Source organism: Desmodus rotundus, chromosome 1 (assembly GCF_022682495.2).
Source record: "Desmodus rotundus isolate HL8 chromosome 1, HLdesRot8A.1, whole genome shotgun sequence".
NCBI lineage: Eukaryota > Metazoa > Chordata > Mammalia > Chiroptera > Phyllostomidae > Desmodus > Desmodus rotundus.
Genome location: NC_071387.1, coordinates 111715926 through 112292641, shown reverse-complemented (window position 1 = coordinate 112292641; position 576716 = coordinate 111715926). Strand labels below are relative to the sequence as shown.

Genomic DNA, 576716 nt, shown 5'->3' with positions numbered 1-576716 from the left:
TGCCTTGATTGCGGGTTCGGTCCCCATTCGGGGCATGTATGACAGGTGACCAGTCAAAGTTTCTCTCTTACATTGATGTTTCTCTCCCTCTCTTTCTCCCTTCCTCCCCATCTTTCTAAAAGTAAATGAATAAAATCTTTAAAAGAAAGAAAGAAATCTGTGTGTGCTTCTGTATAAGTTAATTTTTGTTGACATATCCAGGGTGTGAGTGGGTCATGTGCACATTATTGTATGAAAGGGGATGGGGTGCCCTGGAAGGGCTCATACTAGCTTGGGACAGTTGATGGGGCATGTGTCTTCCAGGCTCTGTGTTCATCAGGTGGGTAGCTTGAAGCTAATCATGCTGGGAATGTTTGTGGTAAACACCACAAATGAAGTCTTTCCTGCATCCTCCTGAGAGTATTATTGAGCATTCAGCAGCACACTGCTAGTGTGTGCATTTGGATGCACGCGTGTGTGAAGCAAGAATATTCAGGCATCAGTGTGTATATGTATGGGAAGCTCGATGTGAGTTATGAGTGGGGCATCTGGGGCTGTGTGTCCTTGTATGTGCACATGGGTCCTAGTCATTCTGAAGCATGACATTGCTCTTAATGAGATGGTTCCATTCTTTGGGGCCAAAGAATCACCATAAATGTTTATTTCTGGCCCCTCTTCATGCAGACGGGTTAAGGGCTACATGTACCTTAGGCAGGTGGACTCTTCTTTACCATTTGTGTGGTTCCGGCATGGGGGCCCCTAATAGGTGGGCCTGTTAGATAGCCATGCAGAGCAGAACTTTCAAAGGTGTGTTGTTGGTGTGACAGACAGCAGTCCAAAAGATGTGTTGCTTCCTAGACAGGAGGTCAGATGGCCAAGTGTTCTCCCAGGCAATTCCCTAAGAATCAGCTGGGCATCTACAGGTATTGCCGACTCTCCTGGGTAACAGTGGGTGGACGAGACACCCTTCATGTGGGGTCCGGGTGGTGAAAGTCCTCAGACCATTGTGTGCCCTGAGACCATCTGCCCCAGGATTGTCAGCAATGTCACTGGTTCTCAATCAGCCTATCTCCATGGAAACCTGAATCATTTGGGATAGGAAAGACTTAAGGGATCAGTGAAGCAGCAGAGAGGGAGATGTGGAGGCTTTGTGCCTGGGGAGGGCAGGGGGCTGCCACCTGGAGAGACAGGGGAGTGCACTTTGAGGAGGCATGTCTCTGACATTCCCGAACCCTTTGGACACACACTCCTTTGCTTTCTGAAGGATCGGGATGCTTCTAAGCATTGAAATGAATCTCATGCCAGCTTCATGTTTCATTGATAGGATGACCTGACCCTCTTTTCGCTATTCCATGTTGATCTGCAAACCCACCAGCGGAAACCACACGATCATTGTGGCCTACAAACGTACCCCACATCTGCCTCCTAAGTATTTCTGGGCCTGCCTTCCTTAGGATGAGTCTCCTCCTGGCCTTGTCCCTATCATGGTGCATTCTCTTGCCAACAAAATGTGCCTACCTCCCTTGCTTGACTGCTCCAATAACTGCTTCTTTTAGTGCAAGTGGATTCCTTGTGGCTCTCACTGCCCCCTTCATAACCCAGCCCCAATAAAATGACAGTATGTGGTTCTGATCATACTGTGTGTTGTTGGCAGAATGGAGCTGTGGCTGGTTTTATATTTTAAAGTGTTACATACTTTATTTTTTATTTTTGTTCAGTTACATTTGTTCCCATTTCCACCCCCCCACCCATTGCTCTCCCCTACCCCGTCCAACCACTGCTCCCAAAGACAATCCCCTGTCCTTTGTCCTTGCCCATGGGTCCTTTGTGCACGTTTGCCTTCTGTCCTCAGTTACTCCCTCTCCCATCCCCTCTGGTCCCTGTCAGTTTGTTCTTTATTTCCATGGCTCTGGTTCTGTTTTTCTCATCAACTGAAAAGAGTCTACGCATCCCTGTGTTCATAGCAGCATCATTTACAACAGCCAAGTACTGGAAACAGCCTAAGTGCCCATCAGTAAATGAGTGGTTCAAAAAACTGTGGTACACTGACACAGTGGAATACTGTACATCAGAAGGAAAGAAGGAACTCGTACCATTCGCTACAGTATGGAACTGGAGAGTATTATGCTAAGTGAAATAAGCCAGGCACTGAAAGACAAATATGATATGATCTCACCTATAAGTGGAAAATATTACATATTTTATATAAAAATTCAGTTAATATATAAGGTAGAAGTGTTTGGGTTTGCTTATTGGATTTTCTTGGCTGGGTTTTGAAGTACGAAGACAGACACTGAATATTAGTGGTGAGGAACAGAGAAGTATCTTGGTATCCTGAATCCACACTGAAAATCCCCCACCACCTGGAATGAATGGAAATTGCTGAAATGGCTGAGATTGGATAGTGCTGGTTTTCCTGAGGCCAGTATCTTTTGGGGTATATGGTATTCCCCCATCTGTCCATGGCCAGATGGAATCCTGTGCTATTTTTCAAAAATAATTTTAAAAACGTGTTATTACATTGCCAACCATATTACATTAGTTTCAGGTGTACCACGTTGTGATTAGACATTTATATGCCTTACAAAATGAGTACCCTAAGAAGTCTTGTACCCATCTGACACCGTGTATAGTTCTCACAATATTATGGACTCTATTCCCTGTGCCGTACTTTAAGTCCCTGTGACCCTTTTTATAACTGGCAATTTGTAAGTCTTAATCCCTTCCCCCTTTTCACCCATCTGTCCCACCTCCCTTGCATTTGGCAACCATCAAAACGTTCTCTGTACCTGTGAGTTTGTTTCTGTTTTGTTCGATCATTTCTTTTGTTCTTTATTCCACATAGAAGTGAAATTGTATGGTATTTCCTTTTCTTCATCTGCCTTATTTCGCTTACATAATGCCCTCTAGATCCATCCATATTGTTACTAATGGCAAGATTTTATTCTTTATTTTGGTTGAGTACTAACCCATTGTATACAGTACTACATTTTTTCTTATCAGTCTGTCTATCAGTGGTCACTTAGGTTGCTTCCATGTCTTGGGCATTGCAAATAATGCTGCAGTGAACGTAGGGATGTTTTGTAATTAGTGTTTTGTGCTTGTTTGGATAAATACTCAGAAGTGGAATTGTTGGGTCCTTGCTTGTCTCTTGTTAGATAACCTTTGTTTTAAAGTCTATTTTATCTGATTTAGTATTGCCACTCCAGCTTTTTCTTTTCATTTCCATTCACATGAAATATCATTTTTCCCCCTTTACTTTCAGTCAGTGTGTGTCTTTTGATCTGAGGGGGTCTCTTGTAGGCAGCATATGTATGAGTCTTGTTTTCTTATCCATTCAGCCACCCTTTGCCTTTTTATTGGAACATTTAATCCATTTACATTTAATTATTGACAGGTGTGTAGTTATTGTAATTTTATTATTCATACTTTGTGCTGTGTTTCTTCTTTGTTTAACTTTTTTTTTATTGTTGTCTAAATACAGTTGTCTCCATTATCCCACCACCTCTAACCCCCACCCCAGCCATTGCTGCTTCCCATCCTTGATCTTATCCCCATTTGGTTTTGTCCGTGTGTCCTTTATAGATTTTCCCTGAAACCCTTCCTCATTTCCCCCCATTCCCCCTGCCCACCTCCCCTCTGGTTACTGTCAGTTTGTTCTTAATTTCAATGTCTCTGGTTTTTCTTCTTCATAAAGAAGTCTTTTGAACATTTCTTGTATTACTGTTTTGGTGGTGATGAACTCCTTCAAGCATTTTCATCTCTGAGAATTCTGTATTTCTCTTTCTATTCTAACTAATAGCCTAGCTGGGTTAGGTTGCTGTGTTAGGTTTATCCTCCTTTCTTATACTCCTACCTCCTCTGCCTACTTTCTGGTCCTCCTCCCTCCTCATCTTCTCTGCTCTTCCTCCCCTACCACTCTTCCTCCTCCTTCTCATTGTCCTCTTCCTTCTTTCTCTTCCTTTTTTCTCCTCCTCCTCCTTTCTCCTCCTGCTCCTCCTCCTTTTAATATTTGTTGCAATACTGGTTTGGTGGTAATAAACTTTTATGTTTAAATGATACCCTTGCTTGGCAAAGTAATCTTGGTTTTAGGTCTTTGCTTTTCACCACTTTGAGTATTTCATGCCAACCCCTTCTGGCCTGAAATGTTTTTGTTGAAAAATTAGATGACAGTCTTATTGTACTTCCCTTGTAAGTAACTAACTGTTTGTGTCTGGTGGCTTTTAAGTTTCTCCTTGTCTGTAAGCTTTGCAATTTTAATTATGATATGTCTTGGTGTGGGTCTCTTTTGGTCCAACTTGTATGGGACTCTCTATGCTTCCTGGACTTGTGAGTCTGTTTCCTTCACCAGGCTAGGGAAGTTTTTGGTCATTATTTCTTTGTATAGGATCTCGATATCTTGCTGTCTGATTTTTCCTTTTGGTGCCCCTATGACACAGATGTTGTTATGCTTTTTGTTGTTCCAGAGGTCCTTAAATGATTCTCATTTTTTAAAAATTCTTCTTTTTTTTTTTTGCGCTACTCTGATTGAGTGTTTTTTCTACTTTGTTTTCCAAATTCCTGATTTGATTTTCTGCTTCATCTGACCTACTGTATATTCTTTCTAGTGTATTATTTATTTCAGACATTGTATTCTTTGGTCCTTTTTTATGGTCTTTTGTTTTGTTTTTGAGCATTCTTATAACTATCATTTTGAACTCTATATGTGAAAAATTGCTTGCCTACATTTCACTTAACTCTTCTTGTGAAGAATTCTCTGGTTCTCTCATTGGGGCCTGTTTCTTTGTCTTCCCAGTTTGGCCACCTCTTTGTGTTTGCTTCTCTGTATTAGGTCTGCAAAGTTTTGGTGCAGATCTTTGTCAGACGCTGCATGTGACTGGTCTTAGGCAATGTATTTGGAGCTATCAGTGATCCACAGCTTGTGGCTCCATGTGCTGGTTGTGGGTGCATGCAGGAAGAACCAAGCTGTTCACAAAGGCTGGCTTTTAGTAGCTCCAGTCCAGGGGAGGATGAGCTAAAGTCTCAAAGCTCCCAGAGATGCACCTCTGCCAGCAACTGTCTGTTAGGCTTAATCATTGAAAGAGCCTTCAGCTGTACTCCTCTGCAGGGCTCAAAGTCAATAAGGTGGGGTGAGAGGGATTTTTGCTGGTGGGGCTATTGCCTCACCCAAAGCTGATGCTTCATGGAGGCATTTGGCCTGCCTGAGAAAGATGTCTTCTGCAGTATGGGGAATGACTGATTGCAGGGATCCTGGCATCTGAGCCTTCAGCTCTCGCTCATGAACTACAAACTCCAGAATATCCTCATGTGACTCTAGTCCTGTCTACCCTCTCTTCCTCAAAGCCAAGGGTAAGTGGCTGCAACGAAATTTTACGTGTTGGCACTTATAGACAGTGTCTGTGTCTCTATCCATCTCTCCATGACAGAAAAACCTCACTGCTTTTTACAGCTGGATGTTATGTGAGTGCCTTTCCAGGTTCAGGTGCTCCAGGAAGGGGGGCCCTGATTGGGGTTTATACCCCACACTTCTCAGGGGGAACCCCACTGGTCACTGAAATATCCCTCCAGAATTTCAGCTGCCACTGGTGGGACCCAGCCAGCTTTCATGTCTCTGCAATTCCTACCAATCTTGATGTGGTGATGTGGTGTCTTTTGTAAGTCTTGGTTGTAAGGCATCTCTCCAGCTAGTCTTCAGTTGGTTAGTCAGGATGATTTTTCTATAATTTGGCTGTGATTCCACTATGGTCCTCTGAGGAGGTTAGTGTAGCTTCCACCTACTCTGCCACCATTGTTGGACCTCAGTATTCTATTTTTTTGATGCAGTTGTACATAGGATTGGTTTTTTAATTTCTCTTTCTGATAGCTTGTTATTGGTGTATAAAATGCAACCAATTTCAGAATATTGTTTTGTATACTGCTACTTTAATAACTTCATTTGTCAACTCTAATAGCTTTTTGGTGAAATCTTGTGTGGGGGCTGACCCCATGGATGGGAGTCACTGTTTGGATCTCTAGTGCCTGCTGAGTCCACCCTTTGGGCATGTAATTTGTAAAGCTAATTGGGTGGTGCTCTGGTGTGGTTTAATGCTGGTACCAGGTGTGTTGGTACTAGGACCTCTAGGGAGGGGTTGTGATGCCAGCCCAGCTCAGCTGCTGCTTTTTCCTGGGCATGGTCAACTTATAGGAGGTACAAAGGGATCTGAAGTTGGTAGTTGCCTATACTGGCGTTGGAGGCGGCTATGCTTGAAGCATTGCCAGCTGTCACTAGTGCTGGCCTGGGGGCTGCTTAGTAAGTGGTACAGGGCACTCTGATGACATCTGCTGCTTGCTTCAGGTTTGTGGACCTTTCAGAAATTAAAGGGAAGTCCACATCATGGGCTGAAGTCAGCCACTTGTGAGTAACAGCTGGTGAAAGAGGTCTGACCTGTGGGCCAGTTGGTTGGAGCAGGTTCTCAGGGATCACCAGGGTGGGGTGAGTTTGGTAGAGACTCAGATTTGGCGCCTGCCAGTGACTATAGGCTGAGTGGGGTGAGGGCTCAGCAAATGGATAATGACACCTACCAGCACTTTAGTCCGGGAGAGAGCTGCACCTTCAGTTCTCACCCTGAAGCTAGACAATTCAGTTCTTCCCTGTGTATCCCTGGTGCTTTTTGAGCTGCTTCCCCAGCATTGGAGCTCAGAGTGAGTGACTTCATCAGCAAGTATGATGACCAACTGGAACTCCAGCAGCCCTCTGTCTCAGTTGGATGGAAGCCCCACTGATTTTCACAGCTAGATGTTATGAGGACTCCTTTTTCCAGGACTGATGGTTAGGCTAGGGAGCCTGATGTGGGGCTGGAACCCCTCACTCCTCAGGGGACAGAGCAGAAACATCCCTCCTGATACTAAACTGCCACACATGAAAATGGAACCTGCTCTTTTTGTGTCTCCACTCATCTTACCAGTCTAAAGTGGCTTCTTTTTAATATATTCTTGGTTATAAGCATTCTGTTCTGTTAGTCTTTATGTGGTTGTCAAGGGTGGTTGTTATATGATTTAGATGTAATTTTTATGTAGTCTTTGTATATTGCAGCTTTACTAAATTCATTTATTCTAATATTTTGTGTGTTTGTGTGGAGTCATTACAACTTTGTATATATAGCATCATCTCCTCTGCAAACAGTGACAGTTTTTCTTTATTCTTTCCAATTTGAATGCAATTTTATTTCTTTTTCTTCTCTGATTACTGTGACTAGGATTTCTAAAACTATGTTGAATAAAAATGATGAGAATGGGCATCCTTGTCTTGTTCCTTATCTCAGAGGAAAAACTTTCAGCTTATCACCATTGAGTATGATGTTACCTGTGGATTTGTCATATAAGACCTTTATTACATTGAGGAATGTCTCCTCCTACCCTCTCTGTTGAGAATTTTCTCATAAAAGGACATTGAATTTCATCAAATGCATTTTCTGCATTCGTTGAAATAATCTATGATTTTTATACTTCATTTTGTTGATGTGGTATGTCACACTGATTAATTCGCAGCCTGAACCATCCTTGTTTCCCTGGGATAATTCCACTTGATCATGCTGTATGATCATTTTAATGTATTCTTGACTTGGATTTTCTTATATTTTTTGAGAATTTTTGCATTTATGTTTATCAGAGATATTTTTCTGTCATTTTCTGTTTTTATTATCAGTGTAAGTCTAGCCTCACAGAATGAGGTTGTAAGAATTCCTTCTTCTTTAATTTTTATGGAATATTTTAGAAGACTAGTTATTAATTCTTTTTTAAATGTTTGGTAAAATTCACCTGTAAAGCCATCTGGTTCTGGACATTTGTTTGTCTGGAATTTTTTTGAATACTGGTTCAATTTCATTTCTAGAAATTGGTGTTACTGGATTTTGCTTCTTCCTGATTCAGTTTTGGAACATTGTGTTTCTAAGAATTTATGCACTCCTTCTACGTTGTCCAATTTTCTGGTGTATAATTGTTCATTGTATTCTCTTGTTTCTTGAGTTGAGTCTCTATGCTATAAACTTCCTTCTTTGAACTGCTTTTGCTTGTTGTATAGATTTTGGAATATTTCCATTTTCATTTGTCTTGAGGTTTTTAAAATTTTATCTTTGATTTCTTCATTTATCCTTGGGTGTTTCTTAGCATCTTGTTTAGCCTCCGCATGTTTGTGTTTTTCTTGATTTCTTCTTGTAGTTGATTTCTAATTTCATACTGTGGTGCCAGAAAAGATGCTTGATATGATATCCATCTTCTTAGATTTATTGGGATTTGTTTTGTGACCTTACATGATCTATTTTGGAGAATGTGCCATGTGAATTTGAAAAAAAATGTGTTTTCTGCTGTTTTGGGGTGAAATATTCTTTACATATCTATTAACTTTATCTGATCTAATGTGCCATTTACAGCTAATGTTTCTTTGTTCGTTTTCTGTTTACATCCATTGATGTAAATTGGGTATTAAAATCCCCTACTAGTATTGTATGACTATCAGTCTTTCCTTTTATGTCTGATAGTGTTTGTTTTATGTATGTAGGTGCTCCTATGTTGGGTGCATAGATGCACTCCTGTTTCTAAGAAAAAGAAGAATCTATATTAAAAACCTTGGCATGAGAATTTATCTGTGATGGTTTTTTTTTTTTTTGTCATGTTGATGGAGGATTGTTTTATGCCTTGGAATACATTAGCATTATTTACATAAAGATAATGTGACATATTTGTGTTTATTAAGGTACTCTGTGGATGTGAATAAACATGGGTGCCCTTCTCATATAAGGATAAAATTTCAAAATTGCAGTCAGAACTTTTGCACTGCTGGGATAGCTCATATTAATTAAGAAAATTATATTATGGCTTATATGAAACACAATTAGAAATGACTATAAGGAAGCAGAGTCATAACTTGGGTAGGCATTATGCCAGAACTTTGTTTCCCCAATCTTCACCAGAGAACATGTTTTTTTGATTTGAGAGAGAGAGGCATCGATGTGAGAGATAAACATTGATGGGTTGCCTCCTGCATGTCTGCACATGCCCCAACCAGGAATCAAACCCACAACCTAGGTATATGCCCTGCTGGGAATCAGTTATTGAACCCAGAACCCTCTGGGGTACAGCACAACACTCCAACCAACAAAGCCACCTGGCTAGGGCCAGTTATTCTGCAGGCAGACCTTTTCTACCTTGCTTTGCCTTTTACTGTTCTATAGATATTGAGTTGGGGGGTTTTAGTTTGTTTGTTTGTTTGTTTGTTTGAACAAATTGAAGGTTTGTGGCAACTGACATTGATTGAACAAGTCTATCAGTGCTATTTTTCTAACACTGGCAAAGGCTCAGATGATAACCTCTTTAAAAAGTATATTTTATTGATTATGCTATTACAGTTGTCCCAATTCCACCCCCCCCACCACAACTCAGCACCTCCCATTCACTCTAGCAAATACCCCCTTAGTTCATGTCCATGAGTCATGCATATAAATTTTTTGGCTACTCCATTTCCTATACTGTTCTTAACATCCCCCTGTCTATTTTGTACCTACCGATTTGTACTTCTTAATCCCTGCACCTTTTCTCCCATTCTCCCACTTCCCCCTCCCAACTGATAACTCTCCAAAGGAATAAAAAGTATTTTTAAATTAAGATATGTACATTGCTTATTTAACAGATTACTCTATAGATAAACATGACTTTTATATGCACTTTGAAGCTAAAAAAGTCAGGCCAGCGCCCCGGGTGCCCAGATAAGTGGTGACCTGGCTGTCTGCCAGAGGAACCAAAGTATCCTTCTTTTCTCAGGTACTGACTGTTCTACTGACATGGGAGACAAGGAGGGAGGGCAGGACCATTAGGGCTGGGGCTATCCCTGGGGGGTAGGAGCAGCACCTTTGGAACATTGTATGTCAATTATGAATAAAGATGGTTTTGTTTGGAAATGCTCTGGGAGTTCTATTCACAATTTCTGACTCACTAGGTCTGTGTGGAGCCCGAGAACTTACATTTCTAGCCATTTCCATGTGACGCTGATGATGCTGGTCCTGGGATCACACTTTGAGAACCTTAGGCAGAGGGGCTAGAGAATGAGCTCTGGATTCAAACCACCTACCTGAGTTTAGGGTTGCCAGACAAAACACAGGATCTCAGGAAATTTGAATTTCACATAAACAACAAATAAGTTTTTAATCTTCACGTGAGGATATTTTTATTGATTTGTTTTTTATTGTTGAGACTGTTACAGATGTCCCCCATGTTCCCTCCCATTACCATACCCACCTAGACCATGCCCCTTCCTACTAGCCTTCACCACATTGTTGTCTGTGTCTATGGGCTATGCATATATGCATGTATGTTCTTTGGCTAATCTCTTTCAGTCCCACCGCCCCCTCCCATCTGAGATCTGTTAGTATTTTCCATGAATTCATGCCTCTGGTCCTATTTTGTTCCTTAGTTTATATTATTCATTAGATTCCACATATAAGTGTGATCTTATCTTTCTTGTCTTTCTCTCACTGGCTTATTTCTCTTAGGACAATATTCTCCAGGTCTGTCCATGCTGTTGCAAAGGGTAAGAGTTCCTTCTTTTTACAGCTGCATAGTAGAGGTATTTGGTTAAATGTACCACAACTTTTCTTTATTCCTCACCTGTAGAAGAGTGTATTGATTTTAGAGAGAGAGGAAGAGAGGGAGATACATCTATTGGTTGCCTCCTGTACTCACCCCAACAGGGGATTGAACTCTCAACCTAGGTATGTGCCTTGGCCAGGAATTGAACCCTCAGTCTGTTAGTATATGGAATGATGCTCTAACCAATTAAGCCACCCAGCCAGGGCACAAATAATTTTTTAATATAAGTATGTCCCATGCAAGAGGCATCTTTATTTTTATATGCTACATCTGGGAACCCTACTGGGTTTAACTCTCAGCGTTGCCTCAGGGGAGCCATGTTATTTAAGGCAAGTCTTTTAACCTCTTTGCATTTCAGTATCTCAGTTTACAAAATGGAGATGGTAATCATGCTACTTGTCTCCTAAAGTACGTAACACGATGACACAATCATATAAAGGACTTAACACAGAGTCTTGCTTATAGCAAGTGCTCAGTAAATTTCAGTTGTTATTAATGGTGTTATTAATAATAACCATTATTCACCATTAACCTCAGGTAACTTTTTAGAAGAAAAAAACACTATGTAGAGTGCTTTGTGAAAGAATTCTATGATTCAGCCATTTTTATTTTAAATGAGGAAATATTTCTCTTAGAAAAGGTCCTATTAGCTGCCCCTCAGATTTCTTTAATAGTAGATTATAAAAAAATAGATTGGCTGATTGCATCTAAAAGCTTTCCTTGGGACAACTTCCACCCTGGCCTAGGGCAGGATTTGGCTGTCCTCTAGGTGTTGTGCTAGGATGTTAAATTGCTGAGACCTGCTGGCAAAGGCAGGATTCCAGGGGTAGGGCTAATAACCTGCTTCTGAAAAATAGTCTCTCTAACCTGCTGCTTGCTATTAAAAAAAAAAGAGAGAGGGAGGAAGGGGGAGGGTGAGGCAGGGAGAAAGACACAGAGAGAATGCTTTTAATGTGAAATCAATTTGAGTGTGACTCAATCCCTTGCAATTAAACTTTTCTCCTCTATTATTCGAAATTCGTATGTATCTGGTTAAATACTACTGTCCTAGCATCACCAAATCACAAAGTTGAAAGGGATTTTCAATATTAACACTCTCATGACTTCCATGTAAATGTGTGTATATTTATATTTATATGCATATACATGTGTATCCAAAGCTAGGAAAAGATTGGAGTGCTGATTTCCCCTGCACTGCATGGGGTTGGGGGCCATTTTGGACAGCTGGTGAGCTGGTGAGAGCTTGAAATGCTCATTGGTAGTCAGGCTGAGTGACGTGGTGGGCCCCGCATGGGACTGGACGCTTCATGTCTGGATGTTTCTTTGGCCCTTGGTAAAATACAGTTGACTAGATCAGTTTTTTTCAACCTGTAGGTTGTGACCTATAAGTGGGTCATGAAATGAATTTAAAGGGTCATGACCAGTTATTTTTTTAAAGAGAAGAAATAGAAAATGACATGATAAAAACAGTGTATTACATTGTACAGAGTAAGGGTAGATATTATACTGGGAAACTTTTGACACATACATGCATGATAAATATGAATCTGCACAAATTACACATATAATGGGTCATGGGACATGGCCAAAGAATCTGGAAGTCATCAGAATAGTTAATATGTTAGATCCCTTCCAAATTTGCAATGTGGTGATGCTTAGTGGTGTTTAACCAGGGGCAATTTTGCTCTCCATGTTGAGACATTTTTGACTGTCCTAACTATTTTGGGGAGGGGTTGGTAATTGTGTGTTATATTGACATGTAGCGAGGAGAGGCCAGGGAAGCTGCTAAACATACTGCAATGCACAGACAGCCCCCACAACAGAGATTGTCTACTCCTAATGTAGCCAATGAGGAGGCTGAGAAACCCTGTGCTAAGAGTGTGTATGGAGAGAATCACTTATCGGTAGTAGCCCTGTAACTAACAGCTCACCAACATTTATTGAGCACTTACTGTATGCAGGCATCTTCTAAGTGCTTGCATTAATGAGCTCTTTGACCACTTACAGCATGTGGGAAATAAAATTATGTTCTAATCCCCATTTTCAGATGGGGAAATTGAACAGGATGATTAGGGGCTGCCTCATGTTACTCAGGTTCAGAATTGGGATTCAAGTCCAGGAATTCTGGTTCCAGATTCCTTGAGTCAGCACTTCGTATTTCTGGAGCGCTTCAGTTTCCAAAGCCTTTTATTGGGGGTAAAATGTATATACCATAATATTTTTCATTTTAATCACTCATAAGTGTACAATTCAGTGACATTAGGACATTCACAATATTGTACAACCATCACCACTGTCAATTTCTATGCATTTTAACCACCCCAAACAGAAACTTTGTATCTACCAAGCAGTCACATCACATTCCTTCCTCTCCTCAGCCCCTGGGAACCTCTAACCTCTTTTCTGCCTCTATGAATTTGCCTATTGTAGATATTTCTTATTTTTTAAAGTATATTCTACTGATTTTGCTATTACAGTTGCCCCATTTTTTCTCCCCTTTATTCCCTTCCAACCTATACCCTCCATCCCACCAGCATTCCCTCCCCCCTTAGCTCATGTCCATGGGTCGCACATATAAGTTCTTTGGCTTCTGCATTTCCTATATTATTCTTAACCTTCTCTATTTTCTACCTACTTCCATTTATGCTTCCTATTCCCTGTACCTTTTCCCCCATTTTCCCCCCTCCCCACTGATAACCCTACCTGTGATCTCCATTTCTCTGATTCTGTTCCTATTCTAGTTGTTTGCTTAGTTTGTTTTTGTTTGAGGTACAGTTGTTGATAGTTGTGAGTTTGTTGTCATTTTACTGTTCATAGTTTTGATCTTTTTCTTAGATAAGTCCCCTTAACATTTCACATAATAAGGGCTTGGTGATGATGAGCTCCTTTAACTTAACCTTGTCTGGGAAGCACTTTATCTGCCCTTCCATTCTAAATAATAGCTGGAGAGAGTAATCTTGGATGTGGGTCCTTGCCTTTCATGACTTTGAATACTTCCTTCCAGCCCCTTCTTGCTTGCAAGGTTTCTTTTGAGAAATCAGCTGATAGTCTTTTGGAAACTCCTTTTTAGGTAACACTCTTCTTTTTTCTTGCTGCTTTTAGGATTCTCTCCTTATCTTTAATCTTGGCTAATGTTATTATGATGTGCCTTGGTGTGTGCTTCCTTGGGTCCAACTTCCTGGGGACTCTCTGAGCTTCCCGTACTTCCTGGAAGTCTATTTCCTTTGCCAGATTGGGGAAGTTCTCCTTCATTATTTTTCCAAATAAGTTTTCAATTCCTTGTTCTTCCTCTTCTCCTTTTGGCACCCCATGATTCGGATGTTGGAATGTTTAAAGATGTCCTGGAGGTTCCTAAGCCTCTCCTCATTTTTTAAAATTCTTGTTTCTTCATTCTGTTCTGGTTGAATGTTTATTTCTTCCATTTGTTCCAAATTGTTGATTTGAGTCCTGGTTTCCTTCCCTTCACTGTTGGTTCCCTGTACATTTCCTTTATTTCATTTTGCATAGCCTCCACATTTTCCTCTTATTTTGTGACCATACTCAGCCATTTCTGTGAACATCTTGATTACCAATGTTTTGAACTCTGCATCTGATAGATTGGCTATCTGTCACTTAGTTGTTTTTCTGGAGTTTTGATCTGTTCTTTCATAGGGCCATACTTCTTTGTATTGGTTCACCTGCTACATTGTAAGGGGTAGAATGTTAGGTATGCACTAGGGTGTGGTAACCCAGGTCACTGTATTGTGGCACTGTATGTGGGAGAGGGGTCTGAGAGAGAACAATGCCACTTGCTCGGCTCTCATCTGGCTTTTAGTCAAATCCCCACTCTACCCAAAGTAAATTGGGCCCTTCTGGTGCTGATTTCTAGGTGGGTATGTGTGTGTACATTCTAGGACCCTGTGGATCTCTCCAATGAATGCTCCCATAAGGCTGGGAGTTTCTCTCACCACTGCAACCCCCATAGGTTTATATAATCAGAGGTTTTTGAGGCTTTCTTTTTCTGCACTGGAACCCTGGGTTGCGTGGTGTGTCTTGCTCCCCAGTGTCCCTCTTGGTTTACTCATCCACACACAAATGTGGGACCACCGGCCACTGCCTTGCCTGCTTGGTCCTCCAGTCACCACTGTGCCCTGTGTCCTCTCCACCCCAGTTGCCTGTCTCCTTCCTCCTACCAGTCTGTATGAATGTTTCTTCTTTAACTACTTGGTTGTTGGACTTCCATACAGTTTGATTTTCTGGCAGTTCTGGGTTTTTTTTGTTTTTAAATTTGTTGTTGTCCTTCTTTAGGTTGTGCAGGTAGGAAAAGTATATCTATCTACACCTCCCTCTTGGCCGGAAGTCTAGATATTTCATATAAATGGAATTATATAACATGTGGTCTTTTGTGTCTGGCTTCTTTCACTTAGCACACTTTCAAAGTTCATCTATTATGTAGCATGTACCACCACTTCATTCATTTTTATGGGTGATTAATATTCCATTGACTGTATATGCCATTTTTTATTTATCCATTTATCTGTTTATGAATACTTGGGTTGTTCCCTCATTTTGGCTCTTATGACTAAATATTGCCCTAAAGTTTTATGCTGATTGTGGTGAAAAAGGTTATATCACTGAGATCAGAGAGAAACTGAATAGTTTTGGTGTCAGGTACTATACCCTGTCATCTCAGACTTAACCTCATTTGATCTCCACAAAAACCCCATGATTTCCCTCATTTTTACACATATGAAGTATAGGGAGGGTCAGTCACCTGTATAGGGTCACACAGCTTGTCATCGCATATCATTCCTTATCACAAAGAAGAAAGCTGTGTGTATATGACTTGGCAGAACTCTGAATGGTGGCTGCCTTCTGGAGGGGGACCTGAACTTAAGTTCTGATTTGTATGGAAATCGTGGTGGGCAAAATTCCCTCAGTACTCATATTGTATCACTTCCACGTGCTTTATTTATACATATGTGAAGGAGCCTCAAACTGGAATACAGAGCATTTACATTGTGCAAAAAGAAAACAGTATTTAATGTTGTGACTTTCACTCCTTCAATATTGATGAGGGCCCACTATGCCCCTGGTATGGACTATGGCAGTGAACAAGGCAGACAGAGTCCTAGGCCAGTGAATAAACAAGTGAGAAAACACATGAATGTTCCAGACATTGCTAAGGTCAGAGAGTTACCCTCAGCTCTTTAAGCCTGTGTACAAGGTCTGTCTGGAAAAAGTCCAACTGTTGTTAATATAATGAGAACAGTTTGTGGGACAAGGATGTAACCTGGCAGCCAGGGAGAGTGGACTGGAATGCCAATGTATAAGTAATGACAATGTCATTGTACTAGTCAGTGGGGGCAGTAGATGCTGTTGAGTGAGCATGTGTACTGTGTGGCTGTCACATTCAAAATGACAGAGCAAGTAGAGCAATGAATCTATATCAGATTTTGCGTTAGGCTTGAACATTACTCTGTGGAAACTATTGGGTTGATTCAGAAAGTTTGGGGGGATGATGTAATGAGTGCAGCACAAATAAAAACTTGGCACAAACACTTCAAGGGTGGTTGAGAATCTTTTGAAAGTGATCCATGTTCTGGAAGACCTGCCATAAGCACAACACCTGAGAATGGTGGAAGTGTATTGGCTGCAATCAACAGATTGGTGACTGAGAGTACAAGAACTAGAAGCTGATGTGGGGATTCCAAAAGTTACTGTGTCCGAGATTTTGACATAGGATTGTGTCATGAAACATGTCATGGCGAAATTTGTTCTGTGGCTTCTGCTACCAGAGCAGAAGGAACATCGTGCTGCAGTTGCTAATGACGTGATTCAAACCACTACCAGTGAACCAGATTTCCTCAAGAAGGTCACAACCTGAGATGAATTGTGGGTTTATAACTATGATCCAGAAATGAAGGCCAAGTTGTCCCAATGGACGTTGCCTACTTCTCCATACCCGAAAAAGGCGTGGCAAAGTAGTAGCAAGATCAAGACAACGTTAACTGTGTTTTTTCACTGGCAAGGTGTTGTCCATCATGAGTACACTCATCTAGGCCAAACAACTAATAAGGATACTGCCTCAATATTTTTTGTCGGTTGAGAGATGTAATATGATGAAAATGACCACAGATGTGGGCAACTGGTAATTGGCAGCTTCTTCACGACAATGTGCCCACTCTTGCATCACGTCTCGTGCAGTGTTTTTTAGTAAAACATCAAATCACCCAGGTGACTCAGCCCCCTACAGCCCATATTTGGTGCCCTGTGACTGCTGGCTTTTCCCAAAACTAAAATCACCTTTAAAAGGTGATTTTATACTGTTGGGAAGAGATTTCAGACTGTCGATGCAATTCAGAAAAATACAATTGGGCAGCTGATGGTGATTGGGAGAACTGTGTGAGGTCCCCAGGTGCCTTCTTTGAAAGGGACTGAGGTGCCATTGTATTGTGTACAATGTTTCATATATCTTGTATCTTCAATAAATGTCTCTAATTTTCATAGTACATGGCTGGATACTTTCTGGACAGACTTTGTATTGACTCTATCGATGTCCACCAAGAGAGGATACTGAACCCTGAGACTAGGGACCAAACCTGTAATTGCCAAACTCACTGTGTTCCCCCAAACAACAATGTGTTTATTTCTCTGAATTGAACATAGTGTCTTCCCCTGATCCTTGGAGTTCCCTTTGGTGGGCGGGAGAGAGTGTAAAGCTGGATGTATTCATGTTCTCCTTCCTCTACTCACACTTCCTCTCTGCAATGCTCAATCTGTAAGGAAACAGTTTTAGGGTTCAAGGTTATCTTCCCTATCAAGAATCAGCAGACTTTTTCAATGAAGGGCCAGATGGTAAATAGTTTAGAGTCTATGAGTCACAAAGTCCCTGATGTAATTACTTAACCCTGCTATTATGACACGAAAGCAGTCAGAGGTAAAACACAAATGAGTGGACACATGTGGCTGTGTTCCAGTGAAACTTTACTTATGGACCCCAAAATTAAAGTTTGTATCATTTTCACATCACAAAACATTACTTAAAAATGTTTTTAATCATTTAAATAAAGCTTTTATCATTCTTTTTCTGTGGCTGGAGGGCCAGATATGGCCCACAGGTCATAGATCATTAAACTCTGCTCCACGATATCCCTCATAAAGGGTCCTCTGGCGGCTGAATGCCTCCTGTTTACCCCAGCCAACTCACTGTATTGTAAAGGAGCTCATTCCATTTTCAGAAAGTCATTGTTTTAGAAAATACCAGTCTCATATCAAGTAAAAATAGGTCATGCTGTATTCAACATTCATCAACAAAAGTTTAAAATTTTAAATAATTTAACTGTATATCATGGAAGTTTTGGAATATACATGAGGGTAGAGAGAAAAGTATAAGAAACCCCTATGTGCCTGTTACCCAGCTCTGAGATTATCTACAGGTGGCCAGTCCTGTTTCATATTCACCCTCCACTCACCCCTCCAAACATGCATGGGTTGTTTTTAAGAAAAGTTTCAATTACAGTTTCAGATACAACATTGGGATTAGACATTTATATCATGTACAACGTGACCCCTGGTAAGTGTAGTACCTATCTGATACCATACATAGTCATTACAATATTATTGACTATATTCCCTACATGCATGGATTCATTTAAAGAAAAATCCCAGAAATTATATCACTCTATCAGTTAATGATTTCTGTACACATTTCTGAGAAATAATGACTGAAAAATGTTACCAAGTTGCAATGATAACACCCCCCAAAATTGACACTAATTTCTTAGCCAGTTGACCACTCTAGTACCCTGAAAATTGACACAAATTTCTTAATATCATTTTCATCTAGTGTCCAAATTTCCTTGACTTATTTTCTATTAGAGTTGATTTAAGTCCAGAAATAAGATCTCTGTGTTGCATTTAGTTAGTAAATTTTAAAAATCTTTTAAAGTGACAACTTTGTAGAAGTATAATTGGTATATAATAAACTTCACATAGTTTGCACACATATTTTCATAAGCTTGGTATATTATATAATCATAAACCCATCACCACAGTCAAGACAGTGAACATTTTCTCTTACCCCAAATATTTTTGTTCCTCTTTGTAATCTTCCTTCTGCACTTTGCCATCTCACCTCACCAACACCTATCCCATAAGACCAGTAATTTGCTTTCTGTCATTTTAGGTGAGTTTGTATTTTCTTGAGTTTTGTATAAATGAAATCATACCGCTTGTACCGTTTATTGCCTAGCTTCCTTGCACAATGAGATAACACCTCACATCTGTCAGAATGACTATCATAAATAAGTCAACAAACAAATGCTGGCAAGGTTGTGGAACCCTAGTACACTGTTGGTGGAAATGAAGACTGGTGTAGCCACTATGGAAAGCAGTATGCAGATACCTCAAAAACTTAAAAATGGGTTGACCTTTTGACCCAGTGATCACACTTCTGGGAATATATCTGAAGGAACCCAAAACACTAATTTGAAAGAAAATAAGCACCACTATGTTCATTGGAGCATTATTTATAATTGCCCAGACATGGAATCAACCCAAGTGTCTGTCAGTAGATGAGAAAGAATACCACAAGCCAATATCACTGATGAACATACATGCTATAATATTCAACAAAATATTGGCAAACTGCATCCAGCAATACATCAAAAAGATCATACACCACGATCAAGTGGATTCATCCCAGGGATGCAAAGGTGGCACAATATTCATAAATCAATAAACGTAATACAAATGTAAACAAAATGAAAGACAAAAATCACATGATCATATCAACAGATGTGGAAAAGCATTTGATAAGGTACAGTACCCATTTATGATAAAAACACTCAGCAAAGTGGGAGTAGAGAGAGCATTCCTCAACATAACAAAGGCTATATATGAGAGACCTACAGCCAACATCATGCTCAATGGACAAAAATTTAGAGCTTTCCCACTAAGATCAGGAATAAGACAAGGATGCCCTCTCTCACCACTCCTATTAGCATAGTACTGGACGTCCTAGCCACAGCAGTCAGACAAGAAAAAGAAATAAAAGGCATCCAAATTGGAAAGGATGAAGTAAAACTGTCATTGTTTACAGATTATGATAGTGTACATAGAAAATCCTATAGACTCCATGAAAAAACTATTTGACCTAATAAAAGAATTTGGCAAAACAGCCGGATACAAAGTTAATACTCAGGTCAAAGGCATTTTGGTACCCCAACAATGAAATATCAGAAACAAATCAGGGGAAAAATTCCCATTTGATACAGCAACAAGAAAAATAAAGTACCTAGGAATAAACTTAACCAAGGAGGTAAAAGACCTGTACTCAGAAAACTATACAACACTGAAGAAAGAAATTAAGGAAGACACTAACAAATGGAAGCATGTACCATGCTCATGGATTGGAAGAATTAGTATAATCAAAATGTCCATACTACCCAAAGCAATGTATAGATTCAGTGCAATCTCTATTAAAGTACCAATGACATATTTCACAGATACAGAACAAACATTTCAGAAATTTATGTGGAACCATAAATGACTCCGCATAGCTGCAGCAATTTTGAGAAAGAAGAACAAAGCAGGAGGGATCACAATACCTGATATCAAACTGTATTACAAGGCCACTGTAATCAAAGCAGCCTGGTACTGGCATAAAAACAGGCACATAGACCAATGGAACAGAACAGAGAGCCCAGATATAAACTCAAGTCTCTACAGTCAATTAATATTTGACAAAGGGGGAAGAAGCATAAAATGGAGCAAAAATAGCCTCTTCAACAAATGGTGTTGGGAGATCTGGGCAGCTACATGCAAAAAAAATGAAACTTAATCAGCAAATTACACTATACACAAAAATAAATTCAAGGTGGATAAAAGACTTAAATATAAGTGGTGACACCATAAAAATCCTAGAGGAAAACATAGCCAGGAAAATTTCAGACATTCCACACAGCAACATCTTCACTGATATGTCCCCTAAAGCAAGGGACATAAAGGAAAGAATAAACAAATGGGACCTCATCAAATTAAAAATCTTCTCCATGGCTAAAGAAAATAGCATTAAAATGAAAAGAGAACCAACCATATGAGAAAACATATTTGACAATGATACCTCGGACAAGAGTTTGATCTCCAAAATATATAAAGAACTCACACGACTCCACTCCAGTAAGACAGACAACCCAATAAAAAATGGGCAAAAGACTTGAACAGACACTTCTCCAAGGAGGACATACAGAGGGCCCAGAGACATATGAAAAGATGCTCAGTATCACTAGCCATCAGGGAGATGCAAATTAAAACCACAATGAGATACCACCTTACACCAGTCAGAATGGCCATTATAGACAAATCAACAAACAAGTGTTGGAGAGGATGTGGAGAAAAGGGAACCCTAGTGCACTCTTGGTGGGAATGCAGACTGGTGCAGCCACTGTGGAAAACAGTATGGAATTTCCTCAGAAAACTAAAAATGGAACTGCCTTTTGACCTGGTAATTCCACTGCTGGGACTATACCCTAAGAATCCTGAAACACCAATTCAGAAGAACCTATGCACCCCAGTGTTCATAGCAGCACAATTTACAATAGCCTAGTGCAGGAAGCAACCTAAGTGTCCATCAGTAAATGAATGGATCAAAAAACTATGGTACATCTACATGATGGAATACTACGCAGCAGAAAGAAAGAAGGAGCTCCTACTCTTTGCAAAAGCATGGATGGAACTGGAGAGCATTTTGCTAAGTGAAATAAGCCAGGTGGTGAGGGACAAATACCATATGATATCACCTTTAAGTGGAACCTAATCAAAACAAACAAGCAAGCAAAATATACCCAGAGACATTGAAATTAAGAACAGTCTAACAATAGCCAGGGGGAAGGGGCTAGGGGACAGTGGAGAGAAGGGTTTTCAGGAACTACTATAAAGGACACATGGACAAAACCAAGGGGGAGGGTGGAAGCAAGGGAGGGGGGTGGGTTTGGCTGGAGTGGGAGGACTGGTGGGGAGAAAATGCAGACAATTGTAATTGAACAACAATAAAGTAATTAAAAAAATAAAAAAAAGAAACCTATGGGACATTTACACAATGGAATACTAGTTGGCTGTGAAAAAGAAGAAAATCTTCTATCCCTTTTACTCCCCTAATCAGAGATCTGTGACCAGTGTTTAGTCCCTGCTCAGTTTTTCCTTGTCCTCTAAGATTCCTCTGGCTCTTGCAGCTCCATTGGCTCGTTGAAACTTCTAACCCGGCCACAGTTAAAGACAAAATTGTGAAAGTTACTTCTATCTACTACCCTGCTCTTTCTAACCACATTTCACGAACTTTGAGGTCAGATGGACCTCTTGTTTATCTAGATATCCTGGCAGTCCTTTGGTCAATATTTACTGTGTACTGAAGGTTCAAGACAGACAAGGTCTTTGTCTTCATGGAGGTTACAATATAGAGGCTGGGAAAAGGTAATAACTGAATAAATAAATAAGGCTACATCATATAATGATGAAAGTGAAATAAGATAATGGGAGGACGGGCAGTGACAGGAAGGACATCAATATGGTGGCAAAGAAGGGTTTTTTGAAGTGGAAGTATTTGACTAGACAAATGACTAATTGACTGACTGACTTCTTTCCTTCTTTTTGGTTTTAGCTGGGTGGTTTATAGCAAAGATATTGACCAGCAGAATTTCTACCTTTCTTCTGTTTTGGCCAAATTCCTTCCAAATAACCTTAAATGATCAAACCAGGTGTGGTAGACAGCCTGTAAGAGGCCCCAATGATCCACACATCCTGGTATTCATGTCCTTCACTGTTGGCTAGATGCAGTGACTTTCTTCTAACAAACAGAATATGGCAGGAGTGATGGGATGTCACTTCCAAGTTTAGTTTAGAAAATGGCTTTGGCTTTCATCCTAGCTTCCCTGTCTCTCTCTGGCTCTCTCCCTCTCTCTCTCATCACTCAGTCCATGTGAAGCCAGCTTCCATTTCTTGAGGCAGTTCTATGTAGACATCCACATGGCAAGGACGGAGGGCTGTGGCCTGCCAAAATCCACTGAGTGACCTTGGGCATGGATTCCCACCCCTTCCCCCCAGGTTGAGTGTTCAGCTGAAATTGCGGCTTGGCTGAGAGCTTAACTACAACCTCATCAGCAGCCTTGAGCCAGAGTCACTCAGACAAGCTACCTCCTGGTTCTTGAGCAACAGGAACTGTGAGTGATAAATATTTCTTGTTTTCAGCCACTGAGGTTTGGGTAATGTGTTACACAGCAATAGATAACTTTAGAACCAAATGGGTGTTGATTGTCAGTGGGAATGACTTCGCCTTTCTATTGATGAGTGAGGCTGGTACCATTGTATCCAGGCAAATATTCTTCATTAGACTAAATAGCCATCCCAAGGAGCCCATATTATGGCCTTTCAAGCAGTTTTACACTGGATTGTAATTGTCTATGTAGTGGCTTATTGACATTACTAGAATGTAAGCTTCCCAAGGAAACTTGAATGTTTTCTTTCTGTCCTTACCTCCCAGTACCTCACTATGAAAACTAATATGCTGAGAATTGAGAATTCACTAAGTTCCTTTACCTTTATAACACCACTATGAGAAAGGTATTAGATACAATCAATTGGTAGATGCGAAACTGAGACCAAAGAGAGTTAGTTTGCCTAAAGTGATGTCAAAGTAAGTGACAGAGCCAGGAATTGAACCCATCAGTCTGGCTTCAGAGTTCAAAATACACATGTGTGCTCAATTAAGTAAGGGCAATGAAACTGACCTGTAACTTCTGATTACCTTCCCGGGGAGTTAGATACCTCCCTGTGACTCTATTTATTCATTGGTGTTTTCATAACTTTTGAATGGTATTTGTTGTCAACAACTTACAGTCTAATTCTGTTGCATATGTATTTGTAAATATTCCAGAAGCATCCTGTTGCCTTTCCCATGTCCCTATTCACTCTGCAAAGCGCCTGACAGAAGGCTTGGCTTTCCTCTATCTTTTGGAGTCATTTATGTTTTGAGATGCTCCCTTCACCAGGCATGTCAATGTGTGAGTTGCAAGCAAAATCTCTCAGAGGCAAAATCTGGAACAATTATCAGTTTAGGGAATCATGTAACAATAAACTTCTCTTTCAAAAATGAGAAAGTCCCATAGCAAAAATCTTTCAGCTCCTCATTTCATCTGAGAACCTTTAAGGGGCCTCTCTGACTCTGGGTTGCCACACGGAGACACATCAAACACAGACTCTCATCACTAAGTCTGGTTGCTGAGGCCCCAGACTTTTTAGAATAGATACTGTGACTTCTATCCAGTATGGGTGAATGTACCTGAAAGTATGATGATACTTCTTTTAAAAGTGCTGAGGTCCCTCCACCCAGTGGCTTAATTTAGGTTGTGATGTAGAAGAGAAGCATGGAATAAAACTTTCAAAAAAAAATCTGACTCACTCTTCATAAAGTCATATAGGATTGGTTTGGCCTTGATGAATTCAGCACTTTAAAGGGTATGTCAACACAATAAATTTTATGCCCTCGATAAAACTTGTGAGTGAGCTCAGTGAGAAATTCCAAGGTCTGGGAAGGCAATTAATGTTTGAAATATATATTGAGTTGTTTATTGTGACATTTTATGTGGCTGCAGAGTGGTATCCAGGATGTCATGAGGGAAAAATTTCCCTGGGAAATGGGAGGGTTGCTTTTCAAATAGCATTGACCAGATTACTCCCTGAATACGAAGGAATGTAAGAAATGACTACCAATGAAAACTCAGTTCTCCAATCACATCATATCATTCTTGCTCTCTGTTCCAGCTCGTAATAATCTCCTACAGGGTATTTGTTGTCAACATTTTTGCAACTTAATGTCCTTGGACCATTTTTATCACTGTTCATTGTAATTCTACATGAATGAGGGTTTTTTTGAATTTATTTGACTTGAATTCCAACCCAAGCTCTACCTCTTCATGAGGGTGTGACTTTATTATGAGTTATATTGCCTTGCTGGACTTCACTTTGTGTTGTGAGAATTAAATGAAACAACATGTTATAAAATACTTTCTGAATTACAATGCCATTTATAATTTAGGAAATCACCGTTACTTCTTTGTGTAGCTTTAACAAGCTCTGTCTGAGGACAGCACTAATACATAGTATAATGGTAGGTCCTAAAATGTAAGCTGTATGTATTAGTTATTGTGTCAATGCTGCATGACAATCATCAGAATCTCATTGGTTTATAATAATATTTATTTACTTCTTTTTTTCCTCATTGGTCTGTGGCTTGGCTCATAGCTCTGCTTTAGGATGCAAACAGAGTTTAGGTTACTTTATGTGTACCATCTGGGTCATGCCTGTTCATGGAGGAAGACAGCCATGCATGCAGGGTGATCAGAAACACAGGGTACCTCTTAAGTCCTAAGCTCTAAACTCATACACAGTCATATTTGCTCACATTTTATTGGCCAAAGCCAGTCACATTACTAACCCAGCATTAGTGGGGCTGGGAAGTATACTCTATCGATGGTGATCCATGGCAAGAGAGACGGGACACTTAGGGAAGAATACTTTTACTTATCATACAACACTTGTATAAGTAAAAAGAAATGAAGAATCTGAGGTGACATATAAACAAAAAGGCACCTAAGGAACACAGTTTTCTTTCTCTTATATTCAAACTTCAAATAATTTGAATTGGCCTTCTACAATCCAAATGAAGATTCAGTTCTCTTTTTTTCCCTTGTATTTGACAAATTCATATATTCTGGTTTTATCAGTGACACATTTTGCCTTTCAGAAAGTCATGTACTTACTTTTCAGTGTCTCCAAAAACCCTTTGGTGGGCTGTGAAATGTCCATTTTATTGGTTCATCTTTAAATGTCAGTGACCAGTCAGGATAATAAAAGAGGTAAGTGTTTACTCATCTATTCAAATCAAGTGATACTATGCTTTGTAGGAGACCAAGAATCAGGAAGAAATCCAGGTTTAGTGCTAGCTGGCACTAAATTTGGACAAGTTGATGACATTTTCTGGGGATAATCTATGAGAAAAGGAACTGGGGAATTGCAGGGCAAATCAGTGAATGATGCTAACTATTCTCAGTAATCTCTCAGTGCAGAAGTTGTTGTCTAAATAAGCATTCCTTTCCAAATGCAGTCTAGCTGTTTTGCTTAAAAGTTGGCAGATTGACTTGCTCCAGGGTATGAGAAGCTTAAGGAAGATGTTTTAAATGTAGTGTTTAAAAAATCCATAACAATTATGCAGGGATTTTTTTAAGTTCACGTAACAATTTCCCTGCTTGTTGCTCATTAAATATTTCTATTTTTCTCATTGTTGATCTGGTAATTCTAGTTCTGAGGAAATAATAAGAGATGAGGAAAGAGGTTTATGTACAAAATGTTCATTGTGACCTTTTAAAAAATTAAACTGAAAAATTGGACAGAACCTAAATGTCCAATAATAAGGGACTGATTGGGTAAATTGTTGTAAATCTACTTCATGTACTATAATATTGATGTTTAAATAATGGTTTAAACAATTTTAATGTCTTTTATACAATTTTAAGGACATTCTCATGATATAATACTAGATGAAATATATAAAATAAGGAAACCATGTATTGTATAACCATCAGTTCTTTAAAAGTGCACATAATAAGATTTTAAGGAAATTCAGAAAAATGTGAATAGTAGTGTACTCAGGATTGTGAAGTGGTTGGTGCTTTTTCAGTCTTTTCTTATATTTTTCTATATTTTCTGGTTTTGACAAACACTTTATTTTTCATGCATGTTAAAGTGATACATAGACATAGTTAAAACTCAAAGTAATCTTTAAAAGCTTATAGTGAAATAGATCAAATCTAGCTCCCCAGAAATAAGTGTTCATACTTTTCAGCTCTTTCTTTGGTTTCCTTCCATTTGTCTATATAATATGCTTATACATCTATTACTGGAATCATGAGTTTTCAGAAATTCCTTTGGCTTCTGATTATGATGAATGGTTGAGGGGTTAGCTGTCCTTTATCAACTTCCCCAATTTCTCTTCCCATTCATTATTGTCTCAGTTTACTATGTCTCAATTTAATTATGTCAAAATACTTGGTTAAATTGATAATAATGTTTACATAATTATGATTATGTAAATGTTCATGGCTGAACTATGTTTAGTTTTCTACATATGTATTTTTTCTGAATTCCTCAACTACTCTGTCAAATACTTGTCAACAATTTTCCAAATGTACAGACACAATATTAAACATTCTTATATGTTCTGTCCTTTTCCCCCAATGACATCTCCCTGACCACTCTTATTAGACTGTTTACTCTTTAAGTGTATAGCTCAATATTGTTTCAGACTTACTTTCACTGATATGCGATGTTGGGTTCCTCAGATCCTGTTTCTTCCTCTTTATTTACTCCTTCCTGTTGGCGGAGTACATCCATTTCAGAAGCTTCCCAACAGAGAGTGCATGGGAGATAAATATTTTGGGTCCTTCCACATCTAAAAATATCTTTATTTTAGACTCCCATTTGATTGATAGTTTAGCTGGATATAGAATTTTCCCTCAGACATTTCAAGAACTTTCCATCTCCTAGTACTCACTGTTGTTGTTCAGAGTGATATGCTGTGGGTCCTGAGCCATCAGGATGAAGGCTGAATGAGACAGAGATGAACAGAAGGAGACTGGACCAATAATCTAGGAAGAAGGAAGAATTATGAGTAGATAGAGAAAACACATAAAAAGTCACAGAGGTCCAGTTCTAATTGATAAGGATGAAAGAGTCAGCCAGGGACTGTTATGAAGTAGGCAAGAAATGTAGCTCAGAGATGTCAGCTTGGGCTTGCCCCATAGTTCTTGCTTGCTGGGTTCAGAGTTTAGGGTGTCAGAGATGCAGAAAATTCCAGGGAGCAGGACTCAGTTGAACTGTGATGCAAGGAGGGTCTTTGGGCTCAAGTGTATGCTCTTTGCTGAATACAGATTTATCCTGTGCTGACATCTCCCAGAGGGAAGTCAGAAGCCTGAAACTGCTTCTGATCAAGACAGGCAAGTAGAGTTCCTGGGACCCAAGCAGCAGCCCAGAACTTGGTTTTGATTAAGCCATTACGAAAACATTGTATATCCCTCACTCTTTCCAGCAACTTCTCCTTGAATTCCAGGTAGAGAAAACAAAAAACACTGGCTTTAGACACAAGGCTTCCCTGTTGCCTCCAGATCAGCTCATACTCTGCCACCAGTGTCTGCAAGGAATGAAGTTAGCTCTTCAGGGTTGCTGATGACAAGGGTTATACACACCCAGAAATCACCATTGTGATCTCCATTTAAACAGTGGTGCCCCCAGAACTTGTCTCTTTGGCTGTATTCTCACAGTGACACACAGGAGAGACACGCCCGTAAATAGGTTTGAATCAGAGGTCACATGTGGTTTTCATATTGAAAGTGATTTTGGTAGAATGGAAACAGCTTAAAACCTGATGCTCCTATTGTCTTCCAACAGCTTCAACCAGACATGCAGGAAATACAATTTCCCCTTTTAAAACACTGATCTTCTTTCAAATTAGTTTTCCCAGAAGTTTGAACAAAGAATCAATAGAAAAAGAAAATGATTTGGGATCACAGTTGAACAGCGGGCCATTTTTCAAAGTGTTTTATCGTCTTGCAAAAGTGGATATGCTTGACTAGGGTTAGCAGCGGTCTGCCAGGAAGGATTTCAAGCTCAAGAACTCAGCATTTCTGTCTTTCTAGGGTTTGATTTACTCCAATACATAGATTTTTTCCCAAGGTCATTGCCACTCTTTAGATGATGATGAGTAAATACAGTGCTTAAAACAGGCTTGCAAATAATGGCCCACAGAAGACATTTTTTTGTAATCAACTCCAATTTTTTTTAATAAGCCCAGATACCAAAGTATAATGAAGCAGCATTTCTTTGTTTGCTTAATCTAATGCTCAGTTTTCATGAGGGACTTTACACATTTTAATTCTACTAAGACTTTGTTAGGTGCTAAATTACTGAGAGATTATCAAGTATTTCTAAGATGGTTTCAGATGCTAAAAATTTATGAGAGAATAAAGCTTAAAGAAGAGAGTAGAAAATATTGCTATTACTACATCCACTACTATCATCATTACTACTACTGTCCTCATTGTTATTGCTGCTATTACTACTACTACTGCTACTATTTTCCTGCTATGAGTACTATGACCGCCACTATTACTACTGTTATTACTTATTAACTACCACTACTCTTAATACTGCTACTCTCTCTACTGCTACCACTATTGTTACTGTCAACACTGCTGCTGCTAGTACTATCACTACCACTATTACTACTGATACAACTATTTTACTACTCTTAGTCTTACTACTAATGCTGCTGATACTGCTATTACTACCACTACTATTGTTACTACTACTATTGTTACTGGTACTACTGCTGCTACTACTATTTTACCATTATAATTACTATGACTATTGTTGCTACTCTTACTACTATTATTACTACTTTACTTTTACTACTACTGCTTCTGCTGCTATGATTACTACTACCACTGTCGTTACTACTACTATTGTTACTCTATCACTACTATTTTTATCACTAGTACTATAGTAGCTACGCCTTTTGCTGCTGCTACTGCTACAAATACTACTATTGCTATTATGACTAGCAGATGCATTTTTATTTTTAGCCCTTTCTATGTGCATGCCACTTTATATATATGATGTTAAGACTATACTTTCAGGGATCATTTCTATAGTTTGTTATATATATGATGCTGCTTAATCTCCCCATACCTAACAATTTAGGAAATATTGACTCCATCTTATATATGAAGATCTTGAGACTCAAAGGGATTGAGGTAAATTGTCCAAGATTACCCAGAGTGAGTGGCAGTACTAGGGTTGAAGCCAGATCTCTTTGACTTTATTTCTTTTTTTTAATTAAGTTATTTTTAATAAGTTATTTTTAATTAGCAATAATTGTGCCTCAGATAAACCTCATTAGCTACGATACTGCCACATGTGCAAAGCTTTTTTTAAAGTTATTTTTTAAAAATTATCTTATTGTTGTTCAAGTGCAGTTGTCTGCATTTACTCCCCACTACTCCCTCACACCCCAGCCATCCCCACCTCCCTCCCCTAATTCCACCCCCCCTTGGTTTTGTCCATGTGTCCTTCACAGTTGTTCCTGAAAACCCTTCCTCCCCTTTTCCCCTATTATCCTCTCCCACCTCCCCTCTGGTTACTGTCAGATTGTTCTTAATTTCAATTTCTCTGGGTATATTTTGCTTGATTGTTTGTTTTGTTGATTAGGTTCCACTTAAAGGTGAGATCATATGGTGTTTATTTCTTAAGCAGGATGCTCTACTGAACAAAACAGACAGAATAGCAGTAACAGAAGAATTATATGGCTGATGATTGTAATTCCCACGTGAAAAGACATGAGATCCCACAAGGAGACTTGTTATAAAGACACGGGTACAGGGAAATCCTTCCCTTCAGAGCTCCCCAGCTGGGTCTCTCTCTTTTCCTTTCTTCATCTCTCACACATACTCACACTCAGAAACACACATAGGATATTTTAGATAAAGCACACAATTTCACTTAGCTGACCTATTTTATTTTAAAGGGGAAATGAGCTAATGCCCTAGATTTGGGAGAAGACTGACACATCTCCATTTATCTTTCTGCTCACTGTTCTTATTCTAAACCCCAAACTCAAGTTGACAATTTTTTTCTTAACAGGCTTTGGTAAAGACAACCTGAAGGCTTCTATTTGCCTTTCCCCATCTCTTTACCTATCCTAGTCTGAACATGTACACACAATCCATTTACTGCCAAATAGAGCCCATAAAAGGGAGTTCTGTTAATTGTTTTATTTGATAAATACATGGACTGAGCGCCTAATAATAAAACCTAATTTATATTGCACTCTTACCATGAATGCTTTTCATCCTCACAAAAGCCCTAGGAGATTGTATCATTATAGCCCTCCAGAGAGGGCAGATAGTGAAAGTTCAGATTAAGTAACTCACCCAAGGCCACTCGGAGTTACATAAGAAAACCAGGACTTCACTATATTGTGCAGAGTAATTGTAATTTGGTGGGAACAGTTTTGCGTTTGTGTGGGAGAATATACAGATAAATAAGACTCTAGTCCTCACTTCAAAGCTGCTTAAAACCCAATTATGATGAAAGATGGGGCCACATGTAAACAAAAGCTTGAGCAAAGGATAGGGGTGCAGGCTAAGAGGAGGAGTGAGAGTCAGAAAATGGGCAGAGTCTGGGTGAATATAAAACTAACCAGCTTTGAGGTCCCAACTTGCATAGTGGATCACAGTGTTGAGAGGCTGCTGGGCTGACCCTGCCTGGCGTCAGAAGTAGGTGGGACAGGGAGGATTAGCTGAGTGGCGACATGAACGCTGCTGCTGCAGACAGAGTTTTAAAGAGGCCAACTCCATGCCTCATTTTTTTCATGAGCTGTTTTCTTCTCTGTGAAAGAAGAGTTTCCCATGCACTGTAAGCAAAGAAGTGACAAGCGACAGCTGTTTGTCCACAAACCCCAGGATCTCAGTGCTAGGAAGAGGTAATCATCAAAGGGGAGACGGTCCTGGAGGCCTACTGAGCTATTTCAAATTATACCTGCCCTGTGTATTTTTTTTACACCATTTTATTTAGGTATGATCATTCTGGAGATTTACTGTACAGTATTGGGTCTATACTTAACTATACTGTATTGCATACAGTAGTCCCCCTTTATCTGTGGTTTCACTTTCCACAGTTTCAGTTATCTGTACTCAAATGCCACATGAAAATATTAAATGGAAAATTCCAGAAGTAAACAATTCATAAGTTCTGAATTGCACACCTTTCTGAGTAACATGATGAAATCTCGTGCTTTCCCACTCTGTCCTGCTGTGGATGTGAATCATCCCTTTGTCCAGCATATCCACACTATAGATGCTCCCACCTGTTAGTCTCTTAGTAGCTGGCTCAGTATCACTTCAACTGTCAAAGTATCACAGTGCTGGTATTCAGTTAATCCCTATTTTACTTAATAATGGCCCCAAATCACAAAAGTAGTGCTGCTGGCAATTCTGATAGGCCAAAGAGAAGCTGTAAAGTGCTCCATTTGAATGAAAAGGGAGTACAGTACAATAAGATATTTTGTGAGACAGACCACATTCATGTAACTTTTATTACAGTATATTGTTACCATTGTTCTAGTTTATTATCAGTTATTGCTGTTAAAATCTTTTACTGTGCCTAATTTATAAATTAAACTTTATCATAGATGTTTATATATAGGAAAAAAAGTAGTGTATATAGAGTTTAGTACTATGTTATTTCAGGCATGCTCTGGGGGTCTTGGAAAATATATCCCATGAATAAGGGGGTACTACTCTATCTAAAACTGGCTAAGATAATAGATCTTATGTAGAGTGGTCTAACCACAAAATTTAAAAAATTAAAATAAATAAATACATAACCAAAGAGGTGGGAAGAAACTTTTGGAGTTGGCAAGTCTGTGTTTACTTTTGAGGTTTGAATAAGAGTTAATCAAGTCAAGAGAGAACATTGTATCTGGCCTCCCTCTACTTTCCTGCCAAAACCAGAAAGAATATCTTTGTTTTCCATTATTTCCCCTATGTAAGGAAATAATCTGCCTTCTCCTTCCTCTCTCCCCACACCTACCTCCTATCCCATGACACTTACCTGCCATTCGTTATCCTCTCGGCCTGTCCCCTGCTTCAGTGCTTTTGGAGGGACTAGAATGCTAACTGAATGCATTAGAGCAGGAGATATTGTTTACATATGGGGGGGACAGTGTCATTAAAAGCTCATACCCAAACTAAGCCTGGTCACAGAAGGCCTGGGTATGAAGGTCACTAAGTGTGAGGGCATCCTGCAGCCATGGAAGGTGGTGGAAATTGCATACTGGATTCAGGTGTAGGTGGGAAGTGGGAGCTCTAAGCCTGTGCATTGAACTCCAACTTGGCTTCAGCTCAGAGCTCTGCACTGAGGTTGCCAGGTGTGGCTTTTGATAAAATCATCTTCCATGCTTATCTGCAAACCTTCTATATCCAGTCCCTCTGGGAACATTCTGGAGTGGTGATGCTCAATGCTAGGTTGGCTGAGATTACTGGCCATAGCACATTAAAATCTCACCTTCATTTTTTAACCCTCTGCATGTTCTCACCCTGTATCTTTTTCATAGTTCCCTCTTCCTGCTGCTTGTCACTCTCTCTTCCCTATTGGTCCAAATCCAATCTAGCCTTCAAAGTTCAGCTCACCTATCATTTCTCTATTTCTTTCCTGATTCCCTGTAGGAAAAAAATTCCTCTCTTACCTATACATTTTTTAAATACTCATTTGAGAATGTTTTACTGATTTTAGAGGAGGAAGGGGGAGAGAGAAAGAGAGAGAGAAACATCGATGTGAGAAAGAAATGTTGATTGGTTGCCTCCCATACGCTTCTGACTGGGGATTGAACCTGCAACCTAAAGTATTTGCCCTGACCAGGGATCACACCTGCAACCTGCAGTGCATTGAACCCGCAGCCTTTTGGTGTATGGGATGATGCTTCAACCAACCAAGCTACCTGGTCAGGGCTTAACTCTATGTTTTAATGGCATTCTTTTGTGGCTTTGTATATTCCTGTCATCTCCTTTACTGGCCTATGGGTTTCTTGAGAATTAATTGTGTGTATCTGATTCATCTATGTGTCTCCAGTGCCTAGTGAACTGCCAGGAAGTAATGAATTAATTAAACAAACAAAAATTTCAGGGGCGTCTCTTTGCATGTCAGATGCTGTGCTAGATTCTGGGAATGTATTGACAAGATCCCTCCCCTAAGAAACATAAACTCTAGTGGGGGAGACAGACATAAGTGAAAGAATCACACAAATAAATCTAAATGAACACTGGAGGTACACAAGCCTTTGAGAGCTTGTAATGGGGGACTGACCTGTTGGAGGGTCAGTTAAGGGTCAGGAGGAAGTGATGTTAGAGCTGAAGTCTGTAGGGACAGTAGCTCTAACCAGGTGAACCTTCCAGGTAGAAGAAAGATTGTACAAAGGCTCAGGGCAGAAGGGAATTTAGTATATGTTGGAGGAAATGAAAAAAAATAAAGATCAGTGTGGCCCACAATAGAATGTGTTAGCACCAAAGCGAGAGAGAAGGCTAAAGAAGTTGGTAGGGACTTGGATTTGTGGCCATGGTAAAGAGATTGGCCTTTATCTAAACCATGATCATATGCTGATCACACATAATGGGCCCCTTGAATATCCACAGCCTACTGAATGGTGGAGAGTTTGGTCCTCCACAGGCAAACTGGCCTTTGTTGGCCTCACAGTGTGTGCACTGTTGAAATGAGTGTGGTTTAGCTTTTTCACAAGTCAGAGAGCTCTCTGTAAAGCTTAGGAAGTCATGATAGAGAAAAATCCGTGACAATATCTTTTTTAGCCTGCCTTGAGGAAGACAAAGGAAATACAGACTACAACTGGAATGTCTTTTAATGCCCATAAGCAATGAAAAGGCATTTAATTATGTCAGGACATATTCACTGCAGTGCCTATTTTTATGACAACACAGACTCTCTTGGCTGACTGGATCCCTGCCCATGAGCACAGGGTGTTCTGTCTGGCAGAGAAGGGAACTCACACATGGGGCCCTCTCCTTGGGCCAAGCTCTCAGTAGCAAACTCTCCACACTTCTCACCTAGGTAGCTTATGAACAACCCTTGATCTCACTTTCAATTCAATATCCATGGAGCAAGAGGAGACTGAGAGTGAGGGTAGAATCAAGAATAACTTCTTTGAAGTGTTGGGTGATTAGGTGGATGTTATTGTCACAAAGGAAAAGGAGATTTGGGGAGAAATTAATTCAGTTTTTGACTTGTTCAAGTTAAGAGTATGAAGGATGTTTGATTGGACACCAGAATGTAGTTAGAAATATGGTCCTGACCTTAAGAAAGTTGAGTAGTTGAAAACTCAGAAGTGTTGAGGAAGTTCTTTCCAAGAAAGTGTTTCTTCAACACCTCCAAACACCTCTAGCTCCACCCATCATGTAGCTCCAAGTGATATTGGTAGGCTTTGTTTCCCCACCATCCTAAAGAAAAGCCAAGCAGACTAGAAAAAGGTAATCCTAGTTGCACCCACACAACCCTTTACCACCTTCATCAAGTATGTCAGCAAGCAAAGCAATGAATGGCTTTTCCTCTGTATCATCATTAATTTAGATTCTTATAACTTAAAAGTTTCTAATTGTTAACTGCATGAGACTTCCAAGTCTCTCACTCTCCAGTTCAGTCTTGCCTGCCTGCCTGCCTTCCTTCCTTCCTTCCTTCCTTCCTTCCTTCTTTTCTTCCTTCCTCCTTTCCTCCCTCCCCCCTCCCTCCCTTCCTTCCTCCCTTTCTTTCTTTTCATTCATTCATTCACTCAATACTGTGTGCCAGTCTAATGAACAAGACACACAAAATCTCAACTGTCTCAGGCTTAGAGTTGATGGGAGAAGAATTGTAAGGAAGAAGTACAGAACACTGTGGGGACGTAGCCCAGTCTGGTGTCAGTGCCTGCATGGAGAATGACACCATTTCCTGAGATGGAGAACCCAGGAGAGGGACCAGGTTTGGGAGTGGCTTTCAGGGGGTAAATAAGGTGTAAATGCACATGGAGCTCACAGTACCAAGCACCATTCTAAAGAGGTTACAATCATCTATTCATATAATCCTCCCGGCAACTCTGTGAAGGGGTGACCATCATGATCCCCATTTTACAGCTGGAAGCATGAGGCCCAGAAGATTAAGTGACTTTCTTATAAGATAATATAACTAGTAAATGGCAGAGCCAGGACTTCAAACCCATGCTGGCCAGCCCAGAATCCACACTCTTTACCTCTGCAGGATGCAGACTCTCTCATGGGGCTTATTTACACATGTCCAGTTGAGGATTCTGGGGGGATATCTAACTGCCAATTTGGTAAAATTTTCTTATCATTTCAAACAGTCTGAGTTGGGATTTCTATTATTGCTGGCAAAAGCATTAAGAGATAGTCATGAATAGATGTCTGAAATAGTAAAATTTAGGAGAGAAGGCTGGGCTAGATGTTCAGTCTGGATGACACATTAATGTTCTACTTCCAACAGTGAATTCTGGGTTATTCCCTCCTCTGAGGGGTCCCTAACCCTTACAGAATTTGCATGGCCTGTAGTATCTTCTGGAAGATAAAGGCACATAAGGGATGATTCTTTTATTGTTATTATTAAATCCAAAGAGAGTGCCTGCATGCTGTTGGGTAATAGTACCTATTCACATATTCTGTCTTCCTGTCCCCACCCCTACACATGCACATACACCTTAAGGTCCTTGGAAATGACTGCTGTGTGTAAGCTAAGTTGGACATGGTGATGAATATAAACACTGGTAAGTGCGAACTGTGAGAAAAGCAAGTGGCATAGAAACAGCTCTGAGAGCAACGAATGCAGTAAATGCAGGATGCTCAGGCTGCCTGTCCTGGGCATCTCACATCTCACTTGTCTTCTTATGAATGTTGTACACCTACCTTGTTTGAGTTTGACTAAGACTGATTAAAACCCTTTAAATGACTCTTGTTGACAAGATGTGCTGTAGAACATTTTAATGACTAAACAAAATTATGGTGCAATTTCACTTGATTAAAGACAACACTACAACCTGTGTAATTTTCAGTGTATATGTGAAGACAGCAACTTAAAACCACCTTTAAAGAATTCAAAATCTGGATTCTGCTGGAGAAAGGCAGAACAATGGGTGTGGTAGCATCGTTCCTGGATTTGCCTCCCTTTGACTCCTGTATGGTATTTGTTTCCCTTGTCTCCCACTGACTTGGTCTGTTCTTTCCCAATTGTCCAGATAGCTTGAAGGTGACCACCAAGAAAAACCAGATACTATTTACCAAAGTGTCCTATTTGTAGAGGTTCTCTTGACCTGACTCTGTGCCAGACTTGTTACATGTGTTTGTCATTTCCCTGTTCACATTTCCTTTATGGCTCTAGTCTGAAGCTCCGCCCCCTGCCCCTCCCCAATATAAGGAGCACAATTTGTTGATAAGACAAAGCCGAGTTTACTGCTTAGAGTGGTAAGGAAGAACAGCGGCTTACAAAGCAATGACTGTGTGTCAGATGGGGGAAAGGTAGGGTCAGAATTTAATGGGAATTGGAAGTTTGATTTAAGATGGGGTCTTTTTAAGGGAGGGTTTGGTTAGGATTGCATAAGGATTATGATCCAACAACAGTTCAGGACTGGTGGGCACACCAAAGTGGATTTTGTGATAAAGGACTAAAAATGAAAGAGTTGATGGGTCCTTCTCAAGTTTTTAGAATGAATATCAGCTCATTTGCATGGGCAGGAGACTTCTGGAAAAAGAAAGTTGTGCTTTCTTTTTGAAGAAAGTCAGAGGAATAGCACAAAATCATGTTCAAGTAGACAGTAAGAAGTGATTTGGATCTCCATGTCCAGATGAAGGTAGATGGTTTTCATTCTCACTTGCTATGGATGAAGTTCAGACTAAAACGTTCACAGGATCCTGTGTGAACAAGCTGTTGCTTTTCCATCACATCTCATTCTCAGCTTACACTCTGCAATTCAGCTCCATTGGCCCATTATTAGTTTCTTATTCCTTCCCACTTCAGGGCCTTTGCATATACTGCATTCTCTGTTTGAAATACCCTCTCTCACTTCTATTATTTGTTTAGTCAGCTCCTTTTTCTAGGGCTCAATTTTCACTTCTACAGGGAAGCTCCACTGATCCCCAGTCTAGGTTGGGTTCCCCTATTTCCAATTCTTTTGACACTCCTTATATCTTCTTCAATAACAATTAAGTGGCAATTTTACAATTAATTATTTTATGCTGCCTCTGTCTTACTGCTGCTGTATTCTTAGGGCTTAGAAGAGTGATTGCAGCTAATGGATACTCATTACATATTTGTAGAATAAATGACTATGGATAAGGAATGTGTCTCTTTTGATTTATGGGAACAAAGTTTTGGTTCCATGAAACTAGAATATGTACATTTCTCATGAAAGCCTTCTGTAATATCTACACCCACAGATACACACTAAATTGTGTCCTTCCCACCCCCAATTCATCTTAAAATCCTAACCCCCAGTGGCTCAGAATATAATTATATTTGGAAATAAGGTCTTTATGGAGATAATTAAGTTATAATGAGCTTACTGGGATAGGGCCTCATCCAATATGACTAGTGTTCTTATGAGAAGCAGAGATTAGGACACAGGGAGAGAGAGACACCAGACACATGTGCGCACACATACACAGATGACCATCTGCAATCCAGGGAGAAAGGCGTCAGAAGAAATCAAACCTAGGGTACCTTGATCTTGGACTTCCAGCCTCCAGAACTCTGAGAAAATAAATTTCTGTTATTTAAACCACCTGGCCTATGGTATTTTGTTAATGGCAGCCCAGCAAACTAATATACCCACCTTAGACGAGGTGAGGAGCCCCTTCTCTGGCTAGCTCTTTTTGCGTCCCTCCATCATAGCACTTAATTCTCTGTGTTGTAATTGGTCCCCATTCAGCTCTAAGCTTTAGGACAGATGGAATTGGTCACCTTTTTCTTCCTGGGACCTAGCACAGTGCTTGCTTGACATATAGTAGGTATCCTATATGTGTTTGTAAAACAAATAAATGAATGAATTTAAGAATGAAACCAGGATGCTGAGTGTATGCTCTAGTTAAGTATTGCCTGGCAGGAATTCATTTATTTATTTGTTAACTATGCATTGCACAAATACTATACCAGACATGACTCTAATGCCCAGAACAAATCAGATAAAAAAACTTTGTCGTCTTGGAGCTTACCTTGTGCTGGAGGTAGACAAACAGTAAGCAAGAGAAATAAGTAAACAAATGTGATGGTACCAGGATTAGGATGAGACAAATGAAACACTGACTTTGGTTGCAAAATCTAGGGGGTGGTGCCATAAAAACCCCCTCAGTGATCAAGAAAAATAATATTTGAATGCAATATTTAAAAAAATTAACGCAAAAATATCCATGATGAACAAAATTTCAAAATTTTATGTAAAGACAAAATGCTTACATAGCCTGTTAGATAAATGCTAAGGAGAAAAAAATAAAATTGGGAATGAGAATAGGAAATTTGGGGGGGAGAAGTGTTGAAATTTTAGGTAGAGTAACCAAAGAAGACATCTATTGAGAAGGTAATGTTTGGGTGGAGACCTGAAGGAGATGAGGAGTAGTCCATGCTGATGTCTAGGGGAGAACCTTCTAAATAGAAGGAACAACAAGTGCAAAAGCCCTAGTGTGACCGGAGGGGAGTGAGTGGAGAAGATGAGTTGGTAGAGGACAGGAGTACAGGAAATGGGGTTATAGGGTAACAGAGGCTGAGACATTGGAGGAAGGGGCTGAGCTCAGTGTTGCCAACTCATCTGGCCTTTTTCATAGACCAGAAATCAGAATTTAAAGTGATATTCCTTAATTTTTAAAGGTAGTACACTAATTTGAAAAAATAATTAAACTCTGTACAGGCTAAAACAAGTGGTTCACTACTGAAAGTGATTTTGCTTCCTGGAGACAGTGGCAATGTCTAGAGATATTTGTGGCTTCATATCTGGGGAGAGGGGTAGGTAGCACACAGGTTGAGGAGACAGAGGCCTAGGATGCTGCTGAAAATCTGCAACACATGGGACAGCCCCCAACAGTAAAGCTTGATCTCAAATGTGAATAACACTGAGATTGAGAAATCCTGTGATGAATAGAAATACCTGTGGATGGAATCTGCTGATGGACGAGGTCAGCAGATTTTTAAAAAGGAGCAGATGGGCCAGAAGCTCAGGGATGGCTTCTTCCCTCCAGGCCTCTCCAAATGCCTATTCATTTCCTTTATGCTTCAGCAGAAGTGATTTTCCACCTCATGCCCCACATTCCTCATTAAGTAATTGCCATCTACAACCTCTGGTTTCCATGACTGTAAGTAACCACCCCAGATACAAAAGCTGCCCTGTTCACAAGAAGCAGATGGAAATCAGCCAGTTATAAGGCTCATAGACTAAAATGCGGGTGTCTTTTTTTTTTTTAAGGTTTTATTTATGTATTTCTAGACGGGGAGGGAGGGAGAAAGAGGGAGAGAAACATCAATGTGTGGTTGCCTCTTGATGCTGCCTACTGGGGACCTGGCCTACAACTTAGGTATGTGCCCTGATTGGGAATCGAACCAGCGATCCCTTTGGTTCACAGGCTTGCCCTTAATCCGCTGAGCCACACCAGCCAGGGCATGGGTGTCTTATTTATCTCATCTCTTGAGTGCCCGGCCTGGTTCTCTGAATTCTTGCTGGTGGAGTTCAATTTCTCATTTTAAGTCATTTCAGTTTAGATTTTCATCGTAATGCAAGAGGATGTCTAGAGCAACTATTTTTGTTTAGCAGAACTAAATATCCGAAACTCAAAAATGCCTACAGAGGCCAGGCAGGTAATGGGCAAGCATGAAGCAGGTCATTGGATAGGAGTGGCAAATGAGTGGGCTTGGTGGGCTAGAAGGGGCATCTGTTGCTCATGTCCAGACAATGGTGCTGAGTGGCAGTTGGGCCCCACATGGCAAGATCTTTTGTCATTTCAATAGAAATCTGAAATTTTAAATATGTTTATTAATTTTAATATGCCCTGCAGGATTTCTTGAAAACCATATATGTTACGTAGATGTGGTTTGTGAGTCATCAGATGCTGATCTCTATTTAGATAATGGGGAACAATCTGATTACTGCATATGAGAGTGAATTATTCCAGAAAGTTAAAAATGGACCAGGTTAAGAAGGAAAGGCTGGGGGATTCAAGATGTGCCCAGTTAAAAAGAAGTGCTTTTCCTATCCCGCAAAACAAAGCCTCAACCCCGTCAGCATCAAAATGACTGGCTGTGTGCTAGACATCCTAAGGGTCTTATCAGGGCTACTTTATTTCTTACAACAGCCTGGGAAATATTGTCTCCATTGTGCAGATGAGAAACTGAGTCTCGGAGGAGTAACTACTCATGAGCATATGACAGGACTTGAGCCTGGGTCTGTGTGAGCTGTTAATCTATGCCCTCTATTGACTACAGGTGGGGTTTGGAGTTGAGGATGAGTATTTCTGAACTTTAGAAAGGAAATGTGTAGTTTCTGATCATATCCATGTAGGTGGAATGGAACATGGTCAATTGGATGGTCAAATGAGAACTCTAGACTCCTGAAATGCAGAGGATAGCAGGGAAAAAGATGGAGAATTCATCATTTTCCTGAGCACTCTCAACCCCATTTCCTCACTGTTCTGAAGTGTCCATTCTCCACCATCCTCCAGGGCTCCCCAGCAGGATTTGACATCAGTGGACCCCTGCAGTGAATTGCTTCATACCCTGTATCAGTTTCTTTACCCTCCCAATCTCGCCCATGTCCCTATTTCACCTCTCACATCAACTATGCACAGATGAATCCTTGTCTCCAGGTTGGCTTCTGGGGGACCACAAACTAAGATTCAAGGGTACTTTGCGTTCTTTGGGTTTTACAAAACTTGCATTATAGTTGCTTTCATTGAAGGTAGTCATGTCACCAAGCTTTAGCCATCCGTTTTTATTATACAGTCTTGTGTTTTCATAGGGCAGATGATAACAGAATTAAGCACTAGTTTTTGACTTAGACTCACTAGAACATAAGTGCGAGGGGAGGGAAAATATAGATCAAAAGGATTTGGTCACGGAGAAAATACTTGGTTGCTGAGATCTGCCACGTTTCCATTGGTTAAAATATGATTGATTTATAGATTCAATGCAATCTCTATTAAAGTACCAATGACATATTTCACAGATATAGAACAAACATTTCAAAAATTTATATGGAACCATAAATGATCCCGAATAGCCACAGCAATTTTGAGAAAGAAGAACAAAGTAGGAGGAATCACAATACTTGATATCAAACTATTACAAGGCCACTGTAATCAAAACAGCCTGGTACTGGCATAAGAACAGACACATAGACCAATGGAACAGAACAGAGAGCCCAGAAATAAACTGAAGTCTCAATTAATATGGTCAATTAATATTTGACAAAGGAGGCAGCAGCATAAAATAGAGTAAAAATAGCCCCTTCAACAAATGGTGTTGGGAGAGCTGGACAGCTACATGCAAAAAAATGAAACTCTAGCACCAACTTACACCATACGCAAAAATAAATTCAAGGTGCATAAAAGATTTTATATAAGTTGTGACACCACGAATGTCCTAGAGGAAAACATAGGCAGGAAAATCTCAGACATTCCATGCAGCAATATTTTCACCAATTTATCCCCTAGAGCAAGGGGCATAAAGGAAAGAATAAACAAATGGGACCTCATCAAATAAAAAGCTTCTGCTAAAGAAAACAGCATTAAAATGAAAAGAGAACCAACTGTATGGGAAAACATATTGGCCAATGATACCTCAGACAAGGGTATGATCTGCAAAATATATAAAGAACTCACACGACTCCATTCCAGTAAGACAGACAACCCAATAAAAAATGGGCAAAAGACTTGAACAGACACTTCTCCAAGGAGGACATACAGAGGGCCCAGAGACATATGAAAAGATGCTCAGTATCACTAGCCATCAGGGAGATGCAAATTAAAACCACAATGAGATACCACCTTACACCAGTCAGAATGGCCATTATAGACAAATCAACAAACAAGTGTTGGAGAGGATGTGGAGAAAAGGGAACCCTAGTGCACTCTTGGTGGGAATGCAGACTGGTGCAGCCACTGTGGAAAACAGTATGGAATTTCCTCAGAAAACTAAAAATGGAACTGCCTTTTGACCTGGTAATTCCACTGCTGGGACTATACCCTAAGAATCCTGAAACACCAATTCAGAAGAACCTATGCACCCCAGTGTTCATAGCAGCACAATTTACAATAGCCTAGTGCAGGAAGCAACCTAAGTGTCCATCAGTAAATGAATGGATCAAAAAACTATGGTACATCTACATGATGGAATACTACGCAGCAGAAAGAAAGAAGGAGCTCCTACTCTTTGCAAAAGCATGGATGGAACTGGAGAGCATTTTGCTAAGTGAAATAAGCCAGGTGGTGAGGGACAAATACCATATGATATCACCTTTAAGTGGAACCTAATCAAAACAAACAAGCAAGCAAAATATACCCAGAGACATTGAAATTAAGAACAGTCTAACAATAGCCAGGGGGAAGGGGCTAGGGGACAGTGGAGAGAAGGGTTTTCAGGAACTACTATAAAGGACACATGGACAAAGCCAAGGGGGGTGGAATCGAGGGAGGTGGGGATGGTTAGGGTGGTGGGGAGGGGTGGGGAGAAAATGCAGACAACTGTACTTGAACAACAAGAAGACAATTAAGAAATATATGATTGATTGTCTATAGTGCAGCATTGCCAGTGATAAAAGAGTCTCTCTTCTTTCATTTTTCTTTTTAACTTAGTTTCTAATGATTTTAAAGGAAGAACTCTTTGGCACTGAAAATTATTTTGGATGGTAACAAGAGAGATCCAGAACCCTTTTTTCTATTTCTTTTAATAGTCATTCGGGGACATAGTTTAATTGAATTAAGACACTTTCAAGAGGTGAATTATAGGATAATAACTCAGACCTTTCTGTTTAATAGGCTCTGGCCTGTGGCCTTGAGTCCACTAGATCTGAAGGGGTGAATTACTGTTCCATAACTCACATGGTCTCATTTAAAGAGACTCTGGTTAAAAGATAATTAACATCAACAACTAAGTCGGGCAAAGGCAACCCAAGATCTAAGAGTAAAGGACAAGGGGGAATGCAGAGATGAATTTGGAAACTTTGATCCTAGCTTCACAGACGTTAGACATCAGAGAATAATGTCAGACCCTCAGTAAAAAATGAGTGACCCCTCAGCCCAGCAGAACTCTGGGTATTTTTCACCAAAGCCTGACTCACATGTGTGGAAATCTTGAGCATTCCATCCTTTCAGATCTGATAAAGTAACTAATTAGACTTTAAAACTAGCCAAGTGTAGGTGACATGTTCAGCAGGTACCTGCATCCTGGAGGCAGAATGGACAGTGGCATCTTAGGGCACTGCAATGGCCCTCTTCCTGTCCTCCCCAAGAGTGGTTTTCTCACTGATGCATGGAGTTTTACCATTTGAAATTCATTTGTTTTGAGTTAAATGTCTGCATTCTTCCATTTCCTCTTTTTAAAAAGGAGTTGATGTTGTATATAAGTAAATGTGTGGCACTTAACTCACAGATACGAATTCAAATCTAAACTCCACAGCTCGCAAACGGTCAGATCTTGGGGAAGTTGCTTACCCTCTCTGTGTTTCAAGTTTCTCATCTGTAAAATGGGAATGATAATACCAATTTCCTAGGACTATCAGGGAGATTAGATAAAAGAATGGATATAATACTTAGTAAAACATCTGACATAAACATTTTGATAAAGAATAAACATAATTTGAAAAATATTCTTCATGGAAAAGGTACAGGGAATAAGAAGCAGAATTGGTAGGTACAAAGTAGACAGGGAGACGTTAAGAATAGAATAGGAAAGGGAGAAGCCAAAGAACTTAAATGTACATGACCCATGGACATGAACTAAGGGGGCAGGGAATGCTAAAGGGAATAGGAGCACCAGGTGGAGAGAGAGAAAGGGGAGAAAAAATATGGGACAACTGTAATAGCATAATCAATAAAATATACTTTAAAAAAAGAAAAATATTCTTCAGAGAGCAATATGCATGCCAAGTATCACATAACTGACTACATTCTTTTTTTTAATTCTAGAATGTGGATTTCTCTGGTAGAATCTTCAGATAGCCGGAGCTGCAGGCCCTAGGACCATGCTCCTATCCTCGGTCTTGGCTTGTTGTCTGGTCAGCAGTACCCTGAATCTCAAACCTAAGGAGTGCCTTAGAGTGCAGGCCAAGGTGGCCCCTGACACCAAGGGCTCTGTGATGAACTTGGGTAAAGATAGCAACAATGTGTGCCTGCACGTCAACCCTTGCTTCATTGTGCATGGGGACACCAACACCACTGTGTGTAACAGCAAGGACAGAAGAGGGGTCTGGGGGACCGAGCAGCAGGAGTCTGCCTTCCCCTTCCAGCCTAGAAGTATCACAGGGGTGCATCTCCTTCTACCAGGCAGACTTGACCATCAAGCTGCCAGATGGATACACATTCAAGTTCCCCAATGTCTCAACCTGGAGGCCATCAATTACCTGGTGGTAGAAGGTGACTTCAAAATCAAGTGTGTGGCGTTTGAATGAAGCCAGCTAACCAATGGCAGCTAATGAAGGCAACTGCCTCTGTTCCCCTTGAAACAAAAAAATCTAGAAGTGAGTGTCATTCCATGTAAGAAATAAAAGGATGATGAATTCACTATAGTTCATTGAGACAGTTTTCTAATATGGCACTAATGAATAGTTGACCTCCTCTTAGGTAAATTGGACTTCTGAAAATTTCTAGAAACCTAGAGAAAATCACCTTAACTCCAAAGGTTCTTATCCAGTCTAGGATGTCAGTGGCAGCTGACAGGACCCATCTCATTTTCACTCCCTCTCAGCCCTCTTCCCTACCATCTGCCAGTCTTCCACTGTCTGTCCCAAACTTTTGCTACAGCTTGTAATTCATTACAATTCATTAAAATGAAAATAAATTTTATTTTATTTTGCATCAAGATGAAAAAAATATGACTCATTTATTATTAGCATATAAGTAGCATTTTTAAATGTCACTCTTGCCTCAAAATTACTTACATTTTCAGTGATCACAGCATACAAAATTAATTTTTGATAGCCTTTTGTGATTTGGCTGAAAATTCTTATTTCTTTTTTGTGCTTTAAACAGCAAACTGTATCCACTGCTATTCATAGCAAATTTTAGATAATGAAGCAATTAAAAATACATGGATTTAAGATCTTATCTCATTTTTCCTTTGGCCTATTTCTGCTTCATTATTCATGAAGGGATATGTTTAATTCAGAGTTAGTAATTGCAGATATATCTAGTATAAATTGTGCCTCACATTCTTTACCCATTTCAATTTATTTTAGCAAATAGATCTCTTTTTGAAAATAGTTGAGAGAGGGGAGAGGTGATAAAAATGCAGAAATCTTGTGAGTGTGTGTGTCTGTATGTGTGTGTTGATTGGTGTATCCAAGTAAGATCTCAGAAATGTTAATAATTATATTTCCTGAGGATTTACCAAGAGCCAGGCAGTGTGCTCACCAATTACATATATCATTTCATTCAATTCTGAGAATGATCTTATAAGGGAGGTATAGTTAGTGTTCCCATTTCTTAGATACAGAGGCTGAGGCTCAGAGAGGTAACAAAACTGGCAGGAGGTCACACAAAATCAGAGACCCAGGATCAAAATGTGACTTGTTTTTCTCCAGAGCCTTTGTGTCCAACTATACATTATTACATTGTTTGCTGTGTCCTGAGATTAAGTGTGTCTGAACCTCAAATCAATTGGTCAGAGGCCTTTGAAATCACTCTGCTGCTCCACCCAAGAGCATCCCCAACTCACAAAGTTGCTGGTTCAAGGAATGTGTCACTTATTCTGTTTCCATGAACCCTAAGTGTATTTTAGCAATTTACTGTTTTTTGTATTGCAACTTGTCACAGGGCATACCAATAAAAAAGAGAGGGAAAAAGGCAAAAGGGAGAGAACAAATAAAGAAGTAGTCTAAACATTTAATTATAGGATAAATAAATTCTGATGCATTTATTCAGTATTATACTCTGTAGCCATTTAGTGTGATGATGAGAATCTTAGCTTACTCACCTGCAAAAGTGTTCCTGGTAAATTGTCCCAAGTGTTAAAGGGACTTACTTAAGAAAAATAAGATCGAAACTATGAATAATAAAATGACAATATACACATACCTATCAATAATTGAATCTAAAAAACAAACTAATCCCTGGCTGGTGTGGCTCAGTGGATTTAGTGCTGACCTGTGAACCAAAGGGTCGCTGGTTCGATCCCAGTCTAGGGTACGTGCCTGGGTTATGGACCAGGTCTCCAGTAGGGGGTGTGTGAGAGGTAACCATACATTGATATTTCTCTCCCTCTCTAAAAATAAATAAATAAAATCTTTAAAAAATTTTTAAAAAACTAAGTAAACAAGCAGAACAGAGACAGAATCATGGATATGGAGAGTGTTTTGATGGTTGTCAGATGGGAGGGGGCTGTAGGGGAATGGGTGAAGAGGTGAGGGGATTAAGAAGTACAAATAGGTAGTTACGGAATAGCCATGGGGATGTAAAGTACAGTACAGGAAATGGAGTAGACAAAGAACTTATATGCATGACTCATGGACATGAACAATGGTGTGGGGATTGCCTGAGGGAGTGCGGAGGGGTTCTGCCTTGAGGGGGGCAAAGAGGGAAATATTAGGACAACTGTAATAACATTTTAAAAAGAAAAAAAGTAAAAAATGTGAAACTAATTATATTTTATTTATCCTGAAATATCTCAAATGTGATCATTTCAACCTCTAACCCAATCTAAAATTATTAATGAGAAATTTAATTTTTTATAAGTCTGTAATTCGGTATGTCATTTACACTTACACCGTCTTTTCATTCAGATTAGCCACATTTCCACCAAAGTGACCACTGTGTGGCACAGGGCAGGTCTAGAAGGATACACCCAAACTGTTATACACAAGTGGTCAATTTGAGTGGTGTGATTATGAGATATTTTTCCTTTGTTCAGCACACTTGTCTGAATTTTCTGATTTTTAAAATAAAGCAGATCATCAATAAAACTAGAAAGTTCTTTTCAATTTAGGAGAGACGTGTCTCTCTGGATCAGATAAATAATTTGTCCAAAGCCGAACAGCTAAGATTTGGTGGAATGAGAATTTCAGTCAGCAGTCCAATCCTAGAGGCCAGGCTCTTTGCCACCACCTAGACTACTTGCCAAGAGGAGCGTGTGACTCGGAATGTGTCTGACCATGGTCTCCCTTGCAGAGCAAGGACACTCAGGCCTTCCTATTGCCCTTTCAGCTCCAACTGCCCCCAGTCTTGGTATCCTGTGCCTCCCTCTGCAGCACTGACCCCAGCTTCCTTTGAAATCCCTCTAGCCTAGATCGTGAGTCCTCCTCCAGGGCAATGTTGCCCCTGCTTTGCTCTCTCCGTGGTGGCAAAATATCACCCTAATGACGTAATCGTACTCTAAGCTAGTCATGTTGACATTGCTCCTGGAAAGAAAAACTTCAATTAAATGGAAAGTGTCTTTACTAATTCTTTTTTACTCTGTCAGTATATTTCACGGACACCCCGTCCCCTCCCCCTGTACTCCTCTAGATGCGGGAAGACTAGAGAGAATAAAATAGGCAAAATGGCCACACATATGGAGTATGAGTCTAGCAGAGGAAACAAAAAACAGGAGCAAATAAATACGCAGTATGGGAGGTGTTGATGAAAGCTGTCGAGACAAATAAAGGAGGAAAAGGGAAATGGAGATGTTCATATGTATGATGATTGGAAGATGTGTCTGATAAGGTGATTTTGTACAGAGACATAAGGGAAGTGATGGAGCAGTCTTGAGGCTATTTGAGGGACAATCATCTAGCAAGTGCAAAGGCCCTGAGGCAGGAGTGAACTTGGCATGACTGAGGAACCATGAGGAGCCACAGTGGCTGGAGCAGAGCTTATTCTGTCAGTTCTGGAAGTATGAAGAGATTGAGAGGGGTCAAATAGGCTTGAGGCATCTAATATGAAATTTTAAGGTATTGGCATTGCCATGATAGAACCCCTCGTGGTCATCCCAAAGGGTTGACAATGACACTATATTGAGGAACATCAGAAAAATAGGCTGTTACTCTCCAGGTTCATGCAACCCTGAGAGCTAAAATCTGAGCAAAGAGGTAACGGGGGGGGCAAAACCTTTCAGACAGCTGTAATCAATCCTGAGCAATTCACATAAGTCTTGGGAGAATGGTAGACTCATAGGACTTGGAATGGGGGTTCAGGCCAAATTTCCTTAAAAGTCAAAGAAAAAGGTGACCCCAGCTTACATGTGGGTCAAACCTACTTAAGACACCAAATATTTGGAGAATCATATCTTAATTGGGTTTGTGCTTAGTAGATGTGCCCTGTGGTTTAAACCTGATTTTCAAACTGGCTTTAAAATTTTCCCCTTAATAACAGCTAGATGGGTGAATGAAAAGCAAAAATGTCTCATGAATAGACTCAAAGAGTGCATTTCCTTAGCATACATAAAATGCTCTTTGGGATAGAAGAAAGACAGATTTATTGAAATCCTACTTACGTCACAGAGATGCAGAATCAAGGGATATTGGTGCCTTGGCTTGCAAATGATCGTTTCCAGAAATTCTTTGGAGTGCATGTTTCTCAGCTGCAGAGATGATGGTGTCCAAAACTAGGTAAGGTGCACATTGCATGCCAAGTGTTTACAGTGCCAGAGAGCCATGCCATCTGGATGTCATCCTAACATACTCCCTCCTTTACCCAGAGTGAATCTCTGTCATTATGCATAAGCATTATAACATAATCTCTGGGTTCCAGCCTGGCTGGTCACTGACTAGCTTGAGAAGGTTACCGTAAATCCTCTGAGCCTCAGTTTCCCCTACTGGAAAGGGAGAATAATTATTGAAAGAAGGAACTCTTACCCTTTGTGACAGCATGGATGGGCTGGAGATTATTATGCTAAGCAAAATAAGCCAGTCAGAGAAAGATAAATACCATATGATCTCACTCATGTGTGGAATCTAATGAACAAAATAAACTGACAAACAAAATAGGAGCAGAGGCATGAGCATGGAGACATGCACCATACCGACAGATCTCAAAGGGGAGAGGCGGAGAGACTGGAAGAGAGATTAGCCAAAGAACATATATGCATAGCCCATGGACACAGAACACAATGTGGTGAAGGTGGTGGGGAGGGGGCTGGGTGGAGGGGAGAACTGGGTGGAGGGAGAAAATGGAGGACATCTGTAATAGTGTCAACAATAAAAATAAAAAAACTCACCAGTCAATCGATCAATAAAATGAGGACAAATATGGTTCTCCTGAAGATGGAGAAGGAGAATGCTTGGCAGAAAATCCAACCAATGGCAAACTCTTAATAAACGTTAGTATTAAATAAACACAGACCAACAGCAAAGAGCTACCTGTATTTTGCTTTGTTTCATTTCCTTTTTTTTTTCCTCCCTTGGAGCAAAATGGCAGGGACTCACTTTTCAAGAAATTACACTGCGTTCAGTGACTTCCCATCAAGAGTAGGCAGTGTTCCGTATCCTGCCATTGGTAAGTATTAAATGGGCCCATGTCAGACAAGGCATGGCTTTTAATCTCCCTTTATTTGCTGTGTCACCTGTCAGTGACCTTGACTGTTGCCGGCTGTCTCGTGTTCTGCAGTTTGCTGATAAGTGTGTTTATGGCTTTCGAAGTCATGTCTGCTGAAAACCACATCTGTTTCACCACTGACTCAACAGGCACACAACGAAATATAAAGGCTAATTCTGCGGTGTACACAATCCGTGTCTGTTTTCCCAGAGGATTCCAGATAGAGTGAACTCAGCAGAGGGAGTTCTTTGATGGCTGGCGATTGTGGGGCAGAAGATGAGCATGGTCTGTGACATGAAGCCCTCACTGAACTGACAGGGGTAACAGCATCCCAGACACAGGGATGGAGAGGAAGCCCTTGCCCCAGGGAGGGCTGTGATGCTGAGATGCTTAGCAACACCCACTCTCCCTGTTTGGTCCACCAGGAACCAGGTTGAGTTTCTCAAGTAAAATTTCCTACCCTAGTTGTCTTACTTAGAATATTGATGTTGGGAGGAAGTCTAGTGCTATGGGCGTGGTGGCAGAGACATTTCATACTTTATTAGGGTATCAGTGATAACATCTTTTTTTTTTTTTTTTAATATTTTAATATATTTATTGATTATGCTATTACAGTTGTCCCATTTCCCCCCCCACTCCACTCCATCCTGTCCACCCCCCTCCCTCCCACATTCCCCCCCCATAGTTCATGTCCATGGGTCATACTTACAAGTTCTTTGGCTTCTACATTTCCTACACTATTTTTACCCTCCCCCTGTCTATTTTCCACCTATCATCTATGCTACTTATTCTCTGTACCTTTACCCCCCTCTCCCCCTCCCACTCCCTTATTGACAACCCTCATGTTCTAGTTGTTTGCCTAGTTTGCTCTCGTTTTTGTTTTATGTGTGGTCGTTAATAACTGTGAGTTTGCTGTCATTTTTACTGTTCCTATTTTTGATCTTTTTCTTAGGTAACTCCCTTTAACATTTCGTATAATAAGGGCTTGGTGATGATGAGCCTCTTCAACTTGACCTTATCTGAGAAGCACTTTATCCTCCCTTCCATTCTAAATGATAGCTTTGCTGGATACAGTAATCTTGGACGTAGGTCCTTGCGTTTAATCTTGGGTAATGTAATTATGATGTGTCTTGTTGTGTTCCTCCTTGGGTCCAGCTTCTTTGGGACTCTCTGAGCTTCCTGGACTTCCCGGAAGTCTATTTCCTTTGCCAGATCGGGGAAGTTCTCCATTATTTGTTCAAATAAGTTTTCAATTTTTTGTTCTTCCTCTTCTCCTTCTGGCACCCCTATAATTCGGATGTTGGAACGTTTCAAGGTGTCCTGGAGGTTCCTAAGCCTCTCCTCATTTTTCCAAGTTCTTGTTTCTTCATTCTTTTCTGGTTGAATGTTTGTTTCTTCCTTCTGGTCCGTACCATTGATTTGAGTCCCAGTTTCCTTCTCATCACTATTGGTTCCCTGTACATTTTCCTTTGTTTCTCTTAGCATAGGCTTCATTTTTCCATCTGTTTTTCGAATAGATTCAACCAAGTCTGTGAGCATATTGATAACCAGTGCTTTGAACTGTGCATCCGATAGGTTGGCTATCTCTTCGTCGCTTAGTTGTATTTTTTCTGGAGCTTTGAAGTGTTCTGTCATTTGGGCCATTTTTTTTGTTTGTCTTGGCGCGTCTGTTACTTTAAGGGGCGGAGCCTTAGGTGTTCACCAGGGCGGGGTAATGCTGGTCGCTGCGCTGTGATGCTGTACGTGGGGGTGGGGCCGAGAGGGAGCAATGGCGCCCGCTTCACTCTCCTCCGGATTTCAGTCTTTCACTCCGCTACCCACAATCAAATTGGGCCCCTCTGGTGCTGGTTCCCGAGTAAGTGGGCCTGTGCACACTCTAGGCCCCTGTGGGTCTCTCCAACAACCTCTCCTGTGAGGCTGGGAGTCTCTCCTGCCGCCCCAACCCCCAGGGGCGCTTTCAATCAGAGGTTTGAGGCTTTATTTCCCCGAGCTGGAGCCCTGGGTTGCGCAGCGGTCTGCTTCTCTGCCCGCCGTTCGTCCGGTTTATCTGTGGGCGAATGTGGTGCCGCAATGTGCTATCCGCCACTCTGCCTGCCCCACTCTCCGCCACTCTGAGTCCGGCCCTCTGGGTTTATCTGTGCAAATGTGGGACCGCAGGGTCTGCTAGTGCTCGGACTGCCTGCGCCATTTGTCCCACACTCCGCCAGTCTCAGTCCCGCCACAGCCACGCGAGTCCTCTCCACCCCAGTGCCGTCTCCGCCCCTCCTACCAGTCTGGATGAATGATTATTTTCTGTTTCCTTGGTGTTGGTCCCCCTTGCTGTTCGATTCTCTGTCAGTTCTGGTTGTGCGAGGAGGCGCAGTGTGTCTACCTACGCCGCCATCTTGGTTCTCCGATAACATCTTTATTCAAACATCAAATAGAAATATCAGCTACCATTTATTGAACATCTGCTAGATGCTAGATGCTAGTCTTAGGCTGGGCACAATTCTGTAAGGTTCTAGAGGTGTTATGATGTCCATTTTACAAATGTGGGAATTAAAACTCAAAGAGGTAAAGCAATTTGCCCAAAGACGGTCAGTCTTTAGAACTTGAGTTGTCCACATTTTTGACTGGTTTCTTGGCATTTATGTTGAGTATATGCCTTGCAGCTTCATTGCCATATCATAGGCTGTACATATGGACACTGCTGGATACCGCCAATCCATTTCCAAAGCCATTATATCAATCCCAGCAGCAGAGCCAAGTCTGAAGCTGGGCCTGGCTAATTCCAGCTCTAATAATTTTAACCACTGAAATATACCCGAACAAAGTGCCACGTATAAATGATAGGGACTTTCCAGGGAATCTGAACTCCCAGCAAGGAGACAGTGGCTTTGTTTTGCAAATATTTTATTAGCATATAGCACACGTACAGCAATGTGCATAAATCTCAAGCAAAGAGCTCACTGAATTTTTACAAAGTCTCCCATGAGATCACTGCCTGATCGCCGTACCAAATATGACTGACAACCCTGACAGCTTCCCTCTGCCTTTGTTCTCATCAAGTTGATCTTTACCCTTCTGGCCCTCTGCATTCCCATACACATGTTAGAGTCACGTAGTCCCTTTACACGGGAAGAAAATCCTGCTGGGACTTTAAAATGAGATTGAACTGAATGGACACATTAATTTGAGAATTTTGTTAGATTGGGATTATTTCTTTCCTAAATGCTCAAAAGAACTCACTGGTAAAACCATGTGGGCCTAGAGGTGTGTGTGTGTGTGTGTGTGTGATAGATTATAATTGTAGATTCAATGTCATTATTAACTATAGGAACATTTGTATTTTCTGATGTGCCTGTGCCAGTTTTGCTGAGTTATTTTAATTTTAATTTTTTAATTAATTTTTAAAATTCTCATCTGAGGACATGTTTCCAATTGATTTTAAAGAGAAAGGAAGGGACAGAGGGAGAGAGGGGAGAGAGAAAGAGAGAGACAGAGAGAGACAGAGAGAGACAGAGAGTGAGAGAGAGAGAAACATTGATACGAGGAAGAAATATCAATTAATTGCCTCCCATATGTGCCCCAACCAGAGATCAACCCACAACCCTTCAGTGCACAGACCAACACTCCAACCAAATGGGCCACAGGGACAGGACTGCTAAGGTATTTTTAAAGAAAAATTCCCATTTCATCTAAATTTTCAAATCTATTGGCTTAAGACTCTTCTACAATGCATGAAGGAATTATTTATCTGATGGAAATATTCTATGTCTTGATCATGGTAACGTTTACATAGGGATATATAATTGTGAAGACTTATTTAACTATTCTTAAAATGGCTACATTTTATTTATTTCAACTAAAATGTAAAAGTCCAATAATATGAAGTTGTTGGCAGTAAAATGGGATATACTGCTGGAGAGGTATACAAGGTCTGTACAGAAAGTATCTAGCTATGCAATACAAAAAATAGAGACATTTCTTAAGAGGAGACAAGATACAAGAAACATTGTACATAGGATGATGGTGCCTCAGTCCCCTTCAAAGCAGGCACCTTGGGACTTCACTCAGTTCTCCCAACTGCAGCACAATGATCCTTCTGCTCTGGTAGCAGAAGCCACAGAACAAATTTTGCCACAACACGTTTCATGCCAAGATCCTTCATCAAAATCTCGGACACAGTAGTTTTTGGAATCCTCATATCAGCTTCCAGTTCTTGAACTGTCAGTGACCAATCTTTGTTGATTGCACCCTGTACACTTTCAATATTCTCAAGTGTTTTGCTTATTGCAGTCCTTCCAGGATGTGGATCACTTTCAACAGATTCTCAACCACCTTTGAAGTGTTTGTGCCACACTTCTTTTTTTTTTTTTTTTTTGCTGCACTCATTGCATCATACCCGAAAGCCTTCTGAATCATCCTAATGGTTTCTGCAGAGGAATGTTCAAGCTTAACACAAAATTTGATGCAGGTTTTTTGTTCTACTTGCTCAGTCATTTTGAATGCTACAGCCACACAGTGCACATGCTCACTCAGCAGTGTCTATCACCCTCACTGATTAGTACAGTGAAGTCATCATTGTTCATGCATTCATATTCCAGTCCACTCTCCGGGGCTGCCAGTTTATATCAATCTCACACAAACTGTTCTCATTTTAGTAACAATGACTGGGCCTTTTCCAGACAGACCTTGTATACATTGGTACAACCTTGTGGGAAAACAACGTGGCAACATCTTTTAAGAATTAAAATGTATATGTGCTGTCTTCTAGAAACCTCACTTCCAAGTACACACTGTAGGAAAATTCTCCTGTATATGCTCAACAAGATAGTATAGTACATTACTGCAGCTCTGTAAGAAAAAAAGTAAAATATATTACCATCATTCAGAAGGTATGTATGCATAGTAGATTGGGATATTACTCTTTTTTGATATATTTATTGATTATGCTATTACAGTTGTCCCATTTCCGCCCCTTCACTAAACTCCATCCTGCCACCCCCTCCCTCCCACATTCCCCCCCTATAGTTCATGTCCATGGGTTATACTTATAAGTTCTTTGGCTTCTACATTTCCTACACTATTCTTACCCTCCCCCTGTCTATTTTCCACCTATCATTTATGCTACCTATTCTCTGTACCTTTCCCCCCTGTCTCCCCCTTCCAAACCCCTATTGATAACCCTCCATGTGATCTCCATTTCTGTGGTTCTGTTTCTGTTCTAGTTGTTTGCTTAGTTTTCTTTTGTTTTGGTTTTAGGTGTGGTTGTTAATAACTGTGAGTTTGCTGTCATTTTTACTGTTCCTATTTTTGATCTTGTTTTTCTTAGATAAGTCCCTTTAACATTTCATATAATAAGGGCGTGGTGATGATGAACTTCTTTAACTTGACCTTATCTGAGAAGCACTTTATCTGCCCTTTCATCGTAAATGATAGCTTTGCTGGATACAGTAATCTTGGATGTAGGCCCTTGCCTTTCATGACTTGGAATACTTCTTGCCAGTCCCTTCTTGCCTGTAAGGTCTCTTTGGAGAAATCAGCTGACAGTCTTATGGGAACTCCTTTGTAGGTAACTGTCTCCTTTTCTCTTGCTGCTTCTAAGATTCTCTCCTTCTCTTTAATCTTAGGGTAATGGAATTATGATGTGCCTTGGCGTGTTCCTCCTTGGTCCAGCTTCTTTGGGACTCTCTGAGCTTCCCGGACTTCCTAGAAGTCTATTTCCTTTGCCAGATGAGGGAAGTTCTCCTTCGTTATTTGTTCAAATAAGTTTTCAATTTTTTGTTCTTCCTCTTCCCCTATAATTCGGATGTTGGAACGTTTAAAGATGTCCTGGAGGTTCCTAAGCCTCTCCTCATTTTTCCGAATTCTTGTTTCTTCATTCTTTTCTGGTTGGATGTTTCTTTCTTCCTTCTGGTCCACACCATTGATTTGAGTCCCAGTTTCCTTCGCATCACTATTGGTTCCCTGTACATTTTCCTTTGTTTCTCTTAGCATAGGCTTCATTTTCTCATCTAGTTTTCAACCAAATTCAACCAAATCTGTGAGTGTCTTAATAACCAGTGTTTTGAACTGTACACCCGATAGGTTGGCTATCTCTTCCTCACTTAGTTGTATTTTTTCTGGAGCTTTGAAGTGTTCTGTCATTTGGGCCATTTTTTTTTTTTTTGTCTTGGTGCTTCTGTTACTTAAAGGTGTGGAGCCTTAGGTGTTCCTCGGGGCGGGGTAACTCTGGTTGCTGCGCAGTGACGCTGTAAGTGGGGGAGGGGCCGAGAGGGAGCATGGTGTCCGCTCCACTCTCCACTGGACTTCAGTCTTTCACTCTGCTACCCACAGTCAAATTGGGCCCCTCTGGTGGTGGTTCCCAAGTGGGTGGGCTTGTGCACGCTCTAGGCCCCTGTGGGTCTCTCCAACGACCTCTCCCGTGAGGCTGGGAGTCTCTCCTGCTGCTGCCCCAACCCCCATGGGCGTTTTCAATCAGAGGTCTGAGGCTTTATTTCCCCGAGCTGGAGCCCTGGGTTGCGCGGTCTCCTTCACTCCCCTCCGTTCGTCCTGGTTTATCTGTGCTCGAGTGTGGGGCCACGGGGTACTACCCACCGCTTTGCCTGCCCCGTTCTCCGCCACTCTGAGTCCAGCCCTCTTGGTTTATCTGTGCGCAAACGTAGGGCCACAGGGTCTGCTAGTGGTCAGACTGCCTGCCCAGTTCGTCCCACCTTCCGCCAGTCTCGGTCCCGCCATGGCCACGCGAGTCCTCTCCACCCTGGTGCCCATCTCCGCCCCTCCTACCGGTCTGGATGTGTTTCTTTTTTGTCTACTTGGTGTCGGACTTCCTTGCCATTCGATTTTCTGTCAGTTCTGGTTGTGCGAGGAGGCACAATGTGTCTACCTACGCCGCCATCTTTGGTTCTCCCGGGATATTACTCTTAAATACAGTGATTTAGAACTATGTGTTTCAACCTAGATAAATTCCTCCAAACAAACGAGTCAAATAAAAAAAAAAAAGGTTGCAAAGAGGAAACTACTGTTGATGTCATTTATGTAAGTTCAAAAAATCACTACTCTTTTATTTTTTCCCTATTGTAATAAAAATTTGGGTGGGCACAGGGAAATCCAGAATACAGATTTCCTTGGTAGGTGTGACCATGTCTCACTAACATTTCACTATGTTCCCTGGGATATGAGGGCTGTTATTTGGAAACTTCTAGGAACCTTCCTTAAAGGTAGCTGATAAAAGCCTTTTAACTCTTTCACTTCCCTTTTGCTTCCTCTTCCTTTGGCTTTCTGTATTAGTTTCCTGGGGCTGCCATCACAAAGTGCCATAAGCAGAGTGGCTTTAAACAACAGAAGTTTGTTTTCTTATGTTTTAGAAGGCTAGAAGTCCTGTCAGCATGGCATGCTGTCTTGGTGGCTCTAGGGCAGAATCGGTTCCTAGCTTTCTCCTGGCTTCTGTTGTTGGCAATCCTTGGCATTCCTTGGCTTGTCGACCCATCATTCCAATATCTGCCTCTGTCTTCACATACCGTTATGTTCTGTGTGTCTGCGTCTGTGTTTCTTCTCTCCTTACAATGACACCAGACATATTGGATTAGGACCCACACTAATTCAGGATGACCTCATCCTAACCTGATTACATTTGCAAAACCCCCATTTCCAAGTAAGGTCACGTTGACTGATACTGGGGGTTAGGACTTCAACATACATTTTTGTCAGTCACAATTCAACCCATACCACCTTCTTCTTCTCCTTGTATTTCTTCTTAACACCTTCTATCCTTTCTGTTAGTTGGAATGTAGATAGGATGGTAGGAGCTGGATAGAACAGCCATCTTGAACCAAGAAGTAAATTTTAGAATTGGATCCATGGGTGAAGGAGCCTACAAGATAGAAGGAACCTGGGCTCTTGAGATCATAAAAAAGTCATATCAGGTCTAAACTATCTACCAAGACTTTTATATGAGGGATAAATAAATATTTATCTTTTAAAACTCCTCTTCCCCTTATTTTGGGGTTTCTTCCACTTGTGGCCAAGCCTAATCTTAACACACACACACATGTATGTATAATGTATTGGAACATAAGTGGGTCCATTCCAAACACATGGACGGAGAGGGAGTGGAATGGGAAATAATGACCAAAAGGAAGTCTAACTTCCCCTGTAATGATTTAATGCTTTTATTAGAAGAAGATAAAGCCAATATAGCAAATGTTTAATAGTTATGAATTCTAGAAGGTAGGGACCATCATCAGAAGTAATAACACTGTTAATCTTTAAATTCTGAATTTTCACAGTGTATTTCCCCAAATTCCCTGAAAAACTGAGAGGACTCTATCTGCAGCTTTTAATTCAGTCACATGAATTGGCCTGGAATTTCTTGAACACACTGGCTATTTTCTTAGCTTTCTGAAAATCCTACTTCCCCTCCCTGGAATGTCCTCAACTTTTCCACCCTGCTTACTCTTTCCTGTTCTCCGAATCTCAGCTCCAAGTTAAATAATGGGTGACAAGGCATCTGATAAACCATTTAGAAAACCAACAAAAGTTACATCCCTACCTTACCAGATTCCAAAATGAAAGCCCATTCTATGGGACACATTTTTGATAATGGTTTAAATTATAAAAGTTTAAATTACAAAAATTATAAAGCAATTATAAATTGCTCATTGTAAAACATCCTCAGACTACAAGAGTAGTAAAAGTAAAGATAGAAAACTGCCCTTTATCATCTTCATTATATTCCAGAAATAACTCATTTGAACAATATTTTTGCTTTTTAAAAGCAAAATATAATTAGGAAAAACAATAACAGACTTTTAATTTTTTTCATATATTTTATTGATTATGGTATTGTAGTTGTCCCATTTCCCCCCCTTATTCCCTTCCATCCTGTAGCCACCTCCTACCCACATCCCCTCCCAACCCCCACCCCCCACCCACACATACACCTTAGTTCCTGTCCATGGGTTGTACAAATAAATTCTTTGGCTTCTATATTTCCCATACTGTTCTTAACCCCTTCCCCCGCCTATTTTGCATCTATAATTTGTGCTTATTATTCCCTGTACCTCTTCCCCCATCTTCCCTCCTCTGCATCCCTGCTGATAACCCTCCATGTGATCTCTATTTCTGTGAGTCTGTTCCTGTTCTAGTTGTTTGCCTAGTCCATTTGTGTTTTTGGTTTTTTAGTTTAGGTTGTTGATAGTTGTGATTTTGGTGTGATTTTACTGTTCATTTTCTTGATCTTCTTCTTTTTCTTAGATAAGTCCCTTTAACATTTCATACAATAAGGGCTTGGTGATGATGAACTCCTTTGACTTGACCTTATCTGGGAAGCACTTTATCTGCCCTCCCATTCGAAATGATAGCTTTGCAGGACAGAGTAATCTTGGATGTAGGTCCTTGCCTTCATGGCTTTGAATACTTCCTTCCAGCCCCTTCTTGCCTGCAAGGTTTCTTTTGAGAAATCAGCTGATAGCCATATGGGAACTCCTTTGTAGGTAACTGTCTCCTTTTCTCCTGCTGCTTTTAATATTCTCTCCTTATCTTTAATCTTGGGTAATGTTATTATGATGTGCCTTGGTGTGTTCCTCCTTGGGTCCAACTTCTTCAGAACTCTCTGAGCTTCCTGGATTTCCTGGATTCCCAATCCTTTGCCAGATTAGGGAAGTTCTCCTTTATTATGTTTTCATATAAATTTTCAATTCCTTGTTCTTCCTCTTCTCCTTCTGACACCCCTATGATTCAGATGTTGGAATGTTTAAAGATGTCCTGGAGGTTCTTAAGCCTCTCCTCATATTTTTGAATTCTTGTTTCTTCATTCTGTTCTGGTTGAATGTTTATACCTTCTGGTCCAAACTGTTGATTTGAGTCCTGGTTTCCTTCCCTTCACTGTAGGTTCCCTGTACATTTCACTTTTCATAGCTTTCACTTTTTCCTCTATTTTGTGATGATATTCAGCCATTTCTGTGAGCATCCTGATTACCAGTGTTTTGAACTGTGCACCTGATAGGTTGGCTATCTCTTCATCATTTAGTTGTAGTTTTCCTGTAGCTTTGATCTGTTCTTTCATTTGGGCCATTTTTTTTTGTCTTGGCACACCTGTTACATAGTAAGAGGTGGAGCCTTAGGTTTGCCAGGGAAGGGCAACCCAAGTCTCTGTATTGTTGCACTGTCTGTGGGGATGGGGTCAGAGAGGAAACAGTGCCACTTGCTCGGCTCTCTGCCAGCTTTCAGTCACTTCCTCCGCTACCCACAAGCAAATTGGGCCCTTCTGGTGCTGATTCCCAGGTGGGTAGATTTGTGTATGTTCTAGGACCCTGCGGGTCTCTTCAGTGAACTCTTCTGTGAGGCTGGGAGTTTCTCCTGCCACCACAATGGCCACAGATTTTTTCAGTCAGAGTTTTTGAGGCTTTATTTCCCTGTGCTGGTACCCTGGGGAGTGATCTGTTTCACTCCCCAGTTATTCCTCCCTGTTTCTCCGCACGCCAGTGTGGGACTGCCCACTCTGCCAGTCACCGCCTTGCCCACCATGGTCCTCAAGCTTCCCCCTTGCTGCAAGTCTTCTCTGCTCCAGCTGCCTGTCTCCACCCCTAATACCAGTCTGGATGAATATTTGTTCTTTAACTCCTTCATTGTCAGACTTCCATACAGTTTGATTTTCTGGCAGGTCTAGTTGTTTTTTGTTTTTAAATTTGTTGTTGTCTTTCTTTTGGTTGTGTGAGGAGGCACAGTGTATCTACCTACGCCTCCATTTTGGCCAGAAGTCCAAGAGACTATTTTTAAAAGCAATGGGAGGGAGGTGGGGATGACCAGGGTGGGCAGGGGGAGTGGAGGGGACAATATACAGACAACTGTACTTGAACAGCAATAAAATAATAATAAAAAAATAAAAGCAATGGTAAGGAAAGACATTCTTATGAGAAACCACAGGCAACTTTAAATAACCAGACTGACTTTTCTGAGGAAAGAACAGTTTTAAAAATTCTATACATGAAAATACTGAAAAATACTGAATGAAAAATACTCATTTAAGTGGGAAAATATTTGTAACACACACAATGGACCAAAATGTCAATGTCCTTAATATATGAAATCTTCCAAATTGATATAAAAGTAAAAGACACAAACAGACAACTTTGAAAAGATAAAAATAAGTGTAATTAATACATAAAATAAAGAGTAATACCTACTGACAGGGAGAATGTGGGAGTAATTGGAAAATTCATGTAGTGCTGGTGGAATTTAAGAATAGCAGAAACTTTTGGGAGCAAAATCTAGCCTGGTGTATCCAAAGTCCTAAAAAGATATGTGATTTTGACTCAATGATTTCACTGCTAGGAATTCATTCTGAAAAAATAAAGGAAGATATGTGCAATAAATTAGCTACAAATATATTCATCACAAAGTTGTAAATAGTGGCAAGGAAAATCGTAAGCAACCTAAGTGTGTAAATTTAGAGTCTTCGTTTAAAAAATTATGGTACATTCATTTAATGGAATAGTAATATTTCACTTCTTAGGAAGATGTTCAGAGTATATTAAGTGAAAAATAAGCAGATTGAAAAATAGTATATATTACAAGATACAGCTTTTTAAAAAGGATTACATATGTGTATATCATACAGACTGGAAGGATACACATGTGTGTTATGTGTGTATGTATGACTAGTATGCCTTCTGCTGTTCCTCACTGGACTGTAACTTTCTTGTGGAAAAGAAACATACCTTATTTCATTGTTGTAATCTCAATTTACAGCTCAAAAGTGTTAGTTGAACAATGAATTAAGAATATGCTATAATTTAGTCTTTTGGGTAATTGTTTCACTTTCTAGGTTCTTACGGCTACATTAATAATTCCTGAATAGAAATTCACAAATTATCTGAGGCGGAATGACTAATTTCTTCAAACTCTGATTATAGAGGTAGAGAAACTGAAGTTGGGAGAGATGAAGTGACTTAACCAATGTCACATGGCAAGTTAGGGGCAAGCTAGGACTAGACCCAGACCCATTAATTTGCATCTAGGGCTTCCTACCACAGCAACTTGCATAATAGCCCTCTTGATTTCCTTTTGTTATCTGAAGAAATCTGACACACAGGGAGTTTTGAAACAGAATGAATGTTTCTGGGAAGGGCCGGACTGGACCAGTGAGAAAGGAAGAAATCTGGGTGTCAATGTGAAACAAGATTCAAAGCTAGAGTTTATGATGTCTCCTCCTGTCCCCAATCCGGAAACCCAGCGTGCATGTGTTTACTTTGTGGGAAGAAGGTGCAGGAAGACTTCATTTTAGGCAGCATGGCGAGTTCAGCCTCTAAGGCCCCCCCAGCCCTGCCCCGCACCACCCCAGACCTGTTGCTTTCTTTTCTCTAGAGTCTTGATGCTCTCCTTCCTGGCTCCAGAATTTGCTGGGTCATTGCACTTCGATTTCCACCTCACTCGTCTAAATAGCCACAGTGTCAGTGAGTGAATGCAGACTCCCCGCTGGGGGCCCCAGAGAGTTTATTTCTGAAAATGACCTGTCTTCACACTTGATGCAGTCTCCGCATTCGAAACCGCTGAGCAAACAAGAGGAAAGCTAGTTGAGTTAACCACACAGTTGACCTGTTCGAGGCTTTCTAATTACACATATTTTATCATTTAATCTTCACAACAGCTCTGTGGGGGAGCAGAAGCTATTCTCCCCATTTTACAAATGAAAACACTGAGTCTCAGAAAGGAGAGGTGACTTGCCCAGGGTCACAGCAGCAGCAAGTCACTGAGACTGGCTGGGAAGCCAAGTGTTCTGGTTATGGCGAAGTTAAATTTGATTTCCCCTTTCTGGCTAGAAGTTAAATTGGCTTTCCTTTTCATGGCAGCCACCACTCAGGGTGGCTGACTTTGAAAAAAGTGACTTTAGTGTTCTATAACACTTAGGAATATATAACTAAAACTGACTCTGGCTCTCAGGCTAGCCCAAAACATTTGATGAGAATTTCAGTATCAGTCAGTTTTAGGAGACCCTTGCCTCCTCGTGGGGTTATACAAGTGTCTTAGGACTTGTGAGGTATTTAGGAAAGTCAAGCAAAGCTTCTTCGAGTTTCCTAGAGATGTGATTATAATGGCGCTTTCCCAGCTATGCCATGATGCTGTGGACACTGGCCAATGCCATCTGGTCTGATGACTCAGAGATGCCCCTCAGAGCATCATTTTTGTAGACCAAAGACTCAGACACAGATACCCAGCCTGGTGCCCTGGAGTCATCTGTTATGTTCATGAGCAGTCATCCCCGAGGCTCCCATTCCTCGTAGGGTCCCCATCCTTAGTATTGCCGACATGCCAACTCAGGGGTGCATCACTCCCTCTCTGTCCTAACTCAGAACCATTGCCCTCTGCTGCCAAATGGGGGTGCCTACACCTCTAGGACCCCAGTACTATTTTTGTATGTTTTGAGGCATAGCTTACATATAGTAAAATGAACATCTGAAATGGGCAGCCCAGAGGATTTATGTATAGGTCTTTGCCTTATGTAATCACCATCCAGATCTAGTTATATATACAACATTTTCTTCATCTCAGAAAAATCCCACATGACCTTTCCCAGTCAGCAACCCCCACCTTTGGATGTATCCACTCTTTGACCTCAGTTACTGTAGATGAGCTTTGTCTGTGTTTGCTATTCATGAAAATTGAATCATACAGTAGATGTTCTTTTGTGTCTAGCTTCTTTTTCCCAATATAATGTTTGGAACACTATCCGCACTGTTTTCCCTACTTTATTCTTTTTTGTTGATGATTACTATTAATTACATTATATGGTCTACCTGTGTATTTTCCTGTTCATAGACCTTTGAATTATGATCAGTTTAGGACTATTATTAATTAGTCTTCTATGAACATTCTTATACAAATCTTTTTGTGAACATATGTGCTAGTTTCTCTTGAGAACCATTCTAGAACTGAAACTTCAGGGTCATAGGGAAGGTGTATATTTAATTTTATGAAAAACTGCCAAATTGCTTTCCCAAGTGACTGAAGTATTTTACACTCCCACCAGCAATGTGTGGGAGTTCCAGTTGCTTCATATCCTTGCCAATACTTCTATCATTCTTTTTTATTCTGTCCTAGTCTACAGAAAAACAAGACATTGTTTGTTTCACTGTCAGAGTTTTCTGCCACATTAAACTCACTGCTCCTACTGGTGACATATACCCCCAAATTTACAGCAAATAATTTCCCATTTCTACTCTGGATTTCTCCCAGCGGGCTACCTGTCTTTCTTTGTACCTCATTCCAAACCATACTTACTTTAGGACTGTTTGGAGAAGTGAACAGGAATATGAATCAAGTAGCAGTCTCCTATGAAATTTGAAGTAAAAATGTGTAGTTGAAAAGTAGGTGCAAGAAGGGCCTAATTTGGGGGCAGTCTGATGTAATGGAAAATTCTAGGATTCTAGACTCAGATGGCCCTGTCCTTTACTGACTGTGAGGCCTTAGAAAAATCATTTAATATCATCAAATTTCAGATTCATTGGCTATAAAATACAGATAGCAAAAATTAAATTCATAAATGATGTAAAAGGCCATGTCACAGACTAGATACTTTCTCCTAAATACATTTCACATTCCAGTTTGTATGAGTCAGGATGGGCTGGCTGGTGCTGTGGTGACAAGTAACCCCTGGCTTGGCACAACAGAAATTTATTTCTTACTCATGCTGTATGTCTAACACTGGTTGCTGGTGTTCCCTCATTAGTCACTCAGGAGCCCCTCTGCAAGTGCCACCTGGACATCGGGCTCCACAGATGTTAGCACTGAGTGCTTGCTGGGATAAATTCAACTTTTTAGTCATTTAGTCAACAAATGTGTACTGAAGAAACTATTTTGTGATAAACACCGGAGATACAGAAACAAAAGATACTGCACCTGCTTCCAGGGCTCACAATATAATAATAATGATAACAACAAGAGTAACTACAGTAATAACAATAGCTGCAGCCAAGAGTTATTAAGCCAGATAATGTATTAAGAGTTTATTATATACAGTAGGTATGTTCCCAGTCATGAAACTCAGGTGAAATGGAACTTTGTTGTTCTATATAACTGAATTTACTTTCCATTAAACACTGGGAAACTGAATGAGAGGAAATGAAGTTACTTCTGGCTTAAGAGTTGGTCTCTTCTGGATACTACTCAGTTGATCCAAGTTCCTCTCTCTTTTGCATTCCTTTCTATCCTTCTCTTTAGGCATGCTTGAAATGCCTGGTATGAAGTGAAGGCTTTGTATCAGGACAAGCCAGACCATGGGGAGAAGTACCCTCCTTGTTATCATCACCTGTGTGTAGTTCCGTGTCCCCTTTGCTTCCACTGCTGCTGAACATGGTTCTACAGCAGCCTTGGGATTTCAGGCCAATGCACGCACATCCCTAATCCCCAGCTGTGAAGACGTTTTTTGTTTCCTGATTCTCACAGCTACTTCCATGCCCTTCTCAGGAGACTGAGAGCTCCCACCTGCTTTCCCCACACCACACTGCTACAACCTGGATCCGCAAGGCTGCCCTCACTCCTCTTCACCCGGGAAGTCCCCTTGGCCTTTGCTACTCTGTGGCCTAGGCACTGTATTGAACAAGAGGCTTCTCTGTAGATCTGAGAAATGTGGCTTTTCTGCTCTGGGGTTTCCCCAAACTCATCCATGATTTCCTTCATCATCCTAGACCATATCTATCTTGATTATCTGGGGTCAGCATGTACAATCCTAGTGGTTTCAAATGACCTTTAAAAAAAAAATCTCTCCTCAAAAGGTAGGCCAACCAGTGTTCCAGCTGAAGATGGAAACAATCAATACTGCTTTGTAATATGGATAGTAACTGTGCAAGTTCAGGACTGAAATAGCAGCAAAAGCCTGAAGCTGGAATCAATATGAATTAAGATTCTGTGTCCATTCATTATTAAGGCTAATCAGTTGTTGGCTTTGAACAGAAGACTCATACCTTGATTAGAGCTGTCAGTGGCAAGCAGTAAATTAAAACATGTTCGTGCCCTACAAGTGTGCTTGAGTTTCAAATCATCCAAAATCCTGGTGTGGCCCAAACTGGAAGTTTTCTCATGGACAAAAGGAGGGACTTGAAACAGATAGTGGATCTCGACATTCCCTTCTAGCAATGAAGTATTGTCTTTGATAGCAGGGAGGTAAACAGAGTTTTAATTCACTCCTTTATGACTTCATTTTCCTGCATCAGGGAGAAATAGCAGCCAGTATTTGATATTTAAGGAAAACATACATTTATAATTCATCTGTATGCAGTCATATACATTATAAATGTGAGTCCAAAAGATACCTCCCTTAATAAGCAAGTGAGAATTTATGAGCTTGCTCTCGCCCACCTCACTACCATTATTTATCTTATATTGATGGCCTCTCTACCCAGTAGACTGCTCTAAGTCTATTAACTTTTTTTAATGGCATATTTTGGATTTGGGGCAAGCCGTTGGGCTCTGAACTCATTTGCAATTTCTCCATTGCTTATGAATGCTCTGATTTATGTCAAGGGTATGTGGTGGTTCATTTTGAGCCTAATTTTGGCTCTCACTTGCATCCAAGGCATCTGAGTATGTCTTATGGGCTCATCAAGTATCTATGTGAATGAGCTGATTTTCATGGTGGGTTAGAGTTGTAAGGGGTAATTGAGAAGGTGCCTTGGAAGAATAACATAGTTATAAAGACAGCTGGTTTGGGGGCAGACATTCTGGGTGGCACTTCTTATCTCTATAACATTAGGCCAGTTACTTAAACTTTTGGGGCTCCTTTTGCACACCCAGAAAGTGAGGATAATTACTAGTAACCTCCTATAGTCATTTTGAAGCTTCAGAGTGGCACTGTGTACAAGGGGGCTTAGCATACTCAATTCACAGAGTAAGTGGTCAATAAACCTTGGCTTCTTGTAATGTCTGCTCCTTACCTGGCCCCATGAGCTGGTTTATGAACCTTCCTTCACGGAGGGCTGCAAGGAGAATCTGAAAAAACTATTTCCACAAGGGACCATGTGAAATGTTAAGGTGGGTCTAGAGGTCCTGGATTTGAAGTCAAGAGGCAGGGAAGAATTATTACTATCCGTGACCTCATTTGTCCCTCGGCTGAAGCTTAGAGGTGGTACTCAGGGTACACTTACATTTGCTCTCCCATTTTCACACCTTTTCTTTCATCTTGGTGTTTTTCATATTGACAGAGCCACAAACTGGCTGGAAGGCACCCTCAAGGAAAACTGTTTCTCCACTCACAGAACATTTCTGACATCAAGTATGTGTGGATTTTCCCCGCTCCAATTCTCCAGTCACCAACTGGGTGTCCCACAATTCGTTTCTAACACTGGCTGAGTGAGCAGATTCCACAGGTTAAGGGCTCAGTCCCAAAACACTGCCCACCCCCATCCTCCACTTTATATGCCAATTGCGAGTCCCAGGTTGTCATCTGTACTTCTTACCAACTGGCTATAAATTGGAGGTTTCTACAATCCCTTCCTGTATGGGATGGCTCATAGAATGCGGAGAAACACTTTACTTATGTTTACTGGTTTACTATAAAGAATATTATAAAGGATACAGATGAAGAGTCAGATGAAGAGGTACATAGGGGAAAGTCTGGGAGATTCTGAGCATGGAAGGTTCTGATCACAGGAGCTTCTGTCCCAGTAGAGTTGGGGTGTGCCACCTCCCAACGCGTGGATGTGTTCTCCAACCTGGGAGCTCTGCAAACGCCATTGTTAGGGATTTTTATGGAGTCTCAACACATAAGCATGACTGATCATTAACTAGGTCTCCCTGGAGAATGAGGGATGGGGCGGAAAGCTTGGTCTTCGTGGTGACCAGCCCCCATCCTGAAGGTGTCCAGGATTCCACCAAGGATTACCTCATTAGAACAAAAGATGTTTCTATCACCCAGGAAATTCCAAGGGATTTAGGAACTCTGTGTCAGCAGCCAAGGACAGAGACCAAATATATACTTCTCATGATGTCACATACTATTCAGTAGCAGTGAGAGCTAACATTCGTGAGCATGTACTATATCAGGTACAATGTCACGTGCTATGACATGAATATCTCACTGAATCCTCACAATAATCTTTTAAGAGGGATTATCATTTTATACATGAAGAAATGGAGGTTCAGGGAGGTAAAACCAGTCTTGCCTGCCTAGAGCACCCAAGCTTAATCACCCCCTTGCCAGCATAGTCCTATGGCTCTCAAATCTCAACATTTCTCCAACTAGCTCTTTCAATGAGTTGAATCCTTACATGGTAGATGCTACAATTTCGATACTCCAGATGTTAGCTTTACATAGATGGAGATTGCTTAGCTCATTCACACAAATACTCCAGCCAAAAATGCCAGAGAAAGTCTGCTTTGCAGATCCAAGTCCCTTCATGTCTCTCAGCACAAAAGCTTCACGTGAGAGAGGATTGCAAATGATGTGCACACACGCCTGCTGACACTCCTCATTTTTAATCCAGACACCCTCCTCTGCTACCCAGCCTTGACACTCTGCTTATGCAGCCATCTCTGGGATCCAGACAACAACCACGTTCTCTGCTAGCCAATTACCCTTTGTGGAAGGTTCCAGAATCCTCAGGCCTGCAGAAAAACTTGCTGGGGAAGGATGTACTTTTCCCAGGGGCCAGATGGTGATGGATTGCCACCATGAGGCAGTGTATTTAGCCACACTGGGCAAATTTTCCTCTCCTGCCGGAAGAAGGGATCTAATTCTGCAAGTGCACTAATGATGTGTAATTATCATCACCACAAGCCTTCTACACATCTGGGCTAATGGCTCCAGCTTCCATGATGACTCTCATATTTTACCCAATTCTGTACTTCAATGGTTGTCTGCCACTCCTGGTAGCAATAACAGTTGGCTTCTAGGTAAATTTAAATATCCTGGCTTATACACCTGGCTTATAATATGTGATGATAACAGCAATCACCCACAAGTTTCAATCATATCTTCACTCACAGGAGGGAGAGACTCTTGGTTGAATATTTAATTCAGGTTTGTTAAGACTCGAAGTCATCTTAAAAACAGCCTTGCCTGACAGAAATACTAACACAGGGAATTCATGAGCTGTTGGATCCCAAGGTCAAAAAGATGGGAATGTGTAGTCAAATCCAGCCTTGCTTGTCATAGCAGAGTGGGGTTCTGGGAATTATAAAGCAGGCACAGGGAAATGTAAAGGCAATAATTCTCTTTCCATCCAAGAGAATGATTTTTCTCAATGCCAGTGCTCTTTGGAGTCCATATGGGGTAGTTTTCACCGATTTCCAAGTAGGAGATATGTATCTAAATCCTCAGACTCAGGTGTGAAAAAATATCACTCTCTATTTTTCTTATTTCATCTCAAGTCACCCCAAACCCTCAAACTGTGAAGCTGGTAAAAGAAATTAATTTCGGTCAATATTGAGCTTCTTCACTCCTAGAGTTCATTTAGTATCTATTGAGTTAAGTACTTGTAGGGGACCCACTGCTAGGAAATGTGGCCTGTAGACCTCCCACTTCTATTTCAAGCTTGAGGCCCAAGACCGTTTGTAGGGCTGAGGGTGCCTGAGCCTGGGGTCCAGCTTCCAGAGGGAACAACTATAGCCTGTCCTTCTGAGTTCTGCTTGGCAAAAATCCCTGAGACCTTTTTGGGATGAAAGACCAGATATACAATAAAGAAAACACAGATTAATGATTCAAGAAAGCTATCTGTCACAGATAGAGAAAAACCAAATCAAATCATCAACTCCCCCTCTGCTCTTTCTCTTGCAGTATTAAAGATGCTATAAGGCTCAGAGTCTATGGTAATTGGAAGAAGGATTACAGAGCTGCATTCCATTTCTTAATTGGATCATTAGCACTTCTTTGACCATTTTATCTCATGGGTATCCACCCTGCCTTTTATGGTTGGGGTGGGTTTTTTCCTCCCCCTCTTAGATCTTAATTTTTCAAATGAGGATGGAGAAGTGGCATTAAGATCAGCCTCATTATCACGTTTCATTTTGGCACCAAGTTTTTCTTTCCATCTCTATTAGCAGAGTCTCTGATTCTTTAAGCTCATTTGCATAATTCCTAACCTCTTGGGTTTATTGAGGAAGCCCTTTGATGAAGGAATGAAGAAGATCCTGCCTACATCAAAGGGCTCTTCATTAAGACACATAGAACCTAGCACCTAGGGATGCAGGCTGTGTAGGCAGCTGGATTGCCTGCATTTGAGTTAACAGCCACTTCCTGGCTGTGTGACCCTCCACAATTTGCTAAACCACTCTGGGCCTCAGTTTCTACATTCGTGAAAATGAGGGCTATGAGGAGAGAGCGGCTACCTGATAGCATGTATTTCGTGACTTGCCAATCTCAGTTATTCCACGAAAAGCATTTAGAACAGTGCTTTATGCATTATTACCATCATGCTTTTCTCCTTATTATGTAAATTTTTATTGAAGAGTGACATGCACGCAGAAAAGTGTTGAATCATTAAGGTAAAGTTCAGTGAGTCTTCAAAGAGTAACACAACTAAATAAGCAACCCCCAGGTCAACACATAAAGCCTTTGCAAAACTCCAGAACCACTGTCACACTCACTTCTTGCCACTAGGGGTAACAACTCTTCTTTCTGCCTTCTAACAACTGCAGCTTCATTTTTGCCTGGTTTTGAACTTTATATAAATGGAGCCCCACAAGATGCACTATTTTTGTTTAATTTATTTTGCTTAATACTTGCGTGAGTTATTCTGTATAACCTGTAGAATTAATTCATTTTTCATTAGTGTGTAGTGTTCTACTTGGGGAACATGCCATATTTTTTAATAGATTTTATTTATTTATTTTTAGAGAGAAGGGAAAGGAGAAAGAGAGGAAGAGAAACATCAATGTGAGAGAGATACACCAATTGGTTGCCTCTTACATGCCCACAGCTGGGGACCTGGCCCACAACCCAGGCATGTACCCTGACTGGGAATTGAACTGGTTACCTTTTGGTTCACAGGCTGACACTCACTCTACCGAGCCACTCCAGCCAGAGCACATGCCACATTTTTTTATTCATTTGGTGCACATTTGAGTTATTTCCATTTTTTGCTTATGAAGTATAGCCATGGTATAGTGCATCCTAACATACATCTTTTGAAGAATTTGCATATACATGCAATTTATAGGTCTATATTTCAACATAAGTCATAGGGTATGGATCTGATCAATTTTAGCAGACACTGCCAAATAGTTTTCTTAAGTTATTGTAACAGTTACACTCCTTCCACAGTGTGAGTTTCAGTTGCTCCACATTCTTACCAACACTTGATATTGTCCTGTTTTTCATTTTAGTCAATCTAGTGGGTGTGTAGTCACATCACATGGTATTTTATTCACCAGATATCTGATCTTTTACTTTATTTTCCCACTCTTTGTTCTGAAATAATTTCAAACTTAGAGAAAAGTTGCAAGTAAAAATTTTGTATACTTTTCACCTATATTCATCAACTGCTAATATTTCACATTTGCTTTATTTTCTATCTATGCATATTCTTTTTTTTAATAATATAAGCTTCATATGTCAAATCTATTTACCACAAAAGTCTTTAGAGTGTGTTTGTCAAGAACCATCTCTTAAATAAGCACAGTAAAATAATTGAAATCAGAAAAATTTAACATTCATACAATATAATGATCTAATCTATAGACTTTATTAAAATTTTTCCAAGTGTACCCATAACACCCCTTATAGCATTTTATTTTTCGGCTTCAGTATTCAGTCCAAGATTATGCATTGCATTTAATTTTCATGTCTCGGTACTCTCCTTTAACCTGGAATGTTTCCTCAGTCTTTCTTTGTCTTTCAGGATATTGACATATTTTGAAAAATGTAAGAATGTCAGTACATTTTGGTTCATTGAATGTCTCCTGATTAGATGCAGGTTATACATTTTTTGCCAGTTTATTATGCAAATGATATTGTGTCCTTCTTAGTGATTTTTCAGTAGGCTTGTTCCATCACTGCTGGTGTTAATGGTAATCACTTGATTGAAGTGATGATGTATACCAAGTTTCTCCATTATAAAATTACTTTTATGCATTTATAATTAACAAAATAATTTTAGGGCATATACTCCAAAGCTATTCAAGTACCCTATACTTCATCAAATTTCACCCACTCCTTTAAGCATCTATTGATGATGCATGCCTGAATCAGTTATAACTATGATAGTTGCAAATAGTCATTTTCTAATTTCATTATTCCTCCTTCAGTAATTAGTTTACATTTTACAGTAAGTGCTTTCCCATCCCTCCATTAATTAATAAATCATCACAATGGAGAAATAAGGTCTTTAGACTAAGAAGGGCAACACTCTGATTTGTGCTGGAATTGTGGACATGGCAAAAGAAGGTTTCCCAAAAGAAGCAAATTTGAGACCTTAAAGGTGGCTAAAATAGGACCAGAAAGAGTGAGGACTAAGCGTGAGAGACGTGCAGCATGGTGGGAGTGTAGCAGGGGAAGGGAGTGGGTTGAGAGTCTGGAAGAAAAGCCCAGGGCAATTATTAATTCATTCATGACGCTGGGGGTTCCCTTTCAGAAAACCTTTATCACCACGTCTACCTGTATGTGTCAAGCCTACCTGTATTCAAATTACCACCTTTTTCTTTTATCTATTGATTTTCAACAAATCATTTCCAAATGTAGTGGCTTAAAAATGATGATTTATTATTTTTCATAACTCTTTGGGTTTGAAATTTGGGGCAGGGTTCAGCAGGGTTGTTCTGCTGCATGTGCCATTGGCTGGTGTCTCTCACTCAGCTACCTTTTTAGCTACCTTGGCAGGGATTGAAGCTTCCCTCATGTTTCTGGGCTTCTGTGCTCCTCCCCATGACCTCTTTTCAAGTGATAGCTGACCATTCAGCAGTGTAGTCCACGTGTCTGTTTTTACATCATGGTGGCTGCTTCTAAGAACAAAAGTGGAAACTGCCAGGCTTCCAATGGGCTAGTTCTGGAACTGGTATAGTATCACTTCCACTGTCATCCTATTGATGAGTCACCAGGGCAGCCTAGATTTCACTGGGAGGAGAAATGAATTTCATCTCTTGATAGGTAGAGCAGCATGTGCATATAAGTAGGGAAGGACTTCAGGTGGAGCAGGGTGTGCATATAAGGAGGGAAGGATTGCTGTGCCCATATTTGGATACTATTATGCCACTTCTTCAAGCAAGTAATTCCTGACATGTCCAGGACCCTTTCTTACCAATATATAACAACTTTTGTTTTCGGCCCTAGTTAGCCCCATTTTATACAGTGTTTTATGCTATTTCCAAATTGTTCCAAGTGTCAGTATTACAGTTTCCTTAGCCCCCAAAGTAGGCCCTAATTTACTTAAGTATAATAATTAACTAATAAATCAAGGTAGTAATAGTATGCCATTTCCATTTATTGAGTGCTAACCAAGTGCCAAGCCTATGCTGGATACTTTATATGACTTATGTAATTATATCCATTGAGGAAGATATAACTATCTACATTTTAAGAGAAAGAAAACCAAAGTGCAGAAAGAAAATGTAAATTGCCTAAGATTGTCCAGCAAATTCAGGACAGAGTCAGCACTGACTCTCAGATCTGTGTGATTCTAGAATTGTGTTGCAATCTTCCTACATCTAAAATAGTCATTTATTTTTAAAAAATGAAAAGAGCCCTGGCTGGTGTAGCTCAGTGGATTGAGCGTGGGCTGCTAACCAAAGGGTTGCCAGTTCAATTCCCAGTCAGGACACATGCCTGGGTTGCAGGCCAGATCCCCAGTGGGGGCTATGTGAGAGGCAATCACACATTGATGTTTCTCTCCCTCTCTTTCTCCCTCCATTCCCCTCTCTCTAAAAATAAAAAAATAAAGCTTTTTAAAAAAGAAAAAGAGAATAGTCATTTTTTTTGGCACATACTATATGTTTAGCCTTTTGCTTAGTGCTAGGGATCCAAGGATGCATAAATCCATGCTCTTGGTCTAATGGAGAAGGAGGATAATGTAAAGAAATAATGACAATACAATGTTTGAAGCCACAAAATGTGAAATGCTGGAGTAGAGGTCTGAGACCACAGACCTGGGGTCATCAACTCTGCCAGAGAAAGCAAGGGAGACTTGACAGTGTCAGAGACATTTGAACTCCCACTTGAAGAGTAAATAGGGATCATTGGGTAGAAGAGGATGGGTGGAAAAATCGACAGGAGGTGCAGGTGGAGAAGTATGTTCGGTTTAGATTTTGAAGAAAGGGCAGGAAAGGACGTCAACACCATTGAGCATTTATTATAAACTATTACATGCTTTGCCCCGCTGAATCCTAAAGACACCTCTGAAAGGTTATTCCATATTCCTATTCTTACAGATGGGAAGCTGAAGTTCAGGAGATCAAATCACATACCCAAGGTCACATAAAATAGTTTGGACTTTAGTTTGTACCTACCAGGAAGCCAACAAACATTTTCAAACCCAGAGCATGACCTGAACTGATGGAGAAGTGAACGCTGGTGCCATATAGAAGTGTAAAGAGTAGGTAGAGGCTGGCAGTGGAGAGACCACATGTAGGAGGCCATTCCAGGCCCCAACTGTGAATTGATGAGGTCCTCCATGGATTCAATAGAAGCAGGATGGAGAGGAGTGCGAACCTAGGTAGCATTCATGAGGTCCAATTAATGGGACTGAAGGACTGATAGAACACAGGTAGGAAGGAAGGAAGGAATGAGAGAGTCAAGACCAGTTCACAGCTTCCAGTTTAGGAGATTGTGTTGATATTTCCATCAGTGGAGATATGATGACAATACAGCCCCACAGTTAAGTGAACTCAGTGGTTTGTATCTTGATTCTGTCCTTTACTTGCTTCCTGACTTGACCTCTCTGAATCTCACTTTTCCAAACCTAAAAATGGGGGGGCAATAGTGTTACCTACCTCATTCATTGCATTAAATGAGCTAACACATGAACAATGGTTAGTGCATTGCTTGCTCCACTCATGGTAAGCATTTAATGAATGTCAACTATTATTTATTCATTCAGTGACTATCTACATGCATAGTGAACATCCTCCCGGGCACTCTCCTAAGTTCTGGGGATTCAGACTCTGAATAAGATAGTCAAAGTTCTTGCACTCATGGAGATTACATTCTTGAGGACATCATGACAACACAAAATAATGCAAAAATTAATTGCTAAGTATATGCAAAAACCCAAAAGGACAAAGAGATAAGGCATAGTTGTCAGGGGAAACTTAGATGGGAAATAGCTCTTAACTGTAGGTGAATTGTTCCATCCCCTCCCCAGAGGACTTTAGGCAATGTCTTGAGACATTTTTAAAATTAAAAAAAAATTCTCACTTGAGGATATATTTATTGATTTTTTTTTTAGAGAGAGAGGAAGTGGAGGTGGGGATAGGAGGGAGAAAGAGAGAGAAAGAGAAACACTGACGTGAAAGAGAAACATTGACCTATACGTGCTCTGACTGGGAATCAAAACTGCAACCTAGCCATGTGCCCCGATCGGGGATCACACCTGCAACATTTTGGTGCACTGGGTGATGCTCCGACTAACTGAGCCACCTAGCCAAGGCTTGGGACAATTTTGATGGTCACAACTAGGAGAGAAGTGCTAGGTAATCCAGTGGGTAGAAGCCAGGGGTACTGCTAAACACCCTGCAAGGCACAGGACAGACCCTCAACAGAGAATGACTCTGCCTCAAACATCAATAGCACCGAGGTTGAGAAACTCTGAGACAGAGTCATGAGAGAAAGCCTTTCTGAGGTGGTTATATTTGAGAAGGGAGTTCAAGGATGAGAAGAAACTGTTCTTGAGGATAGCTGACCGAAGAGCATTTTAGGCAGAGGGAATAGCATCTGCAAAGCCCAGAGAAAGGAAAGGGTTTTATACATTCAAGCATCACAAGAGGCCAGGTGGCTGGCAAGGTCTGAGGAGGAGAGAATCACTACATACACAGAAACTGGAGAAGAAGTCAGCAGCCAGATCATGCAAGATGTTACAAGCCACACAGAGTTTGTCTTTGTTTCTAAGAGTACTGGGAAGCAACTGAAACAAGGGGACCAATATTCACGTTTACATTTCATGTTTTAAAAAGCTCCTGCAGGCTATCATGTGGACTGGAGACAGGCAAGGGAAGGAGGCTGTAGTACTAACTCATGCATAAGCTGGGGTTACCTCGACTTTTATCAGTGGCGGGGTGGGGGAGAAGGTAACAGATTAGAGACATGTTTTGGAGGCAGAGCAGATGGCCCTTAAGAGAGACATTGAATCCCTTTAAGAGAGACATTGAATCCTAGGTAGGGGTGAGGGAGAGAGAGAGAAATCAAGGACAATTGCTACATTTTTTGCCTGAGGCTCTGAGTGGGTGGCAGAGGTGTTAACTGAGTTGGAAAGACATCAGAAGGAACAGGTTGGGGTGGTGGGATTTGGAGGTTGTTTTGGACTCATGGGTTTAAAATACTGATTTTCTAACCAAGTTTAAATGCAGGTACACAGTCTGCTATATGAGTCTGAAGCTACAGAAGGTGGTCAGGGCTGGAAACATTTTACTACCGTTATACGTCATCACGTATTTGATGGTGTAATTCTTTCTTGCCCAAGTCTCTCTGCGGATCATCTGCCTGCAGATGTTTGAAGTCTCAGGAGGTGTTTTCTCAGAATTGTAGCCAAGCCCAACACTGTGTATTTTTAAAGTGTCACATCCTCCATGTCCCGCTTTGAATCTAGTCACACTTTTAATTAAGTTTCCACTTACAACCTCAAGTAAAAGGGAGAAAATACCCCAAGGTATTGATTCCTGCCTGCAGAACACAAGACTTTTCAGTGGCTACCCTTTTGCTCAGCTTCTCTCTCTCTCTCTCTCTCTCTCTCTCTTTCTCTGTCTCTGATCTGTCAGGAACACTTTCATTCTCAAGTCTTGATTGGCTTCCGAAGTAGGGGCCTGATGGCAGAGAACCTTTAGGAAGCACTGTTCTTGGGAAGTGGCCTCTTCACAGACGATAGAGTCTTCTGATTGGAGTGTAGAAGGATCACTGGATTAGGAGCAATACTCTAGAGAATCGACTCCAGAGACCCAGGTCCTCAACTTGGTCCAACTACGTGTCAGCTGTGGGACCTTAGACAGGAACTCAGCTTCCTGTTCTGTGTTTGCAAAAGTAGGAGATGATAATCCCCACTTCATTTGATTTTCATGAAAATTAAACAGGATAATGTGTCTAAGGTCTGGAAAATGTTCTGCACATTTTACAAAATCCACCATTTCTCACCTCCTCCATGGATACCACTCCAGCCCAAGCCCCTGCCATAAATACCCCTGTTGCTGCAATGGCCTCCTGACTGCTCTCTCTGTTTCTGCCCTTGCCCCTTTGCAGTCTGTTCTTAACGAAACAGTCAGAGTGATGTTATAAAAATATGTCACACCCTGGCCAGTGTGGCTCAGTTGGTTGGAGTGTCATCACATATATCAGAAGGTCATGGGTTCAATCCCCAGTCAGGGCTCATAATCGGATTGCAAGTTTGATCCCCCGTCAGAGAGCCTATGAGAGGCAACCTATCAATGTTTCTCTCTTTCTTTCTCTCTGTCTCTCTCTTCCTCTCTTTCCCTAACTGTCTTTCTAAAAGCAATGAGAAAAATGTCCTTGGATGAGGAAATAAATAAATAAATAAATAAATAAATAAATAAATAAAAATCACATTACTTCTCTGCTCAAAACCCACCTATAGTTTCATGGCCCACTCACAGTGAAAGCCGTAGTCCCCACTTTTCCTGTCTGATATCATCCATAACTCATACCCTCTGCTCACACCCCAGCAGCATCTCGCCGCTGGGCCTTTGCACTCACTGCTTCCTCAGGTGGAAAGCCCTTCTCTCACAAAAGCCCATGCTTTCTCTTTCATTCCTGCCAGATCTTTATTCAAATGCCTCCTTCCAGGGAGGCTTTACCTAGTCACCCTAACACAGATGGCAACCTCACCCCTGCCCCACCTATTCCACATCTCCCTTCCATGCTTTAAGTCACAGTGTCTTCCATACCAAACACTGCCCTAATTTTTTCCTATGTATTGTCTATCTTCATCCAGTAGAAAGTAAGGTCAGTGAGAGGAGATTTTTGGAGGAACAAAAAGCTTCCTGCAAAAGGGAGTTCAGGAGTAGAACTCAGAACTGGCTTGAGCCCCAGTTCTGCCTTTGCCCCTATGCCCTTGGACTCACCCTTAACTTCCTCACCCCTTCCCAGCAAATGGAGAGGCAAATATGTGCCCTGCCTGCTTGTTCAGGGAGGAAGGAGCACATGCTACTGCCTGTCCCAGTGCCTGGCATGTCATAGGCTATTGAATATGGAAGCTTGTATTATGATGTGACTGAACACATGTTTATCACCCATCTTTTCATTCAAGGCAAGAGATGAGGACGGGAAGAGCAGAAGATATGTCCCGAGGGAGAAGGACCCGTAGATTCCTCAGGTTCATAAGATGCCATGGCAGAAGGGAGTCCCCTGTTTCTTTTCCTGGAGACTGCCATTCTCATCCATCCTTCAGTGTCTACACTCCTGACATATTTCATCAACCAGTGTACCAATCGCTATGGCTCATGTTTCATACTCACAAGGAGTTTTCAATGTAGCAGGAACTGATGTAAGTTCTTTACATTGTTATAAGTTCCTTACCCCTGTTTCACAGACAAGGGATGTGAAGCCCAGAGAGGTTGTCCAACTTTTCTGCGGTCACTTTAGGAAAGTGCAAAGCTGGCTTTGAACCCAGCTGGTCTGCTATATTGCCTCTTTGCACAAGATCAGCTGAGCATAAGAAGTGATTGGCTGCCATCCTGGAAGACCAAGGGAAAAGAGACTCATAATTTTCTTATTTGGTAACCTAATGATGCATTTAGCATAAAGCAGTGAGGGGCTCCAGAAACCCCAATCTCCTCTCTGCAAATTCTCACCCAGAGAATTCATCATACGAACTTAGCTGTTGTTTATATCCATTAGCCTATGGTAAAGTTGGTTTCATTATGTGTTGTTTTACTTGAAGTCACAGAATATATCATCACTGTTAGGTGAGGACTTGCTGTACTGAGGAGTAGATGAGGTCATCCGCATGTGTTTAGCACAGTGTTGGGCCCATGGGAAGCTCCCAGTGATAGCTGTTAACGCTGACGAATGTATACACTGGGGGAAAACCTACACCTGATTTCAAAGATACAGACACACAGAAAGGATGAGCAGATTCAGCCATCTGATGTGACTTTAAAGTTTATGACAAAATGAATAAATGATTAGCAACAAGAATGGCAACAACCACATCAAAAATAAATTTAAGAGGCTGGGTGGTGGGGGGAGGTGGGGGAGGGTGTGGGGGGATGAGTGGTGAAGGGAGGAGACTCGACTTGGGCTGGTGAACACACAGTACAGTGTGCAGATGATGTACTGTGGAATTGTGCACCTGAAACCTGTATAATTTTGTTAACCAGTGTCGCCCCAATAAATTCAATAAAAAGGAAAAATAAGTTTCAATAGGAGGCCATGGAATTTACTAATTTTTTCCAAGTGAATATTTCTATCCACTAGTCACTAGAAGATTTCTATTTAGCATAACTGTTAAGAACATTGGTCTGTATTTCAGACAAACAAGCGTTTACATTTTCACTCTATTTACTAACTTTGGGAAGCCATGTAATCTCTGAAACCTAGTTTTCTCATCTGTAAATTAGGGGTCATAGTAGCACCAAACTCACAAGAGTATTTGAGATAATGCATGGAAAACACTTTGTGCAAAAATCAATAAATATTATCAGTAATTATTATTAACATGCGTATGTGTGTGTGTCCATAAGTGCTTATGGGATGTAAAAACATTTTTTTACCCAACAGAATGAACTTTATTAGTTCTTCTGAATGTCTGGATGATGAAAACCACTAAGCTAACTTCTGTCGTTTGTCAGTGTCTGTCTGGGGTACAATAGTGTTGGGAAAAATTCTGAGGTCACATCCGGGCTCAGTAGAGAAGAGCATCCTTGATTGATTAGTGATTTCTGCCACTGGCATAGAAATGGAGAGTGGCAGTGCTTTTGTTTTAGTTGTATTGGTCTTATGGAATCTAGACTGTGGCTTTCTACTCATTTGCTCTAAGGAAAAGTGCACTAACTTTGAGCCTATGATATTATTTTCTTTCATTGTATCTCAGAAAGAATAAACTACTTTGCCAACACATACTGAGTGCCAACTTGGTGACAAAGCATATACCTGGTGCCAGAGTTATAGAATTGAGCAAGACATCACCCCTTATCTTCAAGGAGCTCACTGTCTGATAGAGGAGACATACCAGTAAACAAGAACTTGTGCTGGGGAGGTAAGTGATCCTATGGAGGAACTGATCAGAGGCATTCTTATGATGCACAAGGACTGAGCACTCTGCCTGATGCCAAAAATCTCTTTCACCTGAGACAGAAACAGGTGTTGGAATTGAGACTGGAATTGGGACTTGATGAATTAGTAGGAGTCTTTGTGGGATACAGCAAAAAGGCATGGGAGTGTGAGAGAGTAAGGTGTGTTTGGGAAGGAGGCCTGCTGGGTTGAGATGGTAACCACAGCTGGAAATGAGGTGAAGTCCTCTTTAGAAGTGAGTTAAGGCCACTTACAAAGAGTCTTGGGTCCTCCTATACCAGGTGGTTGGACCCTCTCAGCGAGCAGAGAGGGTCCAACAAGGTCTTTTGATGGTTTTCTTCTTCTTCTCCTTCTCCTCTGTCTTTTCCATTCTGACTCTTAACTTTTCCCCACCCCAGCCCCACCTCTCTCTCTGTCTCTCTGTTTCTCTCTGTCTGTCTCTTTCAATCTCTTTCTCTCTCTCTGTCTTGGGTTTGTAGGGTTTGGATCTCTTTCTTCCTTTGACAAGTCCTTCTTTGTCTGGGTGTTGTTTCATTTTCCTTAGCAGGTGGGACTCACTGGCATTTCTAAGTCTATTTTAAACACTTTGTAAGGCTTGATTTACAGGAAAATCTGATTTCCACAGTTTGTGCATTGGTGCCTTAGGGGACTCTTAGTTTGATTATGTCCTGGAAAAATTGTGCTACAGCTCAAGCTCTGGAAGCCCTGAGAGGGGTGGGCCAGTGGGTTTTCAGCTGGATCGCAAAAGGCCTTTAGGGGCCCAAGAGTCTTCAGGCTCCTCACCTCAGAGTACCAGCCTTGATATTTTCCCCAAGTGTAATGCATGTATAAATCCCTGGGGAGATTGTTAAAATGCAATCCTGAGGTAGTAGGTCTGCGGTGGAGCCTGAGGTTCTGCATTTCTAACATGCTCCCAGGTGATGCCAGTGCTGCTGTCCCTGGACCACAGTTTGAGTAACCAGCATGTAGGGCCTGTGTAATCTAGAATGCCCCTTCTGCCACCAAACACTGCAATTTCCACTTGGCAGATGGAGGAGCTCCTCACCCATGCTCCCCCAGGGCCCACAGAGCCTTCTGTAGTATATCTAATGGGCCTCTTCTCATTTTAGAGTCTAATGATCTGTCCTTGTCACTGTTCCATTAGGCTGAGTGCTCCTTCATGTCTTGCCATGGAAGAATGAGAAAACATAATCAAACATTTCAGGCCACTAAATAGAGCTAGACCATTGTATGCCAGGCATGGTAACTCTCCCCTTCACCAGTTCAGCATCACAAGCTGCTGCAAAAACAGTGGCTTGACATCAATAGGCCACACTTCTGGCCTGGCCTGCTGTGGGATCCTTTGAAACACTGGACCAGCCCCCCATGCAGGAGATGTGGGATTTCCTCAGTAGACCTCAGATGAGTGAGGGATCTGTGTGACTTCCTCTGATTTTTTAAGTAACTGATCTCACTGTGCTCAAAGTCCCCATTCCTGTAATACCTGGGACAGGAGTGCGAGAGATATTGGTTTTACATCAATTTTTTTTCAAGTTAACTCAGTGTTGGCAAAGTATCAATATACAGTCAAAGCTCACTCAGAGTGGTTCATCTCCTCTCTCCAAGGCTCTTCCTCTTTCACCTCTTGATGGTGGTGTCTGAGCTCATGAACAAGTTCAGGTGCTTCAGAGCCAAGGAGAAGTTGTCTCTGTCCATGTGCTATCTACTGTCCTTTCTGGGTCTCACCCTGATCCTGTGTTGGTATCCACTGCAGAACAACCACTGTGATGGTTAATTTTATGTGTCAACATGACTGGGCTAATGAATGCCCATATAGCTGGTAGAACATGATGTCTGTGTGTGTCTGTGAGGGTGTTTCCAGAAGAGATTAGCATTTAAAACAGTGGACTGAGTAGAGAAGATCCCCCTTGGCAGTGTGGTTGGGCACCATCCATCTAAGGACCTGAATAGAGGAAAATGAGGAAGAGAGGGATTTGCTTTCTCTGCAAGAGCTGGCACATCCATCTTCTCCTAGCCTTGGACATCAGCGTCCTGGTTCTTTGGTCTTCAAACTTGGACTGAAACACCATAGCTCAGCAGATGGTGGGACTTGCTTAGCCTCCATAATCACATAAGCCAATTCCTATAATAAAACTCTATCTGTATCTATATCTATATCTATATCATCTCCATGTCTATGTCCAGAGAAACAAAACCAATAGCATATATCTATATCTATATCTATATCTCTCTCTATACACAAAGAGAGACTCTCTATGTACATACACATATACTCTATACATATATGTATATATACACATATGTGCATATACATACATACATACATACAGAGAGAGAGAGAGAGAGAGAGAGACTGTTATGTTATGATGGACATTGAGAGCCTATGTTGGGAGTCAAAAGCTGGACATTGTTTCCTTGTCTTTGTGTTTCTGCCATAACCATCCCATTCCCTCCCAAGACCATGGATGCTCTGGCTGAGGAGAAAGGACATTTACCCATTTCAAAAATGATTGTAATTATATTGGGGGCAGTGCCTAGAACAGAGCAGCTGATCCATAAACATGATCTACTTCAATCCCTGCAGCAGATACAAGAGAGAGCTTCAGCATCTAGAAACTTTGATCAGATATGAAAGTCATCCCAATGGAATGAGTTACTCTGAAGAACTGCCCACTGTGGCAGGAAACAAGTTGTGTGTTAGAGACTGAAGCCTAGAACTTGAGAAAAGGACCTAAAGCCAGGAGATCTTGCAGATGTGACCAAGCCACTAGGGGACTCCAGGACAGTTTAGAACACAGGGCTACATTTCTGTATACTTTATTTGACATGCAACTGCTCATTTGGGAAGAGCCTCCTTCACTCACCACAACTGCAATCAGCACACAGCATTTGTCTCTCTTTAATATTAATGGCTCTTCAGACCCCCATTTCTAATTCCTTCTTCCTAGAGGCAGAGCTAGCATGCATCTGTCTCCAGCTGGAATTTCTGAAGGACACTGTGAGGCTACTTCCATTTCCACTGCCTTCTAACTCTCTATTTAGTTCACGGCTCATGAATGAACAAACAGCAGCATTTCCTTGATCGAGTGGACTCCCTGCTGTCACTGGGCACTCACCATCAACAGAAAACAGGTGTTCAGAGAGACTGGACAAGCTGTGGGTGGTGAGGCAGACATTGGGGTTGGCCCTAAAAGCTCAAACTCAGAGCATTGAGTGGAAACCTCTGAGGCTCCTCCAGGAAACAGGTTGTGCAAATCTCTCTTCTCCCTCTCTGGGCTCATGCATATTCATGAGTAGAACTCCAGGCTGAAGATAATGATTCATGCAAGAAGCACCATTCTGAACATTATTATCTGGGAGTGACAAATGAATTTCTAATTTAACATGTGTTTGCACAAATAGAGCACAAGAACTTTAAAATCAAAAGCATCCTTTGGAGTCATGCAACTTCTGTTGTAATGTAGCGTAAAATGATAGAGAAAGAACATCTCCTCAATGTTGGGCTGTGCATTGTTATTCCCTTAAAAGCAGAGGAGAAATGAAAAGGGGTGAGATTTCAAATCCCACCCGAGTCCACAAAGATGCCAATGATAATGATCATGAATTAAACAACAACAACAAAGTGCCAGTCACTAGCACCAGCAACAGCATTGTTTTAAGTTATTACTTGGGGATCAGCTGAATTCTCTTTTTTTCCCACTGCCGACAACAAAAATGGAGTGGAAGCCATTTGGTTTCATCAGTTGCTTAATATAAATCAGAGGGCAGTGACTGCAAGGTAAGACTGAAGAAGGAGTGGTGGAATTGATTTGAGCTGCATTTCAATACCAGTTTCATGTTGAAATGTTAATTTATAGCATGATAATGTGATAGCTACACTATCTGTCTGTCTGCAAAGCTTGGCCACCTCCAGCTTGTCAAAGCTGACAGTCAAGCATAAAATGGCTACTGTCAAGGAATGGCAGCTCTTTGAAGACTAAGTCTTAGCCATTTCTTAAAGTTCTATATTCCTGTCATCACTGAATCCCCATCCCTTTTCTTTCTAAGTGCTAGAATAAACTGACTTCCCATTCCTCCACCTACTGTAGCATTCATCCAAGGCCCATGGAAAACTCATAGTCTTCTAGAGTCTGGAATCTTCTCTTGGTTGTTTTTTGAGCTAATAATGACATTTTAGAATGTTCGCTAAGTACCAGATACTGTGATAAAGTATATTACCATTATGACCTAATTAAATTCTCATTACAATCACAGACAATTTACTGGTGAGAAAATTGAGGCTGTGAGAGGCCAAGTGACCTGCCCAAATTCATGCAGCTTGTGATTGGTAGAGGTAGAAATGGAGACCAGATTTGCTTGATTTCAGAGTCTACCCTCTTCACTACTAAACTATATGGATCTAATGTTGGGGAAGGTGCACATAATTCTTAAGAGGGTGCACATCTTGATCAAATGGACCCCTGGGGAAAGATATCACTTAAACTTGGACAATCAGGTCCTCTGGCCCCCTCCAGCTTCCTCCCAACACATGGGAGGGTTGTGACTATCTGGGATCAATATTCCCTCTACACCATGATCTGAGAGAACCAGGCTTTCAATCTCAGAGCTCAAACTCAGAAGAAAAGCTTTTCCTTTTCTCTCAATAGTCTCAGCTCTGATTGGCTCACCTGCCTGAAATTAATCTCTGAGGCCAGGGATATGGGGCTCTGATTGACAAGGCTACATCACCTGCTCACCACTGGAGGTATGGATGAAGTCATCACCCTCTGAACGCTGTGGTCTGAGAGCAGGAGAAGGGTGGTGGTCCTTCTCAGGAAAATTATGCTGCTGTTACCAGAAGAAGAAGAAAGAGATGCTGACCAGACAAAATCAACAGATGCGTGCTACACTTGTCAAGTCTCCCTGCCTCTCAACTCTCTGGGTTCTGAGAGTCATAGGAGAGAGAATGATTTGAGGAAGGAATGAAAAATAAGAGGGAAAGATAGAAGGATTCTCTTAAAAGGGTTTTCTCAAAAATGGAAATACAGAATTAGAAAAGAGTCAGAAAGATTTCCTTTCAACTCTCTAGAGAGACAGAGAACACAGGAAGAATGCTTTAACCACCCAGCCCTGTATGACTCCTGCATCCCTTACCACATGGGCCAGTGGTCTTCACGTTTTGTTCTGCAGGTACCTAGAGCTCTGGGAGGATTCCTCAGAATCCTTTAGAAGAAATTGGGGGGTGGGATTTAAAAGGAAACTCAGTGGGTGGAGCTCAGACCCCTTCCTGGCTTCCACCAGAGCAACTCTACTTTCCTGTCTCTTCAATGCATTTTTGCATACAGTCTTATTCAGAAAAAGGGGGTTCCTCTGCAAAACACTGCTCTACCTTGAGATATTCTCAAGAATAAAGTACCTTTGTTTACCTCTACCTCCCAGGTGATTATTGTAGTGCCTGAGACACAGTAGACACTCAATAAAGGTTGAACAGTCAAATGGAACTAAAAGTGCTGACTGACAACCAGGGAAAGGCAATAGAATAAATTATGACTAAAAAAAAATTCCAGAGGAGAACCAAGATGGCGGCATAGGTGGACACACTGCACCTCCTCGCACAACCAGAACTGACAGAAAATCAAATGGCAAGGAAGTCCGACACCAAGGAAATAAAAAATAAACATTCATCCAGACCGGTAGGAGGGGTGGAGAGGACTCGCGTGGCCGTGGCGGGACCGAGACTGGTGGAGTGTGGGACCAACAGGGCAGGCAGTCTGACCACTAGCAGACCCAGCGGCCCCACATTCTCACAGATAAACCGAGAGGGCCGGACTCAGAGTGGCGGAGAACGGGGCAGGCAGAGCTGCAGGTAGCACCCTGAGGCTCCACATTCGCGCACAGATAAACCAGGACCAACGGTGGGGAGCGAGGCAGACCACGCAACCCAGGGCTCCAGCGTGGGGGAGTAAAGCCTCAAACCTCTCATTGAAAATGCCTGTGGGGGTTGGGGCAGAAGTAGGAGAGACTCCGAGCCTCACAGGAGAGGTCGTTGGAGAGACCCACAGAGGACTAGGGCGTGCACAAGCCCACCCACTCCGGAACCAGCGCCAGAGGGGCCCAGTTTGATTGTGGGTAGCGGAGTGGAAGACTGAAGTCCGGTGGAGAGGGGAGCAGGCGCCACTGCTCCCTCTCGGCCCCTCCCCCACTTACAGCGTCACTGTGCAGCAACCAGTGTTACCCTGCCCCGGGGAACACCTAAGGCTCCATCCCTTAAAGTAACAGACGTGCCAAGACAAAAAAAAAAAAAAAAGGCCCAAATGACAAAACACTTCAAAGCTCCAGAAAAAATACAACTAAGCGAGTAAGAGATAGCCAACCTATTGGATGCACAGTTCAAAACACTGGTTATCAAGATGCACACAGAATTGGTTGAATTTGTTCGAAAACCAGATGAAAAAATGAAGCCTATACTAAGAGAAACAAAGGAAAATGTACACGGAACCAATAGTGATGCGAAGGAAACTGGGACTCAAATCAATGGTGTGGACCAGAAGGAAGAAAGAAACATCCAACCAGAAAAGAATGAAGAAACCACAATTTGGAAAAATGAGGAGAGGCTTAGGAACCTCCAGGACATCTTGAAACGTTCCAACATCCGAATTATAGGGGTGCCAGAAGGAGAAGAGGAAGAACAAAAAATTGAAAACTTATTTGAACAAATAATGAAGGAGAACTTCCCCAGTCTGGCAAAGGAAATAGACTTCTGGGAAGTCCGGGAAGCTCAGAGAGTCCCAAAGAAGCTGGACCAAGGAGGAACACGCCAAGGCACATCATAATTCCATTACCCTAAGATTAAAGAGAAGGAGAGAATCTTAGAAGCAGCAAGAGAAAAGGAGACAGTTACCTACAAAGGAGTTCCCATAAGACTGTCAGCTGATTTCTCCAAAGAGACCTTACAGGCAAGAAGGGACTGGCAAGAAGTATTCCAAGTCATGAAAGGCAAGGGCCTACATTCAAGACTACTGTATCCAGCAAAGCTATCATTTACGATGAAAGGGCAGATAAAGTGCTTCTCAGATAAGGTCAAGTTAAAGAAGTTCATCATCACCAAGCCCTTATTATATGAAATGTTAAAGGGAGTTACCTAAGAAAAAGAAGATCAAAAATAGGAAAAGTAAAAATGACAGCAAACTCACAGTTATTAACAACCACACCTAAAACCAAAACAAGGGCAAACTAGGGAAACAACTAGAACAGGAACAGACCCATAGAGATGGAGATCACATGGAGGGTTGTCAGTAGGGGAGTGGGAGGGGGAGAGGGGTGGAAAGGTACAGAGAATAGGTAGCATAAATGATAGGTGGAAAATAGACAGGGGGAGGGTAAGAATAGTGTAGGAAATGTAGAAGCCAAAGAACTTATAAGTATGACCCATGGACATGAACTATAGGGGGGGAATGTGGGAGGGAGGGGGTGCGCAGGATGGAGTGGAGTGGGGGGGGGGAATGGGACAACTGTATAGCATAATCAATAAATATATTTAAAAAAAGAAAAAAAAATCCAAATCATGAAAAAGAAGTTGAAGGATTTGGGGCACAGGGAGAATTGGGAGTGCCCTTTATGATGGTAAGACCAAACACAAAAGCTTGTGGAGAAAGACAGCTGACCATTTACTGCTCCCTTTTGGGCTTAGACACAGCTCTAACTAAACAGGTGAAATGTTTGTGATTGGCCACTGGTTAATAACACCACTCTTTCAACATTTATCGAGAGTCAGATATTTGCACATTATCTCATTTAACTCTCATAATAGTCCCATGAAGTAGATGCTGTAATTTTTTTGTTCACAATTTTGGAAGATTAAGTCTCTTGGACAAGGTCATACCACTCCAAGGGCAAGGCCAAGGTGTAAATCCACCTGTCAGGTTCCAAGGTCCCAGTAGTTGGCACTCTGTTGTTTGCTTACCACATGAGGTTGCATTTATGTTGGTCATACAAAAATACCTCATGGTTTCCAGCTTAGGCAGCACAGTGAGAGGAACATTGATAAAATGAAGCATCTTAGATGGCCAAGATAAACACGATGGAGGGGTGGATGGAGAATCTTTGTAGGAAATGAGTCTTTATCGAGGGGCAATAAAAAGACCTTTGAGAAATGAGGAAACATTCAGATTTCTTGAGGGCCATTGGGAGAAAGATGGATTAGATTTGCTTGGGGTAGTTTTAGGGCAGTACTAGAAACATCATATCTTCAAGTCGAAAGATTTCTGTGTAATATGAAGAATAAGCTCTCTAGAACAGCACTTCTCAAGTGGGTGTGTGCATGAGAATTACATCGAAAGCTTGTTAACATACAAATTCATGGGCCCCAAACTCAGTAGGTCTGGAGTGGTCCCAGCCATTTGTATTTCTAATTATGCTGCTGTTCCCCAGACCACACTTTGAATAGCAATGCCCTAGACAACACATCAGCAAACTTTCTGGAAAGGGACAGAGAGTATATATTTTAGCCTTTGCTGGCCAGTCTTAACTATTCTACTCTGTCATTACAGCGAAAATGTAGTTATAAACAAAATGTATATGAATGAGCATGTGTTCCAATAAAACTTTATTTACAAACACAGGCAGCCAAGCCCTTCTGCATCAGTTAGGCTTCTTAACTGACAGCAACAGAATCCACTGGTTAGTTTAATGAAGCAAAGAAATGATTACCTCTTCCCACTGGCAGACCATCATTGAGTCTATTCCACTGTGGGCCATTGCCTTATGTAATGTTACTGAGGCTTTAAAGTCTCCTTTCTGCCAAGTCATCTCTGATGCCCGATCTGTGTTTTTTATCTCAGTTGGAAGAATCCAAAAAGGAATGTGTCCCATCTCTACCCACATGCTGTGCATGCAAGTGGCCTTCCCCTGAAGCTGGAAGATGTCTTCACATGCGTAACTCAGAAGTGACAAAGAATGCTGGCAAGGCATCCACACCTGAGTGAGTGCCATCCTTCTATGTCACTCACATCATGAGATCTGCCCTGTGCTAGAATTGATAGATCCAGACAGATGAGCGGAGTGCTTGGGAAAAGCTCAGGCCCAATCAGCCAAGTCATCAGGTCTACAATAGGAGCGTATAATGCAGCCCAACTCAGGGCCAAATTCAAGTCTCCTGGATGCCAGAAAATCCTTATCTCCCATAGGTGAGTCCTTACCAAACTTGACCTAACCATTAGTTTGAGGTCATGGTAGCTGGGTAACACTCTATTGGTTATTACCATAAAAAATAACATATGGTCCCCATCGTGGTCTTTGAATAAGAGCTGAGACCTGGTTCATGAGGGAATTGATGTATATTCTCTCTCCAAAGAACTCCTTGGGCCAGCATGATTCTATTTCTACCCCCCAATAATCTGTATTGAACACATGCATACATGTGCATCTGCATGCATGTGTATATACACATGTATGTGCACACATGCACACACAGAGATTGTATGAAAGGATATTTCAATGCACACTTGAAGAATCTCCAGAGAACCTGGCTTACAGGCCATGGATTCAAAAGTATTGATGAAATGACACTGCAGCCTCGTGTAAATGGAGCTCCCACCATGGTTACTCTAGGCCAGACACCCTGCTAGGGCTGTCTGACCTTTTGGCATCTCTGGGCCACACTGGAAGAAGAAAAGTTGTCCTGGACCACACACTAAACACACAAACACTGATGAAAACTGATGAGCAAGAAAAAGATTTCAGTAAATTTCTGGTTTTTGTGTTGGTTGCATTCATAGCCATCCTGGGCCACAAGTTGGACATCCCTGTGTCCAACAGCTGGCACTGAGCATGGGATGCTATTGTAAGGATCTCTGCTTTTCTTCTCTCTGGAAGCTGAGCATCCCTGCTGCCCCTCTCTCCAGAGTGAATTTTTTTGTGGCAATTGGACTTACATTTGAAAGTCATGCACAGGAATGACTAGTTGGTGGCATCTATACCATATTCCTGCACCCTCAATGCAAAAGCCACTGGGCAAGTTTTAAGCTTCTGCTATAAAGTGGAGAAATCTCCCAACAAAAAAAGGATATGCAAAGGAGCAGAGTTGTCAAAAAGAATTTTAAAATGCCCACTGTACCTCCAAAGGCAGCTTTTGGGAACTAGGACCTCAATTAAGTGTATCTTCTACTTTTTCTCTCTTCCCAATAAACTTCTGGTTTCCACCATATTCTCTATGTTTGTTAGCCATCAACACACCTGTTGTATCAATGAGCTCTTTGGGAAGAGCTAAGGTCAGTACCCACTTTATTAGTAGTGTAAAATTCGCTTTCTTCTTTCTTGGAAAGAGGTGGGTCTTCAGTTTTTAAAAACAATGGCAGGGATAGAGACTTCTGGCCAAGATGGAGGCATAGGTAGATACATTTTGCCTCCTCGCAAAACCAGAAGAAGGACAACAACAGATTTAAAAACAAAAACAACCAAAACTGCCAGAAAATCAAACTGAATGGAAGTCCAAGGAGTAAAGGAGTAAACACCAAGGAGTAAATAAGAAACATTCATGCAGACTGATTGGAGGGGTGGAGATGGGCAGCTAGGATGGACAGGATGCGCAGCAAGGTGGCAGCTAGAGGGCCAGGAAGGCGAGGTGGTGGCTGGCAGACCAGGGGGTCCCACATTTGCGTGCAGATAAAATGGGAGGAACAACTAAAGAGCAATACAGACCATGCAACACAGGGCTCAAGTACGGGAAAAGAAAGCCTCAAAACCTCTGGCTATAGAAACCTATGGGGGTTGCAGTGGTGGGAGAAATTCCCAGCCCCATAGGAGATTTCTTTGGAGAGACCTGCAGGGTTCTAGAATGTACACAAGTCCACCCACCCAGAATTAGCACCAGAAAGGCCCAACTTGCTTGTGGCAAGCAGAGGAAGTGACTGAAAGCCGGCAGAGAATTGAGCAAGTGGCTTTGTTCCCTCTCAGACCCCTCCCCTACATACAGTGCCACAAGACAGCCAAGTGGGTTGCCCTACCCTGGTGAATACCTAAGGCTCTGCCCCTTACTATTTAACAGGTGTGCTGAGGCAAAAAAAGAAAGAGGAGGAGGAGGAGGAGGAGGAGGAGAAGAAGAAGGAGAAGAAGAAGAAGGAGAAGGAGAAGGAGAAGGAGAAGGAGAGAAGGAGAAGGAGAAGGAGAAGGAGAAGGAGAAGGAGAGAAGGAGAAGGAGAGAAGGAGAAGGAGAAGGAGAAGGAGAAGGAGAGAAGGAGAAGGAGAAGGAGAAGGAGAAGGAGAAGGAGAAGGAGAAGGAGAAGGAGAGAAGGAGAAGGAGAGAAGGAGAAGGAGAAGGAGAAGGAGAAGGAGAAGGAGAAGGAGAAGGAGAAGGAGAAGGAGAAGAAAGAAAGAAAGAAAGAAAGAAAGAAAGAAAGAAAGAAAGAAAGAAAGAAAGAAACAAGCCCAAATGAAAGAACAGATCAAAGCTCCAGAAAAAATACAACTAAGCAATGAAGAGATAGTCAACTTATCAGGTGCACAGTTCAAAACACTGGTAATCACGATGCTCACAGAAATGGTTGAGTATAGTCACAAAATAGAGGAAAAAGTGAAGGCTATGAAAAGTGAAATAAAGGAAAATGTACTGGGAACCTACAGTGACAGGAGGTAAACCAGGACTCAAATCAACAGTTTGGACCAGAAGGAAGAAATAAACAACAGTCAACCAGAACAGAATGAAGAAACAAGAATTCAAAAATATGAGGAGAGGCTTAGGAACCTCCAGGATAACTTTCAATATTCCAACATCTGAATCATAAGGGTGCCACAAGGAGAAGAGGAAGAGCAAGACATTGAAAACTTATTTGAAAATATAATGAAGGAGAACTTCCCCAATCTGGCAAAGGAAATAGGCTTCCAGGAAGTCCAGGAAGCTCAGAGAGTTCTGAAGAAGTTGGACCCAAAGGAAGCACACACCAAGACACATCATAATTACGTTACCCAAGATTAAAGATAAAGAGATAATCTTAAAAGTAGCAAGAGACTGTGGAAAACAGTATGGAATTTCCTCAGAAAACTAAAAATGGAACTTCCCTTTGACCCAGCAATTCCGCTGCTGGGATTATACCCCAAGAACCCTGAAACACCAATCCAAAAGAACCTGTGCACCCCAATGTTCATAGCAGCACAATTTACAATAGCCAAGTACTGGAAGCAACCTAAGTGCCCATCAGCAAACGAGTGGATCCAAAAACACTGGTATATCTACGCAATGGAATTCTACGCAGCAGAGAGAAAGAAGGAGCTTATACCCTTTGCAACAGCATGGATGGAACTGGAGAGCATTATGTTAAGTGAAATAAGCCAGACTCTGGTGAGGGACAAATACCATATGATGTCACCTTTAACTGGGACATAATAAGTAGGAGAAAAAAGCAAACAAAATATAACCAGAGACATTGAAGTTAAGAACAATCTAACAATGGGCAGGGGGGAGTGGGGAAGGGACAGTGAGGAGAGGGGATTACAGGAACTACTATAAAGGACACATGGACAAAATCAAGGGGGAGGGTGGAGGTGGGAGAGGGAGGTGGGTTCAGCTGGGGTGGGGTGGAGGGATGGGGAGAAAAGGCACACAACTGTAATTGAATAACAATACAAAATTAAAATTTAAAAATAAAGTAGCAAGAGAAAAGGAGAGAGTTACCTACAAAGGAGTACCCATTAGACTACCAGTTGATCTCTCAAAAGAAACCTTGTAGGCAAGAGGGGGCTGGAAAGAAGTGTTTGAAGTCATGAAAGGCAAGGACCTACATCCAAGATTACTCCAGCAAAGCTATCATTTAGAATGGGAGGGCAGATAAAGTGTTTCCGAGATAAGGTCAAGTTAAAGGAGTTCATCACCAATCTTTATTATATGAAATATTAAAGGGATTTATTTAAGAAATGGGAGGGCAAATAAAGTGCTTCCCAGATACGGTCAAGTTAAAGGAGTTCATCATCACCAAGCCCTTATTATAGGAAATGTTAAAGGGATTTATCTAAGAAGAAGAAGGTCAAAACTATGAACAGTAAAATGACAACAAACTCACAACTATCAACAACTGAACATAAAACAAATAAAAACAAACTAAGCAAACAACTAAAACAGGAATAGAGTCACAGAACTGGAGATCACGTGGAAGGTTATCAGCAGGGAGAGTGAAGGGAGAGAATGGGGGAAAAGGTACAGAGAATAAGAAACATAATTGGTAGGTACAAAATAGACAGGAGGAGGTTAAGAATAGTATAGGAAATGAAGAAGCCAAAGAAATTATATGTATGACCCATGGACATGAACTAAGTGGGGGGAGTGCTGGTAGGGGGGGTGCAGGGCAGAAGGGAGTATAGAGGAGAAAAGATGGGACAACTGTAATAGCATAATCAATAAAATATATTTTAAAAATAAAAATATTAAAAACACATGGCAGGAAGCAAAAAGGAAAAAATTGAGAGAATATGAACTGAGCAGTTAACTTCAGCTCACCTAAGAATCAAAATTGAAAACAAATTGGCTTAAATTGCAGTAAGACAACTTTCTGGCTTTCAGGCTTGTGGCAACATGGCATTCTTTTCCTGGCGGTCTTCAGGGAATTAGCTGGATCCACCCAGTTGGCGGGCATAATTATGACATAGTTGGGTGTGGAGATAGAGAAATACATCAAACGGCTCTCACGTGTCTCTGCTAGCCTTGCTCGCGTACTGTTAGTGTGCACTACCAGCCTACATGGGATGACAGTGCAAACATTCCAGTGAGTGCAGGCACACAAGTGTGTGCGTGTCTGCTGGGGGAGGAAAAGTCAGCCCCAACTGGAACAAAGGGCTGATTCTCGGTGTGGGCCAACTACTGCCTTGATCCAACCAAAATAAGTTTTGTGATTGTTGGAGTAATTGAAATTGCCAACAAGAGAAGTTGGGGGGTGCTCTAATATTTTCTTTGACTCTTACTTAAACATTGGCAACTTTCTGGAGACTATAAATATGATTGAGGCCAGACATTTCTCTCTTTGTAGTCTACAAAAATTAACTCAGTCTGCAGGGGCTGCAATCATCACCCAAAACCCCAAGTGTAGGTTCTTCCTCCACACTGACAAAAATAACAGTTAATTAGGCTGCAACACCCAAAGGAAAGTGAACTTACACCACCAATCACAGGGCGGCATGCAAAATGTTGCCATGACAACCGGCATTTACAGCTCTTCCATTTTAATATATCAAAGGCTAGGGATAATTTCCCAGTGAGCATAGAGGAGGGTGAATTTTTGCCCCCCTCCCTCACTTTTTCTGCCAGTCTTTTGCAGGGACAGGAGCTCTATTCTTGTGGCAACAGGTTCAAAAGGAAGAGAGGCTTTGTGGAAGCGTCAAACACCTGGCATGGTACGCCTGGAAACACTGTGTGACTTGGGAGGCTCAGGGAGGGTGGCACAGCATTCTTCTCTGAGCTTAGGCTGGGTGAAGGGGACTTCGATGCAGGCAAAATGTAAGCTGTGAACCTTCAACCTCGATTCCAGGTAAACTACTTTCTGTCTTCATGAACCTTCCTTCCTTCTTTCCTTCCTTCCTTGCTTCCAACCTTCCCTTCCTTCTTGTCTTGTTGAATCCTTACTCTGTATCAGGCAACTAATAGGCATTATCTCATTTACCTTTTATGACTACACTGTAAGATAAATATTATTCTTAGTTTACAGATGAGGACACTGAGATTAAGAGAGTTTGAATGCCTCATCACACAGTAAATTGCAGAGTCTGGATTGAACCAAGTCAGACCTCACAACCCAGAGTCTTTTCATTTTATGTCTCCTCAGTGTTATTAAAACTTAATCCCTATATCCAAAAGTGGATATACTTATTATTATCATCATTGCCCTCAGCACCCTCTGTCAGTCAGCTCTTGCTGCATAACAAAATCTCAATGGCATACAATAATAAGCATCTATTTCGCTTCAAGATAAGGTGGGTCTGATCCTCATGTGCTCATTCTGGGGCCCAGGTGAAGGGGAAGCAGAGTCATGGAGTGTATACCCAACCACACAGGGACATTTCAAATCCCTCTGTGTGACATGTCTGCTAATGTCCCATTGGTTAAACCAAGTCATATGGTTGAACCCAAAGTTAAGGAGTCAAAAAATACATCCTCCTTTTTGTGGAAGGAATTACAAAGTTTTATGGAAAGGGTATACATACAGAGAGGGATGAAGAGCTGCAGCCAAAAAGGTCATTCAATGCAGTTATTGTCATCATCATCAACAATATTATCATCATCAACCGTATCACTATCATGGACCAGGCCTCTCTTCACACTGGCCTCTATGTTCATTAATTAAACATAGTTGATCATTCAACTGGATGAAATTTTCCATAACAAAGTTTTTTAAAAAACCATATATATTGGTTCATTTTAATTTTAAAAAGTAGTAGAGTGATTATATTTCAGTACAATAAATTTCTCTTGAATTACTGTGTGTTTTAATTTGTGCATCTGAAAACCTAGTTTTTCTGAGATGGGGTTCGCAGGCTTCCTCAGACAGAGAAGATTGCCTCTGCACTGGGGTATTGCAAAGGAAATACCCTAAAGGACATTGCAAATCCCTCTATGATTCTTTCATCTTCACCATGTTTTCCCCTGGCGTGACACATCCGCCCGGTTGGCAATCACCACCCTGCACATTTGCAGGGAGGTTTACCATCTATAAAGCCTCTTTCTCCCATCATTATATTTTAGCTGCCCAGCCCTGTGGCCCCACCATGACAAACACAGTATGGAGGGTCAGCTAGCCAACAGCCATTCCTTGGGTGAACGAGACATTTACCAAAAACTGTGATGATGTCAGTATCTGAACCTAGTAAGTAAGGAGTGGTCAATTTTACTTTGAGAATCATCTGAACACATAAGAAAATAGACAGTTTTTAAAGAAATAAAAACTGTTTAAATTTTGTATGTGTGCCTAAGTACCTACATGTGTAAACCTCAAAATGCTAAAAGCAATTTTACTTGTTCAGAAAATCTTGAACTATGAAATGTATTGAAAATGCAGGATTATTTTATTTTAGGGTCAACCAGGTGCACTAACTAAGCTAACAGGGTATTGTCAGAGATCTTCAAAGGACCTGCAAATAAACAGATCAAGGTGAAAAGCATTGAAACTGGCATAGCATTTTTTGTTGACAATTGAATTACTACCAAGTGCTCCGAAAAGTTTGCTTAAACGTCCCCTTGAAATTTGTTTATATATTACTGTAATCTGAGGAAGACATTTATTTACCTTCCTTGAATAGTTTTCTCTAGCATATACCACAAGACTTGGTGCGGGTATATCCTTAACAAATATTAACCAAATGAATGAATTAATTAATTGGAGTATTTAGAAGGACAAATCTCAGCTCTAGAATAGCTCCCAAGGTTCACAGAGTCTGAATTTTTGGGTTTTTCCCTATTTGGTGGTAGCTCTGCTGAGAGAGGTTGAGCAGATCTGGGAGAACAGAAAAGCAGCAGATGAAAAGGCCATCCTTGTTGCAGTGAGGCATTGGCACCAAGCGATTGTTTTCTCTAATACAATGTGAAAAGTGCTAATGAGATTAGCCTTTTGTAATGAATACTAATATGATATGAAAACAAATGCTAATATGCAATGTGAAATTGCTAACAAAGGAGAAAATTGCTAATAAAATTCAATGGACCTCAATGACAAATGTTTCCTATATCCCTGTGGTCTGGCCAGGGCTGTCTCAGCGCAGGAATGACAGTAGGCTGGGGAGAAGTCACAGTGTCTGAGTTACTTGGTGATGGGTGGATTTCAGTCGCTTCCTCCGAAATTACCTCTGTGTGGGTGGGGATGTGAGAGAAGGCATACGTTGGACACGCACCAATACACACACATGAGCTGGCAGTGCCGAGAAGATCCAGCTGGGAAGTCTTCGTCAGGAAGCTAGAATGTGTCCCTTTCCACTTGGTGACCAGCCTTTCAACTTTTCCAGGGTTCTCCCTCTCTGTTGGGCTGGTTGACCTTACCACAACCTTGTTCAATTAATTGATAAGGCAGATATGCAAATGAAAATGTAAGACACAGACACAGTGACTTGGGGATGGTGACAAATAGTAGAGTGGGGACTAGCTTCCACAGCTGGGTCTTCCTTCTATCTTCCTATTACAGAATGGACCTGTGGGGGGGAGTCTCTCTGTACTATGGCTTTCTGCCTGTCGTCCTTAGGAATTGTGGCTCTCAATGCCAGAGTTGGTAAAAAGGAAAGGAACTATTTATTCAAAAGTTATACAGGTTTAGGGTAATGACAGAACGTTGCCACTAAGATCCCAAGTCCCTTAAAACACCCACAAACACACACAGTCCTTCCTTCTCCCCTCTGCCCTGGCAGGCCAGTCTCAGAACATGCCAATCAGAAGTACTGTCCTCCAGAAGAAAAAAAGACAAGAGTCCGAAGCTCACTTCTCCCCCGTTCCTCCCAGTCATCCGTGCCTGGCTGGGCAGATCTCCTGCAGTCCCCAGCACTATCAGCTGTGTCATGGCAATCTCTAGTTCTTAAGCCAAAACCACGTGACACCTTCTCACGGTCCACCAGTGAGAGTCCTTTCACCCCTTTCCTTCTCTGCAAGGTCTTGCATTGTCCTCTCTCATTGTCCTGCATTGTCCCCCCATCCCTAGTCCTGCATTGTCTCTCTGTCCCTCGTGGTGGCCCACCTTTAGTTTAAATCCCAGCCTAGGACCTCCTCTGTAACCCCATTTTCAACTCCTCCCACAACTGGCTACACCTGCCAACACTCCTGCAGTTTTCAGGCTGCCATAGTAAGTCCGGGCAGGCATGGCCCCATGGCGTGGAGAGAACCATCTCCAAGCTCTCACGCAGGTGCTGTAACCAGGGGGAGCTGCCTCCCAGTTACATCCTGGGTCAAAGTTTTGCATACCTTCTGGCTCCGTTCTGGCTGGAAGACTAGTCTGCTATTATTGATATACAAAATAACCATTTTTGCATATCTGGTATGAAGCTGGCCTGCAAAATCTCTCTCAATGGCCCTGCTCCATAAATCCCTTCCCCTAGTCCAGACTTGTGGAGTTCGGGATATCCTATATTTCTATATTTCCTGGACACCCTGAGTTCTGGACCCCATTACAAACCCCTCCTTGGGGGGTTCTGGGTGCACCCCATTACATCCTTACTCTCATTTCTTCACACTCCACTTTCTCTTCCTCCCCTTCTACCCTGGACACCTTTCCTCCTCCATCTCTGCCCCACTCCATCTTCTCTCACTCCATCTCCTTCCCTTTCTACTCCCCTTATTCATCTACTACCTCTCTCTCCACTCTCTTCCTTCTCTCTCTCTCCTCCCCTTCTGTCTTTACCCTCTCCACCCCTATTATCCATCACCTTCCCTCCTCCTCCTCCTCCTCCTCCTCCATTTCCTACTCTTCCCTTGTCTTTTTTCTCCATCTCTTACAAACCCTCGGTCTCTGTAATTCTTCTTACCCAAGGACCACTTGCACTGGCAAAACTTACAATTATGATGAAAGCAGACTTTGCTTGGGAGTAAACCAGTTTAGAATGAAAATTAGAATGAAGACTTGGCTTACCTACTCATACATTCTGTGGCAATGCATAACATCTCTAAGCCTCAGTTTCCATATCCAAAAATGGGTTTCCTTAAAGAGTAGTTCTGAATAGCCACCCTTTAATTGCAACTACAGTCAGCTTCAGAACTCCTCAAACCCTGTACTCATCGCATTTTGATGAGAAAAAAATGTTTCAGCATCTAGCAGTTGCTGAATGTGGGACGTGTCGCACTTGCTAGAACTTGTATGAGTCATGATGCCTCCCCGCAAGAGAAAAATGTTTCATCATTTGGTACTCATTGGTTTCTGCACTTGGCCCGAGTTCCAGAACAAATTAATGACATATACCAAGGTACCACTGTGTAACTATGTATTTATGTGGACTATAATTGCAACTATTGAAAAGTGAGCATGTGTGGAGAAGGTTCGGACTGAGAAGAAATGTGGAAAAACTGAAAATGACTTGGGTTATTTTCTCCTTCTTCACTTTTTAAAAAGATTTTATTTATTTATTTCTTAGAAGGGAAGGGAGGGAAAAGAGAGGGAGAGAAACATCAATGTGCAGTTGCCTCTCATGTGCCCTGACTGGGGATTGAACCGACGACCTTTTTGTTTGCAGGACAGTGCTCAATCCATTGAACCACACCAGCCAGGGCCTTCTTCACTCTTTTCTTTAAAAATGTTGTTTCATTGTATCTCTATGGTTCTCAACCCTGTCAGACCCAATGCCCTCTTAAAAAAAAAAAGGTTTTATATATTTATTTTTAGAGAGGGTGAGGGAGGGAGAAAGAGAGGGAGAGAAATATCAATGTGTGGTTGCCTCTTGAGCGCCCCCTACTGGCCACCCGGCCTGCAACCAAGGCATATGCCCTGACTGGGAATTGAACCGGCTACCCTTTGGTTCACAGGCCGGCAATCAATCCACTGATCCACAGCAGCCAGGGCCCCTCTTTTTTTTTTTAATAAGTAATAGTTTGTGACATCCCCTTTACTATCCAAAAATGAAATTCATAGATTATATAACTCACACACATAATTTCACAAAAGTTAACATAATACCTTAACTGTATTATAAAGGAGGATAAAAGAAAAGTAATGTATATAAAATAATATGTATTTCCATATGTAACTGGTTGGCCATGAATATAGAAGACACTATGAAGTAGACGGATCACGTGTACCTCTACCTAGAATCCCCATGAGTGGGTTACCTACAGAGGCCAACCCACACAGTTGTGTTTTATTGAGGACTCAATACCTTAAGTGGAATTTCCACCAGTGACAGGAGTTTCCGAAAAGAGGAAAAACTGCTGGTCAAGTTCAGAATTAAACAGTGAGATTTATGATTTAGTTGTAGGTTTCCAAGTACATTAAGACTGTGAAAAATAACTGTGTTTATATGGAAAATAGAATTTGTAAATATGTCTGTTGATGACTTGAGTGCCCAGAGGGACATTAAAAAGTCAACTAGGATGTTGGACAGCTTGTTAGGGGCTGAAGCTCTCCCCTCCATGGCATGGGCCCGACACTCTAAATGACCATGGTGTCCCACTCCCACCATTGTGACAACAAAGAGCAATCCCACATTTCCCAAATGACTCCTGGGAGGTCATGATAAGACCACACCTCTATTTTAATTAAAAAGGAAAAAGCAAATGTCACTATTCTGGAAGGCTTTGACAACGTCTGGGCTGGCATGCTGCTCTCAGTGAGGCTAAAAGCGAGAGAGGATTATGACACTCATCCCACATCTAGAAAATTGAAAGTGAACCAATTTTTTGTCATCTAACCTGACAGGTTCAGCATGTCTCTCTCGTCATGTTCCTGTCTGTCCTCAGTGTCGTTGAATAGAATCTTTCCACAGATCTGTGTTGTTGCTAATAGGATTTGTCTCAGATTAAGCGTTCAGGCTCCTCTTGTTTCCTGAGACCTAGGTAGATACTCTCCTCTCCTCCCTGAGCCCAATCTTCTTGTGTTTCAGCTAATAAAGAAATTCCCTGACGCATGGCCCCTGGGAGAAATGCTGGTGCTATCACCAAAGGCTGGACAGGTCACTACTGGTCAGGATTAAAGCTAGACATTCCTCAGAGGAGCAATTCCATCTAGGCCTGCAGACATTCCCACATGCTGGAACTCCAGTGGCAAACCAGCTTTAGTCTATGCTGTGGGCCCCTGAAATCTTTTCTGACATCAATGTTCTGTCTACTTCAGAACTGATGGAGTCTCAACAAGACCTGGGATTTCAAAAGGGAAAAGTTTCTCTTGCATTGAGAACTGTAGTTTCCTGACAAAAACTCTCTATTCAGCTCTGTGATTCCTTCACTCCAAGCCTTTTTCCAGGGTTATACTATCTTTGGAGTTTCTTCCAATTCCTGATTTAAGACTTTAGACTAAGTTTCCTATTCTTTAGAGTCTGAAAGGAAGGTACCATCCTGGACATTTCCATCTTCTCAATCCACTCTGAGATATTGTCTTGCTATATATCCCTATGAGTAGCTCCATCCAACCACTTAAGCGTTTGCTGAAGATAATCAATCTATCATTTCAGAGCAAAAATCTCAGATGTGGGCCAATGACACAGCAGATCTCGGCCTGCAAGATCTGTTGTTGAGGTTGCAGTATTCAAATACACATACACGCCGACTACAGTGGTCCTGTGGGGGAAAAGGGACGGCGGGACCTCTCTCTCAAGAGGAGAGTGCTTCTGAGCGCCTCGGCCACTCCCTCAAGGGGGGAGTGCCACTGCCCTTGCCACCACAGGCTTTTAATGTTTTTCCAGGCCCCTTACATCAAAGAAGGTCCTCTTTTACTATGCAAAGGTTTGTTTTGGGTGGTTATCTTTGCAGACACAGGAGAGGGTGTCACTGAATACATCAAAGGAGGATATTTGCAATGTAACGGGAGAAGTGGTCCAAACGGCTAGGTTCCATACCTGGAAGGTCTAGCCCAGATTTCAGGAAGATAAAGATACTCAGTAAACATTTGCTGCCTCAGGGTGAGGGAGTTTTAGCAAGAGCAAGTCTCATAGCAGTCTAGGTACAATGCAGGCCTGATTTCCCACTGGAGAACTTATCCATGGACATGGGTCCTGCCCACCAACCTCCCTCCCCACTGGCTTTTCTGAGTGGGGGCTGAGCCACATTTCCCACGCTTGGAATGGTTCCCCACAGGCCAAGTGGGGTTGGTGTGTGTGTGCATACGTGTGTGTGAAAGAGAGAGAGAGAGCTTCTGCCCTGTTTCCTGTAGGATTTGGTGTTACATGAATCCTGGTGCACATCCTTGAATTGCAGCCTAATCTCTTGTGCAAATCAGGTGTCATCTCCTTCCCAGTGGAATAGGGGCAATAATAGTGTCTAATCTTACAGGGTGATTGTGAGGATTAGATGAAATTCAGGTGTAGAGTGCCTGGCGCATAGCAATCCTTCAATAAATAGTCACTCTAGTTTTATTTTCAACCTGTGCATGAAGCCTCATCTCCCCTCAACTCTGGGGCTTCATATATCCTAGTCCATAAGTTGCTTCAGTCCATAGTTAGGGTTCTTTCCCTTCTCTTACACACTGTGCATGGAACCCATTGGTAAGTCTGATGATCTCTACCTCAGAAACATGCTTCAGCTCATTCCTGTTTCTTCATCTCTACTACTGTTTCCAGACAGGGGCTTGGCTCTGAGTGGGTCTGCCTCAGGCCAGCTGTAGTGTATGGGTTCTTAACTTCGCATAGGAAAGATTTCACAACACAAATCCAGGTGACTATAAAAATCTGTTTATTAAAGTTGGTGACAGTGAAACAAAGAAGGGCTTAGCACAGAGAAAATAACGGGAGCGCCTAGGCTGGGCTCACTGGGAAGTCAGAAAAAAGAAGGCTTTGGGGACAGGTTCAGGGGATTAGCCTGGGACAAGCTGCCAGCCAGCTGCCCAATTGCCTTAGAGCAGGGTGTCCAGCATTTTGGCATCTCTGTGTCACACTGGAATAAAAAGAGTTGTCTTGGGCCATCATTAAATACATTTCGACACATAATCGCAAAAAATATCGTAATGTTTTCAGTAAATTTACGATTTTGTGTCGGGCTGCATTCATAGCCATCCTGGGTTGCATGCAGCCTGTGGGTTGTGTGTTGGACACCCCTGATAGAGTTTAAGAGATAGACACATGTGAAGAAAGAAGTGGAGGAAAAAGAAGGGACAGGAATGGTGTTGGCTGTCTGCAGAGGGAGTGCACTTGCCCTGGGTCCTTTGTCTTGAGGCTTTCATCTCTTTCTTGCAGGCCAGAATCTTAGGGGAGGACTCAGGGGAGGGTTTCAGGAGCATATCATCATATTCCCAGGGTCTACCCTTCCAGGGTCATGGTCTCCACTGATTGGTCAGTGGCAGGACAGGGGGTCTTCAGTTATTGTAACTGGTCCTGGTATAACCCACCTGGTTTTCCTGCTCTTCTGGGCCTGGAGTTGAAGTACAGCTGAGGCCTAGACATTATCTCCAGGGAAGAAAGGTTACCCTGGGTTTGATGTCTTTGTTTTCCCAGTTTTACCCCCTGCCAGGCACTTGGGACTTTCCCCCTCGTGACCATCTGCACCTGGCTGTAAATTGCTTGGCCATTGTGTTCACCTGTCTCAGTTTCCCTATTCCACTCACCAAGGAATTTCCCCAGCTTCTTACTATCCTATCTCCCTACCATTGCCCTCTTTCAAGCCTTTACCTTCCATCATTGTGGCTATGGCTGTTGGACTCAGGGACCTTGAATCTGTCTTCATGGCAGAGGCATCCTTTAAAAATTTGACTCATGTCCACCACTTTGCTTAAAACTGCCAGTGGCTCCCCATGCACTTGGAATTAAATGTAAGCTCCATACCCAGGTTTCATGGTTCCACATGATCAGACCTTTACCATCTCCACTGTCTCATCATGTACCCTCCCTTCTGTCCATCATGGTCCTGCTACACTGACCTCTCTCTTTTCCTCCATAGACACAGACAAGCTCATTTCTCTCTCCAGATTTTGCACCTGTGTGTGTTTGTTTTTTCATCCCAGTGTGCCTTTTCCCTGACTCACTAATTTTCATTATTCAGGCCTTATCAGAATTGTCACCTCCTGAGAGGCCTTCCATGACCACCTTGTCTAAGGTAGTCTATCATGATATGTCACTTACAAGGTGACATATAACTTATTGTCCAATATAAAGCACTTATAGGAGTGAAAGGAGTCTCTATGACAATTAAGCTAGGACAGTATGTTTAAAGCAGGACGGTCCTGGGCAATCATGATGCGTGACCCCCTTCCCATTACTCATGCCCTGTCTATCGTCATATCACTGTGCTTCATGGTGTTCATAACTCTTGTCATTAACGATATTATTTATTTACATATTTATTACCTCTCTGCTGTATTACAATATAAACTCCAAGAGGATGGGCGTACTGTGTCTCTGGGTCACTATTGCATCCTTATCCCCATGAACACTATTAAAAAACAAAATTCAACTGCATAAATTTAAAAAATCTTATTGGCTTTGTTCAATGATTCATGAATCAGGCAGTATGCAATCTAGCAGACAGAAAGGAGCTCCAAGGAGCTGCACAAAATGAAAGACTTTCATAGCCAGAAGGGAGCAGAAATGAGGAAGTTATTATCCATGGCCAAAAACAGTTGGTTATTGCAAGGTCACTTTCCTTTGGGTGATGCCAGGCGTCTATCAAGTAGATGACCTAACTAGTGCTGATCAGGTGGTTCCTGATGGACTGGTTCAAGATTCCATTTCTGGGAGTGACAAAACTGTAATTAAGTCTCAGTTTGGTGATGTGAGGCTTAGTGTAAGTGACTCCATTTTGGCCCTGTTGCCTTGCCTACAACTATACTGTTTAGCACATAGTAGGTACTCTATAAATATGTATGAAATGAAATATGTTGAATGTAAGACTTCAGTTGCTGTGGGTTAGATAACTATGGGTCAGTTATCCAGGTTATACTTCTCGTTGTTTTGTAGAATGAATCATAAAATTTGCCTTCCTATGCTGACCAGGAATTATGATCTTGACCAAATAAGAAGACTTCAACCAAAGCTGGCTTGAGGTACACAGGGTCACCTGTGGGTTATGTAGTTACTCTTGGTGGTGCCCTTGTTTGAATTAGGTTTGACAAATCAGAAGATAGTTTCAGGAGCGAGAGGTACTTCTCAACCTGATTAGGAAATGTCATGGTTTCACGACACTTGAGGCCATAAAATAAATGCACTCCCTGCTTATTGGTTGGAAATGCCAATAAAGCAATGCTGCAAATGACACAATGGGATCATTGAATTCATTAGCGTGGATACGGACTGTATAAAATCCAGTTATTGTGGAGTAGGGATTGAATTGCATGTTAATTAATATTTAAATCCCTTGGAAGTGGCACAGAAAGAACCACCCTCCCCTGACCCTTTGGTTCCTTCACAGCCCATCCCCAAGTGATAGGATTTCTTGGGGGCCCAAACAGAAATCCCCTTATCGAGCAGCAGCACAGATTGCAGGCAGAGCAGGCACTTGGACTATTTGCATTTCTATAAAGGAAGTGTCTGGTATTATGTAACTGCCTGTGGGTTCTGAGGGCTTCTAATGGCTTCCCATTGTATAGTCTCTTAGCAACCAATTGAAGTTGGTAAGCTGAAACAAAGAGACTCAAGTCCATCACTCCTTAAGCACATTCCTCTGAGTCTGGCTTGCCTCTGAGGAGCTGGCCTGGAAGATGTGCTCAGCAATCCCTGTTCAATCATTGTTTCACCTGGGAAGGAAAAGGAACTGGGAGGTGGGAGATAGGTTAGGAATGGGCTGTGTTCTGTCTTTAGAATTTCAAATGAAGCCTGGGAAATTATTCAAAGGAGTTGACCTGCTTCCATTCATTCTAAAGAAGGTGAAGGGATTAAGGAGGAAAAGAAAAAAATACACACACACACACACACACACACACACAGACAACAATGTGGTGATAGCCAGAGGGAAGGGGGGTTGGGGTAGGTGGAGGTGGGCAAAGGGGATAAATGAGGACTTAAAGAAACTTTGCTTTGGGTGATGGGTGCATGATGCAGTGTGCAGATGATATTTTGTTGACTTGTACACTTGAAATCTGTATGGTTTTGTGAACCAATGTAGCCCCAATAAATTCAATTAAAAAATGAGGTAACACTGCTTGATAGTCAAGAGTGTCTTTTAGGGTCAGTCGGAATCCAGTTCTATCACTTACTAGCTGTGCAGCTTTGGGAAAATTGCATTTTTGGGCATCTGTTTCTTCATTTGTCCCACAAGCATAAAAATGCCTGGTTGCTGATAATATGAAGCTACATAATTAATTTAACAAATATTTATCCAGGGTTAGGGTTCCTTATGTGTCAGGCACTGTACTTGGTGCTAGAGGCACCAAAGTACAATAAATAAAACAAAATTCCTTTCCTCACCGAGATTACATTCTAGTAGGAAGACAATAAAAAACCCAAAGTACTGTGGAGGGAGATAGAGAAGCTGATGATATTTAATGAGATCATCGTCAAAAATCTCACTGAGCAAGTTGTGAAACACAGTCCAAGTAAAGGCTTTTACATACTACACAGAAGCTGTGAATGTACATGTTACCTATGTTTTATTCATTAACTCATTAATGTTGTTAGTTATTCGTCCAATCATTTACTTATTTATTTAGTACTTCAATGACAAATTTTCAGTCATGTATTTAACCATCCATCCATCCTTCCATCCATCTAGCCTTTTATTTGAAGGAGCAAGACAAAACTGACATGATCTCTATATTCAATGTAATAAGAGACATAATAAAGGCAGGTATAGACAAGGTTTGTAAGTAAATTTCTTACCCTTAGCACTACTGCCATTTGGGGCCATATAATCCTTTGTTGTGGGGCCTGTCCTTTGAATTGTAGAGTATGAACAGCATCCCTGGCTTCTACCCATTAAATTACCACTTCCAACCAAACATGTCTCCAGACATTTCCTCCTGAGGGGCAAAATTGCTCCTGGTTGAGAATTCCTAGTTTCAAGGAACCCTGTCATCAGGAAGGGGGATTAATCTACCACGTCTCTCTAGAAAGGAAATGAATCTAGGACTTTAATTTCAGCAGCAATAGCAGCATTTCTGGAGAGTTTGGTTTCTAGAGATATACTTTCTTAGGCAGGGCAACAGGAAAGGCTTGGGGCTTTTTGAAACTAGAAACTCTTCCCATCACCACTGAGAATTGTGACTCATTCAAAAAACATCCCCAAGGATTACTAAAGAAGTAGTTATGACAAAGAAATTGTCCTCAACCCGGCATGCAGACCCAGGCATAGTGCCTATGGAATCCTGCTCAGATGATATTGATGACTCCACAGGCACAAAGTTCATCCCAAGATTTCTCAGTGGGATCAGAGCAGACTGAGGTCTCCTCTCTAAAGAATTCTGCTGAGATCAGCCATGTTACTTGATTCCCCCAGCTAGATCCACAGGATCATGCCTCACAGGGTATCAAGTCAAGGCCAGGGCAGCCCTCCTGGCCCAATGACACCTTCCAAGGTCAGCACTTTCCAAGGTGAGCTCCTGAGTACTAACAATATAACTCACCTTGCCTCGTTCCCCACTGCCCTGCATGTGTGCATTCCCAGAGACTTCTGAGTCACAGAAAGGTTGTCCAGGATCCCTCTTGAATCTTACCATTTCTCTCCATTTCCACTGCATCCTCTTCCCACACCCATCCTGTTCATGCCATCATCATATCCTATCTGGACTATCACAGTAGCTTAATAACAGTTTCCCTCACTGCTACTCTTGGTAGTTTCCATCCATCCTCTATGCACCAGAGACCAAAGTCTTCTCATGGATCTTAGACTCAAATTCAGACTCCTGGCCCTGGCCTATAGGGTTGTACATGATCTACGTTCCTCTCCAATTTCATCAATGACCACTCCCCTGTGCTCACCCCACTCTTGCCCCATCAGCCTTCTTAGCTTATTTATACTTTAAAACACAATATGATTATGTCACCCTTTTTCAGGCTCCCTGCCCCCCACCCCCAGGCCTAACAAACATTCTCTGGTATACCACTGTTCTGAGGATAAGAATCCCAACAAGGCCTCTGAGTTTGCCACAGTCTGGTTTCTACCCACCAGTCTGGCATCATGTCCAGTGATTTCTAATATCTGTGGTCCAGCTGCTGCATCCTTTCAGCCTCTTGTACATGCAGGGCTCTCCCCAACACAGGCTTTTGCTCAAGGTGCTATCTTTACCCTAGAAGCTCTTCCCTCCCCTTCACACCAGTTCAATTTTCATCATGCATCAAATCTGACCTCCAGCATCGTTTCCTTACAGGGACTTCTCTCACCTACAACTAGTCCTTGTCCTTTCATTAGACATCCTAGTGCATTATAAACTCTTATTCACTGCATCCTAGTTGCAATTTTACATTTAATCACACATTTATTATGTTAACAGCTGTCTTCCATACCAGAGTCTGAGCTCCAGGAGGAATGGCGCTGTGTCATGTTACCATTTCAAGTCCAGTGTTCAGTTCAGTGCCTGACTCATAGTAGGTGCTAAATAAATAGTAGTTGGCAAATGAAGAAATACTATGTCAGGCACTTTTCCAGTACCAAGCCCCATATTAGGAGGATGAAGTCAACAGAAGATTTTCTGGAGCCATAGTGAACAGGTTGAGGATGAGCCTGACCATGGAATTTGCGATCCATGAGGTGTTAGGGCAGGTCAAAGCATCTGGAAATTGTATTACTTGACATTCTCCTACCCAATCTTATTTACACCTTCCTCCCATATCACAAATCCCTTGAGGGTATGCATAGAACCTTTTATTTTTGTATCACTTGCATCTAACTCAGGGCCTGGCATAGAGTAGGTGCTCAGCAAAGTTGCACTAAATGAATAGATGCATCATTATGGATTTAATGTAGATCTTATCACCTAAGCTTGGTTTATTCTGCATAAATTAGGGAAGGGAAGGGAAGGTTTGGGGTGATTCTTTAATAATAGGCTGTGATGTATTGGAGCCTTTCATGAAACATGATAGAAAGAGTCCAGATGATTTCTTTTCTTCCTTTTTTAAAAATCCTCAGCTGAGGACTTCACTGTCCTCAAAGAGAGAGGAAGGAGGAGAGAGAGAGAAATATTGATCAGTTGCTGCCTGTATGTACCCTGATCAGGGATTGAATCCACAACCTAGGTATGTGCCTTGACCAAGGATCAAACCCACAACCTTTTGGTGTATGGGACGATACTCCGACCAACTAACTTACTTGGTCAGGGCCAAATGGTTTCTTTTTAAACTAACATTTTATTGAAAATGTAATGGAGTGCAGAGCAGGGGTCCCCCCAGATAGCAGAGCATATTCCCCACAAAACTGGATTGAGGGATGGGAGAAGTGGACGATGTGGTATTTAAGATACTTTGCATGACAAAGGCAAGTGGGAAAAAGTGTACTTAAGAGCATATAGTGACTTGTTACATAGCAAGGGGAGGTGGGTGTCCCTGTTTCACAGGGAACTCTTGCCCTGACTAAGGATGGCAGTCTAAAGAAGGTAAAAGATATGGAGGAACTGGCAAAAGTAGCACATCATAGGAGGGGCCAGATATGAAGTCACATAGGAAGATCTGGGCCAAGCATTTAAAATACGGGTGGGTTGAGAGAGAATGTGGAAGCAGTCATGTGGTTTGCAAGGGTGCAGAAAAGGGGTCCGGTCTGCCATGAGGTCTGATGTGTAAAGAGATGCCAGATGGTTTGGAAGAAGAACTGGAGTAAGGAAGAGGAGACTCACTGGGAAACCTGCCTGGAGAAGAGAGTGGCAGAGCTGATGGAGCTGTGTGGGGACCTGCCTAAGTTAGCATGGATTTGTGGGAGATGCTTGGAGCCGAACTGAACTGTGACTGGGAATGCTGAGCTGTAGACTTCTGCTTTTTTGAAAGACAGTACCTTTGACTGGCATATTCTGAAATCAGCCTGGTTTGGCAAAGGGCAGCAGTATTATGTGTCTTTGGCTGTTTTAAAGGAAGTGGGACTTAATGGCAGAAATCTGCCATTATCCTAAATCTATATAACCTTTAAACAAACACCCCCTTTCCCTTTTCACCAAACTCTTGCACTGGGAGTCACCCTTCTTGGTGGCAGGCAATCAAACACCACAGCTGTTCCAAAACAGCATAGGTGGGGTTCTGTAACAAAAACATCCATTTTGCCAGGACCTGTGATAAATGCTTTATATGCATTATCTTGTTGAACACCAAGAAGTTAATTTGTAGTTGCTGCTTAATTTGTAGATGGGGAAACTGAAACTTGGAGACAACTGAACAGCCTAAGGTCAGAGAGTAATTGGCAATTAGTATTCAAAGTTGGGCCTGACTTCAAAATGTATAGGATTAACCAGTTTACAGCAAGAACTCCTTCACTAACTCTGGGTCCACAAGCGAGTCAGCCAACACCTTTGGCTTTCATGTCCTCACCCATCAGATGGAAGATTCCATTCCTGCTCAAATCTCAAGGCTAAATGAGAGGACACTTGTGTGTGCACATCAGGCTAGAAGGGGTGCCATGACTCATTCATTGAGCTCCAGCTCCACACAAGCCTGAGAGATCCTGTTATTACATGACCACTGATTTCTCAAGCCTCTGATGGTGGTTAAGACTGAAGTCTGCATGCAAGGTGACCTTGAACTACTACCTGCTTTCCAATTCCCAGTGGAAGGGCTCCTTACACTTTAGCAGGCTAAGAAGCCACAAGAGGTATTTAACTCTGGTTTCCAGTAATTTGTTCTGCTGTGTGAACTTCTGTGTCTGCTTGTCCAATTTCATGAAAATGGGATTAATGATTGTTAATCGGTGCCGACTCAGCTGGTTTAAAAAAGACAGTGTCAAGTGGACGAGGAGCTTGCTGCTGTGAGGGTTGGATTCTGAGGTTGCGGGGAATTAGGTTTTTAAGTGGATGACAATATCATAGGTAGAAACCACTCTTTATGAAAGCCAACAGCCCCCCAACAGACCTTTGAAAGAAGGAAGGACACTTCTCCCATTAGAACATTTGCTTCTGCCCTGACCAGTGTGGCCCAGTGGGTTGGCTGTCATCCCGCAGAGTGAAGCGTCATTGGTTTGGTTCCCGGTCAGGGCACATACCTGGGTTTCAGTCCAGGTGCCCCATTGGGGGTGTGTGAGAGGTAGCCAATTGAAGTTTCTCCCACACATCGATGTTTCTCTCCCTCTCTTTCTCCCTCCTTTCCCCTCTCTGTAGAAATAAATTTTTTTTTTAGAAAAAGAACAATTGCTTCCAATATTGGTAAGCTTGAAGATTTATTAAGACATTTGTTCATTCATTCATTCATTCATTCATTTTTTCATTCATTCATCAAACCTTTTTCAAGCACCTGCTAAGTGTCAGGCTTTTGTTTGGGCTCTAGAGAACCAGTGGTGAATAAAAGAGACCAAGTTTCTGTCTTCATGAAACTTGTGTTCTATCTGAGATCAAATAAATATAAGAGATAATGCCAGTCAGCATTTCCATCATTTAATATGAGAAAAAGTCTGTTTAAAAACACCTCTATTGAGATATAACTCATATAATATAGAATTCACCCATTTAAAGTATACAGTATAGTTCAATGGTTTTTAGTATATTCACAGATACATACAATCATCACCACAATTTTAGAACATTCTCATCACCTCAAAAAGAAACTCCACACTCTAGCTATCACCATCTCATACTCCAACCCCCAGCTCCAACCCTAGGCAAATACTAATTGACTTTCTGTCTCTGTATAGTCAATATTTACCTATTTTGGGTGGCATGAAGGTGATCTTTTCAATGTGAGGGGGGGCGGGAAGGACCACAGAAGGAAACTTTATTGTCCTCACCTCCCAAACAAGGCTTCTTGGACCATTTTCCTTGGAGCTTCCTCCAAGATCCAAATTTCCATTGCTTCACAGTCTTGGTGGTAGGGGGCGCTGGCCAGTGCCCTGAGGCATAATCACTCTTTTCTGATCTCACATTCCACCTCTAAACCCACCTGAGGTCACAGCTTGCAGCCAGCCAGTAAATGCTGAGTACAAATATGCATGTGTGGACATTGAAGAGGCTACTCTCGTTGCCCATGCAGTCACATATTCGAGCAGTAATGAGTATGTTATAACTAACTATAGAAGTCCCAACTCAGTCCAAGTTGCCATATTTTGCCATTGGGATTGCTGCAGTAACTTGATCTCTGGCATCCTTATCTCCTATCTTGCCTTCTTCCAACCTGTTCTTTCCAAGGTACCAAGATAAACATTACAAAGCATGAATGTGACCACATGCCTGTTGTGCTGATGGGAACTCCACATGGTTCTCAGTATAGTTTCTCTTCATGGTCCATGAGGCCCTGCAGAGCCCAGCCCTGCTAACCTGTCCAGTGTCATCTTTCATGATTCTGAGTCACTATCTGATCACTTGTAGTTGCTGCAAAGTACTAGGCATGCTCCAGCAGGCCTTGCACATGCCCTGACCATCTCTGGAACACTCTCTCTTGCTTATACTGCCTGGATAACTCCCTCTTACCCTTCAGGTCTGAGCTTAGAGATTACTTCCTTTGGAAGGCCTCTCTGTTTCTTCAGGAGGTATTTAGGTACCTGAAGTAGTTCTTTATTGCTGCTAAACAAGTTACCCCCAAACTTAGCATTTTAAGATAGCACATATTTATTATCCCTTGTTTTCTGTGTGTCAGGAATTCAGGAGTGGCTCAGCGGGGTGGTTCTGAATCAGGGTATATCATGAGTTGCAGTCATGATGTGGGCTGGGGCTGCTGTCATCTGAAGGCTTGACTGTGGCTGGAGGATCCACTTTATAGGTAGCTTACTCACATGGCTGTTGGCAGGAGGCTTTGGCTCCATACCCCTTGGGCTGCTTCATAAACTTCATCCTTATAACTTGGTACTTGGCTTCCCCCAGAACGACTGGTCCAAAAGAAAGTAGTGAGGAAGATATATGTGGTTTTTATGTTTTATTGAGTGTTTGTGTATACCCCAAATTTATATGATACAATTCTAAATCCCAATGTGATGGTATTAGGCTGTGGGCCTTTGTGAGATGATTCAGTCATGCACATGGAGCTCTCACAAATGGGATTAATACCTTTATAAAGGCACCCCAGAGAGCTCTCTTTCCCTCTTTCTGCCATGGGAGAACACAATGAAAGGATGAGAGTTGGCAACTTGGGAGAGGGTCTTCATTAGAACCTGGGTGTGCTGGCACCCTGATCTTGGACATTCAGTCTCCAGAACTGTGAGAAATAAATGTTTGTTGCTTATAAAACATCCAGTGGTTTTCTGTTTTAGCAGCCTAAACAGGCTAAAACAATGTTCTAAGCTCTGAGGTTGCATATTGTGGCTTCTATCATAGTCTATTTGTTGTAAGTGATTCATTTCCAACTCACACTTCAGGAGAAGAGTGTTAAGCTCTACCTATTGAAAGAAGGAGTGTCAAATAATTTGTGGGCACATTTTGACACTGCTGTAGTGTCCCTATCCTTGCTCCCACACATTCTGCACTTACCCCTAAATTAAAACAGCAGACTGTGGTCACAGTCTGATTCCTTCATGAGCTCCTTGAGGATGGAGACTGGTTTCCATTCACAATCATGTTTCTAGTTCTGTAGTTCCTTGTACAGTGCTTGGTAACCATTTCTTGGTGGTTTTCTTTTTTTAAGATTTTATTTATTTATTTTTAGAGAGAGAGGAAGGGAGGGAAAAAGAGAGGGAGAGAAACATCAATGTGTGGTTGCCTCTCATGCATCCCCCTACTGGGGACCTTGCCCACAACCCAGGCATGTGGCCTGACTGGGAGTCAAACTGGCAACCCTTTGGTTCACCGGTCAGCACTCAGTCCACTGAACCACACGAGCCAGGGCTTGGTAACTACTTCTTTGTTTGAATAAATCAGTGACCTGTTACGGACACATAAAAGGTATAGAGCAGTGCCTCTCAAACTTTAATTTGCATGCAAATCACTTGGGGGTTTTATTGAAATAAAGATTCTAATTTAAAAGTTCTGGCGTAGAGCCTGAGATGCTGTTTTCCTAACAAGCTCCAAGGCAATGCTGATGCTGTGCTCCATGGGGCACACTTTGAGTAGGGAGTATCTAGAAGATATCATACTAGCCCCAAATAAGCTTAATAACCTAGTTGACACTTTTAACAAGGCAGTGTCAGCTTAGCTGTGGGCTCTCGGTGCTACACTCCCTCTCCCTTCATTGGCCCAGTATGACTGAGGAGAAGTCAGTAAGGCAGTCAGGGAAGGGGCTGTGGAATAAAGGTAGCCTCCCAAGCTTATGTATGTTCTGGAATGTAGTGGTGGGCACGGGTCACTCATGGCTGGGGCAAGGGGTTTTGAGCATGAGCAAGAGTGAGAGGGAAGCTGGCATACATGCTGGGAGTATGCAAAAGAAAGGTGGGGTTGGGTAGTAGCAGGTGATGGAGTTCTCACTTCCACTCTGGAGAACTCATGGGGCCCAGCCTCTCTCACAAGGTCGAAGCATGACTTTGGCGGGAGGCAGAGGGACAGACTAAATGATATATTTGTACTATTCTTCCCAGTTCTTGAAACATGTAATTCTGAGGGTCACACTTTCAGGAAAATTACATTGATTCAGAACATCGAGATGTTTCCTGTTAATGCCTTGGATCTCACTCTTATTCTTCTAGCTCTAGGGCACTGTGGGGCACTGTGGGGCACTATGGGCCACTGTGGTCTCAACAATGTGGGGCACTAGGTCTCAAGCCAAGTGATCTTACCGCATGAAGGGCTAGGGTGAGCATAGGGCAGTGATGATAATCCCCAATGGCAATGATAATTATCATTATCATGTGTGCAATGATAATACATACAAACATATAAATTCTATTGGTTCTATTTCTCTGGAAAATCCTGACTCACATACTGACAGATGGAGCAACTAGATTTCTGGGAATAGGTCAGATTTCCAGTTAGGGTGCAGTTAGACAGGGTTCTACATCCCTTATTCCTTAGGTGTTTTCTCCTCCCCTGTTTCCAGGCTTTCAAACTAAGTTTGGGCCAATACCCATATTAGATGAACAAATCCTTGATGACAAGGTCAATGTCAGTGTTGGCTGATGCAGGCCATAAATAGTCAAGGTTAGAAAATAAAAGTTGTCAGGAAGGACTGTAGTTCATTGAACCCAGCTCTAGACTGTCGGTGTTCTTAGTTTTGAGCAATTTTTGATCCTGGAGTTCATCCAAGTTCATCTCTGGACACTCAAAACCTACTTGCCCACCATTCATCCCCAAGTAAATCAGCAGTCGTAAATGATAGAATGAGACTGAGGTTGGAGTTACTGGAATGATTCCCATGCTGTTGAGGGAGAGCCCATGGTTTTCCAAAATCATAAAAAGTATGACCTAAGGAACAAAGCCAAAGGACTCAGATCCCCTCTTACCAGTTAGGGATTGTGTTAAATCAGAATAATCAGAGAAAGTATTTTGTAGCAATTGCTATCATAGCTGGCTCCAGAGCCCTCTTAGGTGAGAACTAAGTTTAGAACTTGGAAGAGAATGCACCTTTACACTTTTCTTCAGGTGTGGAATGTGTGGCCCGAGGGACTGGTCTGCAGATGCAGTGGGATGACAAGAGATACCAGGGCCTGAGGGAGTGGAGGAGAGCAGACAGAAGAGAGAAGGTCAGGGCATGAAGAGTGGGAGAGGGAAACATGCCTGGAAGCTGGAGACTGCTCAGGCAGCTGGCTGGTGACAGATTCTGGAGCTTTCGTGAATGGAAGTACCTACTTTAAATCCTAAATCATTTGAAATGCTCTCATGCACTCCCTTTCCTGAAAGCTTTGATAAAATCTTCTATCCACAAAGTTTGGCAGTAGTAATTTGGGGAGTGATGGGTTGGGGTGTTTATTGGGGTGATATAGTGCACAAAAGAGAAAACTCCTCCTTCTGCAAAATAGAGGAATGATCTGTAAAGTGAACCAATTCAATGGAAGTAGGACCCAGGGCTGTAGTTGAATTTGAGTCTCTCTGAGAATCTCAGGGGCAGTGCTATGCTTCCCTAGGTTTAGGGTTTGTGGGGAAAAAATCTCTCTTGGATCTTTGAGGTCAAGGCAATGCCACCTTGTTTGTCATGAACTGAAGCTTAAGGAAGACATCAAGTCTCAAACCCAGAATTATTGTGGAGACCAGACTAAACGGAACACTCCTGGAGAAATTTTGGAAGGAGCGGCAGCATGGTTTATTCATTCATTCACTCATTCATTCATGAGACACTGGCACACCATTTTATGAGTCAAACTCTTTAATATTTTCTAAAAATAGAGACATTGTCCCTGCCTTCAAGGAGCTTTCACCATTGAGATGTGAAGGCAAGGGGAGCTGACATTTACTGAGTTCCTCATATGTGCAGACAGTTGACTGGGTATATTTCAAATGCATTTTTTCCCTCAGATTCTCCCAACAGCTTTATAAGTCAGTAGTTATTATTCCCCACATTCAGACAGGTAAGCTGAGGCCCAGATAAGTTAGGGAACTTGACACAACTTGACTTAAGTTAGGGAACTTGATCCATAATGAAACCAGTGTTTATACATAGGACTATTTGACTCTAGACTTAGAGGAGAGCCCTTATTTTGGCCAAAGGCACTGAAAAATTGGCTGTAAGGTATTTAGCCTTGACAGTGTGGTTGGAAAACCATTTCCCATATTTCTTCTGAGTCCCGGTCAATCTGCTGTGATGCCTATCAGCTTATATGCTTTCAGTGCTTTCTATCACTGGGTTAACCATTGTTTTCCCTGTCAAATCTACTATTGGAAGCTTCATACACCAACTCAGCAAGGTATGGCCACCTCATCATGGATGAGTTTGCTAGCTAAGTGTTCTGGTGTCTACTGAGGGGACAGAGCAGTGAAAAGCTCAGAGGGGAGACTGGAATCATAGAATGACGCTACAGAAACATGGAGAGAGAGGTTGTTCTTTGCAAGTGCACAGGCTCTGCTTTTTGCTGCACATTAGAACCATCAACCATAATTAGCAAAGGGCAGTTACATGAGCCTTTTTAATGAGTCTTGTGCCCAGGGTACAAGGAGAAAAGGAGAAATCCATCATGCTGTCCCATAAGCATAAATATCACACAAATAATTAAGTGAGGCTGATATCCTATGCACCGTCTATATATTTATTTAAAATGATTTTCTCAAGACAGGCCCAGAACCTTTCTCCTTTGGGAGATAGCTAGGAGCTGGGCAGAGATGATTTGGGCACTTGAGGAGCAAAAACGAATTGGACTGACATCTGAGAAACCACCTGAGTCTGGTGTTGGCTGTGGCAAGTGGATGGACATCTGTTGTTTTTGTCTGTTCAGCACCATCCTATTCCTTTGAGGAAATGTTCCTCTTCTACCCTGATCATGTGATTGGGATGAGGCTGCCAATCACAATTTCCTAGCCAACCCTCTGGCTGCAAGGGTGGTCATACGATCCAGACGTAACCAATTATAGCACCTCATTTGCCTGGTTTCAGTGATTGATCCAAGCCCATGACTCAAGCATGCTTGTTAGAGCCATCTCCTTTGGCAATGAGGACGAAACACATTGATGTTTCTGTGTTATGATTTTTGAAGGACAAGAAACAGAGACTTGTGGGGCCTTCTTTCTCTATCATGTGGCATCCACTGTCTGTAAGGGAGAGTAGCATCAAACTGGAACCAGCAGAAATGGAGAAAAAAGGAACAATGAGTATCAAGATGCCAGTTTCAGTTCTTGAGTCCCCTGGAGCTGCCCTTGTTCTTGTCTCTGCAGTTTAATGATCCAATAGATTCCCTTTTGGATTAAACTTCTTTGAGTTGGGTTACTTTAACAGATATGAACTTCAAAAAGCATATTTTGAGAACATTTTCTTCTAAGAAGCTGGCAACTTATGTGATCGGCATCAGGTGGTTAGTTGGACCTTGGACTATGCACCTATATGTCTGAACTTGAAGGGACCTTAGTGGTCAATGAGCCCTCCCTTTCCATTTGATGGTTGAGGAATCTGAAATTCATCATAGGAAAGAGATCTGCTGTGATCACATAGCAAATCAGTGGCAGAACCAGGGCTGGAGAGCGGCTTGGTCTCTTGATTCTTAGGCTAGTACTTCCCCTTGGGGTTGGGGCAGCATGCAGTTTCCTGGCAGGGTAAACAGACCAACTAAATATGAATGCACAGAATCAAGATAATCCCGATCTTGACCTCAGGCCAGCCACACTTTCTTTTCACCTCAACTCTACACATTTCTGCCCTTCTGACTTTCTAGGACTAGGTAAGAAGTCAATTATTCTTGGTTTCATCTCACTCTTAGAGACCTGGCCTGGAGCCCAACATTCAGCATCCTGACAGCAAGTCCTAAGGTCAACTCTGCCAAAGGCCTAGCTGCTTCCACCAGAGGTATGGGTTTCAAAGCCTGGTCACCTACACATCCCGTGGCCACCAAAGGGGTTGAGTGGGGGTGGGGGGGAAACTCTGCTAAGAGAGAATTTCCACCTCCACTTCAACTACAGCAGTCCTCTCAGCCCCCAATTTGAAAATCTCTTTTATACATAGGAGTTTAGTGTACAATTTTGTTTAAAAATGGGTTCCTCCTGAAAGAAAAAAAAAAAAACCCACACCTTAAAACCATTAATCCTATAAGCCTAATCCAACTACGATTCTTTGAACAAAAGGTGATGTGTGACAGGTCATATAAGTCAGCAGGAAAGGAGTTCCAAACAGCCCTTTTATGAAAAAGGCACAAAATGTCATTATTGAAGGAAAAAAAAATCACTATTTACTTTACAATAACCCATGTTTTGCCAAATATTACTGATCAACTATTGGTTGTAAAGACAGCATCTTGGACAATGACCACATGCTCATATGGTAATTAAGAAATATTGTCCTGTGTTTCAGTGGATTGAGTGCTGGCCTGTGAACCAAAGGGTTGCCAGTTCAATTCCCAGTCAGGGCACATGCCTGGGTTGCAGGCCAGGTCCCCAGCAGAGGGCATGCAGAAGGCATCCACACTTTGATGTTTCTCTCCCTCTTTCCCTACCTTCCCCTCTCTATAAATAAATAAATAAATAAATAAAATCTAAAAATAAAAATGAAAAAAATATGCCTTCATTCACTTGTTTATTAACTAAATACTCATTGAGTGCCCATAGCCTGGGCTCACTCTTTTAAGTGCTGAGAATACCATATGGAACAAGATGTATGATCCTTCCACAGAAATTTTGGAAATTAATCCTTTCCTTCAAGCAAAACTTTTTTTTTGAGGAGTGGTCTTTGAGCAAAGGAGTGCTGGGAGATTGGCTCTAAGGTCAGATTGAAAAAGAGGTTTTGGAAAATGAATCTGGGGTTCATCTATCTGTCCAAATATAGTCACTTACCTTCTTTACCCTATTTTGTTCTAGCTGTAAATTCCCATCTGGGCCTCAGTGTCACTCTATGTCTTTAAGGATTTATAAACACTGTTAAGAGGCCAATCTAAGGATGCAGAACCAGTCCCCCCCCAATGATTTGGGAGGTCTCTTTGGGGGATAGGATACCTTGGTTCTAGTTATGTTAATTATTTTGGTAGCTTTAGGAAAATCACTTCATCCATCTGAGTTTCTGACTTTCTGACTTTTGACCTATGGAATTAAGGGGCTGAAATGTGGACTTTCCCAGAGGAACATTGGAGTTTCCATTTCTGGATGATTATTTAATATAAGACTAGCTGCTATGACAGATAAATTCTCAGTTGCATACACAGTACATGCTTATTTCTTTTCATGTCATAGTCAGTAGGTGTGACTGGCTGGGTGGCCTTCCATGTTGCTATCCGGGGGCTGCTCTTTCCATGTGGTGGCTCTCCCTCCTTTAAGTCAGGGCTCCAAGAAGAGCAGTAGAATAAACCAACTAATGAATGTCCCAAGTAAAGATGATTCAAAACATTTGAGCTTGTTAATAAGGAAAGAGAGAGAGGAGGCTCTTACGAGTTTTCTTTTTTTTTTTTTTTTTTTGTGCACTGTTCCCGGGAGTACTGCAATACCAGGTTGATGCGTGGAATGTATGGAGCAAGCTCCTATTCTACTTCCCCTTCTCAAAAATCTATTTACTGTATTGTCCTCAAGTAAAGGACATATCAGATATTAAACCTGTAAGAACAGATACTACATTTGATGGTAGCCAAAAGGTCAAGAAATGATTCTCTTGGGAAGTTTTATGGGCCAGGTCTAGAAGAGCATTAATCCATTCCACCCACATTCCATTGGCTAGAGTTGGTCACATGGCCACAACTACGCATAAGGAAGTCTGGGAAATGTAGTCTAGCTGTGTGGTGAAGAGGAAAGGAAAACACTTGCTGCATAACCAGCCAGTTGGGTATAGAACACTGTTTTCCACCTTAGATAGCAGTCCCTCCTCGCTAACTTTTTAACAAAAGGTTTAAAACCATATACTTCTGCCTCAACCAGGGAAATCATTTACAGGAGTTGAGAGATGACAGCAGGCTGGGTTAGGGAGTGTGTCTACACATCCAGGTTTTCCCAAGAGAGGCCCAGCTTATGCTTGTGGTCTCAGCATTCCTCTCAGTAAGTGCCCCCTTCATTCTCAAAAGTAACCCAGTTTGGGTGACAAATTATATAGTCACCCTAATCCTTGGGGGTGGACAGTGCAGAGGAAGGAAGAGAATGCAAGTGTGTGTGAAGATATTGCTAAAAAGAAGCCACACAGCCACTGTTTCATAAAGACAGTATTTTTTTTTTAATTTTAAAATTCTGCATCTGAAAACACAGTATGACAGAAAGCATCTATATACACCTGCAGTGTTTTTGGTATGGTACAGTATTTATTACATCCACTGTTTTCTGCAAAAAAATTTGCTTTGTCAGACAGAAACAAACTCCCCTAGACAAAAAAATACAGCTAAGGCACAATTTTGTTGTTGTTTTTCTGCTAAACAAAAAGACAGAAAAGGTGCAAAGATGGGTGGGTAGTGCCATCATTTCCGAGAATCACATTCTAATGCGAGAAAAAAGCATTCGGGTGATTGGAGCTTTGATTACTGGTCAATTTCAGATAGTTTAATATCTCTTAAAATACTCCTTTAAATAAATAGCAAAATATCTACATCTTTCAGTGTGTGCCATTTGAATTCTCTTTTTTTAAACTTTATTTACATATTCTCTCTTTTTAAAAAAATCAATACATTACAAAATATTTCTGTACAGTTTTATGCATATTATGATCTATAACAAAATAGTTATTTTTAAAAACTATATCACCACATGTCTTTGAAAAAAAATGAAGGGGACGGTAATAACTTATTATGAGGCTTCTAAAAAAATCCAAATGCTACTGATAATATAATAATATTAAGAATACAAGACAAAAAAACTACAAAGACAATTGCGCTCAATTCCAGTGAATTTCCTATGAAAACCCTGGGTTGTCTTTGGCCTCCATCAGCCCTAGAGCGATGGAGGGGAAAAGGAGGGGCTCTGAAAGTAGGGAGAGCGTGGTCCCTTGGAGAACATGACACATCTGCTGGGAATATTTAATGCTACCATTTTCCAGGCAGGAAGGACAAAAAGATAAATTGAGAAACTCTCCTGACTTACCCTTGACTGAAGTACGTAAGTCACCACGTGTTTGGGAACGGGACGGTTGGAAAGCTGGAGTTAGCACTCTGCAGGCAATGAAGCCAGCCCATATACAGCAGCAACACGCTCTGAGAGAGTGCTTCAGGAGCTGGCTGAAGTTTAGATGAGCACCCAAGCCTTCATTTTACCCATAGGAAACATTTAAGAATATTTTTCCTAAAGATGACATTTATTCCAATTTCTAAGCATCTGCAGACCACAGATTGGCCGCCCCTTGCTTAAGAGGCTCTTTCTTCTTGGATATTGGTGGAAATGGGAGGGAAAGGGAGGTTGGCTTTCCAAAAATAATTTTAAGGCCACATTTCAAAAAGGAGAACCTAAGGCTTTTGGGGGGAGGGGTGGGAGTGGGGAGAAGATACGTAAGTCAGAGGAAAGTGAGGAATGGAGAAGACGAATTAGGAATGGAGGTGGCAAGGGGCAGAACCTACTTTCCTGTGGGGTCTGTGGGCAGAGGCAGTTGGAGAGCTCCCAGCCAAGTGGATGGGGGAGGGCCACCATGTCCCTGCGTGGGCTTGGCAAGGACAGAACCAAAGACAACGTGAGGGGTGGACACAAGTGGCGCAAGAAAGCCCTCCTCAGTCTTAAGAGGTAAAAAGAAATAATACTTGAGAGAGAGAGACAGACAGACACACAGACAGACAACAGAGACGCACAGAGAGAATTTGCATAGATTGTACATTCAGCTCAAGCAGATTTGGCCACCTTTATTCCCCCTCAAGGTAAACTTCTCAGCAGACACAGTGAGGTAGCTCCTGTGGTAGACCCATAGGCAAAATAAGGTAACTGAGGCAGAAGCTGAGAGGACATCCTGTGAGTAAGCACAGCTCCAGCATGGCTTCTAAAGAAGCTTTCAGACATGTGGCAAGCTGGCTCCTAGAACCTGGGACTTGGAGAAAGCCGGGCTGTTCACACACACCACCCTCTCCTCCTTGACCTCCCTGCCTGGGTGAGATGGAATTCCCAAAGATGTGACCCAGGCAGCGTGGACCTCCTTAGGTGTAAGGGACAACAGCTGGGGTCTCCAAATTCTGTCCTTCTTCCCTTTGGCACAAACTGTGTTGGGACCAGGAAAGCTGAACAAGCTAGTTCTCCTGGGACACCTCCTCTTTGGGGCTGTTTCTTTAGGATGGGAATGACTAGAAAGAGATTCCTGTTCCCTTAAGACTTCAACATGAGCTATTATTTTTGCTCTTTCTTAATGCTGGCTTTTCTCTCCTCGCCCGGGCAATGCCCTGCCTCCTTTTAAACCACCTCTCTGGAGTGAACTTGCCGCCAATGCACAGGCTGAACTGTGGAATTTTTCTTTGCCCATCCTCTGTTTAAAAAGAAAATTGCTGACATTGATGCCCTGGCTAGTGTGGCTCAGTGGAGTGAGTGCTGGCCTGTGAACCAAAAGGTTGCTGGTTCGATTCCCAGTCAGGGCACATGCCTGGGATGCAGGCTGGGTCCCCAGTTGGGGCTATGTGAGAGGCAACCGATTGATCTCTCACACGTCGATGTTTCTCTCCCTCTCTTCCCTTCCCCTCTTTACTTACATTGAAAATCTGATTTCCTATTAAAATCTGGATCTCTGGCTGATCAGACTGGGAGATTCTGCTGTGCATGCCTGCATTCTCATAGGCACCGCCAGGCTGGGGCTGAGTAGCAGCTGCTCCTGTTGAACGGGTCATGTGTGTGTCAGCAGACCACAGTCCCCACCACTCCCTACTGTGCTGACCAACAGCTTCACTCCTCTGTGTTAATGTCCCGGACCCCATAGGCATTTGTGACCTTGGCAACCTTGGCCATAGGCAGCCTCTTTGATCTGGCAGATCTTTGCCAACAGCTGTCTCTAGTATATCCCCCTTAGATGCTGCCTGGGAGCTTGTGTCCTGAGTTTCCCAATGAACTTGGTTGTGAAAGGGGTCTTCACTCACATCCCACACCCAGCAGCTACTGCTCTCCTCTATTCTGAACTTTCTCTGCAAAGGGATCCAGGTTCCAGCCAGTGACCTCCTTGCACTTGGAAACCAGAGAACCAGAAGAAAGCACAGACCACACAACACAAACATATGCCCAGAGTAGCTGCAGTCTGCACCTTTTGCAGGCTTGTGTGGCCTTGCTTAGCCTCTCTAAACTCCACTTCCATTTTAAAAAGTTCAGCTAACATGGGGAAATGAAGTCACAATGACTCCTGATCTGATCAGAAAGGCCTTTCTCCAAAGGGAGGAATGTGTGGATGTGTCAGAACACAGGGGGCCCTGGGAATTGCTCACTCTGCCTTCAAGACATGGTGCTTTGTGCATGGCCTCGGAAGTGGGGCCTGGGAGGGCCCGGTGAGGAGGAAGTGCCTTCTGAATTCCCTATCTGCCCGAATGTCAACTGGGCTGGCTGGGAAATCGTCCCGTGTGCCACAGCCTACAGAATGCTTCCTTCTCCCACTCAAACTGACCCCAAGCTCCACCTTTCAGTTTGACTGTAGTCCTAGGACCTGGCCGATGACTCTGCCCCCAGTCACTATGCTTCTGCAGACTGGGACAGGGTTTCTGGAGACCTGTCACCTGTTTTTAAAACCCTCAGGCAACCATTGCTGCAGGCTACCAGAACAATGGCCTCTAACAAATAAATCATTCTCAGGCAGATTTAAAAAATGACTTAAACTATTTTCCCTGGAAAAGATCACTTTTTCTCAAAATACACTAGGTTTTGTTTGCAATTCTGTCTCTCTCTCTTTCAACTAAATGTAACATCTGCAAAGTTATTCTCTGTCCAGAAACAAAGGATATTAAGCAGCTGGGTGACTGCTCAGTGTTCCAGAGTTCACTGCAGGGAGTGGAGATTAAAGCCCAGGACAGGGACAGGGTGGGGATGTCCCCAGAGTAAGCCAGCTCTGCCACTTCTCCACTTGTCCCAGGGTGGGGACAAAAGTCAGCCATGGCAGTGGGCGCAGGAAGGCCGTGTAGGAGCCAGCAGGCACACACTATGCACGGAGGTATGTCAGGGCTGGGCCCTCACAGCCACTGCAAATCACTCTGTGAAAACTCTGAGACCTAGGGGCCTGGTAAGAAGGGTGAAAGGAGGTTCCCCAGGCGGTGCTGATAGGCACAGGAACACTGGCCAGAGTCAGAAGCTGGAGGGTGTGGCACAGGCCTCCCAGCTTCTAAGTCCATTTGGAGATCAGAGGGGCCTTCTGAGAACGCCACTCTGAGGTTCCTGTTGACAGTGGCCATCTCCTGAGCTCTCTTGGCCTGGTCTGACTGCCTACCCTCTTCCTCAAATGGATTTCTTGATTTCTTTTCCTCCCGGGCTTGGAAGCAGCCTATTTCCCTCTGTCACTTTGTCATGTTGCATGGAGCTTCATGGTTAGACTGGCTGAGGAAGGTCAGCAAGGTAGGGAGCAGGGATGGCCCAAGTTCTCCCTCTACAAGTGGTCAGCCAGTCCTGCCCCTGTGCCTGGGGGGCGGTGTGGGGATGGCTCAAGAATTCCAGCACCCCCAGAATTGGAGGCCTAGATGAGGCTAACACCTGTATGAAGAAAAGCGAGTATCCAGTGCTCCCCAAGTTACTCCACATTAGCCAGTGGATGCTGCTGGTTGAAGCATTTTCCTCCTGGTGTCCAACACCCCTGCTGCCCTCTGAGGACATGGAGACTGTAGGGCAGACACACAGAGAGAAACTGAGAGAGAAACTGAGAGAGAGAGAAAGAGAGAGAGAGAGAGAGAGAGAGAGAGACACTAACAGGTGGAGAAGAGTAAGAGGAGGGGAAGGGCTGGTGGGGGGCCTTTAGTGAATAAAGGCAACTTCAGTTAGTAAGATAACATAATTGATAAGCTGCAAAACAGCACCTACTAATTAGCCATTGACTAAAACATATAAATAATAAATATCTAAAGTGTCCTTTCTTTATATCCTCCATGGCCCATAGGACATCCTGCCTTGGTGGGTGGGGGGGATGGGGTAGCTTCAGGGGCAACAGCTGAAAGGTCATCGAGGGAACTGAAGTACCTTCAAACTCAGGCAGGAGAGACACACCCAGGACTGGCTCTCCTGGGAAGGACAGTTTGCAACCAGGGGTGGGTCTTTGTCCATGGGAACCCTGTCTGTTGGGGGAGGGTGGGACCAGAGGAGGAAGGGGGCCTCTGGTGGGGCTCTCAGAGGAGCAGGGGGGCTCTCCAAGAGGCACATGGCAAGGAAACCCTCCAGGTTTCTGGTAACTTGAGCCATTTGAATAATACGATTGTTTAGGTTTTAAACCACCAGATGCTCAAGCTTCCCACTTTTACACGGCATGTCAGGTGGGCCTCTTGGCATCTCAGATAAGGAAGGGCATGAATTTAAAAAACCAAATCGGAAATGCTTTTTCCTTGATGTGGAAAGTCTGGTCCATGAGACGTGGTCACTCCCAACAGCACCGAGTGTGCGGTTCACAAAGCTCTGGGGCTCCTGACCTCAGAACGGAAAGGCTCAGGCAGGTGATGGATGCTGCTGTGCTGCCCAGCTCAGGAGTTTTGCTCCAAACAATCTCTATATGAGTTTCATGGCCATCAACCCCTGTGTTCCCACTGTCAAGGATCAACAAGGTCATGGTTTTGGTCTCCTGGCTCATGAGTGGCTGGAGACTCAAAGTTCATCATCATCCCATTTTTCCTCGAAGGAGGGTGGCCTGGAACCCAGGACATTGGCAGTCACAGTTCGGTGGACCTCAGCCATGTCACACCAAAAGGCTTTCCTGCTCATCTAGTTACTAAGAACGGCTGGTGGGAGGCTTCAAGCCACCCTGAGTCGGCTGCCTCCCTGGAGAGGGGCTCATGAGCACGACTTTCTGTGGCCTATCATTTCAGGGCTGGCACAAGGGTTCCTCTGGACCAGAGGGGTGGAACAATGAGCCGAAGGGTGGGGCTGGAGATCAAACCCACCATCTGGGCAGTGCTTTTCAAACTGGGTTTTGCAGAGCCCTTAGGTTCTGAAGAGGTACCTTAGGAGATGCCCTTGGCAAAGGGACTGCCTGGTGGGCTGAGCTTTGAGAAAGAACCTCCCTCTCCCCAGCTTCAACCAGAGCAGCTGGATTTCATCTGCGCCTTGATTCCACCCATGACTGCGCCTAGTAAACAAAGTTCTGCTGCTCAAAGTAAAAGTTTGAGAATTACTTGTCTGGGGAGTTTGGGTCATTGGAGGGGGAAGACAAGGACCCTGTAGGACTTGAGGATCAGCCAGAAGAGGTAAGCCCACGCCCCCAGGAGCCAGCTTGCCAAATGCAGGTCATTGGCAGACCCTGCTTTGGCCTCAGAACCTCCCTTCTCCATCATTCTATGGCTAGGAGAGCCCCTCCCACAAAAGGCACCCCCTGGGTGGGAGGCCACGGTCCAGGCCCCACCGGCCCTCTGGCTGTGTTCCCTTTAACATCCGCTGGGACCCACAAATGCCTGGTGCTACCTGAGCCGGCCATCGGGTTTGACCGCCCCCAGTTCCGACTTGGGGTCAGGGCTGAAGGAACTCCAGGCCGTCTGGCTGCAGGTCTGCATGACTGGGCAGGCAGTGGGGCCTGTGGCACAGATGTCCATGGCGGTCCACATCCCGCCCACCAGTGAGTCCAGCCAGTGCTCCAGCGCAGTGCCAGTGGAGGCCGCGTTCCTCTGGGCCTGCTCCACATGGGCGGGGCTGATGGGCAGGCTGAGGACGGGGTTCAGACTCTGGAAGCTCTGCTCCATGTAGGCGCTGCGGTGCGGCCCGTTGTGCAGCTTTAGTGCCTCCTCTGAAAGCAAAGGGGACCATCACATTATTAGGAGAGCCACGAACCTGGCACCTACTATGTGCCCAGCACCATGCTGGGCACTGGTGCAGCACCACTTAATTCACAGGACAATCTCATAAGGAAGTTATTTTTGCAGTCCCATTGTACAGATGAAGAAACTGAGCCTGCAACAGTTATAAGTCTGCTTTAGAGCACAGCAAAGTTCATTTATTCATTCAGCACATGTTTACGCAGCACCTCCTATAGTCCAGGCATTCACTCATTCATTTGATAAAGATTTATTAAGTTCCAGACTCTATTATATGGGGTTCAGAGAACCAGACAGTCAAGGAGATTGCAATCCAGTAGGTTATCCTGATGACAATAAAAGAATAAACAAATAGATAGCCGAGAGCAAGCAGAAGGAAGGAAATAACCAAGATCAGAGCAGAATTAAATGACACAGAGACTAAAAGCACAATTCGAAGGATCAATGAATCCAGGAGCTGGTTCTTTGAAAAGATAAACAAAATTGACAAGCCTTTAAGCAGGCTCATCAAGAAAAAAAGAGAGAGGATCCAAATAAACACAATTAGAAATGAAAGAGGAGAGATTACAACTAATACCACAGAAATACAAAGGATTGTAAGAAATTACTACGAAGAACTGTATGCCAGGAAATTTGAAAACCTAGGTGAAATGGACAAATTTCTAGAAAAACATAATCTTCCAAAACTGAATGAAGAAGAAGCAGAAAACCTGAACAGACCAATAACAGCTGACAAAATTGAAGCAGTCATCAAAAAACTCCTGACACACAAAAGCCCTGGACTGGATGGTTTCACAGGAGAATTCTACAAAGCATTTAAGGAAGAGCTAACCCCTATCCTTCACAGGCTATTCAAAAAAATCCAAAATGATGGAAGACTCCCAAACTTTTTCTATGAAGCTAGCATCATTCTAATCCCAAAACCAGATAAAGACACAACCAAGAAAGAAAACTTCAGGCCAATATTGCTGATGAACATAGACGCTAAAATCCTCAACAAAATATTGGCAAAACACATCCAGGAATACATTAAAAAGATCATACACCACGACCAAGTGGCATTCACCCCAGGGATGCAAGGATGATACAATATTCGCAAATCAATAAATGTAATACATCACATAAACAACAGCAAAGACAAAAATCACATATCAAATCAATAGATGCGGAAAAAGTATTTGATAAGATACAGCCCCCATTTATGATAAAAACACTCAGCAAAGTGGGAGTAGAGGGATCATTCCTCAACATAATAAAGGCCATAGTTGAGAGACCTACAGCCAACATCATACTCAATGGACAAAAACTAAAATCTTTCTCACTAAGATCAGGAACAAGACAAGGTTGTCCAATTTCACCACTTCCATTCAGCATAGTATTGGGAGTTTTAGCCACAGCAATCAGACAAGAAAAGGAAATAAAAGGCATCCAAATTGGAAAGGAGGAAACAAAACTGTCATTGTTTGCAGATGACATGATAGTGTACATAGAAAATCCTATAGAGTCCACCAAAAAACTGCCCAATCTAATAAGTGAATTTGGCAAAACAGCAGGATACAAAGTCAATATCCAGAAATCAAAGGCAACAATGAAACATCAGAAGCAGAAATCAGGAAAAAAATCCCTTTTGATATAGCAACAAGAAAAATAAAATACCTATGAATAAACCTAACCAAGGAGGTAAAAGACCTGTATGCAGGAAACTACACAACACTGAAGAAAGAAATCAAGGAGGACACAAACAAATGGAAATATATACTGTGTTCATGGATCAGAAGAATTAATGTCATCAAAATGTCCATACTACCCAAAGCAATTTATAGATTCAATGCAATACCTATTAAAGTACCCATGACACATTTCACAGATATAGAATAAAGACTTCAAAAATTTATATGGAACCATAAACGACCCTGAATAGCTGCTGCAATTTTGAGAAAAAAGAGCAAAGTAGGAGGGATCACAGTACCTGATACCAAACTGTATTACAAGGCCACTGTAATCAAAACAGCCTGGTAGTGGCATAAAAACAGACAGATGAATGGAACAGAACAGAGAGCCCAGAAATAAACCCAAGTCTCTACGGTCAATTAATTTTCAACAAAGGGGGCAGCAGTATAAAATGGAATAAAAGTTCCAAATGGAAAAGCTCTTCAACAAATGGTGTTGGGAGATCTGGACAGCTACATGTAAAAAAATGAAACTCAAGCACCAACTTACACCATACACAAAAATAAATTCAAGGTGGATAAAAGACTTAAATATAAGTTGTGACACCATTAAAGTCCTAGAGGAGAACATAGGTAGGAAAATCTCAGATATTTCACACAGCAGTATTTTCACTGATATGTTCTCTACAGCAAGGGACATAAAGGAAAGAATAAACAAATGGGATCTCATCAAAATGAAAATCTTCTGCATGGCTAAAGAAAACAGTATTAAAATAAAAAGAGAACCAACCATATGGAAAAACATATTTGCCAATGATACCTCAGACAAGGGTTTAATCTCCAAAATATATAAAGAACTCATGACTCCACTCTAAGAAGACAAAAAACCCAATTAAAAAATGGGCAAAGGACTTGAACAGACACTTCTCCAAGGAGGACATACAGAGGTTCCAGAGACATATGAAAAGATGCTCAGTATTACTAGCTATCGGAGAGACGCAAATTAAAACCACAATGAGATACCACCTCACACTGGTCAGAATGGTCAACATATACACAGCAACAAACAAATGTTGGAGAGGTTGTGAAGAAAAGGGAACCCTAGTGCACTGTTGGTGGGATTGCAGACTGGTGCAACCACTATGGAAAACAGTATGGAATTTCCTCAGAAAACTAAAAATGGATCTGCCTTTTGACCCGGCAATTCCACTGCTAGGATTATATCCTAAGAACCCTGAAACACCAAATCCAAAAGAATCTATGCACCTCAATGTTCATAGCAGCACAATTTACAATAGCCAAGGCTGGAAGTAACCTAGGTGCCCATCAGTAAATGAATGGATCAAAAAACCGGTACATTTACACAATGGAATTCTATGCAGCAGAAAGAAAGAAGGAGCTCCTGCCCTTTGCAACAGCATGGATGGAACTGGAAAGCATTATGCTAAGTGAAATAAGCCAGGTAGTGAAAGACAAATACCATATGATCTCACCTTTAACAGGAACCTAATCAACAAAACAAACAAACAAGCAAAGTATAACCAAAGACACTGAAATTGAGAACAGTTTGACAGTGACCAGAGGGGAGAGTGGAGGGAATTTCAGGGGAAAAGGGTGAAGGGTTTGTAGGAACAATTATAAAGGATACATGGACAATGACAGGGTGGCAGGGTGGGGGTGGAAACGGGAGGGAGGTGGGGAGGGCTGGGGATTAGGTTGGGGTTGGGGGAAAAGGAAGAGAACTGTACTGTACTTGAACAACAATAAAATTTAAAAAAAGAATAAACAAGTAAATAAATAAGGTTGTTTCAGTTAGTGATAAGTGTCATGAAGGGAATACATGGGGTACTGAGTCATAGCAGGGGGTTGGCACACTATGGCCCTTGGGCCATATCTGGTCCCCAATCTGTTGTTGTAAATGAAGTTTTATTGGAGCATGGTTATGCTCGTTTGGGTAGATATTGTCTGTGGTTGCTTCTGTGCTGTCACAGCAGAACTGAGTAGTTGAGGCAGAGACTGTAAGTGGCCCACAAACCCCAATATGTTTACTATTTAGCCCTTTACAGTAAAAGCCTTCCAATCCCTGGGTTACGGAGTGGCAAGGGTATTTATTTAATTTAATTCATTATTATTTTTTGCTTTTATGGACTCCAGAGAGAGGGGAAAGAAAGGGAGAGAAACATTGATGTGAGAGGGAAATATTGATCGGTTGCCTCTTGCACGCTCTCCAACTGGGGATGAACCCACATGTGACCTGGGCATGTACCCTGAGCAGGAATAGAACCTACTACCTTTTGGTTTGAGAGATGATGCCCAATCAACTGAGCCACACTGGCCAGGGCAAGGGTGTTTATTTCAGATGAGGTGAGTGAGGGAAACCCTGCTGAGGAGGTGACATCTGTGCTGAGAGCTGATTACTGTGAAGGAAGAAAGAAGCCACATACAGATCTTGGGGAAGACAATTCTGGGCAGAGGGATTAGTGACCACAAAGCCTCATTAAGCATCTTCTGCCAAATCACATAGGCAATGAGAGTCGGAGCTGGGGTATGAATTAGGTCTGTTGATATAAAAGCCTGGTGAGAAGCACTGCTCTTGGCGGCTGAGTGCCCATAGTGAACTCTGCATAAGCCACGATTTCTGCTTTGTTCCCAGATGTGGTGCATGAACAGCCCACAGGGAAGTGTCCTGGGAAGCAGGATGCTTGGACCAGAATAGGGTGGGGTGGGAGGTCCCACTGGCTCTCACACCTCTGCCTTGTTGAGCAACCATGCCTCAGGCAGAGCACAGGGACTTCAATCAGGCTGTCTGGGTCTAAATTGCCACATCCCACATGTTAGGTGTGTGACTTCTGACTTCAATGCCCGGTGCTTCAGTTCCCTTGTCAATAAAACGGGAGGGGTACTAATACCTTCCTTATAGCTTCATGACGATGAGATGTGCTGACTCACACACAGTGCTTGAAATGGCGCCCAGCGTATACTAAGCACTTGGAAAGGTTTAGCTAGAATGACTATTGTTGGTATTATTTGGACACAATAAACACACACACTCATGCACACATCTACTGGGCTGGTGTTATTATACCCATTTTACAGACGGGGAAGCGAGAGTAACCATGTTAGAGACAGATCTGGAGTTATATCTAAGACTGCTGACTACTCCAAAGCCGGTGTTCGTCCTCATGATAATCTACTGCAGGCTCGTCCACCAGCTGGAAGCTAAAGCAATATTTTTGGTTTTGTTTTTTTTTCATCTGGGAGTCAGTCTTTCAAAGATTTGGTTTACCCATCTGTAAAAAGGAGACACTCATCCTTGCACCAAGTGGACCCACTGGGCTGGCAAGAGACTCAGATTGAAGTTCACGTGCATTGTCAACAGGAAAGGAACATATAAATGAGAGGCACTATGACTGCTTCCAGGACTCAGCCATGTGTAAGCAGAAAGTGTAGCCATCTGGGCTGAGGAAAGAAGCCAGCCATTTCTATTTTGAAGAAGTTCTTACTCATTGCTTATTTTATTGTCAAACACAAAAATACGTATATTTAAAAATACCAGCTAATGATTCTGGTGAGAATTAGAAGAACCTCCTTATGAGACACAGTGGTGTTCAAAAGACAATGCTTCCTGCTTGCTTGACAGTGCCTGTCACCCTCAGTGGCAACCAGGACAGCCCGAAGAGTCAGCAGATTATTTTCTAATATGTGTGGCTGTAAGTGAGGAAGGAGGAGGAAGAAAGACCATATATATGCCTGCTCTTCTAAACACAATGGGAAAACCAGTAAAATTAAAAATATGCCTTGACTAACACAGACAGAAAAGTCACACCTGTTTCCAATGCTTCAGGAAGCTAAGGGGCTGGGCTCTGTGGTTTGGAGGGCAGCAAGTGGGAGAAAGGAGACTAGCAGGCATGAGCATATACCTTGTCTTGCTGTGATGTGGCCCAGCTTCTCCCTTTCAAGTTAGGTCAGTCCCTGTCTATCAGTCTGGTCCTAGCCCATCGCTCCCTGAGGCTGGCAGACAGGGTGGGCAGCTCCTGTAGAATTTACCAGGAGAACAGAGTCTGTTCTCTTTGGTACAGGTCTAACATCTCTACTTGAGCCTCTCAATGCCTCCATCTTGCAGATGGGAAGTTGGGAGACACCCAAACCGACAAAACAGAGGGCATGCAGAGTGAAGAGAGCAGATAAGGCCCTGGCCAGGTGGCTCAGTTGATTGGAGCCTTGCCCTGTACACCAAAAGGCTGCGGGTTTGATCCCTGGCTGGGACACACACGCGAGGCAACAAATCGACATTTCTCTCACGTTGATGTTTCTCTCTCTCTCTCTTCCTCTCTCTCTAAAATCAATAAACATAGTCTTGGGATGAGGATTTAAAAAAATAAAGAGAGCAGCTAACAAACATCTGAAAGCAAAGATCGTGGTTGGTGCAGCAAACCCTTGTGAAAAGTGAGGTTAATGTGGGGTGTGCTCTTACAGCATCAGCCTGCAGTGCTCGCCTCTGTAATTAAATTTCCCTCAATTCCACCTCATCAGATTTCTAGAGATTACTAGGGACGCATCAATAGCAAATTACTCTTGATGAATCATTTTACAAATTGCATGGCTCCCACCTTCCTATTCCCTGTCACTGGAGCATCGTTATCAGATACAATTACCGATGGCGGAGGGGGGTGAAGGGGTGCTCCCAATGGGGTAAAATGACCTCTGGCTCATGCTGGGCATGGCGGGGAGGGGGGAAGCCTTACCCTCCTCAGAAACTCCAGAAAATAACTTGAAGCCTCAGGACCCAGTGAAGGGTCCCGGGCTATTTTACTGGGCTGGGGGTGGATTCAGGACCACTCCTTCGTTCTGTCCAACAGGTACATCCGACACAGAGGAGGCTGCCATCTCCATCACTCTCCTCCACATCTGACTGTGGGAATCCTGAGGGGTTCTAAGGACGTGAACCTGATCAAGGGACCCTTGAGCGCCCTAAGTGGCTGGACGCTGGCCCAGACAGTTCTGGAGGAGCTATTTTTTGTCTGTTTCAGAGAGGTGTGGAGGAGCAGTCTTTTATCTCCAGAAAACGTGAGGTCTCTATCTTTCTGCTTGCTCAGCACAGAAACTTAGCAGAAGTCGACAGAATTCACTTCAACAGTCCCTTTGTTTAGAACTCCAGGCACCCCTCCCCATATCTGTGTCCCCCTCTCCTTGTACCACTGGCTAAATGTCACCCAGCTCAGAGCTCTTAGCTAACAGAGGCTGTAATCGTTTCTGGCTTCTGGCTTTGCAATCTGTTGGGTGGAGACGGACAATCTCAAGTACCGAGAGACTAGAGATCCTGTTTTTAGGAATCCATCTCATGGATGTATCTGCATGGGCACGTATAGTTTTAGGTTCAAGAATCTTCTTTGCAGTGTTATCTATGACAACAAGGACAGAAGCTATGTGTCTACCAATGGGGACAGATAGATTGGGGCTCCTTAAGCCAAAGCAATGGTCTGCAGCTGGTGGCTTTATCTATGCTGACTTGGAAAGTGAACAAAGCAAGTTTTACTACAAAATGTATCATTCTGTCTTTACAAAACGACGATGTTGTGCGTTTATGTGTATGTTTTAAAAAGCACTGAGAAACCTCTAGAAGGATGCAAAGCAAGCTCTTGGCAGTGGTTACTCCTGGAGGTAGGACTGAGTGGGCAGGAAGACGTTGCCAGTGACAAAAGGAGAGGAGGAAACAGAAAAATGTAGCCCTTTTGGATGAAAAAAACCCAAAAATTCAGGCATGGCAGAGGCTGGTTATCCCTCTCTCTGGCCTACATGCTCAGTGGAAACCACCATCCTGAATTGTGTTCATAATTCCCTTAATATCCTCTCAGTTTTCTGCAGACACATACATCCTGAACTAATATACTGTTGGCTTGTTCTGATTTTAAACTTTAAACACCTGTACCATCATTATGATTCCTTGCATGGTGGTTTCCCCTCAATATTATGCCTTAGAGACTCATTCAATGTTCCATCATCAATGTTCACTGCTGTGTAGAGCTCCACTGTCTGCCCAGGCCACATACTGCGTAGCCATTCAAGTAGCAGACATGCGGACTGTTTCCAGTTCAGTGCTGTTATGAACACTTCTGCTCCATTTCTGCCCAGGTCTCTAGAGCACATACCTAGGGGTGGAATTTCTATGGGGTAGGGTGCATGGACATTCAACTTCACTAGGAAATACTAAACCACCTTCCAAGCTCATTTCATCATGTTACCTCCCAGCAGACCAAATGGACGGTTACTAACCTCCAGCCTTCCCGCCACGATGCGACGCATACTGTCCAACCTTCCAATGTGTCCCAACAGGATGGGGGTGAAGTGGGGTCTCTTTCTGCTTTTAATTTATATTTCTTTCATTATTCATAAGGCTGAGCATCTTTTTATATGTGTGTGGGCCATCTATGCTCTCTTCTTATTTTTTTTTCACTTTACAACAGAGGTTAATAATCATTTTTTCTATAAAAGGTCAGCTAGCAAATAATTTTGGCTTTGTGGGTCGTGTAGTTTCTGTCACAACCATTCCAGGATGCCGCTGTAGCCCCAAAGCAGACAGAGTCAATATGTAAATGAATGCGTGTGACTATGTTCCAATAAAGCCTTATTTTCTTTCTTTTTTTTTCTGCATTTTTATAAAACTTGATAAAAATAAAACCTTATTTTCAAAAACAAGAAGTAGGCCAGACTTGGCCTGTGGCTTATAGCTTGTCCTAATTTATGGAATCTCTTTATATATTCTGAATATGAGCACTTTTTTATGTGTGGTACATATTTTCCAGTAGTATGTGGTATGTCGTTTCACCTCATGCAGCGATTTTCAACATTTTTCACCTCATGGCACACATAAACAATTCTGCGGCACACCCAAAAAATATGTATATATATTTTACTGATCTGACAAAAAAAAAGGTATAATTTTGATTCATTCACAGCAGATGGCTGTTGTGTTGGCTGCTGTCATTTTTTTACTTGACAATTGAAAAGAGGTCAGTGCCCCTGACTAAGTAGTCAGGTACTGCATGTTTTAAAAGCCTTGTGGTGCACCGGTTGAAAATCGTTGATCTTGTGTATCGTACTTTTGATGAACATAATTTCCTCTTTTAATTCTTATTTTTTAAACAGTGAACGAGATTTGTCGAAACTCAGTATCTGCCTGGGTTTATTTTCCATCGTGTCTTCAATATGATCAGGGCCTTCTGGGAGTCCAATCGGAGAGCATCTAATAAAAAAGTATCTAATTTACGGTCACCTCAGTGTGTAGGTAGAAAAGCACATATTGAGAGCAGAAAGCATTGTTCTTCTCAAAAGCGGTCCCCTTCCCCCACATCTGGGCAGCACTGCCCGCTCAGGCCAAGAGCCCACTGGGCCTCGGGCATGGAACATCTTCCCCCCAGAGACACTACACTGGGAGCACTCACCTGGCTTGATGGGCTGCCTGTTGGAGAAGGTCAGAGGTGCGATGAGGAATTTGGTCTCTGCAACTGGCACCCAGTGGTGGAGAATTTTCACTGTCCATACCCCAGGCCTCAGGGGCAAGTTCAAAGGGGGCTTGTAGTGGGTGAATTCAGCAGTGGACTCAATCAGGATGTCATAGGTGGCTGCGATGATGTTGACGGGATCCACCCAGACAACGGTCACAGTCACGTTGGGGCCCTTCCCCCACTTCTGCATGCCCACCGGCTCGTCCATGGGCCCCAGGAGACCCCCAAAGTTGCGGAAGAGCCGCTCCTTGGCATCCCAGTCAGTGCCGACCTGAAACAGGAGAGTGAGTCCTGAAATCACCGACCCTGTGCGAGGATGCTGGGTTCCGGAAAGGCCTAGGATCCTGCTTACTGGGTTTCATGTACTCATTTTACAGATGAAGACATGGGGAAGCCGAGGTTCCATTTAAGTTACGTGCTCAAGGTCGGACAGGCAGTGAGCAGAAGTTTTGGGATTTGGACCCAGGTTGGGGGATTATAAGGCCTGTGATCCGTTCACTAAACCTTTGGGCCTTTTGTGTCGGCACATGGTATGTGCTTTGGGAAAAAATGTGCACCGAATGAATGACTGCTTGCAGGCCATTCTGAGGAACCATACCCCCTGCCATTCAACAGGTACAGCTGGTTTCCACTTTGCTCTTTGGGTTCCCAGATTATGTGCCTCCATTTAGTGTGATTGTTCTGAACAAGACTGGAGCTCAGGTTTTGGAGCTGCCATGTCATAAGCCAAAAAAAGAGAGGGTCCCTCAGCATCACCTGTCATTGGCGGGAGTTCACATGGGCTTTCTGAGGAAGAGACAGCTCTGGCCTCCATAAAGCTTTCTGAGCCGTACCTCAGGGATGGGAGATGGTTGTACAATCCATCCTTCCTGCCAGCCAGTGAATTCATGGCTTTGACCCTCCACGAATCCACTCTCGCCTTTCCTCCTTCCACTTCGGTCACCGGCAGTCTAGTCTCCACACAGTTAGCCAAAAAGACCTTGTGAATTGTCCTCAAACTGCTCAAACCCCTGTGCCTGGGTCCCCTGCTCTCTCGTGGTGCCAGCCCTGTGCTTGGCATGCAGCGGGTGCTCAGTCAATTTCTGCTGCGTGAACAACTCGACAACAAAATGAATGGACCACAAGATCCCTGATACTGAGCTCTGTTGCTGTGTCAGATCAAATTAAATTAGGGCCTTCTGCTCCCCAGGAGTTTTAATTTAGTGCTTTTGAAGACACAGCATGGGGCATGCTGGTAGCAGATAATGAGCACACTACTAGGCTTGCACTGCTTCTGCGGTCGTTCCATGAGCAGCATGTCCAATGTGTTTGTCTGCAGGTCAGGGTGCAGGTGGGGGTGTAAACATCTACAGCCTGAGAAGAGCCCACAGGTACGGCGCAGGCAGGAGCTGGCTTCCCTTCTCCTTGTTCTCACCACAAGTCACTGTGTCCACTCTTTCCCCAGAGCACAGAGCTCCATGGCTAGGATGTACTGAGAGCTCATGCCAGGCATAATGCTAAATGCCTGGATGCATCAACTCATTTAACACTCAGTTCCAGGTGCACGAAGAGGAGACTCTTGTCATTGTCCCCATTTTACAAAAGAGGAAACGGAGGCTCAGAGTGGTTAGATAACTTGCTATGGTCAGTGAGGGGCAAAGTCACAGGGGGACACAGGAATTCTGACCCCAAAGGCTGTGTGTGTTCTTATCTACTCTTCTACGTATTGCCTCCCATTCATTCACTCACTCACTCACACACTCATTCACTCATTCATTGAACACATATGTACCGCATGCCTACCACCTATCGGGGGGACTGCTTTGTGGCACGCACATTTGTAGGCCCGCAGCTTGCTTCAGTCTTCTGTCTTTAGACCACAGCCTAAAGAGTAGTCCTAAGAGTAGCAGAGGTAGTGACTTCTGTGCCATTTCTGCAGGGGCACCGTCCCTCCCAGGCTTAGGAAATCTTGCCACTTTTTGCCACCCTGTGGATCCCAGGGGCTGGGTGCTTCTGAGGACCCCCGGTGCCTAGCACACTGGCTGGAACACAGTAAGAATTACAAGATACTACTGATTGAAAAAGTAAATGAATGAGTGAGCAGGAATCAAGCTATACCCCAGAGTCTTAGAGATTTTTCTTAAAAAACCTGATCCCACGTGCAACTGTTTTTAGTATCTCATTGTTCTTAAGTCCAATCTCTCACTCTGTCCTGTGAGGTCTGGTCCTTTTGGGTCTGCTCTGTTTCTGCCCCTGTCTCTCCCCTCCACTCACCGCCCCCCAAACTGCAGAAATACCCACAGGGCCTCCTGGAGAAGCGCTCCCTCTCGCCTCTGATCTTGCGCCCACGCCCGTCTCTCTCTGCACCGTCTGCCTTACTTTCCCCACCCTCTTCTTAACAAGCCCTTATTTACCATCCAGACCTCAGTCAGGGAGTCACCTATCCTGGGAAGCCTTCCTTGCTTAGAGGTTCCACTGAGGTATGGTACTTCTCTAAGCATTTGTCCACTGCAGCTTTTTTTTTTGGTACAATGTTGCAACCTTTAATTTAGTCTCTCTCCTTAGCTCGAGTGTCAACTCCATGAGGGTAGGCACAACATCTGGCCTCTTCATCAATGTATTTCTAGTGCCCAAAACAGTGTTGAGCACATAGTAGGTGCTCAATATATCTCTACATCTATATTTACCTCTAATTATCCATTGATCTGCCATCCACCAACTATCTATGTCATGAATGATTAGGGGCTGAGCACCTGGACACCCTGGTGCACCCAGGCCCCACGCACGCTGACTTTCCCACAGACGCTGACAAATGGACTGGTGGTCACAGAACTGTGTGAGGGTTTTACTTCAGGAAGGGATCACTGACCGGTTAGGGGAGTGTGGGGACACTCCAGACATCATCCTTGGATCCTCCATAGAATTGGGCGTGAATAAATCTCTAAAGTCTGAGTTCTAAAACCAAAATAACCTGGGCAGAGGAGTTGTAAAGTGGCTGATGGTGGAAAACCTAGATCTTGTTTCTATGCTTTGAGGGGAAGAGGAGGTCAGCTGCAGCCCATGCAGGAGGGAGGAGGGTCTGCCTGTGGTGGGGCACTGCTGCTGTCACATTCTCACCATCGCTCTGGGAGTCCACACCAGTCACTACGGCGACCGATTGCTCATATTTAAGCACAAGTTCAAGTTCAAGCTAAACATACTGCTCCCCAGCTTCAAACCCAACAAAGCCTGCCCATGTCACTTAAAAAACAATCCAAACTTCTTTCCAGGGCCTGCAAGACCCCTCGTGATCTGTCCCCTTTCCCCTTGAAGACCTCCCTCTGTCACTCTCCATCTCGCTCGCTGTGCTCTGGTCACACTGGCCTTGCTGCTCCTTGAGTATGCCAAGTTCCTGCCTGGAGCCTCAGGGCCTTTGCACGGGCTCTTCTCTTAGAAGATCCAAGAAAACTCCAGATCATTTACAGTTTTCAGCTCCAAAATTACTTTTAGAAAAGCCTTCCCAAGTGAGTCATCCCTTTGAAAGTAGTCCTCACCAGCCTCTCCAGTCCTCAGCAATTACTTGCATGGACTTACCTTTGTAGAGTACTTGTCATTAGTTGAAATTTTATCATTCATTTATTTGCTCACTCTTTGGCTGCCCCACTTAGAGACCAATTCCATGACAATAAAGGTCTGGTCTGTCCCTTCAGCAACTCGCATATCATAGGTACTCGGTGACTTTCCAAGCCATAAGCATGGGACTCCCACGGGACGGAGAAATCCATCTGAGCTGCCCACCTGCTGTGGGCCAGGCCCTATGGCACAGTGCCGGGACTGTGCCAACATGAGGGAGTTTCTCCACAGCCCACCAAGTGGCCTTGCCGTTCTTTCCCTCCTTCTTGTCCAATTTTACATTTGCCTTAAAGTTAAGGCCTTAGAAAAAAAATTGAAATGCAAGATTCAGGGCTCCTTGCATTACATGTTGGTACTCTGCCAAAGATCTTGGTGACCGTCACACCAAGGGTACCATAGCTATAGTAGGAACCCTCACATATCACCAGCCACAAATGGCCAGCATCATTTGTCACTGCCAGAAGCACCCAGTCTCCCAACGGCAGGCTGATAAACAGGGAGAGCCCAGTCACCAGGCATCCATCTCATTAATGGGACATTAATGTTTTCAATTGGCCGCTTGGGCACCCAGCACAGGCTCCAAGTGGGGCAGCGTCTAATTGCCCCTTGGCGCCAGTAATTTATGGAGGGGGCTCCCATCCAGCCAACCCATTTGGAGTCTTAATTGGAAATGGTGGCTTCAGGAGAAACTCCCACCCGGGCCTGTTCAGTAGGGCATGGGTCAGCCAGGTGGGGCCATAAAGGGCTAGAAAGAGACCAGGTGGGACACTTAACCCCAGCCCACTCCATCCCTCCAGATTCTCTACATTCTAAAATCGGACCCTAAGTCAGAGCCAAACTCATTGCGGGTGCTTAATTGCAGGGATGGATCATGGCTTTAGCCACTTGCTGACGTAGGGAAGGCAGAAATCCCGTGAGGAGTTTTGTGTGGGCAACCCTCACCAAGCTTGATCGTGTTCCCCCTCCCTTCTAGTGTCACCAGCCAAGTGCAGGCACTCACTCAATCAGAAATCTTATTCAGCATCTACAAATGCTACATACTCTTCTATGTGCTGGGGATGCAGCAGTGAGTGAGAGTGATACTGCCTCAGCTCTCTTGTGGACAATCACCAAGTGATCAGAGAAACCAACAAGCTGACGTTAGATGGTAAATGCTAAGGGAAAAAATAAAATAAGGGTGTGTCGGGTGGAGAATGTAGCTATTGTGGCATAAGCGGCTGGGCAGGGAAGGCACACCATTTGGATTCAGATCAGAATGACCCCGTTCCCTCGAATGGTGAAAACCTGCAGGAAAGTGCTTTAGGCAGGTGGATGAGCACGTGCCAGGCCTGAGGTGGGAACAAACTTGGCATGCTTGACAAAGACACAACAAGTGTGAGTGGGGAGGACAGTGGTACTGGATGGGGCTGGAGAAGAAGACAGAGGGCAGACCAGGTCTGGGGGTAGGGCTTATGTTACAAGGGTGGTGCTGGATCAATCATCTCCGCAGGCAGAAAATTAACTAAGAACTGATGCCGTACTGGAGAGGTGGAAACTGCATTCCACAGATGTATGCACCCATGCATCAGTCCATCTGCCCTGACACATCGTCTGTCCATCCATCCATCCACCCACATGTCCATCCATCTGTCCCTCCATCCACTCATCCATTCAATGACTGACCTGGTACTTATTTTAACCTAAACCCTGTGCTAAGAACTAGGGAGAAAAAAGCACAATTAAGCACGGGATTTGCAGCCTAAAAGATCGTGGTTCAATTTTGAGCTCTGCCACTTCTTAGCAATGATCTAGGAAATCACTGAATCTCCATAGGCTTCAGTTTCCCAGTATGTAAAATGGGACGACTGCCACTACTCCACTAGGAAACTGGTTTGTTATTGGTCTATTACTAACACAAATTTAGGAGGACTTACTAGACAGAATAAAAAAATTAAAAGAAATAGAAATTCCACTATAAAAAACAGACCAGGGCTCCGGGTTGGTTTAGTCCACTGTCCCTCTCCTCCTGCCCTGTGTAAGACGTCAGTTCCAGAGTTTGGAGCTGAAGAGCCTTCTCTAGGCACAGGGTGAGCTTATCTTTGGGGGTTCCCAAGTCCCCTCTCCTTCCTCTCCTACTACAGGTATCAGATCCTAGAACAGGACCCAGCAAGTGGGGTGCCAAGGGCAGTGAATATGACAAGGTCTGGCCTCTTACCTCGGAAAACTGAAGCCTCCCAAAGTCGCTGGGAGGGCTTGCGATCTTGAAGACTTTCTTTGGCATCACCCATGTCTCCAGCGTCTCGAGTTTGCTTACCGCCAGATTGGTAGCATGATGCTTGATCAGAAAGCCCTGGAAGCGGTCAGCAAGGAAGTAGAGGTGGACGGAGGCCGGGTGGCCCATTGGATAGTACCTGAAAAACACGCACTGTCTCATAGGAGCTCATGGGTCAGGGCTGGAGGTGCAGGTTCACAGTGGAGTGCCACCCATTATGCTGGTCCTGCTCCTAAAATAAACCTCATTTTAGACAATGCTCATTGTATTCCTGAAGCTGCCACCTGTGTATCTGTGATCTCAATAACAATTAACAACAGCTTTTCGGTGGGTTATAAGTGTAAAGTATGCTAACTGTATGAAAACACAATAAAGAAAACAAAAATTGCTACTTCTGATGCTTCTTTCCATAGATGATGTCAATTCACGGATATTTATTGAGCTGCTGGGGCTAAGTACTGGGAAACAACAACGGTGTGCAAACAATGTCATATTGATATATTTCCCTTTATCCTGACTTTCTATGCATACATTTGCATAAATCTTACATAGCTGAGACCACAATATACATATTGGTTACGTCCTGCTTTTGCTTCATAGTATTTCCTGAGCATTACCATATGTTTTTGAAAATTCTCTGTAAACACGATACACATTATTCCACTGTATGTGATGCCATATTTTACAAAGCACGTTCCCCATCACTGGCTGTTTAACTGGTTTCTAATTTTTTGGCCAGTCTAAACAATCCTGCATTAAACATCCTTGAGCAGAAATGGTTTTTGGAACATCTGTCTCTCTAATCTCCAGTGGGCTCTCTACATATCTGCCGTCCAACTTTATCAAAAAGGGTGTACTGATTTACGCTCTCACTGTCTTTCTCAGTCACAGCATTAGGTATTATCCTTCAAAATTAATCCAAGATCCATGTATTCATACACAAAGAGGTAGCTGTTGTTTCAAGATGCATGTCTTTGATCCACAAAAGCTCACTGGGAGAAAAGGGCAGAGAAACTAAGCAGAGATGCCCCAGGAGGGAGTGAAAGAGGGGGGGAACTTTGGAGGAGCCCAGCTTTGTCTCTCCTACTTGTAAAATAAAAGGCTGCCGGCTTCCACAATGTGTAAATTGCACAGCACTTAGAGGGTGCTTGTGGCTCCTTAATAACAGCGTTCCACAAATCACTGTTCCTGCTCAGCCTCCTTCCTTCTGGTCCTGATCTGGAGCTTAAATCTTTGTGTCTAATTATAATGGTTAGGGAAGCCGCCTTCCTGTGTTTACGCATCTCTGGAAATCACTGCCTAGTTACTGAGATGCCCCTGGGGCTGTGAGAAGAAAGCCCACACCCTCTTCAGGCTGCTAGCTGGGCATCGCAGCTCACAAAAGCCCGCTTTGGGCCTGGACTTTGGGGGCAGAAAACCCTCGCTCTGGACTGTGCTGCAGACCTGTGTGCTGTGAAGAGACGGTTTACAGCTGTGCTCTCCAGTACCGTAGCCACTAGTGACTACTGAGCACTTGAAAGGTGGCTGGTGTGGCTGAGGAACTGACTTTCTTATTTCATTTCATTTTCATTCAAACTTAAATACTCACTGGTGGCTAGTGGCAACTATGCTGGACAGCAGAGATAGTTGTGGTAGTCTTGTGGTCGCCTGTGTCGTGTCTCCAGTTCTCCCTCTCTCCTGTTCCCACGCCCCTTTCCATGTGACTTGGCAGTTTTCCTTGCCCCGGGGAGGCAGAGTCTGTTTCCCCACTCCTGAATCTGCTCTGGCCAGCAGAAGGTGGTGGGAAGGGGCTCATGCCCGTTCCCAGCCAGGCCTCAAGAAGCCTTGCACATTTCTTCTCTTGCTCTTTTGGGATGACAGCATGCCTTTGTAGACCAGGTGAGGATTTTATTGTAAGCATTAAGCAAAACCACTTGTGATACTTAAGCAGGGGATGGTGGATATGGCTATTAGGAAGCTATAGTGGGCAAAAGTAGGAGGCAGACATCAGGAAGCTCCTGCAAAGGTCCAGGTAAGGTATGGTCACGGCTTGGACAAGGCTGTTGGCAATGCACAGGGGAGTAGAAGAGAAACTCAGGTGGAGACAGCAGGATTTATTGATAGAAGAGTGGGAAAGCAAGCAATCAAAAATTAACTCCTAGGCTACCTGGGAGCATGCCTGGGCTAGTCCACTGGAGGATTCGAGACACTGGGGCAGAGCAGAGCCACCACCCCCATGGTCCCAGCCAACGCCTCCCAGCCAAGAACAGCAGAGCCCTGCTCCCAACTTGCAGCAGCTGCATATTCAGGAGAGACGCCAGCTGAGGCCAGGAACACTGCCCAACTGACCTGCAAACTGGAGCTCTACGACAGGTCAACGCTTGTCGTTTCAAAACACTGATTTGGGGCTTGTTTTGTTATGTGGCATTATTCCAGTAGCTAAATAATTCGCTGTCAATGTTTGTTCTGTAGGTGGGTGGCGGCCGTGGGAGTGGAAGAAGAAGAGGAGAGATTTCTGGCATGGGAGTCAAAAGAAGAAAGTGTTTGCAGAAGGGAGTGGTCAATTGTAGGGGGTGGACCTCAGGGGTCTAGGAGATGAGCAATGGTCCAGCACTCTAGAAACCAAGGAGGTAATCTTTGATTGCGTGCTTTTCCTCCCCTTCTGTCAAGAAATCTTGCTGTTTCCACTTGAATCCATCCTCTACTCTCCTGTGCACTGCCAGCATCTTTGTCCAAGCCGCCACCACGTTTCCGTACTTGTCTCCCTCCTACTTTTGTCTACTATAACCTCATAATAGCCACATCCACTGTCCCCTGCTCAAATACCACAAGTGGCTTTGCTGAATGTTGAAGAAATCCAAACTCATCTGGTCGTCCAAGCCATGCCTCATTCTCTTGCCTCATTTTGTTTCCCATTGCCCCAAACAACCACCTTCTAGCCACATGGACCTTGTTTGGGATTCTACATAGACATTATTTTGGATTCTTGAACACACTAAGCGCATTTTTACCTCAGGGCCTTTGCACAGGATATTCTCTGTGCTGGGAATGCTCTTCTCTTAGACTATATAGCTGGCTCTGTTTTATCATTTTGAAGCAGGGTGCAGCCAAGAGGAAGGCCCCAAGAAAGGATTTGTAATGGGGTCCAGAACTCAAGGTGTCCAGGAAATATTAGAAAAATATATATAGGATGTCCTCACCCCCACAAGCCTGAGCCGGGGGGGATGGGACACATGGAACAGGGCCATTCAGAGCTGTTTTGGGTAGCAACAGTTTTGCAGCTAACCCCTGGCACGGTCATTTAACATATCTATAACCTTTAACTGGTTTCATGGATGTGTTAAATAGCTGTGGCTTTGAGCCAGGGGGATGGGAACAAATTCCACCCAAGATGGGAGTGGGAAGCAACTCCCCCTGGTTACAGGGCCTGTGTGAAAGCTTGGAGAGGATTGGCTCCATGCCATAGGGCCACACCTGCCCGGACTTACTATGGCAGCCTATTAAAGCTGGACGAATACGGGGATGCTGGCAGGTGTAACTGATTGTGGAAGGAGTCAGAAACAGGGCTGCAAAGGAAGATGGGCGCTGGGATTTAAACCCAGGTGCAGCAGCCATAGAAAAAGGAGGACCATGCGGTTCTGAGGGGAAAGGAAGAGGAAGTTCTTAAGTAAATAGGGGGCCATGTGGTTCTGAAGGAGAGGAGAGAGGACCATGTGGTCTTGGAGTGCTTCTTTTTGCCATGTGGCTTAGGCAGCAGGAGAGACTTTGCCGGGAAGAAAAGGGGAGAAAGGACTCTTGCTGGTGGGCCATAAGAAGGTGTCACATGGCTTTGGATTAACTGGAGATTGCAGCAGCCACACAGCTGATGGTGTGGGGAGCCTGAACCACAGACTTCTACTTGTTTTTCTGAGACATGGTACCCCAGACTGGGCACAGGGAGAGGGAAGGACTGTGCATCTGTGGGTATTCTAGAGGACTTTAGTATCTTATTGAAGACATTAAGTCATTACTCTAAGTTTGTGTAACTTTAAAATAAATAATTCCTTTCCTTTTCACCAGTCTCTGGCATTGAAAGACGTCTTTCCTCTGGCGGCGGGCATTTCGAACCTAGCAGGTGTGTATGTGTGTGGGGGAACCTCCAGAGACAGAAAGGGGGGATCCTTTCTGTAATAATTTATCATGAACCACCCGACTGCTCTGTAACAATTTTGCTTAAATGTTACCACTGAGATCTTCCTTGACTGCTCAATCTTAGTCACCAACTCATTGCTATTATGTGAATTTACCTTCATTCTCAGCAGAGCATATATCCCTACTGGTTTTGTTTACTAGTACTTAGGCCCTGTTTGTCTTCACACTAGAATGAGAGGGCCTTGACTGCAGGGGCCTGGCCTGTCTGGGTCATGGCTGAGTGCCCAGGGCCTAACACAGAGTCTGACACATGGCAGATGCTCAACCAATGTTTGTTGATTGAGAGAAAAGAACTCTAGAAGGATTTTCTCTCGAACCCTTTGCTTTGGAGGTGCATCTAGGATACATGTAACCCAGGACCAAACAAACATAAAGCCTTCTGGCACTTGTCTTGGCTATATGGTACGTCTTGGCTATATGATTTAATTAAGTATAAGATAATTAAAACTAAGAAGGGAATTTGTTTTAATTAGATTCAATGCAACAGAGCCTAAAGGACGCCACAAATGCATTCATTTCACCTGAAGGTGGGTTTTTTCTTATTTAAATAAGGGGGCATTGAAAAAAATTAGGAGACTCACAAAAATATAGAATTCTGACTTGCCTTGAAAATGGCTGGCAGCTCAATGTTTACATTCCCACAGAGCAAGAATGTGCTGGAGCTCAGCACCAGGGGCCCCGGGGGCTCCAGGCTGGCACGGTCAGCCCTCACTGCAGGGCCAGCACTGACTGACACATGCTACTTGCCTGGCCCAGGAGGGCACTTGAATTTGAGGACTTGTAATACAATACTAACATCTTTATCTCTGGAGGGTGGCTCACAAGCAAACTTTATTTTCTTGTTCTCTCAATCTGCCATTTCAAAAATTTCTGCAACAAGCATATGTTATTTTATAATGAGAAAAAAATCAATAAACATTATTTTTATGAAAGGTTATGCCACAGACTGGAAAGACACAATTTGCATTAAGTGCCCAAAGGAAATGAGACTCTTGAAAGAAAGTTTACACTTGCTGTTTCCCCAGATACCCTAGGGGTAGGAATTTGCTCTGTTTTGCCTTTTGGGATAAGGGTCCTTTGTCCTGATTTATTTTCAGGCTTGTATTCACAAATATATCGGCTTTGCCCACAGCAAGGCACAGTGGCTATTATAATAAAAAATGAGCAAGAAGTCACAGGATTCCAGGCCTGAGGCACTTGAAGGCTCACTTAACCCCAAAACAAGTACTGGAAGAAAAGTTCAACAACCTTAAATAAACTGGGGGTGTCTCCTGGAATTTCCTATAAAATCATTTACCTTATAAATTCTAAGAGGCCTGGGATTGACACTACTCGTGAAAGACGTTCAGCTCCCGAGTGTGGCGCTGGGCTGCGTACTGGGGATTCGGCTGTGGTTCTGTGAGCAAGGAGTCTGCCCCCAGGTGGGCAGGGGGACCAGATCCTCACTGTCGACATTGACCCAAGGCACTGCTCGGAGTGCACTGGGAGCTACTTTCAGCTTGGGAGAGGGAGGGGTGGGCTATCAGGGGTAGCTCTCAGCAAGCTCCACTGAGGATGTGGCACTGGAGACAGCCCTCGAAGACTGGGAAAGGGTAGGCTGCAGTGGGGACAGTGAGGGTGGTAAGCAAAGGAAGGCACAGAGGGAACAATGAGCAGGTCACATAACTGGTTATGGACCGTGTAGCTCACACACTAGGCTCCCCTTGACTTTGGCTTAATAATAACGGCATGAACATTTACTAAGCACTTTGTAAGGAAAACTCTGTTAAAATGGGGATGATAATAATACATATAATAAGGTCATTTTTGAGGGTTATCTCCTTTAAATCTCCTAACACTTTATGCTGTAAGGCTTATTATTACTCCCATTTTAAAGATGAGGAAACTGAGGATCAGGGAGGTTAATCACTTGTCCCAGGTCAACTGGCAGTAAATGAGAGTTGAATTCAATCTTCAGGTCCTGGGTTCCCAACCCACACTGGGCTTTCTGTAAACTAAGTCGGAACCTGCAGGGGCAGAAGAGAGGGCTGAGGCCGTGAGGAAATAAGGCAAAACTGTGGCAACCCTGCAGAAACCCAGCTGGCCATGTGTGAGGTCCCAGCCAGGAAGCTTTCCCGTTGTCAGGATTTTAGGCCGTAGTTCCTGAGGAGAGGGAAGAGCTGGGCAAGGTGGGGCACATAGGGGTGGGGCACCTCAGTGGAAAGAGACTGATGTTAATTATTTTTTTTCCTTAAAAAGGGGAGGAGGGAGGAGGAAAAGGGAGTACAAGAAAGAAGAGAGTGATTAGAGGCACTTCTGGAAAAACAGCCTAAGAAAATAATCGGAAGAAAAAATAAGGAAAAAATGAAGAGGCTTTCTGCAAAAAGATATTCATCAGGATATTGTTTGCAATGGCCCATTACTGACAATAGCAACAGGAAAGTACTGGATTAAGCAAACTCTGGAGTTTCTTTCTGCCCGGTGGAACACAAGCAGAGTTAAAAAAGATTGCCAGCATTATGGAAGCTGCAGAGCAGCGTGGGAGAGGGGCTGAGGGGGCTAATGTTGCAGGACACGGAATTCTTGTTGCAAATATGTAAATATCTGTGATGTGCGTTGCTAGAGAAGAGAAGAAGAGCCACACAAAATGAAATGGACCGCTTGGTTTAGGGAAGAACAGCCGAGGGAAGAGGATTATGTTGAATTATTTTCCTATCTTCCCCTCTTCTTTCCATACATTCTGCAACACTCTTTCGTCAAGTGTCAACTGGTTCCTGCTAGTGGCAGGTGAGATGATTCTACGTGATACCTGAAGGGGTACCTGAACGTTTTAAATAACAGTTTTGCATTTTGATGATGTCTTTGGTTATATTTTCAGGTGTAATGATAATATGGCTATGCTTTAAAATGGAACCTTTACTTTTCAGAGACATAAATGAACATGTTTACAGCTGACATGATATGATGTCTGGGACGTGCCTCAGTAACACTGATCTGGGGGGAGGCGGCGATGAGGCAGGCTCCGCGGAGCAGGTCTGCTAGAGCTGGGTGATGGGAGATCTAGATTTTAATATATTGACATTTTCCATAATATGAAGTTTTAAAAAGTTCTGTATTTCCATGGTTACCTCCCATTTAAGACAAACAGAACTAGACAATATGGAAACATAGAGCTTCTTTTTTTTTAAATCCTCACTTGAGGAAATGCTTATTTATTTTAGAGAGAGACAGGGAAGGAGGGGGAGAGAGAGAGACAAAGAGTGAGAGAAGGAGAGAGAAATATTGATGTGAGAGAGAAACATTGATCGGTTGCCTCTCATATGTGCCCTGACTGGGGATCAAAACCACAACTCGGGTATGTGCCCTGACCTGGAATCAAACCCATAAACTTCTGGCGCACAAGACAATGCTCCAGCTAACTGAGCCACCCGGCCAGGGCTAGAGCTTCCCAAAATACATATGCTTAGCATAAAGAATGAGTCCAGAGAAAGGAAATAACTGGATAAATACTACATCTGGTGTTCTGAAAGCATAAAATTCTGATGATGGCTTAGCTGGGACATACTTTGAATGCTGGGGTGGTTACATAAATGCTTTTTAGGCAAAGGAAAAGAAGGAGAAGCATGAAGTAGAGCCCCTAACACAGAGGGTGGTGTGCACCCTCCTTCCCCGTCATCCAGTTCCCGTTCCTCCCCGGCCCTCCGGTCACCCCCTCGGCTCACCTGCAGCTGTTCTCCCCGTCAGTGTGCAGCGAGGTCTCAGCCCGCCGCAGGCCCAGGCGGGTGAAGGAGTGGTACAAGGTGAGCGTCACATCGCTCAGGCTGTGGATGCCGTCTGGCTCGTCGTAGACGTTCTCCCAGTAGGAGCGGAGGCCAGGGGTGCCTGCAGGGTAGTTCCCGTACAGATAGTAGTCCAGCTGCCCAATGATCTCCTGATTCACCACGGCTTCGAACTTGCGGGCAAAGAAGGTGGGCCTGGCTGTCTGCTGTGCTCAAGGGATAAAAAGATATTGGTCAGCAGTGGCAGTGGGTGGAGGCTGGGAGCACAGCTCTGCAGCCAGGTAGCCTGCATCCAAATCCCAGCTCTGACACTTAGTAACCTCTCTGTTCTCAGTTTCTTTCTGTGTAAAATGGAGACAATAATAAGGGTGTCAGGATGGAGTGCGTTAATATTTGAAAAGCATTTGGAGGAATGATGGGCACCTGGTAAGCATCATTTAAATGTTTGTTAAATAAATTACATTGTAGTGTTTATAGCTGGGATGAATCTCAGAAATCATTTAGCTGTAGTTCTAGGGCAAATACAGCCTACGGATATATTTTAATTGTTCAGCAGAGTGTTTTAAAATTAAATTAGCTGGCAATATTTAAAAAGTAGGAGAGTTCACAGAAACAATTATTGGCTTCCCTTTAAACAAAAATAGATCTAGCAACTCCAAGCCCACATTCCTTCATGGTAATAACTGGTTATAGCTGAAAAGCAGCTGTCCCTTTAGACGGACTCCGTTTCTTCGGCTCGCCACAGTCCCCACCACTCCCTATTGCCTCCTGAGCACAGCAACAGAGTCAGCATCTCTGAAGATGAGGTTTAGACATCTGTGTCCAATAATGCTTCCTGGTGATTATGATGCAGTGTTTGAGGACCATTTATGTAAGCTCAGTTTTCAAGGAGACAGGCCCAGAGAGGGAAAGGGACTTATCTAAGGTCACAGAGCAAGGTAATGGCAAAGAGAGGATTAAGATCCAGGGTCCAGGATTAAAGAAATAAAATAACTGAGCATCTGTTATTTACCAGGTCTTATACTTTGGTCTGGGTGGGGATCAACAAACTTTTTTAGTAAAGGGCCAGATAATAAATATATCCAGCTTTGCAACTATTCAACTCTGCTGCTGAAGTATGAAGGGAGCCGTGGCAAAATGGAAAATGAATGGGTGTGGCTGTGTCACAAAAAGACCTTACAAAAGCAGGCAGTGGGCTGGGTTTGGCCCAGGTTAGTTTGCTGTCTAGGGCTACAGAAACAATCCAAACACAGCCCCCTGCCCTTGAGGAGCTTATGGTCTAGTGTTATTACTGACCTAAGTTTGGGTCTAGCACCATTTTTGCTGCTGTAAATAAAAAGCAACAATAATGACAATAATAACTACACTAATAACACTAGATGCAGGGCATTGAGGTTATGTCATCACCTCTAATACTCCCAACAGCGCTGCAAAGCAGGTGTTATGATTCCCATTTTACAGATGAGGAAACTGAACTCAGAGAGGGGAAGTGATGTGTACAAAGTCATACAGTCGTAAGATTTGAACCTGAATTTGATGCCCCTCAAACCCAACCTCTTTCTACCACATCACCCTAGGACCCAGCTACTAATGGAGTAAATTGAAAGCTCCTAATACCAAATACCTGTTGTATTATTCTGAACATCCCATCGCTTCTCTGCTCCATGTACCCTTGGGACCTCCCGCCTCTGTGGTCAGCTCAGTTCCCTTACAGTAGTACTGAAAAGACACTACTGAGTTCAAATCCTCACTCTGCTACTTTCTAGCTGTATATGTCTTTGGGCAAGTCACCTGGGACCTCAGCTTCCTTGTCCTTAAAATGGGTATAGTATGGGTACCCAACATAGAGTCTGGCACACAGTGTTAGTTGCTAGTATTATGTGACTATTATTATTTCCCCCTTGAGCCTGCTATCAGAGGCTTCTAAGACTTTGTTTTCTGGGGGCAGAGAATTGGATTCAGTGGCAGGGCAGCCTTCTTTCTTCATCCACGATTTTTTGATCACAGCTGCATTTCTAAAAGGGCACGTTTCTATATTTATCATTCTCTTCCTTGGAGTTCCTTCAACAAGAACTCTGAGTTCCTTACAGGCAGCATTTTTTTGATTCTAGATGTTGAAGGATATTCTTGATCTTTGCTTACTGTGAAAGAATGAGAATGCTGTCTCTATGTTAGTCAGTCTTTATCAGAGACCACGATGTCTGTGAAATGCTGGGGATACAAGTGCTCCTGCCTACAAGTGGCCTGAGAGGGCCCAGCTCCCAAGAACCACCACAGCTGCCTGCTCTGAATGATGAGGTCCTTTGCAATGAGGGCAATGACTGGTCCTCTACAAAAGTGGAAATTCTTTCTTTGTTCCTTTTGAATAGGTCAAATATTCCCCCTGCAACCTTCTTTCTGCTCAGCAGATCCTTTCTGCATGGGCAATAGGGCAAAAATGTCACTCAAGTTTATGCCTAAATTAACATGGGCTCGAGGAGGTATCTGGGTAGCTCTCAATCTGCCACTGGAAAAAGAAGAGTCTAAGAAAATACTGTTGTAGCAACCACTTACAGAGAGGCAAAAGACATTAGGTGGGGACCTTGAGGGATGAAGCCTGCTCTGTTCTGCATCTGTGCAGACACAAAACCAGGAAGGTCTGGTGCAAAAAGCCCAGCACCAGAACTGGAAATGTATGGGTGGGACCTTCAGCCCAACTCCATTACATGAGTGTCCATGGGCAAGTAAGCTTTCCCCTTGGTGCCTCAGTTTCCCCACCTGCCCAATGGCGATGATGTCTACCCAGTAAAGCCAATGCCCACAGCGAGAGCCTGGAGGGGGCAGATCCATACCGTTGTGTCTCTCAAACATACAGAGCCTTCCAGTCACCTGGGGACCTTGTTCACATGCAGATCCTGCAGAGCAGGTCTGAAACTGCAGAGGTTCTGCATTTCTTACACACTCCCTGGTGACTCTGATGCTGCTGGTTGGTGGACCACACTCTGAGGAGCCCGGCTAAGAGACTGGAAGTTCCATGTGGGGAGCCGACTCAGTTATGGGTCAGTATGAGTCGGCAGGGGCACCTTGGGTTATCAACCTGGCCCTGCTGTCCCCATCCTCCCTGTGGCTTAATGGTTTGGGAAGCAGCATGCCATCTCCACATTGTGGTTCCAGTGACTTCAGAGTGATGTGTTCATCTATTTTGTAGCCTTCTGTTTGTGTTTTCTGCAGTTGGGGTGGGGACGTGTTGAGGAGGAGAGGAGGAAGGAGCTTGGGGTGTTGGCCTAGAGGAAGCAGGAGGGGTGCTCACATGGGAAAGAAAGGTCTGGGGCTCATGGGAAGCAGATAAAGCATTTATCACCCTCCTCCCCCACTCTCCCCAAAACTGTAAATTGCTAGGCTGTGCAGAGATGCCTCTGAGGACAGTAACATTTCTGCCTCTTGTTACTCCTTTACATTAACAAAGTATGGTGGTTTCCAAACCTGGCTGCTCATCAGAATTTCCCAAAGTTGTACAATATATATTTTAAATATTTTTAAAATTTATTTTTGGAGATAGGGGAAGGGAGGAAGAAAGAGACGGAGAGGAACATTGATGTGAGAGAGAAAAATCAATCAATTGCCTCTCATAAGTGCCCTGTTTGGGGGCCAAACCTGCAACCCAGCCACCTCCCCTGACAGGGAATTGAACTGGTGGCCTAGTGCTTTGCAGGACGACGCCCTACCAACTGAGCCATACTGATCAGGGCCCAAAGTTGTAATATATTAAACACAAAAATTCCGGGGCCTCACTGGAGATGAGTAGTTTGCCCCCGGTTGACATTGGGTGATGTCTGAAGACACTTTGGTTGTCAATAGGGTGTGCTACCAGCTTCTAGTGAGTAGAGGCCAGGGATGCTGCTAAACACCCCACAACACACAGGCCAGTCCCACAGCATGGAATTATCCAACCCCAGTGTTAACAGTGCTGAGGCCGAGAAACTGCCCCAGGTAAGACTCAAGTTTGTACCCAGAGATATGTTTTTAACAAATTATTTCAGGGGATTCTGATTAAAAGGCAATCTATAGAAATGAATACAAGGATGGCCTTTGGAAACAGATACATTGGGCTATGTGACCTTGAACATGGTTTTTGATCTTTCCATGCCTCCTTTTCTCTATTTCTAAAATGGGATAAAAATAATTTTAGTTACCTACCTACCTACCTACCTATCTAGCAAGGTTTTTGCAGGGTTAATGAGCCAACATGGAGTCCTGGCATTGAGTCATCAAAAAATGGTGGTCACTATTGATGTTGTCATGATTATTATCAACAGCCAGGTTGAAGACTGGGGGATTAGATGATCGGCAGGCCTGGCCTTGGATGCCTGCGGAGGCTGGCTGGGAAGGTGTGGTTCGGGAGGCTGCAGGGTGTGGTGGGCTCACCTGGAAGCGGTGGAAGTCCTGGGGCTTGAAGTCGTTGGGGGAGCAGCCGCACCAGTCCACGATGTGCTTGTACTGGCACTTGCAGCCCAGCTTGCGGTTCCAGTTGGTGATGCGCAGGTTGTTGTCCACCATGGTGTCGCAGTGGGGGCTATTCTCCAGGACCGTGTGGAAGAAGGACTGCAGGGGAGAGAGGAACCAGCTGAGACCTCTTCCAGCCTCCCTTGAATGGGATGGGGTGGGAGTCCTGCCCTGGGACCACCTGACTGCAAAGGGACTCCCTTGGAAACTCATCTGTTCTTCCTGTAGTTGGGGTCAGTGCCAATCTGGTTCTACTCAGGATACACCAGATGTTTCATCCAGAGTGGCTTCATTCTATCCAGAAGTCTAATATTCTGAGTGTTTCTCTAGTTATCTTTCCCCAGATTTCAGGTTACCTCTTATCATCCAGGAATCTCCTGTCTGCTCAGGAGAGAGGAAAAGTCCCTCAGGGTATGTCAACACGTGGGGATTAGAGGAAAACATGGGGGCAATTTTTCAGGAAAACTTGGGCCCTTTGGTTCTTGCTTTGCAAATAGCCATGTCAGAAACTGAAGACCAGTGCTGTGGAATTTCACCCCTGGGTAAGGGAGGCCAGATTCCTGGGTGCATCAGGCCCCAGGGCTGGAAGGCATACAGATATAGTGTGACTACAGAGGTGGGGGGGGAGGGGCTGCTTGCTGTCTGTGGTGCTGAACCAGGCACAACGACTTCTTCTAATCCTAAAACTGTTGGCCCATCTCTCCTAGGAGTGTGAGAAAGATGTAATGTTGAGAGTGAAAAGAGAGGTCAGAGAGGAGGGACATAGTTAGAAATGTGGGGAGAGAGAGAGAGGGAGAGAGAGAGTGACTGACTTTTATTTGGACACTTTTATGACAACCCAGATACCAGGCAGATACATTCTTCCCTGCTCTCTGCTCCCTAGGGGAAGCTATGGGGGAACATGTGTCTGCCTGTTACAAATTTATGGCACAACCTTCAGACTTCTTCTGAGCTGGTTCCCTGGAAGTAGTCTGGGAGATGGGAGGGCGAGGCAGAGCTGCTAGGGTAGAGGGGATGGATCTAACAGGGACCTGGGTTGTCATATGCCTGTGTGTGCTGCAGCAGGGGTGGGGCAGAGACAGCCAGCTCCAGGATGAGCGTCTTGATTAAAAGAACCAAAGCTCCAAGCAGTCTCTTCTCAATGGGTGGGTGGGCAAAATGAGGCTCCGCCCACCGCCCCCAGCTGACCTTCCCATGATGCTAAATGACATGCTGGTGAACCTGTATTTTAAGCTTGAATCGTCTACAAGCCCACAGAATCACATATTCTCTATCAAGCAGTGGGGAAAAGTACCCAATTACTGACTGCCCTATGTCCTTTTATAATGATACAGAAATTCTCTCCAAGATAATGGATGAGGAGGTTATAGGAATTGAGAGAAAAGGTGATTTTCGCTAAAATAGGATTAAAAGCTGATTACTTAACATGTGTGCAGAATAGCAAAACGTGGCCTGGTTACAACAAGCCCATCATCCCTCTGGAGTGACGCAGGCAGTCAGCCCTACCCAGAGCTTGTCACTGCCCCGGACGTTGGTGAGGGACATGGAAACATCGAATGAGATGCACTGTCGTGTCTGTCCTAGAGACATATCACCTGAGGGGTCCAAAGATGGGACACAGCCAGGAAGGAATGGTGGATCATTCACAGGAGGGGTCACAGGCTCAACAGAAACAGAACCGGCTCTGGAGTTTTCTGAAGTAGGATATTAAGAGCTGGAGGTCAGGGAGCTTAACCTAGAATCTTTCAGCCCAGATCTGATAAAGAGGCTGCTGGCACGCCCGTGGCAACACTTCAGCTCTGGGTGCCTAACCATTTCCAGATGGGCCAGGGCTATTTTAGAACAGTCTCCAGTCTTATACAACAGGGCTTCTGAAAAGGACTGACTGTGTCCCCCTAAAATTCGGAGGTTGAAATCATAACCCCCAATGTGATAATGTTAGCAGGTGGGGCGTTCGGAAGCTGCTTAGAAGAGGAGGGTGAAGCCTTCATGAATGGGGATTAGTGCCCTTATGAAATGGAGCCCAGAAAGATCCCTGTTCCCATCGGTCCTGTGAGAACACAGTGAGAACTATCAGTAGGCAGTCTGTGACCTGGAAAAGGGCCCTCACCCGATCATGCTGGCACCATGATCTTGGACATCCAGCCTCCAGAACTGCGAGAGGCAAACTTCTGTTGCTTATAAGCCACCTACCCTATCGTATTTTGCAGCCCCAATTAACACAGCTTCCCACCCTGGGGTCTGAAGAGTGATGACAGACTTCCTGGAGCTCTCAAATACTTCCAAACGCCAACAGGGAATGCTGAGTCCCAAGCATTTCCCCCTGAGGGCTGTCAGTGTGGGGGGTGTCCTGTAAGGGCCAGCTGTGCAGATTAGGCACCACGCAATGCTGGGGTGAGGGGTGCTGCCACCAACACTGTAGAATCAGACGTCTGTATTTTTTAAAAGTTTCCCAGAAAGACGCAGTAAATGTCCTGTTTTAACAAAATTAGTATATTATGATGACTTTTATTATCAGTGGGAGCCAGGTGCCTTAAACAGGGCTGCCTTTTCTAGTTTTCACAAAGACACTGCGGATTGCTGGTGGCAGCACTGTACGTCTACTCCACACAGCCTCCATAGACTGGAGGGGGCCAGGGGCACTGCTATGACAGCAAGGTCCCTGGTAGCCAATGCTATTCTCCACCTTCAACTGGATGTTTGGAGGGCTACGTATTGGAGTCAGCATTGCTTTGCCAGAAATTCAGCATTCGCTCTGCTCCAAAGGTTAGAGCCAACCCTGACCGTTCTCTGGCACTGTTTTCCCAGACACTCACCTCAGCAGGAAGCAGGGTGTAGGAGTAGAACTGCTTCATTTTAGTCACCAGATCATCTGTGGAGAATGTCACATACTCCACAAACTTCCGGTTCAGCAGGAACCAATCTGAACCACCATCCACGGCAATGCCCTCTGGGATCCGCCGGTCCCCCAGGCGCCACATGTGGGCGTCACACTCCAGGAACAGCCGGTCCAGGCCCTGTTTCCGGATGAACCTGAGAGAGACAAAGAAGCCATTGGCCCAAAGGAGCCTCCACCTGGAGTCCAAACGAGATGGCACAATCATGGTGATCAAAGCATTTATTGAGCACTGACTGTGTGCCAGGTATGGAGCCAGTGGCTCTGTGTCTAGTTTGTCGCTTGGTCTTCACCAGTGAGGCTGGGCCCTCACTCTATCCCTCTGCGGCAGGTGCTATTATTACACCCATTGCACAGATGAGAGCACTGAAGCTTAGAGACATTTAGGGGACTTGCTGAGCACAATTAGATGGCAATGATCCTCTGGTACATCTGGTTTCTCTTTAGGAAACTTTGAAATCATCTTTCCATGCCACAGACACCTTGGTAGCTTATTAAACATAGACTGTGGACACTCATTTCAGAATAATGTTCATAAATCAAAACACACAGGATTACAAATTTTATTTTTAAACAGCAAAATTATGCTCTGGCCAGGTGGCTCATTTGGTTGGAGTGTCATCCCGGCACCAAAAGGTTGCAGGTTCAATCCTGACCAGGACATGCCTGGGCACACACCTAGGTTGTGGGTTCGATCCCCGGTTGGGATGCATACAGAAAGCAACCAATTAATGTTTCTCTCTCTTTCTCTCTCTCCATTCTTATCTCTCTAAAAAACCAATAAACATATCTTCAGGTGAGGACTTAAAAAAAACAGTGAAGTTATGATATAGTAATTCATATGCTTTTTGATTCACACATTAAATATAGGATTAAAAACATTTCTTAAAACATCAAATTTATGGTAATTACGAGTGTTTCTTTCTTAACACATGAAATAACAAGATCTTGTGGCAGGTCTCATAACCACTGTAATTGTGAAGAAGTGGTGAGCATAACTGATATTTAGAGGTAGATGCATCAACTATAATGTGATAGGAAAGCATGTGATTCCTAACAGTTACTGCTCATAGTTCTGTGGTTTGTTCTCTATGTTTAGCTAGATTTCAGTTAGCGTTTAGTGAAAATTAAGATTATTTTGTTCCCGTTCAAAGTCCTGGGTCCTCTGAATTCCTTCTATGGGCCTCAGATGGACAACTCTGGCTTTAGAGTATACACATATAAATATTTGGGAATCTGCAAAGCAGGCCAGGTAGTGCTGGCACCTCCTATTCTGTAAATGCAGAAATCAATGGTCAAAGAGCTGGTCAGACAGGTGTGTGGGTCAGAGCAAACACCCAGTCTTCTGGCCCAAACTGTGCATTCACAGTGCGCATTAACTGCACACCTACAATGTGCCAGGCATTGTGCTGGCTCTAGTGCAGGGCAAGGGGGAGTCAGGGTGATCCCCACTTCTCAGGAGCTAGTTACCTAGCTGGGAGCTTAGTCTAGAGGCCACCCGACGCAGGGATCCTGCTGCTCCTCCAGCTCTACAACACGAAATCAAGCATTTTAAAGTGTACCATTTAATGGCATGGTGCTCATTCAAAATGTTGTGCACCCATCATCTCAATCTAGTTTCAAAATATTTCATCACCCCAAAGGCGAACTCCATGCCAATGAGCTGTCACTGGCCATTCCCCCACCCCCTACCCTCTAGCCCCTGGCAACCACCAAACTGCTTTCCGTCCCTATGGATTTACCAATTCTGGATATAGATGGAATCATATAGATGGAATCCTATAATTTGTTGGTCTTTTTGTTTGGCTTCTTCAACCTATCATAGTGTTTTCAAGGTTCATCCACATTGTAGCTCATACTGGTGCTTTATCCCTTGTTCCTGTCTGTCCAGCATCCATTCCTCATGTTTCTGGGAACCACATCTCGATTTTACTTTGGTCAGTCACTAGTCTTCGATTTCCAGTTTACTTGGGTTTGCACCTTACTCTAACACCAGGGGTGGAAATGTGCCCTGGGCCGGTCAATTCCATCTGCTTGGCCACCATAATACTGGTTCAGGAATGGGTGAGAAACTCGAGCTGAGTTTGAGATTGGGTCCCAAATTTTCACTGAATTTACCAGGAAGGCTCTTCTGTGGGTTTTTTGGCTGAGAGAGCACAAGCTGGAGCTGGTGGTAGCCATCGTGTCACTGTGAGTATAGGGGTTGTCTGACAGTGGAGGTAATGCTGAAAGAAGGGGAGGGCAGGCTTTGCATGGAGCCCAGGGAAAGTTGACAACTTTTCTGAGGGCGTGCAGAGGACACACGCAAGGACAGAGCCAACAGAAGACCTAGGTATCCAACCTCCTTGGTCTTATTCTTTCTCTAACACATCTTTCCACATGCCACATCTGAAGTTGGCCTCACATGGATGAAGGGGTTAGGGGTCTCTTTGTAGAGGGTGTGATCTGGTGAAGGTTTTTCATTATACTCACCATATCACACCACAGACACAAAGCTTGGCTTCAACCAGTTCATTAAAAGCAGCCTGGAGTTTAAGAAAATAAAATCCTACCTTGACTGTGGCTGGTGCTAAGTTATATAATAATGTCCAGTTAGTGCATTCAACCATGCTTAACACTTTAAATTTCATATAATTTGTATCAAAACCTACAAGGTAACCAAGACTAACCCAGAGAGAAAAATAAAAGATATACAGGTACAAGAACTTGCAAAATTTTTCTTTCCATGGACCAGCTTTTTAATTTTATGTTCCATTATATGGGATAATAGCATCGTCTTGCAATTTTAATGTGATGTCCCAGACCATAATATCCAAATACAATATTTATGCAGTAAAATCTCCAAAATAAAATATTCATGGGGTTGGAATATTGGTTGCTGTATTTACTGCATTCCAAAACTGATAAGCAGCAAGCACGTGCATTGGTTAATTATGAGTAAAAATAGAGACAACTGATGCCCAAGGTCTCAGAAAAGTTCCTGTTGAGAGGGGCTGCCGGGAACTGGGTCTGGATTGGGAGAAGGTGGCAGACCTACAGCCTGGGTATCTAGCAGATGAAAGGAATCAGCTTAGTGATTTGCTTTTTTTTCCTGTTCTGTGAATTAACCATAACTTGGAAAGCTAAAGGTTGGAAATCAAGGTATGTCAGTAAACACCTGGGTGTGTCTTTTCTTAGATGCTGGCTCACGAGTAAAGGGTACATAGCTCTCTTGCCTGACAGATGGAGGGCAGATTGATTTGCAGCAATGGGCCCAAGACATAGAAGGTGACTAATGACACTCCTCCCTTCAGTTTCACCTCCCACTGACTTGGTTACCGGGGGCAAATGGGTCAATAGGTGGAACTATCGAAAAACAGACACCAAAAGGATCTGGGTACCAGTCCTGCCTCTGCTTTCACAGACTGTGAGATGTGGGGCTGGCTTAATCCCTCTGAGCACCAGTTACCCCATTTGTCAGATGATCCCTGTACAGCTGTCCTGGGAAAGTGCAGTGGATGATGGTTACAAAGTTGAACTGTGCTTACCAAACTCTGTTCAAGGAGTTTGGTAAGCACAGTTCACCCAAGCAATAGACTGACCCAACCATCAGTTCCTTCCTACATGGTGATAACATCCCTCCCCAATCCTGCACATCCCTGATCATCCTTCCATGCTGTATTTTTCTCCACAGCATTTTACAATTTCAATAGCATATACAAGATATTTAAAATTTCAATAGCACATACAAGATATATTAACTATACAAGATATTTACTTTGTTGTCTATTTGACCTTGCTAGACGTAAGGCCCAAGGGGTCACAGATTCTCATCTATTTTCGTCCACTGCTATATCCTTAATGCCTAGAACAGTGCTTAGAATTCAGCTGGTGCTCAATAAATATTTACTTTGTAAATAAGTAAAGGGAAGAGTGACAGCCACACCTGTCAGGCAATCAGGAAGTCGCAGCAGTTAGTTAACCAGGTATTTGATTCTTCTAACACACATTTGACAGATGAAGGAACTGACTCACAGGAAGGTTAAGTCAATTCTCCAAAGCCACACAGATAGCAGTCCTAGACTTGAATCCAGATCTGGAAAAATCCAATGCAAGCTCTTAGCCACTCTGCCATTCTTCACCAGTCCTAATTTGCCAGGTACTACACCAAGAGGATGCAGTGAAGGACCTGAGAACTTCTACTGCCTCAAAAAGACACTGTGCAGAAATGACAGAACCAAAGGGCTCACTGCTGGTCTTAGAAGACCTCACAAGAACTGCCTATTTTCAGAAAAGGCCACCTAAGGGCAAACGTGGAATCAAGTGCATTTGGTTTTACCTCCTGGGATGCACCTTTCAGGGCTGGGTAGTTTGCTTTTCTGAGACTGCTCAACTGGCACATTATGGAACAAAGTCATAGCTAAATAGGATTCTGCTGGGATGTCACAGAGACCAGGTCTACTTGGCTGAGCATCAAAGGAAACCAGATGGAAGGTGGGGAGGGGTCCTGATTCTCACCCTGGGAGAAGAGTTAAGGTTTAGGGATTGCCTGGGGGAGTATGTGGTTGGGTGGAGGGGGAAAGGGGGAAAATTGAGACAACTCTAACAGCATAAACAAAAAAACATAATTAAAAAAGAAAGCATCTATAGCCTTTGGAAATGATCTCTGAAAGGAGACAATGAAGAAGTCCCTCAATTCAGTTAATTTTCTGGCTATAATCTCAGCATAGTCATTGAGTATGAAATTATTCCAGACCCGTCTCATCCTATAATGAGTTCTAAAAGGAAGAACTCTGCACCTCAGCTTTTACAGCATGTTTGAGCATGAAAGAATCTTAGCAATCAGCTAAAATAACTAATTCTATAGATTAAATACACACACAGGCACACACACACATTGAGACCCAGAGGGCTGTATGATCCAAAGTCATCCAAAATATATAGCCTGGGGAAAAAACCATCTCCCATTCTTTTCTTTTCCTGTCCAGTGGTCTGTCACTGAACCCAGATTACTCCTTTAGCATAAGTACAACCTAAGCATTTTAGTTAAGAAATAAAGTCATGGAACAAAGCATGAAAACCACAATGTGTGAAGTCAGCCAGCCATGTGAATAGGTTCACAAGAGACTGCCACCTGTGGGGGGACAAGCTTTGGGCTCTGGAGCCAGACTACTCGATTCAAGTCCTGGGTCTGCACTAATCGTGGGCAACCCGAACATGTGATGGCTCGGTTTCTCAAGTGGAAAACAGTGATCATAATAATAGCTGCCTCACAGAGTTGGTGTGAAGGTTTAAATGAGATAATATATGGAGAGGGCTTAGCAAAGTGCTCAGCGCATAGTGACTGCTCCATAAATGTTCACTGAGATGCTTAACGTTTTTCCTTTATCAGGCTAGAAAATTTAAATTTATATCTATCTTGGTACAGGCATGTGTAAAACACATACAGGGCTAAGGGGTAGAAACCCTCTATGAACTGAAAAGCAAAGCTATTTCAGCACCAAGGACAGAAGCCCAATGCCCCCCACAGTGAACCCAATCTCCTGCTATTATTTTCGTTAGGGATGTCCCATGGCTGTAGTGGTAGAGGTGACAAGTGTCAGGAGAATCCTTCTAATTCTGTCCAAGCATCATGAATACAGATCCTTTCCATCTTCCCATGCCATGACTCAGCGAGGACTCAGCTCACTGCGTTCCCTGGCAGCTCCATAGGGGCCCTGATGGCCATTTGTCTCAGGTACAAGGTGTGTTGTGCCCCTTCCTTATCTTGGCTGCCTGGAATAACAAGGGGGCTTGAGGCATCCCCTCATCCAGCAGCTCTAGAGAGCACCTTCAATACTCCAGGTCTATGTGCTGAGGATATGCTTGTGAATAAGATGGGCATTACCTCTGCCCTTCTCTCTCTTCTAGGGAGAGAGACAAAAAAATGAAATAATAACATCTACCATTTACTGAGCACTTACTCCTTTCTAGGCCCTACTCCTCACACTCAGTACGTATTCTCTAATTTAGTCTTCACCACAGTCCTATGAGGGGTCATTTTACAAATGAAGGAATAGAGATACAGAGAGGTTAAGTAATTTTCTGAAGGTTACACAGCTGGTTAGTGGCAAGGGTGGGATTCAAACCTTAGCAGTCAGACTCTGGATTCCACAGTCAGCCATAAGGCTGTAATACTGCTCTAAGAAATAAATAAGCAGACATAAACAGCTACAAAACACATTACAATTAGATGTTTGTGATAAGTGCTATACAGAGACACTCAGAGTGCAATGACAGAAGATAAAGACAGGGATGTAATTAATAAAGACTGTTGGGGAAGGCTTCACTGAGGAGGTGGCATTTAAAGTTGATGAGAAGGACTCGGTCATCTGAAGTGTGTGGGGAAAAGTTTTACCTGTGTAAGTAATAGCATGTGCAAGAACCCAAATGAATGGAAGGAGCTATAGGGAAATGCTCGGCTTCACTATGTCACTGGGGAGTAGACAGGACAGGAAGATGCTGACTCGACTGGTGGAAGGAGTGTACCATCTGTAGGTACATGTGGCCTGGACAAGGAGGAAACTCTATGAGGAACATACTTAGGGAATCAGTGTAGCACAGTGGCTTGGAGAGCAGACTGTGGAGCCAGACTGCCTGGGTTCCAGTCAGTTTCCCACTTACGAGCTGCGTATCATTTAATCTCTCTAGCCTTGGTGTCCCCATCTGGAAAATGGACATGATAATAACTTACACGGTGGGGTTGTCGTGGGAATGGAAAGAATGAGTATCTGTAAAGCATTTAGGACAGTTCCTGGCACACAAGACACTCTCCCCATGTTACTATTATTACACTCCCTGTGCTAAGAAAGCTGCCTTAGGTTTGACATTCAAGGGTGGAAGAAAATCAGAGCCAGTGACCCAAATTTTGGAACCTAATGTCTCCTGGCTCAGTAGCCCATGCTCTTCAAAGCACTCAGGGCCCGAAGCAACTGGCAGCTCTAAGAGTTCTAAAGGTCCGTTGAGCGCTAATTGGTTTTCCATATTTCACACATTTTAAAAAACAATGTTTACTGCCTTTTATTCTGATTGATTGTAAAAGTAATGCTATGTGCCATTGAAAGCTTGGAACAGAAAAATAAATCAAAGAAGAAAATAAAAACCATACTCTACCTCTCAGAGAGCACACTGTGAAATATTTTCCTTTTGTCCGTCTTCTGTCTAACTCAACATGGATTATTTGGGAAGAAGAAAAGCTCCAAAGTTGACTTCAAAACCCATATGGAGGCCAAGAGAGGGTAAGCGTACACAGCTCTGTGTGTGTGCCTGAGAGATGCTAAGCACTATTTTGACATGGCTGCCATAATTGAATTAAATAAAATGAACATGCAAACAGTGATAACTCACTGGTTGGGTTTAAGAAAAGCTAAAGGGAAAGGCAATCTGCTTTCCCCATTGGAGATGAAATACTAATTATCTTCTCACATCAATCATGGTGCTACAGGACAGCTGGGAGGAAGCCCTTCTCTTGATAAGCAAGTTGGCACCAAAGAGCCTACTATAAGCAGATTTGCTTGGAGGAGGTTCCTGGCCAGGCTCTCGGTGGGTTTGCCAACTTTTGGCTAAACAAAAGTTGCCTGTTTATACATCAAGGGAGGTTTGGGTCTAAAGATTAGTTCAGTGACAGAGAGAAGGAGCTGCCAAATGGGGAGGGCTGGGATCTATCCTAGCTTCTTTCCACTCTAGCCTTCTTGCATTTGAAATGCTAGCTGTTTTCCTACAAGTTGTAGAAAGTGTTTTTAAAATATTAATAATTTGCATACCATCTTCAAGGTTTTCTTCCATCATCATCATCACCAACACCATCAACTTAAGATGCACAATTACCTGTTTCGAGAGCTTATCCATGTATTCATTCACTCATTTAATTCTTGCAACAAGTCTGTGCAGTTGGTTTTATCATTTCCATTTTACAGATGAGACAATGAACACACAGATGGTTGATATAAGTTACCCAAGGTCACACACACCTAGTGAGTGGTTAGCATGTAAGTCCTGCAGTCTGGCTCCAGAGCCTGGGTTCTTAACTGCCCTGCCCTGCTATGTGCTTAATGTAGTAACTATATGAGAATTCCTTTAATATTAGGTTGGCCAAAAAGTTCATTTGGCTTTTTCTATAAGATGGATCTAGTAGCACTTAGTTGTCTTTAACTTTATTCGAAACACTTTTGTTAGATTGTACTGACACAGTTGTCATGTCAGCATGCATTAAAAAACTTATCAATATTGGTGAATTTTTGTATAGCCATTTTTAGTATTGATGATGGAAGAAAATATGCAACATTTTCAGCATATTATGCTTTACTATTTCAAAAAAGGTAAAAACACAACTGAAATGCAAAACAAGATTTGTGCAGTGTATGGAGAAGGTGCTGTGACTGATTGAATGTATCAAAAGTGGCTTGTGAAGTTTCATGCTGGAGATTCCTCACTGACAATACTCCACGGTCAGGTAGACCACTTGAAGTTGATAGGGATCAAATCGAGACATTAACTGAGAATTACCAATGTTCTACCACGTGGGAGATAGCTAACACACTCAAAATATCCAACTCAATAATGTTATTGGTGAAAATGAAAAAATGTGTCTTTTGTTTTATGGAAAAAAAATGGACTTTTTGGCTAACCCAATATTTTTCTTGAAGCCGAATTTAAATAGCTTCAACTATTTTTTTTAACTTAGTCTTATTCTAAGCATAATATCCATGAAGTCATGGGCTGGGTGAGTTAATTATACAAATTTTCATTGATGCACATTAGATCAGGTTGTTTTATCATCAGTACCCAATGTCCCAGTATGCCCACTTATGAACTATCCAGAATAATGTCACACATCACAGGTGGATCGTGAACACATTCTGGGATAGGCTGACTCTAGAAAGTAGAAGGATCTGATTTCCACTCCGCCCCTCCCAACTCATTTAAAAAGTAATTCTGCTTAAAGTCATCAGACTATTGCTCTTTCATCTGTACACCCCAAGAATTTATAACTATGGGTCCTCTCAGATCCTGGGTTGATAAAAGAACACAGGCCTTAGGAGTCAGACTGAACCAGTTCCAATCCCAGCTGTGCCAGTCACTAGCTATGGGGCCTTGAGCACGTTACAGAAACTCTCCAGGCCTCAGCTGTGTTCATCTCTACAATGGGATAATGACAAGTGAGGCTGGAATGAGGTACATACTGGAAAGTGCCTGGCTCGAGGGCTTCCTGTGGAAACTTGATCCTCCACAATTCCAACCTCACTGTCTGAATTTTACAGAGATGAGGAGATGGAGGTATGAGGAGTCAAAGTCATTTGTTGAAGTCCCACGGCTGTCACATGGCAGAGCTGGCTGTACTCTAGTACTCTTGCTCTTACCACTATACCACACTGCTCCCCAGAACTAAGCACTGGGGCTTTGGTGACCTTGAATTAGGAAGAGACTTTAGATCAACCAAGGCAGGAAAAGGCCCAGAGGAAACCCTATCCTGGCTGAGGGAAGTGATTTTTCCTCTCCATCTCCCTATAAGGGGCCTGTCCCCACACACTGGGACTTGATTAGGCTGCTGAGACTTGGGAAAGTTTTCCGATGCTCCCTAAGCAGAAGTCAGGAGTTCCTGGGGATGTCTGCAAAGACCTACTTGTTCAGACTGTGAGTAGAGTTGAGGGCATCCGCATCTGCTAGCCCTGCTGAGGCTATCTGGGAAAGTGATAACTGTACGGTACTACGTGTCTCTCAATAAATCCAGTTACTTTATTTTAGGAGGAAAGCAAGGAGAAACAGTGAACACAACATTCCCCTTCATTTAATTACAGGAACAGTCAGGACCAATTTGGCAGCTATTAAATACTAGTTTGCCTTTATGCCATCTCTTCTCAGCAGGAGCTGGAAGTCCAAATTGGCTGCTAAAGGCAGGAGATGGGGACAGAAGGTCAACACTGCTATTAGAAACCACATGGAGTTAAAAACTGAGGCACCATGTGGCCTATTTTGTGTCGCACTGCTTGCTTTTGCCCCTCCCTATGTCTCTGTCTTATAAGCTCTTTGCTTCTGTCACGATGTCTTTTACAAGGACTGGCCCAGAAGCATCAGAACAGGAAGGGACTTGGGAGACTATCTTGTTCATCCCCTTGGTTTGTCAAAGGAAGGAAACGAAGCCCAGAGAAACAGAGTGGCTGTCTCAAAGCCAGCCAGCATGTTGGAGGAAAGCAGGACCAGAGCACAGAGAAGCTTCACCATGCAGGGATGCTGAGCTTTGGAGGCACAGGCACCGGGCTCTGAGTCCTGGCCCTGCCCTAGCTGTGTGAGTTTAAGCAACTTCCTTCACCTCTCTGAGTCTCAGTTTCCTTATCTGTGAAGTGAGGCAAAAAGTTGGGAAGGGTCCCCATCTGGAGCCACAAAATTAAAACCAACACAAAGGACAACAGGAATAATGAAGTTAAGTTAATGGGTAAAAGGTTCAACAGGTTCAAACTTCCAGTTATAAAATAAGTCATGGAAACATGGACAGCATGGTGACCATGGTCAATAATACCGTATTGTGTATTTGGAAGTTGCTAAGAGGGTAGATCTTAAAAGTTCTCATTGCAAGAAAAAAATCTATGCCCTGGCCGGGTGGCTTAGTTGGCTGGAGTGTCGTCCTATACACCAAAGGCTGAGGGTTTGGTCCCTGGTCGGGGTGTGTACAGGAGGCAACAGATCCATGCTTCTCTCTCTCTTTCTCTCCCTCTTCCTCTCTCTCTAAAATCAATGAATATATCCTTGGGTGAAGATTTAAAAAAATTGTAACTGTTAACTAGATGTTTTGCAATATATACACACATCCACTCATTATGCTATACACCAGAAACTAATGTAATGTTATATCTCAGTTTAAAAAAGATTCCTGCCAGTAAACTACTTGGTTATTTGAAGGGGCATGTTTATTTTACTTTAACCTTCTCCAAGAATAATAAAAAAATAATTAAACAACTAAAAAAATGAAAGCACTAACAGAGTCAGGGTTTGATGATATCACTTGAACTGCTTGATCAGCCATATCTGAAGTCAGATACTGATATTTTAGTTGTATTAGCCAAAAACTTCCTCACTGCTTAAGCTACTTTGATCTGGGTTTCTGTCATTTCCCACCAAAAGTATTCTTCCTAGCATATTACCAGTGTAGGAACCAGAGCTAAGCTCTGCACAGGTGAGATCGACAACAGAAGACAGGCAGTGGCCAAGCTTGTTCAGATAGCAGGTGAGACCTCAGCTAACAAAGGGGAGAGAGTGACAGATGATGTCATGTTGGTTCATGTTAGTGTTAAATTAATACTGAAATACTGGCCTTAATTCATCAGGTGAGAGAATCCCAGCTGAGGACTTGTGGACTAGTGCCGAAACTTGTGAGCTCTTCTGTCCTTGAATTTTAGGGCTTTCGAAGGAGGTACAAGCAACATCACCTTAGCCTGAACCTTTATCCTGTCCCATGCTATTTGAGTACCACCTGTCAGCTACTGGTGCACATCAATGAGACAGGTTATACATGCCCAGAGGCATAACTCTGGCCCATATATCAACTATTTTTGTCTTCCAAAGCAATATTTTAGTCCTATACTTACCATGGCAATGCTATCATTATTATCACCACTACCATCATCATAGGGCATTTACTATATGTCAAATTTTTTAATGCAGCATCTCATTTAATCCTCCCAGCAATCCCATGAGAGTAGGTCTATTAATAAGTCCATTGTACAGGGGAAGAAAAAAGCTCAGAGAGGTGAAGTCACCTGTCCAATGCAACACGACTAGGACATGGTAGAGCAGAACTCCAACCCAAGAGGTGTAACCTTCAAGACCATGATTTTAACCTCTGTCCTATACACAGCTCCTAGCATAGTGCCTGGAAATAGCAGTCGGGAATAAATACTGACTAGACTGAAACAAAAGTAGCATGGTGGATGTCATTCAGTCATGTCTATTCATGTACAATGGGCTCCATTCTCATGATGCAACTTTATTTGCACAAAACGTGTATGACAAAGTTCTCTACTAGGGAAAAAGGTCTTCATTCTCTACCTAAGGGTGGGGACATGAAACGTGGGCCAGTTTTGATTACTAACCACCTCCATAGAAGCACCATCTCATTTCCATGGGCTTTGAGGCCAGAGACGTGGGCTCAGATTAGCACTCTCCTGCTATGTGACCTTGGAAAAATCATTTAGATTTCCAAAGACCCCCCTTTTTTTTCTTGACAAATGGGATACTAAATCTTATTTTGCGCTCAGTGGCTATAAGAATGAAATTGGATCCTGCACGAAGAGGTCCGCCAAAGCAATGGGCACTTAGTAGGAACATGACACACAATAGTTACAATTCTTCTTTTTCCACCTCGGTCTCCCTCACCCTCAGGGGCCAAACGTGCTATGCTAATCTGTGCTGATTTACAGAGCATCTTCAAACCTGGGGTTCTTTCTTATTTTGCTTTTTAAAGTAGACTTAATCTTTAAAGATTTTATTTATTTTTAGAGAGAGGGGAAGGGAGGGAGAAAGAGAAGGAGAGAAGCATCAATTGGTTGCTTAATGCCCCCAACTGAAGACCTGGCCCACAATCCAGGCGTGTGCCCTGACTGGGAATTGAACCAGTGACCTTTTGGTTCACAGGCTGGTGCTCAATCCACTGATCCACATCAGCTGGGGTGAAACCTGCGGCTCTTTTTAAATGCAGGCTGTCAATAGGACAGGAACAATCTATAAATAGACAGCTGGATGAAATCAGAGTTAAAATGCAGGAAAATGATATAACACAAGGAGTTCCTACTCAGAGGTCAGGAATTGGAGACCACTGCTTTTTTTGTCCTTCCCTGTTGTGGATGACTGGGTAAGCCAAGTCACACAGCCAGGAAAAACCACACCTCCGTCATCACTGGCGGAGTACACCTAAAGTAGAGATCGCAAATTGCAATGCCAATGGGGCTGGGTATGGAAGGGGGATGGGTGAGAACTTCAGAGACCTGGAAAACACGGGCATTATCTCTGATCCAGTTGATAAATGCTATGAGAAAATTCAGGCACAGAGTTGGTGGACCTTCTTTTCTTTAAAAAAAAATGTTTTATTCCTCACCTGAGGTTATTTTTTTATTGAATTTAGAGAAAGAAAGGGGTGGGGAGAGAAGAGAGGGAGGAACACTGATGTGAGAGAGAAACATCGATTGGTTGCCTCCCACATTGGTTGCTTCCTGAATGTGCCCCAACTGAGGATAGAACCCACAACCTAGATATGTGCCCTGATCAAGGATCGAGCCTGCAACCTTTTGGTGTACGGGATAACTCTCCAACCAACAGAGCCACCTGGCCAGAGCTGGACCTACTCATCTTTTAGGATGAGCTAGAAATCTGGATTTTCATGAGACTGCATCCCTCCCAGCTGATCTCTGGCCATGGAGATTTGCTATTTTTAAATGGGGCTATTAATTTTCAAATAAAGCATCTGAATTAAACACAACAAAACAAAACCAACATGAGAGCCAAACCAAAACAAGCTTAAAATTACAGGTTAACAAGCTAAAATTACTCTATGAGCTGCCAGGTTGTGCCTGAGGGCAACTGTAGAAAAAGGCTCTAAGATGTTAGAGTGACCTGGGCTGGATTTTAATGATACTTTACATCTGAATGGTGGAGCTGATCATGACTGCTTCCCTCCCAGATGATCTCTGGCCACGGAGATTTGGACTCAGCTCAAGGCTGGATGGTACTGATGCTATTTGGCATTGCTCATTTTAATGAGGGAAGCGCAATGGGTAAAATTGGGCTTTGGATACCTTGAACCCCTGCCAACATCTTGGGCAGCGAAGTGAGTCAATGGTGAGGGCACAGGGCTGGAATCAGAATACTTCAGTTCAACTCCATGTTGGCATGATACTCTTTTCCACTAGAAAGTAAATCCATGAGAGCGAGGATTTTGTCTTGGTCGTTGCTAGAAGGGTGCCTGGCACATGCTTGGCATTTGGCAAATATTTGTTGAATGACTGGCTGACCAGATGGTTACTCTGGGGATGTCACAACCTATGGGCCTCTGTCTTCACACCAATAAAATGGGAACTAACAATGGCTGCTCTGCTGGTGTTGAAGGGTTGCCACACTGAGATGACAGACTCACAAAGTGCTTGGACCAGAGGTGTAAAGGGCGATGACATTTACTGTGAAACATTTACTGTGCTCTCTGTCCTTGGCTGACAGGAGGGGCCACTTCAGGTCCTGCATGGAAGGGGTGAGGCCCACTGTGCCTGCCTTTCTCCTATCCTCAACTTTTTTTCTGGCTGCACAAAACCAGCCTGGAAGGAAGTCCCAAAGTGATCACTCAAATTTTTATTTCCATTTTGTGCAAAGACAGGGGGAGGATGTACTACCTTGCATTGTCCCGGCCGTGTGACTTCAAGAAATTCATATCTCGGTATCGGGAGAGAAATGCCACCAGCTGGTCATTTGTCCTGTGGAAACAAAGAGGAAAGTCAGAATCCTCCAGAGGTGATGGAGAATTGAGTCTTGGCTCCATTCTTTGCTGTAGAAAACAAGATCCCTCCTCCTTTTACACCAGCCAGTGGGCTGATATGGCTGTATTCTTTCATGAGTCACTATCAACCACACTACATTAAAACACACTGTGTGTTTGTCTCCTATATGCTCCATGTACTGTGAACTCCTTGTGGATGAGGATAGTATCTTATTCATTTTGGAATCTTCAGTGCCCAGCCCTGGGCTTGGCAAATAGTAAGTCATCAGTGTGTAGCTCAATACCAAATACATAGTAACCTCAGGGCCTTTGCACTTGCTGTGCTTGGAAAATCCTGTCCTGTATCTTCCCATCACTAGCTTGCTGTTGTTATCCAGATTCTCTTTTAAATGTCCTTTCATCAGAGAGGACTTTTATGGTCACACAACCTAAAGTAGAACCTGCATCCCTCTCTCTGCCTTTATCACTCTCTTATCACTCCAGTTATTTCACTATCTTATCACCACCTGAAGGTGTTGAATTTCCTCACATTAGGATATAAATTCAATAAAGACAGAAACTTGCTCATCACTGGCACATAGTAGGAGCTACATTAATGTTTGTTGGATGAATATATGACTCAAAGTTGACATGAGTTTGAAATTACTCTTTTCAAGTGCATTCCGAGAAATGAATGAATCAATGAATGAATGAATACCAAGTTCTCGACAACTACTGGGCAACTGATTGAGAGATCTTTAACAAAGATAAAGTGCAGTGCAAACGAATGACATGTTCCCAGCATTGTTATCCCAAATTTATCACCATCAATCTCGGCACTAGCAGTGTAGTCACAGCTAATCAGCTTGTGCATACAGCTGTGACAGTATTTTAAAAGGCAGTCACATGGGTCTCCATCTGCCAGAAATGCAGTCGCCTCTTCTGCTGAATAAACCCAAACAGGTAAACGGTGCTGAAGTGACAGCTCTTTTATCATCAGGCTCCTCTGCTCAGGGATTTTTATTTAGGAGGAAAGGGTTAACTACTGTTTCAAATTGGGAGAAATGTGAAGGCAATGGAAAAGAAGAACACTTTTGGGAACAGAATGGAGGCAAGACCTTTGGGAGGCAGGTGGAGTGTACCTTAGAAGGTGATGCCTGGACTCAAGCAGCAGAAGAACCTGGAGACAGGTCCCAGATCCTCTCCTGACCACGCCCTGTGTGTCCAAGGGTAAGTCATTTATCTTCTCTGAACTCACTTGGCTGCCCAGCACACAGTAGGCTCTCCATTCATATCTTCTGAATGGACAACTGGGTGGGTTTAAAGGGCATATAGTAGGTGTGCAATAAGAACAAGCTGCTCTACTTTTTCTGCCTCCCACGATCTGGTCTGAGCTGCTCCCACCCCCTACTGCTCCTTCATTTCCCTGCAACTCCCTGCAGTTGCGCCACTCCAACCAACTCCCTGTTCTGTGATTGGATGACTCATGTTGACCAACTCAATTCCAGTGGAGGGGGCACAAAGCAGTAAAGAGATGCTGCAGTAAAAAACGAGCACTGCTGATGCCCCATCCTATTAACAGAAATAAACACCAACTCAAAACCATCCGTTCTAGCAGGCGGTAGACTCCAGAAAAACCCCATGTGTCCACAGAAAGCTAAATCCAGCACACACACAGAAAGCTAAGCCCTGCTGGTCCGCACAGAGGTGAACCCCGGGGATGCAGACAAATGCTCCCCCTACGTGTCTGCACAGTGATGGTGCATCTCCTGTGTGGCCAAACCCCTACCGCTCACTGTGAGGTAAAGTCCATGCGTGCCCCATGCAAGTTATGGTAGCTTGTGGGCAGAGGGTTCTTGAAGTTGCTGGAAGAGGTGTTAACTAAGTCAGCCTATAAGAAATTAAAGCAAGCTCTCTCTAAACCATCTACATGTCTTAGCAGTTCCTATTCACCAACCTCCTCACTACTGTCTGCGACAGTTCATTATTGTTGTCCTGATGAATACGGGGACAAGTTAACCTCTGAATGGGTCCCTGGCAGCAGGAATAATAAATAGGGGCCTCTCAGTCGCCTCAGTGGGAGGGTTGCAGGGGCTGGGCCGGGGTTCCCGAGAGGCCCCCTCTCTTGAAGCCTCAGCCCTCCCAGGGGCAGTGGCCGCAGCTCCATTTGGCAACCCCAGAAAGCCCTTTCAGGGCCCTGAGCTGGGGCCATTTTCACATTTACTGCTTCACCAAGTCCCCATCGGATGGGGATGAATAGGCATTTAACGAATTTACTTAGCGATGCTTCCACATGAAATCCTCTCAAAAGATGACATCTTGGGGGAGGAAGGGTGGATGGGAGGGGGCCGTGGATTCCAGGCCTAGAGCTTGTGGGTAAAGCCGCTTTTCAAAGCAGAGAGCTGTGCCCCCTGCCTGTCCCCACTCCCTGGGGCCCTGGCCCCCTCGCTCTCCCTCTGCATAAATAAGCCTGCTCTGAATACTAAAGCCTGTCTCCCCAGCCCTTCTCTAAAGGGAGATGGCATTCGGCTGGGGCCCAAGTTTTCCTATTGTTGCTTTCAGACGTCTGTCGATAATTGCCTACATAATATTTAGTTCTCTCCAGATAATTAACAGCTTGCGATCTGTTGACATTTTACTCAGTTCCAGCCTCTCTCTCCCTTCCCCTCACACACATTTCTCACTCTTTCTGGTGGAGTCGTTTGCCAAGTGGCTCCCACAGCTCGTCACTTGTGTCTGTCTCCTCACCAGCTTCTCCGCACCTTTGGCAGAAACTGTTAGAAGATATATGCCTCTTCATCTATACCAGTTCCTCTGACTCACGATGGTGATTCTGGGGGCCATCATGGCACTGTGAGAAGCCACTGGAACATATTTGTTTTAATTAACATGTTTTTAATAAATATTAAAATACACGCATTGGAACCACATGGGAATATCAGTTGAAACACCTAAGTAAATGAATGAATAAGGAAAGACACTCCATGACCACTTAGGGAATGTCCACCCTGGCCTAGGCCCTGGGGCTGACTTCTGCTACACTTTTGTGCACTTATGTTTTCACAAAGATGTTAGAATAGGTGAGTTTCATTCCCATTTTACAGATGGGCAGCTGAGACTCAAAGAAGTCACCCATTTAGTCAAATGGAGAAATTGGGGTTGGAACTACCAGGCCACTTCTACAAGTGAATGTGTGAATAAACGAGGGAGTAAGTGAATGCAGGAATGAATTCCATTCCAGGCGCAGGAGAAAACACACAGGTGCTGTGATGCCTCCCAATTCAGAGTCTAGTCTTCGCACCAAGAGCAGCAGCCCTCTGCCATTAGACACTGCATCTTAGGTTCCACCCAAGACCTACTGAGTTTAAATCTGCTTTTAAACAAGATTCCCAGGTGAGGCATCTGCCCTTTAAAGCTTAAGAAGCACTGTTTTAAGTCAAGCATGGATATCAGCAGTTAACTCTCTTCCTCTTTCTTTATTCATCATCTCCCCATGGTCCCCTCCTGAAAGCCCAGACTCTGAGCATGTTACTTTCATCTCTGTAAACTTCACGTGCTGGGTGTATTAAATAAAATAATGCATGTAAAACCTGTGCAGAAGCACCTGGCATATTGTAAGCCTCTGATAATGTGGCCTGTTACTTAATAATATGTATTATTGCCATTTTGAACATCAGAACCTAAAAACTGGGGATAGTAGTGAAAGGACCCAGCCTCACTTGAACTTGGAAGGTGTTCTATGCATCACATGTACGGGATGTTCTGCAGAGCATGGTCTGGAAACACCCCTGGAGGGGACTTGTCCACCGTCTCCCAGCTGGTGTCAGGGATGGGAACTGTCCTCTAGAGGGTCATTGCACCATCATGCTGTCTGATGTGCATAATGACTCTGGGCTGAAGACACACAAGAAGGGGCATGGTTCACCTCTCTGGTCCTCCCACCCCAACACTCCCTCACCCCTGGTGCCCAGGAGCCCAGTCACAGCTACGCCAGTCTGCTGGCAGCGTGTGATTGGGCGAGGAGAGGATGGAGCCTGCTTAGCTTCCACCAGGAAAAAGCCCAACTCAGAGCCAACTTTTCTTCTCTGGGTCCCTCCTGCCCACCATGTGTGGGCCCCAGATCTCCCTCTCCAATACAGGCTGCTCACACTGATGATGAGGCTGACTGTGCTCAGGCGAAAGTTAAGCACAGAGTTTTGTGAATGTCAGGATTCAGGATTTCAAACCCCTAACGCTGCCAGTATGCACAGGCTTCCTGGATGCAGTGGGTGGGCCACCTGCGGGGCAGAAATGTACATGAGCGGTGGTGAGAGACTGCGGGATCCAGCAAGGTGAGGGCCTAGGAGGCACCTTCAACCTGAGCTCAGACTATACGATGTCAGTATTTCCCCAGTTCCTATTATGTGTATCATATGTAGAGTTATATCATATTTATGTTCAATTTAACTTTTTAAAATCCTCACCCAAGGACATTTTTTCATTGCTTTTGGAGACAGAGGAAGGGAGGGAAGAAGGGAGAGAAACATCGATGTGAGAGAGAAACATTGATCGGTTGCCTCTGGTATGCTCCTGGACTGGGGATCAAACCTGCAACCTAGTCATGGCCCTGACTTGGAATCTAACCCACAACCTTTCGGTTATAAGACAAGACTCCAAAAAACTGAGCCACCTGGGCCATGGCTGTATGTTCAGTTTAAATACCATTTTGATTTTATTCTAAGCAACAATACTTGTGATAGCTGATGTACATTTCTGCCACACCCCCCCCCTGCAAAATTTTATATTGTGGTAAAATACACATAACATGAAATTTGCCACTTGGCCCATCTTTAGGCGTACAGCTCAGTCACGTTAAGTACATTCACAATGTCATGCAGCCATCGCCACCACCCATCTCCAAGCCTCTTTTAGTCTCGCAAACTCTGAACTCATTAAACAACAACTTCCTATCTCCTTCCTGCCCCAAGCCCTGGCAACCACCATCCTACTTTCTGTCTCTGTGATCAGTCACATCCACACAGTTGTCAAACTCTAGAAACCTCACTGAGGTGGAATCCTTCAGTGTCTGTCCTTTTGTGACTGGCTTATTTCACTGAGCATAGTGCCCTTATGGTTCATCCACATGGTAGCACATGTCACAATTTCCTTCCTTTCTAAGGCTGAATGATATTCCATTTGGGTGTACCATTTTTACATTTTTTTTCCCTTGTTACGTGTGAAAAGCAATAACGACTACTCATCTGTATAACTCCTAAAGCAACTCAGCCACCAGGGGCCCATGTAAAGTGGCCAGCTGTCCTGATTTGCCCAGGACTGAGGGGATGCCCAGGACACAGCAAACCGAGATGCGCTGGTGACTCCAGGTGTATGGATCTGCCCAGGGATGTTCGACCACAGGAGAAACAGCACACCCTGTCCTTTTCTGATGAACTGAAGGGTACAGAAAACCACGAGGGTGGGATGGCCAACTGTAACCCTTCCCGATGCTTGTAAAACTATGATTATGAAAACTTAGATTACAGCAAAATAGAGAAAGAAATGACAGCAATGGCAACACTAGCAACGACACCTAACACTTGAGTGCCTGCTCCGGGGGCCAAACACTACTCTAACACTTATTAACCCACTTCCTCCTCGTGGCAACCCTGTGAAGTAGAAGCTACTGTATTCATATCCATTTTTATCATTCTTTCTGCATTTATTAGCTATAATCTATATGGAACTTATTAACTATTTGGTTATTCTGAAATAGAATTTATACAAGAAAAGCAGCATAAATACATCGTTCCATTTTTAATCAATTTTCAGGATACTGAATTGCACAGCAACCTCCAAAAGTCACTGATGAGGCTTGCTTGTTGGATGGTGAGTATTATTAGAAGCACTTGGGTTTTTATCTATTTCATTTGTGTCAGTCCATTGTGCTCATTCCTCCTTTTGATCCGTGAGAGCCCCTTCTAGTCGCCTCATATCCATTTTTTGTTACTTGACTTTTTTATGTAATGACATATCCCGCTGTTCTAACAAGCACGTACAGGTACACTGCACCCTTTTAATGGCTGCCCAGAGTTCTGTAGGATGGGCACAGCCAATCCCCTAGCAATGGACATTTAGGTTATTTCCTTTTCCCCCTCTTATAGGTAGTGCTCCTATGATCATCTCTGCATATGTATCTTTCTGGATGTAGGTGTGATAGGTTATTATAGGATTGAATTTCTAGATGTGGAATTGTTCATGCAAAGCATACTTCGTAGTCTCTCTTTGCTTTCAGAAAGACATGCCAAATGGAATGAGGCTGCCCCAAATTGAGGGCATGGCTGGGGCTCACGCCACTGCACAGGAACCAAACCAGCCGGCTACCAGGCAGGTGGGGAAGGAGAAGGAAATTGTAAGATGACAGAGTGGGGAATGCCCTGGAGAGGCTGGTGGGCTTCTCTGGCAGGCTGGTGAGACCTAGGCAGGGGCCTTCTAGTTTCCCCAGGGTGCCAACAACCAGTGGGACCAAAGTGAGCCTTTTGTCAAGGAGCAAGGGGTGTGGGGGGGATGCACAGATCTATTTCCTCTAGTGCTCTGGGCAGCTGCTCCAGCTGGTGCCCATCTGTCTGCTAACGGCATTGGGATTTTCTATCTGGGCACCATGGACAATACTTTTTGGGAGCCTGACTATAGTTGTGAGACAAGCATTGAGTCTGATTCTGTTCTGTTCCTCCAGGACCTGACACATAGTAGGTGCTCAATAAATATTCTCTGACATGCTTAACAAATGCCCCAGTGGAGGGCTGGCATGCAGGGTTCCTGGGTGCGGCTGCTGGACCCAGCACAGCTCCTGACCCTTGAGAGGAAGGTGGGCAGCTCTCTCACTCTCTTCTATATCCGAGCCTTTGCCCAGCCCATTCCCTCGACCGGGAGTGCTCTTCCCCAAGTCTTCACCCAGAGAACTGGGAGAAATGTGTGACACCGAACTGCAGGGCACTGGAACACACTGAATAATGACCACTGCAGAAAACTCTTTGCTGCCTACGAAGTGCTAAGTGCTCCTCTTCCCTCCTTTCATCTCACAATAACCCCAGCAAACCGGTGCCAGTTTATATGTGAATAAAGCAGCGCTCAACAGATTTAATGGCTCGGCCAAAGTTGTACAAGAGATGGACAGGAGACCCGGGCCTCGGCACTCGAGGTCCAGGTCCAGAGTCTGGGCTCTTTTTAGTCCTGCTTTCCTTATGATGAATACGCTTCAGACGTGTGTTCCATTTCTTTAGAAAGAGCCAGGAAACAAACACAAGAATCCGCAGCTGCCTTCTAAAGCCTCCTACTTCCTTTCAAGGGGACCGTTGTCCCACATGGGTGCACACCAGGAGTTGACAGAGATAAAACCTCTGTCCTGGGTGTAGGCATGCGGCTGCGCTTGTCTGAAATCTAATTAGGTGACCCCCGTCACCTAATTTCCTCTCACTGCACTCCATCTCGGGAGTGGATTCGGACCCATTTTCCCATGAGGCTTATTTCTTTTTGGGTGGGGGCAGTGACTTATCACTTTGTCCTTGACTCTCTGGACAGGTGATGCTTGGACCTTACTGAAGTGTTCGTGTCTGCTACGAAGGTCAAAATTTCAGAACAATAAGAAGAAAGATCAAGAGCAAGAGCACTGGATAAGAGAAGGGTAATCGCTGATTCGAATGTAGTCAAAATTTACAGTGACACCCATGTTTGTAAGCTACAGGGGAAAATGTATGGAAAAAGCTAGGTGCAGTATTTCTTCCAGGATCCCACGGGCATAATTACAGCCATAATTGGGCATCCAAAGAAAAGTGAACTGGATAAAATGCCACCCCTGCTTGCAGACTCCACTGTTAACCATCCTCTGGAAAACCGCCATAGGATCTTTCTAGCACAGAAGTCTGACCATGCGCCCTCCTCTACTCAATACCCTCAGTGGCTCTCCATCCCCTGCAGGACAATGCCTTAACTCCACAGCAGATGCAGAAGGTGGTTTGTGAGCTAACCCTGCCTGCTCAGTCTTTGGAATTACTTCAGGTTTTCTAAATGTTCTGTGCTCTTCATAACTCTAAGACTTTGCAAACTCCGTTTGTCTCCTGGGAAACCCCTCCCATTTCTTTGGCCAGTCAAGCCCCACAGCAGCGGATAAGGTAGTTATGGTCCCCATCCACAAGTAGCACACAGGACAGTGGGGAAGGGAGACAAACAGGTAGAGGCTCATGATATGGGGTGAAACACCAGGTGAACTGTGGCACAACTCATGCTGGAGGTGCCAGGAGGCAGAGGTTCCCTCCGCACAGCAGACCACACCCTGGAGAACCGCCTGGGTAATAAAGCCCGCTCACTTTTAATTCGATTTATTTATTTATTTATTCATTTATTTATTGTTACTGATGAAAACAATGCGGAGTTAAAACATGCTCATCACATTTGCAGAAACTGGCAAACCATTTCTCAAAATCTCCACTCTTTCAAAAAATGTCTGTGAGACACATTTTTCATTTGAGACATTCACGAGCCATTCTAAGAGACGTTCCATCGTGGGAACTTTTCACAGGCCAGCCCTTCCTCCAGATGGCTGTCTTGGAAGGCGACTGATCAGGACCGCACCCAGAAGCCACGCCTGATCCTGGAACACCACCTGAATCTTGAATGAAGAAATAAATTGCTATTCAGCCCTATGTGTGTGTGTAGTCTATTTGACTGCATTTTAATTATCTGAAATCTGGTTGTCTTCATAAACCATGAGACATCTCCAACGAGCAAACCATTTGGTTAACCGAATTGTGCATCCCCTTTATAACTACTGATTACAGACAGTTATTTGATTTGTTTTTTTTCTGGGGGTCAGGGGTTGGGGGGAGACAAGATGAGGACTGCTCTGGAGGACAGCAACAGATTGAATTTTAAAAGTAAATGTGATTAAAGTGGGAAAGTAAAAACTTGGCCACAATAAAAGCTGTGTCCAGAGAAGTCTTCGCAGAAATTTCTCTCTGATCTTTGCCACTTGGTTGCTGTTGATTTTGAGCGAGTTTCTCAAGTTCGCTGAGCCTTAGCTTTCTAACCAGCAGAAAGGGGATAAAAATCAGTGGTGTCTAAGTTGCCCGTGTGTCTGGCTGTGGCACACACAGTACTTGGCCCGTGGTAGGCAGCCCTCCGAAGGAAGTTCCCATAACCTTTTCTCAGAAATGCCAGAGAAAAGGCATGGCCACTGCTTGCCAGTCCTCCACCAACCCGTGGCATTTTTAATCTTACACACCTGTGTTCCTAGCACTAGTGCAAGTTATGTACGTTCAAGTCCCTTGACTGTAAGCTTCTTGAGGACACGGCTGGTGTCCGATTCATCGGTATTTCCCCAGAGTCCAGAACAGGCCTTATGCCTCTAGCAGGTCCTAGCAGCCTCATGCCTTTCTCTTTCGGTCCCCGTGACCATTCCAGGGTGGCCCACAGAAATTGATCAGGATATGTGCATTGCATTCCAGAATGAGGGCCTTTGCCCACACTGTCCTCCTCTTTGGGGAACACACTTCCTACATTTTTGCCTGATCAACTCCTGCTTGTCTTTGTAAGAACTGGCTCAGTGTCAGCTCAGCTGGGAAGGGCTGGAGTGTAAATAAGCATTAACCTGAATCGAACTGAACTGATGAGCTCAACTTTCCCTCTGTGTGTATGGCTAACATTATACCCCCCGCTATTTTCCACTCCCCTGGGTTTATAAAAATGATGGCAATGACGTATAGTAATAATTTATCAATTCCAATTCCACCAGACAGGTGTCCCTAATGCACCAACACTAACACATCAGAACTTGGAGCAATTAAAATAATGCAGACCTCAGACCAGAGAGGTATAAGTTCAAGTCCTGCTTCCACCACTTATTAGCTGTGTAGCCTTGGCCAGGTCATCTTAGTGTGTGAAGTTCAACTTCCACACCTGATAGGTTGTGATAGGGATTAAAGAAGAGGGCATCAACTGCTGTTCACCATGGAAAGATCCTGGCTGATACACACACTGGTACCAGAGGTGGGTAATGCATGGTGGGTAGGGGAAAGCACCGAGATCTGTTCTAGGTTGGGTAACCTGGCCCATGCAATGCTCTCATGTTAGCTCTTAACTACTGTTACTGTTGTTATTATTACCTCTCCAGGGCCTGAGCCCACATTCTTCTGGGAGTAGGATACAACAAGGGTCTCCCCCTCTCAGAACGTCAGGGTCAGGTCAGTTCAGATTTCAGTCCCGAGGTGGGATCGAGCTGGAAAGACAGCTGACTGTCACCAATCACCTTGGGCAGCCTGCCAGGTTCGCTAGCCTGTCTGTACTGGAACAAGGTCAAAATACACTGCAATACAGCAGAAAAGCCACACGCTCCTCCACAGAAAAACAAGCACCGCGCCTCTGCAAACCTCAAGCAGATGCAGACTCTTGGCTTAAGAGAGAGGATCTGCAGGATCAAGACATGCTGCCGATCCAGTATATTCTTTACCCAGATTTCCAAGGCTGTTTGTTTATTCCAGAGGACTGAAGAGACATTAAAAAAGAAACCAGGCTGTTGAAACAGGACACAGGCTCTGAGGCCCTAAATTGCGGTTCTTGCAGACAAAGAACTTCTAAGGCATTTTAAAAGAAAATTTATCCTCCAGATCAGTGATTCCCATGCTCGCTGCACCTGGGGTGGTCCTGGTTCTTGCTGGGCTGGGCAGGGGAAGGGGCAGCCTGGGGTAGGGGCTAACTTGAGGTTTCTGTTCAGAGGAGTCACTATCACCTATTTATTATATTAGGGTCTTGGGTGAGGTTTCAATTGAGAAAAAAATATTTAGAAGCTTAAAAATAAAACTTCCAAAATCATTAAACAATATGGCCACCTCAGGTTCCAATCCTTCGTTTTGGGAGGAGGGCAGAGTATAGCATCTAACTGTGTACCTCTGGGCAGGTCTGGCTGAGCTCTGCTCCCACTAACTGTCTGGCCCTGGTCAGGTGCGACTTTTCTCAGCATCACTCTTGCCTTCTAAACCATGGGATTCACATAACAGGACATGTTTCACACAGGTGTTTTCAGGCCCCAAAAATGATGCCCTTAGGTTAAGTTCTTAGCATGGGTACTTAGTATACAGTAAACACTTCAATATTGCTGGGTTACTATTAGGGATGTGAATTAAATTTCCTTTCTCCCTCCCTCCCTCCCTTCCTCTTCTCCTCTCTCTCCTTCCCTCTCTTCTTCCCTCTCCCTCTTTCCTTTTTTAGTTCTTTTTCCTCTTTCCTTTCATTCTCTCTTTCCTCTCTTTCTCTCCACACATTTCTGAGCATTTCCTAAGTGCCAAAAACTGTGTTGAACTTTGACTTTAGAAATGAATTTACCTTCTTCAACCATTCATATCACGTTGAATTGTATGGACTTAACCTCCACCCAAGGCTCTGGCTTTATTTGATTATATATGAGCTCAGGCATCCTGTTCCTTGGGTAAAGGTTATTCATTTACAGGTATTCCTGAGATATTGACTCAGAGGCAATACTTAAGTCCTACTCCCCCTGTGTTCCTATATGATGATACAGTATTTCTCAACGGGAAAAAAAATGTTTAACAAATGTCATCTGGGACTAATCCAGAAACCTGCTCTCATCTAACTATGCTGAAGAGACTCTGGTACAAGTTCACTGATCACTGATGAATTATTTTCTGTGCTAGGTCTCTAGCACAGAATATTTAAATGGTTTGGATTGTAAAAGAGTATTCTGTCACAAATTGTAAAACAGGTTGTGTGCAAGATGAGGAGAGGGGTCATGTCTATTTGTTCACATCACTATTTCCACGTTCATTCATTCAGCAAATACTTATGTGATGCCTCCTATGTGTCAGGTACTGTCCTAGATGTTGGAGAAACAGTGATGATGAAGGAGACCAGGTTTCTGTGAGAACTGGTCCCTGGTGTCCTGAGGCATCCACTGTATGTCCTGAGTAACTTCTCTCCTGTGCATTAAGAATGGTACTACTTATGTACCATCCTTGCAAGAATCAAGAGAATAGTCATTGTGATCACTTTTTGTGTTCTGGGGTTAAGATGAGGAATCCCAGTTGATAAAGGCTTGGCTGGCACAATGTCTGGCACATAACAGTTGCTTAATACACACAAGGACGAACATCGAATGATGTCCCCGAGGCTGTGCCAGGTCCCTCAAATGGAATTTCCCAACTCACATAGGATCCCTTTCACTGCAAGGCAGTACAGGGGCAGGTCCAGCTGAGATGCGCTCCCCTGAGTGGCAGCCAGCTGTGCCACTTGTCCTGCAGGGACATTGCTCTGCATCAGGTGACTAGGTTGGAAGCTTGCCTTTACTGCTTTCTTGCTATGTGACCTCGCAAGTTACTTGATCCCACTGATCCTCAGTTTCCTTGTCTGAATTGGGCCGAGACTTGATGAGCTCACGTGTGTGAAAGACTTCGCTTAGTGCCTGGAACATAGGAGAGTGCTTGATTATCTCACTGCTCTAGTTACTTCTTTTCTTTCCTCTGAGGAGGGACAGGATGGCTGGTTTCCCAGGCATGTTGAGCTGCAACGTACAGTCAGCAGGGGTTCCCCAAGGGGAAGCTGTGGCACTTGAGACAACAGTAGGGCCCAAGAGCTCGAGAACAGAGCCAAGACCAACCCCTCTCTGGTAAGTTCCCTTGCTGGCTCCTAAAAGGATGGAGGTTGACCAAAACAGGAAACCCACATACAGAAGCTGGAATCCCTTTCATTTCCTACTTCATCTTCTTACTATTTTTTCCCTTTTTCTTTTAAGTAGTTGAACCACATCCACTAAAAATTTCCCATAATACCCAGAAGAGCTGAAAATAGTTGTTCAAACAATAACTTGTGGATAAATATTCCACAAGTTAGCAGCCCCAAAGAGGAAATAACCCACATATCCATCAATGGATGAATGGATAAGGCAAATGTCTATCCACACAATGGAATATTATTCAGCCATAAAATGGAATGAAACACTGACACATGCTACCACATGGACGGACCCTGGAAACAGGATGCTAAGCCAAATGACCCAGTCACAAAAGGCCACACATTGCATGACTTTTTACATGAAACATCCAGAATAGGTAGTAAATCCACAGAGACAGAAGGCGGATCAGTGACTGTCAGGAACGGGGGGAAGAGGGAAAGGGGGGCAAGTGTGTAACGCGTACGAGGTCTCCTTTTGGGATGACTGCAGTGTCTGGAACCAGACGGCGATAATGGCTGCACAGCACTGTGACTGTATCAAATGTCACTGCAGACAAATTTTGTTATGTGCATTTTACCATAACAAAAAGTACCAGGTGAACCCCCAAATCTCAAATGGATAAAAAGACCATATAACATAACTTCAAAAATAAACATGCTTGACATATCATATATTTTACACACACTTAATTCACATAATCAGCACAGAAGGTGGGCAGATTAGGTCCATTTTACAATGGAGCAAACTGAGCTTCTCAAAGCTTGGGTAAGAGTGATGATGATGAGATGATGATGATGATGATAACTACTGATGGTATAAGTCATGCGTTCCAGGCACTCAATATACATTGATTCATTTTGTCTTCCCAACAACCTCATGAAGTAGATACTATTATTCTCACTCGTTTTGCAGATGAAGAGGTACAGAGAAGTTAAATTACTTGTGTCAGGCTAGAGAGTCCACACGTAACAGGAGCAGAGATTCACACCCAAGCCACCTGACCTCAGTCCGAGGCCTTCCCTCGGATGGAGGGTATGAGGCTGGGCCATGGAAACAGGAGAGAACACGGATAGCTGTGGTCCTGACTCCCAGCTTCCTCTCAAGGACAGGGGAGTTTTAGACTGGATACTTGCCACATGACATCAAGGGATTGTGTGGGATTGAGACCCTCTCCCAGACAGTGTGAAAGTGAGCATGTGGCCAGACAGGTGTGAAATGTCAACATCCCTCAGCCTGCTGGGATCCCAGATGGGACTCCTCTGTACCTACGAGGACATGTCGAGTTACGTGGAGAAGTGGCTGAGCCAACTGGGATTTATGAGAAACCATCACGGCTCATTGTTCTTCTGAAATTGACTCTGGCTCTTGGAACGTTTTCTATTTTCCTTGTGAAAATATTGGGAAATGCCTCTAGCTGAGAGAACTAAGTAAAGACAAAACCTCTCCATTGCTCCTCAGTCCAGAAATAAGCCTTGGGATACTTTTAATAATTGTGAAAGTGAAAAATAGGCAAGGAAGTATCAGTGAGTCTTCTGCCACTTACGAATAAATGACAACCAGCACTGCTGTTGTCACAGAGGTGGCTATGGGATGGCCACTGACTGGGCATTTGCTCCATTGTTCCTTACTTCAGTAAGGGCTTACTGTGCTGCTAATGTGTGCCAGGCACTGGACTGGGCACTAGAGAAACAGTGATAAGCAGACACGTGTCATCTCTGCGTTCCTGGAACTGTCAATCTAGTGGACTTGTCATTCTGGGCCACACTTATTGTCATCGTTTACTGAGCACTTTCTCTATGCCAGGAAAGACACCTTGCATTTCACAGATTATCCTCACAGCAGAGGCTGAGGTAAGTAACTGTGATGGTTCCCACTTTATAAATGAGAAAGCCAAGGTGTGGAGAGGACGAGCAACCTGCCCAAGGTGTCGTGGCCAGTAAACGGGACAGCTAGACTCAGACTCTGCCAATGCCTCAAATGCACACTTCTGATGGCTTTGCTACCCATCCCAAGGGCCTGAGCTCTAGAAGATTTCTGCAAAACAAAGGACAGAGAGAGTTACAGGGTCAAACTCCAAGAAACGCAGGGCATGAAGACTTAGAAAGAATATCATGTGTTGCAGAAAGGCCCCAGAGAGAAAATGACAGCAATGAAACAGGGGTGACGTAGCCTGGTGGAAAGTGATTACCTGAGCTATAATGTATGTATCTACCAGCAGAAAACATTAGCTATCATACTTCCCCTCCTCTAGCAGCCTCGTGTAGCTCGCAACATTTCTCCCCTTCCTTCCCCCCCACCCCCCACTGCCAAGCAATTGATGAGGAACTAAAGCTATCTCATCACGGCACTTTCCAATTACATACCTTTCAAAGGTAACCTATTGCCTTTAGAATAAACTTGGGATCCTTAACATGGTTCTCAGGCCCCCATATCATCTGGGCTGGCCTATCTTTCCAGCCTTATTCTATTGGCTTATCCCCTTACCACATCTTGTCCACATAAGGCTCTCTTGATTTGCTGCATGAGCCATGTTCCCTCATGTCTCAGGGCCTTTGCACATGCAGCTCCCTCTGACTGGAACACTTGTCCCCCATTTTTTTCAGTTAATTCCTCCTCTTCCTTCAACTTTTGGCTCAAAGGCACTTCTCCAGGGAAGCTTTCTTTGACTCCCTTGAAGAGAAGAGGTTATATGCCTGTCTGTTTCCTATATAATATGCAAATAGACTTCATTCTTAACAATGTCAAAGACGTAATCACTTAATGGCCCAATCTGTGAGATCAGGGATGTTAGCTATCCTTTTCGTGGCTGTAACCCCAGATTCTAGCAGAGATCTGGCACATAGTAGGTTTCCAATAAGCATGTGTTGATTGACTGAATGGATTAATCACTAGTGAGGTCCTAAAGCTATTTCATTAGAATGTACTAGAGGCACCATGGTCATCACCTGGACTAAAAATTTCTCTGTCTTCCCCAGCTGACATTGCAACCTGAGGCAGACTCATGAGACAACTTACAGGAGGGGAGCCTGGGCACATCTAGCATCTAGGCAGAAAGATGGTGGGAAACCAGACACACAGGATCAACCAGATTTCCAGAAAGCACAACAGGAACACATGCCCAGTCATTCTGGGAAATCTTTGGGAATTAGTTGGCATTAAGGTGTTAGTCAGCAACTTGCCTGGTCAGCCAAGGAAAGGTAAACGAGTCTTGTGCTCTCCAGGGCAGCAGGAAGCTGGGGCAAGTGCTGAAATCAATGAGTCTCAGGATTCAGCGTCATTAACCTTTCTGATTCAGACTGAGGAAGGTGGCACGGGGTGAATTACAGTGCTGAGAACCAGGTATTTCTGACGGGTTTATGTAGAGAAGGTTGGTGGTAAAAACATATAGTCTTCTCTGGCTGACACTACAGGGGGCTGGATAGGGCTACCGTCAGGAGGGACACTCTGAATAAACTGCCTGCTTCCTCTTGGCTGGCCCTGGTCAGGCAACATTGATGGGTGAGCCATATTTCAGGTGCTGCTTTCTGGTTCAAGTTCAGGACTGGTAAGCCATGCAGGCTGGGGGAAAATAAAGGAAAAGGACATGGTTATTTTATGTCTAGTTCAGATACCCTGGGGTAGGGGACAGTTCAGGCCAAGGTCCAGGGACGGTTGACCAGAAAGCCTTGGGAATCTCTACCACTCTTTCTCTATCCAGGGTCCTGACATCTGAACATTGGAGCATCGGAAGCTGGCACCTGTGTTGACAGAATCATGAGAGATGATGAAGGAAAGGCCATGTGTGGGAAGATGGGTGGGTGGATCAGGAACTGAATTTGCAGAAACTGAATTTGTGTGTTCTGAGCAAGGCCATTATGTGAAATGTGGGAGATCTGGCAGAATGGTCTAGTGCAGCACCCTGCAAACTACAACCCATCACTTGTTTTTGGAAGTAAAAGTTTTATAGGAGCAGTCATGTCCATTCAGGTACATACTGTCTAGGGCTGCCTAGTCCTCACAAAACCTAAAATACTTACTATCTGATCCTTTATAAAAATGTTTGCTGACCCCTGTCGTTATAATGTTTCTCTCTTCTTGGCCATTTATACACCTTCTCCTAACTTTTTTCCAAAGTCTTCCTGGTCCACCCTCCTTCTTCCATGCCATATTTTTCCTAGGACACATTTCCACTGATATATTATCCCCTCACTTATCTAATGTCCCTTTCCCTCAACAGTAAAATGCTTTCTTTGCTATTGTATCCCAGCATCCAGAAAAGTGCCTGGCGCATGGTAGGCACTCAATGAATATTTTCTGAGTGACTAAAGATCCACAAACCATTTGTATTATTGCTTTGTTAACATTTAGATCAACTATTCTTTAAGGAAAACTTCAGCTTCATAAACCTGGGGTAAGTTTTTAGTTATGTGTTAATATAGATAAATATTCATTTTCAAAAGCTTGTCGGCGTACCACTTTAAATCACCTTGCACACTGCAAGTGGCCCATAGACCAGACTTGGGAAGGCTGGCTTGTGGTTAAGGACATGGGTGGGTTTAAGTCTGAGTTCTACCTTTCAGTAGGTGAGCAACTTTGGGCAAGTTCCTCATGTTCCTTCTGTCTAAATTGGGGATGATGAAAGTCCCCTCTCACCACGTGGCTGAGAAATTAAATGAGACCATGGAAGCACTTAGCACAGCACTGAGCACACCCTCAGGGCTGCATGAATAGAGGTGGGGACACTTGGGGTAGGGGAATGTCCTGGTAGATGAATTCATGACAAAGCACCCCAGTGGGCAGTGCTGCCATGCTCTCAGTGAAGACTTTTTTTTTGATACTTTCCTGTTGCTGAATGGTTTCACTGCATTCTGGCAAAGCCATTTGGATTAATGGGACCATTTAGCTGTGTGTGTCCAGAGATAGCATTGTTTAAAGTAACCTGTTAGAAACTTCCCCAGGGTGGCAAACTTTTAAACAAAGATTGACTCTGTAATCAAAAAGTGCTTGGCCTTAAACTACATTCCAGCATTCCAAAGAGTGCAATTACACTGAAAAAAGGGGTGGCAATGTTTGTGCCCCTGGCTGTGTTTGCCAAGTAATGTTGACTGATGAACACAATTAAATCGCACCAAGGAGAATCCTTCTCTGGAGGAGGAAAGGGCACAGGAGACAGGTGGCAGCTCTGGAGGCACGATTTCCATTCTTCTTCCACATGGGAAGGAGTCATGATGGGGGAGCCACTTTTCCCTCACCCTGGGAAAACTGCTGGTGTCACCAAATGGCTTCTTCTTTGCCGTTCTCCACTTTCCGATTAAGTGGTGTTATGGGCTGTGGGTCAAGGCCAGAGTTTGCCAACCCATCCAGATGTCCAAGCCATGTTCTAACACTGCTTGGAGGTCTTGAAGTGGCTACTAGGCTGGCCAGAGGCCTGCTCCTTGAGCCTGGGGATGGGGTGGTAAGGTTGATGAGGAGATCTACAGGTAGAACTTTGGAGGAAGTTTCCAAGTTGAAACTTCAGGGAGATTATGGTCTCATTGACAAGAGTAAGTGGATGTGTGAAGGACAGTGTTGCTTCGGCCCATTGTGGCCAAGAAGGCTGACCAACACCAAGGCTCTCTTCTAGCAGCCTTCAATGGGGAGGGGAGATAGGGACTGGGGCAGCTCAACTACACGTGGGTACACACTGGGCTCAATTCAAGGCAACAACCTCTTGATTCCACACAGTTAAATTTCCTCAAAGGTGTTCATTCTCTCTCTCTCTCCCCTCCCCCCATCTCCTTGCATTTCCAAATTAATACAAGGGTATAGAGATATAAACTATAGGAAGAAGGAAAGGATAAAGAAAGTGGCCACACAGAAGGCCAGATGATGTTTTTGTCTGTAAGTAATAACCCAGGACCTTTAGTTGTCATAACAACAATAAGAGAACCATTTCATGAGTGCTTATACTAAATGTCCAGCTCTGGATTAGGCCGTGTTTCAGTATGTCTCATCTTTATAGCGACTTGATGAGGAGAGCACTGTAGGAAGGGGGCTCCGGCCTGGCTTCCCATGTCAGGCCGTCCTCTGCCAGTATGCTTCCTAGGTTTATCCAAGGGGAGGAGGAAGTGATGTATGACGACTTGGCGCCAAGAGTTTTCCGGGGCATGGTTATTAGTGGGCTGGGTTAGTGTCTGGTAAAGGTCCCCTCCTTGATTCTTTTTCTCATGCTTCTTGCCTTAAACCTGGGCTATGCCTGCCTCCTTGGGGCCAGGACCAGCCACATTTTTCCCTTCTGTCTCTTTGGTTCATGCAACTGGGTAGATGCAGTAAGCGAAGGTCTCCTTGGCCATTTCTTTCTTCTCTCTGCCCATCGGCAAGGCTCAACTCCTGGTCTTAACGTCTAGATGGCAGGAGGGATGAACAGGAGGTCGCACATAGGTGCCAGACCTGAGTCACTGTGCTCTAAGCTGGCTGTTTATTAGCTCACAGAGCTGGACATATGGCAGAGATTGGGTTCCCACCTGGCTACTGCTGCTTGCATGGCTCCCTGGCAGGTAACGTTATCATCTCCCTCTTACGGGTGAGAAAACCAAGACTCAGAAAGCCTGGACTCACTTGTCTTGAGATCATACAGCTAGTAGGGGATGGAGACAGGGTTCAAGTGCAGGTCAGGTGACACCCCACGGCCTTTTGTGTGCCGTCATAGAGTGAGTGATGGTGTAGAAAGTGCCAGCTTCGTTTAGGTTTTGCTGTGGAACAACTGTGCACACTTAGGGGGACAGCAGCCATTTCTTCCTAATTATGCTTGCTTGAGACTAACATTTAAATGAGTGAGAATTCCATCGGCACCACAGTTAGACAGCAAGGGAAGGGTCTGGAGGGAATAGTATTACCAAGGAATCTGAAAGCCAGGGCTATTCCAGCTAATGTAGACAGCTGGTTCCTCCGTCCGCACTTAGAGCAAACACAATTGGTAAAGCCCTGATCGCTCACCAGCCAGCGAGAAAGCCCATCTCGTGTTGGGGCCACACAGGCTATGGAGGCCACGTGGTGGGGTTTGTGCTCTTGTGTGACTGGTTTCCCCCTGCCCTGGGGTCAACTGCTTATGCAACACGCTGGCCAACACGCTGGCAAGTGAGGTAGCTGGGTGGAGCAGAAGTCACGCTGCACTTGGGAGTCAGCTGAGCCTGTGTTCCCATCCTGGCTTGGTCCTACCAAGCTCTCTGTCCTTGGCCGAGCCATTTAAACCTGCTGAATCTCAGTGCCAGTCTCCACACCACTCCTGGGGACACTGTGAGGACTGAAGCAGAAAGATATGGCAGCCTAGCAGGTGGCTGAGTGCTGATGACCCTGGATTGAGGTTCTGATGTGCACTCTGGTTATGGTCATTTCTGGCTCTTGTATTCTCATTCAGATAAAGAGAACGAGGATTTAGACGGGAGAAGAATGAATGGAAGAGCTGCCCAGTGGGTGCAATATGACCTGTTGGTGAAGAACTCAGGTCTTTTTTTTTTTTCCCCAGTGATGAAAAAAGTTTTCATCAAAGATTTGAATCCTGGCTCTGATCCCTGCCAGCTGTGAGACACTGGGCAAATTCCTTTACTTCTCTCAGCCTTAGTTTCTTCATCTGTAAAGTGGGATACAGCAAATGTCATCCTTTGGTGACATTCGTGACATTTGGTGACACATGGAAATCACTTGGCCAGCATTCTACACATGGTGGGTACTCACAAAATACTAGCTGGTATTATCAGCGCCTGGAGCGTAGCAGATCTTGAAGGGCTTCCCCAGGCATCTGCTCTGAGAGTCCACTACCCTCCATGCTGGACCATGACTCAGGGTGGCGACAAGGTGGAGGGAGGAAATAAATAACAACAATTTAAAAATCCATAGTTTCTGTCTATCCACCCCATGACTGGACCTTAACCCTGTCCCTTGGGCCCCATGCCTACCCAGGTTTCTGCTATTATCAATACAAAAGGGCAGAAACATCCCTCTCTTGTCCCACTTCACCTTTAAAAACACGGGGTCCTTCCAGATTGCCCTGAGAATAGTCTTTACCTGCAGTAAGATGTGAGGGGTCGGGGCAGGTGGGGAAACAATGACAGACTCCACACCCACCCACTCTACAGCCCAATCACCCATGCTGCAAGCCACCCGGGGCTCACATTCAGATTCCCAGGATGCACACTGCTGTGACCTTGGCCAGTAGTGGACGGGCCACACAAATGAAGGCTGTGCTTTCCTGAGAAGCAAACACACCCAGTGCACTGGGTGGGATGATGCCCAGGGCTGGGAGTGTTCCCTCCACAGACAAGGAGCTAGCGGCTGCTGAGACAAAGGGGAACTGTGAGGTCTGGGGAGGGAGGAGTTAGGAAGAAAATACCTAAAATAGCGAGTGCATGGTCAGTCTGGGGTCTGGTGAGACCATCAAACTGGCAGAGGATGGAGACCCCATTTGTTTCTGAGCCGGGGGTATCCACCCTCTGTCACTATCTTAGCAGCAGTTTGATTCTCTCTAGTGGAAACATTCCTGCCACATGACACAAACACAAGGTTCACAAGGGCTGGAGTTTTTAATGCGTTTTGCTCACTACTCCATCTCGAGCATCAAGGCCCGCGCCGCTCCATGTGTTATTTGTTTATGTTTAAATTAAAATCAAATTGAATTAAAATGTAGTTCGTCTGTGCCACAAAACACATTTCCAGCTCTCGACAGCCACATGGTGCTGGCGGCTACTGCACTGAATTTTAGAACATTCCTGTAGGTTCTGTTGGGCAGCTCTGGTCTAGCACATCACCCGGCCTCTGGCAGGTTCTCAAATGTGCTGAATGAACAAACGATTGAACGACCAACACGCTCTACTCTCTGCTGGCCAAAGGACGGACATATGCCTTAAGAGAAAGCATTCAATTCTTTTTCCTAGAACTTTAAATTATTTTTCAGTAATTAAAGAATAACAACGACAATAAAAAGACAGCATGGCTGTGATGTATTTAAGCCGAACAGTGGCATCTCATGGGTGAAACAGTCTCATCATTCCTGTCTTTTGTCCTGTCACCTTTTGCACTGGTGACATGAACTCCCCCATCCTTCCAGACATGTCCTTCCTTACCTACATTAGGCAAGACAGTGTTTTAAGTGTACAGGGCTCACTCCGTTTGTCTGCGGAACACTGTGGGTCAGTCCTCACCACCAGGAAGCCTGAAGAGCTGCCCAACCTAAAACAGCTCAGGAGACCCAGAGCAGCTGGGGAGAAGGGAGCAGAGTGCGTTTCTGTAAAGGCAGGAGTGTGCACCATCAGGCTGAAAAATAACAGGGCTGCGGAAATGATTATTTTACTTTAAGATGCAAACAAAATCGTTAACGGCATAATTACTGGTTTGTTTTCTTCCTTCCAGTTCCTCGAACAACAGCCTGAGCAGACACACCCTTTCTGACTCGAACATTGTCTGGGTGAAGCTTTCCTCAGACGGTATCACACCAAGATTTTGGGGTGTCAGGAAAGAGGGTATGCATCTCTGGACAGCCCAAGATGCTGAGAATGTGGCCAACGAGGAAGAGGGTCACAACGAAAGATCTGGGTATTGGGACCCCAGCTATGGCTTCCCATGAAGTATTGAGGCTAATAACACATTTTTCATCATAGCATTTACCTTGCTATTTATTACTGTCATTAAAGTGACAAATGTCTATGTCTGCCCCAGGCCAGTGGTTTTCAACCCTGACTGTATTCCAATCGCCTGGAGAGCTTTAAATATATATATAGATTCTTGCCTCCCACGAGAACTTTATATCCAACTGGTGTGCAGTGGATCTGATATTTTAAAGGGACTTTAAAGAAAACTTCCAAGAATCAAGCAGAGCCCTGACATTCTCCTGCCAAGAAGGATGTTGCAGGATGCCGTGCTCTCTGTGCCAGGGACCCCGTCTGCCAGGCCGCGGGTTCTCCCTCCAGAGACCTGCAATTGGTAGGTGCTGAGGAAACAACTAGGGAATGAAGGGACGGGAGAATGCAGCTCCATCCCGACACGAGGCGAGAGGAGGGTGTCTGCGCGAGAACTGCCTTCAGAGTGGGCGCTTCGCAATGCCCACTCCAGACGCTGCTGGAGACCTGGGACAGCACTGCACTCCCATGGGGCAGCTGCACTGGGTTGAAGGGTATCCCCCCTCCCCAACTCACATCCACCTGGAACCTCAGAAGGTGACATTATTTGGAAATAGGACTTTTGTAGATGCAATTAGTTAAGACGGGGTCGTGCTGGATTAGGGTAGGCCCCAAATGCAATGACTGGTGTTCCTATAAGGTCACGTGAAGATAGGCAGACATCTAAGAAAGGCCAAAGGGAGAGGGAGGCAGAAATGGAAGTGATGCATCTACAAGTCAACGAACACCAGCGACTGACAGCAACCACCAGGAACTAGGAGGAAGCAAGAAAGGACTCTTCCCTAGAGCCTGCAGAGGGAGTACGGCCCTGCTGACACCTTGATTCCAGACCTCAGCTTCAGAACTGTAAGAGAATACACTTCTGTTGTTTTAAGCCAGTGATGATTTTTTACTGCAGCCACAGGAAACTAAGACAGAGGCTAAGGGCACTGAGAGAAGAGACACATGGCAGAAAGATGAGTCACAGGACGGATAAGTCCCCTGTGTCCTCCAAGTTTATCCTCCCTCACTCGTTACCTCCATTGTTCTCCTCCACCTACCTCCTGTCTCTTTAGTTCCTGGAGTGTGCTGGGCTCTTCCCTGCCTCAGGGACCTCGCACATATCGCTCCCCTTTTCCTGGTGCCTCTACCCATCTTTTATTCATAATGGGCCCCATTTCAGGTCTTGGCTTAAACATCACTCTTTAAAGGCACCTTACCTCCCCTGACCATGCTCCTCAGAGTGAGACCCCTTCTCATTCTCCACTGTGGCACCCTGGCATGATTATACTAATATGATCTCCATTTCTCCCGTAGACTGCAAGCTTCCTCAGTGAAGGAGCAGGACCTTCCCCCGCTCCATCTCCCAGTACCTAGACCAGTGCCAGGCACTCAGCTGTGCTCAAGAAGGGCTCGATGAGTGAACTGCACATTTGCTTCAGTAAATGATGACATGCTGCAAGCTGCTGCTGGAAGGAGCTGGGGGCCGGTGCTTTTCCAAATGGCCATGGAGAAGCTCTAGCCTGTTTTCAGAGTTTGGCTCAGCTTATATCCTCCTGGGAGGGCTCTGAAGGCCCCAGTGTGAAGTGATGAGGGTCTGACTTGGGTTGAGATGGAGGGGGGTCATGTCGGGGGGTGATGTATGTAAGAAAGATGCCAGGGTTAGAATTAGAGTAGGCAGGCCCTGATGGGGTGGCCAGGTAGGGGGCACACAGGTTCCCAGGTGCTGGTGAACAGGTGAACAGAAGGTGCTATTGAGTGAAGGGCGGGAAATGAGAAGGGGGCTGATGTGAGTTGGGAAGATGTTTTAGAGGAACCATGGGAGAGCCGTGATCCTCTGAGGAGACACTTCCCTGTAGCTAACCTAATGGTTCTGCTGAGATAGAGATCACTCATTTGAAGCTTCTAAGGGTCCCAGGGCCCTTTGTTTCAGGAGTTTATGCTCATTAAAAGGAATAAGAAACACCTCACACCCATTGGGATGGCTACCGTCAACAGCAGGTAAAAATAACAAGTGTTGGCAAGGATGTGCACAAGTTGGAACCCTGAGCACTGCTAGTGGGGATGTAAAGTGGTGCAGCTCCTTTGGAAAACAGTACGGAAAGTCCACCAAATAAAAAAAAAAATAGAATGACCATATGATCCAGCAATTCTACTCCTGGGGGCATACCCAAAAGAATGGGAGCAGAGACGCAAGGAGGTATCTGCACACACATGTTCACAGCGGCATTATCCACAATCGCCAAGAGGTGGAAGCAACCCAAGTGTCCACTATTTATGGGCAAAGGGAGAGGCAAACGTGGTATATGCATACAATGGAATGTTATTCGGACTTAGCAGGAAAGGAAATTCTGGCATTCTACACGTGGAAGACATCATGCTAGGTGAAATAAGCCAGTCACAAAAGGACAAATCCTGTATGCTTCCACTTACACGAGTTGCCGAGAGTAGTCACACTCATAGAAACGGAGAGTAGAACGGTGGTGGCCAGGGGCTGGGGGGAGAGAGTGGGGAGCTGTTTAATGGTAGAGTTTCAGTTTTACAAGATGAGAAGAGTCCTGGCGACTGGTCACACAACAGTGCAAAGGTCCTTAGCATTACTGTACGCTTAAAATAGTTAAGTTGGTAAATTTTAAGTTATGTATATTTATCACAATTAAAAACAAAAGAACAAAGAAGGGTCTGAACCACATGCTCCCCTAACCCCAGACTGTCCCCTCCTGCCTCCCTGCTCAGCGCTCTCCAGACCTGTTCCCTAAACTCTTGCCACAGGCCACTGGGCGTCCTTGGTTCTCTGGGTTCTCTGAACCAGCCCTGCTCTTTGAGCCTCCTAAGCGAGGCTGTTTCATGCAGGTGTGGGGTCCTGGTCCCAGACAGAAGGCGGCTGCCTGGCTCTCTTTGACTGAAAGGCTAAACATCTGCTTGGACTCAAGAAGCTCGTGGTGGCTTCTGGGACACCTGCCTCTGCCAGGAGGTTTGAAGAGGAGTGGGGACTCTCTGGATATAGTTCTGGGGTCAGCAGAAGCAACTACTTCCTTCCTTACCGGCCTCCCCACTGAAGAATCCTCCCACTGTTCTCCCACGGTAGCCAATGTGTCCCCTCCATACAGCAAAAATGATTGTTCCTTGTTAAAACCACACTGCTCATGGGCTATGGATTCAACCACCCAACAGATAATCTAAAGTCCCCGAAGGGTCTGGCCTCAACCTACCTCACTGGTAGTCAGGCAACCCCTTGGTCTTTGAGTTTCAGCCACTTTAGCCTTTTCTCAGCTCCTCATATATGCCAGGGACTGACCTACCAGAGGCCCCTGCTCATGCCACCCCCTTTCCTGGGATACTTTCCTGGGACTCTCACACCCACTGGTGAACTCCTAGCCATCTTACACATCTCAGGTCACATACTGCCTGGAGGCCATCCGGCGCCACCCACCCCTCCCACCCAGTCCACGTGAGCTTCACTTGCAAAGTGCTCTCAGATCCCTCCTTCCTTTCCTTTAGACCACTGGCCTCACTTTGTAACATGTCCACTCCTGTGACCATTCTGATTAATGTCAGTGCCCCTCCCATTAATTACAATGGCTGTCCCACAGACAGTGCTTACAGAGAGCTATGCATTTTCCATGCATTAACTCACTTAACCCTCTAAGCAACCACATGGTGGTGCTATTACCCCCATTTTACAGATAAGGAAACTGAGGCACCAAGACATTAAGTGATTTTTCTCAAGTCCAAGTTTATACAGCTAGTACACAGAAGAACTGGGATTTGAACCCAGCTGTCTGGCCTGAGTCTGTACCTTGACCATCGTGAGAAGGGCAAGGACTGACTGTGCTTTCCCTCACTGTTGAATACCCAGTGCCTAGAACAGTGTTTGGCACATAGTAGGTTCCCAATAAATATATGTTGAGTGAATGAATGAAGTTAGAAGGAGCTAGATCTCCTGGACTCATCTGTGGTGGTAGAGAACTATCTTTAGCTGGCCCCACTGGGTGGCCTGAGCTCTTTACTTCCCAAGTCACCCCCAGGTTGCTTGGATGGTGAAAGAAGGAAGAAGGGGAAAAGGGAGGCTTACACCTCAGCCTTATCCTGCATCTTTACATCGTCAACCCCAACTGTCTTAGGCAACTGGAATAATGGCCAGAACTAGGTAGAGGAGGATGAGGCTGAATGGGAAACATCACCAGGCCTCTTCTGGGAGTGTCAGATCAGCACCCCAACCCTGGCCCCGGCATCATAGGAGCTCAGGTGTGAGAGTTCCCAAGCATCAGTGTTGTGCAGAATCACATGGGATGCAGTTACATCTTCTGAAACCAGATGAGGTCCTTGATTCAGGACATAAGGCACAATCCAAGCTAGCCAAGAGGCAGGGTTTGTGGGGAGCTCTTAGGAACCCCAGTTCTTTTAGCTTACGAAAGGCTAAACAAATTGTGATATATCTACACAGTGGAATAGTATTCAGCCATGAAGAAAAATGAAGTACTGATACATACTACAACATGAATAAACCGTGAAAACATCATGCTAAGTGAAAGAAGCCTGTCACAAAATGTCACATATTGTATGATTCCATTCATATGAAATATCAAAAATAAGCAAATGCAAAGAGACAGATTAGTGGTTGACAGGGGCTGGTGGGGAAGGTGAATGGTGAGTAACTGATAATAGGTACTGGGTTTCCAGCGGGGGTGGTGGAAGTGATTTGGAGCCAGATAGAGGGGAAGCCCGCACACCATTGTGCATGTACTGAAGGCCACGGGATTACTTTTATGTTAAGTGAATTCTACCTCAATTAAAAAAAAAAAGATCCTGGTTCTGTCACTGGCTATATCCTGTTGTCAAGTTTCTTAACATCTTTGTGCCTTAGTTTCTCTTCTGAAAAATAGGGATACCAAAAGTGCACTTCACAGAGTTTCTGTCAGGACTATGTAAAGAACTTAGAAAAGTGCCAGGGATTTGCCAAATGCTGTGTATGCATTTGCTATAGTTTGGTATTAACAAAGGACTTCCTTGACCCACTCAAGAATCACTGAGCCAACTAAAGGAGTGCAAAGTAGGGGAGACACTGATGTCTGAGCATCCACACTGGTTAATCTCATTTCAAATCCCAGGGTGACTAGCATCTGTGCTAAAGATTACCAAGGGTCTGACTTTCTTGCAAAGTTTTCTAGAAGTTCTGTTCCAATACTAACCTCTTTAATCTTTCTTACACAGTAGAAGTTTTGTTTTGGGAGATGAAATTTGAGACAAAATACGTGTTAAAGGCCCCTGCAGCAGGTCTGACACATAGTAGACACACAGCAAACACAGCTGGATCTGGATGTGAGCCTCCCTTGAGCAGGCCCCCGCAGACGTAGTCTGGGATACTGCAGTGGAGCCCGACTCCTGTTGTTATGAGTGGGTGTTTCCTGCTGAGGCACCACAGAATGGCTCACGTGCACCCCACCTGGGTCCCTGGTGGTACCTAGGGCAGCAGTTTAGGTCTCCAGTCAAGTGTAACGTAAATGCCCACAGGGCAGGCCCAGCTGGGTTAGACCTTGTTGCCACGGATCCCCAAGAGGTAGAATTAGTAGAGCCTGGGTTTAGCTGAAAAATGTCAATAGTATTTCCCCTGCCATATTCACACGCATGTGCATGCACATGCACACGCACACCACAGACAACAGAGGAGCCCTGGAGAGGCTGAGGACACAGAGCCCTCTTCCCTTTGCCCTAAGACATGGGGCCTGGTGAAGGACAGACAGTGTGGGGGGCCTGTTACCACTGGCAGACCACTTTTGGTTTCATCCCTCCCTGTGGCCCATCTAACTAACATAGGCTAGTGCAATTTCCTGCCTTAGAAAGTAGAATATATTGAATAAAACCAGCATGTCCTTTGATGATTCAAAATCTCCCAGGGTCTCAGTGTTTGAAAACACCCATTTTTATCCATGCATTGGACGCATCACCAGCTCCAAGCAGAGCCTGCACGGGCCCGGCACTCAGGTCGACACCGGAGGACTTGGACTCTTGAACCACACTTAGCTTGCATATTCCAAATACAGCAATGATCTGTAAGCTCACATGAGTTGGTTCTGTCCGATTTTTCCTTGAAACATCAGCCTTTACAATCTAACTTTGCATTTCCCACTTTTTAAAGAGATGTGAGTTCAAGAAATATTTTACTAGTCTTATCACGAGTAATGGAAAATAGGAAAGCAATTCAGTTGACAATTAAGCCCAGCATGTGGTGCCCACACTATTCCATCACTACAACAATAACAGCCTGTATTTACTGAGCACTTTCTATGTGTCAGGCACCGTGTTAAGCTCTTGGCATGCAATATTTCCTTTAATCCTCCTAATGGCCCTACAAAATAGGTACTAAGATCGTGTCCATTTTTCAGGTAGACAAAGACGCAGAAAGCTAAAGCAGCTTGTGCCAAGTCACATGGACAGTTGGTGGTGGCACAGAATCTGCAACCAGGCTGTGCCTGGGGTCCACACAAGGCTAGTGGCCAGTACAGACCAGCAAGTCTTTACTGCCTAAAGGGGGAAGAGTCTGGTTCCCCAGGCAGAGCTGGGCAGCAGACACAGGGAGGTGATATCAAATCACAAACAGCTCAGGGTAGCCACGCTGGATGGGCTCTGCCCTTGGCTATCTCTCAAGTTTTCAGAGTGTCTCAGAAGCTTCTTTTTGGGCACTCCCATTCTTTGCACAAGGCTCCTAAGTTTGCTCACTGTTCCTGGGATGGAAGAAGTCGTGGTTTTGGAAGCTACAGATGGAGTGGCAGATGGGAAGTGAAAGCCTATCAGAGTTGCCCAGGATAAAACCATTCATCTGCAAAATTCATATGTTTTTGTGTGGGGCGACTTCACGAAAACAACAGCAAGAGGAACCAGCAGTGCTTGATGCATGAAGTGCCTCTGGCCAGCAGGCTGGCAAAGCACAGTGGGCAGAAGAACCTGGGGGTGGGCAAGGAAATGAGAGCAGAGAAAGGCAGACTTGTAGAGATGCGGAGACCTGGAGGATTAAGCTAAAAAGGCTAGAAATGGGATGAATCTCTTCTTTGAACCCCCAAATAGGTGGGGCACATGGTCTGAGAAAGGAATTCTGGGTCCTTCAGAGATATGAGGCTCAGCCTTATACACAAGGGAATGAATTAACTGTTGACATTTACTGAGCATTTCTAAGTGGTCAATACTCTGCCAGGTTGCATTATTACAACCTGATTTCACAAAGATTGGATTTACTTGATGACGGTTCTAGTTCTGCTAGTAAAGTGGCAGAACTCAGACTCAGACCCTAGCCATCTGCTGAGAGTTGGAGCCCTTATCCTTTTGGATGCTGAAGTGCTAGAATTTCTGATATTCCTGCAGAGTGCACTTGGTTAAGTGGCCCTGGTTACAGCTTCAACTTGCAAATCAACCCAGGGCCCCTAGAGGGCAGCCTCGAGACCTGAGGTGAGTCTCCTGTGAAGGGCCACAGGCCTGGGCCCAGCTACCTGGCCTCAGGAGGTCTCTGGACAAGCTCTGCCACCTGCCCTAGGCTGAAATAACCTCTGGGGCTCCCACTGGAGGTCTGGAGGAAAGAGCATGGGAACTTGATCCTAGCGAGTCAGACTCAGGGATAATAGGTGACTTTTCTGATGAGATTTCCTGCTGCCAAGTGGCGCAATCACTACTCTGCCCAGCCAGGAGTCTGAGGAGTGGCTGTGCTCTCTAGTCACCCTGTGGCCATCCCACTGCTCTTGACCAGCTGACTCCCCCAAGGGGTCAACTTCAAGCAGAAAGAATACCAACCTTAGAACCAGATAGAACTGGTTGTAATCCCCACACTACCATGTACTCTTTATATGATCTTGGGCCTCAGCATGCCCTTCAATAATAGAGGTTTGCTTCGAAGGTTGAAGGAGGTACCTTCCACATTAACTGCTACACTCAGCATTTTAGGATATTTCTGAACTCAGCCCTTCCTTGGAAGATGGAGGGAGAATGTTCTAACTGACCCTTGCCCTGTCCCTCTGTAAACTCACCTCTCCTCATTCCTTTATTGCACTCTATTCATGTTTAAATTTCACAAATGCAACTAGTTCATCTCTGACTCAAGTCTTGTCCAGGCTGTTCTTTCTCTCAGGAACTGGAGAGATTTTCAGCTGGGGGTGATTTTGCCCTTGGGGAAAACAACAACTAGAGATATTTGTGGTTGTCACAGTGACTGGGGGTGGGGAGCACTTCTGGGATCTGGTGGGTATTGGCCAGGGACACTGCTAAACATCCTACAGTGCCCAGGCCAGCCCCCATGGCACAGAATGATCCAGCCCATTATGTCAATAGAAATCCTAGTCTAGAATGACCTCCTCCTTTTCATTTCCTTGCCAATCCCTTCTTATCCTCAGGTCTCAATGCAAAATTGCATATTCAGAGGCCCTTTGACCTCCCAATTTTGCCCCTCTTGCACTCAGACCATCTTCCTTTCTTTATAGCCCTCTCACACCTTGCATGATGCCTCTCTTACCCGATTATCCAGTTCCACCTTCCCAACTAGGGTACCACCAGGTAGGGACTGTGTGGCTTTTGTTCCCTAAATGCCCAAATAGTGCCTAGCACACTAGCTGCTTAATAAATCTTTGTGGAATGAATGTTTGAATGAAAAACTAAGTAATTAAACAAAAATCTGCCAGTGATGTTTCAAAATCACCCCCTTTTTTTTTATCCATGCTAACCTACAAACAAAAGAAAATAGGTACCTTTCTAATCCCCATTATTTTTATCAGTTTCAGAGTGCCAGGTATACTCTGCCTGAACTGAGCAAAGATAGTGCCTTCCGCAGACGCCCCCCAGAGTCCAGGGTCTCCTGGCAGACAATCGGGTGCCACCAAGCCCAGGACTGAAAGGAGTGCACCATAAACCACACTGTGAAGGAGACAAGCCGTTTCTAGCTTTAAATAGAGGCCTTCCCTCCATGCCTGTATCTTATTTGGATCCTGACTCCAAAGCCAAACTCCTGAGAATATGTGGCTTCAATATTTGATGACATTAGGAATGACTGTTAATATTTTAGATGTGATAATCATATTGATGTTATGTTCAAAGAGAGACGTATACTGAAATATTTACAGATACAGTTTTATGATGTTGTGGAAATGCTTCGCTGGGGTGGGGGAAGAGGGCAAGAGTGCAAACGCAACCAGGCTAAGAACTGATATAGCTGAAACTGGGTGATGCGTTTTAGTCTTGGGACTCTTGTGCATGTTTGAAAATTGCCCTGATAAAAGTGTGTGTGTGTGTGTGTGTGTGTGTGTGTGTGTGTGTGTTTAATCCATACCCAAGGATATATCCATTGATTTCAGAGAGAGAGGAAGGAAGGCCAGGAGGGGAGAGGGAGAGAGAGAGAAAGAGAAACATCGATCAACTGGTAGCCTACTGTGTGTGCCCCGACTGGGACTTGAACCCGCGACCTTCCAGTGCACAGGACAACACTCCAATGAACTGAGCCACACTAGCCAGGGCAGTGTGTGTATTTTCAGATTCCTTCAGCTAGCCTTTCTGGGAATGCTGTCCCCAGTGCTCTCATGGCATCAGAGGAAGGAAGACTCTCTCCTTCACACATGTTGTCCCCTCTCCCTGTTCACTTGCTTCTGTTTTTCAGCTTTCTCAGTAAATCAGGGTGGAAGTCACAGTTGAGCAAAGAGCTGCCTGCCATCTTGATAGGACATATAGTTCATTTTCTTGCCTTTTTGTCTCTGGAGGGGTTTTCTTTGCTTATGGTCTACCTTTCAGAGCAGATCAATGTCTGTGCAGAGAGACTCTCCTTGTGGCAGTGCCATCACCTCGGGGCTACGGGCGGCTCTGTCAGCTCCACATAATTGTGGCCATGCAGGCTGCAGGCCCAGGGTGGGCAGAACTTTGAGGGAGGCTCAAAATCTGTACTTTCATGAGAAATCTCCCAATTTAAAAATGCAGGCAATCAATCCATTTTTAATTTGATAGGATTCAAAACAAGGAAAAGGAAAAGAAAAAGAAAAGAAAAAGCCCAAACATCCCTGGTCCTCAAATGTCAAAACCAACTTCCCTTCCTCCACTCTGAAGTCACACCTTGTCTTCCTCTGCTCAAAACACACTGGCAGTTCCCATCTTACTTGAGTAAAAGCCAAATTCTAGAATCTCTATGATCTTGGTCCAATGTTTTCTCTGGTCTTCTGTCTCTTACTACCCTATGCCTCACTTACTCTGTTCCAGCCACACTGGGCCCCGTTGTTCCTTCAACATACCAGATGTGTTCCCACCTCAGGGCTCAGCACCTGCTGTTCCCTCTTCCTGGACCACTTTCCCTGCTGAGTGACTCACTCCCCCTTCTTCTGCCATTCTTCTCGGGAAGGACGGTCCTCGTCCTGTTGGTTAAAATTATAACTCTCCCCTGTATTCTCTCTCTGCTTTGTTTTTCCCATGTACCATTTGTCTAACTTTTTTATTTATCTCTCTAACTTGGATGGAAGCTCCGTGTGGGGAGGGGTGATGGACCCTTTAGTGTTTCCTCAAACAGAGCAGGAAAAACCATGTACTCAAAAAATACCTGTTGAATGAGTGAATGAATGAATGCATGAATGCATAAATGATTCTCAGGTCCAACTTGGATTTATGAAGACAGAAGCATTTCCATCATGGATAAGAAATGCTTCTCTGGACAGGAAGCAAACTGCCGCTGCCTCTTGTTTCCCTGCCAAGATGAGGAAAGGTGAGAGGGAGCGGGATCTCAGTGCAGGCGGCTGGGGCTGCAGGCCGCTGGGGCTGCAGGCCACCTTACCTGATGGGGTAGTCAGCTGCACTGAGGTTGATGAAGAAGTCCCAGGGCCAGTCGGTCATCTCCAGGAGGTCCCGCATGCTCTGTAGGTATGTGGACAGGAGGCTGGCTCCTCCCCAGATGGTGGCCATCCGCCAGGGGGTGACACGGATATTGTCGTACTGGCTGGCGAACTGGAGCACTTGGCGATGCAGGTAATTGGAGCGCTTTTTCCCAGGAGAGAAAGGAATGACATTCAGCAGCCCAGAAAACAAACAGACATGCCCTTTGTCCCCCCTCTGTCCCTTCCCTTCTAGCTGACAGGGTTTCTGAACTTTGCCAAGTAACTGGCTCAGGCCTGGGGCATCTTTCTGCATTGCTACTCGAACCTTTATTATTTTTAATATTTTGCTTTAGTGATTTAAAATGCAGACTCCCTGGCCCTGCCTCTCACACACTGGTTCGAGAGGGGCCCGAGACTCTGCATTTTATATAAGGCTGATGCATGCAGTCTGAGGATAGCAAGCTTTGAAATATGGCTATCAAACCTGAGATGTATTCTGAGGGGTGGAAAGTCTCTGCTACCCTCTGACAGGCCTGCTAGAAGCAGACCTTCAGATCGAGCATCCCTTCACCTTTTGAGTAAGGACATACTTACGTCACGTCAGCAGACTACCAGAAACCTCTGGGACAAGATAGCTCAGGGGCCAGCAAGCCTGCTGCAGGTTTTTGTAAATGAAGTTTTTCTGGGACACAGCCACACACTTTCATTTATGCGTTGTTTACGGCAGCTTTCATACGATAATGGCAGAGCTGAGTAGCTGTGACAGAGGGTATGGCCTTCAGGCGTAACTATTTACTATCTGGTCCTTTATAGAAAAAGTGTGCCCGCTCCGGGGGTGCTATCCTCACAAAGTGGCAGGCAGTGCACTGGCCAGTGGGACAGTAAGCAAAAGGGTAAGAAAGTGAGTATCTATGGAGAAAGTCTAACGTCACAGCTGGGAACTCTGAAACCAGAACCTGCACATGCTCACAGCTCTTCCAGACCAAACACTCCAGGAGAGGTAGCTGTTCAGCCTACTAGCCTCCCCTGAAAGGGAGGGTGGCTTGAAGGGGGGCAGACAGACCCACAGAGAAAGGCCAGCAGGGGGGCAACTGGAAGAGGGTCTCACCTTGTCCACGTGGATGTAGTAGAAGTGGTCTTTGTGGTAGATGGCCTTGAACATGCGCTGCAGCTGCCGAGAGGCACGGCCGTGGACCACCAGGACAAAAGCGATTCGGACCGGGTTGGCCAGCATGTACTCCACAGAATCCTCGTCCCATTGGACGTTCTTGTTGGCTTTGCCTGGGGAAAACCCGAAAGACCACAGGGGTGGGTGAGGATCAGCAGTTCCTTTGGGGGCAGGTTCCCTGATGCTTCATCTTGGGGACTATTGAAGGGGCACAACAGTGTTATTGGGCCCTGAAACCTGATTCAACCTAACCAAGCATATCCTGGACCCTTACACTGTCCTCTGCAGCAGGAGCTGGGGACCTTCAGGTGCTTAAGTCATAGTTTCCAACCCCAAGGAGCTTTAAAAAGCTGGTGGAGGCATATAGGTACACACTTTAAACTATTGAACAAAAGGAGATGATAGGTATAAGAGATGTATCTCTGAACTACAGCATAAGGAGCAGTTAATTCTGAATTGGAAAATGTGAGATACCTGCGCTGCTTTTGCCTGCTAGGATCCATTCTTCTGTTTCCTCCTAACAGTATCCATTTTTTTAAAAAAATTGTGGTGAGAAAAGATAACATAAGAGCTACCCTCTTAACAAAATTTTAAGAGTACCGAATAGTATTGTTGACTCTAAGTACAAAGTTGTACGGAAGATATTTAAAACTTACTCATCTTACATAACAAAAATATACCATCCAGTATTTTGGGAGGCATCATCCCCCTCCTCCATTCTCAGTCCACACAGATGGGGAGGATCTCCCTCCATCATCAGTTCCAAGGGTGTTCACAGGGCTTTGGCTTTGCCAGGTAGAACACTGCATCTCCCTGGCCATAGTGTATGTGACTCACAGGTGAACATGTGACCCAATGAAGCTAATTAGCCAAGAAGACAGAATTCCAGATTTTCGTTGAAACAACTATAGAAGAGACATTCTTATCCGGTACACAGGAAACTGGGAGATTCCAGGAGACCTTCTGTCCCCACCTGGAGAGACGCTGCCTGAGGGGGCAGCCAGCACTGAGAAAGCACTGCTGAGTGATGGAGGGGGTCTAGATCCTGATGGCCCCGCTCAAGCTCCTAGGTCAGCCTGGCTGGCAATCAGCCACCATCAGTCACATCCTACTTTTCTTTGAAAGCCTGTATCTTACACAAGATCCACCTGGACAAACGGTTTCAAATGTCTTTTATCCTGGAATTTTCTCCTCTTTTTCCTTGCACCAGGGGCAAGGTTTCACAGAGAAACATAGCTTATCGGTTTAGTTCATTAAAATTCCAACCAGAGATCTCCTGGCTTTCTTCAGCCCAATTTCCTTTGAGTCTTGCCTGACTTCTTGTGGGTTTTTAGGTTTATGGGCCCCGAGCATTGTCAGGGTATTAGCTGCATGTGTCCCACAATGTTAACTGGGGAGACCGACAATGGGGGCTCTTTAGCCCGGAGGTGAGGAGACTGGGAGCCTGTCAGCTGTCACTGGAAAGCTGAAGGGCTGCCAAAGGAACAAGGCACCTTCTGCCTGGTTTCAGAGGACGGGATGAGATTAATGTGGCTAATGACCAGATCACAGGGCCCAGCCTCCGCAGCCTACGTGACCTGCCTCTGCAGACCTCTGCCCTGATCGGCCCTACTACTTACCTCGCTCCCTGGTCTTCTTCTTTCTTTACCTTGAGCAAGCTTGTTTCTGCCTCAAGACCTTTTCACTGGCTATTCTTGCTACCTGGAACATGCCTTCCTTAGATCTTTGTATGACTGCGTCTCCCTGTGGTTAGTTCACAGCTCAATAAAAGGCCGCCCCCCTCAGCCACACCACTCTTTCACCTCATCCTTTTCCAGTTTTCTGTAGAGTATTTAACACTCTCTGAAATTGTTTATTCATTTACTTATCTATTGTTTAAATACCTCACTAGAACATAAACTCCAAGAGATGAAGGACCATTTAGTCTTGTTTGTCATTAAATATATAACACCGTAACAACAGCTAGCACACACGTGGTTCTTGGTTCAAAAAAATCACAGGAGGGTCCGTTCTGGTTCAGTACCATAGGAATGGCAATAGAGTTTACTGAGAATCAGCCTCGCCATTCATTGTTTCATGTAATCCTCATAACCACTCTGCAACATAATGATATTCCCATTTTGCAAAAGCGGAAACCACAGCTTAGAGAGGCCAAGGGATTTATTTGTTCGAGGTCACACTGCTTTAATTAGTTCAGTTGAGATTCAAACCCAGGTCTGTTTCCAAAGCCGATGCCCTTAGCCACTAGTATATACCACAGTAGCATACCCAGATTTTGGAAAAGTTTACGACAATTCTGCTTGTCAGTTAATGAAATACTTTGTGAGTTAAATAAGGTATTGCAGGTAAATAAGCATGCATTTGAGGACTATCAGAGGTAATGCAGGGAGGATTCTTGCATCATGTGGGAAGCTGACTCTGTTAATAAGGACAGATCTCTCCATCCATCTATCCATCCATGCATCTGTCTATCCATCCATCCATCCACCCACCCAGCCATCCATCCAGTCATCTATCCATCCATACAATTCCAACTACTCATCCAGCAAACCATTTAACTACCCATCTAGCAAATTATTCAACAGCTTCTCATTAAAAAAACCCCAACCAACCATCCATCCATCCATCCACTCACCCATCATCCTCAAAGCAAATCATCTGTGAATCCACTCTTCAATCATTTAACTATCAACTCATTGATCCATACAATACTAGCTTAGTCTATACCACATGCCATGTTCTGTGTTAGGTACTAGAAAAATAAAATTTGGGAGAAAAAAATCCTTGCCTTTGAGGAGCTCTCAGGCAACTATGGAAAACAGAAAACCATGTTGAATTGTTTTGTGATAGAAATTGTTTTGTGGGTTCAGGTTGTTCTTGGTGGGTTGGGAAGAAGTGAACAGTCTATCTACAGGGACAGAGGAGACCTCAGAGAGTTTAGCCCAAAGCTTCTGAGCCCGTTTCTTTAAGCTCTCCTGATGAGTCCTAATTGTCTTGGGCTCCTTGGCTGTTCAATCAGCAGCTGTGACCCTGGGGATACTTATCCTCTTGGCTCTGGTTGAAGACTGACGGGGTAGCAACCAGAAGGTTGTCTACAGCACCCTCTAATCTTCCCTCAAAACCAGTCACCATACTCTGGGCTTTCCTGGTGATCATATGAGGGGGACATCTGCCTGGAGGGAACATGTTCCTTTGAACACTCACACAACAATCTATGGCTCCCTCCCTCCTTCCCTCTATCCAACCAACCAACCACAAAGTATCCTTAAGACATCTCACTTGCTAGCCCCGGACAGAGCCTGGACAAAGACATGTAGGACATGAGTGTGCTTTCACAAATGTATTACGAATGGATTAAGGAATGTGAAAATCTAAAGTAAAAAAATAATGTGTGAGAAAAACTTATATTCTCTTTCCACAGCCACAGTCAAAGGCAGTGTGCTGGCTGGGTGTGAGCCCTCCTTGCCACCCTTGGAGACTCTTCATTGAACAAAGGGAGGGATGCTTAAAAGCACCTGCTACTTGTGCCACTTTTCTCTACCGGAATTTCAGTGGGTGATTTCCAAAGGTCCAAGCATGGTCCAGGACACTGTATTTCATAGGAGTCCACTCCTTAGGGGCCCCTGCTGCACTCAGATGATACTGCTCACCTCTGCCCCTAGGTCTCTGGGTAACAAGGATCTGGAGTTAGCAATTTAGACTCATGGGGCCTTTGGGATCAGCCTGTGCTCTCTCCAGCCATAGTGTGTCTTGCCATCATTGCTGAATGGGTGAATGAATGAATGAGTGCAGGCGTGCATTGTGGAGAAGAGTGGCTGCTCTGGCTCAGAGGAGCTGATGTCTCCCGAGGGCCTGCTGTGCACCAGTACTGTGCAGAGGCTCTGCGTCAGCTGCTGTTTGGCTCTGGGGGGAAGGTGCACAGAGGGGCTGGAGGAGCATTTTCTCCAGTCACACAGTAAGCGAGGACAGAGATGGGAGTGAAAGCTGTGAGTGGCTGCAAGGCCCATAGCTGGCCTTGCTATCTCCAACCCACCCTCTGCTAAAGTGAAGAACTGGGAGACTGGAGGACTGGTGTAAAGATTTTGTGCTGGTCTTTAAAGGAACTGGCACATTGATGTTGAGAAAAGCCTTTTGTGACATCTCTTTAGGGTTTTAGAATGAAGAGGAGATTCACGGATAGACAGACTGGAACAAGGATGTTGCCCTTCTGGAGAGGGGGAGGGAGCACTGGGAAGTCAAACACTCTCACTCCAGCATCCCCCACTTCAATATACAGTCAGGGGTCACACAGTTTGTCTGAGGAGCAGCTAAGAGAAGCAGGAATAAAAACTCAGAGTTCTTCTGGGGGAGAGCTACTTTGGGCGTAGGGGTAGGCGAGAAGGACCAAAAGTGTCCAAAGAAAGGAGACACACACAGAGGGAGAGAGGGATATGGGGATGACAGGTAGACAGACAGAGATATGAAGAGAGACAGAGACACAGAGAGAAAAGGAGAGGCAGAGACAAAAAGGCAAATAGAGAGAAAAAGGTAGATTATAGATAAATGGATAGATAAATGGACAGATGGACACATGGAAAATGAATAGGAACACAGAAAAGCCACACACACATTGACAGCAAAAGAGAGAGACCTTCAGACCGAAAGAACCCCCTCTGCCCCTTACTCCCATATATGAAGAGAGAAACATATGGAGAGAGCTAAACAGAAACCCTGAGAAAGACAGAGACACACACAGATATAAATGGAGACAAACACATATAATTAGACACACAGAGAGACAGGAAGAGACAGGGCAGGAAGGTAGCCACATTGGACAAGCTGGATCCAGTCAAACTCAAAACATTGCAGCTATCCTTAAAAGCAAAGGCACATGAGCTCCAGAATCTCAGAATTAAAAAAAATGCTTGTCCTGCCCCATCTGCCTCTGTCCTTTACACACCCGCCCCTCCCCCTCACCTGGCCAGGTCCTGCCCTCTCAAGAGCCTAGGGATGAAGGAAGAAGTCAGAGCTCGGAGAAGTGAAGCAACTCACTCAGGGACCCACCAAAAGTGGTGGGACACTCGCAGGCTGGCTCCAGAATCCCAACTGCAACTGCTCCCCATACTGGCACATAGTAGGACCTCTAGTAGGTTTATTGAATAAACAAGAGAATGAGTGAATGAGTTTTCTGCCCCACCTTGCAGCAGGGTGTGGGCAGGGTGTCATTCAAGGGGCTGAGGTTCACACATGGTTCCCTTCACCAGTGGCCAATAAGCAGCTTGCTACTTCTGCTCCACACCCGTGGCTCCTGTAATGACCTTTCCGGCAAGCTGCTCTGACACAGGGGAGCTGCAGATGACAATAAACCATACCGCAGCCAGGGGCAGAGATGCTCTTGGCGTGGGCCTCCTCCACATGCTGGCCACCATTTCCGGGACTGTGGTCCTGAAAAGCATGCAGCCTCCTACACTAGGAGTGGGATCTTCAGTGGGTTGTGGCAAGATTCCAGCGTGGCAGGAGACAGGGAAACGGACTGTCTCATCCTGCTGGAGGGAGCAGCAGCTGGCACAACTCTGGTAGAGGCAATGTGGCAACAAGTACTGTAATTTTAAGTATGCATTCCCCTTTACCAAGAAACGCCGCTCCTAAGAATCCATGCTAAGGGAAGGAGAAGGCAAATCCAAAAGTCTCTATGTATAAGATGTTCTTTTGTTCATTTACTCATGCATTCTGTTTCCTGTGTCATATCAGCAGACACAACAGAGTCCTTTCCCAAATGCTGCTTAGTCTAGTGGGGTAGAAAGCCAATAAAAAAGTAAGCACACAGAGAATACAATCACAGGTAGTGATATAGGCTACGGAGAAAAAGAAATTTAGCATGTTAAGGGATGGGGTTTATTTGGCAATGGCGGCCAGCGAAGGCTGACGTGAAGTGGAGACACTTGAGCAAGCTCTTAGTGAAACAAGGGAGTGAGCCATGTAATTATTAGGGATGGAGGAGGCTTCTGGGCACCTGGCATAGCAAGTGCAAAGGTCCTGGGGCCTCGACCTCAACAGTGTTTATAATGGTCCCAAATAGGAATCAACGCAAAGGTCTTATTAATACTTATTGATGAAGAACTTGTAGTATAGCAAGCAAAGGGGAAGTCCTAAAATGTAGTTCATAACAATCTAAAAGACATGCTCCCAAATATTAACAGAAGTGCATATAGTGGCATGACAGTTTCATTTCTTCTTTGTGCTTTTCTGCATTATCTGCATTTTGTGAAGTGGATTGCTTTTATAATAAAACACAACCATAAAGAGGATGCTTATAGATAATTCTAATACCAGCTGTCTATTGAGTGCCTACCATGTGTGAAGTAATTTCTGTGCATGACTTTTTTTACTTCTATCCAAACCTCTGAGCAAAGAATTATTATCATCCTATTACATTATGGAGGATCTGAAGCTCAGAGAAGTCCCGGTGAGGAGGTGCCTGAGCTGGGAATAGAGCGGGTCTGTGACGCTGGGGCCCCAACAATGCCACGATGCTGGGTCAAACTGGGTCCCATTTCAAAAAGAGAAAACTCTGTTCCTCGGAGAAGCATGTCGGTTGACTTTCAGCTGCAGCCCAAAAAGCAGTGGCGTGCACTCGGAGCTGCGTGTGTCATCACCGACCGAAGCCCAAACACTGCCCAGCTCCCCGCGCCCCCAAAAACCCAACTATGAATTTAAAAATGTAATCAGGTTCCCGTGGCACAAAACAGAAAAGTAAGTGGAAGAACCAGAGTGATTAGAGGCAGCAGGAGAAGCTAACTTCAGACAAATGTTAAACAGCCAGGTATCTGGGGAAGAATATCAAGTGTATTTCTGCAATGCAGGTGCAAAGGCCAAGGACAGGAAATCGCAGAGAGCTGAGCCAGGAACTAGCTGTGCCACATTAGGCACGTTACTCAAACTCTGTGTTTCTCAGTATAGTCATGGGTCCAATAAGAACTATGTCATCCTTGGGCTCCAAAGACATGGTGAAGATAAAGGTGCTTTGCAAGGGTCAGTGTGCTATACAAATGTGAAGTTGGCAATGACCATGCCAGCAATACTGTGTAGCATGAATGTGATCCAGGAGGAGGAGGCAGGGTGCAGGGGTTAAGATCATGGCCTTTGGTCGGGCAGATCTGTGTGAACTTGGCCCCATTATGCAAGCTCTCCCAGCCTGTTTTCTTATCTGTAAAAAGGGTATCTTATAATCACAGAATCTGCCTTGCATGGACACTCGTTTCCAGTACTGAGCCTAGCACCTAGCATGTAGCAAGAGCTGTCATCATCATCAAGGTTAATGCCATCATTTCTACTTCACTGTTCATCCTCAATTATCAGGTCAACTTTAATTTAACCAACGGGTCCAGCAACAGGGTTCTTCCCCAAGTCCTCACAGGCTCCCAAGTAAACACCCACACCTGGAATTTCCCTCAGACCACAATTATTAACAAATGAGAAGACGATTAAGCAGCGATCACGGACTTGGGAGAAGAGATGAGAGAACACAGCTCTAAGGACAGAGCTGGCCAGGCCAGAACCCTTTGGGTCTCAGGAGAAATGACCTTATCTTTGGTGAAGCCAGCCCTGACCTGCTTCCCCTTCCCTTTTGGTTCTGCCCCCCCACAATCCCCTAATAAGCCTTCCAAGAATCTGGTACTTCTTTTGTAAAAAAAATTGTGGCTGTGGTGAAATACACATAACATAAAATTTACCATCATATCTATTTTGAAGTGTACAGTTCAATAATGTTAAGAAAGTTCACATTGCTCTGCAAACATCGCCACCATCCATTTCCAGAATGTTTTCATCTTGCAAAACTGAAACTCTACCCTTTAAACAGTGACTTCCTATTCTCCCTCTGCCAGCCCCTCATGGCTACCATTGTACTTTCTGTCTCTATGAATTTGGCAGTTCTAGAGACCTAAAATAAGCAGAATCATAGAATTGCTTGTTCTTTTGACTGGTTTCTTTCACTTAGCATAATGTTTTCAGCTTCATTCATATTTGAGCAGGTGGCAGGATGTCCTTTCTTTTTAAGGCTGAGTAATATTCCACTGTATACATAGATCATATTTTCCTTATCCACTCATCTGTTGGTGGATAGCTGGGTTGCTTCCACTTTTTGACACTTGTGAATAACGCTGCTATGAACATGTGTACAAATATCTCTTTGAGACCCTGCTCTCAATTCTTCTGGGTATATACTCAAAAGTGGAATTGCTGAATCATATGGTAACTATAATTTTTATTTATTATTTATCTTGAGGAACCCATCCTGCACTTAACTCAGCCATTCTACGTGGGGGCTCAGCCTCTTGAACCCACCATTTGCTCACAGGTCACTTGGCTAATCTGTGCCTCATTTTCCCCATCTGTCAAACAGTGCTTACCTACGAGGTCTAAGAGCTATAACTTAGTCAAAATAAGGTCATACAGCACGACAGTGGAAGAGTCCGTTGTTGAGCCGATGTGGTGGGACGCTGCAGCCCTCATCCACTGCACTGAAACCTGTCACCTGTTCACACGGCTGCGGAGCGGTGGGCCAGGACCTGACCTTGAGGACTGCAGAGCTGCTGTCTGTAAATATGATGTCAGAGCTCCCTAGTGGGAGATTTCTGTGGTCCATGGAGAGCAAATGGCATTGAGTCAAAGTGAGACAGTGATTCCCTTTTCGGCTTTCATTCGCTCCTTCTGATTAGCCCACCCAGGAAGTCTCCGGTCAAGGCAAACATGTCCTCAATAGCACTCGCTCAGTGGACTTCTTTTTCCAACAGAGGAAATCTGCCCACAAAAACTGGCATCTTTGGCAGGCAGCAGGGGAACCCGGCTCACACTGAATCCCACTGTTTTGATTTCACTGATTCATTTGCATAGTTGCTGTCTCTTTATGGCAAGTGATAGCAAGATTTCCACTTATAGCAGGGATGCAAAATTACTTTTAAAATAAAATTGACTTGAGTTAAAATGCAAGTGAGTAGATTTCAATGAAAACATGAGAATAATAGGGCAGGTGGAATGTGGATATTGAAAAATTGTGAAGATGGGAGAAGTGCGAAGGAAGCTTGGAGAATACTAATTAGATGCCACAAGCTTGCTTCCCATCTGGGATGTGCTGAGTCTGTTAAACAAATGAGGGCAGGTGAACTCCAGGCACAGAGTGACGCCTAAGCAGCCCCAAGCGTCTTGGGACAGGTTGTAGGTCCTTCCTGCAACATTTGCTTCTCTGATTTCAGGGGTCCTTGCTTCAGGGGCCCAGGGGGTTTTTTAGGGGGAATTTTCTGGGGTAGGCTCTTGGGGGGCCATCTTCCTGCTAGTGAGAGAGCTGACGCCAGGGGTCTGATGAGAAACACCATCCTTTTGATTTTTCACCCCAGTTTGTGGATCACTTAACATTCATGAAGTTCTTTCACAGGCTCTTTACTTCTCCTGTCAATGCTCTACATGGAAGTTACCTCCACTTAGGATAAATGTCCCAGGCTCAGAGCCTGGGGGAGCAGAAGAGATGAGGGTACAAATGGATCTGACTCCGAAGACCGGTGCGCCATAACCAGACTTTACCTGGCAAGAATCTGGCGCCGCACCCCCCCCCCCCCTCAGGCTCCCACCACCACACCCACTAGGAGCTGAGGCACCGCATTCCCAGTGGCTTCCAAACCACTGTCTACTCCAGGCTGGGGGTTTTCAATCTCAGCACGATTGTTATTTGGGGCCAGATAATTCTGTTTTGTGGGAAGTGACGGCTGTCTCATTTACTGTAGGATGTTTAGCAGCATCCCTGGCCCCGACCACAGCACCCTGCCTGAAATATCTGCATTCATTGACAAATGTCCCCTGGGAGGAGGGGCAAAATCACTCTCAGCGGAGAAGCACTGCTCTAGAACAGTTCTCAAAATGTGGTCTCTGACCTGCGACATCAGCAACACCTAGGAACTTGTCAGAAATCCACATTTCAGTCCCCTCTGACCCTGCACCCCCCGCCAGGCCTTTTGAATCAGAAACTTTGGGGAGAGGGGATGAGCAATCTGTGGTCCAAGAAGCCCTCTAGGTGTTTCTGATGCGAGCTCATGTCTGAAAACCACGGGCCTAGGCCAATGGTTCTTGACCCTAGCTGCACGTTAGAATCACCTGAGCATCTTTAAAAAACAAAACAAAACAAAGCCACGCCTTGGCTCTACCCCAGGGAGTTATAATTGAATAACTCTGGATGCTGGCATTGGCAATTTTTTAAAGCCCCTCCCCTGCCAAGGGACCCGATGAGCAGTCAGGGTTGAGAACCACATTTTGGGTATCTTCTTTTCTTTTCAACTGCCATTTAAAAAAATGCATCTCGCAAGGTGGAAAGAGTTTTACCCAAATCCATCTCCAGGTGCCACGTTAAATCCTCATGGCCTCCTGCTCTGCTGGAGACCGAAGGCTGGCTCACTGGTTATTTTTCTCCCATTCTGAGAAAATGTCTCCCTCCACCCCCGACCAAGCACTCAGGAAATTTTCCTGCTCACTGACTTCTCTCCCCTCATTCAAGCCTGGAGTTATTAAACCACAGCCCATGGCTGAACCGTCTTATTGATTTTATTGTCGAAAGCCCTGAGATATTCTAATGATGTACTGCCCAATAAATGGAAACTGGTGGGATAGATATTGATGGCGTATGGTACATTTCACGGCAATTCACTGGGTCCCAGTCACTTTGCTTGTCACGCATCATTTGAGAAAATGCTGTGCTCTGGCCTGTAAGGTCTTGTCCATCCTGCTGCTGTTACCTTTCCTGTGCATCAAGGATGAAAGAGCTACTCCTGCGTGCTGGCCCTAGGCTGAGTGTATTCAAACAGACATTATGTCATTTACTTCTTAAAGCCAACCTTTGAGGGAGCTGTTCTGATTATTCCCATTTTACAGACAGGGAAGTTAAGACGCAGACCTGACCAGCTAATACACTCTGGAATTGGGATTCAAATCTTCCTTCATCATAAAATGAGGGTTTTGACCTGCTATGGTATGCATGTGTCTCTCACCTGATTCCCCAATTCATATGTTGAAAATCTAATGCCCAAGGCGATGACATCAGGAGGTGACTAGGTCATGAGGGTGGAGCCACCGTGAATGGGATTAATTCCCTGATAAAAGAGGCCTCAGAGAGCTCCCTACCCCATTCCGCCAGGCAGAACACAGGGGGACGGTAGATCCAGTGTCTGGTGAGGGCCTGCTTCCTGGTTCCAGTGAGGTCATCAGACACTGGATCTGCTGGTACCTTGATCTTGGACTTCCAGCCTTCCGAACTGTAAGAAATGAATTTCTGTGGTTTACAAGCCACCTGGTCTGTGGCAGAACGGACAAACTAACACAACTCCTAAGCTAGACCATGCATGGAAGAAACAGCTTCTACTGTATTTGAGCAACTTTCCTGATGGTTTCAGTACAGATTAATATTTTACACATTTTCTTTCCTTCCCCAGCAGTGTTTCTCAATAGGAACTACTAGCATTTGAGGAAAGACAATTCTTCACTGGGTGGGGCTTCCCATGCATTCAAAAAATTGAATATCTCCAGTCCCCAAAACAGCCCTGTCCCCTTTACATTTCCCAGGGCCACCTTAGGGCATCTATGTGGTTGTTGCCTGAGAGGCACTCCTCTCACTGGGAGGCAGGAGGTTTCCTGCCGAGATGGCTTACTTCATTTTCCACAACGTGTTGTGAGCAGTCCCTCTGGAAAGGCAGCATGGCGAGTGAAAAGACTGGCTTTGAAGTAAGAGAGATCTGGGTTTAAGCCATAGCTCCTCCTCCTCCCTCACTAACTGTGAGTTTGGACAAGCTCTATCACCTCTGAACATTCTAGTTCCTCATCAGTGAAGTGAGGGCGAATACTGACCCCTAGCTTGTAGGGAAGAATCCGTGGGGCCAGGTGCTCAGAAAGTACAGAGCACAGAGCAGTGGTTCTGAACCCGGGCGATTTTGTCCCTCCTGACATGCATCTGTGGTAGGGATGTGCTCTTTCCAAACTCCTGATCCACGGAGTCCATGAGCGTGAAAACATGTGGTGTTCTGTGCCACATGGGGCGTGCTGTTACCCTGGAGTAGTAACTGGAATGGGCACATATGCCAGGCAGGCACCGTCAGAGTGGGCAACAGATTAATGCACACACCACAAAGAGCCTTGGCTTATGGGGCACAGACTCTCTGGAAAGGGAAGACAGGCAGTAAACATGTGCATTTCTAAGACCATTTCCACGACAGGAAGGAAATTAAATGGTGGCTGTCATTACCATCAATAATGAGATGTGATGACTACATTTCACATCTCCTCTCTCCTTTCCAGCCTTATTTCCCACCACACAAAGCACAAAGGTGCGATGTCGTACAATGTCATCAGACCCTTGCTCTGTTCTTGATCATGCTGGGGTACCCTTTCCTTTTTCAAAGATACTCTTTGCTATAAACTGGATTGTGTCCCCCACCCAAATTCCTATGTTGAAGCCCTAACCCCCCATGTGACTATATTGGAGATGGGCCTTTAAGGAAGTGATTAGGGTTAAATGAGGTAACAAGGGCAGGGCCCTAATCTGATGGGATTAGTGCCCCCATAAGAAGAGGCACCTGAGAGCTGGTTCTCTCTGTCATGGGAGGACTTGGTGAGAACTGGCCATCTGCAAGCCAGGGAGACAGCACTTACTAGAACCCCACCAGCTGGCATCTGATCTTAGACTTCCAGGCTCCAAAATTGTGAAAAAATAAATTCCTGTTGTTGTAGACAGCCAATCTGTAGTATTTTGTTATGACAGCCCGAGCTGACTAATACACTAAAACTATTCGAGTTGGCCAAGAGATACGTTCCTTGGGCTAAGATCTACAGGTTGAGTAAGGAGTTAACTGGGTCAAAAGGGAAGAGTGTCCCTGGGCAGAGGGAATGGCTTATGCGGAGGCCCTGTGATGAGAGAGGATGCAGTAAATGAGAGAACAAAAAGAAGAGCCAGCATGGCTGAACCACAGTGACCAAAAGAAAGCATCGGGCAAGATAGGGATAGGGAGACAGCAACAGGGGCCCCATGTTGGGTCCTGGGCACCATTTAAAGGATTGCAATGGAAGAGAGTGACAAGCCGTCACAATGGGGATTATTGCTGATGACTGAGGTGTGGGTTGCGGGTAGGACACATTTTGAAAGTTGCAGGTGGAATGGCATGAGAGGGATGGCTTCACCATGCATAGTGGAGGTCAGGTAGGAGGCAAGGAGCCCCAGCCTTCCTCCAGTTTGTGGCCTGGGGTATCCATACCTGCCCCATCCACACTCTGCCTTTGACCCTGAAGTTGCCATTTGCAAATCTTTCTAAGAACCTTCCTGTCACTTGACATTTTCATCTCTGTCCTCCTTTCTCCTCTTCTGAAGGTACTTGCAGGCTCAATAAATACTGCCGTGGAAAAATGCAGAAACTCATCTATTTCTATTACAAATGGAGCCGCCTAAGGAGCAAACAACTCTTATTTACTTCTCAGGGTAAGGGTTTTGACAACAGGTTTATTTTCTCCAGCTCTCCAAGGACTAGAAGAGTAACACTCTAAAGTTAACAGTGCATTAATTAACGATGAATTGGTTGGAATTTTCCTAATAAAAGTTCTCATCGTAATTGCATTATGGGCCATTAACGCTGTCTCCTGATCATAAACCATAAATATGTTCTGCAGGTGCCTTCTTTTTAACAAACGGACATTTCCCCAAGTTGTTACCCATTTGTCACGTTAATGCTGTCACGTCACAAAGCGCAGAAGGGAGTAATTACACACACTCGCACTTGTGCCAGTTTACTCCGTGCTGGTCACTGGGCCAAGCCCTGCCCACGCATCATCTCATTTAGTTCTTGCAGCAAACTATGAGGTGAATGCCGCTATCACCTCCATTTTACAGATGGGGAAACTGAGCCACAGAGGGAGAGGTAACGGAGCTGGCATTTGAATCCAGGCAACCGGATACCAGCCTCCTGAGAGATACCAGATGTCATCCTGCCTCCTGAGAGATGAACACCAGGTGGATCTCTAAACAGAGTCGTCCTCTTGGCCCACCCATTGCTAACGGGCGTTCTAGTTTATTTCTACAGCAACAACAGCAATCGTCAGTCCAGTACAACAACTGGGTTTGCTGCCAGTGGGCAGGGGTTATGTTTCTTTTATTTTTCCCTCCCCGAGGCGTATCCAAATGGCTGGAGACAATGCCAGGAGCACCTGGGACACATTGAATAAATCCCTGTTGAAGGAAGAAAGAGTTACAGAAACATACATGCAAGAGGGTTCATGGCCAAGCGTAACAGGGAGCTTCTCAAGTGCACTTGGAGTTAGGCTAGATCCGCTTCCCGGCAGGGGTGAGACCGGGACATGGGGCCGCGATGCCAGGCAGGAGATCACAGCTCAGGGGCTGCCAATTTCTAGGATTAAACCAAAAGGAGCTCATTTTTAATCCCGTTTAGCCTCATTCCTGTGCATGCTCTGGGTGGTTTCTTTGATTTCTCTATCTACATAGATAATACATACTCACTGTACAAAATTCAACATACAGAATAATATTTAAAAAAGGGGAAACCCCTCAAATATTAGAGCATCTAGATATCACCATTTTCAAATATTTTTACAAACACACATTACATATAGTCATTTACATTCTGCTCTGTCATATGCGTTCTATTTTGGGCAATATACCCAGGACATTTTTTCCATGTCAAAAAATACAGGTATTCTTTTCTTCTTCTCTTCTTTCCTTCACAGATATTGACTGCGCATCTGATGCTGAAGATGCTCAGAGCAAAACAGATACGGAATTTGTATTCTAGGAGCTTATAGTCTGGTGTGGGGAGGGTGGGAGAACAGATGAACATATTTTATAAAAGGTATTTAAGGCAATGAAGGGGATGACAGGGTGCTAGAAGGAGGAAGACGGGGCCAAGAGATTTAATGTAGACCAGGTCTTTAGACTTGTACTTTTATTTTATTTATTTATTTTTAGAGAGAGTGGAAGGGTCGGAGAAAAAGAGGGAGAGAAATGTCAATGTGTGGTTGCCTCTTGTGCGCCCTATACTGGGGACTCAGCCTGCAACCCAGGTATGTGCCCTCACTGGGAATCAAACCGGTGACCCTTTGGTTTGTAGGCCCGTGCTCAATCCACTGAGCCACACCAGCCGGGGCCAGACTTGTCTGAAGAAGCAACAGTGAAGTCAAGATCTTAACCATGAGGAAAAGGAGGCCAGGTAAAGAGGGTGTCATTTCAGGCAAAAGGAATGCCATGTGAAGGTCCTGACAGGTAAAAATCTTACTTTGAAGACTTAAAAAAAAGGGGAGGGGCAGTACCTCTGTTTTATACTTTCTTTTTCTATATTGAATACATAATTAAGGGCCATTCAGTTATTTCCTGAATGCCCCCAAAGATGGTAACCTCATCCCTTACACAGAAGCCAGCTCCCGTGTGGACAGTGCTGATCGTGAGTGGTTTTTTCCCCCAAAATACACAGGTTTCCTCCAAGGGTCTGAACTCTGCCTTCAGAGCCAGCACCACTGCTGCCGCCGCCAACCTCTCAAATATGTGGAAACTGCTATTACACAATTACTCTGCCCCCCACAGCCTTCCAAATCCTGGCTAAGTGTGCACCCTTTGCTCATTTCAGTTTGCTCCTACTATTGTATGTCTAGGGTGCCAGTTCCCTTTGTCATGCTTCTTCCTGACAGGGACTAGAAGTCATTCGCCTGTGGCTGACATCTCTCTTGATTAAGACTCTGTACCAACACAGCCTGAGATCATCCTAAAAAAATTTCTAAGCCTTGTGAGCATGTGATTGCATGAATTCATTCATTTATTGGAAGATTCATTCATTTATTCATTTATTGCAAGAATGCCACTATACCCTGGGGTTGGGGGGGGCAGTATCATTTCTTTGAGAAATCATATCAAATGCTTAATACTGGGTGACGCACTCGGGGGACCAGCACTAGACCTGACAGACACAGTCCCTCTCCCAGCAAGCCTCTAAATGAAGGTGGAATGCATGAACGCTATGTCTTGCCTTTCACTGTTGCAGCCTATGGTGGGGAAGGCCATCATTTGCCATGGTGTTTGTATTAATCAAGTACCCTCATCTGTCAGTTTGATAGTTCTTGTCTCAGTTCACCTCCTACCACTCCTTGATTAGCCTGGCAGAGCAAAGGGATCCTGATTTCTCAACCATGGCTTGGAAACCTCATTTAAGCCAGGGGGCTTCTGAGAACACCCCTTCCTAAATAAGACCCCCTAACATGAACTGGCAGATGAAGCTCATCTTAAACATGGACAAGACGTTAGACTAGAGAGCTCCAGGGGCAGGAGAGCTGTACCTTTTCAGACAGGCTGGGGTTAAAATAAGCCTTCAGGACCCGCACCACTGCAGCTGTGGAAGGCCATTGACAGCGACAACAATTTAAATTAAATTAAATTCAGTGGGCTCCAAAAGGAAACACATGTAATGTTAATTTCATGGGTGTACCAATGTGTAAACCTAACAGATGATGCTTAAATGAGAAAGGCAGAGAAATGACATTTGGTTAAATAATGCATCAGTGGGTAGGATTTGTTGAAACTGCCATTTAAAAAAAAATACGAGCACAACTGAAAGTTGAGCAAGCTGTCACCGGGGCCAGGCCCTGTAAGCATTCTCGATATAAGGTGCTCGAGAGCGGCAGTGGCAGCATGGGCTGAAGGCAGTCTGGGTGAATTAGGGGACTTGGGCCACTGTCCCTGCTGACTCTCATGCCCTCCTGTTTGCCTGGGCAGATGCCATCATCTGTTTCTTTTTCAACTAAGGCTGAAATCTCACCCAGGGCAGGAAATGTGCCTGTGCTTGTTTGGTTCCTTTTCTTTCTTAAAAGCAACAGATAAGTACTGGGAGCAACCTAAGTGCCCATCAGCAAATGAGTGGATCAAAAAATTATGGTACATTTACACAATGGAATTCTACTCATCAGAGAGAAAGAAGGAGCTTATCCCCTTTGCAACAGCATGGATGGAACTGATGAGCATTATGCTAAGTGAAATAAGCCAGGCTGTGAGGGACAAATACCATATGATCTCACCTTTAACTGGAACGTAATCAACAGAAGAAAAAAGCAAACAAAATATAACCAGAGACATTGAAGTTAAGAACAATCTAACAATAGCCAGAGGGGAGAGTGGAGGGGACAGTGGGGAGAAGGGTTTTCAGGAACTACTATAAAGGACACATGGATGAAAGCAAGGGGGAGGGTGCAAGCAGGGTAGGGAGGTGGGCTTGGCTGGGGTGGGGTAGAGGGGTGGGGAGAAAATGCAGACAACTGTAATTGAACAACAATACAATACTTTAAAAATTAAAAAAAAAGCAACAGATAACACAGGACTTAAGGCACGAGAAAGGGTGGGCTTTCCTTGTTATCTCTGCCTTCTGGCACATAGTAAGCAGTCAGGGAATACATGTGAAATACATGAGTAATACTGACATTCCTCTGCCTTGTCTTCACCCTCATGGCGTCACGGCGGGTACCATTCTGACTCTACCACAGTAATAGCAGTGATCACCTCCAACCCACACTGACACACTGGTTTGGGGGTCCTTGTCCCTGTTCACTTGCTGTCACTCCTTTTCAAAGTTAACAGAACCTAGTCCTTTAGTCAATAAAGCTATGGGAGGCTGATCGATCGGAAAGAAACAGGACTCTGCTAAAGATGCTGACCCAGGAACAATATGTTACAATGCGCCTGCCAGAAAAATAAAATTGATAAAAAGTAACATTTTTAACTTTTGTTGAGCAGTTACAATATACCAGACATAGTGTTAAGTGCATTTTCATTTGTTTATGTTGTTGTTTTGTTGCTTTTTTTTTTTTTGCACTTTTTTCATTTAATCCTCACAAAGCACTGTGAAGCAGGTATCATTATTGTCCTAATTTCACAGAGGAGGAAAGATTGAGGTTGAGAGAGGTCAGATAACATAATCAAGTTCACACAGCTAGTGGCAGAGCTGGGATTTGAATCAAGACTAATCTGAGTTCACAGCTAGTACCTGTTCTGCCTTCAAATGTACTATGAACTGTTTCAGAGAGCAGATAAGGAGAGGAAGGTGATCTCTTCTCTCTGGAAAGCCTAAGAGCACCAGAACCCATATTCGTCAGGGCCAAACTAGGTTCTGCTGCGGTAACATACCCTTTCAAACGCAGTGACTAATGCTCTGAACCCATACTTCTCCACCAGCGCCACTCTGCCTCCCCAGGGACACTTGGCAATGTCTGGAGACATTTTTAGTTATCACAACTAGGGGAGTAGGTGCTATTGGCATTAAGTGAATAGAGGCCAGAGATGCTGCTAAACATCCTATTAAGCACTGGGACAGCCCCTATAGCAAGGGATTTATCCAATCCAAAATATTAAGTGCCAAGGTTGAAAAACTCTGCTCGAATCCAGTAACTCCCAAAAGGATTCACTGGAGAGCTTATAAAATGCAGATTCCGGGGCTCCTCCCCTGGAGATCACTCTCCTAGCAGCATTTTTTTTTAATCTTCACCTAAGAATATGTTTATACATTTTAGAGGGGGTAGGGGCAGAGAGAGAGAGACAAACATCAATTGGTTGCCTGCCTCCCGCACAACCTAGGTATGTGCCCTGACTGAGAATCAAACCTGCATGTATGTATGGTGTATGAGATGATGCTCCAACCAACTGAGCCACCCAGCCAGGGCTAGCAGCAGTTTTCACTGGGCCCTCTGGTGACTATACTGACAACAACTGATGGACCACACCTAGGGACACTTCACTGGGGAGGCAGAATGAGAGCACCAACAGGGATTGGGAAGAAGCGCTGATAGAATCCTGCTGAGACACTCCCCACACGTGCGGGGGTCAGCATCAGGCAGCTGTGCCAGGAAAAAAAAAAAAGCTGACAGTTGTTAAGTGCCTCTTGGTCTGTCTCGCAAGTCTTGAATTGCAGGGAACATTCTAAGACTTAACCTGTCAGCCAATGACAACTAAATTACTAACCTTGCCATCCCCCGTGCCCTATATTCCTGTCAGATATGCAGCCACATTAATAAAGGAATGCTTCCTGGAGATGTGTTCCCAGCATCAGAGAAGGTGACCCTTTTACTGGAAAAGAGTCATGTGTCACATGTATTTCAGAGGGGTTAGGGGACTTTGGACTTGGCCAGAAATAACCCACAGGGCAGGGAATCAAGACTGGAGCATGAGGGCAAGCAAAGTGGCGGAACCCACTTTTGCTTTTTCCTTGGTACCTATTAGGACCTTCTTCTCAGCATCCCTTGCAGTTACATCTGGCCAAATGGCTGCGCTTGAGCCAATAAAACGTAACTGTAAGTCGTGAGCAGCCATTCTAGGCTTGACCCGTGGATACCTCCTATTCACGTTCCTCTGTGCTTTTTCTGCCTCCACTGTCCGGGCGCAGAGGAGCACAGTGGCTTTGGGTGCCATGTGCTGCAGATGGTACGGCACAAGGTGCAAGGGGCCTGGGTCCCTGAATCACTACTTGGAGGGGAGCCAATCAGGACTATCTACTTTAGATGGAAGCGGATGAGGAAATAAGCCTCCTTTGTGTTGGAGACCTTCCATGTTACTGGGTCTGCTTGTCATACAGGCTAATGTTGCCCTGACTAATATACCGATTGCCCTTTGGGCTCTGAAGGCAGAAAGGTCTAGGGCCGGTACCTGCCAGCTGGATGATCTGGAGAAGTTACAAGAACCTCTCTGAGCCTAACGTTCTTGAATGGAAAATGGAAATAAAATACTTGGGAGGATTAATCTATATATGATAACGGGAGTGGCACAGAGTAACCACCTAGTAACTGTTAGCTAGTAACTGTTACACACGCTGTCGTTGTGGCCACGTCCCGTGAACAACCAGACAGAGGATGGGGGAAAAGCAAGGCATAGGCGCAGGCAGAGGGGCGATTGTTTAGTTATTAGCCTGAACTTTCTATATGTTCCTTATATGAACACACCGATAAACTAACAAAGGGCTCTAGCAGCACCCCCTTCTGTAAGGATCATGCATGTGCAAGTCAGCTCTCCCCTCGGGGACGAGACCCCTCTGTGACTCAGCTGGTTTCCTTCCACAGTCTTAGCAGAGTGCCCAGTGCAAAGGGTTACTCAGGGAACGTCTGCTTGCTGCCCAGTGCGGGTCAGCGAGTGCAATTTAGAAAACGTGCTGTTTACTTGGATGAATGAATGAATGAATGAATGAATTTTAAATACCTGGAAAATGTATTCAATATTACATCCTGAATGAATTTTAAGTACCTGGAAAATGTATTCAATATTACATCCCAAGTACCTAGCCCAAGGCAGGTCACCAACTGTATACTGATTGAGTGTTTACAGAATAAATTTATAATATCTTTTTTTTTGACACAAGCAAACTTTATTTATTATTCTACTTCACTCAGAAACCCTGGTGTCAGTTCTTGGGATAAGGCTGACAAAGGGGAGAAGGTACATATTTATTTACTGAAGAGAGGAAAAAGGTGTCGGGGATGTGGGGAATGAAAAATACATGTCAGCTGAAAAAAAATGCACTTTATACTTTCATCAAGCCAGGTAGGCCTCTCTCAGTGGGCTGGCTCTGTCACTCCCTTGCTCTGTGGACTTGAGCAAACAGCTTAATCTCTTGAGGTCTCTTCAATTTCCAAATCTGTAAAATGGATGTGGCACAGACAGCTAACCATCCATCACCCTCCGTTCTCCCTTCTCTTCTATATGATGATACATGAGAAAGCAGCTGACTGGCTAGGATAGCACCTCTTCTGGCCCCTCCTGCAGCCAGATGTGTGAGACCCTCCCCACAATTTAAGACAGGGATCAGCAAACTTTTTCTATAAGGAGCCAGAGAGTAAACATTTTGGGCTTTGTGGGCCATATGGTTCTCTGTTGAAACTCAAGTCTGTCGTTTGCAGTGTAAAAGCAGACACAGACAGCACCTAACCAGTCAGACAGCACCTAACCAAATGCGTGTGGCTGTGTTCAAATAAAACAACTTATAACACAGGAGTGGGCTAGACCTGGCCCGCGTGCCCTAATCGGCCAACCCCTGGTTTCAGAGAAGCTCAGCCGACCAAATATAGTCTCTAGCTTTCCAGGAAGAGCCATCTGATTAGACAGCCTACCCTGCATGACCTCACACCCCACTGATTCTTATAACAATACACATGCACATATTTTTCTAATTTACTACCATTCCGTGTCCTTAAAATTCTCATTTTTGCCTTTCACATCAACTCTTTCTTGACCTTAGCCACGCCCCCACGGGCCACGTCACTCTGTTCCCTCCTCTCGAGCAGGGCTGCCTCCATAATTTGCAGTATCCAGTACAAGTGAAAATGTGGGGCCCCTTATCGAAAAATTATGAAGAGTTTCACAGGAATGAAAGCAAAGCATTAAATCAAACACAGCCTTCTGGATGGGGGCTCGGTGCGAGTGCTCAGGGTGCACAGCGTCCAGGAAGGCGGCCCTGCTCATCTGTGTGCCCATCAGCCAGTGCAGGAAGTTTTCTGCTTACATTCTGCACAAGTCCAGAAACTTGCCACCTGCTCGCTGCCTGAAGGGCAGCGGGAATGGTTTTACACATCACAAGAAGGAGAAGAAGAGAGAGAGAGAAAAAAAAAAAAGAAACCCAATTTTCTTTAAGTATATTACTTGTCAGACAGTGAAATGGGATATAATTATGGTGTGACATTTCCAACAGCAAATATGTTCCATTGTAAGCAATTAACACCGGTTCCTTTGGCAGGTTTAAAAAGATTACACAGACACTGTGGTAAGTTACAATGTCCCATGAATAATAAATAATGTAGCATCACAGCTAAGCTGCATACTAGGACCAAAGTTCAAATTTCTGGATGAAAACGGATTGGGTACTGTGAACTCTCTGCCGGCTTCATGTTGCGTAAACAGATTCGGATCATGGCTCTTTGGATTTATCTAAATAACTTATTTACCTTGTTCCAAGAGCATCTTCCTCCTTCCTGCTCCCCTCCCCCAGCATCTGCAGGTATTCATTTCAGCTGCTGCAAATCTGCATGAGGCTGTGGGTTTGGAGGTGACCCTCAGGGATGGACAGATTGGGGCGACGGTTTGTACTGAGACCTTTCGTCTTTGGAGGCTGTCACAGTTTCATGTCTTTGCCAAAGTCACAAGATTTAGAAGAACGAATACCTCTACGCGCATCCTCTTCCTCTCAGCCAAGGCTGATGCAACCAAAGCTTCTTCTAACTGCCATTTTGCAGTGGGTGAGCCTCAGCAACCAAAACTAATGAAAACACCAACTGCTGAAGGTACACACAGCACCGAGAGGTGTTCAAGGCCAGGATTATGTGCAGAGGCGTACGGGCAGTTTCTCCCCCTTGGCACTGTTGACATTGTGGGCGGGGTAATTCTCTCTTGGGGGTGAGAACTGTCAGGTGCTCAGTAGCATCTCTAGACTCTACCTACTGGAGATGCCGGGGGCACCCTTGACTTAGTTGTGACAGCCAAAAATGTCTCCGACACGTCGCCAAATGTCACTTGGGAGAACGCTGGCTTAGATAGACCTGGGTCTTCCCTCGCCTGTGTGGCCTTGAGCATATGGATGACTTCATCTCTCTGAACCTCGTTTTCCTCACATGTAAAATGGCAAACGCCATGACTACCTTAGAAAGATATTATAAGGATGGAGGATGATGATGGAGAGTGTTTAGCTCAGCGTCTGGCATAAAATAAATGTTTAATCTAAGTTAGATACTATTTATTCAGTCATTTACTTGATAAACAGCTGATCACAGTAAAGCTGTGACAGGTGCTGCGGATGCAAAGATGCCTAAGCCACGGTCCCTGTCCCCACTATAGGAGCTAGAAAAACCACTGACAACCAGCAAACCAACTTCAGTACAATGAAACACTTGCTAAAACGGAGGCATAGGGACATGGGGCTGAGAGAAAAATGGCCAAATCTTGGCGATTCCTAGGGATGACACTTGAGTGAAGTAAGAGTTTTCCAGACAGACGTGAGTGAGGAAGGGCATTCCAGGCAAGGGAGCTGCATGTGTAAAGGCATGGTGGTATGAGTCCCTCATAGCTACCCTGGGCTTAGATGGTTGGATGTGAATCCCACAGTAGATGTGGGGCAAGAGAGGGAGCAGCAAGGGGCAAACCAGGAGGCAGAAGGGGGGTGGTGAAGGACTATAAAATGTTTATGACAAAGGACTCACAGCAAAGCCCAGCCCAAATCTTGTTCAGTAGGAAACAGTGCAGTGATTGATTAATATGTCTGCTTGGGCTGTGGAAGGAAGAAGAGACCCAAGAATGCAACGTATTTACTGATTTTGTGATGGAAGGATTTTCATCAGGGGAGTGACAGGAGCAGAAGAACATTTTAACAAATTTACTCTGGAAGGTGTTTTGTTGTTTTTTTTCTTCTTAAAGAAAAGATCGAAGAGAGGAGAAGTGACTGTAATGCAACGAGAGAGATGATAAAGGCCAAATAGGGGGAGTAGGATGGCTGGAGAGAAGGAGATGGACACAAGGACACAGGAGATGTTCAGGAGTTAGAATTGAGAGTGACCTCACGGTCTTAAGGGAGCAGGGAATGCAGACTCCTGGGTTTCTGGCGTAGCAATTGGGAGACTGGTAGTGTTGCTCACTAAGGAAGAAAGTGGAGGATAACTTGGGGACAAAAAGATAGTGGGTTCTTTATGGGATCCTGAGATAACCTCAGGGACCCCGGGGTAGAAATGTGATTGACTGTTGGGTATCTGGATCAGGAATCCATCTGAGTGGTAAGACCCAGTCACGGCTTACACACGGCAGCTGTCATCACCAGCCAATCAATTATCTACAACTACCCTTCCTCCCATCCCCAATGCCCAGGGAGGCCTGGCATCTCCGTTCACTGGGATTCTCTTCTAATTTAGAGTTATTCCAATTGACAGGATTAGTGAAGGAGGAGAGAAGAGAGTCATTACTGAATAATCTCTTGCACATTTCTAGTCAACACAGAGTTCATATGATCCTTCTAATCCAATTAGATGATGCAAGAAGCTATGTCTTGATTTCTGACTTCATCGTGACTTGCAGGGTCACAGGCAAACCTTGTTTAATAAGGTGTCACCTAAACATTGGATGATGCATACAAAATGAGCACAGAATGGGGGAAAGGGGATTGGTGGTTGCTGATTAGAAGACCTCCTGTTTCAAACAGCCAGGAGGTGACTTAGGACCCTGATGTCCTTACTGAACCTTCTGCCTGGGGGAGACTTCATCTTCCCTCTTCCCCATCCGCTTTGCTCTGCCCTGACCTGGGGATGCTGTGTGCCATCTGTCTGGTGACTGGAGTCATCTACCAATAGGACCAGTAACACTTTTTTACAATTACTACAATTTTGCAATTACTGAGTGCTCAATTCAAATCTGGCATGGTCTGAGGCATTATACTTCATTCTCACACAGTCTTTGGGCCGAGTAGATGGTATCCTCACTCAAAGGCCATACAGCTAGTCAGGGTTGAGGCTAGGATTCAAAGTCAAATCTGTTGTATTTCTAACACTGGTGCCCTTCACCTATGCACCATGCCCTTGCCAGGTGAGATTCCAGAACCACTGTGCAAATAATGGGCAATGGGCCTCCTTAATGCAAGCTAGGGAAATACCAGCAGACCCAGACAATCCTAGCTCAGGAGGGCCAATTTGGGGGGCCTGCCTGTGCTATCCCAACTGTGTGCTGTGACCTGGACTGATTGAGCATGACTGTGGTTGAAACTAGGATCAGAAAACATCAGGGAGGGGCTGGTACCTCTGATCTCCATCAGACCATCAGGAACTTGGAGAATGTGGACTTTGTTCCAGGGCTGAGCTAGGCCTCAGGGAGAAAGGGCTTATGCCAAGCATCTCAAACTCCAGCCCACAGACCGACCGTCTACGTAAGGTCAATGAGGAAGGAAGGCTGGGGGAGGGTGGGGAGCCTGTCATCTGGTCAAACAGGGATAATCACTTCTTGGTGCCTGACGGATGCAGTCCCGTGTTGCTAAGTCTTCTGGTTTTCCAGAAGTCTCCAGAAATAATGATTCTTATGTTCAATAACCCAATTTTTTGAATGGTTACTAAGTCAAATTTATTTTTAAGAAAACACCAATTGTTTGTGAGTGTAGTGGTTTGAATAGTGTCTTCTAGAAGCTCAGAAATGACCTTATTTGGAAATCGAGTCTTTACAGATATAATTAATTAAATTAAGATGAGGTTATACTGGATTAGGTTGGGCCCTGAAACCAGTGACTGGTTTCCTCATCAGTGGGCCATGTGAAGACGCACAGGGAAGAAGGCCATGAGACAATGAAGGCAGAGACTAGAGTGATGCATCTATAAGCCAAGGAAGGCCCAAGACTGCCAGTAACCTCCAGAGAGCCAGGAGACAGGCATGGGTTCTCCTTCACGTCACCCAGAAGGAACCAACCCCGTGGACCACCTGATTTCTGACTTCTGTTCTGCAGAACTCGCATTCTCCAGGATGAGGCAATAACTTCATGTTGTTTTAAGCCATCTAGTTTTGTGGTAATTTGTTGTGGCAGCCCTAGGAAACTAACACAGTGAGCCAAACCAAATACACCCACGAGAGGGAAGTGCCCACTCTCCTTCACGGGACTGTGCGATCACGGTCTTGGTCCTTTCTCTGCCCACCTCCTCTTCTGGAACTGGATCAACTCACTTCCTCCTTGACTTCCTCTCCACCAGGCTTTCCTCCTTCCTTCTCTGGACCAGGTCAGATTTTCCCACTTTAACTCTTGGCTCAGCAGCAGCCTTTCTTCACGCTCCAGCCCCTTAAACGTAGGCATATCTGCCCTGTTCTTTTTTTATTTTAGCTTTAAATAAGCTAATCCAGTGTCCCCCAACTGGAAGTGGTTTTGTCTCTCAGGGGATATTAACCAATGTCTGGAGACATTTTCGATTGTCCCAACGGGGGGGGGGGGGGGGGAGGAGGGCGTGGTTTTACAGGCATATAGTGGGTGAAGCCAAAGTGCGCAGGACAGCCCCCGACAATGATCAATTCAGCCCCAAGTGTCAATAGTGTCACAGCTGAGAAGCTCTGAGCTAACTTAATCCCATTCTGATGTTCTAGACCATTTACCTCCTAACCGATGTTTCTCAAAGAACCCTAGTCTTGCGTATGCTCAGGAGGAAAAGAATCCTGCACTGCTTCTTGGAGACTCCCAATGTGTATTCACACTTGAAAGGCTCTGACAAGTTATGCAGAGAAATAAAAACTTGCTTTACTTTGTTTAATTTCCTATTTCCTAAATGTACTGGACTATAGAAACCCTTTGATTAGGCAATAATCACTAAGATTCTCCTGAAAGAATCTACAGTATCTAACATTCACTGAGAACTTGCTATGGGCCAGCAGTGCCCTAGGCATGTACCTCCCCCTTCAGCCATTTGTGTGTGGAAGGCAGTGAGGGGCAGTGATTGGGTTCAGGCGCTGGGGCCGGCAGGGGCTTTGCATCTGGGGCCACACGACTGAGCCATGTGATCTTGGTAAATCCCTGCACTACTCTAAGCCTCAATTTCCTCACCTTTAAATGAGAATACATTTAGTATCCATGTCAAAGGATTGTGAGGCTCAAATCAGACAAAACACGTGATGGGCTTTATGTTGACTATTGATTCATTGATGATGGTAAAGATGGTGGTGGTAGTAGTGGTGGTGGCAGGGATGGTGGTGATGAAGATGATGATAGTGGTGGTGAAGGCAGTGACAGTCTTTGGTGATGAAATGGTGATGATAGTGTTGCTGATAGTGGTGGCGATGGTGTTATTGATCGAGCTGGTGATGGAGGTGATAAAGTGGTTGATGGTATATTGGTGAGGGTGTTGGTAATGGTGGTGGCAGCAGTGGTGGTAATGGTGACAGTGCCTAGATTGTCCTTCCTCTTCTCTCTTAACCCGGTGAAATGATATGCACATCTGGTGACTTAGCTCAAAGACTGGGGCACTTTTACCGATTGTCTCCTTTGAGGAAAACTCTCTCTGATGTGTGTTCTGTACACTTTGTTAATGCCTCTACCATACCACCATCTGCCATATGCTGTCAGGACTCTTGTACCTACTTATCTCCCCTGCTCTACAGGGACATCCCTCCCCTCACCAGGCATTTGCAAAGAGTGGCCATTTAATACATCCATGCTCACATTGGAATGCGGGTGGATTACAAGGGCACCAGAACTTTCTAACTTACGTCTCCCAATCTCAAAGAAACAATGAGAACAGAAGCAACCCACGAGCATCTTATCTCCCTAACTACTTCAAGGATACCTCAAGGCAAGCCCATAGTGCCAGCTTTAAATCACTCTGAGAACGGGGGCAGTGCCAGAAGACAGGCCTCCTTACAGGATGGGTCCTGATCAGCCTGCTTAAAAAACCAGCGAGGGTCGGGTGTTAGAGGTGAACACAGCAAAAAGAACGCCTGGAAGAGAAGCAGCTTGCTCTCCTGCTGCCGGCTGTGCCAGAGACCTCTCGTTGCAGAGACCAGCAGAGTCCTCCCACGGAAACTGAAGTCGGAAGGTGCTGGGCAAGAGGCTTCCAGCATACCGAGTGTCCTGCAGAGAAGCCTCACTTCAAAGCACAGTGAGCAGGCTGACAGCTCCTGGGCCTGCCCAGCCTGCACGGAGGTTTTGTTGGGCCCACTCTCTGTCTCAAATTAAAATAGCTGTCAGTTAAATCAAGAGATTTCAGACAAACATTCAGATTTCTTACTTCTGAAAAAAAAAATTAGAAGAGTGAGCAAGCCTGAGCCTGTCACCCACATGGGAAGATCTTCTAGGGCTTCAGCTGGCACCTGTGATCTTAGATCAGCCACTGTCCCCGCCTGCCTACACCAGGCATTCACATCCTGCCTGACCCCTCAGGGTCTTTTGTGACTCTTGCATTAAATAACACTCATTCATGAAAATGCCAGCTTTGCACTGGTTAAGAGAATGCACTTGGGAGTACAGCAGACTTGGCTTCAAATCCTGGTTCTGCCTCTGGCTAGCTGGGCTGGGTGGGTGACCTACTCTCTCTAAATGCTAGTTTTCTCATAGGCCAAGCAAGGGTGCTGATTACAGTGGCTCCTCCATACAAGACTCTACCCAGGAAATGCGCTGTAGTCATCCCAAAGAGGGAGCTAGCTGTCTCCACAGTGAGCTGAGCCCAGTTATCACCTCCATCTTACAGAGGAGACACTTGGGATTGGAGGAATGAAGTGACTTAATTCCTAGCTCGTGAGTGACAGAGTCTGGGTTCAAACGCAGGAGGCAGGCCATCTCCTGCATCCAAGTTCATCACCACTACCCACTCCAAGTGCTGCACTTCTGAGGCCAGTTACATCCAGGGGCAAAATCATCCCCCACATTTGCTATTACAAATCTCTGCACATCCCTCTATCCCAGCATATCGTAACTGTACAGTTATGCCCTTGCCTCTCCCGCTAGGTTGTGAGCAACTCAAGCTTTTGTGATACTTATCTCTGCATAGCCAGGGCTTGGCACACTGCCGTGCCCTATCACCCGTTTGCTTAATGAATAATGAATAAATGCTTAATGAATAAAGAAGCCTAATGAATAAATCAGCACACGAGGAATCAATCAAATCAGCTATTGGGTACGGAGTAGATAAAAACAACAAAAATAATAATAAAATTAGCTCATTGACTACTTTCTTTTGACATTTTGAAAGTCTCCCTTGGATCATTATAGATTTCACAGCAGCACTCAAAGCGCCCTCCACTTGGGAATCCAACAAGCCACGCTATGTGATAAATACAAAGAAAACAAACCATCTTCTCTCCTTCCCAACTCGAACGCTCAACTCCACCACGAGCAAAATGAACCCAGTGTCCTTTGGTGCAGATCCACGGTAAATGACAACTTAGCCCACAGAGAAACGTCTGTCTGCAAGACTGTGTTAGTTATTATCCTTTCATACTAAAATAGATTATGTTATAGTAACGAACACGACCATAATGGTTTGCTGGCAGTTTAATCAATGCCTTCCTCAACTGCAATTGAGCAGAAATAGGTAACAGAGGATCATTTGATCTATATTTTTATTAATTTGGTGCCATTTGTCTTCTGGTTATTTTAATGATCTCTCATTATGAGAAAATGGGGAAACTTCCTGAAAAAAAAAAAAAGTAGAGTCATCTTGCTCCATTTTATTCAGCACTTTGTTTTAGTGTGGAAAATAGCTTATTTCAGTTCACTTTGGAAATGGAGATTCCTGAAACCTAATTAAATGTAATTCTGGATTTCAGGAGGGGAAAAAAACCCAGAGAAAACAAAACAAAAACCTCCCTTATTCCAGACACATCAGACAAAGCCATTTAATATTCAAGTCACACACAGGATTAAGAGTGTTGAACGTGACCTGGAGTTTGCAGGGGCAAATCCCCATCATCATCATGCTTGGTTTTTTTGAGGACCTACTATGTACTAAGCACAGTGCTGAGTGCTCCGTAAGCCTTATTCCCAGTCCCCACACTGATCCTGCAAAGGGAGGTATCAGTATCCTCAGTTACAAATGAGGCTCAGAGAGGTCACTGGCCTGCCCAAGGTCACAGCTAGAAAGTGGCTAGAAACTGGCAGCAGCAGGCTCTGAACTCCAAGGACCCCATCCGAGGGCCTGTCAATTTTCCTCTTATGCACGTGAGGGATCATTTGTTCTTCAGCCCTCAAAGATGTGCTGGATCGTGGCAGAAATTAGGCATTCAGGAGAGTGAGTGGAGGCATTAGAACAATTGCTTTCATGGCAGTTAAAGGAGTATGTCTCTCTTGGTTGTAAGGCTTTCAGGCTGAAAACACGTTTGCCTGGTGCCTGCATGTGTTTGCAGAAAATGTGATGTGTTGGTAAATCTGCACCTTGAGCATCCTCCAAGTAACAACTTCTGTCCCAGCCCCTGGGTGCCAGCAACCCTGCATTTGAACCACACACACCAGTCTCCATTATTTTATCAGAGACTATACTGAAGAGAGAGAATAAAGGGGAGAAGAAGAGAATGAAGTCATTAAGGGGTGGGAAGATTCTGAAAAGAAACTGGGGGGTGGGGCACCCTAGTTAATGGGATGCTTTAATTTCTCCTCATCCTGGGAATTCTGGAAGCTTGTCCCCACTTCCACACTGTGCTGGAAGTGGTCACCTGTCATCTTGTCAACTGCTATTGGGTTGGAAATTCAAGGCCCACAGGGGCCAGGCAGTCACCTGATGAATGAGGAGAGCCTGGAGTGAGACCAGACTGAGTGGCGGGGACTTCGAAGGGGAGAATCCGCATACCATCAAAAGGAGGTGACTTCTCTTAGCAACAGCCAAGTGTGGCTATGTGTGGTCCTACAGGCTTTAGTTGCCAGATCTTCCCACTAATGTCAAGGGAAGCTGGAAACTTGGGCATTTAAATGAGGATCTCCAGTTTTTAATCATTAGCAACTGATTCTGAAAATTTAAACATCTAGTGCAGATCTAGTCCAAGGCTAAGAGTGAAAGTCAGAGGGCCCAACATCTCTCTTGCACTGACGAGCCTAAATGGCCATTGGGAAGCAAAGAAGGAATCTGGATTGTTTGTTAGAGTGACTGGTGGGTGTTACTAATTGAAACAGAGACTACAAAAGGAGGATGGATTCAGTTGAGGGAAGGGTTGAAAAGCCGGTGTGGGTTGGAGATGCCAGGGGGACGTCTGAGCGGTAGCGTCTACTATCCTGGTTTCCTGGGGCCGCTCTGACAAAGCACCACAATCTGGGTGGCATAAGCAACGGAACTGTATTGTCTCCCAGTTCTGGAGGCTGAAAGTTGAGGTCAAGGTGCGGCAGGGTGTGTTCCTTCAGAGGGGTGTGAAGGAGACTCTGTTCCATGCCTCTCCCCTAGCTTCTGGTGCTTTGTTGGCATTCTTTGGTTTGTAGATGCACCACTACAATCCCCACTTTTATGTCCCATGGCATTCTCCCTGTGTGTGTCTGTCTCTGGGTTCAAATTTCTCCTTTTGATAAGAACACCAGCCATATCAGGTTAGGGGCCCACGCCAATGACCTCATCTTAACTTGATCATCTGCAAACAGCCTATTTCCAAATAAGGTCACGTTCACAGGTACTGAGGGTTTAGGGCCAAAACATCTCCTGGGGGAAACAATGCAAACCATAATATCAACCGAGCAATTAAGTGTAGGGTTCTGGAACTCTGGGAAGTGGCCTGATTTGGGAATTGCTGTTCAATGCAGGAAAGTAAGTAAGATAAAGAACCACCTCCTGGTAAATCTCATTCGGGGACTGAAAAGATTAAAGATAAAAGCATGTGTAATAATGTTGTTTGATAAAAAGCTTGGTAATTCTCAAACGTTAATGTCCATAAGTGTAAATAATAGAACTCAATAACCAAACAATACCTACTGTTGTTGTTATTATTTGGAGGGGCTCCAGAGTCATTATTTTTTTCCCCATTCTTAGTCTGGAGAGAAGCTCAAAGATATATTAGAGAAATTAGTCACACTTTTTTTTCCAAATGGGATATTCTCGCCTCGCGAGTTGGGAAGCCTCACTGCAGTTCCCACACTCCCCGCCTGCTGCCGGAGCACAGCAATGTGTCTTGGTTGAAGACACCAGTGATGTTCCAGGTTAAGATCTATGCCCTTTGTCTGGACAGGAGGCGAATTAGTTTTTCGGGACCTTTCTCATGGCTTCAGGAAGTGCACATGTAATTAAATGGAACTGGGCTGGGTTTCAGATTAGCTGTGAAGTGTGCCTGTGGCAAAAGGTCTCTTCCTTCCTGAGAGACGCCGCGGTGGTGTAATTAGAATCCGGGGATGGTAATCATCAGCACTTCTTACCACCATTTTTAAATGATGATCCGATATTCATTTGGGTCCAGTTCTGCTCCCTGTGAGACCACGGCAGCATTGATGCTACGTGCTGTCGGTGGGCAAAATTCAGGGGCTTCTCTGGTGTCACTTGGGTGACACTGTGTGTTTGGCCAGTTCACCCCAACAGTGACACCAGTTCTGGACAAATTATCTGATAGCTCAGGTAAAAGGCAGCAGCAGTCTTTGCCCTTAATTCCAAGTCAGTGTTAAAGCACCCCAGGTGGGAGGGCAGCTCCAAACTCCTCTGAAGGTCATTGTTCATCAAGAGCCACTCGACAAACATTTGTTGCGTATCTGTTATGTGTCAGGCCTCCTGCCTTAATGTAGCACCTTTCCAGTAAGTATAGGTGTATCTGGGACACAGGATGAGGGTTTTTATAATGAGCTGAAATCAGAGCTTCTTTTCCATCCATGCACCCCACCCCTGAAAGTCAACTGAAACCCTGCAGAAACAAGTTTTAGTCATTCCTTATTAAATGTGTCATTTATTCCCACTAATCAGTTTCGAAGGCAATGGCAAATCTGTAAAATGTTGGAACACACACTGGACACAGCAAGCAGGATCTTTGTCTTAGAACAGGAGTGGGTCAACTTCATATCTCTGTGAAGGCACAGATGTAAATAGTTTAGGCTTTGGAGCTACGCAGTGTCTGCTGCAACTATTCCGCCCCTTTTTTGAGCTCGGAAAGCCGCCACAGATGACACACAGACGAATGGGCACGGTGTGGTTTTACAAAAGCAGGCTGCTCGCCCACTTGGACCAGGGACTCCTGTCTTAGAGAAATCAGGTGACCTTGTCCTTGAGAAATCAGGCACGGGCTTTCACGACACTGGACCCCACTAAAGAAATATTCCAAATTCCTTCTCATGGCTTACAAGGCTCTGCATGACCAGACCCGTGCCCTCCTCTGTCTTCAGGGTCCAGTGTGCCCCATTACTTACTAAGCTTCAGCCATCCATTCCTCCCTTCTGTGCTTAGTCATGCCGAGCACTTGGCTACTTCAGGCCTTGTGCACAGCTGTTCTTCCTGTTTTGAAGGCTCCACTTGAACCTGGATTCCAGTTCAGTTCAGTTCAGAAACTACGAAGATTTCTCCCACTTTCATCGGCTTTTATGAAATAGCCAAGGGCTTTGCATCATCTTCACAACACAGTGAGATGAGTGTCATCATCAGCCCCGTTTTCCAGACGTGGTAAATGATAAATTCTCCATTTCAATTGGTTATATTAACACCAGCAGGTCACTCTAACGAACAATCCAGGTGTCTTCTTTCATTCCTTTCCCTCCTTCATCTCTGTAGCCAAATAATTGCCAAATTTTGCCCAATATGCCTCCTGAGATGTTCTCAAATCTGACCTTTCCTTTTTCCTAATTGAACCCATTATCATCTCTTACCTGGACTATCCCCAAAACATTGAATAGACCCTCTGCCTACATATTTCAACTTCTCCAATCCATCCATCCATCTATTGAGCTGTCCATTCACCTGTCTATCTAATCCAGTCATCATTTCCTCCATTCACACATCCATCCATCCACCCACCCATCCAGCCAGCCATCCACTCATTTACCCATCATCCATCCATCTATTCACCCATCTATCCTGGCAACCTCTCTGTGCTAGGTGGTGGGGTAAGTAGTGAATAAAAATATAGAACCTACCTTCCTGGATACGTAGTGTAATTAGGAAAAGAGGTGCTAAACAAACAACTGCACACACATGTATGTTACAAACCACAATAAATGCTATAAAAGTAAAAACTCCCTTGAGAAAGCACAACTGGATTTAAGCTCAGATCCAAGGAATTACACAAGCTTGCCAGGAAAGACAGGAGAACAGGGGTTTGGACAGGGAGACCCGATGTGGGAAGCCTGAGGCTGGAATGGCCTTCTCTAGGGGCTGCAGTATGCTGGGGGCTCTGGCACAATGTGCCCTGGGGAAAGGAGAGACAAGAATGACAAGAGATAAGGCTGGAGAGAGAGGTGGAGTGGATCACAGGGGGTCTGAAGACTACTGTAAGGAGGCAGAGTCTCCCTAGTGCCATGGGCAGCCTTTGGCGGGTTCTCACAGAAAAGCCAGCAATCTCCAATGTATATCTTTTCTTAAAATATCTATCTATCTATCTATCTATCTATCTATCTATCTATCTATCTATCTGAACGTAAAGGGGACAGAGCGCGAGAGAAACATTGATGTGAGAGAGAAACATTGATCGCCACTCCTCCACATGTGCTCCGGCCAGGGACCAAACCCTCACCCAGGCACACGCCCTGATGGAATCAAAGGGGTGCCCTTCTGCTTTGCAGGACGATGTCCACCAACTGAGCCACACTGGTCAAGGTCAAAGTATATCTGAAGAAGAACACTCTGAACACAGAATGGAGAGTCACAGGGCAGAGGGGGTGGAGGATATGGCGGAGTAGGTGTGAGAAGACTAGTTGAGAATATATTGTTGGCACCATCCATGTGTGAGATGTTGCCCCTGGCCAAGGAGCTTGCAGAAGAGACAGAGAGACATGGGCCAGTGAGTGATAATCAGGAAGTACAACAGAAGGGTCTCACTGTGGGGCGAGGTATGAAAATGAGAACTGACTTTTTAAATCTCTTCAAGCCCAAGCCTGAGCCAGCCCCAGTCACCGGAGCTCCTCAGAAGGGAATACTAACCCTAATGATGACGACAGTGATAGGATAGCTGATACTGCATACTGAATGAGCACCTACTCTGCATGTGCTGGGTTCTCTGGTAAGTGCTTTAAATGCATCATCTCATTTAACAGGACCCATGAGGTAGATGCTATCATTAGTCCCACTCTACAGATGGGAAAAATAAGGCTCAAAGTGGTTTAAACAGCACACCCTGACTTCCACAGCCAGCCCCTGGTAGGACCAGGATCCAACTCCAGAACCCCAAGGATTAGCCCCCCGTGTCCTTGACCACCACGTAGGCGGCACCACTTGTGCAATTCTCAGTTTCTCAGGATCCTGCACAAGGTACTACGAGACAGAAAACCTCAACGCAGATACCCGCCCCGAGGAAAACCTCATAGGATTCCAGATGCATAAATAAAATCTACAGGCTGAGCTCCACTGATCTGCTGGAGTCTCTACTGCTCTACAAATGCATTATTAATCAGCCACTGGGGTCCTCCCCATAGAGCCTTTCAAATTACAGTTAAATTCCTTGATGGTGTTCCATGCACCTTAATAGTGCATTTCCTGTGTTCACAGCAGTAAACGAGAGGAGGGAGGGAGGCCTGGATAACCAGGTTAATTGTCCTTTGAGGTCCAGGCTGAGAAAGGGATGGTAAGAGTTCCTCTAAATTCTCTGGGTTCAGGGCTGGCTGCAATGCTAATAAAGTCTTGAAACAAACAACACTGTCAAGCCAGGATCAGGGGCCAGGAGAGTGTAGTTCCTTGGTGCCTGGCCTGGCTGCTGTGGCTTCACCTGACCTCCAGGGCACCTTGTCAGGGCTCTCCTTCCTGGGAGCTCTCGCTGCGAGCAGGGAAGCAGAGGCTTCCTCTAGGTTGGGACCTAGGGTCACCTGTGGGGGGCCTTGCTGCTTCCTTGGGCAGCTCTTACCAACTTGCAGGCTATGACAGGGCTCTGGGGGGTTCAGTGGAGGAAGAGGCAGATAAGGACCCTGCTTTCTGCGATTCTCTTCCATAGTGGTAAGCTCATTCTGAAACAGGGGTCAGCCAACTATGGCCCTTGAGCCAAATCCAGCCTGTCCTATAAATAACGTTCTATGAGAGCACAGCCATGCCCATTCATCTGCATGTTGAGTTGAATAGTTAAGACAGAGACCTTATTAATGCCCTGAAAAACCTAAGATATTCACTATCTGGTCTTTTATGGAAAATGTGCCAATCCCTATTAGAAAGCATACATTAGATCAGGCCACCGTTCCTGCTCAAACCCATCCACAGCTCCCTACCACCCTAGGGTAAAAGTGGCGTGCCTTATCCAGGCCTCAGCAAGACCCTTCTCATGGGGGAGCTGCCTAAGGTGGCCAGTCTAATCCGCACTGTCTCCGTGTAGTTGGCTGTGTGTGTAGTAGCCTCTCTCAGTCTTGGGATCCTCATCTACAAGAGAACGAAGACTATCTCAGTGGTTAGAGTGAGGTTTACGTGAGTCAATGCATGTTTGCAGAAGAGCTAACTTTTTATTTTAATTGTGGTAAAAGACACATAACCTGGAATTTACCATCTTAACTGTTTTTAAATGTACTGTTAAGTACATTCACGCTGTTGTGCAACCGATCTCCAGAACTCTTTGTGTCTTGCAGAACTGAAACTCTACCCACTAAACATCTCCTTATTCCCTCTCCCCACCCCTCTGCCCCTAGCAACCACCATCTACTTCCTGGTTCTATGAATTTGACTACTCCAGGTAACTCATGTAAGTGTAATAATACAACATTTGTCTTTTTGTGACTGGCTTATGTCACTTAGCATAATGTCCTCAGGGTTATAACATGTTTCACAATTTCTTTCCTTTTAAAGACTGAATAGTATTCCATTGTGTGAATAGACCACATTTTGCTTACCCATTCATCCATCAATGGACACTTGAGTTGCTTCCACCTTTTGGCTATTAAGAATAATGCTGCTATAAGCCTTGGTCAGGGAAGAGACTTGCTGGGATCTCCGAAGATTAGGAACTTAGAGCCGTCGCTAGTCTGAAACCTGGCCAGTGTTCCTGGGAAGAAGCAGATCCCTTAAGGGTAATGAGAATGAGCTGGAAGCTTCCAGCATCCTGTCTGTGACTAATACAGGATGGAACGGAACTGGTACAAAATTTCTGTGGGTACTTCGATGGTATCCATCAAAATTGATAACAGACAAACCTTTTGACCCACCAGTTTCATTTCTCAGGATGTTCCTAGCAGCCAGTCTCAACTCAGGGCCCCCAAAAGAGTTAAGCAAATTAGCTTTTCTCCAATTCATCTAGAATGGTACTGTTATGCACCATCTTTGGGGGAATTGAGAAAATAGCCACTCAACAAGCAAAATCTGGCAACAAACTCAATGTCCACTGATCGGGGAATGGCTAAAGTATGGTGTTGCCAGACTCCAAAGTCAGCCATTATAAAGAATTATATAGGCAATAAAAGAAAATGGGAAATAAACAATATATTGAAAAAAAAGAAAAGAATTACATAGGTCTCTATTTCCTGATAGGGATACAGGTCTCAGACATACATATATGTGCAAATGAAAAAAATTCCAGAACTATAGACATCCGTTTTATTTTATTTTTTTAAAGATTTTATTTATTTATTTTTAGAGAGGGGAAGGGAGGGAGAAAGAGAGGGAGAGGAACATCAATGTGTGGTTGCCTCTCATATACTCCCTAACTGGGGACCTGGCCGGAAACCCAGGCATGTGCCCTGACTGGGAATTGAACTGGTGACCCTCTGATTCACAGGTCAGTGCTGATCCACTGAGCCACACCAGCCCAGGCTAGATATCAGTTTTATATAATTTTTTGAATTTTCTCATCTCCAAACTGGATTCTCTATTTTTGTAAGTTCCAGATTGATACAGCAGTTTCTTATAATAGAACCCCTCATCATAAAACAAAGTTTTGCATGGGGTTGGATTTAAAGATCTCAACGGACACAACAATGTGCTTGCAGTGTGCTCAGAGGAGACGGGTCGAGTTAGAGTGTCCCTTTACCTGCAGGGCTTTCCACGTTTTTAAAATAATGAGGATGTATATTGCCCTGCTTGAATGATTAAAGAAATTATAACAAGCATGCTTTCATTGGTTGAGCAAGTTTCAAAAATTAAGAAAAAATTCTGCTTTCCTACCTGTCGCCCTGTCTTCTCACCATCCTTTCCCTTTGGCTGCTGGAAATGTCCCAGGAACAGGCTGCTGGCTGCTTCCCAGTCACTCAGACGGGTCTGCCACTCCAGCAGTGCTACGCTCTGAGGTGAGCCATTAATTTGCACTTTGTGGCTCATCCTCGATTTTGATTTAGGGCAATATAAACCCTCCTCAAAATTCTGAAGAATAAATTAGTTTACTAATTTCGCCATTAAGAGTTTATCAAAGCGAGCACTATTCCAACAGTCTCCTAATCAATCACCATTTTCCATGTTTACCTCCTGTTCAATTTTTACCACAGGGTTCTATACACATCAATTTGCCTGATGCACTTCCTACATATGTTTTAAATTACTTTATCATTGTATAAATTTCACAGCCATTAAGAGGCTCTAATACCAGAATGGCTGACATGGTGTTAAAAATTGGATTCAATTCCACAGGGTAATAAATTGTGACCTAAATCCAATCTCTCATGGGTGACTGAAGAATACAATGAAAAATTATTGCTTTGTCATTTTTTACACTAACACAAATATACCATGGGAACTCAAAACCTGCAGAGAAATGGGCCACTGCTGGCTATTTTTCACCCAAGATGGCTTTGCAGGTGAGGCCCGAGGGTCTTGGATGGGATCAGCCCCGCCCAGCACCTGGTGAATTACCCCACTGCCTGGATCTCTTCGCCACATGTGAACATAGCTCAGGGAGCAAGTTCAACCGCACAGGTTTCCTTCGGCCAAAGGCAGGTGCTGCTACAGGCAGGGCACACAGTGGTCAGGCACTTTGCTGCTGGCTCCAAAGTCTCTGAAGTCAGAGCCTGGATGTGCCACTGTGGAAATGTGTGAGTTTTAGGCAGGTTTCCTCCCTCTCTGAGTGTCAATACAGAGTTGTTGTAAGAATAAATGACCTAATATGGCTAAAATGCTCAGGATAGTCCCTGGCATTTAGCAATTCCTAGGTAAAGGTTAAACATTAGTATTTAAGAACAGGTCCTTGTACAGAGACCTCAGCTCCCTGTTCTATTTGGTTGCAGAGAAGGAGAGTAACGAACAGCTAGAGAAAGGTGTTAACATTTCCTCTGCATTTCCCTTTATCTTTGCAGAAACTTGATTAGTCATTCAACACATTCTGACTGCACATTCACTAAAGGCTCCACAGAGCAGAGAGGCTAAAACATGGGTTTTGAAATCAGGCAGAACTGGGTTTGGGTCCAAGGTCTGCCACTTGCAAGTGTGACCCTGGACAAGCTACTTGACCTCTCCAATCCTCAGTCTCCCCACCTGTAAAATGGGGTTACAGAACATATTTTTCTCTGGGGCTATAGGGGAGGCTTGAGGAGCTCATGCATAGAGTATTTAGCTTTGCACCTAGCATTCAGGAAGTGCCTAAGGCACCTGAGCTCCCCATCCAAGGCTCTGTGCAGGGGCTGGAGATACCACGGAGAGCACATACAGACAAGACTTAGCTCCATGGCTAAGTGGGGGCTGCAGATAACTCTGGTAGCTCCCGTATGTGAAGTGTGTTCAGTGAGGGGTGGGTAAGGTGATTTGATGGTACATAGTCTGGACACCTTATGGAGACCTAGGGTAGTGGAGTGGGGAGGGAATCACAGAAGACCTTCCAGAAAGAAGTGATGTCGAAAGGAATTCCTAACCTTAACTGCCAAATAACTTGAGAGAGGAGAAAAATCAAGCAGGTTTTACTTGTTTGTGCAAAAGGGAAGGACAGGCTAGTTCTTTCCTTTAGCATTTTCAACTATGGGCTGCTAACAGGGCCAGGCCTGCGCTGCCTCTTTCTGCATGAGGTGTCTATTTTGGGGACCCTGGGTGACTGACACTTAACCAGCTGCATCCAGAGGAAGGAGTGGCTCACCAGGGAAGACCACTGTCCTCTGTCAGTCGCCACTCTCTGCCTGGTCTGGGGATAGTTTCTGGGCAAGATACTCACGGGAGCTGAGAGAAACATCATAAACTTCCTGGTCATGGAGGTGGGTCTGCCCTGCCCACCCTGGAGGCTTCCAGAACTGTAATAACCTGCTGCTGATCTGTAACATGTGCTTGGGAAGTTTTGCTGGTTGAATAGAGGGGATAATTTAAGTATTCTCAAATACAGTATTCTGTTCAGCACCCTGAGGAGGCAAAAGAAGCATCTAACAGCCCATTTTACAGGAAAGAAGTGAGGCTTACCAAAAACAAGTGCCTTGTCCAAGGGTTTTGCAGGTGATGCAGTGGGAGCAGGGGCCCCAATGGCTTTTCGAAGCATATCTGGTTCAGAGCCTTCCCCTCACTCACATTAGCTCAACAAAAGTGAAAGGACAGATGCCTCTGCTCCATTCTCCTTGCTCAAGGCAAAGACACCTTGCCCTCACTCCTGATAAGCAACTAAACCCAGTGACTTAGGGAATTAAAGACTGGCTGGGGAGAGGACAGGCTGACCCTCACGCTCAAACTCAGAGCTCGCCCAGTTGTCGTGTCAGTTCCTCAACCGCCTTACATCTTCTCCTACCTCAGAGCCTTTGCACAGGGTGCACCCTAGGCCAGGACGTTCCCCCTCCTGCCCATCCCCTAGTGAACTCCTCAGACCCTGCATCTCTTAGCCCAACCAAAATCCAACCACGTGTTTCTAGAGAAGCCATGGCTGCTGTTGCAATTCTGCCTTTATTTTGGATTCATGTGCTCTCCTTCTCATGTTTAACAGAATACAAGCTCCACAAGGACAGCGATTCTGTCTGCTTTCCTCCCAAGTGAACCCCCCAAACATAGTGCCCAGAGTAGACAGCAGATGTTGGATGAATCACTGTTGAATGAGTGAAAGCTGATGGGGGCTGGGGATGAACATTTTCAGTCCCCAGGCGGCGGCTGTGCCATGAAGGGAGAATTCTGAATGCTCCATTCCCATCACTTTGCCCAGCACACACAGGCCTCCCAGGGCTCCTGGGAGCGGGGTTAACGGGGTAGCCACTGAAGCTCAAAACAACTGTGCTGTCTTCCTACCCCATGAGAGTAAGATTGAGGCCTGTGACGTCCAAACCCTGGCTATTCAAAGATGAGTAAGTTAGAGCCCCTGCCAGCTGATGGGTGGGTCTGAGGCAGAGAGAGACAAACAACGGGGTATGTTTTTCATACCCCATGTGCACCCTGAGAGCAAATGCTGTTGGTTCTATGGAAAACAGGTAAGCCTGCTAGCTCTCACCCTTGCCAGGGCCCCTGTAATATACCAGTGGACTCCGAACAGCTCTCCCTGCTGCTGCCGTCACCCCTGATAGGAACAGTCACCCCTGATACTGTGAACACAGCAGCCAAGGATCAATCCTGTTAAACATGTTAGATCAGGACTCCACCCCCACCTCCAAATCCCTCCTGTGGCTCTCCCACCTCACCAGGGCAAAAACTGAATTTTTACTCATCTGCAAGTCCCCTGTCTGCTGCTCCAGCCACACAGCCTCCTCGCTAGCCCCCATCATACCCACTCCATCCTGCAACCCCCTCCTTCCTGCTTTCATTTTCTCCATCTGACATAGGATCTTTTTTACTTTTTATATGTCAATTACCTGTCTTCCCCTTCCAGAATGTCAACTCCATGAAGACAGCTCTCTGTTTGGTTCGCTGCTGTCTCCCCAGTACCTAAAATACTGCCTGTCACACAGCAGCCTCTCATTAAGTATTAGTTGAATGAATGAATGAAATCTTTTTGTCCAAAGACTAGAAACCATTCCACCTGGGGGCAGCTCAGATTCTTAGAATATTCTTCCACAAGACCAAATCCATTTCTGAGGATCTTGCCTTCATTGCTCTCTTCAGGCCATTTTGTAACAGTCTCTGACTTCCTCCTTTCTATTTCCATTCAAGCTTATGGCAATTCACCAATACCCTGCCTTCCTCTGTTGCAAGCTCCCCTACCCCTCTCAGGACAGTGAGCTCCGTGAGGTGGAATCTTATCTGTCTTGTATATCATATCCCAGTACTTTGCACATGCCTGGTATGGGGGTAGCTGCTTGAAATGTGTTCGTTTCAAAGGGAAGAATGATGCTCACGTTCATTATGAGTTTCCGCAGGCATCCACAAGGTTCTCCTAAATTCTCATTGAAGTTCAAAAAAGCAAGAGAATGTAACATCAGGGATTCATTGCTCATCAAACAACAGATACTTATTGAGTGTCTAGCATGGTGCCAGGTGCTAAAAGAATCATGATTTTGCTCTGACTTATTAAAAAGAAACTTACTAACTGTGGCACCCAAATTATTAGTAATCCCAAATTGCCTGTGACATTCCTAGCCACAAAGGCTGGCCTGGGCTGTGTGAGGGAGGGAGGGGGCTGTACTCAGGGGAGGGTCCCCAGGAAGGAATGGGTGCATGCATCTATGAACTCCAGGGCTAGGCCAACTTCTAGGCTCTGTCCCACTGCCCAGAAACTCGGAAGAGTCACCCCTTTCCCCACAGCCTCCTCCTAGGCTCAGACAAAAGGGAGGCCGATTAGTCAGGCTCTTGGACAAGGTGCTCCAAGCAATGTGGTCCACAAATGCGTGACTATAAACACACGCCCAAAGCCCTAGTCTACAGATGTCATTGTGAGCACATAAAAGGAACAAATCCATCTAACCATGATCCTCTTGTCTCAAATACACTTGGCTTGGGAGGCACTTATGTGTGACTGAAGTTTGGGAAAGGGTGCGCCCAGACGATGGCTGGGAAGGGCATTAATGACGCTCTTTCAGGGGCTGGTGTTTTCATCTTCTTTCTGCGCCTGAACCTCTCTGCTTTGCTTTCAGGCATGGCAGTTAGGGAACAAACACACCCTAATGACAAGTTTGAAAGTGAGTGGCAGAACTGTGCAGCTGGCAGAACATTCCTGGAGGAAGAAGAGGGGGTGGAGAAGGAGGTGGGAGGGAGGTGCAGGGGGCATTTATGATATTTCCCATAACTACATATTTAGCTTTCTAAAAAGCCCTGTGGGTGGCAGCTGCCTTTCTTTCTGATTCCCAGACTGACAGGGTTGGAAAAACACCACAGTGCTTTAGAAGGAAAAGGCTACATGGAATTGGCTTGTTGGGACTCATCTCCCAATGGGAGGCCATAGGGGACTGTTGGCCACAGCTGCCGGGCGCATTAAATGGTTGGAGTTCAATAAATGAAGTATCAGCTTGTGTGGTCTTCATGTCCCTAAGAAACCCCGGAGCCCACAACACCGACTGATGGTCACCCCATCCAATCCACTGGCCAATCCTAACAGCTTTTACCTCCGACCATATCCTCTCACTGGGACCAGTGCAAGAACCTCCCCATGACTTTCTTGTTTGCACTCCTTCCTTAAAGCTAAGTCAGATCAGAAGTGGGATTGTTGAATCCACGTGGTAGTTTCATTTGCAATTTTTGGTGTAACCTCCATGCTGTTTTCCATAGTGCTTGCACCATTTTGCACTCCCACCATGAGGGCGCAAGGGTTCCAATTTCTCCACATCCTCACCAACCCTGCTGTCTTTTGCTTTTGATACCAGCCATGCCAATGTGTATGGGGTGATATCTCTCTGGGTATGTATCCAAAAGGATTGAACTCGTGACCTCAAAGAGGTATCAGCACTCCCATGTTCACTGCAGCTTTACTCAAAATAGCCAAAATATAAACACAACCTAAATGTCCACCGACAGGTAAAGGGACTAAAAAATGAAGTGTATACATACGACGGAATATTACTGAGTCTTAAAAAAGAAAAAAAAATTCTGCATTTTGCAACAACATGAATGGCCCTGAAGGACATTATGCTGAGTGAAATACATCAGACACAGAAGGGCAAACACTGAATGATTCCACTTATATGAAGAATCTAAAATACTAGAATTCAGAGCAGAGAGTAGAATGGTAGCTGCCAGGGCCTGGGGGAGGGAAAGGAGGTTCAATGGGTATAAAGCTTCAGTTGAGCAAGATGAATAAGTTCCAGAGATCCGCTGCACAACATTGTGCCTAAATACAGCAATACGGTACTACATACTTACAATCATATTAAGCCCTGATTGGTAGCTCAGTTGGTTCGAGTGGCATCCAGATATGCCAAGGTTGTGGGTTCTATCCCAGATCAGGGCACATACAGAAGTCAACCCATGAATGCATCAGTGAGTGGAACAACAAATCGATGTCTCCATCTTTCCCTTTCTCCTTTCCTCTCTCTCTCTACCACAGTAGAATAAAGTAAAATAAAACAACAGACATAAACATTTTAAACAATAGCATCAAGGAAAAAAAAAGTGAAATCAGCTTATATTAAAGCTCTGCTCAATTCTCCTTCAATGGCGCCCATCTCATTGAAAACCTTGGAACCTCTTGCTGTGGTCCATTCCTGGGATCTGACCCTTTCTCCTTCACTCTCCTCCCTGTGCCCTGCTTCAGTCACACTGACCACCCAGCCACTTCTGGAACATGCTGGGCTGTTTGCTGTGACTGTTTCCTCTTCTTGTAGTCACCTACCTAAAATGCTCCCTGTCCTCCTGCTCTCTCACCCTGCTGTTTACCTTCACAGTTCTTATCACGCCAGACAGTGGATTGTAGGTCCATTGGTCCACTTGTCATGTCTGGTCTCTCTTACTAGGGCGGAAGCTCCATGAACGTGGAGCTGTCGCGATGCTCGCCTCACCTCCCAGAGGCTCCACCCATCTTCCACTAATGACCATGGTGCCCTGAGCTGTGTGGAGGTAGAGAGTGCATGAGGACAAGGCATCTGCTTTTGTTCATTGCTACGTCCCTGAGTCCTAGAATCAGTTTTGGTGCAATCTGTGAACTAAGCATGGTTTTTACATTTTTAAATGGTTGAAAAAAAATCAAAAGGGTAACATTTCCTGACACAGGAACATTATATGAAATTCAAATTTGGGTAACGATGAAGAAAGGTTTATTGGAACCCAGCCTCCCTGGTCATTTACCTACTTATCATTTGTGGCTGCTTTCACGTGGAGTTGAGTAGTCGTGACAGAGCCCATGTGGCCTGCGAAATCTCGTATCGACTATCGGGCCCTTCACGGAGAATGTCTGTAGAGCCCTGGCTTTGGACATTGAATGACATCTGCTGACTTTTTCTGGGTTCACCATATTAGTCTCATTCTCCTTCCTAAGGACATCCAAGAAACAACTCTGGGACCAGTTTTGCTAACCTCAATGAACCATTACTGAAAGCCTCCTCTTTACTGGGCTTAGTGCGTTCCCCAGCAGGAGATGAAAAATGGTCCGGATGTGTCCTCTGCAAGCCTGGCCTTTTGGAAAGCAAGTCAGCTCTACCCACTTGGCCGAGCCACGTGCGGATCAATTTGGCTTCAGCACACCACCCCTATTAGTGTGGCACCGCTTTCGTTTTTCACAGCTGTTCCCTCACTGTATTATCCTGAGTGATACAGCAGAAGATCTGGGAGAAAGCCATGTCTCCAGCCAACAGATGGGGAAACTGAGGCACATGCCCTGGGACATTCAGAGTGGCCCAGCTGATATCCACGTTTCCATATCCCTTCATGCCAGGCTGCCAGCCACGCTTTCATGCTACTTGTGCTGTGCAGTCACCCCATTGCCCCCAGTGTGTGCAGACATACAGGAGACAGCCCTTCTGCAGCTGGCAGTGCCATCTGCCAGTCTCTCTCTGTAGTTGGCAGCCAGCCTCCCCCCAGCCACCTTTGTCCAGAGCCCATTTGTCCAGTGTCTCTGGCCTCATGCAAAGGCTGATGGGTAAAGACAAGGACAGTTGCCTTTCTATCAGAAACCTCCTTTCTGTTTATCCTCACTCTGACCCTTGAGCCGGCTTTCCCAGTCATGTGCAAATGCTTGCAACCCTGCAGCCAGTCAGCTGATTCAGAGTCCTGCTCATCCCTCATTGGAGAGCTGCCACCTCACTCAGCTGCTCAGGCCCCGAGCTCCTGCTAAGGCACAGCCAGCCCACCCCATCTCCCAGCCGATTGCTTTCTCCAAAACTTCTCACATTCTTCATCTCTCATTCCTCACCTGGACATCTGGGCTGCACGCAGTTTTGCCTGGCACAGAGAAGAGTGAAGAAGTGCAGCAGGGACCAGGACAACCAGTGGGGCCTTTCTTGGGACATTTTAACCCAAGATGGAGGGAGGCTCATGAGGGCCGATGGAGGGAGCTTCCTTATGTATTTCAAATGTAATGAGGAGGGAAAATTTGCATTACCTAGCTCCTGGCAGCAGAATGCCTCTTATAGGTCGAACAGTCTTTATTAGGAAAGACGCTTTTTGGAAAAGCCACCTCTGCCTCTCACCCAGGTCAGTGTGTCCCCTGTGGCTAAGGCTTCTGGAGAAGGTGTGGTCTGGGAAGGCTCCCCTAAGGAGGTGACATTTAGGCTGCAATCTGGTGTAAAAAGAGGTGATAGCCAGGCAAGGTGGGATGAAGTGGGGGGCATGAGGCAACAGTGCTGGGGGATGAGGAAATGCCCGAGGCACTTGGGGCTACACCTGAAGAATAGAGTGAGAAAGATGTGGCTAGGCCGTGGGAAGTCACCATGGAAGCAGGCCTCTGGTGCTTCCCAGTGTCCTCCTCATTTACACCGCTACCACGGTCATCTCTACTGCCAAGAGCCAACACATGCGCTTTACTCGAGCCCCCTCTGCACCAAGCATTTTATGTGCATGATCCCATTCCAGCCACAGTCCTTTGAGGACAAGGTATGAGGATCTGTGTCCACTTCACAGATGAGGAAGCTGAGGCAATGGCAGGGTAGTGTCCCATGGCTAGTAAATGCAGAACCAGGATTCAAAACCCAGTGCTTGAAGATCTCTGGATGGAAAACTTCTTTTTCCAGCCCAGGCCACTGCTGGCCTTCCAGCTGACATGTTATCATTTCCATGAACCACTGGGAGGTCCAGCTGGTGTGACTGGTGGCCCTTGGGGGAATGTGGAGCCCAAGGAAGGGAGAGGAGGCCTAGGTAATTGCAGGGGTTGGGGGTATGTGAAGCGGCCTGGGTTGGGAATGGCAGGGTGAATGGGGTTGGTGGCTTGGCTGCCACAGTAAGCACAGGGGCTCTTGGAAGAATGAAGGCCCACAGTGGGGTCAGCCTGGGGCTGACGAGGTAGTGCACCTGCCCCACCTCACTACATCTCACTCTCATGGTTGTTAATGGATGGTCTGCAGATCCCGCTTTTCATTGTGAAAATGGGTCACCATTCCAGCTGCTTTTTCCAGGAGGCGGAGAGTGAAGTGGACAAGTCACATATGCAAGGACTGTCTTCACAGGAAGCAAACCATCTCATGGGGATCTAGACTCTTCCTTTTCACTGAGTGGTGCTGGGTGAGGGGACAGGAGGCATTGGGGTGGGAGGAACAGGAACCCTTTACAAAAGTCAACATTTAAAACTTATTTTCTTCTGAATTTTTCAGACCTCAGGCCAAGAGGAATTGTTTCCTTAATTATATTCAACTTCCAGCCTCATATTGGCTGAAGTTTGGGTGATGGTGAGCTCAGCAAAACAACAAGCACAGTGTGTACATCTGTGTGCGTGCATGTGCGTATGTATAGTTACCCCACGTATTAAATTTCTCTCCCCTCCCACTTCCATTTCCTCATTTAGCAGGAAATAAAAGGACCACTGAGCTGGAGCTCAAATCCTTCCTAAGCAGAGGGAAATCCGGGTGTCACAGTTTCCAGAAAGGGAACACAATCTCTGTATGGGGTGTAATTACATCTTAGCTTTCTGCAGAAGAATAGTTTATGGCTTAAATGCTATTAATTGTAAGCTGTTTTGTTCCACGGGAACTTGTTCATTGATAACTATCCAATTAGGGTTATTTTGCAATTAGTCTATTCACAGTAAATTTATTGCAAAAGGGAGAGGCTATGGTGCAGCAAATTAAAGCATTGCCGGGGCTGGGTGTGCAATGGCTCTTAAATGCCAATCTTATTAACCAGCTCAGAGGTCCCGGGAGGCCGTGCCACCTTAGCTGATGCAGCAAAGGCCATAGGGAAACCCTGGCGCTGAAAAACCACAACAGGAATGACTCAGTATGGCCAAGAGAAGCCTAGGAACCCTTGGCTTCCACTGGCAACATCCGCACTGTTGTTCCCCATTAACTGCAACCGTACTGATGACAGAGAGATACAGAAGCCTATATAGGCTGCAGGACATCCCTGAGAGCTGACAGTCTGAGCTAAAGAGCAATCTTTAGTCCCTGAAGAGGGAGAAGCTCTGGAAAAGGATGCAGGCTCTAAAACCTGAGTTCTGATCCCAGTTCTGCCCTCTACTAGCTCTGCTCCTCTAGTCAAGTATGAAACCTCTTTAAACCTCAATTTCCTCATAGACAAAATGGGCTGATAACCGATGTACCTCATGGGGCTGGTGCGAGGATTCATTGTAATGGAAGTGCAAACAGTGTCAGATATACTAGTACAGTAGTCCCCCCTTACCCAAGACTCCCAGTGGATGCCTGAGCCTGCAGACAGTACTGAACCCTATATATATTATGTTCTTCTCTATACATATATACTTACGATAAAGTTTACTTTATAAATTAGGCATAGTAAGAGATTAACAACAATACCTGATTATAGAATAGGACAATATACTGTAATAAAGATTATTATGTAAATGTGTCATTATTAAGTAAAATCAGGGTAATTTGAATAGAAGCAATGTCATATCAAGACAGTAGATCTGATAACCCAGCTGGCTACTAAGTGACTAATGGGCAGGGAACATACACAGTGTGGATTCACTGAGCAAAGTTATGATTTGCGTCCCAGGCAGGATGTATCGGGCCAGTGTGAGATTTCATTATGCTACTCAGAATGGCGCACAATTTAAAACTTATGAATTGTTTATTTCTGAAATTTTCCAGTATTCCAACATTTTCAGGCCATGGTTGACTGCAGGTCACTGAAACCTCGGAAAGCAAAATCGCGGATAATGGGGGACACTACTGTATACAGGACTGGTATCTAGCAAAGGTAAGCAAGCTACAGGCCGCAGGCCAAATCCAGCCCATTGCCTGTGTTTGTAAATTCAGTGTTACTGGAACATAACCAAGTGCATGTGTGTGTGTATTATCTAGGGCTGCTTTGGGGCTGCAAGGTCACAGTTAAGTAGTTGTGACAGAGACTGCATGGCTCACAAAGCCTCAAACATTTACTCTCTGGCCTATTACAGAAAAAGTGTGTTGACCTTTGGTATGCAGTGTATGCCCAGTATTATTTTCTTGGAAGAGCAGTCAACTCAGATTCTATCACTTTTTGCCAGGCTATGCACTGATTAACAAAACATTTGGGAAATTCCCCCTCCACGTCCTTATTCCTATACTCTATGTGCCCATCAAGAATAAGGATGGCCCGGGCCGGTGTGGCTCAGTTGGTGGAAGCGTCTTCCTGTAAACCAAAAGGTCACAAATTCGATTCCCTGTCAGTGCAAATGCCTGGGTTGTGAGTTTGGTCCCAGCTCGAGGCATGTGCAAGAGGCAACTTATTGATGTTTCTCTCTCACATTGATGTTTTTCTCCCTCTCTCTCTCTCCCTCCTTTCCCCTCTCTCTAAAATCAGTAAGTATGTCCTTGGGTGAGGATAAAAAAAATGGTAGGAATAAATATGGGAACCACTTGGACAACTTAGATAAGGTGTTAGAATGAAGGGAGAAATGAATTTTTAAAAATAATCTTTCTATTTAAAAGAAAGTGTTATATAGGCATAATAATACAACACAGATGAACTTGAGTAAAAGTTGGCATTGTCTTCACTGCACCCTACCTGGGGGAGGGGCACATGAAGAGCTTGCCCTACGTCCTTCTAGGCCTCTCTATGTACTCAGCACACATCACAGCTCCCTACCTGTTCCAAATCCTTCATTATTCTGTGACTACTAATAGTAAATAGAGGGCACTTTTTCAAAATGAGGAGCCTGGAATTCTAGCTCAAGTTCAGCCTCTATAATTAGTTGGGTAACTTTGGATAAGTCTCCTTCCCTCTATGGGCCTTGCATTGCCATCTGTCGAGTGAACAAATGGCATTAAGCTTTCTCTAGGGGACCTTCTAGTCTGCTCTTCCTTGGAAGCCATTCTCACCATGGACCTCCCTTCTGCATCAAGACAGATGCAGGAATACAGTAGCTGCTCAGAGTAAGGAGGGCACTTGGCAAAGTCTTCCTTGCCTGGCTTCTAAATCCACCAATGTCAGGGGGACTGAAAGCCCCCTACCTCCCCACCCTGCCATCAAGATCAGCTCTGCAGTTGGCTTTCTTGATTCTCTGGCCTTTTCTCTCAACACAGGAGGATGCAGCATCTCTGTTATACCTCTGGTCTCTCAGAGCAAGAGATATGATTTATCACTGGTCAACAGCACAGGGCAGGAGTGAGGGGGAGAGAAAGAGAGAGGGAGGGAGGGGAGGGGGGAGGAGAAAATGAGTAAGAGAGAAAATAAGGAAGAAAGGAAGGGAGGAAAGAAGGGATGAAGGATGGAAAGAAGGAAGGAGTTTCAGATGGAAGAAAATGGGAAGGTCATTTTCCAGAGCATCTAAAGTTAATGCCACCAATTAGAAACCTTTCGAATCATATTCAATTATAATAATACCTTTGTCAATTCTAATCTCAATATTCTGCTGAGTCAGAAAACAAACTATATTAATATAGTTACCTCACCTTCTGTAGCTTCCACACGAGCCCTAATTTCACCACATTTCATCCTTTGCAACTAGCTAAAGCTATAATGAAAGGTAATTTGATTCAGAAATACTTTTTTTAATATAAGATTTCAGAATTCAGGGAGTACCAAACAAATCAGATCCTGTGTCCTGATTTGGGGTTTGAAAACCAGGGTGGTCATTCTCAGCAGGTCTGAGAATGTGAACAGAAAGGGACTGGGAAGGAGGATGCGTTGGAGAGGAGATGCTGCTCCCAACCTCAGGGGCTGGAACTTACCTTCCAGGGGGCAGAGCCGAATCACCTTCTCTGGCATCAACAGCCCGAGCTTGTGGCGGCAGTAGGTCTCCCCGATCTCCTGGCGGCAGTGCTTGGACTTAGCACGGGACAGGGCAGAGATGGCCTCCTTGCCTGAGATGTCGCACTTGGGGGGCTGGTCATACTTGAGCTCAGGGGGGCTACCACCGCTTTTCCTGGCGTGGGGCTGGCTGGGGGCATCCTTCCCACGGCTGCTGTTCACTGAAGCTCCTTCACCAGGAGGCAGCACCTCATTGGTGCCTTTGCCTGGGAATGAATGTCCCCTCCCCTTCTCCTGCTGTAGCTTTCTCTTCAAAAGCTCCTTCTGTCTGCTCAGGGGCTTCTTTGCCAGCTCAGGCTGGTGCTTCTGCTTTTGAGTCCTCGGTGCGAAGTTGCTGTTGTCCACATTCTCAAAATCTTTAGGGACCGAGTTCTCGTTGTTGCTGTCTGTTCGCACTTTCTCTTTTGGCCGGTGAGAGAAGTAGCCATCCTGGAGAAGATGGGAAAGAACCAGGGAAGAGAAACTTTACTGAATGATCACACAAGTAGGTTGGCCCTTGGAGAGTGCGGCACAGAGGTTTGCAAGTCTGGGCCCTAGTTTTAGGCCCTACCTTTGCTACGAGCTTAACTTCAGGTAAGATTTTTCTCTCTGGACTCATTTCCACAAAACACAGGGCATTCAAACTAAAAAACATGGCTTTTGCAGGCAATAAATTACGATGACTATCAGTCTCAATGCTTGTTATTAACCATGCCTTCCTTTCAAGTAAGTTTCCTTGACTGTCTCTGCCATTGGATTACAGACATTTGGTTCCAGCTTCCTTTTTAAATTTCAGCAGAGAGTGCTTTGATGGTTTATTTAAGGGCTGGCAATGCTGTGTTAAAGTTATAAAGGGAGAAAATATTGGTAGGATATTATATACATTCCATTGCCTTTAGGATATGTTCATAGATCTATGCCCATAAGAGGAATCATACAGCATCATAGTCAATTCTGAAGGAGAGACATCACTGGGTATCTTGAAGGGGAATGTGCCCCTCCCAGAATGACCCTTACTATGAATCCCAGGAGACATGTAAACTTGTGATACTCTTGTGTTTGAGCTTTGACTCTTGACGTCTGTATGTGGGGCAGAACTGATTAAGTCACCTGGGGGTGACTTCTCTAGCAGGTCAGCTGACTACTTGGTGGTCCAATTCCCCCCTGCCACTGGTTTTTGTAAAAGAACTTTTATTGACACATGGTGATGCCTGTTCATTGACGTATTATCTAGGGCTGCTTTCATGCTACAATGGCAGAGGTAAGCAGTTACAATAGAGATTGTCTGGCCTGCAAAGCCTAAAATATTTCTATCTGGCCCTTTAAGAAAAAGAGTATATCTACAGCCCTCCAGGAGTGTGAATTCAGAAGCCCCCGCCCTCCACCCCCGGGCTCAGTTTAGTTGGCTGTGTTCCCAGTGACTCCCTTTGGCTCAGCAGTGGTTTGGAGAAGAAGCCATATGTGACAGCCCATTCTTGTCTTTGCACCAACTGCCCAGCATCAAGCACTGATTTCTCCTATTCAGAAGAAGCTGGAAGAGTGAGAGCAAACACTAAGGTCCCTCGTGGCCACTCTGTAAGTTGAATATTGCTATTATTTTCATTCCATTCCACTACCCACTTCCAAGAAGCTGCAGCGTCCTTTGGACCCCTAAGCCCCTGTCCCCTAAAGCACTGCAGTCCGGCTTTGTACCACAAGATCTGGCTCCTTTCCCATCTACTTCTGCCCAGATAAATGGATCTGGGACAGGCATGTCACCTGCAAATAGCCTTCTTAAGTCTGGCTGGTGGCCCATCAGGTGGCAGGGAGTCACAAAGAGGGAGAGAACAGTAAGTAGCGGCCATGAAACACCAGGAGCCTGACGCAGCTGGAGCTGGGGGGCAATGGGGTAGGTAGGAGGAAATAAAGAAGATACCAAGAAGGGAGAGCTGAGTCTGTAGTGAGTCTCGGAGTGGTTGCTGGTCATATGCAGCAGCTGACAGTATATCCAGGTTGGTGACAGGGACCTTCCATTTCTGACACTTGGTTTGGTTCTTTCTTACCACCCCACACAGACTTGCAAGAAACCCCCTCAGTGAGATTCTATATCTCTGTCCTTGAACCCCACTGATAATCCTCTTTCCCCTTCTTTCTGTCCAGAGGCCCTTAAAGAATCCTGAGCAGCCTCTCAGATATACTTCCTGAGCACCTGCCATGAGCCAGGCACCACATACTAAGTAATTCACAGGTCCTACTTATTGTGTATCAACAATTACCCTGTTAGGAGGTACTCTCCTTGCCGTTTTAACAGAAAGAGGAGCCAACGTGTTCTTACAACATTCTTAAGCACATACAACCTCCAAAGTAGATACTAGTATTCTCCCGTCTTACAGGGAGGGGGAAAAGCTTGGAGATGTTTGGTAACTTGCCCAAAGTCATCTGGGGAAGGAAGTGAATGTGCACATGTCTGATTCTCAAACTTGCTACAGTACAGTGTCTCTTCTGTTTGGCTGAGAGGCAAACCAAGAAGCATTTAGCTCCCCTTTCCCTATGGGAAAGTGGGAGGGTTATCTCCTTCTTTGCTCTTACAGCCTAGGTTGGGATGGAACTTGGATGCCAGGGAAGAGATGGTATTGAAGAAAGTGCTTGACAAATATTTCAGTCCTCTTCCTTTAAGGCACATGGTAAGATTATACTTCCCATCCCTTGCAAATCAGGCATAGCCAAGAAACTTTCTGTGGCCAAGACAAGTGACAGAGGCCATGGTACAACTTGCCACATCTTTCTTTTTCCCACAGCACCCAGCCACACTCTTGATAGTAAAGGTCGTGTATCCCTGAGTGGGGCCGGTGTGGAGCAGAGACTCCACCAACCCTCCAGGGGCGGAAACCTCTGTCACTTTCCATCAGTGAGATTTGGGGATCTCTGTTACTGCAGCATGGTCTAGCTCATCCTGATTAATATAGGATCCAATCTGATCTGCTTTCTTCCTTCCAGCTGTCCTCTGCTTCAGCAGCCTTTTTTTTTTTTTTTTTTTTTGTCTCTAAGAGTCAGAAAATCAGTTCAATGACGCCTACTGTCCAAGAACATGAATTTAAATTCTGTCCCTAAGCTCGTTTTTTAGGAGTTAATGAGAGGGCAGAGAGTAAGCAGAAGAGCCTCTGTCCTTACAGCCATCTGCATCCTCTCTCACCAGACGCATCCTGAATATTATTCTTGGGCTGTTCTCTTTCCTCATTAACTGAGGATTACAATTTGGCCCCCTGCGCAGAAAACCTCCATAAACCACTGATTTCAAAAGCTCGCATTTGCAGCAGTTTCTGGCAGAACCTCAGCCAAACCAGACACAGAAAACACTGCCATGGACGAAGCTAATATGACCATCTGAGAATAGCCAATTCCTCTGGTTAATTTGTGATATCAGGACCAGGCTTCACCATCAATTCCAATACAACTCTTGATTTATGCGCATCGTCTGCTCAGAGAGGCCCCCGCAATGGGGATGATGGGCTCAATGTGGCCCTGTGGCCTTCCACTTGGCCCCAGACGCCACTCAGCTGCCACAGGAAATCAGAAGATTTGAGTGTAAGGAGAGGGAAATATTTCGTCTTCTGGAATGAAGAGCTCACAGACATGAGATCACGTCCAAAAAAGCATAGTCAGGAAGGATCAGGCATCATCCAGAGGCCTAAGACCTCCTGTCACACTGAGTCAATGCTGTTTTCTACAGTAGCTGCTTTCTCCCTCCCTTCTCCCTCTTTCTTTCTTAAGCTTTATTTTCTTGTGGCAAGAACACTTCACATATTTACCCTCAACACATTTTTAAGTGTATGATACGATATCGCTATCTGTAGGTACAGTGTTGTACAGACGACCTCGGGACGGTACTCAGCTTATATAATCAAAACTTTATGATCAGCATCTCCCCATTTCCCACCCCCAGCCCCTGGAAACTACTGTATTACTTTCTGCTTCTATGGATTTATTTCTGATTCCTCACCTAAGTGGGGTCAGGCAGTATGTCCTTCTGTGATGGGCTTATGTCCCTCAGTGTAAGGTCCTCAAGGTTCTTCCATGTTGTCGCAAATAGCAAGATTTCCTTTTTTATTTTTTTAGGACTTAATTATTATCCCATTGTATGGATATGACTCCTTGTCTTTATCCATCCACACCTCTGAGAACATGAGGTATCACCTCACCATCCCCCCTAACTCTTCACCTGCCTGCCAGAGGCAAGCATGTCTCAGCTTTCCTCACCTTTTTCTGGAGACCTGAGATCCAGAAATCCAAGCCCAGGTTCCCTTCCCTATAAAAACCAACTCTGAGAGGTTTCTAGGCAAATATGTTCAGGATAACCGTCACATCCTCAGGATCCATTTACCCACCTCTGCTGGCCCTTCACACACCTTGTGTTCCCAATCCTCTCCAGAAGGACTAAGCAAGAAGCATTAGTCCTAATTAAGGGGAGAAAATGAAGACATGGGAGATGGAGGTTCTACAACTGGACCAAGGCCACACCACTAGAAATGAAGTGACTCAAGCTCTCCATGCCTCAGTTTCTTTATGTGGAGAATGGGGATGACGATAATCCTTACCTCATGGGTATTTTGGTGAGGATGAATGTATGTAAAACTTCCAACACGTACCCACCACTCAAGGAGAGGGAAGAATGAGCGGTGAACCAGATGAGGTTCGCTACTAATTGACACTGGGCCTCAACGGTCTCACCCTGGTGGTCTCCGCCTGGAGGACAGACTGGTTATTATTCCTCATTATGATCAACTAGCTGTATCCTCTTTTTTCTTAACTGATCCCATACTCTCACCTTGGGTTGTTTATGCAAATGCAACCCTTTGACTTATTTTATTTTAATGTACTTATTACAATGATTGCACATTCAAATGTTTGCACGAGAGCTTCAAAACTCTAATTGCTCTGCTGTTGCCTTACCACTAAGCTGCTGTTAGAATCCATTTTTATTCCAGAGAAATAATTAAATGCAATAATGTCCTCCATTCCCATTCAACCTTGGGCATGTTTAGATCCCATTTCAATCAGGAAGAAATACACGAAACACAATATGGCTTTGAGAGGCAGGTTACGTGACCCAGGCTGCTGTTTGAGAGACACCTGGGTCTGTTTCTGTCTTTCCCTGGTTCTCTAATGTTCAGACTTCGGGATGGATCTCTATTCACTCCATCAATTGAACCGAGGTCCCCTTCGTCCTTGTTTGGAAGGGTGGAGGTGAGTTACTGTGTTTTTAAAAACTATCAGCTCATTGATAAACCTTTACTCTTACTTTTGTGTAGAAAGAACACTGGACCTGGAGGAAGAAGACCTGGGTTCTTCTCTTGCTTTAGCAACTGTCCAATTTTCTCCTCTATAAAGAGACAGGTCTTAAGTGTGAGCTACTAGACATTCTCTGAATTAGTCATTAACCAATATGATCGACTAACAAAGTTCTACCATCTCAGCTTACTGAGAACTAATTTGATGAACTCTAAGAGACCAGGGACCGAGGAATAGATGGACGCTCCTAAGGGCATCAAGTCTTCCCTCTCCTTCATCCTTTGATCATTATCTCTGGCAGCTCTTAGACTTGGGACAGATCAGTTCATCTCTGTGTCTCAATTTCCTCATCCATCAGCCAAGGTGCTTAAGAAATATGCATCTATTAGAAAGGACACATATAGCAAGCAGTTCAATGTCCAAGCTCTTTTCCAAGTTCTCTGCGCACACTAATTCATTTAATCTTCATGACACCCCTGTAAAGGAGATGCTATACAATTCTCCCCATTTTTAAGATGAGAGCACTAAAGCTCAAGAAAGTTAAGTGTCCAAATCCAGATCTAGGAAGTAGAAGAGTCAGGAATTGAACCCAGGCAGTCAGGATCCACAGACCATGCTGCCAACACCATGATGCCCCCCCCTGCAGCTATTAGGAATATGAAAGGTGCCAAAGGAAACCCCTGCCAGTGGTGCTGGTCAGACGTGAGGGCACTTGTCCCACCACTCACTCATCGCAACCTAAGGTGTCCTTTTGTGCCATGAGGATATGCAGACAGCTGAGTAGCTATTTGCTGTTGAACTCAGTGTCTGAGGCTCTATTCCAATCACCAAGGTGACCAAGGCCATTGGGAAGGACACTGGGGGAGGAACCCACACCTGCTTCCAAAAAACCCCAGTGCCAGGATAGAGGAATGGTGGAGGCACAGTGTGCGTGGCTGCACCCAACAAAGACATGCAATTACCCAGGCTGCCAATGCAAATAGACCTAATAAAGGCCCCTTGCCGGGCTCATTTGCATGCATAAAACGTAGCTGGGCTGCCCAGCACCTAGAAACCCATGGGCCACGCTGGGCATGAACAGGCCCTGCTTTAACAAAACCTTAAATAATAAGCCTGGTGCAATTTAGCAAATTTATTTATGTTAACATGAAGCACAGCATGGGGCGAGGAGGGAAGAAGTTGGATGGATAGAGCTGGCCTGGAAGCCAGCCTCCTCTCCTTCACCCTGAGATAGAGGGAGAGAAGCTTACTTCCTAGAACTCAATTTTCTCATTTACAAAAGCGGGGGCGGATGGGGGGGGTGTGGTGGTGGTAAGAAAACCTACTCTGTGGAGGTGATACAGAGATGAAATGCTAAGTACTTATTTAATCCTATTTAACAAAAGAATATTTAGCATGAGGCTTGGTCACATTCAGCATTCAACTGACATTATTAGCTAGAGTCTGGTCACCTGCTGAGCAGACCTGAATCTTCGGGAACGGCACGGTGGCGAGGTGCCGTGCGTTCAAGTCTGACTTCTGGCCCTCTGCGAACGGTGGGGCCCTGCACACAGCGCACAGTGCCCGACTTTGGGAGCTTCAGTTTACCTCTCTGTAAGTCAGGCATGGCAACTCGTAACTATACGATGGGCTTTTATGAGAGTTAAAAAGAGTTGGCGCATGTAATGCACTTAGCCTAGCACTTAATAAATGCTCATTATAATTTATCAAAATAGAATGTTTGCAATGATGGTCCAAGGTATGGTTCCCAAAGTGTGGTCTAGGGGCCCTGAAGGGCCCTACAGACCTTTCTGGGGACCCTTAAGGTCCAAATATTTTCATTGTAATATGAAGCTGTTATTTTCCTTTTCCCCCTCGTTCTCCGATAAGCATACAGTGGAGTTTTCCAGAGGTCACATGATGTGTGAAGTCACAAGAAGTTAAAAGCAGGAGCAAACGTAAGAATACAGTTGTCTTTTATTAAGGTAGGTATTACAAAGATTTGACAAAATGTACAACAATATCTCTTTTAACTATGTTTGTTTTTATTGTAAAAAATATTTGTCTTTGTCATATCTTTACTTATATAGACATCTGCGTTATTATTGTCATTTTAAGTAAACTAATAAACATTTTAAGAATGCCTTAGTTTAAATTTCAATAAATAGAAATGACTAATAGATATAGCCTACACAAATAAAATCTCTTTGGGGGTCCGCAATAACATCTGAAAGTGTAAGGGGGCCCTGAGACCAGTAAGTTTGAGAACCGCTGACACAATGCATATCTGTAATCCTGAATATCTAGTCGTTAATGAAATAAAACGTTTAGCACCTCTCAGGTGGGACATTTCACTATATGCCAGGCATGTGGATTTATATTTTACTGACACATACAATAAACACACACTGGGTAGAATCTGGGCCAAGTGGAAATGGGGTGCTGATAAATACTTTCATGGAGGCAGCAGGAACCCAGAACCCTGAAGTCCTGAACCATCCTTGGGGAGGAAGAGTGACCTTCAGACAAAGATGTGCCCCTTGACCAGACTCTAGCCAGGCCCCTCTGAGCCCCTTCTCTACTGGGCCTCAACCTTGGCCTCCACAGACGAGCAAATACTAACACAGTTTCTGACAGCTCGATGGCACATCCCCAGGATGACTCCAGGCTGCCAAAAATGTAATTTATTTTAGCAAACCAGAGACAGAGGCCTCATGTCCCTACCTCTGTGGGAGGGGAGGTGCCTAACTTGGGTAGGCGCCACTGAGCAAACCCAGACAGGTTTTTCACAGGGACCGAACCCCTCTTCCTGTTTTCTGTCATTTTCCCCTTCCCTGACTCTACTCAGTCCCCACTCACCCCCTCCCTTGTCCCTCATGCTCCCTTTAAAGTGCTGGGTCACCTCTGCAAATTTCAGTGGAGTTCAGTTCACGCTGGACTCTCTTCCCTACTGCAACACTATTTTACTAATTAAAATCTGTCCATGCATCTTTGTTTATCCCTGACACTGCCCAAGGCCCCAGAGCCCAGACCTCCACCCCCAAATGCTGCATTCCTGAGGACTAAGCACAGAGGTCCAGGGGGAGTGTGTTCGGGCCCTGACCCACACGCTCCTTCCAGCCCCAGCTGGTGGGTATGATGGTGACAGGTACACCGAACAACCCAGTCTTGCTTCAATAATAAAGCCTTCTGGATACCTCCAAGGACAGATCTCAACTATGACACTATAGACATTTGGTGTGGCTAACTTTTTATTGTGGGGCTTTCCTGTGTGTTGTAGGGTGTTTAGCAGCACCTGTGATCTCTACCTGCTAGATGTAACAACCCTATGACAACCAAAACTGTCTCTAGACATTGCCAAATGCCCCATGGGTGGCAAACATCACCCCTGGTTGAGAACCATGGCTGTAGGGGCAAGTGCTCCGGAAGCCAATGCTGATAACTTAGCTGTTCAAACCATGTTTCCATCCAAAATAACATGTCCTAGTGACCAGCCAAAGTGGTCAGAACAGGAGAGCTGAGCTGGGAAGAAAGAAGAGGACCAGAGAATGGGGCCAAGTTAACCCAAGAGGGATGTTCTGGACGGCTGCAGGGGCATAGGCAATCTGGAAGAAGCATGGGGAAAATGGAAGAAGGGTTAAAGGGTGACCCCAAGGCAGAGAGGAGCATTCATCCGGGCAGTGGATAGCCCCTAAACTGATGGCACGTCCTTCATGCAAACCAGAGGTCACAATGGGGCCCATTGGTTCCATCGAGTGCATGGATGTTTGGTTTGCTCTGTAGATTGTTTTCTTTGTTTGGTTTGAAATACCAGGCAACATTTCAATACCTGGAGATTACATCTAAAACCCAGGATTTCTGCCCTCTCTTGAAACATCAGAAAAGCTGACAATGCTGGGTTGGATTCCAATACGTGACAATGGTCTGGGGCCGAGCAGCGGCCTGGTGGTGACCAGACAGGCATCTGCTCGACAGATCATCACAGCTGCCTTCCAGCCTGGCCCGTGCTCCCTTACCCGCTGTGCACTGGGAATCCAGGCGGTGCGACTGCTCGAAACCAGGGGCCTAGGATCTTCCGCTAACTGTCTTCTGAGCCTTGTTTCAAAGATCTCGGAACCTTAACAAATCCTTTTATTCCAGAGGCTTTGATGGAAGTGACACTGTCCCTCATGGGGTGTTATTTCTGGCTGCCACAACGACTGGGGGACACTCCTGGCAGTAGTGGGGGTGGGGGGTGGGGAACACCACATCCCTAGCAGTGCTTGGGAACATGCGTCGCTCAGCAATGAGGAACGGTCCGGCATCTTGCACAACGTCTGAAGGTCTCTGGATGTCAACTGGGTGAACAGCTCATATTTCATTATTAAAGCCAGGGACTGAATTCAAAATTACATACAACACCAAGTACTAGTGAATGATTTTAATGTAACTGAATTTTCTAGGAAAGTCATTACCATTTAATGCAGGGGGAGACTTTACATCATTCGAAGTTTTACCATGATTTCAAAAAAATGACATCATCAATGTCTACACAAGCTGTGGCTGTAAGTCACCAATAAACATACCTGTTATCCACTTTCATTTCTAACTACTGAATTCCCTGTTTTTTATCACACCTGACCTCTTCATCTGTCTTCCAGCCCTCACTACTCAAAGTATGGTCCAGCCACAGCAGCACCAACATCCCCAGGCGGTTTGTCAGAAATGCAGTGTTTTGGGCCCTGCCTAGAACAACTGAGTCAGAATCTGCATTTTAACAAGATCTCTGGGTGATTCATTTGCACATCTAAGTCTGAGAAGCACTAGTCTAGTGTTGTTCTGCCTTATCACTTACAAAATACAATGTATATTATTTTTATGATAAATTATTTTCCATATTCCTTATATTAATATTAGGGCAGTACATTGATTTGTTTTAGAGTTGGGAGTGTTAAGTAGGTGATCAGTATGGATTTCATTTCAGGATAGATAAAAGGAGTATTTTTAAAGATTTGTTGCATTAAGAAGAGGCTGAGTCTGATAGGGTTGAGAAGCACTGGTTGATTCATTCTATAAACTTTAATTGGGTGCCTACTCCCTGCCAAGCACAGTAGAGGCAAAGGATAGGAAGGTGAATTAAGACAAGCTTCCCACCACTGGTGCGGTTTAGAGACAGGAGAGGGAAGTGGGTTGTATGTACATAATTCATTTCAGTACAGGACCAGAAGTAAAAAGGGGGGTGTAGAGATGGATCTGTGCCATGGGGTTCATCAAGAATTGGAAGCTGGTTGGGGGTCCAGGGAAAGTAGAGGAGGCTTTCACAGAAAAAGCAGTTTTCCTGCTCAATCTTGAGAAGAAAGAGTATGTTGATGTGGCAGACAAAAGAATCAAGGGCAGGAAAGAACAGTGAAACTCAAACTTGGCAGTAACAACTATTACAGCTAATACTTATTGAACATTTATTGTAACAAGTTGTCAAACACCTAACACAGGTCATTTTTAAGAATCCCAGAACAATGTGTAAATCAATGGGGGGAATCCTTTCACAATTTTTACGTGTATCAAATTTTCATAGTGTACACTTTAAACATCTTACAATTTTATTTGTCAATTATACCTCAGAAAAGCTGGGGGAAAATCCCAAAACAACTCTATTGGGTAGGTGAAACTGTGGAAGCACCGAGAGGTTGAATAACATGCCCCACATCACACAGCATGTTTATAAAACCTACACACTACTCTCATAGGCTGTTAACAACTAGCCCTTGTGCTACTATCAATATTTCAGCAAGCAACACCGCTGGAGAGAATGTGGAGAAAAGGGAACCTTCATGCACCGTTGGTTGGACAGTAAATTGGTGCAGTCACTATGGAAACCAGTATGGAGCATCCTCAAAAAAATTTAAATAGAGGCTGGTCAAGATGAGGTGTAGGTAAACACACCTTTCTTCCTAGCACAACTACAGCAAAAATTACAACTAGACTACAAAAGAAACACCAACCAGAACTGTCAGAAAATTGAGCTGTATAGAAGCCTGATGACCAAGGACTTAAAGAAGCCACATTCATCCAGATGGGTAGGAAGGGCAGATGCAGGATAGGCACAGAGATGCAGAGTGGCATGGAAAGGGACAGAGACACAGAATAGGTGGTCCCACGACTGCGTGTGGTGGATAAAAATTGGGAGGGATACCTTGGGAGCAAGGGATCCCAGCCCGAGCCCAGAACACCCTGGCCAGGGTTCCAGTACCAGGAAGATAAGTCCCCATAACTACTGGCTGTAAAAACTGGTGGGGGTTGGGGTGGTGGAAGAAACTGCAGGATTCTCGGGAGGCACCACTTAAAGGGTCTACAATAGACTTAGGATTTGTGCAGACTCATTCCCTGTGGGATTCAGCACCAGGGCAAGAGCTAGAAGGGCACCAGTGGCATGCAGGGGGAAACTGAGGTGATTGGCATCAGAGCAAGTGCTGGGAGACAGCCTCCTCCCAGGCAAAACTCCAGAGGCCAGGCAGCAACATTGTCCCCCTTCTGAGCCCTCTCCCAAACAGGGCCACAGAGTGGTGGCATGGGTTGCCCTGCCCTAGAGATTCCCAAGGCTCTGCCCCATACAATTTATAGGTGCCTTTTCTACAACTGGCCATGCTACTAAGATGGGGGGTCAAAACAGCTCTGCCTAATACGCAGAAACTAACACAGGGAAGTTGTCAAATTGAGGAGACAAAGAAACATGGCCCAAATGAAAGAACAGATCAACGCTCCAGAAAAAGAACTAAACAAAATGGAGATAAGCAACCTATCAGAAGCAGAGTTCAAAACACTGGTTATCAGGATGCTCCAGAAACTCATCAGGTACTGTAACAGCATAAGAAAGACCCAGACAGAAATGAAGGTTACATTAAGTGAAATAAAGAAAAATCTACAGGGAACCAACAGTGGAAGAAATGAAGCAGAGAATCAAATAAACAATTTGGAACATAAGGGAAAAAAATTCAATCAGAACAGCAAGGAGAAAAAAGAACTAAAAAACAACAACAACAACAAGGATAGGCTAAGGAGCCTCTGGGACATCTTCAAACGAACCAACTGCTGAATCATAAGGGTGCCAGAAGGAGAAGAGGAAAAACAAGAAATTGAAAACGTATTTGAAGAAATAATAAAAGAAAACTTCCCTAATTTGGTGAAGGAAATAGACATGGAAGTCCAGAAAGCACAGAGAGTCCCAAACAAGATGGACCCAAAGAGGACCACACCAAGACACATCATAATTAAAATGTCAAAGGTTAGAAATAAAGAGAGAATCTTAAAAGCAGCAAGGGAAAAGCAGAGAGTTACTTACAAAGGAGTTCCCATAAGACTGTTAGGTGATTTCTCAAAAGAAACTTTGCAGGCAAGAAGTGACTGACAAGAAGTATTCAAAGTAATGAAAAGGAAGGACCTATAACCTAGATTACTCTATTCAGCAAAGCTGTCATTTAGAATTGAAAGGCAGATAAAGTGCTCCCCAGACAAGGTAGAACTAAAGGAGTTCATCATGACCAAGCCATTATTATAAGAAATGTCAAAGGTACTTATTTAAGAAAAAGAAGATCAAAACTGTGAACATTAAAATAGCAGTCAATTCACAACTATCAACAATTGAATCTAAAAAGCAAACTAATAAGCAGATAAGCAGAAGCAGAAAACTAGCAAGCAAATAAGCAGAAGAGAAACAGAATCGTAGACATGGAGATCATTTGGAGGGTTATTAATTGGGAGGGGGAAAGGGGAGAGAGGGGGAAAAGGAGCAGGGATTAAGCAGTACATATTGGTAGGTATAAAATAGACAGGGGGATGTTAAGAACAGTATAGGAAATACAGTAGCCAAAGAACTTATATTCATGACCCATGAACATGAACTAAGGGGGGATTGCTAGAGGGAATGGGGATACTGGGTGGAGGGAGGCAAAGGGGGAAAATTGGGACAACTATAATAGCATAATCAATAAAATATATTTAAAAATTAAAAATAGAACTACCTTATACCCAGCAATTCCAGTTGTGGGTATTTACCTGAAAATCCAAAATATTAACTTGAAAAGACATATGTACCCTTATGATCATTGCAGGATTATTTACAACAGCCAAGATATGAAAGCAACCTGGTGTCCACTGACGGCTGGATAAAGAAGATGTGATTATATGCAATGGAATACCACTTGGCCATAAAAAACGATCAAATCTTACCATTTGTGACAACATGGATGGACCTAGAGGGCATTATGCTAAGTGAAATAAATCAGACAGAGAGAGACACATACCATATGATTTCACTTATATATACCATCTAAACAACAAAATAAACAAACAAAAAGAACAGAAACAAACTCGTGGATACAGAGAGCAAACTGATAGTGGCCAGATGGGAGGAAGGTTGGGGAAATGGACAGAGAAGTTGAAAGGGATTAGGAAATACAAATTGCCAATTATCAAAATGGTCATAGGGTGTAAGGTATAGGGTAGGGAATATAGTCAATAATATTGTAATAACGATGTGTGGCGTCAGACGGGTATGAGACTTATTGAGGTGGTAACTTTGTAAGACATCATGTCTAATGTCTAAAATCATTATCTTGTGTACTTGAAGTTAACACAGTATTGTACATCACCTCTAATTGAAAAATAAAATAAAATAGAAAAACAAGTAGCCTTCGGGGAGTGTCCCCTATGTTTCCAAAATGACCCCTAGGGGGGGCAACACTACCTCTGCCGAAGACCCTGGGAGAAAGTGGTCATCACTGAATGTGGCTGAAATCTCTACAGGATCAGGAGGTAGGAATTTCCTTCAATAACTTGGGTCCTTGGTATAAAGTCCTCTGGCCCCACTGCCTCTGTCTCTGTCACTTGAGACTATCCCCAGCTCTGAAGCCCCAACCCCAACATGCTCTTTGTCATGGTTTTATTCTTCTATACACCTTTTTGGCTTCTGTCTCAATTCCCTAGAATCCCTCCTTGTTCTGGCCGTCACCTTCTTAACATTCTCTCATCCAGGTCCTCTGGAAAGGGATACTTAAGGAGAAAAATGGGTCTCCTGTTGATGAAAGACATCCAGCTTTTAGACTCCTCCTCTGCATCTGCTGGGTGCCCCCTCCCCTCAGACACCCTGCCACAAGTGGGTAATGAATGACACACTTGTAAGCTCATTACTGCAGAGTCTCTAAAGAAATGTAAATGCTCACGGAGCCAGGGATATAAATAAAGAAAGATGCCTGTAAATAAATAAATATATACGCATATACAGACACATACAAATCCAATTAATTTACATCAGCTGAAAGCCAAAGCCATTTGGGGTGGGGAGAGAGAGAGAGAGAAAGGCAGCTAATATTGCCATCTATGTGACTTCAGAACTAAGCCTCCCAGCAGCTGCCAATAAATTATTTTTACTATGTAGAGGTACAAATGAATATGCTGCTGTCGCCCCCTAAATCTCCTTTATGAACATGTGTTTGCCTTGGCCTACCCTCCCGGGGACAGGGGCTTCCAAGCAAGTTTTCATTGGCCCAGTTCCCGAAGAAGGCTGCCGTTTTGCAGGCCTACTCGCTGCAAACTGTGGGCACCCCATTGGCACTTCCTGTTTACATGTGAGCCTGGCTGACTTGGAGGTCAGCCATCTCTATTGGAGGGCCATGGGGATTAAAGTGACAGCCATGCCCATGCCTAAGGTGCTGAAGGATCATTTCTGCATCCTGGACGGAGGGTTGTTGTTGGTGGTGGGTTAGGAGGTGCTGTTCCAGGCTGCACCGTTCACTAGAACCTGACATTTTCTAACAGGCTTCAGAATGGACACGCAAAATCTCATCACAACCAACTTTTGCGTGCACTGCTTGAAACAAAAGTTCTAGTCACTCTCTTAGATGGAATATGTCCAACGTCCATCTCTTAAACTGTATTGAGCAAGGGGGAGCAGTGGGCAATCAGCCCACCGTGACATGCTGGACACTGTGCAATGAGTGAGTTGTAAGTGCAAGCTCTGGAGTCACTCTTTTGTATTTGAAACCTGGCTGTGCTACTTCTTAGCTGTGTGACCTCGGGAAGGTTAGTTAACCTCTCTGAGCATTGGTTCCTTCCTATGTAAAATGGGTAAAATAATATCTAAATCTCATGGAGTTGATAAGAAGATATGTTGACTTAACCAGTGCAAAAAGCACAATTTCCAACACAGAGTGAAGCAGTCAATAGACAGTAAAATTATCAATATTATTTCATCCAAACTTCCGCAGTAACCTTTAATGCATTCATTCATGCACTATTACTGAGTGGAGTGCCAAGTATGTGCTAGCCACTGTCTTAGGTAGCAGGGATGTGTCTATGAATAAGACGGACAGATACCTGCTCTCAGAGAGTTTACGTTTGGTAGCATGAGACAAACAACGAACCCACCAATGACTCAACAGAAAGATAAAAAGCTAGCATAGAATGTGTTATAGATAATACCGAACATCTACTAAATGTTTTTGTCCACCCATTTTGAAGATGAGGAAACTGAGGCCCAAAGAGGTTATTCAAGCAGGTTGAGGAGCCAGGCCTGTCAGGCCCCAGAGAGCTAAGAAAGTGAGAAGAATTGGAGAGAGGCCAGGTGCCAGGGTGACGGGTGAAAGGGTTGTTTCTCATTCCTCTTGTCCTTTCTGCTCTGGACAGGGGAGTCTACCTGCCATCCAGGTTGGGCAGACAAATTGCTATCGGCCAAGTTCCTTATTGAGGGGCTAAGTGGTGGCACCTCTCCTAGCATGACCAGCTGCACCCTGACTTCCTAACTCTTGCTGGATTCAGACAAAGGAGCTCCCCTTAATCCTCAAACTACCCATGAAACAAACCCAGCAGAAGGTGGTTCTGGGAGACCTGAGGAACCACAGTTGTTCAGGCCACTAGATGGCTCTTTCTGTGAACTTTACAGTGTGCAAGCTGCTGGCTGCACTGAGGTTCTGAAGAAAGGTTGCTTTCTCTCTGGATGTGACCTGTCTCTAAAGTTCTTCTGAGTCCTCAGTTTCTGGGGGCCCTCCAGGGCCTGCCCTGTCCAGACACCAGAGGAAAGGAAGTACCTCCTGCACCAGCCTGCAATGTCCAGTGGAACAGTGGCCTGAGAAGGGAACTGGGGCAGGCACAGGAGCTGCAGCTTCTGGTCGCACCCTGGTGGTGACTGCTCGGCTGGCTCCTTGGCACCCTCTGGGCCCGCTGAGCATCTGTAAACTGGGTATGTTGGGCTAGGGCAATACTTCTAACACTATTCCCGTTTACTCAGTAATTTTAATTTGCTACCATTTAAACAGAATATACTTCTATAGTGAATAAAGAAATTGACTGCCATGATTCCTTAAATCTGAACACAAAAAATAGGAAACAAAGTTATTTCACTCCAGCTAGATCAAGTTGCCTGCCTGAGGCTCTGGGCCTAGGGTACAGACTCTTCGTTGTACAGGGAGATGTGTAAGTGTCAAGGTGTTTAAGGCAGACCAGCACCAAGCTGAGATGTTCTCTTTGGTGGGTCAAAGAGATTAAAGAAGTGTGAAAAGGCACTCATTCCCTCCTTGGATCAGTCGAGGTTATTTAATATCCATGGGACACCCCAAATCATTTTGGGTACCACAGTGAGCCACATACCCCTCTTGGTAAAACATGGGACACTTTAGTCCCTCTGATTCCTTATCACATGAACTCTCCAGGTTTCTACAGGACCATGGGCCATACTTGAGATAACAGAGCAAGAAAGGGGAGTGAAACCCCCTCGCTCCTCCCAAGTTCCCACAGTATAGGGATGGATCAGGAGACCTCAGGACTGGCTATGCTTACTCCTCCTCCCCATTGAGGCTATCTTCAAGCCCACAGCTCTCCATGTGACTTCACCTTCTGCTTCCTAGGGAGGCTGATGGGAATACTTACTGTATACCAGGTTCTCAGATCTTGCATGGACTAATTTAAACCTTATGGCAGCCCTCGTAGGCAAATGATGTCAGATTTATCATTTTAGAGATGAGGAAACTGAGGCACAGAGAGGCAAAATGACTTAAGACCTTCACCCCAACCTCTTAACACCCCAGCCAGTAAGTTGCAATCCAATGCCCCCAGCTGCCTGTCGTCCTGTCGTAATCGCTCCCCAGAGGTGACTGCCCCACGGAGCAAGGGGGAAAGCAAGTAGGAACACATTTTTAGAAATTACTTCCAACATGCAACCAGATACTTAAATAACATTTGGTTTGTCTTGGTAGCTGGAGGTAAAGGCAGCTCAGGTGGGAGGAGGAGGAGGCTGCAGGCTCAGTGAAGACGGGGCTGGCTGTCCCTGCGTCAGCCCGGTTCTGTAGGGGCACCAGCACCTCCCTCCCACCTTGGTGGCCAACTCCGCTTGGCTCTCTGCAAGTACAGTGGTGGGGAGGAGGGGCTGGGTCTTTAAGAGGGAACGTGTGAAAGGGGGAGCTTCCAGGAGACAGGATGACCATGCCACACACAGGATCCAATGAGCCATTTTACAGACAAGGGGCAAGGCTATCAAAAACAGCACGAGCAACCCAGGCCGGGAGTGGGGGGGGGGGGGCAGGTGTTGAATATTTTTACTGAGAGCAAGAATTAGTATTTACCAAACACTTAGTATATGCCCGTGCTGCAAGGGATTTACCTACAGTCTGCCATCTCCTTCTCCCAATGATCCCTAGTTGTAGCTTCCACTATTGGTAAACCCATTTAACAGACGAGGAAACTGAGGCACAGGAATGAGTAGCCGCCCACCCAAGGCCACACAGCAAGTAAGTAATGATCCGGAGAATGAACTCCTGAGCCCACTGCTGCTGAACTTCATATGTTTCCTGCATCTCCCCACATTTCCAAAACACCTAAGGAGGGGCCAGTCCTGCACGAGTGGATCAAAATGAACGGGCACAGCCTGCCCTTGCTGGGAAGGAAAAAGGCGCTGGCCTTGGAAATCTGACAGGCTGGCACGTCTGGAGGCGAACCAAGCCAACGGGAGCAGATGGAGCCCTCGCAGCAGATGTTAATGCAGTGTGCTTTTTCCATATGCTTTTCTGTTTAGCTGTAATAAGTGAATTGTTCTTTAATATCTGTCAGGAGCTTAAACTCTGAAGGCCGGTGGCAGTCACAGTCACTCAGGAAGACACAAAGGGAAGCTGTCCGGGCCGTCCCTTCACATCACAGAAGAAGGGCAAAGACTGTCAAAAAGATGCCAAGTACACTGTGGTCCAGGCCTGTGCACACATGTGCATACCCGCCCGCACGCACACGCACACCCCTGGCTTGTCCTGGCAGCCAGATTCTGATCTGACATTCTAGAGCTTTCAAAGCCCATGCCAGCAGCCTTCCTACTCAGCAAGAAGAATTAAATGGACTCCCAGATACTACCTTTGGATAAGGGGAAAAAAGGTCCAATTTGAAAATACATAAATGACTCAAACCACTTTGTTATTTAGTTCCTGCAAAGCAACACCAGCTCATCTTTTTTTATTGAATTTATTGGGGTGACATTGGTTTGCAAAACCATCCAGGTTTCCAGTGTACAACTCAACAAAACATCACCTGCACACTGTCATGCACCCATCGCCCCAAGCAAAGTCTCTTTCCATCCCGGTTTCCCCCCTTTGCCCACCTCCACCCACCCCTTACCCCTTTTCCCTCTGGCTATCACTATTCTGTTGTTTGTGTCTTTGTGTTAAGTTTATATATATAAATAGTTATATTTATATATAATATTTATATACAATGCATAAATATATGCTTATATATTTATATGTAATATTTTTATTAGTCATATACACAAATATATGAGTGTATTATATATATATATATATTTTTTGCTTATTCCCTTCACTTCTTTCATGCAGTTCCCCGACCCTGCTCCCCTCTTACAGCATTCAGTCTGTTCCCTGGGGCCGGGCCTCTGTTTCTCAATGAAATGCAGCAAGAAAACCCTGGAACCCTGTCTTCCAGCCTGCCTCGGGATCCCTCCTGTGTCTTGGCCCCACACCACCATCACATAGGGGTGGAGAGTGACGGTGGTGTCTGTGGGCAGTATTTTCCCATCAACATTTCTGTTTGACTCTCAGAGTCTCACCAACTTCCCAGTCTTTTAAAGGGCCCCACGTTGACAGCACTGAGACCCCCCCATCCCCAATCGTGTGTTCTTATGCCAGAGAAGGAGCACCAAGGACATTTGCCCACAGTCACACAGCTGGTAATTGGTAGGAATGGGGACGTGGAAAAGGATCGTTCAAGCCCGTTAATCAAGCCCATTCACCACCACACTTACTTAAATGGTGGACAGAGAGTGGGTTATGGGCGGGCTGTAATGTGTGGGAGGGCAGGCAGGTAGGCAGGCAGGTAGGTACTGTACAGATCATCGGGAAAGAGGATGACAGATGGAAAGTCAGAGGAGACTAATGTGTCAGCGAGCCTCCTCGGGGTCTTGGTCGAATGGTGGCAATGCCCATCAGCTCACCCGTGCAAGCTGCTCTACCTTGCCAGCTAAAACCGCCCACCTTAAGTGTCCATGCATGCTTATTCATAGCAAATTCTTTAGCCTAGACTGACATGTTCCCTACATGGGTCCTTGGTCACCGTAGCACTAAAACTGGCTTATTAGGTAATATTTATGTGCCAACTTAATAAACACCTTACATACATTAACTCATTTAATCCTCACGATGACTCCATGGGTAGGTGTTATTATTATTATCATCTCAATTTTAAATGTAAATACATCAAGGCAGCGGGAGTTTGCTAGCAAGTGGCAGAGCAGGGCTAGAACCCATGTCATCTGCCCTGTTAAGCATTAGGAATCACCATTATTCACTGAGCCTCTACACTGCTCTAAGCATTTTATAAACACCTTATGTTACAAACAAACTTGTGATACTGGTGCTATTTTCATCTGTACTTCATAGATGAAGAAACTGAGGGTCAGAGAGGTCGAAGGGCCCTAATGCCACCCAGGTCAGGCCACTGCTCGCTCTGCAGCTTGGTGAGAATTACAAAAGCACCCCCTTTCCCCTGGGCAATTACAGCCCTGAGTCCAGGTGCACGTGGTGAGGACTGAGTCAGGCTGAATTTCAGTCCCACTTACTCCCGCGCACTGTGTACATCTTGGACAACTGTACGGAGAAGCACTTTATTCCACAGCTAATAAACAGCAGAACGAGATTCCAACCCAGGTCTGACTGCAATCTTGTTTTTAGTCACCAAAAATGCTCCATCACCCACCTTAGACGTCACCCCCCTCTTTTTTAACCCAGTTGTGGATTCAACCCTATCCAGGGTTGCTTAGAAAATGTCCAGTCCGGTATCCTGGAGTGGGCGAAAGCTCAGCAAAGGTGTGCGAGCCAGGGCAGTCTTCCAGAGCAGACCCCCTGAGGCTGCTGATCACTTCTCCACAGTCTTGGAAAAACTCTGGGCTCACAGAAGGCAACTCTCCACAGGGAGACAAATGTACAGTCCCTGCAGTGGGTACTGCACGTAGTCCCCTCCCCCCACCCCAATCAGGCAGCCACTTTGCACAGAGACCCTTCTTGATCTACACTGTCAGGCCACAGTTTCGCCATTCTGAGGGCTCTGCCTGAGGCTTCTCCAGCCAAGAGCTTGCTGCGGGGGAGCACTGCCAGTGCCCGAGACTCTACTCAGATGTCGCTTTGCATTAAGGGCCCCTGTGCTGGGCTCCCAGAGAGGGAGGACAAGGAAACTCTGCTAAATGTCCCCCAAGAGAAGTCAAATGAGGAAGGAGGGGAAGAGAGAGAGGAAGATGAAGAGGGATGGCGGGAGAGGGAAAGGAGGAGGGGAGGGGAAGGGGAAATAGGAGGGGGAGGGGGAGAAGGAGAGAGAGACTGGGCATCTGAAGAAGGAAAACAGACACTAACCCAAGTCTGTCTGGAGTGGGGAGACTGGTACTTCCAACTGGTAGTGGAAATAATAAAAAAGCTTATATTTATCAATCAGTTAGTAACAGACTGAAGCTGAGTGAGAGCTGAATATGTGCCAGGCACTACATTAAGTACACTTCAACTGAGGACCTATACCAGTTACTTGTCCTTTCCCCAGTATAGGAATGGTGCCCCGCCCAAAGCAGGACGGCCTCCAGATAAACCAATCACCAGCAAAAAAATTTTGGACTGCAGCCCTAGGTGTGCAGCCTCATTCACAGTAAGAATATATAGCTGGGATTTCTCATGTGCCCCGTGCATGTCAGGCACTGCACATTTTTGTTTCTATAGGGGTTTGTCTTAGTATAACAGGCTGAGTGCACTCATGGCTGCTGCATCCAGGCCCTTGGCAAACTCTTCCCATTAAGAGATGGAGTCTGTTTTCTCACACCTTAACTATGGGCTGCCTGGAACCTGTTGTCCAAAAGAGTGTGGTGGAGGTGACCCTGCTCCACCTCTAAGTTTGGCCTCGGGGAGCCTTGCACTTTCACTGTCTCTTGGATCCCTGTCACTGCCAGGTGGACAGGTCCAGGCTTATGTACTGGGGATGAGAAAGCACGTGGAGAGAGTTCACATGTCCTAGCTGAGACAATCCTAGCTCAGCCTATAGCACGCCGACCCCCAGATATGAGAGTCAGGCAAGATCACAGGGCCACCGCTGAGAACAGAAGAATGATCCAGCTGACCCAGAGGCCCATGAACAATAGCAAATAACAAAAAACACTGGTTTTTACCATTAAGTTTTGGGGTGATTTAATAAATCACTCCAATGATACCATGAACATTATATAGACAAAGAAACAGCCTCAAAGAGAGACATAAAGTCACTAAGGCAATCCAGCTAATAAGTGGTGGGGCAGGGATTCTGCCCCACGGTCAGGAGTTTTTATTCATGGTGATCTAGACGAGAGGTTAACAAACTATTTCTGTAAAGAGCCAGCTAACAAGTATTTTATTTTTAAAAGATTTTATTTATTTATTTTTAGAGAGAGGGGAAGGCAGGGAGAAAGAGAAGGAGAGAAACATCGATGTGCAAGAGAGATATTGATTGATTGCCTCTTACACACCCCCAACTGGGGACCCGGCCCACAACCTGAACATGGTCTTTGACCAGGAATCGAACCAGCAACTCCTCAGTTTGCCAGATGACGCCCAACCCACTGAGCCACACCAGTCAGTCAGGATGCTAATAAGTATCTTAAGTGTTGTAGGCCATATAGCCTTTGTGGCAACTATTCAACTCTGGCACTGTAGAATGAAAGCAGTCATAAACCATATGCAAACAAGTGACCACGGCTGTGTGCCAATAAAACTTTATTTACAAAATCAAGTTGAGGGCCAAATTTGGCCCACGGGCTGAAGATTGCTACTTCCTGCATTTAGACCACTTCCCTGCATCATCATCACGCATGTCAGCAGTTCTCCCCTTTCTTTTCTCTGTTATTTCACTTTTTTCTTTCTCTACCACTTCCATGTAAAACCCCTTAATTATCTCCCACCATTTTTTCTCTCTACAACATGTGACAACTAACTCTAAACTCCACAGCTCTGTTTCCCCAGCGCGTGTGACTCCACTCCCCAATTTCGCAAGTCTCTGTCATTTTCAAAAGTCAGTTTGACTGATATGTTTTTCCAATGTTAGGTTGATAGCTCTCTGGATTCCCCAGATATGGGAACTTAAAAAAGTTATGATCATATTCGAAATCCAAGACCCAACATCATCACTGTGACAGTTGGGAATGTAAATTACTGCTGTTCAGAGCGTTAAAAAGTTTCAGTTCGGTAGCTATAAAATTTGACTCGCTCCTCCTAAAAAAGTTCCTCCCCCCCGCCAAATATCCAGAGTGATGCAGAAGTAACTCTGAGAGCTGTTTCATCAACCCACACACCCAGGCTCTGGGGCAACAAGAAGCAGGAAAGCTGTGTGATGAAGACTTCCTGCAGAGAATAAAAATTCGGCTTGGAGCAAATAAGATCCCACTGATTTTCAGTTTTAAGGATGCATAGCACATCCAGGAACTAAAATGTTAGGAGAGATTTCAGTTTTTCTACCTTTTTTGCCCCTTTCCACTTCTTAGTTGTCCTGCTTAGAACACAGAACCTTGTTTGCAATTAAAGTAGACTCTGAACTTGGCTATTTTTCCCCCAATTGAAAAAAAGAAAAGTAGACTTGAGAGATTTTCAAAGGAGCTCATCCAATTTAGAAGCTGGGCCATGATTTGAAAGTTTCATCCATGGTAAGTCAGGGTTAGCGTCAAACTTTCCGTAATTTTTAACAACCTTCTAAGTGGAAATAAAGGTGTCCATCTAGACTGACTTAAAGTTTGAAAGTCTAAAGCTAGGAAAGCAGAAGAAGGCCCGTCTCATTTTTCATTATGGTTCAATTTCATTTCCAAGATGGCTGGCCTTGGTCCCAGGACCTGGCACTGAGCAAGCTGTTTCTGGAGGCTGCCGTGACCAGGAGGGCCATGAGCATGGCGGAAGGAGACAGCTTGCAGGACAGGACCCTGGATTACGTGGAGCTACTAGTGTCTTCCATGTCCAGAGCCCCCTACTATACTTGGTGTACCCCAAATAGCCTCATCCACCCAACAAAGAGCCCAAAGCCTGCCACAGGCACACATTTGTTAATGGATCCCAAGGCCATGAGCTTGCTCTGTGCTGGAGGCAGGGCTAGTCACTTCTCACACAATTGTGTCCATTGTTGAGATAAAGAAACTCAGACCAAGGCCCAAGGTCCACAGCTAGTGAAAGGGAAAGGTGAGATGCACAGCCAGCTCATCTGATTTCATAATCAAAACAAATAACTGACTTAGTGAATGATCACATTTGTGTGGGTGACCAGGTGACAATGGCCTAGTGTTGGTCAGCATCTCTGGATCTTCCACAGAATCCTCAGGCCACCTGACAATTGTCTAGTTTTAGAAGGACTTTCACTTCATGAACACCATGTCAGACATGGGATCTATGAGGTGAGCAAGCAGGGATAACTATTTCCCATGGCATAGATGTGGAACCTGAGGCCCAGGGTCTTAGACCTCCAGCTAAGAGACAATAGAGGGGTGTGGATTTCGCCAGTGTGAAGCACACACAGCGTGTTTTGCATGGCCTTGACACACTCTGAGGCCAGGAGTCCTGTGGGCCCTTTGACCTGGGTTTTTCTAAAACTTTGAAGGCCAACATAGGTGGCTAAGTGCCTCACATTTGGAATATGCTGAAAAGGGGTCCAGGGGTGAAAGATGTTTAAGTAAAAGACATACACAGAAACAGAGCTAAAAATTACATTTTTATCTTAATAGCTATTTACCCCTGCTCTTCCATGCTACAAAAGACTTAAGCCAAACACACAGTTCCACTGAGCAAACATTAAACAGAAAAACACAGGATGAAGGGGAAGTGAGGAAGAGAGTCAAAATAAAAGAACCCAATAGGAAATTTAATTTGCCACCAGGAGCATGGTAAGCATCGAGACAATTATCACAGACCTTGGGCACTTACGCACGGTATGAATGCTGACTCTGAGCTACCCAGCAGGCAAAGCAAAGAGGGAAACACAGTTATTTGGTTGTGTGTCATAGATGGGACTCTTCATATTATGAAAAAGCTCTTTGCCATCCCTCACTTTTCATTGTCATCAGCTCCAACTGTGTCCCATTTGCCACGTACCAGTTCTGCCTCTCTGTTGAGCTGATCTGAAATGACCTACAGGAAGGTTCTGCAGAAAAGCTTCTAAAATCAGACAGGCTCTCTAGTCTGAATCCTTGCACGCATGTTACAATCAAGTGTTTATTTAATGAGCATCACCTGAACAGACTGACGATGGAGGAGTTTAAAACCACTTTGGTAGGAGACTGTGCCGCCAGAATAGCAATCAGAAATGAAGCAGAGGAAACTCTGACTTCACAGTGGACATGAAGAAGAAAATGCACTGCACTGGACCACACAGTTATTTTGAAACCCTTTTCTGTACAAAGTAAACCACGTGGGAATAAGGAGACACCCTCCCCACTTCTCGCCATGCTATACACAGTCTCTCTGGTGAAGGGTGAGAGGTTCCTCCATTGCTCTCAGCCCCACACACTGAGTAGGCCACATACTAATGGGCAAGGCCACCGCACATGAGAGGCAGGGACCTGCCTTTGGCACATGCTGCACCGCTGGCTCCATGCAATGAGACTGTAAACTGAGTCAGGCTTCCTGCAGAAATGGAACTTTCCAGGCCCTACATTCAGATCCACAGCTTCCAAAGCCAAGTAGAGAATGTAGTTTAGCCCAGGCCCTAAATTCAGATCTATAGCTTCCAAAGCCGAGTGGAGATGTACTTTAGCCCTGTGCTCCAGAGCATCCTTTTACCAGAACACTGCACTGGGACATCAAGAAGCTGGTCCCTGCCTGCTACACTAGCTGATGCCCAGAGAGCCTGGGAAACCAGGAGGGGAAAGGAGTGATCAGCAGGACAGGTTACCCTGGCATTCCTGAGTTCAACACCATCAGATAGCATCAGAAACCTCTGTTTAATACCCAACAACGAGTATTTAATCTTTCATTCTGCTCACTGCAAGCATCTCCCTAATGCAAACACCAGTTAGAGAAGGCACTGTAGTTCCTGCTGGATAGTTGTACCAATTAAATAATGTGACACTACGGAGGTGTAAAGCTATGTATTTACTCCCAAACCAGAAGCCTGAGGGTCCTTACTTAAAGATTTTAAGTGGGAAAAGAATCTCCCTGTTAAGAGTCAACATTAGCAACCACTGTTCACTATTCGGAAAGGCCATCTCAACAGTTTCAGGCCAGAAACCGTGGCTACATCTGGGGATGCACATCCGAACTGCTGTGAAGGGGGAGGGCATGGGCTTGGAGAGCAATGGCTTCAGATCCGGACTCTGCCTCTTAGTGCTCAAGCCCCGTGTGACCTTGAGCTCTCTGTGCCTCATTGTCCTCTTTTGCGAAATGGAGCAAAGCTAGCTACAATGTGGGGGAGAAAATTAAAAGAGATGAAGTGCTCAGGACAGTGTAATTAGGAATCTCCAAAGCAAACTTGCGGTTAAATGCAGGAGTAGTGATAAGGATGCACGCTTATTCCAGACAGCTCTACTCAGTGCAGCCTCAGAATTGGCTGTCCCATTCTTTAGGGGTTTCCAACAAAGATGGGGGGTGGAAGGGAAGGTTTCTGGAAAACCTGGCTGCCAGGGCTGGGCACAACTTGGCAGGTATCACTGACAGCTGAAGACGCCAGTCTGAGAATGGGGCACCTCGGAGGCTGTCTCAAGGCTGCTCCACCACGTGAGGGAGAAATGATGGGTTTGCTGGCTAGCCTGACACGTCAGAAGATGTGTTACTGCTTGAAAGTACAAAATAAGCAGAGTGTGGGTAACTAAACATTATTTTTATCGCCGTTCTGACGCTCTCAGGCCACAGGCAAAAGCTGCTGTGTAAGGGAGGGTGGCAAGGAAATGTTTATTCAGAGCGTGGGGTGGCCTGAATACCAATGGAGCCAGTGGGAGGCTGCACTGCTGCAAGGGCTTCCGAGGGACAGGGCAGTGCAGGGGGAGGGGAGGGCAGGCTACCTAGGAGATGCAGAGCAGGGCTGGCCTGGGCTGGTGTGGGGTGGAGGGGTGCCGGGGTGTGGAGAAGGGCTTTTCTCTCCCCAGTGCCCTTTCCCCCAAACTCAGTCCTGCATCCTGCTGCCTGGGGAAGGGCCCTGGCTAACCTCTGTCCTGCCGAGAATCTCTAGGCTCCTTCGTCCCTTGGCACCAGGGACAAAACTTATCCTCCAGCTCTGGGCTAGTCAGATCTGAACTATGACAGTTCTCAGCTCCTTCAGGGCAGGATCTGACCTGCCATACTCACTATTATATCCCCAGGGTCCAGTCATGAATACAGCAGGCACGGAATAATTATGTCACAAAAGAAGTGTTTACCCAAGGGCTTGGGGGGAAGGGCATCCATGAACAACACTGACAAAACTCTTGTCTTCATGGACCTTTACTCTAGCATGGGGAGACAGGCAACAAATAATGTTAATAATACTATGCACAAATAATGCATATAGCAGGGTAGAAGAGAGCAGGAGAAAGGGGGTTGGCATGCTCGGAGGGGTGCAACTTTTAAAAGGATGGTAGGGGCAGGTTTTGAACTGGGAGGGTGGGATTTAAGCAGATATTTAAATTGAAGCAGGTGAGTGAGCAGGCTGTGTAGGTAGCTAGGGAGAAAGACAGTTCAGGGAGAGGGAGCTGCAGTGCAAAGGCCCTGAGGTGACAGTGTGCCATGTGTGGCTCCCCTTGCCAGTGAGGACCAGCAAGGAGGCAGGCCAGTGGGGCTGGAATGGAGAAAGTAAAAGGATGAGAGGCAGATTAGGCCAGAGAAGAAATGGGGAGCTGTGGGGGGGAGGGGGCTAGATGATATAAAGCCTTCTAGAACTGTTTTCCTTAATGTGGGCAATTTTATTCCTCATGCAACACCTTGCATGTCTGGAGACATTTTTTGTTGCCACAACTGAGGGTGGGGGGTACTGGCATCTAGTGGGTAGACACCAGGGATGCAGCTAAGCATCTTAACAGTGCACCGGATGGCCCGACAACAAGGAATTCCCCGGTCCCAAATTTCCAAAAGTGCAAATCTAGACCGTTGTAAAGACTTAGCGTTTGCTCTGAAGGAGCTGAGATTATTTTGTTGAATGAATGAACAACGCTATACCTGCACATGAGAACACAAATGGTAAATCAGGAGGTATTTCATTTTCTCTAGAACCATTTCTCCTATTAATAGAGTTAGGGAGAAGAAACATGGATCCTTCTTGCTGCCAAAGCACGTGGTGGAACTCCTGGTTTTGAAATGTCCTATTTTATGTGCAACCTAAAAGGATGCCAACTGTCTTCTGGCCTGGTGACAACAGGAGTAACTTCTTGGAAAGCTGGCTATGGAAACATGGAGGTGGCCAGGATCAGCCCAAGAGAAAGAAACAAAATCAACAATAAAAAACATGTTTGCCATGACCCGGGGGTATGACCGGGGCCCCTGAGGAGACCAGCTCACTATCTGTTTCTCGCCCTGTGAAGGCTGAAGGATGGGGCAGACCGCTTCTTTCTTGATGCTTTCACCTCCTGACTCCAAATCCTGGCCCAGCCACTTCTAGAAAGCTGCAGCTTTGCCTAACCTTCCTGTGGGTGATTAGAGCAAGGAGGCCCCAGTTCCCCGTTTCTGCCTCTGTGCTTGTGAATAATCAAAGGCTAATTAGGCACAGCCCCATGGGAATGGGAATTAGATGTGCAAGACATCTAAGAGGCTCTGAAAATAAAAATGTGAGGTGGGTCTGACGAGAATGCCAGCAAGGATCGCTGGGGATGAAGTCATCTGGGGCCTGGAGCCCAGAGCCCAGGGACGTATGGGGGTGGCTTTCTCCAGGGCCAGAATGACCCTCTGGCTCACACCAAAGATGGAGAAGGATGAGTCACCAAGGATCTGTCAGATCACTAATCAATCAAAGCAAAGCATAAAGAATCCAGAGTGACTGGCTTACTTCTCTTAGCATAATGCTCTCCAGGTCTATCCATGCTGTCACAAAGGGTAAGATTTCCTTTTTCTTTATGGCTGAGTAGTATTCTATTGTATAAATGCAAAATAGACACAGACTCATGGATAGAGAGCAGGATGACGGGAGGGGAGGCTGTGGGGGGATGGAGGGGAGGAGGCTGGTGGGAGGGGAAGAGATTGAGCAAAAAAGAGAAAAAAACTCATAGACATGGGCAACAGTATGGTGATTGCTGGGGGTAGGGGGGCTTGGAAGATGGAGGAGGGTATAGGGGGGATAAATGGTGATGGGAGGAGACTTGACTTGGGGTGAACACACGATACAGTGTGTAGATGACGTGTTATTGTGCACCTGAAACGTGTATAGTTTTGTTACAAAGTGTTACCCCAATACATTCAATAAAAATGAAAACAAGAATACAGAGTGAGCTTTGCAATTAGGGAGGGCAGAGAAAGGCTCTCCAGGCTAGAGTCAAACTATCAGGGTTCAAATCCTGGCTCCCTACTTCCTGGCTGTGTTAAATAGTCTAACCTCTTTGAGTCTCAGTTTCCTCATCTGTAAAGTAGAATCAAACAATTTGGAAATACCTTCAGAAATGGAGGAGGAAAGGAATGGAGAAGAGAGCCAATGTCATATGTACTGATTCTTGGTACTAGACACTGTGCTAAATGTTTAGATGTTAGGATTATTAACTTACTGAATTCTCGTAACCCAGTGGTATTGGGTGTCCCATCGTAGCATGAGAACGGTACAATGTAGAGGGATTCAGCCATTTGCTTGAGCCGGGGAGTAGAATCCCCTTTCCATCATGCTTCCTGGACTCCGTGTTCTATTAGTACTACTGCCATACACAGAGCACTCCGAACTCACATGCATTGCCATGCTGGGTCTTCACAACGAGTGTGAGAGGCAGTTAGTAGTGCTATTCCTGCTGCACTTTGCAGGTGAGGAAAACAAAGCATGTACCACAAGGTCCCACCTGCTGAAGGTCTCCACTGGGTAAATGTATCCCCAAAAGAAAAGTCCAAACAAATGCAAATATGGTTTGGGTCAGGTGATAACCACACAGGTAAGGGTAAGTGTCACACCTGGGGGATTGGGCAGGGGGTGTACTGTGCCCCATTGAGGACCAAGGAATGTGGGGCCCATAACTAACATCCGCAGCACGGCTACTACACACCACGCACTGAGCCCACAGGCTCTCGCTGATTCCTCACAGTGAGCCTGAAGGTCGCTGTGGCCATTATTCCCATTTTACAGAGGAGGGAGCTGAGGTTCGGGGAGGCGAAGTCATTTGAGCCACACAGCTGGTGACTGGAGGCGATGGGAGTTGAACCAGGCTGGGTGGCATGTTCCCAGCTACTCTGAGGCCTCTCCAAGTCTCTGGAAAGTGTGAAGATGAGATTTGGGAGTCCTGTAAGACTGTTCTACCAGTAGCTGTGTGACCTTGGGGCAGTCAGTTCCCCCCTTTCTGGCCTCCGTCTTCATCGGACAGGGAAGGGGCTCAACTGAATATCCTTCAGCCCTGAACTCATGCAGTGCTCTACATAGACCTTAGCCTGGTGCTCCTCGCGGTAAATGCTGGAACCCACCTCCCAGTCTTTGCACTGGTTGTTCTCTATACCTGGAAAAATCTCCCCCGAGATATTTTCATGGTTCACTCCTCAGGCAACTGCTCAGAAGACGATCTCCTCCAAGAACCACCTCTATTCTCCCAACAGGCATTCCCTATCCCTCTGTGTTCTTTCCCATGCTACTTATCACTTCTGGAATAGTATGTATCTGCTCATTATTTGTATCCTCTGATTCAAATGCAAGCTACCTTGTCATGTCCCTTATGCACCCCTACACCCTACCTAGTACACGACAGAAATTGGGTAAACATTTGTTGAGCGAATGCCTAAATGCATTAAATCCATTTCTGTGCACCTACTGTGCTCCGGCGGAGGGGAAAAGCATGGTTAACCCCATCACAGCACTGGAATCCAGCTGCATGCAATTATCAACCTGGCTGCCGTCTTTAACCAGCAAATCTGAGTCGGAGAGCACAGCTTACAGGATGGAAGTGGAGGCGGCAGTAAGCCACAGCTGGACGTCATAACCAGACAAAGAAGGCTGGCACAGTCTACCTGCACAAAATACTACTTGGGCCTCTCCATCCCATTAACCCGCTCTTCCTCCAGGAACTTACAGAACAAACCATCGCTGAACATGTTGCACTGGGTTTGATGACTGAGATGATTTTAATAGTGAGCAGGCTTTTCTTACAGGCACAATGCTGCAGAGAGGGGTTAAACTGGCACTCTGCATGACTTTCCGGCCCCCTCTGTACCTCATGGTTTCCAACTGAGGTCACAGTGCATGGGGCAGAGTTAGCCTTCTCATCCCTGAAGACTCCCCCAGGAGGTCTGAGGGGAAGTGATTTGAATTTGCCCTCTGCAGATCCTGAACCTGGGCCGCTCCTGCTGGATTTCCTCGATGGCTAAACGCCAACCCTAACCCTTATAAATGAAGGCCAAGGAAAGTCTGCAGCATGCGAACCTGCTCTTTGAGAAAGTTTCGAACAGACGAGCAACATGGGAAGGATTTTGCGTTCGCCCAACCTGCTGGGCGTTGAGACCCGGGAGAAGCCGTGAGACTGCTTCCTTCCAGCCCTGTGTCAAAGCACGCACCCGAGCAGCAGGAGTGAACGCTGGCTGCCTAAGCTTACTTTTAATGAAATGAGAATTGAAGTTCAAAAATAAACTATGCAAAGCCTCACAGGGAAATACCAGATGACAAGAGGGTAATTTGGTGACTAAATGCATAAAAGGTGGCAGGGGTGGGGAGCCCACGTCTAAATCAATAACCAGGTCAGGCGGCATTTGGGGGTCAAAACAGTAGGTGAGTTGTTAAGAAAGTGGTGCGAATTGACCTTGGATGGCTCGGTAAGAATTGCGGCTCTTTGGAGACGTTTCCACACTGCCACCTCGCCCCCCCGGCCCCGCCCCTCCAAAATGCTATGTCTTAGTTAAGTACGTGGCAATTCCGTTCCTAGGAATTCAACCTTCAGGGCTGTGTGCACTGAAGTAAAAGGATACATGTGCAGGGAGGATTGTAACAGCAGAGATTTTAATTGCAAAAGACTGGAAATAACCCACCTGGTTAAATAACTTACACTGTGCTGATGCAAGTGGAAAACAATGCAGCTATTAACAAGAATGAGGCAACACTGTGTTTACTAGAACAAAATGATTAACAAGGTATATGGTTAAGTGAAAAAAAACAAGACACATAACAGAGAGTCTGGGTTGTTGCCATGAGTTACTCAAAGTACAGGCTAGAGTCAGACTCTTAAGGTTGAATTCCAACGGCCTCTCACTAACTACGGACTTTGGGCCAGTTACTTCACCTCTCAGGCCTCGGTTTGTTCACCCATCAACTGCACTGCCCAGGGGAGCTAACACAGCTAAGCATGCCGTCCCTACAGGGGTGACATTGTCCCTTGGGGGCAAAACTGGTTAAGGAGGAGCAGTGCAAAAAGAAATCATAGCTGCTGCAATGGTGTGCAACCCTCCAAAGTTCAACCCTACATGATAAAATCATATCCCTTGGTATTGAATTTCTCTCACTCAGGAGAATTTAAATTAAAATTTCTTCTTAGGAGGGTGATAATGAAAAGACGGTTGAGGAACACTGATCTAAAGCACTCCACAGCGTGAGGCAGATGGGTATGACATTTACCTTGCGATGTTTCAGTGAGCCGCACGTGAAATAACAGTGGCAAATGCTACAATGTGGTCTTTTTGTGTGGGCCCCAGCACGCCCCGGTGGTGAATGCTAACATCAGTCCCGTGTCTCAGAGGAGGAGCCCGAGGTCCAGAGAAGTGATAGGACTAGGCTGAAGGTCAGAAGCAGAGCCAGGATTTTCACGTGGTCTCCCTGACTGACAGCTTTTGCTTTATGCTCTCTAATGGTGTTTGAAGACCACGTAGTCCAGTTGTCCATGGAGCTGCCCTGAAATCTATGCCAGGTCCACCCAGGCTGACACCTGGATGTGTTCTCACCTATGTGAGGATAACTGGATGGGATATACCCATCGGTATAAGACAAGAGACTCCCAGGCCAGAGATGGCTGCAGCAGACAGCCAGGTCCTCTGACAGTGGCCACTGTGAGGAAGCCTCGTGGCTGCTGGTCCTTGGATCGCACAGTGTCTTCTCATAAGGCTCTCTGGAGAGACTTCCAGCTGCCCTGATCACGAAGAACAGACTGCCTACCACGAGCAATGGTCTGTGTCTGTTATTTGGACACGGGTGATGGAAGGGAGCAGACCTGCTTTTCCTGATGGCTGCTAGAGAGTTCTAAGCCGACTCTCCGGTTCCCCATAGCAAGGTCTTCATGCCTGTGCTTGGTCGTCAACCCCGACTCCAAGTCCCAGTGCCACTGTCCTGTTTCCTTTCAGTGGCTTCACATTAATGTATCCAGTCTTGTTTTGCAGAGCGCCATACCCTTCTGAGAACAGGGAAGTGGGAGGGGTAAGTCAGTACACACACACAGAACCCCAAGAGGCTCCAGAAAAAGCCACCACTGGCAGAAGAGCTCTTCAGGCTACACCACCCAACTCCAACTCCTCAGGGGCATTTGAGTGAGGCTGGGAAGGTGGGGGCTGGCCCTTTTGCCTGGACTGGGTGAGAAGGAGACGAAGGAGGGAGAGAAGGTCACAGTAAGGGAAAGGAAACAAGTTGTATGGAGAGAAAAATAGGAAGGCAGGAAGGAGCTTTAGTCACGGTGGTCTCAACAGGCAGATCACCATGTGATTCTCTGGTTTGTTTGTTCATTCATTCATTCATTCACAACTGTGTGTAAAGCTCTGTGCTCCCTGCATGGGATACAATGACAAACACAACAACAACAACAACAACAACAGCAACAAAATGACATGGTCCTTGCCCTCATGAAGATTATACTTCATTAAGGGGTCAGCAGACTATAGCTAGTGCTCCAAATCTGGCCTGCCAGCTACTTTTCATAAAGTTTTACTGGAACACAGCCATGCCTGTTTATTTACCTATTTTCTACAATTGCTTTAGAGCTATACGGGCAGAACTGAGTCATTGTGACAGAGAGCAAATGGCCCGCGAAGCCTCAAATATTTCCTCTCTGGCCCTTTGCAGTAAGTTTGCCAATGCTACATTGTATCTGTGAGTACTTAAAAATTTTTCACATCAATCAAAAACTTCTGACAACTCCTGAGGCCCCAGCCATCTCATCTGTTAAAAGTGGCCTGACACTGATGCCATGGTGAGACTTAAATGAGAGAATGTTTCCTGTAGGGAAAACAATTCTATCGCCTTTAATTGTTATGAGGATTAGGAGTAAAACAAAGAGTGGATAGCACAGTGCCTGGTGCTGTAGCTGAGAGAACGCATGGGGAGTTCTTAGAAGTAAGCCTAGGACATAGGCATCCACAATACTGTTTTACTTTTGCAGCTATTGATATTACAATGGCTGGGAGTCAGGAGAGGAATCACTTACCCCAGCAGGTCTTCAGAACATGTTCAGCCTTTTCACTCTGATTCCAGGGGTAGGGTGACAGGCTGACCTAGGTAGCCCAGGCACTTTACGGGCCATTTTACCACGTTCTCTTCACTTTAAGATGGATGTATTTTTTCACCATTTTAACATTTCTAAAACTGAGGCTTCTCTTCTCATCTATGTGCACATACAACTTGTCAATTCGTATTTGTTGAGAATCACTTTGTAGCAGGGACTCAGGGTATATGAACAAAACAAACATGTAAACAATAAATACAGCGGTATTTATTGTTTTCATTAATTCATTCTGAAACTCGTGACAAGCGCCCAAACTGAGGAGTACCGACGACCAAGCATTTTCTCTGGCGGGGCGGAGGCGTGGCTCATGCAAGTTCTAGCAAGCGCGATGAGTCCCGAGCAAGCGCGGAGCGCTGAAACCTTTTTTTTTGTTTGTTGTCAAAATTCAATGAGTACAGGGTTCGATGAGTTCTGAAGCTGATGAGTACCGAGGTGTGACTGTATGTGTGTGTGTGTGTGTATTTCATAAGACATGAAGCTATGCTTGCTTGGGATTCACACTGGAATGGGAAAGGCAAGCTAACTGTATATAGTGTATCAGCTGGTAATAACAGCTATGAAGAAAAACAGATCAGAGCAGAGAGATTGAGGGTGGTGACCATTTGCAATTTTAAAAGTGGTGGTTGGGATGGCCTCTCCCAGAAGCTGACCTTTGAGCAAGGACCTGAGGGAGTGAGACTGCCGGCATTTGGAAGCACAGGGCTCTAAGCAGAGGAAAGGGCAGGTGCAAAGATGTATATCTTTGGCAGAATATCTTTTTGCCCTCTCTCCTCCCCGAGTAAAGCTGCTACTAAAGCAGTGCTATCCTGGGATTACGGAAACGCCACCTGAGTACAGTGCAGGCGAGGCGGGGAATGACGGGGCTGGGGTTTGGACTGGGAGGGGAGAGTGGTGAAGTGACTGTCACACGTTCTACTTCAGCTTACTCTTCAAGCTCAGCTCCTTTGAAATAGTTGACATTTTCTTGGCTCTAAACCTGCTATAAGCCTATATCCAAAAGCATCACCTGTCAACAGTGTAATAAATCCACAGGGAAGATTTTTTTTTACCCCCCAAATCATGGGAACCGAATGAGTTGTAATTAAAGTTGCAGAACCAGTTAATCCAGTCCCAGTTCTTTCTATGCACTTGGCAGGTAAAGCTGAATGAGAAGGTGTCTGTTTTCACAGAATGGTCTCACAGGTTCAAGATAAATAAATCTACTTGCGTACATACGGCCCAACTTTGCACAGAGGAGAGTATGGAATAATGAGGTTGTGGCTGAGACATTCCTCTGGACTCTCAGCAAACTTGCCAAGAACAAAGCCACAGACTCAGCTTCTGGGTGGCACGGAACACCTGACCCTAAAGCCCACATGTACGTTTACAGCTACACTCAGAGTCGTGCCCAAGCTCCTGCTGCGGCCAGCAGCCACCCCATCCCACTGACAACTCACAGTGACCCTGCCTGCTCTCCCTGTGTACAGAGGAGGGGACTGAGGCTCAGGGACGTGCTGACTCTAAAACTCGTCCCAGTTCCCCTCATCAGGATGCCTCTGGCCTTGACTATATCAAACAGAAGGCACCTCATTCTCAGACTTGGGTTCAAGTGCATGGGTCCAACATGAATATAAATCTACAGTTACTAATCTACCTTCCCTGATACCCAAAATACTGTGTTTCTGGATTCTGGTGGACAGCAGAGTGCAATGCGTATCTGTGTACGAATGAGAGGAGAGGGAGGAAGGCTGGGGAGGAGAGGAGGTCCCCAAGGCTTTTGAGAAGCAAATGCACTGAGAACCATGCTGACAGGAAGGGAGAGGGCAGAATCAGTGGGGAGTGAAGCAGGGGCAGGCGGGGCCACTCCCTGCAGGGGCCCTACCACACCTTCATGTCTCCCTCAGGGATCACTGCATTGCAGCACCACACAACATAATAGTAAGGATAACAGTAACGATGCCATTGAGAGCGTTTTGCATTTTGTTCTGTGGACCATTTTATAAGGCACAAAGATGTGACACATATTCCATGAAGACATGCTAGCTAAACTGTGTGAGTGTGAGTGTGTGTGTGTGTGTGTGTGTGTGAGAGAGAGAGAGAGAGAGATACTGACAGGGGTCTGCTTTAGTTTTCTGGAACATTTACTTATAAGACAGAATACCGTCTTTCTTAACAGCGCTGAACAGATGAAGTGTTACTCTACTAAAGCATTCATAGCTGTTAGACCCCACAAATCCCCGCCTCTGGCTTCCGGAGAACTTTTATTTCCAGATGAAAAGAGCCCACACATGTGAGAAACAGTCAGTCCTGTGTGCTGGCCCCCTTCCCCCAGACGCTGGGGCAGCCACAGGGGCCCGGGACAGGGTGTTTACTCATTTCTTCTAACGTGGCTGAGACTCACGTATCACTGAAGGGGTCAGGCTAGGGGTGGGGAGGGGGTGCCCTTGCCCGCTGAAGAGCACTGCTGTGTTATGTCCTTTCCCCAACACCATAGAGGGAAACACACAACTACAAAGTGACCCTGGAGACCCTCTGGGTACCAAAGAACAGCTGAAGGGGCTCCACTCTCCCTTGGCACACAGGCGTCAGTTTCAGGGTAACTCGCCAAGTGCGTTTTCCTACTATGAGATTAGGTGTGGTGCTGTTATAGACCAAATGTTTGTGTCACCCCCAAATGCATGTTAAAGTCCCACCCCCCAGGGGGATGGAATTAGGAGGCGGGGCCCTGGGGAGGTGACTAGGTCAGGAGGGCAGACCTATCATGATGGGGTTAGAGCCTTTACAAACAGCACTCCTGCCTTCTTTCTGCCAGGTGGGGAGACAAGAGGTCAGCAGTCTGCAGCTGGGAAGAGGGACCGCACTGGCACCCCGATCTCAGACTTCCAGACTTTGGAACCGTGAGAAATTAATTTCTCTTGTTTCTAAGCCACCTGGTCTACAGTATTCTGTTACAGCAGCCAGAGCTAAGACAGGTGGATGCACACCGCCTGTGAATCCAAATGGTGAACTCATGTGTAGGTGGCTGGAGGGCGGAAAAGAGTGAGAGAATAAGCAGAAGTGAGAGAACTGAAGAGGGAAAGAATGAGAGAGAAAGAGGAGAGAGAATACGCACAAGAGCACAAAAATCCAGACTACACAGGATTTTTTGCCCTAAATGCTGATTTCTAAACCTCAACTCCAAGTAAAATGCAATCTGCCTATACATCTGTGTTTCAATTTATACAACAAATGGACTTCTGAAAAACTGGATATGAACAAGACTATTAAAAAAATCCCTTTTGTATACATCTCTGAAAGCTCACAACTTGAAGGTGCCCGTTGTCTTAGTCTGTTTGCGCTACCACCTGGAGCCTGGGGGCTGAAACAGCAGACGTTGACAGCGCACAGTTCTGGAGGCTGGGAGGCTGAGACCAGGGTGCCCCTGGTCAGGTTCATGGTGAGGGCTCTCTTCCTGGCTTGCAGAGCGCTGCCTTCTCACTGTGTCCTCTCACCGCAGAGAAAAAGGGAGAGAGCTCTGGCCTCTCCTCCTTTACTTACAAGGGCCCTAATCCCATCACGGGGCTCCACCCTCAAGACTTCACCTGACCTTAATTTCTTCCTATTGGTCCCACCTCCTAATACCATCGCATCAGGGGGTTGGGCTTCTACATACGAATGTGAGGGGACACAGACATTCAGTCCCTAACACCATCTCCAAACTCATTCGTGAAGATAAGGATCTTTTGGTAAAATGGGGTGTTGGTTCCTAACCTCTAAAATGTATCCTTTGGGTAAGTGTGAGTTGCCAAGTCTTGAATGTTCTCATATTCAGAAGCGAGAGGCATGCATTCCAGCCCCCCTTGTTACACAGAAACAGGGTTTGAGGCCCACAGAGGCAAAGCGTGGTCACCCAAGACCACAAGGCTGGAGTGAGTCAGGACTGAGCCTTGAACCTGAGAGTCTGGTCTTTCAGGGGTTGTGCAAGCTCTGGTGTTTATTCTCCTGTGCTGTCTGACATAAGTGGGCCAGTGCCCAGGGCCTGGGAACCCTTTAGTTCTGTGAGCCCATACAGTTTTAATGCCTTATTTTCTGTAAGTCAAAGCTACATCACAAGGGTGTTTCTCTTTTTCATTACAGGAGTCACCTCTATTTTATTTACATTTTGCAGCGAAATGATTTAAATCAAATGTGTTTGGGCACAGAGAAAATTTGACCTGAAAGAGGGTTTTTGTGGCAGAAAGAAGAGCCAACAGATCCTTATTTCCTGCTTTTCCGAGGCCAGTAACATCCTGGTACAAGGGATCCATCAATACATCTTTCATAAGGGCCTCTCTGCACAGCGAGGTGGAACAGCTTTCCAATGACTCCCGCCCATTTGTGACTTTGCCCTGAATAAAAGAAGGGATTGATCGAGGCTTGGACGGCTTCCATGCCCAGGAGCCTTCCTGTGCCCTAGGAGGCAGAGTCTACAAATGGAATTCAATTGGGCAATTGCTCCTGGTGGGAGAGCACAGCGGAGCGAGCCCGGCCTCTGAAGAGTGGGCAGTGAAGGGTCTCTGCTGGGGTCCGCAGGGGGACTGATGCCTGGAAGTCCCTAAAATAAAGTGGCTTAGAAGGAATCTGAGGGAAGGCTTGATACTGGGTGTTCAGGAGCTGCAGATCAGTTTTCCTTCCTGGTGGTCTCCCATGCACAGTGGGTGGAATGCAGCCTCAGTGGGAGACCAGGAGGCCTGTGCTGGGTCTTAGACTGAGCTTCCTATCATCCCAGGGCAACCGACTTCTCCCTCTAGGCCGGCTTTCCTCTTCTATAAAAATGGGGTCAGGCTGCTTCTCTTAAGGCAGTGGTTCTCAGTTTCAGGCAGGGGAAAGATTTTGCATCCCCTCCGCTGGGGGACATTGGAAATGTCTGGAGACTTTGTAGGATTTCACAACTTGGGAAGGCGGGGTGGGGTCCTACAGGCATCTAGCGTGTACAGGCCAGGGATGCCGCTAAACATCCTACAATGCACAGGACAGCCCCCTCGCCCCCACGAAACAGAGGGAGATCCAGCTCAGAATATCGATAGTGTGCTGAAGTTGACAAAACCCATCTTAAAAGTTGCTGCTCGAAGTCCTGAGACTATGAAATACAGGTCCCAGCCCAGTGCCGGGCACAGGACAGTTCCAGAATAAGGGGAGCTCATTCTCTTCTCCTCCTCAGAACTCTTCCTTCCAACCATTCTGCTCCTCACCCACCCACCACCCTATAAAGGGAGGGGGGCTACTGGCACAGTCCCTTCTCCTTCTGTTTGGAGGTGACTTGTGTGTAGAGAAGACTGACACTATCCACCTCCTCACAGGCTGGCTCAATCCTAAGACACCCGCCCACACTCTTGCTCACCTGCCAAAAGATCACCCCAGTCCTTAGCTTCTTTCCCATTTCCTAGGCATGTGAACTTGAATGAGATCCTTCTTTTAGCCAAGCATCTATTTCAACATTGGATAAGTGGGATTAGAGAACTTAATTTAAGCCAAAATTGCCATGAGGGTTAGAAATCAGTATCCTTCCTGCTACTGATACCTGCCTGGCATGTAGTAGATGCTTAGTGAATGGGATTTATTCTTTTCTGTAGGGAAAACAATGCCTATCGCCTCTAATTGTTATAAGGATTAGGAGTAAAACAAAGAGTGGATAGCACAGTGCCTAGTGCTATAGCTGATACTGAGTAGATCTTGGATGGAGGCAAAGGATCAACAGATGAATAGGAACATGAATGACAAAAGGAATTGAAGATGCACTGAAAAGCGGATGTCTAGCATGGAGTCGAGCATGCAAACAGATCTCAAAAGATATTTGCCCAACAAAGAGGAGAAGAGGAGGAGGCTCACAGAAGTGTCAGCGTCTGTGACAGGGCTTCTCAGCCTCGGCATTACTGACCTCCGGGGCCAGATGACTCTTTGCTGTGGGAGCTGTCCTGTGCATCCCAGGATGCTCAGCAGCACCTCTGGCCTCTACCCAGTCACACCAGTAACATCTCTCTCCTTCCATCCCACTTGCGACGGCCAAAAATGTCTCTGGACTTTGCCAAATGTCCCCTGGGGGTGCAATCATCTCTGGTTGAGAACTACTGGCCTAAAGGTATCTGACACACAGTGGGCCCTCACTCATCAAGAGTCTGTTGGCAGGAGGCAGGGGGAGAGAGTGAGGGAGGGAACAGCTCTGACTTGCTGTCCCTGCTGCTTCAGTCCAAGTCTCACTTACAATGGACAAGTGGACGAGACACTGTCCATTGGCAGAGCGTGACCTTTGGGCAGATGCTGGGGGAGGCTCGGTAGGGGAAAGTAAAATGCATAGGTCACAGGTGCACAGGTGGAGGTGCCCTGGGAACAGAGGTGGCAGGGGAGAAAGGTCACGTGAGCTCAAAGGCAGTTGCTTCTCAGACCTTTAGGAATAAGCCACAACTGAACTGAATTCCTGGACACTTCCTTAACAAAGCCCTCCTCTTCCTCACGTCCAAGCCCCAATCCTTCCCAAGACCTAAGCCTCCCTTGGGTCCATCACTTCCCTCCAGCTCCACCACTGCCTGGCACCTGGAGGAGGGCAGCAGATTCCTGACAGACCCCTGCATTTACCCTGCTGCCACCCACCCCTCCCTGCCCCACCCGGCCACCGAAGGGATCCTTTGCTTAAAATCCCTCCCTTTCTTCCTATTTTTCTCAGAACAAAGATGGAATTCTTACCGTAGCCTGCAAAGCCCTGTATGCCCCGCCCCCGCCCACCCTCCCCTTTCCCCTTCAGGGCTCTCTCTCTCATTCTCAGCATTCTCCCCAGTCATTGCTGGGTTACCACTCAGACCAGGACCTTTGCATATGCTGCTTCCTCTTCCTAAAATAGTCCTTTCCCAGCTTACACTTCATTTCAGCTTAAATATTATTTCCCCAAGGAAACTGCTGAATTCTGAACCAAGTCCCAAAGCTACACGGTCTCAGAGCCCAGGGACCTTCTTCCCATGGCAGCTGCTGCAGTCCTGCTCAGTGACTGACATCTGCCCCCACCAGAGGCTGATGCTGTCTGAGGGCAGGGTGCATCTCTGTTTGGCCTGCTAATGTGTCTTTGTTCGTACTCAAATCAGTAAATATTTGCAGAATTAAAAAAAAAATGCATGAATGGGGGAACGAAGACAGGGGCTGGCTCCAAGTTTATACAGTGTCCCTTTCAGGAGTCATGCCCCATGGCTCCATTCCCAGACCCTACTAGAATTAAAAGGGGGCCAGGCAGAGCACGGTGTGTGCCCTGCCTGGGAGGAACAGGTGGACAGACTCTTTCCTTCCCAGCTTACAAGCTTCCCTTTTCTAGCCCCAGCTAGATGACTTGGGTTCTCCCTTGCCCTCCATCCCCTCAATGAAAAGAACCACTCTTCATCTGGGATAACCAGTCCCTGCAAATCCATTCACTGTTTCAACAACGGCAGCAAATTGCTGAGCCCCTACTGCCCTGCCAGTGGAACGGAGATGTGAACAGGGGCTCTGAAGCATCAGCATCACCTGTTGGAAATGCTGAATCCCAGGCTCCACCCAGACCTGCTGACCACGATCTACTGATGAACAAGATCCCAGGTGATCTGCATGTGAGGAGTGTGAGTGACAGCAGGCTCCTCAGAACCACTGGGGGAGGGGGAGTTGTGGCATTGCAGTTCACTAGACTCCCTGTACCCCATCCCCCGTTCCTGATTCAGGAGGTCTGGGTGCGGCAGGAGAATGGGCATGTCTCTCATGCTCCTGCTTTACAGCCTTGTGGGGGTTCAGGTGAAGCTCAGAGGGGCCCAGGAAGGCATTCTAGAAGAGGCAAGGTGTGTGCTGGAGGCAAAGGAGTTGGCCAGACAACAAGCCTTAGAGGGGCATTCTAGACAGAGGCGCTGCGTGAGCAGAACTAAGCAGCGTGAAGCAAGTTGTGCTCAGGGGAATGCCATCCAACAGCAGTGCCTGGAGCTCCCACCAGGAGGGAGGGAGAGTGGGGAGGGGGTGGGAGGGGAGGGACCTGGAGGTCACAGAAGCTCTGCTTCCTCTTAACCTGCAAACTCTGCTTGTGGCACAGCACTGTGAATGAAGGATGGAATCAAACATCCTCAAATTGTCATCATCGCTATCGTCCTCATCACTAATACTCGAGTAAGGCCACCACACCTCAACCCTTATCCTAAGGTCTTAGATGCATTCACGTATTTTTCTTTCCCTCGTCTTCAACTTGTTTACAGAAATAATTAGTAGACTCACAGGAAGTTGCCAAGATAGCACAGAGAGTTCCGTGTTCCTTCACCCAGCTTCCCCAATGGTGACGTCTCGTGTAAAGGCACAGCAATATCAAAGCAGAGTACTCACACCGATACGATACTGTTAACAAGATCACAGGAAGACCTGTGGTTTTCACATTCTCTGGGTGCTCATGTGCGTGTGGTGTGTGTATGTGTGTGCTACTATTTAGTCCTCACAACAACCCTTTAGTTATCTCACTTTACAGATGAGGAAACTGAAGCACAGAGAGAACCACGTAATTTGCACAAGGAAGGGCAGGGGCAGACACTGAATCTGAGAAGTCTGGCTCAAAGCCGCTACTTGTTATTGCTATTCTGGTATTTATGCAAATTCTGGTGCATCAGGAATGTTTCTGGGTTCTTCATATCTGAAAAAGACTGCTGGGTGCCAAAAGGAGGCTCTAGGCCTCTCCTGAAGGACCAGGTCCTCTAGGAAAAAGCCCCACTAGTGGGGGTGCAGCAAAGGCTGGGAGAGAAGGCAGAGGCCACAGAGACCCTGCTCTGCCCTGTCGGCGCCTGGGCAGGCTCACTCCTCACTCAAGGACTCCCCTGACCACGTCCACCCTCAGGCACCTGGTCTGGTGATGTTCACAGGGCTGGCTTGGGCTGTCTGCCAACATCAAGACCAGACAAAAATCTGTTGTTCCACATCCCAGCCCCTGCCCTGGCGCCCAGCAACCCCACAGCCTCCGCTTATGAGGGCAGGAAGCAGGAGGCTGGGCTGCTCAGCCTTCCTCTCTGCCAACCTCTTGGTCCCTGGCTGCTGGGGCTGGTGTGGGGGTGGAGAGGGTGGGGACACAGGACACAGGGAGGCCTTACACCAGCAAACAAGGCCTTCCTCACAAACAGGGCCTCCAGCCACCACCTAAGTGGCCAGAACCTACCTGACAATCCCTCTTTTATGGCTGACCTCTCTGGCATGTTCTGTTCCTTGGGAGGGAACGTTCCCTGTACTTACAAATACGTACAAATGACGTCTGCATGTGGACAGGGGCTGCTCAGACCCACGCACACGGCTTGATTTGTGGTCAAATTGGTGGGGCTGTGGGTGAATTCTCTCCTTCTTCAATGTGCCAGTCCATTAATGTTGTTGCTATAATGCTGTTTGTGTAGTTAGGCGCAAAAAAAAAAAAAAAAAAAAAAAGCTTTCATTTCTTAGGGAAAAAAAAGTTCAAACCATAGGCAAAAAGAAAAGTTTAAAAAAACTGGATGGTATTGAGAGAGATTCTGCCTTGACAGGGAACAACTCCCGTCAGGGCCTGATAAATATTATTATCTCTTAATCTTTCCAAGCCTCCACTCCCTCAACTGGGAAGTGTGGGTTAGGCGAGAAGGATCTCCTGAGAACTGGGATTGAGGGAAAGAGTTCAAGAGGGCCTTTTATGTACATCCTGTCCTGAGATTCAAAATGCAGCCCTGGACAGGACTCATCAGTGGGTCACAGTCATTTATTATACGGTCAATCTGCTTGGCGAGGTTGTAAAAGAACATTAAAACCTAATTGTTCCAAAACATTCTGCAGGTCGAACCAAACTTGTTGACTCCCAGACACTAGTTTGACTCCTGGGAAAGTCGGCCCCTTTCCCAGAATCATTGCAGGAGTTCCCTGTGATCTTCGGATGCAGAGACCCTGGAAAAGTTCTGAAGCGACACCCCCCTCCCCCCCCCCCCCCCCGCCCCGGGAATGAATTGTGGTTCTGGAGTGTTCATACCGCTCCCTGCTCTCTGGCCAGCAGACTCCCAAGCCCATCTATCACCCACACACTAGCTCCCTTGGGTGCCACAGAGAAAGGAGATAAATGCGTAGTCAACTCACCCCAGCAGCTAGTGGCTGAGCCAGTGATTTTCAGAGCCCCCTAGAAACCATTAGATTCCAGACTCCAGAATATGCATTACAGGTTCCCCTCAGAACACCACAAGTTCCGTCTCACTCCACTAACTGCTTCTCCTTGAATGGCATCGACACATCTGCTCTCCAAAAGAACCCATATGAGGAGTGGAAATGGACACACAATTCGCTGGGAGCAGCAGGGAAAACCTAATTACAATTAATATGTGCCCACTGCATAAAAGAAAGGCTTGCAATTGAAGATACAGAAACCAGAAACCTCTACACTAGAGATAGAAAATCAATAACCATAATGAGGGAGGGAAAAGTTTAAAACTGAAGCTAAATGAATGATTCTAATCGCCATTAGATGAGACTCTGAGCTTCCTAGTGGCCAAAGCAAAAAGGATGTACTGTATTATATAACTCATAATCTGATACCTGGAAGCTTAGCCACAGAAAAAGAGAAAAACTGGGCCCTGGTGCAATGTGTCTAGCAGGGGTGAGTGAAGGGGAAGCAGTAGGTAGTGAGATCCAGAGGTGAGTGGGCCTTTGGCTTATACTCCAGTGGCATGAAGAGCCACTGGTCAGTTTTGTGCAGAGGCATATCCTCATCTGACTCATGATTTAAAAGCACTGCTTTGTGAGGATAGTCTGCTGGGGGGCAGAGGGAGAAGGCAGGAGGCAAATTTGGAGGCTATAGCAAAATGCAGCCAAGAGATGCTGCAAGCCCTTAGAACAAAACCCAGTCTACTTCCCAGGACCTACAAGACTTGGTATGCTCTGAACCAACCTCTTTGTTCAACCCAAACTCATGCCTCTTTCCCTCCCTCCAGCTACCGTGATCTCTGTCCATTTCTTGTCCTCTGCATTTGTCACTTTGGGCATCTGCAAGTCCTGTTCTTCCCCCCACCCTCACCCTTTGCAGTTCAGCTTAAATATCAGCCCCTGGAGAGCCCTTTCCCAAGCCCCTATCACATGCAGGACCTCCCTCAATGCCAGACTCTTCTGCTTCTCCCCTAGCACCCACTCACAGCAGCTCATTACTGTAGTCTTGGTTTACTTATTAGCTGGTTGACCAGGAGGTCTAGTATTTCATGAAGACAAAGATATATCTCCCATCACCCAGGACCTTACACGTAAGAGGCACTTAATAAATTCTGGTGAATGAGTGAACCCTATGAGGTAGAGACAGAATGATTCCTAGGTTAGGAAATGGAAGCTCAGAGAGGTCAGACAACCTGTTGGTGGCTCCCAGGTCTGACTCCAAGGCCAGGCAGGGCCCTTGACCCACTAGCTCTGGACTCAGCCAGAAGAACTTGTCCTGATCTTAACTATGCACAATTCTCACCACTGGATTAAATACAATTAAAACAAGATCTTTGTTCCTTGACACAGGGATGTGGGGAAGGACAAGGAGAATGTGAGGATGATCTGTAAAGCTCCCAGAAAATGCCAGAAGAGGGTTAGGAAGTTACGACCATGCCTGGGTCAGGTCCCAGCAGAGTGTCAGAGCCACACAGGATTACACAAGGCCCCACCAGGCTGGCCTCCCTGCCGCCATGTTCCAACACCAACTATGCTCCTCGAAGTACAAAGTCTTTATCTAATCAGTTGTCTAGGCGGTGGCAACCAAGCAGTGGAATCCACAGGAAATTAAGTTTATTGACTCAGTCTTTGGATACCACATGGAGAAGAGATATTTACACATGTCATCTGGGCCTGGGAGACTGTAAGTTACTGGCAGTGGGTATTTACTGAGTTCCGGATGACAGCTGGGGGTGGGAGTTGGGGGGTGGTGGGACATGACTACCCTGCCTCCCCAGTCCGTGCAGATTTCTGAGTCAGAGTCCCCTCTCCTGAGGCCCTGTTTTATCTTCACTTGGCTGGCTTGGATAAAAGAAGCATTTGGGATAAAGCTAATTTTCCACAGAGGGTGATATCTGAAAGAACTGGCTTTGAAACCCCAGGCCAACTTAACGGGGCCTCTCATTGTTGGCAGCAATGAATTGCAACGTGATTCCATTTCTAGGTGTTTGCCTCCCGCCATCTCTTCATGGTTCTTTGAGCTGTAACTTCTCGTGGGTCATTTACGACTGTAGAGGAAAGGCAACCTTTGAGATTCATGATGGATACATCAGTGGCCTGGGGAATGAATGCTCAAATAAAAAGTAACTATAAATAAACAATGACATCTAGAGCTAATATTTATGGGACCCAGCACATGTGCCAGGCACCGTACAGACTTTTTTTTAGAGAGAGGGGAAAGGAGGGGGAAAGAGAGGGAGAGAAACATCGATGTGAGAAAGAAACAGTGACTGATTGCCTCTCGCACACGTCCTGAGCGCAAAAGACTGGACACACAACCAGGCATGTGCCCTGACTGGGAATTGAACCAGCGACCCTTCGCTTTGCAGGACAGTGCCCAACCAACTGCGCCACGCCAGTCAGAGAAGCACTGTACAGATATTCACATGCCATATCTCATTAACCTCATGTGTGCTGTAATTAGAATAAATTCCAAGCTCCTTATCATGACCTACGAGGGCCCATGAAATCCAGGGACCGCCTGCCTCTGGAAGCTCCTCTCCCCACCCCTCAGCCATCACTGCATTTCAGCCACCAGAGGCCACGCCCGTTCTGGCCTCAGTACACTTGCACAGTGCACTGCCTGGAGTACTTTCCCCTGCATCCTTGAATATCTGTCCAGTGTATTCTCATCACCCACAGCGGGGCTCAGGTATCACCAACCCCACACCCGCGATTATTCATCACGTCACTCTGTTTAATCTTTTTCATAGCACCTTTCCACCTCCTTGAACTTTTCTTACTTATGCGTTTGCTTAGATGGTTATAGTCTGTTTCTTCTAGCTAAGCTCCATGAAGTTAGGGATCTTAGGTTCCTAGGATGAGCTTTACCAGCAGATAGTAGAGGCTAAGTAAATACTCAGGGAAGAAATGAAAGGGAAACTGGGAACTGGAACCTGGGCTTAGTTAATCTCACTTCAAGGCTTGAGTCCCTAACCACTGGGCTACATGGCCTCCACAGAGGACACCCGGCTGGGTCACCTGGAGTAAATTCCACCTCAAGGCTGAGACTTTTTGTTTTATAAACTACTTTCCTCCATTAGATTTGGTAGCAGCTCCTTATTAATTTTCATATTACCACCAATCCACATGTGTTAACTGCTCTTGACTGGTTTCTTGTCTGTTTCTCCCACAGATGATGAGATTCACCCCCTCAGGAAAGGCACCAGGCCTGCTCTGGCCAGCGTGTATTCCAGAACCTCGCGTGATGCCTGGAACACAGCAGGTGCTCAGCAAAGGTCCAGTATGCGAGGGAATAAATGCTTGGCATCTCCTTCAATCCGCACACATCAAGGCCATCATTTAACCCACTCTGCAAATCCTCAAACACACTATTCCCAGTGCCCATGCCCAGTTCTTTTCCAGCCCCACCCCTGAAGGCCATGGGGCCAGGGTTCTTGGCTAGCCGACCCGAGTTCCATTTCTAGTTCCCCAAGTTTTAACTGTGTGACCTTGGAAAAGTTTCTTAACTACTCTGTGGCTTAGTTTCCTTACTATTACAACAGGGTTAATAGTAACAGTACATATCTCATAGATTGGTTTTCAGCATTAAATGAGTTAACGCATGTAAAGCACTTAGAATTATGCCTTGTATATAATAAATGAATAAATGACATCTAGTAGCAGTTGTAGTAATACTCTTGCCCCTACTATTCCATGGCATGTATACCTGAGGTCCACCTGAGTACCTTATCTTTCACACAGGTATGTTGTCGGCTCCTCAACTAGACAGTAATTCTCAACCTTGTCAGCCCATTAGAACGACGCAGGGAGCTTTATCCTGAAGCCTGGGTGGCATCCAGACCCATTCCGTCAGCCTCGCTGGTAGGAGCTTGGACCCCAGTTTTGAATCTCCCTGGGTGGTCCCAAAGTGGAAATTGAGAACCACTGTAAACTTCTCATGTTTCAAGGACCTCAAAACTATCTGCTATGCATTGTCCTCTCCAATAGACTCTTAACATTTTTATTCTAATATCCTACACTGGCTCATTCCCAGGGTACCAGCTAATCTAATTTGTTCTGTTTTTCTCCAGAGTAGTGGTTCTCGACTGAGGGCAAGTGTGCTCCCCAGGGGACACTGGCAATGTCTGGAGACATGCTGGGTATCACGACCTGGGGGACAGGGTGCTACTGGCATCTAGTGGGCAGGGGATGCTGCCAACCACCCCTCAACGCACAGGGCGGCTCCACGGCAAAGAAGATCCAGCCTTAAACAGCAGCATTGTCAAGGCTGGGAAACCTCGCCACAGCAGTAACCTTTCTGTGGGTGGGGGAAGGACAATGAAGGCCCATGACAATGGGAAGAAAGAAGAAAAGGAGAAGGGAACTTATCCTTACTGACTATCAGCCTCCAGCCATGGGCCAAGCCCATGTTTCCTGAATGATGACAGTGGCTAATGTTCTCTGAGCACCTACGACAGGCTACTACAGCGCTGACACAGCTTACATAACCCCAGGGCAACTCTGAGTTAGTGGATATTATCTCCACTTCACACATAAGAAAGCAGGGACGGCAAGGTTAGGTAACTAGGCCAAGGTTGCAAAGCTTGCACATAGCAGATCTGGATTTCAGCCCATTTTGTTTGACTCCAAAGTCAAGGCTACCCCTGCTCATACTTTCTGAACTTCACTGGCGATGTTCTGAATCCTTAACATGTATGAACAACTCTGTACCACCTCTGTGAACTATATACTACTATTTGTAATCATCATCACCATCATCCCCATTTTACAGTATGGGAACACTGAGGCAGAGTGGTATGAAGCCACTTGAGGAATTGCACATAGCTAGTTAAGTAGCAGAAACAAAATTTGAATCCAGGGAGTTTGTCCCCGGATTTTGGCTCATTCCCACCTCACCTGACTGCCTCTAAGAGAATAAGAAGATCAAATTCTTTCCTGCCTCAGGACCTTTGCACAAGCTCTTCCCTTTGCCTTAAACACCCTTCCTCTGGTCTGTTTGTCCAGGTAACTCTTTTGTACCCACTGGATCCCCACTTATACTTCACTTTTGTGGAACATCCTCCCTGACCTTTAAGCCAGGTGAGTTACCTTTGTTAAACTCTCTCCTACCTTTCACTTACAGCATTTCACAATTTACAACAAACTCGTCACTTGCCCAAGTGCTTGATTAACATCTACCTCCTCCTCTAGACTACAGATTCTGGATGGACCGAGACTGTACCTGCCTCGATCATCACTGTACCCCCAGCTCCCTGGCATGATGCCTGGCACAAAAGAGGTGCTGAATAAAAGCTTATGTTTTAATGCATGTAGCAGAGGACCTGAAGCCAAAACAACAGCTGGTAGCAATGCAGTCCATTTTGCTGCCCCCAGAGAGAGACAGAGCCATCCAGTGGGGCCCTGTCCAACATCTCGGTGACAGGTCAAGGCTGCAGAGCTCTCCAGGCGAGTGGGAGTGGGGGCCATAAACCAACTCCCTGGAGCCATCTCTTCTTCATGGCGGCTGGTCTTTATCATTTTCCAATCAATGCTGGTTGAGATCTAATTGATTTTCTATGATATCCCTCTCCAGAAGGGAGAATGGCTCTGTTTACTGGGCGGCGTGTAGAGGACAGGCCTTTTCTTCCTGCTGTATTTAATGCTGCTGCTAATCACGGAGATTAGACTAAAACAATTACAACAGCTAATTAAAGAACAATGCGGTTTTTGGCATCTTCGTGCAGACGGCACCATTGGGAATTCCTAACTCGGGCAAAGCAGGGATAATTAAAACCCCGGCTCCACTCTCCCCACTCCAGCAGCTGGATCATGCTGATTAAACTGCAAATAAAACACATGAAACCAACATTTTGTAGTCTATCCAATTTCATTTAAAAGGGCTTTTAACTGATTCATAAACAGAGACGCTGTAAACAGCAAATTATTTAACTAAAGCCAGTTATTTCGTCATCGCTGTTCGTTTTATTCCCAACACTGGACGTGTACGCGTAGCCCAGGGGACACCAGGCTGATGGACTTCGAGGGACCACTCCAAAGCTGATGCCACTCGCTCCTGCTCGCTGGCAACGGAACATCGCTAATGTACAGCTGTTTCCTCTGGGCTTGTGATCCTGCTAAAAGAAAGATCAGGTACCGCACGACCCACCGAAAACGCCCCAGTTTACTTAGAGCAAGCTCCTGACACCATGTCAAAGGTGGAGAAGGTGCCAAAGTACAGCTAACATTAAAAAAAGAATGTTTAGTCCTTGGCCTGTGTGGCTCGGTTGACTGGAGAATCGTCCCATACACCAACAGGTTGGGGGTTTGATTCCCAGTTAGGGCACATACCTAGGTTGTGGGTTCGGTCCCAGGTCAGGGCTCATACGGAAGGCAACCTATTGATGTTTCTCTCTCACATTGATGTTTCTCTCTTCCGTCCTCTCTAAAATCTATCAACACATTTTTTTAAGAAAAAGAATGTTTAGTTGTAAGACCTGTCTAAGTTATTCAAAGCCAGCCAGCTGGAGATCCAAAATGCAACCAGTCTCCACTAAGTAGGAAAAAGCCTCGTTCTCAAGCTACCGGAAGGCTTGTCACAAGAGCAGGATACAAAAGCATGTTTGTTTTAGACACAGACACTCTAAAATCCTAGTTCAGATCCCGCTGACGCACTTCCCAGTGCACCCTAACAAGCATCGTTCTGAGGTTTGCTAGCATCCTCCTTACCTGCTACCGGGAGACAAGAAAGGGAAAAGTGCAAAAAAAAAAAAAAAAAAAAAGGAGGAGGAGGAGATGAAGGAGGAGGAGGAGGAGGAGGAGGAGGAGAAGGAGAAGGAGAAGAAGAGGAAAGCAAAAAAAGAGGGCATGAGAGGAAAAGGGAGGAAAAGAGAGAACAAGAGGCATGCTCTTTGAAAATAGCAAAAAGGGACAAAGAAATAAACATACTAGAAGACAACAGACACAGAAATTTTATAAGCCCTGCACTGCATGTGGGGGAGATCTGAGAGTAAGCGTCCACCCCTCCCTGCATTGGGCCCGGATGCTGGTTGGGTTCTGGAGTGATGCTTCTCAATCCAGTTGTGGTGAAATGTCTTCCCCATCCCCTTCTCTACACAGACCGATAGTTCTGTAAAATAAAACAGACAAACAAAATCAAGTACCAGCCCTGGCCAGGTGGCTCAGTTGGTTGGAGCATCATTCTGTACACCAGAAGGTCAAGGGTTCCATCCTCAGTCGGGGTGTATCCTGGAGGCAACTGATCATTCTCTCTCTCTCAAATCAAAAAACATATCCTCAGGTGAGGGTTAAAAGAAATGAAGTATCAGAAAAAAAAAAAGAGTTGAGATGCGTGTGTGCCGTGCAATGTCCAATTAATGTAAAGGTTTCTAAAAGCTTGCCCCGCAAATTCCAAACTCGTCTCAGTGCAGAGGGTCATACATACTTTGAGAAGCTCATTCCTTAAAGATCTCCCAAAGTCACTGGAAATGCACTGAATCAGATTCGGAATATTCTATTTAATGTTCCCCACACGTTCTTGGGTGACAAAAAATGTAGGCTTTCAAAAGCATATAAATGTAGGACACAGAGATCCAGAAAGAAATGCACCAAAGATTTTATTCCAGGATGATGATTTTACTTCTCTCTTTTCTTCTACTTTTTTCAAGCTTTTTTATAACACAGTTATTTTAACATAAGAAATAAAGTTATTTGTAAAAGAATATTTCATCTATGAAGGCAAAAGTAATAAGCTGATTTAGTCAAATCATGATTTATGTTGATTTATATATAAATATTTACATATAATATCATAAGAAATACATTATTATGTAAAATATAGTATTGTCATGGTTTAATAAGTTACATATCTGCATGCAGTCACATGATGGAATTTTATATGATAAATAAACATGATGTTTATGAAGAATACGCTGATTTACGGAGAAACTGTTGCAATTTGTTGAACATCAAATTGCCAATATTCAACCCTTTTTTACCTACAAGAACCACAATTTCATATGGTTGAACCTGGTAAAATTTTAGATGGAACATAAAGGTTCATAGGAATAGACTTTGAGATCCACTATGTAAAAAAGAATGCACATGCATGGAAAAGAGGACTGGGAAAAATACAGCAAAAACTGTGGCATGATTTTTTTTCTCCTTGGTCATTTTCCAAATTTCCATCCATGAAATGTAGTACTTCTGAAAGCGGGAAAAAAGGGCCATTCAAATTTTTAATTCAGGGAAATTGCTGGCATTTTTTAGACAGTTTTATGTCAATTTTTATATCATTAGTAAGAATTCCATTATAGTAAATAACCACTTTCGAATGTTGCAGACAAAACTGGTTACTTACTCTGTGTGCATTTGTGTTGGGGGAAGGAGGAGGAATGGCAAATTTAAATTCCTAAGTGTTAGCTGCTCAGATTATTATTAAATTTTCCCATCCCCCGCCTAAGCATGAACTGGGTAGGCATAGGTGTTTCTATGCAGGACAAAGAGGCTCTGATCACATGGGACCCGAAGATCAAAGTGTCCCACTTGTCTGAATCTGCCACACACCGTCCTATGACCTTGGGCAAGTCACTTCTATTTTCGTTTTGGCCTCGGCTCCTTCATCTTTAAAATGAAGGGTTTTGAAAGACTGATTACTGAACTCCTTCCAACTCTGAAATTCTCTGATCCTCGTCCATGAATGGCCAAAATCAGCTATGTACGTTCTAGAACCTTGTGCAAAATGAAGACGCAGGACCTCTTATTACTCAAAAGTTATTAAGACTTTCAAGAAAGCAATAGTAGATCGTTGGACCGAATGCAGGGCACCCCCGCCCCACCCAAGCACAGAGCCCTGTGTGACTGGCTGCCCAGGGCACAGGCCCATGAAACTGGTGGCGCTGCTGACGGTGGAAGGGAAAACACAAGCCACCACCAACCAAAACAAAAGTGCGTTTAAAAGTGTCTGGCAAACCAAGCATGTAGATTTCAGTAAGAACTACTCACAAGGTAGATAAAACACCTGTCAACAAAAATAGTTAACCAGGCTCGGGTCCAGTGATTAAAAATGAACGGCAATTGCCTTTTCATACTTGATTGTAATCAGTTTCTATTTTAAAAACACATCCCTGAACATGAAACTGTGCTTGCACTTCACAGGCAAGTCTGTTCCTCACTTCGCAAATTCCACTGCTGAGAGCCAAACTCAGTGAACCCTCGCTCGGCTAGCATCTGTAATCAAGATTAAGGTCATACGCAGTCGGCTCTGGCTACTGAAGCTCAAACCTGAGGATAAGATCTGGTGTTTTGCGAAGCATGAGGGGCCATCCACCCTCACCGTTGCTTCCGGGGCTTGCTGTTGCCTCCACTATTGTCAGAATCCTGGGACAACATGGCCATCATGGGGTGAGAAACTCCCTGTCTTTGGACTGCAGGAGGCAAGCAGCACAGACCGTGTAACTCTCTTCCATGGGACTCAGATCCACAGACTAGCCACGGACAGGAGAGACACCCCAGGTTCTCCATCACAGGCCCTTACTCTGTGTACTTTTCTAATGAGTTTGGTGATTTCTAGAGTCAGAAGCAGAGCCGGCGGATGGTCACAATCAGCCACACTAAAAGCAGCCAGAAATAACAGGGGGCCAGAAAGGCAAGAGCAGGAAAAATGATCAAAAAGCAGACAGAGAGAAAAAAAAAAAGAAAAAGGGCTCTGGGGCCACTGAGTGAAGAGCTGCAGCATTTGAAATGCCGTTGGGGTCACTGGTGCTTCCAGCAGAATCCAAAACCTAGTGCTTGAAATGGTGGTGAGATTTTTTCAAGGGAGATTGAAATACATGCACAGCATACTCTGTTTCAGGAGGTAGGGAGTGGGTGATACCATTTAGAAAGACTCCTCATGGGGAAAACCTAACTCCTGAGAAGATGAAGGTTGTCTCAGCCCCGAAAGGCGCCAGAGGGCTACAGTTGTGCCGTGCGTGTGCACAGACAGTCTACGTGTGTGCTCACACTCCGTCACACTTGTTTTCACCTTCTCGCAGGTCTTGTACTCCAGAACAAAGGCTTGTAAACTTTCCAGAAAAGGGTCAGAGAGCAAAGACTGTCAGCTCTGCAGGCCATATGGTCTGCGTCAGGAAGGCTCTGTGACGAATGGGTGTGGCTGTGTTCCCAAGCACACTCCGCTCCCGCAGACAGACAGCTGGCCAAGTCCGGCCAGGAGCCGCTGTTGACCAAACCCCGCTCAGGAACACAGAACAGGGGCTCTGCACAGGACTGGGCCTGCTTCCAAACACGCCGCCACCCTTTTGTTACTGAGACTCGGTTCTCCTCTTATATGCTATGAGGGATAATAATGCCCACTTGTTAGGTTATCATGAGCATTGACTAGAAAACAGTAGAGAATTGATAAAAATTAACTCTCATCCCCCAATAGTTATTCTTTTCATCTCTATGTTTTTTCTTGATTCTTCAACTATACAGTTCTCTTTAGTCAACAATGGCCTTTCCGAACATTATCTCATTGCTCCATACCCTCCCCCTGCTCATGTACTGCCATGACATCATCACCTGTTCCACTGATAAGAAAACAAAGATTCATGGAAGTAGATATAGCAGAAGGGTGAAGTATAGTCTCCAAATCAGCAACCCCTGGCTTCAGGTCTGCTACTGACACAACACGGACACACAGGAGTCTGGAGCCACGTCCACTGAGAAAGATACCCAAGATGCAGATGAGGCGGTTGACTTTGGTGGTTCGGGGCACCAGGGAAGACTCGCAGTTTGGCCACTTACTAGATGTATCCCCACAGGTAAGGCACTTGACCACTTATCTTAGGCTTCTTCAACTGCGAAAGGGGGTGAAGAGCCCTGGCCGGGCGGGTCAGTTCCGATCCCTGGTCAGGGCATGCATTGCAGGCAACCGATCGTTGTTTCTCTCTCTCTCTCTCTCTCTCTCTCTCTCTCTCTGCCCCCTCCCCCTTCCTTGCTCTGTAAAATCAATAAACATTCTTGGTGAGGAGTTAAAAAAGTGGGGGGTAATAATAGGATAGGTTCTAGAAGGTTCTACCTTAAAATTTTGAGCACTTAGTACAGTGCCTAGGCAGCCAGCCTGGTTGTGAGGATTAAATGAGAACTGTTTTTTAGCCCTAGTGCCTGTCACACAGGGAGCTCAAAAAATGGTCATCACTCTGTTAGTGACGAACCTATACATGCAAATACTCTTAGACACACACACACACACACACAACAGAGCTATGGCTCCATGAGGGCAGAAACCACGTCTGGCACCAAGCACACACTCATTAAAGAACTGCCTGTTTGTTTATGAATACACACACACATAAACAGATCCCTGCACACAGCTGATAGTGGGGCCGAGCGACCCAAGGTCCTCGTCGTTCTCTACCCACATCCATTTGCCCCCACCCCTGGAAGGAGCTGAGGAATGGGAGGATCCAGGCCCGGAATTAGGATGTTGGCATTCTGCTGCCTGCCTGCCGGGTGCCAGCACACCACAACCCACGCTGCTCAAAGAGCCACACCAGTGCAGTTCCCTGAGGGGCTCAGCACAGCCGCAGCTCTGGGATCCCACGAGGTGACCAAGGCTGGGGTTTGCATGGAGACCACCCTGCCGAGGTGGGAGATGAGCAACGGTCAATAAAATTTCCAACACACACTAATACCAGGTGGCGTGTGAGCACCTAAAGAGACACAGGACTGTCCCTTGAACTGAGGTCTACCTTTAAACAAAGACAGTGTGTGTATCTGGAAGGAAGGGGCTATCAGATGCCCCCCCTGCGCCGCATGAACTGGGCACTTATGCTCCACCAGGTTGCAGCCAGTCCCCTGGGCAGAGCAGACCATTTGCCTTCCCAAGATCCCCTCTGAGTCCCTGCAGTTCCTGAGCTCCATGCGTGGGTGAGGCTGCCTCTAAGACCAGAAAGCAAGAGCTCACCTCCCGAGAAGGCAGGGGAACTCCGGCTGCAGCGCACAACACCCTCTGAGAGCTGCCGTGCCGGAGTTGCGCCTGCTCCCAGGCGGCCACCTTCACTATGCCAAAGTAAAGCCCTTGGAGCTTGGACACTGTCTGAACTAGGGTGGAGGCTGTGTCTTCTTAGCATTACACAGACTAACAGACTGGTGCCTTGGCCCTGAAACAGCATGAGCCAATGTCTGCCTCTGGCCATGCAAAAGCAAGTCCTCGGTTAGTCAGTGGAAATAGTACATGGAGGACCAGATGTAGCCTTTGGCTTGAAGAAGTCAGCTTGCTCACTGACACATCTGCTTTTCATTACAGGCTGTTTTTGATTTGGTTGTGGTTGTTGTTTAAAGGGAGGGAGGGATTAAAGCACACACTGGAAAGGGGAAATAACGCGTGAGTGTCTATATGTGCAGAAAGATAGACACACACACACATACACACACAGCAGATGGTAATGTTTCCACTCTACCGAAGGGCATGTTGACTGTCCAAGAGGTAAACTGCTGGTAACAGCCAATTCAAACCCAGATGGGATGGTTCCACCCTCCACTCTTCCCCACCACACTGTGGAACAGGGCTAAAAATAATATTCTGCGTTGCCTTGACATCTGGGGAAAACCAAGTGGGCCTCAAATGGCCTGAATGTAAGTTCTCCTGCCCACTGTGCTCCCCGGGAGAAGGTTCACTCGCAACAGCCCTCCTTATCACGGGAACCTGTTCACCCCCGAGCAGACAGAGGGCTTCAGCTCTCTGCCAGCCCTATCTTTCAAACAAGACGTCCTGTCATGGGAACCTATGGTCACCTACCCTCTTAATACTAGAGTCCACCTCCCATGGTCCCTGGAGGTTCACTCTGTTCCTGGATGCACCCCCACCCCCACCCTGTCTGGTCCTGCGTGGCATGTGACATCCTCCTCCCCACACTGCAGGTATATGTCACTAGCAAGCTGCTGCCCATCTCATCTGCTCGGTGTTGGGGGGCGTGTGGCATCCCCATGCCCGAGGGCAAGAATCACTCCCTCACACACCCCACTGCTTCTTGAGAAAGCATATCCTATTAACACATCCACCGAGTGGACTGTTGCTAAGTCCTCCTCAGCACGTCATCTTGAGAAGCGCCTCCCCCTGGTGAAATGCTGGTCACTGTCAGAAGAGACGGGAGGGAGGACTCTGGCATTCAGATAGCTGAACCTCAGTTCATCCCAGACTGGCCATTGGCAGCTGCCCAGCAGTCACGCTTGTCTTTGCATTTCATTATCACCCCTGTAGCAGGAGCTCTGAATTCGGCAACCTCCACCCTTCTGTGTGGAGCCCAGTCAGGAGCTACGAAGAAAACATGGACAATCAGTAGGAAAAGCAGAGTGCTTCCGGACCTGGGGAGAGGTGAGAGTGGGTGCAATTAGGGGCAAAGCGCCAAGTAACTGAACTCAACTAACCAGAACCTCCAATTAAATGACATCTCTTTTCGTTTCCTCTCGGCAGGCCCTAAGCTCAGGAAGGGAGAAAAATTGCAATTTAGAAAGAAAAATTGTTTTCTGAGCTTTTCTCAAGTTCAGCTTTGATCCAACCCAATTTCCTTCATCATCGTGAATGCCACATCTGTAACTTCAAATTTTCTAGGAGCCACATTAAACAAAAATGGGAGAGACCAGTTTGAATAACCTATTTAATTTAACCCAACGTGTCCAAATATTATCTTTTTTATCATGCATTCACTCCAAAAATGTATCAATGTGAGTTTTTACACTGTCCGGTTTGTACTGCATCTATATTTCTAGGCACAGTTCAAGTGCTCCGCAGCCCTACCCATCTGCTCGCCACCCCACTGGACAGCATGGGTCCGCAGCTAAGTCTGGATGGAGTGACTGTTTAGAGTGCAGGTTCTGGGCGTTTATAACAAATTGGTCAACAACTTGCTAAGTGTCCTCTCCCAAAAGGTGCTGATCTTGGGCCCAAATGGGTCTGTTGGGACCTGGAGTAGTTGCTGCAGAGGCCTTTCTCTACAGCCAGGGCCTCGCCCAGCACAAAGGTGGCTGCAGCAGAAGCTGCCTGCCTCCACCCCACTACCCACCTGCCTCTCAGACTTGCAATACACACATATTCTCATCTTTCACATGAATGAACTCACACTTTAGAGCAAAGAAAAATGAAAAAGTAAATCTTTCCCTGTAAAAGGCCTTTTACCTACTAACCACCTGCGAATTTATAGTTTGTGGTGCCTAGCTTCCCCAAAGGAGCTTGCAGTCTAGCTGGGGCAGTGACCAACCCCACATGAAAAAAAAATCATTTAGTTCTGGAGTCAGTAAAAACCGGCTGCCAGCTACCCAACATATAAGGCTGATACCACGATGAGAAACACGGAGACCAGAAAAAGGAATGCGTTCCCGCCTGCTGCAGTGGGAACTGCAGGAGCAAGAGGACAGCGAGGAATTAAGCCACTCTTCCCAAACCGTAATCATCCCATCTGCTAACTTTTCTGATTTTGCCCTGTCCATTCAATGTCCGTTTTCTTTTTTTAGCAATGCTCTTTAAATCAGCTCATCTATTTTTCTTTAATGAACTAATTTGAAAAGGAAATATTACCCATTAATGGGGAAAAAAACTAGTATAATTTGCCATAAATAGAATGTAACTGGAAAAGTAAACAAATAGCTATTAATGTTTTCAGAGTTTGTTCATGCACTGCTGGAAATTATCTTGCGGGCCACCAGTTCACATTTGCCACTCTGGAAAAGGCTGCCAGGGAGAGGCTGAGGTCTGGGCTTTGCCTGGCGGGCTGGGAAGACTTTGTGTAAGAGGAGGGGGAGAAAAGGCCCCCAGGGGAGCACACAGTGTGCGAAGAGGTGCAGAGGTGAACGTGGATGGAACACGGAGCACAAAATGCAGAGAGGAAACTGACACCTGTGTAATTGAACCGCCCCAACCTTCAGCTACTAGCAATGAATTCAACACATTGGAAATATGGGCTGACACACTTTGGAAGTATTTTAAAAGCAAGGACTGAAAACTCCCAGTTACCCAACAGAACAATTAACCCAAGCGCCCACTGCTGCCCCCCAGGTTTCCCAATGCTGCTGTCTGACTGCCCTTTTCCAGGGGGGGTTCTATTTCCCAGACAATGGTGAATTCTGAACGCAGTTGTCCACGGTCAGGGGGAGGAGATCGCGAAAGGACACAAAAAGGCGGGCAAAGGCCAATCTGAGGATGTTGACAGTTGAAACTCAATCCCCCCTCACCACCCTGGCACCTGTGTGTGTGTGTGTGTGTGTGTGTGTGTGTGTGTGTGTGTGTGTGTGAATTCTCTCAGGTCACCCCAGGCCACCAAAGAGACACACACACCTTATAAAAGGTCAGCTTCTAAATTGGTCAGGGCAAGTCTAGCCAAGCTGAATTCCACAGGGAAGAGCCAGCCTGACCTTTGATCCAGCTGAGCTGACATCCCCAGACAGTGGCTGCCTCCTCAGGGCCCAGAAACCTTGACAATGATGAGCAGCCCCAGAGAAGACACTTGCCCACTCTGTCAGATGAAGAGCAGTGTGGCTTTCCAGCCTGCCCGAGCCAGAGACAACGCTTTTAAAAAGCCTTGGAAAAGAAAGTCATATATTCCGCAATGCGATGTTCGTGAGAGCTACCATGGCATTTTATAAGGTCGTATATAACGCCAGCTGTGGCTGTAAAAAACAAAATTATTATTCAGCCCAGATAGGCATATAAATCCCTGCAAAGTGCAGGATTTTCTGTTAAAAGTGGTTTAATTCTTACTATCTTTGGCCTCAGTTCATTCCCGGGAGATAGTGGCCGGCACTGAACTTGCAGCACTGAAATTCGGCCAGAGCTCCTGGGTGCAAGAATCCGCATTGCTAAATCCGGGACTCCCCCACAGGTTGGCCTTCTGGGGAAAGAGGAGGTGGGGGGGCTCCTTAAATCTCTTCTGCTCCACCTGCTCTTTGACAGCTTCACAAGATAGAAACTCCCCTGTCCAAGGACGATTTCGTCTTCTCTCCGAACTTGTCCTTTATCCATGCGTTCCTATCTCATTTTTTTTCTGTGCCCTCCCCCCACTTGCCAAAATCCTGTCCTGTCTACATATTAACAACCCACAAATCTGTCCTTACTCTCTAGCTTCCCTTTCACTGCCCCAGTTCAGGCCTTCATCATAGGTCTTCTGGACTGAATGTCCTTCCTTGCCCCCCCTGCCTCCAGGCTCTCCTTTCCAATCCATTCCCCAAGCAGCAAGCAGCCAGAGTCATCTTCTCAAACTGATCTTGGACCATGTCACTCTCCTACTCAAACATCTTCAGTGGCTCCCCATTGCCTACCCAATACTCCTCAAGCTCCCTGGTGTGGTCTACATTATCTGGGCCTGTGCCTACCTCATCAGTCCCATCTCTTGCCATTCTCTGTCCCTCTTCCTATACCCTCTTAGTACTATATTTTGTGATTTCTTAATAGGGCCCACTATTTCATGTCTATTTTCTCTGCTGGGAATGGCCTGTGAGTCCTCTCATCCCTGCCTCTCCCAGCCTACTCTCACTCACCATTTAGGTTGTGGTGTGGGCAACAGCTCCTCCATGCAGCTTTCTGGAATATTGTGGGGAGACTGGGTGCTCCTACATTATCATAGACCTGATAACACTCCACAAGGGAGAAATATCAAAAGTCCATTTATCTTACAACGACTCAGCTACAAATGGCCAGCGGGGAAAAAAGGTCCAGGAGAGACCAGTGAGGCTGCTCATTTGAATAATGCTGGCGGCTCTGTGCACCATTTCTCAGAGAATCCAGCGCCTTGGAATGGTCTGTCTTTCCATTTAGCCCACGATCGTCATGCAGGTGTCCATGGATGGGGGGTCTGTAGTATGTACAATGTATTTCCATAATTATTGTCACTAACTATAACTAAAATTTAGAGTATCCTTCAGTTATGAATGTAGGCACCAGACTGCAGATGTATGAGCAAGACTTGAGACCCTGACACCAATAGAAATTATAGATATTTTCATATCACATTTTTTTGTAGCAGATGTCTCAAAATATTATTTACACTTGCCACTACTTCAAAATTAGTGTTAATAGACCCAAGGCCAAATCTAGTTACTTGCCATATTAATAAACATGCAAATTGTGTTATTATTTCACATATTTGTTTTCTCTCTATATTTTGATACAGATACTTAACGTTGTTTCTATATCTATTTTGATAGCTTTCCTTTGTAATCTGACACACTTATTTTTGTATTTAAAAGTATCATTCAGATGTCAGGGGGTCCCGGGCATGGAAAAGGTTAGAACACCTTGCTCTAGCTGGGAGCTCCCAGGGCTCCTTCATCTCCCGATCCCTGGGACCTGAGGCAGTGGTCAGTGCAGAGTCGGGACTTTTTATATGAACTGAGATGTTATACCTATCTATTGACTAAATCCATGTTTTCTCCCTTCCAAGTGTCTGTCCATGGTTTTCCATCCATCTGTCCACCTACTCGGTCCAGTCTACAGTGCACACTATCGCAGCCGCTGCACTGAGTCCCCAGATCCAGCTCTGCAGAGCAGCTGAAGACGTGGTCAGGAGAAAGTGTGACTCATTGGGAAAACAGGTAACACTGTTCTCTTGTGTGGCCTTGGACATGTCCCTGAATGTGCCTGTGGCTTGGCTGTCTTCCAGACACCTAGGACAGAGCTGTCTCCAGCACTCACACGATAGGGCGTCCCAAGCCTGAGTGTGGCCACGTGCCTTCATCCAGTCCACTGACTTCCTGAAGCCAGGGATTGCTTTGGCTTTTGTTTTCAAAACACTGGAGTGATTGTGCCTTAAAGGAGACTCACGGCTCTTACCAACTCCAGCAACCTGAACGGCAGGGTGGTTACGAGTTCTGCCCCAGGTCCAAAATACTGGCTCTCCACGTACACTCCACGTGACCTTAGGTGACTCAACTCGCTCTTCTCTGAGCCTCAGTTCTATCGTCTGAAAGTGAAGATACTAACCGTACCTCTTTCACAGAGTTCATGGGATAATGAAGGGAGCTAACACAAGGAAAGTAGTTGGCACAATGGCTGGCATGTGACAAGGGCTGGGCAAGTGTTGGTTATTGGTTACCCAGGACATCTCCAAGGAGGCACAGAATGAGAGAGAACTGCCATCAGACATCAGGAAAATGGGGTTAAGGATTCAATCAACAGATACCACTCTTTAAAAATGCTTCAACCTACTCATATCTAAAATGCAAATCAAAACAGCAAGATACTGTTTTTACCCATGGGGTTGACACAGATGATAAAGATTGATAGTCACCAGTGCTTTTGAGAGAGGAAACAGGAAATCACTTTGATATGTGATTTGGAGAAACCTCTCGATAGGACAATCCAGCTAGGCCTGTCGAGATGTAAAACACACATAGCTTTTGAGTCGGCGATCCCAAACCTAGTCATTCACCATACAGATGCACACTCTCAATTCTGAAGAGATGTTTGTTCAAGAATGGCAGGACTGTTTAAGAGGGAAAAAAGAGAAAAACAATCTCAATATCCACCAACAGGAAATCAGTTAAATGGGTGATGGGAGATTTAATTTATTTAATTAATATTCACTGAACAGTTGGTTACCACCTACCAGTCTCCATGCCAGGTGCTGGGAACAGAGAGTTGGACAAAGCAGAAGGCAGTTAAAGACAGTGAGGAAGAGATTTGTGTGCTATGAAAGGACGTCTAAGATACAAAGAAGGGAACGGCAAGTTAATTGCAAAAAACATTTCATTAGATTCCACTTCAAGAAAACAGCTAAAATCCCTGCCTGTGCACACAACACACACACAGACATGCACACACAAGTGCATTAATATGCAAAGAAATTTCTGCAGGGAGAAATGAGAAAACTGGTAATAGTAGTTACCTCTGAAGACTCTGGAAAAGGATATGGGAGACTGACCTTCCACTTGATACTTTCTGTATTGTTTGATTTTATTTACTTTCCATCATATGCTTATATTGCTTTATATGTTCCCAATCAACAATAAGTCCAGTCTGCTCTACTCTCAGAAGTATCCAGAATCAAGCCACTTCTCTTGGCCTCCACTGTTAATACCCTGGTCTAAAACACCACTGTGCTGCCCTGGATATTGCATCAGCCTCCTCCTTTGCCTATTTCCCTGTTCCTGCCCCTTTACCAGTTACAGGCCATTCTCAGCAGAGCAGCTGATTCCATTTTCAAAAGTCAGGCCATGTCACTCTTCTGCTCAAAATCCCCCAAAGGTTTGCCAACAGGGAGCAAAAGCCACATCCTTTCTAGGTCTGACAAGACACCAACGATCTGGCCCCACCTCCACTCCTCTCTCCCTTGCTCATTCCTGTTTTAGCCACACAGGCTTCTATTGTGCAGTGACCATGCCAACTACATCCTACCTCAGGGCCTTTGCACTGGCTGCTCTCGGTTCTTCTGAAATGCTGCCTCATTTCCATGTGGCCCTCCCTGGCCCCACCAAAGCCAAGGGAAACCCCTCCTCAGCTGACCTGGCCTGCCCCCCCCCCCCCCCCCGGCTAATGTTTCTCCTTAGCACGTGCTCACATTCGATATGACATATAAATACATGTCTCTCAATTACCATCTAGATGTCTAGAATGTGAACTTGGGACAGCAGGGACTTCTGCCTTGTACATTCTTATATGGTGAAATAGTGTCTGGCACATAGTAGGCACTAAATAAATGAATAAACAGTTCAATAAATAAGCTAATCAATAATATAATAATAACAATCATACCACATATATAATACAACATAGGCAATAATACATGATATGCAATATTGATAATAGCAACTATGGGAAACAAAATCCAGAAAAAGATCTCAATTCTCAAAAGGAACATTCATAAATAAGTAAATAAATAAATAAAGATGAAAGAAACAACCATGTTTCCAGCCCCAGCCGCCCTGGGAAAACAGGGTGGAGGAACTCCCAAGGACAGACTAACATGTAAACACCTAACAGCCAGGGCCCAGCAAACAGCCTGGTTGTTCTAGGTCAATGCTCAGCACACAGGACTCTTTCACAGGGTCTGGACAGTGAAAACCAGCCTGTCTGAATGGGGTACAGTGAGGGTCCAGCAACGAGGGAGTACATGCCAGCAGAGTCGAACATGTTAGAGCAGCAGCCCCAAAGCCACAGACTATTATTTTCCAGGTGTCAGACGAGCCCGCACCCTCCTGGGACAGCCAAACCGTAGCAAATCCGCCAACCCCACATCTGCAAGAGAAAGGAGCTCTGGGGCCCCGCCTGGGACCTGGCCTTCCTGCGCCCATGGTTCGGAGCTGGAACTTGGGGTCTCATGTCCCAGCAGCTCGCCCCACCGAAGGGCCCTTCCCATTTCTGTGCTTCAGAGATTGCTGGCTCTTTGAATGGGAAGGGCAACATTATAGCCTTCCTTGGTTTCTCGTCTCACCCACACTGAAAGGCCTGGCTCATTCTAATTAGTGTGTAATCCAGCCCATAGGAGGTCACTTAAGAGGATAAACTTAGAATCTAAGGACATTTACAGGGAGGTGTCCAACCAGTGGACTTCATCTAACCTTACCAGCACCCTTTCCTGATTCAGTCGGTGGACACCGACTTCCACAGGATTGCTGCTAATGATTCTTGGTCAGGCCAATGGTTCTCAGCTGGGGGTGACTTTGCCCCCGGGGGACATCTGGCCCTGTCTGGAGACATTTTTGTCTGTTCCAACTAGGGAGGGGAGTGCTCCTGGCAGCTGGTGGGTAGAGGCCAGGGATGCTGCGGAACTTCCTACAATGCACAGGACAGCCCCCACAGTAAAGAATGGTCTTGTTAAAAGTATCAGGAGTGCTTGGCCTCCACAACCCTGGTGGGTCAGCAGGGTGAATGAGGTCACCCTGGCGAAGGGAGACCCTAACGTGACCTACAGGCTGGAGACAGAAGAACAGGACCGATGAGACCTTGTCCTCATTCCACCTTGAGGCTACTGAGATGGCCCTGGCAGCCAGCTGTCCAAGGAAACCACGCAGGCACCCTTAATCATGGGTCAGCTCCACTGCCCAGCCCGGTCTGAATACCTCTGGGCTGGGACAGGCGCGTTGGCAGCCTGTGCAGAGGTGAGGCTCCAGGGGCCAGCTGTCCCTGCCTCTGCCACTCTGCTGACAGCTTGGAGTCCAGGCAGGCCTGGCCTTACTCATGTGGTGACCACACAGTCTACCCTTACGTGGGGCTCATTCAGGCAAATGTCCCAGCCTGATCGCTGGACTTGAGCACCTGGCTCACCTGCCAAAAACACCCTGGGTGTTTTAACTAATGCAACTTCCCTCTCTCCAAAGAGAGAAGCAGCTATCCAAGTAGATAAGGAAGAACGTTCCAGAAAGAGCACAAAGCAAATTCTTGCAAAGAACAAGTACCAGCATCTTCACCCTGGCCATGACATGGACTGGGGAGAGAATGTAGGCAGCCAGGCCTGCTTCTGACACAAGAGAGAAAGCAGGGGGTACGTGAAGGGTGGGGGTGTTTACCACTGGCAACAGGGTGTCCTCAGCTCATCCCCAGGGAGCCCCAAGGAGTTGTCATGGCTGCTTTAATGTGAGGCCAAAAATCATCTCGAAGGCTTCAGTAAGTGAAGAGGTCAGAATTTGAACCCAGGGGTATAAAGATAATACTAAATGCTCACTACTTGCCAGGCACGGTTCTGGTTCTATTGCTTAATGCATATTAACCCTTTTGATCATCCGGCACCCTGGGAGGCAGCTATCGCTGGTACCCTCCTATTTTTTAAAGAAATCGAGGCATGGAGAGATCAGCTGGCATGCAGGGGTCTTAGGGCAAATAAGTGGCTAGTCAGGTGGCCGGCTGCATGGGCTATAAGGCTCTTTCCCGCCTCATCGAGTGGCTGCAAGGGGTGGCCAGGTCCAGGCTGCCCTTGCGCACTGTGCAGCTGAGATCCTGGGAGGATTCGGAATCAAGCCTGTGTGGGTGGCGCCCCAAACACAAGGCCTCTGGGGCCTGTCAGGGAGCTGAGTGAGTGGAGCAGACCAGGAGGAGACTTTTATGAAGAGGTGTCCCTGGGCCCCAACCAAAGAGGGCAGCTGGTCATTGTCGCTAGCTGACATCTAGAGGCTGAGAGTGGTTTTACCTGACGATTTTTCAAAAATCCTCCAAACCCCTCCCCCCAAGAGAAGCCCATGGGCCTGCTGGAGACAGCCACGAGGGGTCCTGTGTACAACTTTGGGTCTAGGACCACATAATGAGAACGTCACCACCAGCCCCCCCATAACTGGTACCCAATTACAACTGGGGCGGTGAGCATTTGGAAAACAAATTGACTGAGGCCCCTTTTAGAGCTGGAGTTTTTCTTCTAGCACTGAGCTGGTTGGGTGTTTCCTCCTCGGGACAATAAAGCTACACAGCTGTCCTCAGCCCCACCCATCTGGCACCTGTACCACAGCTAACTTCAGTTTTCCATCCAGTGCTCTTTCTTTCAGTGGAAAAATAAGAGCTCCAGTTCCCAAAGGAAAATTAGAAAAGGGTTAGTATTATTAACAAGATATTCCTTTTTCAGAAAGCAAATTGAACCCGGCAGGGAGGCTGCTCTGAGGTTGGAGCTGGACCAGCCCCACTTCTCCATCCTGCTGGCAGAGAACATCCCAGTTCCCAGCCAGAGCCACTTGGCCTGGAAAAATGGCAGCACTATGGCCCTTCCACGGGTGCTCCAAGGCAAAAGAGAGGCGGTGGCACTTCTGAGAAATCAGGTTCAAATGCTAGGACGGTTATATTTCTTGGAGGCGTGACAGAGAACGAGAAGCGCGCGAAGGCCTTGCTTGCCAGTAGAAATACTCTGTCTTCACTGTGTCTGTCAGTCTGTCTGCTCTGGGGCTGCAGCGAGGAACTGAAGGCCTGCCCTTCCTCCTTGTCACCCCAGACCTTAGTCCCTTAGCCTTTCACTGCCTTGGGGGCAAGACAGACGTGGTGTGAGCGAGTGACAGGACGCAGAGCGAACTGCCCCTTGCCTGGGGAACCTCTTTTCACACCTGGGTCCTCTGACACTTCATTTAGAACAGAGGTGTTCAGAAAGTTGGTTTCTTGGTTTGGTTTTGGGAGGAGGTTGTCACAAAGGGAATGACAGCTATGATCCTCTGCCTAGAAAAATGCTCCTACATCCACTACATTCAGTTACAGGAGCTTCCCTGTTCCCTCGCATCCATTCGGGGACCTTTCCTCAGTCTGAGGACCCCCTACTTTATCAGAGAACATGCCATGAAACGAGTGGCTCACCCGGGAAATCGCACGGCAGTGCTGTGTTAGCAAGGGGCCGGAGGCGGGCTGACTGTCCAGGTCAGGGTCCCCAAAGGAAACAGATGCTCCTCTCCTAGGGGATAACTAGGGAGACTTCACAAAGAGATGCTTGCTAAGAGAAACTGACAGAGGAGGTGCATGCAGCAGAGCCAGCCACAGCATGGAGCTGTCAGCACCCGGAGAGCCTGTTATCAGATCCTGGAGAGAGAAGCTGTAGCAATAGGCACAGCAACACGCACAGGCAGACAGACCCAGCCCACCCACAGAGAATGACCCCCATCCCACTGTCCTCCCACCCTCCCATCTCCTGCCAGCACCTCCTCTTGGCCAAAGCAATGAGAAATCCATTAAAATCAGCCTCTACAGGCACAGAGAAGGGAGGAGCGTGAATCTCCTGGGGGTGAGACACAGAAAGAAGACACCAGACAAAGTTCGCCTCAGCCAAGACCTCTCTACTGCCCGAGATGGAATCGGCAAGGGGGTGGGTGAAGGATGTGTGGGGCTGTTGATGCTCCTGTTGCCAGGGAGCGGGTTTTACTTCTCTGACTGGCACTGGCGAGGAGCATCCTGGTCTGCCACTACGATGCCAGCGACTGTGGAAGTCGTTGAGCTATTCTGGGTTTTCTCACGTGTTAACTACAAAGGCGGACCCTGAGGGGCGGAAGGGCCCCACACCCTCTAACAGCTAATGGGCAAATGCTGCAGGAGATGGAGGCCTGGGATCCCATCCTTGTTTTGCACTCAGAGGTCTGTAGCCTCAGACCAAGTATCCCACCTCAGTGTCTTCTTCACCTGCAAAGGCTCAGGACAAGAGCCCCTTCCTCAAACACTGCTGTCACAATGAGATGACATCACGCATAAAAAGCCCTTAGCAAAGTCGTAGGCGTGGAGAAAACATGGACAAATTGTTACCATAGGCAGCACCTGAGGTCTTTCCAGCTCTTAAATTCTGCTAGTCTGGGCCCTGCGTGTCGATTTTTCTGTCCCTCGTGCACCTGGCCCCGCCACACTGCTATTTCCCGTGAAAGCTACTTTCCTGACTTGATAACTAGAATCTTCAAACCTGACTTGAACATTGTAGCCCAGAAACTTTCTCTTTTTAAGCTCCCTGGTTAGCACAACCCTGCCCTAAAACGCCGTGGAGAAGACAGACTAAGCCTCCAGCCTGTCATTTGATGTAAATCCGGCGACAATGCCCTGTTGCTCAGCCGGCAGCACCATGGGCTTCTGCCTTAGTGCTTGAAATAGGGGTGCAGGAGGGGTGTCTGTGAGATGTGCCTCTTCTGGAGGGGAAATGTGAGGGTCTCCTCCCCAGTGTGCCAGCACTCTGCTCACTCTCTGAGGGGAGAACCCTCCAGGCCCAGAATCCACTCTGTGCAGACGCAGCTCCAAATCCATCTGCTTTGGACTGCCATGAGGGATCCCATTCTCCACCCCTACCTCTACCTCTACCTCTATTTACTCATGACTATATCAACATATACCTGTACATGTTGATATACCTGTAACTATATCCACACCTACATCTAATCTATACCTACATTTACAGCTCCATCTATCTCTACCATTACCTAATCTGTATTTACACCTATATCTATCTCTAGATCTAATCTATATTTAGCAGATATACATTATGTTGTATATACTATACACATATACATTATAATGTATTCAACACAATTATATGCATCAGCTGTAGATAAAACGGGGCATAGATTACATCTAATGTATAATTACATCTAATTATAATATATACATTGATATATGTATATGTGTATATACACATATAATATATAACTTCTATATGTGTATACATATATGTGTATACATATACATATAGAAGTTATAGACATACAAATATATCTATCTAATCTCTATACTAATCTATCTACCATATGAGGCAGGGCCCCCCCCAAAATGGAATTATCTTCTTGAGGGTGGGCCCCTTGTAGTACAGGTTTCCCCCATTAGGTGAATGTTCTAGGAACCCATCTGTATTAGTATGCCAGCTGGTGTTATTGTGAGAGGTCGCGTTTGGCTTCAGTGAATTTTATTTGGAAGACTCAACGCAGTTGCCCATTTCATGATGATTGATTTATGGAGCACCTGCCCACACCGTGCTGTTTAGCATTTTTTGACCAAAAACAGCATGACCCCTATGCCCTCAACTTCCCTATTCACCCAATTTCATCCAAGTGATATTTTTTTGTTTCCCCTGATGAAAAAGGTTCTCAAAGGGAAACGTTTGGCTGATGTAGAAGAGGTGAAACCAAAAAATGGCAGAAGCACTAAAAGGAAAATTGACCAGTTCAAAAACTGTTCTGAGCAGCAGAAAAAAGTCTTGATAGATGAATTGCATCAAATGGAGAGTACTTTGAAGACTGAAGTTTAAACATGTAAGAATAAATACACAATTTTTTATAAATAAATTCCTGTTTCCTGTCCCCCCGCCATGTACATCTATATCATACCTATGTCTCTGTCTTAGTAACAAGGCAGTGAAGGAGTCTTTCGTTTGGAACCTGCCTCTAATCCGGCCTCTGCCATTTGCTCACAGAATTTAGCTTTTAAAAGGAAACTCAGTCTCTCTAGGCCTCCACTGGCGCATCTGTAAAACGGGGCCAAGATTAGTACCTGCCTCATGGGTTCTACTTCCTAATAAATGGAAGCTAGACAGCCAGGTTCAAATCCTGGCTGCTCTACTTGCTAGTTGTTGGACAAGCAGCTAGCTTACCTCTTTGTGCCTCAGTTTCCCATCCGTAAAAAGGGGGTGACAGCAATACCTCCCTCAGGGGACACTGTGAAATCTGAACGAGTGAATCCATGTAAAGAGCTTGCTTAGAAAAGTGCTCAGCACATCCTGTAAGTGCTTAAGAAATGTTAGCTAAAAACAATACATTTACAAATATGTGTGCAGTATACAGTTCCCAGTTCCCAGTAAACATCTATCCCGTGCGGGTTAGTCATTATTGACAAGAGTAATAATTTTAAGTGTTCCCAGTCAAGGGCTCAGATTCAAACCTTCAACGTCTTGGGCGAAGTCAGCTCCCACCAAAACCAGAGGAGCAGTGATCTCAACGCCGTTTTTCAGAGCCATGTGTGTGGCTGCACAGTGAGGAACTTGCTGCCTATTTGTGGAATGTTACATCACATCGTTCCTCCTGAGTCATACAGATGAGAAAGGCACCATGGCCACATGACTGCAAATCCTCCCTGAGAACATTTCCACTGCCCAAGTCCAGCCTCCCTGTCCAGGGAGCCAAACCTTTGCCCGGGCAATGGTCCAGCTGGTCACCTCCTTGTCCCACCCCTTACCAGGGCTTGTTCAAGACCCAGAAAGGCAGAGCCAGAGGAAAAGATCACTGTAGAGAGATACGGCCCGTACCCAAACCAGCCTTGTCTGCTCCAGAGAGGTTCTGTTCCCCCAAGGAGGCTGGCAGGAGGAAGCAGATGGGCTGAGAAGCAATTTGGTCTCTGTCCTCTCAACAGATGCTGGGCACCATAAGAATTAATGGGCTGGAGACTCAGGTAAGAGCCATTCAGAAGCTCCCTGATTACTCCAAAACCTACTCTCTACGAAGGAAAAGGTTAATCGAAGCCCAGAACTGGAAGAGAGGCGAGGAGACAGCAATTGCTTTAATCCCAGGAGTGGTAGAAGAGCTTCAGGAGAAAGACTTTTGCACAGAGGCAGCCGTGGTCTGCCTCCAAAAGAGGGAATGGGTTTCGAAATCTAGTCATTCACAAGGCCTGTTCATCCGTCCAGAAGCTTTGGCCAGCCTCTCTCCGAACCCTAGCCAAGTAGCTGGTTTTTAAGTTGTTTTTTAAAAATATATATACTTTAACACTGCATATTCTCGGCACTGCTGAGCCATAAATCTCGCAGGAAACCGTCTCCGAGAGGTGTTTTCCCTTTTCCGCACACTGTGCACACACTCACTCGCATCGTGAGTCACTGCTCTGAGTGCAGTCAGTCACTGTCAACACAGACCTGGAGACTGGGGACGAGTGTGTCATGATCAGAGCCTAGAGGCGGGACAAGTCTGCTATTAACCAGAGAGGGTGACGTGAACATAAACAAGAGAACGAGGAAGGAGCAAATCATACTTTTCGACACGGTCACAATCTTACGGCGGGACTGTCTTTGTAAATAAGCTGTCCATGGAGCAAATGGGGTTCCACCAGGGCTTCCCATCCTTGGCCCTGCTGACATTTGGGGCTGGGTATTCTTTCCTGGGTGTTTGAGGGTGTTCAGCAGCACGCCAGGCCCCTACCCACGAGATGCCAGTAGCACATTCCTGTCCCTAAACTGTGAGAATCCAAAATGTCTCTAGACTCCACCAAATGTCCCCTAGGGGGTACATTTGCTCCCACCTGAGAACCACTGGTTTAGACTGAGGCTACAGTTCCACTGAGCATGAGTCAGCTGACTAGCTAATGACAACTATTAGCTGCATTTCTCACATAAACCCCCATTATTACATGACATTGCTAAGACCTGAAAGTCCTGTGGTCCTGTAAAAATGCTCACCCTGGATGTGTGATTAGCTGGATGGCCCCAAATTTAAGCCCTTTTCTTCTCTTCCACTTCCTTCACCTTTGCATGATGAGGTAATTCCTTATTCCTCTTGACATTATAAGGACACAAGGACATCGAAGGATCTCAAAGGAACTAACACTTTAATTGAGTCTAAGGAAAACTGGCATTACTTTTCTAGGAAGCCAGATATAGTATGCAAACTTATCAGAACACCATTACTGAGGTCTCTTTGCCTGGTTAACTCTTTCTCAACAGTAAGCTCTCAGCTCAAAACTTACCTCCTCAGCTTGAAACTCACCTCCAGAGAGACGCCTCCCTCAACAGCCAGCCCCCCACCATGCCCAGTCAGGCTTATTTAGAAACACATTTGTCTGATTTCTGTTCACTTATTACTGCCTGAAATGATGGGCATGTTTTGTTTATAAATTCACTGTCTGACTCTCCCAATCAGAATGGACGCTCCACGGGCAGGGAACCTGTCTTGTTCACTACTGTATCTTTACTTCAGCACCTAGCACGAGGCCTGGCTGCCTCCTGGCCCCGACGCTACTGAATTAGCAAACGGATGGGTGGATTTACATTAGTATAATGTCTGAAGTATTAATTTCCTTCCACCCTCTACTCATTTTCCTCATGAGCTCTCTTCACAATCTATAGGGGCCCCAGCGTCATCTCTAAATAATATGACTGTAGCTCTCTCCCCTTATCCCCCCAGTTAGCTGATCAAAGAAAGCCAAGTACCTGGGTGGTTGTTGCAGGCTGAGCTGTCAGGAGTTTTCCTCATGATGCCCTTGATCTTCAGGTCCTGAGAGGGATCTCAAGTAAACCAGGGTTTGCTCCCACCTAAGTAGAGCCAACTTCACATGTACCCAGACTGACAAATCTTTACTGAGAGATGTTTTTATTACAACTCCCGGGGCAGCTCAGTGTCTGAGTAGAGGCCACTAACTGACAGTGAAGCTGGTGAAGGTGGGGGGAGGGAGGCAGGAAGCTAAAATTAAATGACAAGGGGCCTTGTCAACTGGAGTGGAGTCAGAAATGATAAACCATCTTTGGGATCAATGAGAGACAGAAAATCAAATAATGAGAATTCCAATTTTTCAGAACACTGTTGATGCAGAAGGAGATGTTTCATTTTTGTTGCTTGCAAATACATTTTCTATCGGATCCATTGCTTAAACCATTTTACCCACAAGTCTTATGGTAACCTGTCTGTCAAAGAATTACTCACTGCGCTTCCTGCTTCCGGCCCACCCAACATCTATCTGGTGCCCTACATCTGTGGATAACCTGTACAAAGCACTTCTCTCTCTCTCTCTCTCTCTCTCTCTCTCTCTCTCTCTCTCTCTCTCTCTCTCTCTCTCCTTCCTCTCTCCCTCCCTTCCTTCCTTCCTTATCTGTCTATCTATCTATCTATCTATCTGTCTGTGGACCTTGGGTTGTTTACATCAAGCCCATCCCTCCAGCTCTGCCTGAGCATTAGCTAACCTTTCTACTGGTCAAGACACCTGGAAAAGTGAGCTAGAGGCTGAGAAAACAGATTCTAATGTCATATGGCCCTGAGACTGACACCCACCAATGCTACATGCTTCCTATGATCTTGGGCAAATTCCTTAACCTCTGTTCCTCATCTGGAAATTGGGTATCATAAGAGCACCTATGTAATTAGGGCTCTTGAGGAGTCAAGGGGAAAAGCCAGTTCCTGGCAAATGGCAAATACCAGTGAGAGTGGGGATCATGATAATGCCTCCAAGCCGATAACAAAATTCAAACTGCTCTCAGACTTTTTTTTCCCATTTCTAGCACACCTGGCTCCTGGGTAACCACCACCTGGAGACTAGGGAAGCATTCACCACTGCAAGTCAGGCTTTCTTGGTACACCCCAGGGACTGGCTGCCAAGGGGAAAGCTGACACCAGGGATTCCAACCTTACTCGGCTTCCTCATTCTATTAATCTGGCTGTTAAGCAGAGAGAGTCCCGCTGATGCCAACAGATGCAAAGCTCTGTTGTGCTAACGGCAGAGAGCATTAGAGGAGTCCTCAGCAGCCAATCAATCCATCTCCTCCAACTCAGAACAGCTGCACGGGGACAGATTCACCAAGCACGGGTGAGGGCCTGATGCAATGAATACCAGGGGAGAGGGGTTGCATGGAAAGAAGGGCCCCCTGTGGCCCAATGACCCTATGCAGGCTGGTCCCTGTGCAAGTGAAGTCACTGCTGTGTGATGTACGGACATGGCTGACTGTGAAATCTAAAAGGCAAGCCCATCTGTGGCACCTGTGCTCCAGCATAGAGCAGGTAATGCCTTTCTAAGAAGCAAAGGATGCTGGGAAGAAGAAGTGGACACCGACCCAGGGCTCAGAGCACATCTGCGTGTTCCTCTGCATGGCTGGTTCTTCCGGGCTCAGCCACATCTGCCATCTTGCTTGCGCCATATGGGTAATATTTGGGGTACCGCTTTCTGCCAGAGAACACTTCTTTGCTCCTCTTGTCTGACCTGCCTGCTGGCAGCTGAACAGGATTCCATTTTGAGTCACACGATGGGCTGAGACCCAGCACAGAGTAAGATCTGGCCACAGACTTGTGCCAACAGTTAAAAAAAAAAAATCTGGTTGGGTTCCAGTGTCTCTTTAACATGGGAAATCAGAACTCAGGGAAAGACAACAACATCCTACGGCTCCCCAAAGGCCAAGAACCAGATGAGACTGATGGAGTGTTGTTTGGAGACAAATTGAGTCATTTCCCCCGTGGCATGGCACACATGCGGAAAGCCTGTCTCGTGCCATGGCTGGCTGCAGGTCGAGGCTCGGGCCCCTTGGGCTAATGGATGTGACTCTAAGAGAGGCCACTGTGTAGGGGTGAGCTGTCACACTCACAATGTGCTGACCGAAGCCACTGGCATGTGATTGGCCTTTCCCATGGAGGCTTTGAAGGGCTGATTAGATGGTTTCCATAGTGAAGGATTCAGGAGGGCCAAGGACGGAACCGTCTGGCGTAGAGCCACTCCACTCCCAGGAGGTAAGATCTGGCTTATAGAATTCTGGACACAGGCTATTTTCCCAGGGGTATTCCTCAGTCTAATGAGTTTTCCTTGTGGGGAGGGACTGATAAAGAAGAGAAGGGCCACCATTTTTTAAAACGCCTTGGAAGTTCTCTCGCAATCTGCTGGGTCACCTGGAGGGATGTGTTTCCCCAAGTGCGGCATCCCTACCTCTGGGAGGGCTTTAGATGCATTTAGAGGCTACCCAAAGGAACTTTTAAATTTTATTGACTTAATATTTATTTTTATGTTTTGCAAAAAAAAAATAACTAGCATGTCAAACCTGTGATTTCACCAATTGTATTGATTGAAACTGTTTCTCAACCTCAGCACTATTGGCATTTTAGGCTGAGTAATTCCTTTCTATGGGCGGGTGGGGGGGCAGCTTGTGCACTGGGGGATATTTAGCAGCATCCCTGGTTTCTACCTACTAAGTGCTAGCAGTAACCCACCCCACAAGGGGAGATAATGCAAAATGTCTCCAGACATTGCCCAATGCCCTTGGGGGGTTGAAGATACCCCTGGTTGGGAACCATTAGCTTAGGATAAGTCTACTTCTGAAAGTAAAAAACATTATAATTCAAGGAAAAATGTATTTTTAGGTGTTTTAATAGAACAAGTGCAATTCACCTATGGCACACTTGGCTGAGGTAATATGTGAATGGCAGACGTTTGGAAATGTCAGACCAGAGGATGACCAAACAGGCAGAAGAAACTGGGTCTTTATCTACTCCCTCAAAGTCCCACCCACCGCCCCTTCCTGCCAGCTCTGTTGTCTGGTCAACCCTGAAGCCAACGTAACTAAATACGTATGCTGGGAAATCAAAGGACAGAAGAATACAAAGAAACCCTGAGAATCCACTTGCCCTACGTCTGGCCTTCCTGCTCAAGGAAGGAAGAGTAGGGGGGATTCCTGCCTCTCACCCTTTGGGAAGACTGAGGCAGAGATGCAGTGAGAGGGCAGGACCACCAGAAGAGGGTAGAAAGCGAGGCAGGTGGTCCTTTCCAGAGAGCTCCAGAACCACCCAGCTGCTGCTATTCAGCCTTTAGATGTTCCAATAGGTTTATCTGTGGGGCTCTGGATGGCACCCATCCTGTCTGTCTTCTCTCTTTACTCTCTGACCAATTCACAATGATGAGGACATGGTAAATCCAAAGGTACACCAGCCCCTTCAATTCCCGTCTGGAAGGTAACAGTTCTCTTGATTTAAAGAGCTAACACTCACAAGAACTTAGGCCAGGAGTGCCAAACTCATTTTCACCGGGGGCCACATCAGTCTCACAGTTGCCTTCAAAGGGCCGAATGTAATTTCAAGTCCTTAACAGTTAAGGAGTAGTTACATTTGTACAGTCCTAAAATTATTTCATCCCCTTGAAGGCAACCGCAAGGCTGATGTGGCCCCTGGTGAACATGAGTTTGATACCCCTGACTTAGGCTGTATCAATGACTTTATGACTCTATATCAAGAATTCCCTGTAATTCTCACCACAACCCTGCAAGGTGGGCACTCTCACCGTAGTAATATTCCAGATGAGAAGAGGGAGGCCTAGAGGTTAAGTGACCTCTCAGGGCCAGCAGACGTGGATCTGAAATTCTACCTGGGTCTGCTGGACTCCAAGGCCCATGCTCACAGCTGCACTGCTGTCCCCACTGGAAAGTGAAATGAGAGCCATGTCCTCCTTACAAGGCCCATTGGTCACCTGCTCCACACAGAAACAGCATTGCCATCCAGATTCTTCACAGCCGCTGCCCTCACTGCCAAGGAGAGAAAGTTTTCCAAACCCAAAGTCATGGAAGAACCACCATATCCCACGGCATGGCTCCCCTTCTGCCTCCTCCCTCCCTTTCCGTTCACCTCCTCATGATTGGTGGTCAGAAGCAAATGATGGAGGAAATGATGGAGGAAAACTCAAAGGAAATGGATATAGTTCTTTCTATGGTGCTTTCATTTATTTTATTTACTTTTTATTTTTAATTGAATTTATTGAGGTGACATTGGTTAATAAAATTACATAGGTTTCAGGTGTACAATGATATAATACATCATCTGTACAGTGTACTGTGTGTTCACCACCAAAGTCAAGTCTCCTTCCATCACCATTTATCCTCCAAATATCCTCTTCTACCTCCTATTGTGCTTTCAGACACCTGGGCACACGCATGTGTGCGCACACACAGTGAGCTGGTGTGTGAACCCACATGTGCATGCCTGCACATCCTGACGGGACAGGGCAGCCTTATGTGCGTGTCCTAGCTTTCTGAGCCATGGAGCCAAGAGGACGCACAGACGCTCCCTGGAGAGCGGGTGCAGGAACACCAGTGCAGAGGTAAGTGACAAAGACAATGGGAAGGTACTGACCTGGGTCTCCAGGGTGATCAGCGGACTTGGGTGTGGGTCCTGTGGGAAGAAAGGAGAAAACACACATGAGTGGTGGGCAAATTTAACCTACTGCCCCCCCATCAATTAAAACAACGCTAGATCTCTTCAGTGTTTAAGCACCCCACAAGTAGGCTGCCCAACTCTGTCTCCCCCAGTCTGTAAGACATGAGTAGAGCACGGCCCAATCTCCAATGTCCCCCCAATACCCAGATGGTTAAGGAGGCTCAAGCTTTTCATGAAGAGGTTAAGAGGACCCCTACATGGAGATCATGCAAAATGATGAAGTATAAAGAAATAAGAAACTAAGTATATTCAATCTCTATATGAAGGAAAAGATGGGTCCATAAAAGGATTAGAAATAAGCCTGAAAGAACGTAGAGTCCCAGTTAGGGGCAAGGCCAGCAACCTGTGTCTGATCTTGGAAAGAATAAGGGAAGAAATGAGACAGAGATAGAGGAAGAAAAGAGCTTAATTCTTGGTTTGCAGAGCACATTCCAATGGGCTGGGGAAGATCTTTTTCAGGAGACAGAAGGCCAGAGAAAAGTCCGATTCATTCGCTCTCTCTAAAAAAGCCAATTGACTGGAAATGCTTGGTGGTCATGTCTCGGGTCATTAAACATGAACTCTCTGGGTGGGGGCCAGGGTGGGTACGGAGGTGGAAGGGACAAATGGGGAGGAGGTAGTGGTTTTCAGCTAGTGGTTTCCAAGAAAAACAGGAAACCTGGCACATAAAGGCTATTTCTGTCTGCACAATGTTGGCTCTGAACTTAACTGTCTTGGATTTGTAATTCTGGGAAAGCAATCTCAAGCTGCCTCTTACAGAGAATGGGCATGACACACAAACTCAGTTGGAAGCTTTGCTTTATCCAAGCAGATTTCCCAATACAGGCTTCTAGGAAGCCATTCAAATTAGCAGCAGCTCACTGGGCTATATGGTGAACAAGCAAGAACACATGTAGGAATCATGCCATATTTGTCCTTCTGTGTCTAACTTATTTCACTGGGCATCATGTCCCCCAGGTGTATCTATGTTGTCACATATAGCAGGACGTCCTTCTTTTTAAAGGCTGGGTATTATTCCATTATGTGCACATACCACATTTTCTTCCTCATCCATCAGTGGACATTCAGGCTGTTTACATATCTGGGTCATTGTAAATATGGCTTCAATGGGCATGGGAGTGCATATAGTATTCCACTTATATGCAGAATCTAAAATAGTCAAACTCACAGAAGCAGAGAGTAGAATGATGGTCGCCAGGGGCTTGGGGGGAGGGGGAGGGAATAGGGAACTGGGTTGCTCTTCAGGAAGTATGAACTTTCAGGTGAGCAAGACGAATGAGCTGTAGAGAACTGCTGTACAACATCGTACCTGTAGTCAACAATATGCTTTGTGCACTTAAATTTTGTCAGCCGGGTAAACCTCATGTTAAGTGTTCTCATCACAGTAAAAAAAAGAAGGACTAATAGAAAAATGGAAACATTTTGAACCCCTATCCTAGTGAACTGTGGTCTCTTTACAATGACACCTATTTATAATAATTCTGATGAGTGTAGGAGCCACGAACCCAGGGAATTTTGAGCTCTGGTCAGTTCTGACTTTTCAAGATGGGGGATTTCTCTCCCCGAGTTCCACTTCTGAGTCTAAATGCCAGCATTTCTTCAATGGTGAAATTGGCAAGAGAACATCTCGCTCTGATTTCCACATTCCACCCAGGCACAGAATCCTTCTTATACTCCAGGAAAATACTGCGGGGAACATTTCTCCCACTCTCCCCACATTGCAGCTTTGGGGGAACTGGAAGAGTCTTGGAAAGAATACTTCAAACCCTGACTAGCTCTTTCCCAATGGCAGCTACGATGGGTGAGAAACTTCACTGAGCCACTTGTTTCAAGTGAGCAGGCTCACTAGTGTAGCTGTCCTTCGTTCGGTAGAGCCCCTCCAGCTAGCCCCTTGATCCCTGGTACGCAGAGAGAGTTATGCTTCCAGCTTCCCTGTGTTAAGCAAGCACACTGGGCAGGGCCCATTTTTGCCTTGAGGAGGCAAGGCCATCCTCCCGGTGTGTGACAGGCGGAGGGAGTCAGATTGCAGGCATGCTGCTTAGTGAGTGAGGGCATTCCACGTCTGCTCTTCAGCTCAGAGAAGTCTGTGGGTGTCTGTCTCCATTCAGATCCCACCAACGAGATTTTGATTGAAAGATAAGCTGCATAGGAGACTCAAACCTTAGCCTCTTTCTCAAAGCCACATCCATGCAAAGCACTGCATTGGGGTGTTGGGTGTGTGCCCAGACTAATTAAATTGTACTTCACAGCCCATTTGGCCATTGTTTGGGGCTTATGCTTCATTGCTCAGGATCCCAAGGGGGTGAAGAGGGGAAAATGCCATCGTGAGCCCCTAACAAGAACTTCACTAGAAAAGACCTTCCTTGGGAAACCACAGGACATCTTGGGTCAACTGTTTTGACAAAACCAAGAGCCTCATGCCTGGATACAGTAATGTACCAACTCTTTATCTGATGTTCCAAGATCAGAGACCCTATGGGTACATGGTCAGGGGTCCAATATTCATTAAAAAGCTTCTGGAAGACAAAAGCACAAATGCTATCTATTTAGCATGTTAATTTCCTAGCCAAGAAGATAAAGTACTCACAAGTGGCTAGTCATTAACATTAGGATTCACTTGCCAACAGAATTTTGCTCCCCTCCCTCTGTGTACATTTGAAATATAGGCCTCTCTCTACAGAGCCTCAATCCAGAGGATCCTCAAGGTATGACTACTTATCTGTGAGGTCTCACTTTCAGCAACATCTTCCTTAATTGGAAAGGCTAACGAAGTGGAACCAGGTCAATGATGCTGTCTGCCTAATCCATCCTGTCTGTCTAAACTGGGATTCCTTGCTTTACAGTAGAGTAAATTCCTGTCTGTCAGAGGAAAGGCTCCTCTAGAACAAAGAGGAATTTGCAATGTGCTCGGATGCTGCCGGGTGCTTTTAGAATCTTAATGAGGTAACAGGAACCAGGGAAGCACCTAAAGCAAGGAAAGTCCTTTCATAGCAGGTATTGCAATGACTGAATTGGGGAAGCCAAACGGAGAACTAGGTAGACTGAATTCATGTCCTCATTCTCCACCACTCCCTATATCCACACCCTATGGTCATGAGAGTTTGCATTTCTTTGTAGAGCATGCTTCCTGATCCTCTGGCCTCAGCCTTGCCCATCTGACTTGCTTTGTCCAACGGGAGGTTAGCAGACATGGCATCAGCAGCAGCTTGAAATGTGCTTGTGAGGTGGAGCGTGACCTCTGGTGCTTTTGTCCTCAGCACGTGAAGAACATGCCCCAGGTAGCCTGCTGGTCCAAGGAGGATTGGAGACACATGGAACAGATCTGGACCCAACCTACAGCTTGAATTCAAGCCCAGTCTACAGTCGCCACCCACAGCCAACCTTCAGACAAACTGTAAGCCTGCTTTTCCCTCACCCTGTATATTTATTTTAACCCCTTGAGTTTAGGGGTGATCTGTTATACAGGAAGAGTCTCATTTTATTGGGCTTAACAGATACTGGGTTTTTACAAACTGAAGATTCTCCCCCAGCAAAAAGAGTACAACTTGCTGAAGGCTCAGGTGATGGTTAACATTTTTTATCAATAAAGTATTTTTAATTAAGCTCTGTACATTGTTTTTTTTAGACATGCCATTGCACACTTAATAGACAACAGTAAAATGTAACCATAACTTTCATATGCACTGGAAAATCCAAAAATGTGTACCAGGAACCCCCTAAATCCATGCTAAGTGGTCTCGAAGCAAACCTGCAGTGTCTCTGAGGTGTGCCCCAGAGATGTAAGGCATCGTTGTGGCAGTCCTACCTGATATGTTTTCCAAAGACTGATCACAATAGAACCAAAACTTATCGTAAAAACACTCCAGCCTTGGAAACAAAAGGTACAGTTCTCCCTAAGTCTGCAAATATATCCCAGAGACCTGAAGTAACTATAACTAATAGCTACGATTTATCGAGAACCTACCATGTACCAAGCTCCATGCAAGGTGTACATGATGCCAAACAAAGGGATACTGGACCACCAGGATCTAGTGCCACCTATGAGTTAGCCTTCAGCCCTCTTTGCCGAATGCACCAGTCCTTCTGAAGTTATTGAGATGCCATTACAACAACACGAACGGAAATAACCACACAGAATCCTCTTGCCCTGAGATCAAGGCAGTTTTCATTCCTCTGGTTTATTCTACACTGTATTCCATGGGCATATTCCTTGATCAAGGTCAAGAATATTCATGAAAACTAGTAATAATCAGTAACCTACTAAGGTAATAATTAAGTAATAACTAATAACTTGTTACCTTCTTACCATGTTCCAGGCACTAGCTTAGCCTCTACGGATTTATCACTCCGTTTACCCCTTACAACAATCCAATGAGGAAGACACTACCGTTATTCCCATTTAGAGACGGGTGCAGTGAAGACCAGAGAGATGAGTAATCTGTCCTAAATTACACAGATAGTGCTGCAGCCTGGAAGCGATCTCAGCGCCCTGCCCCCAAGAAACGTATGCTCTGTTGTTTCATAGTGGTACTGTTTAAAAATGCAGGCCCACCTCAGATGGAGTAATCTTGCAACCTGGATTATTTTGATCAAAAGGAAGAATACTTACAGCAAATAAAAGGTTCCACTGGGACAACTACTAGAATCCTTTTTTTAGCATGTGTCTTTTTTTTAAGGGAGTGGACATGGTTGATGGAAATGAGAACACATGTCATGACTAAAAACAAAACCCAGTCGCTTTGCCACAACAGGGAACTGGGTAGAGTTAGCCACATCCAACCACACACGTTCACTGAGTTCCAACTCGGCAGCTATTGCTATGCCTGGCGGGCACCATGAGGGAGACAGAAATGAGTTTAAATGATTCTGTGTGCACTTCTATTCCCAAAGCGAACTGTTTAAATAAGAGGTGGGAGCCTGATTACAGGTCCTGGAGAAATGAAACTTGTTTGCATCCCGCAGGACTTGTTTGTAAGACCAGGACGCCAGGCTCTAATGTTTTCGAGCTCATCTAGGCCAAAGGCCTAGTTTTAATAAGCAATTAAGCTTTCATAAGAAAGTAGAGAGGAGAGAAGGAGGAATTCGTTCATTGTCATTCCATGCATGCATCAAATATTTCTGTCTTTCCTGGTCGGTGTTGAGCCCTGAGCTAAGCCTCAGCAGTTGGAAGGGGTGTTCCCTTCCTTTGCTTTGAAGATACAAGATAGCATTTACTCTTGGGCCTTAGGCGATGGCTTTGGTGTAGAGGTGACAATCCTGTGACTCAAGCCTTCAGAGCCAAACTTCCCCATGGAGCCTATCAAGGCAGCAGATGGATGATGGGCCCCTAAGGTACCACCTGTGCACAGACACACCCAGAAGAACACCTCTGAAGGCTGCACGGCACTTTCTTCCTGTGAGCTGTCTGATCGTTGACGGAAGCAGGAAGCTTCCACCATCAGGACATTGTGCCTCACTCTCAGTCACCGTCAAACACCGGGTGCCTCAGGAAATGCAATGAACTCTTCGTGGGGTCTGAGGCTGAAAGGAACAAAAACGCACCAGCAGCACTCTGGCCCACTGGAGAAATGGGCTCATTGGCGACTATGATTGGAAGCTGAGTTTGATGTTAAGCCTGAGACCTAAATGGACACTGTCACTTGTACGAAGGGCCTGGCACAGGGCAAGGAAGGAACACTCAATGGGAAAGGGTGCGGGTTTGCAGGGGCAGCCCTAGGTTTAAATCCTGTGCAACCACTATATTAATCTACTCAGGCTGCCACAACAAAAAACCATGGATTGACTCTGTGGCTCATACGACAGAAATGTATTTTCTCGCAGTGCTGGAGGCTACACGTCCAAGATCAAGGTGACAGCAGGGTTGTTTCCTTCTGTGGGCTCTCTCCTCAGTCCTTGGCTGGTGGTCTTCCCAGTGTCTTCCCATTGTCTTCCCACCGTGCATGAGTATCCCTGGGGGCCCCGTGTGTCCAAATGTCCTCTTCTTGTAAGGACACCAGGCAGGTTGCTTTAGGGCCCACCCTAAAGGCCTCATTTAACTCAATCACCTCCTTAAAAGGCCCTATCTCCAAATACAGTCACGTTCTGAGGTGCTGAGGGTTAGCAGTTCAGCAGATAACAGCCACTTAGTAGGCTTTCAACCTTGGACAAATTTCTTAGCTTCTGTGAGCTTTACTTTTCTCATTTACACAATGTAAACAGATGGAACTGTATTGAATTTGTCTGGGACCTTTTTGTAAGGAAAAAAGGGCAATAATAACAATTACACCCTCTTAACCAGTGTGATCGTAGGCTGTCTCTTGCAAACTCAGATATATGATCACCTCCTGTTGACAATGGGATAGCTCTGACATCACAGGTTGTTGTGAACATCACACTAAACCCGTGACTTAGAATGTCTGGAGCATGGTGAAAGGCTGAAAAATAATTGTCCCTTAGTTCATTTCTTCTAGGCTTAAGAAGGCTCAGACATATCCCTCTACCCACCAAACTCACTCAACTACAATTCTTCTGAACTGCAAGGCACTGCAGACACCAGCTAAACCAATTCCATTTGACAGCAGCAAAAGGAGTAAATTTAGCTGCTCCATTTTGAATGCCTACTTTGTGCCAAGCACATGGAATACTTGCAACCCAGCCAAGAGAGGTATCAAACTCCCCATTTTACAGATCAGATAACCGATGCTCAGCGAGGATAATTTGCTCAAAAACACAGGGCAGATGTGGGAGGGAGCCAGGACTGGTGCTCAGGTTTCTAAGTTGTCAGAAACTGGTCCCTTAACCCAAATCCTGGTGATTCTAAAGCATGAACTTACTGACTCAGGATTGCTGGGCATATATCCAAAGAATCTGCTTTTTTATTAAACACCCATGGGGATGTCTTATGTATACCAGGGCCCAAGAACCCTGGCACTACTACATCATGAATAACACAAGACTGAAGGCATCCAAGGTGACAAAGATAGCCAGTGAGAAACCAAGAACAGGATCCCAACCTCTAATGCCCAAGCCAGCCACCGAGTGTGCGATGCATGCAGGGAACTTTGGTGCTCACCCGCTGCGACCCTGAGATGTTTCCATGATGACTGTGTCTCAGTCTGTTCGGCCTGCTCTAACAGAATACCATAGACTGGGCAGCTTATAAAACAACAGAAATGTCTATCTCACCATTCTGGAGGCTAGAAAGTCCAAGATCAAGGAGCTTCCTGGTTCACAAAGGGCCAACTTCTTGCTGTGTCCTCACCTAGCGGAATGGGTAAGAGAGTTCTCCAGGGCGTTTTCTATAGAGGCACAAATCACGTTCTCCGCAATCTGCCCTCCCAAAGGTGATGGTGATGATCTCATCACCTCCCAAAGGCCCCATCTCCTAACACCATCATATTGGGTGTTAGTATTTCAGTCCACAGCAGGGTGCAAGGTGTCTTTCACCCCTTCCTTTCTCCCCGCTATTATGTCGAAGAAATCCATTCTGCCCCAGCAACCCTGTCACCACCCTCCTCCTACCTGCGTTCCTGACCCAGGATACACAACCCTTCTCAACTCCTTCTCTAGATCTAGTCCCAGCAACAGAGGTGCTCACACAATGGGGCTTTGTCTCTAGATGTCCCTGTGGAATTTCACAGCAAGCTTATCTCCTTCTGCCAGTGGGTCCTGAGATGAAGCAGGGCACGTGCAGGGCGGGTGGCACTGGGCGATGAGGGAGGGATGCCAAGGACACAGAACTCCTCTTGTTCTCAAAGAAAGGCTGCATTCGGAATGTGAACGCAGGCCAGATTCACACAGCACCAGCCTTGTTGGGAAACGCGAACTCACCTCCAGACAGGGCTCAGGGGAGAAAATAGAAACCCCACTGAGACGACTAGGGGGTTCTCAGGCTTTAAAGGGATGGTGGTAGGTACGGTCAGGCCCACAAAAATGGGTGTATTTTCCTTATTCTGTCTGTCTGTTTCTCTCTGTTATATTTAAAAAAAAATAAATTTATAGGAATCTTCGCCATTCTGCATTTGCTCCACATTTTTTAGTCCAGAAGCCAGACCTGAGCAACAGAATCTCAAGCTGAAGCTCCAGCCCCTGGAGTTGGTTAATCACCCACAGCCTTGAAGACGGGAGAAACCACAGACACGTGGAAACTCAGAAATCATTCTAATGCTTCTTCCACTTGGTGTGCGTGTCTCTGAGAACAACAATTACCAAATGTTGTATGTAACTCTTTGTTCTGTGGGTACCTCAACAGACTTTGCAATAATTCTTTACAGAGCACACATAATTATAATTCTCAGAATGACAAGCTTTTGAATGTACCCACCTGGAAGATTAGAGGCTTCAGATATGAAAGTTAAGACAGGGGGGCCAACGGGTGGCCTGTGGATGATTCATACACTGGGTTCTTGGATTGGGGTTCTTTTTTTGGGCCTGTAATATTGATGAAATTGCTGCCAATGTTTCAAAACCAGGATCCTTCATATCCAAGTGCAGATTTCTCAGTTCCCTTTTTAAAAATGGGAGATTTAGCAACACTGGACATGCATTCCTGCAAGACAGCAAAGCGCCCGGCCCAATGGCTGCTGCCTGGCCGCTGCAAGCAGACGGGGTTTTCCCCTGGCATTTAAGCAATTTACCTAGGGTCACATGGCTGCTCAACATTGACGGTAATCCGAATAGTAGCTAACAATGGGTTCCTACCAAATGCCAGACATTATTGCAAGTGGGTATAAGATCTCACCTGAACCTCACCACAACTCTAGACTGTAGGCATTAACAGCCCCATTTCACAGATAGTGCCACCACAGTCAAATCGTGGCAAAGCCAGGATTTGGACCAGGGAAGCGCGGCTCCTGAGGCTGCACTCGTGAACCACTAAGTTGTTCTGCTTCCCAGTGGAACAACCACATCTTGAACCGAATCACGAAACCACAGTCACGGTTCCATGAGCAGCTGGCACAGGAAGCCTTATGAATGAGATGTCATGCTTCCAAGTACCAGACAGATCTTCCCATTTCCTTGCTGTGAGTCTTCAGATTAATTACTTAACTTGTTACAATAATAACAACCGTCCCACATGGTCACTGTGAAGTCTGACTGGGAGGTTACATCAGAGCCTTGCTCAGTGCTGGCATAGAGCGGGCAGCCACAGCTGATCCCGGAGGACAATTACTATAGCTTTACGGTGCTCAAAGGTTATAGCTTTCGCAGCTCAAAGGCATTCCAGACCAGAAACAAGACGTGCCACATTCCAAAACAAAAAACAACAACAACAGAGAAATGCAGCTGTCGCCCGACATAGCCAGGCAAGAGGTCCTGGTAGATCCGTCCAGGGCTCCCTGGGCTTCGTTTGAACACACGAGCCTCCCTGAAGCTTGGAACATAAGCCGTGTCTCCAGCTCAACTCAATAATCAGCTTTTCCCAGGCACAGGCCTTGGCACCTACCAAGTTTGTTCCCACTTGCCATGGTCACCAAGAGGGCAGGTGGCCCAACTGGAACCAATACTGCCGAGTGTCCTGTAGACACTGCCTGGAGTCCAAAGGCACTGTGCTCTGTTCTACAGCTTTGGGGACTGCAGGGCGGGTTTTCTGTTCCACGGGGAAACGGTTCCGCTTTGACTCCCCAAATCTAAGATTGCGAATGCCAGAAATAAACTTAGAGATGAAGGGTAGATGAGCAGTGACCTCCCTGTATGGTGCCCACGGTAGGTATTACTAAGTTATTACTTGGCCTCAGATTCTCAATGTGGTCCTAAGAGCAGACATTTACCAATAGATTCCGGTTTTCCTATGAGAAACTTATTTCCATCCCTGCCCTGAACCAAACCCATCATTTTCTGGCGAGGTAAATGAGATCCGAGATGGGAAGTAAATTTGCTAAAGGCTGCACAGAGTTTATATCAAAACCCGGTCTAGAATCCAAGTTTCTTCATATAAAATCCTGGGTTCATCCCTTTTGCCAAAATAAATTTCTATTCTCTCCCCCCTTTCCTTTATTTCCTCTTCTTCAGCTCTCTCACAAGAGCCTCCAACCAGGACATCTTTTGTTCAAAAGACAGCAGATCCCAGCTCTGGGAAAACTGTGGTTCAGCAGTGCTTCATGTCTGGAATGTTTCCAAGAGGCCACACACACAACTGCTGATTCAAGGCAGGGGGGAAACCGAGCCCAGGCTCTGGAGCGCAGGGTGATGGGAGACGGATCTGCGAAGCAGTCACAGAGGGCACACCCCAGCTCCTGGCCGTGCCTTGGCACAGGCTGGGAGAGAACGGTCAGCAGGTCAGCTTGCAGGGGACAGAGAGGCAAAAGCTTCCTATAATGAGAGTCAGGGTCAAAGTCAGGAGGTTCCAGAGCAGAGAGACTCAGTGCCTCCTTCCTGCTTCCCCATCCTTCTCCTATATTTCGTAATGATAACTGAATGATAATGACAGTGATGATGATGACGACGACATCGATGATGATGGCCACGATGATAGCTATCATTTAAGCCCCTACAAGGCATCCGCCCTGGCAATTTATGTGCATTATTTCAATAAATCCTCAGTCCATCCTCATGGGGTGGCTCCTGCAGGATAAACATAAAGTCTGGAAACACAGATAAATTTATTTTATGCTTTTCCCACAGGGGGATGCTCTTGATGGCATTATGTATTTACATATTTCTAGACTATAGATACCTTGTAGGATTGTTCCTAATTTACAAAGGAGGAAACTGAGGCTCTGAAAGGTTTTAAGACTTGTTCAAAATCCACAGAGCCAGGCCCACTTAACCTTAACATTTTCATAGAAGTTTTATTTTAAAAACATAACCAAAATGCTTGCATGTGGTATGGTTTGACCTACATGGTGCACAGTACTTTTTTTTCACTTGTTGCCAACATTTTCAAAAATAGGGTGGTTTCACAATATCCCAATTTCTGACTTTTCTTTACAAGGCAGAAGATCCAGGTAAGTGGGCATATCAGGCTGGCACGGCCACAGCTGGCGCTGGGCAGCTGCTACCTCCTCATGGTAGGTACACACCCTCCTCTTGACCACAGCCCCTGCCCTGCCCATCTCTTAGCCACCCTACTCTACCACTATCCCCAAAGGAAGGTACCATTTTACCCACCAGGCAGCTCACTCAACATGACTCCACCCTCACCCCCAGTCCTGAGAAAGAAAAGTTGAGGATGCCATGACTTGAGAGAAGATACAGAAAAGTTTCAACAACCCATGACCGAGTTAAGCACTGCAGTTTATTCATTTAGGAGCCTCTACCTGGAGTGCAACGGTCTTGACTTCTTGGGGGTGGCAGCTGGGGAGGCTCCAGTGCAGAGGGCAGAACAGGAAGACCTTGTGAGTGCCCACTCTTTTCTCGCTTCCTGCACAGCCACCCTGTGCAGCTGCCTGTGAACTGGCTGTTTGTTCCGAACCCTCCCGGAAGGAAGCACTCTCATCATCCATGACAACAGACTTGGCCTGAGGAGTCGAGGACGTGCACAGGGCCTACAGGCCCAGCTTTCCTTCTGCAAGGGGCAGCCCCAAAGCTGCAGACAGGAAGATGGGAAGAAAGCACAGCCTGGGATAGAGCATCCTGTGGGCCACAGACAAAGCCCCAGCTGGGGAAAAGGGAGGAGGATGAGGCCAGAGGAAGAGGGTCCGGCGGGGCACATGGATTTTGTACAATGAGCTCCTTTCATCAATGAATAGAGGACTCTCCTCAACTCGGTCTCAATGGCTTTGTTTCTAAAATGACCCATTCTACACCCAGAAAGCCAAATCCGCCAGACCCTGCGCCAAGGTCAGGCAAGAGCCTGAGATCCCCAAGCAAGCTGATAATCAGCACCCAGGAGAGGACCACTGTGCTCGGTCCTGTTTGCTGGCCCAAACGCTACAATGATCCCCTTTCATGTTTAAGCTTTTCTGCACTGGGGTGCAGGGTAAGGAAACTCATTCACACACGTGACATGCTTGGCACAACTGTAGAATCTATTCAGGATAGTAAGTGCTCCCTTCCAGGGAACTTCATTGGGACATCTGTGTGGAGGGGGCAGGGCAGGATTAGAAAGGGCTGGAGAAGCAAGATGCAAGTTGAAGTTTGCAGTGCAAGTTGGTGCATGGCATGGTGGGAATCAAGAGCGATGGCCCAGCAGTAGCCTCTGCTGAGCAGGCACTTGGAGAATGTCATCTTCGAGGGTTTACTGCACAGGCAGCAAACAACAAACTGGGGCCTATGGGCAGTATTCAGCTATGTTTTATTTAGCCTGTGTCATGTTTTAAAAAACGCTATGTATGATGCCAACACTTAAAGTTCAGGAGGTTTCACGTAAAACTGCAAAGTTCTGGCATTTCTTGGAAAATCAGAAAAATGGCCACACAAATCCATCACCTCCATAAGGCAGTGGCTGTCTGGATCTGGGAGTAGCTGTCTCTCTCAGAAGGGGCATGGACCTCCAGCTTGTCACGGCTCCCGCCCCCCACCCCCACATGCTTCCCTCTCTAAGGCTGCCTGCAGGGCAGCTGTGGGCACTGGAGTTTGCAGCCTCTGGTTTATCAAGTCCTGAAAGTCTCAGTGGAGGCCCTGGGGTTGGGCAGGAGTATGAGATGTGGACCACAGACTAGCTGTAAAGCAAACTTGGCTACAAAACCAAGGACTATGTGACTCAGGAAGAGTGTATGAACACACACCAGGAACACTGGGTCAGGAGCAGAGTCTGTGCCCACGGGTAGGGGCTGGGGTCCTGTGCTCTCACGCCCTGCTATATACTATATTGACAACATGTCCTGCTTTCCCAAGGCCAAGGCCCATGCCCTTCGTTTTTCTGCTTAATGAGTCCTGATACTGCCTCACAAGCAGCACTCAGTAAATTCTTGTTGAAGCCAAGTCAATCGACCCTCAAGTCAGGTGGGGTTGGAATCTCAGAGGTGAGTGTTCTAAACCCAGCCAACTTATGAGCTGTAGGATGCTTGCTTGACTACAAGTCAAGTCCTTACTGCAAAGATGAGCCTTGGGATTAAAAGACAGCAGAAGTAGACAAGTTCAACCTACTGACTGGCCAATGTCAATCGGTAGATGAAGTAGAGGTTCATCTTTATGAACTATGTAGCATATCTGATAAACTAAGGCCCATTGGGAAGACATTACATGTACTGACATCATAAAATGAAAGTAACTTCCCCATTATCCAAAGATATAAAAACTCAACAGAAACAAGATAGTTTCCACAGAGTGGTGGCAAGTGCAGCATATTTCATGGTAGTGTTTTAGGTCTAAGAACGTGGATTGAGGTTAATTGTATCTGCTTCTGCTGTATGTAGCCATGACCAGTTTTTTTAGCTCTGTATGAGTGTGTGAGTGCACATATGTATATACACACACGCATCAAAAGCCCTCCTAAGAAGCTGCAGTGGGATCTGTAGATTTTGTCTGTCTAACATCCCTAATGTGGGGGAGTTCCCCCTGAGTCGCCCCACTCCTGGTACTAATTTCAAATGGCTGCTGGGGGACAGGAAGCCACTTCAGGAGAGAGTTCTCCAGGCAGACCTTTATTTCTGAGCCGTGATAGAATCAAGAAAGAAGGAAAGGAAAAACAGGCAGTGTTCCATTTCTGCACTTTGCATTTAGTTATAATTATTCATGCAGGAGCATCTTTAAACACCAAAAGGGGGAAATATTACAGTTGTTCTGATTTCACACGCTAAATGTGTTTACATGCTAACAGCATTTCTCAGGGACAATTATCTTATTACTAGTGCACTAATCTTTTCAATCTTTCCAGCACAGTTTACAGCTGCAGACTACAAAAATTACAGCTAATTAAGACCCTGCTTTCAGCAGGTATGGTAAACTACTTGCACATTTTACCCAAGTAAAAGAAAATTATTTTGGGGAGAGGATGTGAATGGGGCATGGACACAATGTCAATGATAAAGACAAGAGACTGTATAGCTTCCCTCAGTTTGAGGGCTTAAACCCTCCCAGTGCAGTTTTACAGACTCCAGTAGTCAAGCTCCATTAATGGAGAAGCCTATAGAATTCAGGACCAAGGACAGCTGGTCTGGCTCATTCAAGGAGAAGGTGTGTATTTTGAACTCAATGATCTATTGCCATTTGTTACATTCTTCCGTATGACTTCAGCACAGAGCAGTGGTTGAGAGCATGGACCCTTGCATCAGACTACCTGTGCTCAAATGCTGGCTCGGTCAATTGCTCTGTCTGACCTTGAGCAAGTTACGTGCCCATATGGTGCCTCAGTTTCCTCATATGTGAAATAGGGATAATAATAATACCTACCTCCCAGGCTGCTTTTCAGGGTTGTTGATTGAATTAACATTTGTAAAGCACTTGGAATAATGTCTGGTTCATAATAATCATCAAACAAGTATTTCTTTTAAAGCGTGTGAGCTTCAAGGCTGTAACATACCTAAACAACATCTGTTCTGAACACGTTCTTGACCTCACTCATATTCAATGCACTATGGGCCATTTGAGAACTGCTAATACCTAATTGCAGTTGTATTTATTATGTCTGTTAGCAATACACTCTCCAATGACTTATCCTGCTATCTCGTAAGCTGCCAAATAAAACCAGGACCTTGAACCACTCATTATTATTTTCCATTTTGTTTTGTCTTTTTTTAAGACTTTATTTATTTTTAGAGAGAAGGGAAGGAAGGGAGAAAGAGAGGGAGAGAGAAACATCAATGTGTGGTTGCCTCTTGCGCGCCCTCTACTGGGGACCTGGCCTGCAACCCAGGCATGTGCCCTGACTGGGAATTGAACTGGTGACCCTTTGGTTAGCAGGCTGGCACTAAATCCATTGAGCGACACCAGCCAGGGCACGTTCTGTTTTGTTTTGTTTTGTTTTAAATCTCAGAGATCTAGACCACTTCCTGAAGGGCTATTGTGGAACCTGGATTTACAGCCCAGCTCCTCAGACGCCAGGCACAGCTCAGGAACCCATTTGTGGGGTGTGAGGAGCTGCTAATATGGTTCTCGCGATGCTTGGCCCACTAAATTTCATCAAGCACCTGCTGTGTGACTCAACCAGGGGTTGGCTGTCTATAGCCCCATCTTTTTTGAACTTTCACACCAACCCTGTAAAGAGGTAATGTGGAGTAGATAGTGGTAACCCCATTTCATAGATGAGGAGACTGAGGCTTTCAACTCTTCTATGATCTCAGAAGTTGCTAAATAAACAATGTCACAATGTGGCACAAACAATAACATTCTATCCTTCAACACTTTTTAAGTGACCTGGCTACAATCTCTCAAGATAACTGCTACTACTAGTAGAACTAGTGATAATGGGCATCCACGTATACCACGTGCCAGGCACTGTTCTAAGCCATTGATGTGTATTAACTCACTTCATCCTCTATAAAATGTTTAGCCCCCACTTTCCAGACGAGGGAACTGAGCTCAGAAAGGTTATGCAGCATGCCCAAAGTCACTCGGCTGCAAAGAGTTGGAGCCAGAACTTGGCCAAATTCAGGAGATCTGTCTCCAGACGCTCTGCTCTTGAACAAACACTGTGCTGCTACAGCCTCTCACACTGCCTGTAAAATTCAACAACTGTCACCTTTTCGAAGAACACAGAAAGTATAAGAAGACAGACAGAGTAGGGGTTGATTGATTCAATAATCAGATACCAACTGACGACAAAATCAGTGATTTAGTTGCATCTGAGATGAAAGCTGCCAAAGAGGAGGACAGAGGGAGGACTCGAAACAGAGGAACTTCAATCTGGGTAGGGGAGCCAGAGATTCTTTCAGGAAGCGAGGATTAAACTGGGCAACAATCAACTTGTCCATCATGAGAGAGGGCATATAAGCATTTTGGGCAGAAGGAACAGCATTACTGAAGGCTCTGAGGTGGGAAACCAGACGATTTTCATGAAACGGAGAGAGAAAGCTGAACCTCGGGTGTGGAGGGGGGAGTGCCAGGCGATGCAGTGGGAGAAGTGCTGCGGAGGCTGGGGCTGGGTTGTGCCCGCGGGCCCAGGAGGGCGTCTGAGTCAAACCCGAGCAGCTTCGGGCACCACGGACAAGGTTTCGTGTGGAGTGACGCGCAGCTTCATTGGAAGCCAGCTTTCTGTACCACTTCCCGATCACACTTACACGCCTGGCTTTCCATCATCAGATCCAAATGTATGTCTGAAAACCAGCTCTGTGAACCAACACACTGAAGATTTTTAAAATGAGTTTCAAGTAATTTCTATTTCTCATTTTTAGGACTCATAACACATCCCACACAGTCCGAACCATAGGTTGCTACTACCTACCGAGCCTTACAAATTATTCAATCCTCATTATTGTTACAGACAACGAAAAATATCAAGTTGTGATATGTTGCAGCATATTAAAGTCTGCTAAAATATCCTTCTTCTGTCTTAAAACAAAGACAAAAATTCCATCTAGGTTAGACAAATGTCAACTGGCAACTCTGAGTTCTGTGGCTTAGGGAAATGCTACAGGCATTTCCAGGTTGAAAAAGATAACTAGCAACCCTACTCCAACACACACACACACACACAAAACCAAAATGTGCATACTACTTCCCACAATCTCCCATTTACTGATACCTACTGTGAGCTCTGGGCTCCGGTTTTTTTCAGCCTCAAAACTAATGTGACCATCACTGCAACTGGCTTGGGATTGAAGACATGGGTGTTGAGTGTTAAAATTAGGGAAGTCCCGACCTAGGACATAGTGGTCACTCTACGGACAACCGTCGAAAGCACAGGTTCAGGGAGGTAAAGATGCTTGTTCACATCACAGAGCAGGGACCAAGGTTCAAATCCCGCATACAGGATAGCCAGCCTGTTCTACACCCTGGAGAAGGACTTTGAAAACCACTTGGTTGGTTCATTGTCCCCCACCCCCAACATATGCTCCCATCGAGAAGGCTGAACTCTGCCTTCATGGGATGGAAGCTATGACCCCATGCAATGAGGTTATCCTCTTCATGGCTCCCTGTTCCAAAGATAACCATAAAGTACAGGGGCTCCCCCAAATCTAGACATGACTCATTTTTATTTCTGGCTGAACCACTGGATGCCAGAGAGTTGTGAGCATCTGAGCATTCCAGCTCATGCTGGAACCATCTCCCCTAGCTAGAAAGGGGAAGGCTGAACAGAGGCTTAGAAATCATCGTGCTGGGGTTCGGAACAAGGAAAAGGAATTCTTGACCTCGGCTGAGTTCTAGAATCAAAGAGCTACAAGGAACCTAGAAATTATTACATCCAGCTGTGCTCACAGCACAGCAAGAAAAACTGAGACTTAGAAGAACAAAGAAGACCCAGAGTATTTTCATTGCTCGTTTTCTCCATTGCTTTTCCGTAATCGAATTAGAACAGGTCAAGCGTGTATACTCTAGGCATGGCATACAGCTGACACTCAGAGAGTGATCAGTGGATGAATAAAAGTCAGCAAGCACTTAGTAGGCACACTGTTTGAGGGCCAATATGTGTGAGTCTGTGTGTGTGTGAGAGAGAGAAAGAGAGAGAGAGAGAGAGAGAGAGATTATGGTTCCCATACTAAATAGGTACTCAATTGTTCCAAGGCAGTTTTTGCTTGTCCAAAAACAAAACAAACAAAAAAACCCTTATTTTAATACAATCACCTCTTAAACAATATACTCTATAATCCTGATTATGTCAATTTGGATTTTCTTAAAGAGGCCAAGTCACTGCAAGGAAATCTGAAGGTTCCTTCTGCCAGGTCACCAGTAAGTGACCAGTTTCCAAATGCCCACCCTTTTAACAAAAACCTGCGTGATTTAACCTAAAATTGTAGTTAGTATTCTAATAGAATGCTTCCTTCCAATTGAGATAATTTCTAGGATGATAGGGCGAAAGGCTTTTTTCCTTCAAATAAAACAATAATAACTGCTATTTATTAAGCAACTATTATGTGCCAGGACTTTACTGGCCTTCACTCATTTTAGTTCTCATTTTCGCCTTCGTGACATCACAGTAAGGCAGATATCCCCAGTTCACAGCTGAGAAAACTGAGGCTAACAGACAGCAAAATAATTGCTTCAGTGTCCACAGCTAGGAAAGCCTGAGCTGGGATTTGAACCTGGCTCTTCCTTCAAAGTCCAAGCTCTTTACATGATGTCCTATTAACCTCAGACTAAAGCCCACCTCCACCCTCCACTTTCTTGTTCGTATGTTTCCATGCACAGAATACTCCAAGAAACTTAATATTTACCACCAGAGATAAGAAACAAGGAGTTGCCAAACCTCTACCCTATCTCAGCTGCATCACATCCACTTTGCCATCGCGGGCGCATTGCAAAGCCCTGACTGCTGCCAGCCGCAAAGGAGAGTGTAGCGGTGCACGCCTCTTCCTCTCCCGGACCTGTCAGAGGCCAGCAGATCTTCCTCCAGGAGGGCAATCTGAGCAGTCTCTCACGTGCTCCCCCAGGGCAGGCAGCCCAACCCACCACGGCCTGCTCCAGGGAGTTACCTCCTAAAATAAACTGCTAACTTCAGTTAGCTCACCATAAAGACTATATATAGAAGAAAACACAAGAGTCCCCATCTGGCAGCAGCTTCTCCAAAACTCAGCCCAAACGGCTATTTTCTAACATAATTTGCAACATCTGACTGGCAGCTTTAAATCACAGAGTCCGGCTGGTTGATGGAACACCCCCGTAAGTCTGCACAGTCTGTCTGTGCAGCGATGCCCCAGGGCTTCTGAGCAAACTATTACCTCAAGAAAAGTCAAGCCTTTCCTAGGGGGGCTGCTGGAGAGAAATTAGACAGGGCGTGGTGGGTGGGGGCTAGAGGGAGCCACGCCAGACCTGTGGACGTGCGGCAGGCCCCTGGGCAAGTCCTGGGGTAGCCAGGTGGCAGAGGGAAGCATCTGTGCCCCAGGGTCCCTGTTTTTCTAAAGCTCCTGTCCTCCCAGGGGCTGGCTAGAAGCCAAGTGCAGGCTCTCCATTTTCCCAACCTAGAAATGAAGGATACACATACATTTGCATCCAAAAAGGCACACACTCACACACCCACTCTCAAGACACACTTGAAAATGTTGGTATTTACCCCTGGAGAATATACAAGAAATTGTTAGCAATGATTTCTTTTAAGAGGGACAGGAAGAAGAAGGAATTCTACTTCATTTGTACCTTTCTCTCACGGATGAGTTTTCCTGTCACATGCTTATACTCCTGTATTTAAAAAGCAAATGCCAGTTAAAAATGAAAGGATAATACAGTGGTCCCTCAAAATATTACATATGGAATTACTATACATCCTAGCAATTCCACTCCTAGATATACACCTAAAAGAACTGAAAGCAAAGACTTGAACAGACATGTGTACACCCAGTTCCTAACAGTATTATTATTCACAACAGTCAAAAGGCAGAAACAGCCTAAGTGGCCACTGATGGATGAATGGATAAGCCTGGGGGGGGGGAGGGTAAGCTCGGCAGCCCCACACACTTCAGAGGAGCCGGTCTGCCTCTGAATACACCTGTGCACCTGTGAGCAGACCAGGGCACTGAGGGTCATGTGGACAGCCCCCCATTATGGCAACAGTGCCCATTATGGGCACTTACTATACAAAAGATCCTGTGCAAGGTACTGTAGTGCTTCTCCTCCTGGAGACGCCAAAGGGAGTTCGCTCATCCCCATTTCTCAAGTGAGGAAACTGAGGCTCAGAGAAGTGAAGCAACCTACTTGAAGTCACAATACTTGGCAGAGGCAGGATTTGAACCCACAGGATCTGATGGCAGAGGACAATTCCAAACCTGTCTCCCAAGACAAAGGCATTCTTCCCTGCCTGCTCTGAGATGCATCTGCTCACTTCCGACAAGCTGGCTGCAGAGACTTTTTAATTAATTTTTATTTTAATTTTATTTTTTATTGTTGTTGAATTACAGTTGTCCCCATTTTTCCCTCATTACTCTCCCTTGCCCTGCCCACCCCCCACCTCCCATGGCTACAGAAAACATCAGCAAAATGAAAGGGGAACCAACTGTATGGGAAAATATATTTGCCAATGATTCCTCGGACAAAAGTTTCATCTCCAAAATACACAAAGAACTCACATGACTCCACACCAGGAAGACAAACAATTTGATTAAAAACTGGGCAGGGGACCTGAAGAGGCTTTTGTTTTGATGGAGGAAGGGCTGGTTTTCCATGGCAGGTGTTGGGAAAGGTACAGGCAAAGTCCAAGGTGAAGGGACAGTTCCTTCTCCACCAGTTGCTCAGGACAACCACAGAGGAAATGCAGTGCCGCTCCAAGTTCTTGCTTTCACTCCCTCTGCCAGGGACCCCTTCTCTTCCTGCCCTCCCCACCCCCTCGCCCCCAGGAATTTTTATTTACCCTTCCCAATTCAACTCAGACTTTTCCTTTGAAACCTTGCCTGGCCTCCCAAAGATGTGCTGACCACCCCCCTTCCCGAGCTCACTGCTGTCACCATCATCACCAATTATAAGAATTAAAAGTACCTTGTAATTACTTCCTTCTGGGCCCTGATCTTCAAGATGCACAATGGGCAGGGGCTGTGTTTTACCCACCCCTCTTCTCCCAGAGCCAAAAAGGGTGCCTGACATATGGTCCCAGCACAGCAAATATTGACTCTGAATGGCGATGACAAGATGAATGATTTAAACAGAAGGAACATTTAAATTTTAAGAGTTGAACTAAGAACTGGCTTCTGTCAAAGGGAGAGTTGTATCTCTCAAGGTCTCAGGCCCTGGAGTGAGTTTTCCACTTCAGCTGTGTTCTAGCTGTGTGTCCTAACATCTCGGAGCCCCACAATTCCCAATCACAAGGTGGGGTAACACTAGGCTCCACCGGCAGGGGCTACCCTGAAGGTCACCTCAGCTGATAACGTGTGGAAAGCACTTGGCATGGGGCCTCAGCTCAGACACAGCGCTCAGTAAATGTCTGTGCTCGTGGGCAGGCCACCTGAGAGAACGGCTGAGGCCTCACCGTTCACGCAGCGGGAGGCCGCCACCGCTGGCCAGCCCTGGGCCCAGCACAGCAGGATGAAAGCACGTCGGCGTGGGAGAGGTGGCCCTGTACCACCAGCCCCAGGTACATAGCTGATTTGCCAATATCTTCCTCTTCCAGTTCTGAAAGATTCTGTCCCCATTTGGCGTTCTTAGCTGGTCAGGCCTGGTTCTCCAGGGTCCTCAGAAAAGAGGTCACAGAACAGTCAGATAGTTTAACTCTCAGGTATAGTTTTGGCCTGCAAAGCATTTTTACAAGTTTCCATTAGGTGCCAATACCTGAAATTCAGGAAGACTGTGAGTTCAAATTCTGGATGTCTGACCATCCTTGAAAAATCAAATGTAGCCACATGGGCTCCCAAATGTCCCGTTGGCTGGAGCTGAGAAGCAGCTGTCCATTTCAGATGGGTGTGGGCACGCTCAGTCCCCAGGTGGCCACCACGCTCACTCTCACAACCTGCCCTGCCCAGAAGACATCCAAGTTTGCAAGTCCTGCCCCACAGGAAGGAATCTGGCCACAAACAGGCACCTCCTCTTTTATCTCTAACTGGTTGGTTAGAGGCAGGAAGCTCTGAGTTTGAGTAAAAATCCACACTCCAAACCCATCTGACTTCTCTTTGACATCACCAGTATGTAAGGATACAATGAATAAATGGATCTGCTTAATAATAAACTAACCGTGTCTCTGCTGCCTCTCACGGAGGAAGCTAAAAATAAATCACTCGTCGGTAATGTATCAATCTACACCGGACAGAGGAGTGTCAGGAGGTGCCGTCCTTTGCCAGATCAGACCTGGACGAATTCCTGATTTTGGGTTACTCCAGCATCCTTGAGGGGTGCAGGAGCTGCCCAAACATGGGCCTGAGAGTTCTCTGCATTCAAAGAGGAAATGATGGGGAACAGATGTAACCAGAGGAAGAGACAAACCTGTGCAGGTCACTTGTGTGTCTCTTCTGAACTGTCTCCTTTTCCCAGAAAGATGAACCTAGTAAAAGTAGGCCCCCACTCTCTGTCCCTGTTCCCATAACACACACACACACACACACACACACACACACACACGTGTGCTTCTGTCTGCTTTCCCCTGGCACTTCCCACTGCAAAATCTTCTTCATTTCTTCTCTGCGCACCGTAACTCTTCCCTAGACCGCACGCTCCACAAAGGCAGGGGCCTTCTTGGATTTGGTCTGTTTCTGGCACCACCTGCCACCGAACAGACCCCTATGTAAAGCTGCATGTGCATCTCACACATACTCCATGGCCCCTGGAATGTCTCCAAACTCCCAGCGTTCACACGAACATTTCTCTAGCACCCATAAAATAACTTAGTCTTCCCTCCAATCAACTCTCATTTCTACTGAAACATGCCTATTTAAAAAATAAAACCTTATGGTGGTGCATTTAGACCATAGAGAGGCACCTGTAATCGATGAGCTGGTCATCACTGTGTGACCTTGGACAAGTGAGTTAACCTCTTCACGCCTCAGTTTCCCCATCTGTAAAACAGACTGGTGAGCACAACTACCACGTGTTAGAGGTAAATGAACTAAAACATGTAATTCATGGCAAGTACTGGGAATACTGCCTGGGGTACAGTAACTCAAAGTGATCACTATTCATAGTAGTAGCATAGTAGTATGTAGTAGTATGTTTATAGAAGAAAAAATAAACAGTAGCACTTGTCATATTAAAATAAATACACGACAAATTAAAAGAAAAAAGTCACTGATGGAACAGCTAAACAGCACTTTTGGAGACACGGGCTGAGCCTCTGCTCTGCCACTATCCCGCTGTATAAAGTGCCCCTCTCCGCAGACCCCCATTCCCCCATCTTTCAAAGGAGGATGTCGGGCCAGACACGCTTAAAATCCTATTCATCTTCCAGCTCTGAATCTGACTCTCCGTCCAAGGACGACCCTACGTAAATAAAATCAGAAAAACTTAATCTACATAATGGGAGCAAAAGGGAGGAGCTGGGGGCCTGGGGCGGGGGAGGTTATTCATATTCCAATAGGATTTGCTCGTACAAAAGGATTAACAGCAGAGTTGCTTTAAATAGCAGCTTAAGCCTTGTTTATGGATTACTAAATACTGGACCGAGAGGCACAGCGGCCTAGGAGCTCGGAGCAGAAAAGCATGATCAGGCCCAACAAGAAATTTTTTTACAAGTGCATGTTTTCTTTAACATTATAATGGATATCAACAAGAGAAATGATTTCATTTCAAAGAACCTTATTCCTACCCAATGTTTTGGCTGCATGTCAATCACATTAAGGCCAGCGCATCTGTGCCCAAGAGCCACTTTAGAGCAGTAATCCAGCATATTCATTTTTAAGCCCTTACTATAAGAACACTGATAATTTATGAAATGCACTAAGTGCTTGTAACGTACCAGGCATTGTTGAGCATGTGATGTGCGTTATTTCATCTACCATCAAAACAACCTAATGAGGCGGGTATAACTGTTACCACCATTTTGTAGATGAGGAAACTGAGGCTAGGAGAGGGGGGCATGACTCACCCCGAGCAAGTGGACAGCAGAGTGAAGGTTCAAGCCCAAGTACAGGAATCAGGCATTGAGGTTAGATTATAAAAGGTAGGTTCCTTGTCTCAAGGAGGACACAGATCAGTCAGAAAAGTCGACGGATACAGAGAAGGACGATAAACACCCTGGGAGAGACTTTTGTGGGAGCAGAGGAAGGGCACAGCAACAGTCCGAGGAGAGACCAAACCCAGATGTGACCTGAGCCAGTCGCCAGCTGTTAGTCCACAGTCCAGCACCACTAACCAATGCCCAGATTCGGCTCCTCCATCCTTCGTGTCAGCAGGACCTCTCTGAGCACAAACCAGCCTATCCTGGGGAACTCCACTTCCCAAAGGGGACTGTGGGTCTGGGACATGCAGGGAGAACGAGGAAGACACTGCAAGGTCTTCCCCAGGTTTGACGGACACTGTCTTGCCAGGCTACCAGAGAGCTTCTCACCGCCTCGTTTTCCTCCCTTGAAAAATGGGGATATTAACTACCCCCCACCTCCCTCAGCAGGGAAGCGCTGGTGATTAATTAGATAACATCTGTGAAGCACTGCCAGCTTTCCGGAGAAGGGCACCTTGGGAGAGGAGCTCTAAAAACACAAAGGAGCAGGCTATGATCATCACCATCATTATTATTACCATTTTCATCACAACATTCTCTTACTCAAAGACCTGCAGTGGCTCCCCACTGCTCGAGAAGAAAGTGCAGTTAGCAGCCAGGGAGGCAAGGTGGTAGGTCCCTCATCGGGCTTTCTCATCCCCACTTCTGTACCCGATAGACCCCTATGGGAGAGTCCTGCCACCCCTACATCGTCATATCGCAGTCACTTTCCAAGGCCAGGTACCTTCCCCAACATCCAAGCTGGAAGCTCAGCCTCCACAGCAGGCCTGTTTTCGTTGCTGACATTATTTTTCGTCTTCTTTGGGTTTCATTAGTATGGTACATGGGTACACAAAACATAGGGATCTTGCACAAGTTTCTCTACTCCCAGAGCTATATAAAACGAAGATGCGACTCAAGCTGTGCCACAGTATGTTACATCAATAACTAGATAATAAGCACGTTGAGGGCACACAGAGTTCAGATTAAGTCCCAATTTCATAAACAGAGTCTTGGGAAGCAGTTAACTGTCAACGAATCTTGGTTCAGAGAGAGCAGAGCTCCCCATTCTGCCTCTTACTACCTCCCCAAGCCCAGCTTCCTCCTCTGCAAAGTGGAAATCACCGTAATAGGCAATACCAGAGAGAAAACAGATCTAGACTTAGGAAGGAGAGACGTTATTTGAAAAGATTATTGCAAGGGGGAGACAGGGACTATTGCAATAAGGGGACAGGGGACTCGCGGTGGGGTGAAGGCTCTGACCATAAAATCTTCAAACATCTCAAAAGTTAGGTTTTTCTCTTATAGAAGAGAGTAAACAAGACCAGAAAGAACTGGGTGTGGGGAGGCGGGATGAAGGGTGGGAGGATCGGGGAGAAGAGCCTGTTCTCAGGAAGGGCAGTCTGCTGGCTCTGGCTGAGGGTGGGCAAAAGCACAGGGGGACTGGGGAAAGGAGAGATGCTTAAGCCAAGTTTACTCAGCAAGCATTTCGTTCTGCATGATCAGTGAGGACAGCATTTCAGCTAATCATTTATGAGGCAAAGAATGGGAATTTGGCGGGCGTGTCTCTGGCCTTTTCACAGGGGGCATCGGTGAGCCGTATCTAAGACTTAGGGAGAAGGGCGACGCTTTGCAGTACACTGGCTTCCAGAACACACAAGGGTGCAGGGAGTCTTCTGCTCTTTTGCAGGAGCTCAGGGCTCAGGTAAAATCCAACACCGTCAATAGTCAAGAGGGTTGTTGTGTGGATTCAATGCAATACTGCACGGAAAGTCTTTAAAACAAACTTAATCAGCACTGGCTGCTTCTGAATTGGGTTAATAATTGCTCACTTCCAGGATGATCTAGAAGGCTGGCGATCAGAGCGGGAAGACAGAGAAAGGGGTGGAGACACTCCGAAGCAGGCTTGCAGGTAAATATGTAGCCTGGGAGTGTGTTGGTGTTTAGACAGCCAGGCACATGATGCTACTGGTTCACCCTGAACTTGCTCTCTACTCAGCCCCAGCACATTAGCACATCATCTCTTCTCAAACAAGATGACGGTTAAGCCTAAGAGACATTCAATGTAATCCCTGGCCACTGACAAGTTAAAAGCAAAAAGACACTTAAAAATACAACCCACCATCCCAACTCCCCTGCCCAGGAATCAAAGTAGATAGGATGCAAGACAGGATGGAGAACCAGGAGTTAAACAAAATGTGTGGTGGAAAATTCTCTACTAACTTTTCATCCTCTGCTATAATCAGCGGCACGCAAACCTGTTTTAAATTTACCGACAGCTTTTTAAGCTGCCACCTAGCTCTTGAGGTATTTTTAGTCGAGCAGAAATTCATTTAGGCCCTAAAGTCAGGAAACTGAATCCTGTCAGGTGCTGCTCTCGCAGAAGCCCAGCCTGTCCTTGTCTGCAGAGGCTCGGCTTCTCATTTGCACACAATTAAATAATCACTTCACCCCCCACCTCGGCGACATCTTTAGCATCTCCCCACAGGGGGAAAAATGCCAGGAAGTGAACACCAGGTTTAAGAGATCTCTTCTCAGCCGCAACGTCATTTCCATCAGCAGGAACAGACTTTTGCAGGGAGGGAGGTTACAAGAAAAATAGGGCCCTGAACCAAAATGAAAGACAAGTTCCTCTGTCCCCTGCTCAAAACAGATGTATCCAATAAGACTGCGGCTATATATATATTTCAGCTGCCAGAAAGAGCTGGGCAGAGGAAGGAAGGAAATTAAAACAATACCACCGGGCTAAAAGCAACGAGAAAGTGACTAAGTCAAGGGGAGAACCACTCACCCTAGCTCTCAAGCCAAAAATGCCAAGTCACTTTTGATTCCTTGTTTGCTTTCGGGCATCCCACCCCCGCCCCCCAACCCCTCCAACCCACCTCCACTTCACTGGCAAGTCTAACAGCATCCACCATGAAATGTGTCTGCAACGGTGCACTTCTGACCTTGGCCACCACCAGGCTGGTCCAAATCATGGTCATTTCAGATCACGACACCTGTTCACTCCCCAAGGTCCTATCTCTACCCAGTAGCTGGAGGGACCTTTATAAAATCATAAACCAAATAACACACAAAATAGCAAATGATAAATCAAAGATTCCTATCTCACTGGGCATAAAGTCTAAGCTTTTCAACCTGGATCACAAAGCCCCACAAGACCTTACTCCCTCCTGCTTTTAAAACAAACTCCTCTCACCCCAATCTTCCCTCCTCCTCTGGGCTCCAGCACTTTTGTCTGTTTTGAGAACAGTCCATCCTCTCCGATGCCTCAAGGCCTTTTCCCTCTGCCTGGAATGCTTTTTCTCCAGGTTTTCACAGGACTTCTCTGGTCATTCAGGTGCCGGGTCAAACGTCACTGACCCAGAGGGCCCTCTGGTGACCACTACCTCCATCCCGTCACACTGCTTTAATTCCATGCACAGCACTTATTATCATTTTATTTTTCTCTTCCTTTTCTGACTTCTTTGTCTTGTTCACTGTCGCACACCCAGCATCCAAGACAGTGCCTGTCCCCACAGGAAGACAACACGGCTGTGCTGCATTAAGGGAGCAGGTGAACTCGGAGGACGTGGTGTGTGTTTCACACTCGAGCACCTCTCAGTTTAGGTGCTACCATTTCATTAGAAATACGTGTTCCATATTTGGAATTCATAAGAATGGCAAATGAAAAATTAAATTCTCAGGTCCAAGTTTTCCAAACACACTTAAAAGCTTTCCAATAACCGTTTCGGGTTTAAAGGTAAACTAATTAAAATTAAACAAAATGAAAAATTCAATTTCTCATCGCACTCGGCATACTTCCAGTGCTGGAGGGCCACACGTGGCTGGTGGCCACCGTGCTCCACGGCACAGGTGTGGCCCTCACCCCTGTAATAATCGTCCAGACAGGAAGGCACATGTTTGGGAAAACTGCTCCATCCTCAGTGACTCTGGCATGACCTCAGCTATGAGTGACGGCCCAGAGGACCACAGAGGAGGACATTCTACAAGTAATTAAGGCCACGCACAGAGGGAGCAGCAGGACAGGGCGGGGCAGAGCCCTGGGCCTGAAGCTAGACAGTCTGGGTTCTCGTCCCAGCAGGGCCACTCAGTAGCTCTGTGACCTTGGGCACGTTATTTCTTTAACCTCCCCATGCCTCAGTTTCCCTGCAGGTAAAAGGTCAGCATCTCACCCCTACAGGAGTTGAAAGGGTCAAATGAGACAGTGTATAGGAAGCATCTGGCAGGGTGCCTGCCACACAGCATGTGTCAACAGAAAGCACTGTAATCACTATTATTACTCATTATGTGAGTCTGAGCACTGCAGACAGAAGTACGGGACAAGACAGGTGCCTCCGGGAGACTGAAGCCAAACTTCTACGGCAAAGACATTGCCAGGACATCACTCACCGTGCAGAGGGCTCCCACCGGAGACTCCTCCAAGCATAATGAAATACCCAAAGGGCTTTCCAAAGAAGAATCAATTTACCACAGTGCATGGGATTCCTCAGGGACCCCTCTGGGAGGGACCCAGGCCGTGTGTGTCCTCTTTGTCACTTTCACCTGTTCACTGGTTAATGGACGAGTCTGCTCACGAGCCCCTCCAATCAGCAGCGGAGGCTGTGATGGTTCACAAGGCACCGGGTGGAGAGATCAACGTTGTCGTGGGCCTGTCAGACTGCAGGGCCGCTGAGAAGACCAGATGTTCAAACCCGTCCCACGCAAGCCCAAACCAGAGCTTCCACTCCCAGCATTCAGCTGCCAGATTTGGTGCAAGGGAAACAAAGGGGCCTGCCTGAAAAAGTCTGGTGGCATGTCCCTGCAGCAGGCGGGCTGTCACAGTCTATTTGGAAACAGTTGCAAAGCAGCATTTTTATCACCCTCCTGGACAGGTTTGCAAAACCTGAAACAATGTCTGTCACTCGCTCAATGATTCCTGAGCACACCCTTTGGGTAGGTCCCTGTGCCGGGCACCACGGAGACACAAAGAAAAAGAGGAAGAGCCTGCTGGGTGAGCCTGAGCGGCAAAGCGTTTACTTGAACACTGTATGAAAGAAAGCACAGCTCTGTCTTTATTAGCTGGGTGACTTTGGACAAATTGCTTAATCTCTGGAAGACTCAATCGTCTTCCCTGTGAAATGGGACCTTCCACATGAATTTGTGAGAACTGAGTAAATACAAATGAAGGGCTTAGAACAACTCCTGGCACACAGTAAAGTGCTCAACGCATGTTTTTATTCTGGGTTGCAGTAGAAATCTGCTTGTCAGGGCTGAGTTCCAAGTGTTACAATAGCATGTAAGACGCAGCTGATTTGGGGGGGGGGGGGGCGTCAGCAAACTGCTAGTCCATGGGTCAAATCCATCAGTGACCTGTTTTTTGGAAAAACGTTTTACCGAAACACAGCCATGCCTACTCATTCACATATCATCTCTGGCTGCTTTCACACTGCAGAGACAGAGTTGCATAGTGGCCAAGGAGACTGAATGGCCCCCAATGTCTAAAACATTTGCTACCTGGTCCTTCAAGAAAGAGTTTGCTAACCTGTAATCCACTTCACATTGGCAGGGATGAGATCAGTGAAGCCTTTTGGGAGGAGGTGACCACCTAACTTTTCCGTGGTCAGCACTAATTCTTGCTTTTCACCGAATTCTCAAAGTTAGGGGAGCAGGTCTGGGTAAAAGAGAAAGCAAGCACTGCCACCAACCCCAGCCTGTATCAAATTCTACAACAGAACCACCAAATGGTGCCTTATGGGGCCAGAAGTAGCCCACAGACCTGCTTCGTATGGCTTTAGTAACATTTTAGACAGCACTGGAAGACTGGAATACAGCATGATAATCTGCCTTTCTGGCTTGTTAGAAATTCTGAACATCTAGAACACTGTGGGCCCCACCTGCCCCTGAACCCCCTTTCGATGGGGTGCCTGCTCTGCAGCTCACCACGCCCGCCTCCTCTCCACATTTTATATGGGTCTGTGTGTAGGTATGTCCTCCCATGCTCCACTGCTGTGAAATGCCTCTCCCTCTGCCAATCCTGGAGGCAGACAAGGCAGTCACTACCACTCTACAGATGGGAAACAAGGTTCTCAGAGACTTCCTTAGGGATACCCGGTTGGGAAGTGACCCAGCTGGACATGAAACAGGGCCTCTGATTCTGGTTCACTGCCCGCGTCAGACATTCCAACAAAAGAATCAGTCTTCACTAGAGCACTTTACAGTTTGCAGAGCTCTTTCGCATACATGAGGCCTTACGAGAGAGAATGCATCCGATCTCAGACTCCTGCAGGCTGCAAAAGGAGTGTATGCTCACCAAAGGGTTAATGAGCCAAGAGGTGAAAACTCCAGAAAAATAAGGACAAGAACTGAACAGGTCTCAGGGGTCAGTCGACAAATCCAACAAGCACTGAGTAAGCACATGCTGGAAGCAGGGCACAGAGAGGGACCTGGGTCCCCTTCTGGGGTTCACACCTCAGAGAGGCCGTCACCTGCACAATAACAACACAAAGCAGACTGTGTTTCAGGCAAGTGTGAGGGCAGCCTCAGCTGAAATCTAGGCAGGCAAAGTGGTAGAGTTAAGGGCCCATTCAGGACATGGGTGGGACAGACCTGAGTGGGTATGAGTGGGTTTCTCAGGGGTGGTGCTGGACAGTAGGTCAACCAAGGCTCTAGAATGATGTATTCATTTCTTTCGGTTGCCATAACAAAGTACCACAGACGGTGTGACTGAAACAGTTGAAATTTATTGTCTAATAGTTCTAGAAGCTGGAAGTCTGAGATCAAGGTGTTTGCAGGGTTGGTTCCTTCTGAGGGCCGTGAGGAAGAATCTGTTCCATGCCTCTGTCTTAGCTTCTGGGGCTTTGTTGGCGATTTTCAGTGTTCCTTGGCTTATAGAAGCATCACCCCAATATCTGCCTTCATGTTCACAAGGTGTTCACCCTGTGTGTGTGTCTCGGTCCACATTTTCCCTTTTTATAAGGACACCAGTCATATCGATTCAGCAGCCCACCCTACTCTAGTATGGCATCATCTTTCCTGGTTACACATGTAATGACCCTCTTTCCAAATAAAGTCACATTCTAAGGTCCCAAGGGTTGGGACTTCAAAACATGCATTCTGGGGGACACAATTCAACCCATAATGGACAACTTCCTCAAGGTGCCAGGAATGCATGGGAAGAGGAGCTGAGATTCTCAAAACCTTTTTGAGTCTCCTCCCTATGAAGAAAAGGGATCTGGGTTCCCCTGGGTGTCTGAGGCACAGTGAGAGTCCCCAGAGTTCCTTATGGTGCTAGAAGGCTCCTGAGAGAGAAGGAGGAGCGGTGGACAACTCCAGGAACCTGGCACTGAAAACGGGAGGGGGAGACCTTCTCCCTTTCCATTACACCGTGAAAAGCAGAAAGTTCAATTTATTTAAGAACAAACAGGCTTTAATCTGAGGTTCATTCCCCCACCCAGTGACTTCTCAGCATCTATATGCAAGAGCAGCAGCCGGCACGGTGCCCCAGCCACACACGCTGAGGGCCCTAGATTGGGAAAATAATGGCATTTTCTCAACAAATTATCTCACTGCTGAAGTAATAACTTGTTTATAGATATGCCAATTCAGATTTTCATCCCCTTAACCTACCTCTACAAGAGATGCAGCGTCGCCCCCACAGCAAAATGGCAGCAGTTTAATCACAGTGCCTCCGTAGCCCCCTCCCTGCCTCCCACTGCTGCGCCTTTATTAATTTTAAGCCATTGACAGAGTCTCTCTGGAAACTATGTTTTCACATCTCAGGTCAACATCCTCCTGCTCAGTTCCAATAAAATACGCACTGTCACAGATACAGCAAATATTTCTCTGGGAAGCAAAAAAACCCCCAGAACCACTGTGCTTTAAATACAAGCACCAGGAACCAAGCCAACCAATTTCCCCAAGGGCTGCCATCAAGTGAACTGGTCCTTGATGGGGTTCACATTCATTGTGCAACAAAGAAAGCACAGCCTCAAACTCCTTCCTGGCACTCACGGCATTCTCAATCTATGGCCATTTTGATGCGAAGGACAGGTGCCAGGAGCCACATCAAGCATTCAATCAACAAACAGTGAGCACAGCTTACTATGTGCTGGCACTGTGCCAGGTGCTAGGAACCTTGGAGAATAACAGGGATCCGGGGCCTAATGCTTTCACCCAGGTACAGTCTAGTAAGCGAAACACACAGCCAACCAACCAACCAACCGATCTATAAAGACAGCTCGTTATAAAAGCCATGAGTGAAAGAAACAATGTATGGAGTTAGAGAGAATAAGGGCAGCTGACGGAAGTTGATCTGGGATTGGAAGGAGGGGGAACGGAGCTTGGAAAAAGGAAGAGGTAGTGCCACTGAGGCAACAGCGATCGTGCACCAAGAGGGAAAGAAATTGTGACTACAAAAGAGAAAGGAAGTCAGCTTGGCTGGACTGGATAGACTGAGCAGAAGGAGTTGACCAAGATGAAGCCAGAAGGTGGGGAGAATCAGAAGGAATAGGTCAGAAAATGAGACTTTATTCTGAATGTAGCAAGAAGTCACTGCGAACTTACAGAGGGGGAATGACACAGAGCAGTCTCTTCTCTCCACCTCAATATCTGTCTTCTCTCTCTCTTTCTCAAAGACAGACACACACACTTCTGTTCTGCAATATTTTCTTCAGAGTCAGTTCTTTGAAGTTAGCCCTTGCCTGAACCCACACTATCTGAACTGAATTCTGTATTCCACTCAGCATGAATGAGTGCTTTCGGAGAATGGCTGGGAAGCTGGGAGAGACAGCAGGACACTGGGCCCTCAGGAGTAGGAAACACTGCGAGGAAATGGCAAGAGGAAGCAAGGGGCGGGGGCTTCGAATTAACTGGCCAAACCCCACAGGAGCAGGCTTCATGAAAAGTCAGAAGGGGCTTCCTGCAAGTTCAGTTACTGCCTAAATGCTTACATGGAGATATACTAATAGGTACTTATTTAGAATTTTCATGCTTATGTGGTGGGAATGGTAATGATTTTCCTCAAGAACTAGCCAGGACAACATTGATCTTAGTGATGTAATTACTTGCAGTGTTCTACAACTGAGTCCCTTAAGAGAAGGGATGACTTCCTTTAACATCCTTCTCTATGATCCTGGCAGGTAATCAACCTCTCTTTCCCTCAGTTCTTGCATCTGTAAGATGGGAATAACAACCTTTAGCCACCTCGGATAACGCCTGGCTTAACTGCTCAGTGTTAACTACATTCAACGATGCTTGTGGCTGTGGTCATTTTCAGGGTCGGATCGACCTCCATAACATTTAGGAGTACCAAGCATTTATGGAATGTTTGTTGGTCAGTTATCTCACGCTTAAAAATTTATTATGGAAATAACCAAAAAAAGTAAATACAGGCCACATGTTCAAAGATATTTACAACATTATTTATGTAGAGTAACAACAAAAACATCTAAACAGTCAATGATGGCAGAACAGTAACATTAACTACGGTACCTCAACTCAACAGAAAACTATGCACTAACTAAAATGATTAATATGAAGACTACAATTTTAAAAATGCTTACGAATGACATTCAGTGGGCATGAAAAAGACAAAGTGAACACCTTAAAAATGAGTGAAGGTAAGGATGGACAAGACTATGAAGATGTGAAAATACCTGTTGGTTTGGAAAGGAGGATCATGGGTGAAATTTTTAAAGGATGGTTTAACCTGTAGATATACAAAATAAACTGCAAAAAGAAATGAGTGTTAAGCTTCGGAGGGACTTATTTGGGGGATGTCAGAACGTGTAATGTCTCCGTAAAGAACCTCCTCCTTCCATAGCATGGGAATTGAAGATGTCCACCATTAAGCTCTCCCAATAGTCTTGTCTTACTCTATGTACTCGGGTGGCTTTTTCACTATATCTTATTTTTTAAGGGGTGATTAACTGAATACATCACAAAATGCTTTCTGAGTGCCTTCTATGTGAAAGCAGAGGATGGCCACCACCCAGGCCCTAAGTGTGGGCCTCCACTATGAAGAATTTGAGTAATGACGGGCCAGGACCTGACGATAAGCCAACAAGAGCTAACACATCCATGTTCCCTATGAGCCAGGCATTGTTCTAAGGGTTTTATGAGAATAATCCCCTTTAATCCTCATACCTAACCTCGGATGGCTATAGCCATTTGACAGATGAGAAACTTAATCCTCAGAAAGGGCAAGTGACCCACCCAAGATTGCACACCCAGTCAGTGGCAGAACCAGGATTTGAATCTGAGACTCTTCCTCCAAGGCCCTTTCTCTCACCACTCCACCTCCGATGAAAAGCTGCTCACAGCAGGAGGAGGGGAAAAGTCCTGTCCCAGATGCACAGCCAGGAAGAGCTCACCCTCGTCTTGAATTCAGATACAAGGTCTCTGTTAAGAGCTGGACTCTGACCTCAAGCCTGATGGGCTAGAGAGGCAGCCTTTATAAAGGAGCCAGACAGAGTATGGGTGAGGAGAGTCCCCTCGATGGATCAGGCACAAAGAGATTCTCTCTACAATTCAGACCACAGGCGCAGAGGATTACTTAAGGCCCTCTCAGAAAACCACAGTGATGTCAGAAAGATCCTGCGGGTGTGTGTGTAGGGGATGCTCAAGGGGAGGGTGACAAGCATGGGTGAGATGCAGGGCACACGGGGCACCAGGACGGACATACCCCACCCCTACCCAGAAAGCACAGGCTGGGCAGCCCTAAAGAGACCAAGAGTTTCTGATGCTGTTACCTTCTACCTCAGAACTCACGGTGCTGGAACTTCTGCTCAAAAAGCAAGAGAAAAAGCTGATACAATTCCTGCCAAAGCTGACAACGTGAAGTGACACACACAGAAGCTCACACACACAGTCAAAACAATACCAGCAGTAGTAACCGACATTTATCAACCACTTGCGAGGAGCTGAGCATGGCCTACTTTAACCTTTGTAACTGTTCTTTAAGGTGAGAACTATATCATCCCATCATACAGGTGAGAACACCAAGCCTCACTGGGGTTAAGCTACTCTGTAAAGATCACGGGTCATGATTTTAATCCAGGGAACCTGTCTCTGTTGAGGACACACTCCTGCACACAGAAACATGCACACAAACTACATTCAGTTATGTCCACACACAAAAGGCACGCACCTACAGCGACAGACACATGTGGCCCAGAGTTATAAAGACAGGCATAAATATGTGTATGAGTGCTGCAACAATGTACATGTGCACCCCCATCTCCATACGAGGGCCACCCCTTTGCACACCTCTGGGGGCGCCATTCACACAACTGCAAAGTGAACACATGATATTGTTGGACACAAGCACAGAGCTTTCTGGAGGGATGACTCAGATTAGAAAAACAGTATTTAGCGTTCCCCTGACTAAACAAACGGCCTCACTACCCTGAGCCACCTCTACACAGCTGACACTGATGATCAATGTCCTGGCTGTGCAAAGGGGGGATTTGATGCTACAGAGGGAGGCAACTCCTGCAGAGGAATGAATGTGTGGCTTGTCAGCTCTGCCCCAGGCATCAGTACCACACGATGCCCAGTTTCTCCTGGAATCAGAGCCCTGTGTCCACCAGCTCCAGCCAGCCCTCATTTGCACGTTTCTTCCCAACAGACACAAGGGTTGCTCAGTTCTGGAGAGCTGGCACTGCTGCCAAGGCCCGGTGGAGGGAGAAGGCCTTGAAAAATCACTTTATGAAACATCCGTGCTCACGGAGGCCAAGCCACAAGGCCCAAGCGGCTGACTTTCCACTCGCCACACACCCCACCCAAAGACGAGGGGCTCGGGCACAGCCAACCCTTGTTCTCACCCACTGGGAGCCCCAGGGAGTCAGAACTCACAGGGATGGCACTGGAGAGCTCTTGGCAGCAAACCCCACCTCTGGCATCTTCCTCGGCTGTGGTCAGCCTAGCCAGCCTGATGCAAGAAATGAAAGACAGCCGTTCACTGTGGGACCTTTGTGAGCCGGGAGATAGCCAGGCCAAGACTGAGGAAGGCAGTGACTGAGACAGACTTGGGGCAGAGAGAAAACCTGGGACCTGAGGCCAGCAGAAACGAGGCCATGGGCCCGTGGTGTAGGATGAGAGTGACGTGGCAGGCAGAGGTTATGGCAACTGCTCTGCCATAACGCCTGACTTCTGTTTCCTCCCCACTATGGGGAGGGGAAATGAAGACTAAGACTTCATTTATTCATTCAACAAAGATTTATTGAGCATCTACTATATGCTGGGTATTATTCTCAAAATTCCCAAGCTCTCCCCAGCCCTGCCTGCAATTAATGGATGTGACCTGGAGCACACCACGTCCCCTCTCTGTGCTTCAATGAGGTCTCTCCCAAGGTTCCTGGGAACCACCATCTGGGAACCACCAAATTTTCCTTTGGGGCCTGAACTAGATTGAGTTGGTTTCCATCACTTTCAGCCAAAAGAGTTTTCCATCTAGGAGATTCGGAAAGAGAGCAGAGAAGACAAAAAGCAAGCCTGAGAAGGCTGCAGGGAGCTGATGAGTCATCTGCTCATCTGGAAAGCAGATGGGGAGACACGTGGAGCAAAGGAGGCTCCGGGGAAGAGGATCTGTATTCACTCCAACCTCCAACAGCCATTTGAATCTAAGGGGTCAGAAGGGACCACAAGGCTCTTTAGGACAAGGAGGAAGATGCTAAACAGTTAAATGGTTAATTCAAAAGAAAAAGAAAACAAGTGGCCTTTTATTTTGTGTGCTTAGAATATGCCTGGCCCTGGGCTGGGTGTGTGGATGTAACAGGAAAATAAAATTAAAGGACATAGACTGTGTCTACATGCAAGGGTCTTTTAAAAGTCACCCTTTTTATTTAAACCCCTTTGCTGCATTCATTCATTCATTCATTCATTTTCTTTGCCTGTTTGCCACCCATCTGTGGGAGTTCTACTGAAACTGGGGCTGTGTGAAGTTCAGTGTGGGGTGTGGCCTTGGGGATCAGGCAAGTCTGCATTCGAATCCAGGCTCTGTGACTTCCTGGCTATGTGACCCTGAACAAGTTACTTAGTGTCTCAGAGCCTCAGTTACCTGCCCTGTAACATGGAAATAATGCAGATTCGTTTTAAGGAAGAAATGGAATCTTGCTTTTTAAAGTGCCTACTGGGCCCAGTGACATGTGCTTGGTAAGCACTCACTAAATGGAATAAATGAATATATCACAAATTCTCATGAAATCTTCGGAGCCAGAGCCTCAGGAACTTCGCAGTACTGCCCGTCTGGAGCCATCTCAGCTTTCTTCCAGCTCACAGTCATTTCTGGGCTTCGTACCTAGAGGCTCACAATAGTTCACTCAGAAATTTCCTAGCCAAGTACCTGATTTCCAACCTCAAACGGGAAATATCCCTCTAATTTATTCAGAACCCACTGGATGGGATGACACTATTCTGGTTGATATATTTTTCACTGCTAGAAGAATAAGAAGTATTAGGTGTTTGGGGGAGGGACATCAGGAAGCCCTCATGTGACATGTCGAGGCCCATTCCAAGTTCAGATGCCAGATTTAGATAGTCCTGAGGACCCAAACTGGGCTGTAGAAACAGGGCCAAGGGATCTGCCCATAATGACACGTATCAGAGCTGGAGAAAGCCAGAGTCAAGGGAAAAAAGATGCAAATTACAAAGACCTCCTTCCAAACCACCTTCTAAAAGTGAACAGAAAGAGCAGGCAGCTGCCAAAGTGTGCCCAAACCTCCCACTTCCGAGCTAGAAAGAGTAATAGGGCAACTTCCAAGTTGCAATTTAATTCTATTTTGAAGTTTACTGGAAAGCAGAAAATAAGAAAGGGATTTGAGAGAAGCCAGTAGTTTGAGGACAAAGAGAAACCGAAACACTCACATTACATCAAAACTTTCAAAAGGCCCAGCATCTTGGATCTCCCATACCTTAGACAGCCCTTCAAAGCCCCTTCCCGCACAAGCAAATTAGAACAATGTGTGACAATGACTTTGAACCACAGTTATCTTCAGAGCTCCTTTTGTGAGGAGACAAGATGGGAGTGGTCACACATTGCAAAAGAATTCCCACTAAACTGACTCGACTGTTTTTGAAGTATTGATATTTGAAAGATGTAAGATGGGGTTTTAGGTGCAAACAGACTCACAAGGAATGCACTGAGTGACACCAAGTGACCTGCAGGGTCTCTGGGACATCTGGAATCAAGCTTGGAGGCTCCGCTGTGAGAGATCGTGACCCAGTCATGCTGGGACGGCCAGCACAGACCCTGCCCTTGCCGCTATTGCATGCTACTGCCTGCGCCGGCGCAGAATCAAAGCCTTGACCTCTGCTGGCTGCCCCAAAGCCAACACCACCATCGCTGCCCTCCTCAACAGAGTGCAAGACTGGATTACTCCTATCACTTGCTTCCTCACAAAACCCAAAAACGCTGATACAAAAGGTACATTAGAGCTATAACTGCATAGAATGAAAACCTCAACATTCCTGAACCACCAAGGACAAGACACTTTGGTTCTCTGCTGCCTATCATCATCATCATCATCATCATTGAATAAGACTTTTTGCATATTCCATGGACTGATGTAAATGTTCTAATAAACGTTGCTCATTCGGCAGTAAAGAATCTTGGCCCTGGAAACTCTCTGCCTGATCTCAACCCTGCAATCCAGCCCTGGAAACCTGGGGGACTTTTGGGCAATTCACTCAACCCCCACTATAAAAGGAGAATCATAATGGGGCATGTGTCACAGGCTAGAAGTGAGACTTGCACAAGCTAGGTCAAGCCAAGCACTCAACACAGCCTGTAACATAAATAACATAAGTTTATGCAAAAATATTAGTTGTAGTTGCTATTGCTGGTGTTGATAATAACAATTAAAATAAACAATATTTGCTAGTTTCTCAATAGAGTGCCATTAAAGCCAAGAGCTATTATTTAATGTAATTTGCTCCCCAATTAATTAATTATGTTACATCCAAATTGAATTACAATGTCTCACTCCCTAGCAAGGCTGGCAGTTTCGTCGTGGGTTGCCAAACATGCCCTGCTACCAAAAAATTGCTTAAAAGGCATCCCTGTCATTTCACTCGATGAAAGTCAAGTTTACTGTTTTGAGGAAGTCTTTTGGCCATGAGGCCTCGTGACACTGAATTGAGGAAAATCATTTCTGAATAGGACATGGGAACACACTCTTTGGTTGACTCTGGTTTGGGGGGGGTGGTCACTGCCCAAGACGGTGACTTTTCCGAGACCTGTGACCTCTAACAGCTCTGGGTCAGGGCGGAACTGTGGTGCATCCTGTTCAGCACTGTCCTGTGGAGATGGCCTGATGCCCACCTGGCTTTAAAACACAGTCATGGACTCCAGAAACCATCCAGGAGGAGAAATGTGCCCGATGGCCTCTCTCTCATGTGAGCAGGAGGCCCATCTTTGATGGGCACAGTTAATCCAGATGTTAAATCACAAAATCCACTACTGACACGCAGTCAACTCTCAACAGTAGGTGACAAGGAGGCCTAAGGTGAAAAAGATGTTTTCTTTCTGCTGGCACATTTAGAAAACCCATTCAAACTTCTCTGGGGTTGGGGGAGACACAGACGGGGGAACACACCTACCACAGCAACATATCACATTTTTAACAGGTGGGTGTCCGGGGTCTCTTATCTCACACCCCCTTGACTTGAAGGGCATGTGTGAGCAGTACATGCAAGATTGCTTCTTCAGGTTCCGAAATGTCCTCACAGAAGCTCTGCACAGACCCTGGAGGTGAGGCCCATGTCCTGATGAGTTGGTGTTGTGTTCTCACGTCCACAGTCAGGTCAAGTCTAAGGGAATCATTCACATGAGAAACTGTGTGAACTGCACTCCTGGAGGTGTGGAGGGCATAATGCTCAAGTCTGGGTGAGGTGGTCCTACTGCATGTGTGCGCACACCCACCAAAGATTCCACAGTCCCCGGCTTAGCCCTGCCCGGACTTGACTACATTGCCCACTGCGTAGTTAGAGGCCCAAATAAAACCCATGTAAACAGATTAAACACCATGGCAACCAAATTCCAACCTTGCAAATACCAAAGATGGGGGAAAAGAAGACTCACTTGAGATTAGCATTTCTCAGGGGATTAGGGAAGGGAAAAGGCAGAGAGGCTCAAAAGAACCTGAGTGATCAAGTTCTTTTCGACTCTGTTGGAAGTGGGGTGGTCGCATACTTGGGTTCTCCCAGTCAACCACCATCTACCATCTTGAAAGGGGGCCCAACAGATGAAGCTCCAGTAATGACATTTGCTTTCCCAGACAAGAAACACCTCAACAGGGTACCACAGCTGCAATGTTCTTTTCCTACTGTTGCAGAGAAGCAGGGAGGGATATATAACTTGTCAAATCCACCACCTAATGTGCAATCCAGCCCATGGTCACTACATTCGTATCTGTTTAGTTGCTTACTCCAGGGACTAATGTGAGCTGAGAGTGGCTGGAGGGAGACTATATATAGTGACACTCCCTCCTTGTCCCCCAAATCTCATTACTGTTCAAGTTTAGCTATACCATGAGGTAAAGTACACCTCACAGTGCAATCCAACCTTACAATAGGTCAGACGTGAACCCCCAAAAGAGGTGCCAGTCCTGGTTCTTGGCACAGAGATGTTCACCGGTTCATCAACACTAGAAGAGAAGTGCTTCCTGTGGTTACTAAATCCTGTTTTCCCCCTTTTCCAGCTCACTCCAGAAGTTCTCACAACATCCTTCCAAACTGAGCTACAATGTCACTTCCTCCAAGAAGACTTCTATGATCTCCAAGCTGGTCCAGGCCACCTGTTTACACTTTCATTAAGCTCAGCCTTCCCCACTAGACAGCGAGCTCAGGGAATGTGCCTAATTCCTCAACATTATAACCTCAGTCCAGAGCCTGACACACAGAGTAGGCACTAAATGTATACAGACCACAGAGAGGCATGGCAACAACTGGCCTATTTGTGCCCCTGGGGCCCAACAGTCTGCTCAGAAAAACAAGGTGGCATTTCTGGTGACAAGATACACATATGGATACTGCACAGCTCTGCACTTGAGGGGACCCAGGCTGGCTCCACATCCTCCCAGCACTCCCCAGCAGTCATGCCCGGTGCCTGCACATGAGCAAGGACGGAGGCTGTTCTGTATTCTTAGATTCTGTCTTCATCTAGTTGGCACCCATGCATCACAGGGCCAATTATGTTAATATTTTCTTATTTTCTGTATTCTTGATGTCTGGCATTTGGGGGCCTTACAGATCCGGGGAGAGACTGTCCCTTCTTGGGCCAGCCAACTGTTAGAAATAGCCACGGGTTAGCAGGGAGCACATCTTTTACACACCAACCAATTCCTAGTCTATACCCCTCAGCTACCATCTTATCTAACTCATACACAAGCCAGTATTTCTCCTGCCCTAAATCACCCCAGGGCTATGTAGCAGGCAACTAGGAAGCATCCCTGCAGCCCAGAGCCCTCTGAAATTATTCAAACTAGACAGTCCTCAACTGCCTTGGCTTCCCTGGAGAAACCCCAATAAACCCTCCCTTCCTATTTTCCACTTCCTGACCAAAGCCTGTTCCTCCTGCGGCCCTGTATGGTGAGCAATGCTTCTCGTTTCTAGGGTAACCGTTGAGGAACACGAAACTTCTTTCGATGGCAATGGCCTTTCCTTGTCATCACTCAGTCACCTTTGTAAATTAAGACCCAGGCACAAAACAGGGGGTGGATGTGGGGGTGGGTCTCCTTATGAGTGTCCTGCCTTCCCTGCCTCCACCCCACACTCAATTTGACTAATCAGCTTGCTTTGACTGCAACCACAGGAAGTCTTGATACACGTAATGAGAAATGACAGAGAGAACATTTCTGCAAAGTGAGGTAAAAAACAAATCACAGAGGGGTAGCTAAGTGTCCTGGTTAAAACTCTAGAGCCAGACTGCCTGGGTTTGTTTGCACATGACCTCTGCCACCTACTCACCCTGGGCCCTGCTCAGCTGTGTCCACCCCAAGAGCTGTCTCCTCACCTTTAGAATGGGACTTGTGACAATAGGGTGGGGCCTGTGACAACAGAGGGGGGGGTGAAGATTAAAGCACATTAATATGGGAATGTGCCCAGTGCATGTAAGTGCTATGTGGGTGTTAACTGCTACCATTCCTCACTCCACCTTTAAATCAGGCACTCAAGAGCATCTGTACCAGCCCTATGTGCAGGAAAAGTCTCCCAATGTTCATACCCTTTATTCAGCACTTACTTCATGCCTGGCAGCACAGGCAGCTCCTGGTACAAACACGGGGAACTGTCCTCATGCAGCAAGCCAACCAGGGAGGGCTGGCTATCATCCCCATTTTACAGATGAGAAAACAGGCTCAGCGACCTTGAGTACATTTTCCCAAAATCACTAAGCTAGGAATTGGTGCGTGAGGCCAGATTTTCTGATTCTAAAGAACTCTCTACTCCTCTCCCCACTTTCAACCTCCCCCATTTCTTGTCCCCTGACTTCAACAAATACATACTGAGCTATGTTCCTGGTGCTGGGCTGGGAGCCAACGTTATAGCAGTGAGTAACCCAGCTGGGATCCAGGTCTCTAGGAATCATCCAGGCTAGTGGGAGAGAGCATCATACCTGGTGATCGCAGGAACACATGGAGAGTTGCAGACTGGAACAAGAGCTATAAAGGGAAAGTAGGAGATGCTGTGGGGAGAGAAACCTGGGGATCAGGAGAGTCCTCCTGGGAAGATCATTCCAGGCAGAGGGCACAGCAGCTCTGAGGGAACTGAATAAGACAGGGGTTGGCATGTTTGGAACCTACCAGAAAGCCAGTGTGATGGTGACTTTATGACAAGAGAAAGGCAGGACATGGTAAGAGTTAAGCAGAATTTCTCAACCTCATCACTCCTGACATTTTGGACAAGAACATTCGGCAGGCCGAGGGTGAGGGGCCCAGGGTGTGGGGGGGACTGGCTTGTGTACTCTAAGATGTTCAGCAGCACCCCTGGTCTCTGCCCGCCAGTTTCCAGTAGCGTCACCCCCCTAGCGGCAACCAAAAGTGTCTCAATTGCATTATGGCCACCCCTACCTTGGGTTGGGAGCCATTAGGGTAAAGAATAAAATTCTTAACTACCAAACTATTTCGGGGCAAAACAGAAGCCTGTGCTTAAAGAATACAGAACTGGCCTTCACCTGACTAAGTGAGTGGACAGGATGCACTCCTCTCACTTGGAGATTTATTTGGGGAAAAGTAAGTTCCCGCGCTCAGTAGACTGAGAGGTCCCTGAGAGCTGTCACGAGTCCCTTCACCTCCATTTCCCTGGTACCTTGCATAGAGCCTGAGACACCAAAGCACAGAAGGTACCTGGGAGTGTTTGAGGAAGATAGAAAAACTCCATGGAGTCCAAGGAGTACATTCCTGTCACTGGCAGCTTCTGCAGTGAAAGGCCTGACACATTTTATCAGCAGACTTTGGCTTTGCAAATGGCCTTGAAGGAGCTGCAGCCCCTGCTGGCATGTCAACAGCTCTCAACTCCAAGCTCCTCAAATGCTAGAATTTAGGTTCTGAGTCCTGCAGGACAGCAGAAGTGGAATCTCAGAATCTCAGCTGCTCCATCCACCAGCAATGCCACCCCATCCCCCACTGCCGCCACACACACACATCTGCATGATCGTCAGATGCCTCTTAAAACAAGAAGTGAGAATGGAGACGTGTGTCAATTACAGCTGGTGAGGTGGGGGGTGGGGGGTAGGAGGAAAGCCATGCAAATCAGCACCAATAGCAAGCAAAGAGATTTAACTTCTGTGCAGTACCTACTGTGCTACTGAGCTAGTGGGTGGTATGACTTTAAAAGTCAAATAAAGTCCAGGCAATGATTTCAGTTCATTTGGACCCTTCACAAGCCCCAGAACTGTACTTAACAGCTTAGATAAGACTTCATGGATAGCTTACAAGTGTAAAGGCATGTAGCATCTGTGGTACAGAGCAAATACAGTAGTCCTTAGATTTAGGAGTGATCATGTTTGTAGGCCCAATGAAATAGGCAATGTCTCCAACAGAAATGACTTTCAGAGCTTCGGGATGCATTGTAGACAGCATCACTGTATTTTAGCATGGCCAGGCAGGTTCAGGTGCCAAAGACGTAAGAAAAAGTTACAGTAAAAAAATTAATATAGAGAAAAATCTGATCCAGCGACCTCTTCGTTTCTTCTGTAAACTGAGGGAGGGGGAGCCTGCTCACTTTTATTTGAGCATAGGATGCCCTTGGCCAGCTCATGAGAATAATGTTCCATCAGAGCGGTGTTTGGAAATCATTAAGGCAGCTCACTGCAAAGAGAATTACCTGAGTAGGCCCTCCATGAACTATTTGTTGATAAATAACTGAATCTGTGTCTATTAGAATGAGAGTAATCCACTCATTATTATTATTCCATTCAACAATAGGGCTCAATTACTGGGTAAAGTTTATTTTATTCAAAGCAGCAAAACACTATCTAATGGTTTACTCTTCCGTCTTTGTAGGATCAAGCCTTTAATTTCAGAGGGTACTATTATGTTAGCCCAAACTGGCAAAATGACTGAACTTGTGTATATAGAAAGCACAGGGACGCAACTTACAGCTTGTACCCAAACTCGAGACGTCGGAGTGATAGTTAATTTTTTAACATAGTATTTTAAAATAATCATAGGCCCTAGACATTTAATTTTTAAGTGAGGCACAAAGGTATGGTTAATGTTATTCTCAGGCAACAGAAATATGCTGTGCTAATTATTATTAGCAATAATGGCTTATTATGTGAAAAACTCCTCAACTCTCAAAGTAATTTATAAAAAAAAACAGTATTGTATCATCTTATTCTTAGACCAGTCCAAGGATTAGGTAGAAAGGGTATAAGTGCTTCATTTACATGTGAAGAAAGTGAGGCTCACAGCAGGGACCAGCGACCTGACTGTGGTCACGGCTATGGAGCAGCAGAGGTGAGGCTGCAGACCAAGCCTTTTAGCTCCGGCCCCCTCACCTCAAGTGCACTGGGTAGCTCCCCTCCAGAAACACGGCATCTCTCCACTGTCCTTTACAAAGGTCACCACCACCCCCAAAAATGGGCTGGCTAATGACTCAGATATTTTTTAGCTAAGGGTCCAAATGTTCGATTGAATGGATGTGCATGTTATTTGTTGTACCATATTTTTAAAGGGAGGGGAACGTCCAATAATCATCCAAGGACTTGGCCTGGGAGCAAATTTCAACTGAAAACATCTGAATTTCAATAACTGAATCTTTCTTGATTGACCAATAAAACCCACTTCAGATTCAAACACCAGGATGGGACGTGAGTTGGTCCAAGCCGGATGGTCTCGTCATTGGGTCCTCACCAAACATAAGCCATCTGCTCCTGTGACCATGAACTAGAACCACCACAGACATGCACACAGCACCCCCCCACCAAAGCTGTGCTCACACTGGGTCTACTTACACTTTGCAGGTCAGTGTACCTTATTGGAGTAACCTTTCAGATCAAACATTAGCACTGCATGAAGAAGCCATGGAAAATTAAGAGTTAGATAGTATTTTGTTTCTAAGAGAATATGCCTGTGCCTTGCCTCACTGTTCTTCTGAGAGGAAGCTAAGGAGACAGAAGAATCATTGTGAGGATCCTCAAAAATCCTTGCCAATTAAGGAGTGGTCAATTACATTTTCGAAAAATGACTGCAACTATATCGCCCATCCCATACGCTTTTCTGCAAGGTGAGCTCGCCACACATACTCCCTCTCTCCCTGTTCCAACAAGAGAGGGCACCTGCTATTTCCAGCCCCTGGGGTCTGAGTGGGCCCGGTGACTGCTTAGAGCCACAGAATGTAGCAGAAGTGACACTGTGCCTATTCCAGGTGTAGCCCTTAGTTTTCTGGCAGCCTCCATTTCCTGCCTCCTGGAGGCCATCTGCCACGCGAGAAGTGTCACTGCCCTGAGACCCTCATGCAAGAGGCTCTGGAAGACAAGATGGCACATGGAGAGAAAGGGGAGGTCAGCAGACATATGGATGAAGTCATCCTGGAAGTGAATCCTCCAGCCCCAGCTGCCACTTGGAGCAGACAAACATCCCAGCAGAGCCCTTCCTAAACTCCTGACCCACAGAATTGTGAACAAAACAAAACAATTGTTTTAAGGCACTAGGTTTTCAGATACAGGCAGACCTGGTTTTCTTGTGCTGCACTTTGCGCTCCAAAGGTGTTGCATTTTTTTAGTCCTCACCCGAGGATATGTTTATTGAGTTTTTCAGAGACACAGAGAGAGAGAAACATCAATCGATTGCTGCCCATATGTGCCCCAACCCGGGATCAAACCCACTACCTAGGTATGTACCCTGACTGGAGATCCGGACCTGCTACCTTTTGGTGTACGGGACCACACTCCAACCAACTGAGCCACACCGGCCAGGACAGGTGTTGCATTTTTTTTACAAACTGAAGGCAAGATCCTCCACCAGTGAAAAAGATTACGATTCACTTTATTGCCATGCACGCACTCTTACGGCAGTCTGGAGCCAAACCTGCCGTTATCTCTGAAGTATGCCTGTGCACCGTGATGCAATAATAGAGAACTGGCACACCTTTTTGAAAATTGAAACAAAAGGTAGATCTCACTCGAGACCACTGGGAATGGTTATACAGTTTGCAGACTGCAAAATGGTGGCTGAAATCTCTTCGATGCCCCTCACTGAGTCCTGCCTGAGTAGAAAGGACTCGCTCAGCAGGCACTTTCTCTATTTCTCCACTAATAGGGTGCTTTTATCAGCCCCGCAAGGGCGCCATATAGACCAGCAGTGACTCTGAGCTCAGTTGTCCAGATCTGAGTGCTTAACCCCTAGAAGCCTAAGAGTTTGAAGGGGAAATGAGATCACCATGGCCAAGTGCAGTTATCTTTCTCTGCTGTTCTCTTAGGGACCTTACTGGGCTTGCCAACTCTGTCTGACCTTCCTCCCTCTGCCCTAAGCTACCACCCACAAATGGGGGCCAATGCCCTCCCCGCCCAGCAGCTCTGCTCACTCTCAGTAGTGGTGCCTGTTGACTGACTCCACGTGAAACTTCCCAGCACAGGACAGAGATCAGCGCTGGCCCTCACTTCTGTACCTCAAGGGCAGCCAAGTCTGCTCCCTGTCGCCTTCCAACAATGGCTGGCCGTTGGACTCATTCAGAACTCATTAAGGTGATTTTTTCCCTCCAAGCTCTTTCCTTGAGGACTGAATACTAATGAGCATCCAGTACAAAGGAGGGACTTCCTGCTACCCTCCAGTGCTGGGCAGTGGCTCAGTGGGGCCCATCCTGTTGCTGTATTCCACCCCCCACATACCTCACTCTCCCAGGCTTTTGTGCAGGAGTCAATACTGATTGCTGTTATTTCATGGGATGACTAAAGGCTTGCCGTGCCACGCTGGTGGTGCCCCAGAACAGCTCTCACAGCATAAGCAAGTGGAGGAGGCAAAACCCACGGGAAACCAGCTGTCGGTGCCTGACACTGCTTTGCCTCCCAAGAGAGGCAGGAAGTCTGGTCAGCCTCAGTTTTACCATTTGTGCCAGTCCCAAGAAGCTTTAATGCAATCCCGGGGACGTTTGGACGTCCTCTTCCTTTTCTTCCTCTCAGAAGCTGGTACACATCATTTGGACTCTAGAGTCAGAAATATCTGTGTCCAAGTCCAGACTGCCACTTCCTCACCTATAAAGTGGAAGCACTAACACTTAATAAACCCACAAGGACCAAAAAGGGCCACAGAAGCTAGAAATGGCGGCACGTAAATTATTCTGTGGTTTGCGAACAAAACCTTTTTTAAAAAGTTCAAGTTATGTATTCACACTGGTTTATGTTAGAAGAAAACAGGCTTCACAAATACCATGATATTATAGCTTAAGGCTGAGCTAAGTAAAAAGAGTGAATTTAGACCTGACTGGGTGGCTTAATTGGTTGGAGCATCTTCCCATACAGCAAAAGGTTGTGGGCTTGATCCTTGGTCAGGGAGTATACGGGAGGCAACCAATTGATGTTTCTCTCTCACATCCATGTCTCTCTCTCTCTCTGTCTCTCTCTCTCTCTGTCTCTCTCTGTCTCTGTCTCCCTCTCTGTCTCTGTCTCCCTCTCTCTCCCTGTCTCCCTCTCTCTCCCTCTCTCTCTCTCTCTCTCTCTCTCTCTATATATATATATATATATATATATATATGTGTGTGTGTGTATATATATATATATATATATATATATATATATATATATATATACATATACCCCTCTCTCTCGCTCTCTCAAATCAATTTTAAAAACCCCTCAGGTGAGGATTTAAAAAAGTGAGTGGATTTAAAGAAACACATCAATAACTATTGCCAAGGAAAGTGTTACTCAAATGCTGTAGAAACACTGAGAAAATAGTGTGTGAATTCACCTCTAACCCGATCACACATAGTAGGCGTGGACACCACCAGCACCAAAGTCCAGTGCATATTAGGGCAGGATAACTGTCTGTTTGCCTTCTCCTTCTCCCTCTCCTGACGCTTATGACCACATCAGCCTCTGCCCTTGACATTGGCTCCAGCCTCCTTAGGGCTTGGCCACAACTTAGAAGTTGGAGTTGGAGTCCCCAAAGTCTCAGTGATTTTTCCCTTGAAAGAGTGACGAGGAGGAACAGTCTTCAGCTTTGCAGGTCATGATTTCCCTTTAAGCACCTCGTAAACAGTGGGGCTGGCCCACCTCAATAAAATTTTATTCGGGGCTTGCAATTCCCCACTCTTCCACGCCATATGCTGCCCTTTCGGTGTGTGTTTAACTCCCTGCTGACAAGTGAAGAGATTTAGATGCCTGAAGAAGGGCAGAGTAAAAGCCAGCGTAGGCTGCTCATTAGCATCATCTATATATTTTAAGAGCCAAGAAACTATTTTTCTTGGATTTACCAATTATATAGGACGTCGGGTAGCTCCCCTCCAAATGTCGGCCAACTAAATCAACTGAGCAGGCATATTAGCTTAGTCAGACCCATAGGCTAAGAACTCTTAAACTTGTATGGGGCCCCGTAACAGCTCAGTTCCCAGAAACCACAGCCCACATTTGAATGTGCAGCACCCAAGTCCCTATTTCAGAAAAGGGCCTTTGTTAATTGTTCAGAAGAACAAATCCGACAAAGCCCCCAAACTTTCACCTGCTGCTATTCACTCAACCTGTGGCTGCCCCTGGACTGTATATATGGCATCTACACTGAATGGTTTTTGCTTTTCACAACACAAAACCACACTGGGTTCTGTAGCCATGCCCTTGCTCAGGCTGTTCCTTGTGTGTGCAATGCCCTTCCAGCCTCTGCTTCTCTACCCAGAAAACTTACATACATCCTTCAAGTTCAGCTCAGACCCAACTCCCTCAAAGAAACCACTTTTGATTCCATTAGAGTTAATGCCCTTCATAAGAGCTAACTGGTCGTGAGCTGCTTCCAATGTTCCATATGTGGCAAGGAGCTAAGTAAATGAGCCATACATGTTTGGAGAATGAATGAATACAGGAATCCCACGAGTGACAGTATCCATTGATTTAGTCCACTAATTAAAATGTTGGCAAATTTGCTCAGTATTCATTGAGCATGTACTATGTGCAAGGCGCTAAGCCTACTACACTGAACAAGAAGGAAGGACACATTCCTGCTCTTGTCGGGTTTACATGCTGGATACAAGGAGACAAAGCTATTCACGAATAAGCAAGATTATTTCAGAGAGTGATAAATGTTATGACAACAATAAAATAAGGCAGCGATAGCATAGAGCAAGGATTAGCAAACTACAGCCAGTGAGTCACATCCAGCCAGCCACATGTTTTTGTGCGTAAAGTGTTATTGAAACACAGCAAAATCCATTTGTTTATATGCAGTCTAATTGCTTTTGCACAACAAAGGCACAGTTGAGTAGTTGCAACAGACACCATATGTCCCACAAGCCTAAAATATTTACTAACTGGTCTTTTACAGAAAAAGATCCATGGATCCCTGGCACAGCAGGTGACTGAGGGATAGGAAGACTTTAAGTAGCATAGACCAGGAAGGCCCAAGAAGGTAACATCTGAGTGAAGACCAGATGATAACAATGTATCTGTCACACAAAATATCAGGGGAAAGAGTTCCAGGCAAAAACAAAAAAACAAACAAACAAACAAACAAACCAGCAAGTGCAAAGGCCCTGAGGCAGGTTTAGTTTGTCTTATTCTAGAGACAGAGAGAAGGCTAGTGTGGCATAATTAGATGGCGAACGGTATAAGAGCATGGTAGGCAGACCACGTCTGACAAGGGACCTCACAGGTCATGGTAAGGGCTTCCTGCTAGTACTAGTGAATAATTCTGGAAGTCAGTGGAGGTTTTGGCAACAAGTGATGGGATCGTCTCCTTGGAAGAGGAGTAGGTGATGGTACCATCAGCATGGATGACAAAGACTAAAATGTTGACAGTTTTGCTCAAGACTTCCTTCCCACCAAGAACAAAGTCTCCTCATCAGGGTCCCAGCTCTGCATTCCTCCCTGCCCCCAAACACTGTATTCAAGGTGGTTTCAACTGCTCGGGCAAGATGCTTCTATTTCTATTTAAAAGACTCATTGTTTCTTTTCTTATACTCTTATTTCAGAAGGAACTGTTAGTTCACTCTAAAACCGTAGGTATAATATACCAGTTATATACATTTCCTTTAAATACAATAAATACAGATCTTTAAAAATGTTTACCTGTCTGCCACCTAAATTCATTTCAGCCTCACTTTGGCTGAGGTACAAATCTGCTGGAACCCCATCAATGCAACCCACAACCGGCTCCTGACCATAACGTGGGGGAGGAGTGCTGTAGTAGTTTCAGTGAGGTCAGAGGCAGCTTAGGGGGCACAACCTAAGCTCTGGAGGCAGGCAGAGCCTAACTTACCTGTGGCTTAGCAGCTGTGTGCTCTTGGCCAAGTCAAACCCTGAGAGCCTCAGACTCCTCATCTGTAAAACACAGGTGGGCCATGTGGGTGTTGTAAGAATTAAGAGCTAAGTATGCCTTGGCTCAATACCTGACACATAGTAGATGCTCAATAAATGATCATAGCTAGGATGAGAAATGCGTAATTACTTATGGTTATAATTATGATCATCAAAAGTCCTTTGGTCTCTCAAAAAGTGCTAAAAGCATCTCTCACCACCAGTGTGTCTGAGCTCCTGGGACACCCTCAACCTGCCCGGCCCACTCACCACCCAGGGGCTTTGGGGACATCTTGGCAGAACAAATAGTTTTCCATCGGGTTCACCCCACCAGGTCTCCTTTGTCTTGCTTTCCTTTTATTCTTGTTTCCAAAGGGCTCTTGATTAACAATATTTCAGAGGGGAGGAGGAAAGAAATTACAGCTACGTTCCTTGTTCTGGTCCTTGCTGGGTTGGGAGGCTGCTATTTCAGATTCAACCAGCTGCCTGCAGGGCCACTGGATGAAATTCCTCCTCACAGGATCTGGAGGAAGTAGCACCACTGGGAGGCCTCACCAGTGACCTGCAGCCTGAAAACCCCAACTGCGCAGAAGTCCCCAGGGACCTGAACCCAACCTGGGATGGAAGCCCACTTTCTTTAAGGAACATCCCTGTTGGAAAAGCGGTACCTCTCACCAACTCTGCAGAGAAAAGTGTACCATCCATCCTCTGAAGACAATTGCATTCTAGTTGTAAGGATCAAACACTGTTCCTTAGATGGAGATAATCCAAACTTCACTTTGATGCCCGCTCTACACCAGCACTTACATCTCTAACAACTTAATTCAAGAAATCATTAAGAGTGGCCTTTCTTCCCTTGGCACAAAGTAAGGTGAGAGGAAGACAGCCAAGACCACATCGGGCCAGTGATGCCAGAGCAGCAGTGACATGACCACCAGCCCAGCACACACAAAGCTCACACCTGCCGGGAACCACACGTTCCTCGGGTCCTCTGATCCTGTCACTGGCTACCAGCAGCGACTACATCAGCTGCAGTGCCCAGTGCCCAGCAAAAACAGAGCACCTCATTTCAAAGCTATTACGAATTTCAAGATGGTGACAGAAGAACATCCAACCAAGCAGGGGGCCCTTCTGAGTGTGGGTCCCAGTACACAGGGCGCACGCCCATGAAGCCAAACCTGCTGGCTTCAACCATTCTGGGTGCCTCCAATGAATACTCCTCCAGGCTTTTCCCAGCCTCGCCAGACCCTATGATGTGACAAAGGAATTCTTTTTTTCTTCTAATTAGTGATTGATAGCTTCATTTCACTTCTGCTCCTTTATTCTAAGAGGCAGGATCCAAAGGAAACTTGGGGAATGAACAACACTAATAACTTACTTAAAAAAAAAAGTGGAATGGGCAAAGTTTATAATTAATGGAAAATGGGAAAAGGTAAGAAAAGCTAACAAATTAAAATATAATTAAGCAAGTAAAAATAGTAAGTAAATAATACTGTTACCAATAAATAAAATAATGAGTAAGCAAAATAAAAATAAGTAAATAAAATAAAAACTAAACGATCTCCCCAGCAAAGGCTGGCAATCTCTCCCATACAGGTCTAGCAGGCAGACACCCTCAGCTCGGCAGGCCACAAGGTCTCCGTGGCGGCCCCACTCAGTCAGAGTGGCCAGCAGGTAAATGAATGGCCATGGCTGTGTTCTGGTAGAAGTTTTTTAGCTTTGTTTTGTTTTTACATAAACAGGCAGCTAGTCAGATTTGGTCCACAGGCCTTACTCTGCTCACTCCAAATTCATAGAGAAACCTCTCAAACTTCAATGTGTACATACACCACCTGGGGATCTTGTTAAAATAAGATTCTAATTCTGGAAGTCTGAGGAGAGGCCTGAGACTCTGCATTTCTAATGCTCCTTGATGTCCACACTGTCAGTCCAAGATCGGCTTTGCCTAGCAGGAGATACCCCGAAAAGAAAAGAAGAAATACTTACTAAAGAACCAAGTTTTAAGAAGTGCTTAGCAGAACACAGCATAGAAAAGTAATTTATTTTCTCATCACCAAGAAATGCAGATACGTGATTTAAGCCCATCTTCAGGACAGAAATACCATGTCATTGGCGATCTAAAATGGAGTTAAATACCATTATCAGAAAGCAAAATGCTACAGTTTTTAAGCACTGCTGTGCATTTTCTGGAGGCAGTTAACAGCGACACATACCAATCAATGCAGGTAAATGAATCCATTCGAAGGCAGGTCATGGATGGTAAATTGCATTGTCCAATAAAGTTGCTAAATTAGCAAGAGTGTGACGTAGAACATTATTTTAATAAGATGGACTGCCAAGGATCGCAGCTAGCCAAGCTGGAGCAGGAGAGGGGAGAGGAATAGGAGCGAGTGACTGAGCTTCTGGGCTCGAAGTCTTTGTGGAAACTGAGGTTGAGGCTTTTCTGGTGTTTTTGGCGAGGTCCCAGTGAGGGCCTGTTTCCCATCGGCAGGTGGCAAGTTTTAGATTTCATGTGCAGCAGTTTCTAATAAACATCTCCACTATCCAGTTTATAATAAGATTAAAAATGAATGGACCACCCATTCACTGGAGGTGAGAATGTAAAATGATGCAGCCACTTTGGAAAACAATTTGGTAACTCCTTGAAAAGGTAAATATATGTACCTATATGACCCAGGAATTCCACTCCTGGGAATCTCCCCAAGAGAAAAGAAAGCAAGCATCCACACGCAGACTTGCTCACGAGGGCTCATGGCTGCATCATTCACAACAGTCAGCATGCGGAAACAACCCGAGTCCCCCCCTGATGAATGGACAAATAGAACGTGGTATACCTGTGCAGTGGAGTACAATTCAGCAGGATGCCACACATGTAGAGACCTCAAAAACACGGTGCTACATGAAAAAAGCCAGACACAAAAGACCACGTGTTGCATTGCAGTGTGTCCATTTCTATGAAATGTCCAGAATGGGTCGATCTATAGGGACGGAAAGTAGATCGGCAGTTGCCTGGGCAATGACTACAAATGGGCATGAAGAATCTTACTAGATGAAAATGTTTTGAAACTAGGTTAGGATGGTGATTGCACAGCTTGGTGAATTTACTAAAAAATCACTGGAGAGTATCCTTAAAATATGTAGATTTTATGGTATATAAGTCATACCTCAATCAAGTTGTTTTTTAAAATTTAAAGGTTCCCATTGTGTCCTTTCGTGTATCCTGTTTCATCTCCCTGGTCCATAATAGGCTCAGGAGTCCCAGAAACTGAGAGAGACCCAGCGACCCTGCGGTCACTCCAGATGTGGCCACAACAAGCCCCAGGCCCAGACACATACCCTGCACTTGCTGAAGGAGGAAACAAACACACAGGAGCCAGGTCCCTGATTTTAGCAGCAGACACTGAATTTGTCTGTGGTCGGAGCACCAGCCAGGCATAGCAGGGCAAGGTCTGCACAGATGTCTCCAAGACGCACAGTCCTGAACTGCAACCCAACCCCAGCCCTGCTTCCAAAGGCCTTGGCCCAGGGGGATCAGCAGTGAGGGCAGTTATGGACAAAGATCTAATCCATCAGTCATACTGGAGAAAAAAGACAAAGCAAACTTGCCATACTGACAGGCAGATCCACTACCATCCCCAAGTACACCCACATCTACAAACTCACTCCCCCACCCAAGACAGTGTGTCTTCTGAAGCATGCTGTCACTCTAGAAGTGACTCTTTGTCACATTCCAATGCCAGAAGCGTCTCCCATGTGCTTGGAAGAAAACAAAAACTCTAACTAGCAATAGAGCTCTGACTTTTCTCCAAATGGTACAAAAGAGTTTATAAAATTCTGAGCTATTACGACATCTCCTCCTTTGGAAATAAACAGGACAATACAACTCACTTGAAGGAGATGATACATTTCCAGATTACAGAAAACCATTAAAAAAATAAGGAGGCGGGGTCAGGACAGCTTGTCTCGAGTGGCCCAATCTCTGCGGCAGGTTTCTTCCCTCTCTCCTGTCCTCACTCACACACACACTCTTGATGGCAGCCACCAGCTCAAAGTCAAAGGCAGAACTTGGGGCTGGGAACTGGGACTCAGGCTGGCCCACACGCAGGCCCAGGCACGTGCCGGTCACCTGGGTGCCAGGCTCAGCCAGCTGAGCCAACCAGGTACACAAGGTACCCTGTCCAGGAGGCTTCGGGGCCTGGAGGAACTGACTTGGGGCCCCAGCTAGTGATTTAATCACCTTCCCCTTGTAACCCAGAAGGTGCTTGGATCAGGAACACCAGCTTCATGGCCAGAGGCCTGATAATCTCTTCCTTTTCATTGAAAAAGAAAGTATCTAAGATACTGGAGAATATAGTAAAATTCTTTTTTTCTTTCTTTCTTTTCCTAGTGGCAAGGCTGGATAAGCTTATCAAGTGTGGGCAAACTACATCTTAGCTCTGATCCTTTCGAGAAATCCATTTGGCGCCTTTAACATTTCATTTGGCAGATTGAATTTCGGACATGTATTTATGGGGCTGAGTCTGCCCTTAACAGAGTATTGCATAAATCCCATTACAGTATCCACTTTAGCGTGTTTGGGGTGTTCTAAGCCAAAGCTTTATTTAAGCGGACAGCCCCAGAATGACCGGCTCTGGCTCAGAAACTCTCTCTACTCCCCCGGAGCCAACCTTTGCAGATTGTCTCCATCATCGTCAATGTCAAGCAATGCTTTAGAAAAAGTCCTTGGGTCTTTCGTCTTGCAGGGTGTTTGCTGATTCCTGTTCTGAAAGAGCTGCATTTAATACCAGTCTTTGCAGACGACATTCATCACGATCTCCACCACTCAAATTGATACTCATTGGGCCTGGTTTCAAAGAATAATGCAGAAAGGACATTCAAGTAGAATCTGCAGATGTTTTGTGATTATTTCTGGTATTACGTTTTTCATCATTCATAAGCTGATGGCCATGTATGAAAGATACTGGAAGTCAGAGGAAACCGCTGTGACCCAACTAGAAGAATTATCCATGTGTTTCATTAGTAAGGATCAAATTAATACCTTAGTGATGGAGGAACCGAAATACACCACCTCGGTATGATCTTATATTAAACTTGGACATCCTTGTGCCTTTGGGCCTTTTTAAAAGTCTCTTAAGCATTTTTAAATAGAAATAAATTCTGGCTTTAAAAACAAAAGAAAAGTCCCTGTGGGCACAGCACAGAACTAGGCATGTCCCAGCCTCTGAAGAACCAGTGACAGTGAGTCCAATGAGTTAAGGGGGTCCCTTGCAGGAATCACTTCCCCCAACATCCCTCTTCCTTTCTGGCAATAGCCAGTGAAGGCTTGGTAACAATGCAATACATTTCTGTATTTCTTAAGCTTCCAACAAGGAAAGCATATTACTCACAATTTCTGAAAAAAAAAAATTTACAAAGAAAAGTGAGCCACAGGAAACAAACAAGGAAGCAAAGGATCTGGGCTAGGAACCATAAGTAAGCCAGCCTCTCTTTAGCCCCCACATGAATCACCGAACAAAACGGAATTAGCAACCTGACAATTCGCGTTCGCGTGTGGCCATGAAGATGAAAGAACGAAAGTGTGAGACGGTGCCCAGCACGAAGATGCTCGAGGCTGCTTGGCACTCGAGCTCACGGCACATGTCTTAGTTACTCACTCCTAGTTCACTCTCTCTTGGCGGGGCCAGACGGGCCATTTATATCAGAGGCAGCTAGGTGTGGATGCCCCTAAGATGCCCTCTAACAAGTATCTCCGGGGCATTGTGCACACCACACAGGCAAGGCAGGGGTGGCACCAGGCTAAAGTATCAGTGGGTCAGGGACAGCTTCCACCCTCCCGGGACCTGTCCTGGAAACACACACAGAGTTCTCCAATCACTGACTTTTCACATAAATTGGCTCAAGCAGAAATGCAAGGAAGGTGGCTGGCAATGGATCAACCTCAGACACCCAGGCAAAGCTAAAAGAGTGACATCCGGCCTTCTGGGACCCTCTCTTTCCAAGGCAGAGTCCCCGGGGAAGCTGGCAATCCAGTGTCTAGTCACTTCTTCCCACCGCACAAACAAGGTCTTTAAAAAGGCAGCAGCAGCTGCAGTAAATGAAGAAGTGCACATGACAAGGGGCTTTTGGGGGCTATTTCAGTCTCTGTCTCTGTCTGAAGACAGCTGCGGGTTTGGTTACATCTAAGTTTGGCCTCAGAGCTTGTGGAGGTAAACTCTACTTGATGAGAAAAAAATTTCTCCAGAGCCCTCATTGATTCATTCAGCCTGAATTTACAAAGTCCCTGCTATGTGCCAGGCGCCATGCCAGGCGCTGCCTTCCAATGGGGAACTGCACAAAGCAGGCCCTGCCCACAGGAGACTACAGGCTGGGGATGACCACACTGAAAGCAAACGTGGGGCCAGGGGAGAGGGTGTGTGTCCAATGCCCAGTGACACAGTGGAGACAGCATGGCTCCCCAGGACAAAGCCAATGGGTGGCCAAAGGGAATCCGGAGTACGAAACCCCAGTGCCCTCACTCCAGGGCTTAATTGTCTCAAGATTCTCTCATGGACTTTATTTTCTTCCCCTCCCACTTGCCTGGGAGTGGCTGGGGGTAGAAGTGGGGCACAATTACTACATGGCTTTTATGTACCACAGGAGGCATGAAACCACATGAATTCATTTATTTCCAACTAAAAGTGGGCAGGTATTAATGTGCCCGGTGTATAGATGAGGAAGTAGAGGCTCAGAGAGGTGAAATGATTCACACAGGCAGGAAGAGGTGGAAGGATGATTTCTGAGTCCCCACTTTCAATCATGATGCCCCAGTGCCTTCCAGGGAAGTTTGCTATAGCTCTGACGTCACGTCAGCACCATCAGCCTCTAAACATGCTGGTCGGAACACAGTAGGGGCTCAGTCAGTGTTTGCTAAGTCGAATTTGATCATCTTATTTAAAGCTACTGCAATCACACTTGGCTTTTAAGCAATGGGTTGGGAACAAGGTCATTTTCTATAAAAAATGGAAAGCAAAAATCTACCCTGAGGAATTACTTGGGTTTAGAGGTAGGAGTCCAGAAAGGAATCTATTCAAATGACCACGGAGCTAAGACGTGGCCTCCATATATTATGATTAAATGAGATGCACTGAAGAATTACGTAACAGCTCACAAACATAATTTCAGCCTCCACTAGCACTTTTTGTAAAATTAGCATTTTTAAGTCCATAATATGGCAGAGTAGGGTTTTACGTAACTTCTTGGGTCACACAGGGAAATGAAGACATTTCATTCACTTTCTAACATGTGTGCTTCCCACAGGGAACAGTCTGGAAGGCCATCTATGTGAGATGACTCATCACAGTCCTAACAACAGTAATAATAACTGACCCTCTGCAAACTTCCCAAGTGTCAGACCCGCGCTCAATGATCTACCCACATTATCTCATTAACCATCGCTGACCTGTTGGTGGCAGGCCAACATTATGGGTCCCGTTTAACAGCCAGGAAAACTGAGTGAAGTCAGGCTAGGAATGCAGCCACATGACGGAGGGGGTCTCAGTCCTCAGAGCACATTTGCAACAATCTGCTGCAAAGAACACCAAAGATTATGTCAAAGAAAAAAAACACATTTGCCAAAATCCTGACATCTCAGACAGGAAGGCAAGAAGTCTGGGACCATCTGGGCCCATGTCGGGCACAAGCTGCCTGCTTCCCACTTTAATGGCATTTCCCTGAGTTGAACTCCCACATGTGGCCACAGAAACTCACTCTTCAAACGCAGCATCCTCTGCCTCCAATTATATTTGGCTCCACTGAAACCAAGAAGACATTCGGGGCCAAGGGATCTTTATCTGTACCAAATGTTTATCGGGGCAGCTCCAGGAAATGACCCCAGTTAAGCCAACGTGCACGATGTCACCCACATCTGCTTGGCATGCACTGGTGTCACATTGTGACACGGGAAATTATCTCTCTCTGAACCCTGAACAAATATCACCAGGTCCAACCAGTCTGACAACATTTCCAGGATAAGGAGGAATCAGATCATCCCTTCAAAGGACCTCTCTCCATGCACCACTTAGAGAAAACTGTTCTTGGAGGTGGGGGACCTTTCAGAAGTGTGCAGGAACATAAATCTGGCCAGTGTCAAAACACCAGTGACGTTCCCTCTCCTGGACTCCAGCAGCACTTCCTCAGGGACAAGTCACCCTTCACCATATTTGCAGCAAAGATGCTGACACTGGTTGCCTCTCGGGGCAGCCAGACATTCTGGATAGGACTGCTCTCTCCCTCCTCTTAAGGGTGAGTTGGATTTCATGACTCAATTCTACAGAATACAGAAGAAATGCTGTCTGATGTTCAAGGTTTGGTTATAAAAAGACTACAGCTGCCATTTAGGTTCTCTCTCTCCCATGGGGTCTCCTTCTGGGATCACTGGCTCTGGGTGAACCCACCTGCCACACTGTGTGCTGCCCTATGGTGAAGGAATAAGAGGCCTCCTGCTCACTGCCAGCAAGGACCTGAGGCCCTCAGTCCCAACAGCCTGTGAGAAACTGAGGCCTGCGAGCGACCGAGTAAATGAGCTTAAAAGTGGTTCTCTTCCCAGTTGAGCCTTCAGATGAGACCATAGCTCTGGCCATCAGCTTGAATGCAGAATGAACTAGTAACTTTCCTCTTTTCTGATTTAACTAATACATACTCACTGAGAAAAATTCAGAAAATAAAGGCTCAAGAGAGACCTTGAACCAGAACAGAATACTCAGCTACACTGCTCCTTGATCCCTGACCCACAGGAACTGTGAGATGATAAATGTCTGCTTTTTTAAGACACTAAGTTTTGGTGCAATTTGCTATGTAGCATTATGTAATTAATACGGTGCCACATAGAGCCCTTACAGTCGACTTGAATGTCATTAATAACGCACATGCCATGATGTGGGAAACAGCTGTCAAAGTATAGATGGTAAATTTCTTTGCACTTCATGAAGACCAAGGTAAGCGAGAGGACATCTGGAGATTCTACAGCCAAAGCCAGGACACTGATCTGAAGGCATTAGATGTATCTTGTACTTATTTTGTGAAGACAGAAATGAACAGACACCATTACCGGACCAATTTAATATAAAAGGGGAACAAAACAATTATCCTTTCCTGAGAATAATTTCAATGGAATTTCAAGGGGAAACACAAACAGCTGTCCTATGTCTACTACTTTACCACACACGGAAAAAATAAACTGTAAATATCGGGATAACTGAGTGAGGACCCATATCCCTATCTAGCTGTAGTCACGACAGCTGGATTCTGTGTCAGTTATTTGCAGCAGCCGTTTCTCAGGCTTTGATCTTAATTATGTGCAAGAGTAGCAAGACCACAAGCTGTAGAGACCTGTGTGACCTCGGGGAAACAGAAACAAAATCTTATTTCCTCATCTGCAAAATTGGGAGGATTAAGATCCAGCTCTCTGTGTCAATGTAAGGGTTCGAAGGACTTATATTTAGAAGTGCTTAGCGTGGCCCAAGGCAACCATTTGCCCAATAAAATTTGCCCTTCCTTGTGCACTCTCCTCCTGGGCTCTCAGCTATGATGTGGGATAACCCAGGCTGGGTATCTCCAGTGGGAGTGGGTCTCACACTTTAGGGTCACGAGAGTCAGAGCCGTATCAAAATTTAAAGCAAAGCTTATTGACTCAGAAAGCCATGTTCCAACACTTACTAATGGTAAGTACGGGGCGGCCACCTTATTTCCCTGACCTGTGAAATGGGGATAACACTGTGCCTACCTCTGTTCTCACGACTCAATAGTATGACATAGTGAGGGACTTGAAATAATGCCAGCACATAGCAAACGTTAAATAAACGTTGGTTATTTTGTTAAAATTAGTATTTATTATTATCAGTCTCACAATCATTATTTAATTTGTAATCAGCTACACAGAGGTCTATCTATGGAACAAATCCAGCCCACAGAAATGGTTTGCTTGATTTTCACAGGGTATTATGAAAAAACACATGAATCTGAATTAGTTGCCAATATATATTACAGATTGCACTGAAAAATCCAAGTCTATGGGTTCTTTTAACACCTGAAAGAGCAGAAAATCCTAGTCCTGATTTTCTCAAAGCCACAGGCAGCTGGAGCCAAAGAGCCACCATCTGCCTCAGGTAGAGCATTCATTTTTCCACTCGCCACAGTCCTCACCAGTCCTTACTCCCTGCACCTGTCCTACAGAACGTACCTACTTACCTGCCTGGCCTCAGGGAATTTGGGTGTTTTGACCCTCGCTTTAATTCTTTTAAGCCTTGCCTCCATTTGCAACTCCCTTAAAAAAAATATTAAGTACTCTAAGTAGCAAGAGCAAGAATAGATATGAGTAAGATTGTCTTCCCTAAGGAAATCCACAGCAACACTTAAGTGCCAGATAATGGCTGAGGATATAGACAGAGTCAGATCAAAAGGAGGATAATATCAGGTCTCTGCAATAACCCTATGCACGACTCAAAAAAGCACTTCCGGAGCTTAAAAAGTTTTTTTGCCCTCCCCTCGTTACTGTGATGGCTAATTTCATGTTCCATTTGACTGGGCTATAAGGTGTGCGGACATTTGGCCTAACGCTATTTGGGTGTGTCTTTGAAGGTGTTTCTTTATAAGATTCATATGTGAATTGGTAGACTGAGTAAAGCAAACTGCCCTCTTCCACACGGCGGGCCTAGTCCAATCCGCTGCAGGTCAAGATAGAACACAAGAGCTGACCCTCCTGCAAGGCTAGGGGGATTCGTCCTGCCTGAGACCTTCACTCTGGGACACGGACTTCTTGCCTTCAGACTCTAACTGAAACACTGGCCTCCCTGGCGTTGAGACTGACACTCTTTGACCTGGAATGTACAGCATCAGCTCTCCGGGGTATCTGGCTTGCTGACTGCAGATCTTGGGACTTCTCGGCCCCCACAGTAGTTGAGCAGATTCCTTATAATAAATCTCTTTTCCCATCCCCATACATATTCATCCTGCTGGCTCTGTTTCTCTGGAGAAATCTAATATACATCTCCTCCTTCCAAAACGAAGCTGCTACCAAACTGATGGCAGATCAAAGAACCACTGAAAACCCCAACTCTTTCTGTGAACTGTTGTTTCAGCTGAAGAGGATCAACTATCTGGAGGTTCATCAGCTGCCATGGGCTAACTGGACTGGTTTTTTTAGATCCCAAAGGTCCCAAAGCTCTAGGTTTTCAGTGAGCTCAGGTGGATTCCCTCGCCTTGAGGGAAGGGACAAGGGCCACCCTAGGGAATGCTGGGAAGAATAGCAGAGGATCCTCCCATAAGCCTTTGCAGCTCGAGTTCTTCTTACCCAGGAATGATGGGAAAAAGCGGAAGCATCTTCCATTCTCCCATAAGCCTTTGCAGCTCTCTTCCCACTTCCCCCATCTACCCCAGGCCCAGCTGTCTGCATCTTTAGTCTCTTACGAGCTGAAGAAAATAATGAGACCACCTTATCCCAACTAAAATTAGCAACTTTGTGGGTTAACCGTCTTCCAGAGGTAAACAAACAGCGTGTGGTGTTATGGAGGATTTGAATTTTCTTATTCACAAGTTCATTCTTGTTTTACAAATATTCTCAATGAACATGTGTTACTTTAACCATCAAGGCTAATAAAAGTTATTGATTCATTCTGCATTAATGCTATGGCAGGCAGTGCATCTCAGTATTTAGACACTGGGTGGGGGGTTGGGGGTGCGGGAGCCAGAATCCTGGCACTGTTCTGTGATGCTGAACAAGGGCCTAAAACCCTTTCATAAAATGGGTGTGAAAATAGTACTTCATTAGGTTGCAAGGATTAAAATTCAAGCAAAGGGTTTAACATGTGCTTGGCAAATAGCAAATGCTCATGAAGTGCTTACTGGCATTATTATTGTTGTTGTTTTACAGTATTTATATGAATTATTGCATTTATATATAGATTATATTTATATACTTTTACAGTATTCTTGGAGTGCCTGCTAATAATGCCAGGCATTAGAAATATAATAATAAGCAGGATTAACACCTAACCCCTAACCACACACACACACACACACACACTTTCACCATAAGTCATTACTGAAGGTGATAGTGGTAATTTCCATCAAGAGAATGAAGCAGGTAAAAATAAGAGGCAATATTACCTGGGCAGGGATGTGAAGACTAACTTTGATCCTTAGCATGGCACTTAACACCTAGCAGATGCTCAAAAATACCAGGTGAATAGGACTCGATTGGCCTGACTTACATCAGTGACAGAAAGATCTTCAAGTGCTGGGGCTGCAGACCCGTCACTCAACTGAGGAGGACCCGCCTCTCCCAAGTCAGAATTACCACTCTGCCTTCCCTGCCATAATCCTTCATCCCATTGCCCTCCAAAGCCCCTAGCTCAGGGGTGTCAAACTCATTTTCACTGGGGGCCACATCAGCCTCAAGGTTGCCTTCAAAGGGCCAAATGTAATTTTAGGACTGTATAAATGTAACTGCTCCTTAACTAGGGACAAGGAGCTCGGCGCTGCCACTGGGTAGAAACAAGGCGCCCGGTTGGATAAAACAAGGTGGAGGGCCGGATTCGGCCCGAGTGGGCCTTGTGTCTGCCACCTGCGCCCTAGCTGGTCTCTCCACCTCCACTCTTGCCTTCTTTCAGTGTCCCCCTCACACCGATTATCCAGAGGGATCTTGAAAATCATACTCTTGGAGTAATTTTAAATTTGCAGGAAAGTTGCAAAGGTAGTCCAGAGAGATGCTGTGGACCCTTCACCCAGGGTCCCCTCATGCCCACATCTTGCCCAGCCACGGTTCCTGTGTCAAAGCCGAGAAACTGACGTGGGCGCGACATGATTTACTAAAACACTGAACTGCAGGCTCCATTTGGACTCCACCACTTTTCCCACCAATGACCTTTTCTGTTGCAGGATCCAGTCTAGATCCATTTTGTCATCATGTCTAGACCAGAGGGATTTTTAAGCGCAAAGCTGATCATTTCCCTGCTTTAAACTCCCCAAAGATTTTCCGTACACTTTGAATAAAATCTAAACTCCTTGCCCTAGTCTCCAAGTTCCATGCAATGTAGCCCCACTGACCCCTCCCTCCTATCTCACCCACACTCAGCACACCCAGGCACATGGGCCTTTTTACCACTTCTCTGAACCCCAACCTTGGTCCAGTCTCTGCACTTGCTATGTCTTCTGCCTGGAAAGCTACTTCCTCAAATGTTCTCATAGCTAGCTTCTTCTCATGTTGAGGTGTGAGTGTGAATGTCACCTCCTCAGAGAGGCCTTCCCTGGTCATCCCAGCTAAACCAGCCTCACCCCGTCACAGTCACCCCCATCATATACTTCTTCATTTTTATAAGAGTTTTTTGCTACCGGAACTGATTCTACTTATATATTTATGTTGAGGGTCCATCCTCCTCTGCTGGAGAATGTAGGGACCTTACCCATCTTGTTCACCATTTCATTTCATCTGGCACACAGTAGGGACTCAGTAAATATGTATTGAAAAAGGACTGAAGGGCTAAATGGATGAACATTTGAAAACGCATCTGCTTTCAAATGTCCACAGATGTGTCCCAAGAACCTAGTACAGTGCCTGTACATAGTAAGTGCTCAATACATATCTCTTGGATGAAATACTGGTTACTGACTTATCCCAAGAACCTAACATCATGCCTGGCACATAGTAGGTGTTCAGTAAGACTAGTATTTGAATGAATGTTATCCATTTTCAAAGAAAGAGGTAACCATATAACGTGAGTCAGCTGGAGGCCACATTCCTAACCAAAGATCTCTCTCAAGAGGCTGCCAGCAAGGAACGCTGAGAGCCTTCCCAACAGCTGCCTGGACATCTGTTTGCAAAGTGCACCAGGCCCACGTGGGGCTGTGCTGAGGTGGCGGCTGCCACCAGGCCTGCACAGGGCTCTGTAGGGTGACTCCCTGTGCTTGTTCAGGGAGTCGCAGCCACGTCACCCAGCAGGGTGTCTCCTCGGTGGCCTGTAATACAAAGTTGCCGCAGAAAAGGCAGCTGATTAATACCCTTAGAGGGTCTATTGTCTGAATCCTGTCACCAGAGGAGAAACAGCTGTTTACAGTTTGTTTATTCATCTCCCTTTGGAGTCTTTGGTGGAAACACAAATGCTTGTTCTCTGGGGCGCAATTCAGCATCTGAAGGGAGCAAAGAAAACAGTGTTTATTTTTAACAGGATAAAGAGGGGGGACTCTTATGAAGTTTGGACACCAGCAGGAAGACAGCTTTCTGGGAGGCACCAGGCCTTGTAGCCACGTCTTGCATAATCTTAGGCTTTCGAGGGTTGCTTGAGAGTCTGTTCCAGCTCCCAAAAGAAAATCTAGGCTCAGATCATGGGGATCAGCCCAACAGGGGGCTCACGTGGGCACCCGTGGGTGTGAGAGTGTTGGAACAGCTCTTCAGACTCGGAAGTGAGACAGCAAGGTACCTAGGGAAAGTAGCCACCTGCTATTAAATACAGACGCAGGCATCCTACACAGGGCCCCCCGGACACCGGACTGGGCACTGCACAAAGGGCCCCGAGAAGGAGCCGTCCAGGCAGTGATCTCCTCGAAACCATGCTCCAGAGCCTAGGACTGCACTGTCCAGAGGAAGGGGCACCATTTCTCTACACAAACACTGCTTTCCGGCCAGTCCATGCCCCTACCTAGAGTGAGTCCTCTCCTCTAACTCACATGAAGGCCCTATGTAGCAACCTCCCAGCAGACAGTGTCCACGGGCCCACGCTGAAAACCCACAGGAAGAATTGAGGCCACCCTTCCTTCCTTACCCAGGGCTGCTTCTGGTTCCCAACATCTTTTCTTCTTCTTTCGTTAAATTCATCCTTCCTGACAAGAAGGCTAAAAACTACAAATTCTCCATCTATTCCAGCTTCCTCATGAGGTTTAGCTACACTGTAGTTAAGTAAAGCCCCTGGCAAGTCTGAGAAGGAAGAGAAGCTGCCAGAAAACTTCCACTTGGTCTTTGGGCATCTGACTGAGCTATGGGCCCTACTCCCTCAGGGTTGGAACATAGGGAAGAGTTCACATCCCTTTAAGAAACATGGGGTCAGGGACACAGAGGGACTATGGTCAGGCTTGGGTAAAGGATAGGAGAACGAAGAAGAAGAAAAGGTTTAAAGGGACACAAAGATAAAGGAAGTTCTGGCTCAAGGTCAGCACTAAGCCCACAAGTTCAAACACACCCCACAAACTAGCCTTCACCTCTGGTCCTTGAAGGGCCCAAAATATCTCCTCCTTTTCATCCCATCAGTCTCCCCGCTGTGCCCAGCAAGGTCCCACAGGGGATGGCAGGGAAGGAAAAGGACGTGCCCAGAGACACAGCACCATCTAGATGGTGTTGCCCACTCCCTGCTCTCAGAGAGCACCTCGCCCCTGCGCCCGAACGCTCCGGTTCTAAGTTACCCACTTGGCTACAGCACAGCTAGGTGTCCACATGCGCCCCACTCTCACATGCGTTATCCTTCAGAACTGCACGTGTCTCCCTCTAGCAGGCCGCTTGTCTTTCTCAGAGCACTCACCACCTTCTTACCAGATCAGGGCTTGGCAAACTCTGACCCATGGGCCAACTCTGGCCCGTACCTGCTTTTGTAAATAAAGTTTTATTGCAACAGAGCCACACCCATTTGTTCACACACTGTCCACAGCTGCTTTCACCATGCTTTGGAGGCGCAGCTGAGTAAATGTGGCTCGACATATTTTCTATCTGGCCCTTTACAGATAATCTGCCTTCCCTGCTCTGCAGTGTTTGTTTGCATATTTACTAAAAAGTTTATTATTTATTATCTGCCTACCCCTCTATAAGAACTCCACAAGGCAAGGGCCACTTTTTGTTCATGTACATATTTCAAGCTCTTAAAACGGTACCTGGCAGGTATAGGCACTCAGTAAATATTTACTGAATGGATGGATGAATGACCAGCCAATTGGGTAGGTGATATCATCCATTTGCATAGGAGGAAGTGAGGCCCCAGCAGCACTGAGCAGGTTTCACAGATGGTTTGTGAAGGCATCAGGATTTGAACCCAGGTGTTTCCACCAAAGAGGGAAGACTCTTCTCTAAACCAGCTGTGTGGCTTTTGGATTGACACTGAATCTCTTCGGCTAGTCTCCCTGTCCTTTCTCATCTTGCTTTCCTCACAGGGCTGTTAAGAGGACCAAAGGAGATAACAGCTGTGGCTTTATTTTATGTATGTATGTATGTATGTATGTATGTATGATTTATGTTTCAATACTAACTTAGTCAATTGTGACTATAACCTTAGTCAAAAGGTTATAACCTTTTGAAGCAGGGACCGCTGTCATCCCCATCTTACAGATGGAACACTGAGGCAGAGGTACCATGACTGGTCCAAGCTCACACAAATAGTGAGGAGTGGATCTAGGACTCAAGCTCAGGCCCTAATAGAGTACACAATGCTGCCTCTTCTAGAATGAAGTGGACTAAACAAGCCCCAAAGTGTCACGTTCAGAAAACACAGTACCCCTCCCAACCTTGGGGTCAGGTACACTTTCGGAAACAACCACGTCTGCTTTCAGTTCTGCAGCTGGTCAGGTAAGGGGAGGTGGGAGAAGGGCTCCACGTCAGCATTCCAATGGGACCCTTCTAAAGACCTAGGAAGTTGTTTTGAATCCAAGACAACCTGAGGACCCACACTTGGAAGGGAGGCTCAGGCAACCCTCAGTGGGAAACAGCCCAACCCAACCAGAACCCAGGCCACCCCTCCTCCCAGCCCACCCCACCTGAGAGGGCTCAGGGCAGTTGGCACCACCCCAAGTTCAGAGGCCCTGGCCAAGCTCGCTGGGCAGACAAGATGGGGCTTCAGAATGTCCCCTGGACTCAAGGGAGAAGGGAAGTCATTCCTGCCTACTCCCTCCCTTGGCGAGCCTGCAGACTGGAATCTCCGAAAATGGTTTTCACAACTCAGTTATCGGCAATCAATTATTCACGGCCTCGCTTCCCACAAACTCACAGACTGTCACTGTTAGCAAGATAATTTCTGGACTCTGCCCAACAGCCCTGCTCTAAGCTGCCAAGCGACCCACTGTTTGTTTCTTCCCTTCCCTACAGACCCCGAGCCTGCCAACCACCACCCACACCACAACACTGGGTGAGAGATAGGCAGGGATGGCCCCTCTGTGCCCAGAGCCCCAGAGGCGCTGCTCCCAGCCTGTGTGACTCACTTCAGGCTTTGGGGCAGAACAGCTGATCTCAGTTTAATCCAACTGGAAAATAGGGCTCAAGAATTCCAGACCCTCTGCCAGGCTCTGGGATAAATCCCACGTTATTTTATAAAATGCTTTGGACTCTAAAAACATTGTGTTCTGCAAAAAAAGCATGACTGGGAGGGTCTCCCAGACATGCTGTCACCCTGCCAAGTTCATGGTCAAGAACGTTTGGTACTTGGCAGGGGCTAATGAGACATTGAGACCACCATTATTAGCACTCTCCCTCTGAAAACCCTGAGGCTGCCTTCAGGAACACATTCCCACATCCTGGGAAGAAGGAGAAAGATGCTATCTGGCATGCCTGGAAAAGACCTTTGGATTCAGGCACCAGAAACATCGGTGGCTGAGTACTAGCTCTGCTGCTTCAACAAGCAGCACCCTCTATGCAAGCCATGTTTTCTCTCTCCACACCTCAGTTTCCACATCTGTAAAATGGGAGAATAACAGTACCTACCCCCTGGGGCTACAGTAAGGATTGAATAAAATAGCACATGTAAAAACACTCAGCGCCTTGCTTGGCACATCACAGATACTGTGACCTCTTTAATTAAATCTAAGACACTGTCACTACTGAGATGCCCAACTGATTAAATAACAGTTTTAGGGCAATAGGGTATGTTAGGAAACATTAAAGAAATGTACACATCAATTATAAAGTTCATCCTAGATATCAGAAATGCTATTCACTAAATATAAAAATATGCATCTTAAAGTGAGGTCAGTTATTGTTATCATTATTACAACCACTATATTATTTTAGGTGAGAAGGGAGGCACAGCAAGGTGATGTGATTGACTCAAGGCCACACAGCCACTCACAGTTGAGCTGGGGACAGGACGCAGTCCCCACACCACTCCGGCGGGAGGGAGAAGAGAAAGAGGTAGAGTCAGTCAGACAACTCCTCCCCTCCCCCAATCTCTTCCTCCTCCTCCTCAGATTTAAAGCAATAACACTAACAAGCACTTTATGATGATGACTATGTGCCCAGACACTGTTCTAAATGAACTACACATATTCATCAACTCATTTGTCCAATAGTCCTTTGAAGTAGATACCATTATCCTCCCCATTTTACAGATGAAGAAACTGAGGCACAAGCAATCTGCCTAATTTGCCTAAACTCACACAGTGGTGACGGGGCCAGAATTTGAACTCAGGCAGTACTTACCTATTCCACTGAACTGTGTCCTCCAACTGAGACCAACAGGGACATCTTGGGGAATGAGAGGGGAGTGGCATAAAAATGTCACACCATGTCCCTGCTCGCACACACACACACACACACACACACAGGGAACAGTTCCTATAAACCTGGAGAGTATGTCATATTCCTAGGGTGAGGCCAAGTCTGTGCCTCTCCTCTGCGTCTGCCCTCCTGGCGCATCTGCTTGGGGCTGGCTGAGTGTGCCTGTGGAGGGCGGGCCAAGCCTGAAGCCCTGGCCTGGGTGAAGGCTCTGACCGCAGCCGCCAGCCTCTCACTCACCCCGCCTGTGGGCATGGAGAATGGGAGACCCCAAAGAGGGCAGAACCAGACGAGCACCTGCTGCACAGGCCTCCCAGACAGGCAGCAGCTGGGACAGGGTCCCCTCCAAGTATCAACTGCATCAGGAGGACTTAGTATGAGGTAAGATGGTGGTTAAGAGCGTGGACTCCATGCCGGCCTGCCTGGGTTAGAACGCAGATCTGCCCCTTACCACCTGTGCAACCTTGGAAAAATTACTTCCCCTGTCTGTGCCCCACTTCCTGTATCCACAAAATAGTGCCTTCAGCAACACACACATCACAGGGTGTTGGAAGCTTTAAATGTAAAATGTTTGGCACACGCTAAGTGCTTAATAAATGGTAGCTGCTATTATTCAATATTATTTAATTATTGCTACTATGTACCATCATAAACATTCTCATCCACAGGCCTCTGCCTCAGGTACTAAGAACACAAAGTGAGCCCTAAGGTGTTGTCAGTATGGTCAAGGAGCTGACAAGAAAACACATAACATGATCCTAACTTCTAGAAAAACCTTCAGCCTTTGGATCTTAAAATGTCATTTTAAAGTGGGGATCCACAGCCTTTGATCTTTGAGCATTTCTTCATCTGATCTTTCAGGCAATTTCTGAAAGAATCAAAACCACGTACTGAGCAACTCCTACGTGCCATTTTTGTTCTAGCACCGGGCACACCCAGACAGAGTAAGTGGGCCAGAGACCAGTGACGATGCCAGACGGGAATGCCAGGAAGCTCTTCAAGAGACTGGAGATTATCATCTGGAGAAAGGAAGGCAGGTTCGGCGCCGGAGCCAAATAAGGCCCTTTTCTGCTCACCACCACCTGCACACCTGGAGTAGGTGGATAAGGATCCTAGCTACCCCCTCTGCTGGGTGCCGATCACAGCTGGAAGGAGGAAAGACATGTGCAACCAGGGCAGAGGAAACCATAAAGGAACTAAAATTGCAGAGCATCAGTGACCTAATGATCCCTTAGCTTGTTTTAAAGATGGGAAGACAGAAGCCATGAGAGACTGCCCAAAGCCACGCCAAGTGATGTGCTGAACGACGACTGGTCCCCAGGTGTCCCGGCTCCTGGAAGTCCAGATCTCTTCCCTGCTCCGACAGTGTAAGCTGTCCCCGCACAGCACAGCCCCCGCCACAGGCAGACGCTGCTGCCAGGCCTGGGGCCGGCGGTCCCTCGCTGCCATTTCTCCAGGTTGACGCCACCAGGCTGGGGTTGGTGCAGGACGCCACCATCAGTCACTGGCCTTGAGAATGGCACCCAGGACAGGTGGGTTTTGATATGGAGATGAAAGAAGAGAAAATGTTCAGAGTTAAGGAGACCATCCTGGAGAGGCAGGTGGGGGTGTAAAAGGGTCCTGTGAAGAGAGGAGCATTTTCTGCTGAGATGTGGTGGCAGTAAAGGCAGAGAAGCTCTGAAGCTACTGGAGACAGAAAGGTTTTGTACAACCAACAGCAAGCTTCTTCCATTTGTTCGTGCCCCACCTCCAAATAATGTCATGTCTAAACCAGTCGATCCATGTTTTCAGATTTCAGGAAAATGGAGATGATGGATTATCCACTAACTGGGCTGCGGGAAACCTTACCTAAGAGAAAGCTTTCCAGCAGCCCTCAGCCTCCGAGGGTCCTGCCTGTTCTCTCCCCAGCTGATGTTTATGCTTTTGTTCATGAAGGTCACACTCGATCCCCCTCTTCCTTCAGTCGTGCCTGGCCTCCTTCTATTTATTTCATCTTACTTGTCACCTTCTCAGAAAAGCCTGCCCTGACAATGATGCTTCCCCCTCCATTACTCACAGTCCTGTTTACAACAACAGGAGCTACAAGTGGGCAGGGACCCTGTTTGGTTCACTCTTCCTAGCACAGTGCCTGGCACACAGCAGGCCCTCAGTAATATTTGTTGAATGACTGAATAAGTACTGTGAATGCTCTGTACAGCTACGTGCTCACGTAAAACTTCCAGCCCATACGAATGAATGTTGCTGGGAGCACATCAAAGTTAATGCCCAACCAACAACGCTGGCTTCCTGTTTCTGTCACAGAGTAGCCCTGTGCTTAGCAACATAGAAGCCCTTTGCCCATCTTCCCAGGGTCCACTGTCCAGTTCCCTCTGAACCCCAACAGGTAACTCTAGGACAAGGAGAACACTGTCTTTACAAGACCTAGGAAGGCTCCAAATCTGAACACAAAGATCCCCGGGAACCGGCAGGAGATTCAGCATGTTCTACAAGATAACAATATACCCTCCCAGCCCAGCCTTATTATTCTTAAAGGTAAGAAGAGGAAGTTGGTCAGGAGGAAAAAAATAAAAAGTTCATAGGGTTTGCTCTGCTTTGATGTGGGCAGGCTAAGAGAAAACTTATCCTAATCGGCCCCACCAAATTAAATGAAATCGTAGTGACTCCTCCTGCTACCCACTGCTTCCTTTACTAAGTAGCTGCCATAAGCACTGGGCAACCAACTGGAGTCAGAAACACGCAGCCTGTTCACAGGGTCTAACCCAGGAAGAACTAGATTAACATCTCGTGCTGTTGAGTCATCAGAGAATCCTGCGGGGCCATGCTATGGTGTTGGTGACCTGTTTCATGAATTTCTGCTTTTATTTGTATTAATCCCCTTTCTAACTTTCATCCTCAATATTTAAAAAAAAATAAAACTGGGACTCTTAATTATTTTAATCTGTTGTGTTTCATGTCAAAAGCTAAAGTCCTCTTAAAAATAGGCTATTAATTTTCCTTGGTGCACAGTGTTGGCCTCATCCCATGGGTTTTGATATGAGGTACTTCATGTTCATGAATCACCCCGTAATCTGAAATTCCAAGTTTGGTTTCCTCTTTAAGAATTACTTAAAAAAGTTTTATTTGTTTAAATTTTCAAAGTGACTGAGTTTTAGAGACTAATATTTTTAATTTTTTTATGTATTGATTTGAGAGAGAGAGAGAAAGGGAGAGGGAGAGATGTTGGAGGTGGGGAGAAACAACGATTCGTTGTTCTACTTATTTACACATTCATTGGTTGACTCTTGTATGTGCCCTGACCAGGGTTTGAACCCACAACCTTGGTATATTGGGATGATGCTCTAACCAACTGAGCTACCTGGCCAGAGCTAGAGACTTACCTTTTAATATATCTTAGTGCTTCATAAATGAAGCCTGGAAGATTTCTGCTTTTGAAATCTACTAGGTTTCTTTTGAGACAAATTAATCAATTTTAATTAGGGCATCTCAGAACATCTAGAAAATAGTCTTTAAAAAGAAAAGACCATCTCCTAAAATAAACATACACACACTTTGTAAAGAGTTTCATAGAATGCTTGCCAAAAAATTTTTAAAATTTTATCTTTTCAGAAGTAAATATCCAAATAAAGAAAGTAAACAAACTATTAAGCTTGGGGGAGGGTGGGGGGAGGGGTGGAGAAGACCAGCAAAACTGCCAGATTGAAGGATTAGTTTTCTCTGACCAGGATTCCACATCCCAGAACCACGCCCACAGTGGCACTGCAGCTCTGCACCCCTAATGGAAAGACTAAAACCGAGGCTGCCAAAGACTGAGTCAGACACACCATTAATTTAGGCTGAGACTGGGGCTCTGATTCACTACCCCCTTCACCACTGAATCCAACTGTCTTCCAAAAAAACCTCTAAAATATTCAGCTAGAAGTCTTGTCTTGTGACATTCCTTAAGTTTATTAATTGCACAAGGCACAAGCAGAGGCTGGCTGAAAACCAAGACTTTACTCCTAGTAGAGTGTGCTGGCTCAAAGAAGGAAACTGACAGGACTCTTTGACAAGACCCAGAAAGAATATGAAGTCATTTTTCAAGCAGTGCCAGGCAAACCTGAAAGATGGGTGGGTCCCAGGGAATCCTGATGTTCTTCCCCCCACCCTGTCAGTGCCTTCGCCTGCGAAAGTGGGAGAGCCGATGGAACAGGACTGGCGTGCAGGAACTAACGCAGCACCGGTGCTGCTAAGCAATACTGACAACACGCACGAAGGCACCTCCTCAGGGGACTCTCCGAGCTCCACTGCTTCGGCCGCGTACCACGCAGGCACTCCCCGAAGGGATGTTCCAGCACTGTGTTTCAGTGTAAAGTGACACGCTACTGTAGGCTAGAGATATTATTTGGATGTAGAGCTGGACTCATCTGCTGCCCAGCAAGAAAACCGGAGCAGCTAGAGATAAACAGAAGTCAATCAAAGCAGCGAGTGACATCGAAAAAACTCTCCTAATTCTGCCAGACCTGTTTTGTCACAAAAAGATAAAAAGTCCTTTGGACAATATGGCTTCAGGAGGAGAAATTAAATGATGGCACTATTTCCAAAAGCAACGAAAGCAGTCAACGTCAGGCATGTCCCAATATCCTTGAAGGTGCTGGGATGGAGGAACAGTAATGCATTAATGAACTGTGGTTCTACTGACCCCTATTTTGCAAGAGGAATCACTCTTTCGAAAGTCAGCCTTGGTCCAGAGTTTCACCACACGAAAGTTATCACTAAGATTTCCTCTCTAGCAGGAAAGGTAAGACTTCTAAACTAAAATACATGTGTCAAAGCAATCCAGTAATAAGAAAACAACAACAGTGGTTCTAACAACTCCTCTCCGAGGTTCCCCCTTACAGAAATACTACCCAAATATTTGTTTACCAAAAAACATGTGCGAGAATGTTCACAGCAGTGGTCTGTGTAACGGTCCCAAAGTGAAAAACTTCCCAACTCCTGTAAGCAGAATGGGTATGTAACTGTGGTATACTCCCCGGTGAAATGTTATACGGCAATGTAAATAGTAAGTACAAATACACGAAACAGTACAGACACAAGGCCAGCAAACACTCTGTAAGGGCTCAGAGTGTGAACAGCTTGGGCTTTGCGGGCCACGTGATCTCTGTTGGGAGGACTCAAGTCAGCAGCCTGGGGCAGAAGCAGCCAGGGCCCCAGTGTTAATGAAGGGACGTGGCCATATTCCAATACAGCTTTATTCATGCACACTGAAACTTAAATTTCATATACTTCTCACATGGCATGAAATGTAATTCTTCTTTTGATGTTTTCCCAACCATTTATTTAAAAATGGAAACTCTATTCTTAGTTCACAAGCCACACGTAGGGAAACAGACAAGGGGCAGAGCTTGGCCCAAAGGCCGTAGTTTGCCAAAGCAGGACACGATCTCACATAACCTAACCTTGCATGATGCTAGGCCAAACACGCCAAGCACAAAAGAGGACGTACCGTAGGATTCTATTCCTAAACAGAGGCTATGATAATGTATGGGGTCGGAAGTCTTGATAAAGGTTACCCATGGAGAGGGGGCAACGAGGAGTGGGAATGACAGGGATCCTGGGGGGCGGGGGGACTGTAGTGCTCTGGGTTCTGTATTTGAGTCCTGGTTACTGGAGCGTGGCCATGTGGTTGGCTGTACATTCGTGATTTGTACAAGTATGTTCTGCTTCAAGCAAAATTTAGCAAGGTATTAAAATAAAGGCAGGACCATTCCATCAACTTCAAAAGCAGAAGTGTAAAGAGAACCACAGATACCCAATTAAATGAATCCTTCAGTGTGGCCAGGTATCAGCCAACGCTAGAGTATTTGAGAAGATTTAATAATTCAGGGCAGATTTAAATCACTTTTCCTCTAGCTGTTATCACATTTGCTTCTAGGGTGAGGTGCACTTCATGGTTTAAGGGACGATGCTACCAACAGATTGCGGTCAGGTTGTTTTCCTCAACGTTTTCTGTGAAAGGACAGTGTTCACCCCATTACAAGCTCCTCCCTGCACGGAAATCTGCCATCAATACTGTTAGCATAAACAGCATCTGGCAACACACGTGACCCTCAACCTGCAGCAAAACCTGTGCTGGACCCGCAGAAAGGAGAAAGACCAAGCCGGGCTTCCAATTTGATTCCAAGAGAATATGCAGTTAATTATTTTCTCTCACAGTTAGCAGCTGAGTCTCACTGAAATCCATGTTCGTAATTACTGCTGTAATTATTATTTTAATACAAATCAGGACTTATCAAAATATTGCCCTGTAGACGCTGCCTCACTGCCGCAAGGCTACATACAGATGAAGGGCAGATGCTGCAGCCCCTGCCTGCCTGGCGAGCTAGGAGGGTGGGAAGCTTGGGGAGGCTCCTTCTACCACAGTCAGTCGGCCAGCTTCACCACTGCCCACGTGCATGGTCATGTCCAACCTGTCCTCTATTTAGATAGTGAATCATGTTCTGCATCTTACATCACAGTTAGACTTTGGGCGACTTTCTCACTGCGGGGTCTCAGTGGTTCCATGCAGGCAATGGACAGCTGATGGCAACCCTTTTACAGGGCTCTCTGAAAAATGCCTAAGTGAATCACTTTGTTAAAACATTCTGTGCAGCACACTCACAGTATCTGACACATGGTCTCCCTGGTCACCTAACTGAGTTCAAATTCCAAGTCCACGGCTCTGTGACTCAGAGCAACTCCTTCCTCTCTCTATGCCTCACTTTTCTCATCTGTGAATCGGGACAATACCGTAAGATTGTTGTAATGATTAAATGAGATAATCCACGAGATGCTGCTGAGCGCAGTGCCTGGCACATAGTGAGCATTTAGTAGATAATAGCAATTATTACTTATTATTATTATCATTGATGGCAGAGTTGTAAACTCAAATCCTCACAGTACTCTTGCAGGTGACACTAGTCAGCAAAGTCGACTGGTGGCCCTGTGGCAAACTGGAATGTGGAATCCCCTGTAGAGATATCTTCTCCCCTCCCTCGAGTTACTACATGTATAGGAATAAAGGCCAGAATTTCAAAGTGTTTAATAGGAAGTCCAAATTAGATCTTTGTTTGAAATTGTTCCTATGGGTAGTTAGCTAAATACTAGTAAGAAAGGGAAGGAAGGGGGCACCAGATATTGAGCTCGGTAAACTGGGGAGCCTGAGCCTGTTTGCTTCACCAGGAAGCTACAGCTTCACCCCCCAGGATATCATGGCATTGCTCTGCCAGGGGCATTAACACTCCTCCCTTCCTCCTTCTAGTACCAGATTGATGGGGGCACAGGGAGAGGTGCTTGACCATGGAGGCCTGCCAGTCTAACTAGGGGGTGGACCCATCAAAAGCCTGCAAAAGCTTGGGAAATTGATTGGGTATTTTGAAAAAGCACCTGGTCCATCCTAAACCCAAGCTAATGTAATCCCAGGGAAACAAAGAAGTGTGCTCGAGCTCACTCTCTCTCTCACTCACGACCCACACTCGCCCCATTCGTTTGCACATTCTCTCTCACCCAGTCGTAAGAAACCCTGTGGGTCTAGCAGCTACCTGTGCCCACAGCAGATGGCATGAGCTCCAAAAGACTAAGCCTTAATATGAAGCAGGAACTCTGGACACTGGCTTTTGTCTTGGCCTTGCTGAGGACACGCTGGGCTTTTTCCACAGCGGCACAGATGGAGAGGGGACACAGGGCAGCCGACATCGGAAATGCAGGGGGCAGCTTCTATTTCCACCCGAGCAAAGCTTGCCCCGTCACAATCTCCTGTGCACGGGTCCTTGGAATGCTTTCCTTTTGATCCCGGGGAAGAGCCTGATTTCCACTGACAAGAAAATCATGGATTTTAAAATGTCGGCCAGAAATTTTTAATTTTTTAATTAAAAAAGAAAGGGGAAGAAGAAACAAAGAACACTCTACGCGGTCGTAATCCCATCTGTAGCCGAGACCTGACCCACGGAAGCCAGGTCACTTGGTCAGAACTTTCGAGTTTCCGCTTCTGTTGGGGGGTTACACCACCTGCTCAATCAAACAAAAAGTTCACTTGCCCTACATGCCTTTTTTTTTTACCCTAAAAGAAAGCCAAAACAGTAGTCACCCTCTCACCTAAAAAGTGTTAATAATCCAGTCCACACCCTTTGCAAGCCTCCCAGGTTTGCTCTTAACACCTTCCCTGAAGTCATCCCCACCTCATTCTGTCATCACCTCATCTTCTAAACAGGAGGGAATCAGAGGTACCAATTCAACAACTATTATTCAATAAAACTAGGAGAAAGAGCAGGTAATGAGGGCAGTGTGCATCAGGAATGAATCTTGTGTAATGCCTGATGATAAGCAAATGAGGTTCTCTTTCAGTGTCTTTTATAACAGCTGCCCCTTCTGAGCTGGGGAGAAAAGAGAGTAAGAGAGACAATGAATAGGCTTTTATTTCAAAGAGAACACCTGCAAAGCATGGTCCTGCATTAAAAAATAAACAGAAAACAGCCACTAGTCTAGGAAAAAAAAAAGGATTTTCCATTACATCTCTAATTAATAAAGCCCCACTTCACAAGGAAAGAAGAAAAATAGAGTGACTTTTCCATGTCCCCAAAGAACAGGAAGCTTAATGAGGTAACCACTGTATTACTTGATCCATCTAATTTGGTTTTAATTCTACCCTTAAATAATGCATGCGTTGGCGCCCCATCACCAAAAACACTTGTTTATTTTATTAACGTGAGTCTGGTTGACTGTTAAGACTTTGCGAAATTATGATGCCGTCCTTGGGCTCTGGTTTTATTGCTTTCCCCCTTGCTCGTTATAAAATAATTAGTTGTCTCTGCTGCCCTTGCAAACTGCTGCTGGAGTTGTGCTGAAATTCTATTGTCCTGCTTCCGAATAAGAGAGGGAGTCTCGGTTCGGGGGTTGAGTGAACGCAGTCACCCGGGCCCACTCGGGGACTTACTCGTCACAGGTAATTCCATGTTCAACACAAGAGCGACTCCAGTGCAACAGGAAACGAATGAAGAGATGCACGCGAAGTGCAGACGTGGGCCCGGGAGCCCCGTGACTGCAGGAGCAGCAGAGACAGCAACCGCGGACATCAGACAGGGCCCACGGCGCGGGCGCCCCTCAAACGGACCCGCAGCACAGTTCCTCCTAATGTCTACCTTAAATCCTTTCCACTTGAACTTCAGAACAGAGCAGCGTGACCCGTTCCCAGAGGAGCAGGGTGTCTTTTTTTTTTTTTTTTTTTAACATTTTTTAAATGTTTCTCCATTATGCTTTCCATTTAATATCATTTTGTACTCGTTTCAGGCGCACAACATCGTGGCTGGACAACCACATACTTAGAAAACGTTCCCCAGCAGCAGGAGTCTTCACAGTGGTTAAGCCACCGCCGGCCAAACCGTAGTCATTTCATGAGCTCCTTGACCGTCACGCCGTGCAAGTTAAGGTCAGAGTTAAGGTTAGAATTAGGGTTTCATACTACAACTTATGTGTTTGCATCATGTTAACTAACTTTTCCTTAAATGCCCATTTACCCACATAGCAGGCAGTGAGAGCTCTAATGTTGTCATTTTGACTGTCTGGTTATATTTATATATTTTCCCTAATACACATTCAAAGAAATACACAGCTATCACACGTTTAAAAAAGAAAGTTCACCCAGGAAGCAGGGGAGGGGTGCAGCTGGGACACGGCGCATGCTCTGATTCCTGGTCTGGGTGCGGGTTACTTGGGTGGGTTAGGTTCCTGAAAATTCATCAGGCGGGGCAGTTAAAAGAATGGGCGCTTTTGTATGTATAGTCTATTTTGGTTTTAAAAATCATTAAAAATACGCACAATTTTAAACATGAATAAATTGCATGCAGACAGGAATAGAAACTCTGTATTAAAAGCTGCTCTGCTGACGACTGCGTGCCCACGTGGCACCTTCGGCTGCGGCTGTGCAGGGTTCCTGGGGTCAGCCCGGAACAACTCTGGCAGAAGGTGTCTGCCCAAAGTAAGTGCTCCACCAAAAATAAATACAATTAATCCACCCAACTGAAACCAAATCCTCACACGGCCTCTTAACTTCTCTCAGCACCCCAACTTCCTGTCCCTACATTTGTGATAATTTGACTGTTTAAAATGTTCTTGTCTGTTTTTGTTCGGGGGTCACCCTACTCCGAGACCATAAACCACGGGAGGGCAAGGTCTTGCTTGCTTGCTGTCTTGCTTGCCCCCATCCTGACACAGCGTCTGGCCTCCCCACAGGCCCTCGTGTTCTACCTGTTGAATTAACGGGCACATGGATGAGTGGGTAGGAAACCGCTGGTGGATTTTCCTCATTCAGTCGCTCCTTGTCCCCAGGGATTCCAAGGCCGTGGGAGGGGAGCACTGCCAACTGGTATGAACCTTTCCCTTTCTTCTGCTCTGAGACAGACCCTGCCTGACACTGACATGGGGTTTTCTAAGCCTCAAAGTGCTTTCTCATCTGTTTATGGAATTACATCCTCACAGGCTGGTGAGGACGGTGGGCCTGTTCACATCACCCGACAGAAGTGCCAGTTCACCCCCGACAGAGTCGGCACCCACCCCAGGCGCTCTGGAATGTTCCATCCTGCCACCAGCCCTGCCGCTCTCTGACTGCTCTCAATGTCCCAACCCATGTTCCTGGGAGCGAGGGTGTGGGGAGCACAGCAAGGGGAAAGTGGATGATTTGAAATAGCATCTTACACTCACCCCAACAAAAGGGAAATCAGTTTACCAAAATGTAGAATGTGATTGTAGAACTGATTCTATTTTTGTTGTAGATGTTGCCTCCGCAATGGCTTAATGCTCATAAGAATTTGCATATTCTGGGTAAATGCCAACAGCAAGGGTGGGAAGGGAACCTCCATCGTGCCCACGGGAAGGCAAAGGCAGTCGGGGTAAATAAGTGTTGTGAAGAAACCACATGGGGGTAACTGAAAGGTGACCGCAGGTACTTATTTTTAGCTTGTCTCAGTGAACACGAAGCTCTTCCAAACAGAGGTTGCCAACTCAACAGCCTAGAAGGGCCAGTCAAGTATTGTAGGTGAAAGAGGAGACATTTGGCGGGGGGAACCTGGAAGGTCTTGAGGACGCCCCGCCTCAGCTTGCCCAGTGGACAAAAAGACAGAGTGCGGGCCCAGTGCTGCCAGATCTCGTGACCTTTTAAAGGCATTTTAAAAATCCACATCGCGTTACATAGCACATCCTAATCCTTACATTTCCATGCCTTTCTATCTTAGTATCCTGTGCAGGCCGAACACAACCTCCCCACGAGCCTTGAATCTGAGGGCCCCTCCTGCAGCAAAGCTCTCTCGAGGTGAGGCTGCACCAGGAAAGAAGGTGGGGCACTGGCCACGACCAGAGCTGTGTCTCCTCACAGCCCTCGCAGGTAGCATGATAGGAATGGTAGAGCTGGGCTGGGAACCTCTGAGGTTCGAGTTCTGCCCCGCAAACTAAACATCAGCATCTGACCACCTACTCCCCTGCAAACCTCAGGCAGCCCATTGCTCATCTCTGGGCTTCTTTGTTCACTGAAAAAAAAAGGAGTTTGAACTCCATGAGTGCAGCAGTCCAGGCCAGGTGTCCACCACTTTGGGGGTGGCGTGACACTTGAAGGCTTCCAGGCCCTGAATCACACTGTTCCTGGCCCCCACCTGTCCAGAGGACACCTTCCTCTTTGCCCAAGAGGCCACCCTGGGAAAAGAGGATCAGCAGTGAACTGGGGTAGGAAGTGAGAGTCCTCTCTTATGACAGACCATTTATTAGCAGTGGCCCTAACCCTCGCCTGCTGGACTGGTCCTTCCTGAGAGCAGGGAGCACAGGTCCCTGCTCATAGAGGCAGTTCCAGTGCTGGGCACAGTGCCTGGTGCTCCAATGCTGGAGTGGCAGACGGATGGACACATGGACACATGGATAGACGGGTGCATGCATGTCTGCGGGAACGGTTACCTGGGAGGGGAAGCAGGAAGGGGCAAGGGACAAAGGACTTACTGACTCGGAACTAAGGATGCAGGCTTTGGAGTCACCACCAACCTTAAATTCCTAGTCTGGTTACTTCTCAGCTGTTGAACTTTCATCCAATTTATTGCCTTAATTTTTATTCTTTATAATCAGTAAAATAGAGATGAGACTACTAGCCCTTATCGTGCAGGATGTTGTAAGGATTCAACGGGATCATGTCTCTCTGGTAAAGAGAAATCCTCTTTCTCCCCATCATTTATTTCTACCACAGTTTACAGTGTCTGTGCCCCATGGGGGACCTTCACAGCAACCTCTCCACCCCATACATTTGGCCCCCTTGGGCTTAAACAACGTGCCTTGAGGCCAAGGATTACAGCAAAGGATTTCCAGGGAGGAGAAATGCTTGTCATTAGTGTCCACGACACAGGAGCCTGGATTAGATGCCCCGATAAGCCAGCAGTCACCTGGCTAGGACAAACCAGACCTGAGACAGAACAAATCCTTTTTTTTTTTTTTTCTTGCCTTCAGAGGGCCCTAAAAGGGGAGAGCTTCCCCCTAAAACACTCAAGAATGCCTTTAAGGGACATTCTTCCCCAACGGGCTGGGTGTTTGGGTGCCTGTCTCCCTGCCCACTATAGTGTTGAAGGGGTTAAGGTGACACACACACTGCCCCTGTCCCTGTCCCCTGCTTGGTAATGTCTCTGGTTTCCAATAAGGGAGGGGCAGCCCGAACCACAGGGATCAGAGGGGCCCAACCTGAAGAGTATCTGCGGGTAAACGGGTAGTTCTGTTACAGGCGGAAGGAGTGCCCACAAGACGATCGGACGCAGAGATACCGCCCAGCTTCGCCCAGTCTCTTGGGGGCAAGTCGTGGGCTCTGCCGGAAAGAACCACAGAGTGGAGCAGCAGGAAGCCTGCTGAGGATGAACAAAAGGCTGTTTCCACTGGCCAAGGACCTTTGCACAGAATCCTCTTCCTCCTCCCCGCCTAGCTAGAGAAAGCTGCATTCCAAACGCTTCCCTCCAGCCAACTTGGCAGTTCAATTATTGCCTAGGATGCGTTCTGCGTGTCTCCCTCCAGCAGGATACTTTCTTCTCCCGGGATCACTGGGGCTGTCCTTGGTGCTGGGCACTGTGCCCGAGCCAACCACTTACGTGCCTCCTTAAATGAGTTTGGATTCCAAGGTTGAGGACCTTTGCACGATGCTTTTAAGAGGGATGTTGTAGAGTAGAGTGGTTAAGTGCACAGACTGCCTAGGTTCAAATCCCAGCTCTGTCATTTGTAACCAGACCTTGGGAAGGCTGCTTAAGCTCCCCCTGCCTCGGTTTCTTCACTGTAGCATGAGGTTTAAATGAGTTAATATTTGTAAAACACTGAGAACAGGTTCTAGTTCTATTAAGCACTGTGACCTGTTGGCTATTGGAACTACAATTAGTACATGCTTGAAATAATAAATGAGTTAACATACACGAAGGGCTTAAAACAGTGCCTGGCATTGTAACTGCTGTATAGGGATTATTATTGCTATTCATATTATTATTACCCTTCTATTTGTCACGTTATTTAAGGGTATGCTTCAATAAAGATTGCGTATCTGCTCTTCTTTTCGAGTTGGTACATTTTTAGGAATCTGCAAGAAGAAATGAGTAAACTCATACAAAGATTTTCAGGAATGATTTTGCTGCACAGATAGGAGCTCAGAAATCTGTCCGCCAATTGGAACAGAGGCAGAACTGGGTTTGGATCCCAGTCCTGCTCCTCCCCAGCATCACACTGTTAGGGAGCAAGCCCCTTCCCCTCCCCAAGCCTCAGTTTCTTCATCTGTGAAATGGGGACAACGACAGTTCTAACGCACAGAGTTGGGAAGAGTCACTGAGACAGTAATGTAATTACCCGCAAAGCCCTCGTTATTCCTGCCACACAATCGACATCATAAGACCAACAATTTCTAGCCAAATGCTCTTAGTTTCAACGTTGTATGAGTTGGGTAACAAATTCTCCCATCCTGAATTTTTTTTTTTTTTTGTGGAGAGGTGAGCACAATGTATGCAAAATACCTGAAAGATGCCTAGCATACAGCTGGCACTCAGTAACTGTTAGTAGCCCTTCCCCTAGCACATTCCATCCTGCTCTGAGGGTGGCACAACAGGAGACAGATGTTTTTTTCTATCTTGGATTTCTCTCAACCTTTACTTGGCATGGGAAAATGGATGCTAATTGCAAAAAAAAATTGCTTATTTTCAAACATGCTAAGAGTTTCTTCTTTAAAGAACAACAGCTCACATTTGAGCATTTAATTATGTGCCAGGTATGAATCAGTTCACAAATATTGTTACATTTCATCCTCACACAACCCTGAGGTGGCCTTGATTTTCAGGGGCACGAAATTGGTCAAAGAGCAGAGTCAGAACTTGAACCCAGGTATGTCAGACCCAACGATTCTTAACCAACTTTTCTTTCAATGGTGCTAAGGCCTGGCATACATCTCCTGCAATTTTCTCTCCTGTTCCCACAGCCCTTCCTTTAAAGTTGGGTTTTGCTGGGGTTCAGTTTGTGTTTATTATTATTTTTTATTTTTCCCAAAGTATTTTCTCTTTGTTTCTGATAGAATGGGAGCAGAGTCAATAAAAGTGGGCAGAAAGAAAGGGAGAAAAAGGAGTTACCACAAGTGACAAGTGTTAGGGCGGTATTAACCAAAAGACAGAGACGCACGAGGTCAGTCCTCACCCCGCAAAGGCGATCACGCTGGCTCTGCGCATGTCCGTCTCTGCACACAGGTATATGGCCCCACTGATCGCGTACAGCTCTGGGTGGAGGGCAGACCCTTGCTGCGCAGATATTCTAATGGACATTTCGTTTTCTGGAAAACACACAGGCACAGGCGCACCACACATACACACACACACATGCACTCAAAATGATGTCAAGTATCTACTCTAGCTTAATACACCCAATTTTATTTTCTGTTAAGACCACGGATCAAAACTGGACAATTTCCAGCAAACAGGAACTTATGTTTTGGCTTTCTATTTGCAAAACAGTAATAGTATTTTGTCATTCAACCTTCTGGAAGATGTTTTTTAAAAGAATTTGTAAACGATGGAGAAAGTCTATGTGTAGAGAGACTGAGTGGAAAGTACCTCCATACAGGGTGAGGCAAAAGTAGGTTTACAGTTGTTTGTATGGGAAAAATACAATAATTAATACATAATAATACAAGAATAAACTGTATTTTGCATACTCACAACTGTAAACCTATTTTTGCCTCACCCTATATATATTATACACACACACACATACCGTATATATACAAAACATATATACCTGTGTGTATAATTATTTCTCCTTTTATTTATCTATTTTATTTAACACTTTCCAGTATGTGATTATTTCCAGATGGCAATATCCACAGTAAGATAAATATTGTTCAATGATGCATATTTCTGTATACAAAGTGTAATGCACTGCTCAAGCAAAATAAAACTCCATTGAGAGTGTGAAAAGAGAAACCGTCAATAAAATACCCTCTGTTCTCTGTGGTCTCAAAACATTTGGATGGGAAAAAAGCTACGCCTCTGAGGCTGTTAGAGCTGGAGGCGCTCTGGGTACAGCGAACCAGTTTTTCAAAGTCACAGCCAGTGTCAGAGAACATCCTGAGTTATCTGAGTAATGTGAAACATGAGGAATTTCTGCCCCCAAATCAACATTTCAAAGGGATCAGACAACACCAAGACCCTGTTTCGTGTGTGTGTGCGCACATGCGCGCAAGGGTAATAAAAATTAGGTTTCTTAAATGAAACTTACTGAGTAACAGTTTATCAAAGGGCACAAGCAATAAATGTGAGGACTTCAAGAGGATCCCTGGCAGCAAAGGGAAAGAAAATGAACAGTCCTTACATTAATACACACAGTTCTCCCTCACGTTCTCCCAATCTATGCGAAACCTGCAGTATGATCTTTTTGACACTCTCTCTAGTGTCCTCCTCCCTCTGTCAGTGAGCCCATCTGTTTCTTATATTCTGAGATGACAGTAAAATCCACAGCTTACTGGAGACCCAAGGAAAAAAAAATCAGTGTCACAGCTACAAAACTCAGGTACAACCCAGCCAATAATTCTAATATTTCAGAGCTTTGAAAGAGGCTGGAAGGGAAAGGGAAGCTTGCACATCTTTTAGGGCTGTGCCCATTTTGCCACCATCCTCACGCTCTCTGACTAATCTCACTAGGTCTGCTTCGGAAACTGTTTCCTTCTGGCTTCTTAAAATGCACCAAAAATAAAATCAGGTCCTTTGATGGGGGTGCAGCTCCTCAAATATAAAAGGTACAAGTGCAGAAGCTGTGGGAGGGTGGACACAAGGAAGCAGCAAGATCTGGTTTAGAAAATGCTCTGTGCTCAGTGCCTGCCTGACGCTCTTTGGGACACACCCACCATCACCACCAGGGCCACAGATTCCTTCTGCAAACAAGAAGCACAATTGCCCACCCCACCCCACCCCAGACCTCAACGGAGCAGAGATTAAGCACCATCTCCCAAGCATGTGCCTCACCAACTCTTTACAAGAGCCATCTGGAAAATCACAGGGAATTTTTTTTCACTGTCCCTCTCCTGAATCCAGCGCCAAAGCACCATGCCAGCAGCTCCAGCAGGGTCTGCAACAAACCACATGTTGCAAGGACCTCAGTGGCTTGAGAAATGGTCTGGTCCTCTCCTGGCCTGCAACCCAAGCTCAGGCAACACCAGACTTTGGGAACAGCCTGCCCCCTTCTGGTCTCCTTGAGCTCTATGGAAGGGCAGGGGCTGGGGGGTGGGAGGGACACACAGACAGAGGAGGACAGACTGCTGGCCCCACCGAGCAAGTCAGCGCTGTGATTTCAGGATCTAGCAGGGCATAGGGGTATGTGGTGTGTGTGGCGGTGGGGGAGGTAGTCGAGGGAAAAGAGAAGACACAAACATAAAATAAAATACAAATCCAGGAGACACGACAGGGAACAAGAGCATGGTAGACAATTATGAAGAAGGGGGGGGAGAAAAAAGAAAAAAACACATACATGTCTATATCAGAAGGTGAAGAAATTGAGACACCGGGAGGTATGGATGGGTGACAGTAGCTGCACCTGCAGATAAAAGCAGAGTTTCAGAAAAGCAAAGCCACTCTACTACTGGAACTGGCATTCCAAATGGAGTAAAGGAAGAATGGCACACTCTCACCTACCTTCCCAACTGTAAGCCTCTCTGCGGCTGAGCTGGGAGGTGAGAGACTAAGACACTGAACTGAATGCACAAAGTGGAGAGGTGGGCAGAGTACTCAAATGTCAGAGACCCAGGAAGAACCTCGACAACCCAGGAAGGCCTCTTTCCTCCTCTCTACTAATTTCAACAGGTGATATTTACACCCAAAGACACCTCTGGATGCAGGTCTGAACCTCAGAAGCAAAGGATAAAGTAAGCCCCATGCTAGTCCTACAAGTGTTCCCACGTGGGACCAGCAGTGCATGCCCTGAACCCCTCCCACCCACCTCCCAGTAAGGCTCTGAATCAAAGGAAGAACTTCTAATTGCATTTTTGCCCAAACACATCACTATCCACTCCTGGAGTTCAAAGGCAGAGTTTGAGAGTACCCCTTGCTGTAAATAAGAGGCTGCAGGTCATTGGAAATGTTCTGGTTCTCCATCAGGAATCTCAATCCATTGTCTTCCCCCCAAAAGGAGGGAAAGAGGGCTCCCTGCTACCCACACAGACCAGCCACCAGCAGCGTGACATGCCATCACATTACCAGCCCAGCGGCACAAAGAGCCGCACTCTAGCAAAGAGGGTCGCCTCGACGCCAAAGAAGTTTAGCAGATCAACAAGCATCACAGTGTCTGAAGGCAGCCTTCAGTAAAGGCTCCCAAAGTGACAAACGACAGAGACATGTGCTCAGTGTCCGGGGATCCTGTAACTACCCCCTGTTGTCCAATGTCCCCCAAGAGCTAGATTTCTGGTAATCAAGTGTCACAATGAAGGTAAAGACAGACGCACAGCACTCGTTATGCTTTAAGACAGACACACCCACCAGCAGTGAGACCCTGGCCCAGAACTGGGGACTCTGACCTCCAGTTCTGAGAGCTCCGAGTTCAGTGAACTCAGCAAGGCAACCCAAAGAAGGTATGAAAGGCACCGCTGGAGTTGAGGACAGTAGGAAGACACCCAGACAGCCCCAAAAGACCTGCGGAAGGAAGAGTTTCAGAGCGGGGACCAAGGAGAGCACAGAAAACCCATAGCAGCCCACGTCATGATGGCGTGGTGGGACACAGCTGGCGATAGGAATCAGCTACACACGGCACAGAGAGCCAGAGACACCACCCAGGAGAAGGGGCCGTGCCCTGACACTGGAGAGCACGGTGAGGAAAGTCAGATAGGGCACAAGGAAAGGGCAAGGTTAGAGACTGAAGGTAAAGGCAGGAGTCAGACATGCAGAGATGGGATTAAGACCCAAACTAAGACGAGGCACCCCACACTGAGTCCTGACTCAGGGACAAGGCTGGGGACTTGGGACACAGATCCCAGACCCCCTCTCAGTCCAGGGCAAAAAAATGAGGCAGCAAAGCAGGCACTGAGTTGTCTGCACCCAGCTCGGTAAAAACCAGAGATGCTGCGAGAACCAACCAAGAGCAGCGGCTGAAGATCCCGGGCACCATCCATTCACTCAGACAAGGTTTGAGGCACCAACCACCTACATGCCTAGAGCAAGTAGGAGCGCCCATAACGAGTGACGGGGAACAGGCACCCAGCCAGCTCCTGTAACCCCCAAAGCGCCTCCTCTGGAGATAACTTCCCCAGACCCCAAGGGGGCAGTCCTTAGACTCAAGATGGGGCAGTCCCCGGCCCCTAAGCTTTGGCAGGGTCCCCACCCCGACTTCCAGGGAAAAGGGATGTGGAGCCAGCAAGCTTAAGGAGTCCCAGTCTGATGACCAGGGCTCAAGGACTGGGGGGCGTGGGGCCAGGGCTGCTTGGCTCCCTTCCTTCCTCCCTCCAGGATGCAAGCCCAAGGGGCATCTTACCAGCGCCCGCGCGGGCAGTGCCCCCCGGCTGGCCGGCTGCTGTGCCCAGGGTTCTCCAGCGCCGCCTCCCCGTGCCCGCGCTGGGGGGCCCCGTCCTCCGCGGCCACCGCCGCCGCCGCCTCCTCGGACTGCAACCCGCTCGGCGGGCAGGTCCCGGCGCTCGCGGCGCGGGGCCGGGGCTGGAGGTGGCTGCTCGGCGCCGCCGACCGCTGCGCCCCCGAGGCGCTCCCCAGCCCCAGAGTCGAGGCTGCTGAAATTCCACACGACCAGCGTCTGCAGCAGCAGCACGGTGAGTGCCGCGAGCAGCGCCGAGTGTGAGCGCCGGGCCAGCCTCCGGGCGCACGGCGCCGCCACCATCTTCGGAGCGCGGCGGACGAGCGGGGCGCGGGGACTCGGGGCGCTCCGAGCCGCCCCCGCGCAGCCCGTGGCTCGTGCGGCCGCCGGCTGCCACTTGGGCTCCCGCTCGGGCCGCTGCCGCCGCCTCTGCTCACCGCTGTTTCTCCTCGCCGCCGCCGCCGCCGCTGCCGCCGCTACCGCCGCCGCCTCCACTGCCGCGGCGCGGAGTTTTCAGACGGGCAGAGACCCGGACGTCACCAGGAGGAGGGGAAGGCGGGGAGGCGGGGAGCCGGAGGCCGCGGAGGGGGGCGCCGGCGCGCGCTCGGGGGACGGCACGCAGGGACGGGTGGGGAGGTGTCTAGCTCGCGGGGCTTCCCCTCCCCACGCCCCTCTCCCGGAGGGGCGGGGGTCGGGTGACTTGACCGGGAACCGGCTGGGGGGACGCGGGCCGAGGTGGAGAGAGGCGGGGCCTAGAGGTGGAGCGAGAGGAGAAAAAGGAGGAGGGAAAGGAAGGGGGTGGGGGCAAAAAGAGAGGACGGACCCCCACTACGGCAGAAGTGGGGTAGGGGGGGCAGTTCCCGCGGCAGAGAAAAAGAGGCGGGGGCAAAAATCAATAGAAGCTTTGGGTGAGGGTGGGCCCGCTCGGAATCGAGGGGGTGGGGGTCCGGTGAGGAAGATTTGGGGGTCCTGAGATCCTGCCTTCCGTGTGGGAAGCGGCACGAGGCTGCTGAATGGAGCACGCTCTGCGCCCCGGTGTTTGCGGTCCGGGATCTTCTGTGCGCACAAAGACTGCTTGGCAGGTGGAGACGTGAAGAACGTTTCAGGAGTGTCAGAGCCACACAGAGTAATCCTAGGATCCCTGGCTTGAAGGGGCAGGGAGGAGGCTATGAATGAGTCTGTGTGAGTGACTTCTGAATCACACCCACCCCCTAGTGCCAACGATGTACTGAGTGTTTTCATTGAGTCACTTCCCCAGTCCCTAAGGATGTACAAGCCAAGAGACTCCAAGCCCAGTTGGCAAGCAAGTGTTTTAATGAGGAAAGGGAGACCCTGTGAAGTTTCTCAGCCTTCACAAGCTACAAGGCCCATAGTCTGGCCCCTGAACGTTCTACCAGGCCCTTCCCAAGCATCCTAAGCCTGCCTTCCAGCTGGGACAAGGCTCAGCTCCTAGAGGAACAGGTCTTGCCATTTGGGCTAGACTGTCTCGGTGACCTTGAGCCGGGAGAACTCCTGGGTCTGAGCTTCCTCCTCTGTCAATGAAGGTTTAGACTGAGGATCCCAAAGGGCTCAAGTTTCATCCCCAGACTTCTCTGACTCAGTCTTTCCTGTCTTTCCCTTCCTTGTCCTCTGCCCAAGGCTTTCTTCTGCACAGCAGCCTTGAACACTCAGGATAGAGGGAGTGGATAGGGGTGAGGGGTCAGGACTTGGCACTGCGAGAATACAAATAGCAGAGCCAATCCCCAGTCCGAATTGCAACCTCGAAGTGAATGTTTTGCTTCTTGTCCATTGTGCTTTTAAATATCCTAATTTGTAAAGAGAAGAAAGTGGAGGAATAAAGAGGATCCATCAGAGAAGGAGGCAGGGAGATTGTTTTATCCACTCAGAAACAGTCCATGGACATCAAACTGTGTCAGACACTGGACCACGTGCAGGGATCCACAGGTGAGTAAGGTTGAGTGTCCCCTTCACTAAGCTGGGGGTCCAGCATTAAGAGCCAGACGTAGATGTCAGTCATTAAAACGCAGTCAGGTTGGTGTCACTTTAGAGATGTGCATGAAGTGCTTTGGGTTCATGAGGATGAGGTGGGAGTGGTGACCAAGAAAATGAGGTTTGATCCAGCAACGTAGAACTATGGCCTGGGATTCCTTTTCTTTCCATCTCTCCTCTCTGCTTTTCACGGGTCTGCTTCATCCTGAGGTTCTCCCTTCATGTCAGCCTGGCATCAGTTGCTGACACTACTTGTATCCTTTGTTCATTTCTAGTCCAGGAGAAGGAGGGGCAGTATTTCCCATTTCCCAGCATTCCGCTCAAAGGCCCAGAGATTCTCTCTAACTGAAGCAGCTTTAACATGACTCCTAAACCAAGCACTTTAAGCCAGTAAGATAGAATGTGCTGGCCAAGGTCCTATACATCACCTTTGGCCCTGGGGAGAAGCCAGCTCCCCTGCAACCTGGATGTTTTATAGGAACCAGGGTCTTATGGGAAGAAGTGAATAGGTACCGGGGAGAGAGCCACCATTATCCATTCCATGCAGCCACTATGATGCTACGTGACCTTGGGCAAGTCATTCCCCTCCAAGGACTTTGGGTTCTTCAATGCCAAAGGAGGGGTTGGGTGAGATGGTCCCCAAGATCATCACATCATATCCCCAGAACTCTTCCTCAGTATCTAAACAGTTTCCTAATCCCAGTAGAGGCTGGGGATTCTTGGCACTCCCCTCCCCCATTCCTGCCCATCTTTGCTTCAAGGTCTGGGCTGCATTTTTCCTCTAAGCAGCTATGATGTTATCTACTTCCTACAGCGACATGTTAACCACAGTCCTTTGTGGCCCACACTCTGGTTCAGCTCCCTCCAGGGCCACAGGCTGAAGGAGTAAGGTTAAGGATCCAGTCCCCTAAGTCCCTGGAGAGAGAGAGAATTGTTTGTTTATTTCAACTCATAAAAAGCCACACAAAAAAAGAGGTTTAAAAGCTCCAGGCAGGTTATGGATGCCATAAACAGCTTATGTGAGGCTTTTAGGACGAAAAATCACCTGAGATAGAAGAGCAGGAAGGCAAGCTCCTAGGGTCACAGAGACCCTGGTCCTGCTCCCAGACAGACAGCTCCTCACGCATCTTTATGGAGCCTGATGTAGAAGACAGAGCCGAAGTGCTGCCTGAGACTCTGGCAGTGGCAGCCTTAGCAACAGCAGCAAGTTTCTTTAGAATTCTTAAAGCTTATTCAGTCATTCAACACAGATGTATTGGACCCTATTATGCACTAGGCATCATGCTGGGCGAGTGAAATATAGATATGAAGAAAATTCCCTAAGGAATTTTTCTTTATAAATACGATTCCTACTCTCGCGTTAACTGAGAGCCAGAGCTCTAAGGAAGTTCCAACTGATTTGTGGGCTTCCCTCCTCCCCGGTCCCCACCCCTAAATCCTGTTTCATCATCACCTTCAAGTGTGGGGAGGGTAAATTAGTCAGCAAGTCTTCTGAGTTCTGAGCTCCTGGGTGTGCCCAGCGCTAAGCCAGGGGTTATGAGGGAAATCAGGAAAAGGGGGCTCTTCACCCTTAAGGTCGGTCAAGCAAATCCCCGATTCTGCAACTCTTAACTGATACTTTTAATGTCAGTTGTTTACCTTCTCTATGCCTAGTTTTCTCATCTGTAAAAAGGGGGATCATAACAAGGATAATCATATAAAGATTTCTTTTAAGGATTAAATGAGATAACCCATGTAAAGATTTTTTTTTTTCTATAGGAACTTGTACGTAATAAGTGCTCAATAAATGTTAAGTATTGTCAATTTTCTTACTAACAGTAGGGCAGTGTTAATGATGAGTGTCTAAAGATATCGAAGGGAAAAAAGGGTAGTCAGGGAAGGCTACCTGGAGGAAGCAGAAGTAAATCTAGTCCTTCATTTTATATAAAGCTCCAAGGGCAAGGACCTGCTCTCTCTGGCCCAGGGCACTGAGTGAACTTTGGGTGTGGAATGCACACCAGCTGGTGGATCACAGTATGGTGCGTACAAGTACATAGACTCCATCAGTATCTCAGCAACATTCTAGTTGTGTGATTTTAAGCAAGTTGCTAACATTACTTAACATTGAGTTGGACTCGCAATATTCCAATCTGCAAAAGGTGAAGACAAATAACACTACCTGTATCCTAAGGCTCCTGGGGAGGGGGTGGCAGCGGATAAGGGTATTGTGTGTAACAGAGTGTCATACATTTCATATGCAGTGTTGGTGCTGGCCAGTGGCGGAGTTGAAGGAATGTTAGTTTGGTTATGCTGGGAGGCTGGTTTGTAAAGAAATGCTCTCCCCTCCCCTCAGGTAGTCTAGACAGAAGGTACTGGAGAACCAGAGCATGGCATGCCTTCTTCTGAATTTAAATAAACCTCATGAGTCAAATTTAGTCAAATATGTAGGATTTTAAAAAAAATCTTAATCATGTGTCTGTTTCTTTTTAGTTTATTAGAATCTGTTTTTACCCAGATTTTACAAATTGACTGTGAGTCTGTTCTTAAAAACCTCCCCCTAGTTTTCACTTCTGTATCAAACAGATATAATAGACATGGGTCACCGGTTCCTGAGTGTCAGTGGGAGTTATTCACAGAACAATCGTCCAATCGCTAGGAATCTTGGTTTTCTCTGACAAGAGGATGCAAGTGCCAGTTTTCCTGGGCACAAAGAAGTCAGGGCGGGGCAGGATGCTGAAAGCCCCCAAACACGCCCCAAAGGACAGGAGGCCATGGACATGCATCAGCTATACCCCGACCCCCAACTCCACCCAAGAAAAGGAAACAGTTTCTGATCAGACCGAAGGCATAGGTAGGCAACATGAAACTGCAGGTTTTCTAGCTAATTGTCCACCCTGTGTATCAGCAGAGGGAGCTCTAGGTAGCGAATAACTTTCTTCTGACCACATACTTCCCTGCAGAAAAGACTTGGAGGCAGCAAGGAAAAGCAGGGGCCCTACGTGAATGTGGCATCCACTCTGTGCAGAAGGAATTTGCAACCGTAGGGGGTGTGGGGTGGGGGTGGAGGGTGATGGGGCAGAGGAGGAGATACCACAAGGACCTGAAAATCGGAAACCACTGCATAGTTTAAGAGATTATCTGACCTTGTTCTCTACCAGCTCCTTGACCTCCTGAGGTCTCACAGCCTTTCTGCTTCCTCTGCAACACTGTGAGGTTTGAAAAAGAGACACACTCCAGGTCTGGGTCTTAGACTCTTTTAGCAGACTTTTTTTTTTTTTTACTCTTGAAAACAAATGTTTATTGTGTGTGTGAGTGGGGCTTTATAGGACCCCTGGGGTTATAGGCGTAGAATCGTGCCAATGACAGCAGTGGTGATGGTGACGATGATGACTGGGGTGTTGGTGATGGTGAGAATTAACATTTATTAAGCACTTAACCACGTGCCAAGACCTGGGTAGAGGACTTCAACAAATAATAGTCATGAAAAACTTACTGAGAACCTATGCAGTACCCAAGATGGTGCCCATGTTTGGGACCTGGTGACAAATAAGACCGGAAGGCCTCTGCCCTCATGCAGCTTTTATCTGAGTAGTGAAGATGGTGCCAAGACACATAAATAAATATGTGCACAAGTACTATCAGAGTATAACGAGTGCTGTGAAGAAAATAAAAAGGAGCCATCTGCTGGAACGACTAGAATAGGTCAAGTTTAAACAGGCTGGTCGGGGGGCCTCCCTGAGAATGACACTGAGGTGTTTCACGAACTGCCTCATGAAATGCAACTATTTGAGGAGTCTGATTTCTTTTATGTGCCAAGCATCACCTGATGGCTGAATAAATAACAGTATAACTATTTTTAAAGTGTATACATACTAGTATGATGTATAAGTGAACAGTAATGCTTAATCCAGAGTAGTTCTTTCATCATTTTGGATTTTCCAAAACCATGATTAGTAAAAACTCAGCTATTTGCATGGGCATGACAGGAAGTATAGAGTGGGTTAAGAATGGTTGAGAATATATATAAGAATATATATATTATATATTGATGAATATATATTTTCACGTGTATGTATATATGTATAGATTTCATATGTATATATTCCATACATGTATATATGTATATGTGTGTGCATTTCATATGTATATATTTCAAATTTCATGTTTCATATGTATACATGTACATATTTCATATGTATTTCATCCAACAGTGTTGTATGAAAACAGTTAAAGATACCATCATACAAAAACAGGATTAAGAGCAACTCATGTATTTAATCTCAAACTGTTTTTTCCAAATACCCTTTTTTGTTTTTGTTAAATTTACCCTCACCCCTCTCAAAGGTTCTCTGTGTTAGAAAGTTTTCTATCTAGCTCCTGTATCTTTAAGTTGGTAGTTTATTTTCCCTCCAAACTCATCTTCTCTAATCTTGTTTGCAGCCTTTACTCTGCACCTCCCCATCTCAACCCATCTGGTACCTGGTGTTATTCCTCAGTGTCTCTCAAGTCTCTTTGGTTTGTATAGCTTGGGAATCCATTCCAAAAAGACTTAAGAAAAAAAAAACAGTTTACTGGAAGGCCACTGGATATGCTCGAATCTGCCCACTGCCTACCAAATACTCATTGCTCTCTTCTTTATTCATAAAGATTTCTGATTTATTTAGGGTGATGATGTGCCCAAACAGAAAAAAAAGTGTTTCCCAGCTTTCCTTGTAGTTAGGGTTGATCAAAGAATGAACAGTAGACATCATTGTGGAGCTTCCAAGAAATGCTTTGGTAGAGGGTGATAAATCACTTGGGATAAGTGTCCTTCTACGCCTTTTCATTCCCATCCTTCTGCCTGGAGTGTGGAAAGGATAGCTGGAACTCCAGCAGCCATGTTGTGGCGATGAGGATACAAGCCAGGGCAAGAGGTGATGAGCCAGAAAGATGAAAGCAGCCCGGGTCTCTGATACCTTTGTGGTCTGCTGTGTACAGCCCACCCTTGAACTTTTTTCAGACTTGAACATCAACCCTCCACTGGTTGAAATCACTCAAGTGGGGTTTCTGTTACTATAGCTGGTATATTGAGGTGTATGATAGAATTGAATGATCTAACTGAAAGAAAGTCAGGAATAAAGCTAGGCCTGATGATCTTGCTTCCTAGTCACTGTGGAAGGAGGAAGCAAGCAGAAGGGAGTTCCCACCAGCTCCTTCTACCCCATTTCCCCACTTCCCTGTATTGGTGCAATGGCTACGTTTTTATGGAGAGACTATCCAGGCTCCTGCATGAGACCCGCTCCTTCTCCCTTTGCTCACTAGATCACATCCTCACATCCTCACCTACTTATGGACATCACTTCCACACTGTCCTTTCTCATTCTACTATCACCATGTTTCTCCTCTTACAGCATCATTGTCTCCAGTATCTAAACTTACTTCTACTTCTCTGATTAAAAACAAAAAACGTCCTCTCTTTGCCCCACTTCCCTCTCTAGTCTCTACCCCATGTCTCTGTTCCTTCATAGCAAAAGCCCTCAAAAGAGTTTTCTAACTCACTGTTTCCAATTCCTCTTTTCCGGCCTCATCTTAAACAGGTGTTTGCTCCCCAGTCCCTCATCGGACCTCACACACACACACTAAAACTGCTCTTAAATGACCCCTTCTTTACTAAATGGAACAGTTACTTGACTTTCTGCAGCGCTTGTCACGGTGGCTGCTCCTCCCTCTGGAGCCCCTTTCTCTCTTTGGCTTCCAGGACACTACTGTCTGTATTTCTCTCTACTTCACAGGTACTCCTTCTCAGATTAATCCCTCTGTTTCCCATATCACTCTCCCTCCCATCCTTTCCCAGTTGTCAGTGTTGGCTTTTCCCAGGCCTTTGTCCTATGACTTCACTTCTTCACCACCAAGCTGCAAGGCTTTAAAAACCACACTATGCTGCAAATGCACAAATTTATAGCTCCAGCCTGTGTTACTCCCCCAAATTCCAAACTCATATACTCACTTGTTTCCATATCTGCACTTGGATGTCTAAGAGAAATTTTTGTCAAGAACAGTGAAAGAACTGGGGATTTTCTCCTACTTGCAAGGAAACAAGTTGTCCTGCTAAGTTTCCTGGGATGCTGGCAGAAGACATGAGACTCCTGGGTCAGAGACAAAACACTTTATTCCTCACAGCAGAGAAGATAGCAGATCATTCATATTTGCATCAGTTCCCCTTGCCTCCCAAGACCCATGTGTGTGTGTTGGGGGGTGATGCACAGTGGACCAAGGTGGATATGGTGCACATGGCTGAAAAATACCCAAATGCTCTAATGAGCTGGAGGCAAACCTGCTAAACCTTTGCCCCAGAGGAAAAGTATTATTATTAGCCTGGACAGCAGACATATCTGCCCTCTGCCCCGGAGACAGACTATCTCCATTTCCCAAGACTGCTCAATTATTTAAACATCCTTGAAAAGGTAGTCCAGAACAGGGTGTTTGCTCACAGGATATGCAGGAACATGAGAGACCCATGGAGAACTGTCTCCCAACAATAGTAAACATACCTTGTCCCAACCCGAATTCTCGATCTTCTTTCCCAAACCTGCTCTACCCAAAGCTTCCCTATCTCAAGACCCCTGCCTTCCCCAGCCCCTCGCTTTCTCTCATAGCACACATCCAATTCATTAGCAATCCCATTGGCTCTGCCTCCCTAAATCTGAGCACATCTCACCATCTTCACTGCCATCTCCCAGGTCCAAGCCCCCATCATCTCTCCCTTGATTTCAGCAGGAGTCTCCTAATGTCTAACTTTGCTCTATTTTTTACCCAGCACCCAAAGAGGACCTGATTAAATTTGTGTGACATTGTCAGTCATTTGTTGGCTCAATACCCTCAAGTAGGTCCCCATTTGTCTCAGAAATAAAGCCAAATCGGGGAGGGGGGAACTGAATGAGAAAAGGGACAAAATTAGCTAAAGAACATATATGCAAAACCCAAGGACACAGACCACAGTGTGGTGATGGCCAGAGGGAAGGGGGGTGGGGCTGGGTAGAGGTGGGCAAAGGAGGGGGGGAATGGGGACATCTGAAACAATGTCAATAACAAAAATAAAGAAAATATAAAAATAAATAAATACATAAAAAAGAAATAAAGAAATGCCCATGTAAGAATCTGCAGGGCTCTTCACCATCCTGTCCCCATCACTTCTGTCTCCTCATACCACTCCCCTCCCCTTTACTCACACTCCTCCAACACCCTGGCTTCCTGTGGTCTCTGGAACACACCGGGCAGGCCTGCCTCATGACACTGCTCTGGTTGCTCATTCTGCCTGGAGTGCTCTTCACCCCAATTTCTGCATGTCTCCCTCCCTCCCTCACCTCGTTCTAGCTTTTGCACAAAGATCACCTCTTCATTCAAGCTCTTCTGAGCGAAATCACACTGCCCTGGTCAACACTCCCAGTCACCTTTACTTTGTTCTATTTTTTTTTTCTGTAGCCCTTATCATTTTTCTTACAAAAAATCATTTATTATGGCTTTTTTGTCTGTATTACTCAACTAGACTGTAAGCTCCATAAGGTCAGGTTTTGTCTGTTTTATTCACTACTCTACCCTCAGCACTAAGTGCTATGTATGTAGTTGGTGTTTAAGTAATCCCTGTTAATCAGTGAATGAATTATATTCCCAGTCATTGTTCAAACACATCTCAGCAAAGGGTGTTGATTATCCTGACTTGAGTCCAGAGCTCACCTGGGACTCACCGAAGGTAGTTACAGGCACAGGGTCCCATAAGAAAATGGAGACCCATCTTAGACCTGTAACAAGGGGTCATTTACAAGAGGGGAAGGCCAACCATGCTATAGATGTCACGTGTCACGGGTGATGGCTGAGAACAAGACTCTGAATCCAAACCACCCTATCTGAATCCTGCATCTACTTCTTACTGACTCTGGGACCTAGGCAACTTGAATCACACCCCTATTTCTTCTGGGAGGACATCTTACTCTTCTCCTGGATCGTCCTGAAGCTTCAATAAATGAGTTAGTGTTAAAAACCACTCAGAGCAGTGCCAACCACATAGTAACACCAAATACAAAAACTTAAAACTGTAAGAAAAGCAATGATAACTTGATAAAATAAATATATATATACATATATATATTTAAAGAAATCAATACTCTTTTCCATATCAAGCAGGTAAATAGAAATAAGTAAGGACATGAAGAAATTACATAGTTCCACCTACAAACTCAGTTTACCAGGTATATACAGAAACATGCTTACCTTAGTAGATAATAAATACTATCTTCTAATATCCATAAAATCTGTCATATACCTGGACATAAAGAAAACCTCAACAAATGAAATAAAAGAGATTATGCTCAAGTCAAATTCTTTGATAATAATCCAATAATACTGAAAATACATTTTTACAACTTAAAACTTGACAAACATAACCCTAGATAACAAAAATTCAATCTTTTTACAAAAAGCAACAAAGAAGAGAACATTCTATAGCAGAATTTATGGAATACAACAAAAGCTGTCACCAGAGGAAAATTAATAGGCTTCAATGCCTTTATTATAAAGAATAACTAATAAAACAAAAAGGGATCTTGTTCTAAACCCCAGAAAGTTAGAATGAGAAAAAAGTAAACTAAAATAAATTTTGAACATAAAGTTAATAATGATAGAATCAGAATGTGATGGAATAGAAAGCACAAATAGCAAAAAGGGAAATAAATTCAAATGTTCATTTTTGAAAATACCAGATTAACCCCGTCCTCCCCTCCTCATGAGTCTAATAAGGAAAAAAGATATGGTTATATATTTTTAGAAAACACTTAATAAAAGCTACAGAAGAAAAGAGAAATGAGAAAGACCATTATATGCAATTCTATGGCAACACATTTGATAACCCAGATGAAATGGCTCACTTCTGAAAAAAATAAAAACGTGTGTGTGTGTGTGTGTGTGTGTACACACACACGCACACAGGGTCTGGCCCACATAAGGCCGCTTGACTGTGGTCGGTAGGGCACGTGAACATCTCAAATGAGATGGACAGCAATTTAAACATTTCGCCTAAAATATCATTTGGGGTGCCTGAGTGTGATATTGTTATGGTACAGAATTACAGGCTTATGATTTTGTAGTAAAAGGTTTTTAAGTTATAAAAGGGGCAATATTTGTGCTGGACCCTGTATGTATATAAAAAATAACCCAAGCAAAGGTAGACAACTTTCAGAAACCAATTACCAAAAAGAGATAAAAGATTTGTCATTGAAAAAGTCCCCCGTATCAGAGAAGTTCATGGATGAATTCTACACAACTATGTAAAAAACAGATTGCTCCAATGATGTTTACACACTCCCAAATCATATCTAGTGGTTCTCTGACTTGACTGCGTGATAGAATCACCTGGTAACTTTTTAAACTAATGATGTCCAAACCCCTCCCCCAGATACTCCTGTTCAATATGTGTCAGGTATGCCAGGTATAGCATCTTAAAACAGGTCTCCAGGTGATTCCAATGGGCAGCCAGGGCTCATCACCTCTGCTGCAGAAGGTAATGAGGAACTCTGCAATTCTTCTAAAACTCAGTTTTGACCAAGATAAAGCCAGAAGAGAAAATTATATATAAATTTTAATTATGAGTGAGACAAATATTCTGTCTAAACTACTAGCATCAAATGAACGAAGTGCTGTGACCAAAGAGAGTTTATTCCAGAAATTCAGGGCTGGTCTGAATCAGGGAAGGTAACGTAATCCATTAATTATATCAGGATCTTAAAGGGGAAGCTGAGAAGCCATTTGATTAAATTTAGGAGTCATTCCTAATAAATCACCAAGTAAAACATTATAGAAGGAAATCACCTAAAAATGATGAAGACTACTGGACAAAAACATTATTCAAAATGATGAGAATGATAAAGTTTAAATAATCACAGAAGTTCTTACAAATGCAAAAGATAAGAAAATGTAATCAGTGTAAGCATTGTGGGGGCGGAGCTTAAAACCTCTCTTTCTCTTGATGGTTTACTTGTATACTAATGAAAACAAAGTCTAGTGAAACATTTTAACAAATAATTCTACTAAAATAAATAAGAGTACTTATAAGGTGACCTGAAACAACAAAATAATACAAGATTAATAGCTCTTCTCTATATTAACAATGACTTTGAAATGGATATGGGGAGAAATCAGATGGAAAAAATATCATCCCAGTCACAAAAGCACCAACTATAAAATAATGTGAGAAAGCACTTAAGAAGAAAGGCCAGGAATTATCTGAGGAAAACTACTTTTAAAACAATCTTCAAAATTTCATTGAATTTCATAAAATAAGATCCACACAAATGGAAATAAATATTATGTTCTTGAGTGGGAAGACTGATGTAAAATGCTAATTTTATCAAAATGAATAAATGAAATTAATTAGCAACAGTTCAGTTTTGTGGTGGGGGGAGGGGAAAAAGAAAATTGGATTAAATATAATGCAAGAGGAAATTCCCTAAAATAGCCAATAAACAAATAATTGGCAAGGATTTGCTTGCCTTAACTTATATCAGAATATACCATGAAGTCAATTATAAGCAAATAAAAATGGCATTCCTGGTTTAGTAATAGAAAAAAGCAAATCAATATATAACAAAGGCAAAATTTGAACCAGTAGGGAAATATGGTTTATTTAAAGAATGTTTGCTTCCTCAACTGATTTTCCATTGGAGGAAAATAATGCTGGGTTCTTATACCATGTACAAGAAAATTGCAGATGGATTAAAGTCTGAAACATAAATGAAACAATGAACAAAAACAATGAAAATTGAGGAAGAGATAGAGAAAGAAAGAAGGAAGGAAGGAAGGAAGAGATAGAGGGAGGGAGGCGGGAAGGAAGGGGAACAAAACTCATTAAGAATAAATTACAAGAGAGGAAGAGGAGGCTGGGGGGTCTTGATTTGATAAAGGGAAGACATTTTTAACAAATTAAGCCTTATGAACGGGGAAAGAATGAGAAAGATGTCTCACGTGGTGAAAATACTAGTGGCACACTGGACAATTATTTACAAGGAAGAACTGATTCATGCTGCCCAATGGATGAGTTGAAAAACATGTTCAGGAAGGAAGCCAGACACAAAAGACCACATACTGTATGATTTCATTTAGATGAAATGTCCAGAATAGGCAAATCTACCAAGACAGAAAGTAGTAGCTTAGCGATTGCTAAAGGCTGGTTTGGAAAAGAGGAAATGGGGAGCACTTGGTAATGGGTATGTGATGTGGGAGGAGAATAATGGTAATGTTCTAATATTAGATTGTGGCAATGGTTGCATAACTGTAAATATATCAAAACAGTGAATTTTATAGTATGTAAATTATATCTCAATAAAACCATTAAAAATATTAAAGAAAGCCCTGGTCAGGTGGCTTAGTTGGTTGGAGCATGGTCCTGTAAACCCAAAGGTTGTGGGTTTGATCCTCGATCAGGGCACATAACTAGCTTGTGGGTTCAATCCCTGGTTGGGGTTTGTATGGGAGGCAACCAATCTCTCTCTCTCTCTCTCTCTCTCTCTCTCTCTTTCTCCTCTCCCTTCCTCTCTAGGTATATCCTCGGGTGAGGATTAAAAGTGTATATGTATTAAAGTCACAACCCATATTTGTTTATTAACTATGTTTCTATGCAAAATATAGGGTATCCTACATCACCAAAGATATAAAGGGCAAAGTTCCTTTTTCTACACTTGGCATATGCCACTTCTTTAAGTCAGTTGTCAGAAATCTGAATGGGAGATCAGTAAACTGCCATCACCTACAAGTTCAAGTGTGCATTACCTTAGCATAAATATGGCGTGGTAATTAAATGTGCCAGCTCTAGAGGCAGACCACACTGGGTTCAAATCCCTGTTCCAATACTTACTCCCTGTGTGGACACAGCCTCAGTTTCCTTGTCTGTAAAAAGAGGAGGGCATTCTTGTGAGAATGACACAAGGGGATGTGTATAAATAATTTAGGTAATCTCTTGTACAAAGTGGGCTCTCAATAAATGTGATGGTGACTAGGATCAGAGCAGGGAAAGAACCAGAGAATAGTCTAACAAGTGTATTTATTTTAATTCATTATATTGTTTACTTATATGTACATATTTGTATATACAGACATTTTGTTTTAACATTCACACTTGACCATGATAAGCTGTCATTTAAAATTAATTATGTACAGTTCTGCAGTTGCTAGAAAGAGAAAATAATTGCTGGCTTCTTCCAAAGTCATTTATTAAACCAGATAGAAAATAGATTGTATCTTTAAAATTTCTAATAAGTGTGCCAAGGACAGATGGAAGAAGACTAAAAGCTATTTGTAGAGTGACTAGCACTCCTTTGAGTTCTTTTCACACAGAGTGGAAACACCACTCAGTCAGCTTGCTTTGGGAGGGACCTCCCACATACCGAGGTGGCACAGCATGGCGGGGTGGGGTCTGTGGGATTAAGGAAGATATTGCTACAATCCAGCGATTTCAACCAGTGTGTGTGGCACAATGGTATGCCACAAGAATTTTTTAAACACGCCATATCTATTTACTCAAGGGCACTGAACTCTTTTTCCTTAAATTATCAAATTAAAAAAATGTCAACAACCAACAAAATAATAGCCATCCAATGTGAATGAATTGAAATTATACCTACTTTTCTGTTAGATTGGTGAAAAATATGTTTTTTGGTGTGCTGCAGAATTTTAGTAATTAGTTTATATGTGCCCTGAGATAAAAAAGTTTGAAAATCACTGCTATACTCTTTCCTAGCTGAATGCCTTAGTTGGTTAGAGCATCATCTTGATACACCAGGGTGTGGGTTTGACCCCCAGTCAGGACACACACAAGAATCAACCAATCAATGCATAAATAAGTGGGACAACAAATCGCTGTTTCTCTGTCCCTTCCTCTCTCCTTTCTTCTCTTTCTAAAAGTTAAAAAAAAAAAATTTTAAAGGAAAAGGAAGGAAGGGAGGGAGGAGAGAGTGAGAGAGAGAGAAGGAGAGAGAGAGAGAGAAGGAGTGAGAGAGAGAAGGAGAGAGAGAGAGAGAAGGAGAGAGAGAGAGAAGGAGAGAGAGAGAGAAGGAGAGAGAGAAGGAAGGAAGGAAGGAAGAAGGAAGGAAGGAAAGAAAGAAGGAAAGAGAAAGAAAGAAAGAGAAAAGAAATCCCTGCTACAATCTACTACAGTGATAGCATTCTGGGTCAGAAAAGACACCACTAATTTTGGAGGGGTTAAAAATTATGCATAACAGAAACATGAGGGTGCCTTTTGGGGCCCTGGAAGTGTTCTATAACTTGATCTAGGTTAGTGGTGCACTGAGAATGCATGTGTAAAAATTAGTTGAGTTCTACATTTAGGATGTATATACTTTACCCATTTTATGTATTTTATATCCCTGGGAGAGAGAGAGACAGAGACAGAGAGATTTGGAACCTAACCAAGAGTTCCAAGGAAACACTTCTATATACAGGAACAAAAACCCTTATGTGTAAAATAGTCATCATAACATCTTTACAGTAGCAAAACATCAGAAACAACCCAACTTTGAACAATATTGTCTAATGGTAAAGTAAATTATAACATATTCACTTATTGGAATATTTATATTTATGCAACAATTAAAATGTGTGGGGAGAGTTTGCAAAAACATGGAGAAAACTGTTATAAAGTTAATTTTTAAAAAATCAGGACATAAAATCTTTACATGTAATATACAAACATAATTATACTAAAATATGCACAGGATGATGACAAGAGGGAAATACCCTAGATTGTAATACTGTCATTGAGTGATGGATCTATGGACAATTTTGTTTTCTTCTTTCAAATTTTCTGCATTCATAATAAATGTGTTTAATTTTTGCCCTGACTGATGTGGCTCAATTGGTTGAGCATCATGCCATGAAGCAAAAGATTGGGGGTTTGATCCCCAATTCCTGGCCAGGGCACATGCCTGGGTTGGGGGTTCGGCCTCCAGTCAGGGTGCATAGGTGAGGCAACCGATCAATGTTTCTTTCTCATTGATGTTTCTCTTCCTCTCTTTCTTGCTCCCTTCCCCGTCTCTAAAAATAAATAAATAAAACCTTTAAATAAATACATGTGTTTGATTTTCATAATTGTATAAACACAATTAATGCTTTTAAATTTACAATAGAAACAAGCAAACATTGGAACAGGAATCAGTCTTGCAGTGACTAATAGTGTGAGATGTTCGGAACTGCAGACTTGCTGTCAGATGCTCATCTCTTGACTTTAAAAGGTCAGTCATCCCTACAGTTAAAACCAATGTCCTTGAACTATAGGGGGGAATGTGGGAGGGAGGGGGTGGGCAGGATGGAGTGGAGTTGGGGGGGGAATGGGACAACTGTAATAGCATAATCAATAAATATATTTAAAAAAAAACTAAAAAAAAAAAACCAATGTCCCAAGGAGCTCACCATCAGCCTCGGCATTACAGCTCAGCGGCAGCCTCCTCACACAGTTCTGAGATGTGCCTCCTGGTCAGAAAATAGTTTGCTATGTCCTACCAATTAAGGATTTCTCCGTCATCACCTGAATAAGCTCTTCAGATAACTTATACTTTTGGGAATTTTCTGTACCACCAGTGCTAGATAAAACTGATATAACCACAGGAGATACTATCCCAAGATGAGATCATACCAATGGACATATTCTCAGAGGAAGCTCCTTTGTCCCTATAGTTATGAGCATTCAAGGGATCCTCCAAAACCTTCAACCACAAAGGAATGATCTGCATTAGAGTAGGAGGTACAATACTTAGAGGAATTTGGGCTCAATCTTTGCATAAGCTTGCTAGTGAAGACATAGGTGATGGCAGTATTAAATAACTTCAGTGCATTTATCTTTTAGTCATGTGTTTATTAAATATTTATTGAATACTAGACCTTGTGCTAAACTCCATTATTTTTAAGCTTACACTAGGGGTTGGCAAATAACTTTGATCTTGCATGCCAAATTCGATCAGCTGGTACTGGTGGCTTCGAGTGCTCTCATGGAAAAAATTCTGGGACTGTATCCAAACTCAAATGAAAAGAGCAACGATCAATTGGTAATGTCTGCTATTATTGTGAAAGGGGGAATGGAGGTAGGTGCGCCATGCATTTGCCATGCCTGCTGGATTATTTCTGCTGATTTAATGATGATCACTTAAGCCTTGACACATGCTCTATTTCCTACAGGTTAAAAACAAACAAAGTTTTTATCCAAATTAACACTATTGGAGAAACATTAAGAGAAAAGGAAAAAAAGTGAATGTTGACCATCTGCTACATGCTAGACCTTGTACAGTCCTCTTTACATTTAAAGAGTGATAAGATCTTCACACATCCCTTTGAGGTAAGTCTCGTTATCTCCTTTTTGCAGATGAAGACAAGGCTAAGAGAAAGGAAATAACTTTTCAACGTCCAAGGCTCAGTCACAGCAGACTTATTCTCCTATCCAATGAGCAACTCAGGCTTAATACAGAACCAAATAAAATATGATAATGTTTCCTTCTTTTCAGAAGGGCATAAAACCAATTCTACTAATTTTTGATCATTACTTTAAACAGCTCCCTTCGGAGAAGTATTCAATCCAGTTTATTCATCTTGAAAAGTAAGGCACAGTCTGTTCCCCTTTCTGCCCACCCCTAGAGTGGTTGGTGTCATTCTGTGAGTGTGGTACTCATGTCACCAAAGCAGCATCCCCAGAGCTTTATGATCTTGGCCCCAAATGCACATTCTGTGGATGAACACCCCAAAATCCAACCAACTCTCTTTTTCAGCCTGGTTCAAATGTCTGTGACTACTTGGTGGACCACTCATCACCCCATAAAATCACATATAATTATATCTTATTAAACATTTACTATGTGCCAATTCCTCTGCTAATAGCTCCAGCTGCACTATTACATTGCATCTTCACTCTGTCCCTATAACGTAGACACTAGAGTTATCCCAACTAGACAGATAAGAGATATGAGATTTTAGAATCAAGTGACTTAGTCAAAGTCACAGAACTAGTAAGATAGAGCTGAGACTCCAACCCAGACGATCAGACCTCCAAGTTTACGGCTTAACTTCAATTTAAACTGTTTAGTCAACTTTTAGTTCTTACTAATTTTCAGCAGGTCTTCTCTTCCTGAGTGAGTTACCACAAAAGTAGACTCTGAGACAAAGATTTGGGTGGAAGTAATATATTTGGTTGAGGATCCTAGGAAATGCCAATAGAAGAGTGGGAAACTGAGGCAGGGAAGGGAAGGAAGCCTATACAATGAATTTCATCAAGTTACCACTATGGAAAACTGGAGTTCAATCCTGCTTGAAGAACTGCAGGAAACACCATATAAAATTTGCCCAAAGGGCAAGGGAGCTGGGGTATTTATACACCAATTCCTAGCAGTCAGTGGTCAAGGGCTTCTCTCAAGGGACATGAATTCCCTGGTACTTCTAGGTGAAATAGGTTATGTGTTGAAATGGCTGGAACCAATAAGGGCTACAAGGAAATAGCAAGACCCACCCTCAATGGATTTATGGCTTAGAACCAGCAGAAGACCAGCTCCATCCAACATGGTGACTGATTTCACTTTTCAGTAACTCTTAGCCTTATTATACGCTCATTATAATACATTAACATACTAAATGGCATCCGTGAACCAGGACAATCAGAAATGGAAAGCCCATATGAGGACAAAAAGTGGCTCAAGGTGCTCTTTGGTGCTCTTCCAAGAAGTCTCCACCCCTTTCCTGGAAAAATCCTGACTATTCCTCCTTATTGAGTGCCCTACCCCTCAATTAAATGAGCCTCAATAACAAAAATAAATCCCACAATAGAGGGGCTGCTCTGTCCGTGGAGTAGCCCATTCTCTATCTCATGCTTCACTAGTAAACTTTTTTTCACTTTAAACTCTACGCTAGCTCCCATTTGAATTCTTTTCTGCGAGAAGCCAAGCCACAGCGGGTTATGGAGCTTTGGCTCCCAGACCCCCAGAAAGCCTGCATCACAGTGAGCCACACAGGTGGGCACAGTGGGCTCTAGTGGCCAGAAAAGGCCCTTAGGCAAAGCTCTAGGACTGGAAGTGGAAGCCAGTGAGCCTGTACGGAAACAGAAAAGGCCAAAGGATGTGGGCAGGACAACAGCAATGGCCACAGTGTCCCCTTCATTTTCTTCCTCTTTTTTATAATAAGCAACTTCATAGAAGTATCGGTTATAGACCATCACATTTTCTCATCTTAACTGTACAATTTTAACAATTTTCAGAAAATTTACAGAGTTCTGTGACCATCACCATAATATACAGGGTGAGGCAAATGTAGGTTCACAGTTGTTCATTTGGAAAATAATGCAATAATTAATAAATAATAACAATAGAATGAACTGTGTGTTTCAAGTGCTCACAACTGTAAACCTACTTTTGTCCCACCCTGTATCTTTAGAACATTTTCATCGCCCCAATTAGATCCCACATGCCATTTACAGTTAATCCCCACTCCTACTGCCAGCTCCTGGCAACCACTCGTCTACTTTCTGTCTCTATGGAATTTGCTTCTCTGGACACTTTACATAAATGAAACCATGTGATATGCAGTTTTCTGTACAGATGAGAAAGTCCTTCCCCATATGGCTCAGGTGGCAGAAAGGAAGTAAAATAAAGATGGGCAAGTGCTCAGCAAGTAACTTTTCAGTGTAGGAAATGGGGACATTCTAGATGAAGCAACCAACGGCTGCATTACAGTTGGCAAGTAAGAGACTCCCACCCCCAAGCTTGGCCCATTTGCCCCAGGATCATTTGCTCCATATGAGCTTTTGAGTCAATACATCTTAAAGACATTTTTTCCACACAATGGACAGGCAGGCAGAAAGCTATTGGTTAAAAGGCTTTGAAGCCCATCAGCCAATTAATCTCAGCATCGAAACAAATGGTACTGACTCAGATCCCCCTGTGCTGTTAAACAAATCAAAATATTTCTGATGGTCTTGGCATCTGAAGAGGTTAAGTCCTTGGAAGTGACTGATGTATAGAAGCATCTTGGTCTTGTATCTGGCCTGACAATTCCTTCATAGTTTCTCCCCCATCTTTGCAGAAATTAATAAATTAGAACAAACCTTGCTGATGGAGAGCAACAAGATCAGAACAACCATCCAGCTGTTCAACCACAGTTTGCATCCAGCAGAACTGCCACCCCAGGACTGGAGACCTCCTGCCATCCCCTGCGTCTGTTGGATAAACTTGTCCCAATTCCCCACCCAAAGGAGCATAACTGTCCCGTAACTGTCTGTGAACAGCCACTGATATGCACAAATGTGTTAGGATCTGGGATGTGTTCCACACCATCTCACCCAAAGTAGACTTGACCTTGCAGTTGAAGGTCATTTTCTCTGAGCTATTCCTGCTTGATTCTGGACCAACCCACAGAGTAGATGTTTAGCTGTTGTCCATTTTGGGATCCCTGTTGTGTGTTCCTTACAAACATCTCTTTTTCTTCTTTGCATTGTGAACCAATTGAGAAACAGGCACAGGAACAAATCACTTACTGAAATATCAGCTTTACTGTTGGTGATGCTGGGCTGGGAGGTATGGCTTGGACCTATCACCACAGTGTGGCTCCATGGTATCTGCCCCTGGGCATGGATCCTGGGATCCAAAAAAAGGAGCAGCAGGTGAGAAAAACACTTACCCCAGCAGCTGCAAGGGAACTGTGCTGGGCCTTAGGCATGAGAGAGGCAGACATCCTCTCTTGGCCAGAATCCAAGCCCTGACCCAGGCATGCTGACTCCGTGTAAGACACACTCATACGCTTTTTTCTCCTCCATTAATACTTCTTCGGCAATGTTAACTTTGATAGAAATTTGGTTCCTTCAATCTGTAGGAAATAGAGCATGTGTCAAGGTTTAAGCGGCCATCATTAAACTGACAAATAATCCAGTATATATGGCAAATGCATGGCACATACATCTCTACGATATTGGTGGGCCCCATCTAATCAGTTGAAGGGCTGAATAGAAGGAAAAGACAGGGCTCTCTGAGCAAAAGGGAATTCTCCAGCAGACTGCCTTCAGACTGAGACTGTACTGAGTCTCTAGACAGCAGGCCCACACTGTAGATTTGGACTCACCAGTCTCCATAATCGTGTGAGCCAATTCCTTATAATTTTCTTCCAGTTATATACACATCCTATTATTGGTTCTGTTTCTCTGGAAAACACTGACTAATACAGCAGGCATGATCTTAGCTAGATGATTGAAAATGTGAACCTGCTTGAAAGAAGGGGAAAGAGTTAGAAATATCTACAACAGGGAGATGAGCCCAGGGAGAAAAGGTAGCTTTGCTAAGGTCTGGCTTGGGTCACCATGGCCACCTCTCATTGGAGCAGTCACTCCAGAGAACTCTTGGGCTGATGCAGGTCCAGAATAGCATTTGGTGTCTGGTGGGCACTCTCTCATGGATGTGAATAATAGATCAGCATAGGCAGTTACCATTATCTCCCCTCACCTCATTGTAAAGTTTGCTTGTAATTGCAAGATTCCATTATTCTATACTTAGGGCCACAGCACCCAAAGATGGAGACAGAATGAAGGAGAGATTGGTGAGGGGTGTAAAGAAAAGAATAAGAATAAACAAGCCAGTCTTGCTCCAGCAACAACAAAAAAGCCTTCTGGATAGCTCCAGGGCACAGTTTCTTCATGTTGATGCTATTAACGTTCAGGACTGGGTCCTTTTTGTTGTGGGGGCTGTCTAGTGCCAGGTAGGATGTTTAGAAGATCCCCTGGCTGTGATGACCAAAAATGTCTCCAGACATTGGTAAATGTCCTGTGTGGTAAAATTACTCTTTGGTAAGAACCATTAAGTTAAAAGAATGTAAACCTGCATACCTCTAAAAGTTCAAATTGTGTATGAGGGGGTACCCCCAAAAAGCAGAATTTATTTATAAAAACTTGTGTATTTAAACATGTTTAAACTTCAGTTACCTTCAAAGTACTCTCCATTTGATGCAATACACCCATCAAGACAGTTTTTCCACTGCTCTAAATAGTTTTTGAACTCATCAATTTTGATGCTTTGTAGTGCTTCTGTTGTTTTTTGTTTCACCTCTTTCACATTGGCAAAATGTTTCCTTTTAGCACTTTTTTCATCTGGGGAAACAAAAAAAAAGTCACTTGGGGCGAGATCAAGTGAATAAGGAGGTGGGGCATGGGGGTCATGCCAGTTTTGGCCAAAAACTGCTGAACACCATTCAGTGAGGTGTGAACACCCTTCAACTGATTAGATGGGGCCCACCAATATTGTAGCGATGTATGTGCCATGCATCTGCCACATATACTGGATTATTTGTCAGTTTAATGATGGGCACTTAAACCTTGACACAGGTGTGCCCATAAATCACCCATTATGAAATGGGCAAATGCATTGAGTCTTCAAAAAAAAATTCACTGAAGCCAAACACAGCTTCTCACAGCAATGCCAGCTGGTACACAGATACAGATAGGTTACCAGAACACTCACCTAGTAGGGGAAGCCTGTAGTGCAAGGGGCCCACCCTCCAGATAATTCTGTTTTGGGAGGGTGTCCCCATCGTTTATCCACAGGAATGATGGGCTCATGGCAGAGGATACTTAAAGCCCATTTGCTGGAATGCTAATTGTTCTTGATGGCAATTCAAAGCATCACTTTTATATTAAAACAAATGTGGATATATTACAGGCGGAATCCCAAACTGAAGACTGGGAAGAATTTTCATGTCTGAGGTGGGTGATTTGGCTGCACTCCCAGAACACTTGGCAGGTACACATTTATATTTCTCTACCCCTAATAGTAGCTACCATTTATTGAGTGCTTACATGTGCCAGGCACTCTTCCCTAGGGACATCTGGGTTCCCATTCGGTCCTCATAGCCCTCTGTTATTAACTCCATTTTGCAGATGAGGAGACTGAGAGCCAGGTAGGTCCTGAAACCCTTTCAAAGACTGGCAGTTGCTCAGTGGTGAAGCTGGCATTGGAACACAAGTCTGTCTCACTAAACTCTTTCCCAAAGTGCTTCTGGGAAAATCTATGAAAATATGAGCAACATCTTGGCAACATCCTGGTGCTGGTTGATGGGATGCCTTAAGGAAAAGAAAGGCTCTATTGAAGCTGGCCAACCCTTAGTCCCATCTGGGGTGGAGAGGGAGGAGAAAGGGTGAGATTTAGGAGAGGTTGAGTACTGAAAAGAAAGGGATTCCCAAGGTGGGGACCACTCCTTGAGTGGGAAATGGTCAATGAGCTTGGTAGCATCCCCTTAAAACTCCAGAGTCTTAGCCAGAGACCCTCCTGAGTTACCCCCTGAATAACTAGCTGGGACATCCTCTCAGGGATTTTTTCTTCTCAGCCTTTAATTTATGGGTTCTTTTTCTATGTTTCCACTGTGCCTATGGCCATAATATGGACAAATGTCTCCCCACCTTCAGCCATAGTAGGAACTTCTCTACTGTCGCTCTTGGGAGCCACTCATCCTGATTTGCTCACTACTTTTGTTTCTTTAAATGGACTTGCTCTTTTTAAAAGGTACATTTATTTGAGAAAGGAAACTTTACATCGCTACCCTAAAAGGAAAGGCTGGTTTCCCTTGTCCTGACTAGAAAATCACTGGAAAAAGTAAATACTACAAAAATAAGCAAGACTATTACATTCTAGTTAGTTAGTCAGAGAGCTGTCGTTTTTCAAAGAGGAGATCTGGCAGCTTTGGAGAAATTAAAGTCATTAGCATCTAGCTGAGACTTTCTCCTGGGTATAAACAGAGTTGCTGGAAGACATTTGAAAAGAGAATCATTTTCTCTAGGTATAATTCACTGCCATTAGTGTTCAGGTCACTACCTGAAACCATGCTGCTTCAACAATGGTATGTGTTTCACACCTGAGGAAACATGGGTAGAGGGATTGCTATGGACTCAATTGTGTTCCCCCAAAAGTCAAATGTGGAAATGCTAAAGCCTAGTATCTTAGAATGTGACTCTTGGGAGATAGGGTCTTTACAGAGGCAACTGAATTACAATGAGCTCATATGGGTGGGCTCTCATCCAAACTGCCTGCTGCCCTTACAAGAAGAGGGATTTAGACACAGACATGCACAGAGGAAAACCATGTAAGATACAGGGAGAAGACGGCCATCTGCGAGCCAAGGAAAGAAGCCCGAGAAGAAACAAATCCAGATGACACACTGACCTTGGACTTCCAGCCTTCAGAACCGTGAGAAGATAAATGTCTGTGTCTAAGCCACCCAGTCTTCAGTACTGTGTTATGGCAGGTTTCACAAACTAATACAGGGTTTAACTGGGCCCCATCTGGGTTCCACAAAGCTCGGTTCAAATCTTGCCCCTGAAACTTACTAGCTGTGGGATCTCGAGCAAGTTACTTTACCTCTTGAGGCCTAGGTTTACTTATTTCTCCAAGGTGGGTTAACAATAAGATTTACACTATGGAATTGTTCAAAGTATGAGCAATGTATTCATATTGCTAGGTCGTGGTTCCTAGTCCCTGGCACAGAGTAGAACTCCAAAAATCAACAAAAGCAAGAAGAAAAATAAACCAAAAAACACCACCTGAAATTATTATTTTCACAATAGTTGGAATACTTCCCGGTCCCTGTGAACCTGAAGATGTTTGTTATCTTTATCTCAAAAACAAAATAATTGGAACGTTAGGAGTTTGGTGCTAAGGACTAAACACTCCATCTTTGATACTAACCAACTGTTGGGGGTGTGGAGGAAACAAAATAATCACTCCTCCTAACTCTTCCTCAGAGCTACCAAGATGCTTTATTTTATTTATTTTATTCTTTTTTTTATTTTGAGTTCATTTTTTAAATTTTTTAAAATTTATTTATTTAGTTTTATTCAGTTACAATTGTCTGCATTTTCTCCCCATCCCTCCACCCCACCCCAGCCAGTCCCACCTCCCTCCCCCACCTCTACCCTCCCCCTTGATTTTGTCCTTGTGTCCTTTATAGTAGCTCCTATAGACCCCTTTCCCCACTATCCCCCCTCCACTCCCCTCTGGCTATTGTTACAATGTTCTTAATTTCAATGTCTCTGGTTATATTTTGTTTGCTTTTTTCTTTTGTTGATTATGTTCCAGTTAGAGGTGAGATCACATGGTATTTGTCCCTCACCGCCTGGCTTATTTCACTTAGCATAATGCTCTCCAGTTCCATCCATGCCATTGCAAAGGGTATAAGCTCCTTCTTTCTCTCTGCTGCGTAGATATTTTATTCATATTTTTAATCCTCATGCACCCCAAATGAGGATCAAGGATCCCCAGTCAGGACATGTTCGGCAGGCAACCAATCCATATTTCTCTCTCACATTGACATTTCTCTCTCTCCCGCCCACCCTTCCTCTCTCTCTAAAACCACGTCTGCCAACCTGTTTTCCCCACTCAACTCCTCCTTCACCACGACAGGCCTCCTTCTGCTGCCTCCCCTGGCAGTGTTTTCAGGGGCCCACTTTACCATCCCTCTCTTAAACAGACCCCTTGAACATCGTACCTGAGTCCCATCACTTGTCTATTACACAGCCAGGCTTTGAACCCAGGCTTGTATGACCCATGACACACCCCAGGAGTGACAGAGATTAGAAGTGGACTTTGATTTGCCAATAATAATAATAATGATTTACTCATTAATTATCATTTATAATCACTGATTACAGTGATGGATGTGAATGGTGAAGTATAATGTTAACCATTATACTTGCTTACCACAATAATGGTGGTTTGGGCATCTTTTTACCAAGTATTTGCTGTGCACTTGCACTTCACATGCATTATCCTTTAGATTCCTCTCCACACCACTTTCGCATCCATTATTTTATTATGCCCATTTGATATACGAGGGCACTGAAACAGAGGGAGTCCCATATTACTGCCAGCACATTCACTGTTTAATAAATTCAGAGAGAGACCAGAGGACAGGAAATGAAAAAGTGAAGATACATTGGACAGGAGGGTAAAGCGAAGGAGGGGCTTCTGTCTTTTCTGATGGGTCCTCTGCATGACAGTAAGACTATATCCTCTAAATTCTCCACTTCCTGGGACTCAGGGAATTCTTCACCCTGAAGCTACTCCAGGGATGGGAGCTGGTCACCAGAAAGACCAAGTTGTGATCAGAAGGTTGGAATTTTAAGCCTCACCCGTCATTGTCCAGAGAGGGGCTGGAAATGGAGTTAATGAATGATTGTGTCTGCATGAGGAAGCTTCCATGAAATCCCAGGAGTATGGTATGGGGCTCAGAGAGCTTCCAGGAGGGTTAACACATCCACACCAGGAGGGCGTCCCACCCCAACTCCACGGGGACCCTCCCAGACCTCACCCTACGCATCTCTTCATCTGGCTGTTCATCTGTATCCTTTATCGTGTTCTTTAATAAACTAGTAAACATAAGTGTTTCTCTGAGTTCTGTGAGTTGTTCCAGCAAAATCATCGAACCTGAGGATGCAGTCATGGGAACCTCTGATTTGTAGCCAAATCAGACAGAAGTTGTGGGTACCTACTTCTTATAATTTGCATCTGAAGTGTGCGTCTTTAACTTTTTGGACCTGATGGCATCTCCAGGTAGATAGTGTCAGAACTGAGTTAAATTGCAGGACACCCAGCTGGTTGTGCAGGATTGCTTCATGTGGGAAAACTCCCCCCACACCTGGTGTCAGAGAAGTGTGAGTGCTGGTTCTGTGAGAGTAAGGGAGTCGTCACATAGGAGGAGGATGGGGCTTTTCCCTACACGGAATGCGGATGGGGAGGACCCAAACATCCAGTCAGTAACAAAGGTGTCCTCCCTGTGTCTCCTCACCTCTTGTTCTCTGTGCATATCTGTCTGTGTCCAAATTGCCCCCTTTCATAAAGACACCAGTTACTTTGGATTAGGAACCACCCCAGTGACCTCACTTCAACCTCTGTAACCACTTAATTTCCATATAAGGTCACATTCTGAGGTACCAGGGGTTAGGACTTCAACATAAGAATTTAGGGGTTAACACAATTCAACACAAAACACCAGGCACAGGGGGTGCATCTCAGGTTTAACTGCTTCTCTGACAGTCTAGCCCCAACTGTGTTCAACATCCTTCAAAAGGAAAACATTCCCCAATTCCTCATACTGAAAAGTAGAAAATATTCCTCAAACTAACCCAAACCTCCTCCTGTCACAGTTCACATTTATCTCCTTTCATTGTCCTAAGATAACAATATTCTCTCCTTTCTATTTTGTCTTAAGTTTTTGACTCTCCTTATAGCTGGGCGTCCCCTCCCCTCCCACCCCCCTCCAACTTAGGAACTGAGAAGAGAGACAGGGAGAGGCTATTCAAATCGCCCTCTTTAGTTCCAAGCGCGAGCCAGATGCTGTCAAGGACTGGAAAAGGAAGGTAGCTCATGGTTGTGGTTCAGAAGCTTGAGAGCTTTAGTTTAAAAATAGGTGAACTGAAATAAACATAGAGAGCTACTCAGATGGCACCGAAATAGAGTGGTAATTGATCTAATACAACTTTTTCCTGGGATAACATCATTATTTGTGAAATTATGTCAGTGTGGCTGCTGCCAAGTCAGCAAGCACTTACAGGACGTGACTTCTAATTTAGGAATTGGACTATTTGTGGCTCATCTTCGAAATCACCGGGTAGCCAGACTTCTCTGTGAAGGCACTTGTTTTAGCTTGAAATTTACAACGTTGGTTAAAGTGCAGAGGAGGTGCCCTGTCCAGGGGGAACACACTCTCCAGCTCCATGGAGTGTGGCCTGAAGTCGGCCTCCAGCAGTCAGCTGTTTCGGGTGGGCCTCGCAACATGGATTTGGCTCCAGATCAGCCCACACCCTGAGATGCTGCAAGACAGGGGTAGATCTAAGAACCCCCTTGAGTCACTCTGACACCATCCAGTACTTGCTCCAGAGCTAAGCCCTGCCTGCATTGAGTCCAAGGCTTCTTATCTCTCCCTCCAACCTGCTCCCTTCCCCTTCTTTTCCTAGGTGTTGATTCCCAGCAAACACCTCCAGCCCCAGACTCCAGCTCAACATCTGCTTCCAGAAGACCCCACCTGTCACAGGTGTCTCCGCAGTTTCCAAATTCCACACCTGTTTCCATTTGTACCTTTTGCAAATGATGAAATTACCCCTTCCTGGCTTCTTGGAGCTGGCAGTAGGATTCTTCTATGAAATCTCAAGTGGAAGAATATTCTAAATTATTTAAGAATATAATGCCAGAATATTTGGCTTACACAAAATAAGCTACATGTGTGAAAATTATTGTTAGAAAGGAAAGCCATTCCTTTATCTGCAATTTCGTTTCACAATTGCAGTGCCAGGCACCATTCTGGGTGTTGCAAACACCCTGGTGAATGAGACAGACTCAGGTGCTCAGAGCTTAGGTTCTATGGGAGGAGAGAGACAATGTGCAAATAAATATGTTAGTGAGGAAGAATAGATGTTAACACTCAGGAAGAAAATAAAATGGGGGATGGTAGCCGGTGACAGGGGTATGGGAAGATTCTTTTAATCAAGTGGTCAGAGTGGGTCTCTGGAGTAGGTGGCAGCAGTTTTGAGAAGTAAAGGACAAAGAAGATCCACACTCCTACAGATGAAACTTCATCTGTTGGAATTGAAAAGACCCACAAGTTCCTACTGAAAGCTGAATTTAACCAACAGCATCATCTAATGGATGGCAAGGACCTGCTTATCTGAGATGGACAGCTGGACCACTGAACATCCCTGGAGGTCTCCATGAAGACTGCATCTAGGGTCAGTCAGGCCATAGAGATTTGGCCCAGAACAGAAACCGACCATCGAAGTGATTCTTAACTCTCACATTAGATTTTTATCCAGAAATGCTGAGGAAAGTGGCTTTGCCAACTCCCTCGGTTTATGCAGTAGGTCACGGATGGCACAGAGCCCTATTAGCAGGCATTTAAACAATCCCTTATCATCTTTTCGGAGCTTTATGTTGGACTTTTTTTTCACTATGTCCAATTCTCCACAACTCGATTTTAAAGGTCATCATATGAACTGCAAAGATGCATCAAGGGATGAGGTCATTTTTCATGCAGGGAAACTCTTCAGTCCTGCGTGCAGTGACTTCTGTACCCCATAGATGCTGATCTGAGTTCTAAAAAGACAATTCTGGTTCAACATTGCATTGTTTGGGGGGAAAAGACTGCCTTCCCTTCGAAAAGTCAGCTTTGCCTCCTCACCAAAGGCAGCCTTTGATTTGCGCCCGTCTCACTCCTATCTGGGAGAGCACGTGCCCGCTCCCAGTCCTGCTCCAGCTGAAGAGAGCTATGGACTTCATTGTAACCTCCTTGTTGAAACATTTTGAATTGTATAGCAAGAGACTGTCTCTATGTTGCCATAATTTATGACAAAGACCTGAATAAATCCCCAGACATGGATTTTCTATAAAACCCTTCCTTATGAAACTTTGTTGCACAGCAAAATGAAAAGAAGACGGGGACAAAAAAGGGAAAGGGGGAATAAAAGCCCGCAAGATGTGCATTAACTCTCTGAGGATACCGTTTCCATTCATCGCACTTACTGTAAAGACAGGGATTTTATTTGGATGGAAAAAGGATGAATCATAGTGGTTTTAGAACCGAATGTGGCACTTGCTTGAAGCAGTTCCTTCCCATCTTTCCGCTTCCTCAAGATCACCTGAAGATGGAAGCAGGAAGGGCACAAAGAATGCTTTCTACCAATCGTAGAATGTTCTGTGTGGGCATGGGCATCTGGGGACAGAGGGAACGCTCCTTTTTGTGCCTTTCACTGGAGACATTCATTGGTCTGTGAAAGTTTAGGAATACAGCATAGTTGTATCAGAAGTATATTTTAGTTATCCAAATTGTACTGAGGTGGGGATGGGGTGGGCAAGAGGAAGGCAGCAGGGAAAAAAGGGAAGGGAGAAAGAAAGGGGGTGATGAGGGAGGAGGAGGTTGGGACAGAAGAGGGACATCTTTTTAATCACATGGTTATTTAAACCTCCATCCCACTCACAGCCTGAGAAAGCTAGATATAGAAGATCTGATCCTACGGATCCCTCCATTTGCCCGTTTGCCCCTCCCAGTATGAGCTTCTTCCCATGCTGAGAGCCAAGCTGCTGAGTTTAGTCTGCATGATCCCTTAAACACAAGTCAACCTCTTCCTCAGTCGCTCAGTGCAAGACACAATGCAATCCAAAAATGGAGGGGAAGGGGACTCAGGTGGACACACTGAGAAATTACCTACTTCTTCAGAGTTGGTGGCTTAAATTTTAAGGGGCATTTTGACTCTCTGTGATTGTTTCTTTATATGATGACTTTGAAATCTAATTGCCTCTTAAGGCCCTTCTCTACTGGGGTCCTCCTAAGTGAGCAGATAGGGGAGGAGGTTTTGGAGGGGTCAAAACCGTTTCATTCATTATTCACTAACTACTTACTAGAGCCTCCTCTGTGCTGCAACTGTGCTGGGCTTGGAGGATGGTACATGATGAGGCAAAGAAAACCTTCTCACTGGCGTTTTCACGAGACCTTACAGTTTTAGAGCTGGAGAGACCATTGGAGGATATCAGCTATCAGAAATAATGGCAAGCAACCTATTACACACAAGGAATGCTTCAGGGAAAATAAGCGTGTTTACTGGCCACTTTCTTTTGGTTTCTTCAAAGAGAAAATAGTTTTTATTGAATGCTTGGAGTAAGAGAGACATTCTCAAAACTGAGCTTACTTGCTTGATTGAATGGAAGCCCATCAATAAAAGACTTGCCATTGCTTCTTGGCCACTCAAACGCAAATATTTGGGTATATTTGAGAAGCAGCCCACATGGAATTGGCTTTCAAATCATTCTGTTTGAAATTAGCTTGTGGACTGTATCCAAATATTTAGGCAGGTCCGACCTGGCCCACTGGCTGTGGTTATTCACCCAGGAGGCAGTGAGTGGGATGCTGTGACTGATTCCACTTTCCATCCTCCAAAGCACACTGTGCAAAAATGGAGTCATTTTCCTGGGTTACATGTCGGTGTTATTTATAGTTCTTTTGATTGCAAGAGGCCAAAAGAAAAACATATGCACACAAAAGTAGAGATGTAAAATTTAATATGAATTCAAAAGCCCAGGTGTTAGTATCAGGCATGACAGAATTCAGATGTTCAAATCATTTAATCAGAATTCTTTTCCCTTCCCTCAATTTTGCTTTCCTGTCTGGTGGCTTCCCTTCTAGGCACTCTCTCTCTCTGTGCCCATAGTCCACCAAGCAGAGCCAAGCTTACAGCTTCCTAAATCCAAGTCCAGTAGAAAAGAGTTGCTTCTCTCTAGCTTGAGCTGGCCCCAGTTCTAGAATCAGAGCTTCTAGATTCTACCTAGGCTTGAATCAGTGGTCTCGTTGGCCAAGATGGACCCTCCGGTCAGAGATAGAGCCAGACCCCCATAAATCGTATGGACAGAGGATGCGGAGGCATGATTCCCTAAGGAAAATTAGACTGCTGTTACTGGATAAAGGGAAATGATCCTGGAAGCGCAAAGGAAGACTCTCTACCACCCTTTCTGTCTATCTGCTGTTCATCCGTCTGTCCATCCACTCATCCACCCACCCACTCACCCACCTACATATCCATCTACCTACCACCCCCCCCCCCCACCCCGTCACTCAGATAACTCGGCAGCTGCTGACTGCTCTTCCCTTTGTTGTAGAAGCAATTAAGCTTTCAGTGCATGGCACTTCCTAGGAGTTCCGAGACTGTTTTTGAAATGAATGAATACATTAATTTCATCTTATTCTCGTTTTACACATAATGCAAAGGTGGATCACCACAGTGAGGCAGCGCTGGGATCTGCACCTGTCTCCCCAACTACATCTCCTCAGGGACATGTCGCCTCATCTGCTGGTAGTTAGTAGGAGAGTTGCGACATGGCAGGTGGATTTGAATTATTGCCTAACCACAATGGCATGATGCAAGGGTACACTTATCTGTAGTTTTATTAACCAGTGTCCATTTTCATCCCAGAATTGTATCTGTCTTTTCAAAAAAAAAAGATTTGCCCTTATTATAATGCCTTATTACAGCAAAAAAAAATGTAAACAACAATTTTAATGCTGAAAGCTAAGTACATTCTGTTATTGTGCTTAACTTGAATCCATGAAGCTATTACCCAAACTATTGAAATATGCTTCAAAATGCATGTGTTTTTAACAAGGCTTTAGAGAGTGTGGTGATATTGGCGGAGAGAATTAGAATGCATAGCATCAGGAACACTGTCCATGAGAAATGCATTAGTGTAGACCCAACAAAGTTTAAAGCTGGGGGAATGGGAGGTGGGGTAGTCAAATATGCCTTCACCATCATCTTTAAGATTACATGTATATATGTGTGTATATGTATACTATTACATATATGTGTGTATATGTATACTATTATACATAATAGTATATTAGTATATATACTATTTTGCTAAGTGGAGGTGCCTTGACACCCAAGCCTATTTGATACAAGTTTAATTTAAATTGCAGCTGTTTTATCATAGTGTTTGGTGCCCAAGAGCTCCACAATATGAGCTCAGCATGGAATTTACAATCAACTATTGATTTCTTCACATTGTTTAAAGGAAAGAGAAAAAATGGACTGGGAGTTGGGACTTGGGTTCATTCATTTGTTCAACTAATATTAATTGAGCACCTACTATGTGCTGGGCACCATTCTAGAATACACTAGTGTGTGAACAAAACAAATCCTTCCCCTCGTGGAGCTTTGAGGGTTCAATGCCATGTTCTGTTATGAAGGAAGGATCTGCACTTTGACTGTCACTTGCCCTCTATGGGCCATCTGTTTCCCTGTTTGGAATTTGAGAGGTGAGTGAGAGAAAGAGCTTAAAGAACTAAACTTGGGGAAAGAAAAACTCATGGAGGACAGAGTGTCTAGTCCAACTACTGGGAAAGCTGTTTTGTTTAAGGGCAAGGGCAATTGATCTGTGTGGCTCCCAAGGATAAAATCAGGACCATTGGATACAGAGCTCAAGCACATTATAAGGAGCTCAGGAGGCGGTGAGTGCTTTGCTCCTGAAAGTGTGCAAGAAGAGGCTGGAAATGAACTTGGCCGGAATGCTGGTGAAGGGCACAAGTACCAGGCTTCTAAATACCTTTCCAAATATGAGTCTGGAAGCATAATGAACACTACCCTCCACTACCTTGGTGTTGCTCCATTTGCACCATGTGACCTCTGCTTTTGCTACAATAGGAGAGACTGGTGGGGGTGGGGGGTGGGGAAGCCTCTGGACTACCTTGGCCAAGAAGTGACACTGATCATTTCTGCTTACAGCTCATCAGCCATAATGAGTCACATGGCCCTAAACTACTATCAGGGAATGCAAGGAATTACAGGGGACAATGTGAATATATGGTGAGCATCATCTCGGTCGAGTAAGATTTTATAGAAATGGACAGATTTATAGTCCTACCTATTTCAGAGAGTTACACGGATTAGCTCATTTAATCACTTGTCATTCAGTAACTTACATTAAAAAAACAACGAGCCTTTCTTTCATCCTTTTCCTCTTTTATTTGACTTCAGAGAGCACCACATTACCTGGCAGGATCAATTAAATAGATGCTCTATAGAGGCTCCTGGGAAGAGTCACAGATGAAAGGGACTTATCTTGCTTGGGCACACACCTCCTCCACACCTTGACTTAATGCCTAACATCCCACCCTTAGAGCCAAGTTGCTGCCACTTTTCACGGCTCCAGGCTTGGAGTAACCAGAAGAGTGAGATCAGGAGAGTGGACATGGAAAACTAGGCAGGAAGCTGCCAGGGACAGTTTCAGCCAGGCTGACCCTGAGTTGGAGGGAGGCAGCACGGCTCAAAGACAAACCCTCTGCCACACGCTGCCCCTGCAGCCCCCTCGCTTACTATTATCTATCTAGTCACAAAAGCCCCGTCTCCTTGGTGGAGCATCCTAGGCACAGGCTGCCCATCTGAATGTGAAATGAATTCAATTTAGCCTCCTATAATTGCTTATTTAATTCCTGAGGATGACATGCAGTTAGGAGGGAAATTGACATTCCATCATTCCTGTGCCAATGAACCAAACTCCGACAACTTCCTTCCTAGGTATTTTGTGACAGCTGGGCCACCTGCTCTTCTTCTATAGAGAAATTAGTGAGCACAGGAAGCTTAGGAATATAGAAACCCAAGCCTGGTGCCTTTTTAGAGAGTTGTGAAATATATGAATAACATAGACAGCCAGAGGTATGCCTGAACTTCCTTTTCCCTGCTAATACAATAGACCTCCTTTTGGAAAGCACGCAGGATGGCTTTCTGCTTTAGCAATATGAATTTTCTCACTTGAGTTATCCAGAGATCATTTATGTTCAAGGTCATTTTTTAAAAAAAAATTCAGACAATTTAGGAGTCTGGATGTATTCCCAGGAAATCATAAAAGGCCTCACAGTTCCAAACACAGGAAAATGTGTTTGCTATGTCATGGCTACCCAATGCCCTCTTCCTACAAGCCTTTATAGGATCGCTGCATTCTGAAAGAGGTCCACACAACTGTGAGAGAGGGGAGCCCACTGACAGTAAAGAGAGGCCAAACAGTAGAATGGGGTGGAGCTTGACAAAATGCTCAGAATGTGGTTGAAGAGTCAGCAAGAGCCTTGAGTCTTACTGATGAAAGGGTAGAATCCACAGGAGCTTAAATGGAGGACCCAAATGTCAATATCCATGGAAACTGAGCCTTTTATATATCTTGGATAGAAGTGATTTAGATGATAATATCATAAAATGGTGAGAAAAAAAATGTGAGTATTAACCTCAGAGCAGAGCTTCTCAATGTGGGTAGTTTCGCCCTCCCCCGTCAGAGGACCTTTGGGAACACGAAGACGGTTTTAGTTGCCGTGTCTGGAGTGCTACTACTGACATCTGGTATGTAGAGGCCAGGGGCACCGGTAAGCATCCCACAATGCCAGCAGAGCTGCCCACAGGACTGAATGGCCTGGTCTATAGTGTTGACGGAGCTGAGACACTGCACCACAGAGTGAGGGGCCAGGCACAGGACAGCGTCCGCTTTTGAGAAGTAAAGTCTGCTGCTTTAGGAAAGACCATTTCTGCTGGCCTTGGGAAACTTCAGGTGGGGTCAAGAAAGGTGAAATCCTTGGTCTTGTCAGTACAGGTGTTCCCAAAGCTGCTAGTGAGGCTCAGAGCTTATAGCTGTGATGCTATAAAGTGAGATCACGTGGGCAAGTTCACAGGCCCCTGGTCAGAGACATTTCCTGTTTATCTGTTTTTTATAGATTGACATCAGCATCAGTTTTTGTCTTGGGGAAAGAGAGATCTTCTGCTAATAAATAAAAACATGCAAGTTAGATGGATGCTTATTGCTACTTACTAGAATAAGAGTCTATGTGTGCAAAACAACGTAACTGCTATATGCTTGAATAAAGCTACAGAAAAACAGCTCCAATTATACTGGATGCTGGCTCAAGGCTGGGAAACACCATTAGGAGAAATCTCAACTTGAGAATCATCCAAGTTTTTGAGTTTAATAAAAGTATAAATTTGCCCATCCATTTATTCATCCCTCTGGCAAATATTCCCTAGGGCTCTCTATGTGCCCAACACTCACTCTGCTAGGCTCTTGGGGAGATCTGGAATAAGATTAAATCATTGCCTAGAAATGGCTAAATCCTAGTGGGGAAGAAAAAAATACTTAAACTCTTAGTAACAGTATGGGTTCTGCATTCGAGTGGTATCATTGAGCACCATGCCAGGAATTCTTCTAAGCACAAGGGATATAACAACAAACAAAACATAAAAATCCCTCCCCTCATGGAACTTACAGTCTAGTTTGGGAGGGAGACACAATAAAAATAAGCAAGTAAATGTGCAATTTATGCTAACTAGAAATACGTGCTTCAACAATAAAGCGGAGTAAAGGGAAGAAAGGGGCAGCTATTTTAGACTGGGTGGTCAGGAAAGGTTTTTCCAGAAGGGATGACATTTGGGCGTAGTGTTGAAGCTGAATCAAGTGAGGTGGTAAATTATGTCAGGTTCAGGGGATGTGAACTCCAGGCAGAAGGGAATGGGTGAGGGAAAGCTCTGAGGAGGAGGGTACCTGCAAAGTTCAAGAAGCCATGGTGAGAATGGTGGCTGGGGTCTAGGCAGCAGGGAGGACAGCGGTGGGGCCAGATCACGGAATTTGGCCTGCATCCATACACAGCCTTCAGTGTGAAGCAAACATCAACAACAAGGAAAAGCTAACTCTGAACAACGAAAGCAAACCCCGGCTGCCTCAGTAACGAAACTGGGTGAGCAAGACTTACAGTTTATTATAGCCATACGTATGAGGTCTGACCTACCGCTCACTCAGCAAGATGGTTCTAGGACTGCTGATGCTTAAAAACACTGGAAATTCGCTGTTAGTTCAATGAATGGGAGGAGTCAGGGAACAGGAGGCGGGTCTGCTCTGCCAGCCACCTCTGAAGGATACCTTTCCCTCTTTTTGACTGCCCAGCACCTCCCTATGTCTGGGGATTCCCTGCTGTGAAGTTCCCCACCTTACTACAGAAGCCAGACACCATTTTTCCCAGCCTCCCTCCCTGGTATCTAGAGTGAAAGCATGTGACTTAGGTTCCACCAATCAGGTTGCATGTTCCAGACTTCGCCTTAGAAGTTGGTACAGCCCATAATGGCAGCATTTTCACCCAGCTGTTCCAGGGGCCCACAGCTTAGGAAAGTGCCCAGGGGCCAGCCCTGCAAGGTCTGTGGGGCCCACCCTGGGGACTGTGATACCTCTGCTACACCAGTTCTGCAGTGTGAGTTTAGGAGTTGTCTTTGAAGTAGCCTCAAAGTCTGTTCTCTCCACCTCTATCAGTTTTCTGTTGCTGTTGTTACAAATGACCACAAACTTGGTGGCTTGAAAAGCAGAAACTTATTTTGTCACAGTTCTGGAAGCCAAACGTTCAAAATCCAGGTGCCCGCAGGGCCATATTTCCTCTAGAGGTGCCAGGAGAGAATTTGTTCTTTGCTTCTGGCATCTTCTGGTGGCTGTCAGCATTCCTCGACTTACGACCACGTCACTCCAATCTCTGCTTCTGGGGTCACGTTGTCTTCTCCTTCCCACTGTGTCTCTCTTCTGAGTGCATCAAATCTCTTTCTACTTAGTTCTTACATGGACACTTGTCATTGGATTCAGGGCCCTCCAGGTTAATCCAGAATGACGACCTTATCTCAAGATCCTTAACTTAATTACATCTGCAGAGACCTTTTCTTTTTCCAAATAAGGTCACATTCACCGGGTTCAAATACGGAAATATCTTTTTGCAGGCCACCATTCAATCCACTCCACCTCCTGGAGGTGCCATAAATTAGTAACTTTTAATGCATCTCTTTTCAGCTATACTGGCCTGAATTGGTTCCTGGTGCTTGCAAACCAGAAACATGACATTGACGTTGCCCTACCTGTATTTCCATTCCGGGTCCCCACATAGGACAAGGTCTCTAGAGCGCTGCCCCGCTTGCATTCTAGACTCTGGTCTCAGCAGGCGTGGACAAATCGCCACCTTCCTGTCTGTTTACAGTGACTATGGCCTCCTTGTAGAATGAAATGCTTGTGTCAGCAGCTCTGTGGCTGAGACATTTCTTTCAGGTTAAAACATGTCTCCGGGCCCTAGAAGGTGGGGATGCAGACCCCAGCACAGAGAGGCTGGTGAGGTGGACAGTCTTACCACATCAACTATTTGTGGCTGTGTTAAAAGACGAAAACCAGATGGAGCTCACCCACGTAAACCTACAAAACAAGCTCAAGCCCTTCTGGGGGACAGCGGTGTCACCTCACCTCTCTGTGTACTCCCCGTTCGGACGTCTCAGCAGGCACCGACACTTGTCAGCTCGTGGGGTGAGAGTGGAGTCTCTCCAAGGAAAACTTCCCGTGAATACTTGAAGCCCGTTTTAAGAAAGAACACAACAACTTGACAAACACGAGAAGCCACAGAGCATAGTGTTTACATACTTGGGATCAGGAGCCCAAAGGATTTGGTTGGAAATCTGAAACCTGGTACCACTGCTTACTGGCAGTATTTTTGTTGTTGTTTTTGTTTTCATGAGTATTAAATAGATTCAATAAAGTTCTTAGCTTAGTGTTGGCACATGGGAACATGTGGAAAGATCTTACATTGTTTTGCCTCTGTTGTCACCTCTCTCATCTGATAGCATCGCCTTGAATTCAGTTATCTGTGGGTATAATGTTTCTCCTGTTGTGTGTGCTGTATGCTGCAGTACGTGGCACATAGCAGGTGTCCTGTGAATCTTTGGTGAATAAAGCTGTATCGTGTTGATGAGTCTGTAATCTCTGTTTAATAGACCATAGGTGACAAAACTAGATTGATAGTCCTGGACACACACCCTAGAGTCTTAATTCTCTGGCTGCATCCTATCTACAATGGCATAACCCCATCGCCACCTAGAGCTCACCAGTACCAGTAGCCTCACTGTTTCTGGGAGTCTCTTGGGGAATGTCGGGACTAGGCCATCACGTGAAGCCTGCTTTTTTCTTTCTGCTCTTCACTGCCCCCTATGGGTGAGGGGATGAGATGGCGTTGGAACCACCATGCAACTCCACAAGTCTCTGTTGAAAGTATTGCTGAGACCACCAATGACTTCCGGTGCACTCAGTGTCCCCAGAAATGTCACCAAACAACCCTTTTGGTTTCAACCCCCTCTTATACTATAGCCTGTGCTTTTTAGCATTCATGAGTGAATCCCTAGGATTGAAAATGTACTGATCTGAATTGCAAGGTCCATGCAGGTTCAGCCTTGCCTCTTCTTCCAGTTCTGGAACTGAGGATCTTGGTAGTTAAAATAGTCAAGGCTTTGGTTGTGTGTGTGTGCCATAGGACAGGGGGTTAAATACTGGCTCCATCATATACTAGACCTGTGACCCTGGCTAAGTCATATAATCTTTTTAAGTCTGAGTTGTATTATCTGCAAAATAGGGGAAATGATTATATATCTTCCTCATGGGGGAATTTGACGATTAAATGAAACAATGACTGCAAAGGGTGCAGCCTGGCATACATTAAGTAAGAAATAAGTGCTAACTATCATTTTTATTTCCTCAGGTAAATTATTTCCCTAATGGCTCTACTGCGCCACATACAAATGATGCCTTTTGGTTGTGCTGCCACAATTACTAAATATTTGGGACTGGAGGGAGAGTGCGGTGTTAGCAGAGAGGATGGGGAAAGAGTCTTTCTATCATCTCAAAGAAATAAAATAGTAAACTGACAGAAGCATGAAATGATACTTGGTTGGCCAAAAAGTTCGTGTGTTTTTTCCCTATAAAATAAAAGACCTATTTCTCATTTCACTAATAACTTTACTGATTTGGATATTTTGAGTATGTTGGCTATCTTCCATGTGGTATAACATTGGTTGTCCTCAATTTATGTCTCAATTTGGTCACTATCAACTTCAACTGGCCTGCCCGAGCGTGGAGCATCTTCCCGCGAGAAACCTCCAGCATAAAACTTTGCAAACCACTTTTGACACGTGCGATCAGCCACAGCACCTTTTCCATACACTGCACAAATCTTTGTTTGAGTTTCAGTTGCATTTTTACCTTTCTTGAAATAATAAAGCATAATACACCAAAAATGTTGCATATCTTCTATCTTCAACATTAAAATGGCTGCACAAAAAGTTTGATAAGTTTTTTTTAATGCACGCTGATATGATAGCTGTCACAATACAATCTATCAAAATTGTTTCAAATGAAGTTAAAGAAAAGTAAGCGCTACTAGAGCCATCTTACAGGAAAAAAAAAGGAACATTTTGGGCAACCCAATATAACTCAGCTACAGAACCAGTCATATGTATTATGAAATGTAGTGTAATTGTTGAAAGCCTGGACTCTGGAACTCCATAGCTGAGTTTTAACTCCAGTTCTGACAGGTCTCAGCAGGGGCTCTTGGGAAAGTGCTTCTTTTTATATGTTTCAGTTTTTCATCTGTAAACAGGGATGATAGCACCTATTTCATAGGATTGCTCTGATAATTAATTAAATTAATTTATATCAAGTGCTCAAAGCCATATCTGGCCCATAGGAATAATCAGTAAATATTAACTATTATTATTAATTCTACAACCAATTAATCAAGAAGAGAAAAATTGTTAAAAATAAACCCCTAAATGCTACTCTGTGGAGAGACCTGTCCCTATGCTCTTTCCAATGTTTTACTCAACCAGATGCCCAGATAAGGAGAAATTTTGGGATGAACTACCTAAAACTATTGCTATTTGTGTAAACCCACGCACAAATAGCTTACATGTTAAGCTGGATTTTTTAGTTCTAGGAGTGCACATGTGTTAATTGCTGAGAATTTTCTACTTTAAAAGGCTCACGGAAGCAAAAGATTCTGCAGATTGCCCATGAAATCATACCGTGCCCACTACTGACCCAGACCTGGGAAGGTCAACAATGTAATGACTCCTGTCTCAGGGTTTCATGGAATGGCCAAGGAGATGAAAGAGTTTCTCAGGGAATGCAAGTCAGAAAAGGTGACTCAAAGTAGTCTAAGCTTCATTGGAAGTATTTAAGAGTATCTCCTATAACTGAATATGCCAGGTTCCAAGGCTACACTCCTCTCTCCTTCTTATTCTGGATCCGCATTCTCCCTTCTCTCTGCTGGTCTCAGCTAATTAGATTTTTTTTAAATTCTCTGGAAAGCAATCTTTTCTGCCTTTATTTCCCATGACTCAAATGTACCCACCCAGTTTCTGTTCACGGTATTTCAGTTTAAGCACCTACACTGACTTGGTAAGAACAATGAAGTCCAACTCCAAATTCCCAGGGAAGAATCTGATTGGTCCATTTTGTGCCCCCTAGTCCAATGAGCTGTGCTCAAAGTAGGGTCACAGTCACATATCACAAACATGGTGCAAGAGCTGACCCTGTGGGGTGGGGTAGATATAAGATCACATGGGTGTGGGCTGGATATATATAGGTCCTAAAACATGTCTGCTCCTAGACAAAGCAGGAAAAGAGACCAAATGAATGCAGTAATTAACAATGACTTAGTCTTTGAAAGGACCACTTGACAAGGATCCATGCCAGGCTCTTCTGGGGCATTAAACTTGCTGTTGGCTAGTTTAGGTTAGTCCACTTGTCTCTTGCTTCCTGGTGTCTAAGACTTGGGGAAGGACCAGGTGGCCTTACAGGTTCGCTGTGCCTTGCACTACACTCTCTAAACTCCAAACAGCCAATCTCTCCCTTCACCAGTGTCTTCACTGACACCTTCCCCTCTTCTGCCTCAAACACTTTACCCCCTCTCCCTACAAAGCTGGCACCTTATCATCCTTCCAGGCTCACCCTACATTCATCTCCATGGAGAGACTGCCCTCTGTACCTTTTATTTTTAAACTTTTCCACTTTTATATACATCCTATATGTCCCTTTCTTAGAATAACCATAATCTAAATTAAATTGTTTTAATAACAGTAGCTAACTCCCACATGAGGTTTTCTATGTGCTGGATATTTCCATGAGAGCTTTGTACGTAAGAATTTAATGCATCAAGAAATCTATGAAGTAAGTAATCTTATCCTTCATTTCACAAGTGAGAAAACTGAAGCACAGAGTGGTTGGGTAACTTCCCTGAGACCCTCCAGCAAGGAGTTAATCCGAAGTCTGCACCCTTCACCCCTGCTTCAATGTTCCACTGCTTGTGGGTTGGATTACTGATTCTTTACCTATCTGTCTACTCAATTATATGCTCTATGCAGTCAGGGTCTGTATTGATTATGCCCATGCTGTATCTTTATCACTTATTAGAATGTCTGGTACTAAGAAATTATTGCAAAGTGAATATTAGTTTTTCATATTCAAATAATAAGTAAAATTATGTTTTCATGTGCTTATTATCATCTATGGTTGAGGTCAAAGTCACATGCCAGGAATGTGGCTGACTCAATTGGAGTCATAGGAATTGTTTGCAAATGAGTTTATAAATGAATGAACACACGAAAACCAGAATACATTAATTCCTTTTAAACAGAATGACTTTTAAAAAAATGTCTGCATGACAAAGGGCATCAGGTGAGATTGCTTTTCTAACACTTCAAAGGGGTGTCTATGCGACTGGGGGCCTTGTAAAAATAGCATCAAGAGGGCTGAGAGAGGAGATTCTTTTCAAGTAAAAGCATGCTTTCTGCTGCTGGCATCTTTAGCCCGTGCTCTTCTTATGCCCAGCCTCAGATTGCCAATTTGAGCTGAGTGGAGCAGCTTCCATGCCATCAAAGGTGGGAGCAGCTGGCGTTAAGAGACAGTGCTCCAACAAAGGGGTGCATAGAGACCCGTGAGATATGTCCAGCTTAGAGCTTAGGCATGGGATGCTGATGGTGGCTCCCCCTTCTCCCTGATTGTTTGTGACAGTAATGACATTGAAGTTGGGGATGGAGGAAATAGGGGCCTGGGGAGAGGGTTCTACCTCAAGGTATATCCAGAATCCTATTTCCTCTTATCACCTCCACTGCTGCACACTGGGCTCCAACCACCATCATACCACACCTGGATTATCGCAATTGCTTACTAATGATCTCCTTGCTTCCAACCACATCCTGTCAAGTGTCCAATCTTCTCCCACCAGCAGTTGGAGCCGCCCTGTTAAAACTTTCCTCAGATCATGTCGCTCCTCTGCTCAGCACCCTATGGTGGCACCCAGAGCACCCATGGCAAAAGCTGAAGTCCTGGCAATGGCTTTCAAGGTCCAACATGAGCTGGCCCTGACCACCCTTGCTCCTCTCCTCGCTCACCCAGCTCCTGTACCCTGGTGTCTGTGCTGTTCATTAACTGTACCAGTAATGGTCCCACCTCCAGGCCTTTGCTCAGCTGTTTCCTCTGCCTGCAAAGCTCTTCCCCCAGAAATCTGCTTCTCTGAAGCTCTCAGCTGCTTCGAGTCTTTGTTCTCAATGAGGCCTACTTATCCCTTAGTATCCCAGCCTGACAGCCTACTGCCTGACTCTGACACCTCTTCCCCATCTGTTATCCATCGCACTTACCAATTTCTAACATGCTCTATCATTTACTTATTTTATTTATTTATTTATTTATTTTATTGTCTGGTTCTCATGCTCAAATCAAACTTTTCAAGTGCATCCTTGATTGCTGTGTGCACTAGTGATTCCCAAGCATCCACATAATAGGTCCTGCATAAATCTTTGGTCATTCAGATTTGAGATATATAAGAATTGCTGACATCCATTCATTTGTTGAAGGCTTACTATGCACCTGGCACTGTGCTAAGCACCTTTCCATGGATTATCTCATTTAACACTCACAGTTGAATAGAACTTAAACTCCTTTCTGTGGCCTATGAGGTCCTTCATCACCTGGTCCTGTCCCTCTCCACCTCACTCCTGCTGTCTCCCCCTCGCTCACCTGCTTCAGCCATGCTGCACTGGCCTCCTCTGCTCCCCACACACAGGGAACACAGCCTGGCCTCATGGGTTTTAGATTTGCTGTTTCCTCTATTGTAAATACACTTTCTTACAATGTCACATGACCTATTCACCCTTCACTTTATTTGGTTCTGTGCTCAAATGTCACCTCATCAGTAAGGTCTTTGCTGACCACTGTATTTCAAATAGCATTGCCATCCCTCAACCTCCCTCTCTGTCTTACTTTTTATAGTACTTACTACATTGACGTTGTTATATGTTGATTTATTGGCTTCCTTTCTTTCTTCCCCCTCTAGAGAATAAGGGCCAAGGGTGACCTGCTCATGGTGGAAGCGCTGATATCAGGAACAGCATCTGGCTTAGAGGAGGCACTCAACAGAGCCTGCTGACTGGACAGCACAAAGGGTAGGCTCTACAACATCCTCAGTTTTACATAAGGGTCTGAAGGCTAAGAGAGGATGAGGAACTTCCTTAGGTCATATAGCTAACAGAGAGATGGGAAGAACAAGGATCTGGTGATATTTCTAAGCACTTCTCTAGGGCCTTTCTTCTAAAGCAGCCTAAGGACTCAGCTCAGTTCTAGCATATGATGGGCGATTCATAAGTTACTAAATAATTCTTGAAAAGCATTAAGTCATCATCAGTCTTTCTACTTAGAGTCTGGGACACATCCTAGGGTACCCAGAGAATAAACACTCCTGGAGGACAGGGAGTGTGTGAAGTTGGGCAAGTGACATGACCCTTCTGAGCCCTCAGTTGCTCATCTCCGATAATATCTGATTGAAAAATTGAATGAGTTGATGCCTGCAATGTATTTAGCACAGTGTCTGGGGGTAATAAGGCCTAAAAATGTCTAGCTTTTATTAATATGAGCAGTCTTTATCTCCCTGCATGTGGTACAGTATCTAGCACATAGTGGGCTACCCAGAAATATTGGCTGCAGTTCACGTCTTTGAAAATCATTCACTAATGTTCAAAAATATCTGCTGCTTACTCCTCATAATACCCCCACCCCCATCCAACCACTCAGGGGGGCTCTGAACCTTTGGCATTGGGCTTGGCTTTGTGACTTGTTTTAGTCAGTGAAACATGAGCGGAAGTGATGTGGGCCTCTTCTCTTCCAGGAAGAAACTTTAAGAGCCATTGTGCAGTTCGCTCTGATCTCATGTTGCTTTCGACATGACAACAGCAACATCCCAGACAGATGCTGTTCCAGACATTAAACCTGGACTCCAGGATTGGAGAAGGTTTGAAGCAGAGCCATATCTGACCTGTGATAGACTTGAAACATGAGCAAGAAATAAACCTCTGTTGTTCTGAGGCATTGAGATTTAGGGGTCATTTGTTACTGCAGCATATTGATGCCTGTCCTGACTAATACACTGTGTTATGATTATAGGAATGGTATCACCTCTGGAGTCTACATGTTTTTGAACAAAATGCATACAGCATTAAAACAACCCTGTGGGTGGAGCAGAATGGTGGAAAGTGATAGAATGGAGGGTATTCCAGCCTGGGCAGGAGAACCACAAATAAACCAGTGGCCAGAGGTAGAATATCAGTGGTGCTGATGGTGATGGCGGGGAGAGTGATGAGACTAAAGGTGAGTAAATTAACTAACTTTTTTCTGTTTCTCCAAATCACTAACTTTCATTATTATTTCTCACATGGCAAATACAATGATGCCATTTATGCATGTATTATTTTTCATTGAGAATAGCCTGGCAGCAAAAATATATAAAGAATATAAATGTACACAAATTATGGAAATCTAATCCTACTATGCTCAGTTCCTCCAGGAGAACATCACTATACTGCTTGGCATAGATTTTTTTATCTGCACATTTACACACATAGATATTTTTTCTAGCACAAATAAATGGAATTCTACTATAGGTATTGTTCTGCAATTTGCCTTTTTATTTTAACTTAGCATTTCTTGGAGACCTTTCTGTGGCACTCCATAAAAGTCTGTCTCATTTTTATAATGGCTTCACATTATTCCATGATATAGATGAAGTGTAATTTATTTAACTTTCCTACTATTAATGGACATTTATATCCATTTGAATTTTTACCTCCTTCTGTGATTCATGGACTCCAATAGCTCCACTAATGTCAAGCTTTACAACGCAGCAGTACAAATGACCACATTTTTCTCTTACTGAATTTGTAAACGTCTTATCAACAACAGGACAGGGGTGAATGTTTCTGCATTGCCTGGGGACACCATGTGCATGGTCTGAGCTGGAGGCAGACACAGTTTTGCCTGCACTCTCTCCAAGGGTGGAGAAAGCCCCCAGAAGAGTAACACCCCCATCACTGGTCCCCCTCCCGCTCTCCCCTCCCAGGCATGGGAACTGCCCACAGTTCCTAAGAAAATTCCAGGTCAAAGTGCTTCCTGTCCTTTGGCTCAAGCATCATATCCATGCACAAATGGAATCTTGATCAATTTTACACTTGTGCTTGGGGCATTTCTCCAAACTCCTCTATAAGCCTACTCTTTATTTTTGGTTTCTTGCTGTCTCCATTTATATCTGTCTCTGTCAGCTCCTCTTTTTGTTTGTCTGTGTGTCTGTCTCCTTCTACTCTCCCCCACCCCAAGATACAGAATTCCATCCTCAGGAGATATTGACTATGTTCTTATTATCATAGGCCACACTGCTGGGGGTGAGGGAGAAGAACACAGCAACTCTGGGAAAATAAGATGAGAATTGATTGCTTGGGGTTTTCCAGGTGCCTCACCCAAGACCGCATGCCTACTAGGGCACTCAATCACATCTTATGGGTTCTAAGATGCTGCCCTTACCATGTTGACATTTCCAAAGCCAGCATGTGTTTGAGGATAAAAGTTTACTTTTAATAAAGAATTTTATAAATAACCAATGGCATTTTATAATTGGAGTAAATTTCTGTATGTAAGACTGATTCAGCTTCCCTGCTATTAGGAATAGAGTAAAGGGTAGCTGCAAATGAAATGTTAAAAAGCACCAAGAAGCCAGCCACGGTTCCCTTCTCTCTAGTCCCCTTCCTCCATGTCCATCATGCCTGAAATTGTCACTATTCACACTCTTTCTCAGGAGCCTTAAGGAACCTTGGGTTCCAGGGGTGGTGCCCTGGCCTGGCAAACCAAAGCATTAGCATGTCCTGGAGTGACTAGCACATCATCCAAGATGGGCCACTGGGACTTCTTGGAACATTTACGGAACCATTAGGAAAGAGGTCCTCTTTGTTGGTAATAAGGTCTAGAGCTGGAAGAGGCCCATTGGAGATGAAGCCAACCCAGGAGGTCAGAGTTCAAAGATGGAGAGAAGGAACTTCCAATGCCATTTACAGAGCACCTGAATCCAGCTGTCCCTGAATCTGGACAATTCAGGGTGAAGCCCCTTTGAGTTGGGCTTCTGTCACATGCAACCAACTCTGTCCTGATGACTCCTGCTGCAAATCTGTACTAATGTGGAGCAGGGCTGAAGCCTTAAAAAAAAAAAAAAAGGACAAGGGGGACGGGAAAGCTTGGAGTATGGGGAAAGGGGACAGGGATGAGATGAGAGTGGAGAGACATCCTAGGATGCTGAGAAGGACTATGTGACAATAATGGGACCGTGAATAAGGACATTCATAGCATGGCCTCCAAAGCCCTCCTGGTTGGGCTTATCTCTTTCCCCCCTGGACAGACAACTCCATCCTGTGACCTCCACCTTTAAAATTCTCCACACATCCTGGGTACCCTTTTCTCAAGGGCACCATCACACTTTGTCTTTTTTTGGACTGTTTGTGCCCCCTGAGCTCAAAGATTTTCTCCCAGAGAGGTCCAGCCTGACACCACACCAGGCAGCTCCCCCTGCTAGTTTCTCACAGAGCACTGTGTGCCTCTTCTCCCTAACACTCTCTCCATTTGTAAGGACATATGTATGCATACATGTGCACAGGTGTGTGATGACTGTCCTTCCTTTCCACTATTCTGTAAGCTCCCTGGGGTGAAATCTTTGTCTTCATTCAGAGTCCTATCCCCAGTGCTCCACACATGCTTGCGTTTCAGTAGGGGCTCTGCTGGGTGAAGCAATTAGTGTCTCACTTAAGTTGAGGTCCCCCAGGGCACATAACTGGTAAGAGTTCAAGCTCTTGAGTCAGACTCTTGGGTTCCAAGCCCAACCAGCTCTAAACTTGGAAAAGTCACTTATACTTGTGAGCCTCCATTTTCTCATCCTGAAATGAGGATAATAGTGGCACCCACTGTCCAGGGATGCTGGAAGGATGACATGAGCTATTACCCGTAAAGTGATGAGAATGGGGTCTGGCACAGTGTCAACACAGAATAAAGATGAGCTCTACTTATTCTCACAAGGGCCCCTGTTGCTGTTGCAGCTAACAGTGAAAGAGCAAACCTTGCGTGACCCAGAGATGTTCTTCTCTGCGCATTGGATTTTTTAGGACAGTGTGTTTCCTTATGTCCCCAAGTGAAATATAAACAAGGACAAGAAGTACAAAAACCCTGGAAAAACAATGGGTTGGCTTTGAGGAGGTTTGCAGCCCACTGCAGCTCATGAGTCCATGTACTGGCCATGTTCACAGAAACATCACCCAGTGTCTACAGGGTCCTCACATACAGTGCTTCTCATGCTTCAATGAACTCAAGATGCCTGGAGGATCTTTTGAAAGTGCAGATTCTGATTCAGGAGGTCCGGAGTGGGGCCTGATATTTGGTATTTCTAACAAGATCCACTTGATGCCACTGGTGCTGGCTGGTGGACCGTGCTTTGCAAAGAGCCAGACAGATGCACATTGGGAAGTGGTCCCCAGCATGCTGAGGAAATGGCTGGCTCCAGCATCCTGCATTGTTTGGCTGGGTTGGGGGGTGGTGCGGGTGCCGGGGATGGAGAAGGAAAGAAAACAAGCTGAAATGGAAATAAATACGGTGCACCACAATCTCATTAATGTCTAAAATTAGATTAACATAATTAAAAATGTAAAAGCTAGATTAAAGTGTGTCAGTCTGAAATGGAGTGCTGAATGATGCTTTGGCTCTCTTTGCTTTTTTTCTTAACAGTTTGTGCTAATGGGTATTTCAAAGACTACTGGATTACATGGTGTTCTTTGTGATTTCTGATTGTCACCAAACACCTCCAGTTGGCCCTGTTTTCTAGATGACTTTCCCAGGACATGGCTGCCACAGCACTAAAAATGTTCAAGCATGCTGAGCCTTCGATCCCTTCCTCCCACTAACATCTAGGCTCCCTGGGGTGAGAAAGGAAGCTGACTCACTCTCCAAACTGTAGGCGTGCACCTAACATGTGGCATGCCAGTCACGATGACTGGCATAAATATTATTATGATTCCCATTTTATAACTAAAGAAATAGAGGTTCAGAGAGGTAAATAAGCTGCTTAGGGTAACATAGCTAATTAGTGGAAAAGCTGGGATGCTAACCCAGTTTTGACTTTAAAATATCCATATTGTTGTCATGGCCTCCCTGAAGAATAAAAGGTCATGGGGCTCCAGTAAAGGTGTGTGTGCATGTGTGTGCGTGTACATACATATGCACGTGTGTGAATGTGTGTATGTCCATGCACACATATACACATGTGTGTAGGCAGAGGAGGGAGGTGGTGCAGAGAAAAAGAAGACAGAGCAAACAGCCAATTGTAAAATGTCTGTCTCTGTTTTTGCTTACGTTGCCATACTAGACCCATTAACAACTGATATAATTTATTCCATATTTTAGCAGAATTGGACTAAGCAATCTGTCCCCTCAGCAGAATCACGAGGCACTTATTAGCTGGCGCTCTAATTTTGGTCCTGGAGTCATTAAGTCTGTTCTCATCCACCAAGAGATTATGATCCCAAGGGTGAGTATTATCTTGGCGACATCCCTGACTGCCATGGCTTTGACACTGGAACAGAGAAGGTCGCCCTTTCTCTCCACTGGGGGGAGGGGAGCAGGGAAAGCAAAGTAGCGTGGGGGTTCCATGGAGCTGGGTGTGGCCGTTCACATGGCCAGTGTGCTGTGAGATGAAACCATGTTTCAGTCAACCTCCTTTCCTGAGTCCTCTGAGACTTGCAGCTTTTCCAAAACATCTTCCTATAAATCCAAAGGGAAGTGAGCTATTTTCAGAGTCCTGGGACAGAGCTTTCCCTGAGTTAAATGGAAGGACACTGAAGTAGGTAAGGGTTGCTTATTAAAGGGCTCTTCCCTTGAACTGAAGATTACCATTTTTACCTACCTATGTAAGCCCAAGAGTCAGGGTCTACTATTTTTATTCATTTTAGAATAAAGTGAGGACCTACTACATGTCAGCCAGCACAAGGTGGAAGCCCCAGCAAGGCCTAACAAGACAGATGAATCAAGGAGGGCTTCTTGGAGGAATTGGTGTTTAAGCTGAAGATCTTAGCATGACTGAAACTCAGCTGGGAAGGCTCATTTTGGTAAAGAAAACAACATGAGCAAAGGTACTCAGGCATGGCACAGCATGGTGTTATGAGGGAAGGCACATGAGGTTCCTTCAGGAATGAGGCAGAGTATTACTACATAGATATGTGTAAGTGATGTGTGTGTGTGTGTGTGTGTGTAGGGCTGGGTACGAGCTGATCAGTATTGGTGGGGTGACTAGATATGGAAGATGAGAGTGGAGAAGTTGGCAGGGCTGGGGTTGACAGATCTTTTATGGGTCACAGCAGGATGGTGTCGGGGAGCCACTGATTTTAAGAGGGAGAGGGACAAACCCTCCTCCTGCTTCTCTTTCAATGAAGAGCCATAGTCTGAGCACATCTGGGTGAGAAAGGCAAGGTTTTAAGGCTCTGACCTTAGGAAGCAAATTCAATATGCTATTTGTGGTATAAGGTTTTTGTGTGAGGGTCATATTTCCAGGGGAAATTATCTCTCTTGTAAAAAATAATCTTTTTTTCTACCATGCTAATAATCTACTTGTTTTGAAAATTTAGAAAATACAGACTAGAAAAATGAGCAAACATTTAAACCTGCAATTCCATCACCTAGTGATAATTCTGTTTGTATTTTATTGTGTATCCTTCCTGTCATTTGAAATTACCTAATCATGATTTTTATATAAATGAGATCATACTCTGCACACTGATTTATTAGTTGCTTTTTCACTTAGCAATATAGCATCAACAGCTTCTGCATTCATTTCCTAGAGCTGCGGAGACAAAGCACCGCAAACTGGGTGGCTGGAAAAACAGCAGAAATTTATCATCTCGCAGTCTGGGAGCTAGATGTCTAAGACCAAGGTGTTGGCAGGGCTGTGCTCCCTGGGAAACCTGTAGGGAGTCCTTCCTGCCTCTCTTCGGCTTCTTGTGTTGCGGGCAGTCCCTCCTATTCCTTGGTTTGAAGCTTGTCACTCCGATCTCTGCCTCTGCCATCACAGGGTGTTCTCTCTCTGTGGGTCTGTGTGTCTTCCCATTCTATAAGGACACCAGGCATATTGGACTGGAGGCCTACCTTACTCCTGTATAACCTCATTTTTACTGATAACATCTGTAATTACCTTATTTCCAAATAAGGTCACATTCTGAGATACTGGGAGTTATGACTTCAACATGTCTTTTTATTTTTACTGGTGCAAGGAGACAAAACGGCTTCTCTTGGTATTAAATATTGTTTTATAGTGTCGGTTTCTAGTGGCTAAACAAGATTCTATTTTACAGATGTACCAACATCCAGGAGTCAGTTCTCCTTCACATTGAACATGCAGCCTATGACCTGTCCTTGTCTGCCCTCTACATGACAGTGGCCATCACCCTGACAACAGTGATGCTGGCATGATCAGAACTCACCAGGCTTCCTCTTCTCCCTTAGTTCCTGTTGACACAGAAGAACAGTGGGCTTGGTTCTTTGAAAACCTTTGTAAACACAAGGGCAGGAACAAAAGGGAAACCTCACCTAACCTGAATAGCCAACTGATCAGAATCCCACTCCCCCAGCCCTTGTGCATTTCCACCTAACCCAGATATGGCCACATTTTGGAACCTATCCAGTGATAAGCAGTGATTCATCAGCTACTCAGTCGAATCCAACCATTGTTTAATTCAACCAGCTTTATGAGTGTAGGCAAAAAATTTCCAGCCCCAGTTCCTTAGGATGTCACCAATTACCTCAAAGGGTGTTGCAGCAGACTAAAAAGAAAATTAGTTTGTTTGTTTGAAATCACAGCACCTTCCTTTGCTGGGCAGGGAGCTTTGGAAGCACATCTTGACGAAGGCTTAGGGCCATATACCTCAAGTACTACCTGTTAGGCTTGTAAAGGGGTTTTCAGGTACATTCTCTCATTTGCTTCTCCAAGTAACCCAGCCTGCTAGGGCAGGGGTGCTGGTACTCGAGGCTCTCAAGTGCCTGGACGTGCCTAGACCCTCTCAGCTTACCACCACTGTAGGCACAATCTTATTTAATCTTTCCCCAACGTGAGGCCCTTCACAAGTGCCTGGTGTGCACCGCAGGTTCTGGGTTCCCCACGAGCTTCCCTGGTTCAGCAAGGGCAGTTTCTCTCCCTTTGAAAATGGGTGAGATCATAGGCACCCTGGAGAGCACTGTCCCTTTCACTATTCCTTAGGACAGGCAAGGCCTCTGGAAGGCAAGGCATGCTGAGTGGCACTGAGCTGGAAAAGGATGTTATTTAAAGATTTGTTAGATCAAGGGAATGAGCTTGGTAGAAGGGAATCTTTACTGGGGTCCACAGGTCCCCCTCATGTTCGTGGATAGTCTTTAGGGGATATATGTATAAATGATCCAGAATGTGCACGCATTTTTCTGAGAGTCCACATCACTCCTCATGAGAATCTGAAAGGTCCTTGTGACCCAGAAATAAACCCAAACCAAAAATAACACATATTGTTTCATATTTGTATGGCAGGCTTTTTGGAAACCACTGTGGTTTGCTATTGAGAAAAGTCTATTGCTTCTGAGAGTTGGTATCACAGCAGGCAGAACACTTAACGAGAATGCCAACCCAGGCACACTGCAGGTGCGTAAGACACAGGGTGGAGAAGAGGGTACTTTGCAGAGAGGCGTTCAGTCCACTGGTCTGAGGAGGAAATGCAGTGAAGTGTCCAGAGGCCAGTGATGGTCATCATCCAACACCATCACCCAGTGACCCAGCGTCCAGGGGCTCTACCTCCAGAATATGTCTGGGACTCCTGCCCTTCTCCTCACTTCTGCTGTAAGCGTCTTGGTCCAAGCCTCCAGCAGCCACACGTGGTCACTGGTCTCCCTATGTGCACTCTCTGTTCCGTCTCTCCATTGTTCTCATTCTGCATGCCTCTTCCCTGAAGCCCTCTGGCAGTGACCCATTGCCCTCTGAAGATATCTAAGCAGGTGATGCTGTGAAGCTGAAATGACCTGCCTACTCTCCTACATTCTCCTCCCCCTTCAGTTCACTCCAGCCACACTACTTCTGCCCTGGAACACCTCAAGCTTCCTGCTCCCTGAGGCTTCTGCATCTGCTGGAATCTTCTGCAGGACCACATCCTTCTCACCAGTCAGTTCTCTGTGGGATGCTGCCTCTTCAGAGAAGTCTCCCTTCTAAGGACTCTACTCTAGGGTATGTGATGTTTGTTTTCCTTCCCAACCCTTACCACCACTAAATAATAGTCTTCTGTAGTTACCTGTTTATTATCTGGCTTATCCCATAGGATATCAGCTCCTTTGGCTAGTGTCTGAAACTTGGGTCCTCAATAAATATTTGCTGAGAAGGAAGGAATGGGAGGTGGGCAGGGTTCTCCTTAAAGTTGAAGCTCACGGCTTCCTTGGGGGAAACCTGGAGCAGAGAAGCGTCGGAATGTTCTAGGGAAATGCCTGCCTCCTCCAAAGCACGGGAGGCTCACTTTTACCCCACTTAGTAGTGAGTTATGTTACCGGCTGGTGAGGGCGACGCCTCTAGGCTCGTAATTAGTTCTGTGATTATTCACAATTGAAGCAATAGCGGCTAACGGATGGTGTTCACCACTAAAACCTGTAGGAGAGCCAGGCCATTTGGCAGCCACCGCGTTCCCAAGAAGGCAGATCAATTTCCGTTTGATTCATTTAAAAATAACAAGTAAACAATGCACAGCCGCTTGCAAGGTTTAGTTTCTTCCTTTTCTGAAATCTGGGGAAAGGAGGCAGCTTGAAATTGCCAGTTAGGAGAAGTTAGGCAGGGCACACTCAAGGTGCAATCGGCTTCCCCTATAATCATAGCTAATAGCTGTGTGTTTCTATCGCCAAACACTTCCGCTATCTTCAAGCTCTAGTCAGCGAGCTAGCTAACCCCCGTGGGGCCGGCCACGGAGAAGACTCCTCTGAAATGCAGTGCTAAAGCCCGTTTTCTTCCACTTTGTTCTAATGTTATCACAGGATGACGGGTGACTCCCTGACACTTGGGGAGAGACACTGGACAGGTGAGATTTCTTAAGAAGCTCAGAAATGCTTAGCTCTCCCTGGAATACAAAGGAATTGTATTTCTTTTCTCTAGGATCATGAACTAAAAAGCTTCTCTACCTCAATTCACTTTTAATCTGGATTCTTCCTTGACTTATGCTACTCCCTGGATATCAAAATATGTCCCTTTCCCAGCTAAATCCTTTAATGATTTCCCACTGCCATTGGGATATGCCTAAACCACTCAGGTGGCTTGCACCCTAGCCACATCCCGTCCCCCACCCCAATTTCTTATGCCCCCAATATAGTGAAGTATTACCTGCATGTAGCAGAGTGGTCAAAGTTATGGACTCTGGGATCCAAGGTGCAAGCTTGGTTCTAATTACAGCTCTACTACATATCAGCTGTGAGACTCAGGTATGTGACTGTGTGACTTTGGGAAAGTCATGTGACCTCACTGGGCCACAGATGCCATATCTGTAACATGGAAATAATAGTGCAAGCGTGAGGTACTTTTCTCTGGATCCAACAGCACCCTCGACTTCCTCCAACACAGAGGACAGCCCAGTGTGTTTTCATTGCCTGTTTATATGTCTGGTTTACCCATTATGCCCAGGTTTCTCCACTGCAGCACTGTTGACATTATGGGACAGATCGTTCTGAGTTACAGGGGCTCTCTTGTGCATTGTAGGATGTTTAAGCAGCTTCCCTGGCCTCTACTCACTAAATGCAAGTTGCATCCCTCTCCCTCTATCCCAGTTACAAGCAGAAATGTCTCTAGACATTGTCAAGTGTCCCGGGTGGGGGCAGGTGTGCAGTTCTCCCTGGTTGAAACCACTTTACTAGTCTACAACCTCTGGGAGGACAAGAACTCTGTCTATCTTTCTGGTCCTAAATCTCTAGCACATAGACTAGCGCCAAGTACTTATTTGGTCCTTAAAAGTGTCTTCTGAGTGGATGAATGAAGATTCCAGGCTGAGTAGCAAAACACTCCCCAGGCTAAAGTCAGAGAACTCGAGTTTTCATCCTGAATGTGCCGGGAACTGGTTGTGTGCCCTGAAGCCGTTGCTCACCATGGTTCTAAGTTTGGCTCTCTGAAAATGGCATGAATGATGAGTGCTTCACAAGTGTGAGTGTGGAGGGTGGCATCCACATCACCGGGCAGCTTGTCAGAATTGCAAATTCTCTCTTCCCTCCCCAGGCCCAGGCACTGGAATTTCAGGGATCAGCCCTCAGCCTTCCAATTCACCCTCAGCTGTTCTTACCCGTGGTTGATCTCAGAATTTACTAGGAATGCTTTTTAAAAAAAATTATAATCATTTTTATTGTTATTCTATTACAGTGGTCCCAATTTTTTCACCTTTGCCTTCCTCTGCCCATCCCACCCTCCACTCCCACAGTCAGTGCCCATGCTGTTGTCCCTGTCTGGGACACTAAAGTCCCCCAGCCCTCTGCTGGGGCTGGCTGTTGGCATTTTTCACCTCCCTCAGGTGACTCTGCAGCCAGGATTGAGACTTGCTATGAAGACGCCTTCCTTCTAAGGCTCTGTGCTTTCCATGTTAAACCTTTTGGAAATTGCATTAACTCCTTCAGTCCACCAGAGGGCCATTTACAGCGCTGAGAAGGGACAAGGTTATCATTTCCGGGCACAGGGCCCATGGAGTCATGAACCACAAATACACGGATAGAAGGAAGAGCGTGCGACCTTCCTCCCAAGCCCCACCGGACAAATATCCAGGTCAGAGCAAGCAGCACCAGCAGGGACTCTGTGGGCAAAGACTGGTGCTCCCTGCAGTGAGCCAGGGACAGCAAAGAGGGACCAGCAAACCCTAACCAGGATTCTTGATTTGACCCAGTGGTTTTAAAAACCATGCCAAGAATCTTCTAACAACAATTATTTCTGAAACGCTCCGTGTGTCTGGGTCCATGGAAGCTTCTTCAGTTTAGTGTGCAGAGGAGTGGCAGTGAGGTCAGCCACACCTGTGTTTCTGAGTAAAAGCCACTTCTCTCTCCTGAACCTCAAAAAGGGGGTAATGAAACTTACTGGCTGCACTGTAGTGAGGGCGAACCTTGGAGAACAGGCGAAACTCCAGCATAAGACCAGACGCTCAAAAACGCAGCGGTTCTCAAACTGTGTTCCCCAGACCAGCAGCATTACCTGGGAACTTGTTAGAAATGCAAATTCTCAGGTCACGCCCCAGATATACACAACCTGAAACTCTGGGGGTGGGGCAAATGGCTTGTCCTCTCTGAGCCTCAACTTTCTCATTTGTGAGGCTGGAATAATAGCTGTGCCTATATCTCAAAGACCCATAGCAAGGATTAAATGAGATGTGCGTGATACTACTTAGCACAGAGCCTCAAATATGGTAAGAGCCCAGTAAATGGAGGTATTGTTGCTATCACAATTATTATTATCTTCAAAGCTCCCTGCCTTGTGTAAGCCTCAAAAAGAAATTTTTGTTAAAACTCTGCCCAAAAAAGCTCTTGCTGGACTTTGTGAAATGTCAAATTTGGCTCAGAATGCTCCCCGTGGAACACAACATACTGAACAGGAGTTACGGTGTACAAATGTGCCGGGCTAATGCCTCCCTCCGCCAGCTTTAGAGCCCATTTTGAGAGAGGCCATCACTCAGCGCAATATAGCTCTTTATTGTGAGGTCCATTAGGGGCTGTGATCTGCTTAAGTCCCCAGCTGTCAGAAAGACTGGCTTCCCCACCACCAATCAGAACCAAGTAGATGGGTTTGGGGCAGAGAAAAACAAAGAGCAGACAGGACCTGAAAAACATTCTGTTGTACTCATGGCTGGAGGAAATGTAAAAGATGCTGAGGGAAGAAACAGTCAGCTCAGAGTGGCCCTGTAGCAGCAGCAGAGGAATTTGTAGGTGAATCAGCCGAGGCAGAGGATTGTCTGATGTTTGTGGGCATGCTCATGGGGAGCTGGCAGAGAGAGCTGAATTTTTAAAGTTGGGGAGGGGAAAGTGGGTTGAAATTTCCTTCATGCCTTGCAAGTTTCAATAATAAGGGTGAGAGGTGGAGGATCACTCAGTGGGAGACGGTTCTCCTTCAGCGAAATCAGCTCCACTTCCTCTTTGTCTCTTGCAAGGGACTTGCTCTTGCTCTCATCACCTGAGCCTATTCTACTGACTGCTCACCCATTGCAGGGCCACTCGCACGCCCACCAACACTCACTCAGACTGCGACAATGTAGACACACTGATTCACCTCACGTGCACATCTTTGGGATGTGGAAGGAAGCCAGAGTGTTCTCACTTGGAGAAAACCCACGCGGACATGGGGAGAAAGTGCCAACTCCACACTGACAGCCAGGTGATTGATTATTTTTTTCTCACCAGTGTTACAATGTTACAAGTAAATGATGTTGACTGAAAAAATGTTTTTCAAGGATCTGTTGTAATTCAATTAAAAATGAGCAAAGGATCTGAATAGTCATTTTCCCAAAGAAGATATTCGAAAGATGCTCAGCATCACTAATCATCAGGGAAATGCAAATCAAAACCACAATGAGGTATCACTTCACACCTGTAAGAATGGCTATTGTAAAAAACACAAGAGATGACAAGTGTTGGCAAGGATGCAGGGAAAACGCAACCCTCACACACTGTTTGGTAGAAACATAAATTGGGGCAGCCACTGTGAAAAACAATATAGAGATTCCTTAAAAAATAAAAAAAAATAGAACTACCATATAATCCAGTCGCTACCATGTTACCCACTTTTGGGTAAATACGCAAAGGAAATGAAAACACCATCTTAAAGGGATACTGCACCCACATGTTCATTGCAGCATTATTCACAGTAACCAAGGCATGAAACAACCTGCGTGCCTGTGGATTAATGAATGGATAAAAAATGTGACATACACACAATGGAATATCATGCCGCCATAAAAGGGAAATCCTGCCATTAGTGACAACACAGATGGACCTTGAGAGCATGATGCTAAGTGAAGTAAATTAGGCAGAAAGGCAAGTACCGTGTGATCTCACTCATATGCAGACTCTATTGTACCATAACAGAATGCATAGAGACTAGGAACAGAGGGGTGGCCGGCAGAGGTGGGGGTGGGGTTGTGGGGAATGGGTGAAGGCAGTCTTCCAGTGACGCAGGAAGGAAGTCCTGGAGATGCGGTGAACAGCACGGTGAGTATGGTTGACAACACTACAGTGTATGTTTGAAAGTTGCTAAAAGTTCTCATCACAGACACACGAAAATTGTAAGTGTGTGAGGTGATGGAGGTGTTAACTGAACTTACTGTGATAATCATTTCATAATATATACATGTGCTGAATCACTACATGTACACCTTACCCTTATACAAGGTTGTGTGTAAATTTTATACTGTGTGTAATTAAAGAAAGCTGGGGAAAAAGAAACAGAACGTGTCCTTCTTAGGAGGTACAGGCTGAGGTATTGAGGGTGAAATAGTATGATATATGCAGTTTACTTACAAATAGTTCAGAAAAACACCTGTGTGTGTGGAGAGGGAGAGAGAGAGAGAGGGAGAGAGAGAGAGAGAGAGAGAGAGAAGAAATTGCAAAGTGGCAACATTTTTTCAAAAATCTAAGGTAGAGGACATACAGGTGGTCACCGTATTAGTCTCTCAGCCTTTCTCTGGGGCCAGACTTCTTGGGTTCAAATCTCCTCTCTCCCATTTACTAGCTGTGTGATGCCCCTAGGATAGTTATGTAAACCTTTTGTGCCTCAATATCACCATCTTAAAATGGGAACCGTTATAGTACAATACCTGCCTCACAGGGTTTTTGTGAAGATAAAATAAGTTAGTGCGCTTGGAACCAGTCCTTAAATGGAGTAAGTGATCAATAGTGGTTTGCCCTGTAGTTAGATGTTTGTGGTTGGTAGATAGATAGATAGATAATAGACACACATGGGTAATAGAAGGATGGACGGATATATACATGCACATATGGATAAAAGTTATGAAAATAAGTACATAAGTTATATAATTCCAACACCGGGGTTCTAGCACGTGGCACAGCTGGAAGACTTTGTCTGCCCCTCAGAAACAACCCCGTCCCTTCTGGAGTGATCACCCCCCACCTAGAGTAGAGGTGCCCTCTGCCTCCCTTCCGTCTGTGCCTTCTGGCCACATCCCTCCAAAGACAATCGCAGCGCCGTCTCAGTCTAAGTGATGCCCTTGTGGATATGGGCGTCCTGTTCGCCGAGGATGGAACCTCCCGTGTGGTGCTGCATGCAAAACAGGGCCTGGCACCTGGGTTGCATTTTAAACACATTCTGTTGGAATTGGGCTGCTCTCGTTGCTCAGGGGACTGATGGTTGCACTGCAGGATCCTTGTGGCCATGAGCCAAGCTTAGCCAGTCTGTCTGGACGGGCATCCTGCCAAGAACCTCCAGCTAAGGAGTGGCCACTCTTAGGTCACTGCTCACTGGTGGGGCGACTGATGAGGAGAAGCCAGCCTGGTGTCCACAGTTAGCCCTTTGTAAATCTAGATTAGCTTGACAAGCAGGAAATGCCTCCTTAGGAGCAGATCCTGCTGGTAGTAATAAGTGCTTTCTTCTTTCTAAGTATATTTTACTGATTATGCTATTACAGTTGCCCCATGTTTTTTCTCCCCTTTATCCCTCTCCACCCTGCAGCCCCCTCCAGCATTCCCCCCCTTAGTTCACATCCATGGGTCGTACATATAAGTTCTTTGGCTTCTCCACTTCCTACACTATCCTTAACAACCCCCACCCCCCGGTCTATTTTCTACCTACCAATTACGCTTCTTATTCCCTGTACCTTTCCCCTCTCTCTCTCCCTCCCTCTCCCCACTGATAACCCTCCATGTGATCTCCATTTCTGTGATTCTGTTCCTGTTCTAGTTGTTTGCTTTGTTTGTTTTTGTTTTTTAAGTTCAGTTGTTGATAGTTATGAGTTTGTTGTCATTTTATTGTTCACTATTTTGATCTTTTTCTGAGATGAGTCCCTTTAACATTTCATATCATAAGGGCTTGGTGATGATGAACTTCTTTAACTTGACCTTATCTGAGAAGCACTTTATCTTCCCTTCCATTCTAAATGATAGCTTCCCTGGACAGAGTAATCTTGGGTGTAGGTCCTTGCCTTTCATGACTTTGAATACTTCTTTGCAGCCCCTTCTTGCCTGCAAGGTTTTTTTTTTTTGAGAAATCAACTGATAGTCTTATGGGAACTCCTTTGTAGGTAACTCTCTCCTTTCCTCTTGCTGCTTTTAAGATTCTCTCCTTATCTTTCATTTTGGGTAATTTAATTATGGTGTGTCTTGGTGTGTTCCTCCTTGGATCCAATTTCTCTGGGACTTTCTGAGCTTCCAGAAAGGGAACTGAGCTCCCAGTTCCCTTTCTATTTCCTTCGTCAGATTGGGGAAGTTTTCCTTCATTATTTTTTCAAATGTTTTCAATTTCTTGCTCTTCCTCTTCTCCCCTGGCACCCCTATGATTCAGATGTTGGAACTTTTAAAGTTGTCTCAGAGGTTCCTCAGCCTCTCCTCATTATTTTGAATTCTTGTTTCTTCTTTCTGTTCCGGTTGAATGTTTATTTCTTCCTTCTGCTCCAAATGGTTGATTTCAGTCCTGGTTTCCTTCCCTTCACTGTTGGTTCCCTGTATATTTTTCTTTATTTCACTTTGTACAGCCTTCACTTCTTCCTTTATTTTGCAGCCACACTCAATCATTTCTGTGAGCATCCTGACTACCAAGTAATGAGGAGATAGCCAACCTATCTGATGCAGAGTTCAAAACACTGGTAAGAAGTGCTTTCTAACATATCTTTCTCCACCCTGCTCAAGCACTGCAGCTACTCTGATCTGACCTTCTTGCTGTTCAACACACCTGGAACTTTCCTTACCTAGAATCTTTACCCGTGGAAATCCTTCTCTCTGGAATGTGCTTTCCTCCACTGGTTCCTCCTCACTGTATGGGTTACCTCCTCAGAGAAGTCCTCCTGGGTCACGTGATATCAAAAAGTTGCCTTTTGATTATCCTTTATCTTGATACTGTTTCCCCCCCTTCTCCGTGCCTCACCTCCCTCATTTGTAAATGATGATAACTGTTATAGTGGATATTTTCTATCTTCCCCTCCTTTTCTACCCTCCTCTATGCTCTCTTGGGCTGACCAGTGCTTTTCCCATGTCTTCTGGCTGAATTCAGTTGATGAGAGGCGGGAGGAGACATCAGACCATTTATTCACCCAGCTCCCTGCCTGCTGGTGGGCAGCCTGTCCTCAGTTTTAGAAATAACTCCCTACTGCACACCTTCAGTGCCAAGGGTGGTCACAGCTCCCTGATGTTGCTAGTCCCCAGTTACCTCACCATCCCCTACTGGTTTCCTTTAGCCCTGTCCACACCTCTGTAACTATTCCCTTCATTCTCCTTACCTCAGTTACCTCTGGGAGTGAGCCATCTGCTCCCTGCCAGGATTGTGACCTATGCAGCAATAGTGTTGATCTCACAGGATTATTGTGAGAATAAAATGAGAATTAAATTAGTTTCAGTGCACTTATTATAAGTGCTAAGATTATTTTTATTTGTTATTATTATTATTATTTGTCATTGGGATTTAAAAGATACTTTATTGTTATTCTATTACAGCTGTTCCAACTTTCCCCCCTTTGCCCTCCCCCATTCCCACAGTCAGTCCCCACACTGTTGTCCATGTCCGTGGGTCACTCACACTTGCTCTTTGACCAGTCCCTTCCCCTTCTTTCCATCATATTCCCTCTCCCTGTTACCCTCTGACTGCTGTCAGTCTGTTCCATGTTTCCACGCCCCTGGTTCTATTTTGCTCATTAGTTTGTTTGGTTCATTAGATTCCTCTTATAGGTGTGATCAAATGGTATTTGTCTTTCACCAGTCAAATTTCTGTTAGTATTTCTGTTACTATTATTATTGTTGCTGTTACTAGCTATTACTTTCCTTCCTGTCACTTGGAACATTTTGCACTTATTTGTGTGCTAGTTGCTCTGTGTCTTTACCTGCAGACAGTCTACCGCTTGCACAAAGAGGGAGTCCATGTCTGTGTCTGTTTGTTGAATCTCTGATAACCCTGTGCCTGGTGTGCAGTAGACCTCAAAAGGTATCTGATGGATGGAAGAATGAGGGCTGGTTTTTACTTGTAAAACATGTTTGTACAAGGTCTGTTCAGAAAGTATCCAGCCGTGGACTATGAAAAATAGAGACATTTATTGATGAAGATATAAAAAACATTGTACACAGGACAATGACCCTTCAGTCCCCTTCAAAGTAGGCACCTTGGGACCTCACACAGTTCTCCCAATCTCCATCAGCTTCCCTGTTGTATTTTCCTGAATCTCATTGATGGTCTGAAATCTCTTCCCTTTCAAAGGTGATTATAGTTTTGGGAAAAGCCAGATGTCGCAGGGTGCCAAATCTTGGCTGTAGGGGGGCTGAGTCACCTGGGTAATTTGATGTTTCACAAAAAAACTCTGCATGAGACGTAATGTATAGTGGGTACATTGTCGTGATGAAGCTGCCAATCACCAGTTGCCCATAGCTGAGGTCTTCTGAATCACCCAAATAGTTTCCATGGAGGAAACTATTTTGCCTAATGCGAAATTTGATGCAGATTCATTGCTCTACTCAGTCATTTTGAATCCAACGGCCACACAGTACACATGTTCACTCAATGGCATCTACCGCCCCCACTGACTAGAACAGTGAAGTTGTCACTAAGCACATATGTGCATTCCAGTCCACTCTCCTTGGCTGCCAGGTTACATTGATGATGCTGCGCAAATTGTTCTTGTTATAGTAACAATCATTGGACTTTTTCCAGACAGACCTTGTACATTACATTGAAGTGTGTGATATTGCTGGCATTAGAACATTTTTATATAGTAAAGACAGCAATTTCCTAAGGTTTTTACCCATTAACTTACCCCCTTTGATCCTGGGTAGTCAGCAACATGAGGATATAATCACCATTTTATAAATGATGGAAAAGAGAACAGAGGGAAAAGTAGGAGGGAACCACTAACCACAAACCTGCTCTGTACCCAGTCTCTGTTAGGCATTCTACAACATAATTTAATTTAATTTCACAATGATTCTGATGACGACATCATTACCTCTTGTTACTCAGATGAGGAACTGGGGTGGGGCAGAAAGGTTTGAGGACTTGCCCAGGGTCACGCAGCTGGTCAGTGGCAAGACTAGAGTCCAGCCCTGGTGGGTCTGACTCTAAGTTGTGTACTTTTCCCAGACAGTGATTCTCATTACACACTCCAGAGAAAGCTAGACATGTGCACAGGGAAATGAATACAAAAGTATCAAGCTGTAATAATCAAAACAAATGGTACAATGTCAAATGTCTACCAGTGGGAGAAAGGATAAACAACCCGGGACATTTAAACCCTGAAATCATTAGACAGAATGAACCAGGGGGATAGAATCACCTACAATGTGGAGGAGAAAACCAAGTGTGGATGGAAGAATCAACTGCCAAAAAATACATTGATAAAACAAATACATTGATATAACATCACCGTATGTCAAATCCAATACATACCAAATAGCACCATGCATCATTTAACGACATGAATATGTAGCAAAACTGCTAAATTGAAGGGATTATTAGCACCAAATTCAAGACTGTGGTCTGAGGGATGGGGGCAATAGTGTAGGAGAGTGAGCAGGGGTCTCAGTGGTTCCTGTGGTGTTTTCCTTAATCTGGGTGGATGTTTGTTACATTAGTTTATACCTTTTTCCCTAGAGGAAATACATCATATATACATATAACATGATGCCTCACCTAAGGTCACCCCGCTGGTGAAGGATGGAGTGGACAAGTGCATGAGCCTCCTGACTCCCTGTCCAGGGCTCTTTCTCCTATACAGCAAACTGTCCAAAAAGCAGTAATTACTCCCATTGTGCAATTCAGGGAAGAGGTGAAATACAAAGTATCCTTATCTCTACCCCTTTCCTTCCCTGTTCCTACCTTACCCTCATTCTTGGCACCTTCTCTCAAGTTGTCCAGGTAGCCCCACATCGCAGAACATAGTTTGGTTTCTGCATGGCTTCAGTGTAAGAAAAATAGTCTTTCATAGACTGAATCAGAAAGTCTCAAAAAAGCCAGGGGGAAATAAGTAGTGTCAAGAAGTTGCATGGCAGTCACTCTTGTTTGCCTGCTCAATGTCCCTTCTGTTCTAGCAGCAACTGCCTCATGTGATAGAAGCATACAGGAGGCTACTTTCTTTCTCAGCCTCCCTATGGAATAGTCAGTGGGAAAAATCTCTGTAAAGAGGAAATCTGCTGAGAGATTTCTGGTAAATATACCCACTGCTGGTAAAAAGGGTAGAAGGGGAGATATAAGGAGAAGGCTTTCTTCTCCTCTCTGTCTGCATTATATATTGGCAGGGGAGGATGTGATGTTTGGAGCTGTGGCAGCCAACTTGTGACCGTGAGGAAGGGGCCAAAAGAATCATAGAGAAGCTATTGTTGAGTTTTGTTAATTGATTTGAGAGGGGGGGGGGATTGTGGGTGTGACAGAGAAACATTAATTGGTTGTCTCCCATATGCACCTTGGCCAGGGATCAAACTCCCAACCTAGGTATGTGCCCTGACCAGGAATTGAACCCACAACCTGTTGGTGTATGGGATGATGCTCCAACCAACTGAGCCACCTGGCCAGGGCTGGATCACTTCTTAAGTGCAGGAGACATGTCTGGATATTATTCCTACTGTTGTGTCACAATTTACAAAGAGCCACGCCATCTCCTCCTCACCCCACTCATTTCCTATATACCAAGTGACATCCAGCTGCATCCCCAGGCATCCCCAGCCCCACTCCTGCTCTGCAGGGAGCAGCCCCTTTGGAAGATGCCCAGCCTGTGTCTCTGAGCCAACACCCTGAGCCTGGTTGTGCACTTCATCCTGACCTGGGGGCTCAGCAAATCCTGGAGCAGCCAGGGGCTTGGGAGTCAAAGCACCAGATGTCCCTAATGTGACCCACTCTTTCTCACCTGGGCCATGCATGCCATTTGCCTGGGTCTATCCCAGGATTAGCACAAATCATCTCATATCCTGGGAAACTCCTCAGTCCAAGAAGGACTGACTATGTAGCTTGCAGCACTCAATGCAAAGCGAAAGTGCAGGGCTCCTGTTAGAAAATTGTTAATAATTTCAAGACTGTAAAACCAGAGCATTAAACCAAGTGTGGCACCCTTCTGAGCACGGGGCCCTGTGCGACCATGCTCGTTGTGTGCTCCCGAAGCCGGCTCTGGTCCCAGGCAAACCAGGTCTATTGGCTGTCCTGCCTCCGATACAGACATCCAGGAAAGAGAAGGCATTGTTATTTTCACAAGGCTGTCAATTCCCCACAGCAACATGTGCTACTGTGACAACAGAATTTGCTCCCACCATTCACCTCTTCCCACTGCCAGAGCTTTCTGACACACAGAATCATGCCACTCCCTGACTTAAGCCCTTCGGGGCTCACACAGCCATCTGTAGCATTCTCAACGTGAGGAACTAATAATAATAATAATAATAATAACTCCTAGCATTGCCTTAAATTATTTTTATTATACCACGGCTTAAATATGTACCAACATAAAACTTGGCATAAACTTTTATGTTAATAGCTCTTACACAATGATAAAGCCAAACTTATAATTTTTTTAAAAGTAAGACTTTAGAACCAATAAAATTCAAATCAACATTAACTCAGTGGAATGGATGAGGTAGCTTTGCAAAAACTAAGGTGCCCCCGGCCCTGCATCGGTGGCTGTGACATAGACCCTTTTTCCCGGATGTGCACGTGTGGGAGCTGGTCCCACGATAGCGCATTACGTCCCTGTCTTTGAACAGCTGGGACACCTGTGTTTGCACATCATGCCCTGACACTGTTGGAACCTCACTTGTTACAAAGCCACCCTTATGGCTCAAGCTCACCTCCATTCTTTTCCAACTGGCCCATGACACTGACATGTGTGCTAACTGGTGCAATGGGAACACAAATACTAGTGCAAACACAGGCACTGTAATGTCCTTGCAATGCCAGGTTGTAAGTGGGACTGGACCACCCCAATGACTTAAAAATGCCTGCATTAATTTAAAAACTATCCTTGAAATAAGAATAGCAATAATTAGCACCTATTGGGCAACTGCCAGTGCTAAGTGCTTGCCATCACAACTCAGTAAGGCAGGCACTTTTATCATCGCCGTTGTACAGATCAGAAAAATGAGAGGGGACATCAACTTGTCCTGAGCCATCCCACCATAAGGTTTCTAAGAAAATCCTTAAAGTAAACTAACTCACAGACCTCTGGTTAGGCCTGAGGGACTGCGAGGAGTTCTCAGACTTCAGTCTGGGAGCAGTAGCCCGCAGAATGAAGTTCAAACTCCTGAGTGTGCCAATGAAGGACCTTCTTCATCTTGCCCCTTGGCCTTTGCATCTTTATCTCTTGCTGCTCCCCATCTCATCATGCGTCTTTACCACTGGGCTAGTGAAAGTCCAAGAGGGCATCAAGCACTCCGTGTTCTGTTCCTTTTGCTTAGAAGTCTTTCTTCTGCCTTTCGCACCTAGAAACCTTCAAGATGTTCAGTGTCACCTCTCTGGGATGCTGTTCCCAAATAAGGCAGATTTCCTCCTTTGGGACCCCACAGCACCAGGGTCTCAGCTCTTCCAAAGACTCTGTCAACCTCCTCACAGCCCCCGCAGAGGCAGCCTGACAAGGTTGAGCCAGCCAGACCCTTCTCCCCTGGAGATTTTTAACTATGAGGCCCTGAGCCAGTGGGAACTTGAGGTCAGAAGCTATGCTATAATAACAGCCTGCATGGTTTTATGTAGTGCTTACTTTGTACCACGTCCTGTTTTAAGGCCTTTGCTTAGCTCACCTTATTTCAAGCCCACAACAGTCCTACAAAGCACGGATCATTGTGTTCCCATTATACAGACAAGGAGGCTGGTGCACAGAGAAGATGATGTACCCCCCACTGTTGTACCAACAGAGGCAGCACCAGTGCACGAATCCAGAGTCCTGCTGTGAGCCACAAAGCCACACTGCCTCCTGTACTCCAGGACTACTCAGGACTGGGCTGGCATCATGGTAAATCTATGGGCGAGCTAGAAGTCTGTAAGATCAGAAACTATGGGGTCAGGAGCAGCTGGTTCACAGTGAGTAGAATAGTCCCCCTGTGCAGACAGCACAGATGAGACAAAAAGCAACCCCAGGGAAAGAGGCAGAGAGAGTCCTTGGTCCTCAACTGCCGAGGCCCCAGCCACTGCTCATAATGACCTGCTGAACTTCTTGTCTTAGAGTCCACGGTGTTTCCTATGGGCCTTTTCCATTGACTTTATATATTTTTTTACCTGACTTAGATTGAGTGATTTTTTTTCCTGGACACCATAGTAAAAATCTACCCCCACCTCAAGAAACTAGAAATCTACCAGCCCATGAGCTTTAAGGCCCTATTAATAGGCATTTTTGTGGTACCCAAAATGAAGCTCACCTGTTGTCTCACTATATAATATTTGGGTCATACTTCTACTATTTTTAACATAAGTATATCCCATGCAATTATATTTAGGACACACTTATACTGAATATTTACTTATTGTTTAGCTGAAATCAACTCTAACTGCATGTGCTATATTTCATCAGGCAACCCTAACCTGGGATCACATGAGAACTGCAGTCTCCCAGGCCACCCCAGACCTACTAAATTAGAATCTGCATTTTAACAGATGGTTTGTATACATATTAAAGTTTGGGGAGTCCATCTGAAAGGTGAGTTAGGGCAGTCCAAAAGTGCATGGTAGCTCCTTCATCGTCAGGGACCAAAAAACTCTTCTTATTTTTTCACTCCAACAACTTCATCTCATGGTTTCTATCCTCAAGGTCACTTCATGGCTCGAGGGAGTTTCTCAGGGTTATCACCACAAGTCTGGCCTCTAGCTGGAAGAAAGGGGGAAGCATCCAGAGCCATTTCCCCAAAGTCCCACCCAACAGCCTCCACTCACATCACACTGGCTACCCCTACCTGCAAGGAAGCTGGAAAATGTAGGTTTTTAGTTGGGCCCAGGACGCCATTTCTTCACTTTGAGATTTGCAGCTGAGAATCTCTGGTTGGCCAGGTTGACCAGGAGGCCCTGACCAAGGCAAAGGGGCAAGGAAGGGCAATAAGACCTCTGAAATAAGACTACTTTAAAGAAAGAAGAAGTCCTAGCTATGTTCTAGACCTGGGATAATTATAACACTCAGCTCAAAAATAAAGTCTATGGTATTACAGAGGAGATATTTTGGGTGTGGTCTTGCGTGATGCAGGAAGTTCCCACAGACTCAGATGCCCTAATACCGTGCGTGTGCTTCTGAGACCACCGGCTGGTTGCAGGAGGGCTAATGGGTTGTAACTTCACAAAACGGAGCACTAAACACCACTGGCCATGCTGAACCCAAGGAAGTGAAATTGTTCTCGCTCAAAGAACAGCTGCATCTTCTGTTGGGATTTAGGTTATGAATCAAATCGGAGAACTGTTGAACTAATCTTCAATATAACCAGTCTTCAACAGCGACATCATGTGGCTGCACACAGCAACAGCAGAGATGGATAGATCAGACGCCAATATCCCCTGCTCATTGCTGAAGATACTGATTCCGTTTAGACCAGATTAGTCCTCAACGTTTGAGCAGCACTGAGAATGGTCTTAAATTGAGTACTTGAAGTCTCACTGGTGCAGATGCTCAAGTGTGTAACGGGAAACAAAAGCAGATGTGAACATACAGGCACTCTGGGATTGAGGAGAAGAGAGAATCTGTGCAATTGGGATGGGAAAGGATTTATTTTGGGGGGAGACAGCTTTTCATTGGCCAGCAAGTCTGACCAGACCCCAGGACTAGGTGGACTAGGCCAAACCCATTGCTTCTCTGGGCTCTTTTTAAGCTATATTTTCTCAGGAAATGCCAGTGGGTTGAATCAGGGTTTCTAGGTGTTTGCTATACACCATGCCAGAACACACTTTCAAGGCAAGAAGTATTCTCTACAAATAGCCCTTGAGCATGGCAGGCAAGTTGTGGCTGGATTGAGCCTGTTGTACACCATGGAGACTTAAAACAAACTGCCTGTCTTTAAGGGACATTCTTTGTGAGGCAACGTTCAGAAGAGGTTGAAAATCCCCTCTGACTAATCAAGCTCTTCCTAGAAGAATACACAGTGAGCCTACCCATACTCTTTGTTGTGGGTACTCCAGCAGATGTGAGCCCAGAAAGACAAAAGATGAAGTGAAATCCTCCCTTGGTCAGGGAGGGGACTGACAGAACAGGAAGCTGCAGTGGCCTGAGTTTGGAGCAAATGCCAGAGGGTGTCGATGAGAAGAGGGAGGTAGAGCCCCAGTCTTTGCAGGCAAAGTGCTTGGCTGGCCAAAACCAAACCAAAACAAAACAACAAAAACCACTTTTTATCTCTGCCTATGACTAGAATGTTTATAAAAGGGAAAAAAGGAAGGAGAAACAAAGGGAAAGGAAGGGAAGGAGGAAGAGATATCAAAACCCAAGGGATTAAAATACCCAACAAATTGTGCAAATCCATCTGATGAGTTCCATGTCTGAGGTTCATCCATTACAGGTGGCCTTAATTTCCTTTGAAATCCAGATGTGTGTAAAAAGAAGACAGAACAGGGTAGGATGAAGGGGAGCCTGGGTCCCATAATTTCCCTGGAAATGGAGAGTTGGACATTTTTGTTCGCCCTCTCTGGGTTCTCAGAACCTCGTGGATTCAGCCAATGGGGCACGGCAAGTCTATTCTCCGGGGAGAAAGGCTTTGAAGATACTGGAACGTGGACCTCAGTCTCCACGTGACAGAGATTGCACCAACTGGCTTCTGCCTCTTGAGAGGTGCTAAATCCAAACTGGCTGGGAACTAAACAGGGAACCCGGTTCACGACTACCCCGTGGTTGGCTCTGAGGCTCTTTTAAACAACAAAACAAAACAAAACAGGCCAACAAATGTTAGCTTTGTTTCTAATCTCCCATAGCTCACTTTTCCAGAAATCAGATTTAGTCAACTCCAAGAGTATGATCTCTGTCACCTCTCTGACCTCACTTCCTTCATGTTCGCTCTGCTCCAGCCACACCAGCTTCTCCCTAATCCTGTGAACACAGAGGATACAGACGAGCTCCTATGCCTGGGCCTCTGAGCTGCCTGTTTCCTCTGCTTAAAATTCTCTTTCTCCAGACACATGCTCACTCCTCACATCCTCAGCTCTCACCCTGAACATCACCTTCCCTGATAGCCCTACCTAATGTCCTAAACTGCCTCTCTCTTCCTAACTCACTTGCCTACCGTATCATTATTCCTCCTAAGCACTTATTTCTAGCTAACATACTGAGTAGTATACCATTCACTGACTGAACCTGTGCCTTGCCTATCTCCTCCCAACTAGAATGAATGCTCCATGAGGACAGGCGTTTGGTTGGTTATGTTCACAGCACAATCCCCAGTGCCAAGGAAAGAGCCTGAAACATGGTAGGCCCTTAATGAACATTTATTGAATAAACTAATAAAGTAATAAATAGGAATGTGCAATTCAACAAGCTGAGAATGCAGCAGAGTCTGGGGTTTGGCAGTCAATGGAAAGCTAGGGTTCAAGTTGACTCTGTTTTATTTCCACAAGAATCCCTCCAGTGTACCTGTTAGACTATGCCCACATTGGTCTATGAGGAAGACTCGGGGACAATGGCCAATGGAAGGACCTCCCTGGGGATGACATGCCTGCTTCCCATGGTGCCAACCTTCAGCCAGGGCCACTGGGGGCTCCCCAGGGCCACTCATCTTCACCTGGCTTTCAGGGCACTCCCCAACTTGACACCAATCAGCCTTTACATCCACATATCTAATACTTTTCTATTCTATATTCTCTCAAAAAATATCTCAAGTTTTATCTTAAAAATCCATCCCAAGTTTGTATTCAACTCCACTAAGGAGTCTTGCTTGGCAGAATATTGAAGAACATTTTTGTTTCCAGAATAACTTTTAACTCGACTTTCCCACATTTGCTCACCTGGATGGAGTGTGAGGAGACTCTACAGATTCCAGGGATTCTGCTTCCCCTCTTAGGGGTTTCTGATATCCGGGCTCTTGAATCTGAGAATGACAGGATTCTCTTTGGTGGCATTTGTTAAGCAAAACACAAAGCCAAAGGTGTTATCTGCCATGTCATTTAACCTACAATGTGCCTTGGCACACCCACATATAAACGCATCGACACACAAATGCACCCAAACACGCAGACATGCAGAATCAAATATGTACCATTCAAGACACAAACCTGTGGACACATGCACAAGTGGAGACACGCATAAAGCAGACATCCACATGCACGCTGCACCTCCTGGTCTAAGTTCCATTAAGGCTTCAATGCTCTATTTAGACTGTCCTGGAAAATAGTATTTAAAGACATCAACACCCTGCCACTTAAAGACAAGAGGCATGGCTTCTCCACCCCCAATGGGTACTTCTTACCATTTTCTTTCCTAGAGTTGACTGTCTTCACCAAATCAAACTTTTGGCTTGGTCTGGTGTTGAAATAACCATAGCTCAACTATACCCCATGTTGTCCTGGCATGTCCCTACTTAGCTAAATTGTTAAGCAACTTGATTTATGGGGATTATTTTAAGGAAATGTATCAGCATTGGGGGTGTGCTACAGACATGGCAGGAAATGACCGTTCTAGGGCTCTGCTTCCAGAAGCAAAGGGTAGTAATCACAGGCAGGGAAAAGTCAAGAGGAGCATTCTACAACCTTTCTTTTTAAATCATTTTGAACCTTGAAACTGGATAAATATTCTAAATGTGGTTACTCTGATAATACAAAGTCACCATAACCAATCTGACAAAGGAAAATAAATAAGGAAACACATTTGTAGCAGGTGAGCGAAGAGTAAAGAATCTCTGTCCTCTTACTCTCTCTAACCTCCTGTCTTCTCCACCTCTTTTTGGTGTTTCTTTCTGGAAACAATCTCAAAAGGTTTTCTGGATTAGGAATGGAATTTTTTATTTTAGTTTCATAACTCTGGATAAAATGCATGCATATGTATGCACTTACACACATGTACACACAGAGATATCAATCGAACTGAAAGTTTTCAGGAAAAGGGTTTTTTTTAAGGCAGTATGGCACCACTCCCAAACCTGTTGATGAGACACATCAATACTGTTGTGAAGTGAGAACTTTTTAAAAATATTGTTATTTTTTAATCCTCACCCAAGGATATATTTATGGATTTTAGAGAGACAGGAAGAGAGAAAGAGAGAGAGAGACATTGACATGAGAAAGAAACATTGATAGGTTACCTCCCATATGCACCCCGACCGAGGATCAAACCCACAACCTAGGCATGTGTCCTGACCAGGGATTGAACCCAGAACCTTTTGGTGCATGGGATGATGCTCCAACGAAATGAGCTGCCCAGCCAGGGCTGAAATGAGAACTTCTTAAGGAATGGAGACATTGTTCTCATTAAGCCCTAAAATAGTATTCTTTTCCATTGACCATCCAAACCAATTTGCTCTATGTAGAACTGTGGTGTTAAAAAATATTAGCTGTTGATACCATTCAATAGCAATTAGATGGATTTTGCCCTCAAGGTGAGCTGTAGTTTTTCTCAATCTCATAATTTAAAAAAGGTGATAAGCTCTGTGTTCTGAATCAATTCACTTAGATTTCAAGGAGCATAATGGAACTTCTGTTTTTCCTGAAATAAACCCCCAAATCTCATCTACTCGGTCAGCATGCCTAAGGTGTTAGGAACAACGTGTATTTTTCCAGGCTAAGTTCTTCACCTGGGGCTCGCTGACCCAAAACATTGGCAGATAGAATTCAGGAATCTGCTTTGATGGGAAAAATTTTCACAACACTTTTAACTAACTTCCACTTAAAATTTAGCATTTCCATCCATTATGACTATAAACCAAGATTACAATAGTATTAGTAGTACTATTAGTTATAAGTATGCCAAAGAGATTATTCTTATATTATTATTTATTATTTTCCATATGAACTACTGTGAACCCACTTTTGCCACACCTTGTATTCTGTGATTTTCATTTATAGAAGTCATAGATAGTTTCTATCGAATTACAGTCTTCTTTTGTAATCCAATGTAGTCCATTTCCTGCATCTAAAAACATCATTGCATCCCTGGCCATGTGGCTCAGTTGGGTTGGAGCATTGTCTCATGCACCAAAGGGTCACAGGTTGTATCCCTGGACAGGGCATGTACCTAGGTTGCGGGTTTGACCCGTGGATGGGGCGCCTACAGGAGGCAACCAATTGTTCCTCTTTCACATTGATGTTTCTCTCTCCTATCTCTCTCTCTTCCTCTCTCTCTGGAATCAGTAAACGTATCCTTGGGTGAGGATTAAAAAACAAACAAAGAAACAAAGAAACGTCATTGTAAGAAGGAGCCATGGACATTCTCAGATTGCCAAGGAGTTCTTGGCACATGAAGGGTTAAGCCCCTCTTTCAGGAGACCTGGGCTGAGTGAGGGTCAGAATGGGACACAGCTGGTGGGGATACCTGCAATCCCATTAGGTAAGCCTTTCCTTTGGGCCTTGAGGGCTTCTCCACCACCCAAAATGCTCATTCTGATGCGCCAGGGTAAAGTTTATTGTTACCCTAGTTAAGGTTCTTTGGAGCAGCACCAGAGGTGGAAGAAAAGGAAAAAGATCTGTGTTGTTTTCCTATCCCTCCATATGTTTTAAAAATGGGATTATACTCTACATCAATATTTTGTAAAATTTTCTCCCTTAACATTCTGATAGTTAACCTTGATTTGTGTGCTGACTCTGTCCAAGCACTTGACCTGTGTCAGCTCATTTAATTCTCACAACCCCTCTTTGGGGAGTGTTATGAACTCTCATAAACATTGGCGAAGTGAAAAATAGGTCTTATTTACTGAATACTTAACATGTGCCAGGTACCATTCTCAGAGCTTTACACCTGTCTTGTGTACTGCTCCCCAAAGCCCAGAGCTAGCTTTTACTATTGGACTGCTTTACAGATAAGAGGACTAAGGCACAGAGAGATTGAGTACCTTGCCCGAGATCACATAGCGAGAAGGTCATGGGTAAAACATTCTGGGCTTCACGGGGGCAGTGTGACTCCTGAGACCGTGTTCTTTGCCAGCATGTAATCCTGCCTTCCTGTGGACTTTTCTCATAGTGCTTCCTCTAGCTTGCTTTAGTCTTAAGGTTGCAACATGATTCCTGGGATTGGGTGTAACTTTTTCTTTTGTATAGGGTGTAGGATGAAAGGTCAGTCTACCCTCAACATCGTGCCACTTCTTGAGCAACAACAGAGAAATGAAGCAGCAGCATGAGCATTTATCTATTACTAGACTGTAATAAGGCTATGACTTTAGGCTGGTGCTCAAATGCCTGACCTTGTTATTGTTTTTCCAACTGGAGTTCAGGGCACCCATTCCAGCCAAGCTTCCTTCCTGGGAGCAGTCACCTGCCACCTAGTGACACAATGAGGAATTGCACCTTCCCCTTGGCAAAGGAGGGAGATGGAGGAAGGTCCAGGCTACATGAGGCCGAAACCTTCCCTGCACTCAGAAAGCTGAAGAGAAAGGACATCACCAAGGCCAAGGCACTGAGGCACTGTGCTAGCATCTTGGTGAAGTGTCAACACTCTTAATCTTCACTGTGAACCCTTAGACACCTGGTGGTACTGTTTTCACAGTACACCTGGCTGGGTAGATGTGACCACAGCTACCACCGCTCATGTTAACTGAACAGTTTTTTTCCTGACAAAGTGAATTTCCTGGGGGAAAAGTGCACAAAGAAAACATGCTTGTAATTTCTTACATCTAAATAACCCTGACAAACGAATTGCTCTTTTTATTGAGACTTTTTGTCTTATGCTAGGCACTGTGCTAAGTGACAGTTGGAGGTGACATTATTCCTGTGATGAAACTGAACCTCAGTGAAGCTGAGACACTGTCCAGGTTCCCACGGATGGTTTGTGACTGAACTGGGAGCTGAGAGCAGACCCTTCTGACTCTAGGGCCCAAGTAGACTACGTGCCATACTGCCTCAGCCACACACACACAGACAAGCACATGTCTAAGGATGTAAAAGATCAGCTATTTAACGAAGCTACTCTCTGTATGGCAAACATATCGTCAAAGTAACAATCTAGTGCTATTACCAGAAGATAAGTTAGTTACAGCTGGGCAGGAGACAGAGGGCTACAATCCATTACAATATGGTTATATAGAGTTTTCAAGGGTTTGACTTTTATTTAAAATATTATTTTAAAGCAACAAATGCTAACAAATAGAAACAACAACCTATAAAAAGGATTATACATATCAGCCAAGTGGGATTTTATCCCAGGAATGCAAGGGTGGTTCAATGTAAGAAAATCTATCAGTGTGATACATCATATCAACAAAATGGTAAAAATATATAGTATCCTCAAATGATAAAGAAAAGATATTTGATAAAATCCAACTTTTAGAAAGGATGTTGGATTTTATCCTTTCATGATATAAAAAACTCAGCAAACACGGAGTAGAAGGGAACTTCCTCCGCACAACAAAGGGCATGTATGAAGAACCCACAGCTAACATCATACCAGTGGTGACAAGCTGACAGCTTTCCTCCAAAGGCCAGGAACAGAACAAGAACGACTGCTTTCCCCTCTGTACTAGACGTTGTGCTACAAGTTCTAGTCAGAGCAATTAGACAATACAGAAGGAAGATACAGTCATCCAAACTGGAAAGGAAGAAAGAACATGATCTCTGTTCACAAACAACCTGATCTTATACACAGAAACTCCCAAAGAATCTCCAAGAAAGATAATAGAACGAGTAATCAAATTCAGCCAAGTTGCAGGGGACAAGATGAACACAAGTTGTACCTATACCCCTGCAATGACAACCCAGGAAAAAGAATTAAGAAAGCAGTCCTAGCCTTGGCCAGCTGACTCTGTTGGTGGCAGTGTCATCCCATGCACCAAAGGGTGGAAGTTTGATTTCCAGCCAGGGTGCATACCTAGATTGCGATTTCATCCCCAGTTGGGGTGTGTGTGGGAGGCAATCAATCAATGTTTCTCCCTCACATTAATGTTTCTCTCTCCCTCTCTCTCTCTCTCTGGAATCAATAAACATATCCTCAAGTAAGATTAAAAGAAAAACAAAGCAATGGCATTTATAAGTCTAAAAAAATTTAACCAAGGAGGTAAAAGACTTGCACCCTGAAAACTATAAAATATTGCTGGAAAAGATTAAAGAAGACCCAAATAAATGAAAAAGCATTCTGTGTTCATGGATTGGAGACCTACTATTGTTGAGATGTCGATATACAGAAAGTGATCTAGGGGTTCAATGGCCTATCAAAATTTCAATGACTTTTTCTGCAGAAATGAAAAAGCCATTCCTCAAATTCATATGGAATTGCAAAATGCATATGAAAAGCTAAAACAATATGGGAGAACTTATATTTCCCTGTTTCAAAAATTTACTAAGAAGCTATAGTCAGTAAAACAGTGTGGTACTCTCATAAGGGTAGACACATATATTAATGGAATAGAATTCAGAGTCCAGAAATAAGCCTATGCATCTATGAGCAATTGATTTCCGACAAGAGTGCCACGCCTATTCAGTGAGGAAAGAATAGTCACTTTGCCAGTTGGTGGTGGGACCACTGGATTTCCATATGCAAAAGAACGAAGGAAGATGCCACCTCACACCTTAGATAAAAACTAACTTAAAATGAATCAAAGACCTAAATGTAAGAGCTAAAACCATAATACTCTTAGAAAAAGACATAGGGATAAATCTTCACAATCTTATATTTAGCAACAGAGTCTTAGATGTGATACTAAAAAAAGAAAGGAATTGTGTGTGTGCATGTGTGCACATCCCCAGGATAAGAGGAGGACAAACAACAAGAATGGTTATTCCCTAGAGCACCTTCGCCCCGAACTTTGAATCAGTTTGGATTATGAGGCAATGCCAGAAAGATCTGTAGATGACTTTCAGTATATTGACATTTTAACAATCCACAAACACAGGATGGTCCAATTTGCTAAAAACAAACACCCCTAAAACAGAATCACAGAGAAAAAGAGTGCTTTATTCAGTATCATACCACTAACATGTGGGAAAACGTCAGAACGTGACCTAGTGAGTTCCCTCTCCCGGAAAGCGCTAGGACAATAATCCTTTGCAGTAGGCGATAATGCAGGCAAGGGCTGCTCTCTACTCTCCCCTATCTTGGGAAAGCTCCCTCATCAGTAGTGTGAACAGTGTGGGGGAAAGGTTGCAAAGAGAATACTTAAACTACTGACAATCAAATTGCTTTTGAGCACACTTCAGCACTTTTGAAAAATCCATTTATATATTAAGAATGAGTATGTTACTTGTAAGCCATTCTGCTGTATCCTTAAGGGATCTCTATGGAGCAAGCCTGATTTGAATTATTTTCTTTCTTCAACAAATATCCAGTACTTGAGACGTACTGATTTTTGGCACCGAGTCTGAATTACAAAGACTTCTTTGTAAAGATGAAATGATTAGGGTGGAATGAGAATGGAACTAACTAGCATTTACTGAACCTAGTCTGTGCCAGGGAAGGGAGCCCTTGTTCTCAGGTCACACCTAAAACAGGTTGGGCTCAGCTTTCCAGCACATTAGCCCCTCCTGAAAACAACTAGATCCAATTTCCCAATGAAGTAATAAGAAGGGGATATTTTACTGGAGTCCGTGGGTAAAGGGAGAGGTTTTACATGAAACACCAACTACAACATGAAAATCTCTTTCAAACACCTGTGTTCCCTCTTCCAAATCTTCCCTACTTGCTATTTGTCTCATCTTTCTTCTCTTCCCCATAAAATATCACAAAAGAAATGCTTTCTATTGTTCAGAGCAATTCAGCTGTACCTCTAGGTTGTAAACATCACTTAAGACCAACAGCCAGGTGATTAACTGAACAATGATGATCAGAACTATTTTTGCTGAGTGTGTATCTGCATGCATGCATGTGAAAGTATGTGTGCACACGTGTGTGATGGGTGATCTCACTTCATCTGGAATCACTTATGTCATCCCCTTTGATCTTTGAAACACCCCTAAGAGATTATTTAATCCCATTTTATAAGAGGAAAGACTGACAACAGTTCCATGGTGGAACACAGGCTTAATTCCAAGATTTCATGATGTGAAAGGCTGGTCCAGAAATGCAAGACTGTGGAGCCAGCTTTCCTGATTTTCACAGCAGTGGGTGAATTCTTGTCTCTACCACAGTGGACCTTCCCCAATGGACCCTTAGTGAGTGGTGACCATCCATGTATTGGGTGTACTCAGGTAGCTTACAGTCCAAAGTCAGGCTTGGCAAACTAGAGCCAGTGGGCCAGATCTGGCCTGCTGCAGGCAAATAAAGTTTTACTGGCACACACTACAGCTATCCCTTTGCAGAATGTCTATGACTGTCTTTTACTGCAACAGCAGAGTAGAATAGTTGTGACAGAGACTGAATGGCCTGCAAATGTTTACTATCTGGCCATTGGAAGAAGAAAGTGTGATATTTCTGGGTCTAGAGAGTCAACTGACAGATAAATTAGAATTTTAGCACCAGAGCATGAAGGGAGGTGGCAGTGAGCTATGGGACTCCCCATGAATGAAACTTTGTTGTAAAACCATTCAGCAGTGATCAGCAGCCCTCTACCTTCCCATTTTCCACGTTACTAGGGCTTTGAAAATACTGTAAATGAATAAAGTCAACACAGTAAGTACCTGCTATTTGCCAAGTCTAGTCATAAGTGCTGTGCATAGAACTGTAAGCAAAACAGACCACTCTGTGAGTGTGGAATGTGGAAGAGACAAATGCCCAAATCGCAAGTGCCAAGTGAAAGCTGCAGCAAGCCTGGGAGGGAGGCAGAGCCAGGTCATGAAGGTTCTTGTGGGATTTTATCCCAGGTGCACTGAGAACTTTGAAGCAGGGTGGGAAGTGGAATCATCCAATTTAAAATGAACACTCCAGCCACTCTGTAGAGAATGATTATCAAAGGGTGGGGGTGGAAGCAGGGAGCACCAGGAGGATGCTTTTGCAGCTATTCAAACATGAAGTATGGGTAGCTTGGAGAGGCTGGTAACAATGGAGTTGGAGAGAACTGTTTGGATGGGGGAAGATATCTAGAGTTATCTGGAGTTAGATCTAAGAGGACTCATGGGTGGCTAGGTTATAGTGTGGATTCTAACAAAGAAGGCCAAAGCTTGCTGAAGGCTCCTGAAAGAACTGAGGGCAACGTGCCAGGTTGTAATGGGGTTTATTAGGAATCCCCTCCTCCTGCCCACACAGGCAGGGTGGAAGCAGCAGTCGGTGCCCAGGGTCCCCGTCAGGCCCCTCGGATGCCTGCTCACCACCACTGCAGGAACGGGCAGATCACCATCAAAACAAATGAGTAGCCTGGTGTCAGGCAGCTGGCCTCCTCAGAAAGGATGAATTGGACTGGTTAGAGAGAGCTTGAAACTTGTGTTGCAGATACATTAATGTCAGCCACAGGTTAATTCTGAGCAATTTCCAGGTGATCCAAAAATTCATTAAACTGACTAAAACAAATCTTTGGAAAATCGAGCTGGTGACAGATAGAAAGCCAATGATTTATTGTCCGGATGTGAATAAGTGTCTCCTGTTCCATTCTTCAGTCTGTTGAGTGAATCGAAGTGTGCAGGAAGAACAAGGTAGGTGTGAGCTCCACTTAATGGGCATTGTTCAGGCCCAGTGTGGCGTGCCCTTCATTCCACTTGTTTCATAAAGTATTAAGGGGGAAGGAAGCATGAGGTAGCAGGAACACATAGATACTGAGGTCAGGCAAAACTGAGTTTGAATTCCTGCTCTCCAGTTATTAGCATCTGTGACCTTGGGGAAGTCACTTGGCACTTCTGAGCCTCCATTGTTTCATGTCTTTAACTGGGGTAATCATAATTTTCTCCCGTACTAAGGAGTGGGTACAATAAGTGAAAATTATGGAGCATCGTGCCTAGAACATTATAGGGGACTCAATAAATAGCCATCATGGTAGTTATTGGTGCTAACAAAGAAGCTGGGCGATTTTTTTCTCTAACGGGGATGTATGCTCAAGGTGAGCCCTCACACTGCTAGTGCAAGAAGGTGACAGAATGCTCACTTAGACATCCAAGGGCAGAAAAGTTTTCCAAGGTAAAAGGTTGTGAAAAAGTGGGAAATCAGAAGACAAGGAAGATGGGTGATGGGATGTGGGGGAGGGAGCTGTTGGTGAATAAATGGTGTTGCAATTAGTTTGGAATCTGGGTAAAGATAGCTTCTAAACTTATACCTATGCTATCTTAGGTGTGGAAGAAACCTCAGAAACCAGTGGAAGAACTGATTTTCCTTAAACACTTGTAGTTTTGGCTGTCCTCTATCCTTTTTATTATCTGGTGATGGCATGTCTCCATTCCTTAGGGGCCCATCCTTCACAAGGTGTATACACGTCCCATTTTCTGTGTTTGTCCTTCCATTCTTTCTCAATGGGAGGTCTATTTTAGCCATAGTAATTTTAGGAAGGAATTGTAACATTCCTCAGCTAAAAATACCTAAAAGCCATAAAGATGCCTCAAAGGAATAGTTTGCTATAAATTACTGTTCTTGTAAATGGATCCTTGCTCTAACAAAATGTTTTTAAGTATTTATGAGTATCTGTAGGGAATACATTAGACAAATCCTACCTGGAGTCCACAGACCCTAAGAAACTTCAAGAGGAACTCTGAACTTTGGTAACCCCATAGCATGGGTGTCTAACATATTGGTCTGGGTTTGACTTGGCCTGGCTTCAAAAAAATTGAAAATTAGTTTGCAATCAGAGAATGCCTGGGAATACTTAGAGCATAATTCATCCCCCACTAGAGGTGTGTTCCCAAGGATTCACTAGCTCTTCCTGTAAGAGGACGATATTTTCCTGACCCACTGATGTTAGATTTATCCATGTGACTTGCTTTGGGCAGTGGCATATGATTAGATGTAATGCAAACAATGTCCATGCAGAAGTTTTAGGATTATGTGTTTCTATTAGCTCTCTTTCTCTTTCCCTCGGCTCCACGAATGTCATGGGGCTTTTATAGGGGATGTTCCTTCAACCTGGATCCAGGAATGAGAAGATATGTGAAATAGCGCTGTAGCTATGTTGTGACTACCAATGTATGAGGAGATGGTTAAATAAACCCCAAGCTGTTGTATGCCACTGAGATTTGGGGGCTGCTTGTTACACAACATAACTGAGTGATAGCAAACTGACACAGGAGGTGAGCTGATTATCAAACATTGTCAGAGAGGCTGGAGATTTTTTTCTCATGCTAAACTCTTCAAACTTAATCCTGTGGAATATTTCTCCTGCTCTTCTGATTATTCAGGAGTTTGGAGGCTCTGTGGGTCTGACTTTTCAGTCTCTCTATGTATGTGTGTGAAGTGTGTGTGTGAGATGAAGCTTTGCAGACAGAGCTAATGCCAGAAAGACACTTTTCCTGCTTAAAGCCAACATGGATTCAGCCTTTAGGAGCTCAGATGCTCATTATTCAGGGGAAGATGATCCCTCTCTTCCTTCAAATAGGACTTTTGACCATCTCATGGACACCAGCGCTGTTCTTCAATAGTGACAGCAAGAAGCTAAAGGAGAAGCCCAAAGACACTTATCTGCCTGTTGACTAACTGCTTTGGCAGAAGTGAGCAACTAGTACCTGCCAGGCATTGTCTAGGTGCTGAATAGATATGGCCTAATTTAATCTTTAGGGACATCACTGAGATAAGTGTTACTATTCCCATTTTACAGATGGTGAAACTGAAGCTAAGACAGTAAACCACTAGCCCAGGTAAAGGTGCAACACAGAATCAGATATTTCTTGATGCTGTTTGTGACTTCAGTCAGTACCCCAAAACCTGATTTAAATGGAGGATAATGTCAGATAACGTGAAAACAGTACCAAGGTACCATGTAGAAGTATGGGGCCAGAGAGCTCCTCTACAATAGCGTGATGGGGAAACCTGAAGCTAAAAGGCAGACATAGAGGGGGCAAAGAAAGCTAAAACTGAGGACAAGTCCTTTTGTCCACTGCATCTAAATTGGCTCCTTGGGATGGTCTTGTGGGAAGTGGCAGGAATGGAGAGTGAGAAGACTCTATTTCTATTTTGGGAGTTCCTCCTTTCCTTCAAAGGGAAAAAGCAACAGCTTTTGTTTAGCCCCCTAAACAAACTGTTTACTCTTTTACCTCATGCGATGTGAAACTGAGGAACGGGTGGTGGTACACTTTGAATGGTAATACTGTCTTCAGCCGGTGCGATTAGTGATGCAACGGAGGCATTTAATTAATTACCACTGACATATGTTTGTGCTAATTTATAAGACTGGTTAGCTTGCACACTGCATCTGAACTCTTGCCTGCCTAAAGAGCTTCCTGAATGTAAAGCAACTGCCTAACTTGAAGCTAAAGAAAGAATGAAAGAAATTCCAGAATATTTTAAGTTTGGCCAAGTCCTGATGGATTACTTCCAAGTAGTCCTCAACAAGGAGAGATTTTGCCTCCACAAGAGACATTGGACCATGTCTGGAGACATTCATTGTTATCACAATGGGAGGCATGGTGGGTAGAGGCCGGGGTCTGCTTAAACATCCTGCAATATATGGGACAGTCCCCACCACAAAGAATAATCCAGTCACAAATGCCAGTGGTATTTAGGTTAAGAAATCTGAACCTAGCTCTCTGCTCCTGCTTTAACCCATGTCTAGAGAGGGAAAGTGGCTGACTTAAGGTCACACAGCAGGTTAGTGACAAAACAGCTGCAGAATGATCTACAGCCATTAGAAGCACAGACTCTGGAGTCTGAACGTTTGGCTCTTAATCTTGGATTTTGACTTTTACAAACTTGAACAAGTTACTTAGGTTCTCTGTGCCTCAGTTACCTTGTCCAGAAAATAATAGTAACAATGGTGTCCACTAGTAGCTTTTGAGGATCATCCAATGACATAGACCATGTGTAGATTTGGCTCAGTGAGTGATCTATTTACTGTCAGAATTCTGTACCTTCTTAGCAGCAGGATTCAGGGTAAGCTAAGACGTTATAACGATTACTAATACAGGACAAGAAACTTTGATTTAATCATTGTTAGCCCCTTCTATATCTATATATCTATACACACACATATATACATACAAATACATTATGTTTATAGGTATTCATGTATTGTGTATGTGTGTGTATAATATATATTTTTCAATTGACTCTCATTACTTACAGATTCTGTATTTGTGGATTTGCCTTCTTGCTCAAATCTATTTGTAATCCCCAATTCCATATATGCTGTGGCCTGGCAGTCATTCCACGTGCAGAGTTGTACTCAAAAGACCTGAATATTTAATTAAAGTAGCACTTTCTTGTTTCTGCCCTTCTCACCTAAGAAAGGGACAGATTATGGCGTGATCAGCTAGAACAAAAGATATCTCCAGGGGATGTTCTTTAAAACTCACTTTAGTGTACCCCCAAACAAGACAGAGTTCATCTCGGCATCTCAGTGAAAGCAAGTAAAAGTTAAAATACACCTTTTTAATCAAGAAGAGAAAGTGATTCTTAAGTCAGTACAACTTTTTAGGTTGAGATTTCTATACCTTCGTTTGTTTTGTTTTGAGAACCTAATGACTACTTTCATTGTCTTTTACATAGAATCCGCCTCAAACAACCATAAAGAACGATTTGGAAATGTAGTTCCTGCTGTGATCCACATACTGCCATAGGAAATGCTGCAAAGGAGAGGGTCACGTGACCCCCAAGTCCGCTGAGAACACCCTGCCCTATTTTCTGACAATTGACTCAAGCCCCCCATTCCACACGCAGCACACTCAGCTGGAAAATGTAATCTCTGCTCCAAGATTTCTGCAGATTCCAGGGTCTTAAATTCTTACAGTTACCCTTGGTTTTAATTTCCTGTTACTGTCACCAGTTTCTCTCTGGGGAGGCCAATGCGGATGTGGATGCCAGAAAATTTTCCCTGATTTTCTGAGCCCCAAATTCACAAGACATTTATTTAGGTGTAACTGTCCTAAAGGAAAGTTTAAAGTGATGGATGATGTCTACCAAGTACACAATTCAAAAGTTGATTTTTAGGCACATGTGACGTAAAAAATTCTTCACCTATTCCTACCTCTGATTTTTTTTTTTTAAAGCTGACCATTCCTGGCCCTTTTGCTGGAAATATTTTTCTGTGACTTTCCTTTTTTTCTCTGTCTCTTACATCTCCCAACCCAAAACTTCTGAGGTACAGGCCTGGTCATCCAACTCTTTGTGTTTTCTTCTTTCCACACTTAAAGCTTATTATTAAGATGTTTTTCTAAAAAGACAGAATCCCCTAAGGGCTATTTTCATGCAAGCTATAAAAATAACGCTTTTAGCTGTTTTTAATGGGATAGGAGCTCCATAAAAATCCTCCATAGAAGGGAGGATTTGGGTGAGTTCCCTGGAGATTTGAAGAATCAACACTCTGAAGGTGAGTCCAAAAATCCTACATTGTGAGAACAGTTGGACTTTGCATCCTTGTCTGGTTGACACTATGCCCACTGCAGCCCTCTCTCTCCTCAGAAGATCACCTTAGTCCCCTTGAACCCTCCCCCCGCAATCACCACACTGTTTGTCCATGTTCATGAGTCCTTTTTCCATCCAACTCTCAGTCTCCAATGCTGTCACTTTCAAAGAAATATGACCAAATTCACTTCAGAAAGATAGGATCACGCAGAGAAGATGGAATTCATTGATTAGTTCACTTTTGCCACGTTTTCTCGCCATGTCCCAGATATGTGGGACAATTCCTGTGGAAAAGAACACTTCTTGATTACAAATAACAATGTTAACTCTAATAATGACTAATTTTTAGGGGGTACTTACTGTGTGAGTATTTTCATTATTTAGTTATGTTATTTAACTCATTTAATCTTCACCATGAACCAGTGAGGCAGGCATTATTTTCATCCCCATTTTACAGATGAGAAAATCGAGGTAGAATAGTGACTTGGTTTCTAAGGTGGTTACAAACCAAGGCAATTTGGCTGCAGAGTGCATGTTCTTACCTCCCATGCTACCCAATCTCTCTCTGATTTCCTGAATAGCAATGCCAGGCAACTGCTGAGCCAGGGGCCCAACGCACAATGACTGGAATCCCAAGGCCACGTGTTAAACCTGCCACAGCCTTCAGGTGTCAGCCTAAATGCCACTTCCAAGCAGCCGTCTCCCCAGCTCCCACACCAGGACAGTTTCCGCTGTCACACTCTCACTTCACTGTGTGCTGTTTGGTGGCCTGCAGTGTAATTGTGAAGTAATTATTTGTGCAATTTCTTTATCTCCTCAGCTAAAAGGTGATTTCCACGAGAATGGGGATCATGTCCCCCGTCTTGGTCATCACTGCAGTTCTAGTACCTAGCAGAGCATCTGGCACCTAGTGTGGCTTCAGCAAGTAGTTGCTTAAAGCATGTGTGCATGAACGAGAGGGTCACAGATGAGCACAGGCTGACTCCTTCCGAAGGAGGATTTCTCAAATTCCACACTATGGACATTTCTGGGCAGATAGTTCTCTGTCGTGGGGTCTGTTAGGTACAGAGTAGGATGTTTAGTAGTACCTCTGGCCTCTACCCCTTAGATGTTGCTAGCAGCCCCGCCCCCCAGTTGTGACAACCCAAACTCTCCAAACATGCATGACTGCCTGAAAAAAGAAGGTATGTAGATAGCCATAATGCCATCTCTTATTCTCAGGAAGCAGAGAAAAGACCACTTGCTGATAGTTGAACTTTACTAATAACACCAGCTTATCATGAAAGTGTGCTTTTGCATGTCAGGTTTTTGGGAACAAATATAACAAGGCAGTTAATATAAACATAACAACAGCTATCATCGGGAACTACATATTATAATCAGGAACCTTGCTTTAAGGCATCTTCTTACAATAAGAATGTTTTACATCATTATCTCATCTGGTTCTTATGACAACCCTGTGGGTGACAGAGGCCCAGGGAACTTAGCAACTTGGCCAAGGTGACATGACTGGTAAGTGGAAGACCTGGGATTTGTAATTTTCTCCGTTACCATTTAGTCCCCTTATACCCACCCCCCAGCAATCACCACACTGTTGTCCATGTCCATGAGCCCTTTTTCCATTTTCCTTTTTGCTTACTCCTTCCATCCTCTCACCCCCCCTCCGGGCAGAGTGTCATCCTGCTCTCCGTCTATGAGGCTGTCCCCATTTTCCTTGTTAGTTCCATTTGTTCATTAGATTCCACATATGAGTGAAATCATATGGTATTTATCTTTCTCTGACTGGCTTATTTCACATAGCATAATGTTCTCCACATCCATCCATACTCTTCCAAAGGGTAATAAAATTTTCTTCCTTTTTACTGCTGAGTAGTATTCCATTGTGTAAATGCCCCATAGTTGTTTTATTCACTCATCTACTGGTGGACACTTGGGCTGCTTCCAGATCTTGATGATTGTAAATAATGCTGCAATAAACACTGGGGTGTTTGTGTTCTTTCAAATTAGTGTTTTGGGTTTCTTCAGCTCTATTCCTGGAAGTGGGATCGCTGGGTCAAAAGGCAGATCCATTTTTAATTTTTTGAGGAATCTCCATACTGCTTTCCACAGTGGCTACACCAGTCTGCATCCCCACCAACAGTACAAAAGGGTACCCCTTTCTCCACATCCTCGCCAGCTCTTATTGTTTGTTGATTTATTGATGATGGCCATTCTAACAGGTATGAGGTGATACCTCATTTTGGTTTTAATTTGCATTTCTCTGATGATGTGTAGTGATGTTGAGTAGCTTTTCATATGTCTATTGGCCATCTGTCCTCTTTGGAGAAGTGTCTATTCAGGTCCTTTGCCCATTTTTAATTAGGTTGTTTGTTTGTTTAGTGTTGAGTTTTGTAAGTTCTTTATAAATTTTGGATATTAACCCCTTATCAGATGTATTGGTGAATATGTTTTCCCATTCTGTGGGTTGTCTTTGTATTTTACAAACTATGGAAATGGATATGAAGACTTCCCCTAGCAATACAGGCAGGACGATGCTTTCTGACTCTCTTGGTTTCCTTTTGGGTTACAGCTGATGCTCTGAAATATCCTATCCCACTGACTGCTGCTTCAAGACAGTGGATGTGGGCCAAGAAACTCTATTCAGCCATTTGTTATATCCTCAAACCAGTGTCAGGGAGATAGAAGGCCTCAGGCTACAGGCTCCCAAGTGCGGATCTGGAGCTTCTATTTTCAGAGGTGCAGTGGCTAAATGGCAATCACAAGGTTTTGGATAGAAAATCTGCAAAAGAACAATCAAAATTGTTGGCCTGGTCCCCCCACCCCCCCACAGCCAATCTGGGTCAGGGAGGGAGGAAGTGGGTAAGGAGGAAAAAGAAGTTGTCACCAGAAGAAAGGAACTATTGTCCATGAGGGGCCTGGTGAGCTGTGGTCCGTTCTTTGAGGGATGTATTCTTCCTGTGATGGAATCAACGCAGACAGAACATGCTCTCTAAAGAGATCCTCTCTCCGAGCCGAGTATGTCTCAAAGAAAGCAAGCCACAAAAGAATACAATGACAGCGTCCATTCTCTGCTCCCCAGCAGTAAAAACCTGCACTTGGATGCTATACAGGTATCATCTTGGGAACTTGTATAGAGCAGCTGAGAATCCTTTGTAGGTTGTAAGAATGTCTGAAGACTACAATGCCTGTTTGGGTATGTGTCCCTCTCCTGAACAACAGGGTCGGAACAGAAGAGGCTCTGGCTTGCTCATTTTAGAGTCCGAGTTGCACCGAACAGAGGGCCAGGCAAATAGGAAGCAGTCACCAGGGAGACAGGATGGAGGCAGGGAGAGGGACCAGGTTTGCAGAATCAGAATGAGTCATCTCCACTTCCTCTGTTGATCTTTCAACTTTCAAACTTAAACCTTTTAAACTCGTAAACTTTTCTTGGGATAAGGGTCCCTTTGGCATTCAGGTGAAGCTTATGATACCTTCTCAGAATAATGCTTTAGTAAAAAAATATATATATATATCATCAAAGAAACTAATTATATTGAAAACTTATTAAAAGATTAAAACTTATTAAAAGATTTAATAAAACAAATGTATAAAATTATAATATATGAGCTTCTTTATCAACATATTAAAAAGAAGATCCAGTCTTGGGTCTTAAGACTTCATAATTTAGAAACAGTGTATGTGTAAATTATATTTTGAAATATCTGCAACACTTGTAACATGATAATGTTACAAGTTAGCTGTGATTTCTATTGGTGACATGGTCACAGTTACACTGATACCACTGTGGCTTATCCCTGATTCATAATTGAGGGACATACCAAATTTCAGCTAGGAGTTAGTGAAAATGTAGATGCATTTTATTTTTCTCCTCTGAGTTCATGGCCTCCCTGAATTCTATCAGCAAGCCGGGCTGGAAACTTCAGCTTTCAAGACTGCGATGACACTGAGAACAGTTCCTTGGAACTTTTCTTTGTCTACATTCATTTTCTCTACCTTGGCTTCTAGTCGCATGGGCCTAAATGTTGTAAGTTGATGGTTCTCAAATTTCTATGTCCAATTCCCTCTTCAGTACCTCTGCTTGGGTATCTTCCTGGCTTTTCATACTAAATGTGTCCCGATGGGCTCCCAGTCTTCCCCCTTCATATCTGTCCACCTGTAGTCTTACCCATCTCTGTAACTGGGGCTCCATCCTACTGGTGATTCTGGCCAAAAACTTGGGTTCTCCTTAACTCCTCTCTTTGTCTTACCCCTCCTCAACTTATCAACAAGTCTGGTCAGCTCTCCTTTCAAAGCACATACATACTTGCTCCTTGCCACCTCTGGAGCACCTCCTGGGCTCAGGCCACCCCTCATTCTTCACCCAGGTTATTGCAATAGCTTGACAAATTCTCCTCCTCCTCTGCCTTCCTGAAGTCAGCTCTCAGCATAACAGCCAGAGTCATCTTTAAAAAACAATAGACACAATCTGTATCATCCCGCTGTTCAAAACTCTTCAAAGACTTTTCCATTACACCAAGAGTAAAGTTCACATTTTGACCATGGAATAGAAGACTCGTCCCCTTTCCCTAATTATCTCTCACTTTTGTCTCCTGTATTTCAAACTCATTAAACCAATTCCCACCTCAGGGCTGTTGCCCTTGCTGCTACTCTGCCAGAATGTTCTTCAAATACCCATGGGACTCCTCACTTCCTTCAGGTTCAGGTCCAATATAATTATATGGTTGTGCCTTCTGCTAACCACCTGTTATGGATTGGAATGTGTGCCCCCCCACATCAATTTATTTATATGTTGAAACTCTAACCCCCAGTAGCTCAGATTGTGATTGTATTTGGAGATGGCCTCTTTAAAGAAGCAATGGCATTAAAACGAGGGTGTTAGGGTGAGCACGAATCCAATCCTATAAAGGAAAGGAGACGCCTGGGGTGTGCACGCATAGAGGGAGGATCACATGCAGAGGCAGCAAGAGGGCAGCCACCTGCCACCCGAGAAGAGCACCCTCAGGAGAACCAAACCATGCTGACACCGTGATCTTAGACTTCCAGCCTCCAGAAACTGTAACACATTATTGCCGTGTAAGCCCCCAGTCTGTGGTATTAGGTTATGACAGCCTTAGTGAGTGAAGACACCATCCTATATAAAATGATAATTCCATTCTCCATCCCAGGACTTATCTTTCCCTCCTTATTTTGCTTTATTTTCCTCTATGAACACTTATCACAGTTAAATACACTAAATATTTGCTTGTTTCAGTTGCTTATGGTCCATCCTCCTTACTGGAACATACATGTTATGATAGTACAGACATTTCCTAGATTATAGCCCTGAACTCAACACATATTTCTTGAATGAATGAATGAATTACATGGTTAGCTTCTAATGAAATTGCTCTCCTGCTTCATAAAAGTCATGGAAGCCACGATTACTAACGTGAGATCACCCCTCCGTATTAGATGGAGCATCCCACATGCATATGTAAAACAGTACGGGCCATCTTAAGGCCCTCCACTGAACTGTGAAGGAGATGACAATGGCACTAAGGTGGACCTATGCTGGCCCAGTTCCCTTTGCACCTTAGGCATTTCTTTCTCACCTGGGCAGGTAGGCAAGGACCTATTTCTAGTTATTCATACCATTTCTCATTTTTTGGTGCTTTCGAGTTAACATGGTTCTTCCCTACATGTTAGATTTTATCTTCTCTCTCACAGCCTCAGGAAAAAATTGCTAATTAATACAATATTTGCATACAATTTTCTTCATACTGTGACTATAGCTTTTTAAGATCATTATGTATTTATCTACCTCTTCTGCTGGTCTGTGAATTTCTAGAAGGAAACAATGTTTGTATTTCTAGGGCTGAGCAGAGTATCTGGCAGGTAGTAGATGCTATTGAGTGTATGTCAATGGTATTATTATGTAATATTTATTGAGTTATTAGAATTTCCTTATATTTCAATGGGAAGTGATCAGCAGCCCCTCTCCAGCTGCTGTGTCAAATGAGTAAACCATTGAGAACATGTCTGGCACAGAGTAAACACTCAACTAGTGTTAGTCATTGTTGTCCCTGTTGTTGATGACGCTGTCATTCTAACATTCATTTGGTGTACTAAAGTGCTTTCCTTGCAACAATTATGTGAGAAGGTAAACCAGTTGTAATCATGGTAACAGTTAACAGTTATTGATTAGCTAATAAATGCCAAGTTTGGGGCTATTTAAAAAATACATTGTCTTATCTAATTTTCAGAACAACTCTAGGAGAAACTCTTATGATTCTCAATTTAGAGAAGTGGGAACAGACATATAGAGGTTAGGTGACCTGCCCAAGGTCACACAGTGGAGAAGTGGCATTGCTGGGATTTGAACCCAAGTCACCCTGACTCAAGGGTCTTAACTAGTATGCTGTGGTGGCGTGGCATTGTCCTCATTCTAGGAATGAAGAAACAGAGAAGTGGAGAAGTCAGCTAACAAGCAAAGTTACACAGACTGTGGTTTGAGACAGGAGTATTTCTTTTGAGGCAGTGGGCCGGGGGTGCTGCCTGGGGTTTGGGATGGCCTTCATGAGCACATGGGATGATCCAGGGCCTGGCCAGATGTCTGGGGGAGCCCGTGGGGATAAGTTAAGTTTGTGCCGTTAAACAAGTCTGAAATCGAAAACCTGGCTGAACAAAAAAATCAGGCACATCTCCCACCCTAATGGGACACTAAACAACAGCTTACATAATTAATTATTTAAGTACAGACTGGTAAGTTCTACAAGGTGTAGGGGACTCTGAGAATTTCTAACGGGAAGTCCTGACTGAGTCTGGGTCAAGGTCACTGCCAACAACAGAGACACATGGCTTGAGCAGGAGGTTCCAGCAGTCTGCACAAACCCCACTCCTGTGCGGGCCTGAGCAGAAGCTGCAAAGCATCTTCCAGGGAGACCAGACTCTGGAGAATTAAATGATCTTGCATTTTCTCTCAACCATATGATTTAATTATTAGGAAGTACCACATGCACTTTTCTATAAGGACAGATGTGTGTAAAGAAAGGGATGCAGGGTTAATATTTTTTCTTTGGGTTTATGAGTTTCATTGATTTTTCTAGAATGAAAAGGCTTCTCTTTGACCTTGATCCAATGAAGCAGGTTTGCTTGGGACAAGGAGTCTGGCAGCTGCTCAGAGAAGGATGGCCCTGGCCCCATGCCCCTAGGGAAGCCACAGCAGGATGGAGGTAGACATGACCCCAAGTGTCTGAAATCACGTCCCACTTACTCCCCCAGCCCCATATCCAACCCCTCTGCACCAAATCCTGTCAATTTAATCCCCAAACCTCTACAATGTGCCTATTCCTCTCAGCCCCTTTGCCATCTCTCCAACCCAAGAGGCTAACTTTTCCTGAAATAGAGTAGGTGTACCCTCAGCTTTCCCTCTTGTTTCCTTCAAATATCTTCTTGTCTGAGCCATCCAGGTGGCCATCTTAAATATATATATTAGATCATTATCACCTCCTTCTTCTTAAAACCCTCAGTCACTTCCCATTGCACTTGGGATAAAAAATAGTCCTCCCCATGTGGAGGGATTTTCATCAATAGATAAATGGATAAAGAAAATGTGGTATAGACATAAATGAATACAAGTTAACCCTAAGAATGAAGGAAATTCTGCAACATGCAATAACATTGATGAAACGTGAGGAAATGATGCTAAGTGGGATAAGTCAGTCACAGCAGGACGCATGCTATATGATCCTGCTTATATGAGGAATCGGAAGTAGGCATTCATAGAATCTAAGGAATGGAATGGTTGCCAGGGGCTCAGGGAAAGGGAATGGGGATTAATTTATCAACAGACTCAAAGTTTTAATTAAGGAACATGAATAAGCTCTAGAGATCTGCTGTGTAACACTGTACCTACAGTCAACAGTTCAGTATTGTTACCCTTAAAAGGGTAAGAAGGTAGAACTCATGCTAAGTGTTCTTACCAAAATAAAATAAAATTTCTAAAAAAGAATTAAACCAAGTATTACCACTAATTATTATTTTAAAATGAAATGTAATGATTGGCCAAAACCTTGGATATCTCAACTCCCTGGTATATAGACACTTGCTAATTTATTCCAGCAATAAGATATACCACATGTACAATATTAATACATGCTGCAGAGGTATTATTGATTTGATAAATTGATAATCAATGTTTTCTGCACACTGAGATTATCTGACTAAACCTACAAAATGTGTGGCACAATTGGACAATTTTAACATGAAAAAATGAACTTTTTATATTTAAAAAAAACCCTTCTCTGGTCTTCCAAGCCCTCCACGAACCCTGCTTGCCTCATTTGCATCATCTCCCACCACTCCTCACCTTCCCTACTGCATTGTCGCTGCAATGACTCTTTTCCAACTCTGTGGAAAACTCCATTTCTTCCAATTTTATGGCCTTGAGGATTTCAACATACAGAGTGACTTCTTCCTTTGTAGCATTTTCCACAGGTTCCAAGTGTATATGTGTCTGTGATGATTTGTTTACTGAGCCTCTCCAGGTGGAGTTTGTAGACCATGAGGGTAGAGACCATTCTGTCTTGTTCACTACTTGATCACCTGTGTCTAGAAGGTGGAATTTATTCCATGAATATTTGTGGAGCTCCTAGGAGGCCCCAGATCTGGTGCTAGGTGTTAGGGATACAAAAAGAGTAAGCTGTAGTCTCTGACTGCAAGACAGCCGGACAAACAGATCTCTACTGAAATATAAGCAACCATAATTGGACGAGATGAAACATAATATGCTTTCTGGTACCTAGAATATTTGAGGAAAGAAGGAAGAATAGATGGAAAGAAAGAGGAAGGCAAGGGGGAAAGGAGGAAGGAAAGTAGGAAGAAGTGAGGGAGAGAGGGAGGAACTCTGCAATACATAGGGAAATAGTACTATACATGGGAAAGGAAAAGGGAACTATAAGTTTTGCCTGGGAATACTGGGGTGGCTTTTCAGAGGAAGTGGTGATTGATCTTGACCCTAAAGGGTCCTAAAAGATGAATAGGCACTTTTTCAGATACACATACAATGGGCTAATGATAGTTTATTCAATAAGTGGTGTTGAGAAAATTGGACAAATATGTGCAGAAAAATGAAACTACACCACTTTCTTAGGCCACACACAAGAATAAATTCAAAGTGGATTAAAGATTTAAATGCTAAAAAATTCATAAAATCATAAAATTCCTAGAAGAAAACATAGTAAAATTTTGGACATTGTTCATACCAATATTTTTTCTGATATATCTCCTCAGGCAAAGGAAACAAAAGAAAAAAAATAAACAGATGGGACTACATCAAACTAAAAAGGTTTTGCACAGCAAAGGAAACTGTCAATAAAATAAAAACACAATCCACTGAAAGGGAGAATATATTCACTGATACATCTGATAAGGTGTTATATCCAAAATTTATAAAGAACTTATAAAACTCAACACCAAAAGAAACATATAATCCAATTAAAAAATGGGCAAAGAACCTGAATAGACACTTTTCCAAAGAGGACATATAGATGGCCAATAGATGTATGAAAAGATGCTCAAAGTCAGTAATCATCAGAGAAATGCATTTAAAACCACAATGACATATCACCTACCACCAGTCAGAATGGCTGTCATCAATAAATCAACAAACAGTAAGTGCTGGTGAGGAGGTGAAGAAAGGGGAACTCCTTTGCACTGTTGGTGGGAATGCAGATCAGTGTAGCTATGGTGGAAAGCAGTATGGAGTTACCTCAAAAAATAAAAATGGAACAGCCTTATGACCCAGTGATTCAGCTTCTGAGAATTTATCTGAAGAAACCTGAAGCACTAGTTTGAAAAAACATAAGTACCCTTATGTGTGTTGCAATGTTATTTACAATCACCAAGTTATGGAAGCAGCCCAAGTGTCCATCAGTTGATGAGTGGATAAAACAACTATGGAACACACTTGTACACCAACAATGAATTATCAGAAAGAAAAACTAAGAAAAAAATCCCATTTACTATAGCAACAAGAAAAATAAAGCACCTAGGTACAAATTTAGCCAAGGATGTAAAATATCTGTACTTGGAAAACTATAGAACACTAAGAAAGAAATTGAGGAAGATATAAATAAATGGACACATATACTGTATTCATTATATGTGGAAGAATTAATATCATTAAAATGTCCATACTACCCAAAACAATCTATAGATTCAACACAATTCCTATTAAAATACCAATGCATATTTCACAGATGGAGAACAAATATTCCAAAAATTTATATGGAACCAAAAAAGACCCTGAATAGCCTCAGCGATCCTGAGGAAGAAGAAGTTTTGAGGGACCACAATACCTGACATTAAACTATATTACAAGCCCAGTGTAATGACAACAGCCTGGTACTGGCATAAGAACGGGCACATAGACCAATGAACAGAATAGAGAGCCCAGAAATAAACCCAGGGCCCTATGGTTAATTAATATTCAACAAAGGGGGCATGAGCATACAATGAAGCAAAAACAGCCTCTTTAAAATATAGTGTTGGGAGATCTGGACTGGTACATGCAAAAAAATGAAAGTAGACCACCAACTTACACCATACACTGGAATAAACTCAAATGGATAAAGGACTTAAATATAAGTTGTGATACCATAAAAGTCCTAGCAGAAAACATAGGCAGTAAAATTTCAGACATCCCACGTAGCAATATTTTTGCTGATATATCTCCTAGAGCAAGGGAGATAAAGGAAAAAGTAGACAAATGGGATTAAATCAAATTAAAAATGTTCTGCGTGGCTAAAGAAACCATCATCAAAATGAAAAGTGAACTGACTTTATGGGAGAACATATTTGCCAGTGACACATTGGACAAGGGTTTAATCTCAAAATATATAAAGAACTCATACAACTCAACAGCAGGAAGACAAACAACCCAATTAAAAAATGGGCAAAAGACCTGAATAGATACTTTTTAAAGGAGGACATACAGAGGGCCCAGAGACATGAAAAAATGCTCAACATCACTAGCCATCAGAGAGATGCAAATTAAAACCACAATGAGATAATCACCTCATTCCTGTCAGAATAGTTATCATTAATAAGCCAACAAACAAGTGTTGGCAAGGACGTGGAGAAAAGGGAACCCTAGTGCACTGTTGGTGGGAATGCAGACTGGTGCAGCCACTGTGGGAGACTGTATGGAGATTCCTCAAAAAATTAAAAATGGAGCTGCCTTATGATTCAGTGATTCCACTGCTGGGAATATTTCCTAAGAATCCTGAAATACCAATTCAAAAGAACTTATGCACCCCTATGTACATAGCAGCAATATTTACAATAGCCAAGTGTTGGAAATAGCCTAAATGCCCATTAGTAGATGAGTGGATTAAACACTGTACATTTACACAATGGAATACTATCCAGCAGAAAGAAAGAAGTCTTACCTCTTGTGATAGCATGGATGGAATTGGAGACTATTATACTAAATGAAATAAACCAGTCAGCGAAACACAAATACCATATGACCTCACTTATAACTGGAATCTAATGAACAAAATGAGCTAATGAGAAAAATAGAACCAGAGACATGGAAATGTGGGACAGATTGACAGCTGTAAGAGGGGAAGAGAAGGGATAATGGTGGAAGGAAAGGGGAAGGGACTACTTAAAGAGCATGTATGAATGACCCATGGACATGGACAAGAGAGAGGGGATTAACTATGGGTGAGAAGGGTAGGATGGGTGGAAGGGGGAAAAAGGGAAAAACTGTGACAACTTTAATAGAATAAACAATAAAAAAACTATGGGACATCTACACAATGGAATAAATACTACTTGGCTACAAAAAAGAGAAGATTTTACCCTTTATATACAGTATGGAATGACCCGGAGAATATTATTCTAAGTGAAATAAGGCAGTTAGAGAAAGACAAATACCATATGACTTCACTCACACATGGAATCTAATGAACAAACTGAACTAACAAGCAAAACAGAGACAGACTCATAGATAGAGAGCAGGATGACAGCTATGGAGGGAGGGCTAGGAGGTGGAGGGATCAAGCCAAAACGGGAAAGGACTTGTGGACATAGACAACAGTGTGGTGATTGCAGGGGGCAGGGGAGAGGATAAGGGGGATAAATGGCAATGGAAAAAAAATACAATAAAAAAATTTGAGGGGAAAAAAAGAGTTCAGATGAAAGATGAGCAGGCCTGAACTGGGCAGCAGGTCTGCTTGGTGGGGAGATGGCTTCCAGAGATGTTATATAGGGACTGAATTTTTGCAGGCTGTTAGTTAGGATTATGTTTGGCTCTAAGTAATAGAATTCTAATCAATAGCTGCCTAAACAGTACAGACATCTCTCATCTCAGTAGCAAGAAGACTGGAGGCAGACACTCCAAGGTTGTTTCAGCAGCTCAATTATGCATTAAATATTCAGATCCATTCCAGTATGAACTCCAGTCTTTAGTATATTGGCTTTCTATATGCATGTCTGCTGTCTCATGGTTGCAAGATGGCTGCCAGAGCTACATTCAAAGACAGAAAGGAGAAGGTACGTCAGGGAGAGCCAGAGCATCAAGAGAGGATCATTTTGTATCTTTCTTCTTTTAGTAGGGAGGGAATATTTTCCAAAGTTTTCTTGCAGTACATAGCCACTAATGTTTCATTGGCCAAGGTAGTGCCAACTGTCTCAGTTGCCAGACAGTGCCAAATGACCACTCTTAGCTGCAAGGTGAGCTGAGAAACCAGATATTCAGTGAAGGAAAACAGGGATGCCTGAATGGCTCAGGCCAGTCATGATTCATGCCCTGGAGCTTGCCTGTTGTCTCCCTCCCCAACAAAGTCAAGACTCTGTTAGCAGGTGGACCAGCTGCTAACAGTGTCGCCGCAGGGTGGGAGATGGGTTTTAGTTTTAATTCAAACAGTCTCCCTCTGGATGTGAAAAATGGCAGCCACCTCTTGGCTTCAGTGCTGTGGAAACTGCAGCTAGTTCCAGCTGGGCCTGCTGTTCTTTGTTCATACATTCCCAAGAAGATGATTATGCAGAACAGCAAGAGCTTTCTTGTTTCCCCGAATATTCTCGAGAAATAAGACTGCATTAATAATTTGTTTTCTTGGTATGGGCCATTCGGTTGCAAAACGATATTCCAGTCATAGCACGATACTTCCCTTCCTCATTTACATTCACCGTTGGTTTAATTATGCTTTTCAGTCAGAATACTTATTAATTTTATAGACCTACCTGAAAATTAAATTGGATAAATTCCTTTTGCTTGGTACCTTGAAAAATGTTTTTTTCCAAGCTGATGCTGGAGCCCACTTCAGCCCTGTGCAATTTTGTTCCTCTTTAAGTTCATTTGCAAATAACACTGTGTTGGTTTAAAGGGTATATTCATCATTTCTGAGCAGGAGAAACACCACAAAATGCAGCCCAATTCAAAACAAAGTAGGAGGACAATGGAGAAAATTGTCAAATATTTTATTTTCTCATTAGGGGGAGAAAGCCATTGAATGAGGCATAAATTTCCCTTCAGATTGAAGGAATCTGCCTCACTTGTGGAGAGAACTCTATGTTGTGCCAAAGAGTCAGGAAGCCTCAGAGTGTGAAAGGGCGTGGAGTGATGGCCCATTACTGGCTGGGGCAAGGGGGGAAACATGAGAACAGCAGCTGGGCCTTTGTTCATTAAACATTTACCAACCTTTCCTCTGTCTTAGGCACCATGGTGCTGGGAATGCAATAAAAATGTGTTAGCTACTCTCAAGCAACCCACATCTTTACCAGAGAGACAATAATAACAAAGCAGGGCAGGTGTTACGATGGACAGAAGCACAGAACCCTGTGCGAGGCCAAAGCGGGGCCATGGAGCCCTAGACTGAAGGAAACATGGCTACGTGACCGGAGCTGTCACTCCTCTGCCCAGCTCAGTGCCTGGCTTAGAGATGCTCCATAATTAGTTGTTGGGGTGAACTGTGTTGAACCAAATCAGACCTGCTATGTATTAATTGAGGAAATATAAGTTGCTATGACAAATAAACCCCACATCACAATAGCTGTCACATGGTAGAAGTTTTGGTCCCTCTGTCTGTGTCCCTGTGTGTATCTGTGCATGTGGGTGCTGTCTCCAGCTTGTCGAATACACATCTTGGCACTTGTCAAACTCCATAGTTACATGAGCTAATCCTTAAAATAAAATTCTGTTTGTTTGTTTGTCTGGAGAATCCTGACTAATACGATAAACAACATAGATGAACTAGATGAATGCATTGACTTTGGTTAGTGACTAATCATAAAATGACAAGGCTACACGATCACACAAAAATATGCTGTGTTTGGGAGAGGAAGACAAGAGAAAGTACTGGACACTTTCCTACAATGACCAAAGCAGGAGGGAACTGGCCCCATACCTTGACTCTCGCCCAAGCAGTGAAACCTCCTTAAGAAGGTGTTCGAATCTGCAAAGGGTGAGTTATGCTGGATGAATAAGTTCTGGGGATCTAATGCCCAGCAGGGTGGCTGTACTGTAGTTAACAATACTGCATTGTATACTCGATATTTGCTACAAGAGCAGAGCTGAACTGCTCTCACTTAAAAAAATACAATTGTGTGAGTTGATGGGTATGTTAATTAACTTGATGGCAGTAACCATTTTACAATGTATGTGTATATGAAACCATCACCTTGTACACTTTAAATATATACAATTTTTATTTGTCAATCAGACCAGAACAAAGCTGATAAAAGGGAATGTTTGTTAAAAACAAACAAACAAACAAATGAAGGCATCAGTAGCCCAAAGTTGTAATTCTGGCTGCGCCTCTCAATCACTGAGTGACCCTGTTCAAGACCACATCTGGCCAGACCTCGAGTTCCTCCTTGTGAAATTAGGGAGTTGAAGTACATATTCTCTGATTCCTGTGGAGCTCTGAGAATCTATGATTCTTAAGGAATTAATGAATTTGTGTGCATAGGTCCTGGCTACAGGAAAACGGAATCAAGTGAATTCCTCATTGTGGTGGAAATTCAAAGGCAGTTAATTCTGCCTGGCTCCCACCCAGCCTGGCTCCACCACTAAGTAGCATTGACTGTGGGCAATTTATAGAACCTCCTTGTGCCCCAATTCCCTCACCTATAAAATAATAATAGCACTGGTAAGATAATAGCACCTTCCTCATCGATGAGAATTAAATGAGACTAAGTACAATGCATACAACAGTGCCTGGCACATAGTGAGGGCTCAATTGATGTAAGCTGTTATTATTATTAATGGTTGTCTTGTTAGTAATGGTTGTCTCTTTGCTTTTTAGTATTGGTTTTGTTTTCCCCAACTATTTTACACATTCTCTAAATGGGGGGAGGGTGTTGTGCATGGTGGGTGATGGGGAAAAATACACGTAAAAGTAGATGTCTAGATACTTTGGAAATAGTAGACACAGAATAAAGACCACAAGGGCACCATTTTGTAACATTCCCAAAATGTCAAAACTATGCTGATGGAGAACAAACCAGTGGTTGTTGGAAGTTTGGGTTGGGAGAGGGTGTGACTATAATGGGTAGCGTCTGGGAACTGCTCTGTGGTAACGGAACAGTTCTGTGCCCTGATTGCAGTGGTACCATGAATCTATGCATTTGCTGACATGTCACAAGTCTATACACACACACAAACACAAGTACATGTAAAAATGAGCAAAATCCGACAGGTCTGTGCTTCAGTCAGTAACACTGTCCTGGAGTCGCTTCCGGGTTTTGATGGGGTACCGCTGTCATGTAAGATGTCACCACTGAGGGAAGTCGGGGGCAGCGGGGAGAGGCACCCAGGAACTCTCCTGATTACTTTTGCAATTCCTTGTGAATTAAAAACTATTTTGAAATAAAAATGTTTTCAAAAATTACAGCAGCAGAAAGGAAACACAAACTATCCATTTAACAGTAACAGGTGATTATAAGATACTGGGTCAGCCAAAAAGTCTGTATGGTTTTTTTTCTGTAAAATAAAAGACACATTTTTTATTTTCACCAATAACTTTATTGATTTGGATATTGAGAGTATGTCAGCTATCTCCTGCGTGGTATAACATTAATTATTTTCAATTAATGTCTTGATTTGATCACTATCAAGTTCAACTGAGCTACCTGACCAGGGAGATTCGACCAGTGAGAAATCTCCAGCATGAAACTTTGCAAACCACTTTTGATACATTCTATCAGTCACAACACCTTCTCCATACACTGTACAAATCTTTTTTCTTGCATTTCAGTTTTTACTTTTCTTGAAATAATAAAGCTTAATATACTGAAAATGTTGCATATTTTCTTCCATCTTCAATATTAAAATGGCTACACAAAAATTCACTGATTTTGATAAGGATTTTTTTAAATGCACACTGATATGATGGCTGTCATAATACAATCTAACAAAATTGCTCTGAATGAAGTTAAAGACAACCAAGTGCTACTAGAGCCATCTTATGGAAAAAATCAAATAAACTGTTTGGCCAACCCCATATAATAGAAAGTAAATTCTTGATTTTTCTGGTAGATTTGAACACAGAATCTAAATAAGTTAGGCCACAATGGAAGAAAAACCCACTACCTTAGGTTATCATCAAAGAGTGACTGGCTTTGCAGGTCCCCAAATGTCCATGGACACAAAATGTCCCCTAGCATTACCACGCCAGGGCAGCAGGCCAAGGAGGGAGGGCTGGGCATGAGCAGCTTTGTGGGACCCTCCTGGGGCAAGTACATGGTCTTGCGGGAGAGGTGTGACAGATCTGGGCAGAATCAGGAGAGAAGTAGAGAGCAGAGGTGTCAGATGTTGCATAAGTATGTAAGCTGAGGTATGGGTGTTGGAACACCTGGGGTTCTGAGGGGCTCTCTCCCACTAACCCCATCACCAGGCTGTGCAGACCACCAGTGCTCGCTGACTCCCTATTCTACATACCTGTGTCTTTGAGGGACAGGTTTTAGGCTGGGATACAAAGGGGTGAATGCTCTCACCCCTTCTTTACTGTTGCACTTGACTGTTGAGATTAGGAGAAGAGTGAGAACGATGAGGTTGATGACAGCAGCGATCACAGAAACGGTGCGTGTGGGCCACACACTGTTCTAAAACCGTGACATATTCTCATTCACTTAATCCTCACCACCAACCCTATGAAGTAGGTACCATGATCTCCATTTGAAAAGCAAGGCAACTGGGGCTCAGAGAGGCAAAGTAAATTGCCCAAGTTCACAGCTTATAGTTCAGATGGTTGAGTTACTGTCATTATGATCAAACCTCTTTGTTGCTTATAAATGGTAAGGAGGAAAAAAAAGGGGAGGGGGGAGGCAGAAATATTAGAAACTTTGTTTAGAAAACTTAGTGATTATCTCTTTGCTTTTTAGTCTTTATTTTGTCTTGCTTCCCCCAGGTATTTTGTACATTCCTTAAAGGAGAGAAGGATGTCATGGTATGTGATGAAGAAGAAAGCACATAGTACGATATGATAGGATATGATATGATATGATATAACCATATTATATTATGGTCACATAATATAATCATATTATAATACAAAAGTAAGTTTAAGGATGCTTTGGAAATAAATAGACGTAATTGGGAAACCAGGCATAACCAAAAACTAGAGTTTTGGGACACCATTTAAATGATCTTCTCAAAATGTCTAAATTACAGTGATACAGAATAAATCTGTGGTTGCTAGGTGTTAAGGCAGGGGGATAAGATGTTAGCTAATAGTATGACACCAGTGTCCACTTCCTGGGTAAAGAAGGGAAATTCACCACTTTCTTTTTGTCACCCAGGGCACCTAAATGATGTTGGATGCCTAGGCAGCATACTATAAAAAACTGGTTTAAAAATAAAATTTAAAAAAAGGAAAACAAAAGTAAATTTAAACCCACCAACAAAAATGTTATGAAAACACAGTGCTGACTTTAAAAAAAAAAGCAACTCAACTTCGCAGAAGTTCATAAAAATTCCAATGTGCATCAAGACCGAGAGGATTTCAATTATAAATGAGACGTTAAAAGGTAGACGGAGCCCCTGAAGCTCCCACACACCACGCAGCTCTGTGGCGGGGGAGGGAGAGCTGTCTCCCTGTATTGACAGCATATTTATAATTGAAGAGTTTGAGGATGCAAATGAAAATGAGTCAACACCAACAGGGATGCCTTAAAGACATAAGTGAGAATTACAGCAATTAAGAAGGTTGTCTCAAAGGAAATTAGACTTGTTCATTAATTACAATGCCTTAAAGGGGAAGAGGTTCCAACCAAATGCAATAAATTAAAATATTGAAAATAAAATTAGTGGGAAGAGAAGATAGAAGTGCCAACAAGAAGCTAATCTCAGAGGTGGCGATGGAGATAAAAGAAGGGAGAAAAAATACTGATGATGCAGAGCAGGTCCAGCCAGGCTCAGTCCTCTGTCTCTCACTTCCTTCCCTTCCTCCCTCCCTTCCTTTCTTCTTCCTTTCCCTCCTTCCTTCCTTTATTCCCCTCCATACTACCCCCTTTCCTTCCTTTTCTACTACCTGACCTTCCCTTTCTTCCTTTGTACTGCCCTTCTTTCCTGAAGTTTTTCTTCTTCCTTGCCCCCTTTGCTCTTTCCTTTCTCCTTCCTTCCAATGTATTTTCAGCGTGCTAATTCCTAAGGGCCAGTGACACACGAGGACCATCATCATTCTTTCTTCTGCCTTGGGCTTCCCTCACAAGCCAGCTACCATATGACTCCAACTCCCCCATCTTTGCCCTTTAAATCAGCTTCCAGGCCAATCAAGGTAAATGAGCAAGTCACCAGGCTGTCCCAGGTGACAATGTTCCTGACCCAATGACAATCTAATGTCCTTTGCTTTAAGTTCTCAAAAATTATGTGTATTTCCTTGTTGTCTCAACTTGGTGGTGAAAAGCTTGAGCTTTTGTCTTTGACATTGACTGATATTGATGTTTTTGACATTACTCCTGACCCCTTGGATGTGGTGTTGGCTCTATTTTGTGTATTCCCACTCCAGCTCCACAGCACACACATCGCGTTGGCTCCCTCTCAGCTCTCAGAATCTGCCTTTGCCTGGGGCAGGAATTAGTCCCAGTGACCTCCAAGTTCCTCTGTCCCTGTCTAGGAACCCTTAAAAAATTCCTAAATCCCCCTGTAACAGGGACAGTTGCTTTCTATAATGACAACTATCTCCACTTCAATCATTTGCGCTTTTTGCTATAAACACTTACCACCTGCGTGGCAGTTTACTTAATATGGCTCTAAAAAATACACTGATTTAAATACTTCAGCCTCACCTAAAACAAAAATATCTGAACCAGGGCTTTGCTATGCTGGCTATGTGTATTTTTTTTCTAATAGATATGAACAAAAATGTGTGACAACACAATTTTAAATGTGCATCCAGGAGCCATTTGCCTCTCTTTGGTGCCAGCCTTGTTGGTGGGGTGAGAGAGATAGCATGGACGTTGGACAAATTACAGTCTGACTTGGCTTTACTATCTGCCGTGGAACTTTGGATAAAGTTTGTATTCCCCCCGGAGCCTCAGTTTTTCCATCTGCACATTGGCTGTAATTATACTCGTCTTTCTGAGGGTTGCCTTGAGGCAACCCTTAGACATGAGCGGGGATGCCTGTTTATCCTCTGCACTGACGCGTCCATGTCCCTGTTGTATGGGTTCAGTTATTCGAGAAGCTTGGGTACATTTAACACAATGTTTATTGTAAATATCGATCAGATGTCTAACCCCATACAATGGGTTTACTTAAGTGATGGTATGAGAAGGTGAAGGCATCTGACTATTTTATAGTAGAACAGAAGCCCTTTGATAAATGGGCAATATTTTATCATTCTTCACATCATAGTGATGCTCGCCTGGTGCCAAGCATATGGTAGTGTTCGATCAATACCTGCTGACCTATTGACTGATTTCTCATCCTGGCCAGAGCTCTAAGCATTGCCGAGGCAGGGCTCTGCTGGAGGTGTGGGAGGGAGGTGGGCTCACATGTTGCGGGAAGCAGTCCTGGCTTTAGGACAGGCCCCGAGCAGATCCCCAGGTCCTCTCAGGCTTGCCAGCCCTGGTATCATTTCCCATCTGTGTTTCTGTTTTTCCTGCAAGAGCGGCTTTATTGATCTCATTAATTATCTTTTCCATCTTTGGCATGGCAAGGTGATATTATCCGTGCTTTATTATAGATGGGATGACTAGAAACACTGTTTTCACCAAATCATGGCTAAAGCCATGAACTGTCCTTCATTTAAATGGCAGGACATCAATCTGTCCGGGGCGGGGGGGGGGGGGGTCTGTCCACCCAGGCCCTAGGGCTGCAAAACACAGATGCAGAATTTCTTATCAGCTGAGATATTTCCCTGTGAAGCAAAGCCCCGATTCTTTCACTCCATTTTTATTTTTGAATTCCTGAAGGCAGTTGTAGATTCCCTAATAAGGGGATTTTTTTTCTTTTACAGCAATTACATTTGACAATTTTCTCTGCTTTTGATTGAAAATTAGTTTGAGGCGGTCTTAAAAGAAATCATCTGAGAGATGCTGGAGCTCAAGCTTTCAAGTTCAACATGTACTTTATAAAAAAGGACTCTGCTGTAAAGGCAAGGCAAAGTCTCTCTTACGCAAGTTCTTTTAGTTCGGCAACTAATTAAAACCACAACCACCAACAGAAAAGTTTCTCCTGATCTTACATGCTACTTAGAACTCTTTGCTAGAGAAGAAGAAAGAAAAAGAAAATAAGTGGTTTCTCCATAGACGGTGAGTTTCCCATGTAGAAGAAGGGGTACTCACCTACTCCTTCATCTACACGGGCTTCCCCAGAGTTCAGTAGGGCATCTAGAACTGAGTAGGCAATAATAACTAACAAATGTTGATGATAGAACAAGTGAGTGACAAAGGGGGTAGGTTCAAGTGTGGGAGGCAGGGATGGGTGGGGCAGAGTGGCGTGGTGGGGTGAAAATGGAGATAATCGTACTTGAACAACAATAAAAAAATAATAAAAATATTCTTAAGAACAATGAGTGAAATTTTTTTCTTTAAAAAATTTTGTGGAAGTATAACAACACATATACTCAAAAGGGCACACGTCCTATATGTGCAATGAGATGAACTTTTACAAACTTGAATTCATCCACATAACCAGGACCTAACTCAAGAAACAGAAAAATACTGTGACCCCAAAAATCTCCCTCATGTCTTGGATTGTTATTCCCCACCCCCAATATAACCAGCCTCTCGATGTCTAACAGAACACATTAATATTGCTGACTTTAAACTTTATGTAAGTGGGATCATACATTGTGTCTTCTTTTGTGGCTATACTCTTTTATTCAGCGTTATGGTTCTGAAGTTCATTCCGTTGAATACACGTAGTTGTAACTTGTTCATTCTAAATGTTATATAGTATCCTGTCATGGGTGCTATGGACTGAATGTTTGTGGTCCCCAACCCCACTCCATAGGGTGAAGCCCTAAGATTATATTTGGAGGTGTGGTCTTTGAGAGGTAATTGTGGTTCCATTAGGTAATGAGGCTGGGGTCTTTGTGATGGGATTAGTGCCTTATACAAAGAGAAAGAGAGAAGACAGGAGATAATCTCTCTCCTCATGCATGAACACAAGGGAAGGCCATGTAAAGACATAAGGATAAGGCAGCCATCTGCAAACCAGGGGTCCTCACCCTCACCAGACACCAAATCTACCAGCACCTTGCTCTTGGACTTCTCTGCTTCTAGAATTGTGAGAAATAAATGTTAATTGTGTAAGCCACCAAACTTATGATGTTTTGCGACAGCAGCCCAAACTGATGGAGACAACAGGAATAAATATATCACTAGTAACTTATCCATTCTACTGTCAATGGGCATTTGGCAGTTTCCAGTTTAGAGCTGTCACAAAAGGTACTGCTTCAGATCATCTAAAATGTATGTTTTTCTGTTGGATTATATCCTTGGGAATGGAAATCCTGGGTTATGTATGTTCTCACCCTTCATAGAAACTGCCAACCACTTTTTCAGAGTGTTTCTGCCAATCAGCACTTCCAACAATAGTGTATCTCAGTTCCAGTTACTCCATATCATTGACAACACTTAACATTTTCAGCCTTTTAAATTGTAGCCATTCTAGTGGTTGTGCAGTATAGGATATCATGTATATATGTCTATGTCTATGCCTGTGTGTTTATTTTTATCCTGAGATAATTGAAGATTCACATGCAGTTGCAAGAAAGAATACTGAGAGATCCCATATATTCTTCACTTAGTTTCTCCTAATGGTAACATCTTGCAAGACTACAGTACAATATCACAAGGAGGAAACTGATTACAATCCACCAAACTTTGTCAGATTTCACCAGCTTTATATGTAGTTAATTGTGTGTGTTACTTAGTGTCATGTAATTTGACCATATATGTAGACTTAAGGACCACCACCACAGCCAGGACACAGGCCACAGGCCACAGAGTCTATTACAAGGACACTGCCTTCTACCTTTTATATCCCCTGCTACTTCCCTCCCTGCCCCACAGTGTCTTTCCCTGCAACCACTAGCTGGTCACCATCTCTATAATTTTAACATTTCAAGAACGTTAGGTACATAGAATCATACAGTATGTAACATTCTGAGTTTTTTCCTACTTAGCATAATTCTCTTCAGAGCCACCCAAGTCGTTGCATGTATCAGAATCACTTCTTTTAATTGCTGAGTAGCATTCCATGAGTGGGCTTTTGAAAAGAGAACAAGCATCTATTCCCAAACAATCACTTATAGTGGTTCAATTGATTTCTTCTATACTCAAGGGATGATAAAATAGATTTGCTTTTTTCACTTGCTCATTAATTCAACCAATAATAATTAAATATCAATTTCATGGCAAGCATCATGCTACACCCTGGACATGAAATAGACATAACAGGGCTCTGCACTGTAGGGATTTTTCTATGGTTTATGTAGGGAGATAGACGTAAATTTAATAAGGCAATACAGTATTACGGATGCCGAGACAGTTACATACACATTTCAGTTAGGAATAAAGAAGGAAATAGCTGACCTGATGAAGATGGAGATGGAAGAGGAGTGCAAGAGGTACTTTGGAGGGACATGACATATAAGTCAAGTCTTGTTAGATAAATGGTTTGCCTGATGGTTGTGACTGAGAGGGCACAGGAAAGAAAAGGATCTCGGAGCAGAAGGAATTACTGGGGTATAAAATGGGATGAATAGTTTATGCACAGTGTAGAACTCAGCAGATCATGGCTAGCTAACCCTGAAAAGAGGGTGCAGTTGCTGAAGAGATGGAGAATTGGAGAATGTTACCATCTTTCAGGAAGACACATTTTTACTGCTGAAATAGTCTCAAGCTGCTGCCCAGATGCCATGAGCAGAATCCTACTGAGATACTCCAAGTCTTGCGGACTCCAGCCACACTGACTCTGCATTAGACATGGCCAAGGACCATCGCTCAAGTTATACACCTTTTACACCTCTGTCTTAGGAGGAGTGTTTACCTACAACATGGAACACACGTGCACCTCCACCTATCCACCTACTTAGATGTTAAACAAGAAGCTTCCTTTTTGTCCCCTGGCCTGAAATAGAAATGAGGGGGGTTCCCTAAGTAATAACAATATAGGTATTCGTGTCACTCCAACTATAGGACAGGCACTGCTCCGAGCCTTCCATATTGCTCTTCCTCACAACAGTCCTCTACTCGAAGGCAGGCACTAAATCACACCTAATTTTTAGATAAGGCAGCTGAGGCACACTGAGCTTAAGTCACTTACCCAAGGTTACAGAGCTTACAAACAGCAAGTCAATGTTCTAATTGCATGGTCAGTCTCCGCAGTGCGTGTTCGGGTGGTTTGCGGACTCATGGAGGGGAGAGGTATGGGTGCTCTCCCTGACACCTAAGGGTCTCTAGGACACTGGGCTCAGCCAAAGTGTGAGCCGCCCACCTGGCAGGAGGTGCTAAGGTCACAGGAGACCCAGGGGTCATGTACCTACTGCACCAAGGCGAGTTCGGTATTTCTGTTATAAGGCTAATAGTGTAAAGGTAGGGTTCCCATTCATTTGTGGCACATCTACACCAACGCACTCAAACCAAGCCCCATGTTATCGTGGCAGTTCTCAGCCCATGGGTGTTTCCTAATTTAATCATCTAAAGAGAGTCACATTATTTGGTATCTAAAAGTGAGGCAAACCACACCCAAGGGATACTTCTCTAGCTATGGCACTCTCTTCCATTTCTGGATATTGGCATATTGATCCCCCCCACCTTTTCCTTCTCCTCCTTGTCCTCATGCAGTTACCTCCTGACCTCCTTAGCATTCCAGCCCCCAGTGTCAATGCCCCAGGGATATCTACCTTGATTCCCCCAGGCTACTTCAGAACTTCTTGTTTGCATGGTGTCTTGTATCTTTCCCTCTGAGTTTTTATCACAATTTATAATTATACATTTACGTGATTTTCTACTCAATAAACATCTCTACTAAAATTTAAGAGTAGTAGAACTGAGACTATACTTATTTTTGCTTAGAATTTTATGTCCATTGGCAAATAGTAAGCACTCAATAAATGCTTAATGAGTGGATGAATGAATAAATGAATGAATGAATGAATGATCAAAGCTTTATCAAAAAGGATCTGGTGTCCTATAATTCCCTGCAATGCCTTTGCCACTGTTGGTTTTACATACAGACTTCCTGGACATCTAAGACACAATCTTTCAGATAAACTCCTGAGGTTCCCCAGGTCTTGTGAGCCCAGCTAAGCTCAGCCCAGCCTGCCTGGCAAGTCTGTAGTTCAGTTTCTCACTTTTATTTCCATCATCGCCCACTGCAAGTGGGAGTTGTTGATTTTCTTTAATTAAGGCTGGAAGGGTGGCTTCCTGAGTGGGTAATATATTTCCAGATTCAGCATTTCATCTGCACAACCCACGTTTCACTCAGAAATGGGGCAGAGTCATTAAAAGAATGGCCAGACGGCTTCCTCTTTGGTTGCTTGTTTGCCTACGCTTAATGAATGAATAAATAACATGCCTATTCATTACCAACTTTTGAGTGGAAATAATTGCTGGGTTCCCTTGTTTGCCTGGAATAATGTTCTTTGCATTTGGACTGCCTTCTGCCTGGGTCATTGCAGTATTTCCCAATCAATGGGCCAGAGGCGTCCTCCAGGGGCTGACAGTCACCTCCAGCTCACCTTTGAGAGAAGCAATCATTCTTCCAGTCCTCCAGGGTCTCATTTAGTGCACTGGGAATGCTCATTTATGGAAGGAGACCCTGGGACCCTAAGAAGTAAATGAGACTGGTAGGCCCATTAATTCTCTGAGTGCACCCTGGGGGCAGCTGGGGAGTTATAATGTAATTACTACCAAGAAAGTCTAAATTCCTATGTACTTTGCCAAAAAGCATTTTACAGACAAGAAAGGACTCAACTGTGCCCTATCTGTGAACATATGCCTACCTTTGTCCATGGGAAGCCTGGAGGGTGGTCATGGTGACTCTCGCTTGATGCAAGGGGCAATGACCCTGTGCCTTCATCATTCAGCTCTCAATCATTAACAGTCATGTGCCACGTGACTATGCTGGGCACTAATTAAAGATTACTAAATCCCTCCTTTCTATCCTGGGCCTGTGCAATTGCTGCCCACGCGGTCTCTCCCAGTCTCCTTAACTACTTCTGCCAGCTTTATTCTCTCCATGGCTGCACAGGGGTCTTTCAGAAACACAAATGTCATCACAACACTCCCTGCTGAGAATCCAGAGGCTCTTTGTTGAGCACAGGATTCAGTACAAAGTTCTCTGCATGACCCACAGGGCCCTCCATGGGCAACGGGGACCTCGCTGCCTTCACCAGCTTCGTTTCTGCCTGCCTTCTGTCCCACTCAATCCTCTGCCTGCCACGTGGAACTATGTGCTGTTGCTCCCTGAATATACGCCATGTGTCCTACCTCTAAGCCTCTGCCTACACATTTTTCTCCACCTCCTCACTGTGATCACTGTGCATGCTTGGAGATGCTAGATTAGGGAATACTGATTGACAGCCCTAGCGAGGACAGGCAGGTTACATAACTTGGGGATGGGGGCCATGAATAATGTGATAGGGAGTGGTGGGGTGTGTGGCAAACTGCACAATGCGTCCCCTGTCTCAAAGGAGCAGCTACCACTCAGCACCACCTAATCGTTGCCACGAGGGGATGTGGGTCAAGTGTTTCATATCCACTGATTTTCAAGAGAAGTTGGAAATCTGAACTTTTATTTGAACTCTTCCAATTTTTAAATGTGGCAACTATCTCTTTGTTAAGTTTAATTTTTAAAATATGGGGACCAACTAAACTAGATCTGTGCTCTAAGAGCAGTTTACAGCTGCTAACTCTTTTTCAAATCTTTTTTTATTGTTTATGCTATCACAGGTGTCCCAATTTTCCCCCTTTTCCCAGCCAGCCCCGCATTCCCACAGTCAATCACCACACCGGTGTTCATGCCCATGGGTCATGTATGTATTTTCTTCGTCTAATCCCTTCACTTACTTTCAGCCAATCCCCAGCAGCTGCTAACTCTTGACTCCTACCCCCAACCGACTCTTCCTCGTCCTGGAAAGGTTAGTAACTCAGCACCTCCTCAGTGAAGTCCTAACTCCTCTGTGTCTGCCTTACAGCTTGTAGCTCAACTGAGGGCTTCAGGGATCAATCTTTGTGTCTCCAGAAGGCAGCACAGTATATACATGGCATTTGGTGAATGCTTAGTAAATGTGGGATAGATAAACAAGCAGCTGAATGAACAAAGGATTAAAGACAGAACTTTTTTCCCATCTATAAGTTTATAAATCACACCCACTTCAGAAAAACTGAGGGCAGTTGTGTGTGTGTGTGTTTTTTAAACAGCCAGGAAAAGAACAGTTTTGTACAGCCAGGCTTCAACCCTGGTCATAAGAGAAGTTGGCATCCATCAGTGAAAGCAGTTTAAGACAGAACACTCTGTCGGATTGCCTAAAAATATCCGCCACCTATTGGATCTGAAGTTCCCACCATTAACACCTTTAATGGATTGCATCATAGACTATTACCTTTGGAGGCCTTCTTGGGAACTAGCTCTTCCCTGGCAGGATATGGAAGAAGTATTGTCTGCTACTGCAAGTTAATATAAACAAATCCTGGGTTCTTGCTCCATTTGTGCTACTAATTTGCTGTGTGACTTTAGACAACTGCCTCCCCTTCTTAGGACCCTAGTTTTCCTGACTGTAAAGAAAGAATTTAGGCCAAGTGGTGTCTAAGGTCTCCATCAAAGTGGACATTTGATATGAAATTAAATTAGAAAAGAGCGGAAGCTCAGATACATGTGGGCCGGGTGTGACATTTGCAAACTGAAGAGCTCATGTTCATGTGAAGAGGACAGTCACCATGCAACTCCACCTGACACCTGCCAGGTGGGACCACCAGCCTGGAGTTACCTGATGGGCTGATTTTTTAAAGCTAGAAATGGAAATATGTCATTCAAATGTTGGCTACTAAACCACTCAGTGTTGGCCAAACAAAATATTCACCTTGTCTCTATTTGATCCATCTCTGAACCAAATGGGATAAACAGGGGAATGAAAGCTGAGTGGATGAGCTTGCTTTGCAAGTCACCCCCCTTCAGATAATTCCTTAAGTCAAAATCAGGAAAAAATAGACAAAGGCTAGATATCTGCTACAAGGCATAAACTGAAAAAGATTACTATCGCCGAGCCTCCCCATTGTTTGTTTCTTCCTGGACCCTGCATTGTTTAGTTTCAAATTGCTTGATTTGAACAAACCCATAGACTATCTGCTATTACAGCCAGATTCTTCCCTTCACACACAGGATTTCTGCAGCCTGTTTTCAAGATGGAGGCAGCCCTCCATGGTCCATGTACAGCATACCTTGTTCTATTGTTTTGCTTTACTGCACTCACAGGTGTTACTTTTTTTTTTTTTACATGTGTAAGGCAAGACCCTTCACCAGCAAAAGGATTACGACTCACTTTACGACTCGCTGTGTGCTTTATTGTGGTGTTTTGGGAGGGAACTCCAAGGTCTGCCTATATTCCACCTCCAGGTCTCGCTTACCACAGAGCAGTTCTGCTCAGGGAGACCCTGCTTCATGTCTCAGTAATTCTGACTTCTCGGGGCGTGGCTTTTGTTTATTTTCTTCTCCCTAAAGCATACATGTTTTATTCCAGTGACTTTCCCACATCAGCAAAATCTGTGGTACCAGCACCAGATTCCCCTTATGTACTGGCTCCTTCCTGATTAACTCTTTTGATAGAATTTAGTTTGGTTGGCTGTTTCCCTTTTGGGAGATCAATACAAATTTAAGTGAGAAGTGAGAGTATTTGCAGCCACTTTAAATGTGGGTCAAAACACAGGGTGGGCTGCTGATGCCCTGTCCTGGAGATGACCCTTCTGTGGAATCATCTGGACCTCATCTTCCCCAAAATGCGGAGAGATGGAGAGGGAGAGAGGGAGGAGGGGGAGGAAGGAAAAGGAAAAAGGAAAAGGAGAAGAAAAAAAAGTGGCCAAACCAGCTTTCCAGCTTTCCAGTTCGGTTAGGATATGCCAAGCACTTCTAATCTTTGGCTAAACTTTTATACAGACATTTGCATGCTGAGACCTGACAGAAAATCACCCATGTTTTGCTTATATTGGTCCCCAGGTAAAGCAGGAAGACACTGCCAGTTCCTCTGTGCACAAGGTGTTAGCTGTCAGTGCATATTTCAAATGACAGGCAGACCCTGACTGCATAATTCAAAACTTTCTGGATGCTGGTGCCCTTCTTGCCAGATTGGTGCATAATAATAATCCAGAATGTGATTTTGTTTCTCTGATGCTCCTAATAGTGACCAGGCTTGGGGGCCCAGCCTCTCTGGGAGGAGGGTGGGGAGTATAGAATCCTTTTGTCTAGATATGGTGGTCTCCTTTCTCTTAGTTCTCACTCTAGACACTATCTACATTTGAAAGAGGAACAGACGGTTGTAGAAGATATTTTTCCAAGGAGACTCCAGGCCAGGTCTCGGTACCCAAGTGGCCCATCAGAGGAATGAGGGATTAGGAGTCACGTTTGGACTCTGCCTTCCTGATGTCCCACAGGCCTGTGATTCTGGATGTAGTACTGACTATGACATCTCAAAAGGTGGGTGGGGAAGGCTATGGTTAATTTAATGAGAGGAACTGTCTATTTGGCTCTCTGTCTGGAGGAAAACACAGATTCACACATCAAATCAGAAACAGAAATAAATTCTGAATAGATTGGATATGTAAATGTATGAAAGAAAAAGAAATAGGAAAGAAAATAAGACTCTCTCTATATATAGACTATATATATATATATATGAACTCAGGATGGGGGAGACCTTTTTAAGCTACACAGAAAGTCCAGAAGCTGTAAAATGGATTATTGGCAAACTGAATACAAGACAAAAATTTAAAAAAAAAAAAAAAAAAAGAAAGAAAGAAAGAACCCTGTTCAGTTGAAGACCATAGAAAAACGAAAGGCAGTGCTGTACTGGGATAGAACATTTGCAACACATGTGATTGACAAAGGGTGAATACTCCTAACAGTTAATATTCTTAAAGGTGACCTACAAACTGATAAGAGGATAAAACAACCCAGTTTAAATTTGGGCAAAATGCAGGAATGAGAACAGGCAATTCAGGAGTAGGAGGACGTTAAACACGTGAACACTGTTCAACCTCAGTGAGAACCAGGAAAACGTAAATGAGGCAACCATGTGGCACCACTCCTCTTCCATTTGGGGAAAACATTAAAAAGATTGATAACCTCTGGTGCTGGAGAGGGTGTGGAGAAATGGCAACTGCATGTGCAACTGGTTGAAACTGCATATAACTTTCGCAATGTTCTAGAAGTATTTATTAAAATTCAAAATATTTTTACTATTAGCGCCAGCAATTCCCTTTCTTTTGAAGCTCACATTCCAGAAGTAAAAGCTGTAATAGGCTAATTTGCCCAATGACCATATGCACTTTGTGGCATTGTTGGTAGTGTCCCCCTTCAAAGAAAAGAAAAGAAAAATGCAAAAGAGAGATAGAGGCAGAAGGGAGATGGAGAGAGAGACTAGGAAACATTTGGAATGTCTATCAAAAGGAAAGGGACTAATGAAACATGGTAAACCCTACGAGATGATAAGGTGTGGTCACGTAAAGGAATGAGTCAGATCTATAACAAAAGTGAACAGTAACAGATTTATTAGCTTAGTTCACGACACTGAGAGTGGGGTTTGGTGCCAGCCAACTTGAATCTGGTTCTCTCCTCCAGCACTTACTACCTTGCAGGATAATTAACCTCACTGTGCCTCAGTTTCCTCATCTGTCAGTTGAGAAAACTGTTGGGGAGATTAAAAGGGTTAATCATGTCAATTGCTTAGAACCTGTGCCTGGTACCTAGTAAGCTTTAACAATTGTTAGCAATTATTAGTCATAACATACAATTCCACTTTTGCAATGCAATTAAAAAGAATAAAAGGGGTAATATGCCAGACAAAAGAGAGGTGGAATTTAAGGAGGAGATTAATCACTTCATCATTATATTCTTACTGTTGAAATGCTACAACTAACATGGCTGATATTCAGCAGGTAGGCAACTTTTGGGCTACAGCTGTTGTTAAAATACTGAAATATTTTTGTACCAGGAAGTAAAGAATGTCCCCCATTACCCTGACCATCTTGGGCCATTTCCTAGGGTCTCATCTTCCCTCCAGCTTCCCCTGCATCCAGCAGGCAAGGGATTAATACCTTGGCTTCCCAGGGGGTCTCTAGATCCCTGCTCCAGCTGAGGTTTAGGTCCCTTGCATTATCCCTAAAGACAGCAGCATATTACCTATGTAATTTTTTTTTAAAGTTGATAAACTGTAACACAGAGTATGATGCAAGCCTACATTTCTGTATCTCAGTGGAACTGTATTCACCAAAGCCAAGGCTGCCTTGTGTGATTTGAAAACTACTACCTTCTCTTCCACCTGTCCCTCACCAGCAGTGATAGTCCAATTACCTGAAGCCAGCATGGTAAATAATTGAAACTCTGAAAGAATACTAAAGAACATAAAAAAACACCTCAAATATTACCCACACAGGCTTTTACTGCAACCTACAGGGGTGTCTTCCTGAAAGTCAGTGCTCACAATCTCTTGAGGCCCAGACGTCTTTTAGAATAATGTTAGGAAATGAACACCTACCTAGTAATGCATTATAATTTCTAGGTCTGGCTGTGGATGGACACTAAACCCAGGTTTGTACAAGCTGGAGAAGGATAAAATGTCCCTGACTCCAAATGAATAATGGTGCCAATGACAAAATTTAATGCACTGCATCCCAGAATACTGGGAGGAGAAAAGTGATCAGAAAGGTGAGATAATAGGCATGAAAGGGCAAAGCAAGCTCCTCTACGGGGTTGGGGGGGGGTGGTACAGAGAGAGGGGACAGAGTTGGGAAGCCTCTGTTTAAAAGCAATAGTGATATAAATGGCAGACGCTGTTTCAGCACTGAAAATATGTCCCAGGACTTCAGAGGCTGCTCTGACGGGACCCATTTCACAGATGTGGAAACTGAGGTGCAGAGAAGTTCACGTTTTTGCCCACTGGTCTCTAAAGGAATAAACTTTGGTGTGTAGGATGTGAAAAAAGTTGCCTCTGTCACTGAAGTCCACACTAGTCCACTAAGCAAGGCATTTCTGTTTCTAGGGGACAGAGAGGAACAATAATGATGGTGAGAGAGGTAGGAATCTGCTCATTTGCCAAAGCCCGAAGTTAAAAAATCAGCTGATTTCTAGGTGAAGTGATTTCCAGTTCATGTCAAGTCTCAGTTCATTGAAGGCTGCCTGATTCGTTTGTTGACTTAGCCAGGCTTCGTCCTTCCCAGCAGCACACACCCCCCTGCCTTGTTCTGGTCACATTGACCTGCTCTGTGCCATTGCCTGTGCAGTGAGTGAGCTTAGAGATGAAGATGCTATAAGGACACTAGGAACTCCCACTGTGCTCCTCCAGTGTTAGACTGAAGAGAAGCGAGGGAGGGAAGCTCTAGTGGGCACCTGATACTCATGTACTATATTTCTACAGGGCAGTGATTCTTTACCTCCTGAAATGGAAAGCAATATAAATTGTATTTATATGTTTTCATTTTCTGGGAGAGAGTTTTTCTGAGGATAGTTCTCAAATTCTCAAAGGGATCTGTAGCCCCGAAGAGGTTACAAACCTACAGTCATGGGGAGGGGGTGGGTCTCTGAATGAAATGTTAGGACATGTATCTCCATTCAGTCCTTCTTTCCTTTAATGCATATTTATTGAGATCCTGCAGTGGACAATTTGTGGCCAGGTGCAAGGGCTCTGATGGGGAAATGGAGAGATGCTCCCTCATTTGTGGAGCTTGTATTTGAGTCAGGGAGACAGACATTACACAGTTCATCTTCGGTGCATTAATACAAGGCATTAATAGCTTCAGAACACAAGGACTGCACAGTGAGGTTACATTTCCTAGTCTAGTCTGGTGGGGGATGGAGTCTTTGAGGCAGAGATACTTCACTTGAGCTCTGAGGCATGAGTGGTAGGGAGATGGGAGTGGAATTTTGTAAAGAGTGTTCTAAATTCTGGCTACTTGAAGTGTGGTCCTCAGACCACAGGCATCTGTACTCGTTAGAAGTGCAGATTCTCAAGCCCACTCTGCGAAGTCATTAATAAGAGTCCAACTTTTAAAAAAGATCCTCAGGTGATTAACATTAGCATTGAAGGTTGAGAAGTGCTGTTCCAAAGAGAAGGAACAGCACTGGAAGAACCATATGAAGATCAGGTGTCCTGGGACTTAGAAAGGGGTGGTGGTAGAGATGAGGCTGGAGAGAGGGGCAGGGGCAGAACCTTTGTATTCTTGTAGCCATGGTCAGCAAAATAACAAATATTTGAGGGCAAATAAATGATTATACATTTGGCAAGAACTTTTAGAACACTAATTTGGCCACTTGAGCTATGGGGGTATACATATATACATATATGTATACATATACATATATACAAAAAGTGTGAAGGTTGAAAATGCTTGTGGTTACCCCCCTTCCCTGCAGCACGTAAGTACATCATCGTCTCTGTTTTCTCAACTGTAAAGTGGGGATCACAAATCCTTCACTGTGAGGTCACTGGGATGTTTTAGTGTGGGACTGGATGAAAGAAGGTGAAGGGAATAACCAAATGAAATATATGCTAACTCATAGACACAGAAAACAGTGTGGTGATGGCCAGAGGGAGGGTTGACAGGGGCTGGGTGGAGGTGGGCGAAGGGGAAAAAATGGGGGCATCTGTAATAGTGTCAACAATAAAAATAAGGAAAAAGGGGATGGTTTAATGGATCATTGCCTACAATGCTCACATATCAGGGTTCGATGCATAGGAAGTATTTAACAAATGAGTTTGCTTCTCATTGATTCAACAAGTATTCGTCCTGGTCCTTCATTCTAAGCCCTGAAATAGGAGCTGAAGATGTCACAATGAACAAGAAGTAATCTGTAGCCCAGCTTCCTCAACATCACTCTGAGGAAGCTGGGACTCAAACAGCTGATAAAGATGTGTTGTTAAGTATGAAGATGGCAGAAATAGAGGGGGCTGTAGGAGTGATATGAGATGGATAACAGAATCCAGGAAGCTTGCATAATGCCTTGAGGTAGGGGAGATGTCTAGGCTGACCTGAAGAATGAGCTGGTGTTAGCTAGCCCAAGAAGAGGGAGATGAATATGACAGATCCTGGGGGGCATTTACAACATCCGGAACCAAAAGGGTTAGATATCTAGAATACACAAAGAACTTCCATAAATTATAAAGAACAGGCAGGAAATCCAATGGAAGGATGAAAAAACACTTATAAACATATAATTCAGATATGGACAAACTATAAAACAGATCTATGATATAGGAAGAGATGCAAAAACTCTCTAATAACCAGAGAATGCAAATTAAAATATTAAGATGCTATCAGTCTGTCAGGATGACAAAACATTAGACAGGTGGCCAATGCAAGCAGCATGGAGCCAGGACTCTCCTTCTTTCCTGAAGGGGTGTAAACTGGCAAAACCATTCAGAACAGTTCTCTGGTGGGACTTGGTGGTGAGCTCACACTTGTGTCTGTCCTATTAATCTCTCTCCTAGGTATATGCTGCAGGGGAGCTCTCACATCAACTTATAGGGGGATGAGTTTGTAATATCAGGTTTGTTTGTAATATCAAGAAGATGGAGGCAATCCAGGTGTCCATTATTAGGGACTGAATAAGTAAAATGTGATAAATGCTCATTACAGTAAATCATACAGCATGAGGAAGTCACAAGCTAAATATATAGAAAGCAATATGGATAGATCTTAAAAGAGTAGCGTGCAGAAAGCCTCAGGGCGAGCTGTATAAAACGATGCTGCTTACATTAATTAAAAACACATTCACACTCAAAATAACCCTGCATATTTTATGATGTTTACAAACATATCTCAAACACATGAGAGAGGGAAATGATATTGGGGACTAGGTACACACAGGAGGAAGTAAATGAATAATGAAACAATACAAGGACCATCCATTAGCCAAGTATGATGATGCACCATGGACTAGGAAATAGGATTACCTCAGTTCGTTGCTCCTGAGCTGCAATAAAAATCAATCAATCAATCGATAAAAAATAAAGAATGTGAATAAACTGTTTCAGACAAAGGAAAAATAAGTACAATTCTCAGAGAAAAAGAGGACATGATACATTCTGGGTACAGAGCCTTCAGCAGGGCTGGAACAAAGAATGTAAAGCAGGCAGTGGTGAATTCTGGGGTAAGCAGATCATGGAGGATCCCCAAAGCCATACTAAATAATCGAGATCTATCCCAAGGCTAGTAGGAAGTCATTGAAAGGTTGCAAGTCATATGATTTCTTTTGCAATTTCGTTCCAAATTCTAGCAATGAGAGAACAAGGCAGTCAGCTTGAGTTAGAGGCTGAAGGCATTCATTTGTATTCATGTGGTGTGTTTATCAAGTGTTAATGAAATAGGCTGGGGGAATGTTAGCACCCAAATCATGGACTTAATTCTTTCCCATTTTTAAACCAATTATGAGACAGTTGTTGACATTTTCACCAGTAGAGGCAATGTACAGAGTCACAGTATATGACCTTGAGCAAGGTCACCTAAACTCTGAACAGGAGTCGCTTTAGTTTTCTCACCAGTAACAATAATAGGAAACCAACACAAGCACTTCCTACATCTGGTTACTACCAAAATTAAACAGGTATGAATTCTAAATCTTCACAATAACCTTATGAGATAGATATTATTCCCATTTTATATGAATAAGAAACCAAAAATGGAGATGGAGATGTTAAATAACTTGCCCAAGGTCATTAACAGTTAGAAGATGCACAAGCTAAAGTTGAAAAAGATGACTTTGGTCATAGGCTGTTTAAGAGTCTATTCTGTGAACCACACCTCATGGAACTGATCTCACATTGCTTACTTCAAAGTTTGTAGCATTGGATAGACTACTGCATATGGTGTGTGTGGAACATTGAAACTTAGAAATCTAAAATAAGGGCGGTTACTAAGCAAAGCTTGAATCGAAGTACTCGCTGAGCTAAAGCCAGCAACATCCTCACAGACACGTCCCCCAAAGCAAGGGACATAAAGGAAAGAATAAACAAATGGGACCTCATCAAAATAAAAAGCTTCTGCATGGCTAAAGAAAACAGCACCAAATTACAAAGAGAACCAACAGTATGGGAAAACATATTTGCTAATGATACCTCAGACAAGGGCCTGATCTCCAAAATATATAAAGAACTCACACGACTGCACTCCAGGAAGACAAACAACCCAATTAAAAAATGGGCAAAGGACTTGAACAGACACCTCTCCAAGGAAGACATACAGAGGGCCCGAAGACATATGAAAAGATGCTCAGCATCACTAGCCATCAGGGAGATGCAAATTAAAACCACAATGAGGTACCATCTCACACCAGTCAGAGTGGCCAACATAAACAAATCAACAAACAAATGTTGGAGAGGATACAGAGAAAAGGGAACCCTGGTGCATTGTTGGTGGGAATGCAGACTGGTGCAGCCACTGTGGAAAACAGTATGGAATTTCCTCAGAACACTAAAAATGGAACTGCCCTTTGACCCAGCAATTCCGCTGCTGAGATTATACCCTAAAAACCCTGAAACACCAATCCAAAAGAACCTATGCACCCCAATGTTCATAGCAGCACAATTTACAATAGCCAAGTACTGGAAGCAACCTAAGTGCCCATCAGCAAATGAGTGGATCCAAAAACTATGGTACATTTACACAATGGAATTCTACACAGCAGAGAGAAAGAAGGAGCTTATACCCTTTGCAATGGCATGGATAGAACTGGAAAGCATTATGCTGAGTGAAATAAGCCAGGTGGTGAGGGACAAATGCCATATGATCTCACCTTTAACTGGAACATAATCAACAAAAGAAAAAAGCAAACAAAATATAACCAGAGACATTGAAATTAAGAACAATGTAACAATAGCCAGAGGGAGTGGGGAGGGGATAGTGGGGAGAGGGGTCTACAGGAGCTACTATAAATGACACAGGGACAAAATCAAGGGGGAGGGTAGAGGTGGGGGAGGGAGGTGGGATTGGCTGGGGTGGGGTGGAGGGATGGGGTGGAGGGATGGGGAGAAAATGCAGACAATTGTAACTGAATAAATTTTTTTAATTTAAAAAAAGAAATCTAAAATAAACAGCCCCTATATTAAAATTTGTATACATGTTTTGTTTGACCTGAATCATTAAAATTCTTTTTTGTTTTTTAGGTTCTACATTATAAGTGGAATCATAAAATAAAATAAGTAAACAGACAGAACAGAAACAAACTCATTGATACCGAGAACAAACTGATGGTTGCCATGAGAAGAAGGTGAAAAAGGGGAAGGAATTAAAAATTACAAATTGGCAGTTATGAAACAGTCACGGGGCTATAAAGTACAGCAGAGGGAATATAGTCAATAATGTTGGAAGACCTATGTATAGTGCCAGGTGGGCACTAGACTTACCAGGGGGATCACATCATAAGATATAAGTGTCTAACCACTATGCCATATACCTGAAACTAATATAATATTGAATATCAACTGTAATTGAAAGATTTTTAAAAATTAAAAACATTTTTTGGTATTAATAGTCTATATTTTGAAATCTGAAGATTTTACATAAAAATCCAGAATTTTGGCTTCTTGTGAAAAGTTGGAAAATTTGGTAAGACTGGTCTCCCATACCCTTTTGGAAAAATCAGTAGGAGCTGAGTGGCAGCTATACATTTAGACAGGGCATACACTTTCCAGTTTTCCAAAGTGCCCACCACTCCGTAATGCCCCAGCATCATTTCTCTCATTCTTGTTAACTGCCTAGCTATAACAGACTTCGATGTCATGACCCCAGTGGTAGGCAATAAATGGCCTAATCACTGAAAGGATGGACAGGAAGTCCAAGGTCATAAAAATCAGAAGGTTGACCTATTTCAGAATGTGGAACAAAATTAAAATCTTCCTAGAAGTTACCTCCTCCCTGGTCTCAACTCTCATTGGTTATTCCCCGTTGGCCTAAATGTCTTCTCTTATAAAATAGCCAAGTAACTCAACAGTAAATGTCATCCAAACATGAGTGCTGGAATTGTTCCTTCAGAAGCTGAACACTAGGCTTAGCTTTTCCAATAACTCCCTACTCATTCAAATCTAATTATAAAATGATTTTTAATCATTGTAAAATAAATTCACTCTTCACATGTGAAAATGTTAAAGCCCTAATTTAACAGCAGCAACAAGAAAAAAAAAAGCCTCCTAATGGACTTGCACTAAGAAACAGAACATGGCCTGTGTTGTCAGATGTTCAATAATTTAACTGCAAATGAAGTGTGCAAAATACAATATTTGTGTCATAAACCACCCAGCTTGTCACATAATAGATTTTTGAAGAGTCATGTTTCACAATGCTAAGCAATGTTATGTTGGAACAGTGGAGTAGCCAATTGAGGTTTATAGGTTCCATTTGCTTATGTAGGAAAGGATTGAGTCTTACTTCACCCAATGATGAGGAGCACAGAAAAGCAATATGTCTCTGGATCCTACCATTTGAAAGCAGTGGCTGAAATTCAGCCATCCAATTGAAAAATGTAACTCATGTTCAACTGTCACTATCTGACGAGATGTCGTTTGGATTACCTTTTCAAGTCTAAGGGGGCTTTGTGATCACTTTAGTATCACTGATCATGGTAGGCAGAATAATGGTCCCACCAAAGATGTCCATGTTTTAATCCCTAGGACCTGTGATTACATCAGGTGACATGGCAAAGGGAAATGAGGGTTTCAGATGGAGTTAAGTTGCTAACCAGCTGACCTTCAGACACAGATCAGCCTGGATTTTCCACATGGGCCCGATATAATCACAAGCGTCCTTAGAAGTGGAGGAGGAAGGCAGAGGAGAAGAGGCAGAGAGAGATGTGATTATGGAAGAAGAACAGAGAGATGTGATGTTAGAAGAACGTGAGCTTCCACTGCTCGCTTTGAAGATGCAAGAAGGGACCATGAACCATAGAATGCTGGCAACCTCTAGAAGCTGGAAAAATCCGGGGAACAGATTCTCCCCCAAAGCCTGCAGAAGGGACACCTTGACTTTAGCCTAGTGAGATTTTTCTCACACTTCTGACCTATAGAAATGTAAGATAATAAATTTGTGTTGTTCAGGTCACGTAGCTGTAGGTAATTTGTTACAGCAGCAATAAAAAACTAATACGCTGACACTAAAAACATGTTCATAGGGAGAATAATAGAAGAACTGGCACACAGGTCTTTTATTCAAAATTAGCAGACTAGGACACAAATAAATGACATTAATCTGTTTCCTCAATTTTGCAATGCACATTGGTTTTCAAGTTTTAACATTCCTCAAATCAGGATGTATCTCGCAAATGAAGAATACAGTTAATAGAGTTTTTCAACCCCCCCCCAAACCCTTCTAACAAAATTTAAAGCTAATATTAAATAGATTGTGCATTTTACAGTCTCCAGAACCCTAAAGTCATGCAAAGAGTTGTCATTTCAAGAAACGAGCAGGTGGAATTCAATTCAACAAGTATTGATTGGGTATCTTATTGGTACAAAGCAGGTTACTAGGCATTGAGTTAGGCTGGATGTAAAAAGAGAACCATTCCTGTCTCCAAGACTTTATAGACAAATGAAGCAATAACCTATCCATGATATATTACACTAAAACTCAGACTGATGTTATAATTAAGGCTCCAAATACAAAATGCCATGAATTCAGGGACCATGTCTGGCTAGTGCACCTCCAAGTTCCCCATATCTAGCATAGGGCCCAGCACATAGAAGGCACTCTTCTGACTGAATGCATAAGTACCTTACATGCTTATCATTCTTTATCAGATGGATTATATTGTGTCTCCCTTTCACTGCTAAGAAACTGAGTCTTACAGAGAGTAATTAATTTGCCCAAAGTCTCACAGCTACTACCAGCTTAGAATAGCGTTTCTCAGTCTCACCGATATTCCTACTTTGGGCTAGATAATTCTTTGTTGTTGTTGGGGGGGGTGGCTTCCTTCTGTGCATTGTGGTATATTTAACAATATCCATGGCCTCCAGCCATTAGATGCCAGAAGCACACTCCCCTCCCCTTGTGTCAACCAAAAATGTCTTCAGACATTGACAAATGTTTCCTAGTAGTAGGGGGACAAAAGTACTCCCATTTGAGAACCACTGGCTTAAAGAAAAAGATATCAACATTAAAGAATGTGTGGTGTTAAAATATGTCCACAAAATCTTTGATACTTTTCCTTTAAAGAATTGGAGCCTGAGAACCAAGATGGCGGCATAGGTAGACACACTGCGCCTCCTCGCACAACCAGAACTGACAGAAAATCGAATGGCAAGGGGGTCCGACACCAAGGAAATACAAAATAAACATTCATCCAGACCGGTAGGAGGGGCAGAGACGGGCACCGGGGTGGAGAGGACTCACGTTGCCGTAGCGGGACTGAGACTGGTGGAGTGTGGGACAAACGGGGCAGGCAGTCCGAGCACTAGCAGACCCTGCAACCCTACATTTGCGCAGATAAACCGAGAGGGCCGGACTCAGAGTGGCGGAGAGTGGGGCAGGCAGAGCAGTGGGTAGCACCCCGGGGCCCCACATTCGCACACAGATAAACCGGGCGAACGGTGGGGAGCGAAGCAGACTGCGCAACCCAGGGCTCCAGCTTTGGGAAATAAAGCCTCAAACCTCTGATTGAAAGCTCCCGTGGGGGTTGGGGCAGCAGCAGGAGAGACTCCCAGCCTCACAGGAGAGGTCGTTGGAGAGACCCACAGGGGCCTAGAGCATGCACAAGCCCACCCACTGGGGAACCAGCACCAGAGGGGCCCAGTTTGATTGTGGGTATCAGAGTGAAAGACTGAAATCCGGAGGAGAGTGAGGCGGGCGCCATTGCTCCCTCTTGGCCCCTCCCCTACGTACACCGTCACAGCACAGCGACCAGCGTTACCCCGCCCTGGTGAACACCTAAGGCTCCGCCCCTTAAAGTAACAGAAGTGCCAAGACAAAAAAAAAAAAAAGGCCCAAATGACAGAACACTTCAAAGCTCCAGAAAAAATACAACTAAGCGAGGAAGAGATAGCCAACCTATCAGATGCACAGTTCAAACCACTGGTTATCAAGATGCTCACAGAATTGGTTGAATCTGTTCGAAAAACAGATGAAAAAATGAAGCCTATGCTAAGAGAAACAAAGGAAAATGTACAGGGAACCAATAGTGATGTGAAGGAAACTGGGACTCAAATGAACGGTGTGGACCAGAAGGAAGAAAGAAACATCCAACCAGAAAAGAATGAAGAAACAAGAACTCGGAAAAATGAGGAGAGTCTTAGGAACCTCCAGGACATCTTGAAATGTTCCAACATCCGAATTATAGGGGTGCCAGAAGGAGAAGAGGAAGAACAAAAAATGGAAAACTTATTTGAACAAATAATGAAGGAGAACTTCCCTAATATGGCAAAGGAAATAGACTTCTGGGAAGTCCAGGAAGCCCAGAGAGTCCCAAAGAAGCTGGACCCAAGGAGGAACACACCAAAGCACATCGTAATTACATTACCCAAGATTAAACGCAAGGACCTATATCCAAGATTACTCTATCCAGCAAAGCTATCATTTAGAATGGAAGGGAAGATAAAGTGCTTCTCAGATAAGGTCAAGTTAAAGAAGTTCATCATCACCAAGCACTTATTATATGAAATGTTAAAGGGAGTTACCTAAGAAAAAGAAGATCAAAAATACGAACAGTAAAAATGACAGCAAACTCACAGGTATTAATGACCACACCTAAAACCAAAACAAGAGCAAACTAGGCAAACAACTAGAACAGGAACAGAACCATAGAGATGGAGATCACATGGAGAGGTGTCAATAGGGGAATGGGAGGGGGAGAGGGGGGGAAGGTACAGAGAATAAGTAGCATAGATGATAGGTGGAAAATAGACAGTGGGAGGGTAAGAATAGTGTAGGAAATGTAGAAGCCAAAGAACTTATAAGTATGACCCATGGACATGAACTATAGAGGGGGAATGTGGGAGGGAGGGGTTGGGCAGGATGGAGTGGAGTGGGGGGGGGGAAAAATGGGATAACTGTAATAACATAATCAATAAATATATTTTTTTAAAAAAGAATTGGAGCCTAATTCCTACACTCTTGAGTATGGGGAGAACTGACCCACTTCCATTAAGTGGAATATGGTGGATGTAATTTCTATGACCCAATCTCATACACTGTGAGACCTAACCCCTCATAATGTATGAGATTAGGTCATAGAAAGCATTTTGGCCTCCTCTTTGTTCTTTTGGTTGAATTACTTGCTATCAGGGGAGTCAGTATCAGGTCATGAGAACACAGAAGCAGCCCCATGGAGAAGTCTACCTGGTGAGGACTGAGGTCTCCTGCCTCCAGCCAGTGTGGAACTGAGGCAACTGGTCAGTTGCTATGGAATGAGCCCTCTTGGGGTTAGGTCCCCAGCCCCAGTCAAGCCTTCAGGTAACTGAAGCCTCAGCTGACATCTTAACTTCCATTTCATGAAAGACCCTGAGCCAGACCCACCAAGCTAAGCTACTCTGGATTCTTGACTCTTGGAAGCTCTCTGAGATAATAAGTGTTTGTATTTTAAAGTGCTAAGCTTTGGAGTATTTGTTATGCTGCAATGGATAACTAAAACAAAATAAATGACATGCTGAGGGGAGTAGTAAATGGTCTAAAATGGCTGGTGTTTTGGGTGCATGACAGACAAGAAGAAAAGAATTCAAAGAAGAGAAATGGGAAGGGCAGAGAGAGATCAAGTTGCAAAGAACCTTGAAGCACACGCTCAAGAATTTGACCTTCAACTTCTGGTCAAGATGGAGGCATAGGTAGGTATGTTTCACCTCCTTGAACAACCAAAAGAAGGATAACAACCAATCAAAAAAAAAAAAAAAAACAAACAACCCCCCAAAAACAGAACTGCCAGAAAATTGAATTGTATGGAAATCCAACCAAGGAATTAAAGAATAAACATTCATCCAGACTGGTAGGGAGACAGGCAGCTGGGACAGAAAGGATGCACAGCAAGGGGGTGGCTGGTGGACCAGGTGGTCCCACATTGCATGTGGATACAAACCAGGAGGAACGAATAGGGAGTGAGCAATCTCATCCCACAACAGACCACACAACCCAGGGTTTCAGTGCCAGGAAAATCAAACCTAACTTCTAGCTGTAAAAACCTGTGGGATTTGCACTGGCAGAAGAAACTACTAGTCTCTCAGGAGAGTCCATTTCAGGGGCCCATGGGGTCCTAGAATGTGTACAAGCCCACCCACTTGGGAATCACCACCAGGGCAGCGCCTAGAAGGGCGCCATTCACTTGCTGGAAGAGGGAGAAGTGACTGAAAGCGGGGATGAGAGTCAAGCAAGTGGCAACATTCCCTCTCTGACCCCTCCTCCATATATAGTACCACAATGTAGCAAAGTGGGTTGCCCCACCCTGGCAAATACCTAAGGCTCCCCCCCTTACAATATAACAGGTGCACCTACAAATTGAGAAGACAAAGAAATATGGCCCAAATGAAAGAACAGATCAAAATGCCAGAAAAAGAACTAAGCATCAAGGAGATAGCCAACCTATCAGATGCAGAGTTCAAAACATTGGTAAACAGGATGCTCAGAGAAATGATTGAGTATGGCCACAAAATAAAGGAAGACTTGAAGGCTATACAAAGTGAAATAAATAAAAATATACAAGGAACCAACAGTGAAGGGAAGGAAGTCAGGACTCAAGTCAATGATTTGGAACAAAAGGGATAAATAAACTTTTAACCACAAAAGAAAGAAGAAACAAGAATTCCAAAAAATGAGGAGAGACTCAGGAACATCTGGGACAACTTTAAATACTCCAACATCTGAATCATAGGGGTGCCAGAAGGAGAAGAGGAAGAACAAGAAATTGAAAACTTATTTGAAAAAACAATGAAGGAAAACTTTCATAATTTGGTGAATGAAATAGACACACAAATCCAGGAAGCTCAGAGTCCCAAAGAAGTTGGACCCAAAGAGAAACACATCAAGACACATCATAATTAAATGCCAAAGGTTAAAGGTAAAAACAAGATCTTAAAAGCATCAAGAGAAAAGAAGAGAGTTACCTACAAAGGAGTTCCCATAAGACTATCAGCTGATTTCTCAAAAGAAACCTTGCAGGCAAGAAGGGACTAGTAAGTAGTATTCAAAGTCAAGGAAGGCAAAGACCTACATCCAAGGTTACTCTATTCAGCAAAGCTATCATTTAGAATGGAAGGGCAGATAAAGTGCTTTCCAGATAAGGTCAAGTTAAAGGAGTTCGTCATCACCAAGCCCTTATTATATGAAATGTTAGAGAGACTTATCTAAGAAAAAGAAGAAAATCAAAACTATGAGCAGTAAAATGACAACAAACTCACAACTATCAACAACTAAACCTAAAAAAAAAAGCCTAAGTAAACAACTAGAACAGGAACAGAACCACAGGAATGGAGATCACATGGAGGGTATCAGCGGGGAGGGGGAAGGGAGAGAATGGGGTAAAAGGCACAGGGAATAAGAAGCATAATTGCTAGGTACAAAATAGACAGGGGGAGGTTAAGAATAGTATAGGAAATGGAGAAGCTAAAGAACTTATATGTATGACCCATGGACATGAACTAAGGGAGGGGAATGCTGGAGGGAATAGGGGTACCTGGTGGAGGGAGGCAAAGGGGAGAAAAAGAAAAATGGGACAACTGTAATAGCATAATCAATAACATATACTTAAAAATAAAATTGATAAACTTTAAACCTTAAAAAAAAAACACAAGAATTTGACCTTCATTCTGATGTGACCTGGGGTGATAATGGGCCACCAAGACTTGTGCATTTTTCATCTCTAATAACACAAACCTGGGCCCTCTTCTGGTTGACTTCTCATGGTTTAAGCAGAAAGGACGAACACTTAGTAAAGCAGAGAGGGCCTTTCATTTTTTTTCTCCTGCTTAATTGGTTAGCCTAATCTTCTGCCACTCTGTTCTGGTATTTCTCCCCCGCTACCCCCTAACACACTCTAGACACCCCTTCTATAATTTTGCTTTTCTTGCATACTGGGTGCTCTTGTGCTTTTCTACGCTTGCCCTTGTCCTGGAAACCTCTCCCCGTCTCTGCCTTTTGATCACCTGAACTAATTTGTTCCTTTTTTGAAAGCGTTTTCTATCCCTCCCAGTCTGGGGAATTGTCCTCCTATATGCTCCCATTCCCTGAATGCATGCAATTATTCTGGACCAAATGGATGAGTATTTGTCCATTTCTATAATTTTCCTCACCTGAACTTGAGCCCTCCTACATTTAAAAGATCTCTGAAGATGGTCAGTGTCTAATAAATGTTTCTAAAACAAATAAACAGGTATATGATCATTGAGTTTTACTAACAGCGACATCTGGGTGATTTGTCTTTAAAGGTTGCTGAAGAAAAAAAGAAGTCCAATATTAAGAAATCTTATCTTGCCCCATGGATGTATGTATATTGTATTTGAGCTGGACATAAACATGGATATAGCAATAGAGGGTCTTATTCTCCTCCCCAAATCAGTGGACCAGTTCCTTCAGAGCAGACCAAGAAGCATTACCCCCTTTGAAATGTGACTTAATTTACAGACTCATGGGCAAAAACCCTGAGATATTGGTCCCTTTCCACCAATGTCCCCGATTTTTCTTTATAAGACAGGGCAAAAAAAGTATCCATAATCCCATGTTGTGTCTATATTGACCATTAAGACTTGTGAGTCATGGGTTCTTTGGTGGAAAACCTGAGGGGCTACTCAGCCCATACATCTGAAAACAGAGACAGGACACACCAAAGTGGAAGCTAGTGCACCAGAGAGCAACCATCACCTGGTCACTTACAGCCCCCTGTTCTTCCTGTTTATTATCTTTAGGTCTCAGGTCAGGAGTAGGAGGAATGACACAAAGTCATCACCCTCTTCTCTTCCTGCTGCCTAAATGAGCTCCAGCCCATGGGGTCATACTGGCACTGCCCTTTGAGAAGACGTGTCCGCCTTCACTGAATCATGGGGCCCACTCCGGTCCCTGCAGCCCATCTGTGTGTGCACAGGCGCTTCTCGCAGAGAGCCCTCTTACCCATCAGGGGACAATAATGCCCAGGAATCATTCTGGCTTTTCCAGACTTAATGTTCTCTCTCCTCAGGTCCTTCCTGCTGCAATGGAAAGTGTGAGGATGCTATTTTAAGACATCCTTTAGCACCAAAATACCACTTTGAGACACTCATGTCCTTCCTTCCAATAATCTCCTTTGTTTAAAGCATAAAGAACTTATCAGGTAGGAAAGTCATGGCTTCCTACAGGAAGCAACCCAAAGAGCAGTGTGGAGACCCTTACAGGATTCCTGCCATGCCGGGTCATCAGTGCTTCCCAAGGTGCATCACAGAGGGCAGGGGGAAGTGCTTTCTTATTCAGCTTCCCATTCTCATCTTCATAGTCTGTGGACTAAGAGGAGGGGTCACTGGGAACACAGCTTCATGGGATGGAGCAGCAGGGTGAGAGGACAGGCTGATCACTACAGGGAAAGAGCTGGAGAACATGGAAAGCAAAAGAGAAGAAAGGCATTGGAAATTGTTTTTCCTACAACATGGGGTGGGTGTCTAGTGACATCATACAAACTCACAGGTATTTGGGAAAATGAATTATGAACACAGCCCCCCCTAAAGTTTTAGGTCTCATTTCCATCACTGTAATCTGCCCTTATAATAATACCTGATATTTATTGAATGCTAACTATGTGCCATGTACAATGCTAATCCATTTATAAGATTCAGCTCATTTACTGCAGACAACAATCCTACAGTGTAGAAACTATTGTTACCCCATATTTACATAAGACAAAACCAAAGCTCAGAGGGGTTAAGCCACTTGCCCACCATTACACAGCTTATGAGTGGCAGAGCTGGGACTCACACCCAGGCCTGAGCCCAGAACTTGTGCTCAACAATTCTCCATCAGATCAGTTCTCCCCAGGAGGTTGCCTCCAGGATCGTGTCTCCCAGGCCAGCAGGGTACTGGCATATGCTTTGGAGAAACCAACTCCCATAGACAGCTGTCTAGATGGTGTTGATATTATAAACTGCATTATGAAAAAATAAGGATACGGTTTATAAATCAGGCAAAGGGAAGTTATGATTCTTCTGGACACTCTAATCCATCTCCCTATAATTGCGTGTGTATGAAATGCCTGCATGAGGTTATCGGAGTATTCCCTGGATCGTTTGTGAAGGTAAGATTGCAATTTTAGCAACCCTTGTTACACAAAACAAAGCAATCTGTTCTTCTTTGACACTCTGACATCCTGGCTGGCAGATGCGATGGAGGCAGGGACAGAGAGGAATTTGTCCACATTCCTGTTCATAAAGAAAGTAAGAAGGGTTAACCATGAGTATTTTCTGTGCAATGATGGCTCTGGCCTCTAACCATACAAAGGAAGCAATCTTAGGGATACTTAAGGAGAAAACCACAGCTCCATTTCTTTAAACCATCTTTAAACTTTAGTTCTAGAAACCCTAATTAAAAATCAATTCTGGTGTTTTTTTTTTTTTTTTGTAGTAAGTCTGACAGTAATTCTATCTCTAATGGCAGTGCCCAGATAAATAGTATGTCAGATAGACTCAGCAGGAAAAATGACATTTTCATTAGCAATTTACTGGGTGTGAAATTTCTACCATGATAAAACATTCCTGAACAATACAGGGTAACCATCCCCTTAGGGCAATCTGGTCTGGTAATTAATGGGGGACTCTTGGGGTATTAAATGTCTGCTACCCAAATTATTTTAGTGTTCACAGCAGAGTTATTTTGTATGCACCTTACACTGAGATAATAAGTCAGGACCCAAAACAATAAACAAGCTGACATAACAAGATGATTGCAGCCTATCTCAGTCCAGAAAAATCTAATCTGGTCTCCTAACAGCATCACAATCTTTATTGTGACTGTATAGGTCCCCATTCATCAGCCCATTTCAGCAAGCTATCCACACCACTGATCATTCATCTTCAGGGTAGCTTCTGAACAGGTATCATCGACTTTAGAGTCTGGCAGTTTCATCCCTGATCTACATGCCTCCATCGAGATTCTTTGGCAGTCTCTGAAGCAGTTTGTGAGAGAAAAATTTGGCCTACACATGATGGATCTCCAGAGAGACTCTGGGGGAAGGAAAAAAGGAGAGCAAGCAAAATTCTCCAGTTCAATGCAAAAAGAGAAGAAAACACTGGCATCACATCTCATCCCTGCTAAAATCCTAACACTGTTTCCAGCAATCTGTCAGATCACGGTGGAACAGTGAAACATCAGGACTAATGGGGAAAGAGAGGAAAGGTGTTACAAAAGGCTTACTATATGCCCAGGCCTTCAAAATCATTTTCTCATTTAAATCTTTCATCAAGCCCATGACATTGGTCAGCTATAAATCCCCTTTCCAGATGAGGCAACTGGGGTTTTAGAGAGGTTAAGTAATCCACACAGAACAAGGGACTTCTAAACAAAGATTATTTAAACAGCAATTTTCAAGCTTCTTTTTTTTTTATTGAGGTAAAGTCTTCATAACATAAAATTAACCATTAATCATTTAAAGGATATAATTCAGGGACATTAAGTATGTTCATGGGGTTGTGCAACCATAGTTTCTATCTAGCATAAAACACACTCATTCCTCCCAGATGAAACCTGTGCCCATGGAGAAGTCCCTCAGCTCCTGGGTCCACTAGTCTGCATGTCTCTATAGATCTTTTTTATGATGTGTTTTTAAATCCTCACCCGAGGATATGTTTCTATTGATTTTTTGAGAGAGGAAGGGAGAAAGAGAGAGAGAAACATTAATGGAGAAACATTGATTAGTTGCCTCCTGCATGTGCCCCAACTGGGGATTGAACCCACAACATTTTGGTGTGTAGGACAATACTCCAAACAACTGAGCCATCTGGCCAGGGCTGTATAGACTTTCTGAAAATACAGTGGAACTCCAATGAACAAAATATAAGAAAGTAGAAATGCTAAATGAAGTTGGGGCAGCATCTCAGAGCATTAACCTCCCCAGACTCCAGTAGGCACCGCAGAGGCCCTGCTCCAGAGCCTCTGGGCTCTAGAGGATTATTATGGGGGATTCTTGGGAAAATCTGCTATAAGAGGCTCTGTCATTGTACCATAATTATTGTTTTTCCCCATAGAAATGGGTGAAATGATCATACCATGGACATGTTTTTAAGCAGAGATGTAACTCTGTACCCTTGCTGAATGGAGGCCTACACATCTCCATGGAGCACTAATAAGTGATACACATGGAGACTCTGGTCTGAGTACCATGTTTAGGAATCCTGACTGGCTGCTTTGCTTGTTGTGGACATCTCCAGAGACAGGTGAGGAAGGAACATTTACACTTTGGATTTTAGATGAGACAAAGGAAGATGTAATTGGAGTTTACCATGGGCTCATAATTTCAGCCATAGAAAATAATGAAAGTGTCAGGATAAAGCCCTCCCCTTAGCTGAAATAGTTCCTGATATTCCAGCCAGTAGACTCTGGAGTTGAAGCTGGTGCAACTCCATATGATTTCCATCTGTCCTTATTAATGGTGAATTGGAGTCATTCACATAGCTGGTATGTTAATCACTTTGCATGCTGTACTCACCCCATGATGCAGTGGGCCTCCATAGAGCCTGCTGAGTCAATAACCAGCCTTTTGGTTCTGCTCCTGACCACTGGTTGTGTTACCTGACTAAAGGGGTCCAATTGCCTGCATGCATCAAAGCCCAAAAAGATACAAACAAGGAGCTTGCAGCAAAGAAAGTAAGGGTCTAGTTTTAGAAAGTGACCTATGCCTGGAGTCACAGGTGACCTAATGCTCAAAGACCTGCTCCCTGATGGCTTCCAGGGGATGGGTTATATAGAGAAAAAATCATTAATGGTGACTAAGGGAGTTAGAGTCATGGTCAGAGTCATGGTCTCTACCAATTGGTCATTGCATCTGGTCCTGATGTCAGCCATGGCATCACTTTAAAAGCTTTTGCTGCTTTTCTGGGCCTGGAGCTGAAACACAACTGAGGCCTAGATGTTACCTCTAGTTTGACTAAAACTCTGCCTCTGTGGTCAACAGACCCAAGGCTTTGTTCCCAAGATTATTTAATGCCAATCAGAACCTCATTGTCCTGAAGGCTTAATGGTTAAGGGAGTTGTCGTGAAAGGGAAAATGAGGCAGATGAGTCAGGGTGCTGGATGAGGCAAGTTTGAATCATAAGGAAAGGAAGGACAAAAGATCATATTAAAGAAATGAAGTTTCTGCACAGCTACTGTTGGGCCAAAGATAGACATGAAATCTAAGTCTGTGTTGGGATAACTAGGGTATCACTTGGGGACTGAGAATGTGGTTCAGGAGCTGTGAGAAGTTGCTGTTGGGCACTTGAATGAAGAGCCACATGATTCTAAGGGTGGCTTGGCTCAAAAAGACACAACTGATACACAGAGAGAAAAGGGTTAGAATGATGCAGGCAAGCCTTCAGAAAGATACAGAAGAGAGACACTTGTATCTGCCATTCAACCACATCCCTATGGCGAAGGTATGTACCTGGTCTCCTGGATTTCCAGTTGCAGGTCCCTGGGAGACATGGCTGAAATTCATGCCGTTGGATTCTGTGTGATGACCCATTGTCTTAGTCGCAGTTTCTTTGGTCACTAGTACCAGAAACACAACTCAAACTTGCTCAAGCACCAAGGGACTTTATTGGCTTACAAAGTTGAGATGTCTAACATGAATGGCACAGGTGCTCACACAACGTTATCAGGGTTCCCTGTCTCCACCCCTGGTGTCTGTTTTCCTCTGGGCTGGCTTCATTGTCAGAGGGACTCACCAAAAAGCTCCCTGAAGTTCTGGCTTAGCAATTGCAATAAAGAAAGTACCCACATTTCCAGTAGATTTAGAAAAATTGAGGGCTAATGCTCATTGGATGGTTTAGGTCACAACTATCAAGGAACCCAGATCCTCCACGGAATCCAAGGAGTGTACTGAATAGTCAGTCTGTCCTTAGAATTCATGATGAATTCCAAGAATTCACAGTGGAATCAGCCCATCCAAACCATGAGGACTAAGGGAAAGAAAACAAAGGAACTTTAGGATGCTACTCCCAGAGCATGGGTGCTGGGCAGGCAATAAGAAGGAACATCTGCTACAGCCCAGCCTTCCTTCAAAGGAAGTTTGTTTTAAGTTAGACTGAGCAGGTTTCTGTTCCTTGTCACCAGTCCTGGACTAAATATCAAGAAAAATGCATGGGAAATAAAGATGAATAAGACAGATCTCAGCTGTCAAGGACCTTACCTTTTAATAAGGGAGATAAACCCAATGTATGCAAATTGGACATGATAGGTAAAACCTTGTTCCAAAGGTACAGAGAACACCAAGATTTCAAAGGCAGTGGTACTGGCTGAGATAAGCAGGAAGTTTCTTAGGATTTACTTGGCTTGGGGCTTAAGTAAAGAATGGCTGGAGTTTTGAATAGATAGGAGAATATTTCCAGTTAAAGAAAATAACCTCATAAAATACCTAGAAGCTGAAAAGCACAAAGTCTAAATAAAGAGATTAAGCTTACCTTTTAAATAGTGCTGACACCTATTCCTCCCTAGCTCTCCCATCACTACCCAGTCTAATGACTCACCTGGCCAGACTCCTGAAACGTTCACTTTTGCTCCATTCCAAGCCAGTCTCTACTTGACAGCTAGAAGAACTTTTTTAATGAATTTCATCACGATGACACCCTACTTTCCCTTAGTAAGTATCCCATCACTCTGATGACCTAGATTAAAATTCTCCCCCAGGCTTCACTCTTTGCACTCCAGCCCCCCTATGTTCTCAAAGTTATATGAATTCTCCAAAGCTTCAGATACACTGAGGAGGCCCCCTGAAATGCTGTTCACATCTCCAACACCTTCATACTGATTAATCTCTACCTTTCATTCAGATTTCTCCCTAAGGAAGACTACTCCAGCCAGGCTAGTTCAGATCTCCTGATGATGCACACCCAGGGTTACCCTATATTTATCTTCATTGTCCTTATTTCAGTAAGTAAATAAACTTTTATTTGTATGATTATTTCATCAATGACTTTTAACAGCAAGGTTTCTCAGCCTTGGATCTATTGACATCTGGGGCCAGGTAATTCTTTGTTGTGTGTTGGGAAAGGGACTGTCTGGTCTACTTAATAAATGCCAGAAGCACCCCACTCTACTATATACTGTACTATAGATTCCAGGAGGAAAGAAGCCAATCCAATGCCTGGCAAGTGTAGATGCATGGTTCTCAATTCCAACTGCACTTTAGAATCACTTAGGGCACTACTCTTGTTTATATTTTTATTTTAAAAAATATATTTTATTGATTATGCTATTATAATTGTCCCATTTCCCCCCTTTACTCCCCTCCGCTGTGCATAACCCCTCCCACCCACATTCTCACCCACCTTAGTTCATGTTCATGTGTCATACATATAAGTTCTTTGGCTTCCACATTTCCTATACAGTTTTTAACTCCCCCTGTCTATTTTATACCTACTATTTATGCTACTTATTCCCTGTACCTTTCCCCTCATTTCCCCCATCCTCCTCCCTGCTGATAACCCTCCATGTGATCTCCATTTCTGTGATTCTGTTCCTATTCTAGTTGTTTGCTTAGTTTGCTTTTGTTTTATTTTGGTTCGGTTGTTGATGGTTGTGAGTTTGTCATCATTTTACTGTTCATAATTTTGATCTTTTTCTTAGATAAGTCTCTTTAACATTTCATATAATAAGGACTTGCTGATAATGAACTCCTTTAACTTTACCTCATCTGGTAAGTGCTTTATCTGCCTTTCCATTCTAAATGATAGCTTTGCTGGATAGAGTATCTTGGATGTAGGTCCTTGCTTTTCATGACTTCAAATACTTCTTTCCAGCCCCTTCTTGCCTGCAAGGTTTCTTTTGAGAAATCAGCTGATAGTCTTATGGGAACTCCTTTGTAGGTAACTGTCTCCTTTTGTCTTGCTGCTTCTAAGCATCTCTCCTTATCTTTAATCCTGGGCAATGTAATTATTATGTGCCCTGGTGTGTGCTTCATTGGGTCCAACTTCTTTGAGACTCTCTGAGCTTCCTGGAATTCCTGAAAGTCTATTTCCTTGGCCAGAATGGGGAAGTTCTCCTTCATTATTTTTTCAAATAAGTTTTCAATATCTTGCACTTCCTCTTCTTCTGGCACCCCTATGATTCAGATGTTGGAATGTTTAAAGTTGTCCTGGAGGTTCCTAAGCCTCTCCTAATTTTTTAATCCTTGTTTCTTCATTCTGTTCTGGTTGAATGTTTATTTCTTCCTTCTGGTCCAAACCATTGATTTGAGTCCTGGTTTCCTTCCTGTCACTATTGGTTCCCTGTGTATTTTCCTTTATTTCACTTTTCATAGCCTTCAGTTTTTCCTCTGTTTTGCAACCATACTGTGAGCTCAATTCTGTGAGCATCCTGATTACCAGTATTTTGAACTGTGCATCTGATAGGTTGGTTACCTCTTCATCACTTAGTTGTATTTTTTCTGGAGCTTTGATCTGTTCTTTCATTTGGGCCTTTTTTTTTTTTTTGGTCTCAGAGTGCCTGTTACATAGTAATGGGTGGAGCCTTAGGTATTTGCTAGGGCGGGGGAACCCATGTCTCTTTGTTGTGATGCTGTACATGGGGGAGGGGTCCAAGAAGGAAAAGTGAGGCTTGTTCAGCTCTCTGCAGGCTTTCAGTCACCTCTGCCACTATCCACAAGCAAATTGGGCCCTTCTAGTGCTGATTCCTGGGTGAGTAGGCCTGTGTACATTTTAGGACCCTGTGGGTTTCTCCAACAAACTCTCCCATGGGGCTGGGAGTTCCTCCTACTGCCTCAACCTCCACAGGTTTTTTCAGTCAGAGGCTTTGAGGCCCCATCTCCCCACACTGAAACCCTGGGTTGTGCAGCCTGTCTCGCTTCCCTGTTGCTCCTCCCAGTTCTACCCACTCCGCCAGCCACCACTACCTGGCCTTGTCCGCCAGCTGCTGCCTTGTTGTGTATGAGTCTTCTCCTCCCCAGCTGCCCATCTCTGCTTCTCCTGCTGGTTTGGATGAATGTTTCTTCTTTAATTCCTTGGTTGTCAGACTTCTATACAGTGCGATTTTCTGTCAGTTCTGTTTAATTTTTGTTTTTTAATTTTTTGTCCTTTTTTTTTTTGGTTGTATGAGGAGGCATAGTGTATCTATCTACCTATGCCTCCATCTTGGCCAGAAGTAGAATCACTTCTTAGGGCACTTTTAAAAATTAAATTATGGTGTATGATCTGACCCCATACTAAGTAAACACACACCTCTGAGAGGGTAAGGTTGAGGATTTGGGCATCCATAAAACAGTTAAATATCTTGTAAGTCTGGTGTTGATAATCACAGAATAGATGTCCATTGTTGAAACCTTTGCTGAGTGAACACAAGGGAAGAATGGAGATAGTGAGGGAGTGAGAGAAACAAGGAAGAGAGGTGGAAGGGAGGGAGAGATGGAGGAAATACAAAGAAAAGGAGAGATGGAAGAAAGAAAATCAATATCTTTTGCTAGACTGAGATTGAAGAGAGAAATCTGGCTATTAAAGATGAAAGCCTAAGTTGGGATCATATTGGAAGAACTATGAATATTATTTTGTTGTACTTGGGGCAGGCACTAGGAAGTCAATGAACTTTTCAGAGCAAGTATACTTCAAGTTCAAATCAGTGTTTTAAGAAGTTGAGTGAGTCACGCAGCACAAAAGGAATTGGAATGAGGAGACCCCAGAGCCAATTGCATTCTATGAAAAAAATTAGAGAAGATGAGAAATGGAAAGGAAACAACAAATCCCACCAATTCTCTATAGGAGGGATAGGTAGGTGATTGTAGGTGATAAGTGCAAGGGATGCCTTTGGAAATATGGCAGCCACGTGCTCATTGTTCTGTAGTTCAGTAATGAAGATAGATGGTGAAAAACAGTTTTAATGTGGTGTTACAAAGGTGAAGCACAGAGTGCCTGGGAACATTGAGCAGGTACCTCACCTGGTCTCAGGAGTCAGGAAACAATTCTCAGGGAAAAATGCCTTTCCTTGAAGGCCTCTGGCTGATGGGGGTGGGGGTAGAAGAGTGAGAAGGACAGGGAAGGGAACTAGGAAAATATAACTGGATTAGGGTGAAGCAAGAGAGAAGTTGAACGGTGACAGATGAGGCGAGAGAAGGCTTGGACGATTGTGGAGGTCCTTGTAAGCCCTACTCAGGATTTTAGACCTTATCCTAAGAGTCAGTATAAACCAGGGAGAGAAGGGATTTAAGCAAAGTAGGAACACTATACAGATTTGCAATTTTTTCAGATCTCACTTCTACTCTGGGGAGAAAAACAGAAATGTGAATAAAGAAAGAAGTTAGCAAATGTTTCCAAGGCTTTGAACCCACCTGAGTGGGAAGGAGAGTGGACATCTTAGCAGCAGTGAGAAAAAGAAGCCAGAAACTGAAATTACAGGACAAAATGTATTTGAACATTTTCTCCCATTATTTTATAAAATCTTTGGCTTCCTGGCACAGAATCCACTTGTTGGGAAGAGGGAAGAAGAGCTTCCTGTCACTGTAGGTCCTGCCTGGACCCCTTTTTGCCTGCAGGTGTTCCTGTTTCAGGAAGAGCCTGGATTGAACAAACCAGGATTCCCTTCAATGCTGGGCAGTGAAGACTCTCTCCCAGGCAGTCTATCTGTGTCCCTGAAAAATCTCAACAAGGAAAGAACAAGGAGTGTGAAGCCAGACCATCTGACTTCAAACCCCTGTCCCACAGCTGAGCAGCTGGACAATTTTCTTAACAGAGCTTCAGTTTCCTCATTGACAAAACAGGGAGACCATTACTTCCTGTTTGGTTGTGAGAATCATATGACACAGAACATTTGGACAATGCCTAGGAAGGTGGCTGGCAGTGGATAAAGGTTGACTTTTTCCCTCTCTGAATGGAGGCATCAGACTATGTGAATTCATCATCAGTTAAAGTGACTCACTGCAACAAACTGTTAAACCATGAACAACCATTTCCACAATGTAGTATGAATTCAAAATACTACAGGTGGGGAAGGCTTACTTGAAACACTCTTCCATTTGTTTGGGAGATAAATGTTGATAGGGTGGATAAAAAGATCCAGGACTCCAGGCAATAGAAATATTTGAATGATGGCAGAGCCAGAACATTTGTAGCAGGTCAATAGACCGCTCTTCTTTCCCTAGTAAATTCTCTTTCGTGAGCTTCTGTAATATCGGCATCTTTGTTATGAAGTAACTCTGATCTATTACCCTTACGGGGGTGTATTGACCGCATTTGAAGAAGAATGTTGCTTTATTAAAGATCAAGGGCCTTGTGCTTATGATTTACAGCATGTGGTCTGTGCCTGCCTGACATCACCCACGGAAGCGACAAATCAGGCAGAGGAAGTGAACTTATCTTGATACCTGGCCTGTGTGTTTAGCCAGGACTCTTCCGATTGCAAGTGACAGATACACACCTCAAAATACCTTAAGTAAAAATGGAATTATAAAGATGCTGAGGAATCCCATGATAGAATGGAACCATCAAACCAAGGGAAAGGCAAAAATGCAGATGGATCTCCGGAATTGTAAAACCGAGGATTCAGACATACTGTGATTCTTTTTCCATTTCTTTCAGCATCTGTCTGCCTGTTTCCTTATTCTTCTCTCTCACTAGAAATGAGTTTTGGCTACAAAACAAAATCCATGGCCTCTGGTAATTCCTGAATTTTCTACTTAAGATGTCACTCATTTGACAGATACTGAGATCATTCTCTCAGTGCCAGTCCAAATGTCCTAATGAATGGACTCATTGGCTTAACTTGGGTCAGGTGCCCATTCTTGAGCCAATCAAGAATTGATTTCTAGTGGAGAGTGCTGTACTGTGATAGGCCCATTCTGGGTCAGATGCCTACACCTGGACCAATTAATAGTGGCTGGAGACGAAGGATCATTTGAGAACATGATCCCTCAAAACGAAACTAGATAGATGTTATAGGCAGAGGGACAGTCGCCAGAAAAAGTGCCAGGCTGGACAGACAAAACCAAGGGTGAACTTACACTTCTTTCTGGGGACTAAACATAGGGAGGACAATATTACCTCAGGTTTCACTCATTTATTTCTCATTTCCTCATCATTTATGCATTCATTTCATTCAAATACCAAACTCTTACTAAAGCATTGATTTCAGGTTGTGGTAGTTTCTGGGTTTGGTGTGGAGAAAAGCCACCGTCGCCCTCTGCTCCTGCTGCTGATCAAAGTCATTTCTAATACACAGAGACTTTCACTCTTTCTCTTCAATGCCTCCACTAGAGAGGCACTCAGCCCATCTGACAGCACGCAGGAGCTTGTCGACCACTTCACGCCAATGACTGCTCCTCTTGAGAAATGCATGTTCTCTGAAACATCCAGCAACAGACAAATATCACACAGCTCTTCCCAAGCTCTTCTCTCTCTCTCTCTCTCTCTCTCTCACACACACACACACACACACACACACACACACACACACACACACACACCAGGATGCCCTACTAGACATTGAGAAATCACTTGATTTTTCCCTAGGTAATAAAACATTTTTCTGGCCAAGTTCACTCTGTTGCATTGACTTGCCAACTATGAGGGGACCTATAGTGAAAAGAAACCTGAACTCAACTTAGGTACACACTCACTGACTTTCCTTGAACAAGAGTTACTCTTCTTTGTCCCTGAGTTTTTTCATCTAGAAAGTGAAGAGCTTAATTAAACATGAGATAAATCCTTGTAAGCAGTTTTGGGAGAGAAAAAAAAAAACAGGTCCCAAATTTTCAAAACTCAGGCCTTATAAAGAAATCTTCCCCTACCTTTTGTTAAAAAAAAAAAAAAAAGTTTCCTGACATTCCAGGTTGTGTTGGAAGGTCTTTATTTTTTTTTTCTCTGTTTTTCTGTTGTAGTTCTACATTGTTAACCATACTTTACCTTTTTTTGTAAATTTTTTAAAAGATTTTATTTTATCACTTCTCAGCCTTTTGGTTAAGATCAAGTGTAGTATCTGTTCTTATCAGTTTAAAAAGATTTTATTTATTTATTTTTAGAGAGAGGGGAAGGGAAGGAGGAGAGGGAAAGAAATATCAATGTGTAGTTGCCTCTCACGTGCCTGCCCACTGGGGACCTCGCCCACAACCCAGGCATGTGCCCTGAGTGGGAATCAAACCGGTGACCCTTTGGTTCACAGACTGAACTCAATTCACTGAGCCACACCAGCCAGGGCCTATATTTTACCTTTCTGTGTACCTTGCTACACTGTAATTTCCAGAAGAAGAGACCAGTACTTATTCATTGTATTCCAAGTGTTCAGCACAGAAGTCAGCATATAATAGACAGAAAGTATTTCTTAATCAAGTGTTAGTCAACCTCACTTGTCCATGGAGATGTCATATCCTGCTCTAAGCAAAGTGGTGATGATGTTGATTTTTGCATTGTGAGTTTACAAACTAGACAACTCAGGCTGTCAGGTCACAAAACCACTGGAAGTCACATCTCCTTAGAAGTTCTCAGCTGCATTCATAGAAACTTCTAGTCTAATGGGTATAGCAGAGACCCAGGCAGATTGCTCAATCCAATATTAATGGGAGTAGTGCTAGCTGCTCAGACCCTTACAAAAGTCTTGATAACACTTATCAATTATCAAACCCTTACTATGTGCCTGGTACCATCTAAGAGTTTTGAAAACATTATCTAAATAAATGATTCTCAGTCGGGGCAATGTTTGGACATAATTTTGACCGTCTCTCTGGAAGTGGTTTGCTGTTGGCATCTAGTAAGTAGAGGCCAGGGACTCCAGTAAACATCCTACACCATACAGGACAGGTCCCACAACAAGAATGGCCCAGCCTCAAATGTCAATAGTGCTAAGGTTAAGAAATTCTGATCTAAATGAATCCCTTCTTCAACCCTATTATTATTTAAAAATTGTTGTGGGTTTTTTTTACTATTATTATTTCTTTCCTAATTGTACAGCAGAGGAAACCAAGGAATATGTACTTTGTCCACGTAACAGAGCTTGGGTTTGAACCTCAGTCATTCGGGTCTAAACCCTATATTCTCATCATCTAGTCTATAACTCTTGGCAGGTCTTACCTATAAGGTAAAACTAAATGGGGAATTTTACACTTACAACCCTAAACCTAATTTATATGCTGGGACTTCAATCCTGCTGTTCCCACATCAGATTTTTACCTAATTTCATATGAGAAACTAAAGACTTTACTTTGGCTAGAGCTGGGAGTATCTTTAAATTGAATCCAGTTCCCCCTATTGAAACATAATAACTTTTAAAGTAATCTAGTGTCTTCATTTCCTTATTACCAGGGCTACATCCAGTTGTCGAAATCTCTTTTGAGTTGGTAGTTAAAAGGCCCAGGCACACATTTGTAATGTTATTGTTGCTGGCTAAAATGCTTAGCAACAACACAAACATCACTCAGAATCAAATTATCAGAGGTACCGACAAGATGCTCCTCGATTTAATAGTGTGGTAAATGATGGCTGAGAGATGTTCTTTGAAGCTGTGGAGGCAAATGTGAGAGCTAATTCAATTCTCAAATGAATAAAAGTGAGAAACTGTTCTTATAAACCTGATATTACCAGAGATGGGGCCAGAGTGTGCTGCTGACTTGTGTGGGGGAGGAGAGAAGAGCAGGATTTATTTTATTTCTGATAATAGAGAGCTGGGCTCTGCGACCACACAGGTTTGACCTTGGGTCCCCAGGAGAGAACTTTAGTAGGAGTGAGGGCTCATTTCATACTCAGCCATGAGGCATGCTTATTTTTGCCCCCAACTCCCCTTGGAGCTGCTTGCGAGAGGGAGGGGCTCTTTGAAGAAGCATCCAAGGCCTCGGGGAAGTCAGATCTCAGTGTATTAGGCTTTGTGAGTACATAACAGAATTTCCTAAGAGAAAAGGGGATCTTGGATCACCTAGGCCAGTAGCTTTCCAATTACTCAGTAGGGCCCTAGGTTCTCACAAATGTATCTCAGGAGTAAGGGGTAAGAAGATCTGGAAAAGATTCATGGCCTGACATTTGCTTTAATTTATATATTCGTGGCTTAGGCATAAGATATTATTCGGGGATAAAAAGACTTCTGCAGCTAAAAGTCATGAACCCCAACAGCCTACTCACTTAGACTAGGAAAGTGAGGCCCCTAGGCCACATGACCAGTCAAAGGCTACACTCGAATATACCAATTCTCCAACATCAGTCAGGTGTCCAACAACTCAGTTCCATTCTGATATTAACTACCTGGGATTGGCATCCAACTCCACGCGTTGGAGGGCTCAGTCCCACAAGACTTCCTTCAGTTCAGGTGCCTGCTGCAAGGCCCAGGAGCCACCCACACTTCTGCCTGACCAATGTGGCTAGACATTTGGGGGTTCCCATGAAACCCCTTCAGGTTTGACAATAAAGGACACACCGAATTCAGGAAGCACTCTACATGTGCTTGTCATTTCATTGTAAAGGATCCAACTGAACAGCCAGATGAGATCTGTAAATAGACAAGATTGGGAAGGGTCCTGAGTGCAGAGGCCTGTGTCCCCGTGGAGTCTGGGCTGCACCACCCTGACTGCATCATCAATGTCCACCCACCAGGAAGCTCTCTGAGTCTCCACGTCAGAGATTTTGCCAAGGTTTTGTTACATAGGCACGATTGATAAAATCATTGGCCATGTGCTTGAACTCAGTCTCCAGCTGTTCTCAGGATGTCTGGGCAAGCCTGAGACTGAAAGTCCCAACCCTTTCATCACTTACTAGGTCTTTCTGGCATGGCCAGACCCACCCTGGGGACTACCAAAGAGTCTAGCCAGTGTCACCTCATTAGCATAAACTCAGTCGTGGCCAAAAGGAATTCGTTATGAATGATAAAGACACTCCAACACTAAGGAAATTCCAAAGGTTTTTAAAGCTCTGTGCAAGAACCAGGGACAAAGACTGGATATTACTTTTTGTTAATCACATCTCAAGGGCCAACGCTGAAACCACTGCTTCCTGTCACCCCAGCGTACCTCTTAAGAGCTGGCTGGCTATTTTCCGAGTGGTCCAATGGAAGAGCCTGTTCCGGCTTCCAGGGGTCACCTACCTCTTTCTGTTCATGGCCCCTGGGTGCTGGAACAGGCTCTTCCATTGGACCACTCGGAAAACAGCCAGCCCTCTATCCAAAATAGGGGGCTATTTTAGATAGAGGATAAAATGTTCCCAAAATTTGCTCCACTGAGTTAAGCCCTGCCAGAACAATGGCAGTTGTCAATAGGCAGCTATAGAACAATGGTCTAGGAAGTAACCTGACTTCTTTTAAGTTTGTTTTTCAGATCTAAAGCCAAGCCACAAACCACACAGGCACACTCAATATCTGGCTGGGAGAGTCCCTTCCTGCATCCCGTAAGTCTAGCACAATCCCAGAATGCCTCACTTTACTAGCACATACCCAGACATCAGCGGGACCCCAGTGTTCCTACAGGAGGAAAAAGTCAGCCAACCTATACCCTGATTGGCTAACCCCAGCAACTTCCATGTTCCCAAGCAGTAAAAACCCCTAAGCTTCACATTCAGCACGCAGGACCTGGGACCCTATCTCAGCGTTCTCGCCCTCTGCAGAGCCTCAATAAATCTGCTATGCTTCCATCAGTGTCCTAATCTAAATTCTTTTATATCAGGAGACAAGAACCAAAACTTGCTGATAACACATCTTCCAAGCCAACAGAGTAGCATCTTCAAATCTCTCTCTCTCTTTTTCTTTGCTTCCGTTAATACATGGCCTTCTGTTTAACACTGACCCTCCTGCATCCCTCTTATAAAGACCCTATGATTACATCAGATTAGTCCAGGATAATCTCCTCATCTCAAGATCCTTAACTTGATCTCCTGTGCAAAGTTTCCTTTTCCTTATAAGGTAACATACTCACGGGTTTGGGGGATGAGGCTGGGTGGATGTCTTTGGGAGGGCCATTATTCAGCTGACCACGGTGCTAGCCCATCACCATTATTGGCATGGGTCTGCCAGTCTCTAATCATTTTTGCTCTATCACAGATCCATGGTAACTTCACTTGTGGAGGAGGAGCCTGTGTCTCCTTCTCTGAGCTTGTTTTTCTGGCTGGCCCCTTCCTAGTTTTGCTAAAAGATGAGGAATTGTCCCTTTGATGACGGAGGACCATGTTTACTCAAGGGGAGAGAACTTCACGGCAGGCTGCTGCACGCCCGTGTGCACTCCCTTTTGTTCCATCGCTGCGTGTCTGCTGGGTCTGAGCTGCATTCCTGGTCATCTACACTGAGGCGGGGGGAGGATGTTAGGAGATATTGTTCAGCCCTCCTGCCACTTCCTACTGAGCCTTCACCAGAGAGCCCTCCAAAGCGAAGTCTTTGTATTTTTCAGACTAAACAAATTGGCACTTTGTTTCCTACTCAGGCAAAATTTGGCCATTCAGAAGACATGGTGGGCCGTCCAAGTGGCATTTGCAAAGCTGTTTCTCCTCTCTCATCGCCCACTAACATGTTGTGTGAACATGAGGAATTTGTTTCCTTTTCTTATTTTTCTAAGAAAAAGCTATAGTAGCTGTAATGAGAAATGTCTTTATTCCTATGTTCCTTCATAGGTCAGTGTTTTTCAGCTCCTGGGGGAGTTGGAGTTTGACCCTAGGGGACATTCAGCAATGTTTGGAGACATTTTGGTCATAACAACTTGGGAAGGAGGCTGCTCCTGGCAGCTAGTGGGGAGAGGCCAGTCCAGGGATAGAGCTAAACATCCTTCAGTACAAAGAACAAAGAACAGCTCCACAGAACAAAGAACCATCTGGCTCAAAAGGGCAACAATGTTGCAGTTAAGAAACCCTGTCTTAGCCCCAAAGAAGAGAAAAAAAGTCCCAATAATTTCAGTTTCTCTTCCTCCCTCCTACTCTCCCTCCCTCCCCAGATTTACTTGGTCTTCTCCACTCACAGGGAGTGAGAAATCTTATTTGTCAGAATATGGGACAACTATTGAGGCACATTAATAAGCAGGCAAGGTCTTTGTGTTTCCAAATCTTCAAAAACAAGAACCAGGCTACTACTTCCTCTGGTCTCATCTGTCCTCAGACACAGCACTCGTCCTTTATCCTGTCATGCTGCAGACCCATGCAGTAAAAACAATAAGCAGAACATCCGTGCCAGGGACAGGAGGAGGGGGAAGAGACCTGTTCACTGATTACTGAAGCCTGTCCTTCAGGGTCTGCAAGTGTGGACTCAAAGCCTACTCTTAATGCTCCGCCCTGCTTTCATAAATGAGAGGAGTATCCTTTTCAAGGTTTCGATTTGGGATGGGAGGCCTGTGAACTCTGATCTAAGCCACTTTCTATAATACAGTTTACTGGATGATGAGAATTTGATGGTGACAGGGTGGGAAAATGCAAAACCCTACATAAAGCTCATAGAAACCATGTATAAGCCAACTTGGTGGAAATCTTCACTTAACCAGGAGGGGAAAGGAGTGCATTTGAGATTTGAATGCTTTGTACTTTCATGTGTTGTCTTGGTGACTTGGATGTGAGACATAGATAAACAAGGTAAGAACTGAAGGCTCTTTCTTCATTTTTATTTACCCATGTAGTTGCCATAGCTGGTGTCCTTTGTCTGTTTCACATTTCCACCTGAACAGAGCCAGGTAAATTTCTTTTCCAAATAGTTTCTTCTCAAGTAAGACTGTAACCCACAGGGCCTTGGGTAAACCAACAGATTCTAGCAAGCAAGACTTCTTTGGACTCTGTCTCAGCTTGAACTGAGTAACTGAATGACTGCTCGAGAAGTCAGGCCCTTAGCAGGAAAACAGATGGGCAAAAGAAATTTTTATTTTAAATTGAAACAAAAAAAAATCCTTCTCATGACAGAAAAAAATGTAAGAAGAAAAATAGGCCACTATTTTCTGTGTTTGTAGTTAAATAAATTATAGTTATAGAGGATTTTAATTCTTCCTTTAAGTGTAAAGAAAACCAATAATTTTGAAGTGGCTTCATTGATCAAAAAATAGCTACCGCTGCAAACATTTATATACACCACAAAAGGTATAAGCCTTCTTCACCTCAATAAGAATATCATCTTATTACAGTTAATAGTTATCGAGCTGCCTATTTTGTCCCAAGCACTTGTTAAAGACACTACGATGGCCTTATCCAATTTAATCTTCATCCCAATCCAATCCTCAGCATTAGATGCTGTTATTACCTTGATTTTATAAGGTAAGAAACTGAGGATCAGAGAGGTAAAGCGCTGGTGAAGTGTCAGAGAAGGAATTTTGAACGTAGATTTGGCTGACCACATGGTCCCTCTTAACCCTGTCCCGCAGAGTGTTCATCCAGACTGACCCTTTATATTTGCACATGCAAACTCCATCTTGGGAATGGCCGGAAGCTCATTCTGTAGTTTTCTTTTCTTGTAAGTCTTGGATGAGTTTTGGTATCAGAGTGATGCTGGATTCACACAATGAATTAGGAAGTATTCCTTCCTCTTCGATTTTTTTGGGAAAATTTCTATAGAATTGGTACTATTACTTTGTAAAATATATGGAAGAATTCACTGGTGAAGCCATCTGAGCCTGGAGTGGGTTTTTTTTTTTTTTAAGTTTTTAAGCTACAATTTCATTTTATTTAGTAGGAATAATGCTATTCATGTTACCTATTTTGTCTTGAATGAGCTTTCATAGCTGGTATCTTTCAGGGCATTTGTCTGTTTCACCCAAGGTGTTGAGTTTATGTGCATAAAACTGTTCATAATATTATTTACCTTATTGTCTTTTAACTATCCATAAAATCTGTAAAGAGATCAGCTTTCTCATTCCCAACATACGCATTTACGTCCTCTTTCTTATTCTTGACCAGTCTCGCTAGGTGTTTATCAGTTGTATGGATGTTCTCCAAGAATCAGTTTTTACTTTTATTGGCGTCCTCTGTTTTCTGTTTCCTATTTCATTTATTTCTACTCTGATATTTATATGCTTTCTTGTGCTTACTTTGAATCTAATGTGCTTTTCAATTTCTATTTTAAGGTGGAAACTGAGGTCACTGAATCAAGGCCTTCACAGTTTCCTAATATATTTAATATTACAAGTTGTAAGCAGTGCTTCCCCAACACCCCATACCTTTTCATATCTTCCGTTTCAATTTTCATTTAGTACAAAATACTTTCCGATTTCCATTTCTATTTATTCTTTGACCCATGGGTTATTTAGAAATATGCTTTTAAGCATCCAAATGTTGGAGTTTTCCAGAGATGTTATTAAATTTTAATTTAATTCTATTATAGTCAGAAAACATACTTTGAATGACTTGAATCCTTTTAACTATATTGGGACTTTGTATTTTGGTCCAGGATATAATCTATGCGGTTAAATGTTCTGTGTGTACATTCACAACACATTGAAAAGAATGTGCATTCTGCTGCTGTTGGTGATGCAGGTGTTCTGGTGGTCTGGGATGCACTGTAGTTTGTTGGCTTCATGCAGAAAAGAATTCAAAACTGAGCAAGCACGGAGTTAAAAGTAAAAGAAAGTTTACTAATGAAGCAGTGACACAGAGAATGGACTACTCCATAGGCAGAGCAGCCCTATTTATTGGGATTTGCTTCCTTTATTGAGGTTCTTTTACTGGGGGTAGGGCATTCAATAAGGGGGAGAAGTATTGAGGATCTTTCCAGGAAATGGGTGATTTCTTGGAAGAGCTGCACCAGCTATGTTGTGCCCTTATGTGGGCTTTCCATTTCCAATCACGGCAGTGTGCAATGTGTCATTTAGCATGCCGAGGTGTTATACTGAGTGTGTATGATGAGGCTAGGGGTTACCTGCAGGTGAAATTAGGTGCCGTGTAGGATCAATCTGGTCTCTGTCAGTTCTAAGCCATAAATCCAATGTGAGACGGTCTTAATTCCTTGTTGAAAGTTCCTGTAGCTTTTATCAATTGTGGCTGTTTTGCCACATACTCTATCTCATTCAGTGGAGTGTGATGTGTTAATTCAGTGAACTTGGTCCAGTGCTGTTCGAATCTTCTATATCCTTGCTGATTTTCTTTTACTTGTTCTATCAGTAATTAAGAGAGGAGTTTGAAATTTCCAACTGTAGTTATGGAACTCTTTCTCTGTTTTTGTTTTGTGTCTTTTCAAGGTCTGTTATCAGGCACATAAGCATGTATGAGTTCTGGAGTGACTGGCCCCTCTGTTATTATGAAGTAAACTTCTTTATTCTTTGCTCTAAAATCTATTTTCTCTGATATTCATGCAACTGCTGCAGCTTCTTATAAATGTAGTGTTAACATGGTATACCTTTTTAAAAATCTTTTTATATTTCTATTTCTATTTAAAATACATTTTTGGTATTTCCAGCATATAGTTAGGTCTTCTTCTTCTTTTTTCATATCCAAACTGGCCTCCTTGACTTTTAATAATTTAGACTATTTAACTTTAATGTGATTATTAATATATTTAGGTTCACATCCATCATCTTACTGTTTTTATTGGATCCACCTGTTTCTTTGTTTCCTTTCTGTTTCTTCCTTTTGTTGGATTAATTAGGTACCTTTATGATTTCATTAAAAATAATAGATTTATTGAGATATAATTCACACACCACAAAACTCTGCTTTTTAAAGATATGACTCAGTGGGTTTTAGTAAATTCAGACTTATTTAACCGTCACTTCTGTTTAATTAAGAACATTTTCATCATCCCTAAAAGAAACTCCATACCCATTATGCAGTCATCCCACACTCCTTACTCTCCCCAGTCCCAGGCACCCACTATTCTACTTATGTCATTTTTGGTAGTTTTTGTGTTTCTAAGAATTTGTACATTTTACCTAGATTATCTAATCAGTTGGCATAAAACTGTTCAACTATGGGAGGCCAAATGGATGTGTTTTCTGAATAGCGTATAAAAATAGAAGCAAGATTCATTGTCTATGGTGACTATGGATAGACCCATTGCCAACAATTTTTTCATCTTTATTGAGATAAAATTGCCAAATAAAAAAGTATAAGTATTTAAGGTGTATGACCTGATGTTTTTATAAACATTTAAATTATAAAATAATCACCACAATTAAGCTAATTAACATATCCATCACCTCACATAGTCACCATTTTCTTTCCCTTTTTTGTAGTGAAAGCACTTAAAATCTACTCTCTTTGCAAATTTTAAGTATGCAATAGAGTATTATTAGTCATAGTCACACTGCTATGCATTCGAGATCCAGAATTTATTCATCTTGCATAACTGAAATTTTTTGTTCCTTGAACATTTCCTACTTGCTCCTCTGGCAACATGGTTAAATAAACAAGAGCCCTGAGAATGGGGCTTTCTAGGGGACTGCCAAATGGCTGACATAGTGACAGGTTATATAGTGACAATTCTCCAGGGATGAGGTTCTTCCCTTTCAGTGGCTACCAGGCTTCTGGTTTTCACGGCCACTGCAATTGCATGGCTGCTCTGTTTGAAGGCTACCATTGACCCAGGAGAACAGTGCAAGTAAAATCATGTCCAAGCTCACTGCTCTTACTGAGGTTTAACCATTTCCTTGATTAAAGAAACATTCTTTCAAGCTCTTGGTTAATTTCCAGAGTTTTGAAAAGAATTAATTTTGACCAATTTTGTCAGGGTTCTTATTGATTTTATGGAGAAATGTACATTTGGAGGTCCTTATATCCCATCGTTTCAGAAGTACTAATTATTTCATTTTATCTCCTTTATAGATTTATTAGGTATAACTCTTCATTTTCTTATTTTAGTGGTGACTTCAGAGTTTAGAGCACACACATTTTTCTTGTCACAATCTACCTTTAAGTGCTATTACAGCTTCATTGTATGCGAACTTTACAACAGTGTAGTCCCTATAGTATGCTTCCATTTTTCCACTTTCAACATTAGTGCTATTGTCATTATTATACTATTATGTATAATATAGATCTCGGATCAACACCGTTATTTTCTGTCATGTAAACAGTCAATTATCCTTTAAAGAGATTTAAACAATAAAAAATGGTCTTATGTATTTACCCATGTAGTTACCATATCTGGTGTCCTTTGTCTATTTCACATTTCCACCTGGTATCATTTTCCTCTGCCTTCCTTTATCATTTCTGATAGTGTGAGTCTTCTGGTAATTGCATTTTTACCTTTTGTCTGGCTTAAAATGTCTTTATTTAATCTTCACCTTTGGACAATATTTTTCCTAGGTATAAAATTCTAGTTTGGCCACTTTCTTTTCCTTTCAGGGCTTTAGAGGCATTTCTCCACAGTGTTCCAACTTGCATTGTTTCTGATCAGAAGTCTATTGTCATTTTCATTTTTGTTGCTCAGAAGATAACACAACTTATTTTTCTGTATGTATTTAAGATTGTTCTTTTTATAACTGTTTTTGAGCTGTTCGATTATAATGGGCCTTGGTGTAATATTTCTTTCTTTATTTAATTTATTTTAGAGGGGAAGGCAGGAAGAAACAGAAGGAGAGAAACACCAGTGTGACAGAGGAACATCAATTGGTTGCCTTTTGTAGGCACCCATACCAGGGATCAAACCTACAACCCAGGCATGTGCCCTGACTGGGAGTCGAACCTATGACCATTTGGTTTGCAGGATGATGCCTAATCAACTGAGCCACACCAGCCAAGGCTGTAGTTTTCTTCATGTTTCTTGTGCTAGAGTTTTATTAAGCTTCTTGGATATGTGGGTTTATCATCTAACTTGGGCTCATTCCAAACATTATTTTTTGAAATATTTTTCCAACTCTCTCTTTAGGTACTTCAATTATATGGATGTTAGGCTGCTGGAAGATGTCTCACAGTCCGCTTATGCTGTCTACATTTTTGGCTCCTCTTGTGTTTCATTTGAAATGGTTTCTATTGCTATTTCTTCAGATTTACTTTTCTTCTGCATTGTCTAATCTGTCATTAATTCTGCCTGTACATTGGAATTTTCATTTTTAGAAACTTGGATATTTTTTTATCTTCTATGTTTCTACTTAACTTTTGAACGTATGTCCTTGTCTGCTAATTCTAACACCTGTGCCAGTTCTGATTGAGTTCAATTTTTCTCCTTTTTATATGCTGTATTTTCCTGCTTCTTTGCATGCCTAGTAGGTTTTTTGGATATCAGACACTGCAAATTTTACCTTGTTGGGTAATTGATATTTTTATATTCCATAAATATTCTTGAGTAATGTTCTGGGACAACTCTTCTAGAAACAGTTTGAACCTCTTGGGTCTTGCATTTAAGATTTGTTGGGCATGACCAAGGTGATGTTTTATCTAGTGCTAATTTTGCTCAGTACTAAGGCAACACCCTTTTAAGTACTCTACCAAATGTCAAATAAATTATGAGTTTTTCCAAGCCAGATGATGGGAAAAGCCCTATCCTAAGTACTCTGCGAGTGCAGGGGGCTGCTATTGCTAATACTTCCAAGTGGTTTTTTCCTGGCTTCGAGTAGTGTCGTCACACACATGCATAGTACTTCGCTGACAAATGAGGAAGACCCTCTGCAGATATTGAGTTGTGTCTCTGTGAAGTTGCCTCCTCTTTTGTACTCTGTCCTGGGAACTTGAAGCACTTTGCTGTCCATGAACCCTCTGGAGTTTAAGTGGTTAGGAGTCTCTCCCATCTCTGGGAATCTCTGGATTCTACCTTGGTTCTTCCTACCTGTGCTACATCCTTGGGAAGGCAGTAAGCTGAGGACAATTGTATGGCTTGCCTCATTTGTTTCTCATTTCTTAGGGATCACTACTTTTTTTTTTGCCTGATGTCTAGTGTCTTAAAAACCATTGTTTCATGTGTTAGTTGTTATTTTTGGCAGTTTCAGGTGAGAGATTAAATCCAGTCTTGTGACTCCATTTTGCACAGAACTAGAATTGGTGGTTGATATTCAATATACATTTTAGAGATGGTTCACAGGACATAACTGGTTT

The 576716-nt window shown here is 44.5% G+C and overlaps 1 protein-coding gene, 2 non-coding genes and 3 pseudogenes across 3 annotated transcripts; 3 read left to right on the top strand and 3 right to left on the bottom strand.

Annotated features, from left to right (window-relative positions):
- Positions 1–29308: 29308 nt before the first annotated feature.
- On the top strand, positions 29309–29389 carry LOC112315069 (small nucleolar RNA U3; annotated as a pseudogene).
- Positions 29390–29530: 141 nt separating this feature from the next.
- LOC112315074 (U4 spliceosomal RNA) lies at positions 29531–29614 on the bottom strand (annotated as a pseudogene).
- A 14838-nt stretch (positions 29615–44452) lies between these two features.
- On the top strand, positions 44453–44878 carry LOC112314779 (galectin-1-like; annotated as a pseudogene).
- A 74972-nt stretch (positions 44879–119850) lies between these two features.
- On the bottom strand, positions 119851–120041 carry LOC112315062 (U2 spliceosomal RNA). The gene has a single exon (XR_002975837.1). It is a non-coding gene; the product is annotated as a U2 spliceosomal RNA (small nuclear RNA).
- Positions 120042–120573: 532 nt separating this feature from the next.
- XYLT1 (xylosyltransferase 1) lies at positions 120574–423282 on the bottom strand. The gene is made up of 12 exons (XM_053929510.1): positions 422697–423282; positions 334632–334670; positions 256972–257479; positions 206309–206481; positions 205161–205363; positions 171969–172049; positions 157499–157715; positions 154605–154781; positions 150144–150406; positions 142216–142411; positions 136368–136701; positions 120574–127227 (listed from the first exon to the last, which is right to left on the bottom strand). The coding sequence occupies exons 1-12, from the start codon at positions 423051–423053 to the stop codon at positions 126905–126907; spliced, it is 2871 nt and encodes a 956-aa protein (XP_053785485.1). The 5' UTR covers positions 423054–423282; the 3' UTR covers positions 120574–126904.
- Positions 423283–564762: 141480 nt separating this feature from the next.
- LOC112315065 (U2 spliceosomal RNA) lies at positions 564763–564962 on the top strand. The gene has a single exon (XR_002975838.2). It is a non-coding gene; the product is annotated as a U2 spliceosomal RNA (small nuclear RNA).
- The last annotated feature ends 11754 nt before the right edge of the window (positions 564963–576716 follow it).

Bases quoted from the DNA above. Each gene is read 5' to 3' on its own strand.
- XYLT1 (XM_053929510.1), bottom strand. From the start codon at position 423,053: ATGGTGGCGGCGCCGTGCGCCCGGAGGCTGGCCCGGCGCTCACACTCG. The intron at 172,050-205,160 runs GTAAGGTGGCCT...TTGTTTCCACAG, and splicing joins GCAGCTGACTACCCCATCAG to GACAAATGACCAGCTGGTGG. The intron at 150,407-154,604 runs GTGAGCCCACCA...CCTTGAGCACAG, and splicing joins AGGACTTCCACCGCTTCCAG to CAGACAGCCAGGCCCACCTT.